The sequence below is a fragment of the Mesoplodon bidens genome, assembly GCF_964165515.1.
Source record: "Mesoplodon bidens genome assembly, chromosome: 12".
In the NCBI taxonomy this organism is placed as follows: Eukaryota; Metazoa; Chordata; class Mammalia; order Artiodactyla; family Ziphiidae; genus Mesoplodon; species Mesoplodon bidens.
Genome location: NC_138168.1, coordinates 43,069,408 through 43,646,123, shown reverse-complemented (window position 1 = coordinate 43,646,123; position 576,716 = coordinate 43,069,408). Strand labels below are relative to the sequence as shown.

Here is a 576,716-nt window from a genome sequence, read left to right as displayed (position 1 = left end):
CTGAGGCTTGGGTCTCCCAGTGCCAGGATTGAGACTCACACATGACAACAAGAGCTCCTTTTACATTCTCCTCATGACCAAAGAAGTCAAGTGATTCTTGCAGACTTGCTGAAAAGCCTTTTTTGGGCATTACAGCTTCATCTTAGAGAATCCCTGAGGAACTGCTATGGTTCAGTAAACTTTCCTGGGTGAGCAGTGTTTTCAGTGGGTGTTGGGTGGACATTAATGATCATAGAATGTAAGCTCCATGCAGCCAGAGACATGTGTCTTGGTCATCTCTGCATCCCCAGCACTTGGCACATAGTACACGCTCAAAAATATTTGTTGAATAAACAAAGAAATGGGTAGCTTTTGAAGACTGTGGAAAGCAGTCCCTCTGAGCTAACGTGGTCCACAATGGTGGCCTTTTGCAGCCTACCTTTGGGGGCTTGCAGACTGTTTTTCATGATAACCCTGGATGTCCCTCCCTCATTGCTCTAAAGCATTATGCACCTGGCTTCCAGCTGCCAGCTCATTCCTGTCACCTGCTTCTCTTGAGAATGACTCTGGACTTTGTTGTTCTGACGAGGCCGACAGGGAGATTTTTTAAAGTTTGAGAAGGGATGCCTTAGAGAGAGGTTTTGGCAGGCAGTGATAAATTGTCAGCTTTGCTTCTAGAAAAACAAAGTATATCTGTCCTCACTCCTTGCAGGGAATGTTTTTAAGGATCTCAGGACTTTTTTGTGCAAACAGTGAGATCTAGCAGTCCACCAACCCCACTGCCAGACACAAAGACACTTTAGTGGGGAATGAGAATGAGGGGGTTTCAAGCTAATACAGACACAACAAAATTTGTTTCCTCCAGGATAGTATGAGGAAAGGGCAACAACTGTGAGGAGAATTTATGCCAGGCGCGATGTCACAGTCTAAGGAATTCAGTGAGAGGACCCTTATTGTGGGCTTGGCATTGTTCTCAGTGCTTTACAGGTACTAACTCATGTAATCCTCCCATCAATCTTGAAGGATGTATATTAATGTCACGCCCATTGTACAGATGGGAAAACCAAGCCACTGAGAAATTAGGTCACCTGCCCATGGTCACACAGCTGGCTTGATTTGGATCCAGATGTGTAGTTCCAGAGTCTGGGCTCTTAACTGTGAACTATGCTGGTTCTCTTTAGTCTGTTACCAATTCATTTGTTAACTCAACAACCACTTATAGAGAGCCTACTACCTGGCAGGGACCACGCCCAGCAGTGAACAAAACACAAGCCTCACCCTCCAAGGTTTTCAGTGTAACAAGAAGGTCTGCTCCAAAGGCGTCTGGTATGAGAAAGGAGACCAGGGTTAGTGGGAATCCAGACCCACAAATTGCCAAACCAAATTCAAATTCATTTAGCGATCAAGAGAGTCCTGACAAACTACTTCTTAGGAGCCAAGATGTAATCTTCTTTGAAGAAAACAGCAGTAAGTATAGGTGTGTTTTAAATGGTGACTCTGGCCTCGGGAATAGACTTTGGAACATACCAACCGATACGGGGCGCTGTTGACGCCACTGCCGCACCCTTCACGCCAGCTCCACCTGCCCACCCAAGAACCAAGTAATGCCAAGGTTTCCTCAGGAATATGCCAAATGAAGCCATGAGAAATATCAACTGAGAGTAATATCAGCCAAATTCCTGCACTGGAGTAGGATGAAAGGAGCTTCTGGGGCTGCCCTTAGCTTCTCTGGGGAGACCAGCCAAGTAGCACTTTCTCTCAACTCAAATAAACCATGGGTTGTGTGTGTGTGCAAACTTAAAAACCAGAAAGGCAAATACCCTGCATTCCACAGACATGCTGGGGAGAGATGAACATTTGTGTCTCTGCTTGTGGGGCAGCAGGCAGTTTGGAGCGCACACCTGGGTTTCATCCCCGCCCCATGGCTCACTCAGGCAAATCCCCGTCTCTCCTTCAGTCTCCACATCTGTAAAATGGACTGATTTCTAATCCTATACCTTCTGCATGGGGTGGATGTAAGGATGAAAGGAGAGAATCTTACTGAGTACTTAGTACAGTGCATGGCCACAGAAAGGCACCAGAAGTGTTAGCTATATTGTTATTATCTTATATTATCTGCAAATAATTTCACTGGCTTTGAAATTCACTACATTTAAATAAATATGCTGTGAACACCTTATGAGAGCGTTTGTTCTATGTTGTTTGAAATTAAAGCATTATCCCCATCAGAAACATGGTAAAGCTGAGGCCCATTTCTTTCCATTTTTAATCAGGTGGCCATAGGAGCAGGACCCTCAACTTCCCGTTCAAGCTTCTATCCAGTAGCTCAAACTTCCTCCTTTCAACCTGGCTTCAGTCCATTTCATATATTCAAAATCAGAGCGCTTTGCCCACCCCGCTCATCCTGACTTCCAGGTCCCTCTTAGGTTGGCTTCCCCAGAAAGCAGACTTTTTTGGGTGCAAGTAATTTATCGAGGAGATTCTCCTAGAGGAAGCCAGTCAGGGGAGCAGAGAGGGGGAGGAGAGAAGGCGCAACCATGGTGAGGTCTCAACAGAGCCCCCCAGAGGGCGGCTGTAGACTGGCCCTGCAGGGCACCTGGGCGTGCACCTGAGTCTTCCCTGCCCGAGAGGACAGAGCCTGAAACGCACACAAGGAAGGGCAGGTGGTGGAAGTGGGAGTGGCCGTGTTCACCATCTTTCCCAGTGACCTATTTGGGGGAAGTTGCGTTTCCCATTGTCACAACTTTAGGTTCTGTGGGTCCAGAGAGCCTAATTTCCAGAAAGCAGACACAGAAAGGGTCTACTCAACCTAAATCTATGGCAACCACTTGGTCATTTGGGGGCTTCTCATACTGTAGAGCATCAGGCAAAGAAAGAAGCTGCTGTCCTGGCCGGGATAATTAACCCTGATTGTTAGGAGGAGGCTATGTCCCTGCTACCACGGGCCAGGCAGGAGTATGTGCAGAACTCAGGGCAACTGGAGGTTAGTCCTATGCCCAGTATTAACTGTGACCCAGCAGTTACAGCCAGCGTGGCCATGGTAACCGGGCTCAGCCTCCTCACAGATGGAAGGGCTGAGACACCCTGTCAAGGGAGCAACCAGCAGAAGCGCCAGCCGGCCGAGGCTGAAGGTTCGAGGAGGGCTGTGTAAATTTCATTAGCCTCCGGCCTAGCTGTAGCAGGTGAGGACTGTGAGTTGTCCCACTAACTCACCTCTTGTAAGTTCTCCTATAAATTGTGGCCAGTCTCCATCGTGAGGGCTCCGTGGGAAGGTGGAGGGGAACTGAATGCGGGACGCAAGTGAACAATGTCTGTACTCCACCAGGTGCTCTCAGGTCCCTTTTTGTGGTTTATGCTCACCTGGCCTCAGTGTGCTTAGCTTCCCAGCCCCACTCTGAAGCCAACTGTCATAGGTTGGGTTCCCCCAAAGCAGGCCCCAGGTGAGGATCTGTGTGCCTGTGATGTGAGGACACTGGGAAGGAGTGGAGGGCGAGGGACAGGACTGGGGAGGCGCACAGGCCAGAGGTCACAGAGGGCAGCTGGGCCTGACCCTGTCAGTCGTGCTCCAGGCTCTCTGTGCAGCCAAGGCAGCTCCAGAGCCCCCAGGGGCCATCTGCCAAACTCACCACAGAGCTGGCTTTTGGAACCAAGGCCTGGGGTGCGCAAGAAATGGTAAAAAGGGACTGAGGGGAGTATGGGTGGAGCACTGGCATTTTCTGTTACCAGCTTTACTACATAAATGCTTTCCAAGTTGCTTTACTACGGGTAAGAATGAAGTCGGGTCAAAGAAAAATAAACGGAACCAAGGGAACAGTCAGCCTGTTCCAACAGGACCGGAACACCACGTGTACCCAGCCTTGCCTCTAAGGTCCAGGGGTACAAGGGAAGGCGGATGCACAGTCCTGCCCTCCGGAAAGTCCCCTCCGGCTGCAGAGAGGAGAAGCCACCTGTGGACTTCTTAAACCACAGCCCCGCAAGCCCCCCAGGCAGCCTATTATTACAGGGCAGAAGGGAAGTACGTGCCCCAGGAGATTAGAGACTGGTGAGGTCGCTCTGAACCCAGAGGTGAAAAAACAAGTCAAAACAGACAGAGAACTGGCATTGACAAATTCAAGACACAATTTGTTTCTTCAAATTACACTTCCTTAAGTTTTGCTTGGACTTGGAGTTATTTTCAAGCCAGGCAGGTTTCCAAGAGTCAAAAGCTGTTTTGAGAGCAAGCATATTCATTGGTTCATTCACTGTGCCTTTCTTTCAGTACACATTTACGGAACACCTGCTCTGTAAACAAGCACAGGGATGGGCATGGAGCTGGTGAAAAAGGAGACACTGGCCCTGCCCTTATGGAGTTTATGGTTTACTAGGGAGACATTTGCTACATAAATAAATAACTCATAGGTATGGAAGTACAAGTTGTGATGGGCATCTTAGAGGAAAAGTGTACAATATCACGAGAAAGAACAGCAGGGTGAACTAAATCAACTTCATTTGTCAGGAAAGATCCCTCCGAAGAAGTGGCCTGCTGTAGATTGAGGCCCGAGGATGAGTAGGAGTTAAATTATGGAGGGGAAGGAGGTTGGGCTTTGGTGGACTGGCCTCCCTGGGCAGAAAGAACAGCCTGGAGTTGGGTAAGATAGGGGTTGACCTGAGGAACAAACAAACCAGAGCAAGCAAGCATGCAAAGTAGTACACTCCAAGTCCCCCGAAAGATCCAAGCAACAGCTTGAGCATCTTTCTGTACATGTGCAGTGGGAGTGGGGTTTCAGGAGGGGTAGGGGGCCTGGAGTAGTGATAAACATTAGCCCAGAAACCTGCCCTGGGTCAGATGTTTACATCAGACCAAAACAATAAACCTTTTCATAAAAGACAAGGCAGAGTATTCTCAGCTTATAGTACCGCACAACTCCAGGGGGCGCCATACACACTGTAATCTGTGAAGACGGCCTCCGGGTGTGGGCAGTGTGCAGCCTGTACAGCTGTAATGTGAGTTTAAAACCAGAGCTAGTGGGAAAGAAGCTCTCTGGAGAAGTCAGTAAAATGGTTTCATCACTGGGGAGAAAAGAGGAGGTTAGCTTAAGTGATTTTTATTTTGTGGAGAAGCTGCAGAAGCAGTGAGGCAAAACAACAGAAATGGAAGTGTAATTTGTATTGAGAAGAGGAGATTTTTTTTCCTACAACAAAAAAGATTTGTGGAGCTTTCGGCTAGACAGATAAGACTGAGGAAAATAGACAAGTTCCTACCCTCATAAAGCTTACAATCTAGTGGGGAAGGAAAGGCATTAATATAAATAATATAAAAACAGATTGGTCCTTGTACGTTGAGAAGACGCATGCAGGGGAGGCCTGCGGGGGTGTGGTGGTCAGGGGTGTGCGCGGGGGTCTTAAGTCTGGAGTGTGTCAGGACACCTTCCTTGAGGAAGCAGTATTTTAGTTGTGATCAAAAGGATGAATGAAGGTTAATCCGGCAAAGGAGGTGCAGATTCAGAGATTCCTAAACTTTTTTGACAACAGAATCTTTCTATCTCAGGGCACGTTACTGCACTAGAAAAATCTTTCTGGCAGTAAACTAAGGTAACCAGGGCACTATGTTTTTTTTTTTCCTTTGAGGACAAAACCAATAGCCTTACCTCACATTTGAACAGTGCCTCACACCTGACTGAGTGCTTTTGTATCACTTCTTATTCAGCTTCCCAGACAACCCTGTGTGGGTGGTAGCAGTGTCCCCATGCACACACAAAGCTCAGATGCGTTGAGTGGCACGCCCAATGCCTGTTGTCTCGCAGCTGGTCAGGGGCAGACCTGCAACTAAAGTTAGGGACTACCAGGTCACCAGCTCCCAGATCATGTTAAGTTTTACGACCTTGACTGCTCCCACATGCAAACACAGTGTTATTAATTGAATAGTTATGAGGCTGATACTTGGATCCTCAGAGCCTTCAACTGGTAGCTGAAAAGCCTATGCTTCTGAACCAGACTTGCTGCCTTTTAATAACCTAAAAATGGCGACACTGTGTCAGACCCAAGGTCCACCGCAGTGGAAGCACGTGGCTGTCCTCACAGAGGTCAGCTTTAAAGGCCAGAGCCATACTCCAAGCATCCTGCTTCTCTTTAATAGCCAATTATGGACCTAACACCTTCAAATTTATCTAAAACTTAAAAAAAAAAGATTTATTATTTTGATCTTGTATCACCATTTGGCATGATGTCTATAAGTTAAATCCTCCTGTTGTAAAAATCTTTCATATATTGATTGAAAATTAGGATGTTGGAAAAAATAAATTTCTCAAGGAGGGAGGATTATCCTTACAGGTAAGACAAGTGAAGACTATGTTCTAACTTGAGCACAGGCCTCCTCTTTTCATAGAATTAAATATATGCTCCTAGGACTTCCCTGGTGGCGCAGTAGTTAAGAATCCGCCTGCCAATGCAATGCAGAGGACATGGGTTCAAGCCCTGGTCCCGGAAGATCCCACATGCCGTGGAGCAACTAAGCCTGTGCACCACAACTACTGAGCCTGCGCTCTAGAGCCTGTGAGCCACAACCACTGAGCCCGTGTGCCACAATTACTGAAGCCTGTGTGCCTAGGGCCCGTGCTCCGCAACAAGAGAAGCCACCGCAATGAGAAGCCTGCACACCGCAATGAAGAGTAGCCCCCGCTCGCCACAACTAGAGGAAGCCCGTGTACAGCAACAAAGACCCAACGCAGCCAAAAATATAAATAAATAAATAAATAAATAAATAAATAAATAAAATTTAAAAATATATATATATATATATGCTAGTGATGTCCTTAAGTAATATCTGGGAATTAGGCTTCTGCTCAGCAGTTCTCTCAACAGACAAGACACTGAATGCCTCTTCTTAGCAAAGATCTGTGCTGAATGTAGTGTGAGAATGTAAAATACTTTCCCCATAAGGAGTTTTTGGGGTTTTTCAATATATATATTTTTTTATTGAATTATAATTTCTATTCGGAAAGGTGTACAGATTATAAATTTTCACAACATAACTATGCTTACATAACCACCACCCAGATCAAGAAATAGAACATTATCAGATCCCTAAAAGCTACCTGTGCCTCTTCCCGACACGACACCTCCTCTCCTTCCTAGAGGTAACCGGTGTTCTGGCCACTAGTCTCCTACTGTTACTGTAACAAATTACCACAAACTTAGTGGCTTTAACACGACACCTATTTATTCTCTTATAGCTCTGGAGAACAGAAATCCAAAATCAGTCTCACTGGGCTAAAATCAAGGTGTCTGCAGGGCTGGTTCCTTCCAGAGGCTTCTAGGGGAAAATCCATTTCCTCCCCTTTTCCAGCTTCTAGGGGCCACCTGCATTTCTTGACTTATGGCCCGTTTCCTACATCTTCAAATCCAGCATCGTAGCTCTGACTCTGCTTCTCCGGCTCCCTCTTACTGGGACCCTTATAATTAGACTGAGCTCACCTGGATAATCTCCCTATATCAGAATCCATAATTAAATCACATCCACAAAATCACTTTTACCATAAAAGGTAATATAGTCTCAGGTTTAGGGGACAAGGATGTAGATGTCTTTGGGAGGGGTGCTATTTGGCCTACCACAGACCGTAACACCACAGGTTCACTTTGCTTGTTTTTAAACTTCATATAAATGGAATCACACACTCCTTTAATGATGTCTTTTGATTTTAGAAAGTTTTAAATGTTAGAGTAATCTAGCTTATCAACCTTTTGCTTTAAGATTAGTGCTTTTGTGTCTTTTTAAAGAAATAGTTGCCTACCTCAAATAATGAAGATATCTATGTTTCTTCTAGTTGCTATAAATTTCTACCTATCACATTTAAACCTACAGTCCACCTAGAATTAGTTTTAGTGGATGGTGTGAGGTAGCTATTAAGGTTCATTTTCTTACTGGGTATGGATACCCAAATGACCCAGTATGATTTTGAAAAGATTGCCTTTGCCTCACTGATCAGCATTGCCACTTTCATCTTAATCAAACATCTGTTTAGCACCATACCACACTGTCTTAATTATTGTAGCTTTAAAATAAATCCAGACAACCTTTGGTGCAAGTTCTCCAATGTTGTCCTTCTTCGAGATTATCTTGACATTCTTGGCCTTTTGCATTGTCATATAAATTTTAGAATCAGTTTATCAATTTCTTGGAATTTGATTGGGACCACACTGAATCTGTTGATTATTTGGGAGAGCATCTGTGCAATATTGAGCGCTCTAATCCCTGAATATTTATTTGGGTTTTCTTTAATTTAGCTCAATGACATGTTATTCTTTCTGCACAAAGGTGTTGCACATCTTCCATTGGATTTATTCCTCTAGAGATGTGTAGTTTTTTATGCTGTTATTGCAATGCTGTAACATTATTTAAAAATTTCATTTTCTGACTATTTCTGGCATATAGAAATACAATTGATTTTTTTATATTGATCTTGCATCCAGTTAGCTTGTTAAACTCATTTACTAATTTATACAGTCTATAGGTTCTTTTGGATCTTCTCTCTATAGCTATATCTATATAAATAATATGCATATACATACATATTCATATATATTTCTATATATTATCCATGATGCTGATGAATAATGGCAGTTTTGTTTCTTCCTTTTTCATCTTCATACCTTATTTCTTTTTCTTGCCCTACTTACTAGCTGTGAACCTCTAGTGCAATGCTGAATAGATGTGATAACAGACATCTTTGTCTCATTTCCAAATTAGGGGGAATATGATGTTTGCTATAGGGTTATCTATGGGTGCCCTTTATAGGATTATGGAAGTTCCTTATATTTCTAGTTTGCTAAGAATGTTTTAAAAATAATGAATGAATGTTGAATTTTATTTAAATGTTTTTTCTGTATCTATTAAGATGATCATGAGATTTCCCCCTTTAATCTGTTCATGCAGTAAATTACATTAATTGAATTATCTTAGCTTTTTATTTTGAAATAATTTTAGATTTACAGAAGAGCTGCAAAAATAGTACAGAGTTCCCATATACCTTGCACCCAGCTGCCCCTAATGCTCATTTTATATAACCATGGGACAATTATCAAAACAAAATAATTAAAGCTAGTACAATACTCTTAACTATACTACGTATTTTATTCAGATTTTTCTAGTTTTTCAAATAATGTTCTCTTTCTGTTCCAGGATCCCATATTACATTTAGTTGTCATGTCTCCTCAGTCCGCTCTAATCTTTGACAGTCTCTTACTTTGAGGTTTTGCATTTTTGAGAAATATACTACAGAGATGATGTGCTCTTCCCAATGCATCACATCAGGGGGTACATGATACCTCTTATTATTGGTAATGCTAACCTTGATCACTTGATTAAAATGGTATCTGCCAGAATTAAAGTTTTTTAAGTAAATTATCTGTTTGTTTATTTATTTATTTATGGCTGCTTTGGGTGTTCGTTGCTGCGCACGGGCTTTCTCTAGTTGCGGTGAGTGAGGGCTACTCTTCGACGTGGTGCATGGACTTCTCATTGTGGTGTCTTCTCTTGTTGCGGAGCACGGGCTCTAGGCACACAGGCTTCAGTAGTAGTTGTGGCTCCCGAGCTCTAGAGCACAGGCTCAGTAGTTGTGGCACATGGGCTCAGTTGCTCTGCGGCATGTGGGATATTCCAGGACCAGGGCTTGAACCTGTGTCCCCTGCATTGGCAGGGAGATTCTTAACCACTGTGCCACCAGGGAAGTCCCATTAACTGAGCTTTGAATGTTAAACTTTCCTTATATTCTTGGAGTAAACTCAAATTGGTTGTGATAATTTTTCATATATTTTAGCCTAATATTTTGAATAGGATATTTGCATCTATGTTTGTAAGACAGTTTGGTTTGTAATATTCCTTTCCTGTAATACCTTTGCCAGGATTGTGTATCAAGGTTAAGCTGGCTTCATAAAACAAGGTAGTAACTATTCCTTCTTTATTCTCTAGGCGAGTTTATGGTTTATGTAAGATTGCTACTATTTCTTCTTAAAATACTTGAAGAATTCATTGATGAAGTCATCTGGGCCTGGAGTTTTCCCTGAGGGCAGGTTTTAAATTATAGATTCAATATACATAGGACTATTTATATTTCTGTTTTTCCTTGTCTCAGCTTTAGTACAGTATCTTTCTGAAGAATTTATCCATTTCATATTTTCTAATTTTTTGGCAGAAACTTATTTATCACCTCCTCATATTCTCTTTTAAATATCTGTAGGATCTGTGCTGAGGTGCTCTTTTTCATTCCTGATATTAATACTTTGTTTGCTCTCTTTTTTCTAGATTATTCTTGCCGGAGGTTTATCAACATTATTGATCTTTTTGTATTATAGGACAAACTTTGGCTTTGTTGACTCTCTCACTATACATTTGTTTACTATTTTATTAATTTTTGGCTTTTATCTTTATTATGTTCTTCTACCTTCTTGGGTTTAATCTGCTGAGTTTTTCCCCCCTAATTTCTTGGGGTATATTCCTACATAACTGATTTTCAGCCTTTTTTTAACATATGCTTTTCATGCTATAAATTGCTGATCCCAATTCCCAAGTACAGCTTCAATGGAATCCCTTATGTTTTGATTATATACATGTTTTGATTATATATAATACATGTTATATTATATTATCATTTAGCTAAAATATTTTCTCTTTTTCTTTGATCCACAGATTATTTAGAAGTGTATCACTTAGTGGTGCTGGGCAAACTGGACAGCTACATGTAAAAGAATGAAATCAGAACATTCTCTAACACCATACACAAACATAAACTCAAAATGGATTAAGACCTAAATATAAGACTGGATACTATAAAACTCCTAGAGGAAAACATAGGCAGGACACTCTTTGACATAAATTGCTGCAATATTTTTTTGGACCCATCTCCTAGAGTAATGGAAACAAAACCAAAAGTAAACAAATGGTACCTAATTAAACATAAAAGCTTTTGTGCAGCAAAGGAGACCATAAACAAAACAAAAAGACAACCTATGGAATGGGAGAAAATATTTGCAAACAGTGCAACTGACAAGGGATTAATTTCCAAAATATACAAACAGTCCATACAGCTCGATATTAAAAAAAAAAAACCCCAAATAACCCAACCAAAAAATGGGCAGAAGACTTAAATAGACATTTCTCCAAAGAAGACATACAGATGGCCAACAGGCACATGAAAAGATGTTCAACATCGTTAATTTAGAGAAAGGCAAGTCGAAACCACAATGATGTATCACCTCACGCCAGTAAGAATGGCCATTATTAAAAAGTCAACAAATAATAAATGCTGAATAGGGTGTGGAGAAAAGGGAACCCTCCTGCATTGTTGGTGGGAATGTAAATTGGTGCAGCCATTAGGAGAAGAGTATGGAGGTTTCTTAAAAAAGTATTGAAAAAAACAGTTACCATATGACCCAGCAATCCCACTCCTGGGCATATATCCACAGAAAACTCTAATTCGCACCCCAATATTCATAGCAGCACTATATACAATGCCAAGACATGGAAGCAACCTAAATGTCCACTAACAGATAAATGGATAAAGAAGATGTGGTGTGTATATATATATATACACACACATATAAAATGCAATATTCCTTTTTGCATTTTCTTGATTCCTTCTGGGATTCTTTTCCTTCTACCTAAAAAACTCTGCTTAGTTTTTCCTTTGGTGTCTGTCAGCTAGCTATAAACCATCTCAGTTTTTGTTCGGCTGAAAATGTCTTTATTTCACTTTCATTTTTGAATGATACTTTCTCTGGTTTTAGAATTCTGGGTTAGCAGGGGCTTTTTAGCCTTTTAAAAATGTCATTTTATGATTTTTTTAGCTTCCATTGTTTTTGTTGAAAATTGGCTATCTTATTATTGTGTCTCTAAGCAAAGTGTAGCTTTCTTGTTGTTTGGGTTTTTTTTTTTTTTAACATAGGCTGCTTTTACAGTTTTTTCTTTGGTTGTTTTCAGTTACTATAATGTGCCTAGTTATGACTTTCTTTGTATTTGCCTGCTTGGGGTTTGTAGCACTTTTTGTAGTTATGTTTTTTGTCAGTTTTTAAATTCTCAGATAATTTTCTCTTAAAATCTTATTTATGCTACATTATCTCTCTCCTTTCCTTCCAGGACTGTAATTATACAAAGTTTACGCTGGGTTCCATATATATCATAGGCTCTTTTCTATATTTTATAAACTTTTTATCTTGTTGTAATTATAGAGAGGGCTGCATATTTTCTTCTGGCTTATATTCAAGTTCATGAATTATCTCCTCAGTTGTGTGTAATCTGCTTTTAAACCCTTCCACAAGTTCTTAATTTCAGGCCTAGATTTCTTATTTGATTCTTTTTAAAAAGAAATTCAACATATATGTTTAAATTATATCATTTTTTTCTCTTAGTTTTCAGTTATTTGGTCCTATCTTCTTGTATGCCTGGTATTTTTTTAAGCACATACTGTGCATGAAAAATTGTAGTGATAATTTGAGGCTCTGGATGATGTTAGCTTCCTCCAAAGAGGATTTACTTTGTTTCTGGCAGGCAGTTAGCTAGGAGAATATCTCCTTAATCTATTCTGAGATTGAATTGATTCAGATCTGAGTTTTAGTCTCTGTGAGTACTAGTCTATTTTCAGGCTAGCTTTACTACCAGGATATAGTCTTCAAGGTTTCCAGCTGAAAGACTGGGATGTTTACTAGAACCCTTCCTTTTGGAAAAACTTAAATCCCAGTCTTTGTTTCCTTAGCCCTGTGAAATTGCCAACAACCTTGCTCAGCTGCTCGGCATCTCTGTACTCATTCAGAACTGCAAATGCTTCATGGAGAAAGCAGCGGTATGTTGAGCCACTCATCTCTCTGTGTTTCCTTTTTCTCTACCGTCTTAGACCCTGTCTTTGTAGCTCTCCAATGCTTCCAAATAGATATTTTACAGTTTTTTTTAAATCCAGGTTTTTCTAGTTGTTCTCGTAGGGAGGACTGGTCTGCTACAAGCTAGTCCATCATGTCTAGAAGCAGAAGTCACCCCCTAAGGAGTTTATAACTAGTACTGCTCTATTTTATCATCCTTGGTTCCTGCCCTTGAGGAACCTTTGCTTTAAAACTCAATCTCAAATAATAATAATAATAATAAAACTCAATCTCAGTTGCTATAATAAAAATCTTAGAATAACAAAAATGATGGCTTGGATGGTGAGTATTATTTTTCAAACAATATGTTATAATGTCAACAATAATTATAACCAACAATTATTGAGGGTTTACTCTGGGTGAGGAAATGTCCTAGGACCTTACATGCATTAATTCATTAAATGAGAGACAGTGAAAACCTAGCGCTGTCCATATTCCTCAATCACAGAATTTGACCAAGGGTGGGTCACGGGTGAAAGATGACAGATAATTCAAGAAACACAGCCAAGGCTCAACTAAGAAAAAAGTTTAGACATTAACTAGGCTATCAGATTACAGGGAATGCACAGGCAAAAGGGTAATCTACAAGCTTCAGACTTCTTCCCCACTAGTCTTTTTCTAGTGGTAACTACTAACGAAGAGTTAGTTGACAACAAAAGACTAACAATGAGCATGCTTTCCTTCCACTTGTGTGCTTCCTGGTGGAGGTGATGAAATTTCTAAAGTAGCAGAAAAGAAGTAACAGAAGGAGAAGAGGGAATAACTAAGAGCCTAAATCAACTGTCACTGGGTATCAAGGATCAGCTTCATTTGTATTCAGCAGACACCAAATAATTGCAGGTTTAGGCCATGGAAATGAGTTGGGTGACAGATATGAGACAAAAATGGAGTGGAGGTGATATGGTACTGATGGCTCAAGACCCCACCAAAGAGAAATGAAGGGAGTTATTTAGGCTATTTGCCCAGAAAAGCAGCAATGTACACCAAACACCAGGCATAGAGTGTAGAACATGGCAACCCCAGCCTAACTTCCGCTCTCAGCCAGACACTCTCCAGGGCCTGATACTCCTCACCATTCGGTATCCTCTAGCCTGGGTAATAAATAGTGTGGGCCTCATTCTTGTTTTTGGATAAAATTCTATTTAGCTCCCTCTATATGCCAAAAAATTTTGTTTCTACCAGTGGAAGCAGTCTGGGGTAGTTGAAACATAGTCTGCTGAATAAGTCTGCCTTAGGTCAAGTCTTGGCCCTACCTGGGTTACTTTAGGCAAATTACTTAACCTCTCTGAGCTTCAATATCCTCATCGTGAAATGGGGATGATGACGATAGTAGTTATCAAGATGACGTGAGTTAATGCTAGTGAAGTGCTTGGCCAATAAATAAATAAATAAATGTTGGCTATGGTTATTATTTAACTTAATTTAGGGTCCTGTAGTGCGTAGGAAGAGCTTATACTATTCTCATCTGTTGGATTCCTCATTTGAGAGGCAGCCTCAGGAGTGTTGTGGGAGGGGAAGGAACAGGTGGAAAACATAGGAGTTTCTGTGATTTCATGGGTGAGCAGAAGTTTAATCCAACAGTAATTTTACTTCTAAGGCTGGTATCTAGATCTTTTTAGAGAAATGTTGCAAAATTTTTGAGTATGGGTGGTCATTAGCTAGATTTCCTGTCATCACTCCTCCCTGGGAGGAAACTGATTCTACTTCAGAGACATCACAGGTCTCAGCTTCCTCCCACCTATGCCCTCCAGAAACACAAAGGCTGGAATGGCCTTAAATTGATCACGAACAGATCGAGACAGGCTGGGACCTGGGATCTGGGACCTGGGATCTGGGACCCTTTGCTGCGGTACTTGCACTTGGACACACGTCTCCTCAAGCAACAAAATACAAAGAAACTATATGGGACTAAAAACAGCTGTATGCATGCTCATTTGGAGCAAATTATGGACAACAAGATACAAAAAGACCAAGAACCCAACTGCCACTTTGAAAAGCCGGGAGCAAAAGCAGGGTACTGTGCCTGCCCCATGCACACACCACCACCAAACGGGTAGGCAAGTCACCTAAGCCACCCCTCTGGTCCAACCTCTGGAACCCCCGTATAAGGAACCAGCTGGCCCCCCCCTCAGGGAGCTAGCAAAGGAAACTGTTACGTGTTTTCGCTCCCTCCTGCTGCAGCAGGAACCCCGAGGAATCCTTGCCTGAATATCTTGTCTGGTCTCTTATCAATTTCTATTAATTTGGGAAAGCCAAGAACCCTGGTCAGCAGCAAGACGATGCCTCCCCACCCTGATGGTCAGAAGTGCTCCACCATGGAGCTCGGGGGCCTCATCAAAATCTCTCCTCAGTAAAGTATTAAACATCAATTATTTACCTCAATGTGAATTGAATTAATGTGTCATTTCACCCAAATGCATTTGTACATTCTGCCTTACCTTCATTCTGCTGTGTCTCCATAAAAGCCAAGGAACAGCACCAAGAAGGGGATCTAGTGGACAGCCAACTTAGGAGTCAGAAGACCCCTGGCACCACTTCCAGGTCTCATTAGCTGTGTGGCTTCAGGTAATTTATTTTTCCTCTGTTGCCCTCAACGTCCGCCTTAAAGGGTCTCTAAAATCCCTTCCAGCTCTATCTACAAAAGTAGGTTTAATTGGAGGACCAGAAGGGGGCCCAGAAATCACCCTCGGGCACAAACAGCCATCCCACTCCGACCTGACCCAGGAAGCTTTCACGCCCCCGCGGCGCCCTCCTGCCGGCCCCTCCCCCCCCAGCGTCCTCCTCCGCGTGCGTCCGCTCCCCCGCGGGCGGGGCCCCTCCTGAGCCAGGCGCCCAGGGCGCTGGTAACGCGGCCCCGCTCCGGCCTCGCTGTCTACCCCCACGTCGCCCCTCCCCTCCAGATCCCCGTTTCCTGTCTGGCAGATTTACGATGCGGTTCAAAGAAGGAAGGATGATATAACGCTTTCCTGCTCCCTCCCTCTCCCAACCGACTTAGGTTAACTGGCTGGGGGCCAAGCGGTTTTGTTCTCCGCTGCCTCGCATTTTTAAAAATACTCCAGGTCCCAAGCCTGTGACATGGCGTCAGCTCCCAAACCCACTGGTCAGGCCTTCGCTCGTGGGCGGGAAGGAGGCAGGCTTGCGCCGCGCTGGAGTGTAATTAAGTGCTGAGCAAATAAACCATGGGCTTCAATTTTAGCCCTGAAAATAGCTGGGGCCCAGGATTCCTCTCTCTGGCCTGAGCTGTGAGACTGCCCGCCCCCCGTCCCTGCAGCGACCTCCGGGCCAGGACTGTGGGGTTTGTGGGAAGGCGAGAACAGGGGTACCAGGAGCCGGGAGCCCACGGAGGCGCAGGGGTGCAGAAGCCAGTGGGAGAAGCAGGAGAGGGAGACTGGAGCCTGGGGGACGGGCTATCCTGGACCCTCCATCTCAACTTGGCATCCTGGCCACTGCCTCTAGACTGTGCTGACTGCCGGCCTGCAGGACACCCAGGAGTTCTGGGTCCCACTGAACGCATCTCTGAGCCCCGTGTGGCTAAGAATGCTGAGCTCTGGCCAACGCTGAGGTGATTCTCTAGGCAGATCGTAGAACGCACATCACGGTTTCATGCATAATCAGCCCTCTTGGGCAATGAGGAAAAACATCAACAAATGAACACATGGATATAAAAACTTATGCGAGTCAACTGAATGTATTACTGGCTCAGTTAGACTGGGTCCTGAGCATCTACCTGTCCACGCCTGCCTGGAAGTCTCGAGAGAGACCAGCCTGCTGAGGGAGACAGGCAGGGGACAACTAACCACACCAGTCAAGGGGAACAAGAGGGGCGGGCTGTGTGAACTGGGGCATGTCCAGAGGGTCATCAGCTTCGCCATCTGGGCACCTCCTCCGTACTTCATCCCATCCCAGCTCTTCTCACACTGTACCCTTGTCGGCTGTCTGGCCCCTGATTAGACCATGGACGGACGCTCTGTATTATCTCCTCCCCACCCCCACTACCCAATTCATAGGAGGCTCCTGGCTTAAGTGCTTTTGTTCCTTTTCAACCTCCCCTCTGTAACAGCCAGGACTGAATTTGATTTGTATTGTCATCAGCACTCTTACCTCAGCACCAGAGAGGCAGGGTGTGAAGCCATGACCAAGGACAAGCTAAATGAGTTCAGGGAACAAGCTTATTTGGTGCCATCTGCACACCTGGACGACCCAGAGGGACAGCAGACCTGGGGCGAGGCCTCTAGTGCCAATGGTGGCCGTGAAGACAAACGTTGCATGTGCCTAAAACTAAGCCAGTACTGCTGCTCCTGGCTTAGCTTTGGAATGCTCCTGTGGAATGGTTGGAATAAAATGGAAGGTGCAACTCAAAGGAAATCAGACTCAAAGGGCAGGAGTGAGGGCTCTTACCTGCCACTCCTTGGTGAGAGCCTTTCCAGCAGGACAAAAATGCCGAGCAGGCGAATCCCTGGACACAAGCCCCTTCAGCTCACTCCTGGAGGTGTCTTCAGAGTTCCTTCTTCTCTTCAAATGCATTGGGTCACTCCATGAGCGTGTTCGGAGCAGCTACCACAGCTGCACATGGCCTGTACAGTGGGGACACAGCCAGTCACACGAGTAATTACAACACACTGTGACAATTACAGTGTAGCGTGACGTGGAGGAGGGGACGGGGGCTGAGGGGGGACAGGGCAAAGGCGCCTATGGCTGCCTAGCAGTCCTGGAAGGCTTCCCGGAGAGGGTGAGGGTCCCTGGGCCTTCTCCAGGTCGCTGCCCCTCTGCTGCTCTCTCCCCGCTCCTCCAACCCCGCAGCACCAAGGGTCTAGGAAGGGAGTCCTGTGCTGTGGGAGACAGACGGGCAGTCAGAGGACACATTTCATCCTCCAGAGACACGCTGGTGCCCTGGTCTCCTGCTTTCCTGCTCTCAGGGGGCTCCTCTGGGGCCCGCTTGTTCCTAACGCGGCCCCTCCTCTTGGTGGCGCCTGAGGCCACAATATGGGCAACGCTGGGGCAATAACAATAATAATAATGCCGAGAAGCGGGCAGAGAGTGGAGTGGCGGAGGAGAAACACCACTTCACCCTCAAACCCCACCCTGTGGGTAACTGTCTCAACCCCCAACTGCGCTTGTGGAGAAGGCAGCTCCGTGTGGCCAAACCACAAAGTCCCCATTTGGAAGATCCCGTTTCCTAACCACCTTGGCCCAACATCAATAGCAATATTGCCCCACAAGGAGCGGCAAGCCATTTACTGCAAAAACCACCAGCGCCAGGGCTCAAAACCCAAGTTCAGACACGAAGAACTCCCCTCTGGAGTGTAAAACCGAGTTCAGAATGAAGAAAAACAATTTTCAGCCCAAGTTTCCTCCACGGAGGCACCCTCAGCGCCCCTTTTCACCGCTGCGAGGCCTCCTTCCCCGGGCTGGGCCCTCGTTAGGAGCTAATGGGCCCCAGCTGTGCCAGCTTCCAGGCCTCCTCCTTAACCCCTTGGTTTCCTCCATTGTTGCCAGAAAAAAATGAGGCCTCAGAAATCCCATGCAGGGCTCAGAGCAGAGGGCACCCACTGCAAGGAGATCATGGTGTGCATGATCTATGGTTTCTCCTGATAAACCAAATAATTAATCATTGCTACATTTGCGGGGTGCCTTGTATGCCTTACCCACTTGCATTATTAGCCCTTCTGAGACCTCTCATCTTTGCAAACACAGTAAGAGGTAGGAATTGTTTCACCCATCTTATGGATGAGAACATCAAGGCCAGCAAGGAGACGTGATTTAAACTTGCTCTGTTCTCTTGCTGCCCATCCTATCAGAGTTGATTCTCCGCTGTGTGGATGAAAGAGATAATCACCACTCTTACATTGTCCATCTGTAGAGGTTGTAAAACTTTAAAACCAGAAAACACCGGGTTGAGAATCAGAACAACTGGGTTTTCTCCCCAACCAAGGGCCCTTGTTGACTTTGGACAAACACCATCTTCCTTTAGCTCTCACAACCTTATCTTCAAAATAATGCAAGTAAAAATATCTGCCTTTCTTCCTCTTGGGCTCGTTGGAAGATCAAATAGATTCAGTTGGGCAAAAGCATCATAAACTGTAGGGAAGAAGGACTATGACACTCGAGGACTCCTCCCCACCTCCCCACGTGACATAACATATTCTAAGACAAGAGAGGTTCACCCCAATGGTTTCAGAGTGAATTTGGGGGTCTGATGTTCCAAGGCTTTTTCATTTCATTTGTGAGAAACAGACTCTGAGGCACTCTGTCAGACCCTGTTATTTTTATGATTTTGGAGGACCAGAGGTTTATTATGATGACAAACTTTAAGTCCTCCCTGGCTGAACCTAGCCTGTTAAAAAGGTGACCACTGGCAGGAACCACGTGTAAACCATTGTCTTTAATTCACCACCTACCCCCTCTTACCACACTGGTGCTATGTCAGATTTTTCCTCCTCCATGGAAAATAATTAACATCATTAGGTTTATCACCAAACCCAGAAACCACCCAAATGTCCTTCAGTTGACCCTGAATGACTCTGGTACCTTTATAAAAACAACAAAAGGAGTGAAATACTGTTACCTATCACAAATGCTTTATGCCAAGTGAAAGAGGCCAGGCTCCAAAGGGTGTGTATTATGTGATTGTATGGTTAAGTGACATTCTGGGAGAGGCAGAACTACAGGGATGGGACCAGATCAGTGGTCACCAGGGGTAAGTGTTCAGGAAGGGTTTGACTAGAAAGGGGTTGGTAGCACAGAGGAGCTCCTGCCAGGTGGTGGAACTGTTCTGTATCTTGATTATAGTGGTGGTTACAGGACTCAAAGCATTTGTTAAAACTGTATAAGAAAGGGCTTCCCTGGTGGCGCAGTGATTGAGGGTCTGCCTGCCGATGCAGGGGACACGGGTTCGTGCCCCGGTCCGGGAGGATCCCATATGCTGCAGAGCAGCTAGGCCCGTGAGCCATGGCCGCTGAGCCTGCACGTCCGGAGCCTGTGCTCCGCAACGGGAGAGGCCACAACAGTGAGAGGCCCGTGTACCGCCAAAAAAAAAAAAAAACAAAAAAAACTGTATAAAAAAGGAGTGAGTTTTACTGTAGGTAAATTAAGACAAATTCTTAAACGTTAAAAAATAAACTACCCCGAGATTTTTTTACAAAAGGATTGTTGAGAAAGTAGAGCAATTTAACAGGGAGTCCAGCGGTAGAGTGTAGTGTAGCCCAATGTCATGTAGTGTACAGCGAGGGGGAGGGCAGTGTCTAGGAATCTGGCCACTGGTTCTCTACCTTGAGTTGGCAGTGATGGCCTGGGGAAGGGGTTAAGAGTCCAGGACCCCCACCCCTTGACGATCCGATTCCCTGGATCCAGGGTAAACTTGGGAGTTTGCATTCTAAACAAGCTTCCCAGGTGGTTTTGGTTCAGGTGGTTAACAGCCCATACTTGGAGGCCCACTAGTAGACCTTTCTTCATTTATTTTTTTCGCGGTACGCGGGCCTCTCACTGCTGTGGCCTCTCCCGTTGCGGAGCACAGGCTCCGAACGCGCAGGCTCAGCAGCCATGGCTCACGGGCCCAGCTGCTCCGCGGCATGTGGGATCTTCCTGGACCGGGGCACGAACCCGTGTCCCCTGCATCGGCAGGCGGACTCTCAACCACTGCGCCACCAGGGAAGCCCCCTTTCTTCATTATTTGGGAATTCAATTCTTTTGTGAGCAGGTCCCTTTTATGCCTTGGTGTTTCCACCAGTAAAATGGGGACAATTCACCAGTCTCCTGCTTTACAGTGGTCTGAGATGGCAGGTCACTGAGGTACGTGCTGGGGGCACTCCAGCGCTGTTACCTGCGTTCAGTGGCAGTAGGCTTGGCCTCTGGGGCCTGCACCTTGAACATCTCCTGTAACCTGGTGTCTTGGAATTTACCTCTTGGGAAGTGGTAGCTTTGACCTTAAGAGGATACTGTTAAGATGAAATTTTGTTTCTCTGAAATGCTTTGAATTTTCTCCCAGAAAGAAATCCAAAGTCAGAGGCGTGTCCTTCTGGGATGACTATAATTCTGAGCTCTAGAACCATTCAAATAGAAGACAGGATGTGAACCTGAGGTCAAGTCCCTGTTCCACCACTGACCATTTGTGTGATTCTGGGCAGGTAATTTCATTCTTTGAATCTCAAATTCTTACATTCAAATTTTTCAGGTGTAAAGTGGGACTGATAACTGTACTTTGCAGGGATCCTATGGGGTTTGAAAGATGCATGCTGAGGTATTTCGAGGGGACGAGCTGTGATGGCTGAACTTTCAAAAGATTTGGCAAAATGAAAACATATATGTATACACACACACACGCACACACACATATACACCTAATATATAAATATATAAAGCAAATATGGCAAATGTTAGGAATTGTTGAATCTAAGTGACAGGCATGTGGGTAATCATTTTTTCAACTTTTCTATATGTTTCTAAATTTTCATAATGAAATCAGGAAGAAGAGATAGTATGTGTCAGACCAGCACAGTGCCTGTTACTCAGTAGGTCTCAGTAGGTTGGAGAGCAGGGGAGGTGAGGATGGCGGGGCAGCGAATGGGCGAGAGAAAGAGAAAGGCCTAAGGTTCGTCCAGTGCAGGAAGAACCCAGGGAGAGAATGAAGCCAGGCAATGCCCACCCTCGGGGAAGGTGTGGGTGTGAGAACTGCCCTTGTGTTTCCATCTCCAGAGAATCTGGGTATGGGGGAGGGCACCCTTCTCCAGTCGGGAGGCTCTGCCACGTTTCCTCCCCTTTCCTTGGGGATCTGAGAAGATCCAATTGCACTGTTTTCAGGTGCTTCCAGCCCTCTTGGCTGGGGTGGGAAACACGATAGAGATTCTTTGGGCCTCCGGATTGTTTGCAATTTATAGACTCTCTGAGCCCCGTGATGTACAAGCATCTTGCTCAACAGCTGTTCTGAGCACCAGAGTGGAAATGAACAAGGTACAAATGGCAGAGGAGGGTCAGCAAAGCCGTGAGGACAGCCTGTGAACCAGGCAGCTGGTCCCCCTTCCCTTGTAGCTCCCCTCAGCCAAGGGCTCCCACCCTAGCCCATGGCTGCACCTCTCGGGTCTTCCAGATCCAGTGGCATGAATCCAACCTGGTTGAAAAGGACATATTTGTTTCCTGTTGCTGCTGTGACACGTCACCATAAACTTAGTGGCTGAAAATAACACCATTTTATTATCTTGATGATTCTGGAGGTTAGAAGTCCAGGTTGGGTTTCATGGGCTAAAATCAAGCAGGGATGAGTTCCTTCTAGAGGTTCTTGACATTTTCAGCTTCTAGAGGCTGCCCTCATTCCTTGACTGGTGGCACTTCCTCCATCTCCAGGGCCAGTCGAGTATTCCTCACAATGCCACCTTTCTGGTTCCAACTCTTCTGTCTCCCTCTACTCCATGTAAGGACCATTGTGATTACATTGGGCAGATAATCTTCTTATTTTGAAATTCTTAATTAGAAACCTAAATTCCCCCCTTGCCATATAACCTAAGACATTCACAGGTTCCAGAGAGCGGGACATGGACATCTATGGGGGGCCATTATTCTGCCAACTACAGAGGATGCCCCAAATGGATGAGAATTCTTACCTTTTACACTCAGGAATTTTCAAACTTTAGTGTACTTTAGAATCATGGAAAACACTCGAAAAGCCAGAATTTTAGGGCCCGCTGGATCCTGATTTGGCACTTTTGGAATGGATCCAAGGAATCTGAATTTTTAGTAAGCTCCCTAATGCCTTCCTAATAGACATGATCCAAGGAGCACATTTTGAAGGATCTGCTGTCTTTTGTCTTTGGACAGAGTATAGTGGCTACATTTTAGCAACTTAATTACAAGATCTATGATCTGTGATTTATTGAGCAATTCCAATGTACTAATAAACATAGCTAAGTGTAGCAAGCACTTACTATGTGCCAGATCTATTCTAAGAGGTGTCCATGCAGGATCTCCTTTAATCCTCACAATAACATGACAAGGTATGATTATTATTATCATCTCTATTTTGCAGATGAGAACATGAAGACACAGGGGTTTAAGTTCCTTACCTAAGGCAAGGCACTTACAAAGGCAAAACCAGATGCCTATCCATCACGCTCCTTTCTTTTCTAAAGCCTGAGGGGCAGCTCCACCTCCAAGGGTGGAGTGAGCCCTGTGTATAGCCAAGGGGTGGGAGTCAGGGGGCCTGAACTTTTACACTCAAGGAGGTACAAACACAGCAGGGAGAAGCCTCAAACTACCTGGTTAGCTTCTCTTTAATTCTCCAAACACCCAACAGAGCCACAACAACGCCACTGGGCAGGAAGGGGTCTGTTGAGGAAAGGCCATCCTGGCCCATCCTGGAGACAAACATCAGAAGGCCTCTCTCTCACACACACACACACACACACACACACACTTGCCAGGAGACAGTTTCCCTTTATTACAGGGGCAGGTTCCAGCCTGCTGCCATTCCCTGCACCGTTCAAATTAGCAGCGGGTCACCCTGGCCTCCTGTCTGTGTCTGAGAGACCTTCCAGCTGGGCCCTTGTGGGCCCCTGTATCATCTCACTTCTTTAGGACAGAAACTGGAGAGACTCATGTAACACCAGATGGGTTACAGGGCTGACATCTCCGTAGGGTGCACCACCTCCTCTGAAATGGACACCACAGACCAAGCCACTCTCCCTCCACACCGCACCTCCCCCTTCCACCTCCCCCATCTCCAGTTCCCATTTCCTTTTCCATCCTTTTCCCTTTCTCCATCGCTTTCCCTATCTCTTTAGGACACACTCTCTCCCCTCTCTCCCCAGGGTCTCACTGCCTTAAGCATGTGACTTTGGAGACAGAGGAACAGAGGGGTTGGTTACAACCAGAAACCATGAACATTTAAGCCCACTTTGGTCTCTGCCTCAGTTTCCTTTCTGGAAAATGAATGTATGAACATTTGCCAATTTGCTAACTCAAAACAGTGTCTGTGGTTCTGATACCTGCTTTGTGGTTTGTAAAGCATGTGCTCCATTTCTAGGCTGGTACTGATGCCTTATAAAGTCCGGTGGGTTCAAGAAGTGGATGTTGCAAATGGGGAAACTGATGCCTAGAGAGGGAAATGACTCACTCAAGGCCACACAGCATTTAGTGGCCGAGCCAGGGCCAGAAACAAGTCTTGCAATCCTGTCTTGCCATGACATTTGAGTTCTTCGTGATGATGCTGATGATTCTATGGTACACAGCACAGAGGACATGGACCACAAGCGTGGCTGCTGCCAACAGGTCCTAAAGAAGATGAGAGCAGAAAAATCTTACAAGTCGGTTACCTTAATTGCTTAACTGCTGTGCAATCTAATTATAGTGACGGGGTTCATTACCAGGTCGAATTTTGTTTTATGTTTTTATGTCATGAGAAGCCATCAAAGAATAAAGACACAGATGTAGAGAATGGACTTGACGTAGAGAATGGACACGGGGAGGGGGAAGGGTAAGCTGGGACAAAGTGAGAGAGTGGCATGGACATATATACACTACCAAATGTAAAATAGATAGCTAGTGGGAAGCAGCCACATAGCACAGGGAGATCAGCTTGGTGCTTTGTGACCACCTAGAGGGGTGGGATAAGGAGGGTGGGAGGGAGGGAGACGCAAGAGGGAAGAGATATGGGGACATATGTATATGTTTAACTGATTCACTTTGTTATACAGCAGAAACTAACACACCATTGTAAAGCAATTATGCTCCAATAAAGATGTTAAAGAAGAAAAGCAGACAGCACCCCACGGGGTGTGGAGCCAGTGGGCTGTGTATAAAGAGAGGACTTCTGATGAAGGGCTTGCTGCTGACTTGCTGAAAGCCTCGCAATACTTCCCACGTGCCCTCTCAGGTCATCCTCATGACCCAAGACACAGGCAGCCTTGTTCCCATTTCACAAACGAGAAAACAGAGGCCCAGAGAAATGAAGGGACTCGCCTATCGTCATTCAGCTAGTGAAGGGCAGGGCTGGCTCCCGTCAAGGCCTGTCCCATTCCAAAGCTGTTTCCCTCCCCTCCTCCATGACACCGGCTCCCCACAGAGATGGCAAGGGCTTCGTCATAAAATGACTCCACTTCCTCTTTGTAAAATCCTGCCTCCTGGCTTCTGCGTTCCCTAAGCAGAGCCCCCTCTCACCCCAGGTGCCAACCTGCTCAGCAGGGCAGGAGGAGGGCTGGCGGGCCCGCGGGACAGTGTCAGAGCTTCTCCTTCGGAGGAGCGTGTTCCCCCCACTCTGAGAGCTGGAAGCCTTGCCCAGGGGCACCAGCGGGCCAGGGCCCGGCTAAGGAGCAGCACCGTTCTCCCTGGGCCCCGCCGGGCTGTTCTCCAGCCGGTTGTGCAATCTTGCTATGAATAGGTCTAGGTGTGTGGTTTGGTGCCAAGGAGACCAGACTTGATTCCTTCGGGTGACAGCTCCCCTCTGGAATTCTGGGAGGTGAGGGAGCACAGCTGCGAGGTCAGGCCGATGACCCTGAGCTGGGCGGCTCTGAGCTGGTGGCGTGAGGGGAGGGGCCCGTGGCCAGACTGGATGGGCAGGCTGGCAGCATGACTCCGGGAGCTCTTCTTCCTCCCCGGCAGTCACCAGGCCACCCTGAGTCTGCCTCCCAAGCCCCTCCCATCTTCCACCCCTCACTCTCACCAGGCCCTCATTGCCTTAGGTACAGACTTAAAACAAAGAAGCTAAGAGGGGCAAAGGCAAAGACAGACCTGCAAATTAATTTTTAAAACTTTAAAAACATGAGGCTGTGGGGAACCAGGGATTCTCATATATTTTGGTGTTGTGAATTGGTACATTCGAGGGCAGTTTGATCCACCTTTCAAAATTGCAAATGTATATGTACCTCTTGCCCCAGTAATTCCACGTTTGGGCATTAATCCTACAAAGATTCTGACCTGTGTTTGTAATATATATATAAGGTTATTTGCTGCAGTGTTGCTGATAATAACAAATGTTCAGTAACAATGTCCAATGTCTATCAATAGGGGACTACTGGTTAAATTAATTGGGATACAATGAACAGTGGAATACTATGCAACTCTAAAAATGAGGAGGCTTTCTACGTACTGATATTTCCTCCATGTGTGAGAAAATCATTAACAAAGCAAGATATCTGACAGTGTGTATAATGTACTTTTTGTGTAATAAAAAGGGGAAATAATAATTTGTGCTTTTATTCCTTGTAGGTGCATAAGACATTCTGGAAGCATGCACAAGAAACTTTAGGGTGGGAGGAACTAGTCAGAGAACTAGACAGGGGTGGGAGGAAAACACTCCCTACATGTGTATCGCGATATGCTGCTTTCTAGCTTTTGAATCATGTGAATGCATTACCTTTCAAAAATACAGTGCAATAAATGAAGATAATTTTGACAAAAAATCCCATAACCAATTGCCAGCTACAATGGACATTTGTCTTCTGGGGACAAGTCCTGGCATGAGAACACCCTTCTACTTGGGGACTTAGCCAATGGTCGCATCTTGGTGGGAAGAAGAACCCTTTCTCCCTCACTGGAGCGGGACTCGCAGTGGCCAAGGAACAGTGTTAGCTTATTCACGGTGGCAACAGTTGAGGTCCTGAGTCCAGTTTTGAGGCCAAAAGTGTCCAGGACACAAGAATTATTTCAATTTTAGCATTTTACCTTTTAGTACCTCTCCTCAGCCACAGTTTACACTGGCATATACTATTTCTATTCTGCTTTTTATTTTTCTTATATTAATATAAAAGTTACAAGAGCAATAGATAATTACATTTCTAAGAGTGCATCCAATATAAGCATATAGTTTCTATAATTATTATTCTAACAGATGCATAAAATTCCTTTGTTCTGATTAGGTAATTCCTATACTGATATTCAAGATGTTAATAGCAGGAAATTATGGAAACCCGAAGTTATGAAGACACAACTTTGCAATGATATTACTCATTTATCAGTCAGATTCCTTTCAAACAGTATAGTTATCTCATTATCTCCATTTTTATTCCCTAACCCCCTTCTCCCACCTTATTCCTTCCAGTCTCAGAAGAGGAGTCAAAGCCAGCCTCTCCACCATGGCTCTTTAGAAGCCATATTTATCTTTATACTAGTAACACACTCCCATTTTGATAACTTAAAATAGTATATAAGGAGAAGGGTTGAAAGCCAAAGTCCTTTGCGTCCATCCCTGGACTGAACCATTACCAAGTTTTCTGTGATTTCTTCTAGATCAGGGCTTTCAGTTCGGTTGGGAAGTTACAGGGGTGCTGAGCTATTGACCCCTCAGCCTTTGGGGCAGACTCTCTGGCCAGCAGCTATGAGAAGCCTGAGATGGGAGCAGTTTTCTCTGCCATCCCGGTGCCTGGCACATCCTGGTGCTGGTGGGATGGATGAATGTAGGACTCAGGGAGGTGGGCCTGTGCTAAGACAAGAAGAGTATCGAGACTTTTCTTCCCTGCATGGGAGTGGGGATGTTTGTAGTGTGTCTAGTAAGTCCTCTGAGAAAGAAGGCAAAAATGAAGTTTTGAGCCATTACTATGTGAGGGCCACTAGGCAGAACTACAGACACACACACACACACACACACACACACACAATCTAATTTTCTTCAGGTCTTAAATATTGCTGAAAGTCCTCCTCTTTTAATGTTCGAATAAAGAAAATTCAAGGGGAAGGACCCCTCTTCCTTCAGCTCCAAAGGTGTCCTCAGGGCCCAGAACCAAAGCTTCTCTCTGATGGCAATGGAGCAGAGGGAGGGTGGGTCCCCTTCTGGATGCTCCTCTCTTCACCTCCACCCTTCAAACACACTCCCCTGCACATGCCCACCAGGGGCTGAGCTGAGGGCATCCAGGGCACCACAGCCATCACCCTTTTTCCCCATGTCCCAGGGAGGTGGCCATGGGGACGGGGGTGGAGTGTCTGCCAGATCGACCGTGGCTATGAACTCTACCTTCCTCCACCTTTGACCTCTGTATTCCAGCTGTGATGTGCGTGGCTTGGCTGATACATGTCACGTGTGCTGTATTAAAAGGTTTGCCCTCACTACTCAAACATTTGCGAAATCAATTCCCTAAAGTGCTAGCAAGATTAACCAGTTCAAATTCTTCCTCTTTTAAACAAGAAGCTGAAGCAGGGAGAGCCAGCTACAATTAACTCTTTACTCCTCAAGGTGGAGCAGATAGATGATATCTTGAGTATAAACTCATGGAGGGCAGGGCCTAGTTCTATTGGTGCCCATCACAGCCTCTGGCCCACGGCCACACTTGAAATTGACTTAGTAATTGTTGTTCATTAAGTTAACTTCAATTAATTTTAGTTGAATTTTTACCTGGTTTGGGAAAACTCTCTACTGAGAATCTTGTGATAGCTGGTTTTGGATTTCCATCTTTATTCTTTTGGGAGACAGAATCAAAACTTGAAAGCAATCTCAAATGAAATACCTTCTCCTAGTTGGCTCTGGTATTAGAAGATGAAGTTTTACCTGTACAGGAAATTAAAACAATGATAAGGACACACTTATGAAAGCATGACTCTTCACCAATATAGAATTTTTCCCAAAGGGCAAACTTTAAAATCTTTTTTACCTACTTGATCTGAAGTAAGAGTCCATCGTGCTGCTTAGGACTTTGAACCCAAAAGCTGAATGATTTTTATAATGTCTATTAATAGGAAAACCACAACCCAAGCTACTAAGAATAGTTTTACAGTAGGGTGGAGTTCCCCCTAACTTAGCTAAGAGGAAATATTTATGCTATTGCCACCAGCAGCCTTACGCGTCGTGTTTGATATGCAGGAAGGCACCGTGATGACCAACATTCATCTGCTGGACTCACGTGAGCAGGACCTCCTTAGGGCCAAAACTGTGACAGGTCAAAACCTCTGACACCCAAGGAAAACAGAGCTTAAATCCCACCTCCCTATGTAAAAGCTCCTCCAGGGAAACCTGACTCAGGGCAGGCCAAAAGTGGCTATCAGCCACCATGAACAATGCCGTAAATCTGCTTTATTAAATTGTCCGGTTGCCTGTGAAGGTCAAAAGTGGGTCAGAGAAAAAGTCTGCAGGATTCATTTAGTTTAGAGATCTCAGGATAGAGTCTCCCAGCTTTGTGCCTCTTCCACAGGAAGACCTTGAGATAAACTCAGCTATTTCACTCCTCGGGTTAAAGAAAGGGGGAAGGAGAACAAAAAACTTCTTGGAGTAAGATAGTGTCATTGATGCTTTATTTACATGCGTCACCATCTCTTTTACAAACTAGATTACGGTTTTAAATGGAATACACAAGGCAATATCTACAAACACCAAGGAAAGTAAAGTACTGCATCTCTATTTCATTTGGAAAGGAGAAGATTCCCAAATCAAACTGGTTTTGATTCTTGAGAGGAAAGGTGGTAGAGATAATTCATGGCAACATATGGATAGACAAAATCCTCAGTAAGAATGCAATATGATAGTGTTCGCTTTGAAAGAAAGGATGAGGTGCTTCAAACCAAAGTATCAACTGCATGACTCTTAGGTGTTTGAATATGGCCAGGCACCACAATGAGTTCTAGTTTGCATGGGTTATGAGCAAGAAATTGAAACAGGTAAGACAGTTTTACAGATACTGTATACAGATTTTTTTTCCATTCATGCAACTTTTTTTCTTAAAAAAAAAGTTAAACATGTGAAGCCAAAATGTACATTTTTTTAATATTAACTAATTTTTCTGGTCCTCCTTCACATCTGTTTACATTTTGCATGTACATAATGTGCTAGGACAAGTGTATCGAGAGAAGATTGATTGCCAGGCAATGAGATAATTTTAGAGAAATAAGTGACCAGACATGTAGTTTTTTTTTTTTTTTTTTTTTTTTTTTTTAAAGCAGCCGCACAAATATTTCTGGAGTGTGGCAGAGGCCTCGGAACCAATCATTCAACAAAGAAAAATACATACAAATAAAACTAAACAAGAGGAAAATATTTCATTCATTCAAACTGCATAAAATGTTACCCACTAAAGATCTAGATCAAATATAATACACAGTCACCCCTTGGTATCCACGGGGGATTGGCTGCAGGACCTCCACAGATACCAAAATCTGTGGATGCCGAAGTCCCTTATATAAAATGGTGTAGTACAGTCGGCCCTACGGATCCGTGGTTGGTTGAATCAGAGGATGCTGAGCCCGTATATGCGGAGGGCCAACTGTACTCTTTTCAATTACTTGGGCATCTGCGTTAAGATCTTGTCTGACAGACGTGATTTCACAAGGACTTCACTCTCCCCACGCTGTGCCCTGCCGCCCCTGGTCTCCAGGAGAGGCTGGCTTTTTCATACCTCTTTGCCAGTGATTGTATTTCTACAAAATTTTTTGCTTGTCTTAACTAAAAAAGAATACATTATACCTAATCGTACAATGTGCCCCAAATACACCGAGAAAGAAGAAATCAGAGTTTGGAGCTGTCAGGATTTTATTTCTGCTTTCAGAGAGAAAGGGTAACTTTTTAATTTCCCCTCACCAGCCCTTGGCATCAGCATGAAAAATGGGCCTGGGTGTTTGACTGCTTTCCTCTTGACGGTCTTTCCAAGAGATTCAAATATTCCTTATTCTTTAAGTGGGGTTCATTAGATAGACTCCCTACTATCTTTAACAATTTCAGAAGCCGCCTGAAATGACACCCTGAGACTGGGCATACCTGTCCTGACCAGTGAGCCAAGAGGTCTTCTCCTCAGGGTGGGAGAACGACACACACAAGGGCAAAACTCACCACCACACACACACACACACACACACACACACAGAGTCCACCAGTACTACACGTGTGTGCACGCTCTTCCCGTTAACAGGAGAGCCAAACTTCTGAAATTTAAAAAAATGTTTCGGCAGTCATTACATTGCAGGGGATGCAATAAAGGAAATCGACCTCAGATTCATTCACAGTTAATGGGATACTCTGAACCTGGCGGTCAGGCCTCACTCACGCCAGGACAGTGAAGGCTTGTGATAAAGCTCTTTTCTAACTTTGGTAAAAGGTATCTGGTTCTGAAGCCCTGAAGAGAACAATAGAACCCCAGAGTTCGGGTCATGTTTTCAACATTGTTACTCTTCTTTCTAAATTTCCCATCAAAAAGTGGAAGGCTCCCTAGCTTATTCAGAGGCTGAGTGTAGACTCCAAAAGTTCTTATCAGGATGCAAACATTACAACCGCCAGAATCGCGGAGACTACCGAGTATTCCGCTGAGATACTCCAGGTCAGAAGACTTCCCGTGAGGGCCCCTGGCACTCAGAACTCCACATGGTGGCCATCGGTAGGCCCCTCCTGAAAGCAGGGTCTTCAAATACAAGAGGGAGAGGGCTTAGGTGGCACCTCTGCCCTGCCTGACTGCCTTCGGACTCAGTTAGTCTAAGGGATCCTGGCCTCTGGGTGGGCGGCCCAGGGTGAGAGTGGGGCTGCTGTGATCCTGGACAGGCTTAACTATTCCATTCCTGCCTGACCCTTTCTAGGACTGATGCTGGCGCTAGACTTCGCCCCGATCTCAGCTGTCCGCGACACTCTACATGCAGATGCTGACTTACTTAAAAAAAAAAAAAAAAAAAGGAAAAGAAAAAAATTCCAAGCACCCCTCCCTCTCCGTTTTCCTCATCTGCTCTGTGGCTATCCTGCTCTCATACCGCTCTGTCCCTCCCTCAGCTGTTTTAGATTAAATTAGAATCTGGTTCTAGGACATTCTGTAAAACATTCTGCCTGAAATCTAACAAACATTGGGGGAAAAAAAAAGAATAAATGAGATGCCACATGTCTGAAAGGAATTCAACACTTTAAAAGTCAAAACACATTTGAGGGTTGCCTTTCTTACTCCCAAAGTATTTCCCACGATCTATAAAACTGCAAAGGCAAGTAGCTATTTTGTTAGTTTTCTTGTTTCTTTGCGCTCAGGAGAGAAGCTCTCAGGGCCCTCGTGCTGGAAGCACTCGGATTCTCCCCCATATCCGACACCCCTCTGCCACCCCCCGCCCCCGTCCCTTAGCTGCTGCCACTGTCTCTGAACTGTGCCTCCACCCAGGGGGCGGCATCACTTAGGAACCCGGAGAGGCAGCCCTCTCGTGCTGACACTTGACAGTTCTTGTGTACAGCAGACTACCAAAGAGTCAAGGAAGTGGCTAGCTTTAGTACAGAAGAATACAGTAAGCAACAGTCTGTCTCACTGACAAGCAGACCACGTGAATAGAATACATGTTTTTAAAAATTATACATACTTTCAAAATGAAGATTATAAACTTGTAGCAGTTTAGAAAAGGTGATATGCTACAGGTCTACTATAACCACAAATTGCACAACAGTTTACAGACTCAGTAGAGAGCTGGGTGAAATCAACAGGGCCACCGCTCAAACGTGACAGCCCAAGCGAGGCGGGAGAGACACGTGGCAACACCAAATGGAACGTTCATTATGCTAGGAGCTGTTATCACCACCAATATCACCCCCAGAGGAATCAGGAAGCAAAGGTGCACAAAGGAGCCCCTGGTGGCTGGTGATGGGTGCAGGGGGTCGGGTGGCACGTCTGTGTTGGTGGAAGGGAATCAGTGCCCACTGCACGGTGCAAGCATCAGCGAGAACTCATGCAGGGAGGTCTGTGCTGAAATACTAGCCTGTATCCCTAACATCCATGCAGACTGTTCCATTTTTGTACTGTACATGATAAAATATATTTATACGTTTCTATGCCTAATGCTTTTTATGCAACGAAAAGAGTCTTCATATATCACTTTGGAGAAGTATGCATATGCTGTGCTAATCAGAGCATCATTACACCAGTTTCGTATGTACCAAAGGTGTTCCCAACTATTCTGTCTACCAAAGAGGGTAACTAATATAATCACACTTTTCAGGTTAAACAGAAAGCACCTATACAGCACCATAACTTTTTGAAAAGAAAAAAATGAAATCCATAGAAGCAGGAAAAGTGTGTGGGGGGAGGTCAAAACTGCCCTATCTTGTACTTCCATTGTGACACTTGTACAATTACAATCTAAGCTTATTTATATTAAAAAGAAATCAGTTTGTATGCTATTGCTTGTCACTCATACACGTCTACTAGATCAGATTATACAGAGCAAGACTGAAAATAATCAAGGGTGCGCATTTAGAAAAATAGTGACTCGGGTTTGTACTCTCCACACATTTCTCACTGCGGGCTTAATGTTCACCTGTAAGTTCACTTCTTCTGCAAAGAAAAACACGACTACTTTTTTTTTTTCTTTTCTCCTTAAAACTAAACCTGTTAGTGGCATTTGGCAATGAGCGGACAGATGAGCTGATTTCTTCCTTGAAAAATTCTAATTTCTAACCAACATACCATCACAGTTGACTGTGTTAGCTGAGGATACTGACAGGAGACCACAGGCCCTACTGATCTGGCAACTGCAGACCAGGTGCCGGGGTCTCATCCCCCGACCACCCTGACTCAGAACCAAACCACGTGCTGATGCAGGGCTGTGTCCTGGGCTAGTGCACACAGAAAACACTTGTGCCACTGTTCAGTTTTTAGAAAAGGATAGTTTTCTACCAAACGAAAGAAGAAAGAAAACCCCCCTCTAGTTTATGTAATGTGTTAGTTTGGGGAGTTTTACGGGCTCGAATGCTTGTGACACCCAAAGCCAGCACAGTAGCTGGTATAACATTTTCCTTCTGTTTTTAAACTTGCCAGGGGAAGCATGATTAATATTTTAACATAAAAAGACTGCAAGTTAATGCATGTGAGAAACTCAACGTCAAAGGAAAACAAACACAAAAACAACACTTAAAACATCCCATAAACCATCACGATATTAAAACACCACAGAATGGCCCGCGGGCTCACGGTGTGCTCTGAACAGGGTGGGCGGTGCTGGCAGGGTGCTGTCCTTCGCTGGCAGGTGGCTGTCACCCCGTACAAGGAAGGTTTTGCATACTTTATAGAGAGAGTCCTGTGCGAGGGTTAAGTGCTTCACCCGGAGTAAGGGGCCGATAACAGTCTCTGCTGGGGTAGGAAACGGCAGGGGCTCGCAAAGGTGTTAAGCTGTAAACGGTATCACTGTCCACTTGCTGAGAGCAGATTTGGCAAAGGGTTTTCTCTGTAGGTCTTGTGTCAGTTTGAGGGTCTAAAGGAGGAGAGAAGAAAACCAGAGACGGTTAAGGACATTCAAACAGCAGCAGTGGGCCCTCCAGGTCACGTCTCCTCAGCCTCCCGTCCCTCACCCGCCTCTGGGCCAGGGGTGCTGCAAGTCAAGCTGTTCTGCTGCACTAGCTTCAAAGGGCTGAAAACCTAAGGACAAAGCCTGGAGATCACTTACCTTATTTCTGTGCTTGATAACAAAACACCCTCAAGTTAAAAAGCCTCGACGAAACGGGGCCATTCACTTGCAGAGGTTGCGGAGGTTAACAAAGCGAGGCAAATCGGGGTGCCTCAGCCGGCCCTTCCAAGTTAGGGAGGCCTGGGACGCAGATGGGGTTTTACTCTAGATATTTGGATTGAGGGGCTTCCTGGGACACGAGACTTGCATGCTAAAACCAGGGGAGCTGGTCACCCCAAGCAGACCAGCTATGCTCTTCTGGTTCCCCCTCCCCCAGCTATGAGGACTAAGTGACCTTGCTTGCCACCCTTCTCACTGATATCCCAACATCAGGGGAGTGGAAATGGCCACTTTCCACAAAGGCTTCATCGGTCTGCACTGCTGGGTTGGAGTAATCTTGACTTCCCTCACTATAAAAGGAGAAGTAATCTCTAAGTGGGATGTCCTAGGAATTTGCTTTTTATATTAAAAATCTGCAGAGGAAAAACAATTATATCACGCATACATATGGCCCCAAAAACCTCGCACAAAACATCCCTTTAAAAATTAACAACACTATTATTGTTGGTATTATTATTATGCACTCAGCCACCTTCAAACGGTAAATCCTCTCAAAGCATCTGAATTTACACAAATCTTATCAGACTTCTTGTGACCACTGAGTCCGGAAAAGTTAGAGAATTAAAAAAAGAAAAAAAAATATATATATATATATACTCATAGAGATGTAGCTAAAAGAACTGACATGACAGGCCTCAAGACCTTTTGTTTATGGAGACAGTGTCAGCTGTCATGGTAGGAAAAAAATGGCTCTAGGCCAAGAAATGGAAAAGTGGTAGGGAAGCAACATGAACTCAGGATCTTCTCACCAGATAAGGTGAACAAGTAATGAAAAATGCATCAATAAGCTCTTTCTCTCTCTCTCTCTTTCTCTCTCACACACACACACGTTACGTACATCTGCTTCTCTCTCCTTTAAAAAAGATATTATCTTAAATTCACCTGGAGGTTTCACAAGTGTACAATTCTGTTCTGTGGCTGGACTGTTTGGCAATCTTACCTCTCACCACCAATATTCACAAAGACAGCAGGACTTGGTACTCGTAATATTACATACCTACGGTCATAATTACCCTTGCTATAGCTCCAAATAGAAGCACTTAGGTTGTTTTATTGGAGGTAGAGACAGTAAAACAGGAAAAGGCCCCTTCTTCCCACCCCTTCCCCAAGTATTTCGTTTCCCTGGCTGATGGCTTTTTTTGAAGGTATTCTTTGCTTTGTAATGATACTAGACAATATTGTCCTAGACTATAAAACAATGGCTTGTTGATTTCAGATGGAGAAAAGGTAATGAAACAGATATCAGATCTCAGCATCTGTGAGGTATTTAACCTGCCAGAGCCAGTGCTATTCTAGCTACTCTCCCTGGGACCCCTGAGGCATGAAGAAACAAGGGTGCAGACACGGTTCTTTGGGAGGGGATTTGGTTCCTTCCTTCACAGTAACACTTAATAAACCACCACCTAAGATCACCAGGCAATTAGTCATCAAGTGACTATGGTCCCCAAGTCCCGATCCTGACTTAACTGTAAGTGCCAAGAGAGAAGGTGTAAAGTATTACCTAATCCAGACCCCATCCCCCGGTTCCCTCTGGTGTTCATTATTCAGCCACAGAAACCAGTGCATGCTGGGAAGGCGGCACACTTCATTCTCCAAGTACAGAGGCAGAACGCGCAGCTTGCTCTAATGCTGGCGCCGGGTCAGCACAGGAGGGCAGAAGGCAGAGGGCACCTACAACCCCCAACGTGGCATCGTTCTAAGCAGAATAGGGCATCGGCCCTGAAACCAGGGGCAGGAGGCCAGAGTGGGCAGTCTAGAGCAACAACCATCACAGTCTCACCCAAAGGTCCAGAATCTTCAGGGAACGTCATCACTAACGAGGGAATGCACTGATCGTCACTCTTTCCTTCTTTGCAGAATGGGCTTGGGGCCCCTCGCAGCACTACATCCTGAGCTCCCCCGAGATCTCACGGGAAATGGCCTGTGCCTGGCGGTTCAACTGGGAGACGCCAGGCCCAGGTTTAGAGGTTTAAATTTGTCACAGAGGACAAATTGTTATTAACAGAGAAACCCCCACTCCACAGGGCAGAAAGGCAACTTGCTTCTCTGTGATAGAAGGCAAACAGTTTGTTTGTAAAATATTGTGAAAACAGAAAGGAAATGCAATCACCCTTCTAAGAGGAACACCAGATTCACCATTCACTAGGAAGACCTTACGATTAAAAATCGTCACAAGGAAAAAAAAAAAAAAAAAAAAAAAAAAAAATCGTCACAAGGAAAGCGGCCCCTCATCTGCCTTAGACTGCCTTAGACTTTTAACCTCTCTTGGATGGCTCAGTGTCTGCACATGTTTATCTGACTCCATCAAGGACTGAAAAAATTGAGGGAGCACATTAAGTAATGGGATTTAAGGATACTTAGTTTGGATACAAGTTCCCTGCTTCTGAATGGTGCTCTCACCACTCTGACATTCTTTCAAGTAAGACGCTTTAGTTAACTGTGAAGTTTACGTGTGTAGGTTGATGCCCTTATGAGTCTAAAAACATCAGATTAAGCAAAACTTCTGGAAGGAAAAAGAAGCCTACAGCGGACGGGAATTACAGCTATATCACTTCACAGTTCCTAGGCAATGGGCCAACTAACAATAAATAGGAAAACATTGTCCCGTCCCATCAGCGCCTTTCATTAACAGGGAGAAAAATCTCTTCCCTCTCTCTCCCTGCCCAACACTTAAGTTTGAAATCAGGCTGATGCAGGGAAAATGAAATGGGGAAACCAGATGATGAGGCCCATCCTAAAAATATCTGTAGATGCTATCATCTGGTCTCTGGTGAGAGTAAGTCCTTCTATAATCTTGGTATCTGTAGGGAAGACAAGTCTCTGCCTAATTATCACCACTAACTCACATGATGTCCTAAGAAAGGGCAACACCTCCAAGAAACTGTACACAAAACGTAACAACCCCCATCAACTTTAAACTGGGAATAAAACATGAATGTTCCTACTGCTGTCCTCCCACAGCTCAACGCCACTGTGACAAATCTGGATTTCTCAGCAGTGTTTTCATCTTCCTGGCAGAGAGGAAAGGAACAGGACCCCAATACCAAATATGACAGGGAAGGAAAAAGAGCCACAGGGATGAAACTCTCCTATCTGCAAATCCATACAGGTTATCCACTGTTTTCCTAGCTAAAACTGAAAGATCTTTGGAAGAAAGTCTGCCTGAAACTCAAAATTAAAGTGAAATATCACTTTCCTCACTCTTTAAACGTAATTTAAGCCAAACTTGCAACCCCTGGGGCAAGCTGGGAACTAAATATGGAACGTTTAGGATAGAAAAGGAAATGAATTGATATTCGCTTGATCTGACAGGGAAACTTCAGGTGGAGTTCAGAGAACAGGTGTGGGTTTCAGAGTATGAATGTTTCTACCCGAGTAGAGGGCAAAGAAATGCCTGCCTGCCACCATCTCTACTTCCCCCCAGAGGGGTCTGAGGGACACCCAGTCCATCACAGGCCACAACCAACTGCCAGCATCCAAAGCTTCTGTTGGTGTCACCCCAGGAAAAACAGCATTTCTGCAGGGCTTGGGTAAGGCAGGCACGGCCAATGTTGGAGAGCCAAAATGGCAGCAATTCCCTCGGAGCTCATCTTCACGGCCTAAACACGAAGCAGCTCAAGGAACACCTAATGGGCATGACACTTTGGCTTAATTTGGTTAATTTTTCAAAATCTTCTGGGTTGGAATGGGTGATAACGAGGACTTAGGGAAGTGCATGAAAACCAACCTGGGGTTCAGGGACTGCAGGGGCCTTGCTGATTAAAATGCAGCCTTCTGCCTGCAAGGCTGGCCGAACAGAGCCATCCTCCAAGACTGCCCAAGAAGGGGAATTAGGAGGTGCAGCTCTATAAAAATCCATTTTAGCAAATGCTGTCAACTTGCCATTTTAGAAGCTGAATAGTTTACGAGGGGAAAGAAAACAGGTATGGAAATTCTGGCCAAATGTGTACACAGCTGAGGAGCCTCCCTGAAGGAAAATCAGGTTCCTAGGAAGGGCGGCTCACAGGCTTTCTAAGGGGCAAGTAAGTACTTATGGAGAACGTGGGATGTTACAGGGAAGCTTAAAATAAACTTTTCATGGCAAAGGTGACACTCAGGAAGATACTGGAAAGACACTCAGCTAGACTTAGTTTGTGTAAAAGCCTGACCTGTGTAAGCACTGCTTTCAGCTACCTCCTGTCATTGCTGGGCTTCTCAAGGTGGCAGCTGAAGCCTGTCCGTGAAGGCTGGCGACAGGCCACTGAAGAGCTGTCGCCTGCAGGACGCTTCAGGACCTGGATCCAGTGTGGACTGTCCTTCCAGCCAGCCTGTGTGCTGTGCTGATAAACACAGGAAGAGGAGAGAAGCTGCCACCCTGGCACTTCACAGCTGAGGGACACAGAGCAGGAGTGACCTGCACAGAGACGCAGACTTCCTGCTGCTCAGACTGTAGGGATTAATGATGATTCATACAAGTTCAAGAATGTCCTGTCTCTGTCTTTATTTTGGGGCAGAGATTATGGTGACCAATATTCTTTGTGTATCCAGAGTCAAATATGGTGACTGCAATAGCAGAAATATGATACTTACTAGTTTACTGTCAAGAGCAAAGTCGCAGAGATTTCCTATTTTCTTAAGATTCTTAGATTTTCAAACCACACGGAACAACTTGCAAAGTTCTGGATTACAATCTTTTAAAGAACTGTTTTTAAGGCAAAAGACTTTAAGGGGCTTTTGGATCCTTTCTGGATGCATGGTTACTTAGCCTTAATTATAATACTCCAAAACCCTGGCTGGCAGAGTCCTGGGGGTCTGGCTCCGCTGTCCTTACCCCGGCTTTAACACCCACTCCTGCTGATCCGATGGGTCAGGTTCAGTGCCTCAGCCTGGTTTGCTCTCCCCATCCAAACATCCAGATGGCTCTTCCAGCCTCACCCGCCCCAGGCTGTCCTCTGCTAAACTCCTAAGCCACTTCTGGCACCTCATCACATAGTGCCCAGAATGGTTACTTTTCCATACACGTTGAAGTCCCAATATATTGAGGGCAGAGCAAAGCCTTCAAATCAAACCAAACACTTACGGAGCATCTACTATTTCAAGAGCACTGTCTTAGACATGGTATTTACCCACAAGAAGTGCACATTCCAGCAGGGACACATTTTCTTGATGTCCCAAGTAGCCTGGAAAGTTGAAACAGAGGAGAGGCACACAATAAATGTTGGCTGAATAAATGAATGAGACAACTCCTGGAACAGCCCTCTCTTCCCCTCTGCCAATTCAAATGCTTAACACCCTTTTAAGCCTTACAGCTTCCACAAAGCATTTTAAACCGACTCCATTTGCTAAGAGTTAATCTTATTTGAATCCAAGCAGTACCTACTGCTTATGGGACAAGACCTAGAATTTTAATGATCCCCTTTTGGGAGGAGGATGGCTTCTGATGAAGTTTTTATTCAGAAGAATATGAGAAAAAACTCATACTTCGTATAAGATGAAACCTCCTAAGGACCAATACAAGGCATAGTTTTAACATCCAAATAATTTTATTTTTAAAATAAAATTTTAAATAGTATTTAATAAAGAATTTACCTTCTGCCATCCTACCAAACCCATTCTTTATTACCAGCTCCCCGAATTAAGAGTCACGCTATTCTAACTCTCAAATTGCTGTCACTGCTAAAGTGATTCACCATTTAGAAACACAAGGGAAATACTTAGAGGAAATAAGTATTTCCAGGAGGAAATACTTAGAGCCATAAACCATGACCTGAATATCACAATGTTTATGTTTACTGGGTGTGGCCCCATCCTGTGTGACTCCTCACTGCATTTACTGGCTAGAGGAGGTATGGGGACAATTGGGAGTGTGCAGCTACCCCTTTGGGCTGGGATGCCCTACCTCCCTTGGGACTGAGTGCAAGTGTGGCTGTAATGCTCCAGCCCATCTAAGGGTCCGGCTACCAAGCACAAAAGAGGGGGGGTCTCCAAAGTCTTCTTTTTACTGCTTTAGATATGCAGGGTTTTGAAGACCATCTAAATTTTCCAAAAGTGATTCTGAAATCGAAAATACAACATCAGCTATTTTAGTTCCACAAATAGTCCAAACCACTCATCCACCTGTGAGGTATGACCAGGACATGCAGGTAACACAGATGGCAGCCAAGAGGCAGCAACCACACCAGTGCAACAGAGGAAGGAAACCAAGAAGGAACTGAAAGGAGGGTCTCAAGGGTGGCTCCAAAATCGACAGAGACAAAGGCCCGTCTGTCCTGAGGGCGGCAGTCCGGTGGGAGTGCAGACCCAGGAGCGAGGTGGATCCACATGGTGGGTGGCGGTACGTGCTGGGAGCTCCCCACCTCGGCTCTCCACCCCCCACCCCGACCTCAGCCAGCAGGACAACCTGAGTTGACCGGGGCTGGGCAGCGAGTGCATTCTGGCGGTAGGGACACTACCAACTAAGGGATACCTTCTAACAGGTCTATCAGTCAACACACATTTTCTGATTACTTATGTTGGGCTCTATTGCTTTCCAATCATTTCTGAAGACACAAGTGATCAATGGAAGTTCCAATTAATTACAGTGGCATGTACAGAAATAGAAGCCCAGTGGAAATTAATTTATAAGTTCAACCTCAGAACTTCTGGCCTCTTCTTGGCCATTAATTTCCACTAAGGAGTCAAACTGAACACTCTACACAGACATGAATACTTAAAACAAAAAACCTTATGATCCAGACGTCTTTCAACAGAGAGAAAGACAGAGGAGAGAGGAAAGGGGAGGGGAAGGGGGAGACGGAGGGAGGGAGACAGACAGAGAGAACATACTGATATGCAAACCGTCAATCAAACCAGGACTGGCAGTTAAAGTTTTATCCTTAGAAACACTGGAATTATGCTCTGAGGGCTTCATGACTAAGTAATTCTCATCCTTCAACAAATGAATGTCATAGACTTTAGCAAAAAAAGAGGTTATTAAAAAACAGGAAAGTCTAGAATTACAGAGTAAGGTTCACATCTGTTATTGGGAAGAGAAACAAAACAAAACACCTGCAACCAAGTGGGCAGTAGCTCTTCTGGGTGGTGTGTTTCAGCTCCAGGCTTGGTCTTGCTTCTCTGGGAGGAAAGCTCCTGGAGAAGAACAGCCCAGTTTCTCTGGGTTTTCACTGAGCTTAGTTGGCAGATCTCAAAGATACAGTGACCATATTTTCTGAACTCCAAATTGTGTCACGTTAGCCAGTAACGGGGAGGGGGGGTAAACCACCAGCTCTTGGGGAGGTGGGATCCATGGCCAGACCACTGCCAGCATCCTGCCATTCGTTGTGTGGCAATCTTTCTGCTCCCAAGAAGTCCTAGGAGAACTGGAGCCGCTTTTTATTTCTCTGTGTGGCCACGGTGGCCTGGCAGTGGAGAGGGAAGATCAGATTTCCAGGCTCCCTCCCAACAGGAAGAGGCTCCACTCTGAGGAAGCAGAAACGGGGCAGGGCGAGGCTCCCCCCCTCAGCACAGAGTGGATATGACGGCCTCCCTAAGGAAAGAAAGCGGAGGCCAGACAGCTAGGCTTTCTCAGGCAATCCTTTAAAGATATTAATGGAACACCCTGGGTACCATATATGAATCTCCCCAATCTGTCTGTGGAAGAAAATATAGCCCCTGTCCTGGGTACCCCTGAAGTGGCAGGCAGGACTTCTAGGGGACATCAAAGGTTTCACACAACAGGCAAGTGCTATACCTTTTTAATGAAAAGAAACCTAATTGATTCTAGTTTATTGAGGAAAGCAATTGCTCTTTGTGCCAACAATGTAAGACCGGCTTGGTGCTTTCCTTAATTCTGCATTAACCTCTGGAACCATTTTAAATAACAATAAACATTAAGTAACTTTTTAAAAAGTTGACAAAGGACATTAGGTCATATCAGAGATAGTCCTTACAAGAGCTCTGTGGGGTAGGTTTTCATTTTAGCCCCATTTTACAGACAAGCGAACTGAGACTCAGAGAAATGGAGTGGCTTGACTCAATGACACGTAGCCATAAAAATGGCAGCCTTCTGCTACAGATTCATAGGTCCTCTGCTGTACCACAAAGACATTATTTAACTTGGGGTGGGCTGCAGGGGAGGCTTTTTAAATCCACATCTCCCCTCGGAGCAGAGCCCCAGGGACAGTGATCCTGGAGTGGGTGGCTGGCTCACGTTCAACTGTGATGATGAACCAGTTCTAGAAATCAAACATAAAAGCAAGTCTCCTGCAGGGCTTTTAACATGAACCAGCATCTGGATTTAGTCTGAACTCTGCCCTATCAGCATGGAGCCTATGTTTTTATCCCTCAAAGACAGGTGGAACAGACCACGTGATAACGGAACAGGACATCTGAAAAAGCAGGGTTGTCCCAGAAAACCAAGCATGCAAGGTTGCCACTGCCCCATGGGTCCTTTGCTCCACCCCTGCATGGAAAGCAGTTTTTTCCTCGGGGACAATGGTCACCACCACCACTGCACCCCATCCCCAGCCAGGCCATGCACACCTTGAGGGTGAGACCCTATTTTATCTTCCTCTATCCCCTGTGCCCAGCACACTGCAGGTACTCAATAAACAAATTTTGTTTAATAAATTCAGACTTTTCCTGAGCACTTCTACCAACGTGGGACCTACCGTTTTGCCAGGCAGCTAGCTCATCCAAGAGTAGAACCCACTCTGTGGCTGAGAAAAGCTGGATGTATGACAAGGTCGTACAAAAAGCTCCAGTAAGAATCAAGAGGAAAAAGGGCAAAGAATCCCTAGTTCTCAAGAAGTTGCTGACCTCTTTCAGGATTTCTTTAGGGGGTTCCTTAGGACACTGGTCCTATGGTTTCTGGGAGAAGAAGGATTTGATTCGAGATGTCAGATAAACTTAGGAGACACTGCAATCTGATCCTAGAAGGTTCATAACATATATTAACTTCTAAGGCTCTGAGAAGTCCTGCAGGAAACAACCCTATTCAACTTTATTTAACATGGCGCTCCTCAGACATTTGACCACAGAATCTACTTTCCGCTTAATAGCCATGAATATCCTGAGGATTGAGTATTCTGTGAAATACTTTGAGAAACACCGACCCATGGGACCTCTAAATATCTGAAGTGTCTATCACTAGTTCACAATACAAAATTTTAATTCATTTTAGTTTTTAAAATTTTAAACTTCAAAACAATTTGGAGGATGGGGGAAAGCAGTATTTTCAAATTAAATGAACATCCCACAAAACCATGGTGAAGTCTCTTGCAAGGTGCGGAATCTCCATCTTGGAATGAAAATCCAGCATTAAGACACGTGTCTCCAAGTCGGGAAGAGAAAGCAGTGAACAAACATCCTTCTACCTGCCCCAGGGCCATGGGGGACCGCTGACAGGCCAACCTCTCTGGCCATGGCACAGAGGCAGGTCCCAACAAGCCCCCTTCTCCCATCTCTATACAGAAAGGTATGCCTATGAGAAGCAGGCCCCTGGGGGAAGACTCTACTTACAGAAAACATTATTTATAAGATGCTGAATATTGAGCATTATGAACACTCTGAAAAGAAGCATTTAATGGGAGCTTAAAGTGTACACGAAGTTCCAGTAGTAATTCTGGTGATTTTCATTCCACTTATTTATGTTCCACACAAGCTCTGTGGCCAAAAGAGACCTTCCAGAAAGCCATCTACAAATGCTACTGCATGAAGAGCAACAGTCACTCAGGCTCTGTCCCCATGCTTAGCAGGCTGGCCAGTGGTGAGCAAAGGTGCATTAAAAACCCGACAGACCCAGGAAGAGCAGCCTTAGTGCTGGATGTCACTGCTTTCCAGGGAAAGGGGTGTATGTAAGGAGTGTACCAGCCTCTGCACAGAAAACGTCTTTTCAGGGCTCTTGTCAATTTTCTTTCACTGTTGTCAACACTAGAAACATCCAGACAGCCATTCTCTCCGTGAATGACAGTTCAGACTTTGGGTTTTTTAAAAAGTAAGAATAAAGACCCCTGCAGGTACAGAATTCTTAAGGCTAGCACACTATAACCAAAGACTAGACAACAGTTCACAAGTGCAAGTAACAGAGTACATTCTCCACGCAGTACGTACCGCACGTTATATTCCCTAATGGAAATATCTATCAGTACATCAAGAAAAAACATCACATGAGTAGCCTATAATATTGTCTGTATTTGGTTAGAATTAGTCCTATCCCCCAACATGAATATTTAAAGACATAATGGAATCACAGCATTTAAACATCAGTCCAACAAGTATCAAAGATTTGTTCCTTTTGGGAAGTAGCCTAAATTTAAATTCTCAACGGCCTCCAACACCGGGACCTGCTGTTGCCACACTAGTATACCACCGTTCCTTTACAGTTCCATATCATCACATATCCCTTATGGTGGCAATTTCACAGACAGAATGTTAGGTTTCAGGTTTAAAACTATACATACTATGTACGCTTAAAATTCTATGATTTTGCTAAAAAATACAACAACTAGTGAATATAATAAAAAAGAAGCAGGCTCACAGCTAATGGTTACCAGTGGGGAGAAGGAAGAGGGGAGGGGCCAGATGGAGGTAGGCCATTAAGAGTTACAAACTATTAGGTATAAAATAAGCTACAAGGATATGTTATACAACACAGGGAATAAAGCCACTATTTTATAATAAATAGAAATGGAGTATAACCTTTAAAAATTGTGAATCACTATACTGTATGGCAACTACACTTCAATTTAAAAAACAAAATAAATCTTATTGGTTAAACAAACAAAAAAAACCCAAAAACAAACAAACAAAAAACAACTCTCTGATTCTGTCCTCTTTTGACAGATGAGAAACCTACTATTCTAAGAGATTCATCAGTGACATGGCCAGTGGCACAGACAGGAAGAGAACTACCTCTCTCCTCTCCACCTGGGCTTTTCCTAGTTAGCATTTTCCAATCCTAATCATCAAGTTGTTTAAAACGCAACTAACTATGGGGCTGCTCCCTAATGGGGTCTCCAAATGCCAAAAGATGAAGATGAACGAAAAAGCATGTGAACTTAGGCATCTTCGGACATCAAAACTACAGTGAAACTGACGCTGCTTTCCTGCCAGAACAGACACATGTCAACTCAGGAGGGCTTACTGGAGGCACAGCCCTGAAACCACCACACTTGCTCACAGCCATGCCTGCTGCCAATCTGTACACATGCACACCAAGCTTCCCCAGTGCCTGAGAGAAGCCAGTGCCCTTCATACCCCAGTAGCTGGCACTCACAAAGAGGTACAGTTATTCTTTCCTTTTCCAGATAGACCCGTAGGTCAAAGGATTTCACACGTGGTCTAAAATGAATGACATGTGTGAAACACCCACCCCTCCAGAAAAGCATCTCACCACAGCTCTCCAGCAAGACTGTCTGTCAACTGGACAGAACGGCTCCGGCGCCCACTCGGGGTCACATGACCCTCGGTTAGCAAGGCAGTAAATGAGTCTAGAGAATACCACAACTACTGGCTTAAAAAAAAAAAGTCAAACCAAGAAAGTCATTATAGAACAAGTCTTGGGAAGCTGAGGTGCTTAATTTGGGAGAAGTGAATTCTGAGACTGTGACCCGAGGCCTGTTTTGTGAATTCAGGAGAATCTTCAATAAAGCAATAGCCACAAGTTTACTGTAAAAGTAAAGAATATACATTAGGCCACACATGCTCCTGGCTATTTAGTGGAGCAATTTATTCCAAAGCAAAATGGAAATCCTAAAGCCAGAAGCCAGACTCCTACAAAACCCTTCACGGTCTTCAGGATGTTTCTTTCTCTTGCTCTGGTCATACTGAGCTGGTTTACTTTCAGGAAAATTTGGTGACTTTTCATATTTTTTACTTAAGAAATATCTCCTCAAAAACACTTCACCCAAAATATTTTGAGAAAAAGGTGACTAAATGACCCTAAGATTCCAAAAAGGCATAATGATAAAACGTGTAATCTTAAAAGCAGTTATTTATTATCAAAATAATAATTCACTAAATATATATTTTTAAACATAAGTATTTAAATCCCCCTTAAAAAATATATAGAGAGAGAGATTTTTTTGCGGTATGCAGGCCTCTCACTGTTGTGGCCTCTCCCGCTGCGGAGCACAGGCTCCGGAGGCGCAGGCTCAGTGGCCATGGCTCACGGGCCCAGCCGCTCCACGGCACGTGGGATCTTCCCGGACCGGGGCACGAACCCGTGTCCCCTGCATCATCAGGCGGACTCTCAACCACTGCGCCACAGGGAAGCCCTCCCTTAAAATATTTTTATACCGTCATTTAGAATTACACACACACACAAGAAAAGTCTACTATTCAATTAAAAGGAAAACCTACACTTGAAAAATAAGACAAAAATTGATAGCACATTTTCTTCTCTTACTCTTTTCAATGAACTAGAAAGTGGACTCCTTACAACCAAACCAAAATTAAAACCTACTTGTGTCTTCAGAAGCCACAATCATATTCCTCTTCTTAAAGGAAGACAAACTGTTCTTCTAAAAGCCAAATATCTAAATTTCTCAAGGCAAGTCTCCACCAGTCCGAGTTCTGGCAGTATGGAAGTGTGTCACCCTTCTTAGCTTCTGCTGCAGTCTTTTTACCATCTCAAGGGCTATTAAATGACTCGAAACAGATGTCTGAGTGCCATTAGGGACCTGCTTCTGCCTGGGAAAGCCGAGAAGCTGAGCATCACAACACTCTCGACATTCCACTTTCGACAACTACCCATGAACGGGATGAGCTCATCACAGGAGACCCTTATAACTCCTTCACCAGGGCAGAGGGTTAAACAAGGCTCAGCTTTTTATGGCTTTGAATCCCATTTCTCTTTCACAACACTTAAAGAAGACTGTAAGTAGCTTGCTGATATTAAAAAAAAAAAAAAAAAAAAAGGAACTGGGGCATAAAAAGAGCCCCTGAACATGGGAGGGTCTGGGGTACAAATGTGTTATAGCAGAAGACCCCAGTGCTCATCTTACTACCTGAAGAGGAGAGCTCTGGGGCAAGCTTGTGTGTTACCTACTATTCTGGCTCTGGTTCAGAGCATTTCTCATTTTTACCATCTAGAGATAATTAGGAAGAACGATTATGGTTCAAGCCATTCTAGAAATAGGGATTCTGGGTCCAGCTGTGTGACCCTGGGCAGACCACTTAACCTCTCTGGGCTCCCTGCTTACTCATGTGTCAGTCAGTATGTGTACCTAATAACACCACACATACTTCAGCCCACTGCAGTTTTACAAAGCATGATCACACACTTCAGTGCATTTGATTCTTGCAATAACCCTGTGGAGTAACAGGGGCTATTATCCTCATTTTATATAACTGGAAATTGAGGTTCAGAGGCTAAGTGACACACTCCCAATAGCAACCAGAAAGCAGTAGAAGTGGAACTGAACCCTCAACTTCCGATTCCAGTCAAATGTTTCTCTTTTCTTGCCACATAATGTTGCATGATCTCTCTGGTTCCAACAGAATTAAAATGCCACAATTTAAAAAATCTCTGTCGCCATTCACAACTCTTGTCACCGTTTGGAACCTGACACCATTTATACGTTGGGAAAAAGAAGCACGTGAGTAAGTGCTCTCTCACATTAAAAACTTCTGTTTTCAATTTAATTCTTTTTGCTCTTTTAAATGCTTAGATGCTGAGTGCTAATAAAGATGCTTAGTACTAACGGTGAAGAATCTAACAGATCTTGCTTCTGGTGGAAATACTCCTGTATGAAAGAGTCCAGAAAGCATAGTCTACAGTCAAATTAGAAGCACCTAAAAATTGTTACTTTGCTGGAAAAAAAAAGATATAGAAACCGTAGCATCGAAGATGGACAACGGCAGTGCTGGACCTGAGAGCCTAAGAAAGTCCTTTGGCCACGTCCTTAACCTTGATGTTTGTGTGGCCTAAGGTCCCCTTCCTCCCATCCCTTCTATCCTCATCCATCCATCCAGTAGGGGGACCTGTGTCATAGGTCAGCGAGGGTGACTGGATACAAAGAAAAATGAAACCTCTGAATGTGTATTCTTTTTACTGGCAGTAAAACTCCTGAGCTGTCAGCAAACTGTGGGGAGGGGCACCTGACAGCCCTATTTGTTTTGCTGGTACAACTCAGAATGAACTGGTTGGGAGCCAGGTTACTGTGCACCACGTAAATGAAAGCCATTGTCCCCCACTGCCCCTGTTATTACTATGCCATAGCACTGGGCACTGACCTGCTCTGCCCACTTCCCCTTTCCTCAGTGAGCCTTCAGCCTGGCACCCAGCTCTGAGATGAGGCCTGCTTAGCACCAGTGAAGCTCCCCACGTTCAAACCAACAACGTTCTGTGTGGAGATGAGGGAATCAAAGTTAAAATCCAACCCATCAGCATCCATGAGTTCGCTACGGATGATGGACTCCATGTCACATTCCAAGCTCCCATTGAACATGTCCAGGTCCAAGTCGCTGGGGAACTTCTCGTGGCCCATGACGGGAAGGTGTGCACTAGCTGAGTACAAGGAGGAGCCTGAGAGAGAGTCCGAGAGGGTTTGCATAGACTGGCTGACAGGAGACTGTTGCTGGTGTTTGGCTGACCCGAGGCTGCTGGAATCGCTCAAGCCCATGTTGCTGACGGAACTTGACAAGGCACGGCTGCCACCGAGAGCGCCCTGGGTTTGGTGCTGGTGGTGGAGCAAGTTCTGATTGACCAAACTCCCCTGGTTAGGCTGGGCGGCAAAAGACATCATTGGATCACTGCGAAGCATCACGTTCCGGCGGGAGTTCTGGGCGGACACAGCGGTGCTGGCCTGAGACATCAAGGGGTCCGACTGGGTCATCATGACATCGCTGTGGCTGAGTGAGTCCGACGTGAGCAGGTCCTGGAGTGTCTGGTTGCCATAGTGTGACATGGAAGAGAAGGTGGCTGGCTTGTTCTCTTGGATGGTCTGCATGGGAGACTGACGCAGGGAGTTCAGAGACGAGGGGCCAAACACCGTGCTGCTGAAAGAGCTGGTGGGGGAGCCCAGGCCGGAGCCCTTGGTGGTGTATGGGAAGCTGGAGCTGCGCTGCATGAGCCCCCCGGGGGGCGACGGCTGGGACGCAGGGAGCGCGATGTTGTCCAGCAGGTCGTCCATGAGGTTGTCGGCCAGCCCGTCGTTCAGATTCATGGTGCCCGCCATGTCGGTCAGCCGGGGCAGCTCCACGGTGCACGGCTTGCTGACGGAGGGGGACAGGCTGGCCGAGCTGCTGTAGAGCATGGGGGAGAGCGGCGCGTCATCGTCCTGAACGTCGTCCAACTCTGTGCTAGCCAGGATAGGGGACAGGCGGCCACTGACTGTGCTGGCATTGGAATTGGTGCGTGAGCGGAAGTCGGTCCACGCGTCCAGCTCATCACTGCTGCGAGACGTGGGGCTGCCGGGCCACTTGGAGAGCTGGGAGGGACTGTCGTCTGCTGACTCGGTGGCGGTCTGCAGGGCTGCCTTCTTCTTGGCTGCACGGCCCCGGCTCTTGGTGTACTTGTTGCTGTTGTCCATGGAGACGGCCCGCCGCCGGGGCGCCTTCCCGCTCTTCCCCCCGTCGGGGTTGATGATCCACCATGAGCTCTTGCCGGTCCCCTCATTCTGAACCCGCATGAACCGGCTGTGCAGCGACAGGTTGTGCCGGATAGAGTTCTGCAGAGAGAGAAGGGACAATGCAGATGAGCCAGAATGGTCCAAACTGAGCACCCAGAAGAAACGGTTACTAATCAGATTCATTTTTTAAAGCAACTTCAGAGGCTAAGAAAAAAAAAAAAAAAGGCTTTGCATGACCCTCCTTGGTTTGGAATTAAATGACAATATTGAAAATGGCAAGCTCCATATTTAGAGGGTGGGAGATGGTTTCATATCCAGGAAATGCTGGGGATGTAGGAGCTCACTGGCATTGTTTTTCTTAAATTCCCAAGTTTCATTGTCCTTTCTGCAATTGTACTTCCTATACTGAAGTTCACACTTATAATGTATTACCACACCATTTCTCCCTGCACTTTGCAATAAACCTCCCTGGCTCTCTAAGGATAATTAATCACTTAGGGGGCTATTTTATTCTATTTTGGTCCCCTCCTCCTCTAGTACAGAGGCATCATCTACCTTTTCTTAACCACTTCTATGAACCCAGAACTGGTGTGAATTGTCACCTATCCTTTCTACGACTCCATCCCCTCCTGCCACAATTTCACACCTGTCTCACAAGCATAAGAAAAAAATGGTAAAGTAGGATTTGCTGAGTCGACAGAAGTAGGCAAGTTTCCCATTCAAAAAAATTCCAGATAATTTATACAGACACTCCCTCCTCAAGGCAATGCGGTCTGAGCACAATAACTTCCTTTCGAAGAGTACAGTATAGAAAGAGGAGGTGGGGGAGAGTAACTTTCCAGTGAAGAAACCTGACATCTCAGCCAGGTGATCAAGACCAACATCAACAGGGCAAAGTCAGGTTGATAACAGGCACTCGATATAATGTGATGAAAACAGCACCTTCCTCAGTGGTCTTCCTTCCAAAACCCATCATGCCAGTCTAATCATGAGAAAAACTGCAGACAAATCCCAAATAAGGAATATTTTAAAATGCCTGTCCAGCAGATCCACAGGGAGCCTAAGGAAGCATGATGACTACATATAATGTGGTATCCTGGATGGGATGCTGGAACAGAAAATGGATACTAGGCAAAAACTAAGGAAATCTGAATAAAGCACAGATCTTAGTTAATCATAATAATGTATCGACATTGGTTTATTAGTTGTGACAAATGTACCAAACTAATATTGGATGTTAACAACAGGGGAAACTTGATGTGGATACCCAACATCAAGAACTCTCTGTACTAGGTTTGTAACTTTTCTGTAAATCTAAAACTATTCTATACTGAAAGGTTTATTTAAAAAAAGAAAAGAAAAAGGGCAAAATATCCTCGAAAACCTCACAACTGCACCCATCTTGCAAGAATCCTCCTGGCTTGGTAGATAAGCCCAGTTAACAGGGATGACCCAGATCCAGTCCTATCTCTGCCACCGATCAACCATGTGACCTGAGCAAATCGTTTAATCTGTCTGCAACAACTTCAGTTCTTCTCCACTACAGCCATAACATCCAAACCGTCCCTCCCTGATAGGGATGACGTAAGGATGATATATGATAATATACTTCAGGAGCCAGTCACGCTACCAAGTCAGGGCACTCTTACTGCTATTATAAAGCACAGGGTCATTGCCTGGGGAGGGCTCATTCTAATCTGAAAATGCCTCATGTGCAGTAAAAGAGAGGAGTTGATGGCATTTGCCACACCTGGAATAGCACCTGCAGGCCAGATAAGTTTTTATTTGCAAGTTAAAAAGACAGAAGATATTGCCTGCTGCTGTCTATTAAACACAAACCATTTTAAAGCTACGGTAGTTTAAAAAAAAATTGGCAATCACCAACTGTATTTATGTAGAAGATACAAATACATGTGTCCTACCAGAATGTTTTTAAACATAGAAAGTGAGCAGGATTTCACCATACGTAAATAACCCAAAATACTCAGAGTGTTTCCCATGTACATGTTCCCGTGCAAGGATGCCCAACGGCTCCGGCTGGGCAATGAGCATTAGCAACCAACCATGGGTCATAATTCGGCATTTCTACAACAGCTGCAAAGACGCGTTTGAGAGAAGAAAACAGGCAACGTGCTGAGTATCTGATGAGACAAATGTTGCCCATGAGACTATATATCCTGCTTCCCTTTTACCCTTATGGTTTTTAAAAGAATAATGGCATCTCTATGAATGGTTCAGAAATCACATTTCTTTAAAAAGTAAAACACCTTCTCAATAAAGATATGAAGCATGCTCTTAAAACTCACTCTGCAGGGTTCAAAAAGCAGGCAAGTGCAAGGTGGTTCTATTACTGAGTACTCAGACAACTAGATATATTAACTAAAAACTTAAACTCAAGCTTCTTATTGAAAAAACAGGGTGGTCCTGAAGCTCTGTGGGGGCAATGTAGACACTAGCCGAATTACCCCTCCCCTGGCCAGCCCCCTTTGCTCTAGATTTTGGAAAGAGTTCATACCAACATCCAGAATTAACAATGACCAATCATAAGTACCCAGTTATCCCCCCCGCTTTAAAAAGCATTTGGAGATTTTTTTAATGCATTTTTAGTCTCACAATTCCAAACCAAGTAAGAAAGAAAATGAAACACTTTAGAGACCTCCAAAATGTTCTCTATGGATTTTCTAATGGTCATCTATTTCTACAACTCTAAACCCCAACAATGTATGTGGGTAATTTTATAAAATTACAAGCTACCATTGGTTAGAATTTGGAGAGAGAAATTAAGCTTCTGTAGGGGTTTGTGGTAAAGGGGCTGGAATACCCACACGGAGGACCAGAACCACAGCCTGTCAGGGCCCAGGTCCCTAATTGCAAGAGGGAAGAGTGAGAGCCTGCCTGACTACAGCACCGTCAGTTACTGGGCCAGAGGTTTTAGATTCCTCGTCTCTAATCCTCCTAGTAAACTTGCACAAAGTTGGTGCCCTCATCATATATATGAAGGCTCAGACTGAGAGAAATTAAATAACTTACAGAAGGTCACACAGCTAGTGTCTATAAGAACCAAAACTGAAACTTGTTTTCCCAACTCCACTCCAATGCTTCCTCTGCAACCTTTCCCAGGTCTGTCACCAAATTAGACAGAAGTCATCATGCTATCTGTGCTGACATCTAAGAAAAGAAACATTCGGGCTTCCCTGGTGGCGCAGTGGTTGAGAGTCCGCCTGCCGATGCAGGGGACACGGGTTCGTGCCCCGGTCCGGGAGGATCCCACATGCCACGGAGCGGCTGGGCCCGTGAGCCATGGCCGCTGGGCCTGTGCGTCCGGAGCCTGTGCTCCGCAGCGGGAGAGGCCAGAGCAGTGAGAGGCCCGTGTACCGCAAAAAAAAAAAAAAAAAAAAGAAAAGAAACATTCAAGAAAGAAGAAGGATACAAAGGCACAATCCTATGACTATAATTTTGTTTGTGAAATAGTTAAGGGTAATAATTTGGTAGGTCTTTCCTAAAAATGTTTTTAAAAGAAAGTCTTTAGAAGAGCAAGCCTGAAAGAAAAGGCTCATCCTATAGCCCGCATTTGTTTCTTTACCAAGGTGGCCATCGTAGCATTCATCCTAAAGAGAGGACAGTGGTTACCATACAAACCAATATAAACTACCCTTAGATTCTGAAACAAAACCCAACTTATTAAATGGGTCATTAGCTTCAGTGTCCAATCTTGGCTCAATTCTTGTTTTAGAGGTTACTAGTGGCAGAATACATCTCCCTAAGGCATATTACCTACAACCCAACACTCGGACAGGTTTTTCCAGTTCCATTACTAAGACGACGCAAACAAAAACCTGTGTCACTACCATCCTCACAAAAACCTGTGTCACCACCATCCTCACAGTCCCCAGCCTTCCGTTTATAAAATCCATAATCTGAAGGGGAGGGGGGGCATTGACAAAGGCCAGTCAATATGGCCCCTCTGTCTATTTCTAGCTCAAATGCCCCTCACTCTAATATGGTCAGATACCAGAAATGTATTCTGCCTTTTTGCCTCATAGGTCATGATTCTAATTACCAGGTTCTCTAACTAAATTTCGGTGAAACAGGAGAAGGTGAATAAAGGCCAGAGAAAATATCAGAACTACAACGTTTTCCCAGCACTTTCCCTGATAACGGAAGTTAATGGTGGTATGATTTCTGTAAGATTTCAAACCGCCCCTCCCTCACCTCAATCCCAGGAATGAAGACATGGAATTTATAAAACGAGACAAGCCAATTATAAAATCTTCTTATGATCTGTAGTTTAAGTTCTCTAAAGACCTCTTCACTGGTGGCTCTAAATTAGTTTCCAATGTACTGTGTGCATTTTAAACTACAAAACTACCATCAGAAATATTCTATGGTTGTCCACTAGTTCATCTGTCATGCCGGATAGTCTAAGTTTGTAAGATGTAACATTAGTTTGGGGCTTGAGAGCTGACAGGAAAGGGGGAATGTGTTGAGAGGACTAGAGCGGTTTTTCTAATCACAGCTAAATACACAGTTTGAAATACACCGTGAGGCAGGCCATTGTTAACTGGCCGGGTGTGCTTTCCTTAAGGCTAAGGTGATCAGGGAAATATAACCAACCAAGACTCCCATTGCTAGAGCTCAGGCCATTCTGTCATCACAGTTGGTTACTAAAGGAGCCAATAAATTACTCTAACCCCAACCCAAAACCCTGTAAATAGTTCTGGTTATTTAAATCCACTACTAAGAAATCCAGAGGTTGATGAATTACAGCAAACCAAACATCTCTAGGAAGAAACTTTTGTCAGAGACAAATATGCCAGTTTTTTTCCAACGTGGGCCCAAAGATGCAGAAAACCCCGAAAGCAACTGTAACACAGTGTCTCTGAAGAGAGAGCAGAGATAAAAATGAGACGCAGAGTATTCTTATGTCGATCTTCTCTTTTACAAAAAGATTTACACTGAAGCAAGGCCTGCACTGGGGCAGTAAACACATTAAGTGTAATTAGTAACAGAGGTGGCAAACCTGTCCTGTGTGACTGCAGCTGCCATTAGTGGCCTAATCCTTCGAGGAGGGGTGTGCAGGTACGTGAAGGAGGCCGCCTGCTGGAACTCACGTTTCACAGTTGGGCTGACTGCGGCCGTGTGGGCCAGGGCCTGGAGATCCCTTTGCTTGGCCCTCCTTGAAGAAATCAGCATAAAAGATGACTGTCTTCACCGGAATCCGGTAATTCTTTTTCTTGCTAAAATGAAGACAGTCTCCTAATGCAAGATACCTTTATCCCTAATGCTAAAGTGCACATTCTCTACAGTTATGCCAACTGGTTGTGAAGACAGATGGACCCCAAACAGATTAGATTAGATTAGGTGTCGGAGAGAAGCTGCCTGAAATGAATAAGTATTCCACCAATATTTACAAAGTGGGTAATTCACACATGCAATTTAATGTGGCCAGTGGAGGGAGGCAGGCTTCAACGTCAGCCAGGTCGGAGCTGGAGTCGTGGCCCTGGCATGTGTCCTGTGACCCTGGGCAATTGACTTAACCTCAGTTGCCCCTTTCATAAAACGGGGATAAAACACCCTCTCTGTCTAACTCTACGATCTTTGGGAAGATTAAATGAAAGTATGCACGCAAATTACTCATCGAGTGCCACGCACAAAAGAGGCTCTCAAGTGTCAGATCCCACGTACGGAAGCAGTGACGTCACAAATGCTCACTTACTGTTTTCCGTGCATCATATACTTGAAGCCAGAAGGTGAGAGGGCGGCTCCTTCCAGGAAGAGATTTCAAACTCTTAAAAGTATTTCAAAGGTGCTGTGCCACTCAGGAGTAGCTGGTCATTTCCCAACTATTGCTACCCTGTGTCCGCTCCAGCCCCTTCCAACCCATGTTTACCTTGTAAAGACTGCCCACTAACCCAGACACCAGCTGCATGTGCTTCCCCTGGAACACAGAGAGGGTTTTGTCTGGAAGCAACATGTGGTATCAATTTATCTTTCTCAGCAACGGCAATAAGGAATCCACTGACTTTAAAAATAAAAAGGGAGTTGTGTAATTTAACTCTTAAAGGCCTCTACCTTTCCCTCTCTCTCTTTTTGCTGTCTCAAAATGAATTATGGTTGTCAACTCCCAAGCCAGACCCATTGCTTCCCACCAAGCAGATTGCAGGCATTGCCCTGGTCCTCACGAGGGATTTCAGTGGGGACGATCTATAAGGCACTGCTTTTAAATCCAGTACTCATCTACCTTGCACACAGGACCAGCATTTCAAGTAGGTCTCCTTGCTTTGACTTGTTGGCACCAACAGTTCAAAATGAGGCTGCCAAAGGCATGAATCCTAATATATGCAGCTGCTGAACAGGAGATGATAAAGGTCACGTGAAAAGCCCAATGGAAACCATGAGTCCTGGGGAGACCCAGGGGACTGTGTGCCACAGCAGAACAACACAGAGACACAGCTTCAGGAGAGGGCCTGGGAAGATGCCTCTGATTTATAATGACGGGCCCTTTCAAAGGCAGTTCTCTGGATGATGCCCTGATTTCTCTTACACATCAGTTTTCCGTCCTGGCTGCCTCTTCCAATCACCTGGGGAGAATTTAAGTACTCACTCATAAAGACTGGTGTGGGTAAGGCGTGGGGAGGTACCTCATTAAAGCTCCCCAGATTATTCTAATGTGCAATTAGAGCTAAGAATCACTGGAATTTCCCCCTCACATTTCTACCGGCTGAGACTCTAAGATAATGATTCCCAGTCTTCCCAGGTCTGGTGCACAGCAGATGTTCTGTAAGTCCAAGTTTCCACCATTCAGAAGATAAGGATGAGAATCGGGCTCACAGATTTAAGTTGTGTTTATATGTACAGAGTAAAACGGAGAATTAAGAGTAATTTATCAAATAACTGGGGTCCAGATATCTTTTTTCAAAAAAAGGGGGGGGGGAAGGGTCCTTGACCTTGCACTGCCTTGTAGATGGTCACCCATTCTGCTCTGTGCCACTTCTCTACCCAGCATGGATAGACATGGACAGAAAAGAGGGTAAGTGGACTTTCCAAAAGTAGGAACTGATGATATAGGCTGAAGAAGGAATGGGCTGGGACCATAATTGATCCCTGTAATTTTCAGAATCTTCCCCAAATTACCATGAAACCTCACATAATCTCTTTTATAACAGACTGTCCTTCAAACAAAATGCCAAAAAGATAGACTGCATAAAAATAACCACTGAAAAAGCCAGACCCCAATCCTGAGGTACTTATTAGCTTCCATGGTTAAGAATACAGCAAAGTATTACTTAATGAACTTCCCTGAGAAGCAAAGTACACATGCAGATGGCCTCAGTAACAATCACACAGTTTCTCCTTCCTCGACTGTACAAAACGCTACATCACTGCACTCACTGCAAAGACCCTGGGTGGGGGAGGGGGAGGGGGAGGGAATACTGCAAAGGGCCAGGTAGTGCCACCATCCGAGGGAGAAGTGTGCAGGGCTGGTCCTTCTTATTAGACATTAGACATTTAGCTGGCTTATCCTCTTCTACTACACTTTATCTACTCGGGGGCTAACTTGTTCGAAAGCAAGTATGCCAAGTATGATAGCATAAAACAGACTTGTGAGTTCCTATTTCCGACTATATGGAATGCCAGCTTCCGTGTCTTCAGACAGAGAAGAAAACTTAAACATTCACATACAGGATTGCACAATCAACCCTGATGTGTAAGACAAGGTCCAGGCTAGCTCCAGTCTTACTTTTGTCTAAAACACTAAAAGTTCAAACCATTAAGGGACTTATTTAAAAATATGACGTTCTAAAATAAATAATGTCGGGAATTTGCCTGAAGGATTAAATTTCCAGCTAGAAACAAGATTTCTGTTAAACTTGCTGACAACTATCCTCTACCCGCAGAGGTCTCCTTGGAAAACTCACAGTTGTTTCACGTTTTCGTGCAGTAAGCAGCAGGTTCTGGCCCCTCATTTGGAGGAATAAAATAATAATAACCTGGTGATCAACAAAATGAACCCATTTCCTACCCAAGCCAAGATACATGAAGCTTTCTTAGGGGAGGAAGGGCTAGGCAGACAATCTGTTCTGTCCCCAATTGAAAAAGAAATCCTAGATGGGAAGAAAGTTCTCTTAAAGAGCTACCACACAATTACAGACAGTTTTGTTGGGTTTTCCAGGGTGGGTTTTATTTTCATATTAACTTTTCAATTTTTTTCATTTAGCGATCTTTTCAAGCCCTTCCACAGCTGTTTCTGCTCTTGGAGGGCAAGAGGGAACATTCCATTCCTCCCAGCCAAACCTGCACTTCCGGCACACAGAGAACCCTGGCAGCCTTGCGCCCTCTGCCCACACCCACTCCCCGCAGCACCCTCCCCCCCACCCGAACCCCCTGCTTCCAGACCCGTGTCCTCCTCCCCACCACCCGAGGAAGCAGCAACTAAGGGCGTGCAGTCAACAGAAAGACAGTCTCCAGAACGCAGGTCAAGGCTGCAGCATTTGGCCACCCCTGCCCTCTTGCTCCAGGCCTGAATCCTGATGCGACGGAATCCTTTCCCCTTCCCACAAGGAGCTCGGCAAACACACACCTTAAACTCCCCTTTAAGACCATGCAGGACTAGACACACAAAATGTATGTGTCAAAGGGTTAAAAACCAAGAAGTTTCAGCACCTTCTTGAAACTGACTCTGCCAAGTAGAACAAAGTGGAACAGAAATAGTTTTATTATTAACATACTTTTCACTTAGATTACAAAAAAAATAAAGCTGCCAAGTTTTTCCAGTTTGAAACTGTATTGTGGGTGGAAATGGAGAGAATAAAAGGGCACTGGGAATACACATCCAGAATTCAGGAATACATTAGAGTCTAATCACTTTCATGGCATTATATAAGTGATCATCAGGGCAGGAAGTTCAGTAAAAAGTTAATACTGTGGAAAACGGAGAGGGCTGTGAAACCCGCCTAGTAACAAGCAGCCTTAACCTTACAGTGAAAGAACCTGAAGACCAAAGAGGTACAAGGCATACCCAAACTCAATCAGCTTTGTGACAGCCAAGCTGAGACAACTCAGACCTCCTGGCCTTGACGTGTTATAGTAATACCACCCAGAAACAGCATTAGCCCCAGTGTCTGCATTACCATGACAACTGAAGTGGTGACGTGCAGGGAGCACAGAGGATGGTAAGATCTACCGTCCAGCCAGCCACCCACCCATCCATCCATCCAACTTCAGTCCGCCTTGCTTTACAACTTGAGGAATAGAAGTCTGTCTCCTCTAACACATACTGAACTCTTTACAACCAGACGCCATGTCTTACTATAGCTTTACTGGCTGGCACATAGTAGGTGCTCAAAAATATTTCTCTAATCAATGAATTAATGGGAAGGGGGCAGCAGCCACAAAATAGGCCTGAATTATACTTTAAAATGAAATGTTATAAAACATGACACCAACGAATGATCCTCAACATGAAAAGATGGAAGTAAGCTTCCACTGTAAAATGTGAAATAGCATCTAGGTTGTTCTAAAGTTGACAAGTCTCTGCCTTAGGTATTAACTTCAATTATACAACTGAATCTCTAAAACCAAGATGATACAGTCTAGTAAGTAGGCTTAAGGTTCTCTGTAATAATATTATACAGATGGGCAGAAGGATGGTAAGTGGGCTACTTGGGGGAGCAAGGGCTCGACAGAAGGTCTGTCCAGGCTGTAGAGATGACTCTCCACCTGTCTCAGGATGTTATGGAGCCCCCATTACTTGGTAATGCGGTGGGCCCAGAGCGCTCAGAGGCATCCTTGAAACCACAGATAACACATCTGGTTCTAAGTCTCCTCCAAGCAGGCAAAGGGGCAACAAGAGAAATCCAAAATAGAGTCTACTTCACCTGCAATCTGAAGGAACTTACTGTGTTTGGTGCCAACCAGAGCCAAAACTCTGTGCTTGACAAATCTAATCTCATTTTACTTTCATGGCAAGCCTGTCAGGAGGAAACTGAGGGGCAAAACAGTAACTGTCTATAGGCGGTGGTGCCGGAAATCAAGCCCAAGGCTAACTCCTACAGCAAAGCTCTCACCACTGCATTGTGTGTCCCTCTAAAGTCACTGAAATGCCCAAGGAGAGAGGCACCATTCACAAGTGACCAAGGAACATGAAGCTTTCAAGAAATACACAAACCAGCCATTGAATTAAGTGTTCCCAGCTCTAAGTTTCTGTACGTGGTCCCTAGGACTATGAAAGGGGGGGTGGGGGGTGGAAGGTGGAAAAAGCACTAACTATGAAACAAGCCTTGTTGGAACTGGATCATTTTTAGAAATGAGCCTTTTTTTTCTCAGACACTCCCCAAAAGGGACACTATGGACATGTCCTACCTTGACCTGGGATCACTATTTTAGGGAATGACCAAACAAGATCACGGCCCTAAACTTTTGAGTGTCCAGGCCTTTCTCAGAGGCACATCTGGTGGCCTCTGTGCTCAGGGACCATCACCCCATAACTGAGTCAAGCCAGTCTACCTGATTGTCCCTGGCAGGCCTATGCAAGCCCCCAATAGCTGGCACCCTGCTACAGGTCCTGAAGCCAGAGACATCAGGCAAATGTCTGCTTTGCCCTGGACCTTGCTATTTCAAGGCTTAATGTGAAACAGGGACTCAGCTCTATGCTATTTAAAACATGTAATTAGTTTATTATTGAGCCAGAAAAGATTAGCTTGCTTTCAAACTATGTGAATTTTAAAATACGATGCCTTTTGCCTGCCAACTGACAGCACAATCAGGTTACTTCTGTTTAGCCTCAATCAAAAACTCTGGTAGAAAACTGCTTTAAGGCTTCATATGCATGCTATTTTATTATTTGTCTTCTGGCATCAAATCCCGCAGAAACAGAAATCATTGAAAATGCAAGCACGTTAAAAGGGTGGATGTGGAAGTGCTGAGTGGGTGAGTTAAACAGCTTGAGAGTTTGACATCTGAAATCCAGGAAAACTGCCTTTCAGTTCTTAGTTTACAATCCCTCCCTTCACATGGAATTCACTGGCTTTAGCGTCACACATACAAACACTGACTGTTTCCAGCTCTTCAGATGTTATGGTTCAGAAAAAATGGTTCTTTTTTGTCTTGTTATTTCAAGAGCAATGAGTCTCTTTTTGGTAGCTCTGAAATATATGCCAGTGTGTGGGCGCAGTCACACAGTTACACATGGGCCCACACCCTGGAAAGACTGGTAGGGGTGGAGGCATATTTTTCAGCTAGGGCAGGAAAAAGTAGGGGCTAGTATTTACAAAACAGACAAGTGTATATGCATCTGGAAGCAGGCTACCTTCCAAGTGTCAGTGTTAATTATTCTAGTAGTCATCAAAAATCAAGGTGTTACTGGTGAAATAAGCAGAAAAAGAAAATAAATGCCACATAACAGAGTATCTCATGTTGGCTCCTGCAAACACACCACTGATGGGCTTTTTCTTTATGGGAATAAAGAGTACAACAGTCAATTCTGCAAAATGACTCTGGCCTACAGTACCCTCTTTCCGCTCCACACCCCAGGGAAATTCAGTTAACAAGGAGTCTCCTAAGGAACTGCTCCCTCTACCTGAAAACCTCACCTGCATGTGCAGCATTTCACTGTACTGGTTTTGCAAGATTTCTTCTTGTTTAAAACCACATGATGCAAAAGTGACTGATGACCAATATAATGATGTTGCTAAATGCTGAGTGAATCAACCATTTATTCCAGGACACTCCTGGGTGCCAATTACATGCACAGATGAGCACCAGCCAGCTTGAAATTCCACATGAAATGATCAAATAAAGAAAGGAGAGGACATTTCCACTCACCAAAGAGCCAGGAATTCATCCCATTTTTCTGAAGTAAACATTGATTGAGCCATTTGTATTTTAATTTATAATCTAGGATACATTTTAATTTATAATCTAGGATGTTCTCAAATGTGCAAGTTAATATTAGCACTATCCCCCAAATTATGATGAAGTGGGTTGAATATGCATGGGATAAATCTCAGTGTTTCTAAAAACCATGACAAGAATGCAGTATTTTAATACTACTATGTACCAGGCTATAATCTTCTTCATGTACACTGCTAGGTAAGCTTGAAAGCACTTAAGAAACTGGAAGCACTAGCATCAGTGGTGATATTAATCTATCACCCAAAGGGCAGGAGGGATAATATTCACTGGCAAGGACAGTCACACAGGAGACTAAGAGTCTGTAAGACATGAGACTCTAAGTGTGTGGCGGAGAGTTGGGGGGTGAGCCCACGCCTCACCCAGCAGGTGTCAAGAGTGCTCCAGGGCTCCTGGTTCCCCTACACTCACTGTCAGTGATTCCAAAGCCACTTGTGAGGATGCAGGACCCCTGGCTTCTACAACTGCCTCCCTGGTGGAGTCTGACTTGGCAGGTTTAGCCCTCAGATTCTCTCCCCCAACTTCCTGGGGCTCATCATCTGGACTTCCTGAAGTTTCTAACTCCTCCCCCTTAGGTTGTTCATTTGCTAGTAAGAAAGGTGTGTGAGCTCATAGCACAACCAGGCCCTAGGTCTTTCCCTAAGACTGAACAAATGGTCGTATGTACGGGGCCCACTGAAACGAATCCCCTCACGTCAAGACAAGGGAGGAAAAACACCCAAGAACAGACGTTGCTGAGCCATTTGTAGGTTCAAAGGTAGCTTCAAGTAATGCACTTCAGACTCTCTGTGGCATTACGTGGAATAATACCACCCAATATACCTGTTTCTCCAGGAACAAGTTCATTAGGTTCTTTGAAACAGCCATGACCTCAGCAGTCTCCCCAAGTGAAAAAGATAGCCAAGTCCTGATGTTAATTTGTGGATAGAACAGGAAATCACATTAAGCTTCTTATAAGGTTAACAAATTCAAGTTGGGAGACAATTCTACGGTGTATCTGCACATCTTGCAAGCAAAGTACTAATGGCCTTTAGTGCTGGATTATCGTTCAAGGACGTCTGTATCTGCATAGTAAACAGCCTTGAAAGGCAGCGACAGCATCAGCCTCCAGAGCCAAGGGGAGATACGCTGACTGCTCGTTGCAAGAGACTTAGGGTCCCCAAGCTCAGGCTTCCTCTCCCATTAACAGAACACACTATGTGTGCAGGCATCAGCCTAGGCTCATCTGTGTCACTCATTCCCATGCGACACTCGGGAGCAAGGATGGACCTGATGGAAAATATGCTGCTCATGCTGCTTGCTGGGTCACCCGTGAGTAATAAATTCCTTTGCCTCCAACCCAAGAGCCTCATGGCTGGTAGGGTCAAATCTCAGATCCTTCCAGTTCCCGACAGTCTACTGCTTTAGTTTATGAACTGCTCACACTTCCTTAACTGCACCAGATAAAACTGGGCGATTCATCTCTAGCTAACCCTCTTCTCTACCCCTACATGAATAAGAAAGAACACAAGACAATGGGATGGAGGAAAATGAGGTCACAAGTAAGAGGCAGAGGCACATGGCTCCAGCATTTTGAATGTTCTGACCTGGCTCTGCTGAGGACCCACAGGCTTTATGAAAGCAAACCACTAATAAAAGGGAGAGGGGCAGGGGGAACAGAGAAGCTCCTGATATAGTCACTCTGCAGTATTTTGTCTGCATCCGTCACCATCTTTTTCAGTGGTTGCTCAACGCTGCGGTTTGCTTTTAAGAGCAGAGCGGAGCGAGCCGCAGGTTTGGGTTTGTCGCTTCTGCCTTCCTCCTCTACCAAACACAAGAGCAAGCCACATTTATGTCCTCCAGGGAACGTCTGCTGAGTTTCTGCAGGGGCCCGATCTCCATCAGGGAGCCCTGGGCCATTCTCAGAGGGAAGAATTTCTCCCTCCTCCCCTTGACTTGTCTATGGACTGCCCCAAATCTAATCCTGATGGAAATGCTTTCAAGGTCTTTCTCCTTGCCCCAGTGACTGTTGTTGCCACCTGTCACGTAGGCAGAAGACCAGGGTTCCCTCCTCCTTCCATGCTAGCTCTCCCACATGCATTTTCTTCATTCTTCAGACAGTATTTAGCAGCTTCAGACCTGTGGAAAGGAAGACGGACTAGGCAGTTCCCCTGAACCAAGAGCAAACACACGCACACGCACGTTTATACACTCCAAGTTTTCAAAAGAGAGTTCGTTTTCTAGCTTATTAACTATGAACCAGAAGCCTCTACTATGAAACATAAAAACCTTACAAGATTTCATGCTCTACAGTTTTCAACTACTGATTTAAGCCAGACATGTTCTGGTACGTACGAAATTGGTATTTTCTTTTCCCTTCCCTTTCCTCTTGGATAGCCTACTTCCATTCTTGGCAAAAGGAGGTGTATACTTACTATAGTGTCCACATGCACCTACATGTCCAGTGCCGGGTGGATTGTTGCCAACCGGCCAAATAATGTGCCCTTTGAGAAATACTTATCAGTTAGAGTGCTATAAAGTGGGCCAGCAGTTCTACTCTGCTCACACTGTGTAGTAGTTTGGCTACCGAACACAACAAGCTTTCTTTGGTTCTCTTTACATCAATCAGAAAATTATGTTAGTGTGCTCTGACGCTATCTGTGGACCTATGTGGAAAGAATGCGACATCCAGGAGTAAATTAGAGTCAACTCACTCCACTTGGGCAGCAGGTTCCCACACAGACACTCCAGACACTAACATTATACCGGGCCCCCAACCTGGGCTCCGGCAAGGGCTACACAAATAAGGGACTATTAGCAACAACTTGCAAGTAATCAATTTTTTAGTGCTTTTCAGTCTAGAGTAGCTGCCAAAAGAATATGGCAAAACCCACCATTTTAAGAACACCAACTGAAGCTACAGTAAGGTATTCTTACCATACGAAATAGGTTTTATTTTGTCTCTCTAAATCCATATAGGAGGTCTAAAAATATTTTAAAAATAACGGTTTGAGATTTTATTTATTTATTTATTTTTGCTGTGTTGGGTCTTCGTTTCTGTGCGAGGGCTTTCTCTAGTTGTGGCAAGCGGGGGCCACTCTTCATCGCGGTGTGCGGGCCTCTCACTATCACGGCCTCTGTTGTTGCGGAGCACAGGCTCCAGACGCGCAGGCTCAGTAGTTGTGGCTCACGGGCCTAATCGCTCTGTGGCATGTGGGATCCTCCCAGACCAGGGCTCGAACCTGTGTCCCCTGCATTAGCAGGCAGATTCTCAACCACTGCGCCACTAGGGAAGCCCACGGTTTAAGATTTAGATACCACTTGGACATTTAAAAAGTCCTATAGCTTTTCTGTCCTTCCTCCTGACAGCTCTCTCTTATGTGGCACTATGTTTGGTGATAATTATTAAAATATTTCTTGGGGGGAAAAGGTGCATAAAAATATGAAGAAGTTACATACGTTTTTAATAGAAAAAAAACTGGGAAGCGTTAAATAGCAAAAGAAAGCACAACTACGTCCCTTTTTCTATCCTGACACATGGAAGACTATCAATACATCTTCTTGAAAGGATAAATGAACTCCCCCTTTATTTTCTCTTTTGAAGTAAACCAGGCTGAGTAAGGTTAGCATCTGTAAAACAATCCAGGAAGTCCAGGATTACAGAGGTAGACACTCTTTTCCCAGGTTCTCCATCTCCAAGGAAGTCTACCTTTAGCATTGAAAATCACAGTAAATAAAGTATCAGATTTAAATAAAGTTAAGACATCTGCCGTAAACTTCAGAAGCACTTAGAAATTCAAAACGTGGATATTATTCATTTTATTAGAAATCATACTCATGCTTCAAGTGAACTGCACAATTCAAATATAGTAGGAGAGAACATTTTGTTTTTAATTAAGATTCACGGATTTTTTTTTTTTTTTTTTTGGTAACCGGGAAAATAAACCTTTGGACTGATTGGCAAAAGTATTAAGTGGATACAAAACTTTAAAAATCAGTATCTATTGATATTAAAAATGTAAATAACCTTTGACGTAGTAGAACAGACCACTCCATTCTCCTCTTCTTCCTCACCCCAGAACACTGATTTTTAGCTAAGCACATGGCTGCCCAGAAAAAAAAGAGACGAAAACCTCCAGCCTTCCTTGAAGTTAGATGTGGTCATGTGACTTAGTTCTGGGTGACGATATGGAAGTAGGAGTTCCGTGGAACTTCCAGCAAGATTAAAAGCAGCTGACTCAGATGAGAGACCCTTTTGTTCTGCCTTTCTTTTTTTCTTTTTTTTTTTGATGTCGGGGGTAGGAGTTTATTAATTAACTTATTTATTTTTGCTGTGTTGGGTCTTCGTTTCTGTGCGAGGGCCCTCTCTAGTTGTGGCAAGCGGGGGCCACTCTTCATCGCGGTGCGTGGGCCTCTCACTATCGCGGCCTCTCCCGTTGTGGAGCACAGGCTCCAGACGCGCAGGCTCAGCAGCTGTGGCTCACCGGCCCAGTCGCTCCGGGCATGTGGGACCTTCCCGGACCAGGGCACGAACCCGCGTCCCCTGCATCGGCAGGCAGACTCTCAACCACTGCGCCACCAGGGAAGCCCCTGTTCTGCCTTTCTTATTCCTGTTGGCCTACATCTAGATGGACCGACCATAGGGGGAACCTTGAGGATGAAAACCACCTGCTAAGGTGGGACAGGATATAAGAGAAGACTGATCGTCAGTCAGTTCTTAGAGTGACCATATCACCCCTAGACTTCTTTTACATGAAAATAGTTCACTATTAATTTTGGGTTTCCTATTATACATAGGCAAACCTAATCCTAACTGATAGACCCAGAAACTCTACTTTTAAGAATTAATCTTATTGATACATCCTTCTACACACACACTCTCTCTCTCCCTCAACTTTTGCATATTTTATTAGATTGATAACAAAAAATAGTTGATTACAAAATTACAATTATTAATAATGGTAATGAGAGGTTTCTAATCACATCAGGTAAACAATGCAACAGAAACACCTAGCAAGAAAGGCCATTCTGTGCCTGTCTCCCATCCACCTTGATGTACGTGTCATCAGGCACTTTGAAAGTGCTTTTCCGTGAATGATTGTGTACATGCGGGACACCGTCATCCCTCAGTGGTACAAGGCTGGCAGGGCAAACAGTAAACCTCGCGGCCTCTTCTAAAGTTTTAGAAGTTCTGATACGGAGGCCACTAAGGAGAGGAACTCAGCACATTTGCAAGTGAGGAGGCTGTATTATGGTGAGGCTCTTAACACTTCTTGTTTTGGATACACCTGTATTTCAAGAGAAAGAGCACTTTTGCAGTTTCAAGACATAAAAATGAATTGTGGGAATTATGGCTCAGAGAGACATATGGTCTTAGCTTCTAGGAATTACTTTCACAGTGATATATAAAGCTATTGCTACCAATTGTGGGAATTATGCAGGGTCACACCTTAGCAGTGATTTTTACAAACCTATCAGAAATAACGTCAACAGCCAGTAAGCAAAGAATATCTACAACATGCCAAAATGTTCTCACTTGGACAAAGGCTTGCTCTCCTGACTTTGGAGCAACATGAAATGAGTGGAAAGTAAGGCAGACACAGTGATACACCAATCTCCACTTAAGCCCAGAGCATTAAATCCAAAAAGTAAAAATGCTATCTAATAAAAAAACCAACAATCTCATATCTGGACAGTGTGGGATAGCATCCAGTACGAGTATTAAAACAACAACAACAAATCTCTATTCCCACTGAACCAAATTGTGGTCAGTTATCCCTAAAATGAAATTTTAAAAACCAGGGACTGAGTGAATGAAGAAATCTGTCACAAAGCGATTCCAATATTCTGACTAATGAATGCTACACAAGAATAGGAACTTTACTGCATTAAGATACCACATGACTGTCTCAATTTTTCATGTCTAAAGGCTGGATATTAAAAATTGCATCTATGAAGGCCTAATAGACAGGGCAGCATTACAAATGTTTAATTATGCTGCCTAATTTCACCAATATGTGAGAAAAAACATGCTGGGGCAAGAGTCTTGAATATTCCCAGTTAGGTATGCACTATGGTTGGTAGTCTTTGCCTGCTGGTGAAAAGGGAGCCATCCCCAGGAGAAGAAAAGATGGGTGATTTACTCAGAGGAAAGGAGCTTACTTAGTAACTGACATCTTACATACATTTCACTGATAAATACTACATAGTTACTCTCCAAGCCTGTGTGGGATGTAAAGGGTTATTTCAGAGTTTAAACTGTCCCTTTCAACATCTTTTAACCTCTTCGTGATATGCTATTGAGTTCATTCCTGGCACTTCATGAACAAACTCATGAAGTCTTGGCTCTGGAAGGGCAGTTTGTGGCATCAATATCCCACTAGAGGGCAAGGCCATTGGGCCAGGACCACCAACTTCTCTGGTGTCTCCCTTGAAACTCCTAGCACAGGGCTGGGCACTCTTTGTCATTAAACTGCAACCACCCTGATTTTAAAAGGGAAGAAAACCCCCTCCAAATCACAATAAATGTTTAATGGACTAACAGCTGTTTTGGAAAGTGATTTTAGTTTACTAACATTTTGTCCTTAGGTATGAATGTCCTACATCGGCCCAATTTCCTTTTGCTTAGGGATTTGAGCAAACCCCCCAGGACGTTCCACCCTGATGGCTTCCCCAGCACTAGTCACTGGTGCTGATGTTAGTCTTCTGATGGTTAACTTTGAGGATGCTATCACTTGAAGATGACCGTGGCTAGAGGTAAAAGGGAAAAGGCACAATCCCATAAGACTCCCCTTGACACAGAGGGCGGATCTAGGGTGGCAGGGAGTGGAAGGAATAACAACAAAGGGGCAGCCTCTCCCACCAGCCTCATCTGAATTGTCAGGGCTGGAGCAGTGGAGGAAGAAATAGAGGGGCCTCACATAACACACAGTCATTCAAACAGGTATTTACCGAGGTCCTTCCATGTACCAGGTGAACAAGACAGTCCCTGGTCTCATTCATGGATTTTACAATTTTGTGGGGTGAGGGGGAGACAAGGGATAGTAATTAAAACAAACACATACATAATTACAAACTGTGAAAAGTGCTCTGAAGGAAAGCAACAGGGTACCATGAGAGGAAATAATGGGGTGGGTTGGATGGACCTAAGATTTAGACTGAAAAGTCAAGAAAGACCTATGAACTGGAGGATGAGCAACCAAGCAGTGAAAGTCATCAGGGTGGATGCGTTTACCTAGAGAGAAAAAGGAAGAAAGAATCTGAGATGTTCTCCTTGAAGTCATGCAACATGAGGTCAGGTAGAGAATGAGGACCCAAATGAACAGGAGCCACCAGACAGGAGGGAGTGTGGTGGTCATGGCTGTGAGAATCTTCCAGAAGGAGACAGCAGGCACCGCTGAAAGATGCAGAAACAGGAGGAGGTGGAGACTGTCCATGAGCGCTGGCAAGAAAGAGGTATCCCTGGTGGCCTTGGTAACAGCTGTACTGGGAGTGCTAGGGGAAGAAGCTAGGGAAGATGCCAGCAAGGGATAATAGATAATAAATCACAATCACAAGTCATAATCATAATTAAAGAGGTAACAGTTACCGAGTGCTCATTATGTACTAAGCACTGTTCTAACAATGGCAGTCATATTATCCCCCATTTTGCAAATGACAAAACTGAAGCCTGAGGAAATCTGCTCAAGACTGCATGCTGTGCATGGAGGGTCCAAGATCAGATCTCAAGGGGTCTGGCTCGAGTCCAAACACTATGCATCGAAGGGGTGAGAGGGAACAAGACCCAGGGCCTGTGGGCAGAGGCTGGCACAGTCCTGGCCCTTGAGTCTCATGCAGGCCTTTCCCAGCAGAGGACACGGCTGGGCAGGCTCTACTGGGTACAGTGGCCACAGGACCATCCTTCCACCTTGGGAAAATAATGACTATCTAAGGAAGGGTATATCCCAGAGTAAGCACTTTGCAATTTCCCACTTGCTTTTCCACTATTCATCCGAGAGACCCCTGGCAAGTATTTCCACTTAGAGACGCCCTGAGGAGCAAACAGAGCTGGAGTCCATGCTGAAGTCAGGTCTTACTGCCCCTGCTCCACACCATAACTCAGCACCTCAGCTCTGGACCACACGCTTTCCATCAACGGGCCCCACCGCCACAGGCTGGGCAGGGGCAAAGCAAAGCAGAGCACACTGGATGTATCCTCTCCCTTACAGTTTAGCCAGAAAGGAAAGTTGAGCAACGAGGAGAAACTGTTGGACTGCTGTTGAGCAGCCCTTTCAATCCATAACCAGGAAAATAAACATACGGACATAAGCAAAATAGAGCAGCTGTGGATTTCTTCTGAGGTCTGCTCATCTTGTTTTCAGGACCTGGCATTCCCACTGCCTTTACCTCCACCTAGCACCATCTTTAGGTACTTGGGAGGGTGCATGCTAGTTCTGAGGCGACCTAAATGGTCAAAAACAGTAATTTAAATAAGTTAGGGTCCTTGGGTGGCCTCCCCAAGCCTTCCTGTCCCTTTGCCCCGTCCTGGTCCTTTCTGCCCTCAGACAGTTTAATGTAGACTAAGTCTGAAAACATCAAGCTGGCCCTGGATAAAGAAGGTACTTGTTGTTTACACAGTAAAATGACAAGAATGAAAGAAAAATGAAGTCATCCTCTGTGGAATAGCACTACACAAGAACCGAGGTGAAATAAAATTCCTCCTACAGTAAAGTTTTTGTAGAGATTACCAAAGGGTGGGGAAACGAGAGTCTGGAAGCCTATTTAACATTGTATGAGTTAGTCTCTAGATCAGGAAGTGAAGAACATGTAGAAATTCTTAAGTTAGGAAGTTCAGATGCACTTATTGGATCATGTGAAACATGCATTATGTTCTGGAGTCTTACAAATAAGCTCCACCCGTATGCAAAGGACTAAAAACAGCCTGCAACAATAATGAAGACTGATGTTGCATTAGTTGGAGATGAATGAGCTGTGGGACCAGTAACTGGACTTCCTGCTACTCAGACAGGGATCAGACAATCCTACCTGTGACTCTTGCAGCAATTGTCCCAAACGAGGCAAGTTAAGAGTTAAAATTCTAGGCTCAGAGAAAGGACTAAAGTAACTTAGAGTGCAACTCCTGCCATATGCAAATGATTCTAATTTTCCAAGATCTTGGTTATTTGCTAGCTGTTGAGCCTTTCTGTTTTGTCTTCAACTTTTCTTTGATTACCAGAGTCATATACGCTTATTCTAAAAAACTAAGATTAGAAAAGTGTGAAGCAGAGAAAAAAAATCTCATAATCGGCCCTCCAGACACAACCTTTGTAGATGTTGCTATTATTTTCTATAGTTTTTGTTTATATGAATGTGAACATCCTGCACGCTACCCTGACGTTTTCCCCAAATTGATGTTATATTTATAATAAGCAGGGCCTCTTGTCAATAAGCCCTCTTAAATGTATTTCTTAAAACTTCAATGACCTGTATTATTCATTATTGAGTTTGGGTACTGCTCTCAAGGTCTGAATTATTAAGGCTTTTTATTTCAAGTTTCATATACTCTTGCATTCTTCTTCCCAAATTCCATGCAGGATGCAGAACATAAGCATGCAGGATGCTCTTCCACTTGGCCCACTTGTATAGAGAGGTCGGTTCTTTTTTTTGGTTGCATTGGGTCTTCGTTGCTGCACGCAGGCTTTCTCTAGTTGCGGCGAGCAGGGGCTACTCTTCGTTGCGGTGCATGGGCTTCTCATTGCGGTGGTTTCTCTTGTTGCGGAGCACGGGCTCTAGGCCCGTGGGCTCACTAGTTGTGGCTCCCGGTCTCTAGAGCGCAGGCTCAGTAGTTGTGGTGTGTGGGCTTAGTTGCTCCGCGGCATGTGGGATCTTCCCGGACCAGGGATCGAACCTGTGTCCCCTGCATTGGCAGGCAGATTCTTATCCACTGCGTCACCAGGGAAGCACCAGACAGGTCTTAATACAAGGAATGGCATCTGTATTCAAGGTATAATGAAAAGTTTATCCTTTACAAGCAAAGCACATGAGGGATTTTGGTTGTAGGGTACTACTTGTTCTGTCTTTTGGGGGACATCTCTAGACCCACCGCACACAGCACACCTGAGCATGTCCTCCACCCCACATCCTCGTGTTTCCATGGCTGCTTCTGCACTCCCCAGTCCTCAGGTCCCATCCTGCCGCTATGGGGGCAACCAAGCCACTACAGGGAGGAGAAGACCCCAAAATGGATTAGGGGGAATGACGCCTTACGTCTGTATCAAGTAGTCATCACAACTCTGTCTACTTGGTAAGTTAAATGTTATTCCTATCCAGGAGAAAAATGGCACCAAGAAGTTAAGATGGAATTTTAGAATGGGAAGGGACTTCAGAGATCAGCTAACCCAGTTGTGTCCAAACTGCTTAGTGGGTTCGTGGAGGTTCTGGTTCTTTAGGGCCTTAGGTGGGAGAAGCAGACCAACCCGCCAACACTCAATGTGGCGAATTTACCAAAACTGATTACTTTCTAAAGCATTTTCAGAAATGTTTTAATAGCATTAGTAAGACTGTTTGTTTTTTGCTATTGATGAAATATTTCAAAATAAATCAATAGCTTAAATTCAAAGGCATCATAAGAAACCAACATGAGCTAAAACAATCCTATCACACTGAAATACTGAGTTTTGTTTCTAATCAGTAACAACTGGGAGCTCAATACCTAGAGCAGTGCTCAGCACATAGTAGGGCCAAATAGATATTTGTTGGATGAACTTTTATGAATGAATGGGATCCATCAACTCTGTAGAAAAACCAAACACGTAAGAGTAAAATCATTCAAGGCAGTAAGTAGGAAGGAAGTCTGGAAGGCATTCATGAGCTGTACGATTAATAACTAATTTCATATCTACTAATTGTACATATGAAATTGTGAAGGATCAAAAAACTCAAATTGATTAAATATCTTAAACAGGCTACAAAGTGGATGCTAAGAAGTTCACACAGCTGAAAATGATAGAAAAAAATTAAACATCAGGATAAATGGAACTACATCCACATGAAATTCTGTCATTTTTTGTGACTGATGAAGCATATCTTTGTGAATTTATTTAATATGTGCTGAAGGTTCATAAAAGTACAGTGTGTTGCTGTTAAAGCACTTGGTGATCTTACATAAGAGGCCTACATGGGGAAGCACATGGCCAACCTGGGGGGCAAGGGGTATCTCCATTTCAGCTCAGCCTATATGTATTGCTGCCCAAATGACGGCACCTGAAACATTCTCCTGCCCAAGATGACCATAATGTCTACTGTGGTGCAGCTCAGCTTTTCAGCCGTTGTGCACATGCTTTCAAACCCTCAACCTTTTCTATTAACCTACAACCTCACCTCTCCCTTCCTCCTCCAATGAAAGCAATCTGCTTGCTTCCTTCCACAAATCTCTCCAGGAGCACTGCCTCGCCTGCCCCTCACACTCATCCTTCCTTCAGGTTCCAGCTCCGAGCTCGCTGCCCGCAGCGAGGCTGGCTCCGCCCCATTCAGATCACTGCTGTAGGCCTGCAGGACAGAGACCCCATGTTTACAAGTACACCTGTCTTAGACTCACTGCTCTGCAGGTTTGAACTATGGTTTTCGGTTTGCTGTTGCCTCTTCGGGTAGTTTGGAAACCCCGAGAGCCAAGAAGTGAGTGTTCTACTCTTCCTGTACCTCAGAGTGGCTGACAATGGTTTGATGAATGCAGTGTGGTGTTCGAGCAATATTTAGAAAGGAAAATCTACAGTAAAATTCTGTGCTATAGGACGGAGACCACAATGTATTGATGACCCAAGTTTTGTCCTCTTAAAATTCATTGTACTTTTCGGGGAGAGTTAGTCCATACTTAATTTATTCAAATTAAATTGTTTGAAACGGTGCCTAGGTAATTGCAGAGGATGGATTTTTGGGGGGACGGGATAGGGATAGGAGGGAGTGTTAATTAACCTGGGAGCAAACCCAAACCTGCGTGAAACAGGGTCCAGGTTCACTTGCTCCTTTCTGAAGGGCCCCTGTCATTGCTGTCACCGGGGGTCGCTGCACCCACGCTTAAGCAGGGTTTTCTGTCCCAGGGAATGCTTTCTGAGCACAGTACAGTAAGAGACAAGGCAGCCTCATCTGGCTTTCTCACATTTCAGTCCAATGCACTTCGGACCAACAAGCTGAACCTCAGATTTTATTTACAACACCATATACTTTACGTACATGGAGATGAAAGCTTTCCCAAAAGTCAAAAAGCTAATGCATAAGTAGCGTAGCCACCAATGGAGTTCCTTCTTCCTTCCCCAGAGGGCTCCTGGTGAAGAGATTATGCTTTGCCTGCGAAAGGAAGCAGGGTCTGGGCCTCACCTGAGGTGGCTGTGAGAGGTGGTCTGAAGGAGGACGCCCTATCTTCAGGTCAGAGGAGCAAACTGGTGCCAGGGCTCCAGGCCTCTCCAGCAAGAAAGGACAGATCCTGAGGTGACCTTTCCTCTTGGTCCATTAATGTGAAAGGTCTCCTGTCACAGCCCACATGTCAGAGGGACTGTAGCTTCCTCACACCCATCTGAGACCATCTAGATAGTATGGACACAGCAGCAGGAAGGAATTCTGAAAATGAACACCCCAGACCAGTCAGCCAGGACAAGGTGCATGTTTCTGGCCTTTTTCCTACTGTCAATTTGGAATAACTTTAAGCTGAGAATAATCAGCATCCACTTTCTCTAAGGAGCCCAGACCTCTGATCCAAAAACAGCAACGCACACCGCTGGCTCCTCTTGTCCCTCGTCTTAGCCACACACTCCTATTAGAAAACAAATCACAAGCTAAAACCCAAACTCCCAAACGTGGGGCTTGCTAAAGGGGTCTCTGGTCCTCCAGGTATGGGCAGCAGAAGGACGCTGGGAATCACGGCTCTCTTTCCCTTTTCCTTTTTTTTTTTTTTTTCGATACGCGGGCCTCTCACTGTTGTGGCTTCTCCCATTGCGGAGCACAGGCTCCGGACGCGCAGGCTCAGTGGCCATGGCTCACGGGCACAGCCGCTCCGCGGCATGTGGGATCTTCCCGGACCGGGGCACGAACCCGTGTCCCCTGCATCGGCAGGCAGACTCTCAACCACTGCGCCACCAGGTCCCTTTTCCTTTTTTACATCACCTACGTGGAATGTCCCGAGGTGCCAGAGCCGTAAGGGACTTCCAGACACCACCTCACCCTAACGCCTCAACTCAGAGATGGGAACACCAGAGTGAAGAGAACTGAAGGGACACACAAGGCCACCCGCTGCTGGTTAGAGCTGGCCAGGGCCCACACCCAGGGTTCCTGGCTCCGATGCCAGGGTTTGCTCTTCTCTCTACAGCAGTGGTTTTCAAACCTTATGCTCAGCAGTAGACTCCTTTCCCCAAATGAAACCTTAGGCAAACCTTGATTCACAGAGCAAATCGAAGTGGCAACCCTCTGGATAAAGTGGGGCTGGAAGACCCGAGGCCCTACCCACAACCCCGACCTTCTCTCCGGGCCTGCAGCCCCTCTGAGGAGCCCTGGGGTCTCCTGGGACTGCATTTGAAAAAGACTGCTCTTACACTCCACTGTCCCACACACGGGAAAATGCCAGACGGACTGGTGGCAAATATAAGCACACAAATAACGAGACTCCTGAACATGCAGAAAACAGGGAAAGTAGGTTACTCATAGTCCAACCACGCTAACTGCTGACAGTTCGACATATTTTATTTTCATTGTTTTCTTCTACGTATATTTGTTTTACAAATTTGAAAACATAATTTTCTGTCCTGTTTTACTGACTTGGCATTGGACATATATTTGCTTAACAAATTAAATTTTTATGAACACACGAGAATTTCAGAATGTTTTTGATAAGTGCCTACCTTTGGAAATATGTCAGAAAACTTGGACATTATAATCATTCAACTGAAGTGAGGAAAAAATATATTTTTTAACAGAGATAATATTAGCTAAGGAGCGGATGACCAAAAAGTTACTGAAGAGGACGCGGAAAAGACGAGGACTAAAGGACAGGACACACTGCCGACTTTCACAGAAAAACTCAGCAGGAAAGAAAGAGCGGCACTAGGAAAGTCTTGGTGGAAAGGCAGCCTTAGAGAACTGCACCTCCAGGAAAATGAACTATTTCCAACTTTACTGAGAGTCTGATATGTATAGTAAACCCATACAGGCTTAACTCATCTAATACCACTTTTATACATCCCTGAAAACACTCAGAGGTGAATTACACCATTCTGTTATGGCCCCCACTATTCTGGAAGAGAACCAACAGCTGGATTTAGACACTTTAAAATCCATAACAAGGTACAAGAGGAGCAGGACTCTAAGACAAAGCCCTCTGCCTCGTTCTAGGCGGCTTCTGGCTTTCTAACTGTGTTCTAGATGTTGCCACTGGACCCAGCAGCACCTCAAGAAGCTACTGATTTGCATGCTCACATGGACTCATCAAACTTAAATATATTTTTTTCCCAAGTGGTGCTCAACTACTGGCCAAACAGTTACAGAACACAAAAATAGGTAACACAAAACAACCTCTCAATTATATGTATGTTCTTTTAATACTGCAATTTATTTTATTTTATTTTTTGCCAGCTTTGAGGAAAACTTTATTAAAGGACAACAAAGTTGGAAACTAAAATAAAGGACAAAGGCAGTGTGGCAGAGCCCTGCCCAGCACTAAGGAAGCCCCTCACTCTGCAGAAGTCTACACCTCTCCCCCATCCATTCCTGCTCATCAGATCTTCAGATCCATCCACAGGGCTGTTCGTTTGGAACAGCTGGGACTTAAACAGAGGCAGGTCGATGGGTCTGACTGGGAGCAAGTTGCAGAGCTGCCCTGTCACCTGGGTCTCATAACCTCTCAAATTCTTCCAGGGAATGCAAATAAGCCTGCATGGGTATAGCACGTAAAGTGAGTCCTCTCTGGGAACACAGATCTCATCAGTGGCTGCTAGTCCGGTGGTCTTTGCTTCCTGTGCTTTCTCACCAGGAATACACCAAAGGGAGGTCCCTTCACATCTATGTTCATCCTCACAAACTTCCAGAACACACACTAGAGACCTCCATCTCTATTTAGAGGAGGCTATTCCCCGAGACGTGTGGTGAAGGGCTGCTCTGGTCTTCTCGTCACCTTCTTCCTCAGACTCCAGGATACCAGCCCACAGGGCTCAAAGCAGGGTCTCTGAGATGCTTGGTCCCCTGACTACACACCCCTTCCCCACCTCCATGCAGGCTCAAAACAGCATTTGCTCTATTAGCAGAAAGTTTAACCTGTACGGCATGTTGGGTTTATCCTTTCCTCTCTTTTGAGCATAGGAAACAAGTGATCTCCTATTCATAGGTTTAGTGAACAAAAATACCACAGCAACTAACATCTTACATCTGTATTCCCCTCGAGACCAAGTTAACATTTTACGTGTGTACACTGCACACTCACTACCCCCAACATCTACAAATATACTAAGTCACACACAGAATGAGACCTGGGTACAGAGATCGCTCCCATCTCCGAGCCTTCCTTCCCAGAAGCAGTTGGGGAGGCATGGAGGTGTGGGTCACATTTTGGAAGTAGGCCATGAACCCAGGCCTCAGAACAGTCTATCTTCTCACTCTCCAAACGGAGGGCTTGCCTGCCAGGCCAAGGGAGTGACACAGCTTAATCCTGCCTTGTGTGGAAAGGCTGACAAGATTACCACTCAGACAACCAATCAGTAGTAGAACCAGCTTTCTTTTTTACTGAGAAGTCTTATCAAGGGAACCAGTTATTAAATTATACACAAAAGATATGCTTTTTAAAAAAATCTCCCTTTTCTTTGTTGCTTCTAAACACTCAAGTCATTGTAACTCACTCATCCCCCATGACTTGGCCCAAACTTTCTGATGAAGGCAACAAGTCAGCATGTTCCAGAAAACAGTGCCATAGCTAACCGCCTTTCACTCTGATCCCCTACTTCCGTCTCTCCTGACTCATGAGGGCTTCTGCCCTGTGCAGCCATATGAGGGGCCATGTCCGCCACAACGTGAAGTGCTGTGTCAGGCCGTGTGTCTCTAATAGAAAGGAAAGCGCCACTCAGCCCCGTTGAAGCTTGGTTCCTGACATGTCTAAGAACACTTCTTGATATAGAATCATAGCATTATTATTCTTTTTATTGTGATATATTTTCAACAGGAAAAAAAAAGCTACATAGAATATAACAAACACCCATGTACCCACTCCTCAAGTTTAACAAATCTTAATATTTTGCCATACTTGCTTCAAATAACTTTTTTTAAAAAATAAATAAAACATTACAGATACAGGTGAAACACCATGTATCCCCTGCTCATTTCACTTCTCTTCCACCTTCCTTGGAGCTAACCACTATCCTAAAGTTAGTATTTACTATTTTTTATAAAAGTTTAAATTTTTACTATATAAGTATATATGTATAAATATTACATAATATTCTTTGCATATTTTAAAACTTCATATAAATGGTATCTCACTGTCTATACTGTTATGCAACTTGAATTTTTTGCTCAATTTTTTAAAAAACTCTTATGGAAAGTTTCAAACATATGCAAAAGTAGAAAGAATGTTATGATAAACCCCTACCTACTCATCATTCAGCCTCATGAGCAATCTTATTATACTATATATATATATTATATCTATCCCCTACCCACTCAATCCCCCTTCTTCCACCCCCAATTACTCTGAAACAAATCCCATACATGCAAAACTTTTAACGGTCTAGTTTCTATTGGAGCTGGCTTTTGTTCCAAAGAGAAGCCAAAGCAGAAGGGGAAAAAATTCCAAATACACAACCTGGTTTCAACCACTCTAGGCATTATAGTCAACCCTCCCTACCTGTGCATTCTGCATCTACAGATTCAACTAACCTTGGATCAAAAATATTTGGAGTAAAAAATTCCAGAAAGTTCCAAAAAGCAAAACTTGTATTTGTTGCACACCAGCATCTATTTATACAAGGTTTACATTGTATTTACAACTATTTATATAGCATTTACATGGTATTAGGTATTATAAGTAATCTAGAGATGATTTAAAGTTTACAGGAGGATGTGCCACAATTATATGCAAATAGCACGCCATTTTAGATGAGGAACTTGAGCATCCACAGATTTTGGGAACCGTGGATTTTGGAATCTGCGGGGGTCCTGGAACCTATCCCCCATGGATTCCGAGGGACAACTGCATAGCTTAAACCATTAGCAAATGCATCTGACAGGGCAAGAAAGAATGCCCAGCAGTCAAAGCATAAGCTTCTCCCTTCCCATTGGCTGTGAGGTTGGGAGGAGGTCATCCCTGAACCTTTCCAGTGCTACTGCCTTCAACCCCAGCTCAGTCTTATCTCTCAATACTTGAACTGCTCAAGATAGTATCCTCTTGTCACCTAGAGAGAAACCCCATCCTCACCCTCCTTCTCATGCTCAATGTCTGAACTGCATCTCTAAATAAATTTACACATACACACGTAACAATAGCTGTTAGCGTTTACCAAGTGCTTTCTTTGTGCCAGGCATTTTTTTCATGCCTGAGGTTGCACTAAACCCATTTTACAGATGAGAAAACTGTGAGCAGAGGAGTTAAATAATCTCCCCATGGCCAAATAGCTAACAAGTGGAGCCATGTATTGAACCGAGGTGGACTGGCTCCAGGGCCCATGTAACAACCCCCATGGCCTCCTTAGCAGAAGGACCAGTTCCCAGTGCAGTATAAGGAAGCCACATGCTTGAACATTTGGAGACAATCAAAACTCCACTAGCAAGTATGTGATAAAAACTGGAGTAACTGAGCCAGACTGAAGGCTATCTGTGGACTTCTCAGCTCCACGACACTCAACTTTTTCTTTTAAGAGGTTGCAATCAAATTGACTTCTGTGAAAGAAAACTAAAAAACAGTATATAGGTAGACAAAAGCCATTCATGAGGCCAGCTTCCCCCTTCAACTTTACCCTCAACAGCCACTTATAACAGGGAACTGAAAAAAGAGTAGATCATGCTCTTAATGCCTGAGAACACGTGACCTTCTTCATCTTGAGAATGGGGCATCGCCATATCAAAGAGCTCACTGTATTGCAGGCACAAAAGGGGGCAGAATTATAATGATCTAAGTACTTGACCTTCATGCAGTAAATGCATCAAGCTTGGTCCCTAACAATTTTTGGTCATTCATAACAGAAATTGGTTTGTAAGGGAGAAATGCCATTTTTCTTTTAAGAACAAAATCCAGAATTTCACTCAGCAGCTTTTTAGGAACATAAAATTTGTTACAATATTGCTTCTGCTTTTATATATATATATGTATATGTATATGTATATGTATATGTATATGTATATGTATATATATATAATGCTGCGTTGTTCATAAACATACAATCTTTTCTAAAAAATCAGTTAGCAGATAAGATAAATCCTTCTATTTGCCAATGCAAAACACACACACACACACACACACACACACACACACACACACACTCCTCCCTATCCACCCCCTAGTGTCCAAGCCAAAGTCCCTTATCCAAAATGGACTAGGATTTTTCACTGTGGTCATATTGTTTACTTGCAATTTCTAAACAAGAGTAAACACTACTGTCCCAATGTCTCATTTTATTTATTCAATGAACATTTATTGACCGCTATGTTAAATGCTGAAATACAGCAGTGAACAAGATACTCCTTGAGAGCTTTTAATTTGAACATATAGAGAAATTTGCTCTTTTGCTTAAGTTCGTGACTTACGAAGCCTCAGTTGAGAGGACATCTTCCAGTTGAAATATTACTTTCTCATGGGAAAGAAAAATTTACAAGAGGTGGGGATTGGGTAGAGACAGGTAAAAAGATCATAATATGGTAAGAGATACTTTTTCATAGGGTTTAAAAGAACAGTTCTATAAAGGCCACGTAAACAGTTTCAAAGCTCTAGCTTCATTCTTTTTTTTTTTAAGGTTTTTTTTTTCTTTTGATGTGGACCATTTTTTAAAGTCTTTATTGGATTTGTTACAACAATGCTTCTGTCTTATGCTTTGGTTTTTTGGCCACGAGGCATATGGGACAGCTCCCCGACCAGGGATCAAACCCGCACCCCCTGCGTTGGAAGGTTAAGTTTCAACCACTGGACCGCCAGGGAAGTCCCCTCCAGCTTCATTCTTGATAAAGTGTAAGCCTCTCCATAATATCCCTCCAAAAAAAGGGAAAGAAGGAAAAGAAATACGAGGGTGTTCACTAGAAAGTTGGAAGTTTTTTACGCTGTACTGCTTCTGTGCTCTGAATTTACATGGGTCGGGCAGGACGAGGTGGAGAAACAGAGCCAGTTGACACCGGTGGATCTCCAGTTCAAACATGGCACCACGGGCTTCCCTGGTGGCGCAGTGGTTGAGAGTACACCTGCCGATGCAGGGGACACGGGTTCGTGCCCCGGTCCGGGAGGATCCCACATGCCACGGAGTGGCTGGGCCCGTGAGCCATGGCCGCTGAGCCTGCGCTCCGCAACGGGAGAGGCCACAGCAGTGAGAGGTCCGCGTACCGCAAAAAAAAACAAAAAACAAAAAACATGGCACCAGCTTTCTCTTTTACTGTGAACTTCACTTGCCTTTTGTGTGTCTCACTGACCAGATATGCAAAGTTATAGGGATGCCTGTCCCAGATGCACTAAAAGGCAGCTACAGCAAAGTTACAGTACCTTGAATAATGCAATACACAGTGGGTTAGGGAGAGATAAAAGTTACTTCAGAAAGACTTACAGGGAATAAAACTAGCAGTAGAAAAGAGTGTAGGTGCTATTGTATGGGAGAAAGTATTACGTTTCTGTATTAACTGTTTCAGAGTGCTAAAATTTCAAAGGCTTCTAAGGCTTCTCTTGATACAAGGTTTCACCGTCTGTCTAACTCTTGACTTCCTGGTCCCTGGCTACACTTTACTTATCCTGTGTCATGCTGCTGGTCAGGGTCTGCTTCCAAAAAAATATGTGAGGCATCTCTGCAGCCCCCAGAGTGCCTAGTACTGTGTCTAAACCAAACTCAGGGCTCACTAATAAAAATTTATCTTTAATTAAATCAAGGAGGCTTTCCCTGGTGTGAAGCAACATGAAGGACACAGCACTACTAAGAAGGTTGAACCTGAATCCAGCCTCTAGAGCAAGAGCTAATTTCCAATTTCAGGAAGTTCAGGCGATAGAGGAACAAGATAATGACACCACAAGAAAACTGATATATCCAAAATGTGGGACACTGTGCAGGACAACTGACCCAGTTTCTGCAACAAGTCAACGGCCTGAAAAAAGAAAGGGGGCGGGGAGGTGGAGGCTGTCTTGATTATGAGACATAACATCCAAATGCCATGTACGGACCTTGTTTGAATTCTGAGTCTAACAAAATAACTGTAAAAAAAAAAAAAAAAAAAGAAAGAAAGAAAAAGAAAGGAAAAAAACCCCCAAAAACGTTTTTTTAACACACACAAAAATTTTTTTTATAAACTGGGCATTAGATGATATCAAATAATACAATAAATATAACTGTGATAATGGCACTGTGGCTATGTAAGAATGCCTGTCTGTTTCCAAGAGGCACCCTGAAGTATGTAGATGTGAAACAACTGGCCTAGGAGCTGCTTTAAAATTCTCAAGAAAGGAAAAAAGAAAAAGGGTAGATTAAGCAAATGAGGCAAAATCTTGATAACTGTTGAATATATATTCCACATTTTTTAACATGTTTGAACTTTTTCATGATTTTTAAACTAAGGAGGCTCAAAAGCAGTAAGTTAAAATTTTATGCCTAAATGAAGCAAATATTTCCAAACCTCTCTGACCTCATCTTCATGCCTATCAGTGAAGTAGCTTAAACTGGCATACTGTTCATAGATCCTCACCCCTAAGACTTCAGGGAAGGAGAAAGTGGGAGTACAGGTATGTGAAAGTCAGCTAGGCTAGATGTTTGCAGAAGAGAGGTGGAAATGACCACATGTGTAAGTCAGGTCCCTAAAAAGAGAAATACCCCATTTATCTGGAGACAGCCTAACAAATAAAACCGACAGTTTCCATCCTTACTGGTCTGCATCATCATTCAGAATTTACAGACTCACCAACATATCCCCAGGTGCTCAGCAGACAACACACCCAAAGGAATGTGAGTCAATATAGCTACAGTCCGAATTACCTCCATCTTCTGTCCTCTCAAAACCAGAAGACTTAGAAAATATTGATGTCCGTGATGATAAACTAAGTTCCACAGATTTAGTTTAAGAAAGCTGTACAATTTAATATATTTTAGAAAGACTATGAAAATGTATAAAATAAATGGGCTTAGGCACTTATACATACTTTTAAAACACACACATACAAAAACCTCTATCCAATGAAAAGCAATAAAAGATCCTAAAGCTCATGATTATTTTATGCATTCGAATAAATTAATTAACAAATGCAGTCTTTTTGTAATGCCTCCCTGAGAAGGAATATGAGGAATAGTTCCTTGATAGTAACAGGTGAGAAAGAAGGAAGAATAGCAGAGTTTGAGAAAGTCTAATAAAGCTTTTTCTTCTTTTTAAAGTGAAACAAGTCAGCAAGAGTTAGAGAGAAAAGTGGCAAGACCTATGTACAAATTGATCTAACTTAGGAGGTGGAAATGTAGAGCTAGCTGACCCAACAAGATAGGCCTGAGTCACAAGATCACAAGAAAATTAACATAAAAGGATAGGCAGAGCTGCCTTCTACTGTTTCCTCCCCACTCCAAAGCGCAGTGCAGGTGATACCATCAGACACAAAGGCCCCACCACTTCCTAGTTCAACCAGGTTCTGAATGTCACCCTGCCCCCCCCGCAAATGTTCAAATTCTCTTGAAACTCTCACAGCCACAAAGGCATCCCTCAGGCTCCATCTCCCTCAAATCTAACGCATTCTCCTCCTTGCCCCCCACCCCCCCGCATTTATCTACCTCTACCCCTTTCGTCTCAACCTCATCTCTGGCCATCCTCTCGGGGTTGTTCAGTATTGCCTATTTTCACCATTTTGCCCTCTTTCTCCCTTTCCCTTCCAACCTGCTCTCCTCTCCTCCCCTCTTCTCTGTCCCCTCTTCTTCACACCTTTCTCATGCTTTGTGTTACAATGGTTCCTACTCCTGTTTCCCACTTGAACTTTCTGTCCCTACCACTTCCCCCTCTTCTCCATTCTATACCTAGAAGCCAGTTCTGAAGCCACTTGTCATCTGACTAAACCAGAGGAAACAATCTTCTCCTAGAAAGGGCCAACATGAGGTTTAAACCAATATAATATTTAAAAATTGGTCACGTTAAAGATTGTTTTAGGGGCTTCCCTGGTGGCGCAGTGGTTGAGAATCTGCCTGCTAATGCAGGGGACACGGGTTCGAGCCCTGGTCTGGGAGGATCCCACATGCCGCGGAGCAGCTGGGCCCGTGAGCCACAACTACTGAGCCTGCGCGTCCGGAGCCTGTGCTCCGCAGCAAGAGAGGCTGCGATAGTGAGAGGCCCGCGCACCACGATGAAGAGTGGCCCCCGCTTGCCACAACTAGAGAAAGTCCTCACACAGAAACAAAGACCCAACACAGCAAAAATAAAAATAAATTGATTAATAAACTCCTACCCACAACATCTTTACAAAAAAAGATTGTTTTAAACATCTTCAAGGATGACCTGGATGTAGTAAGAAGGCCCCCAAAGCTTCAGATGGGCTTTTCCAATTTTAGGGCCTGAAGTGCAGAATTTATATAACCAGGCAAATGTACCCAAATTAATCTCCTGGTCTGCATTTCTAACCCATTTATCACGGGTTCACCATCAAGGCCACAGGGGTTTATAGATGAAAAGATCTCTCTTCACTGGTTTATTATCTATTGATAAATTCCGTTCAAAGGTGCTTAAAGACAAGTGCTACTTTATTCATAAGGAAGCCTGAGAAAAGCACAAAAAGAGCAGTTACCTCACTTACTTAACATCTGCTAGAAAAAAAAATAGGTGTTGTTTAAGATCATAGACAATACCACTGAAAGAGAGGTTTTACTATGAAGCAAATATTCTACCTTCTCCTAATCCCTTCTGAAAAGACAGAATATTTGCTTATGACATTATCATCCTTTGACTTCACGATGCCATCAAAGTACAATACGCTGGTAAGTCGGTAAAAGGAGAGAAATAAACAAAAAACCTCCCTGTAAACTGATACCGCAAACCTCTACCTATGGGCAGTCCTCCCCTGCAAGCCCCCCCACCCCGTCACCACTTTACCACATGACTCCACTGTGTCTCGGATCTGAAGACACCACAGTAAGATGGCGCCAGAAAGTTACACAACCCTCATCCTCAACCTTACTTGGCCTTTCCTACAGAACTGAACTGGGAGAAGGTCTTAGAGGGGCCCTTCACAATCTAGATAGAAGGTAACTCTGATCCCTCGTCCTTGAAAATGCTGTTTGATTCCTCTGATCTATCTGCCCTCCTTGGCACCTCTGACTGCTGTTGGTGATTACTAATATTCACCACCAAGAGTAAAGAATGACTTTTTCCTAGGACCTGTGCTAAGCACTTAATATGCACAGCCTGAATGTAATCCTCCACTGGGATTTTAGCTATGAGAAATGGGGGCACAGAGAGGTTATAGAACTTGCTCAGGGTCTTACCAGCAAGTCAAGGAGTTCAGACTGGAACCCAGGTATGTCTTAAAGCCCAAAATCTAAACCATGACACAACCTTAGGCAAAAAGGATCCTCCAAGACCCCATCCCAACTGCAGGAGTTCCAAGCCCCCTAAAGATCAGAAGACTCATTGTGTGAAAACTTTTTCACCCACCCAAGGGTCCTCCCACCTTCTGCCTCTGCCTGCCACGCCCAGTGTGGGAGGAAGGAGGCGTCTTCCCCACCCCATCCCAGGATAGAGGACTGTCCCACCTCTTCCTAATTACAGCTGGCGGAGAGTGTAGGTTTAAATGCTTTCAACGCCATGGCACCTACTTAGAACTTTGATGGAGTCTCCTTCCTCCTCCCTGCCCCACTTCATGTCCTGGATGAAGCAAATGGACCAGAGAAGAGTCATGTACCAAGTGACAAAACTCCATGGTGAAGTGCCACACTTCCTCCCACCCAAGCCCTTTGAGCAACATTCTTTTCAAAGGACCACACAAATGTCCTCTCCCCCACTAGCGCTTCTCTTGTATAGGAGAAAAAGACTGAGGAAATGAGTTACTGTGGATTAGCCATTAGAAAGCTCCTGCTGAGCTCATGCTTTATCTTAGTTAATGCTTAAATATGCAAGTCAGAGACTTCAAGTTCATACAGGGCTTTTGGAGGAGGGGAGAGGAGTACACAGAGGTAATCTTGTCGTTTTTCTTAGCACGAAGCCACATATTTTGTACTGAAAGGTAGATTCTGAAACCGAAAGCAAAAACAGAGAACTCAAATACATGGCATCTTCCCATATCTCTGTGGAGGAAGAACCAAACAAACTTGGACCAAGGGGCAAGTGTCAAAGACTGATAATGGTTACTGGTGACTGAGTGCTCGGTCTCTTGCAAGCTCTGTGCCAGATGCTTTATAGACAATTTTTCACTCAACCTTCATAACCCTGTGAAGTTCTTATTATAGAAAGGAAACTGAGGCTTAGGGACTCTATTGCCAACATAATTATACAGCACTTACTGTGTGCCAGGCACTTTAAATATGCATATACTGACTCCTTTAATCCTGCTGTAAGGATAAAAGGAGTAGGTGACACTATTAAGAGATGAGCAAACTTACTGAGGGAGTCACTTGACCAAGGTTATACAGCTGATAAATAAAAGGATTTAAACCCAGGCACTCAGGGCTCCACCATCTGTGCTCTCGTTGCTGAGCTATACTGCAAAACATACTACCTGGGTTTTTGTTTTACGTTTCCTTTTTCTTTTTTTGCTGTTTTTTCTCCAATGAGACTGCAGACTCTTGGAGAACAGGGACCACTCTTCATATCCTACTCAGCAATCAGTATTACGAACCGGTTAAGGCAGAGTCATCAGTAAATACAGTTGACCCTTGAACAACGTGCGGGGTGGGTGGTTTAATCCATGTATAAGTTACAGTTGGCTCTCTGAATCCATGGTTCCTCCAAATTCTCGGATTCAACCAACCACAGACCACAAAGTACTGCAATATTTACTGTCGAAAAATATCTGCATATAAGTGGACCCATGCAGTGCAAGCCCGCCTTGTTCAAGGGTCAACTGTAATCGACTCTGGTGCAACAGAGGGATGGATCTGACTGCTGAGAGTGCCTCACTCGGCTCCACTGCCTGGGTCCAGGCCTCTAGCTCCTCCCACCGCAGCAGTCCCCAAAGCCTCCTGACCTGCCTGGGCCCATTCTGGGGACAGGCGAAGGATGACTGGTACAGACTGAAAGTGGCCTAACATAAAGGTCAGATTCCTTTGCTCCCCGTTTCTAATCCACTGGGGAGCAATGCACAGCAACTGGACATCTGCTCCCCCGCTCCATCCCCCACCCAAGGTCCACAAGGGCTCGAAGCCCTCCCTCCCGCCAGGTCCAGGAGTGACCTCAGAAGCCACCATTAATCAGCAGGTCAGCATGCAAGAGGGCATCTACTGACCATTCCTGCCCTACAGCATAAAAAACACACCCTTTGTCCTGACCTTTGGGCGGACCTGTTCCCTTTCTTCCCACTTGTCTGTGGTTGTTACTCCTTGAAAACTGTTTCTGGAGCACCCACCATACACTAGGCTGTCTGTAAGGGGCTGGAAATACAGACACAAAGTCTTTGCCCTCACGGAGCTTATCCATCCTCTTCACCTAAACAAACTCAAGGCTCGGGACTTCCCTGGTGGCGCAGTGGTTGAGAATCTGCCTGCCAGTGCAGGGGACACGGGTTTGAGCTCTGGTCTGGGAAGATCCCACATGCCGCGGAGCAACTAGGCCCGTGAGCCACAACTACTGAGCCTGCGCGTCTGGAGCCTGCGCTCCGCAGCGGGAGAGGCTGTGACAGTGAGAGGCCCGCGCACCACGATGAAGAGTGGCCCCCGCTTGCCGCAACTGGAGAAAGCCCTCATACAGAAACGAAGACCCAACACAGCCAAAAATAAATAATGAAACTAATTAATTAGAAAAAAAAATCAGTGGCCTGCCTGTGCATCTCTGTTATATGTGCTCAGGTCATTAAGTAACCTAGAAACATGGATTAAAATAATGGGGCTTGTGCCTTAAGGTAGTGACAGATGTTCCAGAAAACAGCGACCACTTGCTAGGAGGACAAGGTGCCACAGGTATCTGAGCTGGCAACGTGACCAATGAGTTCTGACACCCCAGGAAAGAAAGCTAGCATCCTCGGAGATCACCTCCTTGGAGTTAACAGTGATTTAAACTCTACCCAGGTCAACTGATATACCTTACCTATCTCATACCACAGGAAAATACAGGGATTACGCATAAGTGAAATTTTCATAAACTAACGTTTACTTCTCAATGCCAAAACATTAAAATGTTAGCCAATTTAAGAGAGTGTACTGGACATAAATTAACACTTTCTGGATGTCTAGGGTCATACTGAAGTGTGCACCTACACTAAACAGCCTCAGACTATGTCCCCTCCTCAGAGCCTGCTTCAAGCGGCTTCCTCCCCCCACCGCCAACCTCCCCCGCACCAGCTGTCTACCTAGGAAGAACTGAAAGGAAAAGCAGATAACTAAGCTTATGCAACATACCGGCTGAATCTGGACACAGTTCTAAGTCAACCTGCTCTGATCTCCCTTACAAGGAGGCAAGAGGCAGGGAAAGAAGCCATCACCTACGAAGCGCCCATGCAGGGGAGGCACCGTCTCAGCGTTCCATAACCCCATTTAAACAACCCAGCACATAGCAGTACTATTCTACTTTAGAGAGAAGATGAGTGAGTCCTGGCAAAGTGGGTAGCTCACCCCAGCTCTCACAGCTGGTAGGTGGCAGGGTGGGGCTGGGCTCCAGCTCTGACTCCAAGTCACATCACCCCTCTATTACACCAAAGGTGAGTCACGGGGGAGTGATGATCTCACCGGAAGATTCTGACAAAGGCTGTAGACCTTCGAAGTCTTCTCACCACAACCTCCCAGAGTAAGGATTTCTTTAGTTTTAGAGAAAGAATTCCTTTTATCGTTGTATCTTTTTTTTTTTTTTTTTTTTTTTGCGGTACGCGGGCCTCTCACTGTTGTGGCCTCTCCCATTGCGGAGCACAGGCTCCGGACACGCAGGCCCAGCGGCCATGGCTCACGGGCCCAGCCGCTCCACGGCATGTGGGATCTTCCCGGATCGGGGCACGAACCCGAGTCCCCTGCATCGGCAGGCGGACTCTCAACCACTGCACCACCAGGGAAGCCCTATCGTTGTATCTTTTAGAAGTTAAAATTTATTGGCTAGTACCAATGATTAATACAGTGAAGACAAGTATCTCAGACCAGACACAAGAATGCACCTTTAACTGGGGTGCTGTGAGCAACCTAGGATCTTCACTATAGTTTTCATCAATAAACCGAAAGGAAGAAACTAATTCTTATGACTATACAAAAAGGGAGACCACTCACCTAACAAAATTATTACTTCAATCATTATTTTAAGATTGCGCAAACTCACCAAGAAGCATGAAAATATTTAGAAATTAAATTTTTCGCAGGAAACTAAATATTAAGAAAAGCATAACTGCACATACATGCCAGTTCATTATAGATAGTTTTATCAATACTCTTGCTTAAATTGTAACAAATACCAGATAAAATATTTAATCCTCTACACACGGCATGTGTTCAGTTAATACTCTTTAGTCGGGGTCTTATAAAAATGTTAAGTAACTGCAAAAAATATGATAAACATGAGAAACACCAGCACCCATTTCCACTCAGTTGAGGATGCACTTGTGATTTCTTTGATCCTCACTTTTACACAAAGAAAAAAATTTTTTTAAATCAAAACACAACTAAAGCTTTACCAAAATGCAACACCAACTTTAACTTTTTACATTTTGATTATTTCCTGCCAAAATAAAGTGGCAATGTAAATTCTACTTTCCAAGTCTACATACAGTATTTACCCTGCAACTACAAAGCTTTCCTAAAAAGTGCACTCATCCTAGACCCACAGCTTCATTCTTGCCACTATTTATTAAGCAAGCAACCTACTGGTCTGAAAAACTTGATAATTTCCCCCTTCACATCTTGAAATATAACTATAAAACCTAACCCTTTTACTTGAACATCCTTGGATTTGTGCCCAAAGAGCTGTAAATCTTTCTAGAGTAAACCAAGAGATTTTTTTTTTACCATTAGTCCACCCTAAAAAAATGTCTCTTCAAAACAAGGAAAGGAGGTACACACCCTAAATTCCATCATCCATGGGCTTCCAAGCTCAGACACAAGTGCCTGAGAAGCACGGGTACAATCTGATCTGGACCTTGCTCTCCAAGCAAGTGAGAAAACTTTTCCCCAGAACATTCCCAAAATACCAAACAGGTTCTCACTGGAAGAAGGAAATTTCCCTGCTCCAACACTAACTAGCCTCTGATGTCTTTGTCATTTGTATGCAATCCGGATGTCAAAACCTTGGTGGCATGATGGCTCCTACCTACCCATTAACTTGGTACCTATCTTCACTGAGGAATACAGATGTCTCCATTACTTCAAAATTCACTTCACAAACGAACCAATGCAACTTGCAGGTCGTTCTCTCTCTCTCTCTCTCTCTCTCTTTTTTTTTTTTTTTTTGGTGAAAGGGGGAAACTCTTGTATCAACTGATCCCCAAAGAGGAAACATTAAGAAGAGTCAATATCATGAAAGGAGGAAGACTTTTCTTGTTAAGACCAGTATAGGAACCCACAGCCTAAGATCTGAATTTTATTAGCCAATATTCTTTACTCCTTAATGAATCAGCATGATCTCATATAAATACCTGATTTGTTACAACTGTGTTTTCTACAAAGGTCAGAAGATTGACAGGGGTGTATTCCTTTGCCTTCCTGGAAAAAGGTTTTGTGATTTCTTATTGTTAATGACATCAAAAAAGCAAATACCCAGGAGCAAGAAGTCTGACAAGGCCTACCCAGGGTAAAAACAGGCTTTTCCACAACTGAAGGGCCAGGCCCGGCGGCCACAATGGGGCTGAGCCAGTGTCTGTCAGCTCGGAGCCTGAGACAGGGCTGAGTTGTCCTTAGGGAGGAACCTGGAGGTAGCAAGTGTCTCCACCCAAAGTGAGGAGGAGAGACATTAAGGAAAGCTTTGCATGTGCAGGTGGGTTCACGGAAACCTACTTACCACAGGGATCTTCTACTCACCCACAGGATGTCCTACAACTCGTACCCACACTCACCAGTGACCCAGAAACCATGACAAGAAACAGCTTATAAGCTCGTCAGGAAGACTCCAGAGACATCTAGGGCTCAGGATGTCTGCCCTGACCCCTCCTGAGGGCTAGCTCAGAAGCACACAGAATCCTCCCCAGACTGGACAGTGGAAAGCATCCGCAGATTCTGGTAGGCTTCTGAGGCATGCTTCGGCCCTATGATGGGCCCACAATGAGAAAGGGAACCACGCCACAGAGCAGAGGTGGGCCTGTGGTACCTGCCCGTCTTAGACTCCTTCTGTGGCCTCCCCAACCTGGGAAGCGGCCAATGCTCCTGCTGCCTTCACTGCCGCTCCGGAAGGGGAAACACTTCCAGTTTAAGGCCCGCGTGAGTCTAGGACTCCAGAGAAGCACGTTTCTGAAAGGATGCCTGAATGGGAGACACAGCACACGGGAGGCCCCAGCTCTCCCACAGACATCTGCAAAGTGAGTCACTTCATCTACGTCTGCTGCTGACACCCCTGCTCCGAGTAAACGAGTAAGGCAAATGGACCCACACAGCATCCGTGGAAACTGGATGTGTGATCACCACAGCAACGGGGAAGGAGTGGTCCAGGAAGAATGCCTGCTGCTTCCACACATGCTGGTTCCTTCCCCAGAGGGGCAGAAAGGCTCCCCTCAATGTTTGTGTACTTGTGGGGAGAAGGGGGAACAGGGGAAATACCAGGAAAGGGAAGGAGAGAGAGATATTGAAAAATAAAAAACACCAAAAAAAATATTAGTGGGGAAAATAATCTCAACCATATTCTCATAACTCTCCAAGGGGCAGGGACTCTTTCCTCTGATTTGATCCCAAGCAGAAATTACACTGGACAAGATCCATCTTCCTTCTTCTTTCCTCTCCCTTCTCCTTCTCCTGGCTGACTCAAGTGGACTCTCAGGAACAGAGCAAACCTCAAGACAGAAAGTTTCCACTCTCCCCAGCTCTCCTGCTCTCCAAGAGGAAGTTAAGGAGAGCTGCCCCGACCACTCCTCAAAGCTTCAGATGCCTCTGCTTCCTTCTTCCCAACTCTGCAGACAGAACTTGCGATTTACTCCTCAGTGGCATCAGGCCCACGACCATCCCTAATGTCATATAAACCTGACTGCACGAGCCTGAAGCCAAATTCAGGAGAAGGTCTCCTCGCACGCCCTGCCTTTAGGCATCGCCTGGCTGGCAAGCACTGAGTGGCCTGACCGTGGGGAGCTGAAGCCCTCTCGCCTCCAATTTTCTCCCCCACAAATTGTGAAAGAGCCTGGACCCCTGTCAGGTGTAAGGCAAGGTTTCTCAGCCTTGGCACTACTGACATTTCGAGCTGGAGGATTCTCTGTTGTGAGGGTGCGGTCCTGTGCACTGGAGTGTGTTTAGCGGCCCCCCTGGCCTCTACCCACAGACTCCAGGAGCAGTCCCTCAGTTGTGACAATCAAAGGTGTCTAAATGTCCCCTGGGGGTAAACCTCTTCCCCTGACAAACACACACAGGTCCCCTGCTCATGCTGAGAACTACTGGCTTAAGACATCACTTCTGCGTGTTCTCTTTGTAAATTCCTGTTTTCCTAGGGGGAGAAGTAAGACATGAACTGCTACAAGTGACTAAGACTTCAGTGTGAATTAATCTTTGTTGAGAGGAGTACAGCCTGACAAAGACATGATTACACTGAGGGCTCGGCCTTTGTGGCAGGGCTGCGGGGGGGAGGTGGGAATGGAGATGCCACCAGTAGGAAACACAGTACAAAAAGAAACAGCTGACTCCCCATTTGTAGCAGGGACTTGAAGCTGCTTTCCATTCATTCATTCATTCATTTATTGTAAGTAATCCCAGGTTGCCTTTCTCAGCTTTTTGTTATGTGAGTTTATCAACTTTTAATTGGGCTTTCTGATATTTTTTATTTAAAAAAATTTTTTTAACATCTTCATTGGAGTATAATTGCTTTACAATGGTGTGTTAGTTTCTGCTTTATAACAAAGTGAATCAGCTATACATATACATATATCTCCATATCTCTTCCCTCTCGTGTCTCCCTCCCTCCCACTCTCCCTATCCCCCTATTTATAAGGGAACAGAATGGAATCCACCTCTCTGTCTTACCCAAGGAATACAGGCTTGGCACTGTAAGAAGCTCCAGGACTAGAGAAAGTCTGAACCTCACCAAACATCCATGACCAAAGGGTGAAACTGGACCTGGCCACTGAAACGAAGCCAACAATTCCAACATTCTGCCTGAGGACTGTCTCTAGGAGCCCTGGACAAGCGTCCTGGTGCCCACATAGAAAACTGGAACAGGTGAGACACAAGCCTACAATGTGGAATGACTCTGATGGTGGACTCACAGGGATGCAAAATCACACTGAATAAGCAACAAGCAATTTATTCTAGGAGTTCTACATGATATCCAAAAGGATAAAACATGGTTCCTGCCCTCAAGTTGCTGACAATCAAGTTGAGAAAAGAAAAGGGTAATTACACATTCATCATCATCACCATCTAACAGCAACAGCTAAAGTTTATTGGAAGCTTATAATCCCAAGCTCTATGCAAGTCACTTTATGTCCATTATCTCTTTCAATCCTTACAACATCCCTATAATATAGGGAGTATTACTATCTCCATTCTATAGCTGAAAACTTGAGGTTCAAAGTGACTACCTGCCCAAAGTCACAGAGCTGATAAGTGATGGAGCTGAGTTTTGAATATGGATCCCTTTAATTCCAGACTCATATGTAACCAATGTACAATGAATGCTGTGCTAAAGGCCACAACTCTGCAGGAGTGCAAAAGGGCCAGAGTGCTGAGGACTGGCAGACTGCCAAGATTCTCAAGGAAAGCCAAGAATTGGGGTTGGCAAAGGAGAAGAAAAAGTGCTTCCAAAGCAAAAAGTTCTTTAAAAATTAGCTCCCTGTCTCACAGCAGCCTGATCAGCTATTGGAAAAGTTACTGCCCACAAGGGAAATCAAAGTCTTTCCTTCAAAGGATTTAGAGGCTGGAATGAGGGGCTTCTGCAGGCAGGCACAGCTGAAGGCCAATAAATGCTGGTTTTTCTTCCAGGGATAAATGGAAGAAATCAAAATTTTCTGACGGGCTCAAAGCTTTAACTTTCTTCTCACAACCACACCATTGCTCTAGGTCAGTGGATCCTCATCCTATGGAGTTATGGACTCTTCTGAGAGTCTGGTGAATGCTACACCGCCACTTCCCAGAAAAACGTCCATATACACAGTCTTCTGCATACCATTTAAGAACACTTAAAAGGCTTTACACTTTACAAGGGCAGGAGGGTATGAATACCTAACTTGGCCCTAGATTTGGATTCCACTTTTTTCAGGCATTTTCTTCCTAATGATCCATCTACTCCTTCCAAAGCGGATCTGTTCTGAACTAAATTTGGCCAATGTGGTGAGAGATTCATTCCAGTGATTTTTTCCCTGTAGTAGCTGAGGTATATCATGCACTACACATATACATAATTCTTTCTTCTGGGTGTTGCCTAGCAAATTGTATTTTGAATGTGACTCCTGATATGGCCTTAAAAATGACCAAGGAAGGGCCCCGATTTGGTTTTGATGGCATCTGATGTCTTTGGGACTCACACAAGCAGTTAGTGAGTAAGGCAGCCGCTTGCTTACATGAACAGAAGCTCCACTCCGTCACCCTGATAACTACCTCCTGGATGAGCTGCTGCTCCTCATGGGTAACTTCCTAGCTACTCAGGCAGAGCAAGGACACACAAGCCTGGCTTCCAAAATGCTTAATGGCGATTACACCAGTCTGGCGATTCACTAAGTGGTACAGGATGTGCCCAGCTATACACTCTATTTCTTCCCAATCTTATTTCATAAACTCCGATTTCGTAAGAACGTAGATTCTCCATCCAAACAAAATTATCCTAAGTGAACAACTGTAATACTAGTTATCCCCAAAATTTTCTTTGGAAGTGGAGATATAAATAAGACATGATTTTAATAAGCATTTTAATAGTTTTGGTTGTATCATTCATTCAAACATTTAAGAAGTGCCTACATCTGGGATACTGGGGCAGGTCACAGGCACAGACAGAATCATTTGCTGAGTGTCAGTAATAAAACGCTATGTGACAAAGACACCAGCTAGGCCCTGTATCAAATAAAACAACTTTTATCAAGTAAAAACATGAATAATTTTAATTTTGTTCTCTCCTACTCCATCCAACCCCAAATTAAAGACTACAACTTGAAATCTTTAGTAATAAGCTGCCAACAACAGCTGCTATTGAAAAATAAAAGACTCTTACTATAAACAAATTATTGGTTCTGTCCAAGATAAATAACTTGGTGTTCTCATCCTCAGACTCAGAAACATGGCTTCATAATACAAATGATTCCAGCTCCACCAGAAAAGTATCATGCCTTCAAACACACACAGCCCCTTCCGCCTATAAAACACTATAAAGTACTTCCATCTGTAAAGAAATACAGGGGCCCTGTCTGCAAAAAGCAGGTAACTTTAGTTTCTACGGGAAACATCTAGATTCCAGATGGAATAAACTGAGGCTACTTACCATCAAATATTTTCCTCCTACTTAAGGAAAAGGACAGGCAAAAAAAATAAGTACTGTTAAATGTGTTAAGGAAAATGTTTCACACACAAAAACAAATAAAAAAGGCAACATGAAACCATGCAAGACTTCTAAGACAGGAATCAGTCAATGATGCTGTGTATCTCTGGGCTCCTGAATACAAGCATGGTCTGTTTTCTAACTCAAAAATATAATGAAAGGATTTAATTAACTTAAAGATCTAACAGAGGACACTGTTAGAATTGGTTTGGGAAATAAACCGTGCTCTCGTGCAAAGAATGTTATTTAACTATTCTGCCCTAAGAATGATCTGTGGAGATTCCCTATGACTCCGTGCAAGTTTGGTCCTAAAATTTAACCTGTGAGAAACCCAGGCGGGTTTAGGGAAATGGGATCCCAAGAAGGCAGTGGCATGTCTTAGCTTGGCATGTATGGAAGACTCATTTGTCATGCTTTGCGACCAAGCCTAAGTGAGATTTAAGAGTAAGACATGTCAAAGTAAAACTCTTAAGTCACTTTGTTATAAAGCAGAAACTAACACACCATTGTAAAGCAATTATACTCCAATAAAGATGTTAAAAAAAATAAAGAAATTAAAAAAAATTGTTTAAAAAAGGAACTGAAGAGAAAAAACAAAAACAAACAAACAAAAAAAAACCTCTTAAGGACCATTAATCACACCCTCATGACTTCAGATACAGCCATACAACATATGCTTATGTAGGTCTGGTCTTTATTCTTCATCAGAGGTATTAGCATCCTACTTCAACAGCCTAAAGGAGGAACTGTTTCAAAAATGGGGCAAGCATGGTCCAGCCCATTCATTGTTTTAAGTAATTAAATAGTAAAGATGTGGCTATGAAATTTTTGCTATTCTTGAACAGAAATAAACAGATGGCCAGTGAAGAAATAAGATCAGTTTTACAGCTGAGAATGTACTATATTCCACTTCCAGTTTCTGAATGTCAAAGCTTGAGAGATAAATCCAAGAATACAACTGGTAACCAGAATAGGAAAATTATTTTTATTTCATTTGTTTGCTATACTCTAACTGTTAAGAAGTAGGAATAATGAGAAGTAATGCCTAGCAGAGCACCAAGTACTCAGTGGGTATTTAATAAATATTACTTGGATGACTAAAAGGGGCAATTACTCAAACAATGACTAGCACACTGAAGATCCAGGTATCTCTTCTTTAAATCACAAATGCCCTAAGTTGGAAAGCGAAGGTACCACTTCTGTATATAAGTGGAATGCGTTCTGCCTTGGACCCACAGTGATACTGACTCCTTTTTTATTCCCTATAACAGGCTCTGCTCTGAACAGTTAATGTAGTAAAAGATTTTGGCACAGACAGCGCATTTATCATGGATTCCAGCCATGAGGGAGTAACCTAGAAAACCAGACAGAATATATGAAACAACTGTTTTCAGACACTGGACAACAAGCAGCACAGAACTTAATTCCTGAGAAGACTGAAACAAGTGAGGCAAGCCCTATGATTGCCTGAACTTATTGCTAGGAGGCAGTTTCCAAGCCACAGCACAGAGAAGGGGGAACTCAGACGATGGTAGTCACATTGAGTCAAAGGGTAGAGATCAGTATTCAGGGAGGCCAAGATGGCTAGATTTGTTGGGGCAGCACACCTGGGGGGAAGGGGCAGCACACCTGGGAGGAGGGGGCAGCACACCTGGGAGGAGGGGGCAGCACACCTGGGAGGAGGGGCAGCACAGAGGTCCCCTAGAGTCAGGTTGAGCTGTGATCTGTGTGACAGCAGACTACCTGAAGTTGGGAAGAGAAGCACCAGAAAGCAGTTGGTCTAAGAAGTCCCAGAGCTCCATAGGGTTAGGGATAGTTCATGTTTCCACCAACAAAAATGGCAATAATTCATTAATAATACACATGGCATCAGAAAAAATCCTCATTAGAGTATCACCTTAGTACTGGAGCTAAATCATCCCTAATCTAACAACTGCTCCAGACCCACCTAACGAAGCCTAAAAGATGGCTTCAAAATGATACAACTAAGTCCCAGTAACTTAACTGCATGCCAGAATAAAGTCCAGCACTACTTAAAGAAGTACAACAAAATCTATCACCCAAACAATATATGTCTGATATCCAAGCAAAAACCATCAGGCAGGCAAAGGAAGAAGAAATTATGACCCATAACCAGCACAAAAATCAATCAATAGAAACAGACCCAGAAATGACAGGAGATGATGGAATTGGCAGATAAGAGCATTAAACAAGTTATTATACTGGCATAGCTTCTTTAGAAAATAGTTTGGCAGTTTCTTAAAAGGTTAAACATAGAGTTACAATATGACCCAGCAATTCCACTCCTAGGCATATACTCAAGAGAAATAAAAATGTATGTCCACACAAAAACTTGTATACAAGTGTTCATAGCAGCATTATAAATAATAGTTAAAAAGCAGAAACAATCCGAATGTCCATTAACTGATGAATGAGTAAAATGTGGAATTATCCATACAATGGAATATTATTCAGCAATAAAAAGAATGAAGTACTGATACATGCTACAACATGGATGAACCTTGAAACCATTATGCTAAGTGAAAGAAAACAGTCATAAAAGACCATATATTATATGACTCCATTTATATGAAGTGTCCTGAATAATCAAATGTACAGAGGCAGAAATGTAGATTAGTGGTTGACCGGAGAGGAGTAGGACAACATGGGGAGGGACTGCTAATGGGTACAGAATTTCTCTGCGGGGTGATGAAAATTTTCTAAAACTAGATTGTGGCAATGGTTGCACAACTCTGTTTATATACTAAAATCCATTGATTTCTACACTTTAAGTGGATAAATTATACACCAGTGTGCATTATGCCTCAACAAAGCTATTAAAAAGTTATTATAAACATACTCCATGTAGTAGGAAGGCAGAGCAAAAGGAAGTGGAGAAATGATAGATACAAAGCAAACAAATCCAGCGGCACTTCCAGTGAAGAAAAATATAAGATCTAAAATAAAAAATATACTGGTTGGGATTAATAGCAGATCAGACATTGCAGAAGATCAGTAAACTTTAAGACACAACAATAGAAACTATCCAAAATGAAGCGGAGAGAGAGAAAAAGACTGAAAAACAAATTAACAGAGTATCAGTGACCTGTGGGACAATATTAAGCTGCAGATACATGAAATCGGGGTCAAAAAGAGGAGAGAGGGAAAGGACAGGAAAAATAATTTTAAAATAATGGCTAATTTTTTTAAAATTTTGATTAAAAACTAGAATCCCACAGATCCAAGAAAATTTAACAAACCCTAAAAAGAATAAATATAAGGAAAACCACACAAAAGTACACCATATCAGAACTAGCAATAAAGAAAAAAATTAAAAACAGTCAGAAAAAAAGACATATTAAAAAGAATAAAGAAAGAACAAGAGCAAACTGCTTTTCAGAAACTATTTTAAGACAGGAGACAATGAATGAACATCCTTAACAAAGGAGGGAGAAAAGCTATCATCCTAGAATTCTATATCTAGTAAAAATGAAGATGATATAAGACTTATTCAGACAAACAGAAGCTGGGAGAGTTCACTGCCAGCAGAGCTGCACTGTAAGAAATGTTAAAAGAAAGTTCATCAAGCAAAAAGAAAATGACATCATATAGGTGGACATTTGAATTTAAACAAAGGAATGAAGAGGCAAAAATTATCAATACTTGGGTAAATATAAAGGATTTTTTTTTCTCATTTTCAATCTTTTTAAAAGGTAATGACTATTTAAAGCAAAATAACAATAATATATTATGGGGTTTACAACATACATAGAAGTAAAGCAGGACTAAACAGGAAGGGAGAAAGGCACTTTATTGTTTCAAGGATCTTACACTCTGTAAAGTGGTATATTTGAAGATTGACTGTAATCAGTTAAAGATGTACAAAACTCGGGCTTCCCTGGTGGCGCAGTGGTTGAGAATCTGCCTGCTAATGCAGGGGACATGGGTTCAAGCTCTGGTCTGGGAGGATCCCACATGCCGCGGAGCAACTAGGCCCGTGAGCCACAACTACTGAGCCTGCGCGTCTGGAGCCTGTGCTACTCAACGGGAGAGGCCGTGATAGTGAGAGGCCCACGCACCACGATGAAGAGTGGCCCTCGCTTGCCACAACTAGAGAGAGCCCTCGCACAGAAACGAAGACCCAACACAGCAAAAATAAATTAATTAATTAATAAACTCCTACCCCCAACATCTTTAAAAAAAAAAAAAAAGATGTACAAACCCTACAGCAACCGTTATAAAATAACAATGAGGTACAGCTAAAAAGCCAAGAGTAGAGATAATAGGGATTCATTTAAACAACAACAACAACTTAACTCCAAAGAAGGCAGGCAAGAAGGGAAAGGACACAAAGAACATATAGGAAAATAGAAAACTAATTACAACGTGGTAGCTTTAAACCCAGACAAGTCATAATTACGTTATATGAAATGGTCTTTTTAAAAAATCTCCAAATAAAAGGCAAAGATTGTCAGATTGGATCAAACAACAGCAACAACAAAAACAAGACCCAACTACATGCTATCTACATACCTATAGAAAGATTAAATACAAAGACACAGATAGGCTAAAAGTATAAGGAGTGAAAAAAGATATATCACACAAACACTAATCAAAAGACAGCTGAAGTAACTGTATTAATACCAGCTCAAAAAATATTGGGGTGGGATGAATTGGGAGATTGGGATTGACATGTATACACTATTGATACTATGTATAAAATAGATAACTAATGAGAACCTACTGTATATAGCATAGGGAACTCTAATTAATGCTCTGTGGTAACCTAAATGGGAAGGAAATCCAACAAAGGGGATATATGTATACGTATAGCTGATTCACTTTGTTGTACAGTAGAAACTAACACAACATTGTAAAGCAACTATACTCCAATAAAAAATTTTTTTAAATATATATTGTGAGGATGAAGAGGGACATTCCATAATAACACAGGAGTCAACGTTTCAAGAAGATATAATAACCTTAAGTGTTTATTTGCCAGTAATAGAATTTCAAAATACATGAAGCAAAAACAGATAGACCTGAAAAGAGGAGACAAGCCCACAACTACAGTTGGATATTTCAAAATTTTTTTCACAGGAATTGACAGAACAAGAGGTCCAAAATGAAGCTGACTGTCTTGATCTAATTGGCAATTATAGAACACACCAGCCAAAATAGCATATAACATTCTTTTCAAGCACACATTAAACATTCACCAAGAGAGATCGTATTCTAGGCCATAAAACAACTCGCCATAAATTTTAAAAGGACTGAAATCATACCAAGTAGTTTCTCTGACCACAAAAGGATTAAGTAAGAAAACAATAATAGAACGATATCTGGAAAATCCTCCAAACACTTGGAAATTTAAAAATTCACTTCTAAATAAACTATATAGGTCAAAGAAGAAATCACAAGGTAAATTAGAATATAGTTTGAACTGAGTGTAAAAACAAACAGACATTGTTGGATACAGCTAAAGCAGGTGTTAGCAGGAAATTTATTATCTTTTAATGTTTATATTAGGAAAGAAAAAAAGTCTCAAATAAATGATCCAAACTTCCATCTTAAGTTATCAGAAAAAGAGCAAATTAAACCTACAAGCAAAAGGAAACAAATAATAAAGAGCAGAAAGTATGGAACTAAAAACATAAAAGCAAGAGAGAAAAATCAGTGATACCAAATGTTGATTCTTTGAGAAGACCAATAATATCATATGACTCTGCCCAGACTAATAAAAAGAGAAAGATGAGACAAATTATCAACACCAGGAATGAAAACAAAAACACTACAGATCATACATGTATTAAAAGGATAATAAGGGAATAATATAAACACCTTTATGCTAAAAAATTTGACAACTTAGATGAAATGGACAAATTTATGAAAAGACACAAACTATCAAAACTCACTCAAGAAAAAAGAGAAAAGCCAATAATAGCAACTCTGTCTATTAGATAAATTAAATTAGTAGTTAAAAACCTCACAAAGAAAACTCCAGGCTCTGAAGGATTCACTGGTGAATTCCACCAAACATTTTAGTAAAAGACAGGGGCTTCCCTGGTGGCGCAGTGGTTGAGAGTCTGCCTGCTAATGCAGGGGACATGGGTTCAAGCCCTGGTCAGGGAGGATCCCACATGCCGCGGAGCAACTGGGCCCGTGAGCCACAAATGCTGAGCCTGCGCGTCTGGAGCCTGTGCTCCGCAACAGGAGAGGCCACGACAGTGAGAGGTCCGCACACCACAATGAAGAGTGGCTCCCGCTCGCCACAACTGGAGAAAGCCCTCACACAGAAACGAAGAACCAACACAGCCAAAAGTAAATTAATTAATTAATAAAACTCCTACCCCCAACATCTTTAAAAAAAAAAAAAAAAAAAAACGATAATACAAATTCTACCAGAAAGCAGAAGAGCAGAAGAGGGAACAATTTCCAACTCATTGTACGAGATTACCATTACCCTGATACCAAAATCAGACAAAGATAGTATAAGAAACTTACAGATCAATATCTCTCATCATAACAGAGACAAAAATTCTTAACAAAATTTTAGCAATTTGTGTTGCTAGAGACTCTAGCAACACAAAAGATAACATATCATGACCAAGTGGGATTTACCCCAGGAATACAAGGTTGGTTTAACATTGAAAATCAATGTATTGTATCATATTAAAAGACTAAAAAGGAAAAACCATAAAATCATCTCAATAAATGTGGGAAAAGCATCAGATAAAATTCAATATCCAATCATGATTTTAAAAAAGAAAAAAAATACTCAAAAAACTAGTAATAAAGCCAAACAATTCTGAAAAAGAACTAAGTTGGAAGGCTTATACTGTCTGATTTCAAGACTTATTATAAAGCCACAATAATAAAGACAGTATGGTATTGGTATAAGATATGTACATCAATAAAAACAGAAAAAAAGAGTCCAGAAATACACTAAGGTGACAAGGTAGCTCAATGGATAAATTAACAATACATTAAAACTAACTCCAAATGGATCAGAGACTTAAAATTAACAGCTAAAACTATGTAGCTTGTTGAAAAAAACACAGAGAGAAAAACCATCATGATTAGACAAAAATTTCTTACGACAGAAAATGCACAAACTGGACTTGACCAAAATTAAAAACTTGTTCTTCAAAAGACACTGTTAGGAAAATGAGCAAGCAATCAGAGACAGGAAAAAAACTGCAAATTTTATTTCTGAAAAAAAAATTGTATTAAAAAATATAAGGAACTCTTATAACTGAATAGTATGAACACAAATATTCCTAGTTCTAAAAACGGCCAAAGATCTCATCAGACACTTGAGCAAAGAAGAAATACAAATTACAAATAAACACATGAAAAGATGCTTAACATTATTAATTAAGCAAATGCAAATTAAAACCATGGGATATCTACCATTACACACTTAGTACATTCTACAATGGATAAAAGTAAAATAACTGGCAATTACAAATGATGGAAAGGATGGGGAATAACTAGAATTCTCAAACTTTGCTGGTTTGGTGGTCTGGCAGTTTGGCAGTTTCTCATAAAGGTGCATACGCTATACATAATCATATTCCCTAGTTATTTACCCCAAATAAATGAAAACATGTACCTCAAAAAGATTTGAACATGAATATTCCTAGCAGCTTTATTCATAATAGTAAAAAACAAAAACAAAAACACTGGAAACAACTCAAATGTCCAATGTCCATCTACTGGTAAATGGATAAAATGTTATGCTATATTTATATAATGGAATATTCACACAATGGAATACTTCTTAGCAATTAAAAGGAATGAACCACTGATAAAAGAAAGACAGGAATGAATCTCAAATGCACTATGCTAAGTGAAAGGAGCTAACACAAAAGGCTATATACAGTATGACTGTTTATATAAGATTCTAGAAAAGGCAAAAAGCAGGCTCAGATGTTGCTAAGGGCCAGGAGTAGGGGCAGGGGGCTCAATGAAAAGGAGGAGCGTGAGGGGACTTTTGGGGGTTCATAAAAATGTTTGAAATATTTTACATCACGATTGTGGTGTTAGTTACACAACTGTACACATTTATTAAAACTCAAATTTTACATTTAAATTGTTAAAGTTTTAATGTATTCAAATTATACAACTCAATACATCTGATAAATTTTTTCCATGGGTGAATTTCAAAATAAATCACCATAGGTTTTTTTTTTTTTTTTTAAGAGAGAATTTTATTTCAGTGTAAAATTATCCAAATACTTCAAACAGCAGGATGGTAGGGAAAAAATCTTTATCCTCCTTGGGTCACAAATTGGTGTAGGTGCGAGTGGAGAGTGGCGTTAGGGAACAGGAACAAAAAACATGAATGCGAGAAAAATGTGGGGCTTGTTCTCGCAACTGTTTGAACTGCTCTTACATGCCCACCCCCTACCCCCATCCCTTATATCTACTTGTAAAGGACACAGAACGGGAAGGTATTTCTCTCTTTCAAAAACCAACCCCCTACCCCTACCCCCCCCCACCAGTCCTTTATCTATTCTCTTTTCCTCTTTGACTCACAGCACAAAGGTGAAGAGGCTCAGCCTGTTAGGCTGAGAGGTCCAGTCTCATGACTCTCATCTGTACAGACAGAACACTGAATCCTCCTCTCTTAATTCTACTGCGTTTCTTGTGGGGCAAATTGCCCTGCAGCTAATGTGCTGTGAGTTCCTGATCAGGAGTCCCAAGTTAGAAACTTAGCAATTTACAAGACTCTTAGATGCAGTCCTTTTATTTTAAAATTACAAAAAACAATAACTATAATATTAACGAATACTAAAATAAAGGGGAAAAAACAAGGGCTCTCCAACAGGGAAATAGTTTAAAAAAATTATAAATCCATCCAATCCTTGTCCTCTTAAAGTAATAATTTAAAATAGTCATTATGATGCCCATGTACGGATAAAAACAAAACACATAAAACAAAGAGCAAACTCTCTTAATGTAGCTAAGTAAATATTTAATACGCATATGATCAAATCTGCAAGGAACTCACATAAAATAAGAGGGTTATGAAAGGTTCCCCATCCCAACATTTTTCTTCTCAAAAGTGTACAGTACATATGTGTGTATATATTTTTTCTTTTTTCTTTTATACATAGTAGTTTGTACCTCTTAATCCCCTCCCCCCCTCAGATTCCCATCCCTCTCTCCACTGGTAACCACTAGTTTGTTCTCTATATCTGTGAATCTGTTTCCTTTTTGTTATATTCACTAGTTTGTTTTATTTTTTAGATTCCATATATTATATCATACAGTATTTGTCTTTCTCTGACTGTGCGTATATTTTTTAAATCCAAGGTGCACGTTTCCTGAGCTTAACGAAGGGACTAGCCTAAGCAACAAGCATCCCTGTGGTCAACAGTCAAGTCCTCTAGGCATGTTACGGGCGTGTATGTATGTTGTCAGCCCTAAGCTACAACTGAAGGACCTGCGATGATGTGTACTGCTAAAGGGGTGTGACATGAAGAAACAGGTGAGAACAACACTGCTTCCAAATTAAGAGGTCACTTTGTTGGTCCATGTGGCTGACCCAGAAACACAAATACCTCCACCCTAAAGGTGATCCATAAAGTTATTTAAAGAGAGATACAGTGAGAACAAATTCACTTGCCTATCTGGTACCTCTGCTTCCCTTAACAAAACCACCTTCAACTCAATACGCTATGCTCGTCACCACCTTGAAAGAAGTAGACGGGACAGACAGTGTTTGGGCTAATGTTAAAACTAAAGAGGGACTTCCCTGGTGGCACAGTGGTTAAGAATCCGCCTGCCAGTGCAGGGGACGTGGGTTTGATCCCTGGTCCAGGAAGATCCCACATGCCGTGGAGCAACTAAGCCTGTGTGCCACAACTACTGAGCCTGCGTGCTACAACTACTGAAGCCCGTGTGCCTAGAGCCCATGCTCCGCAACAAGAGAAGGCACTGCAATGAGAAGCCCACGCACTGCAACCAAGAGCAGCCCCCACTCGCTGCAACTAGAGAGAAAGCCGCGTGCAGCAACAGACCCAATGCAACCAATAAATAAATAAATAAAATTACCCAAAAAAACCTAAAAAAAACCTAAAGAGATCAAGACCTAGCACTTTACAACTCTGCCCGAGATCATTCAGCTACCAAGCAGCTGTGCCTGGCCTAGAACCCAGCCCTGTGGACACCGGGGTACTCTCCATGAATGGTGGACACTACCCCCAGTCAGCACAACCAATCCTACCCATCACCTTCTTCCAGAACAACTCCAGGGACCTGTCTTGTCTCTAAGCCCTCGCTGAAACAAAACCTTTTGGAAGTGACATGATGATTCACAACTCATTTTGGGGGAAAAGCTAAAAATAATAAGGCTCAGAGATAATCCATTTACTCAGCTTACCAGTTATAAACCACCGCTTTACTGAATATGAATTACGGTAGGCCGATCTTAAAGACATTTAAGAACAAACCTGCAATAACCCCTTCTGCATCATGTCCTCTGGTAACTGTCCATTTGGATTAAGGCAAAATCTTGAGGTCCAGCCAACAGACACTCACAGCTGGAGGAAGCACTCTGGCTACTTCAGTGTTAACAAAAGGAAACACACTATGCTGCTGAGCATTAACTGCCGAAGCTACTATCCTGAGGTTGAAACAAATCTGTCCAGGGAATTCAGGGCCAGTTTTCTGACCCTGGGAGGATAGAAGTAAAGAAAAAGTTAAGCTTCTTATTTTATTTTTTTTTGCTCTGAGAATAGCATGCTTCTCTTCAAACGTTGAAGAACTGACGATTAGCAATGCTAAACCCTATAAAAGTATCAAGGCCAAAAGAAGAGCTTTTAAATTGTTTTCCTCTTATAAACACACACTGGAGTGGTTTTCAAATAAACCCAAAGACAGCTAAAAGGGATCCTCAATGGTACACTCTGTTCAGAACCTCTAGAGTTGGCTAGCAGGTAGGATATTTGGTTTCCTGATTTCTGTCAGGGTATTTTTGTTTCTGGATTGTGTTTTTGATGGAGAACTGCAGAAGCATCAGAAAATGGCTGCCGTTTCTTTTCTTTACCCAAGTTCTGAAAAGTTCTTTGAGTAGCCTCCTACTTTGTTCAGACTGTGTTCCTAATCCAGTCCATGTTCCATTTCCCTCTGGAGGAAAAAAGATAATTCCCAGTTAGAATAAGCCTCTTTGGTAGAACTACTTGTAATACCAGAAAATAGGTCTGTGATAGCCAATTCTCAGTCATGTTTAAGTAGGAGTGCCCATTTATCCACGCATCAAGTTTTCCAAGAGGCTGAACTAGAGATTTCACTCAACTGAAGCATTTTAAGGATGATTCTGAGTATAAAGGAGACATGCTTAAAACAGAGAAACTTGAGGTGATCTTGAGGCCAACTGGGACCATGCATATGAAATTCTACATTACCCCTGATGAATAAAATGAGGGAACTAGATTAGAATTTCTACATATCTTTCAACTCTGACATTCTATGATACCAAAGTCCTTGGAAAATGGCAGCAAATAGGATAAACAGTACTGAAGGCCAGACCTGCCATCAACTCTCAAACTGCTGTTGTGATGAACCAAGACACTGGTAATGATCAAGATTAGTTCTTCCAGGATAACCCACTGTTAAAGAATACACATTTCAGTGCCTGCCACATAGTAGGCATCAATAAACATTTATTGAGTGAATGAATAAGTTTCTCCCTTAACAACTGAAGTAAAGCATCCAGAGAACTTAATCTGTGAGCCGTTAAAGGATGCTTATATATTACTACATGTCAGGATGGCAGACAAACAAGAATATGGAGCCTCCCTTAGGCTTTGGAGACTGAGCAGAATTCATCCACAGTCACCTGGGCATCTGAATAGAGCAAGACAAACAGGGTTTGAAACAAAAGCATCTTACAATCCAATCTTCAAGACATAAAACCTTACCAGGATCAGAAAACATGGTATTAGCGAAACAAGGTTCTGATAAAGGAATGTAGGAAATATTATTCTTCTACAGTATTTCAACTAGTGATTAAAAAAAAAACAACAACAAACCTTTCATCTCCTAAGTATGTCCTTTTGGGTATGAAAGACAAAACATACAATAAATTAAAAAGTCCAGTTCTAAATTCCATGAGTCTGAAAACCGGTGACAATACCTTGCCCCTCAATATTCTAGTATCTTGGCGGGGGAGGGGGTTCATTTGTTTTTTAAACATAACAAAACAAAAAACAAAGCCCAACATGAACACTTGCTGGTTGAATTACCATTGCCTCTTCAATATACTCCTGTTGAGCTATCTTTATGGGACCCTCATCCTGACCCCCTGGTGTCACAGAGGGTAACAAAAATGAAAACACACACAGCAGTGGCCAAATAGCCAGCTGTGCAAATCAGCAGGTGCTAACTAACGGTGATCGAAATACACATTTTAACTACTTAAAACATGCAGACTGATCACTAAACCCTTGGTAGAAGTAGGACTGGCTGGTAAAAGCACTGGAAAAAGTTTTGGCTCCCTGGCTTTCTGAACCTTCCTGTTCACAAGGCTGCTTCCTGGGAAGCCCGAGAAGAACGTTTTTAATGGGGTTTCCTTAATCACAGCATGGCAGAACTATGCAGACACATCAAATTTGAGAAACCTTTTTTTCTCCTGTTCGCCTTTCGATTTTTGTTCTACCCGTGGCAAGAACAGACGAGTTTATAAGGTGTGTGTCAAGAACCCAAAGAGTTTAAGGTGGGGGGAGGAAGGTCACAATTGCAGAAGCCTGATTACTATGCAGAAAACACCACCCTCCCAGACAGACGTGCCAACAACAAACTGCCCTTGGGAAGAGAAGCCAGGGTACAGTCCATGGCAGTGAACCAAAGGGGTGACGTACTTGGAATTAGTTTCAGAAAGAATTCCTCATCTCCAGAGTTTCTGGATTTCTAGGCAAGGGCAGCAATTAGTCTTTAACTGAGAAGAACATCACTGACAACCAAGAAAGAGGCTCTGATCACAGAATTCTGGTCCTCAAACCCTTAATACCAAATCAGCTGTGTTCCCATCCTGCCCCACCTCTCTTAAATTTATATTGTTCCGTTTCAGACCAAAATTGCTTGGACCAAAGTTTGTTAAGACACAAACTGTCTTAATTTACTTGTAATTCTTATATTTAAAAAACCCAAAACATTTTACCAAAGACGATCTGCAAAGCAAATTAATTATCAAGCATCACATGTTCACATTATAAGATTAAAAAGAAACCTTTTTTTCTAGTCCTTTTTTTGGCTGCATTGGGTCTTTGTTGCTGCGCACGGACTTGTCTCTAGTTGAGGTGAGCGGGGGCTACTCTGTTGCGGTGCGTGGGCTTCTCATTGCGGTGGCTTCTCTTGTTACAGAGCATGGGCTCTAGGCGCGTGGGCTTCAGTAGTTGTGGCACGTGGGCTCCGTAGTTGTGGCTCGCGGGCTCTAGAGCGCAGGCTCAGTAACTGTGGCGCACGGGCTCAGTTGCTCCGCGGCATGTAGGATCTTCCCGGACCCGGGCTCGAACCCATGTCTCCTGCATTGGCAGGCAGATTCTTAGCCACTGCGCCACCAGGGAAGTCCTCCGGTCTTTTGAGTGACATGAAAGTACCACATTTTACAAAATAATTGCATCTTGTGACTCCTCCTTTGAACATAATTTTCTGTGTTACCTCAACCTCATGCCACATACTACTTTCTCTGGCTGAAGTCGCAGGCTGTTGTTCAACTTCAGTTCAAGCACAGACCCTAAAACTGTAACATTTATTTGTTGTTCGAACACAGTAATGAACAATGAATGTGAACTGAATATTCCTTGTTCACAAATAGGTCAATGTCAAACATGATGCACTAATAAATCATGTGAAACCTCCACACTCCAATACAGTTTTAAAACAGTACTATTCATTCACTCACTTCAGGCAAAGGCACGATGCTGTTAAATGTTCTCTAAATTCAAGAACAAAAAAATATGTCAGGGGCTTCCCTGGTGGTGCAGTGGTTGAGAGTCCGCCTGCCGATGCAGTGGACACGGGTTCGTGCCCCAGTCCGGGAAGATCCCACATGCCTCGGAGCGGCTGGGCCCGTGAGCCATGGCCGCTGAGTCTGCGTGTCTGGAGCCTGTGCTCCGCAACGGGAGAGGCCACAACAGTGAGAGGCCCGCGTACCGCAAAAAAAAAAAAGTCAGGAAGTCTTCCACATAGTCATCCAAAGGTACAAAAATCCACAAAAATTTAACCTCTCATGAAGAGGTCAAAGGAAACCAAAAATTTTCACCTCATTTAGTCACCAAGATATGTACTGCTGTCTTTCTGTTCCTCTTTATTACTCATTACATCCACCATAATTCTAGATTTTCATAAGCAAAACTTTCCTGAAATATCTATATAATACATCTCCTCTAGCACCTTCTGACCTCCTCAATAAACTAATTCTGCATGACGCTGAATCATCTCCTAATAACCACTCAGATTAGAATCAAACATCATCATTTTAGTCAAAATGGTCTGAGAGTCTGATACTGCTGTTTGCATTTGATCAAAAGCAAATCATACTCTTTCAGGGTAGCTTAAGTCACCATTTCTAGTCAATTTCATAGTCAAAGATTCTTCTAGGAGTTCTCAGACCTGTAGATATTTTCATGATCATTACAAAAATACTTCTGTTAAAATTTAAAAATTGCCCATAATGTACCATGTAGAGAAAAATTTTAATTTCAAAAATAGAACTAAGCTCTGAGCTTCAATTAAGTTGATAGATTCCAGATTCCTTCTACTGCCGTGAAGGAAAATGATAATACACACTCAATTTGGGAAAGGCTGTACTTTACCCAAAACTCCCCAAGGGATCACCCCTCTCTCCCCCATTAAGCAGAGCCCCCTTCCTGCATTCTCAGGTTATATATACCTAGAGATAAGAATAAACCACATGATGTTCAATACTATATTTTCTTTCCTAGGCCAAAATGCATGTGAATGTTCTAGATACTTAATTTTAAGATCACCAATGCTGTAAGAATCATGATAAATTGGAAAAATATGACAAGAAAAGAGAAAGTTTTCTTTATCATCCCTGAAAAAGTGAATAGTTTTCATGGATGTCACTTTACTTGATCTACTCATTTTGTTACACTCGTTACTAGTCTTCAGCTATGAATCTGTATAAGGTATTTAAATGGCAAAATGAATAAGAACTTCTTATAACTTTAAAAAGAGAAATGGCAGATTCTGCCAGCCTCCTTTATTCATTTATTTGTAAGAATGGGGTCTGTCTTCGTCACATTAATTTAGCACCAAATGAGTTAGTGGGTACAATCTCTTCTGAAATCATCCAACCTTCTGTAAGAGTGATCTGCCATTCTAAGAGTAAAACAATTTTTACTGAAATCAGTCTGATTCATCTTAAATATGGTACCACAGGTAAAGAAGAAAACAAATAACTATAGAGCTTGAAACACAAAAAGGAAAAAAGTTTTACACTGGAAGGAACGTCAGTTTGCCACATTCCAACCAGAAAGTAATCTTCAAACCAAAGATGTCATTTATCTCAGTAAGACACAAATACACTTCCTGGGTTTTAGTAGATATATATTCTTAACCTTATCTTATTCCCTGAAAATCACTGCTTAGTCACACTGAAACACGAAAATACTTGAGTGTAAGAAGGAGAAAGAAAAGCATCTCACCTCTCTATATACTTAACAGCTCCATTAAAAGTCTATACTTAAATCTCATCTCATCCCTAAGAGCTTCAAATGGGCATAACACACATAGACACACACACATACTCCTATATTGTTTATCAGCTTTTATAAACAGTGCTTCACATCTCAAAGGTTTTTCTTTTCTTAAGGTCCTGTCTAGTTCTTCTGGGTGAATATGAGGTACAACAGAAGACAACATATAGAAACAGGTGGACTCAGAGTGATTTCTTATAATTCTTTGTACCTATCTTAGACCAAGTCTTCTGAGGCTTTCCAAAACCACTTTAGCTGATTCCCAAACCTCATACAAAACAAGGTCTTGGTGGCAACTTGGTTATTCTAAAAGACTTTCTTAGGCAAGTGGGACTGGAAAACCAACAGTCAAGCTGTGTTTATGCTGCTATCGGGGTAAGGTAGAAATTTACAAAGACTTTTTAAAGTACTAATGCTCCGTGTTGGCAAGGGCATGAGAAATGGGCATTGCTGGTAACAGTCTAGCAGGTTTTTATGAAAGAAAAAAAGAGAGATACTAGGGTAAAAAAAGCAAAGCTTTACAATTATGCATAGTCTGATGCATCAATCCCACTTTTAGAAATAAAAGGAGATGTGCATAAAGACTTAACTATAACTCTAAAAGATACTTGCACCCCAATGTTAACAGCAGCATTATTTACAATTTCCAAGATATGGAAATAACCTAAGTGTCCATCAACAGATGAGTGGATAAAGAAGATGTGGTATATACACACAATGGAATACTACTCAGCCATAAAAAAAGAACGAAATTTTGCCATTTGCAGCAAAATGGATAGATTCAGAGGGTATTATGCTAAGTGAAAACATACAATGAAAAACAATGTGAGATAATGAAATATTATGCTATCATTAAAATGAAGTCATTGGACAGTTAGCCCAGAAAAAATGAATATTTATGTTCACACATATGTTCTTATATACACTAATATAACATTCTTGAAATGACTAAATTATAAAAAGGGAGAACAGATGAGTGGTTGCCAGAGGTCAGGATGGAGACGATAAAAGTAGATGGGAATGGCTATAAAAGAGTAACAGGAGGAATCCTTGTGATAGAAATATTCTATAGCTTGACTTATCAATGTCACTAACTTGGCTGTGTGCACTACAGTTTTGCAAGACATTGCCATTGGGGAATCTAAGAATGGCACATGGGATCTCTCTGTATTATTTCTTACAACGGCATGTGAGTCTACAATTATCTCAAAATAAGATGTTTAATTTTTTAAATAAGTCATTAACGATTGTTAATGACATGGAAAAGTATCAATAATCCCACCCCTTTTATGAAAATTAACCAAGACATGAAACCACAAAGTTCCTGAGGCTTGCAGGAAAAACCAGGTTTCAAGGCCATAGGTATAATACGTAATACTAGCCAACCAAACAACCAGAAAATAAGTACACTAAAATGTTAATAATAAACTGCAGTATTACAGGTGATTTTTATTTTCTTCATTTTTGCAATCTATAGCTTTCACATTTTCTTCAACGAACACATATATTTTAATAATGAAAGAGAATAAACTTTTAAAAGGCTTACATCTTTGCAGTACCAATTTGTGTTAACAGGTAATACATAAGGTTTTTTCAGTAGTCTCTTAAGTAAGTGAATGGCTTAAAAAAAAAAAGTGCAACTATGTATGGTGATGGAAGTTAACTAAACTTATTGTGGTAGTACTTCAAAATGATATACATGTATCAGATCATTATGTTGTACACCTAAAACTAACGCAATGTTATATGTCCATTATATCTCAATAAGAAAGAAAGAAAGAAAGAAAGAAAGAAAAGAAAGAAAGAAAGAAAGAAAGAAAGAAAGAAAGAAAGAAAGAAAGAAAGAAAGAAAGAAAGAAAAATTAAGTAAGTAAGTAAACGGCTTACCCCTCAGAAGCCTGGAAAGACAGCTGTATCTAGGGGCAAGTGGTGCTGGGCAGCAACTCAATCTTTTGCCCAAACAGAGGGCTGGTATAGCCAGGTGGGTCTTGCAGGAAAGAACCAGCTACCCAACATCTTCTTGCTGGAATGTGGCTACACTCTGAAAGGAAACTTGAAATGGGACAATCCACAGCCACAGTCAAGAATAAATGGGATGAAAGAAGAAGATGGAATCTGTCTGAAGAAATGGGATAGCCCTTAACAGAAACAATTCATATGGCGGATGTGGAGCGAGCTTGCTTCCCAGATACTTACTCTAAAACATTTCTAAGTTTGTAAATCAGATTTTAATGGACTAAACTTTGTTGGGTTTTTTTTCTTTTCGAGGGTGGGAGAAGGGTTTTACAAAACTAAACCCACTGAAATGCAGTCAAAAATGTATTAAACTTGGGAAAGCCTTCTGTTCCAGATCACCAAGAGAAAAGATCAGAAGCATCTTTGTAGAAACACAAAATTCCCATTGAGTTCCAGGGCAAGGCACATACTGCGTAAAAGATCATTATGAGAAGCATTATGAAAAGCCTATAATCTTAAAATATTTATGCTACTTCCTAAACAAAATAGTAAACACCATTCAAAAAAGGAAAACTAATTGAATTCAAAACTTAAATCCACAAACTCTAGTTGTGATATGTACACACACACACACACACACACAATTCTAGACATAGCTGAGAGCATACAGATATATACAAATTAAACATTTGGGGGTCCTAAAATAAGCAATAAAGTTAGTACCTAGCAGGATTATACTTTTTATATAAAACTGCCTTGTTTAAAAGAAAATCCCCATTTAAAAAGGTTATGCTTTTAAAGAACATTCCCAAACCTGTTGTAGTTCAGAAGGGTCATTTACTTATTAACTGGAATAATAGCAGGGTAAAAGGAAGATGGTGGACAGGAAATAAAAAACAACCTACTCTTGCAAAGTTATTCTGATCTAGGAATATGCAAACAGGTCTCATTCAATTTTTCTAATAAACTCAAATTTATTAAAGTTTATTACATCTCGAGTCTACATCTCAAGTTTCTTATATAATAACTGTTAGTAATCCTTCTATTAATTGCATCTAAAAAGAATGTGCACAGATGAGACTCTGAGAAATCTCTCCCTGGCCATAGTGAAAAGCCAAGAATAAAAGAAGTGGAGGTTCATGTGTGGAGAGAGAGGGCCCTTGTCCTAGGTTGGAGGTTTCCAGCCACCATCAGGTTGCAATAAAAGGAAAAGATACTATCAACCATCTTCATCTTGCTATATAAATCTGGTTGGCATTCCTGGAAGCCATTTGCCTGCCAAACCAATTCCATGAATGGGAGCCTTCCCAGAAAATATTCAGAATTCCTTCCCTAAATTTCTGTTTCCATGATGGTGAATTTCCAGTAAGTCAGTCACCAGAAAATGTGTAACACTCCTCCCCCACCCCACCCCCAAATCCGGATGGCCCCAAACCTTTTGGAATTACGCTTCTGACTCATGTTGTACTTAACAATTTTGCTCAAGAGAAAGCTCTAGATTTTTCCTCCTGTTTCCCAGCAGGCCCAGCACAGAGAGCTGGTTCAGAGCAATGGGTCAGTGTGTCTCAGGGGCTCCTTTTTGCACATCCTGCTTGTGGTTGCCTCAGTTTCAGTTTATCACTCAGCAACTGCTTGGCAATCCCCTGTCATCCCCACCCTACGAGTGTCCGTATCAACAGAGTTGGGGAGCAAAGAGTCAGCAGAATTCAGCCAATCCCTTCCTCCTCTGGACTAAGATTAGAGTCACATCAAGTAAAGATGAAGAATCCACTGAAGAACACAATTCTGGGGCGAAAAGACTGCTTCAAACTGAGAGAAGCAAGGTGTGGGGGGGTCCCTCACTAAATTGGGGGAGATAGAAGAAAGGAGGATCCAGAGGAAGGCAAGAATTAAAGCAGAGAGAACCCACAATACTGAATTATTATGAACTGCTTGGGAACCAGATCCTTAAAGGAAAACACAAGCCTCACCAAATAATTGGGAACCTCAAAACTCTATGAGAGGAATTAGGTTTCTATTTTTTGTATTAAGTTTTTTCTTTCTTGCTTTAGTTTGAAGGTTCACAAACTCTAGCTCGGAATTTATGGGTTTAGAAGAGGTTATTTAACAAATACTGCTGACTAGGAGTAGTTTCAGCAAAGGAAGAAGAATCACTAACTTAAAAAAAAAAAGAAGCATGAATTCTAATTTTAGTACCTCTTTAGAACTGTAGTAGGTGGCATGTGATGGACTCTGTGACACATCTCAAGAGCCAGGCAGACCTATGTGCTTATTAAAAATTAGAGGAAACATGAGGTTTGTTCCCAAAATAGCTCTCCAGCTACCACACATGGTATGGCTGAACTCAGCCACATACAGGTGTACAGTATGAGCCACCAAAGCCTATTAATACTGCAGAATATCTGTATTAAAAAAAAATCCTTGAAACATATTAAAACGTGGGTTACCTAACCAGGAGACTGATAACAATGCATAGTAGAATCAAAGCACCCCTTTGTCCTGTACTGCTGGCTTCAATTTAGACCACGGAATCCATAATTTCACATAATCATTATCCAGAATAGTATGAACGCCACAAGGCAGCATGGAGATGTCCTGATCCCGTTAAACACAGCACAATCATTTTGTTTAATAAGAAAGCAACGTCTCTTACGTGAGCATCCACACAGCTGAAAAGAAAAATGCCTTTTAGACTCAGAGTCACAAGCAATTTTCTTCTGCCTAAGTGTTATTACCTAGTCTCAGCCTGGTGGACTCTGGATTTAGTGGGTGACATCGTTTCTCAAGGAACTGGACACGCTCAGGTCTGCTCTCCCTTTCTCACGGAGCCACGGTGGGAACTCGCACAACCTCTGCGCTGTGTGCCTCTCAGCACAGTCCGACAGCATCCCCCACATTCTAGCACGTCCCCTTTGGGCCAATGTGAAGAGACAACCGCGTGGCCTAGTTATGTTCTCACTTAGCTGCTGCCACCTCCACAGTGACACTTTCTCTCTAATCTTTTGGGATTTTCTCTGCTTATTGCGGTTCAGGATACCATCCACACCTCAGACTCTAAAACTTAGAAAGGACAAGTTTATCTAGTCCGGTATTTCACTTCCCAACGTGTGTTCTGCTGATAACTGTTTTCTGCAGAAAGCATCCCCTGGACCTAAAACTGTCTGGGAGATGGTGGATTAAACCAGGTAAAACAGGGTTCTTTACTGCAGGAGTCCTCAGGGACTTCAACCTGCTGATATGCATCTTGAAGACCCTGAAGGGTGATAGTGTATTATTTTCCAAACTCATCTAACCACAAATCCTTTAAAAAATAAAATGCGTGATTAGGCTAGGGTCCTAGATTCTCCCAAACACCCTATAATTTTGCCTCTGGATAGGTGCACAGTGACCTCCTCTTTCCCCTGAATGGCCCTGCTCAGTGCTCCTATCCGAGATTTCCATTTCCTGCTTAAATTTTCCCACCCCTTCACAAACAAACATTTTGCTTCCCTGCTTACAAAACATACTTGAGATGTTCATTGTTCATCAACCCATAACTCTTCAAGTAATCTGAACATGGTTTTTTTCCCCTATATCTCCAAGTCCACAATCCTACTTTTACTTTGAGCAATATATTTTTTTAAATTAGGGTATTAACCAGAAGTCCACAGATGGGACTTAGAGCATTCATAAACACCTGAAATTACATGCAAATTGCATGCAAAATGTCTTATGTAACCACATTTTTCTGGAGTAGGCAGTACAACTTTCTCAAAGGGGTCTGTTAATAATACATAAATAATAGCAAAAGTGGTATTATAAAAATGTTTTCAATGCTATGGGATAATGGAATGGAGAGGAGACATGTAGAAAATAAAGCATTTGACCTTTACAGTAAAATAATACATACTGACAGATTATAAGTTTGGGGAGCATTCTAAAAAAAGAGAACATTGCAGGGGGAAAAAACCGAAAAGGTAAGCTTAAACAAAAAGGACAGGAGGAAGGAACCAGGGTTTCGGCAGGGTCTGACAGAATGACAGAGAACCAGGCTGCCACCATTAAAATATTTATTTTAGGCAGTTCCCTGGTGGTCCAGTGGTTAGGACTTGGCGCTTTCACTGCCGTGGCCCGGGTTCAAGCCCTGGTCGGGGAACGAAGATCCCGCAAGCCACGCAGCACGGGCAAAAAATAAATAAAAATTTAAAAAGTAAAATAAAATATTTATTTTACTGGAATCTTGAAATATCCTATACTTGACCCTATATTTTGCCTTAACACAAAATCAATTTCCAGCAGAACTATGAAGCTTATCACTAACAAGATAAAATGGCAGCTTGGCATGATAACACCAGCAAGGCACTCATAACACGTGGTCTTACAGAGGTCATTATGATTTCACATGTGTACAAAAACTCCCTTAGACAGCAGTCACTGTAAACATAAAAGCCGGTTTTACCCTAAAGTCCTAGGAATGGGGAACATAAGAAGGCAGATTCTATGACGTTTCTGCTCTCACTATGCCTTTCTGTCCTAGAGTAAACAGCCAATTTTGGGGAATTGCATTAACAAACTTGCCCTCCCCTCTAGAAAGACATGTTTCTGAGACAGAGAAAACATCAAATAATGAAAGGGCAAAAGCATCCCCTGTACCCAATAGCATCTGTTGAGTTTTTTAATAACGAAACTTATGCTGTGTTTTATATAAAACAATGACAGTGCTTAGGAAATGAATTCAATATAATAAGCACCAAAGGTTTTCTAAATTGTTAAATTCAGCTCAAGCTGAAGAGTTAGAGAGGCGACAGTTATAATGAAAAGTATTTTCACCCCATCTCCTTCTTCAGAAATACTTCCAGTATTCTTGACAACTCAGTTTGCATTCCACAGCACTACCTAAAAACACTACATGCTCACACTTCTCATAAATTCAGCAAAAATAAGCAGCAGGCTTTTGACCTCAACAACGTGTGGCTTGACAAAGGTTTGCAAAACCCAGCTGCTTGGGGCAGAGAGGGGAGCGGGAAGGATGGAAGTCACGCCTCAAAAAAAAAAAAAAAAAAAAACCTCTCGAGAACAACATTAAAATACCAAGAGGATAAACTGAACTCTTAGTTCTTGCTAGTGTTGTTTGGGAAACCACCATGAACATACTCTGGATCACAAATGTCTCCACCAAAATCACACACTTTCCCTGACACTGCAGACCACTAACCCATATTCTGAAATGGTTTCTACAAGCACAAAACCGCTCAGGTGAAGCCCGTTCTTAGTTCTTATCTCGCAGCACAAGGGAGGCAGGAGGTGGTTGAGAAAGAGCTGGGTCTCTGCCAGCGCCAACAAAGCCAGATTCGGGACGAGGCCTGGCTGTGCTGAACTACCCCCACCCGGTCACTGCGACAGGACAGCCAGGCCCTGAGGCTCCCAGGGCCACCACCAGGGACGCAGAGCCCCGGTCTGCCATGCGCATTCTTACAGTCTGGGGCAGGAGTACAAAATCAGCCGGGCCAAGCCCAGGGAAGAAGGGCCGTGAGAGCGCGGCGAGCCCACGGAGGGAAATGGGGCTGAGGCCGCTCACCTTACAGGAACCCCAGGAACCTGCACGGTGCTGCCGGGGGTCAGGAGGCCGGTTCACATCTTGATTCTATTAATAAGAAGCCAAAACTCCACTCATTCGCCTGCAGTTTTCTTTATTTGGCTTCTGAACCACAGGGGCGTAAAATAAGCTTTCGATTTTCTAACAACTCTCCTGAGAAGGGGAAGGAGGAGAAAGGGGACTCTCCTTTCTTCTCTAAAGTTGCACAAACTTCACCTGCTTTCATTTTGTAAACAAATATACAGCTCAAACCAATCTAAAAAGTTCAAGTGGCCCACTTCCCTCCCCGCTCCCTTGAAATTAATTTGCCAACAACTTTTTGGGGAGGGAAAAACCAGAAAGAGGGAAGAACATCTGCATCCAGCTCTGCACCCCCTCTCCACTCTCCAGTCTTAAGAAAGCCAGTTAACAAAAACACAACACAAGCACACAACCAAAAGATGTCCAAGAGAAATACACAACAAGGGAAAAGAATATTTACTTTTCCCTCCCCCAACCCCAATTACTTAGTTCTCCTCTGGCACAGTTCACCTTCTGACACAACATTTTCTCGCTCTTTTGAACTCATCTATTTTAAAAACAGTAAGATCTAAAATATCTGCACACCCTATTTCACAATCAACACCTTTTGATAAACTAGGAAATAAAAGAACATCTTGTTACTATAATGCGTAATCCTCCCTTCTAAGAAAAAACACTTGAACCAAATCCAGCTAACATGATCCATTAAGAACAAGTTCATTCTTTCTTAGAGCCCGCTTTGATTATACATGGAGGACTTGAACTTTAAAAACACTCAACAGTATTCCTGATACCTAGATGTTCAAATTACCCACTAAGTCATACATTCCTAAGCATGCATCCACTTCTCTGTGAACACACTAGAAAAATGCCCTAATTTCTAATGGGATTGAGATTAAAGACTGGAGAATGATGAAAGCGCTGAGAACCATCCTTCACCCCTTACCCGCTGAATTACCAGCCGCACGACCATTCTCAACAAATGGCTTCTCAGAGACTCAGAAACCACAACAAATGTGCAACCCTAGGCCCCAGCTGTGGCAGACAAATGCCAGAAGCAAAATTCGTGACACCTTCTTTTGCTATTCACACAGAAGCTTAGACAGGTGTGAGGAACCATGGCACAATTATCTAAGGACACACACCCTCCTCCCACACACAAACACTCATGCTTCCACCACACCTCCATTCCAGAAAACCACTAATGCTTACATGACCTCCTACGTGAAAAATAATTTCAGGTGAATTTAAAACGCATTTTTGCTGACTACTAACAAGGACTGTAAGTTCCTGAAAGGAAAGAATTTCTAAAGCTCAAATCACAAAAAGAGTGGGAAAGCAGAAGAGATGGGCAGCCTCTTGAACACAGGAATAACTGAAGACATGTGAAAGCAAAGGGCCAGGCTTACATTACAGTGCTGAAAAACTGGCCGAAATGCACAATTTGTTCTTCGAGCTACACAAATTCCAATCATAGTCTTTCTAAACTTCCTCTTCTTTTTAAATCAACTTTACTGACATATAATTGACACACCAAAAAATGCACCCATTTTCAGCACACAGCTAGATAGAGGAATTGTGGCAAACGTATACACCAATGTGACCACCACCATAACTATACAGAACGTTTTCATGTCCCTAGAAAGTTCCCTTATGCCCTTTTTGCAGTCAGTCCTCTACCCCCATGGCCCCTGGTAATCACTCATCTGCTTTCTGTCACCATGGGTTAGTTTTGCCTTTTCTAGAACTTCATATAAATGAAATCAAACAGCATGTCCTTCTGCATGTTTGAGAGTCATCCATGTTTTGTATCAGTGGCTGTTCCTTTTTATTGCTGAGCAGTATTTCCTTTGAATCAAGATACCACAATTTTCCAAACTTTTTTCTAAATAGAAAGGCAGCAATGGTGAACTTTAAAACATGTACATAACATTTTAAGAATGCCACTATTTCTTTCTTTCAAAGTAACTGGAACGTATAAGTCACTGAAATGCAGATCTCGGCTTCAGGAACACGAAGTTTTGTTTTGTTTCGCCTCCCTACAACAGTAACCTGTTCAATCAGATGGAAAGAAAAATGATAACCTGAGAGTTGTGTCTACTGCCACCGCAAGATGTCATTTCAAGCTGCTGAAGAACTATGAGGAAAGAACTACGAGGAAACTGTATCCAAGCAAATTTTTAGGTGCTGCTTCCTGAATGCCTGACCCAAAAGTGAACTTCAGGGCTGCGTTAAATTTGGTTCTCATCCTCCTGATTACTCAGAATTTGGGGTTTCAAGCTGACTCCTGAGTGACTTTGCCACCAAAAGGGTGTGATGAGACTGCCTCAAGAAGTCCTACGAGGAAAAAAAATAAAACATATCCCTTAAATTTTGTTCAACCTAACTGCCCAAATCATGAAGCCTACTACTATTTTCAGGGGAATACAGTTTGGGAAGCACTGTTCTAACAGATATAAAGAACATCCCTCACGTGGGCTGCCCAGCTGTAATGGGTATGGTTATCCTGGATGTAAATGGACCACCCTTCGCCCCCCACTACTGGGTGCAAAGTTAGATAGAAACATAGAGGTTCTGAAAGAGCTCCCAGTGAGTCCCAGCTACACCTGGGCTGTGAATGAGAAACTCTTAAATGCTCCAGAGGCAAAAGGAACTCTCCGTGCCCCCAGGCCCCAGTCCCTACCCATGCCCCAGGCAGGTCTTTATAACAGTCACAAAGGCAAGCAGCAACGTATTCTAAAGGAAAGGCCCGGAGTGAGAATTCAGTTTCCTGCCGGCTCTGCCTAACCCACTAGCTGGGTGCTCTGAGCCCACCCCAAGTCGTAGGCCTCAGTTTATTCTACCGAATGAGGAGGCCGGCCTAGAATGAGGGCTAATACTCTCTCCAGTCTGAAAGCAGTGATATGAGTCTCATAAAAGAGCCAAAATGATGCCAAGAGTAAAATGAGAAAGGCTGCACATTTTTTGAACCATGATAGAATTTGTGAACATGGCATCCAAAATTTTGACAGAAACATCAGCCTCAATTCTCTATCCATAATCCTTGGCCAATATAGTCTGTAAATAAGTACTTTTGTCTACCCACTACCTCTTTCCTTTCCTCTAATTAAAGTATTTTAAAAAAATTTTTATTGGAGTATAGCTGCTTTACAATGTTGTGTTAGTTTCTACTGTACAGCAAAGTGACTCAGCTATACGTATACAAGTATCCCCTCTTTTTTTGGATTTCTTTCCCATTTAGGTCACCACAGAGCACTGAGAAAGTTATTACCCTGTCCTCCTGATCTGAAGGTTCACAGCCGCTGAAGCTGAGGATCCTGCTCGGGGGCTAGACTGCAGGGGAGTGGGTGTGGGGTCTACTCTGGAATCTGGAAAAGGGTATGTAGCTGGGGAAAAAAGCCTGCACTCGAAGAACAAAAGCCTGCCTCGAGGATGGAGCGCTTTCCAAGACAGTCAGGAATGGCAGGGCTGAGCGTGCTGGCAGGAGCTTTTGTGCAGGCACGCGGTCCTTCTTAGTACTCGATGTCCCAGCACCAAGAGGAAGTAAACAAGGACCCGGCTCAGGCATGCGTCTCTGTGGCCCAGGGCGGCCAAGGCCTGACTGGTCAAGACTCCCGACCCCCAGGCAGGGGCGCTGACGTCACGGAGCTCCAAAATATGGGCTGTGTGTGCCCAGGAAAAATTACAAAGGCCAGCTTAAATACAGCCTATATTTCTCTCCACCACTTAGATTTTCTTTCTTCAAAAACAGTAATTTTCTGAAGAAGTTCAGCAAAGCGGGAACATGGCAAGCGGCTACATGTGGAGTGGCCCACAGGAACGGTGCCAGGCACTGTGCACGGTGCCACCCCCTTCTTCTCCTCAAAACACGCCCCGATCAAACCACCCCACCCCACGGGACCAAAAACAGCGTTGGCTGTTTTGTCTTAGGAATGATCCTCAGGGATTTCAAGTTTTAACTATTCTACTGCGGAACCTACAACACTGTTTACCTAAAAAATGTTAAGGAACTAAGATATTGTCATGACTTCCCATCAAAAACCGTCAGCATCCCTTCAAGCTTTTCCATTTTCCAGTCACACCAGAGCAAACTCCCTTTCTTTCTTCCTCCTAGGTGCAGAAAATCACCCCAGCCGGGCAGAAAGCACCCCGCGGAGGCTTCCAGCGCAAACACAAGGCGCCATGGAGCTGGCTTGTTTCCCCAGCCCAGACCGCTGCCTCCCCGCCAGCAGGACGCTTCATCTCCACCCACCACAAGGACAGTCTCCGTGTGCCCTGACGTTCTAGTCTCTTCTTCGCCTCTGCCTCTTAGGGCGGGAGAAAGCGGGAGGCTGGGGGATATAAAGCAGCAGCAGTGCTGACCACAGGGAAGAAGGGGAAACTGGGTCTGGGTCTGTGCATGCACATCTCATTTTGTATACCAAATGCATTCTTGTAAAGTTGACTCTAACTGCATTTCTGAAATCTGATTTTTTTTAAATGTAACAGCTGATTAAATAAATGTAATTGTACAACAACCTCAGTTATGTGGGGTTTTTATGGTTTTTTTTTTTTTGTAAATCTTAACTTTTCATACAGTCCAGCTTAAAAAATACTATGATATCCAGTCCATGGTCCATGCCGATGAATCAGCCCACTTGCAAAAAGAGTAAGCCCAAATGAGGGGAAAAAGTGAATGGAATTTTTTTTTAATGTACAGTTCAAAAGCAATTTAACTACTTAACTCACACCTATCATCTCTACCTTTGTTGAGTTTATCAAAAGATGATGACACAAAACGTTCTTAAATGAGGTCACAGGCAATGCAGCTGGTTAGCAGATTGTCACGAGAACTTAAAAGCTTTTAACTCTGTCAAAGTAGCCTTAAAAAGTATCTTCACTTTTAAATGGAACCTTACACTTAGGAGACAGGTCCCTTTGGCCCTACTGCAAACAGGGTAACAGGACAGACAGCTAGACCAGTGAAAAGCTAGAGCAGGGAAGAGAAGGCGAAGCCCTTCTCCAGCATGTATCCCAGTTAATGTTACTAGTTTGGAAACACTGGTCTGAGTCATCTCCAAGTGCAGGAATCCTTAATTTTCTATGAAAATATTTCTGTGTTCTATGACTGACTTAACGCAACAGGGGTGGGCAAAAAGAAAGTTCCAGGTTCCAGAACCCAATGTACCATCAGGCAAGTGGACTAAGTTCAGATAACCTCAGAGAGAAATTAAACGTTTCGTCAAGGGTTTCTGATGACAATGCAAAAGCAGGACAGCACACTGTACTTTAAACAATGCCTTGTCTGTTCGCAGGAACATGGATTGGCCTAAAATGGAGGGGAGAAAAAACAAGGACAGCGCTGAGCCCCAGCTTTCACTTCAAAGGCAAGCTGCGGAACTTGCGTGTGTGTGTCTGTGCGTACACACGTATACCTTTTTGTAAGCATCAGCACGATACGTGCACCACCAGTGGGCAGACAAAGCCCCGGGTGCCGCCTGGCGCCCCACCCCCCTCAACCCCTGTATCTGCCGCCTTTCCATGGAACTACCTCACTCCCTTGAGCAGTTCTGGGACCAACTTTGCCCAGAGAGAAGCAGTCTCAGGATCCCTTCATCTGTCACCCGGAGGCTTATTCCAGCCCTGAGCAACTGTTCTAAATAACAGGGACCTCTGATAGAGAAGGGGGAGCCAGGAGGCGGAGCGGGCAGACTGGGCCTGCACTCCCTGCCGCTCAGGAGCCAGACTGGGTGCACCAAACGCCCAGTGAACAAATCTGGGGCCAGGCCTAGCTCTGAGCTTCAGTTTCTTCAGCAACCAAAAAAGGAATCATCTTCTCGTTGGGTTCATCACGAGGACAGTCCTCAATAAACTTGAACACGCTTCCCTTGCTGATCCCCTGGTCCCTTCCCTGAGGGCTGCGTCCTGACAACCAGGCTGGTCTCACAGCCCAGGTCCTGCCGGAGGCTAGACTCCACCAACGCGCTGAGGTGGACACCAACTGTTCCCTGGCGTTCCCCTTCTGCTAAGTCCCTGGACTTCTTCTTGGTCGAGGCAATTCCCTATACTGAGACATCTGCCTTCAGCCGCCTCTTCTCATTCCTCAGTCTTGCCACCAGCCTCAGCTTCCTGTCCTGGGCTACTCCAAGGACTTTCCCAAAGAACCTGATCCATACGGCTTCGTCTGTAAGGCCTAGTCACTCCCGAAGTCTGGAGCCACACACACCCAACCAAACTCCTGGTATGTCAGAAATGGATTTACCAGGCTAGACAGACAGACACACAAATACACCAGTGAGGAGAGAACACTCAAACAAGCGGACTGGCTCATTACCTTTGAGAACTAAGTTTCAAATAGGAGAATGTCACCTATTAGATCAGTGTTCTCTTTATGACGTCCTTAGGGAAAAAGTTCCTCAGTAACAGAAAAAGCCATGCTTCTTCTGTGAAACGGATCTGTTTTTATTTAAAGGCAATTACAAATCTGGAAGCTGATCTTAAGTCCCTTTTCTTTTCAGCTGCTGTGAAATTCAAGAGCCGAATGTGTGGCCTAACTTCGGCACCTGTCAACTACTATATCGTCCTCTGCCCTCAGGCTTCATCCTTTCACACTGCATATGTCTTTCTAAGTTGCCACTGTGGTATAAGAGGAGCATAAACAAACTTAAATTTGAAATTAACACCTTTAGGGAAATGTGGCATTTGCTTTTCCGTAGGCTTGAGTCCACCTGGGAAATGGCAGATCTATCTTGGTTTTTAGACCGACAGTAATAAGGCAAGGAGCCTGCTGAGACTGTGGGATGGGAATGAGGTGGAAGCACACTTAGGCCTGTGCCCCTCACTTCTCTCCCATGTACCCCTAAAGGATGCATGAGTGCAGCAGCCAGAATAAGGGACACGGATGCCTGGGCAGCATACTCCATCACTCTGTGCAAGCCTACACGGGATGATACCAAATCCAATGCGTATTTAAAGCAGTTTAGATTTTCATTTGGCTAAAACCGAGGAGACTGTAGACTAACAGAATAATAAATAATAACGACAGCTTTTCCTAAGTCGCCCTTAGAAGCACTCTAATGGGAGGGGAAAGGCATCTCTAAATCGGGGGAGAACAGGTGGCACACCTTGCAGAGGCTCTCAGCTGTCTTGGGAAAAAGAGCGCAGCCACACCCTGCTGAAGTGCTGAGAATTGCAGAGGGCCCTCCCGGAGAGTGAGGGAGTCATGGATGCACTGCCAGCTGGGCTCCAAACTCAACTGTCAGCAGCTGGTCCCCAGGCCAAGTGACCCGTGAACCCCGACCCACTTTGAGATCTATCAGGTGGGAAACCTCTACTCCAGAGGACTGGGAAATAAAACGGCAAAGATTCTTCATGGTCTGGAAACTCTGGAGACAGCAGTGCTTGGGGGCAAAGCCAAGAGTCAAAGCCACAGGGATCGTGAATTCAACTTCTCATTTCAAAAGGGACAGTTCCATGACCCTGTGCAGGCTACCAAGTTTCTATTTCCTTGCTATGAAACAGAATAAGATTCCTGCCTTTTACCTCCCATTAGAGTGCTTCTGAGGCTATTCAGGGCTTCTTAGGAAAAGCTATCATTATTATTATTCTATTAGTCTACAACCTCCTAGGTTTTAGCCAAATGAAAATCTAAACCACTTTTAAGTACACACTGGACTCAGTATCAGCCAAAATTGGCTCTGCGTCCTAGTAAATGCAAGTTTCCAGATGGCAGGATTCTAGGTGAAATCATCAAAAGACTGCATAAGGGCCACATATTATTATGTGCCTTCCACTCATTAATTCACCCAACACTCTGCATGTTAGGGATGAGCCAAGCTATCTCCTTTACAAAAAGCAGACTCAGTGTTTTTTCACAGCTACACAAACAGCCAAGCCAAAATGAGAGGAAGGACAACTCCCTCCTCCCCGTACCCTGCAATCTATCAAGCGGGGTCTGTGTTTTATCACTTTTCCTTGAGGGCTGCAAAAGTTCTGCAAGGAATTCTTTGATTACTATAAAACTTTCATCAACAAAAGAAAGTGAACTCCAGCAATACACTGTACTGCCAGAAGTGTCGTTATCAGAGGTGAAAATAATGAAGGATGGGCAGGAATACATGCCAGGATGCACAGCTCAGCAACACTTCCCTTCTTTCCAGGCGAGACGGACGCTGGGCCCACAGGGGGCTTCCTCGGTGCAGCCTCCGAAGAGAAGGGGCAACATTCTGTGCACATCCCTATCATTCAGTACACTGTATACTCATAAAGGCAATGCCCACTTCTTGGTCTTCCAAGCATCACCACGTTGGCTGAGTGAAAGCAGATGAGTAATCGTGGCTGTGACCCAGGCAGCACATGCCCATTGTCCTGTCCCTAAATGACCATGTCATGTGAGCCCTGGGGTAAGACCCAGACCCTGGCCCAAGCTACAGAAGCTAGCACCACTGCCAGCAACCTGCTGGGGAGGGACCAGAGCTTCCAACAATTTGTGTGACTAAAAAAAATTATGTTCACCTAAGTTTTATTCAGATAATTTGCTGTATTTTTAGTTCACCTTTAAGGCACATATAGAGTAATTCACCACCACATTAGAAAGCCCATTTGCTACAAACCTGTCAATAATCAGTACTGAGTCTGAAAGTTCCTGGTAACATTAAAAGTGACTAGAAGTGGCACTTTTGCTTTCAAGTCCAAAGTCAAAGAAACTGCTTGTTCCAAAGACGACCAAATTTCTCCAATGCCTACAGTAGAGCTTAGCATTATCCATCAGACTTTAATAGTTACAGAAAGCTGCTTTGGGGACTTAATTCTCAATAAAAGATATCCAAGTCTACTCAATAGTATGCAACATATGGGCCGCTCAGCATTAAGACTGATGGAACCGTGAGCCTCCCTTGCAGCAAACCGCTGCCAGTTAAAGCCACTGATCCAGCTAACTGTGCCCACTCCTCTGGCACAAAGGAACTAATTCTTGGAAACATTGCATGCAGTGTAACTCTCTCCCAAAGTCACAGGCCTCCAAGTTACAACTGCTTAAGAAAACTCAGGCCCCATAACTCCTGATTACAGGGCTGCCACCAGGCAGTCATTCTTCAAGGTCCGGAGGTTTATAAGGCAGCATTTTGGCTGCCTGCGGGTCTCCCACAGGTGCATTTCCACAGAATGCCTCCACACTGGCCACAGCGAAATGAAACACCTTGTTCCTCCCTAGAGAATAATGCAGGGCTGTCTGAACTGAGGAACCTGTCCAGGCAGGTACCGGCAGGTGCACGGACCCTCGTGAGACGGTGCAGAGGGCTGTCCTCTGGAAAAGTGACTGTGGTGACTACTGAGGCAGCGCGTGACGAAGGGTGGCCTCCCTGTGTGCTTTACATCTCTCATCCTCAATTTCCTCACCCAGAAAATAAAGGGATAAGTCAGACGACATCCAAGGCATTCAGTTCCGGAACTCAGAGGTTCCATCATCAATTCAGCATTAATTTGCTTCTCAGATTAGTCCTCCTCTAGAAAATCCCTAAGGAACCAGGGCCCGGGTGAGATGAACGGGGGAAAGTTGGGTATCTACAGTGGGGCTGCCGAGAAGGGTGGGCTAGCTACTGAGGGTCAGGAGTACTGGGCTGGCAGATACACCTCACACAGGTGGTGAATAACAGATCGAAGGGTGGTTTGATCTACTGCACTGCTTTTTGGGGGTCAGAGGTGGCTTTCCTATCTTAATATCCAGGAAGAAGGGAAAAACAGAATATCAAAAGTCTGCCCTGAAAACTGTCTCTTCACAAAAGAAAGAACCCCACTCCTTAACATCTTCTGAAGGAGTCACTCATCAACTGCACAACAAAAACCTAACTGGAAGGTATGAAGTTAAATAGGATAAATGCATTATCTTACGAACACCTCATGTATTTTCTTTTAGGTCTCTTAGGACATCTCTGTATACATGCAGAATGCAAATTTTTCATTTTTAAAAATTCCAACCTCTTTCAAAAATATTACTAGTCAAACGACTAAGAAAAGAGATGTTTCTGAGTTCTTCCAACTAGATACAAAGACTTCCACATGACTTCTGGGATGAAAAAGTATCTCCCACCAGCACACGGGGCTGGGTGCTGTGGCCTTCTTAGCACATGCTTCCCCATCACTTCCACTTACCAGGACACGTCACAGCCTGCTGGGCCTGCCCCTCACATCTGGAAAACAAGGTGTTTAGGATAAGCCCTATATTTAATCTAAATGAAGCTGGTAGGCACTTGCTTCCGTGGCTAGTGAATAAATGGCCTATGCCAAACCAACAAAGAAAGGCGGTATCTCCTTTTTCCTCTGGGGCTGAAGAGTGCAAGGAACATCACTTACATCTGCTTTGCAGCCTGGAGAGAACAGGCAGTTCGGAGAGTCCCATCCCGAAGAATAATTACACTTCACAGGAGTGCAAGTCTTAAAAGGCTTCTGCATTCACTGTGGGTGCTTGTCTACAACCACACACTCAAGCCTGCTCTTCCTGGGCTCGAAAGAGCGACCAGCCAGGTGTAACACAACTGCCTCACCTTTAACAGAGATCATGCAAACTCCCCTCCTTCCTCTCTTAAACCAAAATAAGAGATACGGTAGGAAAGAAGAGCCCAGTGAGGTCTCAGGCAGTTTTATGAAATCAAACTCCCTAAAGCTGGGATTAATTATTGATTTTGGAGTTTATTTAGTCAAAGTAGAGGCATGCTGATAGAGGTATCCCACCTCTATCACTTACCGAGTGTATGGCCTTGGCTAAGTTACAAAGCCACCCCATACCTCAGTCTCCCCATCTGTAAAGAACAGCTGATAAGCATAAAGCCCACAGCAGTGCGTGGCCCATAATAACTGTTCAATTAAGAGTAGCTTTTAGTTACAGCCATGAAAAGGATAGGTCAACCTGAGGTTGTGACTGCACACATCACACCCATTCGCACCAATGCAGCTTTAACATACAACTGCTTTTGCCCTTTTTGTGGGGAGGGGATAAAAGCTTTCTTTCTAACTTCAACTACAACCTTCCCTGTAGAAGTCAGGGCTCAGGGACCTTATCCTCAAAACCAAAGGCCTCCTCTACAGCCTCCCAGAGGGGATTTCTGAAGAGAGGTCGAGCAGATTGATGTCCCTGATTTCCATCTTCAGTTCTGGGCCATAGGAGCTGAGGGCTCGGATCCCTCTGATCCCTGGGCTGGGAGCCAAGCCTTCTACACGGCTGCCAGGCAAGCTTTTTCTTATGAGCCAGATTGTTCCTTAAGGCACTTTACTCCTCTGTAAATGCATCCTTAATGTCAGAATTTTTTCCAACATACACCACCACCACCCCATCCCCCAAACATGCAAGCAGCAGTCCATCCTTTAGGAAAACCAAAATGGAAGTGAACTAACATGTGTTCATTTCCTCTGTGAGCAGTGGCCGTTTTGGGAAGCATCCCACTGTCGCAAGCGCTGAAGTTCCCACCAGCTGACTGACCTCTGACTTCTTTGAAAGGCCTGTGCGCTCCTGGAGCCCAGTTTTGAATTGTGCTCACAGTGTTAAGGTCACCATATTTCGGACTCTCCTCCAAACTCTGGCTCCAGACGTTAAGTCTCCTCTCCCAATGCAGCTTTCCCCACCACTGCGCGAACCTTCTGATGTTCCAGCACCTGGACCTGCCTTCTTGCTCCTTCCCAAGACTCTTGGTGAATCTGAGGAGACTAACTTGCCTGCCCTCCCCATTCCCACGAAGAAAACCCAGATTACTGTCCCTCTGAAGTTCAACACCCAAGCCACGTCATCTCGGATAGAGCTTCATGGAGGAAAAGGTACGCTACTAACAGCAGAAGAATTTGTAATCCAAACTAATCCTGGTTTGTTGGGTTTTTTTAAGTGTCAGATATAAGAGTATTTATGAATCTCAGGCAACATTCTGAAGCAGCTGCTAGGAGGTCCTGAAATGAACTTCCAAGACCCGGCCAACTGACTGTTCTTTGCACTATTTATATTCCTAAAGCCATCAGCTGTGTTTGATATGGCTGATCATGAGGCCCTGTTTAATGGACTCCGGAATCCAGGGATACTGACAAGCAACAGTAACTTGTTTTTTGCTCTTTACCTGGCTTCACCTCGTGGTGGGAGAGGCCGTGTGTCCTGCAGGACTCTGGGCCAAGATGCGCGTGCCACCTCCTCACCAATGCCTCGCCTCGACCTCAGCACGAAAGCAGCATCACCTTCCCCTTCACTTCACTCGCCCTCTCACACTGATTACACCCAGCACATTTTAATCTTATCTCTCTCCCACATGTCCCACGTCCGTCTGTGGATGAGTCAGGCGACTGACTACTCCCCCTGTCCGACGCTGGTCTTAAACTAGGAACATTCCCCAAAGACCAAAACAAACAAGTAAGGGGAAAAGATCACAGAACAATAAGAATCCAACCTAAACACGAGTCCTCTGAACACAGTACACACACTAGGATGAACACGTGGCTTCCTCTGTGCACCTGAGTGCATCGTCTATTATTGTTGTCTGGGGGAGGGGGGAGGTTGGTGCCCTTGACCGAACAGAAAGCTAAACAGCAACAAGGATCTGTGCAAAGTCTATTCTAGGGCTGAGAACTCTGTTACATCTCCACAGATACCACTGCAAGCTCTCTGTTCATCTTTTCCTACTCTTATCAGGCCTCTGAAGTCAAGACGGCATGAAAACTTTGATTTTTGACTCCTAATCCGTACCCAGAAGAATTCTGGACTTAGCACATGACTAAAAGCAGTGGTTCTCAAACTTCAGCTTGCAGCAGAATTACCCGGACACCTTGTGACAGCACAGATTGCTGGGTCCAGACTTTCTGATTCAATATGTTTGGGGTGAGCCCAAGAATCTGAATTTCCAACAGGTTCCTAGGTGATGCTGCTGGTGTGGAGACCATGCTTTGAGAAGCACTAGCTTAATGAATCAGAACATGGTAGAACCCTCTAGTATATCGGATTAGGTTGCACAAAAGAGTGAGTTTCTGTGTCTCAGATTTCAAGAAACATACAATGACTAGAAATAGCACTGTCTCTCCTTACAAATGCCTGAAAACTTCAAAATTAGTTAACTAAGGTCCAGTGGAGACTAGAAAAATGAGTGGGGGCTGGAAAATTTTAAAGACAGCACATTCATTTACACAAAAGAAAGTAGAGAGGAAATCCTAGTTAAACACAGTTTATTAAATAACGATGCCCTTGTCTTAGAAGCCAACTGTTCTCTTAGATCCCAATTTGATAGTGCTCCTTCCTTTTTATATGGAGCTTCCAGGGAGCAAACTCTACCTTGTAATCTCCCCATGGAGAATAGGGTGGAAATAGGCCTAAAAGTCATTACTAAATTGGTTGATAACTTCCACAGCCAAAATCTCTCATTTTTCTAAGACAGTGTTCTCAACCCTAACTGTACATTGTAACTACGTGGCAGCTTTAAAAAATATAGATGCCCCGGCTCCATACCTAGAGGTTCTGACCTAATTGGTTTCGGATGGGACCTCGACACTGGTGTTTTCCAAAGCGTCCCCGTGATTCTCAAATATGGCCAAGATTGAAAACCACTGATGCAGGAGGAAGGTCACAGAGAAATAATGGGTGATGGGAAAGAGAGAAGAAGGACAGTAAGACCTGTTTAGATAATGTCTAATGACACAAAACAAGAAAGAATGGGAAAGTAGCTGGGAACGACTAGGACAAGTAAAACTGAGGCTCTTAGATTCTGAGACTATCTAAGGATCAACCCAACACTGGCAGTCTTAGGTTCAAAAATCAGAAACAGCTAGATAATCAAGGAAGTACCCTCAACTGCCAAAGACGTGGCAACAGTCCAAAGGACATATCAGGAAACCTTTTTTAAAACGGTACTATTTTTTTCAGAAGAGTTAATAACTAGGAACTTGAGGCAAAGAGCTTTTAATGTCTCACAAACAAATCCTCTAAACGTTCAACTTTGAAATCATGCTCCGAAAAAACAATAAAATGTATCCTTGAGCAAAGTTAAACGTCTTTCTTTTCTAAAGGGGAGGCAAGAGGGAAGAGCCTGCAGCAGTAACTCTCAGAGCCCTTGGTAATTGAACTTATCTCCCCAGTAACCACACTGACAAGTGAGTTTCCAAAGTTGTAAAATCATGTGATGCAGATGATAAAACCAAGATAGAGTTATTTTCTTCTCTTCCTTCTTGACTAAGCACAGATGCATGAGGTAACAAGCCGGAAAAGATATCTGAAAGCTTTATGATCCTGTTTAAGGCAGAATGATGAACACAAAACAGACCAGTTAGAAGAATGCAGTGTTGGTGGTCAGTGGACAGATCAGGGAATCTCAGCGCAGGTAACGCAGACAGACGTCAGGTGAAAATTATCTTTGCTCACAACAGGACAAACACTGGGAGCCCAGAGAGAAAAACCAGATGTTATCCCACTGCGCTAACAGTTAAAACTATCCATCAATTTAAGCCCTTTGATGTGATTAGAAAACCAAGATGTGGGAAAATCTGCATCTTAAAAATGAGAATAGTAATTTTTGATAAAAACATTCACTTGTTAAGTCATTATGTTAAAATCAATTTGGAAGACGGTAGCTTTCACTAACACCTTAAGTTAGCTTTCCTAATTTGACACATGGTATTTCACTTAATTCAGTACTGACTGCCCACAAATTAACTTGAAGCATTCCCTGATTTTATGAGACTATCAGAATAAACCGCTCCCTCCTCCCAAGGAACACCTACTAAAAGATGCCTACAATCGGATGCCAGGGAATTCCCCTGGCAGTCCAATGGTTATTAGGACTCCACGCTTTCACTGCTGAGGGCCCGGGTTCAATCCCTGGTTGGGGAACTAAGATCCAGCAAGCCACGTAGCGCGGCCAAAATACATCAGATGCTAAATTTCACCTTGACAACTAACATGAAGGTTGAATGTGGTAAAGCCTAACATATGGCCCAGATCACCTAGACTTTCAGCCTGAAAAAAAGGATCTTTCTTGGAAAGGACTGATTTAGATAATTCAGTTCAGCAGAGGACATGCATCTATTCAAACAGAAGGCTGTAAGCTTATCTGTATTGGACAGGGTTGTAGATAGAAGGCCTGATCGAGGTCACTAATTTCAAGAAACAGTATACTAGCTCACCTAGGAAGCTATCTATCAGGAGCTTAAGAGCCCAAGTGTGCTAAAGCAAGCATGCTCACACCCATGTCAGCTGGAAGACAACTTTAAAAGAATCAGGCCCACAACATTTCCAAGGCACACTCCGGGTTTCTCAGGGTTACACAAATGATGCACCCCAAATAACTGATCATTGTTCTTTTTTTTTTTTTTGCGGTATGTGGGCCTCTCACTGTTGTGGCCTCTCCCGTTGCGGAGCACAGGCTCCGGACGCACAGGCTCAGCGGCCATGGCTCACGGGCCCAGCCGCTCCGCGGCACGTGGGATCTTCCCAGACCGGGGCATGAACCCGTTTCCCCTGCATCGGCAGGCGGACTCTCAACCACTGCGCCACCAGGGAAGCCCTGTTCTTTTTTTTTTTTTAATTAATTAATTTTTATTGGAGTATAGTTGCTTTACAATGTTGTGTTAGTTTCTGCTGTACAGCAAAGTGAATCAGTTATATGTATACATATATCCTCTCTTTTTTGGATTTCCTTCCCATTTAGGTCACCACAGAGCACTGAGTATAATTCCCTGTGCTATACAGCAGGTTCTCATTAGTTAGCTATTTTATACATAGTAGTGTATATATCTGATCATTGTTCTTTTAAAGAAATTCAGGAGAATGCTTGGACTCAGAGTTTCAATTTTTTACTTTTTAAAAAAAAATTACCTTGCTTAAAATGTAGTCTATGGGCCATTGTTTATTTACATGATAGGTATATTCATTAATGGCAAATTGATACTGTCAATGGGACTATTCTGACAAATGACTAGTGAATAATGGTATGTCCCTTCTCATCCTACCGCCTGGGGAAAGAAGAAGAAAAACAAAAAGTATGAAGGGTGCGATTAACAAGTCCTTGATTTGGAAAGGAAGGCTGCCACGAAGCCCCAGAACAGCTATCGTGTAAGGTAAAAATTCTAGAAGAAATATGCAGCAAAACGGAGTTCTAAATTAGGTAGAATTTTTTTAACATCTTTACTGGAGTCTAATTGCTTTACAATGGTGTGTTAGTTTCTGCTTTATAACGAAGCGAATCAGCTATACGTATACATACATCCCCATAGGTAGAATTTTTTTAAGGAATTTACCAACAAGAAGTTCTAATGGAGAGATCTAGAGAAAGTGTTTTTACTTAACGAAACCCTTACAGCATTAGAAGAAAAACTATACTGAGTTTTTAAAAAAAATATTAAGTAAACTAAAAATGAAAATATAAAAGAGAAAGGACAGGAAGGTGAGCAGGAGGCTTTAAACATCACTCAGACAAGCTTAATGTGAAATATGGAACCGAGGCAATTATCTAGATAATTTATGATGAAAGAACTATCATTTTTGAAATTAATTATTAGGACACTTTAGGACAAAAGGCAGTTTTGAGATTTGAATTCTGCGAGTCAATGGCTTAACTCTCCACTTGATCTTTTTCATGTAGTGCCAGTCTTCAAGGAGACATCTAACCAGCTGTACTGGATATAACTTTATACCCTGCCTCAGCTTCAGGCCTACACCCAGAGTTGTGCCTTTAAAAGTCCACAGAGGCCAAGGCTGCCTTCTTCGCAGCTGCCTCTGGCCTCGTCACCCTCCCCCACACCCTGGCTGTGTTCAGCTATCAGGCAGAGCCATTCTGCCTGCTCCACGTTTATCACGGGGTTTCATTCTATCTTCTGGACACTCTCCAGACACTACTCACCTATCTTTACTGTGAAACTGAGAGTTCTAAAATTTTTTCCAACACACACATGGGATTAGTGTTCTGCAAGCCATATTTTATCTCAGGGGGCATGGGTGCTACATTCCTATGGCCAATTAAAGGCATCATTTTAGGTCCTACTCATACATATTTTACCTTGAAGACAAAAGCAGTAAGCTCCTTAATAAGATAAACACTTTAACCTGGCCAGCCACTTGCATTATGCAACATTTTCTGTTTCTGTCTTAGTACCTGCCTTTAAACCCGTTAGTAACTGCATTGCGAAGGGTCGACCACCTCACAAAATATGCTTAATACCTTTAATTATGAGATCTGACTCAGCAACCACACTTCCGCCAGAAACTTCTTATAAATGCTGTTGTGTTTTTTTACCCCTGAAATCCGTTTTTCTTGGTGGTATTATCTCCATCCATCTACCTACCCGAAGCCTACAGAAACAGAGATATTCTGTTCTACCAAGGCAGAAATTTCTCAGAGACAAGAGCCCAACCCAAAGGATTTCCACACACCATGTATCGCTCTATTAGTTCTCAATACTAATACACTATTTATCTGACCCACAGTAAACCATGGTTACACAGGCAGTGTCCAAACAGAAATGAGAATCCCCAAATCAAACTCCCCCACTAAAAGCCCAGGCACTGTGTGGATTCTTAAAATTATTAGCTCATGCAAAATCAGAGGCAGGAGCCTAAATCATGGGTCTCCGTCCACTCCCCCAACAGCACAGAGATGTGCTATAGTTACCCTGAGTCAGGCACCGTTTGGAAGATAAGCATTCAAGACAGTTAAAATGGGATCGATGGTAATATATATAAAGAAAGTGGCACACGGTAGCGACTTAGAAACTGGGAGCTATTTAACTTTACTGTTCCACCCCTACCGAAAGTCCCACCCGCACTCCGGAGGGAGCAGAACATACTAGAAGAGGCACAAGTTCCAAGAAACCTGGGCTTGAATCCCAAGCAATTTACTGAAACCTCTCTGAACCATGTTCTCGCCTTTCAATTGGGATTTATATTTAAATGCCTATCACGTAGGATCAATATTAAATGTAAAAAACCTAGCTGATTGGCACATAGTAAGTGTTCAATAAATCATAGTTACTACTACTACTATTATTATAACTAGGCTTCAGAATATCTTGTGTCAGCTCCTCTTTTTATTGTAAAAACAAAACTGTGCTTCCAGATGACTTATAACCCTGGCTCCCTTTCCCAAAAATATCGTTTTGAAATATGAGAAAAAAAAACCAGATGCAATTCTGATTCTTAAATACTTCTGAATAATTCAGCCCAAACACCTACGAGGTACCTAGAAAATACCTGCTGCTACTTGGATGAGGACAACCACTCTCTGTTCTATGCTCCATTGGAACTGTTGGGTTTTGTGGACATAAATGTATACAGAGGGGACGGGAGCCTGAAGGCTCAAGTGTGTTGAGACTCTGAAACGCCTTGAAGCAAGCACAGGAGGAGCTGAGGGGACTCCAGAGGGATTCTGGATTAGCCTTACTGCCACCATGGATGGCAGTGAAACTGATGGGGCTCCATCTTCTCAAGTCTGACTGGGACAGGGAAGAGAGAATTCTTCAAAACTCACTCTCCTTTCGCTGAGGACCCAGGCTGCTCCCTGTCCTTAAAGATCGGCGGTCCTAGACCAAATCGCTCAGCCAGACCTCATGGCCTTAGAGTAAACCTCAAGTCCACACTCCACAAGCACAGCCATTCCACCAGCTTCACGAAAGAGGCCAAAAAGTAGAAATTGAGTAAGGAGAGTGGGAGGGTTAGGGAGGGAGCCCAGAGTACAGGCTAAGCGGGAGGGAGGGAGGGACGAGTTGTAGCAGTTCTCACTGGGAAATCAGGGGAATTCATGCCTCCCTTCTGTGCCTCAAAGCAGGATGAAGAAAGAAGAAATTTAAACTACCAGAAAGTAGCCTATCAATGATTAACATTTTAATTTTAATCTCAATAAAACCTTTTTTTTGGGGGGGGCAAAATATGTGAAGCGGGTCAAAAGATACAAATTTCCAGTTATAAAATAAGTAAGTCCTGGGGATGTAATATACAGCATGGTGACTGTAGTTAATATCTGTATATCTGAAAGTTGCTAAGATAGTAAATCTTAAAAGTTTTCATTACAAGAAAAAGAAATGTTAACTAGACTTACGGTGATGATCATTTTGCAACACATATAAATACCAAATCATTATGTTGTACACCTGACACTAATAATATTGTGTGTCGTTATATCTCAATTTAAAAAAAATAAAATAAAACCTTTTTATTCTTCTCTTCTATCTAAAGCCCTTCCTGTCCCTCTCTTCCACCCCTGTGCTCCTGTGTTTGTTTCCTAGAGCTACCATAACAAATTACCACAAACTTAGGGGCTTCAAACAACAAAAACTTATTCTCTCACAGTGCTGGAGGTTAGAAGTCCAAAATCAAGGCATGGGCAGCACCATGCTCCCTCTGAAGGCTTCAGGGGAGGATCCTTCCTGGCCTCTGCCTAGCTTCTGCTATCTCCCAGCAGTCTGATGCTCCCTGGCTTGTAACTGCATTGCTCCAACCTTTGCCTCAGCCTTCATGCAGCCTTCTCTGCATCTACCATGTCCTCTCTTCTCCTCATAAGGATACAAGTCATTGGATTTAGGGCCCACACTAATCCAATATGACCTCATCTTAATTTAACTAACTACCCCCAGAAAGACGCTATTTCCAAACAAGGTTACATTCTGAGGTTCCAGGTGGACATGAATTTGGGGGGGATACTATTCAACCCAGTACAGCTGCCAAATGAAAATAAACCACCACCACCAAAATATGGGGCAAAGTGGAGGGAGATGACAAATTACAGCTTCACAGAACTACAGAACTTAAGATGATAAAAATGTCAAAGTTATCATCTCCAGTGGATCCATAACTACTAAATCTGAATTGGGAATAATGTAGCTTTTGCCTTTCTCTCACCCACAGGAAAATGAAATCTTGGAAAATATCAAAAGTCTCAATCAAAAGAGCACTAAAACACAGAACCATCCACTGACCCAGACACTTGACATACTGTGAAGTTCGGTATCAGGTATAGATGAACATTCACATATATTATCAAGAGTGGAGCAGCAAAAAGATGTAAGCCAGGGGAAGACATTTTTCAGTTTAAAACGCTTTCATTTAACTATTTGGGGATGGGAATTGGACCATGGGTCTTAGAAGACCAAAGTTTCCTTTTAAAAAAGTTACCTTGGGTTTTTAAACACTCCCTCCTCCAAATTACCCTTTTCTAACAATGACATAAGCCTACACGGAAGCACTTTAGAGTTCTTTTTTTTGTTGTTTTTAACCAAGGTATTATTTTAGCTATGTGGGGAAAAAAACCTTGAGATCAGTTTAAAGACTTGGGTACTCCCTCTGCTGGCTCTAAATTTAAAGAAAATTCTCAGTGGTTTCAGGAGCCACGTTATTAATTTCACTAGACATCCAAAACACAAGGAAAAATATGATGTGGATTCTCCCACACATATACACACAAAGTCTTCGAAGAAGTAAATAAGAAATTACAAAACACATACTGAAAACTGCCAAAGGCATCTGTTGGGTTTATTATGGGTTCACTCCAGAGAAAAGCTAATGCATTCGCTTATCTGCGTGTGGCAGGGGCCACTTCCTACCTTGGCTTTGCCCCACAAGTGTGCCACAGCTTTCCTTGCTCTAAGCTCACCTCTCCACTGCAGGCCAGCAGTGCATCTGGACACCCAGGCATGGTGAGCCCCCAGAAGATAACTTGGCTTCTTCACCACAGACACATTATAGAAGTAGCAAATTAGTGCAGGTACCACAGGCCACCAGAGAACTTAGTCTACTTCACTTTGTAATGTTATCCCATAGTAGGGACTAACACACTCCAGAGAGAAAGCCTCAAGATTAAAACCACAAAAAAAGGTCCAAGTGAAAATGCACACTCTTGGGTGAAAAAAAAAAAAGCCCAGCTTGAAACATACTCTAATTATACATTTGTGTTTCACCAGGAAGGAGTGATACATCACAATAGTCTACAGATGCTTGCTATTATACTTCTTTTTCCAACTGGGGAAACTGCAATACTGAGAAATGAAAGTTGTTCAGTCAAGAATAAAATGGTTAGATGCTGAGCCTGTCTGGGCAGTGATGCGATCAGAATTGGGATCTTCTATGATAATCACTATCTGAACCACCTATTCAGAAAACTACTTCAGAAGAGCTGCAGACTAGCCCTGGAAAGGTCCAGCTCAGACGGCTCGCTATCTCTTCTTCCTTCATATGTGACTTCTATTTTCCAATCCATAAATAAAAAACTTCAAGTACATCTAGGATTTATGCCCCAAATGCAGAACATTATAGACAACTTAGTTTGACACCACAGCTGTGCTCCGGTCGTGGGTAAGTCTGCACGTTTTAGGCTGAACAATGCCATGGTGACTCTTTCTAGACAGTCATATTGATGCTGCATAAAGTGGGGTCCACACACAGAGGGAAGACTTGATGTCAACCTTCTCTTAAGGAAAAGTCATCCGAAGATCAGGTTTCCCTCAGTTTCTGTGATGGATAGTGACGGGCACTGATGAAGTTTTCAAGGACCTCTACACTAGAACTGCAGAAATAAGACACTACAAGACATGCCTTAGATAGCAGAGCATCATTTCATAATTACACTATATCATATCGACACCAACACTAGGAGGTCTGGGCCACCTTCATAGCTACAAGTATCCAAAAGATTCTACACATGACGTCACCCCACTCCTGAGTCACGTCATCCCCTTTCAGTGTTACTGTCCCAGAACAAGGCTAGGCTCATGGGCTGAGGACGTAATGATCCCAAGAGCAGATCCCAGCATCAGAAATGCTTTTGTCTGTTAGACACCTTCCTTGCTTTCAAGGCTTTTACACTGTAGTTGAGAACATACAGGAGTCACAGAAAAATGGCAAAAGGAACAGACAGGAGTCAGAGGGTGGGCAGGGTCGGGTGGGGTTGAGAGAGTAGGTTTTTCCAGCAAGGCGAGCGGAGAGTGCTGATGCAGAATGCAAAAAGAGAAACACAGCTACTGTCCTGCCAGCCAGCCTAAAGGATGGGGGAGGGGAAGCAGAGGAGAGAAAATGAAGTAAGAGTTTGCAGAAATGGAGATGACTCGAACAGCTGTGAAACCACAATGGTTAGTAACAGATATTACCGAACACTAGTGCCCTGGGTTCAGTTCACACAGACACTCTTAACTCCACCCCTGCTAGCTGTGGGTCCCTGAGGTAGTCCCTCACGTGCTCCTGGCCTGTTTCCTCACTTGCAAAATGAAGTAGTTAGATGATTTTTAAGACTTCGTTGAGTTCTGAACTTGAGGCAAGAAGCAATACAGATGATTCGACTGCATCAAGGCTCCACATCCACTCCGAGAGGCCGGTCCTATACCACAGCCCCAGGAGACAGAATTGGGGACCCCAGATTAGTCCAGGGCCACAGGCATGCTCTGATCCAGGTGGGCCTGGGAAGGTCCCAGCTTCTCCCAAACAGACCCAAACTGCAGGAGCCATGTGACAGCGGTCTTGCATCTCCAAAGCAAGCGGAAGATGATCTGCAGAGAGCTAAAAGCCAGCTCCAAGCCAGAGCTCAACTTCGACTTTTCCGTTTGCTGGTAACTTCTCTGCAGAGAGCCGAAGCACTAAGGAAAGTAGAAGTACAGAGGGGGAAAAAGGCAAAGAGAAGGGACAAGTCTACAGAGCACAGATTTGCATGTTTATTTTCTGTCTTCCCCCAAGAGAACACAAACTCCTATGAACTGGAACCTTATCTGCCTTGTGCTACGACGACATCCGTGGGCCGGGCAGAACGCCCTGCACACTGTATGCCGTTGATACATACTTGCTGAATGAATCCAATGGCATGAAATGCAAACGGGTAAAAAGGTTTTCTCTTTCCAATCTTTTACTCACTTACTGTACGCCAGCTGTGTCATCCACTGATACTAACCCACCTACATATGTGTCATCCCCAGCTCCTTCTATAGCAGCAAAAAGCCAAAGTGGTCTTCAGGGCTTCTCCATTTGTGATACAGGAAACGGTAAGGAGAAAAATGAGGAGTCAAAAATAGGAGCAAGTCTGTTCCTCACAGACAAGATGAATGAGCATGAAAACAAAACAAATTCCATATTCTCTCCAGCCCAGGGAATCTGGAATCTGATCAGCAATGGGTAATTTGGGTACCTCCCCAGAAGGCACTGGCCTAGAAAGTCTTATCTTTGCATTTTTATAAAGATCTTTGGATGAACTGTATCTGCTAAACTTTATGCAAACCAAGTAAATGATTTTTTAGTGGGACAAGGCTTCTTCATTAATTTTCCAAATAAAAATACCTTGCAGGTTTTAAGTAAGCATCACGAGTATTAAAAAGTTTAACTACAAGATGTTCTTCTATGGTGTCATTCTCTTAAAATAGAACCCTCCTAAAAACTCCTAAAAATAAGTCTGCATAGTTTCATTTCATTTTCGAAGAAGGAGATAAACATATCGAAACAAACAGCTTCTTTTTAAAAGAGTCTCTCTGCTACACGGGGCTCACCGATCAAAGTCTAAAAGGGCCAATTTCTTCACCTCACAGGTCGATGACACAGCTTTGAAAAAGAAGAAAAACAGTCCCCCTGGTGTACTGCTGCTGTAGAAAGAGGAAGTATGTTAGTTGAGAATCACTGACGAAGACAGTACTGCCAAAGGAAATTACAAAACAGCATTTTAGCAACAGGGGCCAAGCTGAAGACAGATTCCTCATACATGGCATGACCGTAACTGGCCCTTTACTCCAAAAGGTGACTGAGGTCAAAACTAGAGGCCAAAATGGAATTATTATGAGTTTGTCATTTTGAAATTGTTAAAAATATTTTTAAACATCAAAGTTGCAGTTAAAATAACATTTTTTAAACACAGTACGTTGAAAAGGAACTGGGTGCGTTCATCTAAAAAGCTAGAACAGTGAGGATGTGAGCAAGCTTTATGTGGCGGGTCAGCCCTCATCTTTCAACCTTGGGAAGAACTGGTGAGAGGACACATTCTCACATGAGGGAAGACTCGGTCTCTTGAAGAACCATCCTCTGCAGCAGCAGCAGAAGTCCTCACACAGTATCTTACATTTATGAAATTGTAGGAACCACCACAGAAACTCATGGCTGCCTAACGTGACTGTGCCCTGACCCATGGGAACCACAGATGTGTGGACGTGTGTAGGAGAATCAGTAATAAATGGGCCTTACCAGGTAAACCCTGGAGTCCTAGAGGTCTGCCTGAGACAGGTGGAAACAGACAACTCACCAGCTCAGTTACAGGTGCCATGCAAGTAAGCTGAATCTGAATTAAGGGAAATGTAACCTTTTCCCCTCTTAACCACATCTGATTATTCATTTCTACTTTCATGCCTGAGGTAAGGGAACCTGCAAGATAGCCATCACCTTTCTCCCTAGCACAGTTTGCATCCGACAAACTTCAGTTAACCAAGAGCTTCCTCCTTTTGCTAAAATGCTCTCTTTTTTGCCTCCTTCGTCACTTCATAGTTCCTAAGTACCCATCCTGATAGGCACCAGACAGCTTTAAAAACTGTGCACTCACTCAGCCTCCATCAATAATCATCCATCTTCTGATGCTGAAACAATAACCAAGATATTTTAGATTGAGAGGCAAATATGCTTTTCAGGAAAACAACTTCTACTTACATAAGACTACTCAGTATTTAATAAATAACCTTTAAAAAGGATCAATTTAAAGAGAAAAACAGTGTGAAAAAGACCTCTAGAACCACGGCTACTAACTACCTCTGTATTAACTACCTGTGTGACCTTAGAAAAGTCATTAACTTGAAGAATCAGGTTCTTCACCTATAAAATAAGGGGGTTAAAGAACTGCAAACCTCATCCTGGCTGTACATTAAAATCACCTGAGAAACTTCAAAATAAAACTAAAACAACCCCACCAACCAATGCCCACACATCAGCCCAGTTGAATCAGGTTCTCTGGGCACTGGTATTTTTTAAAAGCTCCCAGGTAATTCTAACATGCAATCAGGATTTTGAGCCACTGGTCTCAATTCTGATCTCTAAGGCCTCTTTTCTAATTCAGTCTACGATCTTAGAGAGATAATTCTGGTTACAATATCTCATAATACAATAGTCCAAAAAGCTACAAAAGAAGTAAGGTCTAGACCGTGCCTATTATGCCTATGTGCACACATGACTAGGAGAGGTTAACCTGAATTCTAGACATTTTTAGAAGTTAAAAACCTGCATGCATAACTCAGAATGAAAGTAGTGTGGTTTAAATGCACATGCATGCTTCCAAAATGACTAATCATGATAGAAATCAACTCCTGAAACTCGGATGCATGGAAATGGGTCACAATTAGCCCCTGACCTCTCCCTTGTCCCTCTTCTTCCACCCCCCACTAAACCACAAGCACAAAAAAGCTTGGCTATTAGTCATAATCGGAATGTGAAACCAGCAGCCCCAGTTTCAAAGGGCATTCTCCATCATCAAAGATTTGGAAGTTCCTGCATGGCTGCATCTTTTGATAAAGGTCATCTTACAAAAATTCTTCAACTAAATTATATCCCTAGAGTCTTCAAGGATTAGTTTTTGTGTGATACTCAGAAACAGAATTGGTGTAAAATTTTCAAGTAAAAATACTCATAGAATATGTGCCCTGTATTAAACATATTAGGGCTGGGAAGTTTCAATTCACAATATTTAACAGGATTTTAGTTAAAGAAAGATGCGACAACAGAGAAGGAAAAAAGAAACCATGAGACCAAAAATAGTTAGGACATAAAACCACAAAGTTTATGACTAGGTCCAAAATCTCTATTGCAAATCCTGCAAGCTACATGAAAAAATAATTAATCCAGTCTCAACTCATGGCTACTTTTGGTAATACCACTTTCTCACATAAATCTTAAATTCAGATACTATAAAAAATTCAAATACTATAAACTGGTATTATCTTTAACTATAAATACGATGCAAAAAAACAGTATTTGTGGAGTTTAAATTACTTTCATAATCTTAAAAATAATAAAAAAGTAAAAACCCTTCCTATGTCAACTTTTTAACTAACTTAAAGCTAACTGTTAACAGATTTTCTTCCAAATTCAAAATATGCAGGACTAAATTTCAAGTGTGAGAAATTTGGAAAATATCCCACCCCCCCCCAAAATCCGTCTTCTTAGATCCCATAAATTCACCCCTTCCTAACAATGAACCTTGAGATTAACCCTTACTATCCACTTGGAAACTCAATTTTATTTTATTTTTTTGCGGTACGCGGGCCTCTCAGTGTTGTGGCCTCTCCCGTTGCAGAGCACAGGCTCCGGATGCGCAGGCTCAGCGGCCATGGCTCACGGGCCCAGCCGCTCCGCGGCACGTGGGATCCTCCCGGACCGGGGCACGAACCCGTGTCCCCTGCATCGGCAGGCGAACGCTCAACCACTGTGCCACCAAGAAAGCCCTGGAAACTCAATTTTTAAAGGTATCACATTAGCACTGTTTTGAAACGGAACTCTCATCTGTTTCATAAATATCTCTCATATCACACAACTCATACTCTTTTGCAAAGCAATAAAACTAAATCAAATGTAAGATTCATAATATCAGCATTTGTTCAAGGATGAGCCAGATCTGTGGAATAATATCAAAGCACACGTTTTGCTTTTAAAGTATCTAAACAAGCCCTTCCCAATACTAAAAAAAATTTTTGAAGGCACTTTGCAAGATTTTTTAAAGGCAAATTAAAAGTCAATAATACTAAATTCTTTAGCTTTTTCATACACTGACTCTTCTACAGTGTTTCAGTTCTCCGCCTAAGGTCAAATTATTCTTATTTTACACACCCACTGGAATCCAGGAAGTACAGGGCTCCCCAAAGACAACGAAGGAAAGGACAGAAGGAGAAAGCAACTACCTCTTTATTTAAAAGGAAAAAAAAAAAAAAGGCTAACTTGTTAATAGAAGCAACTGACAAATGATATGCATCTCCAGCTGCACAAGGCACAGGGCTCTCTTTTGCCTGGTACACATTCATATCTTAGGAGATGGGACCAGGAGGATGAGGTGCAAGAGCAAAGCAGCTGGGTATCAGCAGCCCAGCAGGGGGACAGGAGTTAATCTCTCTGGATGCCCAACTGCAGGAAGTCATTACATCATAGGCCTTTCCACACCTCTCTCCCTACCACGTGTCCAGTGCCCCAAGAGGCAGAAAAGGAGCAGTAGAGAGCCTCTCTTCGGGTTCACTTATAATAACAGGTAGAAGCCATTACAGTCCAGCCCTGCCAGCAAACCTCCCTCCCAAAGGCTTAGGTGAAGAGCCAGGCCCTGGTCCTCCACACTTGGACCCCCTGCCTCAGACAGGGCCAGAGTCCAGGCCTCAGCGGGGAAGCAGCAGGTGCGGCTAGTCCCTGTCGAGGTGGCAGGGCTGGCCCGTTCCAGGTCCCAAATCATCTCAGAGGCTACTCCGAGGTGGGTTTGCTGTTGAGACATCTCTGAGGAATAAAGGTGTCAACACAGGCAAGGAAAGAGAACTGGCCAAGAAAAGGTTTACAACCACTGCTTTTTGTCATGGGATCGATGTGCCTGTGGGAATTAATTAACACCCACAAGCCCGAAACTTGGACACAGGGTTCTCATCCAGCTAGTCACAACACACCATGCTCCTGAGACCTACTGGAAACCACACATCCAACCTCACCTCCGGGCACCGACTCCCAAACACGTCCCCTCACTCCACCCGCAGCGGCCTCGCGTGCACCCACTACCGGGAAATCGACTCCAAAGTTGGCCGAGGACCTACCTCCTCTGCGATGACCCAGGAACCCGGCAAATGCACTCCTGTCCGTCTGTCCTTCCCTCGCCAGCGTCCCTCGCGCCCTCTCCTAACCTGGCCATGCCCGAGGCTTCCCCAGGAGCCTCCTCTCCCCGTCCCGCCGCCTGCGCGGCCATCCCCGGGTTCCCCTCCTCCGGGGTCACAAAGAACCCCCAAAGCCTCACAGCGGATGCTCTCCCTGCCAACCCCTCTCCCCGGCGCCCGCAGGCGCGCTCCGACGAATCGAAGGCACATCTCGCAATGCGCAGGAGGCCCGGCGGGTCTGGCCGCCGGCCCCAGGTGAGTACGCACCTTCCAGCCGGCAGAGCTGTTGCTGTCGCCCTTATCCTTGAAGTAGGGCACGCAGCGCACCATCCACTCGTAGATCTGGGACAGAGTGAGACGTTTGTCCGGGGAGCTCTCGATGGCGCGAGTGATCAGGTCGGCGTATGACAGGTTCCCCCAGGCGTTCCGCCGCGACGAGCATTTCCTCGGCTGCCCGGAGCCCCCAGCCGCCCCCGGCTGCGGCGGTGGCAGTGTCTGCTGAGGCTGCAGCGGCGTCTGCGTCCCCCCGCTCAGCGCGCCCGCCGCGGGGGCTGGCCCGGACCCGGGGTCCTGCCCTCCCGGAGCTAGCAGCCGAGCCGAGTCCTCCAGGAGCAGCCCAGAGCCCAGGGGGCCGCCCGCGCCGCCGCCGATCGCCATGGCCGAGCCGGCCCTACCGCCGCCGTCCTCGTCGTCTTCATCGTCCTCCTCCTCGGGGATCATGGAGTCAGCGGCCGCCTCCCCCGAGGGCTTGGCCGGGCTCCCCTGGAGCTCCGGCCTCTGCAGGGGCCACGTACAGGAGCGCGGCCGGCTTTGGGGCTCGAACTCCGGGTCCAGCTCCACTTCGAGCGGAGAGAGCGGGGCCGGGGAGGCCGGCGCCTCTGCCATCTTCGCCGCCCGCCCGCCCGCGGCTCGGGCTCTCGCGCTCTCCTCTCGCGCCGGGGCGGGGTGCGGCGGGGGAGGGACGGGGGCGCCGCGAAGGCTCGGGCTCCCGGGCGCCGCCGTCGCCGCTACTGCCGCCGCCTGGGGAAGCACGAGAGAAGAGAGAAGGAGAGTTGGTTATCCCGGGCTGGAGACCAGTCCTCGCCCGCCGCCGCCGCGGCCACCGCTTCCCGATCGCACCGCGCCCGCCTCCCAGGAGCAGGCAGACCTGGAGACGTGCGTCCCGCGGACCTGGCGCAGCAGACGCGGGCCCCCTACCAGGCCGCTGGGGAGACTGGAGCGAATGCACGGGCTCTCACGGGGCACTCCCCACTCCCCCCGCCGCCGCCGCGGAAGCTGCAGGTCTCTCCTGGGCTAGGTGGCGGGGCGGGGAAGAAGGGGGAGGGGCGGGGAAGAAGGGGGAGGGGCGCGGGCCGCGCCTTTAAAGCGGGCAGCAGCCCGAGCTGGCGCAGCCCAGCCGTGTTCGGAGCCCGAGTCTGGGCGGGCGTGCGTTTGTTTATGTTTCGCTCCGGCCCGCTCAAGTGCTTCCCGCGGCGACGCCGCCAAAGTCTGTGGCGTCTTCGGCTCTTCTCCCAGTTCCTGGCCCTGCCGCCTCCGCGCCCCCCTGCCACCCCCCCCCTCCTAACGGAGGGCCCAAGCCCGGGGAAGGCGCGGGCAGCTCCCTTCTCCCCTCTTCGCCCGCGGGCTGAGAGGGTGAACGTGGGTCCGAGAGCAAACGGGCCCTTGTCACTTCCAGAAAAAAAGGAAAGAGGGAAGAAGGGAGGCAAGCAGCTCGACGGGTATTAGCAAGGGGTCGAGCCGAGCAGCAACGGCCACTTTGGGGGTTTGTGTGGTTTATTTTCCCGCGGGCGTCGTGTACTCCACCCCCTTCCCAGTAAGAGCGAGAGGAGGGGGCAAGTCGGAACGTCAATCTTCCAACAGGTCGGGAAGCACCAAGTCTCCCGGGCCGCCAGAAAACCCGGACCAGCACGTTCATCACCTCCTGGCTCCCGCTGCTGCCATCTTGACAGTTTCCCCCCTTCACTCAAGTCCTTTAAAAACACTAGCGGGAGAGAAGAGCGGCGCGCACACCGAGTCACGGGGAGGGAAAAGGGAAGCGCCTGGCCCAGCTCAGAAGCAGATCCGGAGTCACCGGGAAGGCGGCCGACCCGCTGCACAGCTCCGGCGCCTACCTGGGTTCCTTCTCTTCAGGGACGAGGGGGGAGGACTCACAATCCCGCGCGGGGCCGGGGCAGGGCGAGGAGGGGGCGCGCAACCTCGGCCAAGAAGAGGCGCTCCAGCCGCCGCCGCAGCCCGCCTGAAGAACCGCCTGTCAGCCTGCGCGCTGCTGCCTTCCACATTCCTCCTCCTCCCTTCCACGAGCAGGGCGGCCGCGGCAGCAGCACAAAGTTATAGACACACGCAGGGTGCCTCAACCTAAGCTGACGGCGGGCGGGCGGGCGGGCGGGTCCCCGCCCAGGGGGAGGGCTGGGCGGCGGGCCCGGGTGTGCTGGTGTGCGTGTGTGTGCGTGTGTGTGCGCGCGCGCGCGCGCGCGCGACCCGGCCCCGCGGAGCCGCGGGCTTGGGTGTGAGGCCGCGCGCCGGGGGCCGGGACTCCGCAGGCTCCAGCAGCGGTACCCGCCGGGCTCCTCCTCTCTCCCGCGAGCCTCAACGACAACAAAGCGCGGCGCTGGCCCAGGAGAAGAGGGAGGGGGGGCCCGCAGAGCCCCAAACCATCCACCAGCGCAGTCGCGTGGCCTCCCTGACTCGGAGCAGGGCGCCTGGCACCGGGGGGGTCCCCAGCTAGCGCGTCCCTCCGCCAGGCTCTGCGCCCGCCCTGGTGTCCGGTTCCCCATTAGAACCCGACACCAGGTAACACCCGAGATAAGATGCTGACCGCAGATGGCAAGGGTTACCTCAGCGTGAAAATACTGGCAAGCGAAGATGTTCGTGCCCTCAGGACTTCGATAAACCGATGCCCTCAGATTTGATCAGGCACCAAGAGGTTTGCACTAACCTAGGACGCTTGACCGCAATCGTGTTTCACTTTTCGTGAATTTCACGGCAAACGAGGGGAGAAGTGTAACTCGGGAGAAAAGCAGATTATTCAACATTCCTAAATGCAAGAACAAATTTTGAACAACTGTGAATGGGAAATAATGAGTCTAATTTTTAAATGACGGCAAAACACCTAAGTGTGCATTTTTTACTTTTTAAAAGAAAGATGCTCCTTTAGATTTAGAAAAATATCTTCACAAGTCCTTATCCTACGATCAGTACCCAAAGTCGTTCATTTGTGCACTAAGAATGCAATACATGCGACACGCACACCAAAATTCTATCCGCTTTGGTTTATAAATATCTTTCCCCGCCCCCACTCCCCAAATCCTTCCAAGTCACTAGAAATATCTTGGAGTCCAAAGCGGACTCCGCAACAACCCCGTACACAAAAAGGTCCAACCCAGAGTACCCAGGAATCCGCCCACCCGGCCGACTCCAGGCTCCGGGCTTTGCGCAGGACCCGTCACTCAAGTGACGCGCGGCCCCGCCCCTGCACCAAGCTAGTTCGACGCGTACAAACAGATGATGTCATTGTATCCACAAGCGCGTGACCCGGGATCTCTGCGCCGCGTCGCCATTCGCTGCGCCGCTTACTCGTCAAGCCGCGCCGCTTACTCGTCAAGCCACGCCGCGCGCTGACTGGCCGCGGCCACCCGTCACCAGGCCCCAGACGCCCCTCTCCGCCCCCCTTCTCCGCCCCCCAACAAATAATAAACAATCGAGTAAAATTCGAAGGAAGGAAGGAGGAGAGGGTAGAGAGAGGGCGAACCAGGAGCCAATCCTCCGCGCGCTGATGGGAGGGGGAGTTAAAAGGCGAGGGACGTGAGAAGACCGGGGAGGGGAGGGAAGGAGCGGACCTGAGACGATGTGTCCAGCCGCGATGAGGTGGCATCAGGGGAGGAAAGTTGGAGAGCATTCTGCGGGGCACGCCTGGTAATACGGGGGGCGCTAGGGCCCGGCAGCGGCCGATCTCGGGGCTCCTGGGCGGTGAGCGGCCCTCCGAAGGGGCGGAGACTGGGCCGCGCTAGCGCAGCTCGGGCGGAGCCGGCAGACACGTGCGGGAGGAGGGCGGACGCGCGCGCGGGCGCGCTTCACAGTCTCGCCCTGGGCGCGCGGCACCAGCAGCAGCGCGCGCTTGTTTACCAGCGCACGTGGGTGTTATTTTTAAACGGAATGTTGTGCTGGCAGCTCAGCGGAGTGGCGGGCGCGTGGGGCCGCCCGCGCCAGCTGGGGGACGCGGCGGGGCCCGCGCCACGGCCTCTACGAGCGAAGCTCAGGGGCCAACAAGGCTGTCCCCACTGCGGGCATTTATGCAGCCGGCCGCTCCGGCTGGGAGCCTGATTGCGAGTTTCGCGCGCTGTCCAAACCCCTACCGAGACAAGTGTTCTCGCCGCGGAACGCTGCCTTTTGTAAGCTCGGCCTCGGCTCCCTCATTCACATCCCGGGAACAAAGCCACCTCTTTCTTTTCTCCCTGGAGGCCGCGCCAGGCCGGGCTCCGCGGCCACCCGTTCCGGAGTAGATTTTACACGTTCACACACTCACTGGCACAAAATACCGTCCACGAGGTGGATTCTCATCACCCTTCGTGGTTTGTGTCCTTGCTCCCTTGCTCCGAATGTCCCCGGTCCATCTGTGCCCGTCTCTTGGGCACACGTCTCTGCCCACGTACATCCGCGCTTCTACTTCGGGTTGTCTGCGGAGGGGGAGGTCTGGGGTAGAGGTCTCTGACTGCTTCCTGGGCTTGACCCCTCTGCGTGCGGCCCCTCTCCCTCCTCTCGTTGTGTGCCTGCCCCACTGAGAAGCCCAGAGTTTGCATTTCGTTTATAAGCTGGCAGTGTGGAAGATGATGTACGATCACAGCTCTCAGCTTCAAGTGCCCAAGGCTGGGTAGAATTCATTACCCTGAGTCTGATTTTCTGCTTTGCACGAAGAACCAGGAGGCCAGATTACCCAGGGCTTTGCACTGTGGTAGAGCATAAAATCCAAAGAACTTTTCAGTTGCTTCTTTTTAATACTTTAACACACTGTAAAAGAAATCACCCTTTTTCTTCTCTAAATCTAAGCAATCCTTTGTCATTAAGACGTAGAAAGAATGTGTTTACACTGGCCAGGCTCTCAGCCATTATATTTTCACTATAAACATGTTGAGTGTCCATTTACAAAATGCATATCCCAAGGACATTCCAAAAAAAATGAAAGTTAAATGATTCAGTAGATTAATTGAGCTCATTGTGACCCTCTTGGTGATTAACAGGGGTAGGGACATAATAAAGCTCTTTCCCTCAAAAAGCTTTACAGTCTTAGGGGGATGAAACGTTTAAAAGTTCAGTATTTCAAGAGCTTAAAAGCAGTACAAGACAAATACAAGTGTTGGGCAATTTTCCAATGAGTTCAGGATCAAAACTTCAAATGGCAGTGACTATAAACATTCAGTCTGGTAAATGTGAATCTTACCCAAAGAATTAACACTTGTAATGTGTCCCTATAGGCAAGCCTTTGAAAACTCAGAGTGATTGTTCCCTTTTAGCCTGAAATTGCTTTGACCTTTGCTTTCCTCTTGAAGGCTTCCTTGGTCCTTCATTTCTTCACCCAAGTATTTAGTATAGGAAAGCTGAATAAGTTATGGTTGTTGATTAGGAAAGAGTGCGAGCATTACCTTTGCAGTAGAATTTTTTATCAAAATTTTCCCTACTTATCATACCGTGTTTATTTCTACAATGATTTAAGGTGGTAACTGTCCACTCCATTTTGTAAATTCAATCACTGGAGGAACAAACATTTTTTAAAAAAATTTTACCTGAATAAGCTAAGTAATCTGCTAAAACTGTTATCCTTATAAAACAGGAAGAGACATTAGATATCTCTGTCTCCACTATGTGAGGACACAGTGAGAAGGTGGCTATCTGCAAGCCAGGAAAAGAGCTCTCACCAGAAAGCAAATCCTATTGGAAACTTGATCTTGGACTTCCCAGCCTCTTGGAACGTGAAATTATTTCTTTGATCAGAAGCAGTGCCATGTTAGAGCACTGGAATCACAACTAAATGCTGAACAATCATTGACAGGAAGACACTGGAACTCACCAAAAAAAGATACCCCACATCCAAAGACAAAGGAGAAGCTGCAATGAGACAGCAGGAGGGAAACAATCACAATAAAATCAAATCCCATAACCGCTGGGTGGGTGACTCACAAACTGGAGAACAGTTATTCCACAGAGGTCCACCCACTGGAGTGAAGGTTCTGAGCCCCATGTCAGGCTTCCCAACCTGGGGGTCTGGCAACAGGAGGAGGAATCCCAGAGAATCAGACTTTGAAGGCTAGCGGGATTTGATTGCAGGACTTTGACAGGACTGGGGGAAACAGACAGGACTGGGGGAAACAGAGATTCCACTCTTGGAGGGCACACACAAAGTAGTGTGCTCATCAGGACCCAGGGAGAAGGAGCAGTGACCCTGTAGGACACTGAACCAGGCCTACCTGCTATTGTTGGAGGGTCTCCTGCAGAGGTGGGTGGTGGCTGTGGCTCACTGCGGGGACAACAACACTGGCAGCAGAAGTTCTGGGAAGTACCCCTTGGTGTGAGTCCTCTTGGAGTCTGCCATTAGCCCCACCAAAGAGCCTGTAGCCTCCAGTGCTGGGTCGCCTCAGGCCAAACAACCAAGTGGAGGGAACTCAGCCCCACCCGTCAGCAGACAAACATTAAAGTTTTACTGAGCTCTGCCCACCAGAGCAACACCCAGCTCTACCCACCACCAGTCCCTCCCATCCAGAAGCTTGCACAAGCCTCTTAGAGAGCTTCATCCACCAGAGGGCAGACAGCAGAAAAAGAAGAACTACAATCCTGCAGCCTGTGGAACGAAACCCACATTCACAGAAAGATAGACAAAATGAAAAGGTAGAGGACTATGCACCAGGTGAAGGAACAAGCTAAAACCCCAGAAAAACAACTAAATGAAGGGGAGATAGGCAACCTTCCAGAAAGAGAATTCAGAATAATGATAGTGAAGATGATCCAGGACCTTGGAAAAAGAATGGAGGCAGAGTTCGAGAAGATGCAAGATATGTTTAACAAAGACCTAGGGGCTTCCCTGGTGGTGCAGTAGTTAAGAATCTGCCTGCCAATGCAGGGGACACGGGTTCGCGCCTTGGTCCAGGAAGATCCCGTAAGTCATGGAGCAACAAAGCCCATGTGCCATAACTACTGAGCCCGCACACCACAACTACAGAAGTCCTTGTACCTAGAGCCTATGCTCCACAACAAAAGAAGGCACCACAATGAGAAGCCCACGCACCTCAACAAAGAGTAGCCCCTGCTCGTCGCAACTAGACAAAACCAGCACACAGCAACGAAGACCCAACAAAGCCAAAAATAAATAAATAAATAAATGGCCTCCTCCTTTAAAAAAAAAAACAAAGACCTAGAAGAATTAAAGAACAAACAAACAGAGATGAACCATACAATAACTGAAATGAAAACTACACTAGAAGGAATCAATACCAGAATAACTGAGGCAGAAGAACAGATAAGTGACCTGGATGACAGAATGGTGGAATTCACTGCCATGGAACAGAACAAAGAAAAAAGAATGAAAAGAAATGAAGACAACCTAAGAGACCTCTGAGACAACATTAAATGCACCAACATTCGCATTATAGGGGTCCCACAAGGAGAAGAGAGAGAGAAATAACCCAAGGAAAATATTTGAAGAGATTATAGTCTAAAACTTCCCTAACATGGGAAAGGAATTAGCCACCCAAGTCCAGGAAGTGCAGAGAGTCCCAGGCAGGATAAACCCAAGGAGAAACAGGCCGAGACACATAGTTATCAAACTGACAAAAATTCAAGACAAAGAAAAATTATTAAAAGCAACAAGGGAAAAATGACAAATAACATACAAGGGAACTCCCATAAGGTTAACAGATGATTTCTCAGCAGAAACTCTACAAGCCACAAGGGAGTGCCATGATATATTTAAAGTGATGAAAAGGAAGAACCTACAACCAAGATTACTCTATCCGGCAAGGATTTCATTCAGATTTAACAGAAAAATCAAAAGTTTTACAGACAAGCAAAAGCTAAGAGAATCCAGCACCACCAAACCAGCTCTACAACAAATGCTAAAGGAACTTCTCTAAGTGGGAAACACAAGAGAAGAAAAGGACCTACAAAAACAAACCCCCAAAATTAAGAAAATGGTAATAAGAACATACATATTGATAATTACCTTAAATATAAATGGATAAAATGCTCAACATTTTTCACAATCAACATTGTGAAAATAACTATACTACCCAAAGAAATCTACACATTCAATGCAATCCCTATCAAACTACCAGTGGCATTCTTCATAGAATTAGAACAAAAAATTTTACAATTCGTATGGAAACACAAAAGACCACGAATAGCCAAAGCAATCTTGAGAAAGAAAAATGGAGTGGGAGGAATCAGGCTCCCCAACCTCAAACTATACCACAAAGCTACAGTAATCAAGACAGTATGATACTGGCACAAAAACAGAAATATAGATCAATGGTACAGGATAGAATGCCCAAAGATAAACCCACACACATACTGGCACCTAATTTACAACAAAGGAGGCAAGAATATACAATGGAGAAAATACAGGCTCTTCAATAAGTGGTGCTTGGAAAACTGGACAGCTACATGTAAAAGAATGAAATTACAATACTACCTAACTCGTAGGACCTTCAAGATGGCAGAGGAGTAAGACGTGGAGATCACCTTCCTCCCACAAATACATCAAAAATACATCTACATGTGAAACAACTCCTACAAAACACCTACTGAACGCTGGCAGAAGACCTCAGACTTCCCAAAAGGCAGGAAAATCCCCACGTACCTGGGTAGGGCAGAAGAAAAAAGAAACAACAGAGACAAAAGAATAGGGACGGGACCTGCACCTCTGGGAGGGAGCTGTGAAGGAGGAAAAGTTTCCACAAACTAGGAATCCCCTTCACTGGTGGAGATGGTGGGTGGGCAGGGGGGAAGCTTTGGAGCCACAGAGGAGAGTGCAGCAACAGGTGTGCAGAAGGCAAAGTGGAGAGATTCCCACACAGAGGATTGATGCCGACCAGCACTCACCAGCCTGGGTGGCTGGTCTGCTCACCCGTCAGGGCAGTTGGGGGCTGGGAGCTGAGGCTCAGGCACTGGAGGTCAGATCCCAGGAAAAGGACTGGGGTTGGCTGCATGAAGACAGCCTAAAGGCGGGTAGTGTACCACAGCTAGCCGGGAGGGAGTCCAGGAAAAAGTCTAGAACTACCTAAGAGGCAAGAGATCATTGTTTCAGGGTGCATGAGGAGAGGGGATTCAGAGCACCGCCTAAACAAGCTCCAGAGATGGGCGTGAGCCACGGCTATCAGTGCAGGCCCCAGAGATGGGCATGAAACGCTAAGGCTTCTGCTGCAACCACCAAGAATCCTGTGTGCAAGCACAGGTCACTATCCACACCTCCCCTCCCGGGAGCCTGTGCAGCCCACCACTGCCAGGGTCCCATGACCCAGGGACAACTTCCCAGAGAGAACACACGGCACACCTCAGGCTCTTGCAATGTCATGCCGCAGGCTCGCCCGACATTCTGTACCCCTCCCTTCCTCCGGCTTAAGTGAGCCAGAGCCCCCTAATCAGCTGCTACTTTAACCCCGTCATGTCTGGGCAGGGAACAGATGCCCTCAAGTGACCTACACACAGAGGAAGGGCCAAATCCAAAGCTGAACCCCAGGAGCTGTGTGAACAAAGAAGAGAAATGGAAATTTCTCCCAGCAGCCTCAGGAGCAGTGGATTAAATCTCCACAATCAAGTTGATGTACCCTGCATCTTTGGAATACCTGAATAGACAATGAATCATCCCAAAATTGAGGTGGTGGACTTTGGGAGCAACTGTAGACTTGGGGTATACTTTCTGCATCTAATTTGTTTATGGTTTTATGTTTATCCTAGTTTAGTATTTACAGCTTATTATCATTGGTAGATTTGTTTATTGATTTGGTGGCTTTCTTGTTTATTGATTTGGTGGCTCTCTTCCTTTGTGTATATATATATATATATTTTCCCCCTTTTTCTCTTTTCGTGAGTGTGTATGTGTATGCTTCTTTGTGTGACTTTGTCTGTATAGCTTTGCTTTCACCATTTGTCCTAGGGTTCTATCTGTTGGTTGTTTTTTATTTTTATTATTATTTTTTTAGTATAGTTTTTAGTACTTGATATCATTGGTGGATTTGTTTATTCATTTGGTTGCTCTCTTCTTTCTTTCTTGTTTCTAATTACTTTTATTTTTAATAATATATTTTTAAATTTTTTATTTTAATAATATTATTCTTTCTTTCTTTTTTTTTCTCCCTTTTCTTCTGAGCTGTGTGGCTGAAAGGGTCTTGGTGCTCTGGCCAGGCATCACACCTGAGCCTCTTAGGTGGGAGAGCTGAGTTCAGAACACTGGTCCACCAGAGACCTCCCAAGCCCACGTAATATCAATCGGCAGAGCCCTCCCAGAGACCTCTGTCTCAATGCTAAGAGCCAGCTCAACTCAATTACAAGGAAGCTCCAGTGCTGGACACCCCATGTCAAACAACTAGCAAGACAGGAACACAACGTCACCCATTAGCAGAGAGGCTGCCTAAAATCATACTAAGTTCACAGATACCCCAAAACACACCACCAGACGCAGCCCTGCCCACCAGAAAGACAAGATCCAGCCTCATCCACCAGAATACAGGCACCAGTCCCCTCCACCAGGAAGCCTAAACAACCCACTGAACCAACCTTACCCACTGGGGGCAGACACCAAAAACAACAGGAACTATAAAACTGCAGCCTGTGAAGAGGAGACACCAAACGCAGTAAGTTAAGTAACATGAGAAGCCAGAGAAATACACAGCAGATTTCGGAGCAAAATAAAAACCCACCAGACCAAACAAATGAAGACGAAATAGGCAGTCTACCTGAAAAAGAATTCAGAGTAATGATAATAAAGATGATCCAAAATCTAGGAAATAGAATGACGAAAATACAAGAAATATTTAACAAGGACCTAGAAGAACAAAAGTGCAAACAAACAGTGATGAACAACACAATAAATGAAACTAAAAGTTCTCTAGAAGTAATCAATAGCAGAATAACTGAGGCAGAAGAACGGATAAGTGACGTGGAAGATAAAATAGTGGAAATAACTACCACAGAGCAGAATAAAGAAAAAAGAATGAAAAGAATTGAGGACAGTCTCAGAGACCTCTGGGACAATATTAAACACACCAACATTCAAATTATAGGGGTCCCAGAAGAAGAAGAGAAAAAAGGGACTGAAAAAATATTTGAAGAGATTATAGTTGAAAACTTCCCTCATATGAGAAAGGAAATAGTGAAGTACAGGAAGTGCACAGAGTCCCAGGCAGGATAAATCCAACATGAAACACACCAAGACACATATTAATCAAACTATCAAAAATTAAATAGAAAGAAAAAATATTAAAAGCAGCAAGGGAAAAGCCACAAATAACATACAAGGGAATCCCCATAAGGTTAACAGCTGATTTCTCAGCAGAAACTCTGCAAGCCAGAAGGGTGTGTCAGGACATATTTAAAGTGATGAAAGGGAAAAACCTACAACCAAGATTACTCTACCCAGCAAGGATCTCATTCAGATTTGATGGAGAAATTAAAACCTTTACAGGCAAGCAAAAGCTAAGAGAATTCAGTACCACCAAACCAGCTTCACAACAAATGCTAAAGGAACTTCTCTAGGCAGGAAACACAAGAGAAGGAAAGGACCTACAAAAACAAACCCAAAACAACTAAGAAAATGGTAAAAGGAACATACATATCCATAATTACCTTAAATGTAAATGGATTAAATGCTCCAACCAAAAGAACACAGACTGGCTGAATGGATACAAAACAAGATGTGTATATATGCTGTCTACAAGAGACCCACTTCTGACCTAGGGACACATACAGACTGAAAGTGAGGGGATGGAAAAAGATATTCCATGCTAATGTAAATCAAAAGAAAGCGGGAGTAGCAATTCTCATATCAGACAATATAGACTTTAAAATAAATAATGTTACAAGAGGCAAAGAAGGACACTACATACTGATCAAGGGATCAATCCAAGAAGAAGATATAACAATTCTAAATATTTATGCATGCAACATAGGAGCACTTCAATACATAAGGCAAATACTAAGAGCCATAAAAGGGGAAATCAACAGTAATACAATAATAGTAGGGGACTTTAACACCCCACTTTCACCAATGGGCAGATCGTCCGAAATGAAAATAAATAAGAAAACACAAGCTTTAAATGATACATTAAACAATACGCACTTAATTGATATTTATTGGACAGTCCATCGAAAAACAACAGAATACACTTTCTTCTCAAGTGTTCATGGAACATTCGCCAGGATAGATCATATCTTGAGTCACAAATCAAGCCTTGGTAAATTTAAGAACAATGAAATTGTATCAAGTATCTTTTCCAACAACCATGCGATGAGACTAGATATCAATTACAGGAAAAAAAACTGTAAAAAATACACACACATGGAGGCTAGACAATACACTACTAAATAACCAAGAGATCACTGAAGAAATCAAAGAGGAAATCAAAAAATACCTAGAAACAAATGACAATGAAAACACAATAACCCAAAACCTATAGGATGCAGCAAAACCTGTTCTAAGAGGGAAGTTTATAGCAATACAATCCTACCTCAAGAAACAAGAAACATCTCAAAGAAACAACCTAACCTTACACCTAAAGCAATTAGAGAAGGAAGAACAAAAAACCCCAAAGTTAGCAGATGGAAAGAAATCATAAAGATCAGATCAGAAATAAATGAAAAAGAAATGAAGGAAACAGTAGCAAAGATCAATAAAATTAAAAGCTGGTTCTTTGAGAAGATAAACAAAAGTGATAAACCATTAGCCAGACTCAACAAGAAAAAAAGGGAAAAGACTCAAATCAATAGAATTAGAAATGAAAAAGGAGAAGTAACAACTGACACTGCAGAAATGCAAAGGATCGTGAGAGATTACTACAAGCAAGTATATGCCAATAAAATGGACAACCTGGAAGAAATGGACAAATTCTTAGAAAAGCACAACCTTCTAAGACTGAACCAGGAAGAAACAGAAAATATAAAGAGACCAATCACAAGCACTGAAATTGAAACTGTGATGAAAAATCTTCCAACAAACAAAAAGCCCAGGACCAGATGGCTTCACAGGCATATTCCATCAAACATTTAGAGAAGAGCTAACACCTATCCTCTCAAACTCTTCCAAAATATAGCAAAGGGAGGAACACTCCCAAACTCATTCTATGAGGCCACCATCACCCTGATACCAAAACCAGACAAATATGTCACAAAAAAAGAAAACTGCAGGGCAATATCACTGATGAGCATAGATGCAAAAATCCTCAACAAAATGCTAGCAAACAGAATCTAACAGTACATTAAAAGGATCATACACCACGATCAAGTGGGGTTTATCCCAGGAATGCAAGGATTCTTCAATATACGCAAATCAATCAATGTGATAAACCATTCTTAACAAATTGAAGGAGAAAAACCATACAATCATCTCAGTAGATGCAGAAAAAGCTTTTGACAAAATTCAACATCCATTTATGATAAAAACCCTCCAGAGTGTGGGCATAGAGGGAACTTACCTCAACATATTAAAGGCCATATATGTCAAACCCACAGCCAACATCAGTCTCAATGGTGAAAAACTGAAACCATTTCCACTAAGGTCAGGAAAAAGACAAGGTTGCCCACTCTCACCACTATTATTCAACATAGTTTTGGAAGTTTTAGCCACAGCAATCAAAGAAGAAAAAGAAGTACAAGAAATCTAAATCAGAAAAGAAGATGTAAAACTGTCACTGTTTGCAGATGACATGATACTATACATAGACAATCCTAAAGATGCCACCAGAAAACTACTAGAACTAATCAGTGATTTTGGTAAAGTAGCAGGATACAAATTAATGCACAGAAATCTCTTGCATTCCTATACACTAATGATGAAAAATCTGAAAGAGAAATTAAGGAAACACTACCATTTACCACTGCAACGAAAAGAATAAAATACCTAGGAATAAACCTACCTAAGGAGACAAAAGACCTGTATGCAGACAACTATAAGACACTGAAGAAAGAAATTAAAGATGATACAAACTGATGGAGAGATATACCATGTTCTTGGATTGGAAGAATCAACATTGTGAAAACGACTATACTACCCAGAGCAATCTACAGATTGTTCTGAATCTTGTTTTTTTGTTGTTGTTGTTGTTTTTTTGTGGTACGCGGGCCTCTCACTGTTGTGGCCTCTCCCGTTGCAGAGCACAGGCTCCGGACGTGCAGGCTCAGCGGCCATGGCTCAAAGGCCTAGCCGCTCCACGGCATGTGGGATCTTCCCGGACCAGGGCACGAACCTGGGTCCCCTGCATCAGCAGGCGGACTCTCAATCACTGTGCCACCAGGGAAGCCCTCAATCTACAGATTCAATGCAATCCCTACCAAACTACCAATGGCATTTTTCACAGAACTAGAACAAAAAATTTCACAATTTGTATGGAAACACAAAAGACCCCGAATAGCCATAGCAATCTTGAGAAAGAAAAACGGAGCTGGAGGAATCAGGCTCCCTGACTTCAGACTATATTACAAAGCTACAGTAATCAAGACAATGTGGTATTGGCACAAAAACAGAAATATAGATCAATGGAACAGGATAGAAAGCCCAGAGATAAACCCACACACCTATGGTCACTTTATATATGATAAAGGAGGCAAGAATATACAATGGAGAAAAGACAGCCTCTTCAATAAGTGGTGCTAGGAAAACTGGACAACTACATGTAAAAGGATGAAATTAGAACACTCCCTAACACCATACACAAAAATAAATTCAAAATGGTTTAAAGACCTAAATGTAAGGCCAGACACTATAAAACTCTTAGAGGAAAACATAGGCAGAACACTCTATGACATACATTACAGCAAGATCCTTTTTGATCCACCTCCTAGAGAAATGGAAATAAAAACAAAAATAAACAAATGGGACCTAATGAAACTCAAAAGCTTTTGCACAGCAAAGGAAACCATAAATGTGATGAAAAGAGAACCCTCAGAATGGGAGAAAATATTTGCAAATGAAGCAACTGATAAAGGATTAATCTCCAAGATTTACAAGCAGTTCATGCAGCTCCATATCAAAAAAACAAACAACCCAATCCAAAAATGGGCAGAAAACCTAAATAGACATTTCTCCAAAGAAGATATAGAGATTGCCAAAACACATGGAAGAATGCTCAACATAATTAATCATTAGAGAAATGCAAATCAAAACTACAATGAGGTATCACCTCACACTGGTTACAATGGGCATCATCAGAAAATCTACAAACAATAAATGCTGGAGAGGGTGTGGAGAAAAGGGAACCCTCTTGCACTGTTGGTGGGAATGTAAATTGCTACAGCCACTATGGAGGTCAGTATGGAGATTCCTTAAAAAACTAAAAACAGAACTACCATATGACCCAGCAATACCACTACTGGGCATATATCCAGAGAAAACCATAATTCAAAAAGACACTGCACCCAATGTTCACTGCAGCACTATTTACAATAGTCAGGTCATGGAAGCAACCTAAATGCCCATCGACAGATGAACTGAAAAAGAAGATATGGTACATATATACAATGGAATATACCCAGCCATAAAAAGGAACGGTATTAGGTCATTTGTAGAGATGTGGATGAACCTAGAGACTGTCATACAGAGTGAAGTAAGTCAGAAAGAGAAAAAGAAATATCATATATTAACACGTGTGTGGAATCTCGAAAAATGGTATAGATGAACCAATTTACAAGGCAGAAATAGAGACACAGATGTAGAGAACAAATGTATGGACACCAAGGGGGGAAAGCTGGGGGGGGCAGGTGGTGGGATGAATTGGGAGATTGGGTGACATGTATACACTAATATGTATAAAATAGATAACTAATAAGAACCTGCTGTATAAAAATAAAATAAAATTCAAAAAAAAGCTAAGTAAAGTCACCATTTCAAACATCTAATTGTGGTGGTATTGGTGGTAGATGCCAGGGCTCTCCTCTGAGGGGTCACCACTAGCACCTGGGTCCTTGCACAGTCCTCCTTGCACCTAGGTCAGCTGGATACTCCCTCTGACCCAGCCCAAACACCAGGGACTGAGCACACTGCCTGTGAGCAAGGTGCTCACTTCCCTCTTGGATTGGCTTCTATGTCCATCTCAATAATGAAGACAGGAAACACAAACACAATATAGCCTCCAAGCAAATATGTGACCCAGCTGAAAGGAAAGAAGGATCCTCAATATTCAGGTCTATAGCTGCTCCCCATCCTTTGTCTGACACCCTCATTAGACCTTCCTCTGCTTCCCCGCTCCTCAGCAAACTACTCCCCTGGAAAACATATTTATTGAACACTGTACCAAAGAGCTTGAGCTTTGTCTTGTCCTCTGGGGCATCAACCCAGGCAGGTTTCATCACCACCCTTTCCAAGAGTCTGGAGCTCCTGTCCTCTCCCCCTCCCTTTTCCCCCTTCAGATGTGACATACCCTGGCAGAGCCTCCCCCAGGTCATTACAGTGACTGTCCTGTGGTTCATCTGGAGGGCAAGTATGTGTGTTTTCAGGTAGAAAAAAAGGTGGAGGATCCAAAAACGGGTGAAGATTTACCTGAGAATTGTTTCGGTGTCATGAGGTAATGATGACAGCTAACCTTTGTCACTTAATATGCTCCAGGTCCTGAACTAAGCGTATTATTGGCAGTGTTTAATTTAATCCTCACAAAGACCATATGTAATAGGTAGAGTAGTGCTAAATGGCATGGGGTTTAAGAATTCAAGCTCTGAGGTTAAGTCTGATCCCCTCACCTACCAGCTATATGACCTTGGGCTGTTATTTAACCATTGAGCCTCAGTTCCTCATTCATAAAATGAGAAGAATACCATCTAGGATTGTTGGAAGGGTTGGGTGAAATGAGATTATGAATCTAAAGCATTTAGGAATAGAATCTGAGGAAGAGGGGGCACTTTTAAAAATAATGATGCCCAGGCTCCTTCTTGGACCAACCAAATTAGAATCTTTAAGAGTAGGATCTAGCACTGATATTTTTTAAAATGTTTGCCATGTGATTCCAAGGCAGGGAAGGTTGAGAAGAGCGAGCTAGAGGTCTTTCTTCTGAACACGCCAGTGTTTGCCCTCAGCTATGACTAATTGGCTTCTGCTTAAGAATGATGACAGAGCCATTAACTAACTACACACAGTGGGTAGGTTCCCTAGATGTAACATCTCAGTTTATCTTTAGAACAACCTACTCAAGCAGGGACCATCCCCCTCATTTTACAGGATTTTCCCTGAGATCACACAGTAAGCGGCAGGCCCAGGATTTGAACTGAGGTCTGTCTGAATCCATGGCATGTGCTCTTCCCCCAACCCTGCACTGCCTCTCCAACAGCAGTCCTTTATGTGGGCCATTTGGCCTAGAGAAATGAGGATAGAACTAGATAAGCAAGCATAACCCCAAGCACTAACCCAAGCAGACAATAGCTGGTGGTTATCTGGCCAAACCTGCCCCCCTCAGGTTGTTTTTGGGCTCTCTCATATGTTTTTAAAGTTTCTGAGTCAAGTGCCAACATTTAGAAAGGAGATATCACCTAAATGCTAGATTTCTAACTCTCCTTGAAAAATCAGATCTGGTAACACTGGCACCATACTCACAGGGCAACAATGAGCTGGTACATGCTCTCCAGTTCCCCTCTTCCTCATCAGGCCCTCCTCCCTCACTTATGCATCCTGACTCATCTCTAGGCACTTGATTCAGCCACCCTGTCTTGCATCTTATACCTCTGCTAGAGTTGGTTCATTCCAGTGTGTGAGAAACAACTGTGTACATCTCTTCCCAACTCTTTGTTTAGTGAATCAAACTGGTAGCTTGAAGTAGACTGCTGTGGAAATATTCAACCCCCAGAAATGGCAAATGCTAATAACCAAGTCTTCTGTTTTTCTTTCTGAGAGCCAGTTTGCCAGCACACCATTATCTCTACTCTTCTCAGCCACTGTCTAGTATTCTGAGGACAGAGATGGGTTCTGAATAAAAAGTGAAGACAACAGAAACACTTGAGAAACTGAACCTCAGCTCTGCTTAGCAATTGATTATACATTTCTAGCCTTGTTTTTATAGTACTTCAATTTAACATGGTGGGTAGATACCCAGAACAAACCTCTTGATGAAAACTAAAGCTGGATAAGATTTTAAAATATTTTTTTAAATGAATCATTGAGCTGGCAAGAAAACCACGGAAACCAAAAACAAAGTTAAAGTGGGACCCCTGGGAAGTGAGCAAGCTCCTACAAAATCTGTCAAACAATAGTATCATGAGTTTTCACATTGTCAAGGTGCAGGGGCTGAGAGACAGAAGATAAAGCCTCACGCCTGCACAAGATCATGAGCAAAATAAGAATCTGTCCCAATGTAAACTGACACTACCACTATGGAAAAGAGTATGGAAGTTCCTCAAAAAATTAAAAACAGAATTACTATATGATCCAGCAATCTCACTTCTGGGTATATATCTAAGAGAAATGAAATCATCTCAAAAAGATATCTGTACCCCACATCAATTCATAATAGCCAAGACATGGAAACAACCTAAGTATCTGTCAACAGATGCATGGGAAAAGAAGATGTGGTGTATATATGTAAGGGAATATTCCTCAGCCATAAAAAAGGAAATCCTGCCATTTGTGAAAACATGGATGTACCTTGAGGGTATTATGCTAAGTGAAATAAGTCAGACAGAAAAAGGCTGTATGATCTCATTTACAAGTGTAAACTAAAAAAGCCAAACTCACAGAAACAGAAAGTAGATTGTTGGTTGCCATAGGCTGGAGAATGGGGGAAATGGGAAGACGTTGGTCAAAGGGTATAAACTTTTAGTTATAAAATGAATACGTTTTGGTGACTATAGTTAACAATACTGTTGTATACGTGAAAGTTGCCAAGAGAGTAGATCTTAAATATTCTCACCACATACAAAAAACAAGTAACTATGTGAGGTAACGTATATGTTAATCAACCTTATTGTGGCAATCATTTCACAATATATATGTATATCAAATCATATATACCTTAAACTTACACAATCTTATATGTCAATTATATGTCAGTAAACCTGGGAAAAAATAATAATTTCATACAAACTAAAAATGTATGTATTAAAAAAAGAAACTCGCCATAAAACTGGGACTCCAAAGAGCCAAAGTGAAGATGAATGTGAAACTGACCTGCTATGCAGAAGAGGACCCCCTACAGTTTGGTTGCCTTGATCCTGGTGCTGGGTGAATTTAGAAAAGATGTCTAAATCTTCCTTGAGGGTTCATAACTATGGTGTGGTCTACATGTAAGATTGTGACCCAAATTCATGATACCACAGAATTTAAAAATCTTAATGAGTTCAAGTTTTGGGTGCTCCAAACAACAGGCAGAAGCAAACGCAACACCTCTCTGAAGGAATATCTTGAAACTACACTGCTAAGGATGCAGATAAAGTTGCAGAAACAAAAGCTCACAATCAGAAAACACAAAACACACACGAAAGCAAGCCCCCATAAGAGCAGACAGAAACAAAAAGTAGGGTCAGACACACGAAGATTTGGGGTATTGGGAATAAGCAGATGCAGAAAATAAGTGTGCTTAATGTATTTCAAGAAATAAAAGAGAAGTTTGAAAATATAAACAAGGAAAAAGAGTCTACTAAAAAAAGAACCTGAGTATTGCAATTTAGGTTAAAAGTTTAAAAAGCTGAGTGGATTTGAAATCAAAGTACTTCTTTCTTATTTTTAATTTTTTCTCCCTAACTAGATTTTGAGACACAAACCCCTTGAAGACACAGGGTCCTGGCTGAACACTTCATAGGTTATTGCTTGCCGAATGAAGGAAAGTAGTACTCAACTCTGCTTTTGAAAGTCAGCAATAAGAACTCAGTTTGTGATTACTTTTTCAATATTCTATTGTAAGATCCAACAAATCACTTCTAAGGGAAAGGAAGACACGAAAGCAGACTTAGTGCAATGCTGCCAGTGACTGGCCTGCAGCAGATGGCATTGGGATTGGTAAGTGGTCTATCTACTCCACTTCTCATCTTGGGAAAACTTGTGAAGTGAGGATGTATCCATGTCCACTTGGTAGAAAATCTATTTATTTTTTAATTTTTATTTATTTATTTTTTTTTTTTGTGGTACGCGGGCCTCTCACTGTTGTGGCCTCTCCCGTTGCGGAACACAGGCGCCTGATGCGCAGGCTCAGCAGCCATGGCTCATGGGCCTAGCTGCTCTGCGGCATGTGGGATCTTCCCGGACCGGGGCACGAACCCGTGTCCCCTGCATTGGCAGGCAGACTCTCAACCACTGCACCACCAGGGAAGCCCCAGAAAGTCTATTTTAAATGCCTAGTGATTGGAGTTTTAAATACAAATTACTATAAAACATTGATGTGGTACTTAAAGAAATCAAGGCCATATGGAACCATTCATTACTCTTCAGAATGTATGGCATCTCCCTGGTGCAATGTGGCATGTCCACTAATGTGTGAAGTTTTCTGGAATAGTCTGATACTAAAGCCCACACAGGGTTTGATTTAGGGCTCAGGGGACATCAGATCTGATTTTTGCCTCTCCCAAATCCACACCTGGAAATGGAGCAAACCTGTGAAACAGGAAGATGACAGAGAAAAAATTTTACAGTTTGACAAAGTTTGCAAGTATGATTTGAAATTCTCAAGCTAGCAAGGTATGAGGCCTGTGCTTATGTTACAGTGAACCCTGGCTGTAACATAGAAAATACCACATAAAGCTACTACCGCAGTCGCTGTGAGGATAGTGTATTTGAGCTTGAATGCTATTCATTAACGATGGTTCAAACATCTTAGGAGAAAGTTCTCCTTCACTGAAAGAACTTTTCTCTGAGTCCGGTTCTTTTTGGTGGCCTATCAGAGGAGGGTGTTCATGGGACGTGCTTTGTGAGCCTGCTTGGCCCACTCCAGGGGGTGGAGTTCAAGGCGTATAACCTAAGAGCACCCGGGTTCTCGCCAGAGAAGAAATTCTGGTCCGTGGTTAAATCCCCTCTTCTCAGAAGGTGGCTCTTCTCCTCATGTTGGGAAAGGCTCACCTTCACTCTTTTCCCTCTCCCTGGAGTAGTTCATATTCCCTTAACACATTTCTGTGCCCTCTTAAGGGCTACTTAAGCTCATTTCTGGAAGGATACCTGATGCCGCCAAAATAGGTGACAAAATCGCTAAGTGAGACATACGTGAGGAGGAAGTGTCTAGGCCTCCAGCATTAAATCTAAACCTCACACATTTGCACAGCATTTTGAGTCCTTTTGTTATCTCATTTCTCAAATGCATAATTCGAAGGCTTTTTTTTTTTACACTTAAAATGACTTTCATAAAATCTGTATTTGGGAAACAAATAACTAAGCCAAGTGAATAATTCCATAAAAGAACACAATCCCCCATTTCATAATATATGCAAATGTCAAATCATTATATAGTATACCTGAAACTAACATAATATTATATGTCAACTTTATTTCAATTAAAAAAAAAAACCATCATAATCCCTGGGGTACCTGTCCTGTTTGGGGAACTGACCAAACCCAGGTACTTTTGGTCAGGCTTTCCTATTCTCTATGAAACTCCCTTTGGAGTTTGTGGAGATTTTGCCAACCAATAAAAGGATGAGGTTTGAGCTGGGCCTTTTTTTCCCCACTTTTTGTGCCACAAAAATATGCTGTTGACATGGATGGACCTAGAGACTGTCATACTGAGTGAAGTAAGTCATGGATGGACCTAGAGACTGTCATACTGAGTGAAGTAAGTCAGACAGAGAAAGACAAATATCATATGATATGGCTTATATGTGAAATCTAAGAAAAAGGTACAAATGAACTTATCTACAAAACAGAAATAGAGTCACAGAGGTAGAAAACAAACTTATGGTTACCAGTGGGTAATGGGGGGGAGGGATAAATTGGGAGATTGGGATTGATATATACACACTACTATGTATAAAACAGATAATTAGTAAGGAGCTACTGTATAGCACAGGGAACTCTACTCAATACTCTGTAATGACCTATATGGGAAAAGAATCTAAAAAAGAGTGGCTATATGTATATGTATAACTTGATTTTTTTTGCTGTACACTTGAAACTGACACAACATTGTAAATCAACTACACTCCAACAAAAATTTTTTTTAACAATGTTGTTGAAGAGTGAATGGGCTGTCATGACAACTGACTGGAAGGGTTGTGAGTGACATGGAGCCTTAAGATGGGAGAGACTGTGGGCTGCACAGGCGGCCTTTCTCCAGTGGACAGGCAGTGGAGAGGAGGGCCCAAAAGCTAAGGGAAGGTCAGTGGCCTCAGAAACCATTGTCAGCAGGCCCCCAGACTTGATGACTCTCTGGGTTAAGTGGCAAAATTAAGTTTCTTTATCTGCTGAGTAGAGAATCAGGCCTGATCTGGGGAAACCATAGGCAAAAGAATTCCATGAGGCCCAGACTAAAAGAGGTGGCCATTTTGACCCATTTCCCCCCTAAAAATGCAATGTTATCAATAAATCGTTCTTCTCAAACTAACTGATCCCCAAGTGAACAATTAGAGTTGCATTCCTTTCTCAGGATTATAACACTTGTTTGTCTATATAGGTTTTAAGTTATTCCCCTCCACTTTTTCACAGTTGCTGTACATTAATACTGAAATTAGGCCAGGTCAAAATTCATCTGTCGTTGTTTCTTAACTTCTGAATTCAAGAAATACTCAGGGCTTCCCTGGTGGCGCAGTGGTTGAGAGTCCGCCTGCTGATGCAGGGGACATGGGTTCATGCCCCGGTCCGCGAAGATCCCACATGCCTCGGAGCAGCTGGGCCCATGAGCCATGGCTGCTGAGACTGTGCGTCCGGCTCGCGTACCACAAAAAAAAAAAAAAAAAAAAAACTCAGAAGATGAGAATGTTAGATGGCTTGGAAAAATTCCTTCTGGAAGTCCTTAATGTTGTCTACTAATGCTACTTCATTCTGTCAGATATAAAAAATTATTAACCTTGAATGTCTCAACTTATCCAATATGAATCACAGGCACTTAAAATGTTTTTAAAAATACTTACATTTTTTACTTGTCCTATATCTCTGAGAGTGGATCTCCCATCTCCCTCAGCATATACTTTTTTTTCCACTTTTTATCGGGAAATCTAACCTGCTTGCAGAAAATCACAGAACAGTTTATGTAACAGTGCACAGTTTAATGAGTGGTTACCAAGAGAACACCCATATTAAAAGAGAGAGAGAGAGAGAGTGAGAACACCCATATAAGTAACACCTGGGTCAAGAAATAGAATATTACTAGCACCTTACAAATTCCTGGGGTGCCCTTCCCCATCAAAACCCTCCTCTCTCCCCCTCAAAGTAATCACTCCTAACTTTTGTGGTAATCATTTCTTTGCTATTCTTCATAGCTTTCCACCTATGTTTGCATCCCTAAACACTATCATTTAGTTTTGCCTGGTTTTGATCTTCATATGAATGGAATCACACCGCATATATTCTTTTGTGTCTTGCTTCTCCCTCTTGATATTATGTTTGTAAGGTTCACCCATGTTGCTGTGTGCTGCTGTACGTCACTCATTTTCGTGGCCATATGGTACTCTGTTGTATGAAGAGTTATCTATCTATCCATAACCTGTATAGAGATATCTAAATTTATCTTTTGTAATATTGATGGCTAATTGGGTTCCTTCCAGTTTAAGGCAATTGTGACCATTGTTTTTCTGAACATTCCTAGGCATGTGTGCATGAGTTTAGTATATACTTAATAAAGGCATTTCCAGGTCAATGCCACGTGCATCTTCCAATTCACTGAATGCCAGACAGTTCTCCAAAGTGGTTGTACAGTTTACACTCTCACCAACACAGCATGAATGTGCGCCTCATCCACTCTCTCACTAGCACTTGGAATCGTTGGACTGTTTAAATTTTTAATTTTCTTCTTTTAGTGATGATGGATTTAAACAATTTAGATGTAATTAAGATTAATTGGGCAACTGTTAAGAAGCAGTGTCTGGACTAGGAGTTTCTGTACATATTTAATCATCATTAATCACAATAGCCCTATAAAAGAGATGATGTTCTCCCCATTTCAGAACTAAGGAAACTGAAGCCACAGCCAGGAGTTTCCCAGCTGAGGCCCTGACAGAGCTGGGACTTGAACCCAGGTCTGGTTCACTGTAAAGAGCATGGTCTCTCCACATTATCACACAGTCTCCCCTCGTCATCATCTGGAAGACGGCTGACTGGGTTGGAGTGCCTCCTATGGCCCACCTAAGGCCTTTGCTGGGGCCTGGGGCCTGGGCCCTGGCTCTGACCTCACACATGCCCAAATCCAGATGACAGATCTCACCACCCAAAGGAGACATTACAGGAGGTTTCCGCTGCACTAACCTGGCAGAACCACATTTCTCTTGTTATAAAGGATTCCTCTTAAATGCTCTTTAATGCTTATTCTGTTTCATTTAATGCCCAGAAACCCACTCATCTCTTTCAGCTTCAGCCTTAGTCCTTTTGCAATGGGATTTTTCCCTTCCAGACTGAGCTACTTGAGGGCAAAGACTGTGTCTTGATCCCGTTTTTAAAAAATCATGGGGACTTCCCTGGTGGCACAGTGGTTAAGAATCTGCCAGCCAATGCAGGGGACACAGGTTTGAGCCCTGGTCTGGGAAGATCCCACATGCTGCGGAACAACTAAGCCCATGGGCCACAACTACTGAGCCTGTGCTCTAGAGCCTATGAGCCACAACTACTGAGCCCGTGTGCCACAACTACTGAAGCCCATGCACCTAGAGCCTGTGCTCCACAAGAGAAGCCACTGCAATGAGAAAAGTGGCCCACGCACTGCAACGAAGAGTAGCCCCTGCTCGCCACAACTAGAGAAAGCCCGCGCACAGCAAAGAAGACCCAACGCAGCAGCCAAATAAATAAATAAATAAATAAATAAATAAAATCATGTTTAGGGCGGTGTCAGTCAAAAGGTACAAAGTTTCATTTATGCAAGGTGAATAAATTCTGGAGGTCTGTACAACATGTGGCCTATAATTAACAATACTGTATTATACAATTAAAATTTTGCTAAGAGGGTAGATCTTCTGTTAAGTGCTCTATTATGAAAGAAAAAAATCTAATTTAAAAAACAACAACCCGAAAAGATAGAAAGAAATAGGGTGTAAATAAATTTTTGGAGGTGATGGTCTCATGGGTGTATACTTATCTTCAAACTCATCAAGTTGTATGTTAAATATGTACAGCTTTTTTTGGTCATACCTCAAAAAATGGTTAAAATAGAATAAAATAAATGATAAGTTGAATGCCCAGGTCAGAGATCAACATGGGAGAAAGAACACAGGGACCAGGAGATGTGGCTCCCGTTCTCTACTACATCCTCGAGTCACTCAGGCCTTTTGACCTTCCCCAGTCTCAATTTCCTCTTCTATAAAAATGAAAGGGCTGACGAGAGAATCTCAGAGGCACTTTCCAGCGCTAGCATCTGTGACTGTGTTAATTTCAACAAGCACTTATCTAACATCTTCTGTTTCCACCCTTTTATAAACAAAACTTCTGGCCCATGTCATTGATACTCAGGTAAAATGCCACGGAGCTGTTTTGTTTTCCCTTGTTTCATGTTCTTGGGTGTTTGTTATTTCTTCATGGTTTACCTATTTCTAACCTTTAGATTTAGTTCTTTTTTAATCAAAGGCCATCTTTGCTGTTTCCCCAATTGATTGTGAGGCCAGGGATTGTGTCTAGCTTGTCTTTGTCTCTTCAGCACATAGGAGGCACTCAACAAATGGAGAAGGGAAGAAGGAAGGAAGGACAGGAGGAAGGAAGGGAGGACAGATCTTTGGAATCTTCCTATACTTGTGATATCACTGAGCGCAGATAGTCGCTAGTTAAACTACTCTCCCTGCTCACGGAGCTGCCATTGGTAGCAAGCTCTGACCTTTTACTGTATCCGCAAATCATCAGAGCTATACAAAATTACATTACTTTTATTGAAGCCTTTTGCAGGTACCTAATGTAATCATGGCCTTGATAAAGGATGCCAAGTGCTCCTGAGTGCAAAGGAGAAAAGAAAAATATTATAGTAAAGGTACCAGGCTCATTTGGCTCCTAACCATAGAAAATCTGCCCTGGAGGATCCTTATTTCTGCTGAATTGGCCATTACTGTAAAACAGCCTGCTTTCTGTTCATTTGTGTTAGTATGTTTTAGAGATGCTCTTTAGGAAGGTCTAATTTTCTTTACCTGGGTCCAGCTCTGGGCCCTGCCAACTTCCTGGTGACCCGTGATTTACTATGAATATGTCCCAATTACACTTGCTTCCAAAGTTGCCACCATGTCCCTAACTCAAGTGTAAAATACAAAATTCTTGTTTGCTCAACCGTGTTTTCCCGTGCTTAGCCAGGGTGCCCTCCTGCACTCATGTGACAACCCCTGGCCCTTGGAAAAAGAAATCTATGGACTTCTGGACCTGGAGTGGGGAGGGGGAATGGGAGAAGGTGGGGGAAGGGATAGACTTGCCAACACCAGCCCCCCACCCCACTCCCCAAAGTCTAACCACTGGCTGGTTTTGGAGCATTAATCAGGCTGCTGATTTATTTTTTCTTTACCACTTAGCTCTAAGGTATCCAGGGGAGGAGGACTAATCTCTAGGTGGAAGGGTGAATTCTTTTTTAAAGCACTGGAATGAGCCTGTAATAGAGACTGCCTTCAGCCTAAGTTTCTCTCTACAAGGTTTGCCTTTCTCAAGCCAGCCAGCCCTTGGAGAGGTTCTGAGGGAAGACCCTGTTTCAGTGGGGACCGCAGAGAGAACTGTCTCAGCTCTATACCAGGCGATGCCAATGAGGAGTTAAGGTTCTGGAGTAGGGGAACTGGTGGGAAACAGACATGACCATCATACTCTTGCCCCTTTTGGCTCCCCTGGAGCACATCACAGCAGATGCTGTGTGTCGGGCCCGAGTTGATTATGGTACCATCCCTCCTCCCCTTCTCCCCTCCCCACCGTCCCTTTCTACCTCCTCTCCCCACCCTCAAAGTCCCCAGTTATTCAGCAACAGAACCTTGGGGGTGGAGGGTCCGACGTCAAGTGCCACGTCCTTGCCTGTTTGTCCCAAAGCTCTCAGCCTCCCAGTGCTGTGCTAATGCCAAGGCTCTGAGGTCAAAACTTCTGTGGGCCCATTTTTTTTTTTTTTTTTTTTTTTTGCAGTACATGGGCCTCTCACTGTTGTGGCCTCTCCCGTTGCGGAGCACAGGCTCTGGACGCGAAGGCTCAGCGGCCACGGCTCACGGGCCCAGCCGCTCCGTGGCATGTGGGATCTTCCCGGACCGGGGCACGAACCCGTGTCCCCTGCATCGGCAGGCGGACTCTCAACCACTGCGCCACCAGGGGAGCCCTGTGGGCCCATTTTTTAAAACTAGATGATAGATTTCTTAAGAGTAGGGATACATCTCAGCCTTTTTCCCCTCCTGGGTTTACAGGACCTGTTACAATGGCTCTGCCAATATCCTCCAAACATTGTCTGAGATTGAAAAACAGTATCTCACACATCCACGCATTACTATTTTTGAATGGTATTTAGGCACCATTGTAAACACTTATTATGAATTTTTCTCAATTCATCGATAATAAAGTAGAGCCACAATCATGGGAGAGGCCTTGGCTCCTTTTGACATTAAAAGAGGGCCCTCATATACAGAAAGGTTGGGCAAAAGATATCGATGGATGTTTTTACCTGTCTGACTGCTGAGTATCCCCATTCCCAGATCCCTGGCTTCCTATTCTTTTGTGATGATGCTAAGGAAAGATGACAACACTCTCTCATGGACAAGGGGGTTCTGCGTTATAGGGTGATGGGCTTGATGTCTTTGCACTTCTGCCTTAGTTGACCTGCAACTGTTGTCATAGGAAAGATTCACCTTGGTGGGAAATACCCCTTTTTAAAAAGAGATGAGCAACTAATAAAGCCCTTAACATCTATTCCGGGTTTTATAACCACAACCACTACCCACATTCTAATCTTGCATATCTTTTTTTTTTTTTTAAACAGACATTTTTCACAGTTCTAGAGGCCAGAAGTCTAAGATTAGGGTGCCAGCATGTCTGGTTCTTTTTTTTTTTTTAAACATCTTTATTGGAGTATAATTGCTTTACAATTGTGTGTTAGTTTCTGCTGTATCACAAAGTGAATCAGCTATCTGTATACATATATCCCCATATCTCCTCCCTCTTGCAACTCCATCCCACCCTCCCTATCCCACCCTTCTAGGTGGTCACAAAGCACTGAGCTGATCTCCCTGTGCTATGCGGCTGCTTCCCACTAGCTATCTATTTTACATTTGGTAGTGTATATATGTCCATGCCACTCTCTCACTTCATCCCAGCTTACCCTTCCCCCTCCCTGTGTCCTCAAGTCCATTCTCTACGTCTGCGTCTTTATTCCTGTCCTGTCCCTAGGTTCTTCAGAATCTTTTTTGTTTTAGATTCCATATTTTACGTGTTAGCATCCAGTATTTGTTTTTCTCTTTCTGACTTACTTCACTCCGTATGAAAGACTCTAGGTCCATCCACCTCACTTCAAATAACTCTATTTCGTTCCTTTTTATGGCTGAGTAATATTCCATTGTATATATGTGGCACACCTTCTTTATCCATTCATCTGTTGATGGACACTTAGGTTGCTTCCATGTCCTGGCTATTGTAAATAGAGCTGCAATGAACATTGTGGTACATGACTCATTTTGAATTATGGTTTTCTCACAGTATATGCCCAGTAGTGGGATTGCTGGGTCATATGGTAGTTCTGTTTTTAGTTTTTTAAGGAACCTCCATACTGATCTCCATAGTGGCTGTAGCAATTTACATTCCCACCAACAGTGCAAGAGGGTTCCCTTTTCTCCACACCCTCTCCAGCATTTATTGTTTGTAGATTTTCTGATGATGCCCATTCTAACTGGTGTGAGGTGATACCTCATTGTAGTTTTGATTTGCATTTCTCTAATGATTAGTGATGTTGAGCAACTTTTCATGTCTTTGTTGGCAATCTGTATAGCTACTTTGGAGAAATGTCTATTTAGGTCTTCTGCCCATTTTTGGATTGGGTTGTTTGGTTTTTTGATACTGAGCTGCATGAGCTGCTTGTATATTTTGGAGATTAATCCTTGTCAGTTGCTTTGTTTGCAAATATTTTCTCCAATTCTGAGGGTTCTCTTTTCATCTTCTTTATGGTTTCCATTGCTGTGCAAAAGTTTTTAAGTTTCATTAGATCATTTTTGTTTATTTTTGTTTTTATTTCCATTTCCCTAGGAGGTGGGTCAAAAAGGATCTTGCTGTGATTTATGTCATAGAGTGTTCTGCCTATGTTTTCCTCTAAGAGTTTTATAGTGCCTGGCCTTACATTTAGGTCTTTAAACCATTTTGAGTTTATTTTTGTGTATGGTGTTAGGAAGTGTTCTAATTTCATTCTTTTACATGTAGCTGTCCAGTTTTCCCAGCACCACTTATTGAAGAGGCTGTCTTCTCTCCACTGTATATTCTTGCCTCCTTTATCAAAGATAAGGTGACCAGATGTGTGTGGGTTTACCTCTGGGCTTTCTATCCTGTTCCACTGATCTATATTTCTGTTTTTGTGCCAGTACCAAATTGTCTTGATTACTGTAGCTTTGTAGGATAGCCTAAAGTCCAGGAGCCTGATTCCTCCAGCTCTGTTTTTCTTTTTCAAGACTGCTTTGGCTGCTCAGGGTTTTTTGTGTTTCCATACAAATTGTGAAATTTTTTGTTCTAGTTCTGTGAAAAATGTCATTGGTAGTTGGAGGGAATTGCACTGAATCTGTAGATTGCTTTGGGTAGTATAGTCATTTTCATAATGTTGATTCTTCTAATCCTAGAACATGGTACATCTCTCCATCAGTTTGTATCATCTTTAAGTTCTTTCATCAGTCTTATAGTTTTCTGCACACAGGTCTTTTGACTCTTTAGGTAGGTTTATTCCTAGGTATATTATTCTTTATATTGCAGTGGTAAATGGGAATGTTTCCTTAATTTCTCTTTCAGATTTTCCATCATTAGTGTATAGGAATGCAAGAGATTTCTGTGCATTAATTTTGTATCCTGCTACTTTACCAAATTCATTGATTAGCTCTAGTAGTTTTCTGGTAGCATCTTTAGGATTCTCTATGTATAGTATCATGTCATCTGCAAACAGTGACAGTTTTACTTCTTCTTTTCCAGTTTGGTTTCCTTTTATTTCTTTTTATTCTCTGATTGCTGTGGCTAAAACTTCCAAAACTATGTTGAATAATAGTGGTGAGAGTGGGCAACCTTGTCTTGCTCCTGATCTTTGTGGAAATGATTTCAGTTTTTCACCATTGAGACCAATGTTGGCTGTGGGTTTGACATATATGGCCTTTATTATGTTGAGGTAAGTTCCCACTATGCCTACTTTCAGGAGGGTTTTTACTATAAATGGGTTTTGAATTTTGTCAAAAGCTTTTTCTGCATCTATTGAGATGATCGTATGGTTTTTCTACTTCAATTTGTTAAGAATGGTTTATCACATTGATTGATTTGCGTATATTGAAGAATCCTTGCATTCCTGGGATAAACCCCACTTGATCATGGTATATGATCCTTTTAACATGCTGTTGGATTCTGTTTGCTAGTATTTTATTGAGGAGTTTTGCATCTATGTTCATCAGTGATATTGGCCTGTAGTTTTCTTTTTTGTGACATCTTCGTCTGGTTTTGGTATCAGGGTGATGGTTGCCTCGTAGAATGAGTTTGGGAGTATTCCTCCCTCTGCTATATTTTGGAAGAGTTTGAGAAGGACAGGTGTTAGCTCTTCTCTAAATGTTTGATGGAATATGCCTGTGAAGCCATCTGGTCCTGGGCTTTTGTTTGTTGGAAGATTTTTCATCACAGTTTCAATTTCAGTGCTTGTGATTGGTCTGCTTAAATTTTCTATTTCTTCATGGTTCACTCTCAGAAGGTTGTGCTTTTCTAAGAATTTGTCCATTTCTTCCAGGTTGTCCATTTTATTGGCATATACTTGCTTGTAGTAATCTCTCATGATCCTTTGCATTTCTGCAGTGTCAGTTGTTACTTCTCCTTTTTCATTTCTAATTCTGTTGATTTGAGTCTTTTCCCTTTTTTTCTGTTGTCTGGTTAATGGTTTATCACTTTTGTTTATCTTCTCAAAGAACCAATTTTTAGTTTTATTGATCTTTGCTATCATTTCCATCATTTTCTGATCTAATCTTTATGGTTTCTTTCCATCTGCTAACTTTGGGGGTTTTTTGTTCATCTTTCTCTAATTGCTTTAGGTGTAAGGTTAGGTTGTTTATTTGAGAAAGGTTTCTTGTTTCTTGAGGTAGTATTGTATTGCTATAAGCTTCCCTCTTAGAACTGTTTTGCTGCATCCAATAGGTTTTGGGTTATCGTGTTTTCATTGTCATTTGTTTCTAGGTTTTTTTTTGTTGTTGTTGTTTTTTTGCGGTACACGGGCCTCTTACTGCTGTGGCCTCTCTCTGTGCTCCGGACGCGCAGGCCCAATGGCCATGGCTCACGGGCCCAGCCACTCTGCGGCACGTGGGATCCTCCCAGACCGGGGCACGAACCCATGTCACCCGCATTGGCAGGCGGACTCCCAACCACTGCACCACCAGGGAAGCCCTGTTTCTAGGTATTTTTTGATTTCCTCTTTGATTTCTTCATTGATCTCTTGGTTATTTGTAGCATATTGTTTAGCCTCCGTGTGTGTATTTTTTACAGTTTTTTTCCTATAATTGGGATCTAATCTCATAACATTGTGGTCGGAGAAGATACTTGATATGATTTTAATTTTCTTAAATTTACTGAGGCTTGATTTGTGACCCAAGATATGATCTATTCTGGAGAATGTTCCATGAGCACTTGAGAAGAAAGTGTATTCTGTTGTTTTTGGATGGAATGTCCTATAAATGTCAATTAAGTCCATCTTGTTTAATGTGTCATTTAAAGGTTGTGTTTCCCTGTTTATTTTCATTTTGGATGATCTGTCCATTGGTGAAAGTGGGGTGTTAAAGTCCCCTACTATTACTGTGTTACTGTCGATTTCCCCTTTTATGGCTGTTAGCATTTGCCTTATGTATTGAGGTGCTCCTATGCTGCATGCATAAATATTTACAATTGTTATATCTTTTTCCTGGATTGATCCCTTGATCATTATGTTGTGTGCTTCTTTGTCTCTTGTAACATTCTTTATTTTAAAGCCTACTTTGTCTGATATGAGAATTGCTACTCCAGCTTTCTTTTGATTTCCATTTCCATCCCCTCACTTTCAGTCTGTATGTGTCCCTAGGTCAGAAGTGGGTCTCTTGTAGACAGCATATATACGGATCTTGTTTTGTATCCATTCAGCCAGTCTGTGTTCTTTTGGTTGGAGCATTTAATCCATTTACATTTAAGGTAATTATGGATATGTATGTTCCTATTACTATTTTCTTAGCTGTTTTTTGGTTTGGTTTTGTAGGTCCTTTCCTTCTCTTGTGTTTCCTGCCTAGAGAAGATCCTTTAGCATTTGTTGTGAAGCTGTTTTGGTGGTACTGAATTCTCTTAGCTTTTGCTTGCCTGTAAAGGTTTTAATTTCTCCATCAAATCTGAATGAGATCCTTGCTGGGTAGAGTAATCTTGGTTATAGGTTTTTCCCTTTCATCACTTTAAATATGTCCTGACACACCCTTCTGGCTTGCAGAGTTTCTGCTGAGAAATCAGCTGTTAACCTTATGGGGATTCCCTTGTATATTATTTGTGGCTTTTCCCTTGCTGCTTTTAATATTTTTTCTTTGTATTTAGTTTTTGATAGTTTGATTAATATGTGTCTTGGTGTGTTTCTCCTTGGATTTAACCTGCCTGGGACTCTCTGCACTTCCTGGACTTGACTATTTCCTTTCCCATATTAGGGAAGTTTTCAAATATAATCTCTTCAAATATTTTCTCAGTTCCTTTCTTTTTCTCTTCTTCTGGGACCCCTATAATTCGAATGTTGGTGTGTTTAATGTTGTCCCAGAGGTCTCTGAGACTGTCCTCAATTCTTTTCTTCTTTTTTCTTTATTCTGCTCTGCAGTAGTTATTTCCACTATTTTATCTTCCAGGTCACTTATCCATTCTTCTGCCTGAGTTATTCTGCTATTGATTCCTTGTAGAGAATTTTTAATTTCTTTTTTTTTTTTTTTTTTTTCGGTACGTGGGCCTCTCCTGTTGTGGAGCACAGGCTCCAGACATGCAGGCTCAGCGGCCATGGCTCACGGGCCCAGCCACTCCATGGCATGTGGGATCTTCCCGGACCAGGGCATGAAACTGTGTCCCCTGCATCGGCAGGTGGACTCTCAACCACTGCGCCACCAGAGAAGTCCGAGAATTTAAAATTTCAATTATTGTGTTGTTTATCATTGTTTGTTTGCTCTTTAGTTCTAGGTCCTTGTTAAACGTTTCTTGTATTTTCTCCATTCTATTTCCAAGATTTTGGATCATCTTGACTATCATTACTCTGAATTCTTTCTCAGGTAGACTGCCTATTTCTCCTTCATTTGTTTGGCCTGGTGGGTTTTTACTTTGCTCCTAAATCTGCTGTGTATTTCTCTGTCTTCTCATGTTGCTTAACTTACTGCATTTGGGGTCTCCTTTTCTCAGGCTGCAGTTTCATAATTCCTGTTGTTTTTGGTGTCTGCCCCCAGTGGGTAAGGTTGGTTCAGTGGGTTGTGTAGGCTCTCTGGTGGAGGGGACTGGTGCCTGTGTTCCGGTGGATGAGGCTGGACCTTGTCTTTCTGGCGGGCCGGACTGTGTCCAGTGCTGTGTTTTGGGGTGTCTATGAACTTAATATGATTTTAGGCAGACTTTCTGCTAATGGGTGGCATTTTGTTCCTGTCTTGATAGTTGTTTGGCATGGGGTGTCCAGAACTGGAGCTTTCTGGTTGTTGGGTGGAGCTGGGTCTTAGCGTTGAGACAGAGATCTTTGGTAGAGCTCTTGCCGATTGATATTACGAGTGGCTGGGAGGTGTCTGTTGGACCAATGTCGTGCACTCGGCTCTCCCACCTTAGAGGCTCAGGCCTGACACCCGGCCGGAGCACCAAGACCCTGTCAGCCACACGTCTTAGGCTTCTAAAAATGCATCAAGCATCCACTGCATAGAAGTCTGATTTTCTCCTGTTGTAATTCACTTTCCAGTCCTTGCAGATTGGCTGTATTAGGTCACTTTTCTGACGCTCAGTAAGGCTCTAATCTTGCATATCTTTAAAACATTAAATAGTTGCTGAAAAGTGAATCAATCACCTCAGGGATGAGACCCAAGCTTGCAGCATTTTTCTCCTGAAAGGGTCGTTTTTCAGAACAATCTTGGGAGGTAAAACTTGGGCTTGCCAAATCAGTATTTGGGGCCCCAGTCAGTATTTGTGTCACTGTTTTGCCTGCGTGAACCCAGGTCCATTATGTGTCCTGAGCCAAATGTCATCCCAGTGCTCCTGACACCTTTGCTGTTGCCATCCTTGTTGCCATGCATGAAATGCTGTTTGCCATCAGTCTCTCTGCAGGGGTCACTGTGGATTGTCATTAACCTCCTTGCTGTGGGCTCCCTGCTCTTGCTGCCACTGGCTGCCAGGTACTCTGGATCCCTGCAAAATGGCCAGTGGCACGGCACCCCTGAGCTCACTCAGTCACACTGCAGGGCCCATCAGGCTGTGCTCAGGGAACAGCAGCTGTCCGAGCACTAGATTACAGGCTTCTCCAAGCTCCCAGTGCATGACCCCACCAATGCCTCCTCGTTCCAAAGTCGTTTTGTACCAATGACACATCTCCACTTTAATTCTATTTCTCAAGTTCCTTTCATCTGAACCACCAGACTTTCTCCCGATGCCCAATCCAGAAAATATGCCAACTGAAGAAAGATTCATTCTTAGGCCAGGCTTTCCGGGTCCCCCAGAAGCCAGTCAGAGTCTGCTCCGTAACTACATTTGGAGAAGGCCAGACGCCTTGAGACACCCTACTCATCAAGGCCCGAGCGCCCTGCCTACTCCTCTAGGGCCTTCATCCTAGTAACTCTGGAGTCTTCAGTTCGTTTTAATTTTCACCTCCCAGCTGCCATGTGTAAGGCATTCAGAGGGTCAGGATGGGAACAGAAAGAACTTCGGTAAAGTTTCAAGAAGAATCTCCTGATTAAAATGAAAATACACAGTGACCGCAGTTATGTTGCTTCTCTCCCAGCCTACGATGCCAAGAAACACAGCGATGTGTATGAGACAGGATGAAGTTACTCACCAGAAGGAGTAGCCCAAGCTGGCGGAGCAGCTGGCCATAGGCCGCACCCTCCCCCCACCTCTAACCTCATGAGGCTTCTCTAAGCACAGAGACTCCACGTTTCCCTGGTGAGGACAATCAGATACCCTGAGAAAAGAGAGAAAGTGAACACGAAGGACCAGGAAGAGACAGTCTCTAACTGCCACACACGGTTACGTACGAAGTTTGTTCAGACCAGAATTCATGTTTCTCGTCATCTCAGCTGAGCCTGTGAGGGTTCATGAGACAGGCGTTGCCTTCAGGTGCGGGGAGTTGAGGCTGAGACAATCAGGTGGGGTCACAACAAGACTGAGGTCTCAGCCACAGCACCTGTCTCCAAATCCATCCTCCCCAGAATCCCCGACAAAGAAAATGTCTTTCTCCACTACCTCTGGCACTTGTCAAGAGGCGCCTCTTTCTGGTGAGCGTTTGTAACTCAGTTGATGTCACTGTCTTCCTTAAGTAGAGAATGATGTCAGAATTTAGGGATCATTCCAGGGACCACAGCCACCTGAATCCCAGGGCACTTCGCTCTTCCCGGAGGTTCCGGGAAGGCCAGACACACGTGGTGCCCTGACGCAAATCTTCCCAGAAAAACACCTTTCACCTGCGACACTCAGGGCACTTCTCTTATCTGCTTTATCACAGTGAGGTAGGCCACAACCAGGACCCCCACTTTGCAGATGGAGAAAGAGAGGCAGAGGGCAAGAGGAAGAAGCAGAAACATGTATCCGTCCCTTGTGGTTGCATTCACTATCAAACTTCACAGCATCCACTTGTTTGGGTTGGCACCTCTTATTGTTTTACAGAAAAAAAGAAAGTGATTTCTCTCCTTACTAACTTACCCCAAAGGGGGAGCTGGCCAGGCACTGGCAGGTTGTGGTTTTCCTAAGTGGAGCAAGCGTCCCCAGCGCCGCCTTCTGCGCAGCCCAGAAGACGCAGGTCTTTGCCTGTTTTTACTGATCTCCTCCTGCCATCTTGTGGCCAAGAGCTGAGCATGCATGTGAATTCTGATCATTTCCCTTGCTCTGAATTATCAGTCTCTGTCCCTCGCAATCCACACCCTGGGAGGGAGAATCCACTGGACCCATAATTTATTTACTCCTTAGAATGAAACAAGTGAAAAGAAACTGATTGTCTGGGGACATGGTAAAGTTACCAAAAGGGAGGCGGAAAACATTAGATGCCAACTTTTAGCAAGTTGATCTTTTGCTGAAATTGGGTAGCTGAGGTGCCCTGAGAATCGGGGCCCTCTCATTAACTCAACTTTGTTCTGAATGCAAAACTAACTAGGATTCAGGACAGATTCTACAAACAAGTCTTAATTTAACCAGCAATGCAGCCAGCCCATTAGTGATATTCCAGAACATTTATGATGCCTCTGTTGCATAGTTCAGCTACATTTACTATTCTCTCATTGTTTAAATTGGGACTGTTCATGTTTTAAGTAACAGCAAATATCAACCAAATCAAAGGAATTTCTTGGCTCCTATAACTGAAAAAAAAACAAAGTGGGGGGAAACCCAGGCACAGATTGATCCAGAAGTTCATGTTGTATTAGGCTCTGGGTCCAAGTCTCTGTGATTCTTTCTACTCTGATCTCCACTGAATGTTGGCATCAACCCCGGGCTGCAGAACTCACTGTTAGCACTGCCAGGGCAGGCCTCATGTCTTCAGGCTACATGGTCCAAAGAAAGATAGGACCTCTCTTCTAGTAGTGCCCAGAAGATCCAGGAAGCTTCCTGGTCAGAAGTCTGTGGTAAGTATTTCCCCCTTTTTGTGAGGACCAGGCTGGGTCCTGTGCTCAGCCCTAAGTCAATCACAATGCCCAAGGGGAATGGGATCCTCTGACTGGTGTAAACCAAACAGGGGCCACTCCTGGAGTTGGAGTGGGATCAGTCTCATGCAGCACCCTTGGCTGCCACAAAACAAGGTGGGGCATTGCCAAAGAAAATGGGCGATTTTCTGAATTTTGATGGAAGCAAAGGAATAGGTGCCAGGGAGGTAGCCCATACAAGTGTACTACACTAATTGTGGTCTCCAGTGTTTTTCATCATATACCTCAGTCAATAAACATGATGCAGGGGCTTCCCTGGTGGTGCAGTGGTTAAGAATCTTCCTAACAGTGCAGGGGACACGGGTTCGAGCCCTGGTCTGGGAAGATCCCACATGCCGCAGAGCAACTAAGCCCATGCACCACAACTACTGAGCCTGCACTCTAGAGCCTGTGAGCCACAACTACTGAGCCTGTGCTCTAGAGCCCGCGAGCCACAACTACTGAGCCCGCGTGCCTAGAGCCTGTGTTCTGCAACAAGAGAAGCCACTGCAATGAGAAGCCCACGCACCGGGATGAAGAGCAGCGCCCGCTCGACACAACTAGAGAAAGTCTGCGCACAGCAACGAAGACCAAACACAGCCAAAAATAAATAAATAAAATACATAAATTTATAATAAATAAACATGATGCATATTTTGCTACCAATGTAGCTACCACTAATGTAGCAATATATGTGTACATTATAAAACAAAAATATATTTTAAAGGCTGAAATAAAAATTGTAAATAGTTGTTTTATGTTATTTTATTTATTAACAGGGTTCAAAAGCTCTTTGCCATCAAGACTGTGATTGGAAATACTTTATTCTCTTTTTTAAAATCTTAGCTTAATACTTTATGACTCAAAGCCCTAGCCTTTTTTTTTGTTTGTTTGTTTTTGTGGTACGCGGGCCTTTCACTGTTGTGGCCTCTCCCGTTGCAGAGCACAGGCTCAGCAGCCATGGCTCACGGGCCCAGCTGCTCCACGGCATGTGGGATCTTCCCAGACCGGGGCACGAACCCGTGTCCCCTGCGTCAGCAGGCGGACTCTCAACCACTGCGCCACCAGGGAAGCCCAGCCCTAGCCTTTAAAAAAAAATTTTTTTTAATTGATGTATAGTTGATTTACAGTGTTTTGTTAGTTTCAAGTGTACAGCACAGTGATTTGGTTATATATATATATTCTTATATATATAACATATATATTCTTTTTCAGCTTCTTTTCTCTTATAGGTTATTACAAAATATTGAGTATAGTTCCCTGTGCTGTACAGTAGGTCCTTGTTGGTTATTTATTCTATATATAGCAGTGTGTGTATGTTAATCCCAAACTCCCAATTTATCCCTCCCCATCCCTTCCCCTTTGGTAACCATAAGTTTGTTTACTATGTCTGTGGGTCTATTTCTGTTTTGTAAATAAGTTCACTTGTAATTTTTTTCAGATTCCACATATAAGCAATATCATATGATATTTGTCTTTCTCTTACTTCACTTAGTATGATAATCTCTAGGTCCATTCATGTTGCTGCAAATGGCGTTATTTCATTCTTTTTTATGGTTGGGTAATATTCCATTCTGTGTACATACACATCTTCTGTATCCATTCATCTGTCGATGGGCATTTAGATTGCTTCCATGTCTTGGCTATTGTAAATAGTGCTGCAGTGAGCATTGGGGTGCATGTATTTTTTCAAACTAGAGTTTTCTCTGGATATATGCCCAGGAGTGGAATCACTGGATCATATGGTAACTCTATTTTTAGTCTTTTAAGGAATATCCATACTGTTCTCCATAGTAGCTGTATCAAGTTACATTCCCACCAACAGTATAAGAGGGTTCCTTTTTCTCCACTCCCTCTTCAGCATTTATTATTTATAGATTTTTTGAAGATGGCCATTTTAACAAAAATTTAAGAAAGTAAGTTTATAGAAGTATGTCAGGTAGTTAATAAAAGGTTTTTTTCTGGATTTTGGATGTTTGTGGCATTTCTCAGCCTTTGAAAATTTCTTATGACTTAATTATAAAATAAATTTATTAATGTGTTATAATAATTTATACAGTAATTTTCTCATTCTAAGTAAATATTCACTTTCATACTTAATTTTACATTTGGAATCTTAAGTGGTTCCCCCAAGTTATATAATCTCCAAGTCCCACAAAACCTTGACTCAGTCCTGCCGACGCCCTGAGATTTCAAACCCAACTCCTGCCCTTCTGCACCCCTCTGCCACTTGAGTGGTGCAAGTTGTCCCTTTCAAACCTTGTTTTTACTTTTGATTGTCTCACAAACCAGCTGTTCTTTCAATTAAATTTTCATGTTAGGGCTTTCTGAATTAGTGAAGTTTATACTTATTTAACACTGAAATCTCACTACTGAAAAAACATCCCCAAATTTGGAGTTATTTGTATTTCAACACTCACTTTCATGTCCCACCGTAAAATGCTTTGACAACATTCTGTCCGGCTGCTTTGCCACACCAAAGTCCTAGTCTTCAGTTTATATCTATACTTGGTCTTAATGGCTTTTATAGAAAAATGAGATACTGATATGTAGATTCAAATTAGGAAAATTATATAATTATCTTAATGGCTGCACTTCTACCCACCATTTACACAGTTGTTTTTTTTCCATCTCCTTGATACCAAAAGGTTTTTTTATATACAAATGAACCCTGAATTTGGAAGATCATAAGACTTTATGTTTTTAAGTGTGCAGGCATGGGAATTTTTATAGATGATGTCATTTTTGGCCACAAATCACATCTTGATGCAATATTCCCAGACATGTTCAAATTGTTCTCTTTATAGCAGCAGTTACAGTTGTTGTAAAGCTGCTTCTTTCTCACTCTTATTTTTAAAATATCACCCATTCTTTCAAGGTACTGATTTTAAAAATATTCATTAGTAGCATACTACTAAACTACTTATCACAGGAAAAGTTGGCAAATTTATAACAATTAAGGTTTTTTTCTTTTCTTTGTCAAAGAAAAATGCATAACTCATCTTTAAGTCCAAAAATTTCTTTTAAGCACTTTGACATGAGCAATTCAAAAACCTCTATGTGGTACAAAAGTTTTTCATGGCCATGTCTATCCTCCACCATTTCATTTACAAAATACTATAAAGATCCTCTTACTGAAAGGTCTTGTTTTTATAAAAGTAGCCATGTCAATGACAACCTGTAACACTAAACTGTAGCGAGAGGTGATTCATTGCTGGCAAATGGACAAGTTGAGGGAGCCATTGTCAGGTCTCAGCATTGTGGTTGCCACCTCCCCCTAAGGACAAGTCACGTGACTCTGGCTGCCTGCCAGTGGACCTAGAGAGGTGCTAAGGGAAAGCCAGATTGCGAAAACAAGTAAAACAATTTTTATTTCTAAGTTTTTAGTTTATTTCTAAATTTTAAATAAGCAATACAATAAAAGAGAACTTCTGTGCTTTCTTCATGCATCTCAGGATTGTCATGTGCTCCTGTGGTGTGCACTCCCCCCAGTTTGGAGACCACTGCCCCTTGGTAGTACTTTCAGGATGCTGGTCATGCCTGTCCCGCCCCAACCATGGATTTCTAAGCTTCTTAGGAGCAGGGGCTGTGCCTGGTCCTTCCCATCCCTCCAGAGAACCCAGCACAGGGAGAGCAAAGCTCAGCTGCTCTGTGATGCTGGATTGATGGATGACTGCATTCTGCCAGCCAGGGGTCCTAGGTTGTGCAGATGCCCGTGCAGACCCAGCTGGGGTAAGGCTCAGAGATGAATAAATCCCAGGCCCTATTCTTTTTTTTTAATTTATTTTTGCTTATGATTTTTTGGCTGTGTTGGGTCTTTGTTGCTGTGCACGGGCTTTCTCTAGTTGCGGCGAGCGGGGGCTACTCTTCGTTTGTGTGCACAGGCTTCTCAATGTGGTGGCTTCTCTTGTTGCAGAGCATGGGCTCTAGAGCGTATGGGCTTCAATAGATGAGGCAAGTGGGCTCAGTAATTGTGGCTCACGAGCTCTAGAGTGCAGGCTCAGTAGTTGTGGCGCACGGGCTTAGTTGCTCCGGGGCATGTGGGATCTTCCTGGCAGAGCTTGAACCCGTGTTCCCTGCATTGGCAGGCGGACTCTTAGCCACTGCGCCACCAGGGAAGCCCCCAGGCCCTATTCTTGAGCCTTCCTCATGTACTGGGGTGAGGGATGTATAAACATGAGATGTCATACAACCCACAATGCAAGAAGGGTTGTGGGAGAATGGAGTAAGACTGTTGGTTCTCATTCATTCTCCTTAGAAGGATTGCAAAAGGCTTCCTGGGGGAGGTGGCATTTTGTTCAGTGGTATAGTTTTTTGTACCATTGAAACAAGGGGAAAGGATAGAGAGAAGAGGATGAAGTGGCCTTTAGGAGATGTCGTCAAGGAGGAGGGCCTGTTGGGAGAAAGTATAGGTGGAGGAGGGACAGCTCACCATATCACTCTCAAGGACAGACTAAAAAATTCCACGGGTGGTGGGCTGGGACATTATAGTAGCATCTCCTCCGAATTCCAGATACATTGGAGTTTTAATAAAAGTGTTTGCCTAATGGGTAAAAAAAGTCATTAGATGTGGGCTCACAGATATTCTTCCTCTTCCTCCCACATCAGTAATATGGTCCTACCTTAGGGAGGCAATAGCTTCCCTCTGTCTAGGATGCCCTCCCCAGAGGGTCACACAGATTGTCCCCGTGTCATCTGGGGCTCCACTCAGATGCTGCCTCCTCAGAGGGCTTCTCTGACCCCCCAACTGAGGGGAGAGCGCAGGCACTCTCCATCACATCACCCTTCTTTTTTGTCTCAGCACTTAAGACCCTGATGTTTTCTTGTTTATTTTTATAGTCATTTGTTAACTACTGTTCCCTCCACACTTCCCCCACTCCCCCACATACAAATATAAGGGTCAGGGCTGCTGTGCTCACCCAGCACAAGTATTGAGTGAGTGACTTCACCCAGGTCCTCTTAAAATACTTATTATAAGGTCATTTTGATGAAATGGTCCAACTTAAGATTACCCCAAATCCACTTATGGGAAAAAAGAGAGGGGGAGGGAGACAGAGAGAGACAGAGACAGAGGAATATAAGAGAGTGGGAACTGCTCCAGTGAAATCTGATGTACGAGGTTACCAGGCAAATTGAGTTTAACTCCTATTTAAATCTAATTAATTATTTTCTCTTACTTCGGTTAAATAATCTTACTGTGTTTTATGCACCTCTCAAAGGTGCCTTAGGTTATAGAAAAATGTGGTAGAACTAATCAATACATTTAAAATATTTGGGGTATGTAACTTTTGAGTATTTGATTTCTCCAGGAACAATAAAAGTATTGTCTCTGTTTCTCAATTTTAGTTAATCACAGTTTCTCTGAGAGCACTTCTTTGAAAGACAGATTTCTAGGCCCATCCACTGAAGATTCAAATTCATCAAGTTTAGGGTGGGGTCCAACAATCTGCATTAAGCTTCCCAGGTGATTCTGCTGGTTGAACAGTTTTGGGGAACAATATATAAATGATCCTATACCATCATCTAGAAAACAACATCAGTGGTTCATTCTACTGCTTGAAAGTTCTGTAAGGAAAATAGTGTTAAAGAAATGTAAGATTTTACTTACAATTTGCTGATTATAATGTGGACACTAGGCCAGACTCTCCCTGAACGTGCAGGACACCTCAGGGGGCCTCTTGGGTGGCCGAGGGCCTTTGGCCGCCCTGGGAGGAGAGCAGTGCAGGACCTCAGTCTCTTCTGCACCCTCAGCATCACCAGCAGCCGTGCCTGGGCTGGGGGCATCCTGAACGTGTTACCTTCCAGAGAGCCGGAAGCACTCTGAACCCTTCCCTTCCTGGAAGAGGCTGCTGCACACATACATGGAGTGACCATGACTGACAGGTTCTTAATGTGGTGTCCATGGGCCCCACAAGAATCCATGCAATGGCCTTGAGGGTCTGTGTGCAGAACTTGGCCACGTTTCCGTTACCTTGAGAAGAGGTTTCTGAGCATTCATCCTAGGTTCTCAGTGGAGCCCACGACTCAGCTTAGAGAAGGAGGCCGTTTCTTCACAGCATCACAGGGCCAACTGGCCGCACTCCTTGGCAGCCCCACCCAACAGGGGGAGGTTTGTGCTGGGGAGGGACTCGGGGCCCTCCTTATGCTGCTGCAGAAGAAGCACAAACACAAACACTCGGGGCAGCGATCTGCAGGAGGAAGCCTGAAGGTGGAAGTGAGCTGCCCCAGCCAGGGTCTGGGGGCAGGAGTGCAGGGGTGACAACAGCTACCATCTGGGCCTCCAAGTTCATGGGCAGGTTCCTCAGGTCGCCTCTCTCATTCTTCAGAGGGAACTAAAGTGTCAGTCTGAAAAATGGGGAGGAATGGGCATCCCTGTGACCCAACACAGCTCTCAGAAAGACCATCATAGACGAGTTACCATCAGACGGATGCCGGCTGTGTCACGTGCTCGTCCCCAGAACACCTGCGAGATAGGTGTCCTTTCCCGGTTAGGAACATACCAGGGTCACGCGGCCGTTGACAGGCAGAGCAGGCACTTAACCCCAAGTCTGTCTGACTCCAAACAGCAAGCTAGCCCCCTTGGATGAGTGAGAAAAACCAAGGTCCGTAGGCACTGGGCTTTGCTGGGACTCAAGCCAGCCGGCGTCTCCTGGTCCCGGCCCGGACCGTCCTACCTCCCACGGAGCTTGGCAAGAGGAGGAAGGAAAGCAGGAACCGGAAGCTGTGCTCTGCAGAGGACAAGCAGGCGGAGGCATGCTGTGAATGCAGGGAGAGAACAGGTGTGAGGACACCCTCTCCCCAGCCTCGAACCCCCGGGGCACAGTTTCTGCCTTGAGGCAGAATTGAAGGGCTAAAACTCAGGGGCACAATCTGGGGATGGCCTGGAGCCCTGGAGGAGAAAGCTCTTCCGGAGCCAGTTGTCAAGGTGAGCCTAGAGGCCACACCCAGGCTGCAGACCCAGTTCAGCCCCGAATGAGGAGCTGGGCTCTGGGCCTCACTAGGAGCTGCCACACCAGTTCCAGCAGGAAGAAGGACCTGCTCTCAGCTGGCATCAGAAAGCCACCCTGGAACCCTCTATCTGGTGCTCTGACCCCAGCTCTGGGTATCACTGTCCTGCCCCTCTCCTCTGCCCTCCGAAGGGCTCCTCTCCCGCCATCTCCCAGCAGCTTCTTCTCTTCCTCCTCACAGCGTGGGTTACACTGCAGGGATCCCACCATGAGGGTGTAGCTCACCCATACGCTCGGTGTCTATTTTGCCCCAAACTGAATGTTACCTCATCATGCTTTGAGGATTACCTTTGTGCTGTTAAATTATGTCAGTACCACAAAGGTATAAGCAATTATTTTTAATTCTGTAGACTATATTACTCTAATCAACAGAAATCAACTGATGCTTCTTTAGCAATTGAATTTAATATTCTTCATGTTACAGAATTTCGTAAAAATATGATAGGTTATTAGTGCAAAACAAGGGGCACGTTTTGATGACATCAGCAGTTTTCACACCATGCACCCTGAATTTTGGGTTCTAAAGATGGACTGTTAAGTCTGGGAGGACCACATTACAGCCCAGTTCTCTCTGACCATTCAGAAGAATAACATTCAAGTCATTATATCTCCCTCTTCTAAATTTCCAGAACTTCCACTTAGTAATTTCTCATAGTATTTATCGCACTCTGCCCTGTGTATTAGCGCTGTGTATCCACACTCAGTTCATCTCCTGGGCAGGAGGGATGTGTCTTGTCACCCTGCACCTCTCCCCCAGCATACAACATCTGTTGCTCTGTCCTTTCTCTGCCTTTTACTAAACTTCCTGGCTGACTTAAGTGCTCTCTGTTCCCAGGACACCTGGGCAAGCTGCTCTCTTGGCACTTACTACATTATGTCCATTTGTTGTCCCCAAAAGATCAGGAGCCCATCACAGCGAAGGAGTTTGTCTCATTCACCTCGGTGTGCCTAGCTCCTGGCACAGAGTAGACAGCAAGTAAATGATGGATGAATGAATGAATGATTAGTGAGTATCTGTACACAACTTTTCAACAGCTTTATTGAGATATAATTCACATATCCTAAAATTCTACCATTCGAAGTGTACAGTTCAGTAGTTTTCAGTATATTCTCAGAATTGTGCAATCATGACCACAATCTAATTTCAGACCTCCTGAAACTACCCCTAGAAAAAACCCTGCACCCATCAGCAATTATTCCTCACTCCTGCCACCACCTCTAGGCCCTACTTTCTGTCTCTATGGATTTGCCTACTTTGGACATTTCACATACATAGAATCATACAGTATGCAGCCTCTGTGACTGGCTTCTTTCATTTAACATAATGTGCTCCAGGTCCGTCCATGTTGTAGTATGTATTGGTACTTCATCTTTCAAATGCTGAATAATTACCCATTGTATGGGTATACCACATCATGTGTATCAATTCATCAGTTGGTGGATATTTGGGTTGTTTCACTATGGGGCTAATATGGATAATGCTGTCTATGTACATTCACGTACAAGTTTTTGTGGGGACATATATTTTCATTTCAGTTGGGTAAATACCTAGGAGTGGAATTGCTGGATTATACAGTAACTTTAAATGTTTAACATTTTGTGGAACTGCCAAGCTACTTTCCAAAGCTGCACCATTTTACATTTTCATCAGCAATGTATGAGGGTTCCAGTTTCCCTTCCTCCTTGCCAATACTTGTTTTACCTCTCTGATTCTAGCCATCCTAGCGGTGTGAAGTGGTAGCTCATTGTGGTTTTGATTTGCATTTCCCTAATGAGGTATTGAACATTTTTGCTCAATATATGGAATATATTTTTTCATGTGTTTATTGGCCACTTATATCTGTACACTATTCAAATTATAAATATCAGAACTTCACAGAGAAAAACTTCGTAGATGAGGCCCAAAGAATAATGTTAAGTGACTTGTCCAAGGTTATGTAAGCTATAGCAATACAAGGTCTCAAATACACTCCTGACTCCTAACCAGTGCTCTGTTGTTGCCCCGCTGGCCCTTCTGTCAGGTTGCCTCTGGATCCCTACCCCACTGGATGAGCGAAGTGTCTGGATTCCTTATGAGTCAGGATAAGCATGTGCTCGAGCTAGTGCTGCTTGATTTTATGCCTGTTGGCCATCTGTTTATCTTCTTTGGGGAAATGTCTATTTAGGTCTTCTGCCCACTTTCTGACTGGGTTTTTGTTTTTTTTGATACTGGCTATATGAGCTGTTTGTATATTTTGGTAATTAAGTCCTTGTCGGGCGCATCATTTGCAAATATTTTCTCCCAGTCTGTAGGTTGTCTTTTCGTTTTGTGGATGGTTTCCTTTGCTATGCAAACGCTTTTAATTTTAATTAGGTCCCATTTGTCCCACTCCGAATAGACTTTCTACAAACCCTCATCGCCAATCCCAAAAATGTCTGCTGTCTTCGTACCTCCCTGGAGTCCCAGTATGCTGGAGAATTTCCGATGATTCTGCCCCAAATATTTTCCATTCTTCTCTCTTTTGAGGGACCTCTGGTGCATCAAATTATGTTGATCATATGCCTCAGTTTATGATACACTGACATCATTTGCCCATGGGAGGCAGCCGTTTTAATTTTCCTCTCTCATCCACCATATTCAATCTCATTTCCTTCCTCCCATAAGCATCCACTCTAGTGTATGCTGTTTCTCTTTCATCTATTTCCATAAGTATATAGAGATTTTGTGTGCCCTAGAAAAATATTTAGTGTAATTTTGCATGTGGGTTTCCAAACTTATGTTAATGGTATTAACTCTAATTTTCCCTCAGTGGTATGTGAGCCTTGTCCATGATGCCATACATAAACACGGTTTGTTGCTTCTGACCCTGCAGAGGATTTCCTTGAGGGCAGAGTCCACCTTCCTTAGCCATTCATTCCCCTAGTGATAGATACCCAGTGGCCTCCAGTTAGCCCATCTTTCTGACACTCAGTTTTCTCATCAGACAAAAACACTAGTGGTGATAATACCTCCTTTTACATAATGATCATGCTGATTGATACTTCAAAGTTTTGCCAACTACCATGTTCCAGTTCTTTGCCATCCCATATGGTGCTGTAAGGAGCAATCCCCTTGTCCATGCCCCTACACCCACATCTTTCCTATCCCAGCCCTCAAGGTCCACAATGGCTCAATAAATGGAGGCTATTGGGCTTCCCTGGTGGTGCAGTGGTTGAGAGTCCGCCTGCCGATGCAGGGGACGCGGGTTCGTGCCCCGGTCCGGGAAGATCCCACATGCCGTGGAGCAGCTGGGCCCGTGAGCCATGGCCGCTGAGCCTGCGCGTCCGGAGCCTGTGCTCCACAACGGAAGAGGCCACAACAGTGAGAGGCCCGCGTACCGCAAAAATAAATAAATAAATACAATAAAAAATAAATGGGGGCTATTATTAGTACAGCTGTGGCAGACAAGGCCATTAGCACAAGATTTGGGTCTAGAAGACATGTTTCCGGGCTGTGTCACCTTGAGCCTCCATTTGCTCTTAGGAAGTAAAGATAATCACACCTTCAGAGAATTGCTGTGGATGAAATGATAGGGTAGAAGCGAGTGCTTTGCAAAGTAGGAAGCACTGGTGGGTTAGCTAGTCTGCTGTAGTAGGGGTGGAGAAGGCAGGAGAGTCTAGGGAAGGAGAAGCAGAGGAAGGAAGAAGAGGAACAGGCTCTCGGAGGCGGCAGGGAGGCCCTTAAGAGGCCTTGGTGTGCATCACAGCAGCAGCCTCTACTCTCTGGGAAGTGCCCTGGTGAGGAGTCAGGAGTCCCACATGGGCCCAACTCTGTGTGGTCAGGGGAAAGACCTCCTGATTGGCGATTATCAACCCTGGCTGCACATTAGAATCCCCTGGGGAGAATCCCACGGGGAGCTCTACCAAGTACCTACCTGGGGTCCCACATCTCACCAACTGCATCTGACTCTCCGGGGTAGGCCTGGGAACTACAGTTTTGACAACCTTGGCTCTCCAACTCCGTGATTCTTAGACTTTTGTCAGTTCTTCTCACTGACCACAAGGTGGTGCTCTCTTTCTGGGAAATCTTTGATGTTCGACAATAATCCATTTTCTCTATTAATCCTGAAAGAATGGGTTTGAAATTAACAATCTTCACAGCAACTCATTAAGCCAGAATTCTGTGCCCTTGGTGTCTAGCCATGTAATGTGAATCTTTTCCCTTCTGCTAGAAACCGTATTGAGTTGGGATAGGTCATCTCTTGTTTTGCATTCTTCAAGGGGCTATGATGCAAAGCAGAGGAGGCATTTACTGTTGCTTTCTGATCATAATCATCGCTATCAATAACAAATAATATGTATTTAATCTTTTGCCATTTGCAAAGTGCTCTTTACCAACTATCCTCAGAATAACTTTATGAAATGGAAATCGCTGTTCTCATTTCTAGATGAGAAAACAAAGGCTCAAAGCACTAGCTCAAGGTCACAAAGCAGAAGTTGGCAGAACCAGATCCAGGGCCCTTCCCTCTGTACTCGGATAAGAGCAGGTGCATCAGAGAGATCAGCTCTCAACTGATGGGGCTCCGACAAGTACAGCCCTGAGAGAGGAAACTTCTCAGGATGACCTCTGGAAGACTTCCTGAGCGAGCTTGGAAGATGGACAGATGTCCTTCTGGAATTTCACACTATCACAGATGACAAACAGGTCAGTAGGTGACACATTTGACTGGGTGGAGTCGAGACGAGATGAGGTGACCTATGTGAAGTTTTTAGTGCAAAGCTGTATAAGGCAGCAGACACTCAACAAGAGGACAGATTGTATTATTTTAAATTTTCTGTACCAGGAAAATGAACTGCTGTGCCAGTGGGTAAAATGAATCTGCCTTAAAGAAAAAGTTATAAATTCATTTCCAAAGAAAATCCTTTTCTACTAGCAAGTGATGTCTTATGAGGCTAGTGGATCTGAGGAAGGTCATTTACAAGATCACAGACCTACTACCAGACGTAGTCCCACAATTGATCAGGAACCCAAATGTCAGGACCCAGGAGCCCAATCCCTCTGGGTGTTTTTACCCCAGATGAAGGGGCTGCAAGTGTAGGTTCAAGTTACTTGGAGTAGGAACAATGTTTTCAGGACAGAAGCAGTTACATGGAAGTTTATTAAATTAGTATTTTGATCATTTTACTGACTCCAGTGTACATCTTAGCAGTTGTTGGACCCGTTTTCTGTACTTCAGCTTCCCTGTCTGCAAATGGTATAACAGTATGTATCTCATTGAATTATTATAAGGATCAAAATAGTTTATTTATAAAGCACTTAGAACCATGCCCAGCACACAGTAAGCATGATGTGTTTCTTAAATAATGTTAAATAAATAAATGGATATGAGTATAGCCATTTACATACTTTATAAATAAAATTTTAATTTTTTTCAAAATTCCAAGTAATTTAAAAATTATGTTATTTGCACACTTGTAGGTACAAGGAATATATATATTCAGGGAGATTAAAATATTGCCTATGACTAAAATTTGAAATCCCACTGAAAATGCATAAATTTGATTAGAACAGTACTATAGTCTTTGATGCCTTGTAAACATCAGAAATAGGTTAAAAATTCTTTAAGTCTATTATATCATTATTACTGATGTTGACAAATAAGCCTATCAACTGTCTAAAGAAATACAAGAATAATGCAGTGATCAGATTTTTTTTTCTTTTTTTAAAGAAAAGTGTTCCTTTTTCTCCACTTGACTTCTTCTAAATTTGGAGATTAGTGGTCATTTTGGAGGGTACTCTTGGCATTTTCCCAACTATAAGGACCCTCAGTGTGACCCTTGGTCACCTCCTAGGTGAGAGGGAGTGTTCCACAGCAATACTCAGCTCAAACCTCCATCTTCAAAGTATGAATTTAAAGCATTTTTTAAAAAAGAGAGAGCATATTTGCTCTGAGAGATTTCATGCAATCCCAGGGAGAAAGACTAGAATGCTGAGAGGGTAACTGGAACAGGACTTGGAAGAAAAAACACATGAATTGAAATGTTGCTTTCCAATCTAGGGGTCATTTTCATGTTTCACTTTAGCATTAATTTCCTTTTTAGTAGAACTACCATATTGTTTCCTGGTAGGAGGTTTTCCTTAAGTCTTTGGTTTCTTTTTCTTGCAGCCTGTTTTATGAAACAGACTCTGTGGAGAGGAGATGGGGATAAAAATGTACCATCTCCAGCTACCTCCTGATAAGCCCTCCTCTGCCTTCCTGGTACCTAGGCCCGAACTACAGGGCCTAGGTAAACTGACAAAAACTGTATTTTAAAAGGAGTTTAAGTTCTTTAGTACCAAAATTATAGGGCATTTATACTGAGAACTCCATAGGCTTCTGTGCATTGAGCCAAGGCTCTAATATCACATTATTGTTTCTATGGAAAAATGAAATTCTTGTTTCAAATATCTGACCTCAAATGAACTTTTGCAACAGAACTTGAGTGGGGGACTATTTCACATACACCCACACACTCAGGGACCGTTCCTGTTTCTATCGATCAGGCTGTCCACCAGTCTGTCTAGCCATTCACACTGTCTTTTTATTAAAGAATAGCATAACTGGCAAAGAAATGTGAAAACAAAAAGCTAAGATTGAAAGACTAAAGTTAAACATTTTATACTTTTTGAGTTCAAAGCAATGGTTCTATTGTAAGTTCATCTTCCCTGAGTTAAACAAAAAAGAATCACTATTAAAAATGATATCGTTTTTATAGAGGTGGTGTGGTATAAAACATAGTACATGACTGTTGTAGCTGTAAACTATGAATCTCAGGTCAAGCTACTTTTCTAAGCCTCAGTTTTCTTGTCTATCAACAGGGATGATTATATTGTCTCTCTAGGATTATTTTTTATGTGAGCTTTAGAAATGTCTAGCAATAAATCTGGCACACAGTGGTTATTTCCTGTCCTTTCTCCCTTATATCCTGTTTAACCTCTTTTTGAACTCACTGTTTCACTTCCATAAAAATATTTTCAAATCACATTTAATTTTCAGAAGGCTTGATTTAAATGTTTCTCTATTCTTGGGTACCTTATCTATCCATCTGATTGACTTAGGTTAATGTCCAAAATAGACTAATATGGATAGATTATTAACTTATAAATTATTAATACATAGGTTCAAAGAGCTTACTTATGTTAATTGTAATCATTTATTTAAACTGACTCACCTGTGCCTACTCCCCCAAAATATTTGATTTTCAGAAGACTTTGTGGATTTCACACTGTTTTCTTTTCTCTTGAATAGGGATTTAGGCTCTTGTAACAGCCTCAACCAAGTCCTTCTGTGACAACAGTTAGCAAAGTCAGGTTGTACTTGAATGAGTCAAGGAATAACCTCAGTGGAGGACAAACTGGACTTTATTTAAGTAGGTTCGTCAAGCGCTCTTTCCCATTTACTGTTAGGCTCGTTTTACAGCAGAAGCAGAGGCAAGGGTGGCAGTGACATCCTGTGACCAGAGCAAATGCATGTGAGCAGTGGGAAGGAGCCGCGGTCCACAGGGTCCTATGGCCTCAGGTGAGCAGAGCCCATTCTCCTGCTTAGCGTGTCCAGGACTCTGCCCCTCTCAACACTCTCTCACTGGTACCCGTTCCTGGTGTCTGTCCTCCTCCTGGCTGTCAGAGTTGGGGGATCTACCTGTCGGTTGGAATTTGACATGTTGCTCCTTTTTCTACAGTATCATAATCCTCGATTTTTTTCAGGCAACTCTGTGTCCACTGGAGATCAGGTCCTGCTTGCCAAGCTTGAACTCAGGGTAGAAAACATACACTCTGTTGTAAGGAAGTCTGGAGGCCTGGGAGATTTAGAGTAATTTATAGCCCCCAACAATCACATGGAAAAGTCCATATTCTAAAATGTTATTGACTTCAGTTTAAAATAAGATCAGAGAAGGGGGGCCTTCAAGATGGCAGAGGAGTAAGACACGGAGATCACCTTGCTCCCCAAAACTACATCAAAAATACGTCTACATGTGGAACAACTCCTACAGAACACCTACTGAACGCTGGCAGAAGACCTCAGACTTCCCAAAAGGTAAGAAGCTCCCCACATACCTGGGTAGGGCAAAAGAAAAAAGAAAAAACAGAGACAAAAGAATAGGGACGGGACCTGCCCCTCTGGGAGGGAGCTGTGAAGGAGGAAAGTTTCCACACACTAGGAAGCCCCTCCGCGGGTGGAGATGGTGGGTGTGCAGTGGGGGAAGCTTCAGAGCCACGGAGGAGAGCACATCAACAGGGGTGCAGAGGGCAAAGCGGAGAGATTCCTGCACAGAGGAACGCTGCCGACCAGCACTCACCAGCCCGAGAGGCTTGTCTGCTCACCGCTGGGGCGGGCGGGGCTGGGAGCTGAGGCTCGGGCTTCGGTCAGAGCGCAGGGAGAGGACTGGGGTTGGCTGCATGAACACAGCCTGAAGGGGGCTAGTGCACCACAGCTAGCCAGAGGGAGCCCAGAAAAAGTCTGGACATGCCTAAGAGTCAAGAGACCATTGTTTCGGGGTGCGTGAGGAGAGGGGATTCCTTCCCTGTCTGCCTACAGAAGGCAGAGCACCATCTAAGCGAGCTCCAGAGACGGGCACGAGCCACAGCTATCAGCTCAGACACGAGAGACGGGCATGAAACGCCAATGCTCCTGCTGCAGCCACCAAAAATCCTGTGTGCAAGCACAGGTCACTATCCAAACCCCCCATCCCTGCAGAGCCTGTGCAGCCCATCACTACCAGGGTCCCATGATCCAGGGGCAACCTCCCTGGGAGAACACACAGCGTGCCTCAGACTGTTGCAACATCATGCTGGCCTCTGCCGCTGCAGGCCCGCCCCGCATTCCAATTATACCCCACCCTCCCCTGGCCTGAGTGAGCCAGAGACCCTTAATCAGCCGCTGCTTTAACTGCTGCTTTAACTCCGTCCTGTCTGGGCAGGGAACAGATGCTTGAAGGTGACCTACATGCAGAGGCCGGGCCAAATCCAAAGCTGAACCCCAGGAGCTGTGCGAACAAAGAAGAGAAAGGGAAATCTCTCCTAGCAGCCTCAGGAGCAGCAGATTAAATCTCCACAATCAACTTGATGTACCCTGCATCTGTGGAATACCTGAATAGACAATGAATCATCCCAAATTGAGGAGGTGGACTTTGGGAGCAACTGTAGACTTCAGGTTTGCTGTCTGTGACTGACTTGTTTCTGATTTTTATGTTTATCTTAGTATAGTTTTTAGTGCTTGTTATCACTGGTGGATTTGTTTACAGGTTTGGTTGTGCTCTTCTTTTTTTATTATTATTACTATTTTATTTTTTTTACTTTAATAATTTATTTTATAACTTCTTAAATTTATTACCATTTTTTTCTTTCTTTTCTTCTCCCTTTTCTTCTGCGCTGTGTGGCTGACAGGGTCTTGGTGCTCCGGCCTGGTGTCAGGCCAGAGCATCTGAGGTGGGAGAGCTGAGCTCAGGACACTGGACCATCAGAGACTTCCCAGCCCCACGTGATATCAACTGGGGAAAGCTCTCACAAGGATCTCTGTCTCAATGCTAAGACCCAGCTCCACCCAACGACCAGCAAGCTCCGGTGCTAAACATCCCATACCAAACAACTAGCAAGACAGGAACACAACCCCACCCATTAGCAGAGAGACTGCCTAAAATCATACTAAGTTCACAGATACTCCAAACCACGCCACTGGACGCGGCCCTGCCCACCAGAAAGACAAGAACCAGCCTCATCCACCAGAACACAGGCACCAGTCCCCTCCACCAGGAAGCCTACACAACCCACTGAACCAACCTTACCCACTGGGGGTAGACAACAAAAACAACAGGAACCACAAACCTGCAGCCTGCGAAAAGGAGACCCCAAATGCAGTAAGTTAAGCAACATGAGAAGACAGAGGAATACACAGCAGAGGAAGGAGCAAGGTAAAAACCCACCAGACCAAACAAATGAAGAGGAAATAGGCAGTCTACCTGAAAAAGAATTCAGAGTAATGATAGTAAAGATGATCCAAAATCTTGGAAATAGAATGGAGAAAATACAAGAAACGATTAACAAGGGCCTAGAAGAACTAAAGAGCAAACAAACAAGGATGAACAACACAATAAATGAAATTAAAAATTCTCTAGAAGGAATCAATAGCAGAATAACTGAGGCAGAAGAATGGACAAGTTACCTGGAAGATAAAATAGTGGAAATAACTACCACAGAGTAGAATAAAGAAAAAAGAATGAAAAGAATTGAGGACAGTCTCAGAGGCCTCTTGGACAACATTAAAAACACCAACATATGAATTATAGGGGTCCCAGAAGAAGAAGAGAAAAAGAAAGGGACTGAGAAAATATTTGAAGAGATTATAGTTGAAAACTTCCCTAATATGGGAAAGGAAACAGTCAAGTCCAAGAAGCACAGAGAGTCCCAGGCAGGATAAATCCAAGGAGAAACACGCCAAGACACATATTAATCAAACTATCAAAAATTAAATACAAAGAAAAAATATTAAAAGTAGCAAGGGAAAAACAAAAAACAAGGGAATTCCCATAAGGTTAACAGCTGATTTCTCAGCAGAAACTCTGCAAGCTAGAAGGGTGTGTCAGGACATATTTAAAGTGATGAAAGGGAAAAACCTACAACCAAGATTACTCTACCCAGCAAGGATCTCATTCAGATTCGATGGAGAAATTAAAACCTTTACAGGCAAGCAAAAGCTAAGAGAATTTAGTACCACCAAAACAGCTCTACAACAAATGCTAAAGGAACTTCTCTAGGCAGGAAACACAAGAGAAGAAAAGGACCTACAAAACAAACCCAAAACAATTAAGAAAATGGTAATAGGAACATACATATCAATAATTACCTTAAATGTAAATGGATTATATGCTCCAACCAAAAGATACTGACTGGCTGAATGGATATAGAAACAAGACCTATATATATGTTGCCTACAAAAGACTCATTTCAGACCCAGGAACACATACAGTCTGAAAGTGAGGGTATAGAAAAAGATATTCCATGCAAATGGAAATCAAAAGAAAGCTGGAGTAGCAATTCTCATATCAGACAAAATAGGCTTGAAAATAAAGAATGTTACAAGAGACAAAGAAGCACACAACATAATGATCAAGGGATCAATCCAAAAAGAAGATATAACAATTGTAAATATTTATGCATGCAACATAGGAGCACCTCAATACATAAGGCAAAGGCTAACAGCCATAAAAGGCGAAATCGACAGTAACACAATCATAGTAGGGAACTTTAACACCCCACTTTCACCAATGGACAGATCATCCAAAATGAAAATAAATAAGGAAACACAAGCTGTAAATGACACATTAAACAAGATGGACTTAACTGATATTTACAGGACATTCAATCCCAAAACAACAGAATACAATTTCTTCTCAAGTGTTCATGGAACATTCTCCAGGATAGATCATATCTTGGGTCACAAATCAAGCCTCACTAAATTTAAGGAAATTGAAATCTATCAAGTCTCTTTTCTGAGCACAATGTTATGATATTAGATACCAATTATACAAAAAAAGTGTAAAAAATACAAACACATGGAGGCTAAACAATATGCTACTAAATAACCAAGAGATCACTGAAGAAATCAAAGAAGAAATTTTTTAAAACCGAGAAACAAATTACAATGAAAACATGATGACCCAACACCTATGGGATGCAGCAAAACCAGTTCTAAGAGGGTAGTTTATAGCAATACAATCCTACCTCAAGAAAGAAGAAACATCTCAAAAAAACAACCTAAACTTACACCTAAAGCAATTAGAGGAAGAAGAACAAAAAACCCGCAAAGTTAGCAGAAGGAAAGAAATCATAAGGATTAGATCAGAAATAAATGAAAAAGAAATGAAGGAAACAATAGCAAAGATCAATAAAACTAAAAGCTGGTTCCTTGAGAAGATAAACTAAATTGATAAACCATTAGTGAGGCTCAACAAGAAAAAAAGGGAGAAGATTCAAGTCAACAGAATTAGAAATGAAAAAGGAGAAGTAACAACTGACACTGCAGAAGTACAAAGGATCATGAGAGACTTCTGCAAGCAACTATATGCCAATAAAATGGACAACCTGGAAGAAATGGACAAATTCTTAGAAAAGCACAACCTTACGAGACTGAACCAGGAAGAAACAAAAAATATAAGCAGACCAATCAAAAGCACTGAAGTTGAATCTGTGATTAAAAATCTTCCAACAACAAAAGCCCAGGACCAGATGGCTTCACAGGCAAATTCTATCAAACATTTAGAGAAGAGCTAACACCCATCCTTCTCAAACTCTTCCAAAATATAGCAGAGAGAGGAACACTCCCAAACTCATTCTATGAGGCCACCATCACCCTGATACCAAAACCAGACAAAGATGTCACAAAAAAGGAAAACTACAGGCCAATATAACTGATGAACATAGATGCAAAAATCCTCAACAAAATACTAGCAAACAGAATCCAACAGCACATTAAAAGGATCATACACCACGAACAAGTGGGGTTTATCCCAGGAATGCAAGGATTCTTTGATATACATAAATCAATCAATGTGATACACCACATTAACAAATTGAAGGAGAAAATCATACGATCATCTCAATAGATGCAGAAAAAGGTTTCGACAAAATTCAACACCCATTTATGATAAAAACCCTCCAGAATGTAGACAGAGAGGGAACTTACCTCAACATAATAAAGGCCATATATGACAGACCCACAGCCAACATCGTTCTCAATGGTGAAAAACTGAAACCATTTCCTCTAAAATCAGGAAAAAGACAAGGTTGCCCACTCTCACCACTATTATAAAACACAGTTTCAGAAATTTTAGCCACAGCAATCATAGAAGAAAAAGAAATAAAAGGAATCCAAATCAGAAAAGAAGTAAAACTGTCACTGTTTGCAGATGACATGATACTATACATAAAGAATCCTAAAGATGCTACCAGAAAACTACTAGAGCTAATCGGTGTATCTGGTAAAGCGGCAGGATATGAAATTAATGTACAGAAATCTCTTGCATTCCTATACACTAATGATGAAAAATCTGAAAGAGGAATTAAGGAAACACTCCCATTTACCACTGCAACGAAAAGAATAAAATACCTAGGAATAAATCTACCTAAGGAGACAAAAGACCTGTATGCAGAAAACTATAAGACACTGATGAAAGAAATTAAAGATGATACAAACAGATGGAGAAATATACCATGTTCTTGGATTGGAAGAATCAACATTGTAAAAATGACTATACTACCCAAAGCAATCTACAGATTCAGTGCAATCCCTATCAAACCACCAATGGCATTTTTCACAGAACTAGAACAAAAAATTTCACAATTTGTATGGAAACACAAAAGACCCCAAACAGCCAAAGCAATCTTGAGAAAGAAAAATGGAGCTGGAGGAATCAGGCTCCCTGACTTCAGACTATACTACAAAGCTACAGTAATCAAGACAGTATGGTACTGGCACAAAAACAGAAATATACATCAACAGAACAGGATAGAAAGCACAGAGATAAACCCACACACATCTGGTCACCTTATCTTTGATAAAGGAGCCAAGAATATACAATGGAGAAAAGACAGCCTCTTCAATAAGTGGTGCTGGGAAAACTGGACAGCTACCTGTAAAAAAATGAAATTAGAACACTTCCTAACACCATACACAAAAATAAACTCAAAATGGTTTAAAGACCTAAATGTAAGGTCAGACACTATAAAACTCTTAGAGGAAAACATCAGAAGAACGCTCTTTGACATAAATCACAGCAAGATCCTTTTTGACCCACCTCCTAGAGAAATGGAAATAAAAAAATAAACAAATGGGACCTAACGAAACTGAAAAGCTTTTGCTCAGCAAAGGAAACCATAAACAAGACGAAAAGACAACCCTCAGAATGGGAGAAAATATTTGCAAATGAAGCAACTGATAAAGGATTAATCTCCAAAATATATAAGCAGCTCATGCAGCTCAATATCAAAAAAACAAACAACCTATGGGTTTCCCTGGTGGTGCAGTGGTTGAGAGTCTGCCTGCCAATGCAGGAGACACAGGTTTGTGCCCCGCTCCGGGAAGGTCCCACGTGCCACAGAGCAGCTGGGCCCGTGAGCCATGGCCGCTGAACCTGCGCGTCCAGAGCCTGTGCTCCGCAACAGGAGAGGCTGCAACAGTGAGAGGCCTGTGTAACGCAAAAAAAAAAAAAAACCCAACAACAAACAACCTCATCCAAAAATGGGCAGAAGACCTAAATAGACATTTCTCCAAAGTAGATATACAGATTGCCAATAAAGACATGAAAGGATGCTCAATATCAGTAATCATTAGAGAAATGCAAATCAAAACTACAATGAGTTTTCACCTCACACCGGTCAGAATGGCCACCATCAAAAAATCTACAAACAATAAATGCTGGAGAAGGGGTGGAGAAAAAGGAACCGTCTTGCACTGTTGGTGGGAATGTAAATTGATACAGCCACTATGGAGAACTGTATGGAGTTTCCTTAAAAAACTAAAAATAGAGCTACCCATACGACCCTGCAATCCCACTACTGGGCATATACCCTGAGAAAACCATAATTCAAATTTTTTTCAGCTTTTCACCATTGAGAACGAGTCATGTACCAAAATGATCACTGCAGCTCTATTTACAATAGCCAGGACATGGAAGCAACCTAGGTGTCCATCGACAGATGAATGGATAAAGAAGGTGTGTGAAATATATACAATGGAATATTACTCAGCCATAAAAAGGAATGAAATAGAGTTATTTGAAGTGAGGTAGATGGATGGACCTAGAGGCTTTCATACAGAGTGAAGTAAGTCAGAAAGAGAAAAACAAATACCGTATGCTAACACATATATATGGAATCTAAAAAAAAAAGAAAAAAAAAAGGTTCTGATGAACCTAGGGGCCGGACAGGAATAAAGATGCAGATGTAGAGAATGGACTTGAGAACACGGGGCAGAGGAAGGGTAAGCTGGGACCAAGTAAGAGAGTGGCATGGACATATATACACTACCAAATGTAAAACAGATAGCTAGTAGGAAGCAGCCACATAGCAAAGGGAGATCAGCTCGGTGCTTTGTGTCCACCTAGAGGGGTGGGATGCGGAGGGTGGGAAGGAGATGCAAGAGGGAGGAGATAAGGGGATATATGTATACATATAGCTGATTCACTTTGTCATACAGCAGAAACTAACACAACATTGTAAAGCAATTATACTCCAATAAAGATGTTTACAAAAAAAAAAAAAAAAAGCCAGGGTCATATAAGGTACCATGGGGGAAAAACAAAAGAAATAAGATCATAAAGCTTTCCTTGTTTTGAATTGAAATGTAGAGTTTTTTCTTTCCCTCTCATAAAGATGTGTTTCTATTGTGCGGCTACCATGTAGCCAAAGCTTAGAGATGTCCCGACACCCTGCATTTACCGTGTGTGTGTGTGTTCAAGATTCATTCAGGTGGCTTAATATGAAACCAAAATGCCTAGTCCTACATTTAACTTCAGGAGTGCTGATTTTAATTTTGTGGTGCAGAAATAAGGCCAAATAAATAGGCAAAAAGTAGACCTAAAAGTGTTTTTTTTTTCTCCAATTCGTGCTGTCTTGGCGCACGTACGTGTCACCGGCTCTTTTTTTTTTAAAATTTTATTTATTTATTTATGGCTGTGTTGGGTCTTCGTTTCTGTGCAAGGGCTTTCTCTAGTTGTGGCAAGTGGGGGCCACTCCTCATCGCGGTACGCAGGCCTCTCACTATCGCGGCCTCTCTTGTTGCGGAGCACAGGCTCCAGATGCGCAGGTTCAGTAATTGTGGCTCACGGGGCCAGCTGCTCCGTGGCATGTGGGATCTTCCCAGACCAGGGCTCGAACCCGTGTGCCTTGCATTGGCAGGAGGACTCTCAACCACTGCGTCACCAGGGAAGCCCCTAAAAATGGCTTTAACTTACTAATCCACTACATCTTTGACAGCAATGTTAGATAAAAATGGTCCAGAGGACAAAGTGCTTAATTAATGATGAGAAAATGATTCCTTCAAGTCCCATAATAAAGAGTTCTCCCTGCGGTAATGATTTGCCCAGAGTTTTATTCATGCAAAAGTGACGGCTACTTCTTGCTTCTGTCCCCTTCATTCCAGTATTGTTCAGTCTGCATTTCTGTGAGCCGGGAAATTGTGCGCTGAAATGCAAAGATTTCCTCTTCTCCAGTAAACATAGCGAGTCCTTCTGCTGAGTCCTGGTTACCAAAAAACAAAACAAAACAACAACCTAGCACCAATTAAAACCCCCACAACTAAAAATTTAAAGAACTAAGTACAGGCTTTAAAAAATACTTTTTGGGTTTATACTACAAAATATTCTATAAATTTTTTTCATATACAATTTCTTAAACTAGACTAGAGAATCAGCTAATTTAAACCAATAATCAATAAACAGAACAAATTACCAGGGAGAAAACATTAGATGAATAATTAAAGCTGAAACAACACCCCAAAATCCAAATAAGAAAATTTTTGCTCAGATGCAAGTTCTCTACAAAATCCAATGGAAGGACATTCCAGACAGAAAAGGAATTTTTTCTCAAAAAGTGCACACCAGAAATAAGTAACAGAAAAACCAAGAAGTTCTGGTATGTCAGGACGAGGCTGAGACCCTCTCCTGAAGCTCCACAGACAGGGCCATATTCCTGAGGGGAGGCCTGAAGATGAACCTGAAGAGCCTTTTCCAAACTGGGTAACTGAGAGGTCTCCTGTGGGCCTAGAGATCGTGCCTGGGAGCTTACTTCGGGAAGGCCAGAGCTGCTTTTGGTCTTGAGCTGCTGGGACGCTTGATCCTCCCATGTAGCGGGAACCCCCTATGAGGCCAGTAAACATCCTGGGACTGGTGATTCCAACACCAGCCTGTAGCCAGAAGTGAACGTTGAATTTTTGTCTCTTTCCTTAGGGGTTTGCTATTACACTCTTTCAGAGAAAAGTTCTGGACTCCTAAGTCCAAGTTACTGACCTACCGTAAAACTGCATCACCCTACGGTCAGGTGCCCTGATTTCTTCATGATTATTAGCCCCAAGTGCTTAGCTTACTTTGCCCTGTATCCGAACCTGATCAGAAGAAAAATTTTAAAGCCAATGATTTAAAGGACTTTAGGAACTGAGATCATGTAGCCCCTTAAGTGTATTCTTCCAAATTGTTGAAGACTTTATTTGGATGTATCACTCTTAGAGAAATGGGATCATAAGCAGCTATTTATTTCTACATGTAGATTTAAATAATCATATTTTGAAAGTTTACTTTCAAAAAGAATAATTGGCCTCATTTTCCCAGACTCCTGAGAATGCATAATTTCTACTCAGGTCAATAAGGAACTGTCTCCTCATTCCAAATAGCCTTTCACCACTGGGGTTGAAAGAATGGGGCTGGCCTCATTCTGGGGGTGAATGTTTATAGTTTAAAATTTTTGACTAATATTTCAATTGCCTACCATTGAGAAATATACCCTGTAACATTCATACGGAAGAAGGAAATGCAAAGTCACTTCTGCTTGGCTTGGGGTGAAGCACCAGACCCCTAGCTCCAAGAGAACTAGGCCAGCATAGGCTGGTTCCCAACAGAGTGTCCCCAGATCCTAGCACCCACAGGTGTTCCACAAATGTCTACAGAATGGGGGTTAGGAGATGAAGCATGGATTTCTTTTAAAGCAAGGGCCTTGCCAGGCACTTCATAGTCCTGGAATAGCCAGTTCACATGGTTGGATACTGTATCATGCACTCTACAAATCCAGCAGACATGAAGAAGGATATCCAGAAAAGGCAGCATGGTGTAGCAGAATGCAGAATGAGCCCAGAACCAAAGACGGTGCCTGGATCCAGCTCTGGCCTGCCATTAGTCAGTGGTGTAACCTCAGGCCCATTAAGTCCACCTCCCTGGATTTTGTTTCTATCATATGCAAAAATGATCACGAAGATTCCTTCCACTTTAAAGCTGTAATTCCCTACATTTAGTGATGCTGAGGATATGCCTGCTATACTGGCTTTAGAAGAGAGCAGCAAATCAGTGGTTAAATACATACTGCATTCCTTCTTCAAAATGTAGCCATGCATCAAACCAAAAACAATTAAGCTGTTTTATAATAAAAAGAGATTATGTTAATATCGCCTACCTGGCTCAGCCCCAAATCATCCATCAGTATTCTGCTTTGCTCCAACTCACTGTCATGATGTTCATACAAAAATAAGCTTGATATGGGAGTTGATGCAGAGCAAATTATGCGCACCTGAAACAGAGGAAAACGAGTAAATGGTGTTACTCCTTACCTTTCACAAGTTGAAGGTAAAAACAAATTTCTCATAAAAATCTGTTTGTCATAACAGGGAGCTTGGATTTTTGCTTTTAAAATGTTCATATTTGTTCTAACAGTTTGAGTCTCTTTAAAGTGATATATATTTTTAAATGGTTCTAAACATATGCAGCAAAACTGGTACTTGGTGAAAATACACTCTTATGAGTTTATAGAATGCATATTTACAAAAGAACAATGCCTTGAACTCCTCTCTTTCAATCCAAGTAACAGTCTTAACTTTATTTCGACTTCTACACATTTTCTCCAAGTCCTATCTTTATTTTGGAAAAAAAAATATTTTAAAGCTTCAATCTATGACTTTTTTCCTATTTCATTAATCTGCTTTTCTAATTAGAGATTTTAGCTAATTATCCTGAAGTTATCCTAAATTATCCTAAAGCTACTAAAAATTTCATTAATCTCCATGCTTAAAACGTCTACAAAAAAGCATCAGCAAAATGTGGTTGTCAAAGTTTCAAAACTGGCAGGACCCATTTACACTGTATCTTCTTCATGAATAAAAATCTTGCATAAATAAGTGAATACAGCATTTCTTTTTAAAAAAATAATTATATGGAAATCTTTTTTAAAATTTATTTTTGTTTATTTTTGGCTGTGTTAGGTCTTCCTTGCTGCACGTGGGCTTTCTCTAGTTGCGGCGAGTGGGGGCTACTCTTCGTTGTGGTGCGCGGACTTCTCATTGTGGTGGCTTCTCATTATGGCACACGGGCTTAGTTGCTCTGTGGCATGTGGGCTCTTCCCGGACCAGGGCTCGAAGCCGTGTCCCCTGCATTGGCAGGTGGATTCTTAACCGCTGCACCACCAGGGAAGCCTCAGCATTTCTTTAAGGTGGATTTCAATATTTGGAAACTTTTTTCCTATTTCTGGAATAGCTCTGAAATGTAAATAGACAAACCACATAACCCATATTCAGATAGCCTAGGATCACAGATGTTTCCAAATGTATTTTTGAAACAAAATACTTTTTTAAAAAGCCTTTTGACCATGTCCATATTTTTTCTTATAGTTTGAGTCTCTTTAAAGTGATATATATATATTTTTTTAATTAAAAAATTTTTTTTGTGGTACGTGGGCCTCTCACTGTTGTGGCCTCTCCCGTTGCGGAGCCCAGGAGGCTCCGGACGCGCAGGCTCAGTGGCCATGGCTCACGGGCCCAGCCGCTCCGCAGCATGTGGGATCTTCCCGGACCAGGGCACGAACCCGTGTCCCCTGCATCGGCAGGCGGACTCTCAACCACTGCGCCACCAGGGAAGCCCTAAAGTGATATTTTTAATCTGCATAGTACTTTACAAATATTTCCACACAGCTTATATCACCCTCTGAAGTAGGGAACAAAGGTTTTATTGGGCAACTGGGGCCTGTAGAGGTCTCAACTTGTGATACCAGCCCAGATCTTCCAGTTCTAAGTTCAGTAGTTTTTCCATTACAACTGAGGTTGACATTTTTACCTAACTGTTTGGAGCCCATCTCTGTGTGCATCAAAGATGCTCCCCATATGCACCATTACCACTTCGCTGCATAGTTGAGACTGCTAAGTTCAGTGCATTGCTACTCTACTTATACCCTGAGTTTCCAGATGCACTGCTACTCTACTTATACTCTGAGTTTCCAGAACCTACATTTATTTCAGCATCCTGCCAGACATCCTTCAAAAAGACTAAGCTTGACATTAATATTTCTTGATTACATAGTGTTTGAGTGTACATGTGATCATATATCAGAAACAGCTTTTTTATCTTTATAAATTTTATTTCCACTAGTTTATATACAAAACATACTCTTTTTTTTTTTTTTTTTTTTTGGGGTACGCGGGCCTCTCACTGCTGTGGCCTCTCCCATCGCGGAGCACAGGCTCCGGACGCGCAGGCCCAGCGGCCACGGCCCACGGGCCCAGCCGCTCCGCGGCACGTGGGATCCTCCCGGACCGGGGCACGAACCCGCGTCCCCTGCATCGGCAGGCGGACTCTCAACCACTGTGCCACCAGGGAAGCCCAAAAACATACTCTTCTTGATGTTTAAGGAGACCTGAATTTGTTTTCAGGATTCACAGCCATCCTTTTAAAATCATTATTTAAGTAAATATGCTGATACTTCAAAATAATGTATTGATGTTTGGGACTAGTATTTCTATATCCAAATAGCCTTCTACCTCCTCTTATAAATTATTTAAATCACAAATGACACTTTTTCATTACTCAGATGGGAATGCCCTTATTTCACAGATACATCTAGAATACATTCTAGAACAATGTCTGTTTAATGCTCCCAATTTCTGAAATAAGATAATTTCAACTATGCTTTAAAAAAAGAGTATAAACTCCAAATGCATGATTTAGTTAAAGCAAATGTTAGGAGAATAGTTCTGATATTTCATCATATTGCCAGATAAGTCTTTTTGTCTAATGAAGAAGTGAAACAGTTGGGGGAGGTAGGATCAGGGGGTGGGACTAAGGGGTGGGGACCATAAGCTTTCTTTAAGGTATTCCTAGCCAAAAGATAAAAAAAAAAAAAAAAAAAGAGTTTATCAATCCTCCAGTCTAAGAACCACCTACCAATGCCCTTCTCCCACTTTCTTCTTGAAGCACTGCCCTCTAAAAACAGAGTGCCACCTCCAGGCGATTTATTCTGGACTCCACGCGATTATTTCAGAGCAGAGTCTCTGGGTGAGTGACCCAGAAGGAGACAAGTGACAGGACTTGACCCCTAAGCTCTGGTGTTCTCAGCTTCCTGCCTCTGCTGACTCCCTGCTCGCACACCCCCTGGAAGCATGCAGCAGATTTGGATCATGCTCACTAAGGCAGGCTGCCCTCGGTGTGGCACCAGAGCCACGCTGGCTGCCCTTCGTGCTCAGGCCCATCACAGGGCCTCTGCTGCAAACTCGCCACCCTGGTGAGGGCTTTTCACTCTGCACTTTGAGCTTGGCCATCATATCTCGGAGTTTGTGAGCAGCACTTGAGGAGCTGGTGAACAAGCAGGCTCCAGGCCCCACCCTTGGTCCTCATTTGCTGGTGGGGATGGGGTGGGCTCTGGAATCCGGATCTTAAGTAGCTCAGATGATTCTGGTGCAGCTGGTCCTCAGCAGGACTTTCCATGCCCACCCCCACGTCCCACACAAAGATCAGTTTACTCTTCCCCTGTACTCTCACAGCACCAACTACCCTCTCTTTCCAAGAGAACATCCAGTGAGGACTCTACACTCAGCTCTGTGCACGTTTCACTAGTGTTTTTTCAGCACTAGACTATCAGCTCCATGAAGGCAGGCACCATGTCTGGCTTTGCTTGTCATTGAATTAGCAGTGTGCTTGGCATGATAAATGTTGTTGAATGAATGAATAAAGGAAACATTAAAAATCTCACCTCTCCCTCCCAGCAGATTCTGGTACTTTCTCCTCCCCTCAAAGTCCCTTCAATTTTAGAATCACTGCTCTATCTCTTTCTGTGCAAGGAATAAGGAGGAAAAACTGTATCTAACAGTGAAACAATATTTTACTCTAATTTGAAGTGGTACTTATACTTTACTGTAAATATATATTTATACGTATATACTATTAATCGTGGCTCACCTTCATTGAAAGCTTACTGTACGCCACACGATGTTCTAAGTACTTTACATGCTCATGTATCTCACAACAATCTTATGAGGTAAATACCATTATTGCCTTCTTTTGCTAAAGAAGGCAATTCAAGTTCAAGAGGTTAAGCTGGTCTTCAAGGTATTCAGCCTGGTCCCAGGGCCCACTCCTTAACCACTAGGCAATACTGACTCTGATGAAGGGACAAAGGCTCTGCAATTCATGCTAAAACACCTGGATTTTTTTTTTTTTTTTTTAGAGAGATGACAGGTACTGGGATTTCTGGGTCAGAGGGAGAGAAAACTCTAATACTGAGGAGGGCACTTTAGTCATTCATTCATTCATTTTGTTCATTCATTATTTTATCAGTCCAATAATTTATTCATGCAACAAGTATTTATTGAGCACTCAATCTAGGTAAGGCATTGTGCTGTGCATCCTCACAGACAGCATATGATATGTCTGGTTGAATGAAGGATTTGGTAATATAGCAGACTGTCTTATGATGGGATTTTTAATATAGTACTATTACTATTACTGCTACTACCAATAGTACTTATACAGCATTCAGCTTGTGCCAAGTCGTGTTTTAAATGATTTACCTGTATTAGTTTATTTTGTCCTCACAACAGTTCTCTGAAGTAAATACTATTATTATCTCCAATTTGCAGATGAAGAAACAGGTGCAGAGAAGTGAAGTAAGTGGTAGACCAGGATTCCAGCCCAGATAATTTCGCTCCACAGTCCAAAATGTTTAGTGTTGAGAAAATGTACCACATCCTTACCTTGAAATCATAAAAGTTATCAATGAGAGTTATGAATCTCCGAGCTTGGGTCCTCTTTGCCAGGGTAAATTGTGGAATGTTTCGTAAAAATACTGTATCAAAATTCTTTGACAGTTCCAAATAGTCACTGGCTCCAAGTGGCTATAATTAAAATGAAATAAAGAAAAGAAAATTGAAATAAGCCAATTCTGGTTGAAGACATCTCTTTTTCTTGTCATGGTGTGATCTAGGTGGTAGCTTTGGGGTAACTTGACCAAACAGGGCAGTGTTTTCAGAGTAGGCTGAGGACAGAGTTCACTATACTGTAACAGTGCTGTAAACAAGTAAGAGAGAAGGCAAGACCTTGATGGGAAGTGAAAGAATAACTCTGGCCGCCTCCGCCGGTATCTTGTAGGCCCCCATCCTAAACCCAGTCTTTACTCTTTTTATTTATACGACATGACTTTAAACACATCCTAACAAACCCTTCCTACGACTCAACTGCAAACTGTCACTACTGGTAAATAGAGCTGTCTTATCATGGCAGCTGAATATTTTGTCACCATTTTGAAATAAAGACTATGCTCCAGCATGAAAAGCATCAGAAAATATTTTTTTGTTTAATTTGAGGTACAATTACTCAAGTACAATGTAGTAAACACTGCTAATCTCTGTAAGGAATACCAGAGGGTTTTCATGACCAGAAGTAGACCAAGACCTCAAGCATAACATGGTGCAGCTGCTACCTCTACACACGAGGAGGATGCAGCACTCAGGGTCCACAAAACCATTCACAAAGGTGCCACCTACAGATGTAAAGTGCTTGCTCCTGAAACAGGAAGTTAACTCACGACAGTTATGAAAATGACTTGCGAACACTCTTTGGGGTTAGGAACGCTCCCAGGAGAGTCACTTCTCATTTTAAGTTGTGTGTGGATGACTGTGCCCTGTGAGCAGGAACCATGAGCAGGGCCAGGAGAGTGTTTCTGGCCCTGCAAGAATGTGGGGGAGACTAGCAGGCCAGGAGCTGCTCTCAGGTGCCTCTGGAAGCTCTTGGATCCCAACAACTGATCCCTGGGACACAGATGGCTAAGCCTCCTCAATTTCTGGCAGAATTCATTAACACTCCTCCCTGTTCAAAAATGTCTCCCTCACTAGGGTGGTAATTTGCATTAAAACTCCTGCTTTCAGAAATGTAGACAGGGCTATGTTCCTGGGAGAATCAGGGAGTTGCAAGGAAGGGGAGGGTCATTCTCACCTTAGAGTCCATCCATTTAAGGCCACCACTATCCTAATGACCAGCTAAAATCAGTTATATTCAGAAAACTTCTAGTGGAGGTGTGGGGAGGTTAGAGTGAATCGGAGAGTGAAGCTCTGGGGAGGTGGTTCCCTCAAGAACAGCAGTTCTAAGAAGGATGCAGTAACTACCAGCCTAGGGCGAAGGGGCACAACACCAGAGAGAGAGCACAAAGAATGACATGATGCCTTTGAAATCTGCTTAGAGAGGCCCCTTCCCTCCATCTCCTCTCACCAACCAAATAACAAGTGGGGCCAGAAAAGAGATGACCTTGCCTTTTCCATTTCCCTTCCCTGGCTGGACAGCCTCTACCTCCGGACCCAGTGCCTGACCTTAGCTGAGACTCCCTGCTCACCTCAGCCATAGGGGCTCGAATGTACGTGTGGTTTATTTTGGTCTAACCTTGACTCTGTTATGAGGAAACACTGCTGTCGAGGTTGATGTGGACCAGAAGGGTGTGTTAACAGAGCAGCTCAGAACAAGGGCTCTAGACAGCCTGGGTTTGAATCCTCAGTCTGTAACTTATGAATGGTGTGTCTTCGGCAAGTAACCTAATCTTTCTGTCCCTTAGTTTTCCCATCTGTAAAATGAGAATTGTTTCCTATCTCACAGCGTTGTGAGGATTAAACAAAATAATGCATGCAAAGCATTTTACACAGTGCCTGGAACATACATTACCACTCAACCCACTCTAGCTGCTTTTTATTTTTATTATTTTGAGCTCAAATGATTAGGCTCAGTACGAATGAGTTGAAGGTGTGAAGAAGTGTCATTCTCAATAGGACCAGGTAGCATTGCTCTACCCCCGACTACATCCTAAACCCTAAAAATCAGCCTTTGTGCATTTGCCTGTCCGCAGAGTCACAGCAGGGACCAGATGAGACTGTGGAATCCCATGTAATGAAAACAATTCCCAAAAGGGGAGGGGGAAGGTAATATACAGTGTCTTCCTGTAAAAAGGAGAACTCATACAATAAGACACTCATGCTCTGAGGGTGACCCACACTACTTTTCTGAGATCAGTTAGAATTTAGTGTCTCATCTTTTGTAAATCAGAAATTATATGTAAAAAAAAATGTAAAACCTCATCTTAGGTATGTAGTTATGTATAATTAAGCTCACTATTTATGCATGGATATGATTTCTATCAGTATAACTACATGCCCAAGGAAAATCATTATCAGAAGTGCACTGAAGTGCCTAGGGCAGCTGAAAATCAGAATTCTGCTCACTCAGCTATTTTTACAAATTATATACCTTTGTCAGTAGGCTCTGCATTTGCCATTATACTGGCAAATATCCCTTTCCTTCATATCCTTCATACAATTATGTGCTCATTCATGTAAAGAAAACTAAGCTTAATATAGTTATCTATCTCCTTTAAGAACAACAGTCATTGGCGGAAGTTGTTTAATGGGTGCAGAATTTCAGTTTGGGATGATGAGAAAGTTCTAGAGATGGAGAGTTGTGATGGCTGCACAGCATGTGAGTATAATTAATGCCATTGACATGTACACTTTAAAAATGATTAAAGTGGTAAGTTTTATGTTATATAGTATTTTACCACAATAAAAAAAGTCATTAAATAAAGGAGAGCTTATTAATTGCCAAAGAAATCCCAATTTAGGCTAAGAAGAGAGTAATATCACCTTCTTCTTTAAAACTATGAAAAGAATGAAATGTATTAATCAAAGAAGGAAGTCTTTTCCCCAAAGAAATCAGCTCCAAAAAGATTAATTTAAAACATAAAGTTTTAAAAAATATATATTTAAAGAGTCTGTTTTCTTATCCTGGCTTCGATGTTGAAGTGTCTAAGAAGTAACACTCAACCAACTTCCCCAGGATTGAATCTTGGGAGAGATGGGGGTTTCTTATTAGTTAGAAACACTATTTTTCATTAATTAAATAAGTTAAATAGTTGTGAGAGAAAATACCATAAGGACTTTGGAGTTATGGTCTGTCATATCTAGTATGTGACCTTGAGCAAGTCTTTCTGAACTTCCATTTCCTCATCTGTAAAAGAGGGATCATAACCTGTCTCATAGGTTTGTCCCAAGGATTTGATGCATCGATTGCACGTAAAATCTTACAACAGTGGTGGTTACACAGTAAGTGATCAGTAAGTGTTAGTTCTTAACTTACAGAGTTCATGTGAGAAGTAACTAAAATGATTTATGCATAGTATGCTGTTTGGCATACAACACTTAATAAATAATAGCTATTCTTTTATTAACTATTAAATAACCTTTTCCTCAGCTCACAAAGCCAGGCAAGTGGACAGTTCAACAGTCCAGTCTGACTCTGCCTTTGCACTCAGGAGGTAAGAGCCACGCCCTCTGGTCCTTCCTGTCTGTGGTCCACCAAAATATCTGCCCTCCTGGCACCTCAGCCCTCCTTGAAGTCATATGTAGATGACAAAAATAGCATATGTTTCAGGTCCTCTCCTTCCCACACGTCTTGTGGTAATAACACGAGCACCTGTGTGTGGTAAAGCCCCAGGCACACATAACGAACAGCCCCTAACCCAGTACATGTCACATAGGAAGTGCTTAATATTTATTGAATGCATTAGTGAGTGTATGAATAAAACACAACATAGCCTGGGGAGCAGGCCTACTCCTTCTTTTATACCCATTTGTCACCAAATTAATTGAAACACCTACCAAAAAATCCCACTTTTTCTTAGTTGGCCCAAATTCCTCACTCCCCAGGTAAGCCTTTGCTGTATATCCTAGAAAACACATGTAGGAACATTCTAGGAAAGATATAGATCATAATGTTAACAATGGTTATCTTTGGATAGTGGAATGAAAGATTAATTTTGTTTCTTTGTTATACTTTTTGGACTTTTTTCCCCCAGTGAACTTGTGTTACTTTTGAATAGCAAAAACAATAATGCTTTTTTTTGGAGATCATTTTTATAGTGGGCATCTTATCATTTATGCCTCACCTGTGTGAGATCATAGTATCGGTTTTGTCATGGACATTTCTCTTTTTATCCCTAAGCTTTCTTAATCTATAGAAGTAGGATTTTTTTCAGGGACATTTAAAAAAAGAAATCATAAGCTGAATGTGTGTGTTCTCCTTTAAAGTTTGACAAAGGAAAACGGATTTGATATTTGGGATGAAATCTGACTTTGGTTGTATAGTTACATTCAGCTAATAATTCTTCACACCAGGGAGACAAGGGGTAGGGAGGGGATGGGATGAATGGCAGCATTCACCAATAGTTCATGTTCAGCCCTCATGGCCGAGCACCAGAGTCCCCAGATCAAAGGCCTAGTAATGTCAAAAGGCAAGTCTTTACCTTTAACAGTTGTTGTTTTGTGTGTATCAGTAAAGAGTTCACCCTGTATATTACAAAGAGGTGAGACACATATGGACCTCAGAAATGGTCCTGAGATTAGACAGTGGATGATGTTAATTGTGCATCTTTTCTTTAAAGCAATGAATTGGAATCTAGATTCGTCTTTGCAGACCAACTTTCTATAATAAAAAATAACTTGCATATATTTATTGCTACCCTTTGAAGAAAATGAGTGGTGAAAAATAATTTAAAATAAAGATCGACATTTCTGTGCTTAACACAATTAAACCTGATGCTTACCACAATTAAAATAATTAAAATTCACTGCAAAATTTGTTTTCTCCAGGAAATTATGCTATATACACAATGAGATCTGTATATGAGTTGGAAATAAAAAATTGCTTATATAAAATTAAAAATCAATAGTATACAATATTTACAGCTTGTTAGCCCAGGCTGATATGCTCCCATTGATATCGTGTCTTAATCTGAGCAATTTTTCTCCATGTGAGCTTGATGACCAGCGCATTGTGTTTCTTTTTTCCATAACTGTCAGACAACATCCAGTCCATCTGCATGTGTTTATTACCTCTGTTCTGTTTTCTCTCTCTCTCTCTTCCCCTTCTGCTACTCTAAATGAACCTAAGTTAAACTTCATCATCTCCATTTCTTTTACCCTTTCTTTTTTTCACTTCTTCATGATTCATTTTGGATAATTTCCTCTGACCTATATTCTACTTCACCATGTTTCTCCCTAGCTATGTTTTATCTGCTCTTAAACTCATCCATTGAGTTCTTAACTTTGGTTATACACTTTACAGTTCTGGAAATTCTACTGGTTCTTTTTCAAAGTTGATATCTCTCTTTCTATATTTTCTAGATTCCTACACTTAAATTTCCAAGCCTATCTTTCTTTTTAAATCTCTTTGAATATGTAAGCTTAGTTGTTTAAAATATAAACTCATAATTCCAATACCTGGTGTTTTAATTTTATTGTCTTGTCTCCTCATATGTTTGGTTAACTTTGTGTACTGTATTTTTTCTTTGGAAAAAAAACACTTGTAGAAAGAATTTCAAGTTCAAGGCTTGAAAGTATTCTGAGCTACTTGGCTCACACAAAGTTTGACTGAAGTCCACAGAGAGCTGGTTTACTTTGGGCTCACTCTTATTCCTAGAGTGCAGTCCTTTAGGGCTCCAACCAAAGTGGAGAGCAGTTTACTAGGTCCCCCACCTTTGGCTGGCCCTAGTCTCTGCCTTTTGTCTCACTACCCAACTAGGCTGCCAAAAGCAAGTTCAGTTCAGCTCAACTTGTTTTTTAAAAGAAGACTGCTAGTGCTCACCAATATCTATGTTTTCTTCATTTTCCTGGGCACACAGCTAGATTACATTTAGGTGTGGCCATGTGATCAAATTCAGGCCAGTGGAATGCAACAGAAGGTGATATGCATCATTTCTAGATCTGGCCCATAAATACCGCCCACACAGACTCCTCACTTCCTTTACTCATCTCCTGGTTGAAAAGAGAGGGCTCTGAGGACTTAAAGGAGGGTGGAGGCACAACAGGGATGAAGCCTGGATCCATGAGGGACCACATGGAGCAGTTTCCTGGCCAACCTGCACTGGATGGTGATATGAGCAAGAAACACATGTTTATTTGTTAAGGCTCTGAGATTTGGGGGGTTGTCTGTTTCCACAGTTAGCCTATCCTAATACTTAATTCATCCAACTTCTTTCATTGTCCTAACTACAAGGTTGGTGAAAATTACTGACAAAGAGTCCACAATTATTGGAAGTGGATGGCTTCCTAACACTTCCTGTATGAACAAGGACTCTTATTCACGTAAGATGGTAACTGTCAAAAGTTTCTCTTCAAATTTTCTTCAGATTATCATTAAAATTTTTTAAATCAGGAACTGCATTTAGCCATTTTCAACATCAAATGTGATTCTTAAAAAGCTATATTCATAGAGATAACTTTTCTCATTACAAATTTGAAAAGATTTTATTTGACAGTTTTGTTCAAATTTAGTGTTTGACATACTTAAAACATCTTTGTAAATTTATTTTTCTTCTCATGATTACATAATATAAAGAAATATAATAAATGTTTTCACCAAACCACATATAGATGCTGCCAAATCATATTATATAGCCCAGTGTGCCATGGTATCACCAATGGTATCATTTTTTTTTTTTTTTTTTTTTTTTTTTCTTTTTGCGGTATGCGGGCCTCTCACTGTTGTGGCCTCTCCCGTTGCGGAGCACAGGCTCCGGACGCGCAGGCCCAGAGGCCATGGCTCACGGGCCCAGCCGCTCCGCGGCATATGGGATCCTCCCAGACCGGGGCACGAACCCGTATCCCCTGCATCGGCAGGCGGACTCTCAACCACTGCGCCACCAGGGAGGCCCCAATGGTATCATTTTTGATGTGTGACATCTTGATCACTATGACCAAGAAGCTGATACTAATGCTTCCACAGGACCACTCACCCCCTCACTTTCAGTAGCATTCAGTATTTAAAGGTGTCTGGGGCATTCAAATGCATTAACTAAAAAATTCTCTGTAAGATTATGATAATTTAAAATTCATTTAAAATATTTTTGGAGAAATGAAGAATGTCTACGTGGGGTAGTCTGATTACAATTATGGCTCCAATTATTCTTGCCTCCTTGTCCACACCCTTTGGACTGTGACTTTCCAGCTGTAGCATCAAGACATGGAGTCTATCTGCACAACTCTTCAATCTGGGCTGGACTTGTAATTTATCACAGCCAATAGAATGGGGCAAAAGTGACAAATTTCCAGTTGTGAGCTTAGGTCTCAAGAGGCTTGGCCTGCTTCTGCTCACTCTGTTGCAGCACCTAGGCTGGCCTGCTAAAAGAGGAAGGGACAGAAGGAGAGCCAATTGTCTAAGCTGAGAAAGTATCTCAGGCCAGCCTACAGCCAGCCAGCCCCCCAAACAGATGAGAGAGCCGAACCAAGATCAGCAAGGCTGAGTGTTGATGCACAAGTGAGCCCAAAATAGATCAAAACAATTTCCCAGCTGACTTCCCAACTTCCTAGCTGATTAGAGAGCGATAATAAATGCTTTTTTTTTTTTTTTTTTTTTTTTTTTTGCGGTATGCGGGCCTCTCACTGTTGTGGCCTCTCCCGTTGCGGAGCACAGGCTCCGGACGCGCAGGCTCAGCGGCCATGGCTCACGGGCCCAGCCGCTCCGCGGCATATGGGATCCTCCCGGACCGGGGCACGAACCCGTATCCCCTGCATCGGCAGGCGGACTCTCAACCACTGCGCCACCAGGGAGGCCCAATGCTTATTTTTTTAAGCCACTGAATTTGGGGTGATTTGCTGAAATACTATACTTGCTATAGAGAGATTTACTAAGAAAAGCCCATGTTTTAGAAGTCATTAGCAAGTCCAGCACATGCAGAAAAAATATGACCTAGCTTTTATAGCAAAAGATTGGTTTTACACTAAAAATAGAACTACCATATGACGCAGCAATCGCACTACTGGGCATATACCCTAAGAAAACCATAATTCAAAAAGAGTCATGTACCACAATGTTCATTGCAGCACTATTTACAATAGCCAGGACATGGAAGCAACCTAAGTGTCCATCGACAGATAAATGGATAAAGAAGATGTGGCACATATATACAATGGAATATTACTCAGCCATAAAAAGAAACAAAACTGAGTTATTTGTAGTGAGGTGGATGGACCTAGAGTCTGTCATACAGAGTGAAGTAAGTCAGAAAGAGAAAAACAAATACCATATGCTAACACATATATATGGAATCTAAAAAAAAATAAAAAATGGTTCTGATGAACCTAGGGGCAGGACAGGAATAAAGATGCAGATGTAGAGAATGGACTTGAGGACATGAAGAGGGAGAAGGGTTAGCTGGAACGAAGTGAGAGAGTGGCATGGACATATATACACTACCAGATGTAAAATAGCTAGCTAGTGGGAAGCAGCCGCATAGCACAGGGAGATCAGCTTGGTGCTTTGTGACCACCTAGAGGGGTGGGATAGGGAGGATGGGAGGGAGACGCAAGAGGGAGGGGATATGGGGACATACGTAAACATATAGGTGATTCACTTTGTAATACAGCAGAAACTAACACAACATTGTAAAGCAATTATACTCCAATAAAGATGTTAAAAAAAAGATTGGTTTTACATAATTAATAAATACATGTAAGCACATATAGTATCATTTATTTTATGTTTATTTACTTTTGTAATCAATTTTGGAATTTTTATGGTGCAGTATAAAACTTATTTCCAAAAATAAAACATGATTTACTGTATATAAGAACTAGAAGAAAAAAAGCCAGAAAATTATGTGGCATCCTTATTTAGAGTACAAGATGACATGGACCCAACTCAATGAAAACAGAAAGCCATAGAGAGAAAGCAAGTTGATACAAAAAAGGAATTGGGGGAGACAAGGACTGACTGCAATAAAATTAAAACTGTAAGAGCATTCCAATAGAAAAATAATGAATTTGAACAGACAATTCATGGAACAAAAATTATAAAAATTAAAAGGGGCTAATAAGCAAACAAAAAATATAGTCAAGCTCAGTAGTAACCAAAGTAAGACAAAATAAGAATGATGTATCATTTTTCATATTGCAATTCTGTAAAGAAAAATAAATTACACTACTCAATGCTGGAAAGCATATAATGAGACATCCATTGCTGCTGGACGAGTAAATCAGTTCAGCTGTTGCAGAAAAAAAACTGTTGGGTTGTATTAAGAGCCCTAAAAGAAGTCATAAACTTGACCCAGTCATTCTGCTTCTAGAAATCAATCTATAGGAAATAATCAGAAATTCAACCAAAGGCTATACACAAGGATTATTTATGACTATGAGAACCCAAAAGCAACTTTAAAGCATAACAAACAGAGGAATGGCTCAAGAGGGCACATTAATATAATGCAATAATATGTTGCCAACAAATAATGGTGTTTATGAAAAATATTTTATGATATGGAAACATGCTTATGGTAAAAAGTTAAGTGAAAAAAGGATAATGAAAATTTATAATTGTATTCAAAACATATATGTAGGACAAAGGCTAAGTAAATATGTAAAAAATACTAACAATTGCTGTCTCTAAGTGGTCTGAGTGATAGACTTAGAGGTATTTTTATGATCTACTTTAAGATTTTTCTGATGACTCTTAAAAAATACGGTTTGAACTGTGTGGGTCCACTTACATGCAGGTTTTTTTTGGTAGTAAATACTGCAGTGCTACATGATCCATGGTTGGTTGAATCCAAGGGTGCGGAACCTCGGACGTAGAGGAACAGAGTATACAGAGGGCCAACTATAAATTATACATGGATCATCAACTGCGTGTAGGACCAGCACCCCTAATCCTGCACAGTTCAAGGATCAACTGCACTATTTATTCACCTCAGTGTCCCTAGAACCTTGCACAGACCAGGGAACAGAGTCTTGCATAATACAAGATTGGGGAATAAATGAATACAGTCACCAATTCTTCTTCAAAATCAATTATATTTACTGAATGTTTAATAAATACAAGGTATTGTACTAAATCCTACAAGGACTTCGCAAAACACAGAGAAGACACATTTTTCTACTTTTTTTTTTTTTTTTTTTTTTTTTTTTTCTGTACGCGGGCCTCTCACTGCTGTGGCCTCTCCCGTTGCGGAGCACAGGCTCCGGACACACAGGCTCCACGGCCATGGCTCGCGGGCCCAGCCGCTGCGCGGCATGTGGGATCTTCCGGGATAGGGGCACGAACCCGTGTCCCCTGCATCGGCAGGCGGACTCTCAACCACTGCGCCACCAGGGAAGCCCTTTCTACTTTTTTGACTTCACTAACATACCACTAAATTGCATGCACATGATACCTATGGCAGCTGCAAATATTTATAGTTACATTTTGCATTAGTTGATCTGCCTATGTAAGTAAACCATAGCATAAGACACTGTTTGAAATCATAATTAGTATTATAAATTCATGCATTGTGTCCTATGAATAACTAAAGCATATGATTATTTTTGAGTACTAAATGGCACCCCAGTTAGTAGCATCCTTAAGTATATTATTTTAGCTCAAAATTCAAGTAGCATTACCAAATGCAGATTCTTCTTATGATAGATAAGGGTGACAGTCTCCATCTTTCTACCTGAGCAATTAAAAAGTTTGTCTTTGATGTGGCTGGTTATCTGAATAATTTTCTAAACAAGAACTTTAAAATCCACTTATTCAATGGTTTATGCATTCTCGACTATTGTTTCAAACTCTTTGTTTCTGTGGAAACCTGATGAAAACTTAAAGAACTTTAAATCTATAATGAGTTTGCTAAGGGCATTTGTTTTCCTTAATTACCAAGAATATACAGCTGGATTACATGTAGCACAGTTTCTCTAACAAACTTTTAGGAATAAAGAGCTTGCCTGCTGTCTTCTTTCTCCTGTATGAGAAACGGCACAGCTGTCTGTTTTGGTTTGACCCTGAGGCCGGGAGTGAGGATTTTCTCAATGCCACACCAATGTGAAAGGCACGAGCATTACCACCAGCCTGCCTTCTGCCCTGCAATGAGCAGTTGATCCACTTCAGTGACACGAATGAGCTGCCAGCTTGAGTTTCTTTTTTCTCTGCCTGGCTAATGCTTGTTCTGCCACCATTATTTCAGCTCAAGTAGGACGATTATTATTTCAAGCGCTGTCTAGATTATACTGTCCTAAGGGTTACTCTTTATCTGTATAGACTCCTCTTTATAAATTCCTTGTAGTGATGCCCTGATAGCTCCTAATTAAACAAGTATGTGTGGCACCTTGCTTTGTTTACACAGAAATGACAATATCTCAGATCTTAAAGAGAAGTACCTTTTAATAGGAAAAAAATGCTTGAATGGAATTCAGATGAATGTGTCCTTTTCAAAACAAACAAAAAAAATAAAAAGAATTGACGTTAAAACAACTATGTGCATCAAACTAATAAAGATAATAATTAGAAAAAGAGCACTGAAATGTGTGCAAATAATTTCCCAAGGTTGGTCATATGGCACCTTAATATGAGAAATCTCATTAATATGAAGACCATAACATCCAGCTGGGAAATATCTCGCCATTCCAGAAAATACTATCAACTCTTACACATTCTACTTCAGATGTTCTTTTTGTGCTGAGGAAAAGTCTTACTACTTGATTTATACAGTCGCAGTGGCAGGAGGCTAGTTCTACCTAGATCTGCCAGATCTTTGCCTAACACTCTATCCCCTCTACGGCCAAATAACAATGGTTAATATAGTATTCTATTGGGGGGTGGGCATCATATTTTTATTTTAAGAGAATTTGTAGAAACAATGACTCAACAACAACAGAAAATCAATGTGGCAAGCCAGAGGCAATTGTACCCTTTCCCCACCCTGATGCAACTAGCTCTGCATATCTAATAGATCTCCAAATCCTGGAGATGTCTAATTCTGGAGATTCTGGAACTGAAAACTTTCTCGAAACACAAACCGCATCATATCAGATCTACTGAGTGCCTACTATGTGAAAAGCACTGTGCCAGGTTTATTTCTAGGAATTCTTCTAGTTCGACTGGGGAGTGGAAAACCCATCTGACTTATAGCCTGCAGCATAGAAAAACAAAATGAAAAATATGGAGATAGGTTAAAAACACAACATTAAAAGAACATGAAGAAGTAGGAAATCATTAGCATAGTCATTATTATTAATAAGCACCACTGAGTATAAGCATCAATACCACTCTAAGGCAATACATTAAAACCACCAAAGAATCTCCATAAGATGGTAAGAATTACTGAAATGGATTATACTAACCACCTGGGATTGAGTAAGTAGAGACCATAATTTGTTAAGCAATTAGCTGGCATCAGATTGGAATGTCCAATTGTTTAACAGACATCTAAAATTTGAGGACTGTCAAGAGTTGCCCCTTTAGGAAATGAGATAACTGGGTTTGATTATGCCAACAAAATTAACATCATGAATGGGTTAGTGTAGCTTAGAACCCTCTATTCAGAAAGACCCTAAATACTTCTGGAATTAGAAAGTCCTGCCCAGGTAATTTATTCAGTTTAAGCTTTCAATTTAACTATGCATGATAGTCAGAAAGCAGCCTAGAGTCTATACAAAACAGGACTGCTTCTTTGGTTTTTAAGTCTGAGAGAAATGAGCCTTCACAGCCTCCTTCACAGACCTTGGCTAACCATGTCCTAGAATCTACCCCCACCATGGGATTATTCAACCTGGCTAGACTCTCTTGTTAGTTCTCAGGGTATCTAAAGTTTCTGAATTAAGGTAATGAGAGGGTTATGCTTTAGATTTTATAAGAAGCCATGGGGGTCGGGGGGAGCAGGGGGACTTCCCTAGCAGTCTAGTGGGAAAGAATCCATGCTTCCAATGCAGGGGGCATGGGTTTGATCCCTGGTCAGGCAGGAAGTTCCTCATGCAGTGCGGAACAGCCAAAAAAACAAACAAACAAAAAGCCATGGGGATACTTTGAATTACTAGGTTTTGTTTATAATGACTCCCAAAATTTGTTTAAGCTTTAAGCCAATTCTAACCAGATTCTAGAAAAATGGGAACAACACAAGTGAGCTGAACAAGGCATTATACTGAGCATTTAGCCTAATAAGAGAACCCATATTCTCCATGTCCAGGAACACAGGCAGCAGGACAGTTTTCAAAAACATGCCATATACAATGTGTGTGTGTGTGAATAAGTATTTCACTAATTAAAGATTTTTGTTTGTTTGTTTGTTTTTTGCGGTACACGGGTCTCTCACTGTTGTGGCCTCTCCCGTTGCAGAGCACAGGCTCCGGACACACAGGCTCAGCGGCCATGGCTCACGGGCCCAGCCGCTCCGCGGCATGTGGGATCTTCCCAGACCGGGGCACGAACCCGTGTCCCCTGCATCGGCAGGCGGACTCTCAACTACTGCGCCACCAGGGAAGCCTAATTAAATATTTTTTTTTCTTTGCCTGCGTTGGGTCTTAGTTGCTGCACGCAGGCTTTCTCTAGTTGCAGCGAACGGGGGCTACTCTTCGTTGTGGTGCATGGGGTCCAGGGGTGCGGGCTTCAGTAGTTGTGGCACGAGGGCTCAGTAGTTGTGGCTCGCAGGCTCTAGAGTGCAGGCTCCGTAGTTGTGGCACACAGGCTTAGTTGCTCCGCGGCATGTGGGATCTTTCCAGACCAGGGCTCGAACCCGTGTCCCCTGCATTGGCAGGCAGATTCTTAACCACTGCGCCACCAAGGAAGTCCTAGTTTTTGATCTAAGTTTCTGATTGGAAGGTTTAGTTTAATGTGGTCCTCTACTGTTAAGTAACCATGTATAATCAATCTTTTAAAATCATAAACAATGAGGAAATTTTATTTTAGCTGCACAAACAGCTAGTTCTTCGAAATGATTAACCTAGATATTAGCAATCCAGCAGACATTGAAAAAAAATATTGGCAGGGGGAAGAAAAATAGCCCAATGGTTGCTAGAATCATTTCACAAAATCATTTATTAAAATAATGCTATAAAAACCCCCTTCTAGGGCCTCCCTGGTGGCGCAGTGGTTGAGAGTCCGCCTGCCGATGCAGGGGATACGGGTTCGTGCCCCGGTCTGGGAGGATCCCATATGCCGCGGAGCGGCTGGGCCCGTGAGCCATGGCCGCTGGGCCTGCGCATCCGGAGCCTGTGCTCCGCAACGGGAGAGGCCACAACAGTGAGAGGCCCGCATACCGCAAAAAGAAAAAAAAAAAAAAAAAAAAACCCTTCTAATTTCCCACTGCAAAAGGGATTTTCTTGGCTCATTCAAAACAAATGGAAATTTAAACATTATTGTTAAAGCCTCAGACATTATGATATCTGATTGTATAGACTACAGAAGGTATTAAATGTACGTGGCCAAGGCTGATACATGTTTCCATCTTTTTCATTTTCTATTTTTAATTTAATGATTTTAATAAGAATGTACATGATAATGATGAAGTAATTAGTAACAATACTACCAGAATCATTGAAATCAGTAACTGATAGAAGATTAGCACTTGATGGTGAACATAATTGAGCCATCGTGAGCATCCCTCAGTAGAGGGCAGTATTTGCTACATCTCATGGGAGGAAAGGCAATGTTATAAATTTGTCTGGCTTTGAGATCTATCTGGAAGAAATTTGAAAGATTACCCCCATATGGTGCAACATGAGGTTCTATACCCTTTGCTACTGGTTCTACATGTGCATATGAAATGAAAGGTCGATCAATGTTAACTCTTCCCTCTGGATTTCAGGGGCATGAAAAATTACATTTAGGAAACTAAAAAGTAACTTTGTAAAGAACTTTAGAATAGCAAAGAAATTATTTTAAATTTGAGAATGATGGTTTCTGAACCTGTTAAAATCTAACAAATGAAGAGATTTTATTGTTTTTGTTTTGCTTTCTTTGTGAGCAGTCATTGGGAAGAAACTGAATCCTCTTAGAGGTGGATATTAGAAAAGCCTAAGCAGAGTTGGAAAAGTAGATATTAAAGAGTTATCCTTCCTCATACTCTTCTGCTTTCCAAATCATGGAAATACTCAGTGAAAAACGCTAAATTCATACTCTAAAGATATTAAAACATGAAACAGAGCAAGGTTGTATGCCTCTCTGTACCGCTGCATACACAAAGGGCCAACTCCTTGAAACTTATTAAGACCAATAGAATTCTTCACTCCATCTTCTTGTCAAAGAGACAACTTTGAATTATCTGCTACCCAAATTTTATTAAAAGATACAACATTCGTGAAAGGCTTGAAAGTGAGTCTATCCAATCTCTAAACATTTAAAACTATTTCTCTGGATCAAGTCGAATAATAAAGAGAAGAGTTTAGTTGCAAAGTACTTTTTTGACCTCTATAGCCCTAGTTTCATTGAACTGTACTTTGTCATTGTGCCCCCAGCTTATATATAAGAATCTGTACAGTACAAACTTGTATTATTAGCAGCAGGAATGGTGCTAAGAAAATTGTCCACTGGCATCTTTCAGACGTCCCTTTATGAAAGGTACAAGTCCCGCTCCCTGCTCCGCACCCCCCACCCCCCCACCCCCCGGCAAAATCTTCACTTCTTCTGAGTAGCTAAATTGCTTCTATATTCTAACTTACTAAGTATCCTTTCCCCTCTTTGGCTGGAGGGAGGCTATCTTTCCCCTCTTTGGCTGGAGGGAGGCTAAGTGTTGATTTAATTTTTCAATTTTAAGAACTTGGTAGAAGTTTATGATATGGATTGATGTATATTAACTTTTCTTGTCTTTCAACTTTTCTGTTTTCCCTTTGCTCTAATTTTTAAAAAAGTATTTAATTCTATTTGTGTATGTATGTGGGTTTCTTTGTATACATATGGGTACACATACATACAAAATGCTTTTTGGAATCAGGTAAGGTATAAATAAATATACACTAAAATTAACTTTTTCTATTTCTTTTTAAAGCTTATTTTGTTACTTAGTTTCCTTTAGATAGGCGGTAAAACAGAATCAGGGAAATAACATGTCAGTAAGAACTTCAGATAATAAACAGCAGTGCCTCTTAATTTTGTTAGTTAACAATTATGCACTGAACACCTATCAGTTACACAGTACTAAATGTAGAGAGCAGTATTCTTAGAGAAGGTGGGTTTTCAATGGAGAGGGAATTTGCCCAGTGTAGGAAAGTAGAAATCTATTTCATAAACATGGAATTTGGTGAAGACAGAAGAAGTCTGAGAAAAGCAAACCATCACTGGCTTTAGTAAAGCACTGAAGGGGGAGATTAGAAAATGTATTGCAAGGGCTGCAGCAATCCAGAATGATGTGAATATTTAACAATTCGGATTTGTATTACGACATGATAGGAAAATGCAGAAAGTTCAGGAAAGAAGCTGAGAATATAATATTTTGCTGTTTACAGAGTTTTTTACATACATTAAAGCTGAAAGCAGTAAGATTAGGTTGCTTGTTATATACTCCTGTTAAGACCTTCTACAAAGTAACATCCAAATCCTAAAATGTTACCAATCTAGTAAATTACTTCCATTTAAAAAAATTCAATAAAATGGTGGGAAATTTTATTGCTCCTACTGTACCTTTGATTCATCTATGGTAGTACGTTGGCTCTGTTTCCTTCTACTGACTCATGATAATACATTTTCCAACCCCACCCCTACCCATCATCTCTCCCTTTTTCTATGTCAGTTCAGGTGACTTCACTGACCCCTTTAGGCTCCAAGCTAACACATCTCTATAAATATCTTCCAGGTCTATATCTTCTGTACTAGACTTCCAATTGTTTGTAAGAGCTCTTCTCTTACCTCTGGTATTTCTGTTAAGGGTTCTGCTGTTCCTCTGGTCATCCAAACTGAAAATGTCAGAGCTCTCAGTGACTTGCCTTGAACCTGAGACCCCTCTACATCCAATCCCATAGATTTCTCTCATATCCATCTGTTCTTTCCAATCATGTAAATTTGGCTTATGTCCCTGGTTGAGGGGGCAGTTAGGAACTGAAATCCAGTCCATGCTGTTTGCTAAGCCATGCACCCTGATGAGGGGCAGCATCTACCTAGAGGAAGGGGCACACTTTTTTCCACATACAGGCATGACTTGCTCACTTAGGTCCATGCCCATCTTCACAGGTGGCTTTATCTAATGCACACAAGGCTCCACATATGGTAGCAGCAGTGCCAATCTTGCCAGATTATCCAATACAGATCTGTTAAAAAATAATAACTAGTTTGTTTTATGCTGATGAAGGTTCTAATCCAAACTCTACTACCTGATATGCAAACCCCTCTACACTGACTTCAACCCTTCTATCCTGCCTGAGTACACACCACTCTCCCACACAAAATTGAAGTTCCAGCCATGACCCTTAAGTCCTCTATATAGAGAATTCTGGATTGTCAGTTTTCTCCTTTCAGCACTTTAAAGATGTTGTTGTACTGTTTTCAGGTCTCTATCGCTTCCAATGAGAAGTCAGTCCTTAATGATATCGTTGTTCCTCTAGCTGCTTTGAAATTTTTTTTATCTTTGGTTTTCAACAGTTTGACCATGATGTGCCTAGGACTGACTTTCTTTGTATCTGCTAGAAGTTTTTTGAGCTTCTAGAATCTGTAAAATTACATCTTTTACTAAATTTCAGCCATTTTCTTCAAAAAATTTTTTTCTGTCCCACTCTTTCTTCCTTTTCCTTCTGGGACTCCATGACACATGAGTTAAACCTTTTGATAAAGTTTCTTAAGTTCTGTGATTTTGTTAATTTTTTTATTTTCTTTTTTTGGATGGCATAATTTCTATTATCTATCTTTAAGTGCACTAACTTTCCAATCATCTGCAATCTAGTGTTAAGTACATATAGTGAACTTAAAATTTTTTAAGTCTAGAATTTTTAATTTTTAGTGTTAGAATTTCCATTTGGTTCTTTTTTATAGTTTCAATTCCTCTGCTAAGATTTCCTATTTGTTCATTCAATTCCAGTATATATTTCCTTCATATCCCTGAGTATAGATATAAAAGCTACTTTAAAATCTTTGCCTCTAATTCCAACATCTGTGTCATTTCAAGGTCAGTTTCTGTTAATTACCTTTTCCTCTTTTAAAATGGGTCAGATTTTCCTGTGTCTGCCCACATCTAAGAATTTTGGATGGTATTCTGGATATTGTGAATGATATGTTGCAGAGACTTGGGATTCTTTTATATTCCACCAAAGTATATTGATTTTGTTGTTGTTGCTATTTTAGCAGGTAATTAACCTGGCTAGTCTCAAACTCCAAACTCTGTCTCCTCTGTGATGGCCAGCGACTGAAATCTCTGTTCAATTTTTTTTTAGCCTTAGTTGCACATATACAGTTTAGCCCAAGATTTAGGCAGAGTTTACATGAAGAATGTTGGGCTCTTTCTCTGTGTTTCTCTCCTTTCTATAATTTCTCCTCTTATTCTCTAGCTGTTATGGTCACTCTCCTCTGATTCTTCAAGTCAGAAATACTGCAGGTTTCCAACTATTTTTAAATATCCCATAAGAAGCCAACTGTGATCTGCTCTCAGGCAAAAAACTACAAAAATAAGAATTCATTGGTATCAATCTCTTCTTCCATGTGTGGATAGTGTTCCACTTTCTCCCTGCTTCTGGTTGCTCAATAATGCCTTCCAGATAATTATTTTTTAGATTTGTCCAAAGTTACAATTGTGATCTATAGGTAGGTTGGTCAAATAGGAGCTACTCTGTCATTAATGGAAGTAGGATCCTCCAGAGTCTTCAAGTCTCTAAACATACTCTGCAATTTCCTACCTCTGTGTTTTTCATAGAAACATAAAACCTCAAAGGAGGAAGAGGTCACAAAAGTTGCCCTCATGATCCCTTACCCTTAGGAACAACCAAACAACCACCCCTCATGTGCTCTTCCTCCTCCCCTGCACCAGCCGAGTCTCTAACCATCCAGCCTTCAAGGCTCACTTCCTCTTTACTACCCACCGCATTCTGGTCATACAGATCCTGTGGTACTAATTATAATCTGTCTCACATTCTGGTGATCTATATACTAGTCACGTTTTCTCCTCTAAATTAAGACTAACTATGGTGACTGACTATTAATTCATCTTGTTACCCCCCATAGCACCTAGAACTATGCCAGCTCTCCATTAAGTACAGTAGGTCTCACTTTCCATGGTTTCAGTTACCTGTGGTGAACCCTGGTCAGAAAATTTTAAATGGAAAATTCCAGAAATAAACAATTTGTAAAATTCTAAATTGCACACATGAGCAGTGTGATGAAATCTTGCACGGTCCCGTTCAGAACGTGACTCTCCCCTTTGTCCAGGGTATCCCACCATTAGTCACTTAGTAGCCATCTCAGGTATGAGATCGACTCTCTTGGTATCCCAGTGCTTATGTTGAAGTAACCCCTATTTTACTTAATAATGGCCCCAAAGTGCAAAAGGAGTAATGCTGGCAATTCGGATATGCCAAAGAGAAACCACAAAGTGCTTCCTTTAAGTGAAAAGGTAAAAGTTCTTGACTTAATAAGGAAAGAAAAAAATCGTATGCTGAGGTTGCTAAGATCTACAGTAAGAATGAATCTTCTATCTGGAATATTGTGAAGGAAAAAGAAATTCCTGCTAACTTTGCTGTTGCACCTCAAACTGCAAAAGTTACAGCCACAGTGCATGATAAGTGCCTAGTTAAGATGGAAAAGGAATTAAATTTGTACAATAAGGTACTTTGAGAGACCACATTCACATAACTTTTATTATAGTATATTGTTATAATTAAGCTATTTTATTATTAGTTATTGTTAATTTCTTACTATGCTTAATTTGTAAGTTAAACTTTATCGTAGTTATGTATGTAGGAAAAACAATAGTATATATAGGCTTAATAGTATCCATGGTTTCAGGTATCCACCACAGATAAAGAGGGACTACTGTACTCAGTAAACATCTACTGAATGACTGGGGAAAAGGGACATAAAATATAAAATGGGTAGGGCTCTCTCTGTTATCCTCCCTCCCTCCCTTCCTTGACAAGGGAGCATGTGGCATCTTACTTCCCAGACCAGGGATCAAACCCACACCCCCTGCAGTGGAAGCATGGAGTCAGTGGAAGCATGGAGTCTTAACCACTGCACCGCCAGCGAAGTCCCTGTTATCCTGCTTTAAAGGTTACTTAAACAAATATCTAGCATGTTGGTTTATTTATTTAGCAAGTTTCCTTCCTGAAAGGATGACATTCCCAAGAGGAGATACTATTTGCTGACCCACTAGAACATGCTGGTGAAAGTTACAACCTTTCCTAGAGTTTACTGCCCCATTAATTTTCCTAAAACATTACTTTACGTACCATGTTCCTGCTCAAAACCTCTGTAGATGTACCCTGTGGATCACGGTAAGAAGTCTATACTTTGCTGCCTGATTTTATGGTGAATCTGTCTAGGATTTTCATTCTTACTTCCCTTTTCTCTCCAACATGCACTCTGCTCTTATTAGGCAAGTTTCTTCTCTTCCTCCTGAAACATTTGGTGCTTGGCTTCAGATCATGGCTGAAATACCTTCACTCTGCTTGTCTAAATTCTACTCACCTTTCAAGGTCAAGATCATTTTCCTCCTTAAATCTCATGTCTCCTCAGAGCCTTCCCAATCCTTATTATCCTTACCTTTAACTCCTGATACACTCATAATAATGTATTTAACTAGTGAGCATGGCTCTTTAAAATACCGTAACAGCTGAAAGGAGTGACAGAAATTAGCTGATCACATCATGCATTTTACAGATGAGGTACTTGGACCCAGAGAGGTTAAGTGACCTGCCTAAGGCCATTCAGCTACACAGTATCTGAGTAACGATTTGGATTCATATTTCTTGATTCAGTTGGGCCTCTTTCCACTCTACTGCATTGTTTGGTATTTGGTTCATGTTATTTCGTTTACTAAATTGTAAACTCTTTGAAAAAACTTCTTCCACTCCTTTTATATTCTTCATAACATAGTGGCATACAGATATGGAAGCACTTAAAAGAGTTGCTGACCACTGAATCATTGTAGCAGTCTTGGGAGGGAAATCTTACATAACATATTTCTTGATTAACAATAAAAGATAAAAGAGTTAAGTAATACTTGACCCTTGACAACAAATAATGTTGTTCACCATCTGGTTCTACAAGAATGAAGTCACTAGCCACGGTAGTCACTGACCTTTAACACACCCTGAAAGGAGTTCAGGGTGGAGATCAGGAAGGAGGCACTCTATGCTCTGGGAAAACTGGCAGAACAGGCCTGCACATAGGTATTTACAGACAGATTTTAGTCAATTTCTTGCATCTTCTCATACTTAGAAAAGCACTAAAATCGTTAATGGCGACATGTGCTTCTCATGACTAGCAGCAACCTTGATGTACGCTTAATTGCACGTATCCTCTTTGCCAAAATCATATATATACTGATCTACCCCTTACCTCTTTGGAGCAGTTCCTCAGAGCTATCTGAGAGGTTGTCTCCTGGGCTATAGTCCTCAGTAAGTCCCCAAATAAAACTGAACTCACAGCTCTCATTTGTGCTTTTTTTTCTAGTCCACACCCTAAAATACGTGGAAATCTTATGATTTCTTAATACTATACCTCACTTCTAGTTTTTTTCTCAAAATCTTTTGCCTGACTCCACAGTATCTTCACAAGTTATTTTAAGAAACAAAACAGTATATTCTAATAATTCTCAAAAATTTTCTATAAAATACATCTCAAAGTAATAATATGTCTAGTGAGATGTACCTTATTGAATATTCTAACTAGCAATGTAGTAAGTAATTACTAATTCTGAGTTAACTGATCTAATCTAGGAGAAGGTACTCTGGAGTATATCAAATCATGTACTTTATAATGAGAAACAGAAAAACGTAAAAATTACAAATCAAACAATTACTTGATTAAAACATTTTTCTATTAAAAAAAAATCAAGGGCTTCCCTGGTGGCGTAGTGGTTGAGAGTCCGCCTGCCGATGCAGGGGACACGGGTTCGTGCCCCGGTCTGGGAGGATCCCGCATGCCGCGGAGCAGCTAGGCCCGTGAGCCATGGCCGCTGGGCCTGCGCGTCCAGAGCCTGTGCTCCGCAGCGGGAGAGGCCACAGCGGTGAGAGGCCCGCGTACCGCAAAAAAATAAATAAAAAAAAAATAAATCAAGCCAGTTGGAAGTTAGCATTAGAAAAGCCATCAGTGTTAAAGCTCTTTTAAAAATCAAGCAAGTACTTTTAAAGTGTTTTATAGTCATGTTAATTGATTGACCTAGATTTTCTCAACCCTTTACCCATCATCTCATTGTATAGCTCTTCCGTTTAAAGAACTATTCCCAATAATTATTTAGGGCTGTGATACATGTATTATTAAAAGCCAAGTGAGATTACGTACTTTAAATTCTTTTTTAAAACTCTCATTTTACAAAGTTAATGACCACTTTAATTTTTTTTTTTTTTTTTTGGCTGTGTTGGGTCTTCGTTGCTGCCCTTGGGCTTTCTCCAGTTGTGGCGAGCAGGGGCTACTCTTCATTGCAGTGCGCCATCTTCTCATTGTGGTGGCTCCTCTTGTGGCAGAGCACCGGCTCTAAGTGCGCGGGCTTCAGTAGTTGTGACACGTGGGCTCAGTAGTTGTGGCTTGCGGGCTCTAGAGTGCAGCCTCAGTAGTTGTGGTGCATGGGCTTAGTTGCTCCACGGCATGTGGGATCTTCCCAGACCAGGGCTCGAACCTGTGTTCCTTGTATTGGCAGGTGGATTCTTAACCACTGCACCACCAGGGAAGTCCAATGACCATTTTAATTTTTAAAGTTTTAATTCACACTTCTTAATCATTGTCTGAGCAGAAAGACACATTCCTCCCAAAGACCAAAACAAATATTAAATATTAGTTTGTCATGCCTTCCTAGAGTAGAAGAGGTCGAGAGGAATATGAGGAGTTGCGCCCACTACTAGCTCTGATTCTCAAAATAATTTTATTCCTAAGAAAGAGGACATGTTGAAGGTATACAGTTCTTAGCACACTGATTCTTCCCTTGAGGTCCCCTGGGAATTCTGAGGCAACTTCTTCCCACTACAGGGACTGGATACATTTTTTTTTTAATTATTGGAGTATAGTTGCTTTACAATGTTGTGTTAGTTTCTGCTGTACAGCAAAGTGAATCAGCTATACGTATACATATATTCCCTCTTTTTTAGATTTCCTTCCCATTTAGGTCACTACAGAGCATTGTGTAGAGTTCCCTGTGCTATACCAAAGGTTCTCATTAGTTATCTGTTTTATACATAGTAGTGTATATATGTCAATCCCAGTCTCCCAATTCATCCCACCCACCCCCCTTCCCCGCCTTGGTATCCATAAGTTTGTTCTCTACTTCTGCTTCTGTGTCTCTATTTCTGCTTTGCAAATAAGTTCATCTCTACCATTTTTCTAGATTCCACATATAAGCAACATTACATGATAGTTGTTTTTCTCTTTCTGACTTACTTCACTCTGTATGACGAATACATTTTTAAATCGTTTCAGTTAGCAGCAAAACATAAATATATTCAAGAAAATGAAAGCAAATTTTCTCCCTTAGAGAAGCTTCAGGCAACTGAGTCTGAGAAGTCCATAGCCTGCAGAGCTTAAAATTTTTGTTGCCATATTCACTGCATCAGCTAAGGAGCTGTTCTTACCCCAGTTTGGGAACAGAAGCTGAGCAAGACTACTCAGACTCACAATGAGTCCTGCAACAGAAAATTCCCATGTGAAGAAACTTGGAAGGCACTCTCTCCACCCAGTTTTTCTCCATTCCTTCAGATTCTTCTTACCTCCCTTTTTATCATGGAAATGACCACAATTATTTTAAGTGGCCACAGTTTTCTAACTTCTAATCTAGTCCCTTTTTTAAAATATAAAATTTATTTATTTATTGGTTGCGTTGGGTCTTCGTTGCTGAGCGCGGGCTTTCTCTAGTTGCGGCGAGCAGGGGCTACTCTTCGTTGCCGTGCGCGGGTTTCTTGTTGCAATGGCTTCTCTTGTTGCAGAACACGGGCTTCTAGGCACACAGGCTTCAGTAGTTGTGGCTTGCGGGCTCTAGAGCACAGGCTCAGTAGTTGTGGCTCAGTAGTTGTGGCACACGGGCTTAGTTGCTCCACGGCATGTGGGATCTTCCCAGACCAGGGCTCGAACCCGTGTCCCCTGCATTGGCAGGTGGATCCTTAACCACTTAGCCACCAGGGAAGTCCTAATCTAGCCCCTTCTTAATGGGCATTTCTCTTAAAGTCCTTTTTCCTTTAAAATAATAAAACACAAAAAACATAACAATTTAACCCAAAATATAGTTATTTCCCTGGAAGAGACAAATCATCATCAACAGTTAGTAAAAACTGATCCTTTAGTCTTACTTCCAACCTTATAGAGAATTCTTGTTCTTTCATTTACAGAATTTCAGGATAATTATGTAAATTCGGGTCAAAAGTTACTTGTATACACCTTAACTTTTTAAATCAAATTATGGTATAGGTCAATTATGATGTTTTATTCCAAAAAACTTTTTTATAATTCAGAGGGCCAACATGAAACAGTTGGCTCCAAGATGTATGTTGAAATTTGACATCTTATGCATATGTCCTATATTCCTTCTCACACATTTAACTGTACCCCTCAAACTGGCAGAGCAAGGCAAGCATGGGTTTGCAGGGAGGATTCAGGATTAGTTGAATGGTTAGATAAGATGGCTTTCAAGGTGCCTTTCTACACCAAGACCATGACTCTTTAGCTTAAGGGCTGACTAGGAATGAGGGCAGGGAAAGACAAAGGACAGAAAGACTTAGGACTCATTTTTGACATTGGATTCACATTCTACCCTTCAAGAATCTGACCCATTCTCTACCAAGCTCTTTGTCATCTCACTTCTGCCCTACCTGTTCCCTATGCTTTAGCCAGGCTAGCAGACTGCCTTATTTGCACATGGTATTACCAGAGGTCAGAATATTTGGGAAAAGGACACACATGGATCAGCAATGCTACCATAACGGTTTTGCTGCTGGGAAGGTAAAGGGCCAAGGAGATTCCTGGGCTGCCTCAGCTCTGGTGATTAATGCCCTTACTCCCTGATGTTAATCACCACCATTGGCATCCAAACACCATCAGCCTTGACTCTTAGCCAAATAGTAGAGATAAAAGCTATTCATCCTTTAGTACTTACTGAGAGTGTACCAAGTACACAAACCAGAAGTAGTTCCCAATCAGTGGTTTCATTTGGAATACATGAAATGAAATAGAGACAGAACAGAGAAAGAGAAGGGAAACGTCTTGTAGCAACTCCTCCAAGGATTCTATTAGATACAGTTCGATAGGTCTAACAATATACAAACTAATATGATATAATAAAGACTAATAGACAGTTGAAAGCCAAAACACATATCTGATGGATCTCCATTCCTTGAATACTAAGAACCAAAGAAGAAAGCTAATGAACAAAAAGTTGATAATGAACAATGTATACACCCATGCATATGCATCAACTGATATATTTTTCTGCTCAGACTTTTTACAAACACACCTGGCTACCTGTCATTATTTTTAACACACAAATAACAAACCACTCTTGCAAACAGTTACTTGTGAGCACAGTTATCAGTTGAGGAAACAATTTTCTGCAGGTGTAAAAATTACATTTCTCAATAAGAAAAATTTAGGTATAGTCAGTTTACTCATTAAGCCTTTAGAATTTAGTTTTGGCCTGCTTTCTTTGAATAGGGTACTTTCGTTTTAGGTCTACAGAAATTTAACTCTAAAGAAAGTAGTTCTCAAACTTTTTGGTTTCAGGACCCCCTAGCACTCTTAAAAATTACTGAGGAACCCATGAGCTTTTGCTTATGTGGGTTATATCTCCCAATAGTTACTGTATTCGAAATAAAAACTGAGAAAATTTAAAAATATTTATTAACTTATTTAAAATAACAATGATAAAACCATTATATTCAACCCATAAAATTAACAGAAATAACATTTTTATGAAAATAATTATATTTCTAAAATGAAAATAGTAAGAAGAGTAGCATTGTTTTATACTTTTGGCAAATCTCTTTAATGTCTAGCATAATAGAAGATAGTAGAATTCTCATACCTGCTTCTACAGTCAAACTATTGTGATATGTTGCTTTGGTTGAATCATATAAGAAAATCTAGCCACACACAAATATGTAGTTGGAAAAGGGAAAAGTTTTTGGGGTTTTTTTGGGCTTTTTTGCAGTACACGGGCCTCTCACTGCCGCGGCCCCTCCTGTTGCGGAGCACAGACTCCGGATACGCAGGCCCAGCAGCCATGGCCCACGGGCCCAGCCGCTCTGCGGCATGTGGGATCTTCCCAGACCAGGGCACGAACCCGTGTTCCCTGCATCGGCAGGTAGACTCTCAACCACTGCGCCACCAGGGAAGCCCAGGGAAAAGTATTTTAACAGCCTTGTTAGATAACTGTGGATTTTCTTCTTTGCTGCTACATGAAAATTCAACAAGAACTTCCTTCCAAAGAGCTCACTATGGAAAGAGGGAGAAAAGAGTAACTTTATAGTGGAGACAAACACTACCTCAGACAAGTGTGATCAAGGTTAACATCAACAGTGATAAGTCATGTTGATAATATGTACCCTTGATATGATCTGATGAAAATAGCACTTGACCTCTGTGGTCTTCCTCCCAAAGCCCACAGTTCCAGTCAAATCATGAGAAAAACATCAGACAAATCCCATTTGAGGGAAAATCTACAAAATAAATGACCAGTATTCCTCAAAACTGTCAAGGTCATCAAAAACAAGGCAAGTCTGAGAAACTGTCACGACCAAGAGGAATCTAAGGAGGCATGATAACTAAAGGTAATGTGGTATCCTGGATGGGATACTGGAACAGAAAAAGGATACTGGGTAAAAACTAAGAAAATGTGAATAATATATGGACTTTAGTTAATCATATCAATATTGGTTCATTGGGCCTCCCTGGTGGCGCAGTGGTTGAGAGTCCGCCTGCCAATGCAGGGGATACGGGTTCGTGTCCCGGTCTGGGAGGATCCCATATGCCGCAGAGCGGCTGGGCCCGTGAGCCATGGCCACTGAGCCTGCGCGTCCGGAGCCTGTGCTCCGCAATGGGAGAGGCCACAGCAGTGAGAGGCCCGCGTACTGCAAAAAAAATATATATATATTGGTTCACTAATTGTAATGAATATACCATACTAATGTAAGATGTTAATAATAGGGGAAGTTGGATTTGGGAGTATATGGAAACTCTCTGGACTACCTTCTCAATTTTTCTGTAAGCTTAGAACTTCTAAAATATAGTCTATTTAAAATTTTTTAAAAATTTGACAAGAAGTACTTTTTTAAATGATAGTTGCAATGTAGAGTCTGAAACAATATTAGTGTATTTTTAAAATTCTGTTATATTAAAATCCATTAGTCTTTCTTGCATTTTAAATGGACCTTCGTCATGCATGATTTTGTAAGAATATGCATTGATTATTGGAAAATATGCATTCAAAGAGTAATGCATATCTTCTAAATGTTGAAACATTTAATTACACAATACCAAAACTTAGCATTTGCTAATATCACCATCAATCTCATCAGAAAAAGATACTTAAGAAGTGGGAAGAGGTGCCAAGTTCATGGTGGCAGCAACAAGTTTTCCAAAATTCTATTTTTTACTTGTTTGCTCAAATTTTATCATTGGCAACAAATATTTGTAGTTGTTTTCGTAAAGTGACAGTTTTATTGATACTTTGTTCATTTTTAAGAAAATGTCTGTCAAACACTATGAGAAATTGTCTGCCAAACCTGAATAACTGTAGTCTATCTGTCATTTATTCTTCCAAGTGAAAATGGTGTTCCAAGAAAAAAGTGACTAGTTTAGCTAGCAACTCAAACAATTGCACAAGTGCTTTTCCTAAAGACAACCATTGTATTTGGTACATAGCAGAAAAACTTTATGTGTACTTCTTTCATGACAGTGAGTATTAAAAAGACATGTTCTCAGGGCTTCCCTGGTGGCACAGTGATTAAGAATCCGACTGCCAATGCAGGGGACAAGGGTTCGAGCCCTGGTCTGGGAAGATACCACACGCTGTGGAGCAACTAAGCCCGTGCACCACAACTACTGAGCCTACACTCTAGAGCCCTCAAGCCACAACTACTGAAGCCCGTGCGCCTAGAGCCTGTGCTCTGCAACAAGAGATGCCACTGCAATGAGAAGCCCGCACACCACAACGAAGCATAGCCCCCGCTCGCCGCAACTAGAGAAAGCCCACGCGCAGGAACGAAGACCCAACGCAGCCAATAAATAAATAAATAAATATTTTTTAAAAGAAAAAATAAAAAGACATGTTCTCAAAGGTTGAGAATTAACAATATTAATCATTTTTAACTACTGCTTCTTCAAGGACATTTTAAAGTGGAACTGTAAGTGTTCTTCATGGGCAATGAAGAACATAACATGGTTTGGTGCCATTGCCTTGATTCATGCTAAAGTACCAGCAGTTTTATCCACCACTGCTTTTGCACCATTACTGCAAATGTCACCACAGTGGAAAAGGCAAACAGTATCCTAGTAATACTATAGAGAGTTTTGACCTCCAGGACCTCTGAAAGGGTTTCAGGATCCCTAGATGCCTAAGAACCACACTTCAAAAACCACTGACTTAAGTGATGACATTTCTGACTTCTCCATTACCCTCTGATTGAGCCAAGTAACTATGTCAAGGAAAGGAAAGGAATCCCTAAAGCTCATGTCATGTCTGGAGAAATGAATCTGCCTCATTTTCCTTTACCATGCCTCTGATATGGAGGTAATGACAGGGAACAAAGACCACCCAAACATATTCTCTTTTACCCTCCCATAGTTCTCTAAAGCAGGGCTTCCCAACCTTTTTAATATCATGGCCAGGAGAAAAAAATGATAATATTTTCACTAAGGGGTAAAGGAATGAGGCTGCCTACGGCTCGAGGTCCCTGTCCTGGAGGCACAGGCCCTATATTGCCTTCAGGAGGATGGAGGGGTCAGTAGCTGGGCCCATTCCCAGTGGGCATGCCAAGGCATATGAGTTGGACAGTTCTGCACTAAGGTTCTAGCAGAGAGGCGGGTCTCTCAGACTGGAGGCTATCTTGTTCCCCAGACAGCTTCACGCTTTATAAAGGGCTCAAAGCTTAGCTCAGATGTGGGAATTCACAAAGTATCTGATTGTACTTCATGGTAGAACCAGAATTATATTAAAGGTTTGATGTAGAACTTTTCCAGAACATTTTCAGATATACTGTAGTGATTAAGAGCACAGAATCTGACTCCTAGACTACCAAGGAGTTCAAGTCCTGGCTCTGCCACTTACTAGCTATGTGATCTTGGGAAAGTAACTTCACATCTTGGTGCCTCAATTTCTCCACCTATAAATGGGGACAATAAGAGTACCTACCTATTGTAAGTATAAAATGAATTAATACATATAAAGTACTTAGAACGATGCCTGATACATGGTAATATTTGCTGTTATTACTATGCAGGTGCTATAGGGTCTCCTAATTGAGACTGCTTCTCTGAGCATGACAGTGTTGAATTGTTGATTTGCAGAGAATAAGAATCCCATAGATAACAAAAGGTTAGATGTTAACCTGCAGGATTCCAGATCTGAGGAACTGTGCTTGGTGCTGGGAGGGGTACAGGTGTGAGAAGAGGGTAATAGCCCAGGCCTTTTTAGTTTTACTTATGGCATATGTCAAGGGTTTAGAGTTTAAACCTCCTTTAACCTATTAAGATACTAATAGATAAGTTTCTACCTAATATATATGTCTATAAATATAGTATTTTTTCTTGGAAAGGGCCATGGTTCAAAAATAATGGTTATAGGCTATCAACCCATCCACTCCTTGCCGAAGGTGTTTTTCATGATAGTGTCAGGATGGGTGGTTGGGTGAGTCTCAGACTTCAAGAGCCTCCCAGAAATCTAGAAGGGCAATCCAATGCTGGGACTGTCTCAGACACACTAGATGCCTGCTTCTTTACCTTGAGCTGGATGTGCTTTCTTCTTTACTGAATGGTTTGTGGCAACTATTTAGCCTGGCTCATAATATCATTATAACTAATTAAGAGTTTTAGGCTACATCTGAAAGTACAATGATTTTAAGAGTCCTCTTCATGCAAAGTGTTCTATATCTGAATTGCCATAGTTATAAGGTTGCAAAGAAATGCAAAATCATCATAACAAGAAAATAGTTACAAATAAATTGACCACTTAAAAATGTAGCCCTTCCAGAAATAACAAAGATCAGAGTGGAAATAATAAAATAGAGACTACAAAGACAATAGAAAAGATCAATAAAACTAAGGGTCAGTTCTTTGAAAACATAAAATTGACAGACCTTTAGCTAGATTCACCAAGAGAAAAAGAGAGAGGACTCAAATAAATAAAGTCAGAAATTAAAGAGGAGATGTTACAGTTGATTCCACAGAAATACAAAGGATAAAAGAGACTATTATGTGTTCATAATAGTACTATTCACAATAGCCAAAACATAGAAACAACCTAAATGTCCATCGACAGATGAATGGATAAAGATGATGTGGTACATATATACAATGGAATGAATATTACTCAGCCATAAAAAGGAATGAAATAATGCCACTTGCAGCAACATGGATGCAACTAGAGATTATCATACTAAGTGAAGTAAGTCAGAAAGAGAAACACAAATACCATATGATATCACTTATATGTGGAATCTAAAATATGGCACAAATGAACATATCTACAAAATAGAAACAGACTCACAGACATAAAGAACAGACTTGTGGTTGCCAAGGGGGAGGGGGTGGGGGCTGGAAGGACTGGGAGTGTGGGAATAGCAGATGTAAACTATTATATATAGGATGGAAAAACAACAAGGTCCTACTGTATAGCACAGGGAACTATATTCAATATCCTGTGATAAACCACAGTAGAAAAGAATATTAAAAAAAAGAATGGGGCTTCCCTGGTGGCACAGTGGTTGAGAGTCCTCCTGCCGATGCAGGGGACGCGGGTTCGTGCCCCAGTCCGGGAAGATCCCACATGCCGCGGAGCGGCTGGGCCCGTGAGCCATGGCCGCTGAGCCTGCACGTCCAGAGCCTGTGCTCTGCAACGGGAGAGGCCACAACAGTGAGAGGCCCGCGTACCGCAAAAAAAAAAAAAAAGAAAGAAAAAAATGTCTGTATGTGCATAACTGAGTCACTCTGCTGTACAGCAGAGATTGGCACAACATCGTTAATTAACTATATTTCAATTAAAAAATTAAATTTAAAAAAAGAGACTCATGAACAATTATATACCCACAAATTTGACAACCTGGAAGAAATGGATAAATTCCTAGAAGCATACAATATACCAAGACTGAATTGTGAAAAAATAGAAAATTTAGCAGTGAAATTGAATAAATAATCAAAAACCTCCCAACAAACAAAAGTCCAGGACCAGACAGCTTCACTGGTGAATTCTACCAGACATTCAAAGAAGAATTAATACCAATACTTCCCAAACTCTCCTAAAAAACAGAAGCAGTAACACTTCCAAATACATTTTATGAGTCCAGCATTACCCTGATACCAAAACCAGACAAGGATACCACAAGAAAAGAAAATTACATCCCAATATCCCTGATGAATATAGATGCAAAAATCCCCAACAAAATATTAGCAAACCAAGTTCAACAATACATTAAAAGGATCACACGCAATATTAAAATGGGATTTATTCCAGTGATACAAGGATGGTTCAACATATGAAAATCAATCTGACACATCACATTAACAAAATGAAGGATAAAAATCATTTAATCATTTCAATAGATGCAGAAAAAGCATTTGACAAAATTCAACATCATTTATGATAAAAACTTTAAACAAAGTAGATACAGAGGTAATGTACCTCAACATAATAAAGGCCATATGTAACAAGCCCACAGCTAACATCAGACTCTACAGTAAAAAGCTAAAAGCTTTTCCTCTCAGATCAAGAACAACACAAAGATGCCCACTCTCAGCACTTTCATACAACATAGTATTGGAAGCCCTAGACAGAGCAATTAGGTAAGAAGAAGAAATAAAATGCATCCAAATTGAAGGGAAGAAGAAGACTGTCACTGTTTGCAGATGACATGATATTATATGTAGAATACCCTAAAGACTCCACCAAAAAAAACTATTAGAACTAATAAAAAGAATTCAGTAAAGTCACAGAATACAAAATCATATACAAAATTTGTTGTGTTTCTATACACTAACAACCAACTATCAGAAAGAGAAATTAAGAAAACAATCCCATTTACAATTGCATCAAAAAGAATAAAATGCCTGAGAATAAATTTAACTAAGGAAGTGAAACACCTATATACTGAAAACTACAAGAGATTAATGAAAGAAATTAAAGATACAAATAAATGAAAGGATAGTCCATGCTCATGGATTAGAAGAATATTGTTAAAATGTCCATACAACACAAAGCAATTATAGATTCAATGCAATCCCTATCAAAATTCCAGTGTTATTTTTCACAAAAATAAAACAAACAATCCTAAAATTTATATGGAACCACAGAAGATCCTGAATAGCCAAAGGAATACTGAGAAAGAACAGGCCTGGAGGCATCATGCTCCCTGATTTCAAACTATATTAGAAAGCTATAGTAACCAAAACAGCATGGTATTGGCATAAAAACAGATGCATAGATCAATAGAACAGAACAGAGAACCCAGAAATGAATCCATATATATGGTCAATTAATTTATGACAAAGGAGCCAAGAATATACAGTGGGGGAAGGACAGTCTCTTCAATAAATGGTGGTGTGAAAACTGGACAGCCATATGCAAAAGAATGAAACTCGATCACTATCTTACACCATACACAAAAATTAACTCAAAATGGATTAAAAACTGAACATAAGACCTGAAACCATAAAACTCTTAGAAGAAAACACAGGCAGTAAGCTCCTTGACCTAGGCCTTGGTGATGACTTTTTGAATCTGACACCAAAAACAAAGGCAACAAAAGCAAAAATAAAGTGGGAATACATCAGACTAAAAAGCTTCTGCCCAGCAAAGGAAACCATCAACAGAATGAAAAGGCAGCCTATTGAATAGAAGAAAATATCTGTAAATCATATATCTGATAAGGGGTTAATATCCAAAACATATGAAGAACTCATCCAATTTAATAGCAAAAAAAAAATCCAATTAGAAATGGGCAGATGGGACTTCCCTGGTGGCGCAGTGGTTAAGAATCCGCCTGCCAATGCAGGGGACAAGAGTTCGAGCCCTGGTGCGGGAAGATCCCACACGCCGCAGAGCAACTAAGTCCGTGTGCCACAACTACTGAGCCTGTGCTCTAGAGCCTGTGAGCCACAACTACTGAAGCCCGCACGCCTAGAGCCCGTGCTCCACAGAAAAGAGAAGTCACTGCAATGAGAAGCCCGCGCACCACAACGAAGAGTAGCACCCTCGCCGCAACTAGAGAAAGCCCATGTGCAGCAATGAAGACCCAGTGCAGCCAAAAATTAATTAATTAAAAATAAAAATGGGCGGATGATCTGAATAGATATTTTTCCAAAGAAAACACAGACACCCAACAGATACATGAAGAGATGTTTAACATCACTAATCCTCAGGGAAATGCAATCCAAATCCACAGTGAGATATCACCTCACACCATTTAGAATGGCTATTATCAAAAAGACAAGAAATAACAAGCATTGGTAAGGATGTGGAGAAAAGGGAACCCTTGTGCGCTGTTGGTAGGAATGTAAATTGGTACAGACACTATGGAGAATAGTATGGAGGTTCCTCAAAAAATTAAAAATAGATATGATCTAGCAATTCCACTTCTGAGTATTTATCTAAAGAAAACAAAAACATTAACTTGAAGAGATATATGCGCCACATGTTCACTGCAGCATTATTTACAATAGCCAAGACATGGAAACAAGTTAAGTATCCATCAATGGATGAAAGCAAGTGTGGTATATCTATATACTGTAATATTATTCAGCCATAAAAAAAAAAGAAATCTTGCCACTTGCAACAACATGAATGGACCTTGAGGGCGTTATGCTAAATGAAGTAAGTCAGAGAGAGAAAGATAAATACTGTATGGTCTCACTTATATGTGGAATCTAAAAAAAACGAAAACAAAAAAACAAAAAACCAAGCTCATACATACAGAGAGCAGATTGGTAGTTGCCAGAGGTGGGGGTTGGGGGGTGGGAGAAATGGGTGAAAGGGGTCAAAAGGTACAAACTTTTAGTTATAAAATAAATAAGTCATAGGGGTATAATGTATAGCATGGTAGCTATAATTAATAATATTGTATTGCAGATTTGAAAATTGCTTAGAAGATAGATCTTAAAAGTTCTCATCACAAGAAAAAATTTTTTTGCAATTATATAAGGTGACTGATGTTAACTAGATTTACTGTGGTGATCATTATGCAATGTATACAAATACTGAATCATTATGTTGTACACCTGAAACTAATATAATGTTATAGGTCAATTATACCTCAATTTTTAAAATGTAACCCTTCCTCAAACTTCCATCACAGCTTAATACTAGTACTTGATCCAACCTATCATATCAATGTCTAATGTCAGTCATCTAGTCTGACGTAGTAAATATCCTACAATTACAATATGAATATAAAGCAAACCTACCCATGCAAAGCCACTGAGAAATGAAGATCTGGCTAACTTGAAGAAGAAAAAACTCAACAAGGATAATGACAACATAAAAACTTTAAAAGAAAAAAAAACTTTAAAAGAAAGTAACTGAAATATTCATGAATTAAAACAGGATTTTGAAAAAACCGATGATGTCCTTAAAAGTTTTTATAAACATGATTTTCCATGTACTCGAACAACCAATCATGAAGTGTAGGATATACTAGTTTATCATCCTAAAATTTTGTCAAGAAAGTTATGCCAAAAATAAATAGTAACTTGTTCACTGTTTATTTTAGGAATTTAGTTCTTAGTTGTTATTAGAGTCCATAGTTTTGTCAGATAAGATAAAAATATCTATTTTTATAAGTGTTATCTTAATTTTTCAAGATAAAGTCCCAATCAATCTTCTTCCTCACCACCCCGATACAGTAGACTATGAAGATGTTGGTCTCTGATTAGTGGCTTTTTCCTGGTACTAAGTCTCCTGAAATAATGAGCACATAAAAAATAGAGATAAATACTCAGTAGCTGCTCCAAGAGGCCACCTTTGCCTTACTACCTCAAGACACAACAGGTTTGTCCTTCCCCTTTCCTCACTAGGTCCCCTTCTATGGAAGTGGGGGGAGCTTCTCAGATATATAAGATTTTTCTCAAGAGGCAAAGTAAGTAAAACTTAAATGGAAGCCTTAATAAAATTATGTCTGAAGATATTAGGTTATTAGGACCTTGATGAGATTGATGCAATAGAAGTGTGAAGCGTCCGTATCACACAGAACAACCCTCACAACCAGAGACTGACGTTATCACCTTGTCAGAGGATTCTAATTCATCCTAATCCTTATTGGTCTTGAAGTGCTTTATTTCTGTGATAACATTTGTAGATTGGATTCTCTCTCTGGTTTGAAAATTACAAATTTAGAAGTAATGAGGTCACTAGTTTTTAAGAAAAGTAGTCATAAAATGGCTAGCAGGTATAAAAAATACTTTCTCTTCCCCCTGAAAAACAATTCTTTTTTAGCTACCTAAAATTCAAGATAAATCAGAGAGACTAGTTGGAATGATAATTTATACATAATTGAGGTATTATGCTTAAAGATATATGTAACTGGCTTTGTTTTTCTCAAGATTTACAGTCAATTGAATACTCATTGAGTACTGAGAATTCCCAGAGCTTTTAAAAGACAGAATTCATATCTATAATTAATCTGTAATCAACATCTTTCTCATTTATATGAATATATATGTACATATTTTTTCTCTGTTGGATATATTGTTATATAATATAGATGTCACAGTTATAAAAATTCACTTTCTTTGACCTTGGCCCAAATAGGTCAGATATTATGACAATAACAGATGAGCCATAAGAACAAGGAATGGAAATTCTTTTATGTCATACCTCCTTGGATCATGGTATTATTACTTCATCTTCCTTTCCCCTGGTACTAACCTCATCTCATTTTTTAAAAAAAATTTCTTATGTTTGACTTTTACAAAATATCCCTAAAGCTGATATTAGTTTTGCTTCCAGCAATAGCTGACAGTTCTCTCTGTTTCTAATTTTGTTTTAGAGCCCTTCTAAGAGTAAATTTCGTGCCAGTATCTATAAAAAGCACATGGGTATATACACATGAGTATTTCTCTTAATGAGACTTTTAAATCAGTTCTGACTCTGTGAATTGTATTTTAAAATCTGAAACAGGAAGAGAGGGAAATATGAAGTATTTTAACATGTGAAAAGGCCAATGAGTCTGAACGTGTCTGGATACTCACTCTCTCACATAGCTCTTCAAATGTGCAGTCGGCAATGGTTCCACAGGCTTTATTCAGCCGCAGCTCTCTGCCTTGCACTTTTAGAATCCTTGGTCTAGTTACTATGGGAACATGAACAAAGACTCAATCTTGTCTGGATAATTACTATAAAATTCATCTCTTACAGATAGGAAATGCATAGCTTGATGAATAATAGCACATGATTCAACACATAAATTAGACAAAATGCTGATACAATGACTGCCACTTGAGTGTGGCATCAACCCATATACAGCAATGGAACTTATTAATTGGTCAGTGGAGATTGGGCATTGTGTTCTAAATGTATTCTCTTTCAAGAGAAATTAACTTACGTACAATCATTTTGTTTCTGAGCCAGCTCATCAAACAACTTATCCATGACAGCCTCCACATCAGCTTCACTTGTGCTACAGTGAAAAGAATAATAGAATATGAAATTAATAACACTTGAAGCCAACATCAAACAGCTGCCTGAGCCTGCTTAGCTTTTTGCCCATAAAAAAAAGAACAGGATGTTATGCTCTAAATACAAACATCAGATTTAGAATACACTTAAAAGCAGAGAATATTAACTCTCAGGTAGATGATTCTGCCTTATTTGCATACACTGAAAGACTTCTGTGCTTCTGGCTGTTTTCAGTAATGAGACGATACAGGCAGAGTAAATCCATTAATACTATGTGTACACAATGAGAAGAAAGGCTTCTGGCTCTCTCTTGCATGCAAAACAAGAGCAAATAGACAAGGCAGTCAAGCATCCAGCAAAGTATCCTTTGAAATCTCTACTGCGAGGGTACATGTGAAATTAAATACTGAATTTGCCTTTTAAAAAAATCAAGCCAAGCCACTGACTGAGAGGATCAAACATGCAGAATTAAATTACCAGCTTCAAAATACCAACTTGATCTGCACCTCAATAACTTTATCAGACTTTGAGTACAAGGACGATTATAGACCACACAGTTTCTCTCAAAAGTGTCCTTGTCGGAAACTCAAGAAAACTCTCTCCTTCTGTGATGCCCACCACTGCAGCTACTATGAAGTTAGTCTCGACAAAGAACCCTTTGTAATCTAATTAGAAATCACCATATGGTTTAGGGAACCCACATATACAAATGAGATAATACTATGGCTTTTTTACCTCTCACTTTTTTTTTAAATAAAGGACTCATAAATTAACAGTCAGTAGAATAAAAATAACTGGCAGATGAAATAAGCGTTGTTAAAAAAAAAACTTCAAGTTAAAATATAAGTTTACTTCAACTCTATATACAAACTTATACAGGATGACCTGCCAATATGCTTAATTTTGACACACAAATCACTCTTATCTAGGAGTGGAAGAAATTAACCTCCATTCTGGACATCCGTCTTAATAAAGTCTTATTGAAAACTAATATGATAAATTATTTTTTCTTTAGATTAAGCTTAAACTAAACCAAAATAATTTCTCCCTTGATATAATTATCAGGTGGCAAGCATTTAACACATAAGCACCTAACTCTTCAAATGTTCTAGAGTAAAAGCACACAGTCATTATGAAGGGTTTGGAACTGTCACATTTCAAGTAATAACCACTCCACCTCAAGGATCTTAAAAATATCATTTGCAATGGTTGGCTTTGCAGGGGAATGCTATTTGACTTATATAAAGGCTTGTATGATATTTGAATAGAGCTGTATTAAAGTAATAAAATTACACTACAGAAAGAGTGATTATAGAGACTAAACAATTTTAAAGGTACAAAGAAATCATACAAGTCAATGTAAATGTCAATGCCCACACCAAGCACATGTATGTTTAGATGGCTTTGCCAACATCATTCATAGGAATTCATTTGGAATCATCTCCACCTTGCAATGGAGATGTACACACATACAGCTGATGGAGAAGGTAGCTACTTTTTAAGGGATATATAGAGAAGAAAGCAATGTCAGCCACCCAGGACATCTGCTGGCTTTCAGAAAGTTAACCTGTCCTTAGGTTAGGCATGTTACCTAATAGAGGGGGAGAACTGAATTCTGAAAAATAACTAAAATAGAAGACAGTCACGTTTCTCAAAGCATATTTGGTTAACAAACAATTGCTTATAAACTTCTTCAGTGGTGATTTCTTTGTTACTCTGTGCTCAAATATACTATAATATTAAAATATAGCTCACTAGACTTTAGTTAGGCCACATCTATGAAATTGCTATATGTGATTTCATTTATAGTGAAATTATATGTGAAATTATACAATTATTTTTATTATAATAGTACCTTATAAGAATTCTATTATATTATCATAAAAAGTTACTCAGGGACTTCCCTGGTATAGCAGTGGTTAAGAATCCGCCTTCCAATGCAGGGGACACGGGTTTGAGCCCTGGTCCGGGAAGATCCCACATGCTGCAGAGCAACTAATCCTGTGTGCCACAACTACTGAGCCTGCGCTCTAGAGCCTGCGAGCCCCAACTACTGAGTCCACGTGCCTAGAGCCTGTGCTCTGCAACAAGAGGAGCCACTGCAATGAGAAGTCCGCGCACTGCAAAGAAGAGTAGCCCTGGCTCGCCACAACTAGGGAAAACCCGCAAGCAGCAACGAAGACCCAACAAGACCCAACGCAACCAAAAATAAATAAATTAATTAATCAATTAATTAAAAAAAAAGTTACTCAGAAGTTACAACATGTAAAATAAAAAATTTTATTGGTGTAAAGTGGTCTAAAAATAAACATTCATTAAAGCATTTTATGTAGCTCGCAACCGAACAGAATGCTATCTATCTAAGCCAACTTGCACTTGACCTCAGGGAGTAAGAAGCTCTACTGACCTGCTGGGGGACAGAAACCTTATTTGCATATTGTCTTAAAAGCAGGAGGGGCTAGTGTGTTATTTTGGTTTTATCAGATGTATCTATATTGATATAAAATAAATAATGATGCTATGAAAGAAATCATTACCAGAAATGAATATATTCATAATCCCTTAAAAATAACTTAGAAGAAAACACTAGTCTTCTCACACTCCACTCAGACTTCAGATTTCCCTACTTAAGAGGATCCATCAATCAGAGCTAATTTTTTTTTTTTTGCGGTACGCGGGCCTCTCACTGCTGTGGCCTCTCCCGTTGCAGAGCACAGGCTCTGGATGCGCAGGCTCAGCGGCCATGGCTCACAGACCCAGCCGCTCCGCGGCATGTGGGATCTTCCCGGACCGGGGCACGAACCCGTGTCCCCTGCATCGGCAGGCGGACTCTCAACCACTGCGCCACCAGGGAAGCCCTAATTTTTTTAAGAATAAAAATTAGACTAGTAAAAAAGAGAAATTAAAAGTTACCTGTCTATACTGGCCTAAAAGATACAGAGTTTTACTTAATATTCAGGTTCATATCTGGTTTAAACAACTTTGACTATGTTTTTTAATTCTAGTAAAAAATTTGGATGATTCTGAACTTTTTCAATGTGTCACACAGGGAATAAAAAAAAAGCTATCATTTGTTGAGCAACTATTATGTAGCAGTTAATTTACCTAAACCATATCCACCTTACCATGTAGTATGTATTATCATGTTTTTACTGAAGAGAAAACTGAAACTCAGAATTAAGTCATTTTATCTAAGATCTGAATACATAAAAATTTAAATTTTCTTTATAACAGAAAGTATTACAAATAAAATGTACACATCAAATTGGGAAACATAGTGGCAACACTTATGTCATACAACTAATATTTTCAATGTATTAAAAACTCCAACATATAAAAAATTGAATACCCCAATAGAAAAGCTGTGAAAGGACCTGAACAGGCAAATTGCATTAAAAAAAAATAGGTCAGTAGGCAAAAAGCATGTGTAAAGTGTTTCATTCTTACTAGTGATAAAAATGCAATGTAAAATCATGAGAGGCCATACTTTTATCCAAACTGGCAGAGATAAGGAAAAAGATAAAATAGCTGGAGCAAGCATAGGTAAGGGGAAAAAGAACCCTCTTATGTACCACGGAGAGGAATGTAAAACTGGTTACAACAGTTCAAGATAACCAGATAATATGTAATAAGAGCATTAAAAACATGCATATCATATCACCCAGCTATTCCACCCATAGGAATCTCACTTATGGAAATAATAACATTTAACGACTACAAGGATGTTCACTGTGACACTGCTAACATCAAAAAAGTGAAAAAGAACCTAAATGTCCAATAATAGGGAATTTGAAGTACATTTGGATACACCCATACAATGGATCATTATGCAGTTTTTGCATTGTGCAATGTTTCCCTCTTGTCCTGGAATTGTAATTAAGGCTCAGAGTTGATGGACAGAAGTGCTGAGTACACTCAGATTTCTAAAGAGAACCACCAATAAGCCACCAATAACTGGATCCAGACTCCTGCCCCTGTGGTTAAATAATGAGAAGAACCAGCCCTATTCCAAATGCCACCCTCCTCCACAATTCGCCCTATTCCCCACACCACAGTGTCTTTCTAAGGAGGGGAAAGAGGATCAGGAATCACTGGCTTTTGTGTCTAGTATTTGTGATAAGAACCTTTTCCCTCCCTTCCCCTTAGGAAAGAAGAGGGTGATTTACCCTACCCAAAAAACAAGTGATGAGGGAAAGTGATTTCTAGAGAAGCACTTGGAAAGATTAGAGAAGCCTGGAAGAAGAAAAGACTGGCATTGCTTTCCTTAGTTGGATGAGCAGGACCTTAGTAGATTGAGAAATCAGAAGGTGGGAGGTGGGGTACTGAGCCAAGATGAAGCAAGCCAGTCCTCACCACAAACTCCCCAAAGGTTTGGCACTACTAGATATAGTCAAAAATGCAGGTGAGGGGTCAGGCTGGAAACACAGGCATTGTTTGAAAATAAGACAAAGGCAGTTCCTTAGATTCTCTCTCACCTGGACAGCCAGACTCCTATAATTCCTCCACTCCAGCTGAAACTGGTAAGTTTACTGTCTGGGACACTTTTAACACTGAGAAAGGGTGAGAGACACTGTACTACAATTCTACAAAGTAAACAGTGAAACCAACAGTCCTTACCTCTTCAGCATCCAGAACCCTACCAGTCCAGGAAGCTTCCATCCCAAGAAGTAGACAGAAAAATTGGAGGAAACTCAATAGACAAAAAAAAAAAAAACCCTGCAGATACTGACATTTGGGGGTTCTTCATTGGAAAACCTGACCTGCCACCTTATATAGTGAAGCCCACCAATCAATAAAACCCTATCTATGCACACAGAACTTCTAATTGGCTTTTCAGTGCTTCGTTCTTGTGAATGGACAACAAGTATTTCTAGGCATTTAAGGAAATCCTCTAGGATAAAAGATAAAGATCACAATAAAGAAGTAGAGAAAAGGATCTTGGAGGAAGGAAAGAAAAAAATACAGAGACCAAAAGGGGAAAAATACACTCTAATATGCCAATTATTATATAGGCATATTGCACTGCATAAATGCTATAAACAAAAAGGACAATTTGGGCATAAGAAAGAACTTTGAATATGACTGCTAAATAAAAAATTTAGGGAAAAAGGTTGAAGTAATCTTTCAGAAAATAGAGCAGAAAGACAAAAAGATGGAAAATAAAAGCGAAAATAAAAGAATTAGAAGATAAATCCAAAAGGTTCAATATCTAACCAGGAGGCGTTCTAAAGACTATTGGCGGGGGGGGAGGGGGGTGCGGGGGGGATTATCAAAGAAAAAAAGAAAATTAAATTTCTTAGAACTGAAGGACATGAATTTTCTAAATTGAAAGAGTCCCAGCACAAAGAATGGGGGAAAGCTCCATTCTAAGGCACATTATTATGAAGTTTCAGGAAACTAGAAATAAAGAAAGAATATCCTAACAACTTCAGAAGGGAAAAACAGGTCAAATACAAAAGATCAAGAAACTTTCATATCGAACTTTGCAACAGCAATAATGGAAACGTGAAGATAATGGCATAGTGCCTAAAAGTTTTGAAGGGAACATTATTGTCAAACTATCCATGCCCAGTCAAACTATTAATCAAGTAAAATAAGGACATTTTTGGACAGATGAGCCCTCAAAAAATGTATTTCCCATGCAGTCTTCTCAAGAAGATAGTAGATATTGTGCTCTATCAGGACAGGGAGAAGAGTTATGCTTCTAGTAGGGCAAACTAAGCTCTGCCCTAGCTGACTCTCCTGCTGATGGCAGCTGTAAACTCTGCACAAAGTTCAGAAACAGGTAACCTGAGGGCACTGGAAAGTGAACAGAAGCAGGCAGATTCTAGAAGAAGCTGACACTTGGGAGAAGTGTTAACTCATTTTTACAGTTTTTTCAGACTAAAGACAATAAAATCAGTACTGCTCAGGGGAACTAAAATTCCAACAGAAAACCTACAGTCCTTATGGCATGAAGAACCAGAGGAGAGTTGCAGGTAATCACACAGCTGGAAACTCAGGGGATTCCAGAAAAAGTGTTTCCAAATTCCCAAAAGATATTAATCTGGAAAATTCCTGAAATCCTAAGTAATTCTGTATTTACCACAATACTTTATGTGTTCTCAAATAATGTGCCCATAATAATAATAAACAGTGAACCATTTTTCTATTATAGGATTATACTAAAAGTTTCAGCAGTTTTCTGTCCAAAAAACTCTATAATAATAACAAATTCATGGCTTATCACTAATATAAGTCAATATACTATGACAAGATTATGTATTTCAATAACATGTTAGAATGATCTCTACCTGATAAAGACTTATGATAGTAGAAAACATTAGAAGGAAACATTAACACAAAACAAATGCTAAATAAAATTATTTTAAAATTTAAATACATCAGAAGTTTAACATGTGAAAGTCACCATTTTTAAGGTTTTTATTTTTATTATTTCTTAAAGGTTTTTAAAACACGAAGTATTAATTACTGAATCTGATAGTCCTGACCTTTGCTGGTTAACAAATATTCCAGACATAGGAAAGTGTCTTTCATTTTGTACTGACATTGATCAAATCAATGACAGTGTGTCCTAAATCATTTTCAAATTGGATATTAGGGTACATATTGCTTCATATAAACTCATTTCCTTTATTAGCAAGTGTCTGGCTTTGTTTACTCAATATTATGTGAGATTCATCCATGTATGTAGAAGTAGTTTGTTTATTTTTGTTTCTGTACAGTAATATTCTATTGTATGAAAATACTACAGTTTATTATCATTCTACTGTTGATAAGTGTATTAGTCTGCTAGGGCTGCCACAAATGAATATCACAAACTGGTGGCTTAAGCAACAAAAATTTATTTTATCACAGTTCTGGAGACTGGAAGTCTTAAGATCAAGGTGTCGGCAGGTTTGATTTCTTTTGAGATTTATCTCCTTGGCTTGCAGGTAGCCATCTTATTGCTGTGTCCTCACATGGTCTTTCCTCTAGTGTCTCTTCCTCTTCTTATAAGGACACCAGTCCTATGAGATTAGGGTTCCACCCATATGACCCCATTTAATTAATTACCTCCTTAAAGGCCCTATCCCCAAATACAGTCCCACTGGGGGTTGGGGCTTCACCTATGAACTTTGGGGGAACACAATTCAGTCCCTAACAATGAACATTTGTGTATATAGTTTGGGGCCACTGTGAATAGTTCTACTGTGAACATTCTAGTACATGCTTTTTGGTAAACTCATGTATACAGGTTTGCTGGGTATATAACTAGGAGCAAAATTGTTATTCATAGGGTATATCTACATTCAGCTTAGTAGATACTGCCAAGCAGTTTTCCAAAGGAGTTGTAGCAATTTACTCTCTCACTTGCAGTGTACAAGAAATTCTACTTGTTCCACATCCTTGCCAATACTTGGTATTTTCCATCTCTTCCATTTTAGTGATTATGGTGAAGGTATGATAAATAATTTTAATCTAAGTTGCTGGAAATCATTTTTGGAAATGGAATAAAAATACGATCAATGCAAGTTAATCCAGAAGCATTTTCTTGGTGAAATGTCACTATGATATACATGAAAATTTGTAAATCTATTCTTAAAAACACCTAAGATCTCTGGACTTCTTTAAGTAGGAAATTTCAAGAATGCAACCTTATTGTAAAAATTTCAGCCAGAGAAAATGCCTTTAACTTCAAAATGGGGCTGGTGGTGGTGGTGGTGATTCACTTATAATGGAGAAAAACTAGAGTGACAGCAGTGAGTCTGCAACTCCAGGGCTCTCTTGTCAGTTTTCCAGTGAAACTATTTAAAAAGACAGCAGCATTACCTTACACTAAAAATCTATACCCAGAAATACAACCATGTCTGTGAAACTCTAAAAAAGGATGAGGGTCAGCTAGTTCCAAAAAAAAAAAAAATCAAGTTTGGAACATACAATCCAAGGTTGGCAACAGGTATATTCAGAAAATGAATGTACAAAAACCACACAAGGATATAGACTATACAAAAATACAGTGATTAAAATGATCACATTATAATTATAAACATAATTGAAAATTATAAACATACTTGAAAAATATTTCAACCTAACCAATAAAACTGAGGGGGGATAAAGCCTGGTAGTCAAAAGCAGTTGCATGGAAAAGCTACAGCCTAAAGAGGGCACTAAATTAAACATCATTTTTTAATGTAAAAGGGGAGATAAATTCAGAGTTTTCTTCTGGGGCTACAAGAATATCATGTCACATGGATGGAAGAGCATGTTCTGCTCAGCTTTGTGTAGTTCAATTTTAACCACAGAGGCATATCTTAAGGAAGAGTGCCTTGAGTAGCATCAAAATGATCAGGAGAAAATACAGGAATTAAGCTTAGATGCATTGAATTGTATCCCCTTTTATCTCATGAGGGTAGACAGAAACATAAGCTCCTACAAGTGAGTAGGGATAAAGAATTTAAGGGACTTTAATTCTGGGTAACTGCCCCATCAGTTGGATGCTGTGTAGAGCAGATAAGACGCAAAATAAAACACAAATATCATATATTAATGCATATATGTGGAATCTGAAAAAACTGGTATAGACGATCTTATTTACAAAGCAGAAAAAGAGAGATGTAGAGAACAAACATATGGATACCAAGGGGACCGGTATCCATGAATACCGGATGATGAATTGGGAGATTGGGATTGACATATAAACACTATTGATACTATGTATAAAACATAACTAAAGAGAACATACTGCATAGCACAGGGAACTCTACTCAATGCTCTGTGGTGACCTAAGTGAGAAGGAAATCCAAAAAAGAGGGGATATATGTATACGTATAGCTGATTCACTTTGCGGTACAGTAGAAACTAACACAACATTGTAAAGCAACTATACTCCAATAAAAAAAAAAAGAAAAAAATCTGCTCACAGATAATCAAAAGGTGACCATGGTAAGAGAATTAAAAGTCATTCTGAAGAAGAAGCAGAATCACTCTTTTCAAATGCTTTTTGTTGGGGGGCAGAGTGTGAGGGGCCCAAGCAGAGCACAGACTCTTTTTCCTTTGTTCTAAATGCTCTGGGTAAAATCCACCCATTTCATTGCTTCTGTCGCCTTTTGTTAAGCTCAGAAACTGCACTGGAGGGGCAAGTTTCCATTTTCTGTTGAGTAGAACTACTCTGTCTTTAAGTCAGAAAAGCCCTGGAATCGACCACTGTTTCGTTGCCAGGAAATTTGGCATAGGAATCCTGGAGTACAGTACCCTGGATTAAAAGCCTGACTGCTTCGGAAGTATGAGAATCATGATTTATTATTCCATAATAAATTAGTAAATGGAGAGGAAAGTAATCAGTCATTTCAATTTTGAGAAAATTTCTATAGCTGAAATAAGGCATTCAACATAAGAATTACACTCAAGAAATAGAATATGTCAAAAAAGACCTTATTGTTGCTGAATCATTTGAAATTCTCTACAAAAATTCCAAAACAAGTGGAGGTTTCTAGAAGAGGGTCACACATGAATTTAAATGGAAATTAATTTCTTCAAGAACCTCCTACTTCATTAGGATTGACTCAGAGGAACAGAATGCTACCCACACTTTACCCCTTTATCCCCTTTTAAAAATCAACAGCTTGTTAAGGTATCAACAAGTAGAATAGGGTTGGCTTTCCTTGGTCCCTCTCTCTCCATGTTCTCTATTCCAGAGAGCCAAAGTTGATTCAACGAGGGAGAAATTTCCCCTTCCTCTTAGAGTTCTTGTGCCAAACTTGCCTGGCAGTGAGCCTTCTCACTCTACTGATTCCTTGTGCATTCATGCTGTACAGCTCTTTGTGCTCATACCAAACATAATCTGGGGCTGGAGGCAGGTCTAAGATTAAGTTGGTTTATACTCGCCTTAATATAAAACGGACTTGGTTGCATTTCAAATACTGTAGGTTTGTTTTACATAACAGAACCAGTTGTTAGGATGGATTTTGTCCTAGTATTTATCTTCTTCTCCATCACTCAAAGGCTTAATTGACTGTTCAGAGATCCATTTCAGTCTCTAAATTTCCCACCCTTCTCAATCACCTGGAGAGTAACTTAACTGGTTCCATTAATCTTGACCTATGCATAATGCAGCAAGCAGGATCTAGCACCTTTAGCTCTCAAATTCCAGACCTTAATCACCTCCCCCTTTCTCAGCCCCAAACTCTACATAAAATTTCTACTAAATTTATATATTGCATTCCCCCAAATAAATCAGTGGTGTAACATGTAAAATTGCAACTTGGTAGATCTAAAAATAATTATTTTTCATAAAATTTCAGAAAGGCTATAATGATTAAATATTTTTAACAATAAAAATGAAGAAGAAGCTGGAGAGTAAGAATCTCTAACTCCTCTTTAGGTGAAGAAGATAGTCACATCCACCTCAGAAAGAGAGGCCAGGTAATTTTAATAGGTATAATAAAGGTACACAGCAAAACTAACTAAAGATATAGGACTTCTGCCAGATCAGCTTTACTTATGTTGAAGATTTTTAGTTATAAATGTGATATATTTGAAGATGAAATAACAAGACAAGAATTCTAAGGAAATTTAGCAACTTTCTTCGGTACTTTTATATGTATAAGTATATATATTATCTACTCATGTACATGTTGTATATATAGCTTATTTATACTTTACTAGATGAGTACAGTCATATAATTGAATACTTTGTCAATGTGTTTAGCTGGAAATGGTGAGCCAGCTCTATTCTGGTTCTGTCTGGCCTGCTGGAAAACAAACACAGTAACATGCTATTGTCAAATTACAGTTCAATAAAGGAATAGAAGATAAAAGGTGTGCTGAGCTGACTGATGGAAACTGATACCAAAATATATACAAGATGGACTTCTTTCGCTGCTTTCCCACTTTTTAGGTGGTGTTTCAAATCCTTGAAATTAATTTTTAATTCAGCAGTCCTTGTGTTAATATAAGATTAATTAATATTTAAATGTACATCTAAATTATGTCAAATAGGAAAATTTTGTGATTTTTAAGAGACATAATAAATGGCCCACCTGACTATGCCCTATAGTACATAAAGCAGAAAACTCTTACTGTTGTATTTTACTAATATCCAGTTGTAAGACTGAAACGTCACAGAGCCTTACTCATTGATAAAATATCAACAGTTCTTATGACAAAGATACTACTGTGTATCTACTTTTGAGAATCAACTATATTTTCCCACCATAGAGACCTTTTTCCTTACAGGTGGTCTTAGGGTAAAGATTCATTACCATTACTGATATTTTAATTATCAAAACATATAGCAACATGCAATGCTTCATTTTGAATTTGAGATATTTCAGTTTGAATGAAACTTTATACTTCTCATAGAGATAAGAGTTCTTCACTAAAAAATGACAAAAAATATAATGGAAAACAATCATTAAAAGGATGAAAATATTACACTAAAAATATTTACTTAATGTAAAAGAAATCAGTAAAGGAAGAACAGAGAAACAAGAAGTCATGAAACATAAAGAAAATGAAAAATAAAAGAGCAGATATAAATCCAATTATATCAATAATAACATAATTTGTGAATGAATTAAACAATTTAATCAAAAGGCAGAGATTGGTAGACTGGATAAAAAAGTTCCAACTGGGCTTCCCTGGTGGTGCAGTGGTTGAGAGTCCGCCTGCCGATGCAGGGGACACGGGTTCATGCCCCGGTCCGGGAAGATCCCACATGCCTCGGAGCGGCTGGGCCCGTGAGCCATGGCCGCTGAGCCTGCGCGTCCAGAGCCTGTGCTCCGCAATGGGAGAGGCCACAACAGTGAGAGGCCCGCATACCAAAAAAAAAAAAAAAAAAAAAAAAAAAAAAAAAAAAAGTTCCAACTATATGCTATCTACAGGAGATATGCTTTAGGTTCAAGATACAAATAGGTTGAAAGTAAAAGGATGAAAAAAAGATACATCATGAGAAAAGCAACCACTACTAATATCAGACAAAACAGACTTTAAAACAACAATAAAAATGTGATTAGAGACTAAAAGGAATATTTTATAATGATAAAAGTATCAATCCATCAGGATGATATAACAATTACAAACATATATGTGCCTAGAAACACAGCCCTCAAAATTCATGAAGCAAAAACTGACATAACTTAAGGGAGAAACAGACAATGCAACAGTAATAGTTGGAGACTCCAATATCTAACTTTCAATAATAGATAGAACAACTAGGGAGAAGATCAACAGGAAATAATAAGACTTGAACTACACTATACATAAATTAGACTAACAGACATCTATATAAACACTCCACTCAATAACCACAGAATATACATTTTCTCAAATGCACATGGAACACTCCCAAAGAAAGATTGTATCCTAGGCCATAAAACAGGCCTAAATAAATTTAAAAGAATTGAAATTATACAAAGAATGTTCTCTAATCACAGTAGAGTGAAATTAGAAATTGGTGACAGACAGTTATTTGGGAAATTCACAAATATGTGGAAATTAAACAGCACACTCCTAAATAACCAATGGGTCAAAAAAAGAAATCTAAAGGAAAATTAGAAAATACTTTGAGACAATGAAAATGAAGACATAACATACCAAAACTCATGAGATGCAGCAAAAGTAGTGCTTACAGGGAAATCGATAGTTATAAATGCCTACATTAAAAGAGAAGAAAAATCTCAAACCAACAACCTAACGTCTATCATAAGACCGTGGACAAAGATAAAATTAACCTAAAACAAGTGGAAGGAAGGAAATAATAAGGATTAGAGTGGAAATTCATGAAATAAAGAATAGAAAAATAATATAGCAAATCAATAAAACCAAACGTTAGTTCTTTGAAAAATTGAATAAAATGGATAAACATTTAGCTAAATGGACTAAGAAAAAGAGAGAAAACTAAAACTACTAAAATCAGGGATGAAAGAGAGGACATTACTACCAACCTTATAGAAATAAAAAGAATTATAAGGGAATACTATTAACAACTGTGTACCAACAAATTAGATAACTTGGATAAAATGGGCAAATTCCTAGAAGGACACAAACCACTGAAGCCAACTCAAGAAAAAAGATAAAATCTGAACAGAAGAGGAGGGATCTCTTCAAAACTCATTCTATGAGGCCAGTATTACCTTGATAGCAAAATCAGACAAAGACACCACCAAAAAGAAAACTACTGACCAATACCTCTCATGAGTATAAACACAAAAATCCTCAACAAAATGCTAGCAAACTGAGTCCAGCAATATATAAAAAGTATTATACAACACAACCAAGAGAGATTTATCCCAGAAATGCAAGATTGATTTAAAATCCAAAGATCAATAAATAAAATACACCATATCAATCAATAGGATAATGGACAAAAACCACATGATCATCTCAATAGAAACAGAAAATGCATTTGACAAAATCCAACACCCTTTCATGATAAAAATACTCAAAAACTAGGAATAGAAGGGAATGTCCTTAATCTAATAAAGGGCATCTAAGAAAAACCCAGAGCTAACATCATAATTAATGGTGAAAGACTGAAGTCTTTCCCCCAAGCTCAGGAATAAGTCAAGGGTGTCCACTCTCTATGATAGAATATACCACTTCTATTCAACATTTCACTGAAGGTTCTAGATAGGAAATTTAGGCAAGAAAAATAAATAAAAGGCATTCAGATTGAAAAGGGGGAAGTAAACTATCTCTATTTCCAGATGATATGATCTTATATTTAGAAAATCCTAAGAAATCTACTAGAAACTATTAGAACTAATAAACAAGTTTAGCAAGGTTTCAGGTTATGAGATCAATACACAAAAATCAATTATAATCACCACTGTAAAGCCAATAAAGATGTTTAAAAAAATCAATTATATTGCTATACAGTAGCAATGAACAAACCAAAAAGAAAATTAGGAAAACAATTCCATTTACACTAGTTTAAAACAGAATAAAATGTTTATGAATCAATTTAACAAAAGAATTGCAAATTTTATACATTGAAAACTATAAAACATGTTGAAAGGAATTAAAGAAGACCAAAATAAATGGAAAGACAGCTGTTATGAGTTGAATTGTGTCCTCCAAAAAGATGTTAAAGTACTAGCTCCCAATACCTGTGAATGTGACCTTATTTTGAAATAGGGTCTTTGCAAATGTAATTAAGCTTAGATGCGGTCATACTGGATTAGAGTTGTCCCTAACATGATAACTGGTGTCCTTATATGAAGAGGAAATTTGGAAACACACACACACACACACACACACACACACACACACAAGGAAAAGAGCATATGAAGCTAAAGGCAGAGACTAGAGCAGTGCACCTACAAGCCAAAGAACTCCACCAGCAGCATGGAGCAGACTGTCCATACTGCCCAGAAGAACCAAACTGCCAACACTTTGATTTCAGACTTCTAGCCTCCAGAATGAGAGAATAAATTTTTGCTTTCTAAGATATCAGTTAGCAGTACTTTGTATGGCAGCCCTAGAAAACGAATTAAAACATTACATGTTCATGGATCTGAAGACTTCATATTGTAGTCCCCAATGTGATTTACAAATTCAACACAATCCCCATCAAAACTCCAGATGGCTTCTTTGTAGAACTTGACAAGGTGATCCTAAAATTCATACGGAAATTCAAAGGACCCAGGATAGCCAAAACAATCTTGAACACACAACAAAACAAAACCAAGTTGGAGGACTCACACTTCCTAATTTCAAAACTTAGAACAAAGTTATGGCAATCAAGACAGTGTGGTATTGACATAAAGTTAGACAAATAGATCAATGGAATATAATAATTGAGAGACCAGAAACAACCCTTTACATTTACAGTCAGTTGATTTTCAAAAAGGGGGGTCAATACAATTCAGTAGGGCAAGAATACTCTTTTCAACAAATAGTGCTGAGGCAGCTAGATATCCACATGCAAAAGAAAGAAGACAGACCACTACCTCACACCACATATAAAAATAACTTGAAATTAACCAAATACCTAAATATAAGAGCTAAAACTATAAAACTCTTAGAAGAAAACATAGGCATAAATCATTGTGATCTTGGATTAGGCAATAGTTTCTCAAATGTGACACCAAAAGCATAAGCAACAAAAGAAAAAATAAATTGGACCTCATTAAAATTAAAAAATTTTGTGCTTCAAAGGACACCATCAACAAAATAAAAAAAAAAGAATGTGAGAATATTTTTGCAAATCATATATCTGACATGGAACTTGTATCTAGAATACATAAAGAACACTTAAAATTCAACAATAAAAAGACAAATGACCCAATTTAAAAATAGGCAAAGTATGTAAAAGAACGAAATTAGAACATTTTCTTATGTCATACATAAAAATAAACTCAAAATGGATTAAAGACCTAAATGTAAGACCAGAAACCATAAAACTCCTAGAAGAAAACTAGGCCAAACACACTTTGACATAAATCTTGTCAATATTTTTTTGGATCTGTTCTCTAAAGCAAAGGAAATAAAAGTAAAAATAAACAAATGGGATCTAATTAGATTTAAAAGCTTTTCCACAGCAAAGGAAACTATTGACAAAATGAAAAGAAATCAATAAAATATAAAACATAAAGCAACAGAGAGAATAAAACAAAGCTGTTTCGTTGAGAAGATGAATAGAACTAATAAAACTCTCGCTAGCATAATCAGAAAAAAAAATAGAGATTTGTACCTTTTAAAAAAAAACTTTTTATTGTGGAAAATTTCACACATATATACATCTAAAGACAATAGTATAATAAACCTAATGTAACAATCACCCACTCAATACATGGCCAATCTTGCTTCAACTATACCTCCCCTTAATTCTTCCACCCTGGATTATTTTAAAGCACATCCCATACACTGTATTATTTTATCTGTAAATATTTTAGTTTTTGACTATGCTTATGACTAAGTAGATAAACCTATATGTTCCATGTCATGATGCTAAGAATAAAATTTAATCTGTAAATGTCAAAAATGTCCCCAACTGTCTTCTTCCCTTCCCCAGACTTAAGAATTAACCAGATCAACAGTCTGAACCTCATGAAACTAGATAGTTTCTCTAATTGCCAGAGGCAGAAATCCTGTTCCCCGCCCTCTGAGGAACAGACTTCAGGAAGGCCTAGTCTGGTCTTGTTGAAGAATGGGAAACTGACCTTTGATTCACACTGATTGACAGTGAACATTCAGGCATGTCCTGGGGTTTGTACCTGGTAATTGTACCTGGTGAGCAGGCAGGCACATAGCCAGAGTCTCTCTAAACCACTCACCCAAGAATGATAAACATGACCTGTTGGGATCCTCGTCCTGATCAGGTGCTAAATGTCAGCTTCACAGGCCAGAAAAACTTAAACTTCCAATGAGAATATGTTATGTTGTCCTCTGTTTTACTCAACTGTCTCCATATGGATACGTTTCTGTATCTTTTGCTGCCAAATAAATTTCATATTGTTTACCTGTATGGTATCTTCTCTTCAATACCATCATGGCTCCACTGTGACACCATGCACTAGTGTCAGAAGTAGGACTGATATGAATGGAGAAGACTCTAACAGATACATGAGAGAATTCAGGGAACTGAAGGGAAAGTATAGCAGGCCCACGTTTGGCATCTGTCCATAAAAACTTTGGTGTAGGTGACCAGAGATCGACTGTTTCAATGGGGTTATGCACACAGCCTAACCTATGCAGGGACCCTGGGCAGCCTAGTCCGTGGAACTGAAACAAATCACAGTCTAAAAGGAAGGGGGGACTTCCTTGGTGGCAGAGTGGTTAATAATCCACCTGCCTATGCAGGGAACATGGGTTTGAGCCCTGGTCCAGGAAGATCCCACATGCCGTGGAGCAACTAAGCCCGCGTGCCACAACTACTGAAGCCTGTGTGCCTAGAGCCCGTGATCCGCAACAAGAGGAGCCACCGCAATGAGAAGCCCACGCACCACAACGAAGAGTAGCCCCTGCTCACCACAACTAGAGAAAGCCCACGGGCAGCAACGAAGACCCAGCACAGCCGTACATACACACACACACACACATAAATAAAAATTTTAAAAATAAAAGCATGGGAGCCAGACTTAACAATTTTCAAGTTGCTTCTATTGGCAGGTTGTTTCAGAGGTTCTTCAGTGGGAACTGAAATAGGAAATGACTGGGCTGGTATTCTGGTGAGAAAAACTAAGATTGAAACTGCAGATTCCAATGTCTGGGGCAGAAACACCTGGAATGATAATGATGGGGGATGAGAAGAAGGTCCCAAGATGCTCTAGAGACTCTGCTGAACCAGAAGGTGGCAACGTTCCAGGCAGAAGACAGATCTCTGTCAAAGTTTTAGGGATGAGAAGATATGACAAACAAGCTAAGAAATGTTTTAAATTTTCATCAATGGTTGTCCCAGTTGGGGGCAGGGGAGTATATGTAGGGAATATCACAGGCAAAAAACAAGAAATTTTTTTTTTTTTGCGGTATGCGGGCCTCTCACTGTTGTGGCCTCTCCCATTGCGGAGCGCAAGCTCCGGATGCGCAGGCTCAGCGGCCATGGCTCACGGGCCCAGCCGCTCCGCGGCATGTGGGATCTTCCCGGACTGGGGCACGAACCCGTGTCCCCTGCATCGGCAGGTGGACTCTCAACCACTGCGCCACCAGGGAAGCCCAACAAGAAATTTTTAATTGTGGGGAAGTAAGTTGTAACATGCATGAGTTCCAGCCTTTGTTTTCACAGACCTTTCTTCTATAACAGAGCTGTACCTTGAAGCTGTGTGTTTTTAGCCAGCAAACTTTTTTTTTTTAATGGTGTTCAAAGATATATTCTTAGAAGTAATTTCCTATTTGGAATAGATGTTTCCCAAGTGGAAAATTAAGAGTACTTGAGACATGAAGTTTCCATTGGTAAAAGTATTTAAGAAGAAATTCCTTAAAACTGTTCAAAAGATGGATGAATACATGTACTATGTTAGCCAGGTAAGAATATGTGACTATTTGGGCTGTGTCTGAAAAGTTGTAACATATATTTTTCATCCTTTCAGTATGATCCATAGTCCCCATATACATGGAATTGAAATGGTCTTGAGACAATTTAATTGAGGGATTAAATAACTGAATAACCCATTCACATATAATTTTGTCGAAGTGGTGGATGACTTTGGTGGATAGGAGCCAAATGAAATAAAGGGGGAAAGTCTGTCTTCTTTAAGATTAAAAGTCTGATAAGTGTCCCCTGTGAGGAGAGACAGTTATCCCTGGGTCTCTCACTCACCCACATTCTTGCTAAGTATGCCAAGAATGCAAGGCCCTAACCATTTCTTAAGGTGTATTTGCATCGAGAAACCTTGAGGGATGAGGCAACGTCTCCCTTGGGAAAAAAGCAGGCTTGCTTACTTCTGACTATAAATTGGTACATTCCCCAAACTCAGAGTTCCTCTCCTGTAACACAACTCACTGCCTATGCAGGCATCCATCCGTGCCCTCAGCAAAACTCCTCTTCCCTTCCCTAACGGGACTAGGGAGCAAGGAGGGAACTGACTCAACATGCTATCTGTGCCTTGAGTAATAAAATCCTTTGTCTCTGACCCAGGTTTCTTGTGTCTTCTGCCAGCATTCATGAAATAATAAAGGCAAAGCTATTACTTCATAAGTAGGGTAAAATCAAATCCAAGGCCCAACACCTCCCTCTACTCCTTTTGGTTCAGTTTAAAATATTCCACTGAGGCCATGGCTTCTATGTTGGAGGTAGGGTGTTTGTATGTGAGTATGGTGGAGATATGGTGTTTGAATAGGAAACCTCTCCTCAACTTCCTTCCTTTCTTCTTTTTAGTAGATAAAAAGAACCTGCACTACTCAGCTCCTGAATGAAAAAGGAAAAGAGACAGAGAGTGAGGGTGAGTCCAAGGTGACCTGACTTCCTCTCTCCAGGAAAACATAACCCTTCACAGAATTTACAGCAAAATGGGCTGGGGCAGCATCCCATGGACCCCTCAGCAGTGGTGCTTCCTTTCAGAAAAGAGATGCTCATTGTTGCATATAAAAAATGATAACCTCTAGTGTCACCAGCCCCATAGTAGAGAGCTAATCTGAAGCGGTTAAATTCTCTGGAAGGCACTGGGTGGGGCCTCCTTTGGCAAACACCAGGTAATTCAAAATAAATTTACTGGTCCAAGTCTCCACCCAAGTGCAAACAAGAAGCCCAGTGTTTGGTTGACCTGTATGGATTTTGGCAAACCATAGTCCACTCATGGGGAATCTTACTGAGCCCAATCCACCAAGAAACCAGTAAGAAAATGACTTTGTGCTCACCTCTGGGGAGATCAGTTACCACAGAATGAAAAACTGGAGAAACACAGATGTTTTAATCTATGCAAAAGTTTGGATTTTTGCACTCAAGCTCTGTGGCTTACAACATGCTAAATTTAAATTCTCTTTTGAGTTAGTTTTATGTGAGATTAAAAACTTCTTGGGATGAGCCAAAAGCAACTGGAACTTATTTATAAAGGTACTCTAGGATTTCTCAATGTAATGTGATATAAAACTACGACTGAAATAGATTACATACAAACATACAATGGCTTGTATGAATTAGTTCTTGTGTAACTCAGACAATATTATGAACTATAGAAATTGTTCCATGTAAAATTTTGGAGCAGTTTTTTAAATCTCTGGTAATTCTTGATATTATATGAATTATGTTTTGGGACATTTTAGATTGGCTTTTGGAAAGTTAGACTAATAAAATACTGAATTAATGACTATTTCTATTTAATTAAAGATCATATATGGGATTCTGCATATATGAAATTCTGAGATAATGTGTGATGTTCCCCTAGAGGGAAGCTAGAATTTCGCTTTTTTTTTTTTTTTAGTTGGGGTGCCAGTGAGATTGACAAAGGGAGTAGTCAGGACTTGTATATTCAGGAACCAATTCCAGATGTTTAGGCAGAAGGTAATAAAGAGAAATACATGCTTTAATTGGGCAATATATAGCATGTCACAATAAAATCTGTTATAGAGGGGAAAGTAATGTTTTCCTATAGGAACAAGATAAAACGAAACCTAATTAAATCAGAAATGTTAACATGACCCCAGGAACTTTTCTTTTACTCTTTCATGAAAGAAGTTCTACCCAAGGGCTCATGTGAAACAATACAAATGACGTCCCTAGCATCCCATCTGGGTATCTAATACTATTTTCCCACTTCTGAGATGACTTTAGTTCCTAATTCTCCTCAGGCACACGTATCTGCCTTCCCTCTGAGGTGTGCCCCCAGGCTCTATATTCTTGATTATCAGACTATGATAAAGCTCTTTTGATGTTAAATTCATAAATAAATCTACTTTCCTAGGACTTCCCTGGTGGCAAAGTGGTTAAGAATCCGCTTGCAATGCAGGGGACACGGGCTTGAGCCCTGGTCTGGGAAGATCCCAACATGCCACGGAGCAACTAAGCCTGTGCACCACAACTACTGAGCCTGTGCTCTAGAACCTGCGAGCCACAACTACTGAAGCCCGCGTGCCGCAACAACTGAAGCCCACGCTCCTAGAGCCCATGCTCCACAACAAGAGAAGCCACCATGAGAAGCCCGTGCACTACAACGAAGAGTAGCCCCTGCTCGCCGCAACTAGAGAAAGCCTGCGCGCAGCAACAAAGACCCAACACAGCCGAAAATAAATAAATAAATAAGATAAAAATTAAAAATAAAAAAAATAAATCTACTTTCCTTGAAGGTTAAAGAATTTACATATTTTTAAGAAAGCCATTCTAGAGTTTCACAGTAGCCTTTGTAGATTCTAGTTTTCTGGACTCTAGGACGTTGTTAGATTCTGATTTCCCCCAGTATTTGTTTAAAGTACAAACCTGAATTTCGATGTGTTAGAACTGTATTACATTTTTCAGGAAGACGAAGAGGCAACACAGAGTAGGTCAGAGAGAAAGTGGCTCTGCTGAAGCAAAAGCAGCCTTTCCAACTCCTGTAAATTCCACCGAGACCTCTCTAGCACCCGTAAACAAATTTCATGACTTAGAGTCAGGCAACCATCTTTATTGAAGGAACTTCCCTTTAAGAAAATGTTTTACTTCTTCCACATAAGGATATACTTTGTGGGAAAACAAGGAACAAGGATTTATTGAAAAAGAATAAAAGGAATAATAATAAATTAATTTCTAAGTACCATACATCTGGCACATCAAGAAATAGGTAACAAAGCTTCAGGGAAATCTTGTGAATACCAGAAAAATAAAAAGACCAGAAAGCACAAACATAAAAGAAATGGAGAGGAAAAAGACCAAGTTAAAGCAGAAAAAAAGTGTTCTAAGAATTTTTCAAAATTATAAAGTATTTAAAGACAAAGTACTTAAGGGCAGATGAAGAACCTCCTATAATAATCATCAGAATCTGAATAATAAACTGAAACAGTCCCCCTGGTACACTGTAAAGTATGCAATTTTAATTATGTGATTTTTCTAGCTAATTTCTGCTTCAAAAACAGTAAAGTACTTCTGCTTACAAGGTGGCAGAGACAAGAACTTTTCTGAACCTCTCACTTGCACGTTGTCATCAAAATTTAAATTAGCAGAAACATGCCTTTGAGTTAAATCACAATTAGCCCTTAGACAGACCTATTTACTGAGAACCCACTAGGTGCCCAACACTAGCAGCATACACTAAACAACACTTTGCATTTGTAAAGCACTTTTTCCTTTTCAGGTTCTCACAAATGACATTTTAAAATGTTTAAATGAGGGCTTCCCTGGTGGCGCAGTGGTTGAGAGTCCGCCTGCCGATGCAGGGGAGGCGGGTTCGTGCCCCGGTCTGGGGGGATCCCACATGCCGCGGAGCGGCTGGGCCCGTGAGCCATGGCCGCTGGGCCTGTGCGTCCGGAGCCTGTGCTCCGCAACGGGAGAGGCCACAACAGTGAGAGGCCCGCGTACCGCACAAAGAGGAAAAATAAATAAATAAATAAATAAAAATAAAATGTTTAAATGACAATTTAAAAAACATTTAAAATGTTTTTCAGCATTAACTACACATGCTGAACACATCTATTATTATAAATTGCTCCTACTCAGGAGTGTCTGAGCTTTTTTAAAATTAACTAATTAATTAATTAATTTTTTGTTTGGCTGTGTTGGGTCTTCATTGCTGTGTGTGGGCTTTCTCTATCTGTGGTGAGCGGGGGCTACTCTTCATTGCAGTGCGCAGGCTTCTCATTGCGGTGGCTTCTCTTGTTGCAGAGCATGGGCTCTAGGCACACGGGATTCAATAGTTGTGGCACGTGGGCTCAGTAGTTGTGGCTCACAGGCTCTAGAGTGCAGGCTCCGTAGTTGTGGTGCACGGGCTTAGTTGCTCCATAGCATGTGGGATCTTCCCGGGCCAGGGATCGAACCCATGTACCCTGCATTGGCAGGAAGATTCTTAATCACTGTGCCACCAGGGAAGCCCGAGTCTGAGCTTTTAAAAGACAAAATATATCCAGTTGTGCTTGTGTATATATATTTTACATAGTTATGTATGGAAGTCAATCAACAATGATAAATACAAACAGATTGACAAAATAAAACACAATTTTCAGAGAGCAGAAATGACACATTTGTCAGAAGATGTCCACAAATAATTAATTACTTGAGCACAATAAAGATATTCTCTTAATACTAGAGTTTCTTAAAAAGGATACTCATTACTTTCTAACCATCTGTCATCACTCTTCCCCAAAAAACTAATTAGGGTTTCCTCCAATCACACATTATAAATCATGCAAATGTGGATGGCAAAAAACACAGTTTAAAGAAGTTAACATTATAACATTTTGTATTTTAAAAATCACAGGCTTTAGAACTAGGCTTTCATTTTCTAATAATTACCCTGCTTATTTTTCTCATCTTTTCCTGATTAATTATTAGATATTAAACTTAGAAAATTAAAATAAAAAAAAAACTTACAGGTAGTAGAGTTCTCCTGCAGCAGGAAGTTCCCTTTTCCGATAATCTATCCCAGAATCTAGCTGGACCGTATTACAGTATTCCTACAATCCAAACACATAAAATATCTTTTTAAACAAATGGTAGCTTAGAATTATAATCTTTCTGCTACCCTATTTTTTTTTTAATTTTTGAAATTTTCCTCAAAAAAATAATGAGTTTAGGACAAAACAATAGAACTCATGTAAGAATCATAAATGTTGCAATATTAAACATTTATTAAGCCAAAAAATATCAGTTTAATAAAATTAAGATGTGTAGCATGCCTTCCTCAAACTTTGCTAAAACTGTGCTGTCAGCAAATTCCCCAAATAACCGCATTAGATTTTTTAAAATTCCAATTTCCATTACTCTGAAGTGAGAAGCTGGAGGCTATCAGAAAAAATAACTCATGGGTCTTAAGCATCACAATGGGAGACAGTCTAAGAAAGCTGCATCAGAACATTAGCATCCACATTTCAACCTGAATGATCATACTAAAGTGATGCTATAGGTATACCTGCCCTTCACTTCTAAATGATAGCCACTGCCCTTGTTCCTTAGCTCCCTCTCCAGCCATCAATGTCTTCAGAGTTCTTTCCTGCTATGAATGCTTCCGTTCAACCTGAATGGGCCTGTGCCACTGCTGTCCTCGTCTCCTCCCAATTACTCTTTCCTTTCCATCCTCTGGGGTGCATGTATGCATGGAAACTCACACACACACACACACACACACACACAAACACAAACACACACACACACTCATTCCAGTAGAACAGTGGTAAGCAAGAGTTCTCAGAACAATTCAAGTAACATTTACAGGCTGACCTTTTTGTTTTCATTCGAAATAAAAATCGCATTAAGAAAATTCATGAGGAAAAACCATATTTTAACAACTTTACTACTTTTATTAATGAAAAACTACATTTGGAAGCTAAGGTAATTGTGGTGGATTATATTTTCCAAAGATGGCTGCAATAATGTCTCCATCTCAACAGGTTGTGACGTTGACCTGCTAACCATCATGAAATAGGGTCTAGAGACTTCCTTAGTGGTCCAGTGGCTAAGACTCAGAGCTTCCAATGCAGGGGGGCCCAGGTTCGATCCCTGGTCAAGGAACTAGATGCCGCATGCTGCAACTAAGAGTTCGCATGCCATGACTAAAGATCCCGCGTGCTGCAACTAAGACCTGGCACAGCCAAATAAATAAATATTAAAAAAAAAAAAAGAAGAAGCAGGGTCTGTGCTCCCCACTTGAATCCTGTGGCTATGGTGAAAATGATGCTATACAATAATATGTGATGTGACATTTGAGGCAGCTTCTTTCCTGTTGGCTAGAATACTTGCTCCAGAACCCTAAACTGCCAGGTAAGCATCACCTGTCTGGAAGCAACCAGGAGAGCTTAAAGTAGCCCATAGAGAGGCCTTGAGATGACTTGAAGACAGAGGTATTGGACTGGTCTCCAGCTGTTCCAGTTGTAGCCACTGTCACAGTGAGGGAGCCAGAACTGCCAGCTGAGATTTTCTCAAATCCCAGAACCACAGAAACCAGAAGGGATAATAATGTTATTTTAAGCCTCTAAATTTTGTGGTCATTTGTTATGCAGCAATAGACAATCAGAAGAGCACTATCTGGGCACACTTGGGATGTAGCAACATTCTTCCTCCCTGAAATTACATCCTGGGTTGTACTGTTATGCAAGAGCTCTTCATCATCTGTACTATAGGGAAGAGACTGTACACAGTGGCAGCGAGTATGCATTTCCCCTCCCCCTATGCTACAGCTGTTAAGGGCTCAGGGAAGTAAAATAGGATGATCAACCATCCCTCTGAGACTGAGAGTTTCCCCAAGACTGAGGGTTTTTTTCCTGAAAGCAGCACTTTCAGTGCTAATACCACGAGAGTCCTGGGCACACTGGGATAGGTGGTCACCCTCGGAGTGAAGACCAACTGGCCTGGAAGGCTAGAAAAGCTACGGCATTTTGATTTATATATTAGCAACTGTGAATTAGGTTGGAATAAAATAATCCCCAAGAAGAGGCTGCTCCCCTGGGGAGCCTACAAAGCTAAGCTTTTTGACTACACATTTGAAGAACCACCCCTGAAGCTAACAGACTCACGCCACTGTGCAATGCTTGGCCTAAGCAGCCACCCACACCTCCCTAGCTCATCATCCCAAGTGGCTCAAACCCACCCTCAGGGCTCAGGCCCTTAACTCATCTCACCAGAAAGAAATACAGCATTGCCCAAATACATGCATTCCACTCTCCCATTGCCTCAGAGACCTGTAAAAAAAAAGGGGGGGGGAGGGGGAGGGCTTCCCTGGTGGCACAGCGGTTGAGAGTCTGCCTGCCGATGCGGGGGACGTGGGTTCGTGCCCCGGTCCGGGAGGATCCCGCGTGCCGCGGAGCGGCTGGGCCCATGAGCCATGGCCGCTGACCCTGCGCGTCCGGAGCCTGTGCTCCGCAACGGGAGAGGCCGCAGTGGTGAGAGGCCCGCGTACCGCAAAAAAAAAAAAAAGAAGGTATAGCCATGTATCTCTCTTCTTCTCAACTCTGAGTTAATGTAGGAAACCTGGGAAAGGAGACATTTCCTCCCCTGACCCCTGCTATAACTGTGGGGCTCAGACACCCAGTGCAAAGAAAGGAGATGCATTTGTTCAGGTAGCACTTCTTTCTCTCTCTCTCTCTGAGGGAAATCTGTCCTGGTTTGGTAAGGGCCAACTATTCATAAGCTACCTATAATACAGACAATATACTATACGGTGGAAAAGTATATTCACGTAAGTGTATTTCCCCAGGTTCTCTATTTCTTTTAAACAACAATTTACCTTATATTACTCAATATTCCAATTTAGTCAAAAAATATTCTTCTTTATTTTTTTGCTATTAAAAAAATAAGGCTAATGAAAGTTATACAAGCTTCAATTTCTTCTTCTGGGTAACGAACTTCTCTCTCATATGAGTGATTAAACCCTACCGAATGATTGCATTTGTACATTCACTAATCACCACCAAGGAATACCTAATCAGCAGCATAAGAACTATAACTGAAGCCCTTAGATGTTAGCCCTTAATTGTCTGAAAAATACTTACACTCAGTTTATATTTTTAAAGAAAAATAAACCTCAAAATTTCTGATCTTATTCACTTAAGCTAGAGTCTTCAAACCACTGTGCAGAAGGGTGGAGGAAGGTGAAAACTAACTTTATTTCCAAGTTAAGGATGAATCTAGTCAAAAGGGCCTGATCTCTTAAGTAATTCCCTAATTTCCAGGGATATTTACAAGACCTGTGACCTCTTACCACCGTCCAATTCAAATGCATAAAACTAATCAGCCAGCAAACTGAATTTATTTTAAAATGGTTTGTATATTTATGTATACAAAGGACAAATACAATTACACAAGCTAAAAATACAATTAGGAAACTTGAGGAGGAAAAGGAGGGAGGTTAATGCACCCTTGGGAGCATATTCATGAGTCAAAGGCTTTTGACTTTGAAAAGAAAAATATGCCACTAAACGAACTGTATTCCAACAGTTTGCATTTTCCTCAAGATCTATTGTGTGTATTTTTAGCAATTCTTAATAATACCATTAGAAAAATAGCATCTCACGAAATAACTTTTTATAGCTTCCAGCCTGGCTTTTCCCTTCCCAGTTGGAACAAAAGAACAATAAATATAGTGGAGAAAAATCCTTTAAAAGTACAACATATTAACCTCGTCAGCAAAGACTGAAATAATACAGATTTGCCTCCCTTAAATACTTCTATTATAAAAGCAATATTGCTTACTCTAGAAAATTTGGAAAAACAGAAAAAACAAAAAAACAACCACATAAGTCGAGGTTTTATGTTTTACCTAAGTGATGACATTAAATAGGAATTTAAAGATCTAAATTATTGGTGTTTTTCTTGACAGTATTCAACTGTTAGGTTTTATACATTTTTAATAAGTAAGCATAAAAGGAAAAAAGGTTGAGACTTTTTCTAGTTCTAGAATATAAAATATTTTAATAGCTAAGATCTATCTTTTTGCTTAATTATTAAAAAGTGTAACTTTTTAAACTAAAAAAAGAGACACATGCTTATTGTAAAAAATTCAAATATCAAACATATAAAAATAGAAAGTTTACCCCCTTCTCATAAAAAAGTTTGCTTATCGCTTATATCCTTCCAAGTTTTTCCTTTACACCTAGAAATGATGACAGACAGAAAGAGAAATTGGGATCATATTACACACAGTTCTAAGCTTAATCCTTTTTGATACCTTAAAATTTCTGAGAGAAATAACTATTTAAATACTGAAAAGCTATACTGCATACTGTACTATTTTGTTTGTTAAAAATACAATTCCATAAGTAAGCAACGAGTACAAAAAAAAAAAAAACTGAACCAAAGAAAGGGTGGGAGACCGGGTGGGGATGTCTTTTTAAATTCTATTTATTTTTTGAGGCAGTTATACATTCAAATATACATACTGAAGCAGCTGTACATTCTGACAGCTGCTTCAGTCTCATTTAAAATGATCATGTGATTACTACTTCTAAGATATCAATGATATATAAAAATTCAATACATACTTTTAAGCCTTTTATAATTTAAGTATAACAAATACAGAAAAGTATACAAATAAGTGTCCAGTTCAATCAAGAAATAGAACATTACTAGCACCTCTGAAGCCCCCTTAGTATCCTCTTTTACCTTTCCAAAGGTAACCAGTATCCAGATTCTAGCATCATAGAATTTTGCCTGTTTCTGGAGCTTTATATAAGTAGAATTATATAGTATGTATCCTTTTGTGAATGGGCTCCTTTATGGTTTACAAGATTCATCCATCCACATGTTTTGTGTAGTTGTAGCTTATTGATTGCTGTATCATACCCACAATGTGAATATGCCACAATTTATTGATTCATTCTACTGTTGACGGACATTTGGGTTGTTTCTAGTTATTAGCTCTTTCAAATAATGCAGGCACAAACATTCTTGCACATGATTTTTGGTACATATGTGCACATGCTCTTGCTGGATATATACTGCCTAGAAGAGTAACTGCTTGATCATAGGATAAGAGTATACTCAGCTTTAGTGAATACTGTCAGTTTTCCAAGGTGATTGTGCAACCTACACTCCCACCAGTAGTGTATGTGCATTCGTTAGTATGCATCAGCTACTGGTATAAAGAAATACAATGGATTTTTGAATAGTGCCCTTAGATCCAGCAGTCTTAGAAACTCACTTATTAATGTAATTTGTTGTATACTGATCTCCAGGATGATACTAAAGATGTTCCATATATTTCATAAGTATGCTGCATTGTTTTATTCACAAAAATGTACACCTATGGTTTAACAAGTCCCCTGCAAATTCAATATTTATTTTGAATCATCCTAACAATCATCATTGAATACTATATGCTGGGCACATCCCTGGTAACTGGAGATATAATAATGAATAAGATACAGCTTTAGCTCTGACAGTCTGGTAGAATTCAGATATTTTCCTCAAGTTATCATATTCTGCTCCTCCCAATCATAGACTTAATTTTTCAGAGTTGATTAGTCTAACACCAGTTGCTTAGCTATGTGATTTTAGCCTGTTACTTAACCTCTCTGGATGTCAGTTTTCTCCTCCATAAAATAAAGGAATTGAATCATGATGCCTTTCAGTCTAAAAGTCTTAACATTATTGCTCAAGTTCTCTCACTTCAGGGCTAAATTCTTCTTTGGGCTTTTTGAATTTTGGAGTCTACCTCAAGCCACCTCAGCTCCTTTGCTTTCTCGATTATCTCATGCTCCAAAGTAAATAAAAACATTTTTTTTTTCTCCACTGCCCCACTCCTCCTTCCCTGGCTACCCCAGTTGTCTCTGACACTTAAAACATCCACACCCGGGGCTTCCCTGGTGGCGCAGTGGTTGAGAGTCCGCCTGCCGATGCAGGGCACGCGGGTTCATGCTCCGGTCCGGGAGGGTCCCACGTGCCGCGGAGCGGCTGGGCCCGTGAGCCATGGCCGCTGAGCCTGCGCGTCCGGAGCCTGTGCTCCGCAACAGGAGAGGCCGCAACAGTGAGAGGCCCGCGTACCGCAAAAAAAAAAAAAACAAAAAAAAACACCCACACCCTATGACTGTAGCAGGTAAGGTCTGTGTCTCTTTTTTTTAATCAAGCAATTTCAGAATTTCTCTCCCCTGCCAAAGGCAGGAAAGGAAGATATTTAACAATTGTGAAGTACCTATTATGTGACTCAACTGTGCCAGTCAACTGAGGTGAATTTCTCATTATAATCCTCACAATAATCATACAAAGAAAAAAGTAATCATTTTTATATCCCTATTTTACAGTTAAAGAAATGTATGAGGGAGGTTATTACTATTTTTTTTTAAATCACTGCCATGGGTTGAATTGTGTCCCCTGCAAATTCATATGTTGGAGGCCTAATCCTAGTACCTCAGAATGTGACAGTATTTGTAGATAAGAGCCTTTGAAAGGTGACTGCATTAAAATGAGGTGTTTACCAGTCAGAATGGCCATCATCAAAAAATCTAGAAACAATAAATGCTGGAGAGGGTGTGGAAAAAAGGGAACACTGGGCTTCCCTGGTGGCGCAGTGGTTGAGCGTCCGCCTGCCGATGCAGGGGACGCGGGTTCGTGCCCCGCTCCGGGAGGATCCCACATGCCGCGGAGCAGCTGGGCCCGTGAGCCGTGGCCGCTGAGCCTGCGCGTCCGGAGCCTGTGCTCCGCAACGGGAGAGGCCACAACAGTGAGAGGCCCGCGTATCACAAAAAAAAAAAAAAGGGAACACTCTTGCACTGCTGGTGGGAATGTGAATTGGTACAGCCACTATGGAGAACGGTATGGAGGTTCCTTAAAAAACTACAAATAGAACTACCATATGACCCAGCAATCCCACTACTGGGCATATACCCTGAGAAAACCATAATTCAAAAAGAGACATGTACCAAAATGTTCATAGCAGCCCTATTTACAATAGCCCGGAGATGGAAACAACCTAAGTGTCCATCATCAGATGAATGGATAAAGAAGATGTGGCACATATATACAATGGAATATTACTCAGCCATAAAAAGAAACGAAATTGAGCTATTTGTAATGAGGTGGATGGACCTAGAGCCTGTCATACAGAGTGAAGTAAGTCAGAAAGAGAAAGACAAATACTGTATGCTGACACATATATATGGAATTTAAGAAAAAAAAATGTCATGAAGAACATAGGGGTAAGACAGGAATAAAGACACAGACCTACTAGAGAATGGACTTGAGGATATGGGGAGGGGGAAGGGTAAGCTGTGACAAAGTGAAAGAGCGGCATGGACATATATACACTACCAAACGTAAGGCAGATAGCTAGTGGGAAGCAGCCGCATAGCACAGGGAGATCAGCTCGGTGCTTTGTGACTGCCTGGAGGGGTGGGATAGGGAGGGTGGGAGGGAGACGCAAAAGGGAGGGGATATGGGAACATATGTATATGTATAACTGATTAAATTTGTTATAAAGCAAAAAAAAAATAAAAAAGATGAAAAAAAAATGAGGTGTTTATGTGGGCCCTAATCCAATATAACTGGTGACACAGACGTGTGTGCACAAAGGAAGGACCATGTGAAGATGGAGGGAGAAGAGAGCCATCTACAAGTCAAGGAGAGAGGCCTCAGAGAAAATCAACCCCATCAACACCTTGATCTTGGACTTCTAGCCTCCAGAACTGTGAGAAAATACATTTCTGTTGCTTGAGCCACCCAGGCTGTGGTATTTTGTTATGGTAGCCCTAGTGAACCAATACAATCACTAATACTCTTGTTCCATTAATAAGCATACAGGAAGGCATTTTTTAAAAAACAGTAAAAAAGGAAATAATAGTTGTGAGATTAAAAAAAAAAAAAAGCCAGGACTGAAGCTAAAAACCACACCTATATATACTTGCTTCTAAGCTGTGCCACAAATCTTACCCTTTCTGCAGCTACAGTTGGAAGGGAAAAGTTTTCCTTTGCATTCACAGAGCTCCAGAAAGGCCACATAGTTTGTAGGTAGCTGAGCATGATTTGCCCAGATCATTCTTGCCCCCAAATCCATGGTTTTCCCACCAAGTCACACTGCTTTATTAAGCAGTAGCCACAAGTTCATTTTTCTTTCACCTTATACAATTTACGGGATTAAATTTTGCTCCCCAACTCCTCCATCCTCCATACCTGTCCCAAAGTAATTACCTCTGCCCAGTATAAATATGCTAATTGCTCTTCTGGAGATCCATGCTGTATGATGCAATTTTTAAAAAATTATTTATTTATTTATTTGGCTGTGCCAGGTCTTAGTTGAGGCACACAGGATCTTCGTTGCTGCATGCGGGATCTTCATTGTGGCATGCAGGATCTTTAGTTGCAGCATGTGAACTCTTAGTTGCGACATGTGGGTTCTAGTTCCCCGACCAGGGATCGAACCTGGGCCCCCTGCATTGGGAGCACGGAGTCATAGCCACTGGACCACCAGGAAGTCCCCATACTGTATGATTCTGTTATGATTTCCTTCAGGTATTTAGTCCAAAACTGTATATGAGATATATGCACCTATACTAAATCTACACTTTAATGGGTTGTATTACAGTAAACTTCCATTATATAGGACATTTTCTATGTTTAAAGTGTCAGGCCAACTCACAGTTCACTGTTTTTATGACCTTTACTTGATCATCTAAACTGATGTTGTCAGTCTTGGAAGGTAAACTCCAAGACAGCAGGGGCTGCCTGCTTAACTAGGGGCAGAGCACCATATACTCACGGGCCCATAAAGCAGGACTGGAGTCCAGTGATGATGATGATCTCCCCTCTCTCATGAGTAGAAAAAGGAAAGTACAAACTAATCTCTGATGATTACCCTCTTCTGCAAACTACACATGAAGATTCTGCTCATATTTTATTTATTTATTTATTTATTTTTTTTGCGGTATGCGGGCCTCTCACTGCTGTGGCCTCTCCCGTTGCGGAGCACAGGCTCCGGAAGCGCAGGCTCAGCGGCCATGGCTCACGGGCCCAGCTGCTCTGCGGCATGTGGGATCTTCCCGGACCGGGGCACGAACCCGTGTCCCCTGCATCGGCAGGCGGACTCTCAACCACTGCGCCACCAGGGAAGCCCCCCCTCTGCTCATATTTTAAAAGATCTCATAATAAGATGGCCATAAAACCAGTAAGAGAATTTGAGATGTAAATAAGTGGGTCTATCTTTATCATCAACATCATCAAAGAGCAAACAGTGATATACGGGCGTACCTCGTGCCAGAAACCATTCTAAGCTCTTTATATTCCTCTTAACCACTCTAAAAGGTAGGCATTATTATTAATATTCTCATTTTACAGATAGATAAGGAAATAAAGCACAGAGAAGTTATGAAACTTGCCCATTGTCAAAGAGCACAAAAGTGGTGGACTCAGGATTCAAACCCAAGCATTTTGGTTACAGTGTTCATATCTTAACTACTTTGCCATGTTGCTACCACAGGATATGTTCAAGCAACCAGGGCTCTTGCTTGGATATACAAAGCAATGCAAAATTCATGTGGGCTTATGGTCACCTTACCTTTGATAAAGGAGGCAAGAATATACAGTGGAGAAAAGACAGCCTCTTCAATAAGTGGTGCTGGGAAAACTGGACAGCTACATGTAAAAGAATGAAATTAGAACACTCTCTAACACCCATACACAAAAATAAACTCAAAATGGATTAAAGACCTAAATGTAAGGCCAGATACCATCAAACTCTTAGAGGAAAACATAGGCAGAACACTCTGTGACATAAATCACAGCAAGATCCTTCTTGACCCACCTCCTAGAGAAATGGAAATAAAAACAAAAATAAACAAATGGGACCTAATGAAACTGAAAAGCTTTTGCACAGCAAAGGAAACCATAAACAAGATGAGAAGACGACCCTCAGAATGGGGAAAATATTTGCAAATGAAGCAACTGACAAAGGATTAATCTCCAAAATTTACAAGCAGCTCATGCAGCTCAATATCAAAAAAAGAAACAACCCAATCCAAAAATGGGCAGAAGACCTAAATAGACATTTCTCCAAAGAAGATATACAGATTGCCAACAAACACATGAAAGAATGCTCAACATCATTAATCATTAGAGAATTGCAAATCAAAACTACAATGAGGTGTCACCTCACATCAGTCAGAATGGCCTTCATCAAAAAATCTACAAACAGGGGCTTCCCTGGTGGCGCAGCTGATGCAGGGGACACGGGTTCGTGCCCCGGTCCCACATGCCACGGAGCGGCTAGGTCCGTAAGCCATGGCCACTGAGCCTGCGCATCCGGAGCCTGTGCTCCGCAACGGGAGAGGCCACAACAGTGAGAGGCCCGCGTACCGCAAAAGAAAAAAAAGAAAAAGAAAAAAAAAGAAAAAAAATCTACAAACGGTAAATGCTGGAGAGCATGTGGAGAAAAGGGTACCGTCTTGCACTCTTGGTGGGAATGTAAATTGATACAGCCACTATGGAGAACAGTATGGAGGTTCCTTAAAAAACTAAAAATAGAACTACCATATGACCCAGCAATCCCACTACTGGGCATATACCCTGAGAAAACCAAATTCAAAAAGAGTCATGTACCAAAATGTTCATTGCAGCTCTATTTACAATAGCCAGAACATGGAAGCAACCTAAGTGTCCATCAACAGATGAATGGATAAAGAAGATGTGGCACATATATACAGTAGAATATTACTCAGCCATAAAAAGAAATGAAATTGAGTTATTTGTAGTGAGGTGGATGGACCTAGAGTCTGTCATACAGAGTGAAGTAAGTCAGAAAGAGAAAAACAAATACCGTATGCTAACACATATATATGGAATCTAAGGAAAAAAAATGGTCATGAAGAACCTAGGGGAAAGATGGGAATAAAGACACAGACCTACTAGAGAATGGACTTGAGGATATGGGGAGGGAGAGGGGTAAGCTGGGACAAAGTGAGAGAGTGGCATGGACATATATACACTACCAAACGTAAGGTAGATAGTTAGTGGGAAGCAGCCGCATAGCACAGGGAGATCAGCTGGGTGCTTCATGACCACCTAGAGGGGTGGGATAGGGAGGGTGGGAGGGAGGGAGACACAAGAGGGAAGAGATATGGGGACATATGTACAGGTATAACTGATTCACTTTGTTATAAAGCAGAAAGTAACACACCATTGTAAAGCAATTATACTGCAATAAAGATGTTTAAAAATAAAATAAAATAAAATAAAAATAAAATGATTTAAAAAAACCCAAAATTCATGTGAGCTTATTGGGAAGTTCTTGCAGTACTCTGTTAGCCTGCTGGGGAAAGTCCTACTTCTGTTGCTCATATTCCAACCAAGTAAGGCATCTAGTCTTGACGATTATCTGGAGAAGCAGCTATATTGCAATGAACAGATTTGTTTATTTATATACAACCTAGCTCCATACAAAAATGATACAGGGCAGCGTTTTAGAGACTCTGTCCAGCTATATTATACCACACATAACAAACTGGAAGTTTTCCTACAATGATTAATATAACAGAAACAGATTTGGGTTTCAAGCCTGTTAAGTTCTATGAGACAAGGATCATATCTATGTTGTTTATTATTGTGTCCCCAGTACCTAGCACAGCATCTAGTACATAGTAAATGCCTGGTAGATAATATTAACTGAACAGATCATTAGCAAACTCATCTATGTGCAATGCTTAGGTATAAGTTAGTATGTTAGGAACTATAGAAAGAAGCCAACCAGTACAGTCCTCTGAACTTTTATGGGAATTGACTTAGCAAGATTCTTGCTAAAACTGGACTCAGCACGGATGGACACAGACATTGTAGGCCAAAGTTGAAGCCGAGTAGAAAATAGGGGTCAGAGGAGGCTAACTAAAGTATGGTCCAGGAAAGTCTTTGTTAAAACTCAGCTGAGACAGGAAACTCAGCCAAGAAGTTCTGTCTCCTCCAAGTAAGAGTTCCATCCCAAAGCAGGATTTCCTCACACCAAAGAGATAAAACAGAAAATATTTCCACAACCATAAAACAAAAGTCCCGGGCTATGCTGATTAGGCTGATTATACCCACCACAACCAATTCATGTAGCTTGGGGAATGGCACAAGCTAACTGGTTTAGGTTTGAGTTTCTTAAATCAATGCAAGTGGCAGGGAAGATGGAAATACCCTGGTGAGTAGACCAGTGGTTCTCAACACTGGCTGCATGTTAGCTTTAGCTGGGAATTATTTAGAAAGTGCTGTTCCACTCCCAGGCATCTTTGTGGGGGAGGATTTGGTTGGCTGAATTTGTCTCTTGTTTGAAGCTCCTTCAGCGATTCTAATGGGCAGCCAAGGCTGAGAATCATTGGCTCAGCCTAATCGGGCCCCACCTCTGATCAGTTCCATCCAAATCAAATGGCTACTACACAAAAGCAGAAAGATGAAATGGATTGGGGGGAAATAACCACAATGTCCACCACAGGTGGTAACTAAAGCCACAGGATGATGGAGGGTTGCTGTTTATGATCCTAGACTCACAGAGCCAGAGATTGGTAGCATTGATACCCTTCTTGTTTATGTTTGGATAAAGTGAGGTGAAAAGGAAATCAGCATTACTCTGCAATGGGGGTAATGGACATAAAAGCCTATGTGGGGATTCCCTGGTGGCACAGTGGTTGAGAGTCCGCCTGCCGATGCAGGGGACGCGGGTTCGTGCCCCGGTCCAGGAAGATCCCACGTGCCGCAGAGCGGCTGGGCCCGTGAGCCATGGCCGCTGAGCCTGTGTGTCCAGAGCCTGTGCTCCGCAATGGGAAAGGCCACAACAGTGAGAGGCCTGCGTACCGCAAAAAAAAAAAAAAAAAAAAAAAAAAAAAAGCCTATGTGTTGTCAAGCACTATTTGAATGAACAAAGGAAAAAAAATAAAATAACAAGGAAGCAAAGGATTGATAAAACTTAATGTGGGCTAAAGAAATGTTCTAAAGCTGGAGTAGTTTGAGTAGATGAAAAGGGTTTGGAACAAATTTGCCTAGAAAAAAAACTATGGGAATGTACAGAAAGGATAGAAGGAGACCTGGTGGTAAAGATACTACAACTGAGTCCAGCAAAGGATTGCAACATCTCAAACACAATGACCATAAGTTTACAGATGACCATAAGTTTTCAACTCACATCTCCCATTGTAAATGAGGTGACATCTTTATCTTTTTGAACACCACCATGATTTGGAACATCTCAATATTCCTTTGAAATAATAAGTTTCTGAATATGTCACTAAAAATATTTTCAAAGTAACTAATGACAAAAAATTAAAAAAAAAAAAAGAGGCAAAGCACCAGCATCTGGTGGCACACCTCATCAAGCTCAGCAAGTGTAGCACTAAGGCCAGCACAACAGTTGTAGGGTCTTCCTGTCAGTGTTTGGAACTTTGAGATGGAACCATGGTCCTTCAATCACACCACCACTCTTACCACCTCTAAAAGGAAAGGTGAAACAGCTGAATGTGGCAACTGCTGCTGTGAACCAGAGGTCTTGTTCAAAATGTCAATGACTTACTTTCGCTTCCATATGCTTTACCTTAGACATACTGATTTCTAGAAAATATGTGGACTCTAGTAAAGTATGGTATTTATCATCTTTAAGCTATCAGGAAATAGGAAATTGTGGAAAGCAAAACTCTGTACTGACTGTCAACCTGGTCAAGACTTTGAGTGTTAGCTTATCAGTTTCCTGATAAAACTTAATTAATTTGGATGATCTAAGATATCAGTGTGCATCCCAAATAGCTATGTGGCAGGATGGTGAGCAACAGAATTGATGAAGTCGTGTCCTATCATATTGTTTTGGCACAGAAATGGAAAACAAAACAAATAATCCTAATGTTTGTAAGAAGAGACTGTTTCTGTTCATCAGAAAACTGGTAATCTTTGAGCCAAGGGATGCTACAGAGAGGTTACATGTTTTCTATTTGTTATACAGAGGATGCCCCAAGGCCATTTAATCAAGAAAATAAATATTTAACTGGTTATCTTTGTAAAACTGCCACAGAAGAATAAAAATTACAACAGCTACCATTTATTGGTAGTTAATTTTACAACAACCTATAAAGATAGAATTATTGGCCTCAATTCACCAATGCAGTACTGGAAATTTAAAAAGATCAAATATTCTGATCTCTACTTGTCTGGAGTTATTTAGCTCATAGGGGGCAGAAGACCTGAACTCAAGTCTGCAGACCATGTGCTCTTCACCATTACACATACCTCCTACGTTCAGAATAAGACATAGAACAAAACAAAAGTTCAAAAATTCCACCACCCTTAAATATTTTGGTAATTACGATTTTGCAATAACCTGTTGCTGACTCAGTATGTAGAAGCAACTTCTAATAAAATTCCCAGAGCATATTACCTCAACTCCACATGATTTCTTGTCATTTATTTATATCCTACTGTGTCATACAAGGGTTAATGTGGCTTCTTAAAAATATGGCATCTTACCATTTGTAAATTCAATTTTGCCATTTAATTATCAGTGTCAAATAAAGAGTAATTTGACAAAACCAACCAAAGCTTAATGGCATAGAAACTTTGACTTAGAAATTCCATTTATAGGAATCTAACCTACAGAAAACATTGACTCATGCAACTAAAAATACATTTGTAAACAGGCTTTTTAAGCATTATTTAAAAAGCAAAAAAACTAGAATAAACCTAAGTATAAAATAGCAGGTTATAAAAATGATAGTGCAGCTATAATGTGAAATACAAAGCAGCCATTTAAAAGAATGAGATAGAGTCATATTTGAGATCAAAAGATCTCTAGGATACCTCCAAGGGATAAAAGCACAAGTCAGATTAAGATGTAACTATTACCCCACTGATTTACAACAAAACAAAACTGTATGTTTAGGCATATACAGAGACATATATGCATATAAATGCTTGAAAATATACACTAACTTTTTTCCAGCTTTACTGAGATATAATTGACATATTAAGTTTAAGTTGTTTAACTGATACACTTGGTATATTGCAAAATGATTACCACAGTAGCACTGGTTAACACCTCCATCATCTTACATAATTACCTTTTTTTGTGTGGTAAGAATATTTAAGATCTACTCTCTTAGCAACTTTCAAGTATATAATACAGTATCCTTAACTATAATCACCATATTGTACATTGGTCATCTCGTAACCGAAAAGTTTGTAACCTTTAACCAACATTTCCTCATTTCCCCCACTCCCAAGCCTCTGGTGACCACCAATCTACTCTCTGTTTCTATCAGTTCAGATTTTTAGATTCCACATATGAGTGATATCATCCAGTATTTGTCTTTCTCTTGTCTGACTTACTTCACTTAGCAGAATGCCCTCAAGGTTCATCTATTTTGTCACAAGTGGCAGGATTTCCTTCTTTCTCTTGGCTGAAAAATATTCCTGTGTGTGTGTGTGTGTGTGTGTGTGTGTGCGCCACATCTTTTTTATCCATTCACCCATTGATTGACACTTAGGTTGTTTCCACATGTTGGCTACTGTGAATAATGCTGCAAGGAACATGGGAATGCAGATATCTCTTCAAGATAGTGATTTCATCTCCTTTGAATAAATACCCAGAAGTGGGACTGCTGTGTGATATACTAGCTCTTTTTTTAATTATGTGAGGAACTTCCATACTGTTTTCCATAGTGGCTGCACCAATTTACAGCCCCATCAACATTATACAAGGGTTTCCTTTTCTCCATATTCTCCCCAATACATATCTCTTATCCTTTTGAGAGCAGCCATTTTAATAAATGTGAGGTGATATCTCATTGTGGTTTTGATTTGCATTTCCCTGATGTGATTATTGATGATGAGCTTCTTTCCATGTATCTACTGGCCATTTGCATGTCTTCTTTGGAAAAATGTCTATTCAGTTCTTCTGCCCATTTTCTGAAGTACCCTATTACCAGTGTAATGTTGTCTAGTTCTCCCTGCAGATCTGTTAGTATTTGCTTAATATACCTAGGTGCTTCAATGTTGCATGCATATGTATTTATGACTGTTATATCTTCTTGATGAATTGATCATTTTATCATTATAATGATCTTCTTTGCCTCTTATTGCAGTTTTTAATTTAAAGTCTATTTTGTCTGATGTAAGTATAGCTATCCCTGCTCTCTTTTGGTTTCCACTTGCATTTAGTATCTTTTTTCATCCCTTCACTTTGAGCCTAGGTGTCCTTAAAACTCAAGTGAGTCTCTTGTAGGCAGCATATAGTTTGGTCTTTTTTTTTTTTTAATCCATCCAGCTACTCTATATCTTTTGACTGGAGAGTTAACCCATTTACATTTAGAGTAATTATTGATAGGTAAGGACTTACTAATGCCATCTTGTTAATTGTTCTATGGTTGTTTTATAGTTCCCTTGTTCCTCTCTTGCTGCCTTCCTTTGTGAAAAGATAATTTTCCTAGTGGTATGCTATGACTCCCTTCTCTGTATCTTCTGTGAATTTTTGTTTTGTGGTTACTGTGAGGCTTACATAAAATATATTACAGATACAACAGTCTATCTTACACTGATAACAACTTAACTTCAATCACAGGCAAAAACTCTACCATTTTACTACCTGATCTTTTTTGGTTTTGATGTCACAGTTTACCAATTTTATATTGCATACTGATTAACAAATTATTGTTGCTATATAGTTATTTTTAATACTCTTGTCCTTTAAGCTTTATACTAGAGTTAAGTGGCTAACACACCACCGTATTACAGGATTAGGGTATTCTGAACTTGACTATGTACTTACCTTTACCAGTGTGTTGTATATTTTCATATGTTTTCATGTTACTAATTACTGTCCTTTCATTTCAGTTTGAAGAACTCCTTTCAGCATTTCTTGTCAGGCAGTTCTAGTGGTAATAAACTTCCCCAGCTTCTGTTTGTCTGAGAAAGTTGTTATCTATACTTTACTTCCAAAGAGCAATTCTTGGTTGACAAATTTTTTTAATTTCAGCACTTTGAAATAAAACACATCCCACTCTCTCCTGGCCTGTAAGGTTTCTACTGAAAAATCTGCTGCTAGCCTTACAGAGGTTCCCCTATAAGTTACAAGTTTCTTATCTCTTGAAGCTTTTAAGATTCTCTCTGTCTTTGATTTCTGACAGTTTTTAAAATAAATTTATTTATTTTATTTATTTATTTTTGGCTGCATTGGGTCTTCGTTGCTGCATGTGGGCTTTCTCTAGTTGTGGCGAGCGGGGGCTACTCTTCATTGTGGTGCATGGGCTTCTCATTGTGGTGGCTTCTCTTGTTGTGGAGCATGGGCTCTAGGCACTTGGGCTTCAGTATTTGTAGCAATGTGGGCTCAGTAGTTGTGGCTCTCGGGCTCTAGAGCACAGGCTCAGTAGTTGCGGCACATGGGCTTAGTTGCTCCACGGCATGTGGGATCTTCCCGGACCAGGGATCGAACCCATGTCCCCTGCACCAGCAGGCGGATTCTCAACCACTGCGCCACCAGGGAAGCCCCAGACAGTTTTATTATAATGTGTCTTGGAGAGGATTCTTTAAGTTGAGTTTGTTTGATGACCTATAAGCTTCATGAACCTGGATATCCAAATTTCTCTCCAGAATTGGGAAGTTTTCTGCCATTATTTCTTTAAATAAACTTTCTATCCCCTTTCCCTCTCTTCTCCTTCTGGAACCCCAATAATTCACAGATTGTTTCTTTTGATGGTACCCCATAGATTATGTAGTCTTTCTTTATTCTGTTTTCTTTGTTCTCCTCCGATTGGATAATTTTAAAGTCCCTGTCTTCATTCTCACTGATTCTTTCTTCTCCTTGATGAGGTGTGATACTGGATGCTCTCTATTGCTTTTTTTTTTTCATTTCATTCATTGTGTTCTTCAGCCTCACAATTTCTTTTTGGTTCTTTTTTATGATTTCTATTTGTTAAACTTCTTGCTTTGTGTATTGTTTTCCTGATTTTGTTGAATTGTCTTCATGTGTTTTCTTAAAGCCACTGAGTTTCCTTAAAACAGCTATTTTGAATTCCTTATGGTGTAAATCCCGTATCTCCGTGTCTTTGGGATCAGTTATTGGAAGATTATTGTGATCCTTTGGTGGTGTCACGTTTCCTTGATTTTTTGTGTTCCTTGATGTTTTGTGTTGTTGTCTTCACATTCGAAGTAACAGTCACTCCTCTAGCCTTTACTAAGTGCTTTCAGGACAGAAATACCTTCCATCAGCCCTACTAGGGATTTTGAGGCTTTCTCAGACCTTCTAAGCAGCGGTCCCCAACCCCCAGGCCACGGACCAGTACTGGTCCACGGGCTCTTAGGAACCGGGCCACACAATAGGAGGTGAGCAGTCAGCGAGTGAGTGAGGCTTCATCTGCCGCTCCCCATCGCTTGCATTACTGCCTGAACCATCTCCCCTCCCCATCCATGGAAACCACTCCCTGGCACCAAAAAGGTTGGGGACCACTTCTTCTAAGGATACGCCTACTTGATAATTCTTGCTCCCTCTTGTGGAAGAATTTTTAAGCTTGTATGCCTTCTCTGGATCCTGCAACACACCAAGCTGAGCGCTGACAGCCTCCCTTTTGCTTTCCCAAAGGTGGCACTAAAGCTCAAGTTTGTGATCTCTCCCTGGTCCGCATATTCAGGTTGACTTTCTGAACATGCTCACAAATCATCTGCTAAAGCTCGCTCTTAGGAGTACACACAGGGCACCAGCCCCAGAGTGGGGGGTTGTGGGGGAGAGTACATAAAGCACTGGGAATGACTTGGACCAGTTGGTGGGGGGGGGAATCTGTGGGCAAGGTGTCCCAGGGGCTGGTAGGCAGGCTTCTTGATGGTGTCCATGAAGCAGTCAGTAGGATCCACCTCCCTTTAATGTCCTCCGAGAGTCCTATCTGCTGCTCTCCCAGCCTCTTCCCACCCTCCAGTCATGTACCTCCAGATTCAGTACTCTGGATGGGGCAAAAAATAAATGAACCTCTTTGGAAGCATCTGCATAGCTGGGGAAGCTGGAAGATCATTCACGTGCTCTTTCCCCTGCAGGAGAACTCACAGGCCAAGATCCCTCTTGGTCCCAAGCTGTGCTGCCTTGGGGGTACAGCGATATGGATAAAGTCAAAATATTGCTCTTATCCTCTCCAATGCATCCAAATTCGTATTTGTTTTTTGCTCCAACAGTGTGGTGGAACCTCTCCACTAGAAATCTGGACATCCACAAAGGCTCTCCCTAGTCCTTGAGTGATTGTTTAAGATAGTGTTTCCAGGGGCTCCCAGACCATGGTCAGGATGGCTGGAGCTGGTTCATGGGCCACTGCAGGGTCCACAGAAAGGACCGAGGTCTGTATGTGTTGACTGACACTTGGGTGGGCAAGCCTCCTCCCAGGTCCCTTGGTGTATGGTGCTGAATCTGACAGTTCTCACAAAGGTCTGTGGATGGATGCCAAACTGTTGGTGGTGGAGGGGGAAACATGAACAAGAGGTATCTTATTCAGCCAAGATGCTGATGTTACTCCTCCACATTCAATTTTTAACAGTGGTTACTCCTGAAGAGGAAAGTAGTAATGAGGTTGGGGTGGAAGGTGGAAGGTAACGGGGAGAGAATGTGGGGAGTAGTGAAGGGGGAACTTTCAATATGCAATATATATACATTAATATGATGTTTGGATTTTTTAACCTAGCACACATTCATATATCTCTCATGAAATTATATAAAAGGAAAGATCTTAGAGAACTCCATGTATTGTGCCCAAATAGTGGTGCTCGGAAAAAGCTGATAGCTATCTTACTGAAATCACAGCTATTATACACTTCCAGCTCTGTCATAACAAACAGAATTTTAATTAATATTCCATTCTTCTTCCGCTGTTTACTTTATCCAAGAAAACCAGAGTTCTCATTCTGGAGGTAAAAAAAGAAAAACATAAGAATGACATAGACTGGAAAGCAGTTGATGCATGTACCTTTTAAGAATCTTTTTTTAAAAAATTAATTAATTAATTTCTTTTTGGCTGTGTTGGGTCTTCGTTGCTGCACATGGGCTTTCTCTAGTTGTGGTGAGTGGGGGCTACTCTTCACTGCGGTGTGCAGGCTTCTCATTGCAGTGGCTTCTCCTGTTGTGAACCATGGGCTCTAGGTGCACGGGCTTCAGTAGTTGCAGCACACAGGCTCAGCAGCTGTGGCTCACGGGCTTAGTTGCTCCATGGCATGTGGTATCTTCCCGGACCAGGGCTCGAACCCATGTCTCCTGCATTGGCAGGTGGATTCTTAACCCCTGCACCACCAGGGAAGTCCCGAGAATCTTTTTTATAAGCATGCTACCAAATGCATAACTGCAGCTCCTGTAAGTTTCATTTTCTCCCACAAAAAGGAACTGTGTAATACATTTCCAGGCGAATAGGAACTTCCCACTATACACGCAGCTTTGCAAACTCTATTTTTTCAAATCTAGTCAATTTACCCACAAGATTTTTCCTACTTCTGTACAAATAATCAGAGGTAAATAATAACTTTTCAATCTCAAAATATGTAACCATATTATAAATACACAAAGTCCATAATGCATATGACTCATTTACACTATAATCACAACTTTCAGAATAATAAGAAAAACTAAGTCTCAATAATATGTTTCTGTCTATTTTCAGAGGGTTCATTATTAAGACTTCTAGTATCCAGGGTAGCATTATAAATTCTCTAAACTCTGGTTCTGCTATTTCTTCATTGTATTTGCTCAGCTTTTTGTCATTTCACTATTCATTAGCACTTATATCTGAAGATGAAAAGAGAAAGAGAAAGAAAACAAATTCAATCTTTCAGCTTATTCTTATCTCTGATAAAAGATCTGAAGAGTAAATTTTAAGCTACTAGCTAAAACAAGATTTGGATATCACTATATTTAACTTATCACTGCACATGACTAAAGGTAGGTTAATAAGGTAAATTATACTTTTATAAAAAAAAGATAAAGATTGATAAATATTTTATCAATATTCTTATTGATAAAAGCAATTGAAAATTAATTCTACCCAAAGACAATAAGTTTATAATATATAAAAACAGTGAATATATAATGTTAATACACACACACACTGTGCAACATGGTTTGGAAGAAAGAACTCTCAGTAGAAAGCAGGAAATCTGGGTTCCAGACCTGGCTCTGCCAGTAGCTGGGCAATCTTAGGTAAGATGATCTTAGGCATGAGTCAGTTATCTCCACTCCACAACAAGGTGGTAGGATAAATGTTTCTAAGGTTCCTTCAAACTCTGACACCCTGTGAGTATGCGTGTACACACAAACACACACACACACTTACTTTTATTTACAGGCAAGGCTGTACTCACTAGCCTATACCACTATGGCATGACTAATGTTCACAGCCCAGCACCCATTCTGATTGGTCTGTCAATGCTGTACCAGTTGTTAAACAGTTTGAATTATCATCCTATTTACAGCCACCCCCAAATTACAAAATGTCTAACATGTGTATAGCCCTGTGCTTGCAGTCTGCCTTTTCCAACCACAATGAGGATATTCCAAAGTCAAATAGGCTCTCTTAACCTCCAGTTGTAACTTAGAGTACAACCCCTTTCCTACTACCATTTCCCCCCTCAAAAAGAGTTTCTACACATTTTGTGTTCTGTATTTCTCAGCTCTCACTATTCATATCTTATTTAGTTCTATGTCAGGTAACTTCCCACATACACTGAAACTATTTTTTAGCTTTCTTCCTCTGCCTTCACCTTCTCCCTTCTAAGCCTTGTCCAGTTTTCTCAAGAAAGCCTCTACTTCATTCCAATTAGAGCAAAACAAAATCGTAAGCATGACTATTAAACTAAGAATGATGGCAGCGATACATCTAAATAAAGAAATTAAAAGGCAAAACACACACACACAGAAGAAAAAAAAGGCAAAACAAACTAAAAAAAAAAATTTTTAGGGACTTCCCTGTGGTCCAATGGGTAAGACTCCACGTGCCCAATGCAGGGGGCCCGGGTTTGATCCCTGGTCAAGGATCTAGATCCCGCATGCATGCCACAACTAAGAGTCTGCATACCCCAACTAAGAAGTCCACATGCCGCAACAAAGCTCACACATGCCGCAGCTAAGGTCTGGCACAGCCAAAATAAACAAACAAACAAACAAATAAATAAATAAATTTAAAATTTAAAGGCAAAACAAAGGTCCAGTTTCATCAACCTCTAAAATTTGTAGACACATACAGGAGTCCATTCAAAATTCATAAAAATTTCCATTTCATCCACTCATCCTCTATAATTATCAGCAGTACAGAAGGTAAAAAAACTTATTTGAAATTTGTGATTTTACTTTAATATATTGCTGTTTTATATAACTGTTAGCATTACAATCTCCCAACACACAGTTAATCACTCCTCACTCATTCTGTATCGTAGCAGAGTATTTTTCCTATACTGTATTATAATTATTTGTTGGTGTGTCTAATTCCTTGATTAGAACATCCTGATTTCCTTGATGGCAGAATTCACCTCAGGACAATATTCATCACTGTAACCCCAGTGACTAAGCACTTAATAAATGCATGCTAAAATCTGAATATTGTTTTCTTCTATTTTATCTTAGAAAGGTATAATATTTGAGCTACTTGGGCAATTAGGCTTTTGTGGACTAGCTAGCCCAGGACTTAAACACCACATTTAGGACAATGTTTGGGGGAGAAATCTATCATAGTTCAAAAGAAATAACTTAACAAGTAAACTTCTGAAACAATCTTTTTGAAAATTCGTAGCATGATAAGGGCCTTGGCAGTCTTGTAGTCCAATCCCATCATTTACAGAGGAAAAAAAAAGTAAAATCAAACGGATTCAAGAGACTTGCCCAAAGTCAATAACAGAGCCAGTTTCACAACAGACTGCCTTCTTAACCCATTGTTTTTTCTGCTATATGATGGAAACCACATAAATATGTGACATGACTGGGTGGTTTCTTCTGTTTTCAGTTGTTAAGAATTTTAAAGATTTAAGTTATTTTAGACATTATGCCAGAGTTTATTCAGTTAATGGACTATATTTTTCTAATCTATGAATCCTAGCAATTATTATTCATTCATTATTGGCTGAGGAATACACTAAAAGAGCTTCCACATGTCTTCAGAGACAAATTACAAAGTTCACATTTAATAACAACAAAAACAAGTTGAATACTGACTACAGATAGTAAGAGTACATTCTGATTATACATCAAGAAGTCTTTTTATTAAGTCTAATTTAAGTGCCAATCTACACTTTGTTCTTACTAAGTTTATATATTTGTGTGACTATTCAGAGTGGTCATTGTCTCAATAACCTACATATACTATTTAACACCAACTTAAAAATGGAAAGTATAGATACAGCCAGTAGTAAGTAAATATATAAAGTGTTTTGGACCAAGCACCCCTAATATACTATAATTTTGAGAGAGAAAAGCTAAATTTACTATAGCAGGAAAAGATTTCTTGGATATCTTGAAGCCTCAAAAACTTGGCCAAACTATTGTTCAGTGTGCACACAGTTTGTGTCTGCATGCTCAGATGTTGTTGAAACAGCAGACTTAAGAGAAATAATGTCAATGAATCCTACCAAGCACTATACGTGCCCTCTGGGGTAATTAGCAATCATTCAAAAGCAACAAGACTAAAATGTTCTATTCTTTATTACTGTCAGCTCTTACCTTGATCAGCATTTTAATAAAGATGGTTCGTTTCTAAGACAGTTTCATGAATCAGTCATAATTACATTCTGACATGCAGTGAATAGTAAAGCAAAACTAAATATCACTTCATCAACCTTTCTAACCTTTATGCAAGTATTAACTGTAAATAATTTTTACACAATCCTACAACAGAAAATCTGCATATTTCTTAGCTTTGTACATACTTTACCCCAAATGAATTTCCTGTGACCTATACCTGAAAAACACAATCAGCCATAATTATCCAGTTTTGTGAGATGTTCAGGTGTTGCCTTTCAGAGTTCAAATCAACTTCAAGTATAAAAGCCTACTTTATTCTACAAATGGCACAATATGCGAAATGGGTTAAGTAGCCAAAAGCATCTCAGAGCATTGTGGCTTGAAAGAAGTCTATCCAGAATCAAAATGTCAGAACAAAAATACACTAAAGCAAAGCAGTACTTATAAAAATAGATTCACAGATTACACACTAAGAAATGGATCACATAGGGGCTTCCCTGGTGGCGCAGTGGTTAAGAATCCGCCTCCCAATGCATGGGACACGGGTTTGAGCCCTGGTCCGGGAAGATCCCCCAAGCCATGGAGCAACTAAGCCTGTGCGCCGCAACTACTGAAGCCCGAGCACCTAGAGCCCATGCTCCGCAACAAGAGAAGCCACCGCAATGAGAAGCCCACTCACCGCAACGAAGAGTAGCCCCTACTCGCCACAACTAGAGAAAGCCCGTGCACAGCAACAAAGACCCAACACAGCCAAAAATAAATAAATAAATATTTAAAAAAAAGAAATGGATCACTGATGACTACTGCAGAAAATCTTATAAATAAAATATGTTAAAAGAATATTAATTAGAAGGAAATCTGAACATTTAAGTAACTGAAGCATAGATTTTTAAAAAAATGTAATTCCAAAATAGCTGATGGAAGAGGGTAAAAATTTATCAGAAATATAAACTTAGAGATAAACTATTCTGATATTAAAGTGTAAACTGTTTTAGCCACCCCCACCAAATACATGATTTACATTAGAGTTTTGAAATAGCTAATTTCTCTTTTTGCTGAGGGCTAATTTTTAAAAATATTTTAGACAGTCAAAGTGAACATAATTCAGCTACCAGCATAAATTGTTACTACGTTTTAGATGATTTATCATTTCAGGTCTCAGAAAATTTGAAAATAAATGCAATTCTTTCTCAAGAATATTTCTTGTGTTCCCAGTAGTATACACAGAATATCCACACAGAGCCAGGTTCCCAAACCTGTATTTCCACTAAGTCCCTCAAGTAAGTACAGTAAAGTTACTGAGTAACATTTTGAAACCAAACTGATTTCCATTTAAGAACTTAACTACAGTGAAATAGAAACACAGTTACCACTTTACTTTGTGTAATTTCAATTTGAAAAATAGGTTCTTTTAAAAACCAACTTAAAATCATCCTCTATACGTTTTCTTATACATTTTATTATAAAACAACCTCACCAGAATGTTACCAATCTGAGGCAAAAAGGAATATAGTAAGCATCTTTTTCATATGGAATTAAAAACAGAAAAGTATTAAGTCTTTTATGTGATAATTTTTAACTCCTCTATTTAGTTTTCTTGATCATTATTCCTTTCTCTTATTGGAGGTGCAAGCAAAGAAGGGAAAAGAAGTGCTGATTTAAGAAAACAGATTTCCCAGAAAGAAAAAAAACTGTGATTAAGATTTAAACAAAAGCTAAAGATGGCTTCCTCTGAGCACTGATGAGGTCTGCTACCTCGTTACTAACAACTGAAAACTTGTGATGCATTTTGTTTCAAGAGAATCCAAAAGTCCTTGCTATAAAGCAAAAGCGGGGGCGGGCAGGGGGGGGAAGCGGATCCATTCACTCTTTCTGTATCACCACCATTATGTAAGAAGTATAAAACACTGCCTTTATGCTGCCAAACCACAATGACTCTTCCTACATCAAAGGATTTTCACCACTAGGGTTTTTTCTTCAAAATTTATTCAAGCTAAGGGCAGAGAGACAACAATTCATACACGCTAATTACGTCTAATTATCTATTCCCTTTTCTGACCAGCTCCGACCAGTGTTATTTGCTATCTGGATTTCTCACAACCTCCCTTTGCCCTGTCCATCCAGCCTAACAGTGAAGGCTTTGAAGAAAACAGTTGTGGCTTTTTAGAGTTTTCTCAATATAGAGTTCAAGCAATTAAATAATTATTCTGTTAGTTTTGACACATTTATGCGTTAAATATGAGGACCTCTTGGTTAATTTGACAAATTCCTCACATCTCTTCATGGTTGGAATCATAGTAACACCCTCTCTTACAGGAGCTTCTCCTCATGCTTTCTTTTCATGATCTAAATGAAATGTTGATTGGATTAAAGTTCTTCTCTGCAGACCTCCATGGTGGCCTATGACAAAGAGCTTAAAAGTTCTATTAATTGGCTTGAGTTTTCAGGGAGGGGAAAGGGAGAATTTTATTTCACATTACATCACTAGTCAAGAAAATTGCCACATGTAATTAAACTAATTTGTCTCATGAGTCAAAGAAACAGCTAATTCATATTTAAGACACACTTCCCTTAAACCATTTTCGTCATCAAAGAATTGATTTCTTGTAATTTAACCAAAAATAACTATTTATTATTCTAAGAGAAGAGAATTCAAGACTTAAACAGTACGTGTTTTACATATAAGCAATAGCTTGCTGTATTCCAGTTTGATATAAATATGTAGCTATATATTTTATATATAATTATACAAATACAAATATATATTTATATATTTCATGGGAAATAGTTATTCTCATTTTATATAAGACATTGATGGAAAATAGTATTTTAAAAGGCATACACCCAAAATTACTATTTCATAGGTAAGCTCTGACTAATAGAAGGTGTACATTCTGGTATGAAGATGGACAAAATTACATTTTAAATCCATATCACAACAATTTTTATTCTAGATACTAATTAATTTCATGGACACAGCACAAAAACACTATTACAAATAAAGTTTAATGCCTGTACTATAGCCAATTTTTTAAAATATATTTTCTCAAACGTATATAAAATAGATTTATGAAAACATCTTAGGTAATTTACTTAATTTATCTGCCTAAAACTTGCTAATTATAGGAATGTTTTGCAAGTCAAATAGTAATTTTTGTATCTTAAAATATTAAATACTAAAATTCAAATGAACACTTTAGTGGTTTGCGGGGGAAAGCCAAAACTCTTTTCAATTCAGGATTTCAATTTACTACTTTTGTTGTGTCTTTTGTTTCTTTCAATCTTAAGTATTAAAAAGCCAACTCATAAGTAAAGACATTATCACACTAACAAAGGATTAATCCCTGCTAGGCTGACTCAGGTGACAACACAGTGGAGGTCAGTGGGGCTGACACTGACCTCAAAGGCTGATTCTGATTATTTAGCCCTGTGAAAGCTCTAGTATTGAAAGTTATAATGAACAAACTGACAAATCAATTTCACCAAATGAAATGAAAATTGTGGCCAGAAAAAACAGCAAAAATACACTTAGCAAGTCTATAAATCCTTATACAGGTGGCTGGACAAAGGGTGAACGCTGAAGAATTTTATATAAGGGTTATACACAATTTTGCTAAAGTTTATAACTAGAGAGCACACCATCGTAATAGTCTCAAAGAGTTCAGTATAGAAAAAAAAAAGTTCACTATAGATATAAGATCCCTCAGAAAAAAGTCCGCAGGAAACAAAAACATAAAGGCTAATACATAGCTTAATTTATTTTTTTTCAAGCTTTAGATAAAGGATACATAACAGCTAAGAAACATTAACAACCAAGTAGAAGAAATGAAGTCATTGCTTGACATTAAACTAATATTATAAAAATAGTAATAATAACAAAACTATTACTACCTTAGATTACAAAGTATTTTTACGTGTTGCATATTTACACTCAACAAATGTTAAACCAAATCAGATTATGATGCTTTCCAAGTGGGCAACTCTTTTATCAGGAAAAGGAAAATTCGTATTTATAAATGTTAATGCTAGTATCTTATTTTTCTCCAATTTCGTCATCTGACACTCATCAAAGAGAAAATTATACTATAGAATTCCTTGCTGGTTATTTCTGACCAGCTTACAGTTATCATTTCAGTAATCTATTAATCACCTAACTCACTTAATTTTAAACAGAAATAAAAAATTTAAGGATTAGCTTGCTAAAATGTTAGTGTCAACGAGAGTTAAAGTGCTGTATTATTGATAACAGATTCTAGCGTTTTGTGGCAAAAATACTACATACGATATTGCACTGGAACATTTCCCACAAGGGGATTATTTTAGATTTGTCCATACTGTTAAACCAAATAAGAAAATCATAAAAAGAAAGTTAATGAAATTCACATGGAGAATTTTTTTTAACTCTAAAAATTATGTATAGCATTTATCTCTTTCAGGGCTCATTACAGAATTAATCAAACAAAATGGTTGATGTAGGTGTAAGTGATGGAGTAAACAGAGAGATTTTTTTACCTAAATATAAAACACCCTCCAAAATATGGAGTGCAAGATTTGACCACATGGGAAGAGCAATGCTTGCCAGGCAATTCATTTATCAAGAAGGCTAATAATAGCAGTCCAGTTGAAATTAACCTAGGAAACTATTCTGATCAAAATATCAGTTGGTTCCCTTTTTCTTTTAACCACAATAGTTTTAAATAATGTTTACAATGCAGTGAGATTATGTTCAAGTATTATTCAATGCATGTACATTTAAGATATTATTCTTTTAAAATGTATACAATTGAAGACATTCTAAGAAAGCTGATCCTAGCAAAGCTGATATTTCTCAAGTTACCAAATTATTTGAAACTGATACTAGACCACCCTCTTGCCTTTAGTTCACCAAGCATCCTCCTTTCAATCAACCATTTATCCAGCAAGCTCTTGAAATGCTGCCTTCTCCAAGACCTACTAATGAATCTATGCTGACACATAATTTCCATCAAATAAAACAACTCATAGTTTATGGAAAACAAGTGTTATTTACATTTTATTTTTAACAGTTGTTTGTCACTCTGTCCTTTGTATGTTGCATAGATCAGGGGTAAGAAAACCTTTTCTTTAAAGAGCCAGACAGTAAATACTTCAGGCTTTAAAGACCATAGTTCTCTGCCATAACTATGCAACTCTGCAACTATAGTAGTGTGAAAACAGACATAGAAAATACATAAACAAATGAGCATTAAGTTTTTCAATAAAACTTTATTTACAAAAACAGGTGGCAGGCCAGATTTGGCCACTGGCTGTAGTTTATTAACCCCTGGTATAGATTATCAGTCTGCTTTAAAATACTTCAGTGCAGAGACTGAGACAGATGTATTTAATTTTATAAATTGGTGCTACGTAGATACCAACAAATGCTTCCAAAACTATATCTGTTTGCATACTTCAGAAGAATTACCTAAGTTTTACTAAAATCACAACAAAGATTCTTCAAGAGTAAATCAGCAAAATCAGGACATCAAGTCATAATGAAGTTTCAAGTTTGAAGCAGGCACAATAATCATAATACTAACCATCTTTTTTATATAAATAAGGGAATGTTAACTACCAGAATGTTTTTTTTTCCACTTACATACAATACAAAACATATTCTGCTTTTATGTTGGGCAGGGGGAAATCTGAGTTTTAAATAAATTCCCAAGCCTCAAGGAAACAGAAGAATAGTAATAGTTATTTTATGAAAACTCAATGAGCTAAGTACTAATCACAACATTTTTAATCTGTAATTCTCATGCTTCTGTCTTTCCCATGTGCTTTTTCTTCCATGATGAATGCCCTTTCTCACTTTGCCTGATAACTTTAATTTGTCATTTAGGTCTTAATTTAAACCTAATCTGCTCTTAGGAAATACTCCTTACATGTGCCATCTTCTCTACTCAAACTGCTAGTGTGGGTTGAGGCCCCTTTTTTATACTGTTTGCATTCTGTAGTTAACTCAACTACAGAAGTTCACACATGATATGAAAAAAATTTTATTGTCTGATTTACAGACCAAAGTAAGACACTATTTAATCAAATTCAATGTCCTACCACCAACGTTTTCTTACCATACTATCTCCATTAATAAGTTATTAGCTTTGACTGGTAGTACAAAATCTTAAAGTTCTTCAGGAAGCTTCATGAGGGCTGTAATTCTTGAGTTACCATATATCCAAAAATATACATCTGTGGACATGGATTTTCATAACAGCCTAGCTGACAAGAGGACACATCTTTTCTTTTTTAATACAGTAAAAACTATTCTATTCTATTGCAGTATCAACTTGTGGTGGAAAAGTCTCAGTTCAGCTTGATTTTTTTCCCATTGGTTCTTCTTCTATGTAATTGTAGGATTCTCTCTTTATCCTTGAAGTGCAGTTTTGCACCAGAAAAATACATTATTCTTTTAACTTTATGTTCTTTTTTAGAAATACTAATTATGTGAATATTTGATCTCTGTTGTCTATTTTCCATACTAGCACCTTCTCTGTAATAGTTTTTATCTCTGACTATTCTGACTTCATTTAGTGTGATTCTTTTCTTAACTCTGATCTCTGTATAGCTGATTTTATTTTCAGCAGTGTTGATTCTTTAACTTACTTTTGCTAAAACACTTTTCACTTTTTTAATGGGTCCACCTTCAGCTAAAATGGGTTTTATTTTAGCTCTGCCAGCTCATTTTTCATCTGATTTTACATTTTTTCATCTCTGATCTCTTATTTCATCAGTACCATAACTTTAATTTCTTTTTCTTTTAACTAGTCCTATTGTATTTTCACTCTCCTTTAAAAAAAAAAAAAGATTTATTATTTATTTATTTATTTTTTGGTTGCATTGGATCTTTCGTTGCAGCATGCAGGCTCTTCGTTGTGGTGCGCGGGCTTCTCTCTAGTTGTGGCGTGCAGGTTTTCTCTTCTCTAGTTGTGGCGTGCAGGCTCCAAGGCGCGTAGACTCTACTTGTGGTGCGCAGGTTCCAGAGTGTGTGGGCTCTGTAGTTTGCGGCATGCAGGCTCTCTAGTTGAGGCACATGAGCTCAGTAGTTGTGGTGAGTGGGCTTAGTTGCCCTATGGCATGTGGGATCTTAGTTCCCCGACCAGGGATGGAACCTGCGTCCCCTGTACTGTAAGGTGGATTCTTTACCACTGGACCACCAGGAAAGTCCCTAATTTCTTTTAAAATATAACAAAGTGTTATCTGAAAAAAAATCTCCCATTTCCTGAGATAATTCTTCTTCTAAAGCATATTCTTCAAGTGCTTTTACTTGTGGGTTCATGCCTACCTCTCCCATCTGCTCCTGATGCTTCCTTCTTATGCCTGCCATTTCATCTTTTTAACAGTCTCTATACATGGGACCCATGTTCAGTCCATTTTGCTTTTTGCTGATTTCTCAGTTTTGAATATGGGTAGTCTTATCCAGGTCTGCTGATTTTCTAGGAAGGGTGGGGAAAAATTTACCTACTTAAAAATGTTTTTTATTATAAAAATAATACAGTATCATTCCAGAAATCTTTGAAAGGTCTAAAAGAGATAATTTAAATCATCTATAATCTTATTATTCAGAAATAAGTTCTCTTTACATTTTGGGATATTTATTTCCACTATTTTCCATGTATGTATATTACTTCCATAGTTGAGAGGGTAATATACTCCTACATCGTATTTTTTTCACTCATATTATCCATGAACATTATTCTACATTATCACGTGTTTTGAAAATGTCATTCTAAATAACTAGCATATCCCCTCATGTGACTACACCATCTTTTACTTAACAAATCCTCTAAACATGGGAGAGAAAGACATGCCCATCACTGCTTTTCTTTTTTATAGTTAACCTATTTATATTTTTGTATCTATGGAAAAATATGGCCCTGAGCTCCCAAATTACAAAAAAAAAAAAAAAATCCTGCATTATTCTTCTTTACAACTAAAAACTAAGAAAGAGACTAATGCTTTTGACCAAGGCAGAGTAGCTGAAACTCATTTTTGCCCTCCTGCCATAAATCACTAAAACACTGGATAAAACATGTGAAACATCTGATGTCAGACATAACACAATGGGTAGCAAAGGACAGCAATCCCTGAGATGTGGGAAGTAAATTAGGCAAGCAAGTATTATATTTCCCCTGACTTTCCACCTAGAGGCAATTTCTAGACTTCAGCACAGCAGTCTAAATGAGCTGAGGAGACAATATCAGGGTTTTGGAAAGCTGAGGCAGTTGCAATTTGTATGGTACAGTTCAGTAAGGAGGAAGTTATACAGAGAAAGAGCTGCAGATAATCTACATAGAAAAGGTCTGTAATATTTAGTTGAATGTAAAATTGCACATGTATATGATGAAACTTGACAAGACTGGGCGGAGAACAATCCACACAAAGCTGGGAGATGTAAGCATTCTGAACAGCCAGAGTAGAGAGACTTCAGTGAACACTAAGAGGGGGGATTCAGTAGAGAACCTATAAGGGTCACATCCAGATGAAGGGTTAAAATATAGTCCTAGAGTAAAGGTTACACTAGACACGATAACAAATTTTAAAAACAAGCCTCAGAAGGATCAGGATGACCTGCAAGAAAAAACCACTTGCCAATAAAAGTCAACAGTCTTAAAGGAAATAACAGAGACTCAGTGCAATAATCACAATGTCCATCATCCCATCACAAATTACTAAACTTGCAAAGAAGCAGGAAAATAGGACCCACAACCAGGAAAAAAAAAATCAGACCATAGAAACAAAATCAGAAATGACAAGAGATGATAGAATTAGCAGACAAGAACTTTTAATAAACTGACTTCTGCTTTTGGGAAGACAGAGTAGCTGTACATTTCCCTGTTCCTCCTGTTATGTACAATTTAAAATCCTGGAAATTATATATAAAACAAACATAAGAAAACACTGAATAGTAGAAAGAAAGAAAAACAGTGAAGGACCTCAAGACCTGAATAACAATAGAATGGTGAGTTCTCTAGTCTTCTTTTGACTCATATATCTCAGACTTAGAAGTGAAGAAGCCGGCGACCCAGAAGTGCCAACTGACACAGACAAATGAGGCTCCAACAAAAGCCTACTCTCTTTAGCCAAAGGACTAGGAAAATGGCAGTGTAACAAGAAAGAAAACTTTTAGACGATAACAGTTCTACTGCAGCAAACACCACAGAAAACTGTGGTGCCACCTCCACCCATTCTAGCAAAGGCTGAAGGGAGCCTTGAATTAAAATCTCACAAGGATGTAATGAGGCCCACGAACACTTCTGCCAGGCTAATGTCAAAGAAGGAAGGCCAGGGACTTCCCTGGAGGTCCAGTGGTTCAGATGCACTTCCAGTGCAGGGGATGCGGGTTCAATCCCTTGTTGGGGAACTTAGGTCCCACATATGCCACGCGATGAGGCAAAAAAAAAAAAAAAAAAAGAGATGGAAGGCCACGTAGGGAGCTGGAACTTTCATCCCTGCCAGTCAATAATGAGCATCCTCCCCATCCCCACAATGTCAGTGGAAATTAAACCCCTCCACCAGCAGTAACATGGAGTACCCTTGCCTCCGGTGTCAATAGGCTGAATAGGGAACCCAGACGTCTACCTGTGTCTGGCAGTAACAAGGCAGTGCCTCTCCTCCTTCCAGAAGAGTGTCCAAATAGCCAGTTGAAACAGAAAGTTTAAATAAGATCCACAAAGAAGATATACAAATGGCCAAGAAGCACAGGAAAAGATGCTCGATATCACTAATCATTTAAGAAATGCAAATCAAAACACAATGAAGGGGACTTACCTGACGGCGCAGTGGTTAAGAATCCGCCTGCCAATGCAAGGGACATGGGTTCAAGCCCTGGTCCGGGAAGATCCCACATGCTGCGGAGCAACTAAGCACATGTACCACAACTAGTGAGCCTGTGCTCTAGAGCCTGTGAGCCACAACTACTGAACCTGCATGCCACAACTACTGAAGCTCGTGCACCCTAGAGCCCACGCACCACAACTACTGAAGTCCACGTGCTCTAGGGCATGTGGCCAACAGATGAACGGATAAACAAAATTGGTATAAACATATAATGGAATATTAGCCTTAAAAGGGAATGGAGTTCTAACTCTTGCTACAGCGTGGATGAATCTTGAAATCATTATGCTAAATGAAATAGGCCAGACAAAAAAGGACAAATATTATATGATTCTACTTATATAAGGTACCTAGAAATGACAAATTCACAGGGACAGAAAGTAGAAAGGTGGTTACCAGGATCTGGGGGAGGGGAAGAGTAGGGAGTGATTATTTAAAGAGTACAGGGTTTCAGTTTGGGAAGACGAAAAAGTTCCAGAGATGCATGGTGGTGATGGTTGCTCAACAATGTGAATGTACTTAATGCCACTGAACTGTACATTTAAAATGGTTAAAGTGGTAAATCTTATGTTATGCATATTTTACCACAATAAAATATCAATTAACAAATATAAGATTCAAAGTCTCATGACAAATTATTAAATTGTCCAAGTTTCAGTTGAAAATCACTCATACCAAAAACCACAAAGAACTCAAACAGAATATAAAAAGACAATCAAATGCCAACATCAAGATGACAGAGATGTTAGAATTATCTGATAAACATTGGAAAGCAGGGTTTCCCTGGTGGCACAGTGGTTAAGAATCCGCCTGCCAATGCAGGGGACATGGGTTCAAGCCCTGGTCCGGGAAGATCCCACGTGCCACGGAGCAACTAAGCCTGTGTGCCACAACTACTGAGCCTGAGCTCTAGGGCCCGCGAGCCACAACTACTGAGCCCACGTGCCACAGCTACTGAACCCGTGTGCCTAGAGCCCATGCTCCACAACAAGAGAAGCCACTGCAATGAGAAGCCCGCACACCGCAACAGAAGAGTAGCCTTTGCTCACCGCAACTAGAGGAAGCCCGTGCACAGCAACAAAGACCCAACGCAGCCTAAATAAATAAATAAATAAATAAATAAATAAATATATTTTAAAAAAAGATTTGAAAGCAGACATGATAAAAATGCTTATCAGGAAATAATGACTATGCTTGAAACAAGGAGAATTACTCCTTCATGATAAAAAATAACTTTTAAAAGTTCCATTCAGAAGCAATATTGAATCATTTTAAATCTGTATGCAACTTACAACAGAGCCTCCAAATATGTAAGGTCAATGACAGAATTATAAGAGAAATGGATAAATTCACAGTTATAGTGGGAGATGTTTTCCATAAGCCTCTCAATAACTGATGTGAAAAATATATAAGAATAATGATTTGAACAGCATAATTAACAAACCTATTGATAACTTAATGGGTATTATATGTATCACACAATAACTGGAGAGTTCTCATTATTTTCAAGAATGCTGAGACTATTTACAAAAATTATGCACATATTGGGCCATAAAGCAAGTTTCAACAAATTTGAAAGAACTGAAGTCACAAAGGGCACATTCTCTGACCACAATGCAATTAAGCATTTATTAAGAAAACAGTAACAAAAGGATAACTAGAAAATTCTCATATGTTTGGAAATTAAGAAATAGACTTCTAGATAATTCATGGGTTAAAGAAGAAATCACAATGGAAATTAGAAAACACTTTGAACTTGAGAGTAGAAATACTAAATATCAAAACTTCATGGATGCAGCTATTCAGAGGGAAATAAATAGCCTTAAATGCATTTAAGAAAGAAGGTTAAAATGAGATAAAAATTAATCTCAGTAAATTTTTAAAAAGAACAGCAAAATAAACTCAAAGAAAGTACAAGAAAAAAACAGGAAACTCCCTACTTAAAAGGCAGTAAAAAGTACATGTAAGAGTTTTCTGTTTTGTTTTCCTTTGCTTTCTACAAGCGGTTTCTAGAGGAAATGTACCTGATCGTTTCCTATATCCGTTCTAGTCCTATGGCTTCTTTTCTTTTTTTATAAATTGTGGTAAAATACACATAACATAAAATTTATCATTTTAACCATTTTTAAGTGTATAATTCAATGGCATTAAGTACATTCACAATGTTATGCAACCATCACCATTATCCGTTTCCAGAACTTTTCATCATCCTAAACAGAGACTCTGCACCCATGAAACAATAACTCCCTATTCCTCTTTCCTCCCAGCCCCTGGTAACCTCTATTTTACTTTCTGTCTCTATCAATTTGCCTTTCCTAGGTACCTCATATAAGTGGAATCATATAATATTTGTCCTTTTGTGCCTGGCTTATCTCACCTAACATGTTTTCAAGGTTTATCCATAAAGTATCACATCAGAATTTCACTCCTTTTTATGTCAGAACAATATTTCATTATATGAATATATTATATTTTGTTTATTCATCTGTTGATGGACCTATGACTTGTATTATTTTTAATATTTATTTATTTATTTATTTGGCTGCATCAGGTCTTAGTTGCAGCACGCAGGATCTTCATTGTGGTGTGCAGGTTTCTCTCTAGTTGTGGCGCCTGGGCTCTAAAGCATGCGGGCTTAGTTGCCCCGCAGCATGTGGGATCTTAGTTCCCCGACCAGGGATTGAACCTGTGTCCCCTGCATTGGAAGGCGGACTCTTAACCACTGGACCACCAGGGAAGTCCAAGACCTACGGCTTTTAATAACATATTAGTCTTCCTCATCATTCTTACTATCTTATGAAAATACTGTTCACTAATAGCTTACATAAGTTTTTGGTCATTTTGCAATACTCCAAGCAACAAATCACAAATTCTTGTGGTGAATTACAAACTTGTTATCACTCAGTTTACAGAGGAAAATGTAAGGCAGAAAAAGGATTTTACACTGTACTTTTCCCCAAAATAAATTTCTATCTTGTTTATAATCTCTTTTTATTAAACTAAGATCCTCTATTTGTTTTAAATCTATCTTAAAACAAAGTTTTGATATTTAGTATTTCTACTATACATGTCTCTCAGCTGGGCCAAAATGAAAGAGTAACACTAGCATGTGTGAATAGGTAAAATGAATACGAAGCAACTTTGCCTTACAAGGGAAACTTCGTATGCCCACCAAAAAAGCTCCAGGGAAACCAGCTCTAGTGTACATTTCATCAGACTGATGTTTTGTTACATGTGAAAAGTCTTTTAAATAAATGAGACATTTTAGATATTTTCTCATCCAATCTGGTATTTAGTTTCCTGGAAATTTCAGTTCATATTTAATTTCAAATTGTGTATTATCTCAGTTCTTGTTGGATCTCAAATCAGATTATTCATCTCTTTGGTTTTTCTTCCTCTTTAACAAAAAATTAAGGGTGGGAAAGGGAAAGGAAATTAAATTCAATCTGGTCAATTTAGTTGTTTATTAGTAATGCTATTATATGTTAAAGTATGACAAATAACTGACCAAAAAATAAGGTTTGGGGTTAAAAAAAGTACAACTACAAAGTTCCCTGAGAATCTTTTAGCTTGTTTCATTTGTGAGCCATCTCTTTATATTTTGTGTATTTTATGCTACATGAAGAAACTATTTTTAGCATCTATTTTTCTTAGCTTCCCTGTTTATATTTTGGTACTACATACACCACATTACTTTGGATTCCTGGCGTGGAGAAGACATTGCAAATCTACCTTCTCCTCAAATGTAAAACATGAATACAAAGGGGAAAAAATTACTAACAGCATAAATCTTCAAAAAGTACTTTTTCCTACATCTGAAACCATCTCAGAGAAACTAAAATCTTCTGGGAACCTAAAATTGGTCAAGGAAACAGATGTTTGGATAGCACAGGGAATAAAGTTTGGCACTAACAATAGCTCCAACTAAAGTATATTTCAAAAAGATTGTCTGACTACATCTTCAGAATATGTGAATATAAAATGTTTTTACTCCTCCTTCTTGGTAAGAATTTTTGAGGTTTTAGGTCTTTAAAAAAAATACAATTCTATCCTTTCTTTAGATATGTTGTTATGGACAGGGAAAAACGTGCCTGAGAATTACAGGAATTATATTTTGGCATATATGCTTCTTTTTGGTAATTACCAAAAACATTTTGCTTTTTAGGTATCTGTGTACACAGTATATGCCCAACCAGATTATAAATGACTTGCAAGCAAGAAACACAACCTACTTAATGATTATATTATCCATTATGCCTAATGTAGCACTTTGCACATAGTAGGTTCCCAATAAATATTGGTAGAATGTAGAATTATTGAATAATCATGTAAAAAATTACTAAAATTAACAGTGAAAAAGAAGGCTACTTTATTCTTCATCATATTGTAATGAAGCCTATTTTAAACTCTATGCAGGTGATGATACACACAAATATTTAAACTATTTATGTACCTCAACTTGACATAATTTCATGATAACTTGATGGCAATCACATTTAAATATATTACAATATTTTTGTAATAATGCTACTCCAAAATAGCAACTTTAATAGCTGGGAAAACATGTTAATGGCCATTAACCTGAAGGAAACAAGGAACATTAAACATTTTTTCAGAAATCAATGTATAAGTTGAAACATTCCACTATAATGTTTACAATCAAACCTCAAATTAAAATTTATAAAATGCAAACTATCAAATGCTGCAGCTGGACAATAATTTAGACTATATTTTGTAATTTTTCCTGTGTACATATTGATGAATACTATATAAAAAAGATTCTTTTCTCCTTTAGAGTCTTTAACTATTACCATCGAATAACAAAATAAATTCTGCTTGAATGCAAGACCATAGCAATCCTATAAAAGCCCTTGATTATTAATCAATATGATATTAGTCAGTGAACATAAGTAACTGATTTTCCTTACCTTCAGGACAGCTATGAATGGTACAAAGTTAGCTCTTTGGAGTCCATTTTTATAGAGATCTGAAAGAAAAAATTAGTATTAGTTTTTCACTTCACCTAAATCATAATGTTAGCTTATATTTTAGCCTGGCAAATAAAGCTTTCTACTGATGAAAAAGATAAAGAAGCAAAAGAGAAGAAAAATAACCAAAACTGATCTCTATTCCGGTACTATACAAAATTTATTATATTCTTAATAACAGAAAAAATTAACAATCACAGAAAGAATATCAAAAGGCATTCAAGCAAATTAGCTTTAAACTATAATAAAAAGCAAGAAAAGAATTTGGAAGATATCACGAATGATCCTAAATCAATAATTCAACATAAAAAGATCTATTTAAAAGTATTTAATATTTGAACATACAGATTCTACTGGGAAACAAATTATATTTTCTTTTTCTCATCTATAATAAAAGTTCTCAGTACAGAAGACTGTGTAACACAGTTTGCCATTTAAGAAAACACATCAACAGACAGAACTGTGCATGTATTTATATCAAGTTGATATATTTCCATTAAAGTAAATAACATTAAGGCCACTTTCCAAGAAACTACCTAAAAATTAAAACTCCATTCTTAATAGATTGTAAAGTTAATGTAATTATATATCATAAACAGATAGTTTTTGTTGCCTTATAATGGTGTTTTTTTATATATATGTATATGTGCCATCGTGTATGTATATTCATACGCATATACACACACATAAACACACATATTGTTAAGAATAAATAAATGGAAAGGGGAAACAAATTTTAAGCTTTGCATACTTTTTGTTAATAATGGAGACTTGGAATATTCTTTTCAGGAGGTTGAACTTTTATTGCATATAAAACATTCCTTTTAAGGAACTCCCTGGCAGTTCAGCAGTTTAGGACTCTATGCTCTCACTGCCAAAGGTCCAGGTTCAATCCGTGGTCGGGGAACTAAGATCTCACAAGCCGTGTGGCACAGACTAAATAAATAAATTAATTAATTAATTAAATATTCCTTTTAAAAGTCAACTCTATAAAGTAATGAGATTTAAAAAATAAAAACGTATAAAAATGAGAACAGTAAAAAGTTTTCCAAATTATAAAAATCACAAGTTAGTTTGTGTCTCAATTTTTCTTTTTAAGTATTGCATCATGGGATCCTTTCTATATTTCCTTGTTTAAAGAAAATTTGATAACTAAGATTTCAACTGCCACATTTACTTATGGATATAAAATATGGTCATTAGGAAACATTCATTCTCTTTAGAAAAATATTCATCATAACATCATTATAGTGAAGAAAGTATTTGCATAAGCTCTTTGGTTAATAAAGACTACAGGCTTTAAATTCAATTACACTTAAAATTTTTATTTAGTGATATTATAAAAGGTAAGATAATGCAGGCTTTAAATTCAGTTACATTTGAAATTTTTATTTAGTGATATTATAAAAGGTGAGATAATGCTAGCCAGATATTATAAAAGGTAAGATAATGCTAGCCAGGATCTCTTCAAAATGAGATCTTTTTTTCCTATAATCAATACCTCGAATGAGTAAAATGGGTAAAATGCAGGAAATGGGTTTAAAGCTAGGTATTTTCATAGTCTTCCCTAATTACAAAGTTGCTGGGGAAGGTGCATAAAAACATTGCTATACGATAAGAGTTGACAGCCATGATTGCCAGTAAGTGGTAAAAATCAAAAATGAAATAATTTTTTAAATACACTCAATGTTTATAGTAGCTTTATCATAATAGCTAAAATTGTAGCTTTATCTGTAACAGCCAAAAACTAGAAGCAATCCAAATGTCCATCATTAGGTGAATGGATAAACTGTGGTATATCTATATAATGAAATACTACTCAGCAATAAAAAAGATAAACTATTCATACACACAAAAAAATAGATGAATCTCAAAATAATTATATGGGGTAAAAGAGGCAAAACCCTCCTACCCCTCAAAAAAAAGAGTCCCATACTGTGTGATTCCATATATACAAAACTGTAGGAAAAGCCAACTAATCTATAATAATCTAAAGAAATCAGTTGCCTGGGAAAGGGAGGGATTAGGACAGGGATGGCAGGGAGAGATGAAAAAGGGGAGGAGGAAATTTGGGGTGAGAGGGAAATGTTAATTATATTGTTGGGGTGGTGATTTCACAGATGTATATGTATGTCAGTATTTTAAAAATTGTATCCTTTAAATATGTGCCATTTATTGTATGTCAATTATGCCTCAATAAGCTCTTTGAAAATTTATTAGAGAAAAATACACAACACTAGTGAATATCAAAAAATGAAATGTCACAGAATTAAAACTAAAATATTACAGTAATGAAAGTTTATGTTAAGGTAACATTTTGGTCTTACTCACGGAATATCTTTTTTTATGGACATATAAGGCAGGCCCTGACATGTAGTTTAACAGGCATGAACCGTTCAGTAGGTTAACGACAATGAGAAATGTAAAGGCCCACTTGTAATATTCTTGATTAAAAGATTTCCACTCAGCAAAATTAAAGTAGAATAACAATGCCTTTAAGTCTTTGAGATTTAATTTTTAAAGGGTTAACTTAAAAAAAAATCAGCCTTTACAAGGATATATAATTCAAACTTTATGCTCTGGGAAGTATTTTCTGAACAAAATTCTAAACAGAATTCATTTGGCTTGAAAACCTTTAGGTTTTTACAGGACACTTAAGTGAAAAAGGACTGTACTCATTAAATTGAAGAGTTTTTGCAATTCAAATATTATGCAAATTATCAATACAATAGATCCATCTCCTGAAATGTTATTTAGCTACCAAAATTTTTTAATATTAGTTGTTTAATATTATTTTTCTTAGACATGAAGATTTTATAGTACATTTATATCAACATTTGTCATTATTTACTAAATATTATTTTAAAATTCAACAGAAGTTCTTGCCTATTATTTTTTAATGATCTCTAAACAGAGCTAAATGAGCACTTGGCCATATAAGACAGAGTACTGGAATTATGGGACATTCTCTTTTTTATAAATTTATTTATTTATTTATATTATTATTATTATTATTTTTGCGGTACACGGGCCTCTCACTGTTGTGGCCTCTCCCATTGAGGAGCACAGGCTCCGGACGCGCAGGCTCAGCGGCCATGGCTCACGGGCCTAGCTGCTCCGCGGCATGTCGGATCTTCCCGGACCGGGGCATGAACCCATGTCCCCTGCATCGGCAGGCGGACTCTCAACCACTGCGCCACCAGGGAAGCCCTATTTTATTTTTCGTTCATTTATTTTTGGCTGTGTTGGGTCTTCGTTGCTGTGGCGGGCTTTCTCTTGTTGCGGTGAGCGGGGGCTACTCTTTGTTGCAGTGCACAGGCTTCTCATTGCAGTGGCTTCTCTTGTTGTGTGCAGACAGGCTCTAGGCGCGCAGGCTTCAGTAGTTGTGGAGTGCGGGCTTCAGTAGTTGTGGCTCGCAGGCTCTAGAGCGCAGGCTCAGTAGTGTGGTGCACGGGCTTAGTTGCTCCGTGGCATGTGGAATCTTCCCGGACCAGGGATTGGACCCATGTCCCCTGCATTGGCAGGCAGATTCTTAACCACTGCGCCACCAGGGAAGTCCCAGGACATTCATTTTTTGAGAATGGTATAAGGACCTCTACATTCTCCACAATGAATAACTATAACAAGACTTACAGATGAAGTACATGCAAAGAGGATTTATAAAGTAATTATAAGGATCTACATAAATACTTTGGAGATGCACATGGATATGCAGATCTTTTCCTTAAAAACCCAGTGTCAAAACGACCAGGATGTCCACTTAGTTATATAAGTACATACAGATTTAGAGTGAAAAACTTTTAAGATAGGTAATTAAAAGGAGTTTTCCTATAAATTAACACAAAATAATTATATGGCTCTATGGAACCAAACTGATTTACCTTTCCAGGAGATTCTTATTTTAGTATAGATTAAAAGAAAATGCCGCCTTTAGGCCACGTAAGCAGGAAGAGCTACTTAGCTTCTTTTTAAAAATCTAACTGGTGGGCTTCCCTGGTGGCGCAGTGGTTGAGAGTCCGCCTGCCGATGCAAGGGACACGGGTTCGTGCCCCGGTCTGGGAAGATCCCACATGCCGCAGAGCGGCTGGGCCCGTGAGCCATGGCCGCTGAGCCTGTGCGTCCGGAGCCTGCGCTCCGCAAGGGGAGAGGCCACAACAGTGAGAGGCCCGCATAACGCAAAAAAAAAAAAAAAAAAAAAAAAATCTAACTGGAGTTCAAACAGTATTTTACTAGATGTATAGATAATACAGCTAATTAAATGTTCCCATTTGATGGTATATTACAATTTTATATTCAATTCAACATACATTCATGAATTCCTATTATTTGTCTGCACTGAAATGAGTGCTGAAGACAAAAGATAAATAAAAGGAGGAACTAGCATTTAGAGAACACCTACTAGGAGCCAGGCAATTTGCTAGACACTGTACACAAATTACAATAATGCTGCATAGTAAATATTTCGACCTCCATTTTACAGATAAAGAAACTGATACTCAAAGTTTTAAAAATAATTTGCTGAATTCTCAGCCAGTAATTGGTATATCTAGAATTTTTGAGGAAGGTCTTTAATGAAGCTAAAACTAGTAGGCTTTTTCAGAACCATGATGTGACCAGATGGACTTGTCACAGCCGACAGACACAACCAGATCATAACCATGGTACAAGGTAAAAAGGGATACAAGGTATAAACATAATATACAGAACACAAACTACTCATTTTACCTGGGTTCAAAGGCAGCTTTGCAGGTAACAATGGGACTAGAGCACCTTGGAAAAATAAGCGGGGTGCCACCAAGCAGAGAAGAAGGAAGCGTATCCTAGGCAGAAGAGTCAGCACAAGCTCATGACTTTACCTCTACCTTCTTTTCTAATACTATACAATCTATTGCTCAAATCCCACACTTTCTAACAAGCCTTCCTTGAATCCACTATCGTGGACAGACTTTTAGAGTGGCCTTCCGTAATCCCAGACCTGGTCATCATAGCTTTATATGAACACTGGACAATGTTAATTTTCCACGTGTATCCTTGGCTAATGTTTTCAATGAAAACTGCTTTAGAGATGGCAGGAAGATGAAATTCTCTCCATCAATCCCATGAACAGTCCTATAAATTGAATCCATTTTTGATTCAAATAATAATTGCCAGCCTCCATTTTAGATATCCTATGCCATTTTAAATGGTGCAATCCTTTATAACAGTGATAATGGGGATCCAGGGAAATTACAGGCTCCACAGACTCTTTTTTTTTTAAGAACCATGAAAGAGAAACTTAATAAAATGTTACATAAAACCTTCACTGCAAAAATACTACCTTATGTATTTATTTTCAGTAAAGTCAAACACCAATGAAGTAGTTTTTCACACCAAAGTTTCTTTTTATAACAGAATTCAATGAACAGAAATATCACGACTGGAGTCTTCAATGAGAAAACAGACCTTGGGTATTTTGGGGAATCCCCTGTGCACAAAGAAGACTCAAAACCAGCCAGGCAAAAAGTAGTGGCAGAAATTCGAAGTCCCCTGTTAACTTTTAGAACCAACTATTTCATTATCACGTGTGAGAGGCTGAGGTTCAGCCAACAACAACTTTTTTTCACTTTGACTCTAAAGGTTGTCTTTGGAGTCAGAAGCCCTTACTACCAAATGGGGGTGGGGGGTGTGAGTGAATGGAATCCTTTGAGTAACTTCTTTAGAGTCCTTTAAGTTCACTGTGGTTTTTGCACTGATCTCTACAAAATTGTATGGCTGAGTCAGTGCAATCCTTAGCATCTCTCTCCATGACTCACCTTTTGCAATAATATCGCACTTATTTCCTGCCACATCAACTACAAAATTAGATGGGACTTGCTGTCAAAGATCTTTTAATTCATTCCTTAATGTCGAAAATACCTCTCCTTTTTGGCATCATAAATCATTATAAATGAACATTGGTGGTAAAGCAGAAAATCATTCTTGCGTAGCTGTATCCCAGGTTAGGAATTTATGTCACTCGTTTTGGTGCTAGACAAAAGATGCCCTGCTGTTGAACTGATCTTAGGCTCAAAACTGTTTTCCACAAACCGCCACACAATACTTGATTTACCCACCACTGTAATCCCTAGTGGACAAACTCCAGCACCAAGGCCCGGGAGTCAGGGGCGCAGGACCCCTGCTGCCGTGAACTGAGGACAGAGAGGCAGAGCCCAGCACAAGCATCCTCTGGTGGGGCCAAAGGGACCGGCAGGGCCTGCCTCAGTCAATTTAATCTGACGTTAATAAGCCCACACACACCAGGCTTCGTATTACTACTGTTTGTAGAATATACCTCTTTGCATCCATTTACTTTCAATCTATATTTATATTTAAAGTATATCTCTTGATATTTTTTAATCCATCCTGATAATCTCTACCTTTTACTGGAACGTTTAGCTCATTTAACATTTAGGTCTATGATTTTTAAAAAATATTTATTTATTTATTTATTTGGGCTGCACCAGGACTTAGCTGTGGCATGCAGGATCTTCGTTGCCATGTGCGGGATCTTTAGTTGCAGCATGCGGACTCTTAGTTGTGGCATGCATGCAGGATCTAGTTCCCCAAACAGGGATCGAACCCAGGACCCCTGCACTGGGAGCATGGAGCCTTACCCACTGGACCACCGGGGAAGTCCCTAGGTCTATGATTTTATTATTTGTTTTCTTTTTGTCTTCTCTACATTTTCTTCCTCTGTTCACCTTTTCTTGCCTTTTTTCAATTATTTGAATATATTTTAAAATTCCTTTTTGTCAACTGGCTTTTATTTATTTCTGTTGTTCTAGGGGTTACAATATATACAGGCATACCTCATTTTACTGTGCTTTGCTTTATTGATCTTTGCTGATACTGCATTTTTCCAAATTGAAGGTTTGTGGTAACCATGTGTCATGCAAGTCTATCAGCACAATTTTTCCAACATCATTTGCTCACTTCATGTCTCTGTGTCATATTTTGGTAATTCTCGCAATATTTCAAACTTTTCCATTATTATTATATTTGTTTTGGTGATCTACAGCCAGTGATTTCTGATGTTATTGAAAGCAGCTCTTTTGTCCCTTTCCTCTTTGTCCATTTCTGTTCCCCTCTAACCTTAAAAGAACCTAATTATAGGAATGAGATCATTAAGCAATTGAAACTAACTCCCGACTTATGCTCTCTTGAATATACACCGTACCTTGTCTAACTTGATTATTTTCCTAGATAAAAAGTAAGAATGAAGAATTAAGCAGTTAAAAAATTACTAGCTCTCTACACCCAACAGCCTCCTTAGCAATCCTGCAGGCAGATCACACAGGCAAGAGAACATCTGAAGAAAGAGTCAGCCAGTCTGCACTCAATGGAGAATGATGCAGAACCAAACCTCCTGCCTTGATGATTCACTGAGATTCTTCGCCTCCATTTTTCCCTTTAAAAACTGTCATGGTTGAGGAGAGTCTTTGGAGTTGGTCTCTGGACACAAGTCCACCTTCTTCACAGATTGCCAGCTTTTCTGAATAAAGCACCTTTCTTTTCTACTGACACTTGCCTCTCAAATTAATGGCTTATGAATGGCAAGCAGCCAAACCTGGGTTCGGTTACATTACTATTGCAAAAAGATTACAACTCATTGAAGACTCAGATGATGGTTTGCATTTTTTAGCAATAAAGTATTTTTTACTTAAGGTGTGTAAATTGCTTTTTTAGACATAATGCTATTGCACACTTTATAGACTACAGTATAGTGTAAACATAATGTTTAAATGCACAAGGAAACCAAAAAATCTGTGTCACTCACTTTATTGCAATATTCACTGTATTGCAGTGGTCTGGATATCTCCACACTATCTTAAAGGTATGCCTGTATCCTTAACTTTTCACACTCTACTTAGAATTAATATCATACCACTTCACACAAAAAAATGTAGAAACCTTCCATCCATATAAGTCCATCTAAACACCTCCCTTTATGCTATAGGTGTCATATGGATCACATCTACACACATTATAAACCCCACAAGACAATGGTATAATTTCTCATAAAATGATCATTTCTATTTTTAAGAAATTAAGAAGAAAAACTAGTTACTGATATTTACTCCAATATTTACCATTTCTGATGTTCATTTCTTCTTGAGGATCCAAGTGTCTGTTAATATTTCCTTTCTACCTAGAGAACTTCTTTTAGAATATCTTGTAGTGCATATCTTATGCTGACGAGTTTGTTTAGTTTTCTTTCATATCAGAATGTCTTTATTTTGTCTTTATTCGTGAAGGAAATTTTTATTTGATATAAAATTCTAGGTTGACAATTTCTTCCCCAGCATTTTAAAGATATTGTTCCACTGTCTCTGACCTCCATAGTTTCTAATGGAAGTCATCAAAAGCTAATCATTGTTCCCCTGTATTTAATGTCATTTTTCTCTGGCTGCCTTCTAGATTTCCTCTTTACCTTAGGTTTTTAGCAGTTTGACTACAATGTGCCTAAACAGTGTTTTCTTGTATTTAGTCTGCTTGCATTTAACTGAGCTTCTTGAATCTGTAAATTTATATCTTCACCCCAGATTGGGAAATTTTCAGTCATTATTTCTTCAAAAGATTTTCTGCCCATTATCTCTCCTTGCCTTCTGGGATTCCAATTAGAAATATGTTAGAAAGCTTGTTATAGCTCTACAAATTCTTAAGTCTCTGTTTCTTTACTTCTGTCATTTTCTATTCTTCACCTTGGATAATTTCAAGTTCTCTGGCTCTTTGCTCTGTTATCTCCATTCTGCTATTAAGCTCTTTAGGTTAATTTTTTTATTTAAGATACTGTCTTTTTTAGTTCTAGAATTTAAATTTGGTACATTTTTTATGGTTTCTATTTCTCTGCTGATATCCCTTATCCTTTCATTCATTATGAACATATTTTCTTTACCTCATTTCCCCCAAAGTTATAGTTATAGTTCTTGTTTTAAAGCCCTTGTCTGCTAATTCCAACAGCTGGGTCATACTGGGGTTGCTATCTGTTGATGGTTTTTTTCTCTTGAGAATAGGTCAATATTTCCTCATTCATCACTTTGAGATGGTATCCTGGACCTTATGGATTTTGTTTCTGAAGAGTGTTGATATTTTTGTTTTAGCAGGAAATTACCTTGGTTGGACTCAAACTATAAACTTGAATCTCAGTTCAGTACCCTATCATTAGGAAGTTTGTGGTTTGCTCTGCAAATGTATGGTTTAGAGGCCAGTCAGAGATTTGGGCAGAATTTATACACAGAACTTGAGAACTTGGGGCTATACCAATCTAATTCTCAGTGGATTCATTTTTCATTTTCCAGCAGTAATGCTTGCCCTAAACTCTGCCATCTGGTTCTTCTGGCCAGAAAGACTGTGGGTTTTCTATCAGAATTTTAGTCATCCAATGCAGCGCTAACTTTACCTGTCCTAAAGCTGATAGCTATTTTTTAAAAAGAAAGAAAAAAAAAATTAAGAAAACAGGAAATTCTCTCCATTTTGGACACTCTTCCAAGTTTTGTCTCCCCTCTATAATCTTTCTGACTTTTTTTCACTCTCTAGGACCTTCAGATAGTTGTGTTACATATTTTGTTCAGAATGTATTATTGTTGTCTGCAAGAAGGTCATCTGACTAGGAGCCTACTCAGCCACAAAAGAAGAAGTTTTAGTTTTTAATAGAGGAATGCAACCCACTTATATTTCCTGTCATTGACAAGGAATGCCTGATCTTGTTTCATGCTTTTTATTTATTTATTTATTTATTTATTTATTTTTTGCTGTTTCTTCTGCTTTCTAGCTTTTGCCCTAAGAAATATTTTTACTTTGATCCCTCGTCTTTTCTAGTAATTTGAAAAGTAGAAGGTGTATCTTAAATTCTAAAATACTTGACTGTATATTACCCTAGTTATCAGTGCCACAAATAATGACACTGTCACTCAGGATCTGTAAACCCTCTCTCCAAGGGGAGCAAAATTTACAAATATATAAGCAAGCAGTAACTACAAATATTCACTTATACTCAATTCATTGTTATGATCAATTTTCTTATTTCAACCACTTCTTTTTAATAAGTTCACATTTTAAGACCTCTTTCCTCCAGAGGACTTATTTAATTTTTTAAAAATCATTTCATTCTTGGGCTTCCCTGACGTTGCAGTGGCTAAGAATCCACCTGACAATGCAGGGGACATGGGTTTGAGCCCTGGTGGGGGAAGATCCCACAAGCCATGGAGCAGCTAAGCCCGTGTGCCACAACTACTGAGCCTGCACTTTAGAGCCCGCAAGCCACAACTACTGAGCCCGCGTGCCACAACTACTGAAGCCCGTGCACCTAGAGCCCGTGCTCCACAACAAGAGAAGTCACACAATGAGAAGCCTGTGCACCGCAATGAAGAGTAGCCCCTGCTCATCACAACTAGAGAAAGCCCGCAAGGAGCAACAAAAACCCGATGCAGCCAAAAATAAAATAAATTAATTTTCTTAAAAATTTATTTCATTCTTTATTCTCTTTCTACACATTGGCATAGCTTCTTAAGTTGCTTCCCTTATCACTGATTTCATTTTCTATAGTTTTAATTCTACACTTCAGTGCTTCAAATGCTGATTTTAATTGATTTAATTAATTTAAACCCCTTTATTTTATGTAGCTTTCTTTAATTTCATCTGATTTCTCAGTAAAAAGGTTTTCAACTAATCTGTTTGTCTTCTCTCAGCTTAGATCTTCTATATCACAGAGTCTATGTTTTCCTGATTTTTAAAGAACACAAAACAGAAATCTGCTAATGCTTACTTACTTCTCTTTCCTACTTATCGTTCCCATATTAGGGTATTTTCTATTCACATAACCTTGAAAAAGGAGTGGTATGACTAATCTTGGAGAACCCCTCTAATCAAGATATGTGGTGATTCCCTTCCCTATCCACCTAGTTGTTCTTATACTGTCTGTAATGTAGTTCAATGTTAAAAAGTGATAATTGACATCCTTGCCTTGTTCATTCTTGCAGTAGATATACCACAGTGTCCCCAATAAGCATATTTCTGACTTCTGAACTGATATACATATATTTGGTTTCATATTAAGAAACTTTCCATCTATTTACATGTTATGGAGTGATTCTATCAAGATGTTGGATTTTGCCAAATGCTCTTTCAAGCTTTTATGGAGAACATCAATAGATTTTTTTTCTCCCTAAAAATATTAATATGATAAATTATATTAGTGTGTGTGTGTGTGCATGCACCAACTTTCTAGTGATATCTAGTCTTTTATTTACTATAGATACATTGGCTTGAGTTAGAATCACACAGTGTCGTTGCCTAATAATCTAAGGCAGACTTATTCTTGGACATTCTAATGCCATCTATAGCATTTTCATTATAATAAATAGCAAATTAAAAACTAGAAAGTCCACAATGCACTCTTCAGTCAATAGGGGACTTTTTTCCTTTAGCACTTTGTGTTTTACTGTCAAAGAAGCATAGTCATTTCAAGTTACATATTCTTTTTCCCCATAAAAATATATTCTTATTTCTGATTGAATAAGTCCTTAAGGTTAATTATTAATTTCAATTTAATTAACTTAATCTACCAGTCTATTATTAATCTGTTCTTAGGGTCTCCATGCACTTAAATCTATAATATTGCTTTTCCCTACTAGAATATCATGAAATTAACAATTTTTTTTCAGAACCTAAAAAGTGAGTGGCATATATATGATATTTTAATTGTGGATTTTTGTTTCTGGCTCTTCTAATGACCTGACAGTATAATCTTCTAAAAGTAAAAATATGTCTATTTGTACATGAGCCATATAAAAGTATTTACCTAAATGACAAAAATGTTAAATAAATCATTTACTTGAGATTTTATAAAAATACAAAATTGAATATAAACTATCTCCAGATATAGTTTATCTAAAAATTTCCCAGCAATTTCCTACTCCTATGGATCTTCTTTGCTTCAAGTTTAAGAATCTTAACCAGATTACCCTAGAAAATATAAAATAGCACTACAAGTGTTGTGTTACAAATGTTTAAAATATACTAAACATATTTTGAGCTTGCCAGAAAGTAGGAAAATCCCTCAGATCAGTAAACAAAGAGGAAGCTAAAAGCTAAAGTTGTAATCATGAACTGACACTGGTTTGAGATTTTAACAACTACATGGTGTACAGGATGAGGCCTTGGACCCAAGCAAGGCAGGACTTAGAAGTGAGGACTAGAAAAGAACAGTGACATAAAGGCAGTCACTCTTTGGTACCTTATTCCCTTCATCCCCTCAAGTATTGCTTCCCTTTCTTTTCTTCTACCGGACTTTCCCAGACCACTCTCCTCCATAGCTATTTTCTCTGCTAAGTTCCTAAATTCTGGTGTTGCTTTTACTTGGTTATCAATTGTTTTCTATTAAAATTATTAATTATTTATTAAATGTTTCAGATCATTTTCTATTAAAATTAATAATTTATTTGTCTATAAATTGACAATTAAGTTATTAACTGAGAAAAGATGAGTGTTTGATTGTAATCTCCACCAACAATAACCCCTATTCTTGTCCAGGAAATCGATGCATTTATAACTAGAAATGGAAGGAATGAGATGAATAATGTGGAAGAAAATTAAACACAGCAGCTAAAGAGTTAACAGACGGGAAGAAAATACAGTGTTCTTGTCCACTGGGCAACATCTTCTGGACTTCTAACCTCCAGATTATTCTGTCTTTATTGAATGAAGTCACCACTACCCACCCAGTTGTACAGGCCAGAAATTTAGAAATTGTCCTTTCCCTTTTCCTCAGTATCCAACCTATAACAAGGTGCTATCCATTTTACTTCTTAACTATCTTTCAAATCTACCCTCTCTATATACTATATCAGGTTTTCTCAACCTCAGAACTATTAATATTTTGGGCTAGATAGTTCTTTGCTGTGGAGAGTATCCCTATACACTATAGGATGTTTCGACAGAATTCTTGGCTTCTACCTACTAGATACCAGTAGCAGCATCAAACCCCCCATCCTGTCTAGTGACAACCAAAGATGTCTCGAACATTGCCAAATATCCCTTGGTTTGCAAAACAGCCCCCCAGTTGAGAATCACTGCCTTATACCAAGTTATTATCATTTCTTGCCCAGTATACTGCAATAGCTTCCTAGTGTGTCTCCCTAAATCCACCATATCACTGCATCCCATCCTGTAACCCATTGTCCATACGATAACCAGAGTGATATTCCAAATCCAATCTTATCAGTCCCTGCCTAAAGCACTACAGTGGCTCCCCATTTCTCTTAGAATAAAATCCAAAATCCTCACTACTGCTTTATAAAGCCCTAGCTCTCAATTCTCCAGATTCATCTTGTACCTCACTGTATCCTACTTCCCCTACTTCACTGCACTCTAGCCACATTGGCTACCTTTCAGTTCCTCAAATGGGTCATTCTCTCTCCAACCATTGGGCTTTGCCTCAACCCTCTGCCAGGAAGGTTCTTCTCCTACCTCTCATAACACTCTTAGAATAAGTAGATGCTATTTTTAAAATAATAATAACTATCTGGGGGCTGTGGATTAAAAGCTGTAACCTAAAGAAAAAGTTGAATGCATTCTGATGGCTGGAAAAGAGGACACACTGTATCTGGGACAGAGTAGACAAAGATTAGTGATGACCAACAAGGAGAAAAGATAGAGGACAATGTGTCAAAAGAGTCACAAAACCTACTTTCTAGACCCTGTTCTATCACTCACTATCCATGTGATTTGTTTTTAATCTATATACAGGAAAATTAACTTTTTTGTTGTCCAGTTCTATGAGTTTAAACATGTAACCACCAGTACAATTGGGACACAAAACAGTTCCAAAACCCCCAAAATTCTCTGGTGCTAGCCCTTCATAGTCAAACACCTCCCCACACCAGCCCTTGGCAACAACTGACCCATTCTTTGTCCTACACTTTTTCCTTTTCCTGAGATTCATACTTAATCTCTCTTAGTCTTGTTTCTTCAGTCATGAAATTATATATATATGTATATATATACACACACACACACATACACACACCATGAGGAGATGGTATATATACATACCATCTTTTTATATTAAAATATTAAGCTACTTATGATGACTGTCTGCCATGGCTAAAAAACCTGGTGTACGTTAAGCATCCTGTCCAGGTTCATATTTAGAAAAGGCTTTCTTTGAATTTGTGGCTAATGCCTAATTTTTGGATTCTGCATCTTAGACTTTCAGTCTTCTCCAGAAGGATGGCTCCATCTTGGATTTCTGTGTGCTACCTTGGTGGGCCTGTAACTTTGCTTAGTCCTATAAAGCTATGAGCTCCAGAATGTTCCTAACCTCTCCTGTGGTTGTCCTTCCTCAGTGGACCACACTGCAGTAGCTTGAGCAGCTGACTGCAATTTTCTTTCCGGCAGTATTTGCTGGGGGGGCTGGCGGGGGGGTGGGGGGCAGGTGTTCCAAGCTTGTTCTAGCACTTTGCTGTTTATGAACATAGCTTATCATTGAATGTCTAAAGGTAATACTGAAGATACTGTTAAGTCAACAGTCAACTGAAGGAGAGTCAAGCCTCACATCCCCATCGATGATCTAATATGAAAAACTCACTGCCTTGTCTCATAGAGTTGTTACACTAATAAATCACAAGAATGCTATATATAACATTATAAGGATTTTAATAAATGCATCTGACAAAATCATTCACAATTCTCTTATAGTGTAACCGATTAGGTATAACTGTAATTGTTTGAATAACTAGGTCTTAAGGTATTGATTAACTAATTAATGTCTCCCTAAAATAAGGCCTCTAATGGTATACTACAGGAGTCTAAACTCGGCCCTACCCTATTTACACATTTTAGTTAATGAATGGCTAAAGACACAGAAGCACGATTACTAAGTTTATAAATGTCATAGCTAGTAGGGGTAGTTAAAAAAATTTTATTAGAATCATACTTCAAAAAATATCAACATAAATCAATAATATGGAACAACGTAGACAAACTAATAAGCTGAAATGTAATAGGAAGAAAAAAGAGATCAACTACAAAAATATAGAAAGAGGGCTTCCCTGGTGGCGCAGTGGTTGAGAGTCCGCCTGCCGATGCAGGGGATACGGGTTCATGCCCCGGTCCGGGAGGATCCCACATGCCACGGAGCGGCTCAGCCCGTGAGCCACGGCCGCTGAGCCTGCACATCCAGAGCCTGTGCTCCGCAACAGGAGAGGCCACAACAGTGAGAGGCCCGCGTACCACACACACACACACACACACACACACACAAAATATATATATATATATATATATATATATATATATATAGAAAGAGAGAGACCTAGTTTGACAACAGCTCACATAGTAATATATGGGCATATTAGTAGATTACAAATTCATTATAAGTCATTAATGTGACATGACTTAATTTAAAAAGTAAAAACTCACACTATTACATTGCTCTTTTCAGGTTCAGTTATAAACTCCATGTTACCAATTCCAGTGGTCAATTCTCAACCTCATTTTTCACCTCCTAGCAGCATTTAACAAAGGTGATCATCCATCGGTTTTGTACCACTTTCCTTTTCCTTGCTTGACATTCTCTTGGTTCTCCTCCTACTCACTGGCTGCTCTTACCAGCTTCCTTTAGGACTGATGACTCCCAAATTCATATCTCCAGTCCAAACCTTTCCATTGAAATCCAAACTCTTAAATGCATCATCAGCCTCATAATCGTAGAAACCCTACTTCCCTACCCAAATTAGCTTTTTCTATAGTCTTCCCCATCTCAGTAAACAGCAATTTTACCCTTCCAATTGCTCAGGCCAAAATCTTTGAGTCATTCTTGATCTTTTTTATTTCCATACCCCATATTCATTCCATCAGTAAATCCTTTTGACTCTGTCTACAAAATCTGACCACTGCTACCACCTGCAATGCTCCATCATGTCCCCTCGGGATTGTTACAGTCATCTCCTAAATGGTCTCCCTACTTCCAACCTTGAAACCTCATCCCCACAATCTATTCTCAGTACTGCAGCCAGACAGATTCTTTAAGAGCACACATTTATTCAACATTCATTCTAAGACTATTTACTGAGATCCATCCCTGTGCAAGGCACTGTTTCAGGTACTTAAAATATGTATATCTGTGAACAGAAGAGATAAAAGTTGCTGCCCCCCTGAAGCTTTTGCATCCTGGCAGAGGACAGATAATAAACTATATATATAGTAAATAAGTAAACTACATGGTGGCTCCATAAGTGCTATGTGAAAAAAATAGAGCAGGTAAAAAGAAGTGGTGCCAGGAAAAAAGAGCATGGGTTGTAGATTTAAATGGGAGATGAGTCTAGGCTTCATTGGCAAAGTAACCTTTGAGCAAAGACCTGAAAGAGGTAAGAACTTAGCCATGCAGGTATCTGGCAGAATAGCATTCCAGTCAGATGTTAATATTAAGAATGCATAAAATATTATTTTTGGTTCCTTCAGCCTTCAACTGACCACATGATGGGCTGAAAGACACAAAATTTAAACTTGTTTTTATCTATATATTATTGTATTTTAATTCTTAAATAATGTCCTAATAAGCCACAAGTGCTTTTTCAGAAATGATAAATGAAATATCAGAAACCACTTATGCAGGAAAGCTTTAAGTCTTTTTCCAAGATTCAATTAGGAACTTTTTCTTTCATTTCATTGAGTTTCTTTTATGGCCCATTAAAATGCAGTTACAGAGGCCTGTATTTTTTTGATATGCACACATGGCATACCTAATGCTCAGGGAAAAACTGCAAGTGCATCAAACACGGGAGATCGCGTGGATTTAGGAAAGATTTTTCAAATATTATACAAATACCGACTGATTTTTCAGATTAAGTTAGTTATAAAACTTAGGATAAAGCAAAGTAATCAGATTTATTAACACAATAAAATGAGTCCAAAATTGTGAATTTTTAAAAGCTTGTTCGTTTCTACCTAATTGGATAAGACGCTACAGCACAGTATTTGTTTTTACCTTCCGGTGGCCTGTTGGATGTTGCCACAACGACGACCCCGTTTTTGAACAGATTTTCAAAAAGCTGTTTCAGAATCATGGCATCAGCAATGTCAGTGACCTATGGACAGCAATACATTTGTTTTATTTTAATTTCACTTCTGCTCTAAAAAATTTGCTAATGGCTCATCCTTTTTTTTTTTAAAGATAGAAGTGAATTCCAAGAGAAAAATTCTAATTATCTTGAAGAAAAGAGTAGATAATTAAAAGCATGAAAGGCTGCAGTCTTTAAACTTGACTCTTCTTTTTTGCAAGCCTAATATTTCTATGCAAATTATCAAATGATTCTGTTAACTTATTTTATAGAACTACAGGTGGAAAGCACAGATAATTGTCCTAAACATCTAGGAAGTCTAACTAATTAGAACTAACATGACTAACTCCCCCCTCCTACTCCCATCACAGCCTCCCTCTCCAAATAAAGAAGAGAGAGAAAAAAAAAAAAATACACAGGCTATTTGAGATTTCTAATACCTTTCTGGCAAAGGTCCCTGAAAAGGTGACTTTAAATGGTCATGGGACTTTAGAAATAAGGACAAGTAGCCAGTGAGACATAATCAGCTGCTGTTGAAAATAGAATGATATGACATAGATACTATTGTGCAATTGTTGCACAAAACAATTCAACAGATGGCCCATCACAAAAATAAGCAATTTCATTGTTCTTTTTAAGTGCCTTCTATTACTGTCCATGAATAATCAAAAGGCACTGCAGTCACTTCCAGCACAGCCAGCCTCTGCTAACCTTCCCAAACACAAATATTCCTTCTACCAAAAAAAAAAAAAAAAACCTTACAAGAATGGTTAACACAGTGCTTTAAAAAAAAAAAGCCTCTGACAAAACCAGAAATGCATAATGCAGATAAAACTATTTCATCTAAGTTACAGAGATACACATAACCACTGATCTTTTCTAAAATTATTTTTAAAAATCCACAATTAGCAAGTAAGCTTAATGGTAACTTTTTAAAAAGCTTTTTAAAATCCCCGAAAATAGAGAGAGGCTCAAGAGGGAGGGGATATGGGGATATATGTATGCATATAGCTGATTCACTTTGTTGTACAGCAGAAACTAACACAACATTGTAAAGCATTTATATTCCAATAGAGATGTGAAAAAAAATTAAAATAAAAATTTAAAAAAGAGTTCCTGGAAAAAAAAATCCCCAAAAATACAGAAATTAAGGAGGGTGTGAAGTTGACTTCAAAAAATAAATATATAGTGAAGATTGATGTTAATCATTGCACCTTCCCCTAAGAATATAATAACATGGGTTTTAGATACTCCCAATATAAAAATGCTTTGATCTTCCTTTAACAGCACATTTAAGATAATCTCAATAAAACTTATTTTATATTCACAAAATATATCATACAATACATATCACATTGTTATTTTTAAACCATGTTAAAGTACATAGAAACTAGTGGAATTCTTTCAAATTAGATGATAATACTAAAAGTTGCCAACTAAATGGTTATGACACTACGAACAACAACAACCTGGGTGACAGAGGTCTAAATCACTTTTCTCTTTCAGCTAATATCTTACTCAGAAGTTTAATTATTTCCTTTCCACCTGAACCAAACCAAACCAGGATATGGGAATGTGCAGATCTTTTTTTTTTTTTTTTTTTTTTTTTGCTGTTTCAGGCTATAACTTTAAAACATTAACTAAAAAACTACTGAAGATTCCTTAAATTAAAAAGACTTCAGGAACTTACAAAGTGGTGATTAAAATGAAAAGGAAAGTGGTACTGATATTATTTAATTTGGAGCTTAGGATCACTGTCAAATTTTGCTTCCGCCAAAACACTCACAGAGAAGGCCCTTTTCAAATGCTTAAACACCAGTGGCATTTCTGATGAGAGGACAGAACAAGCTTGCAAATTTTAGAAGCAACTGCACTTTTAAATTGGATTCCCAATGCACTTACTTTTAAAAAGAATGATATCAATTAAAATCACCCAATTTTAGAGAATAAAAATGATCATTTGACTATCTCACTGAGGTTCTTGAAAAAAATAAAAATAGCTTTTGTGCCCTAAGGTTCAGAAAAGTGAAGGGATGTTTAGCTTATAACACTGTACAAACGTTTAAACTGAAAGTTGAAGAAAGCAAATAAGGACTTGTGGGTGAATTATAATTTGTTGTTTTTGTATTACAGAATGTTTTTGCTCTAGCAGAGTAAATTAACTTGGAGAAGCTATGGCTAATTAATAAAGCAGGAGTCACTTGGTGTAGCCGAGTGCCAATGTATACTCTTTTGATCTTGTCCCTGCACTTGTTCAGCTTTGCTGGGGAACAGCAATTTTACAGTATAAGTGAACAGAAGACAATTGGCCACACATTCTTGAAGAGCGAGCTTTTTCAGCACCCAGCATTTCATTACCACCAGGAACAAAAGAAAAGGCTACAGATTACCACTAAGGGTAGTCTGCTAATATAGAGAGTGGAGACATTTCATTAGCATTAAAGAGAGAAGATTTTTTATGACCTAGAGTTGCTTTCCATTATGACTCACTTAAGTAAAAAAAGGAAAAAAAAAATCTAACTGTTAATTTACATGTGTAAGTGCTTGAGTCTCAGTCATCCACTGATTGGTACAGTGCCATGTAATGAGTGACAAACATAAGCATGCATTATTAGTAATTAGTATTATCACAGAAATAAGCATCTATTTTTATTAGCAGTTTTTAATAGCTTTCCTGTTTTATAAAAACGGTCAAAACTATTTTTTAAATGATATTGATAGCTTACAGAGGAGAATTTTGAATGATATTCTGCTCATCAGAATTCTTTTTTTCTTTGGGGGGGGCATATTAGTAAAACATCTATCCAGTGTCCCTATAAAGAGACATGAAAAAAATAACATTTTTAAAAAATTTATTCTCCTTCAGTATTCTTATTATCTTCAGAATCACAAATGGTTTAATAAGAAATGTTAATATTCAAAGAGAATATAATGAAGACCCTAAAGAAAACTTTATTCTTTTATTTCAGTAATTAAAACACATAAAAACATCCTATCTACAAATTTCTCAAACAAGATAAGAATACTGCATCTATCACACGTAAAACTGAAATGCTACACTTAGTAAAGATGACCAAGCTAATGAGGAATACCTTCTGCAAATGTAATCCGAATGCTACGAAAACATAATCTTAAAAATGCCCTAAATTCAAGAGAAAAGACTATATTCTTGTTTTTAAGCAGCAACAATTCCCATTCATCCCCCTAGTAAAATAAATATTATACTAATTAACACCACCTAATGGCCAATAATAACTAGTTAAAAATCAAGACCACTAATAGGATTCAATTTGAAAAGTGAAGTGGTGATTGCAGACATACTGTTGTTAAGATTAAAGTGCCTAAAAAATTATTTGCTAGTAAATCAGCAATGTATCGTACTAGGCTTAATAGGCTTAAGGATAATTTTTAGGTTCCATCATTAAAACACCTACTAAAAGCCTACCCAGTTCTAGGTCTGTATATTTAAACACATAATAGAAGACATATAGCAAAGAGAACACATAACATAGCTTTTACTACTAGTGAATAAGAGCACTGATGATGGATTCAAACGTAGTTACCAGCTGTATGATCTTGGAAAAGTCACTTAACCTCTCTGACCTTTAATTCCCCCATCAATCCAATAAAGGCAGTAATAATAACTACTGTGCAAAATCGTTACGATACATACAGTAAATCCTCAAGAAATGTTAATTATGACTGTTACCTATATATGTTACGTATGCTAGGTTAAGTCCATATTATTTACATATAGCTATACAGAATGTTAGCTGTAGATGGAATAATACATAGCATAGTACAGTAGTTAGGAACACAGAAAGCACTCAGTAAACAGTAGGTAATATTATTACAGAATATACTAATAGATAAAATAAAAGCTTTCTAATAAATAAACGGGCATTGAATCAAACAGTTCATAAAAGATGGATGTTAACAGTAAGCAAATAGATATGAAAAAAATCAACAACAATATTACTCAAAGAAATATACATTAAAACAATGAGATCCCATTTTTCACCAATTAAATTAGACAAAAATGTGAAGATAATTTAGAATGTTGACAGGAAAAAATGCAGGTTGTTATGTATAAGAGAAGTGGGACTTAGTTGGGGGACTACTTCAATAGTTATCATTTGGTACTAAGATTTATTCATTCATCCGTTCACTCATTATTATTGTTGATTAATTCATTCTCAAGCACTGTTCTAGACATTTCAGATATGTCAATTAGCAAAACAAAGATTCCTGCCTTCAAGTTTACATTCCTGTAGAGAAATAATGATAATAAGCAATAAACACAATAAATAAGTAAATATATGTCAGAAGGCAATATATGTTACAAAAAAAAGGAGGGTAAGGGGTTATTAGAAGAGTGGGGCTCAATGGCAAATTGCAATTTTAAACAGGGTATAGGCCTTGTTAAGGAAGTAACTGAGCAAAGATATGAAGAAGTAAGAGAATTATCCTGAAGGACATGTTGGGGAGGTTATCCCATGCAGAAAGTGCAAAGGCTTGGCTTGTTTGTTCTAAATTGTACAGATGTTGGGGGTCAGAGTGCTGGTACAGCAATATTCTGGGGTAGCATTTTACCCTTTTGATTTTTAGAAAAGGGGGACAAGTAGAGATCTGGACTTGCAATTAATCCAGTTTTGATGTGCTAGAGGAGCTTCTCTAAGACCAGTGAAAGATAGTCCAGGATACTGAAACTAGGAAATCTAGGCTCTGCTCAGTGATCTCTCTGCCTTTAGGGGACACATTCTTGCCCTTAGATTCTCGCTCTCCCTGGCTCTTCTCCACAAAGGGTATATGCAAATATTGGTCTTTTCTTGCATGCAGTGGTAAGCTCCAAGGTTCAAGTTTGGTACTTCAGGGGAAACAAAACAGCAAGATTATTAACATTTTTCATTCTAGGACGTTTAGGCCAACTTTGCTCAAGGGAAGAGGGTCAACTCTAACATACTAGAACACTACACTGAAATTTGTGAGCAAATAAAAGCAATCAATTTGTTTTTCAGTCTTGTTCTGTTGTCTCTGTGCATATTTTCTTCAGCGCCCTTCTGAGAAAGAAGCATTTGGTATAACACCCACTATTAACTACGGTTCCCTAATCTATGAAGAAAATAGGATTGGAAAAAGTAGGGAGCATTGAGTGAACCTGAAAGTACAGGAGATAATGTTAGAGAGGAAGCAGGGGGGTTTGAGCAAGGGTAATGACACCATCTTATATAGCATAATATATCCCACCTTCAAGTTTAAGCCCTTTTAAGTTGGGTTTTCTGTTACCTGCAGCCAAAAGCATCCTAGTAGATACCTCATCTCTTTGCTTTTCTTGGGCTGTGGTTCATCAGGTAAACCTCCTTCCATTAGAGGTAACAGATTTTATATTAAGGAAGGTGAGATTTCCTGACAGTACTCCTATTTATTCTATCTTTTCTAGATCATAGGGAAATCCTTCTTTACACAGAAGATAAGAGCAAAACATGAATTGAATAGTTCCTTTCTCATCAAGACTCTTTGCAAGAAACAGGCACAGGAGATTCAGCTAAACATAAGGGGTTTATACTTGAGACCTCAGGATGGAACAGCACTGAAAGCACCTCCTGGAAACAGGAACTGGAGATTGGCATGAAATTACAGGTAGGTCTGCAGCTGTCTAGGGAGCACCCTGGTACTCCTCCCCCTAATGTGATTCAGCTACTTCCTATGTCTCTTTGTTCCTGTCTCATTACTAAGTGGGCACTTCCCTCTGCATCTTTTAGTTCAAATACATGAGAAAAAGTATATGACTGGCTCAACCCCCAGGCCACACCACACAAGTCCAAGGTTGTTGACAAGCTTGTGGACTGGCTACTCATAGATCAGATGTCCAGACACGATCCATTTGACTGTGGGACAGATAGGATTCTGTAGTATGGAATAAGGTCTTTAAGAAAACTGGGATGAATGAGTAAGTGAATGAATGAATATCAAACCAACTCTGGATAAGGCAGGAGATGACAAACAGAGACATCACATCCACTTTCTTCTCTTCGTTAGCAAGAAACATTTTATAAGTAAGGGGTCTGTCTCCCTCTTGATCTCCCTTACACATCCTTAATATATAATTTGAAAAATCCTTTTTGTTGCCTTACATTTCTTTTACAAGATTTGGTTCATCCTGATAGATAGTTGCTTTTGTTTCCTTCTTCCCAACCATGTATCAATCTTCTAAAATCTGAACTCAATGGAGAATGCCCAGAGCAACCAGACAGGTTTCTGTTAGGACCTCACTATCAGGGTGGCATTATGACTTTCATGGGCCCTTTAACCTTCAGAAGCCCCTTCCTCAATTAAAAAAAAATTTTACTTAAAAAAATATATATAAATATACATATATACATAAATTATATTTTATAACAGTGTTGGTATAAGACAAATATAGTACAGATGCAGACAGATACAGGCTGAGTTCATTACTGACATATTCATTTCTTCTTCAAATTTTAAAAGAATTTAAATTAAAATATTTTCATGGGCCCCTAAAACTATCATGGACCCTCAGCACCATACCTATTGTGCCTAATGGGTAATTTGGCCCTGCTTGCCATAAATCTTCTCAGGATCTGCTTTGCACAACAATACTTTTATCTTTTCCTAATCTTCTTAAACAGTCTTGCCAATGGTCCTCATGTCACAGAAACATGCCAATATTTCTCAGAATGTTTTAAAATTTACATTTTTTAATTTAAGGGTAATGAGTTTTACCTGATACCTAAGAAATTCTGATGCCTTTATATTCCTCATATACATGATGGAAATAATAATAACTATTTAATAGAATTAAATGAAATAAGGATGTAAAAACACTTTGTAAACCATGAATTACTTTACAAAGGTTGGGTATTAATATACTTTTAAATTTTTAATTTCAATACCTTAATCAAAAATTTAACTGTGATGGATGAAGGAACAAGATAAAACCCCACAAAAACAACTAAATGAAGTGGAGATAGGCAACCTTCCAGAAAAATGATAGTGAAGATGATCCAGGACCTTGGAAAAAGAATGGAGGCAAAGATCGAGAAGATGCAAGAAATGTTTAACAAAGACCTAGGAGAATTAAAGAACAAACACCGAGAAGAAATAAAGAACAAACAAACAGAGATGAACAATACAATAACTGAAATAAAAAATACACTAGAAGGAATCAATAGCAGAATAACTGAGGCAGAAGAACGGATAAGTGACCTGGAAGACAGAATGGTGGAATTCACTGCCACGGAACAGAATAAAGAAAAAAGAATGAAAAGAAATGAAGACAGTCTAACAGACCTCTGGGACAACATTAAACACAACAACATTCGCATTATAGGAGTCCCAGAAGGAGAAGAGAGAGAGAAAGTACCCAAGAAAATACTTGAAGAGATTATGGTCGAAAACTTCCCTAACATGGAAAAGAAAATAGTCACCCAAGTTCAGGAAGCGCAGAGAGTCCCAGCCAGGATAAACCCAAGGAGAAACACGCCAAGACACATACTAATCAAATTGGCAAAAATTAAAGGCAAGGAAAAATTATTGAAAGCAACAAGGGAAAAACGACAAATAACATACAAGGGAACTCCCATAAGGTTAACAACTGATTTCTCAGTAGAAACTCTACAAGCCAGAAGGGAGTGGCATTACATATTTAAAGTGATGAAAGGGAAGAACCTACAACCAAGATTACTCTATCCGGCAAGGATCTCATTCAGATGCGACGGAGAAATCAAAAGTTTTACAGACAAGCAAAAGCTAAGAGAATTCAGCACCATCAAACCAGCTCTACAACAAATGCTAAAGGAACATCTCTAAGTGGGAAACATAACAGAAGAAAAGAACCTACAAAAACAAACCCATAATAATTAAGAAAATGGTAATAGAAACATACATATCGATAATTACTTTAAATGTGAATGGATTAAATGCTCCAACCAAAAGACAGGCTTGCTGAATGGATACAAAAACAAGAGCCCTATATATGCTATCTACAGGAGACCAATTTCAGACCTAGGGACACATACAGACTGAAAGTGAGGGGATAGAAAAAGATATTCCATGCAAATGGAAATCAAAAGAAAGCTGAAGTAGCAATACTCATATCAGATAAAATAGACTTTAAAATAAAGAATGTTACAAGAGACAAGGAAGGACACTACATAATGATCAAGGGATCAATCCAAGAAGAAGATATAACAATTATAAATATATATGTACCCAACATAGGAGTACCTCAATACATAAGGCAACTGCTAACAGCTATAAAAGAGGAAATCGACAGTAACACAATTAATAGTGGGGGACTTTAACACCTCACTTATACCAATGGACAGATCATCCAAACAGAAAATTAATAAGGAAACACAAGTTTTAAATGACACAACAGACCAGATAGATTTAATTGACATTTATAGGACATTCCATCCAAAAACAGCAGATTACACTTTCTTCTCAAGTGCGCACGGAACATTCTCCAGGATAGATCACATCTTGGGTTACAAATCAAGCCTCAGTAAATTTAAGAAAATTGAAATCATATCAAGCATCTTTTCTGACCACAACACTATGAGACTAGGTATCAATTACAGGGGAAAAAAATGTAAAAAACACAAACACATGCAGGCTAAACAATACGTTACTAAATAACCACAAGATCACTGAAGAAATCAAAAAATACCTAGAGACAAATGACAACGAAAACACGATGATCCAAAACCTATGGGATGCAGCAAAAGCAGTCCTAAGAGGGAAGTTTATAGCAATACAAGCTTACCTCAAGAAACAAGAAAAATCTCAAATAAACAATTTACCCTTACACCTAAAGGAACTAGAGAAAGAAGAACAAACAAAACCCAAAGTTAGTAGAAGGAAAGAAAACATAAAGATCAGAGCAGAAATAAATGAAATAGAAACAAAGAAAACAATAGCAAAGATCAATAAAACTAAAAGCTGGTTCTTTGAGAAGATAAACAAAATTGATAAACCATTAGCCAGACTCATCAACAAAAAGAGAGGACTCAAATCAATAAAATTAGAAATGAAAAAGGAGAAGTTACAACAGACACCACAGAAATACAAAGCATCATAAGAGACTACTACAAGCAACTCTATGCCAATAAAATGGACAACTTGGAAGAAACGGACAAATGCTTAGAAAGGTATAACCTTCCAAGACTGAACCAGGAAGAAATAGAAAATAGGAACAGACCAATCGTAAGTAATGAAATTGAAACTGTGATTAAAACTCTTCCAACAAACAAAAGTCCAGGACCAGATAACTTCACAGGTGAATTCTATCAAACATTTAGAGAAGAGCTAACACCCATCCTTCTCAAACTCTTCCAAAAAATTGCAGAGGAAGGAACACTCCCAAACTCATTCTGTGAGGCCACCATCACCCTGATACCAAAACCAGACAAAGATACTACAAAAAAAGAAAATTACAGACAATATCACTGATGAATACAGATGCAAAAATCCTCAACAAAACACTAGCAAACAGAATCAAGCACATTAAAAGGATCATACACCATGTTCAAGTGGAATTTATCCCAGGGATGCAAGGATTCTTCAATATACGCAAATCAATGTGATACACCATATTAACAAATTGAAGAATAAAAACCATATGAAAAAAAAATTAACTGTGACAAATACCTGATAACTGTGGCAAAAGGAGAAGGTACTGAGTCATGTATAAGTTTATCTTGCTTTAAAAAGTTGACACAATACAAGTAACATATAGAAATAGTGCTTTGTTCACATCACTTGTTTCCCTGTTTCAATAAAACTTCTGTTTCTAAAATGGAAAAAAAAATTTAACTGTGTCGATTCAATTTTGTTTAGAGATATTTTGGTTAAAAGACTCATGAGAAACCAAGAGAAATGGCCTTCACTGATTCAACACTTACTTTTGTTGTTGAAGTCCACATAACTGCTAACTTGGTGCTATTTTTAGAACTAAATGAGGCCCTTCTCTTTCTGCAGTACACCAGTGTACTTAGTGTACCTTCAGAGTAGCAGAGGAACATCTCTTTTCCATAAGCCTTTCTTTTGAAGACCTTTGTAGTTCTACAATACAAAGTGCGAATGCCAGGCTGTCTGAATATGATTGAAGGGAGAAAGAAATAAAAATTCCTCCTCCCCAGATGGTTCAGTATAACACCATTCCTGGTAAAAATTCTCCTTTCTCCTCTATCATAAATCAAGACCACTGTTAGCTATGAGTATTGAGTTGTTAGAGGAGACCTACATGCCTCATTTGGGATAAAGGCATCCTGGCCACATCATCTTCCCACTAACCCAGGTTTTTAAGCACAGAAGAACAGGAGATAACTCACTACCAATTTAAATGCATAATTTCAGAGAATCTTAAAACTGGAAGAAACTTTAAAATTCAACTAGGGCAACTTCCTCACTTCATTACTAATACACTGTGAGGCTTAGATGAGACGTATGAATCACTCAGGGCCTGCCTCAGGGTAGGCATACAACAATGTTAGTCTGCTACTCCTGAAAGTTCTCTGGGCCTTTCTAGGCAACGAGACAGGAGTTTCTGCACTCAGCCCCAGAAATATTTATTCAAAAGCTTTGGGTGTGATGCCCTGTTTTTAAGCTTATATTCAGTCCTTGTGGATTTTTCTATTTTCATTCCAATAATCAATTGCTCTTATGCTAAGCATCTGAGAAAAACCAACTATTACATTTCATAACTACTAAAAAGAACAGTCAAATAAAGAGAAAGTAATTCTTAACCCAGAGTATCTTCTATTATTATTATTGTTACTGTTATATTATTAATTACTACTATTATAACACTGGGCATGACATAGGATACAGAATAAGCATAAGACATGGTGTTTGCTTTGATGCGTTGTTCTCATAAGAAATAAAGATCAGGAAATAATGTACTACCAATTTAAATGCACAATTTTGAATCCTAAAACTAGAATAAACTTTAAAATTTCAACTAGGGGGGAAAAAGAAATTTCAACTAGGGCGATTCTCTTCCTTCATCACAGATAAGTGGTGAAGCTTAAATGAGATGTGTGAATCACCTGTTTCTTTTTAATAACACTTTTACAAAACAGTCAAACATCTTTAAAGACATTATTTTGTAATAATTATATTATCTCCATCGTGGTGTAGGGGAAATGTGAATCCATTGACTAGAAAATAGGGGTAGGCAAACTTCCTATAAAAGGCAGAATAGTAAATATTTTAGGCTTTGCAAGCCATATACGGTGTGTTACATTTTCTTTTTCTTTTTTTAATGACCTTTTACAAATATAAAAATCTTCCTCTTCTCACTGGCCATACAAAAGCAGATGGGCCAGATTTGCCCTGTGCAAGCTGTGGTTTGCCGACCCCTGGACTAGATAATAAAATTAAAGTCATAAGAGATAATGTATTAAATCAATTTATAAAACTGATAAAATCAGGAATAGAATTTAAATACTCATACTTCCTTCAGTATACCATTCTACATCTATGAAACATCTCTACCTTACCTGAAATTCATCGAAACATAAGAGACATGCTTCTTCACTGATTTCTTCAGCTACAGGAGCTATTGGATCGTATGATTTAGCCATGAATCCTGGTTTCCTTTTTGGTAAACTCTGTTTAAGGCGGTGTATTCCTTAAATGGATGAAGTTAAACACAAATCAAATATTGTATTAACAGTACATTTTAGATAACTAAAACATATTTTTAAAATCTCTAAATGAAACATAGTGTGAACATAAAAATGAAGTTTAAATTTCACATACAAACAAATATGATTATTGACGTTGGTTGCAGTTTCTCTACCTCAAATAAGTTGTTCACATATTACTATATTCCCATGGTTGTAAGGACACTTTGTGGTCATTCCATCTCCACTCTTCAATCTCTTCAGAGATGACAAAGTGATAGAATAGATGATTAGATTGTGACTGATGGATCAACACACGGATCTTAGCCCTGAGGATTTCAGAGATGCAGGCAAAGGAGGTGATCCTGCCCTCTATGTCTAGCATATCTAATCAGGATGTTCCCTTGTTTCCAGCCAGTCCTACTTCGTTCACTCTATGTTACTAAATGCTGAAAGTATTCTAAGAAAAGTACAATATTCCTGCTCTGAGAAGGTTACAGTATAGCTAGTAAACAAACAATGCAAGGATGAAATAACATACCCTTGACAAAGAAATAAAGCATACATACAAGAACAAACTGAATGCCTACATGCTAAGGTGACACAGAGGAAAAGGCCTAATCAAGAATAACTTTGTGAAACAGGTGAGGCTTAAACATTTCTTATTGATCCTTAGTAGAAAGAGAAAATGCCTGACCTTCATAGAGTAACCTCTGTTCTCTGATTTGGAAGTAATGAATTTGTCTCTAGGACCAACTCTGGACACATTACTAATTGCTTCAATATAGCACGAAACAAATGAAACCAAATAAAATCTTACTTTTAGCAAAAATCTAATTTTTTAAAAGATTAAGAACTTTAAGGTGAGGAAAATTATTTTGTAATGTTTGTCCATTTAAATCACTTCTTTCAGATCATTAACTTACTTTTGTGAACATCTAGCATGAAACCATGAAAATGAACCCGTTTTTTCCTCTTCATTTCCACATAAGCATAAAACATGTCCATCACCATTGTTTTCCCTGTACCTTAAAAAAAAAACAAAACTATTAAACAGTATGTACTGATTGCTCTAATGATTGTTCATTCACTTTGGGATAATGAAACCACACTCTGCTACTGGAAAGCTTAAGACTATGTTAACTTTTTTAAAAGCAGTGTTTATTTCTTATGCTAAACTACCTAAAAATAAAATGTTGATATTATTCTTTTCTGTTAAAATCCTGTTTTTAGGAAATACAACATTTAGTTAGCACTCCAGGGACTATTTCCTCCAGAGAACTATGCTTTTAAACTGGCAAGATTTACAGATTATTCATTCTTCAGTTTCTCTTCCAAAAGGCACAGTATAAATAAAATAACTTTAATTAATTATTTATTTATTGGGCCATTACAAAGGATGAGGAACTGTCTTAGGCACTACAGGAAAATTTACCAGTGAAAAATAAGAAAATACAGATTAGCACCTAACATAAACACTGAAAATAAATAATAGATGTTAGAGCTGGAGAATTGCCAATTATATAACACTTTTAAAAAATTTATTTATTTGTTTATTTATTTTTGGCTGCATTGGGTCTTCGTTGCTGAGTGCAGGCTTTCTCCAGTTGCGGGGAGCGGGGGCTACTCTTCCTTGCAGTGCGCAGGCTTCTCATTGTGGTGGCTTCTCTTGTCGTGGAGCACGGGCTCTAGGTGCATGGGCTTCAGTAGTTGTGGCACACGGGCTCAGTAGTTGTGGCTCGCGGGCTCTAGAGTGCAGGCTCAGTAGTTGTGGCGCATGGGCTTAGTTGCTCCATGGCTTGTGGGATCTTCCCCCACCAGGGCTCAAACCTGTGTCACCTGCACTGGCAGGGGGATTCTTAACCACTATGCCACCAGGGAAGTCCTATAACACTTTTTTTAAAAGCTAAGAATATTGGCTTTCAAAATGAGGCTTACTTGAAGAAATTCAGATACAGTTAACCCTTATAATTAAATTATCTGATTTACAGCACTCAAACTGTTAATCACTACGATCACATTAGTAATCGAAGAGTCAACAGCCTGAGCATTTCACAAGGCATGCACAGGAAGCCTATTCCCTCACAGAAGGCCCAGAGCTTTGGGGACACTGACAGTGGTCAAGTTTGGTTCACACCCAGCATTCCCCAGCAGGCAGGCCAGGGGATGCTGGTCTTGTCTCTCATCCTCACTGCTTCCTCCACCACCACCTTACCAAAGCGTCCAGGCTCTCCTTGCAGGAGCTGCAATTATTATACTAACTTCAAAGGCAGCTCAGGAAGCAAGATTTGAGTCTTAAATCTGTTGAGTTTTCCTCCATTCCATAAGCTGACTTTGGGCCATGCCATTTGAATTGTCAGAAAGTTTTTTGTATATGAAAATACAATTCACAGGACTTCCCTGGTGTCTAAGACTCCGTGCTCCCAATGCTAGGGGCCCGGGTTTGATCCCCGGTCAGGGAACTAGATCCCACATGCAGGCTGCAATGCAGACCCAGCACAGCCAAATAAATAAATAAAATTTAAAAAAAAATACAATTCACCAGACAGATTTTTAATGAGAAGACCATTTAGATTGCAAAGTAATTTTTTGCAAAAATATTCAGTACAAGTCTCTTGATATAGTGAGTGGCAGCAAATTTTATATCATTACATTTACACAAAGAAGTAAATTAATAAAGTTTCAAATTCTGCTGCATGAAGCATAGTATACTTATAGATCCAGAAAAGAAGTCATGAATTATCTAACAAAAAATGTGAACAATATATATTTGAACATAATCATTGTGCTCTTCTTCAAAAATGTGCTTAAAATGTAACAAAACCATCATATAAAAAGTTTCTGAAAATAAAAGCAAAAAGAAGAAATCATAAAGGAAAAAACTGATAGACTAGAATATGTAAAAATCAAACTTCTGAATATCAAAATCACCATAAATAAAATATTCTTATTTATTTAATCAACATATTTTCATTGAATGCCTACCACGTGTGAGGACCTATTCTAGGTGCTTATTAGGAAATGGCAGTGAACAAAACTAACAAAAATCCCTGTCTTCATGGAACTTGGCAGTTTAACATTATATATCTTTATATCTTTTCCTCATACACTGTTGGTGGGAATGTAAATTGGTGCAGCTGCTATGGAAAACACTATGGAGACTCCCTAAAAAACTAAAAATAGAACTACCATATGAACCAGCAATTCCGCTCTTGGGTATATATCTGGAAACAATGAAAACACCAACTTGAAAAGATACATGCGTCCCAATGTTCACAGCAGCACTATTTACAATAGCCAAGACGTGGAAGCAACCCAAGTGCCCATCAACAGACAACTGGATTAAGAAGATGAACCCTATGTCACTCCAACTTTTAGCTTGGAGGCACCTTCCAGATTGCTGCACAGAGAAGGTGAATCCAGGTTAAACACCCAGGTCTGAGTGAGTTGAGTTAAGAGAGATCAGGATTATGGGAGTCCAAAACGCAGGTGAAATTAGCAAGGCAATGTGCCAGAGAGGAGGAAGCTATATAATGAAAGAGCTCCAGAAACCAACAGGTGGACACTCTTGAGTCTTTGGCTGAATAATAGCTGCTCATGCGTAGGGTGATACTTCATGATGTGAGGCAAGGGAAGCTGTGTTATGAACCCCTAGGAAACTGTGTGATAAACAATTTCCAGAGATACTGATACATACAACAACTTGAATGACTCTCCAATGAATTACACTGAGTGGAAAAAGAAAAACAAAGCTAATCTTAAAAAGTTACATACTTTTTCATTTATATAACATTTTTGAAATGACAGAATTTTAGAAATGGAGAATAGATTAGTGACTGCCAGGATATAGAAATGGAGGGTGGATATGTATGGTTATAAAATTATGGGCAATACAAGGGATTCTTTTGGTGATACAGTTGTTCAGTATCTTGACTGTGGTGATGGATATATGAACCTACAGAGGTGATAAAGTGTATAGAGCTAAATACACACATAAATGAGTACAGCACAGCTGATGTGAAACTCGTGGATACAGAGTGCTGACTGTATTCCTTGTACTAGGCCATTTTATATAAGGGACCTGAATATCACCAAATTTTGATATCCTTGGGGACCCCTAGAACCAATCCCCTGTGGATACCAAGGGATGACTATACAAGTAAAACTGGAGAAATCTGAACAGGATTGGTGAATTGTATCAATGTCAATATCGTGGTTGTGATATTTTTACTATAGTTTTGCAAAGTGTTGCCTTAGAGGGGAAATGAGCATATACAGATCTCTCTGAATTACTTCTTATAACTGTATGTGAATCTGTAATTATCTCAATGAAATTGTCAATTAAAAAAATACTTCAAATGAATCAAACTGGCATGCAAGTAACTTATTTAACTCCCTGTCAAAATAAAATTCAACATATAAAAATTATATAATCCTCACAATCCTTTGAAAAATTAAAAAAATAAATAAACTTTAAAAAAAAAAATGAAAAAATCCTTTGAAAAAAATTTTGACAAAATTCAACACACATACATGATAAAAACTCTCAGCAAACTAGGAAAAGAAGCAGACTTCCTCAACCTCATAAAGGACAAATACCAAAAAACCTACACTGAAAAGATGCTCAATATCACCAATTATTTGAAAAATGCAAAACAAAACTACAATGAGATACCACTTCACATCCATTAGGATAGCTATTATGAAAACAACAAACAAACAGAAAAATAATGTATTGATAAGGGTGTGCAAAAATGGGGACCCTTGTATATTACTGGTGGGAATGTAAAATTGTGCAGCTGCTATGGAAAACAGTATGGCAGTTCCTCAAAAAATTAAACACAGAATGACCATATGATCCAGCAATTCCACTTTTGGATATACACAAAAGAATTGAAAGCTGGGATTCAAACAAATATTTGTTCATCAATGTTTATAGCAGCATTATTCACAGAAGTCAGAAGATGGAAACAACCCAAACATCCATCGACAGATGAAGGGATAAACAAAATTGGTATATACAATATAATGGAATATTATTCAGCCTTAAAAAAGAATGAAAAAAAAAGAAAGAAATTCTGACATATGCTACAACATGGATGAATCCTGAAGATACTATGCTAGGTGAAATAAGCCAGAAACAAAAGGATAAATATTATATGATCCCACTTACATGAGGTCCCTAGAGTCGTCAAATTCATAGAGACAGAAGTAGAACGGTGGTTGCCAGGGACTGGGAAGGAGGGGGTTATAGAATGGGTGTTATTGTTTAATAGGTACAGAGTTTCAGTTTGGGAAGATAAAAATGTTCTGGAGATGAATAGTGGTGATGTTTGCATAACAATGTCAATGTACTTAATGCCACTGGACTGTACAGTTAAAATGATAAATTTCATTATATATGTTGCCACAATAAAAGAAACTAATACATTAAACACACACACACACACCCTACAGTTAACATCATACTGAACTAGGGAAGACTGAACACTTCTCCCCTAAAATTTGACACAAGGCAAGGACATCCACTCTCATGACTTCTATTCAACATTGTACTGCATCCTAGCTAATGCAATGAGGCAAGAAAAAGAACTAGAAGGCATAGGAATTGTAAAGGAAAAAGTTAAATTGTCTTTATTCACAGATACGATTACATTCACAAAAAATCCTGAAGAAACTACCAAATAACCAGGAGTTATAAGAGTTAATAATTGAATTCAGAAAGGTCATCCAAAAAATCCATTGATTCTATACACTAGCAGTGATCAACTGGAAATTTAAATGTTAACATACAATACCATTTGCAGTAAAATACACGGGAATAAATTTATCAAAAAATATGGCAAACCTCTGCACTACAAACTACAAAACACCACTGAGAGAAATTAAAGAAGATACTTTAGGGACTTCCCTGGTGGCGCAGTGGTTAAGAATCTGCCTGCTAACGCAGGGGACACGGGTTCGAGCCCTGGTCCGGGAAGATCCCACATGCTGCGGAGCAACTAAGCCCGTGTGCCACAACTATTGAGCCTGTGCTCTAGAGCCCATGAGCCACAACTACTGAAGCCCACATGCCTAGAGCCCATGCTCCGCAACAAGAGAAACCACTGCAATGAGAAGCCCGTGTATTGCAGCGAAGAGTTGCCCCCGCTCGCCGCAACTAGAGGAAGCCCGCGCGCAGCAACAGAGACCTAACGCAGCCAAAAATAAATAAATAAATAAATAAATAAGATATTTTAAAATGAAGAAATATACCATGCTCATAGATTGGAATACTCAATATTTTAAGTTATCAATTCTCTGTAGACATTGCTCTATAGCTTCAACATAATCCCAATCAAAATCCCCGGATTTTTTTTTAAAGAAATGAACAAGCTTATTCTAAAATGAACACGGAAATGCAAAGGCCACAGAATTGCCAAAATAATCTTGAAAAAGACAAAGTTGGAAGACTCACATCACACCACAGACATGCATCAGCAAAATCCAAGTTGTAGGAAATCTTACAGGACAAAGATGTTTATAAGTACATATGTATATATATATGTGTGTGGTGTGCACACAACCAAGCATATACTACCTCAGGATGTAAAATATATTACTTACTGTGAGTCATTTTCAAAAATGTTTCAAAGCCATTGCCACAGTTTGTAAGCTTTGGGTGAGCAAAGGCTGTGTCTGGTTTTATTCACCATTACATTTCCAGAAACAACAGACTGCCTGGCACAAGGCAAGTGCTCAACAAGCATTTGTCAAGTGACTGGAAGAATGAGGACAGATGCTGGAAAAAAGTAGGGAAGAAACCAGCACTAAATTTCACCTGCTTCATAACTTTGCTTTGGTCTCTACAGAATCCTAAATAAAACCTTGTAATTTTCTCAGGATAAGATTCTTACTAGGGGAGTCATTTATAAAACCTAAAAATCTTTTAAAGTCTAACTTTTAAGCTTATAGTTGGGAGCCAAAAAATGACTACTCGAGATCCCCCTCTAGTGGTGCCCTCTTCACAGCTGACCCCCTGCAGAAGGAGCTGGAAGTGGTATCCTCCACCACTGCCTCCCACCCGAGAAGAATTTTGCTTTCCAACTCCTAACCTCAAAAACAGTCTACCTTTCCACTGGTGAAATTATCAATGTGAGACAGGTAAGGTTAAACCAGGAGACAGCAAAAAAGGGACTGACATTCTCTTCTAATGTACGGGAGAAATCATTAACCCTGCCATCACCACTCATTCTGCTAGTTTAGAGCTGAAACCTTATAAGAAAGCCAGCTGTAGGGTAAGAATGAAGCCACAAAATACTACTACTGCAACTTTTGACTTCTGCATGAGATATGATAAGCATTTTATTAATGAAAACATTTCAAGATTGAACCATGATGATATCAATGCTCCTGGGGTTCCCGTATTGAGGGTCCATCTGAGTCAACCATCTCAACATACCTATGAAGATAGAGTAGAGTGAAGTGGGCATGACAGAGTCCAAGCCAAGGGCAGGAATAAGGAGAGGGAAAGGGATGCTATGAAACAGACATCTCTTTTCCACCAAGTCTCTTTAAAATTTCATATCTGTTTCCCAAGTCTAAAAAAAGAAAAATAATAAAGAATAAGAACTTGTAAAGGCATTCTGAGGCTATTCGCCCAGCCAGCGAGCCACCCCAAAATGAGAATTTGACCCATCTTTTATTACCTATTTTGTAAGTATTCTAAACTAAACTGAGTATGGCCACCAAAATGTTCATCTCACTTCCTATTTCAGAATTCCTTTCTCTTCCCCTCTCTACATTATGAAGATGTTCCTAGCTAAAGATTGCCACACATCCAGCCTATGTGAATATCCCATGTTACACATCTTTTCTAATCCCTTCAAACATTCCGATAAATTATGTTTATTGTACCTCCTTCAATTCGTTAGAATATGGCTGTATTTTCCAAACTAAAAATACAGCAACTTTCATAGTTTTTTTTTTTTTAAGTCCTTTTGTAGAAGTGGAAACAGTTGTGCCTTACTAACCATCTCCATTTATGGTTAAGTGGTTAAGGTAACAAGAGAAACAAAGATGCTGATTTTAGCAATGACAGAACATGAAAGTGAAGGTATAGGAAGTAAACGTTCTCCAAAGAGGCAAAACATGAGAGACGACAACAGAATGAGATCTGCTAGCGGTGCCCAAAGGTGCAGACACATAAAACTGCTCAAGTACCTGGTATAAATTAGACTCTAACTAAGAAGCACACGTTGGTCTCAAAAATACCAATTAGCCAATGACCTAAGAAAAAGAATAGTTTGAGCTTCTTTCACATTTTTAAAATCTGCAAGTTTGAAGAATCTCTATCATTCGCTTTTTAAATACTAACTAATGCCCTTTTTATTAGATCTGCTAAATCTATAAATGTAAAACAGGCATTTAGAGGCATTAGTAAACAAATCAGAAGAAGAGGGAGGACCCAGAAAAGAACAGTTTGATCTTTTTTTTTTTTTTTTTTTTTTTTTGGCGATATGTAGGCCTCTCACTGTTGTGGCCTCTCCTGTTGCGGAGCACAGGCTCCGGACGCGCAGGCTCAGCGGCCGTGGCTCACGGGCCCAGCTGCTCCGCGGCATGTGGGATCCTCCCGGACCGGGGCACGAACCCGTGTCCCCTGCATCGGCAGGCAGACTCTCAACCACTGCGCCACCAGGGAAGCCCCTGAACAGTTTGATCTTTAAGGCAGTATAACTACTTATTCAACTTCTATTATTTTTCTTACCCTAAAATTCTTATTAAGATAACGAACCTCTGCCACCACTTCCTCACAATGCGAATTTGTTGATCTCGTTACATTAAATGTGTATTTTGAGTATGTAAAGAACTGAATGACAAGCCATAAGGTCAGAGGAAGGAGGAGCCACCTTCATGACATCAGTGAAGGTGGGTAACCAGGGAGAGGTTTAAAACTGGAGAAAAAGATTTGATTGAAGGAAATAGAAACCAGAGACAGACAACTTCAGCAAGAATGAAGTCAGGGAAGAAGCAAGACGTTAACTGATTAGGAAAATCCAGAAAGTAAGTGACAGCTCATAAGGTTTCCAAGAAAATGTGAGTCTTTGTGCCCAGTGCATGGAAGTGGGAGACAAAGGAAATGTTACCACTCATATGTTAAGAACGTCTACTCAGGGACTTCCCTGGTGGTGCAGTGGTTAACAATCTGCCTGCCAATGCAGGGGACACGGGTTCGTGCCCCGGTCCGGGAGGATCCCACATGCCGCAGAGCAACTAAGCCCGTGCACCACAAGTACTGGGCCTGCACTCTAGAGCCCGTGAGCCACATCTACTGAGCCCGAGCGCCACAACTACTGAAGCCTATGCGCCTAGAGCCCGTGCTCCTCAACAAGAGAAGCCACCACAATGAGAAGCCTGCGCACCACAACGAAGAGTAGCCCCTGCTCGCTGCAACTAGAGATAGTCCACGCACAGCAACAAAGACCCAACGCAGCCAAAATAAGTAAGTAAATAAATTTAATTTTTTAAAAAAGTAAAAACAGGGCCTCCCTGGTGGCGCAGTGGTTGAGAGTCCGCCTGCCGATGCAGGGGATACGGGTTCGTGCCCCGGTCTGGGAGGATCCCATATGCCGCGGAGCGGCTGGGCCCGTGAGCCATGGCCGCTGGGCCTGCGCGTCCGGAGCCTGTGCTCCGCAACGGGAGAGGCCACAACAGTGAGAGGCCCGCATACCACAAAAAGAAAAAAAAAAAAAAAAAGTAAAAACAAACAGCTTATTTTTTTTAAGTTATTAACCTGAGTCAAATAGCACTGAGCAATGAGATTCTGGTTTATCTAATAACCTATCTAGAAATGACTTCCTTCCCTGAGATCAACTCACTTTATACATTAAATAATGTTTGCACCCTAACATGCTAACTAATCCTGCCTTCCACTGCAGTCACCCTATGAGAAATAAAAGTAAAAATGAAGATAACTGCACTCCTCTCCTCTCTCCTATTTTACCTCACCTCATCCTGTTCCTGCTGGTAGTGTACTGAGGGATAGAAATGGAAGTTACCCCTGAGTGAAAGCTGGGAAACTTTTTGTTTGGGCCACTTAAAACTTATTTTAACACACTTACCAACATCTCCATAAACATACAGGCCCCTTGGAGGTTTGCTCCTTGAAAAAAGCTGCAAATTAAGAACAAATTATAAATCTCCAACATGGAAATAATCGAATATCATCATATACATAGTGTTCCTAACCGTGCTATATATACAGGACTGAAATGGGTTACTGCACACAATAAGTACAAAAAACTTTATGTAAAAGGCTATGAAGCCCCACTTAGGTTTTAATATAGGAGGCAAGAATCATAGTAGCTCAGAGCAACGCTCTGAAGTCACACAACTTAAGTTTACATCCACTTCACAATTTACTAACCATGTAATCTTCCCCCTCTTTCCCAAATGGGCTCCCCAAACAATGACAGCCTAGCTCATTCCCAGCAAACAAGAGATCAGAAGACTTTTTCTGAAGAAAGTGAATGGTTTCCAGAAATAAAGGCCCAAAGGCATCTAGTGTGGGTTTCTCCCAAAGAAAGAACTGGGTCCCTATCAGATCACCTTACAGTAAAGCATACTAGTCAACAAACCTCTTAAGATGGAGCCTTCAATCAGCTCATTAGTATCTGAAAAGACTCTAAAACAAATTGACAGCCAAGAATCAACAGAAATTTGAAAAAAAAACCAAAAAAACTCCCATTATGAAAGTTGGAGACCACAGCAAATACACAGGGGGCAAAAAACTCCAAGGAGGGCTTCCCTGGTGGCGCAGTGGTTGAGAGTCCGCCTGCCGATGCAGGGGACACGGGTTCGTGCCCCAGTCTGGGAAGATCCCACATGCCGCGGAGCGGCTGGGCCCGTGAGCCATGGCCGCTGTGCCTGCGCATCTGGAGCCTGTGCTCCGTAACGGGAGAGGCCACAACAGTTAGAGGCCCGCGTACCGCAAAAAAAAAAAAAAAAAAAAAAACTCCAAGGAAACAGAGACTACACAGACAGCAAAAGGAAACTTCAAAATAAAACTGTAAGCAATATAATTAATATGCTGAGGAAAATGAAAGAAGTTATTAAAACTATAAAGCAAGAACAAAATGCAATTTTTAAAAGGAATATTAAGAACAAAAGAGAGTACTTTGAAATTTAACAAATGGTAGCAGAAACAAAATTCCAGAAAAGGGATTAGAAGATAGGCTTGAGGAAATGTTAAAGAAATACAACAAATAAACAATAACAATGAAAGACGGAAAATATAAGAAAATTACAGGATTAATTCAGGAGGTCCAATATCTGACCAAAAGGAATTCCAGAAAGAGAAAACAGAGAAAAAAGAGAGGAGGAAATTACCTAAGATTTTTCTCAGATCTGAAGGATGAAATTTCAAGATTGGGAGGACAGATTACATAAGTGTCCAACATAATGAGGGAAATAAGACCCATACCAAGTCACAGTCCTGAAATTTCAGACCCAGGGATATAAAGGAAATCCTACAAACGTCCAAGGTGGCAGTGGGGTGAGCGTTCAGGGGGAAAGGTGGTGGGGGGCGGGGGGCTGGAGACAGGTCACAAACAACCGATAAGAACTTGAATAAAGTTTGAGGGACAGTGATTTCCAATCTAATCCATCCAATCTAACCATCAAGTGTGAAAATGGGAAACTGATATTCCATACATACAGGGTCTCAAAAAACCCTCCCCAACAGAAATAGGAACACCTAGGCTCCATGAAACACAGAGGATCCTGGGGAGAATGTCCTGGTAAGACGGAGGGCTGCACTCTAGAACCACAGTGGCACAAGCAGGACAAGAAAGCAATCAAGTCCAGACCAAAACAGGAGGATGGAGGCCTCAAAGGAAGAAACAAAATGGAACTTCTCTTTGCCTGATATTATTATCAACCCAAATTACCTTCCTGAATTTTGCTCCACTTAGAAGAGTAACCGTCAAATTCTATGACAGTTCCTAGACACCTGTGCAAAAACCAAGGTGAGACAGAGCTGAGAGAGTTCAGAAAGGGTAAAAGCAGAAAGAAGCGAAGGTTATGCCACTTAGCACCAACCAGAGCAATCAATATTTTGACAGAGAACGTTTTCAAAAGCTAGACTTCAGGATCCACTACCTAATGCTTTTGTTTTTTAATCTGTGGATTCACTCCAGCATGCCTTAGAAACCTCTCTCGCTTTCCTGTCCCTCAGCTTTCTCTATAAATCCAGCCTCTGACTCTAGCACGCCCCTTCCAAAAGAATCTTCACCATGGTTTAGGCAAAAGGATCTTCTTTGCTTTGATTCTGCCAGGTGGACGCCTTCCCTGTGTTCCTCTGCACATTAACTCTCCATCTATTCTTAAGTCTCAACTGAAAACAGATGCCACTCCTTCCAAAACCTCTTAATTTGTCTTGCTGTAATATCTTATATGAACCATTCTTGTACATTGGTTATTCTATTTTCAATTTGCCAGAAAAAAAGCATCATGCTCCTCAATAATTTTAGAACAGCTTCAAATTAGAAAACTTACATACAACCTAATAATCTCTAAGTATATTCTATGTATTAGAAATCTTTTGAAAGCAACTTTTTGCATAAGGTAACTGGAAATGTTATAGCAATTCTTCACATCACATTTTGTAGAAACAGTCCAGGATCTAGTCATGATATAATCAACATATGCTGAATCAATGAAGTTCAAGCCAAAAATTTAACAAAGATGGGGGAAAAAGATGGCATGGGAAGAGCTCACTGCTGCTAAAAAAAAAAAAAAAAATCACTTGGGCCTATCTTCTGTTTTACCCAAACTCAATGTATTTTTGAAAGAGCACTTTGGCAAATATTACAGTACATTATCTATTACATATATAATTTATTTTATATTTTATGGCAATATTTAGAAGATGATAAAGAGATACGGTTATAGAGAATCAAAGGAAAAGATTCTCAAACATCTGAGATCACAAATATCTCGTATGGCATAAATACTGCTTAAGAAGCAGATTTTACTCCAAATAAATTGATAAACACAATGGATAATCCTCTCACAATAAATGTTAGACATTATCTATCTAAACTATGTTATATACACTCCAAGTATTTTCACCTGGAGAGGCAGGTTAGTTTTCTCCCCATAAAATTTCAGTCTTCCAAAAATTATTGAAATTATTTCAAAGGATTTAAAAATCTATATTTTAAGAGGAAAATCAGAGGATTGAATGGAGAACAGTAAGACTATTTAGAAGGCTGTAAAATGGGTTCTAAAGAAGTTTTTTAATTCTTTATTCATAGTGGTCAATTCAGGGAGAGTTAGGTTCACACAGTTTTCTTCAAAATAACTACACAGGCACCCACATAATTTACATGCTCCTAATTTACATTTTCTCACAATTTACCCTATTTTTCAGGTCCATTAAATTTCCTTTCCCAATGTTTTAATTTCCTGTAATGTGTTCCTATGTCTCAGAGCACTCCACCCTGGCATAGTTCCTGGGTGCTGGGGTTCTACATGTGCTCCCATCCTCCACAAGCCTCCTTCATCCTGCTCTCTACCCTAGGGGGCAACCTTGCTGGCTGGCTGGCTGCTAGCTGGGTTCAGTCCCTGGGAGGCACTACTTGCAGGAAATAGGAGGGAGGGGGTGGAGAGAAATCCGGGTCATTCTCTCCCGTTGCTTCCCTGCTTCAGTGCTGTGTCTCTAGCAGAGCTGCATCCCTCCATAATCATTAGATCCTCATGCCACAGCTACAGCTCTCTGCAGGCTCCTCCTTCACTCCTTCATCCTTTGTTTGCTGCCTTAGGCTTGCCCTGCCCATGACTCTCTAAGTCATCTCTTGATTCAGTCTTTAAAGTGCTGTGAACAGTTTCCTGACAGCACTCTGATATATGCCCAACCTCTAAAATACACACACTTAACACTGACTAGACAAAGACCTGAAGATCTGAACATGAATAAGTTTCTCTAGTGACCAGTTGTAAGATTTGTCATGTTACTTATATCTTAGGGAATTTGTGAAGTAGGATGATGACACCTTCTCTAATGTGTTTTTGATAAGGATCCAGTGATACTGTATTACAGATTATGCAGATGGTAAGCTTAAGGATGATGTTGGAAGACAGTGGAAAGCTATCACCTACCTCCACTAAGCATAAAAGACATAAGGAAAGAGTATTAGAGTTGAACTCAAAAGATCTGGGTACAAATTCTGGTTCGGCTACTTATTAGCTATGTGACTCTGGGTAAGCCACATCAACTCTAAAATGAGCCATTTCCTTATCTGTTGGGTGCAGGACACGGCACTGGGGAGTTCCCACTCACTGCCCACCTCTGCACACCTAATCACAAGGCCCACTCACTCATGCTGAAGACTGTAAACTTCATGTACTGATACCTGCTTCTATCCAAACCTATGGACCACGAAGAAGAAACATCGCACCCTTTGACACACCCTTCTCAAAGATCTGAACAACATTAATGTACACTTAAGCTATTTTATATCTATACAAACTCTACCAAACAAATCAAGAATACATTCAAGAACATGGAGCACATTTTCAAATACTGTGCATATTCCAAGCCATAAAGGAAACCGCAATAAACTCCAAAGAATCACTGTACTCCAACCAAAATGGAATAAAATTAGAAATAAATGATGGAAGGATAGCTAAAAATAGAAAAATCTCATACTAAGATATTGACTTTCCCTCACATTCCCTCACGTCCACCCAGACTTCTGGGATTGCAATTTCATATAGGAAGTGGAAGGAGGTCCAACCCAATGCCTTCTCTTTATAAAGATGTAGATGTTTGCTGAAAGTGATAGGGGAAGTGTAGTTCAGCTTGAAGGGAGCTAAGAAGGCTCTAGAGAATCGTTACAGAGAAGAGTGAACTAACCAGCGAAACAGATTTGTTGACAAAATGGATTGACACGCCTCAGGGCTTTCAGATTGTTCTCAACAATCTTCTATACCTGTGCAGTAGCCATGTCCTTTAGGTGAGAATGATCCCACTCCCAGCTCTATCCTCCACAACCAGATGAGGGGTTCAAGGGTGAGCTTATGACTAAGTTCAGTCAAGCAGAGTTCCGTTGTTCAACTCTAGGTGAAAGAGAAGCTCTAGTCTTCTGGGCAGTATGCTGTGTAGACGTGATGCTAGTTTGCTACTTTGAGATAAGCCAAGCTGAACACAAAGCCAAAATAATCAAGAGGACAAGATCAAGAAGATCTCCAAGTAAGTAATGGAGTCAGGGGCCTAATACACTGCACCTGAAGCATACTTATCCCTGGACTTCTACATAAGCCAATGATTACTTGTATTATTTAACCTAGTTTTAGTTGGGTTTTCTGTTATTCGCAACTGAAAGCATTCTAACTGATGTCATAATATATTTTACTAGGCCATATTAATGGTTTGATATAAGTATTTATAAAAGTATCTGAAAGTATCTATTCTTAAGAGAGAGCTATAGTAATCAAAACAGTATGGTACTGGTATTAAAACAGACACACAGATCAATGGAACAGAACAGAGAGCCCAGAAATAAATCCACACATATATGATTAATTAATTCATATCAAAGGAGCCAAGGGTATACAAAGGAGCCAAGGGTATATAAAGGAGCCAAGATTCAAGGATAGTTTCTTCAATAAACAGTGTTGGGAAAACTGGACAGCCACATGAAAAAAAAAAAGAAACTGGACCACTACTTATATCATACACAAAAACCAACTCAAAATGGATTATAGACTTGAACATAAGACCTGAAACCATAAAACTCCTAAAAGAAAACACAGGTGGTGAGCTGCTTGACACTGGTCTTAGCAATGACTTTTTGGATTTGATATCAAAAGCAAAGGCAACAAGAGCAAAAATAAACAAATGGGACTTTATCAAACTAAAAAGCAAAACAATCAACAAAATGAAAAGGCAACCTACCAAATGAGAAAAAATATTTTCAAATCATATGTGATAAAGGGTTAGTATCTAAAATACACAAAGAACTCATACAACTCAACAGCAAGAAAACAATCCAAGATGGTCAGAAAATCTGAACAGACATTCTTTCCAAAGAAGTCATACACATGGCTAAAAGGCACGTGAAAAGATGCTCAACATCAGTAATCATCAGAAAATTAAATCAAAACCACAACGAGATATCATCTCACATCTGTTAGAATGGCTACTACCAAAAAAACAAGAAATAAGTGTTGGTGAGGATGTGGAGAAAGGGAACCCTCATGCACTGTTGGTAGGAATGTAAATTGGTGCAGCCACTATGGAAAACAGTATGGAGGTTCCTCAAAAAGTTAAAAACAGAACTACCATATGATCTAGCAATTCCACTTCTGGAAATTTATCCAAATGAAAATACTAGCTCAAAAAGATATCTGCAACTCCTTTTTCATTGCAGCATCATTTACAATAGCCAAAACATGGAAACAACTTAAGTGTTATACACACACACAATGTAAATTATTCAACCATTAAAAAAGAAAGAAATCCACATTTGTGACAAACTGATGGATACTGAGGACATTATGCTATGAGAAATAAATCAGACAGAGAAAGGCAACGTATGAACTCACTTATATGTGGAATCTAAAAAAAAAAAAAACTAAACTCATAAGTATCTAGTCAAGAGAGTATGTCAAGTTTAGGGGACTTACTATAGTAAGTATTACAATACTATATACTAAATCAAAAGGGAGGATAATAAGAAAAGCAGCTGTCAGAAAAATGTCATTAAATTTTTTTAAATGATATGAATAAATTGCCAATTGTCCAATAAGGAAATGTGCTGATGTCACAAGTGTTTGGGGTCCTAGTTGTTATGCATTTAGTGATGCACTCCAAACCACTAAATTTAATAAAAATTTATTATTTGAATTTTATATACATAAAAGCCCACTTCCACACAGAGAATTTTTTGAACGTGAGGATTATATTTTTTAAAGTAAATATGTGATAATTATTCTATCAAAATTTTATTAGACAAAGTCAAATGTAAAGCATGATTACTGGATTCAAACACACACACAGTTAAAAGAACATTTGGGGGACAACTGAAGAAATCTGAATATGGGCTTCATATTTAGGATTGCCAGATAAAATACAGGATGCCAGTTAAATTTGAATTTCACACTGATATCAAATAAATTTTTAGTACATGTATGTCCTAAATATTGCATGGTACATATATATACTAAAAAACTATTCATTATTTATCTGAAATTCAGGTTTATCTGGACATCCTGTATTTTTGTTTGCTAAATCGGGTGGCCCTATTTTAGATATCATTACATCAATGTTAAGTTTCTTGGGTGTGATAATGGTAATATAGTTATTCAGGAAAAGGTCCTTGTTAGGAGATACATAATTATGTTTTTAGAGGTCAAGTGTTATGATATTACAACTTACTTTCAGATGATTAAAGAAAAAATTTTGAGAGAGAGAGAAAAAAAAATGTGGCAAAATGTTAACCATTAGTGGTTTTAAGTGTACTGTTGAAATTTTTCAAAATAAAAAGTTGAGAAAAACAAAACAAAATTTGGTAAGGTGATTAATTACTGTATTACTTTTACTTTTGGACTAAGTCTAAAATTATTCTAAAAATATCTACATATTTGCATTTAGACAATTGCTTTCAAAACTATTCCTTTAACTTCTGCAAAGTAAACATTTGCCATCCATCATTCCAAATATTTTGATTTAATCATTCTAACTTTATCCTTTGTTCCTTATGATATTAAAATTCTAGCATTAAAAATAATCCAAGGTGGGCTTCCCTGGTGGCGCAGTGGTTGAGAGTCCGCCTGCCGATGCAGGGGACACGGGTTCGTGCCCCGGTCTGGGAAGATCCCACATGCTGCGGAGTGGCTAGGCCCGTGAGCCATGGCCACTGAGCCTGCACATCTGGAGCCTGTGCTCCGCAATGGGAGAGGCCACAACAGTGAGAGGCCCGCGTACAGCAAAAAAAAAAAAAATCCAAGGTGATTCTCATCAAAGTTATAAATTAAAACAGCATGTCCTCCACCTTTCTGGGTTACTGTCTACCTGCTGGTCAAGTATAATTTCCATTAGGACAATTAGATAATAGGGTGATGCTTTAAAATAAAGAGTTGCTTTCAATTTGTTTAAAATGCAGGAATACTCCTTTTCCTGTTTCTCCCTACTCCCCTCACCATTCCATTACTAACTCCTAAAATGACAGACAGTGATTCCAGCTGGAATACTGAGCATAATTACATCTTTTAAAAACAAGCATTATATCATTCTCAACATAGACCACTGTTTAATAAAAGTAGATCACTTCAGGTTTCTAAGAAGATCATTAAAACTAAAGAACTGAACTATATGTTAGCACCCACAAATTCTCTTTAAATGAAAATCTTTTTTTAAATACTATCAGCTGATTTGCAAAAGAACCCTTGTAACCTAAAGTACACCAATTTGTTCAGTTTACTAGTATAATTAAGCCTTTTAAGTACCTAAATAACTAACAAGTGTGGGGGGCAGAGTTTAAACCTCTACAACTAGCATAAGAAATGGCTCAATTTCTGATTATAACAGAATTTGAAGACGCAAATGACTTTTTAATGTTGCATGCATTCAAGCAACAAGCATTTCTAAGTGCCTATGCGTGTCAGTGGGAGACAAATGACAGGAGGCAATTTCTTCGGCAGTTCCTTCCAGTTCACTCACTCCTAACTGATATTCGAATTCTGGACTAGCTTAGGTGAAGATAAGCTAGGTGTAACCTACTCTAGTCCACCACTTGTTCAGAGGGATGTCCAGAACTTAAGCATAATTCTCAAACCTACCTGGAGTTTATCAAAAGAAGGATGTGGAAAATATTCCTCAGTCTGAACCTAGTTGAGGTTCTGAATTTGAGGGATTAAAGTGGCCTTTCAGGCTTCTCCTGGATTTTCAGAGAACTGGCACTATGGAGGAAATGAGAACACAAACATGTCCACAGAGAAGCAAGTGAATATAAAAACTCACAGAGGGCTTCCCTGGTGGTGCAGTGGTTAAGAATCCACCTGCCAATGCAGGAGACACGGGTTTGAGCCCTGGTCTGGGAAGATCCCACATGCCGTGGAGCAACTAAGCCCCTGCGCCACAACTACTGAGCCTGCGCTCTAGAGCCCGCAAGCCACAACTACTGAGCCCATGTGCCACAACTACTGAAGCCTGTGTGCCTAGAGCCCATGCTCCAGAACAAGAGAAGCCACGACAATGAGAAGCCCACGCACTGCAACGAAGAGTAGCCCCTGCTCACCGCAACTAGAGAAAGCCCGTGCACAGCAACGAAGACCCAATGCAACCAATAAATAAATTAATTAATTTTTTTAAAAAAACAAAAAAACTCACAGAGACACCTATGCTCTCACACAGACATATGGATAGGCTCACGGCCACCAGGACAACTGCCTTCAGAGTCAGCAGAGAATTATTTTGTGAATCTTCAGTGATTGCTTTGTTATTCATTCAAATCTTCATGTTTTTTTCATTTATTCCAGAAACATGGATTGAGCATTGATCACCTACTTTGTATCAGGCAGTGAGCTAAGTTCTGCAGACCTACAAGATCCAGAAAACAATGACATGGTATTTACTAAAGGAGCATGTGGTCACCAGGTGGGCCATGTGAGATGGGCTACAGTAAAAGGATGGGGGGACAGGCAGCCTTAACAAAGACCCAAAGGCAAGAGAAGGCCCCAGTCTTGTCTAACAATCTTCAAGTAGCTTGTCACAGCTGCTGCTTTTATTGCCAGCAGAGAACAAAGACGGATGAGGCTGGCAAGAGGCAGGGACCAGGCAGGCTCTCAAGGACCCTGTAGAACATGCTAATGAGTTTGTACTTTCTCTGGAGGGCACTGAGAAGCCTTAAGCAGGAGAATGGTCCAATCAAATTATCCATTAGAAATATCATTATTGATACAGTGTGGAGAATGCACTGAATGGGAGGAAACTGGAGGAAAAGACAACACTACCTATTACCTGCTCTGCTGACAAGTCACCCTTGCCAGGTGGAAGTGTGGTTCAGGGAGAAATACTTGTGGGGGCTTTTTGTGGTTCATCAGGGCAAAGGTAACTGAAGGCAGCTCTGTGGTGGTCTTCACTGCCATGAAGGGACTATGGATTACCTTGGAGCTATGCTTCACGCTTCTCCTGGAGAAGCTGTACATGGCTGTGGCAGTGTGGCCTGAAATGTGTGTTCAGTGTTCAGGTCCTAATATCTGCACATCTCCATTGGAGATGATGGCATGGATTGGAATTGCTCAGTTTTTCTTTATAGTTCTCTTGTTTCCAAATAGAGGTTTTCACTCAGTTAAAAACCAATTATAGGGACCTCCCTCGTGGTCCAGTGGGTAAGATTCCATGTTCCCAATGCAGGGGGCCTGGGTTCGATCCCTAGTCCGGGAACTAGATCCCACATGTGTGCTGCAACTAAGAGTTCACATGCCACAACCAAAAAGTCTGCATGCCGCAACTGAAGATCCCACATGCTGCTACTAAGACCTGGTGCAGCCAAAATAAATAAATAAATATTAAAAAAAAAAGAAACTGTATAAAGCAAAATCAGAATTACTATTCAATTTAAAAAAACTAATTGAAGGCAAATATGTAACTCCTGAAAAGTTTAATATTGCTAAAAGACAATATAGCTTCTTAGAGTTATCCTTAAGAGATGCCAACTTCATAGAGAATCTTTAGGAACAGCAAATGTGGAGGCAACTGGTGAAGAACTCCGAGCTTCAGGCTTAAATAGATTTATGGAAAAACAACTGAAAAAAAAATCTAAACAATTTAGAACTAGATTAATTGACTGGTAACTTTATAAGGAGAATTAAATCACTAGAACAGAAATCAAAATCTACCACATCCTATGGCTTTTCCAAATAAAGCAATGCCCTTCACCAAAGGGTCAGCCTGTATCTGAAAAGAGGTCTTTCCACTGCCCTTTACTCAGATTCTCACCCTTACGAGCATGCTTTCCTCCCTACTTCTTCCTCCATGTCCTTGTTGCCCGTGGATCTAAGAGAACAAGCCTTAAAATAGAGACCTGTTTTCCTTCTTCACAAATATTTTCTGCCAAGGGATTTTTCTAGTCTCCTGTCTATCCATCCTGATTTTCCTCTCCTATGTGCTGGATTTCCCCCCACCATTCCCACATCCTGAAAAGAATAAAGAATTATCTTTAGGGTTGATTCAGTCTTCACACAAGCCTACTATTGAACATTCTGAATCTGAGAAGAAACTTGAGACCTTATTTTTTTTTTGTCTCTCTTCAAATGTAATTTTGATTTCTCAATTTTAGTTTCAAAAACTGCTGTTATTTACGTGATATACTTTTGCACAAATGGAAGCTTTATAGAATAATAATTCTCAGAAATGTTTTATAAAGTTTATTTAAATATTAATCTTGAGTGCATTATTTGCATTTTATTATTCTCTTTAAATAGTAAATATTGAATTCAATTTGATTAACAGTCCATTATTATACGAATAATACTGAATTTATGTAATACTGAAACTGTTACATGACCAGTTCAGAAACTGGACACATTTGAAATAGCAAAGCCATTCTATACACCAGAGCAGCAACCTATTTTAAGACAAATGTGAAAGTAACTTGAATATATTTTTAATTGATATACTTTTTTAACATGTGAAAAAGGAATTTTAAACAGTGATATTGATGCTTCTTAGAGGCAAATAGTAATACATATAAACTTAAATATATAATCTGTTGCATATACATACATTTTTAAATTTATTTATTTTGTTTGTTTTTGAGTTGGGTCTTCATTACTGCGCGTGGGCTTTCTCTAGTTGCTGCAAGCAGGGGCTACTCTTCATTGCAGCGCGCGGGCTTCTCATTGCAGTGGCTTCTCTTGTTGCGGAGCACAGGCTCTAGGCGCATGGGCTTCAGTAGTTGTGGCATGTGTGCTCAGTAGTTGTGACTCGCGGGCTCTAGAGCACAGGCTCAGTAGCTGTGGCGCACGGGCATAGTTGCTCCGCGGTGTGTGGGATCTTCCCGGCCCAGGGCTTGAACCCGTGTCCCCTGCATTGGCAGGCAGATTCTTAACCACTGCACCACCAGGGAAGCCCAGCATATATTTTTTATGGGATTTATGTTGTTAATTTTGATGTATATCCTTAGAACCTTGTCCTTCAAGAGTAAATGAATAGTAATTTGATTCATAAAATTTCTTAATGAGAAACAGAATTAGAAGTCTCAAGTGAAGCAATAATATGGAATAAAATAAATTTAAATCCTTTTATTTAGAGTGGGTTTTCAAAAACTGTCCCCATATGCATTTTATACCCATATGAATTTTTGTATTTAATTCACTGAGTTATAAACAGCTGTTTATGTTTCTTCCACTGAATAAGGTATCACTGAAATTACAAAACACTAACCTTAATTACACCTGTATCCTTGGCTCCATGGAGCCTAGTACATAGTGAGGACCAACTCTTCTTGCTCTTGTTGAACTGAATTTATATATGATAATTCTGGGCGTTCTGATAAACAGATACATTTTCTAGCTAAGCATGATAAATTTTTCTGTAAAATGAAAAATCATTTGCTTTTCCCAGCTACGCAACAGAACTTCTTTACCCAGTGCTCACCCTGAAGATTTATTAATCTCCTAAAGGACAAGAAGACACTTGGCTAATTATTTCCCCAGTATGTAAAATGGACACATTACCTGGAAAAGACAAACTCTGCTGAACATGGAGTAAGATTAAGTCCAATGTACATAGAACTCAGAAACATGTGGCATTCATGAAAAAGATTTAAGGCCAAGAAAACTCAGCTCATGAGATTTCAGAAAGAGGAAAGAAGTTTCATCGCTAAAAACCTCTTACTAAGATATTCCCTATGTCTTGCTGAGTACTTTTTGAGCTAATAATACCCCTTCCTCACTCAGTCTATTTGTAAGAAGCAAATGCTGAACTAGTAGAGTCTAGAATTATATTATCAGGAAAAGTTATAATTTCCTCAAAATTATTTTCTTAAATCAACTAACCTGTTGAAATATCTCACAGTTACACTTAAAAATACTTTTATTATGGAATATTATAAACATGCTAAATTGGAGAAAATATTGAATACCTGGTTACCTGCCATTCAGCTTTATCAAATCTTTATATTTTGAAATATTTATTCCAAAATTTAATAACACATTAGATAGAGTTGAAGCCCCCCCCTTTGTTCCCTTCTTGCTCAGAGTTAACAATCCTGATTTTGAAGTTTATCATCTCAACATTCCATTTTAAAAATATGTTCTGATTTACTTATCTATTTTTGTGGCATCTGCTAGTTATCACCCCAAAACAGACTCTTCTTTGTCCATTTTTCTACTAAGTTGTTTGATTTTTTTTCTATTTTTGGTAGGAGTTCTTTATATATTCTAGATATATATAGTCAATTATTATAGTCAATCTATTAGTCAATTATTTTTGATGCAAATATTTTCTCCCAGTCTGTGGTCTGCCTTTTCACCTTTCTATGGTGCTTACTGTTGACTAGAAGTTTTAAATTTTAGTAGAGTCAAGTGTTTCCAACTTTACCTTTATAATTTAAACTTTCATATCTTGTATAAGAGAGTCTTCCTTTCCCCAGGTTCACAAAGATAATCCTCTATATTTTCTTCAAGAAGTTTTAAAATTTCACTTTAAACTTAGAACACTGACTCTATGGAATTTATGTTTATGTTCAGAGAGGTAGGTACCTAATTTTATTTTACTTTTCACAAAGATCATCAATTGTCTCATCCCTGTTTACTGACTAGACCATCTTTTTCCCACTGATTTTCAGTGTCAACTCAATGGTACATCAAGCCTCCATGTATGTTCTAGACTTTCTGTTTTGTTCCATTTGTCTGTTTGTCTATATAATAAATCAGTGAATAGTTCTGTTGACTAGAGGCAGGTATACATAAAGGGAAGTAATGGAAAATCAGATTGGAAAGCTAGACTAAGTACAGTTCCAAGAGAGCCCTGAATACTATTAATGGTCTCCCATCAGCCCTCAAATCTAGTCAGGAAGCAGTCATCCATCTACAGCAGGGGTCGGCAAATTATGGCCTATAGGCTAAATCCAGTCCGATATCTGTTTTTCTAAATAAATATTTATCAGAATACATTTATTTTTTAATTATCCATGGCTACTCTGACTACAATGGCAGAACTGAATAGCTGTGACAGAGATCATATGGCCCCCTAACCCTAAAAGATTTCCTACATGGTCCTTTACAGAAAATATTTGCCAACCCCTGATCTAGAAACCTGACCAAAATCTCAGCATAGATTCCGTGGCTCTAATGCCTAGTTATGGCCTACATAATTCTGCTGCCATAACCAAAGTAGTCAGTTTTGGCAGACAATGACAGATAAAATTCCTATCTCAGACATTATAAAATAGGGCTATACCCCTTTTATTTAAATTTATTTTAAGGAATTTATAAAAGTCATTCTCATCTGGCAAGTGGCGGGGGGAGAACTGGATGAAGGTGGTCAAAAAGTACAAACTTCTAGTTATAAGATAAATAACAGGGATGTAATGTACAACATGATTAATATAATTAACACTCATGCATGTTATATGTGAAAGTTGTTAGGAGAGTGAATCCTAAGAGTTCTCATCACAAGAAAAAAGTATTTTTTTCTTTCTCTTTTATTTTGTATCTACAGGAGATGATGGATATTCACTGGACTTATGTGGTAATCATTTCATGATGCATGTAAGTCAGATCAGTATGCTCTATACCTTAATTATACAGTGCTATATATCAAATATATCTCAATAAAACTGGAAGAAAAAACTCAAAAAAAAGAGACATTCTCATGTACATTGATGGCATAATTTTACCTGCAGAACCATGACAAAACTTAAAATGTAATTGGATACGTTTGTTAATTATTCTGGAGACTGAAGCAGGACCATTACACTCACTCAAATTTCAGACTTTAAATGAGCCGTTGGCATGTGTTAGTTCTCAAAAAACAATGCAGTTTGACTCACTTCCTTACAAATAATGCTGTCATTGGGTTAGGATGTAACCTTTTGTTTCGGCTTTCATAAAAATTTGATACAAGAAAATATTCATCTAAAAATATTTCTGGTCTTTAATAAAGCTGTAGCTATAGATGTCTATTTCATACTCAATGTTGCTTATGATGTTCTGAAGGATAAATTACCAGGAAACAGGGAGGCTTTACCTAAATCACATTGCTCAACCTACTTCACCTATAGGAAATGCCAATTCTAAGAAGAGGAACGGAGAGTATAAGTGCTCACTTCCTTAGCTGGGGGAGAGAAGGGAGGAACTGAGGAAAAAGCAGCAAACTGCCTAGTCTTGGATAAATAACTGAAGGGACCCAGATAATAGGCCTCCTGCATCTCCTGAGAGAAAATTCCACAGCCCAGCATTCCAGGTATCCTATTCATGGCCTCCAGATGCTAGAAGCCAGATCACAGAAAGCACCAAGACCTTAGATTAGCTGGATTCAAGGCAGCGCAGGTCGTCTCTACCTGCTATATGCATTGTTCTTGGCAGAGTGAGGAGAGGTATCCAAATAAAAGACCATAGGTTGTAAAAGGAAGTTTGAAATAATAATTTCTCATCAGGGAAAAGCAAAATTATTTTGTGAAGATCAGGAGAAAAGGAAAAGGAATTTTGTTCCCGACTCCTCTTCCCAATTCCCAGGTCTCTCTGGCTATGGTTTCTCCTCCCCAGAGATGAAAAAACCTGGCTGCCTGTATACACCTGATTAATGGAAACAGAGATTTTCAGAGTAGCTCCACACTCTTTAATTCTCTCCCTCCATGACTCTAGAAATGCTTGATTTGGCTGTGTAAAACTAATTCTAGTTATACTGATTTACATGAACTACTTACTTACCATTTGTGCCTAATTACCTCACAGCACAATAACAATTATGCATAGATTAAATGTGTCAGATTAACCTGGCTGTAAGTTTTATTTGATAACAAAAGTAAAGTGTTCATAAATGCTTATTCTTCATAGTTTGTTGCTCATATAGCATAGTCATCGGCTCATAACTTTTTCAAATTTTTACTAGAGAAAACATTTTTATGTAGGTAGGTGAAAGCAGCCTAATAGTCTGCCACCAATTTTTTCTCACTGACTAATAATTCTGGCATTTTTTGAAGAAGATGCATTTTATTCTAACATTATGGCTTACCCTTACAGAAAGTTTCTTAGGAGTACAATTTTTTTAACAAGTCCACCAAAATGAATATTTAAACATCTGCATCAAAAACAAAATCAAATGCCCATATATGCTAACTGAAATAAGTCAGACAAAGACAATACTGTATGTTCTCACTTACACGCAGAATTTTAAAAAAGCGTACTTCATAGGATGGTGGTTACCATGGGCTGTGGGGTAGGGGAAATGGTGAAATACTGGTCAAAGGGTACAAACTCTGAGCTATAACACGAATAAGTTCTGGGAATCATGGTGACTATAATTAACAATACAGTATTATATACTTGAAAGTCATTAAAAGAGTAGATCTTAAATGTTTTTACCACAAAGAGAAACAGTAATTATGTGAAGGGATATAGGTGTTAACTAACTTTATTATGGTAATCATTTTGCAATGTATACAGGTATCAAATCATCACATTGCACACCTTAAACTTACATAAGTTATCTGTCAATAATATCTCAATAAAGCTGGGGGAAAAATCAAATGTCCATGAAATTATAAACCCTATTTACCAAAATCAAGAACTCTACATACTAACAAAGTTCTACTGCTGGAAAACCTAACAGTCCAAAGCTTCCTTCTCTGCTAATCAGCATATCAGTCTTTTTTTTTTTTTTTTTTGTGGTACGCGGGCCTCTCAACTGTTGTGGCCTCTCCCATTGCGCAGCACAGGCTCCAGATGCGCAGGCTCAGTGGCCATGGCTCACGGGCCCAGCCACTCCACGGCATGTGGGATCTTCCTGGGCCGGGGCACGAACCCGTGTCCCCTGAATCAGCAGGCGGACTCTCAACCACTGCGCCACCAGGGAAGCCCATCATATCAGTCTTTATTTTTAGAAGAAGTAGGTCTGTGGCGCCTTTAGAATCTTCAAAACTAAAGTTTTCATATATGTTTTATTCAAATTACATTTGATATTTGGACCTTTTTCAATGTTTGAAAAACATTGAAAAACAATGATTTGGTGGGCTTAAGAAACTACAGGACAAATACTATCATAAAGAGATGTCAATCCATTTACTAAACATTCATTCACATATGCATTGGGATTTAACAAATATAAGCTTTCATTAGACACGTTTGAAACTACCTGACTTGTCAAATTTCCTCCTTACATAAGAATTACCCAATAAAACCAGGGCCGCTAGATAGAAAGTACTGCATTTACTTACTGCTAAATAGCTATCTATTTACTAGGCAAATCCAGCATAGCCAATTTATAAATCAAAGGTGGAAGTATGGGAAAATACCCTTAAGAAGAGCCAAATAATAATTTTAAAGAAAAAAACCAGGTTGTTGAATTGGCAACCAGATAAGTTAATTTAAGGAATATTTTATTAAGGAATGGAAGTTCACCAACCCCTGTAAGATGAGCCCTAGGGATGATACAGAGTGGGCAGGAGGAAAAGGACTGTATTTCCAAAAGGGAGAGGGCTAGAAAGGGAATAAGATACAACAGTCATGAGAGAAATTTAACTTTCAGATAACAAAAAAAAATCTGGTAAGTAAAACATCTTGTTTCCTGGCTATGACACGTAACAAAGTTGTTATTTTATTTGGAAGACCTCCGGTATTGCAAACTATAATTAGGTATGCAGTACCTAAGCAATCTGTATTTTCCAAACTTTTTGCTTCTTGACTCACCCATCAACTTTTGGAAACACAGGAAAAAGAGAAAAGGTTGGCCATCAAAAGGGATAATTCATCATTATTTCCCATAACCATTGTTCTGGATTAGCTAACACACTCTGGCTCCCACACTCACAGTCCACTTCTGAGGGAAACCGCCCTGCTCACGGGAGCCCTGGATGGCATCTTATACAGAGATCCAATCTTTGTGTGGACTAGCAGCCTCTGGAAAACTGGTGTGAAAGCTCTGCCCAAACAGGGATGAAGTGTTTGGGTGGACTGTCAGATTTTTACTCAGGAATTTAAATCACGGATACAGGAAAAGAACTGAGAAGCTGGTAGAATGAACAGAAGCGGGTAAGGGCATGGGGAAAAGGAACAAAGAGTAAGCAGGTTATGTGAATGGCAGGGTTCTGGAGAATCAATGGGTACCTCCTACTACAAATCATCAAAGCTTTCAGAGCCGCTGATACTGCTGAAAGCTGGCACAGGCTCTGTGAGGCCTGGCTGAGCGATGGAGATGCTCTTCATTGCTATTTTCTTATGTAATCTTATTCTACATCTCCATTTCTCTCTCAAACCTAAATAATTCTCTATTCCTTTTAACCAAAAGATGTTAACACAATGGCAGCCTTTTCCTTATATAAAAATAAAACTGTTTCATTACATTCTGAAGTGCTTTTTAAAACGTAAAATTACTTTCAGTAGAGTTTTTAAATAAAGTTCTACTAACATATTGTTATACAATACCTTTCTTATAAAGATCTTATAATAAAAGAATATTTGTGTAGCGGGGTGGGGGGAGGAGGTTTGGTCAGTCAGTTAAAGGAAAAGTAGTTTCTTAGGTTGAACAATATTCTAACTCTTATAACTATTAATACCCCTCATGATTTGGGGATGACACCACTGATGACAATGGCTTCTACAGCAGGATAAGGAATGGGAGTTTTCCTGGTGTCTCAGAATTTCAGCAAAAACTCAAAGCTGAGGACAAGGGGAGACAGGTCCCCCTACACACTAAAGAGAGGCACTAATTGTATCCAGGCAGGAATTACTTAAAAAGAGGAAAAAAAAAAAAGTCAAAAAACAGCCCTAGGGCTTCCCTGGTGGCGCAGTGGTTGAGAGTCCGCTGCCGATGCAGGGGACACGGGTTCGGGCCCCGGTCCGGGAAGATACCACATGCTGCGGAGCGGCTGGGCCCGTGAGCCATGGCTGCCGAGCCTGCGCGTCCGGAGCCTGTGCTCCGCAATGGGAGAGGCCACAACAGTGAGAGGCCCGTGTACCACAAAAAACAAAAAACAAAAACAAACAAACAAACAAAAAACAGCCCTAAAACCAAAGTAATCAAGGCAGAACGTTGTTAGCTGGGTAAAGAATTCTGTGGCATTTCCCCCAGATGAACCTCATGCCAAGTGCAGGGGGTACCCAAGAGAAACATCCAAGGAGATTAGCATTAAGGAAAAAATGGACTGGATACTCATTTAGGTGAGAAAATCTACAGACAGCTACCAAAGCAGGGTGTGAAAGAATTCATGGAAGAACTTGACATGTGTCCCCAAGAGTATTGGGGTGCACAGGACAAAGACAGACACTGGTGCTTGCTTCTTATATCTGCAGAAGTCCAAGGGCAGGAGACTGACTGAAGCTGCCCATGCAGAAGGGGTTGGAGAAATGAGATGTTATACTTCCCATGGCCTAAGTAGACGCCATAAAGGTGACCTAGTTAGTGCTATCCTGAAAGAACCCCCCTAAGAAGGCTAAGTGCAAGGGCAAGGCCGTCTCAGCCCCACGTAGTGGTGTGAGGTGCTCCGTTAAGAGTCGTAAGAGGTCAGTCACAGAGTGGAGCAGCAGGGAGGTCCTCATGGGAGTCCTAAAGAATCCACCCAGTGCCCCTCACAGAAAGCTAGCATGTCAGCATCTACCACACAAAAGGCCCTTAACTGGTCACTTAAGACTCTGCTGTTTCACTCTAATCTTCTATCCCCCTCATTCCGACCCTAGAGAAGCCAAGCTAGCAGAGAAAGGAGAAGAGAGAGAAGAACAAGTCACTCCCTCTTCTCTGCTGCTGATCCTAGGCCAGGCCTAACCTAGAAGGAGGGAGAAGCTTTGAAATGCACACAAGTTTTCACTTTGACTGGTATTTAGGTGTTTTTTTTTTAACGCCTCAATATGAAGCTATTTGAATCCCCCTGAAGGTGAAAGAAAGCTATGAAACATCAAGAGGTCAGAAATGGGGATCCAACAGAGCTTGTTTAAAGGAACTGGTAGGAAATTTTCAAGCTCTTTCATCATTTTACCCAACTGCATTTAATCCATTTTTAAAATGCTTACATTTTTAACTGTTCAATCTTTAATGTCACACAAACCTTACCTTAGAAAAAAGGCCTTCTGCCTCTATACTGTAGCCTTTAAGGTCCTCATGTAATTCCTGCAAACACCGTATGACTCTTCTTTGATGTTCATCGTCCTTTAGCTCACGAGCTTTGATCAGAAAGTCATAGTGGTCCAGTGGTCCATGGCAAACAGCTAAAGCTTTTGAATAAACCTCTGTAGCAGAAGTTGGAGACATACTCTTGGCTGTCTGCACTGTATAGGCTATAAACAAAAATATATATAAAATTTTAGACTTTCTGAAATGAAGATATTTCATAGTGCTCTACATTATTGCTTTTTTTTTTTTTTTTTTTTTGTGGTACGCGGGCCTCTCACTGTTGTGGCCTCTCCCGTTGCACAGCACAGGCTCTGGACGCGCAGGCTCAGCGGCCATGGCTCACGGGCCCAGCCGCTCCGTGGCATGTGGGATCTTCCCGGACCAGGGGCACGAACCCGTATCCCCTGCAACGGCAGGCGGACTCTCAACCACTGTGCCACCAGGGAAGCCCCTCTACATTATTTCTTAATGGCCACATTAAAACTTTTAACCAGTTATAATTATATTTGAGCAGTTGTTGTAAATATCACTTTGATGAAAATAATAATATAAAACACATTTTGTAACATAAATATATTTATAAATGTCTCCGTTTAATAAACCCCAAACTCATAAGCTATCACTACAACCCCTCTTCCAGGAAGAATGGAATGTCTGCTTTGCCTCCACTCCAATGAATGAGCCACCTGGGTTCACCACATCCTTCCTCACAGCAGGGGTGGTACCTTTCTTTGCATTAGGCCTAAACCTGGTTCTTCAGTGCGAAGACAGAGACTTAGACACTAGTCACAAAGGGTTTTCTACTGCCTCTTTATTCACTGTCTAAAACAACACAGCATCCAGATGTCACCACACTGAATTCAGCCCACTGCCTGCGAGACTCCTTCCCTTTTCCATCACCTTTAGGTTGAACACAAAGACTTGAGACACAACAGAGTGTCTGTTTCAAAGCAGGGAGGTGTGTTAATCCTTTTTTTAGCTTCTTGGGGAAGAAAACTGATTGTGGTAAGGTCCAGTTATAACTCTATTCCTTATCTGGGGCAGGTTCAGTGAGCAGCAAACTGGCACATTTTTAGACAAAGATTTTACAAGGGTATTTTGCCATTGTTTCTCCTGTTTCATTGAAGACCATGTTTCCTTTATTTCAATAATATGAAAACTACTTAATTTAGGAAAAAAATTAACAGTCACAACATTATTTCTATCATTTTCTAAAAAAGGGGGAAAAAATCCTTAAATATACCATGACTGTTGGGGATAAGGCAGAGCTATCCTCTAATAACTGCTCTCCCTTTTTCTGAATAAAGGTTTTAGCTGGGTGCAAGGCTGCCGAGTGAAATATTCCATATCCTGGCCTCTCTGGCAGCCAGGATGGTCATGTGAACAATGGGATGTAAGCTGAAATGTGTGCAGCTCCGCTCTGGAGCACTTAAAGGGAAAGGGCGAATCCCACTCCTCCCCTTCCCTTCCCTCCCTCTGACTGGAAAGAAAGTGCCATGACTGCAGCTGGAAGAGCCAACCTGGCAAGGAGAGGCGCACAGAATGCTGAGCAAAGCAGAGCAAAGTTCCCTAACAATGCTGAGCTGCCAAACTAGCTCTGGACCACCTGCCTGGATTTTTATGTAAAATAAATGTCTATCTTGCTTTTCAAGCAGTGTATTTTAGGGTCTCTTTGTTACGGAGGCCTAAATTGTACCCTAACTAATACAGGGGGCTTACAGCCTGCAAAAGAGAACCGGACTAAGGGTCTCCTGGAACCCTAGGCCTCATAGGACCAAGAACAAGGCTTGGGTTCATGTTGAAGCTGGAGGCATAGGTTGAGAGTTCCATAAAGGTTTCCAGCAATTTGAGGTGTCTACCAGAGTGGTATAAGAAACATATTTGCCCTTGGTCCACAGTCCCTAGTACAGAGCTCATAAAACCCTTGGAATTTCCTAAGTGATAGAGTGTTTTCTGTTTATCATAATGAGCCTCTTTCCATCCCACATATGCTAATGAACTCAGGGTAGGGCCCCAAGATAACCTCAGGACACGGCTGGTCCCCAGAAAGACCAAGTGTTTAGAAAGTTGGAACTTTCAGCCCCACCCACCAACCTGGGAGGGCAGGGGAGGCTGGAGATTAAATTCTATAAACAATTTTTTTTTGTATTTGAATACTCAAAGCAGCAGCTTTATTTATAATATTTAACAGCTGGAATGAACCCAAATGTCCATCAATTGATGAATGGGTTAACGATGGTATATCCACACAATGGAATATTACTCAGAAGTAAAAAGATTAAAACTACTGATAAATATAACAATGTAGATGAATCTTAAAAGTATTACGCTAATTGAAAAAAGCCAGAAGCAAAATTTAATTTTATATGATTACAGTATACAAAGTTCTAGAAAAAGCAAAACTTTTCTAGTGAAAGAAAGCAAATCAGTGGTTTCTAGAACCCAGGAATAGGGTTATGGGATTGGTAGCAAAGGGGTAGGAGCAAATTTTAGGGGTGATGGAGATATTCTGTATCATGATTATGATGGTGGTTACATGACTGTATACATTTGTCATAACACATTGAATTGTTCACCTAAAATCAATGAATGTTATTTGTATATAAATTGTACTTCAATAAAGGTTTCATAGGAAAAAGGGAAACTTTGGGCTATAGATGCTGTTTTACAAGTTAGCTTTTAAAAATTATAGGGCTTCCCTGGCAGCGCAGTGGTTAAGAATCTGCCTGCCAATGAAGGGGACACAGGTTCAAGCCCTGGTCCGGGAAGATCCCACACGCTGCAGAGCAACAAAGCCCACGCGCCACAACTACTGAGCCTGTGCTCTAGAACCCATGAGCCACAACTATTAAGCATGCGTGCCACAACTAGTGAAGCCCTCATGCCTAGAGCTCATGTTCTGCAACAAGAGAAGCCACCGCAGTGGGAAGCCCATGCACCGCAACAAAGAGTAGCCCCTGCTCGCCACAACTAGAGAAAGCCTGTGCGTGGCAACAAAGAGCCAACTCAGCCAAAAATAAATTATTTAAGTAATTTAAAAAAATTATATGTTTACATGCTTCTATAAACACTCTTGAACAATAAGATATGGAGAGCTTCCAAGATGGTGAAAACATCAAGGTGCCAGGAAGGTGACATACCCAGAGAGGGCGCGGAAGCTCCACAGCCCTGCTCTCATCCCTTGCCCTGTGCATCTGTTCCATTTGTCTGTTCCTGAGCTCTATGTACCCTTTATAATAAACTGATAAACATAAGTAAAGTGTTTTTTCTGAGTTCCATGACCATTACTAGTAAATTATCAAATTTAGCTAAGTATCAACCGCCTAAATTTGTAGTCAGACATGCGGAAGTGTGGGTAGCTTGGGCAGCCCATTTGCAGCTGGCCTCTGAAGTGGGGCCACTTTTGTGGGATTGGCCCTTTAACTTGGGGGATCCGATGCTACCTCCAGGTAGATAGTGCCAGAAATGAACTGACAGACATCCATTAGTGTTGGAGGATTTGAGAGTCTCACAACCAGGGAAAATGCTCTTTTCCACTCCCTGGAATCAACCAAGTAAGAAACCTAAGATAATGCTAATTTCCTTCTCCTTCATCCCACAAACCCTTTCCCCAGTCCTCAACCAGGTCCTCAGCCAATCAATCATCAGTGCTACTCAATTTTACATCCTAAATACTCTCTAATCCATTCCCTCCTCCCCTCTTCACACAACCACTCCAGCTGGGCCTCTTATTGTCTCTGGCTTGGCCTCCCTGCCTCTGATCGCCTCCTGCCTCACATTTACCACAACCACACCATAATCTCTAAAAATATCTTCCATCAACTACAGGGATGATCTTGCTAAAATCTCAATGTGATTTTATCAATATTTTGCTTAAAACTCATCTCATTGTTTAAAGGCGTGGTTTTCTTTTCTTTTTTTTTTTTAAGGGAAACAGTTTTATTTTTTTTTTGGCTGTGCCAGGTCTTAGTTGCAGCACGCGGGATCTTTAGTTGCGGCATGTGAACTCTTAATTGCAGCATGTGGGATCTAGTTCCCTGACCAGGGATTGAACCCAGACCCCCTGCACTGGGAGCACAGAGTCTTAGCCACTGGGCCACCAGGGAAGTCCCTAAAGGAGTGGTTTTCAAATGCAATTTTAACAGCAGCACCTTTTTCTATACAAAACTTTCCATCGGATCCCAAATTTATTTAAGAGAAAAGAACAGGGGGTAACAAAGTCCTGACCTCTTCACATTTCCCTCATTCCCAAGCCCATACCACCCCATTTCCAAAGCAGCCCCTAAGGCCACTTCCCCACCTTATAGGATCACATCAAGTAAGAATAGTGTGCAGAAAAGAGTTAACACAGCAGGCCTGAGACTACCGTCCTTAGCAATGCCTGCTTGCAAAAATGGGCCCTTGACTTGGAACTTCGGTTCCCATCATTCCCAGAAATGGTAAGAGTGACTCACTGTGCCTAAATGTTTGTATCGTATACAAACAACGTGATTTATGCTGAACACCTAGTTTCCTTCTAGAAGTCTGTAATTTTGGCATATGCTAGGCAGAGGGTGCCTTCGTAACCACGGCTCAACTCTAGGCATTGAGCCTATAATGAGCTTCCCTAATAGACAACATTTCACACCTGTTGTCACAGTAAGTTGCTGGAAGAATTAAGCATGTTCTGTTCGACTCTCCTGGAAGAAGAGGCTTGTAAGCTTGTGCCTAATTTTCTCTGAACGTTGTCCCACACGCATTTTCCCTTTGCTACTTGTGCTCTGTATCCTTTCACAATAATAAATCGTAGCTGTGAGTATAACCATATGCTGAGTCCTCTGAGTCTTCCTGGTAAATCACCAAACCTGGGGGTAGTCTTGGGGATACCCAACACAGATAGTGTCCTCATTCTGAGGTTCAAGGAATCCGTAATAGGGGCGCAGCCTGCATTTTCAGACTACTCCCCCTCTACTCTCCAAAATGCATCTATTTTTTCGATACAAGAAATGACTGAGTACCACCACATGTAATGGGTAATAGGGAGTAGCAAAGCTGACTCGTTTTAAGTGCGGGTGGAAGAACAAAAAAATTGCAGCAGTAACGAATCAAGATCAACTGGAAATAGCAAGTAAAATGAATTTGGGTACAGGGAAACTGGTTATGAAACTATTCTAAGTGGGACTAATACAGGTCCAAATTAGGATGGCAACAGCAGAAATGTTAGGAAGCGGGGTAGAATGGAAAATGCAAAGGTAGATTCAATAATGTGGGTTGCCTTCTAGTCAAACTGGATTGCTCACCATATCTCAAACATTTTCCATTCTTTCATTTCATAGCCATGCCTTTGTTCACACATGGTCCCAACTGGATAGCCTCCTCCTCCAACCAACCCTCTGCCAGCCTAATTTCCCCTCCACAAATCTCAACCCACCCTCAGCTCCCTACCACCAGATTTCCAAACTCACCTGTATCTACCCCATTCTCTTTTCTTTCCGCAGTTACAGCTTAAGAGCTATTTCTCATTCCATCAAGGGCTATTAATGCCTTCACTCATCCCCTAATCAGTGGATTTCAATTTTTTGGAAAAAACATCATGACCCAATATACACACAAATATACATAACTGAAAAACAAGTTTCATGAAGTAATAACTAATTAGTAAAAGTATGAAATAGTAAGAAAAAAGGATCTTTCTATGCAAGATATGCTCTGGTATTTTATACACATATATTTTTTTATTTATATCTAAAGAACCACTAGATTTAGTTATACTAAATGCCTTATATGATACTTATTTATCTTTTTGTTTTCTGTCCCCATTAGAACATATGCTCTTTGAGGGCAACAGTGCCTGACATGATTGTTGCTTATTAAATATTTCTTGAATCCCCTCCCTTCTTACATTTTCAGAGATGTCATTCTCTTCATTAATCACCTCTGTACTATATCATCTCCCTTCCCCTCTCTACTAGTTTTTTTCATATCAGCTCAACCCTCTCCTCTTAAAATAATAACAACAACAACAAACAACCTCCTTGACTTGACACCTGCTCTCCCTCCTTCCCTTTATAGCCAAACCACTTGAAAGAGTTGACTTTACTTTTTCTGGCTGCCCCCCACATCCTGCTCATTTCTCAACCCACTATAATCAAGCTTCTACTGAGATGACTTCTGCCAAGTTCACCCAATGCCTTTTTTTTTAATATTTATTATTTATTTTTTTATTATTTATTTTTGGCTGCGTCGGGTCTTAGCTGCAGCATGCAGGATCTTCATTGAGGCATGCAGGATCTTTCGTTGCGGCATGTGGGCTTCTCTCTAGTTGTGGCATGTGAGCTCCAGAGCCCACGGGCTCTCTAGTTGTAGCGCATGGGCTCCAGAGTGCATGGGCTCAGCAGTTGCAGCATGTGGGCTCTGTAGTTGCGGTGCACCAGCTAACTGTGGCGTGCGGGCTTAGTTGCCCTGTGGCATGGGGGATCCTAGTCCCTCGACCAGGGATAGAACCCGCGTCCCCTGCATTGGAAGGCAGATTCTTAACCTCTGGACTACCAGGGAAGTCCCTACCCAATGCCTATTGTTGCCAAATCCAGTAGCTATTCCTCAGTCTTCATATTCCTGTTTACAATTATAAAATATCTAATTTTTAAAGTTATTCATAGGAACCATCAGGACTGTGGGCAAAGTACATTGTTTCTATTGGGATCTGGCTTTGAAGAGGCTTAAAGTCCTTTACTTCCACTTTTATTTTTACTAACCCAACATCTTTATTGAGTAGTTTATACTTCATTCACATTTCTCAAAAAAGAAAACCAAGTTACACTGAAGATGAGGCATCACTTCAGGCAATCAGCAGACATAAAAAGAGAACCATGGGTTATCTAGTCCTGCATATAAGAAGCTTATAAGTTTCCATTCTATACCAACAACAAGTAAAAAGCTGAAAAATCAACGTATCTTCTCAGATCCATAAGAGAAGGAAGGACACAGGACAAACTGCTGCCCCCAAGATTGAAAAGAAAGTGATTGGTGTAAATGAACCAATTAAAAGATTGTCAGAGTGGATCAAAACCCAAGACTCAATTACAGGTTGACTAAAATAAACTCACTTTAAATTCAAAGACACATACATATGAAGAGTAAATGGATGGATAGAGCAGAAACTAACACAACATTGTAAAGCAATTATAATCCAATAAAGATATTTTTAAAAAATGGATGGAAAAAAATACACCATGCTAACACTAATCAAAAAAAAGCAAGAGTAGCTATATTAATTACAGACAGACCAGACCTCAAAGCAAGGAAAGTTATCAGAGATACTGAAGGACGTTACATAAAGATAAAAGAGTTGATTCTCCCAGAAGACATAACAATCGTTAATGTATATGCACCTAACAACAGACCATCAAGTTAAACTACATGAGGTAAAAATTGATAGAACTGTAAGGAAAAATAGATGAATCCACTATCATACTTGGAGACTTCAGTACCCCTCGAGCAGAAATGGACAGATCCAGTAGGCAGAAAATCAGTAAGGACTTAGTTGAACTCAACAACACCATTAATCAACTGGCTAAACTTGACATCTATAGAATAATTCACCCAACGACAGCACAATACACATTATTCTCAAGCTCACACAGAACATTCACCATGATAGATCACATTCTGGGCCATAGAACACACCTTACCAAAGTTAAAAGAATAGAAATCAGGGCTTCCCTGGTGGCGCAGTGGTTGAGAGTCCACCTGCCGATGCAGGGGATGTGGGTTCGTGCCCCGGTCCGGGAGGATCCCACGTGCCGCGGAGCGGCTGGGCCTGTGAGCCATGGCCGCTGAGCCTGTGCGTCCGGAGCCTGTGCTCCATGGCGGGAGAAGCCACAACAGTGAGAGGCCCGCGTACTGCAAAAAAAAAAAAAAAAAAGAACAGAAATCATACAATGTCTGCCATCAGACCACAATGGAATTAAACTAGAAATAAATAACAGAAAGATAAATGGAAAATTCTAAAAGATGCAGAGACTATGGGACTTCACTGGTGGCACAGTGGTTAAGAATCCGCCTGCTGGGCTTCCCTGGTGGTGCAGTGATTGAGAGTCCGCCTGCCGATGCAGGGGACACGGGTTCGTGCCCCAGTCCAGGAGGATCCCACATGCCGCAGAGCGGCTGGGCCCGTGAGCCATGGCCGCTGAGCCTGCACTTCCGGAGCCTGTGCTCCACAGCAGAAGAGGCCACAGCAGTGAGCGGCCCGTGTACCGCAAAAAAAAAAAAAAAAAGAAAAAAAGAAAAAGAATCCGCCTGCCAATGCAGAGGACACAGGTTCGATCCCTGGTCCAGGAAGATCCCATGTGCCGCACAGCAACTAAGTCTGTGCGCCACAACTACTGAGCCTGCACTCTAGAGCCTGCAAGCCACAACTACTGAAGCCAGCACGCCTTAGAGGCCGTGCTCTGCAACAAGAGAAGCCACCGCAATGAGAAGCCTGCACACCTCAACGAAGAGTAGCCCCTGCTCGCCACAACTAGAGAAAGCCCACGCGTGGCAATGAAGACCCAACGCAGCCAGAAAAAAATTTTTTTAATTTAAAAATAAAATAAAATATTCAGAGACTAAACAACACACTTCTAAATAACATATGGGTCAATGAAGAAACCTCAAGATAAATGTAAAAATTATTCGAGTCAAATGAAAATGGAAGCACAATTTATCAAAATTCGTGGGATGCATCAAAAGCAGTGATTAAAGGGAAATTTATAGCAATGAATGCATATATTAGAAAGAAGAAAGATCTAAAATCAATCATCTAAGTTTCCACCTTAAGAAACTAGAAAAAGAACATTAAATCCAAAGTAAGCAGAAGAAAAGAAATAAGAGCAGAAATCAGTGGAATTGAAAACAGGAAATCAACAGAGAAAATCAATGAAACCAAACACTGGCTCTTTGAAAAGATCAATTAAATTGATAAGCCTCTAGCCAGGCTAACAAGGAAAAAGGAGAGAGGACACAAATTGCTAATAGCAGAAATGAAAGAGGGATATCACTATAGATCCCATGGACATTAAAAGGATAATAAAGGAATACTATGAACGACTCAACCCATAAATAAAGGAATAGGTGAAATGGACAAATTCCTTGAAATTCCTTGAAAGACACAATCAGCCAAAATTCACACAAGAAGAAACAGACAATCTAAATAGGTCTGCATCTATTAAAGAAACTGAATCAATAATTAATAGTCTTCCAAAATAGAAAGCATCAAGCACAGATGGGTTCACTGGTGAATTCTACCAAACATTTAAAGAATTATACTAATTCTCTACAACCTCTTTCAGAGGATTAGAAGCAGAAGGAATACTTCCTCACTCATTCTATGAGGCCAGCATTTTCCTAATACCAAAATAAGACAAAGACATTACAAGAAAAGAAAACTACACCAATATCTCTCGTGAACACAGATGCAAAAATCCCTAACAAAATACTACCAAATCAAATCCAACAATGTATAAAAAGAATTACACACTATAAACAAGTGAGCATTATCCCAGGAATGCAAGGCTTGTTCTACCTTTTTTCTTTTTTCCTTTTTTTTTGGCTGTGCCACGTGGCATGCAGGATCTTAGTTCCCTGACCAGGGATCGAATCCATGCCCTCTACAGTGGAAGCATGGAGTCTTAACCACTGGACCACCAGGGAAGTCCCTGGTTCAACATTTTAAAATGAATTAACGCAATCCATCACATCAACAGACTAAAGAAGAAAAATCACATGATCAGATCAATAAATGCAGAAAAAGCATCTGACAAAAACTTATACACATTTATGATAAAAACTCTCAGTAAACTAGGAATAGAAGGAACTTCCTCATCTTGATAAAGAATACCTACAAAAAACCTACAGTGAACACCATACTTAATGGTAAGAAACTAGATGTTTCCCACTAAGATCAAGAACAAGGCAAGGATGTCCCCTCTCCTCACTCCTTATCAACATAGTACTAGATAAATCCATAAGACAAGAAAAGGAAATAAAAGGTATACAGATTGAGAAGGAAGATATAAAATGGTCTGTTCCCAAATGACATGGTCATCTAAACAGAAAATACAAAAAAATCAATAAAATAACTCCTGGGACTAACAAGTAATTATAGTGAGGATACAAGGTTAATATACAAAAGTCAACTGCTTTCATATATGCCTGCAATGAACAAGTGGAATGTGAAATTAAAAACACAATACCAGGACTTCCCTGATGGTCCAGTAGGTAAGACTCCATGCTCCCAATACAGGAGGCCCAGGTTCGATCCCTTGTAGGAAAACTAGATCCTGCATGCATGCCGCAACTAAGAAGTCCACATCCCACAACTAAGAAGTCCACATGCCACAACTAAGAGTCTGCATGACGCAACTAAGAAGTCCGCATGCTGCAACTAAGAAGCCCGCATGCCACAACTATGAGCTCGCATGCCACAACTAAAGATCCCACATGTTACAACAAAGGATCCTGCATGCTGCAACTAAGACCTGGCACAACCAAAATCAATCAATCAATCAATAAATATTTATTTAAAAAACACAATATCATTTACGTTAGCACCCCCCAAAAATGAAATACTTCGGTATAAATCTAACAAAATATGTACAAGATCTATATGAACAAAACTACAAAACTCTGATGAACAAAATCAAAGAACTTAAAAATGGAGAGATATTCCATGTTCACGTATAGGAAGACTCAATATTGTCAAAATGTCAGTTCTTCCCAACTTGATCTATAGATTCAAAGGAATCCCAATTAAAATCCTAGCAAGTTATTTTGTGGATACTGACAAAATAATTCTCAAGTTTAAATGAAGAAGCAAAAGACTCAGAATAACCAACACAATACTGAAGGAGAAAAACAAAATTGGAGGACTGACACTACCCAACTTTAAGACCTACTATAAAGCTACAATAATCATGACAGTGTGGTATTGCCAAAAGAATAGACAAATAGATCAATGGAACATAATAGAGTCCAGAAATAGGCCCACATAAATACAGCCAATTGATCTTTGACAAAGGAGCAAGGGCAATACAATGGAGCAAAGATAAGTCTTTTCAACAAATGATGCTGGGACAACTGGACAAACACATGCAAAAAAAATGAATCTAGACACAGACCTTAAACCCTGCACAAAAATTAACTCAAAATGCATCATAGATCTAAATGTAAAAGAAAAAACTATAAAATTCCTAGAAGATAACATGGGAGAAATACAGAAGACATAGGAGAAACCTAGATGAGCTTGGGTATAGCTTTGACTTTTTAGATACAACACCAAAGGCACAATCCATGAAAGAAATCATTGATAAGCTAGACTTCATTAAATTAAAAACTTCAGTTCTGCAAAAGACAATGCCATGATCTCAAAAGACAAACCACAGACTGGGAGAAAATATTTGCAAAAGACCCATCTCATAAAGGACTATCATCCAAAATACACAAAGAACTCTAAAAAGTCACAACAAGAAAACAATCTGATTAAAAACTGGGCCAAATGGGACTTCCCTGGTGGTGCAGTGGTTAAGAATCCACCTGCCAATGCAGGGGACACAGGTTTGAGCCCTGCTCTGGGAAGATCCCACATGCCACGGAGCAACTAAGCCCGTGCGCCACAACTACTGAACCTGTGCTCTAGAGCCTGCGAGCCGCAACTCAGCCCACGAGCCACAACTACTGAAGCCCACGCGCCTAGAGCCCGTGCTCCACAACAAGAGAAGCCACTGCAATGAGAAGCCCGCGCACCGCAACGAAGAGTAGCCCCTGCTTGCTGCAACTAAAGAAAGCCCACACGCAGCAACAAAGACCCAACGCAGCCAAAACTAAAACTAAAATAAAATAAATTAAAAAAAAAAAAAACTGGGCCAAAGACTTTAACAGAAACCACACCAAAGAAGATATACAGATGACAAAGAAGCATATGAAAAGATCTCCACATCATATGTCACCAGGGAAATGCAAATTAAAAGAACAATGAGAAGGAATTCCCTGGTGGTCAGCGGTTAGGACTTGGCACTTTCACTGCAGGGCCCAGGTTCAATCCCTGGTCAGGGAATGCAAGCTATGTGACATGGCCCAAAAAAAAAAAAAAAAAAAAAAATGAGATACCACTACACACTTATTAGAATGGCCAAAATCCAGAACACTGACAAATGCTGCCCAGTATGTGGAACAATAGGACCTCTCTTTCCTGGTGAGCATACAAAATGGTACAGCCACTTTAGAAGACAGTTTGGCAGCTTCTTACAAAACTAAACATACTCTTACCATACAATCCAACAATCATTATCCTTGGTATTTACCCAAAGAAGCTGGAAATTTATGTCCACAAAAAAACCTGCACACACATATTTACAGCAGCTTTATTCATAATTGTCAAAACTTGGAAGCAACAAAGATGTCCTTCAGTAGGAGAATGGATAAATAAACCGGTACATCCAGACAATGGAATATTATTCAGCACTAAAAAGAAATGAGTCTATCAAACCATGAAAACACGTGGAAAGAACTTAAATGCACATAACTAAGTGAAAGACCAATTTGAAAAAGCTACATACTGTAAGGTCCTATATTCTAATTATATGACATTCTGGAAAAGGCAAAACTATTGACAGTGAAAAGGTAAGTAGTAAACAGAGGGAGTAGGTAGGAAGAAGGTGTGACTAGGCAGAGCACAGAGGATTTTTAGGGTAGTGAAAATACCCTAAAATATACTATAATGTGCATATGTGTTATTGTACATTTGTCCATATTCATAGAATGTACTACACCAAGAACCCCACTGTAAACTATGGACTTTGGATGATGATGCTGTGTCAATGTAGGTTCATCGACTGTAACAAATGTACCTCTCTGGTATGGGATGTTGAAAATTGGGGAGTATTGATAACAGGGGACATGTGGGGGGCAGGAGGTATATGGGAAATCTCTGTACATTCCTCTGAATTTTGCTGTGAACCTAAACTGCTCTAAAAAATATCAGTCTTTTAAAAAAGAAAACGAAAGAGAGAATCAGTCAGGCAAGACTCTCAAGGCCGAGAGATTGGCCAGCTTAGGCCTGGACAGCAGCTGTATAAACTGAATCACAAAAGACTTCTCAACAGCTGCACTGAATTAAATCTGTTACTGCATCAGTGTACACAACTTATGTGATGCCGCTGCCATATTGTTTGGATTTGTATTAATTTGTCTTATTGTACTCCAAATGGACAGTGGGAAAATGCCATTCTGAAGATCCACAAACTAATCTACAAACATAAGTGGAAGATTTTAGAGGCACAAAAAGTCTGCGCTGTTCTAACACCTCAATTTTGTACCTTATTTCACTACTTTCTCCTAAACGAAGTTTAAGGAAGATCCCACTATACTCCACAGCCCACTTGTTATAAGATTTAGTCAATATCATGATGTCTTAGCATCTGAATAATCTATTATAACTTTCTAGATAGTATTTTAACAATTACTTCAATTTTTCTCCCCAAGGAAAATAAATGAGTTTCCCCAGGCTCTGAGTGTATTTGTTATTACTTCAATTCCCCCTGCTTCAACTTTTTTTTTGAAGTGAACATAACCTCCAGATTTTATTGTCTTCACAATAAAACAAAAGATGAAGATTAGAACTGGAGTACTTAGCCCTTTCTCTTATCTCCTCCCAGTTCAAAATGCTTGTTGGTCTTAACAGTCAGCACTCTCTAACTCTGCAGCACTTTCTAGGCTCAATGCATTCAAGCCTCAGCACAATCTCCATTTGTAGTTTTAGCCTTTTTTCCAGAAAAGCAGCTTAGTCTGCTTCCTGTCATAAGACCTCTTTCCCTGGGTATTCAGAGAGTCCTTGCCCTTCTTGTCCTGTGTCACTCTGTGGGTTTAATGCTTGGCACGCTTCTTACAGTTAGGTTGGCAAGTTTCAGGGATATACGCCATGTTTGTCTGTTTGTGGGGGTGCTATCGGCAGGGGAAGAAGCGATTTCCCCCAATATTTAATTTTTCATCTGAAGACAGAGGTTTAGAACAAAAAAATTATTCTGAAGTTCTGCAGTCTTACAGTCTATGCTAATATGTTCCACTTAAACAATCTCATGGCATTAATAAGTAATATAATAGGGACTTCTCTTACGGTCCAGTAGTTAAGACTCCTTGCTCCCAATGCAGGGGGCCCAGGTTCGATCCCTGTTCAGGGAACTAGATCCCACATGCTGCAACTAAGATCCTGCATGCCACAACTAAAAGATCTCACACGCTGCAACGAAGATCCTGTGTGCCACAGCTAAGACCCGGCACAGCCAAATAAATAAATAAATAATTTTAAAAAAACAATAAGTAATATAATAAACCACATTTATGCTCTTCTTAATGGCACATGGTAACTTATAACAGAAAGGAGAGGCAACTCAACAGCAACAATTATAAAAGAAATTAGAAAAAGGCAAATTGTCACTAACAGCCCTAACAAGAATTGTTATATACACGTAGGTTGTTTTTTTTAAACAAGGTCTTGACTTGGGGTCCATGACAAGTCAACTGGCAGGGAATAGGGGGGATGGTCTGAGAGCCCTCTGAAATTAAAAGAAAATTGTGTGTGTGTATGTGTCTACGTTCGTGCATTTCTTCTGAGGTAAGATCTCTAAATATACTACAGATTCCTTCAGATTTTCAAACAAGTGAACAAAAACTGATTAAGAACCACTGTTTTAAAAATAATTGTCAAAATAGTTTTAGAAGGAAATTCTATTAATAGCAGCTCACATTTATTGAACACCTACTGTGTGCCAGGGACTAGGTTAAGTAACTTAACATAATTACTTGTTTTACTCCTCACAATAATCCTATTATACAAATAACTTAAAAATCCATGGATATGGACTTATATATACTACCAAATGTAAAACAGATAGCTAGTGGGAAGCAGCCGAATAGCACAGGGAGATCAGCTCTGTGCTGTGCTTTGTGACCACCTAGAGGGATGAGATAGGGAGGGTGGGAGGGAGACGCAAGAGGGAGGAGATATGGGGATATATGTATGCATATGGCTGATTCACTTTGTTGTAAAGCAGAAACTAACACACCATTGTGAAGCAACTATACTCCAATAAAGATGTTAAAAAAATAATAATTAAAAAAAAATCCATGGATAAATCTGTTCATTGATTCATTCACTCAGGTTTCTTGAGAACCAACTATAGCTCAGGCACTATTCATGCCACTGGTGAAACAACAATTAAAAACAAATTTTTTTCCTTATGGAGCCTTCCCTCCAGTCAAGGGGAAGAGAGACAAAAAAATAAATAAAGAGCAACAACAGATCACATAATAATCAGTATGCTGGTGAAAATAAAACAGAGTGATATCCTAGGACCTCTGACCAACAGCATGGCATCCCCAGGGAGCTCAACAGAAGTACAGAATCTCAGGCCCTACCCTAGGGGTCTGAATCAAAATTTGCATTTTTAACAAAATACATAGGTGTTGGGCTTCCCAGGTGGCGCAGTGGTTGAGAGTCCGCCTGCCGATGCAGGGGACGCGGGTTCATGCCCTGGTCCGGGAGGATCCCACATGCCGCGGAGCGGCTGGGCCCGTGAGCCATGGCCGCTGAGCCTGTGCGTCCGGAGCCTGTGCTCCGCAATGGGAGAGGCCACAACAGTGAGAGGGCTGCGTACCACAAAAAAACAAACAAAAAAAAACATAGGTGTTTCATATGCACACTGAAGACTGAGAAGCACTATGCTAGGGAATGATTGAGGACTCCTATAGATTATGAGGAAAAGCTTTCCTGTGGAAGTGACATAAGTTGACACCTGAATGCCCAAAGGAGTCAGCCCTGAGGAAGATCTGGGAGAACTTCCCAGGCAAAGCAAAGAGCTCTGGCAAAAACCCTAAAGTGAAAATGGAAATAAGCTTCACATTTTCAAAGAAAGAAAAGAAAGTCTACGTGGCTGATTTAAATGAACAAGGTGGAGTATGTTACAAGGTGAAGTTGGAAAGGAGAGGAAGGACCAGATCATGTAGGGTCTTGTAAGCCGTGGTAAATAGTGTGAATTTGATAGGATTAAGATCAAGTAGAAGGTTTTGATCAGGGGTGTGTCACAATTTGTTTTTTTTTGTTTTTTTGGTTTTTTTTTGCGGTACGTGGGCCTCTCACTGTTGTGGCCTCTCCCGTTGTGGAGCACAGGCTCTGGACGCTGAGGCTCAGTGGCCATGGCTCATGGGCCTAGCCGCTCCACGCATGTGGGATCTTCCTGGACCGGGGCACGAACCCGTGTCCCCTGCATCGGCAGGCGGACTCTCAACCACTGCGCCACCAGGGAAGCCCACAATTTGTTTTTTAAAAGATTAATCTGTTTGTAGAAAATAAGATAATAGAAATGCAAAAGGAAAGTAGAAATGGAGGAATAGTATGATATTCAATAATGCTTTTATATATTATATATAATATACATATATTTTTATATATGTATGTATTTTTATATTGTATGGTATTCAATAAAACTATTATACATATATATATATAAAATACATATATATGTAAATTTTTTTAAGTGGGAGCAGAGAGACTGGTTAGGAAACTCTTAACAATAGTACAGTTCAGACATGTCTATGATTTGGACCAGAGAGTTAGCACTGCAAGTTGCAGGTTAAGTAAACTGACCAAGATCATATAGTTAATAACAACAGCAGCAACAATTGCTAACCTTTAGTGGGTACTCACTAAGTGCCAGGTACTTTTCTAAGTACTTTACATACCTTCATTCATTTAATCTTCACAACCACCCTATGATGTAGGTACTAACATATTCCTACCTTAAAGGTGAAGACACTAAGGCACAGAGGGACTAAGTAAGTAACCTGTCCATGTTCCCATAGCTAGGTAGTGACAGAGCCAGCATTTGTACCTACAGGTCCAGCAGAGAGGCAGGACGTTATAGTGGAAGCAGCATGGGCTCTGGAGTCATACCCTCCAGATTTATCTCCTGACTCCACCATTTTGACTCTGGATCATGGCAGCTTGGGCACATGATCACCATTCTAGCCAATGATGCCTAAGAGGAAGTCAGCTTCTGCCAAAGTTTCTCCTGATACTCTTCAAAAGGAGACCAGGACAGAAACTCATTCCTTCCTGCCTTTGTACTTTTACCTGTGAAATTAAGATGGCTGGACTGCTGCAAGTACCTTAAGAACATGAGGGGAAATGCTGCTCACACACTGAGGACAACAATAATCTTGACATATGTTGTGAAAGTTAATTTTATTTGGCAACTTGACTGGGCCATCGAGTGCCTATACATTTAGTCAAACATTATTCTGGATGTGTCTGTGAGGGTATTTCTGATGAGGTTAACACCTGAAACAGAAGACTGAGTAGACTGTTCTCCCTTATGTGGGTGGGCCTCATCCAATCACTTGAAGCCCTGAACAGAACAAAAGGCTGACCTTCCCCTTAGTAAGAGGGAACTCCTTCCGCCTGACTGCCTTTAAGCTGGAACATAGGTTTTCTCCTGCCTTTGGACTCAAACTGAAACATCAGTTCTTCATGGGTCTTAAGCCTGCCAGTCTTTGGACTAGAACTACACTATGGGCTCTCCTGGTTCTCAAGCCTTCGGACTCAGACTGGAATTACACTACCAACTCTCCTGGGTCTCTGGGTCTCCACCTTGCTGACTGTAGATCTTGGGACTTGTCAACCTCCATAATTACATGAGCTGATTCCTTATAATAAATCTCTTTCTAAATGTATATACATCTTATTGGTTCTGTCTCTCTGGAGAACCCTGACTAAAACATATGTCATAAAGCTTAACTGTGTTGACACTGTTTCCATAGAGCTGAGAAATAACAACAAAGGGGATGTGTGGTCTCTGTGTTCTTTGGTGCTTTAAATTGGAATGGAATTTCAAATTCTACACAAAGGTAGTTAGTTAAGAAAGTCTTAGAGATATTCTTTAGAGACTTAAGCAAAATGGTGGATCAGACTATTTCAACAAAAAGTAAGCATTTTCCTTTCAGAAATGTTATTTTAAAGGTTTGCTTCACCCTTAAGGTTTTTTTGTTTTAATACCTGAAGTTAAATACTTTTTGAGAATCCATCTCCAACTTCACACTCACAATCAGTAGAGATGTAGTTTAATGTGCAGAAGTTTTACATACAACTTGTCAGTAAAGTGGGGCTCAGCTCAAAAACATTCTGTAAAGATTTCTCAGCTCAAAAGTATCCTATGATTAAAGGAAAGAATTGAAGATACGCAAGATAACACATGACCATACAAATTTAAAGAGTTTTCAAGGTAAAGAAAACTATCTGTTTGCATTATTCCTTCCTAGACGGTTGTATGTTCAGAAATTTTCAATACGATTTGTGATGAGTCTTGACTACTTCAAGGCATTACATGTGTTTACTTCAGTAGAATTAAGGATGTTATACAAAATTAACACATTACAAGAGGTATCCATGTAACCCAGAAAAGTTATATGCTTTAGGTTCATTTTAAGGTTTTCTTTGCAGACCTTGGATTCATTTGAAAATTTATGAGTGATAGAATTCTGAAAGGTATTCTATATATTATCTTCTCCAAAAAAAATCTTAGGTAGATATTGTTATTTCTTACAAATGAGGAAACTAAAACACCACAAAATGTTAGAAAATTTAAGTGAATAGGCAAGACAGGATCTCAAGCTAAGTGACCCCAAACTACCACCAGGATATTGCCTTCATTAAAATCACCATAACACTACAGACAAGTGAAGATTGTGCTCCCATTTATCATAGCCAGGCAACAGAGAAAACACAAACCTCTCTCAGGCCCTCTAATTTGAAGTACTCAAGCCTCCTGGAACAACCAACAATCCACTCCTCCTGGGTCTCCATCCTGCTCAGGCCCAGCTAGAGCTCTGCCCTGCCTGCACTCTGGGCTCAACCTGCCTCTGCTAATAAATGGCACTCTTGTAAAACCCGGTAGCAGCAGCAGCAGCAGCAGCAGATTTTTAAAAAATTGAAATATAGTTGATTTACAATGCTGTGTTAGTTTCAGCTGTACAGCAAAGTGATTCAGTTATACATATACATATTCTTTTCCATTATAGGCTATTACAAGATATTGAATACAGTTCCCTGTGCTATATAGTAGGTCCTTGTTGTTTATTTTATATATAGTAGTGTGTATCTGTTAATCCCAAACTCCTGATTTATCCCTCCTCCTGCCTTTCCCCTTTGGTAACCATAAGTTTGTTTTCTGTGTCTGTGAGTCAGCAGCTTTTTTACTAAAAGCCCAAAGTTGAAGTGTTAGAGGGAAGAAATTCCTTTCCATATAAATCTAAAAGCCCTTACATTTCACATAGCTGGCTTTGAAGAATTTTGACTAATTAGATTTATGTACACCTTTTTGAGCTTTGAGAACAAAATCTGGCAATAAATGCAGACCTAGCCCTCAAATACAAAGATGACACGAAGTTAGGAGACAAATCAGTGCTGTTATCACAGTCAAGATGATGTTGCCGAGCTACACAATGGGATAAAAGTACCAACAGGTGCAATTAGGTTCAAAAACTTAATTATACTGAAAAGAATCATTTGAAAACTTATTAAATAGAAAAACTGAATAAGCAACAACTAATTCCACAAATTATAAAGCAGCTATAGAGTGTAAAGCTCTGTACTGAAAACTTCAAACACAGCTAGCTAGACAGACACTGTAACTGCACTCAAAATACCAACAGGGCGCTGGGGGAGATATAAACAAGTGGATAAACAACTTTAACAAAGTGTGGTATGAAGTAAAGGGAAGAGAAGGATGCTATGAGATCACAGAGCCAAAGCTAGTAACCTAGCTTAAGGAGACAAGGGTACTCAGAGGAAATGATGTTTCAATTGAGAGCAAAAGGACAAACAGGAGTTAGCCAGGGAAAAATGGAAGGAAGGGAAGGAAAGGCATTAAGCTGGGAGAAGGCTCTAAAATATGAGAGGATAGTGCACTAAAGAAAATGAAACAAGATCAGTATTGAGATATAAAGTGAAAGGCAGAGGGGGCAAGAGTTGGGCTACTAGAAAAATATAAAGGAACCATGTGACACAGGGCCTTACAACAATAAGCAGTTTGAATTTAATCCTGAAGTTTCCAGGAAGCCACTTATGAATTTTAAAGAACTCAGTGGCTTAATTATACCCCCTCTTAAGCAAAGGAGAATACTGGAAAACATTTTAATGGCGTTATCTTTCTGACATATTAGCAATGACCTGTTGGAAATACAATAGGAAAAAAAAAACGGATCCCACTTACAATTAAGATAAAAAGTCTAGAATAAAGAAGAGTCATAGTAACAATCAATTCGTAAGATCTATGTGAAGAAAACTAAAATCTTTCTCAAAGGCATAAATGAAAATTTGGGAGACTGGACACAGTGTTATTGAAAAGAAACGCACAACATTATAACATTGTCAGTTCTTCACAAATTAATTTGCAGATTAAATACAGTTCCACCAAAATCCAAATCCAAAATCCTTAGAAAATCATGAAGATGCAAAGTAATGAGGGGGATCTTGACTACCAGATGAGAAAATAAATATAAAACACTATGAGCAAAAGATCAATGAATAGAATAGACATTCTAAAAGGAAGTCTTCATGGAATAATTTAATATATAATAAAAGAGGGAGGCATACCAAATATTATCACTGTTCTTTTATCACCCAACTTGTAATTATCTATTTGTTATTTATTTTATGTCTGTCTCTCTCAACTAGACTGCAAGCCACAAGAGGGAAGGTACCATGCCTATTTAATTCATTGTATACCTAGCACCTACAATGCCTGGCATATGATAGGCACACAATAAATATTTGTTGAATAAATGAATTAAGCAATGGGAGCCAAGAAATCATTCAACAAGTGACATCTGGACAACTGGAAGACAATAGAAAAATTAATTTAGATTATCCCCTCATACTGCATACCAAAATACTTTCCAGATGGTTTAAAAATGTAAATATATAAAAAATTTCAAACCAAAAAAATAAAGTATACATGAATATTTACCTAGTCCAGTGGTCTGCAAACTACAGCCTGCAGGCCAAATCAGCCATGCGCATTAGTCTACTATCTCTGGCTGTTCACACACTACAACACCAGAGTTGAGTACAGTTGTCCCTCAGTATCTGCAGGGGATTGGTTCCAGGACCTCCTGCATATACCAAAATCCACAAATGCTCAAGTCCCTTATATAAAATGGTGCAGTACAATGAACAGTTGGCCCGCTATATCTGCGGATGTCAAACTCACAAATATGGAGGGTCAGCTAAAGTTGTAACAGAGACCGTGGCAGGCAAGGACAAAAGTATTATCTGAATGTTTACAGAAAAAGGTTGCCAATCCTTGATCTCTCTTAACAGGTGTGGACTTTCTAAATCCAATCCTGTCTGGACATCGCAATCGCCTGTGAAACTCAGACTTAAGGACTCCCAATTAAACCCCAGCAGGAATGGATCAAAAACATAACTGTAAGAGCTAAAACTTTAAAATGCTTAGAAGAAAACATAATTGTAAATCTTCATGACCTTGGATTAGGCAATGATTTCTTAGCTATGACACCAAAAGCAGCCAAAGAAAAAAGAAATTGGACTTCATCAAAATTAAAACTTTTGTATATCAAAGGACATTATCGGGACTTCCCTAGTGGTCCAATGGTTAAGACTCCGTGCTCCCAATGCAGGGGGCCTAGGTTCAATCCCCGGTCAGGGAACTAGATCCCACATGCTGCAACTAGGAGCCCGCATGCTGCAACTAAGATCTGGCACAGCCAAATAAATAAATTTTTTTTAAAAAGGGACATTATCAAGAAGGTGAAAATACAACACACAGAATGACAGAAAATATTTGCAATCTATAAATCTGGCATAATTCATTAAGAAATAGAATCCAACAATTTCACCTATGAGTATTTATCTGAAGGAAACAAAATCACTATCTCAGAAAAATATCTGCACCCCCATGTTCATTGCAGCATTATTTAAATAGCCACGACATGAAAACAACTTAAGTGTCCATCAAGAGATGAAAGGATAACAGAGCAACTAAGCCCATGCACCACAACTACTGAGCCTGTGCTCTAGAGCCCGCAAGCCACAACTACTGAGCCCACATGCCACAACTACTGAAGCCCACGCACCTAGAGCCTGTGCTCCACAACAAGAGAAGCCACTGCAATGAGAAGCCCGCACACCGCAACAAAGAGCAGTCCCCACTCACCACAACTAGAGAAAGCCTGCATGCAGCACGAAGACCCAACACAGCCAAAAATAAATTAACTAATTAATTTTAAAAAAAAAGAAAAAAGAAGAGATGAAAGGATAAATCAATAGTAACATAACTCAGGATGTTGATTGCCATTGGGAGTAAAAAGCTAGTGACTTGGAGGGTACACAATGGGAGCCTCTGGGTACTACAAATGTTCTATTTCTTGATTTAGGTTGTATTTACACAAATCTATTCTCTTTATGAAAATTCAGTAGGCTTTACACTTATCACTTGCATACTTTACTAAATGAATCTTATACTTCAATAAGTATGTTTTAAAAATAAAAATGAAGTTAACAGTAATTATCTTTCCTGTATTTTCTACTATGCACATATAGTATTTTTATAATAAAAATAATTTATTTTTTAATAGAAAAAATAACTAATCAAATACAAACAAAAGAGACCTGTCTTATAATAGCCCTAGGAGTCTTAAGGTGAGACATGAATATGACCTGGCCACCAACTTAATGCAACAGGAAACAGAAAAGGTAACCTAAAATACTGCTCGGGCCAGACATGTCCGAAGGAATATATTGAGATATGTGGGCCACATTTTCAGAGTGACATTCAGAAAGCAGACTGTAATCTCAAGAAGGGAAGTAGTTCAAGCATCTAGAAACCATGTCATAAGGTTTGACTAATAAGACAAGAGACAGTTGACACTGAGGAGAGAGTAACAACATCCCAGCACTCTGTGTCTAGCATACAGATGGCACCAAGAAATATTTGGGGAATGAATGAACGGATGAATGGTAGAAATATGTCTTTAATGTTTTAAACGTTGTCAAATGGAATTGGGACAAGGAGGCAACCAATAATATGATAAATGAATAAATGACTATATAAATGAATAAGATATACTTTAAAAACTGCCATAAGCGCAATGAGAACTAGAGTTATATAAGTTGTGCCTGGGGAAAGAGTCAAGATGAATGAGGAGAAGTTACAGAAAAGCTCTACTTGAAGAATTCTACTTAAAGAATTTTCTAGCAATTAGGGCTATACAAAAATGAACAGGATGCCTCAAAAAGAAAGAATAAAGGCAGAAACTACCTTCCCACCTGACATTTAACTACATAACCCAGAGGTCCTCTTCAGCTCTATTATTCTATGATCCCATGAAACGTTATCTTCATATCTTGCTGCACAGCAAATAATTAACAACTTGAGTTCCTTTGAAAACAGTATTCATAAGCAGTATCTTACTAAATTAAGATAATTTACCTTAGTGACTTACCTGCATACTATAAATCAAATTTCAACAGCCTTCTTTGAAACATCATGACGAAAGCAGTAGCTCACATTTTCTAAGACCCTCTGGATATTCAGAAGATCCAGAGAAAAGGTAGTTAAGTCCAGGATAACAACAACCATCCCTGGTTATCTACAGAGGCCCTCTGCACAATCTTAGAAAAATCAAAACTTCATTTTCTGGCATTCAAAGCACTGAAATCAGACTGAGCCCTTTGCCATTGTTAATATAAGTGAGTCTCCCCGAAAATCAAAATGGTTTTAGTAATTATACATAGAGTTGAGTTCATCCCATTCCTATTCACTGACTGGAATCCACCACCTCTAGCATTTCGATATTAATATTTCAATTACTCCCAGCATAGCCCTACATTTATATAACATTTCTTATCATTTTCAAAGGACTTTCTCATATTATATAATAACTTATCTGAGCCTCATAGATGACATGTGAGGAAGGCAGAGTTAGGATGACTAATCCCATTCTACAGTTGAGAAAAAGGAAATACCAAATTAAATGACTGATCCAGTACCATAGGATGAAACCAAAATCACAATCTAGTCTTTCCAGGTCACATTTTATTATTCATCTGGTATCCCATATGTTCATTAGTCCTATGACAGAACTGATCAAAATTCTTCTAAGTAACAGTTATGGAATAAAATGAGCTTCACTTCTTCACAAAGAGAAAGAAGATTGTTGCCAAAAAAGAACACACGCTTAGTTAAATGAAATCAAAACTATATAAGGAATTTAGAATTCCAGTTTAAAATGTTTACCCAACTGCTGTGAGAAAAATGCACAATCAGGAAAAGCACGTTTAATATTTCTAAAGGGCTGGATTAAAATTTCAGCTGTAACTTCATTACTGTAATTATATTTTTAATGCATATTTATTAAACATCCATTCAAATACTGTGTTCACAATTATTCATGAGTGTTTTGTACATTTGTGTTGATTTTAACAAACTGTAAACAGTGGCCACTGACCAGAAATGTTCTCCTACAATGACAGAAGCCCATGCTAAGGTCACAGGCAGCCCGTTTATGCTCTATTATGTTCTATTCATACCCCAAAGAGAAATATTCAGCGGCTTTTCTCGAAAACTGCAATGGTCATCAATGACCCAAAAAGTCAGATTTACCAGTGACATTAAACACCTATGTTTGATTCAGTGATGAATAAACAAAGTGCAGAATAGAAGAAAATCAAATCTTAATTAAACTCTTTCTTTAAAAAAACAACAAAAGCCATCATCAAAGAATGCATTTACTTTATTTATAAAAGGATGATTTAGGGGCTTTAAAAGGGTGCTTTTGATTTAAATAGAAAAATTATGAAAATTAAAACTAAATGCTTGCCAGTTATCATTCTTTTCCTTTTGAAGCTAGTTAATCTTAAATGTGCCAATGTGTGTAACTTTACAAAAGGAAAAAAACCAGTACTTAAATTTCATAACAAATCAGTAAAATACTGCCTAAAAATCTGAATAAAGCTATTCTGAAGTAATTACAGGCATGGCCTAGCATACTGAGTAACTCCTTAATATTCACCCTTTTCAAACACTATTTAATAATGAGACCTAAGGGGTCTATTTTCTTTCAAACAATAAAGAAAAATAGCATCTATTTGTTATGTTCATTTATTTTACATTTTTTTACACAAATATATAAATAAGAATTTTTAAATGGAATCTACAGGAATTACATTTAAGATATAAATTGCATTATGAAGCTTTGAAGTAACTACACTAAGAACTACATGTTCAGGCTTTAAAAATTGTTGAAAACTGGCACACCTGGTCAAGAATATGGATAGATAATGTGTTGAAAAGTATCTTCTAGGATGAGCTGAACGGAGAGAAGAAATAAGAAGGACAAGTAGGACAGTGAAAGAAGGTTATCAAAAAAGATTTTGGAGATTAAAGTATGAGGTACCTCCAGCAGGGTCCACAGAAAAATGGGACCTCAACAGAGGACCTTAGGCAAGGAAGACAAAACACAGCAGGAAGAACAGACATATTCAAAAGGCTCTTAAAAGAGAAATTAGAACAAATCTTAGTCACAAGTAAGAAAAAAATATGAGTGGCCTAGGGAAACAGTATTAGATATAGTCAAGCTGAGGCTACATGACCTTCTGTCAGAATTTATAGAGCGTATTATTGCACTGGGCCCTTGACATCTATTATTTCTGTGGTACTTTTGTGAAAAGACAAATCCAAAATAGGTAAAACCAGGACTTAAGTGGTTAAGAATCCATCTTGCAACTCAGGGGACACCGGTTAGGTGCCTGGTCGGGCAACTAAGATCCCACATGCCGCAGGGCAACTAAGCCCGCACGCCGCAAATAGAGAGAAGCCCACTTGGCGCAACTAAGACCCGACGCAGTCAAAAAAAAAAGTTAATTTTTTTAAAATAGTTAAACCCATTTAAATATTCATCATTTACTTAAACAAAGAGAATGAAGCTCTTGAGGTATAACACAGTGCAAATCTACAGTAGATCAATAATCCATCTCTGGACTTCTACAGTTCCTTTCTAATGGGTTCTACTCTTGAACCCACCCTATTTCATCTGCCCACCCCCCACCCCAGAACTACATCTGGGCACTAGCTATGCCATGTAATAAGTTGTGCTATGCTTAAAAAAAAAAAAAATGACTGAAAGAAACCATTATCATGAAGTTAATCAGTCTCAGGAGCAGGCATGACCCTTCTTTTCTAATATAATAATAAACATTAATGGAAATCCAAGAAACATGAAGTTTCACACAGGGTGTTCATCTAATTGGGTAATAAAAGTCCAAAGTCCATTTTCTTAACCACTAATCTATATAGCCAATAAATAATACCAATTCATATGGCTGAGTTCTACTCACATTAATACCTAATCAAGATCTCCAACGTACATGTACTAAAGAAGAGATTGTGACTAAAGGTAAATACGAATCTTCAGTTAATAGAGAGATCTAAAAATATAACACTGAGATACAGAAGGACACTACAATGATAAGAAATCACAAGGTGTGACTGTCATATTACCTTGCCTCTATGAAATAAACTTAATTTCTGGGACTTCCCTGGTGGTCCAGCAGTTAAGACTCTGTGCTTCCACTGCAGGGGGCGCGGATTCCATCCCTGGTCTGGAAACTAAGATCCCACATGCCACGCAGTGTGGCCAAAAAGTAAGAAAAAAAAAAACAGAAAGAAACTTAATTTCTAAGGCTAGCTTAAGTAAAATAGATACACTGATTTTAAGTTTTAGAAAACTTAGAAGTGTTCTCTTCCTTGGCTTCTCTCCAATTTCCCCTATGACCTCTCTAACTGCTCTCTGATGAGGCCACCTTCTGCTCATAAAACATCAGTTTTCCTCAAGAACTCATCCCTAGCCTTTTCTCCTTTTCATTCTACAAATATTCCAAGGCTAGTTCTTCCATTCTCATGGCTCTCAACACCTCATATTTCCTTTTTTAGACTCAGATCCCATATTTCCTACAACTACTTAGACTTATTTACCTGGAATTATCACTAACACCTCAACTTTAACATATCCAAAATGGAACCTCCCCCTAAAATGCCTCTGGCCTTACTTTTCATTTGTTTAGTTTCCTTTGATAAGATGGAATTTGATGCCATTAAATGACCCAAACTAGGAAACCCAAATTGACCTTAACTCCTCTCTTTCCTTGTCTCCCCCAGATCCTGTCAATTTTACCAAAGCAGGGTCTCTGAATTCCCTCCTTTGCTGCCCTGCTCTCCATCTTTACCACAGCAGTAATTCAGGGCCTAAATCACTCTCCCTGAACTACTACAACTTCCTCCTAAATAATCACCAAGCTTCCAATATTCCCCCATCCAGGTGTTCCTGACCTGTTTTTCAGGTAGCCACAGGGATAAATAATCATGCTGAAATGGACCTGATCACTTCTCTTATTAAGAAATCTTCAACAGTATCCCCCTGAGCCTACACATCTTTGCATACTATACAGGACTCTTCTAACCAGAATCCAGCCCACCTGCCAAGCTTCATCTCTAGCTGCTCCCCCTGAGGGACTATACATACACCAATAAGGGCAAGGTGCAGCTCACTTCCACACTTTTGCTAAAAAGCCCTCCCCTCTCCAAGCAGAGCTGCTTTCTCCTCTGTAGTCCTACAACACTTCAGATGGGCCTAGATTATGGTGGTGTTAATGTTCATTGTCAAGGTAAAGAGCTAGTAGAACACAGTGGTTGGTTAAGTTTGTGCTTCTGGAGGGAAAATGCCTGGGCTCAAATACCACTTGAGTGGGCATGCCTGTTTAGTCATTTATAAAATAGAGATGACAATACCTTTATAGATAGCACAGGGAACTCTACTCAATACTCTGTAATAACCTATATAGGGAAAGAATCTGAAAAAGAAGGATATATGTATATGTATTACTGAATCACTAAAGTGATTCAGTTTCACCTGAAACTAACACAACAATGTAAATCAACTATACTCCAATATAAAATTTTTAAAAAGAAACATTAAAAAATAAAAATTTTTTAAAAAATTTAAAATAACTTTATAATAGAGTTTTTATGAAGATAAAATTATGAGAGAAAGAAACGGCTAGCAGACTGCCTGGAACACAGAAAGAGCTCAAAAAACATTAGCTATTGTAATTCCATCTCCCAAGACTGTAAGCTATTCAAGGCCTGAGAGCCAATTTCATTCACTTTCCCCCTCCATACACTTAATACAAGACTTCAACTGAATTAGCAATCTCGAGGCATTTTCTACCCACACCATGACCATTCTGATTTCTAATAAAATGTTTCCCCATAACTATCTGGAGATTGAATAACTGTTACATTAAATGAAGATACACTTAGACCTAAAAGAAAACAAGGAGTAATATCAAAATTGACATATATACTTAAATCATTTAAGATACCAAATTTTATTGATACTTTCAATTGGTTAATAATCTGACTAATGGAAATACATATATCGCAAAATGGGATTCATAAATTGTACTTCCTAAGGAATTTAAAGTTAGGTGATATGAATGAACACCATTTTAGGACCTCTAAAGTTTTCACATTTCCAGTTTCCAAAATGTCTTAGAGCCAAGGCTGGCATTAAAGCTTAGATGGGGACTTCCCTGGTGGTCCAGTGGCTAAGACTCTGCGTTCCCAATGCAGGGGGCCCGGGTTCGATCCCTGGTCAGGGAACTAGATCCCGCATGCTGCAACCAAGACCCCATGCAGCCAAATAAGTAAATAAATTAAGGGGAAAAAAAAAAGAAAGAAGGCTTAAATGAAGCATAAAAACAAAGAACATGCTCTTCCTTTCCTCTCATTCTTTTCCTTTATCTACTTCCTTCTTTTGTTTAACATTAAGTGTAATGTGCTTCCCTCACATTACACTGCAGTAAACAGTAGGCTTGAAAAGATGAAAAAAAGGAGATAAAACAAATGTCAACAGTAAATAACCCCCCCAAAACATCAAGAAAAGGATAGAAAACAAACTTAAATCAGACTCTAAATACTGAATAACGTTTCAACTTAAATTTTTCTTTTACTTAAAGAGGGGGAAGGAGCAACTTTAGTTACAATTAAATTGACCTCTAACTGCATTTTCATCAAATGTCCACATTCAAAACAAATTCTGCCACTTAACTAGCCAAATAACTTCTGCAATCTTGGGTTCCTCATCCCCAAAATGAGGATAATGGGAATTAAACAAGATAAGCACTTAGCATATTGCATGACCCAGAACAAACATTAAGGCTCATGTTGTTATGCTAATGTTCCTTAAATCCTAATTTTCATAAATTATGGTACATGCATTGAACGAAATTCTATTTTAACCATTTAAAACATGAGGTACAGGGACTTCCCTGGCAGTCCAGTGGTTAAGACTCTGCGCTTCCAATGCAGGGAGGGCCCGTTCAATCCCTGGTTGGGGAACTAAGATCCCACATGCCTTGTGGCAGCCAGAAAAAAGAGGCAGTTCTACACGTATTTATATGGAATGATCGCCAAGATATACTACATGAAAAAAAAAAAGAAAGGACCAGAACAGTGTGTATAGTATATTACCACTTCTATTTTTCTTTAATTCAGGTATTTATAAATATATATGGTGGATATATACAGAATGTCTCTGGAAGAATACATAAGAAACAAGTATGAGAAGTTGCCTCTGGGAAGGAAAACTAAATGGCTGTGGGACAGGAGTGGAAGAAAGTCAACATTTTACCGAATTCCTTCTTGTACCTTTTGAATTTTGTGTTATTTGCTTGTATAGCCTATTCCAAAAACTTTTTAAAATAGTTTATATTAAGATCGAAAACTCATGCTACCAAAATATTCCATTATACAGTAAGTGGATTATGCTAAACTTTACAGTAAAACCTAAGGTGACTTAATCACAGTTTTAGTATTAATTTCAACTCTATTTATGATAATAATCAAAGATTGATAGAGTTTTAGCTAAACTGCCAATGAGAATCAGTTTATTAAGATGTATAAGGGTGGGGTTCCTGGAGATTTTTTTTCAAAAAGGAAAGCGTAAGTATGTGGATGAGGGAGCAACAAGAATAACGTCATTCATTCATTCAAAAAATATATATGGGGCTTCCCTGGTGGCGCAGTGGTTGAGAGTCTGCCTGCCGATGCGGGGAACACGGGTTCGTGCCCCAGTCCGGGAAGATCCCACATGCCGCGGAGCAGCTGGGCCCGTGAGCCATGGCCGCTGAGCCTGCGCGTCCGGAGCCTGTGCTCCGCAACGGGAGAGGCCACAACAGTGAGAGCCCCGCATAACGCAAAAAAAAAAAAAAAAAAAAAAAAAAAATATATATATATATATATGCCCATCAGGCGCCAAACACTGTGCTAGATGCTGAGGAAACAATGACACCCAGTCCTTGCCTTTGAGTAGCCCGCAATTTAGGGGGAGTATATGAATATAGTAAAACTAGCACTCCTGTGGCCTTGGTTACTCAAAATACAGGTTCATTCATTCATGAATAACAATTTGAAAGAATGAATGAATGATGCAAGCCTGGTGACAAAATACGCCTCGCTGAAGCCTCTAGGACTTGAAAAGAACACAAAGAATCGATCCCTCAACCTGAGAATGTCTGTACACTTGCATTCCCGCAATCCAGAGAGCCCACGGGGCCTGCAGATGTCAGAGGTACAGTCCCGGGTCACCAGCCTGGAGAGCTTGGGATGGGGCAGGTTGGAAGAGTTCCCAGGCCTCAACCCCATACTTAAATCCCTTCAAGCGAGGTACTCCCCACACCTGGGTTTACAGGTCTCTAACAGCCCGGAAGGAACAAACGCTGGGTCGACATCTAACCCTCAAAATGAAAGTCACTCTGGGCCACCTCCCTCAGTGCTCCTTCATGAGCAGGCAGTAGCAGCGGTGCAAGAGAGGGTGGAACTCCTCTCGAAGAAACCTCTCGAAAGCCGTGAACCAAGGAGGCAGTTTGGGGAGCTCGAGGAGGGAGGGTGACTGCCCCGAGACTTCCCCGGTCATAAGCAGTCGTCTTGGCTTACTCCAGATACAGTCACTAACCTTTACAAAAGGGGTTTCCAGGGGCGGTGACCGAAGTGGGGAGAGCAGCGGCCCAAGACCTGCACCGGACACATCTTCCTCTCAGCCGGCTCGGCGCTAAGCGCAGGGTAACCAAGGGCGACCAAGAGGCCGCCATCTTGAGCTCCGTACAGAGGAAGGAAGAGGAAAACTTTATTGAAACCCAGAAGAGAGACGGTAGCACGGACAAATCCAGCCGTGCTCACGGAAGGCTCCGCCCGACAGAACGAAAGGGAGCAGCGGAAGAACGCGACCTCTAGTAGCGCGAGGGCAAGCTGGACTCCCGTGCCCTTCGATCCCTCCGGGCAAAGCAAACCGGGACTACGACTCCCAGCATGCAGTGCGGCGGCGCGGGGGGCGGGCGAAGGGACGGGGCTGAGGGCAGCTTTAGGCTGGGGGGAGGGGCAGTTGTCCGCCCAGCGCCTGCTGCAGCGGATCTAAAAACATTTTCAAAGAGTTAGAACGTGTTTGCGGCGTGTATTCAAGTAAACCCTCCTGAGCCTTTTCGGTGAGCGTACCTGAACGAGATTCCAAAACCTAAATAAAGTGTAGGTGATCCAGTGGGCCTTCATATTTTAACGAAATATTGTTACCTCCGTAAACGGTATCCCCAAGTTATTTGCCTCCAGCGTCCAACGCATCGTTGGCAGAGTACGTGAAATGTGCTCCTACCACTTTCTTTCTGTATTTCAAGAGCATAAATCATTTTCAATGTGGCATACACTCAAATGTTTTGAAAGAACATGGAAAATTTGTGTAACGTGGGAAAGCCAATGGCCCGAGATGGACAAGTAGATAGAGTGGCTGTGGGACAGTGTATCTAAGGAGGAATTTCTAAGTGATCTGCCCTAATTTGATTAAACAAAAAATGTTTTGAGTCACTATGATAACTGTATTGGGAATACAAACTGCTGTCCAGAAGAGGCAGGCAATCCGGTAAGGAAGGATAAAGAAAGCGACCAAAGATTCTAGTAGGTGTTCTGGAATCAGTGAAAGAGCACTTTGACTGGGAAATCAGGAAGGCCTTCTAGAAGCTTTACTTTTAACAGGAAATGAAGACCTTCCAAGAACAGGGAATAGATTGAGCTAAGGCAGGCAGGCAAGAAAATCTGGACTAGGGACTTCCTTGGCAGTCCAGTGGTTAAGACTGCGCTTCTGCTGCAGCAGGCACGGCTTCCATCCCTGGTCGGGGGAGCTATGAGCTATGATGCCGGATGGGGCAAAAAAAATAAAAATAAAAAAACTGGATTACAGGAAGGAGAAAGCCACGTTTCAGACTACACTAGAAAGAGTTCCAGGAAGTTAGGTAGTTGGTCTACAATAGAAGATTCCAAAGAAACAGGAAAAGGAGAGCATATAGCATGGTATAATATTTTGGAGATTTCAATACTGACTCTGTCAAATCGTTTATAGAAAAATTATTTTGATTATGTCTTTCAAAATGTCATTTCACATTTTTTTCTATCTTTAATTTCATTGTCTGACACGACAAACTATTCCTCCATGTTTGTTTCATTTAATGTTACTAATTTTTGGTGTGATACTTTGTGAAAGGCCTTTTGAAAAAACTGGACTGTTTCTTCCTTGACTTACATATTCATTACCCTCAAGACTTTCAGAGAGTGTCTGGGTATCATTTTGTTTGCTCTGGGAAAACAACTGCTTGTCGTGGTCTTAGTCAATGAAATTACCTCTTAGTAGAGATTCCAAAGGCTTAATAATTATGGAAGTGAAATAGGAACTCATTGATAGTTTAATGCCAAATTGGCAGGAAGATCTGCAGGAAATTTTCACATGACTGTGCAAGTGGACAGAAACATGGCAAATGAACTTTATTGTGTACAAGTATGAGGTAACTTGGAAATAATTTAAATTACATTTGTTGTATTCAAGAGAATTTATTATGACCAGAAAACTAATTAAGTAGCCACTGTAAACTATTTTATTAAAATACCAATCCCAAACTCCTGCTGTTCCTGCAATTGCTAAAACAAAAACAAAAACAAAAAGCCCTAAAAGGCATTTTGAACATTATCAGAAAAAGTAAATCAGAAAATCACAAAGCATTATCTTTTCCTACTAAAAAATCTCCCTAGAGAAGTGTCGATTAGTTCTGGACTCTAATCTCAGGGACAAAACCAGGCCAGGGCTTCCCTGGTGGCACCGTGCTTAAGAATCCAACTGCCAATGCAGGGGACACAGGTTCGAGCCCTGGTCTGGGAAGATCCCACATGCTGTGAAGAAACTAAGCCTGTGCACCACAACAACTGAGCCTGCGCTCTACAGCCCGAGAGCCACAACGACTGAGCCCATGTGCCACAACTACTGAAGCCCACATGCCTAGAGCTCGTGCTCCGCAACAAGAGAAGCCTCCGCTCGCCGCACTGGAGAAAGCCTGCGTGCAGCAATGGAGACCCAACGCAGCCATCAATCAATCAGTGCAATCATTAAAAAAAAAAATGATGACAAAAATGGGAAAGAAAGTGGTTGGTCGATAACATACTATGGTATGTGAGTTCCTGGAACTCACAAACCTGTTTCCCATCTCAAAGCTCTTACACTTCCTGTGCCTTCTGCATGGAATGCTCTCCTCCAAGATATCTACTTGGTTCACTTCCTTGTGTCCTTAGTTCCTTATGCTACCTTGCCAGTGAAGGCCTTTCCTAACCACCTAACTACCTAACTTCCTCCTTCCTAGCTTTATTTTCTCCAACATCACTATATATACTTTACTAATTTATTAGCTTATTATCTGCTCTTACTGCTCTTCCTAGAGTTTAAGCTCCATGCGGACTGGGATTAATGTCTCTTTTGTTCACTGCTGTATCCCCAGGGCCTAGAATAGTGCCTAAGTTAGTACACACTCCATAAATGTGTATTAAGTGACTGAATGAGTTGTCTTAGTACAAATACAAAATTTATCATCATTTTAGTCTTTCTGCAAAAACCAGACTACCTGCTTCATGAAATCAGTGATGCTCCTAATATTTTGAGTCCACTTGAAGATTAATAAAAAACACCATCAAATTCAACATCAGAGAAGTAATTGGAATACAGCCAAAGAGCCCTTATTTTTCACTTATTTATTCATTCATTTATTTATCATCACACGTTTCCTCATAATTATAGGTTCTTCTAATTTAACAAAGAAACACTTTAGCTACAAGAGACAATGTGGTTCATTTGAAGACACATAAGGAATGATTTAAACCATAAAAACTCATTTTCTGGAGTCAGAGTCAAAATATCTAGCTTCTAAATTCCAATATTTGTAATTAAAGATCCTTAGCCAAAAATATAATTTAGGTTACTTAATTTCAACAAACTAAATAAATATGCCTAAGTGCCTTATTACCTATGGAAATTTCTAAACAAGATATACCCACCTCAGTAATATAAATTTATATCAAGTATAGATGTGGCAAGCAGTCCATTCCTTCTAATAAGTAAGAATTACACATCTGCTGAACTTCCAAAAAAAGCTACCATTTTTTTCCTTAATGAAACACTATTTCATCTGTAACTAGAGACTGGCCAAAGACAAAATATTTGAAGTCATGTTCAGTGCTCAAGTCTTTACTTAGTTTCTTTCTACTTATTTTCAACAACAGATTCAAAATAACTGGTTCAGTTTGTTTTTCAGGTTTTTCTATTGAAATATAGTAGATTTACAATATTATATTAGTTTCAGATGTACAGCATAGTGATTCAGTATTTTTAGGATATACTCCATTAAAAGCTATTAATATTATAAAATAACGGCTATAATTCCCTGTGCTATAGAATATATCCTTGTTTCTTATCTATTTTATACATAATAGCTTGTATCTCTTAATCCCATACCCCTACCTTGCCCCTCCCCCCTTCCCTCTCCCCACTGGTAACCACTAGTTTGTTTTCTAAATCTCTGTTTCTGTTTTGCATCATGTTCGTTTGTTTTATTTTTTAGATTCCACATATAAATGATATCATACAGTGTTTGTCTTTGTCTGATTTATTTCACTAAGGATAATATTCTCTAAGTCCATCCATATTGCTGCAAATAGCAGAATTTCATTCTTTTTATGGCTGAGTAATATTCCATTGTATATATAATTAGTTTATATATATACATATACATATATATACACCACATATATATATATATAAACACATATATACACCACATACACATATATGGTGTGTATATATATTCCCTCTGTTCATGGACACTTGGGTTGCTTCCATATCTTAGCTATTGTAAATAGTGCTGCTATGAACATTGGGGTGCATGTATCTTGTTGAATTAATGTTTTCTTATTTTCTAGATATATACCCAGTAATGAAATTTCTAGATCATATGGTAGTTCTATTTTTAGTTTTTTGAGGAACTTCCATACTGTTTTCCATAGTGGCTGCACCAATTTACATTCCCACCAACAGTGTATAAGGGTTACCTTTTCTTCATATTCTTGCCAAAGTTTGTTTTGTTTTCTGTAGACTTTTTGATGATGGCCATTCTGACAGGTGTGAGATGATACCTCATTGTGCTTTTGATTTGCATTTCTCTAATAATTTGCAGTGTAAAGCATTTTTTCACGTGCCCATTAGCTGTTTGTATGTCTTCCTTGGAGAAATGTCTATTTCAGATCTGCCCATTTTTGGATTGGGCTGTTTGTTTTTTTTGATTTTTTGTTTTTTTGATATTGAGTTGTATGAGTGTTTTTCAGTTTTGAATATCCTTTATCAGGATATTCTTTTTTTTATTTGAACCACATGATAATATGTCTATTTGTCTATTTACCTATATATTTCCTCCTTAAATGTTTCTTACCCAAATTTTAAGGGGGAAGGAGAGGCTTTTCTTATGTAATTTCTCCACATGCCCTCTCTGCCATCTTTCTTTTTAAAATAGAAGCAACCCACAGCCATTTCTAATCTCCCCCAAATCCACATGCAAATTTGTAATCTGGGAGCCACCTTCCATTAATTTCTCTTCCTCATGATTCACATGCAATCTTTCATTAGATATAATTGAATCTATCATCTTCATATGGCATAAATCCACCAACTACCACTGGGTCTTCCTCCTGTCTTGCTGAGGGTAATATAGTCATCTCCTAACTGGCTCTGTCTCCTCTCTCCTCTGATCCATCTTGCTATCAGGTTTGTTTCCAAAAATGTGACCTATCTGACCACATTGCATCACAGATTCTGAACTTGCAATGCCTCCCTACTGTCTACCGAATGAAACACAATTTATTATGGACCTTTAGGAAATCAAGATCTGGTTCCTAACCTACCTTACCATCTTCTCATAAGTGACTGAAACCCAGTGATTTACCAAGTATCTCATTTGTTTTCATGAACCTCCATATATACTATTCTCAAAAAACTGGAAAACTGATCTCATCTTCCCATGCCCTACCCCCATCTTTATTTCCTAAATGCGTTCTGATACTTTTCTTATTGGGTTGGGCAAAAAGTGCCTTTGGTTTTTAAGTAAAAATAAAAGACACGTTTTTCATTTTCACCAAGAACTTTATTGAACAACGCAGTCACCCTTTTTTTCCACTACCTTCTGCCATTTTTCAGGCAACTTCATAATCCCATCTTCCCAAAACTTCTTATCTTTTTGAGCAAAGAACTGTTCCAGGTGCCTTTTACAGTCTTCCAGGGAATTGACATTTTTTCCATTAAGAGAACTTTGGGGCTTCCCTGGTGGCGCAGTGGTTGAGAGTCCGCCTGCCGATGCAGGGGACATGGGTTCGTGCCCCGGTCCGGGAAGATCCCACATGCCACGGAGCGGCTGGGCCTGTGAGCCATGGCCACTGAGCCTGTGCATCCGGAGCCTGTGCTCCGCAACGGGAGAGGCCACAACAGTGAGAGGCCCGCGTACCGCAAAAAAAAAAAGAAAAAAAGAAAAAAAAAAAGAGAACTTTGTAAAGACCTAAATAAATAGAAATCCGAAGGTGTAATGTCTGGCGAATTCGGTGGATGAATCAGAACTTTCCAGCCAAGCTGTAACCGTTTTTGCCTGGTCATCAAAGAAACATGCGGTCTTGCGTTATCCTGATGGAAGATTATGCATTTTCTGTTGACTAATTCTGGACGCTTTTCATCGAGTGATGTTTTCAGTCGGTCTAATTGGGAGCAGTACTTGTTGGAATTAATCGTTTGGTTTTCCTGAAGGAGCTCATAATGGAGGACTACCTTCCAATCCCATCATATACACAACATCACCTTCTTTGGATGAAGACCGGCCTTTGGTGTGGTTGGTGGTGGTTTATTTCGTGTGCCCCACAATCTCTTCCGTTCCACATTATTGTAGAGTATCCACTTTTCATCGCCAGCCACAATTTGTTTTAAAAACGGAATGTTTTCATTACGTTTAAGTAGAGAATCGCATGTGGACATACAGTCAAGAAGGGTTTTTTCGCTTAACTTATGTGGAACCCAAACATCAAAGAGATTAACATAACCAAGCTGGTGCAAATGATTTTCAATGCTTGATTTGGATATTCTGAGTATGTCGGCTATCTCCCGCGTGGTATAACATTAATTGTTCTCAATGAATGTCTCGATTTGATTGCTATCAGTTTCAACTGGTCTACCCCATCGGGGAGCATCGTCCAGCGAGAAATCTCCAGCACGAAACTTTGCAAACCACTTTTGACATGTTCGATCAGTCACAGCATCTTCTCCATACACTGCATAAATCATTTTTTGCTTTTCAGTTGCGTTTTTACCTTTCTTCAAATAATAAAGCATAATATGCCAAACATGTTGCTTTTTTCTTTCATCTTCAATATTAAAATGGCTACACAAAAATTCACCAATTTGGATGCCTTTTTTTTTTTTTTTTTTTTGGCTGTGTTGGGTCTTTGTTTCTACGCACGGACCTTCTCTAGTTGAGGTGAGCGGGGGCTACTCTGTTGCGGTGTGCGGGCTTCTCATTGCGGTGGCTTCTCTCGTTGTGGAGCACGGGCTCTAGGTATGCTGGCTTCAGTAGTTGTGGCTCACGGGTTTAGTTGCTCCATGGCATGTGAAATCTTCCCAGACCAGGGCTTGAACCTGTGTCTCCTGCATTGGCAGGCAGATTCTTAACCACTGCGCCACCAGGGAAGCCCAGATAAGTCTTTTTTTTTAATGCACTCTGATATGACAGCTCTCACATACAATCTAACAAAATTGTTTTGAATGAAGTTAAAGACAACTAAGTGCTACTAGAGCCATCTTACAGAAAAAACCGAACGAACCTTTTGGCCAACTCAATAATTAGAAAAAAATAATTACTGGGACTAGCAGATATAAACTACTATATATAAAATAGATAAATAGGGACTTCCCTGGTGTCACAGTGGTTAAGAATCCGCCTGCCAATGCGGCGGACACGGGTTCGAGCCCTGGTCTGGGAGGATCCCACATGCCGTGGAGCAACTAAACCCGTGCAGCACAACTACTGAGCCTGCGCTCTAGAGCCCGCGAGCCACAACTACTGAGCCCGTGTGCCACAACTATTGAAGCCTGTGCGCTCTAGAGCCCATGCTCCACAAGAGAAGCCACCGCAATGAGAAGCCCATGCACTGCAACGAAGAGTAGCCCCCGCTCCCCACAACTAGAGAAAGTCCACATGCAGCAACAAAGACCCAACGCAGCCAAAAATAAATAAATTTAAAAAAAGATTCTTAAAAAAAAAGATAAATAATAAGTCCTACTGTGTAGCACAGGGAGCTATATTCAATATCCCATAATAAACCACAATGGAAAAGAATATGAAAAAAGAATATGTATATATTATGTATAACTGAATCACTTTGCTGTACACCAGAAACTAACACAATAGTAGTATAGTTCAACTATACTTCAGTTAGTAAAAAGAAAAATAGAATTATGAAAACTAATAATCAAATTTCAGTATTTCCAGGGCAACTCCAAGAATGTTCCAGGTTTAATACTGCATGTGTATTCAGTATTCATCATTACAAAAAAAAAAAACCTTCATGTATATGGATATCCAGACTTATGAGAAAAATTATTTTTAAATCTTCAAGGTACCTTAAAGATCTTCTGATTTTAACCCAACCATTTTACATATTGAGACTCAATGATCCTAGAGATAAGTGACTTAACCAAGATAATACAGGCACCACTCGTTCTTGAAGTTACCTGAGAGTAAGAGGGACTGAAAACTTATTCAATTAGATAGTTCTTCAAAAGGCCCTTAAATTAGATATATATATAGACAAAAAGTATACCATGCTATATAGAATCCTGATTGCCATGCAGTGATGGTCATGACCAATCTAGTTTTGTTGTTTGGTTAAATTTGATGCAATGCATATCCAGGCAATCAAACAGACTCAGTGTTTTTCAGTTCTATAGATTGATTCTTCAGAGGAACTAAAATTAAATTAAATTGCAGCTCTTCATCAAAACTCACAGATGCAATCATAAAGCTATATGAACTCATTTGTTTATAAGTATTAGCACTTGCACCTGGTGACGAACTCAGAATTAGCCATGATTTGGCCTAGACTTCAAAGGAATCAGCTGGGTGTTTTGTTTTGTTTTCAAATGGACCTCTTGGGAAGATTACTTGGATAAGTAATTACCCAACTTTACTGATAGCAGAGAAGTTCTCAATCTAGAGTCTCTAGATGATAAAACTTAAATACCTTTTAGTCATGGGACATATCTAATTCAAGAAGGGTGTCTTCTGACAAAACAAGACTGGAGAAAACTAAGAGACCACATGAGGAAAGTGTCATGAGATCTCTAATGTCTATAAACACCAATTATAAGGGCCCAATTTTCCCAGCATGTATCTCAGTTAGCCCAAGTAATTCTCATCAACTTCAAAGGGAGAGATGTGCATCCAGAGATCTGAGTTTGCCATATCCAGGGCTTACTCAGCAGGAATACATACTATAATTCATGGTACCAGGCTTCATTTCTTTAGTCCAAATCAGCTCAGTTAGATTTTGAAGCTTTTGTTTTTGGAAATAATCAACTGCCCCTTAAAATATCAAATCCACTTGGCTTTATTTCACATATCAATCTTGTTGATTACCTAAGATAAGCCATAGTTTGAGTTTATAGACTGATATGCAAAAGATGTATATTTTAGAGCTGTATGCTATACTACTACATAGCTTTACAGTATTAAATTACTAAAATTTATTCTGGAGATGATTTTAGGCATAGCAAAGAAAAAAACATGAGATAAAACTTCCTGTGTTTGCTGTTCAACAATTTTAAAAAATATATAATTCTGCTTATAGGTACTGTTTTTCAGCTTTAATTTGATAAAGCTGAAAAACAGTACCTATAAGGTACTATAAGGTACCTATAAGGTACCTATAAGGTAAATTATCTTTTAATGTAATTACTTTTATATAATAATAATGATCTTGAAAGTCTACAAAGTGATTAAAGGGGATTTTCTAAGAAATAGATTTCTGGATTTAAATTATACAGTTTTTCTGCTTATAGTTTTGGTGTTATCTAATTTATTATTATTACTATTATTAAATAGTTTTGAAGTGGCAAGTATAGAGTTAGACATTTACAAATATCTGAGATGTTAGGTCTAAAATGTTTTTAATCACAGATTTTGAAAGTTGACACAAGTATATTCCCGTTATCCTTTTTTTTTCTTTTTAGCATTTATTAGTTTTGACTCACTCTAGCATGTTATACACATAGCACCTGTGCTGATTTAGCAAAGAATTTCAGTACAAATCACTCTGAATTGAATAGACATCTCTAAGAAGCATTACAATTGTTGAAATATTTTTAGAAACTGAAACAAGGAAATAAACAACTTCAGTAAAAGTGATTTAAATAACAAATAACGTATCTTTATAAACAGCTTATCTCCTTGAGAACAAAGAATAAACAAGGAGATGAGGGTTTTTTTCCCTTCACTATTAAAGCAGATCACAATATGAATGGGTGAAATGTCATGAATAATTGGAGAAAATCACAGAGTAATCTTCGACAAAAACATCTGATTTATTTAAATTGTCGTTGTTTGTCTTATTAGAACCTTTATTTAACCTTGTTATCCACAATGCAGTATTCAAGCTGGTCTATCAAAAATATACTTTGGAACTAACGATATTTTGAAATTTTTGACTTTCTCAAATGCAGGCTATGGTAATGTAAATCTCCCATGGCAGATGTTTTACTTGGGACCTAATTAATTGACATTGCCTTAGACAGAAATGCCTGTGAAAACTAATATTTTGAATCTAAAATGACAGTAAATAAATCAAGGCTTTGAAACACTCTGTCAATAGATTTAAGCTCAGGTTTCTGGTCAAGAGGATCATCAAGCTTTCCAGTACTAGATTCATTTAGTTACAACATTGATTGAATAGTCTCTGCTCACAGGCCTAGCCACACACCACCAGTCACTTCTAATCATGGCTTCAAGGCCTCATCCTATGATTTCCAGCTACATTCTTTCTTTCTAGGTAAGGCCATTTCTTATCGACTTGTTCATAGATTCTAGGCATTTCAGGGCTTACCATGTGTCCGGCACTGTTCTATATGCTTTATAAATATTAACTCTCAGTACTCATAATCACCTGGTAAGGTAGATACTATTTTTGTCCCCATTTTATACATGAAGAAACAGAGGAACAGTCAGGCAAAGTAACTTTTCTAGGGTTACTTGGCTACTAAGGATTTTGCCCATTTCCTCTACCAAACCCTCACTAAATATAATTGATTTGCTCATAGTATTGTCTTCAAGTCAGACACATTTATGTAAAATATAAATTTCTAGGCAAGAGATATTTATACTATAAAAACATATCAGAATGGTAGTACGTAAATCACACTAGTATTGTGCCTAATGGATAGAAGAGATTAGAGAAAGCAAGGTAGCATGGAGATCTCTGTGGTCTAACATTAACCAAGCTAGGGTATGGCAAGGGGGTGAGGGCAGATGAGAAAGGGGTGAAAAAGATGATGCACAGCTAAAGCCCAAGCAATTCAAAAAATAATACTTACAGCAAAAAGGATATAAATATTGGGGGCATTGCTTGAGAGTAAATGGAATGAGAGTGACTTCAGATATGCTGAGTTTGGTTAGTCAATAGGACAACAAACAGAAATAGCACATGGGTGCCTGTGTGAGTGTGTGCTGTGGGGTGGCAAACATTGTAGTAATATGCCCATACTCCAAGTTGAGGTAAGTATCGATTTGGGAGCATTAAACAGCTGAGTGGATCAAGCCTTGTCGCAGCAGGCCTGGTCAATCTCTCTACTGAAACCAGCCCACAGGTTCTGGCCAAATACACTTCCTGCGAAGATGTGTTCCCAAATGAGTAGTTAGGAGAGCTTACTTCCTTTGCAAACACAACTAGGAATCAAAGCTGGTATGCCTGTGTATATCCTAGTGGCTAAGGCCTTTCACTAGAACACTGATACCAATCCATAGAGATCTGCCAGGCCTTTCACCTCCCAGTAGGAGTTACGGCGCTGTTTGCATCCTGGCACTCTCTTCCGACCTGGCATCTCATAGATTTCCAGTCTGGGCAGTCCTCAGCTGCTTAATGCAGTACCTTCTTTGGGTCAAACTAGAGAAACAGGGGCAACTATTTCTCAAGTCCATTCTTTTCTCTACATTCCCACTGCTGCTATCTTAGCAGAGTGCCAGAGTGATCTTTCTAAACTAAAAATCAAGTCACTCCCATTCAGTGGTTTCCTTTAGAATGTCTTTAGATAAGGTCAGAACCACAAACACTGTAATGCCTCATGGCCTTGTCCCTCTGGCCTTAGTCCTTATCATTTTGCACTTTCATTCCAGTAGTACTAAACTATGTGTAGTTCCCCAGCAGTGCTTTCCTCTGGGCCTCTGTATTTATCTCTATCTCTGGAATGCACCTCCCACACACAGGCACACCCAAATCATAGGCACTTTGCACGTCAAACACCAACTTTATGTCTCAGTTTTGTTGCTTCCTTCTGGAATTCCTTCCCTACTACCCTTGAGACTGGGTTATGTGGCTCTCATCACGTTCTACTGACGTGTCCCTATGACCAGACTGAAAGATCCTGGAAACAAAAAACATATCTTTTTCTCCACCTTCCCTCCTCTCCATGCTCCCTCCTGCCCTAGCACCTAGCACAGCACTTGGTTTACTGTAGCTGCTCAGTACATATTTGTCACATGAATGGCTAGAATGCTCTAAGTGTCCTAAGGGAGACATATCTGTTCAGCTAAGGAGACCACATGATGCTATTGGTTCTGGAAATGACCCTCTCCCTGCCCCACCAACTAATCAATACAATATATATGGCATTCTTCAGATTCTCTAGATCCTTGCTATTTGGTGTGGTCTGGAGACCAGCAGCGATGGCATTTTCTGGAACTTGTCAGAAATGCAAAATCTCAGGTCTCATCCTAGAACTCCTGGATCAGAATCTGCAGTTTTACACAATCTCCAGGTGACTTGTATGCATATTAATGTTTGAGAAACCCTGCTCTAGATAACATCGTTGGTTCTTTACTTAGAAAGTTCATAATCCATTTTCTTGAGAGAAGGAATACAAATGCATGGTTCCCACTGTTCCCACAGCTCAGGATTGTGTATTTTCACCCTGATTCAGGTTTACACTAACCTTGCCTGGCCTTACATGGTTGCAATCAACCACTCTGCATGAGGTCAGGGGCCTTCAATTTCAAAAGGAATCCTGTGGTGTTTTTTTTTTTATCCCTCCAGAAGTCAACCACTTGAGCAAGGACAGAAATTGCTCATTGTCATGGCTGCTTTTGACTCTTCCAGACACTGGGTCCAATGTCATCTCTAAGAGGAGTCCCTCCTCACCCAGGAGTGTCTGAGCAGTCCTGATGTCTAAGCAGTCCTCAGCCATTGGCTAGCGTGCTCAGCATTTGGCTGCGAGCAGCCATGGGAAATGTGGACTCAGAGCAAATGCAGTAACGAATTTCAGCCCACAGCAGCTGAGGCCATAGGTTAATTATGTTTCCTGAGGCTAGAGATCTGAGAGGCACATTCTCATGGCTACCACAAAGGGTTAAGAGAAGATATAGGGAAAAAGGCATAATTGGTGGAGAAGAACTTGGATAAAAGCAAGAGAGGGGGTTTCCGATGTTGATACAACCAGCTGGGCACTGCCGGATTTACCAATACAGAAGAGACACTAAATCATGCAAAAAAAAAAAAAAAAGTAACAAAATGTAGAATTGAGTGTGTGTTGGAAGAGACACTCTGTGAAGGATCTCAGGGTACGGAGTAAGACCCCTCAAAGGGCATGCCTAAAACACAACAGATCAACAGATGCTCACTAACCTGCCTTCTGAGAGTGAGTCACGTTACCAGTCTTATTTTGCTGAGTGGCTTGCTCCAGGTCTTACCTCTTCTTTTTTTCTTTATTATTCTTTTTTTTTTTTTCCCTCAGGATCTTAGTTCCCCAGCCAGGGATCGAACCCATGCCCCCAACAGTGGAAGCACAGAGTCTTAACCACTGGACCACCAGGGAAGTCCCCTGCCTCTTCTTTAAATGAAACTGTGAACAAATATACAAGGAAAATCAGTGTGATGTGTTCAACTAAAGTATTAACCTCTCCAAGATCCCAAACTCTTAGACAGTCCAAGAAGCAACCCAGCACTGACCCCTCCATGACCGTGGAACTTAACCTTTAAGGGAAGGATAGAGACTATCTGATATGCTCCTAGAAGGGCTTAACATCATCTCCAAAGCCTGAGTCTCCAACCCCAGCTGGTCGTCCAACAATTCAATTCAATTCTGACACTAAATACCTGGACTTAGCACAGACCCTGCAGGTTAAAGACTCAGTCCCACAAGACTGCTCCCACTTCAGACACCAGCCTTAAATGGGGTGCCTAAGCTACCCACTCCTGCCTGGCTGGTTACAAATTTGAGGATTCTCATGACCCCCTTCCCCCTCAGGTTTGATAATTCGACTCCCAGAACTCAGAAAAAACACTTTACTTATGTTTAACAGTTTATTATAAAGGATAACAACTCAGGAATAGCCAAATGGAAGAGGAGTCCAGGGCAAAATATGGGGGAGGTGTGCAAGGCTCTTCCTTGCCCACTCCTGTCTGCCACATTCCCAGGAGTCAGGGGGTGGGGTTGAAAATTTTACTGTGCTTTGCAGATATTGCAATTTTACAAATTGAAGGTTTGTGGCAACTCTTAGTGGAGCAAGTCTATCGGCGCTATTTTTCCAACAATATTATTTTTTAACTAAGGTATGCACATTGTTTTTTGAGACATAATGCTGTAGCACAACTAACAGACTACAATGTAGTATAACATAACTTTTGTATGCATTGGGAAATGAAAAAATTTGTGGACTTGCTTATTTGTGATATTTGCTTTACTGTGGAAGTTGGGAACTGAACCCACAGTATCTCTGAGGTATGCCCATACAGGAGCTTATCCTGCAAATATAATCCCATGTGTGTGTAATGACGGCATATTCAAGGTTATTCACTGTAGTACTGTAATAGTGAAAGACTGAGGTCACCAAAGATATTCGTCAGTAGGGGATGTAGTGGAGAAAAATTTTTTCCTCTACCCTTCTAGGGTAGATAATAATCAAATTGACATAAAACGTTAACAGGAGAGAAACAAATTTAATTTTGTATGTACAGGAGTCCCATAGAAGCATGAGACTAAAGAGCAAGTTGGGCAGTTGAAGCTTAGGTACCATCCTGAGCTAAGGAATGGGATAGGGGCCTGGGGCTTCCAAGGGGGAGGACAGTAATTCACAGGACAATAAGAGGAACAGATGTTTGGTAATTAGATGTTTGCCCTGCCACAGAAATATATCATTCAGACAAAAGTTCTCTCTGGTAATAGCTCTCTCTAGGCCAGGCCCCCTATCTACGTTCTTTTAGGTAGTGGCGAGAGAAGTACAAGTTTTTCTTGAGTCTGCTGCATCTTGATTGCCCTCCGTTCAAGACAATCCACATGCCAAACTGGCATATTTTGGGGTCACACATTCTGCTCCCTTTCAGGGACAAGTTAAATAAATTATGGTACATCAGGTAATGAAATACTTTGCTGCTGTATAAGTGTGGATCTATCTCCAAGGTATATTGTTAAGTAAAATAAGGTGCAAAAGTGTGTGTATCCTATGATGCCATTTTTGTTATATATACATATATATATGTAAACATGCTAGAATATTTCTGGAAGGATACAAAGATACGCAGCAAGAAACTGGTAACAGTGGCTGTCAATACAAAGGGGAACTAGATGGCTGCAGACGGGGACTGGAGGCAGATATATCAATGGACACTCTTAGGTGCATTTTGACTTTTGAATCATGTAAATGCCTTATTTAAAATTAACAAACAAGCCGCAGTGTTTATAAATAATTTCCTCAATACCAAATCTGAAAATGCCCACATTCTCAAAAGCTGGAAGTAGCCTGGGCATACCTTGAGCTCTCAGAGGTTCTGAGGGTGACTCATGTTGTAAGTAGTCTTCAGTGGAGAGGAGGGAGATACTGAGCTTTGTGGGTTTCTTTGCTTTGTACTGCATGAAGTGAGGTTACATTCTGAGAGTAAGGAAGAGGGGTGTGAAATACAAGAAGAGGATAAAATAAGGGAATGCTGAGGTGTGTTGAAGGGTCAGCTGAGGTTGGAAACCATAAATTTACAAAGGTGCCAGCTAGTTTGGGATTTTCTTCATGAAATCACAGCAGCCTGGGAGCAGGGGTTTAGAGGTAGGTCAGGGTGTGAGCTCTGAATTAGAAAAATGATATGAGTGGCCAGGCTGGCCCTTGAGAAGTTTATAGGACTTCACTAGGTTCGTCACATTTTCAGAGTCTGACACTCTGGAGGTCCAGCTACTTGGTTTTACCATTTTCCTCAGAGGTGATTAGGCCTGGGAGAGTGATGCATTAGTCAAGTTCACAAGACACTGATTGATAAGACAGAACCTCAATTTACAAATTTAAAATGAAAATATAAACTAGCTGGTCCCACAAGGCAGCATCTCCTTTTGCCTACAAGAAAGTCCTCATAACAAATAATCCTAAAATGTATATGGAACCACAAAAGACCCAGAATTGCCAAAGCAATCCTGAGGAAAAAAGAACAAACCTGGAGGCATAACCCTCTCAGACTTCAACAATACCTCAAAGCTACAGTAATCAAAACAGAGAGGTATTGGCACAAGAACAGACATTTGGATCAATGGAACAGAACAGAGAGGCCAGAAACAAGCCCACACACCTATGGTCAATTAATCTCTGACAAGGGAGGCAAGAATATACAGTGGAGAAAAGACAGTCTCTCCAGCAAGTGGTGTTGGGGAAGCTGGAAAGCCGCATGTAAATCAATGAAGTTAGAACACACCCTCACACCATACACAAATATAAACTCAAAATGGCTTAGAGACTTAAATATAAGACACGACACCATAAAACTCCTAGAAGAGGACACAGGCAAAACATTTTCTGACATAAACTGTAGCAATACTTTCTTAGATCAGTCTCCCAAGGCAAAAGAAATAAAAACAAAAATAAACAAACAGGACCTAATCAAACTTACAAGCTTTTTGCACATCAGAGGAAATGATAAACAAAACAAAAAGACAACCTACAGAATGGGAGAAAATATTTGCAAACAATGCAACAGACAAGGGTTTAATTTCCAAAATATACAAACAGCTCCTACAGCTCAATATCAAAAAGCAAACAACCCAATCAAAAAATGGGCAGAAGGGCTTCCCTGGTGGCGCAGTGGTTGAGAGTCCGCCTGCCGATGCAGGGGACACGGGTTCGTGCCCCGGTCTGGGAGGATCCCACATGCCGCGGAGCGGTTGGGCCCGTGAGCCATGGCCTTTGGGCCTGCGCGTCCGGAGCCTGTGCTCCGCAACGGGAGAGGCCACAACAGTGAGAGGCCCGCATACAGCAAAAAAAAAAAAAAAAAAAAAAAAAAAAAAAATGGGCAGAAGACCTAAATAGACCTTTCTCCTAAGAAGACATCAAGATGGCCAACAGGTACATGGAAAGATGTTCAATATCACTAATCATTAGAGAAATGCAAATCAAAACTACAATAAGGTATCACCTCACACAGTCGGAATGACCATCATCAAAAAGTCTACAAATAAATGCTGGACAGGGTATGGAGAAAAGGGAACCCTTCTGTACTGTTGGTGGGAATGTAAACTGGTGCAGCCACTATGGAGAACAGTATGGAGGTACCTTTAGAAATTAAAAATAGAGTTACCATATGATCCAGCAATCCCACTCCTGGGTATTTATCAGGAAAAGATGAAAACTCTAACTTGAAAAAATACACACACCCCAATGTTCACAGCAACATTATTTACAATAGCCAAGGCATGGAAGCAATCTAAGTGTCCAACAACAGATGAATGGATAAAGAAGATGTGGTGTATATATATATATATATATATATATATACATATATATATATATATACATATGTATGTGTATATATATATATATATATATATAATGGAGTATTACTCAACCATAAAAAAGAATGAAATATTGTCATTTGCAGCAACATAGATAGACCTAGAGATTATCATATTAAGTGAAGTCAGACAGAAAGACAGACACCACATGATATCACTTATATGTGGAATCTAAAAAAAAAATTATACAAATGAACTTACTTATGAAACAGAAACAGACTCACATACACAGAAAACAAACTTATGGTTACCAGAGGGGAAAGGGCAGGTGAGAGGGATAAATAACAGTTTTAACAGATACACACTACTATATATAAAATAGATAAACAACAAGGATTTACTATATAGCACAGGGAACTACATTCATTATCTTATAATAACCTATAATGAAAAAGAATCTGAAAAAGAATATATATATACACATATGTAATATATAACTGAATCACTTTGCTAACACCTGAAGCTAACACAACATTGTAAATCAACCATATTTCAATTAAAAAAAATTTTTTTAAAGTCCTCATAGAAAATGAAATTACTATCAGCCGACTGTTCAGTGGTCTCTGAATAAAGAGGAATGGATGATCTTAATGACTAGAACTACCTAGCTGGGATAATCTAATATACTACTCAAGGAACACAACTCTCAAGGTGTTCACAGTAATTCAGGCACATTGACAAATTATTTTTCTAGAACTGAACCATTAGGAAAACATAAAATTGGTTATAGTTTTCTATCGTCTTAGCCCATGGTTAGAATAGGGTTGCATTTTCTCGTCCCCACAGCCCACTTCAGTTGCCACCCTTGTGTTACCAGTGTTAACATTTTGGTGTATATCCTTTGCTACAAAAATATGCACATATAAAAGTACATACATACAATGACAGGGTTTTGTTTGTTTACCCAAATGGGATCATACTGCACAGATTATTCTTTGATCCTTACTTACCAAAACATCATGGATATTCCTCTTCTAATTCTAATAACTAAAAATAGATATATTCTAACATCTAAGACATAAAAATAGGGACTTCCCTGGTGGTGTATTAGTTAAGAATCCGCCTGCCAATGCGGGGACACGGGTTCAAGCCCTGGTCCGAGAAGATCCCACGTTCCGCGGAGCAACTAAGCCCGTGAGCCACAACTACTGAGCCTGCACTCTAGAGCCCGCGAGCCACAGCTACTGAAGCCCAAGTGCCTAGAGCCCGTGCTCCGCAACAAGAGAAGCCACAACAATGAAAAGCCCATGCACCAAGACGAAGAGTAGCCCTCCCAACAAAAAAAATAAGAGTAGCCCCCACTCACTGCAACTAGAGAAAGCCTATGCAGCAACGAAAGACCTAATACAGCCAAAAATAAACTTTAAAAAAATAGAATTATTTCATTTGCTCTAGTATATAATTTATATATTACATATAAATTACATAAAATATTATATAATTTCCCTAGTTTGAATATACTATAATTCAAGCATTTCTTTTTTTTTTTTTTTTTTTTTTGCGGTATGTGGGCCTCTCACTGTTGCGGCCTCTCCCGTTGTGGAGCACAGGCTCTGGATGCGCAGGCTCAGCGGCCATGGCTCACAGGCCCAGCCGCTCCATGGCATGTGGGATCCTCCCAGACCGGTGCATGAACCCGTGATCCCTGCATCGGCAGGCGGACTCTCAACCACTGCGCCACCAGGGAAGCCCCAAGCATTTCTAATTCAGGCTGTTTTCAGTTTTTGCCACTACAAATAAAGCTGCAATAAACATCCTTGGACTTACATCCTTAAGTACTATGGTCTCTTGAAGCAGAAGCTGGATTTGGGGATGAAAGTGTCCTGAATATTTTTAATTTTGATAAATATGAGCAAATTGCCTGTTTCCTTACAGTCTCCCTAACACTGTATGTTTCTGTTTTTTTTGATTTTTGCCAATATGATAGAAAACAGTATTTCATGTTTGTTTTAATGTATTGATACATTTATTTGATTAGTGAGGTTGAGCATATTTTTCCCACTTATTGTCCATTTGAATTTCTTTTCCTAAGAGGCAGCATGAAATAGTGGTTACGTATATAAATTCTGGAGCTAGTTTTGCCATTTTGTACTTGTTATTTTGCCTTTGTGCCTCAGTTTTCCCATTTGTAAAATGGAGACAGTAATGGCACCCACCTATAGGGTTGTTAGGAGGATCTGACAAATTCATTATCTGAAAAACATGTAAAACTGTACCCATCCATATTCTTTGCTCATTTTTCTATGGGATTGCCTTTTTCTTATCAATTTATGGGAGTTCTTTTTATATTAGGAATATTAGCCGTTCACTATCTTACGTGTTACAGATATACTTCCCCCAATTTTTTTATTATAATGCCTTTTGATAAGTAATTTTTATTAAAAATTTATGTACTTAAATGACTATATTTTCTTTATAGCTTGTTTCCCATATTGCTTAGGAAGCACTTTTTTTTTTTTTTGGTTTGGTTTTTGCTTTTGTTTGTGGTACGCGGGCCTCTCACTGTTGTGGCCTCTCCCGTTGCGGAGCACAGGCTCCAGACGCGCAGGCTCAGCGGCCATGGCTCACGGGCCCAGCCGCTCCGCGGCATGTGGGATCTTCCCGGACCCGGGCACGAACCCGTGTTCCCTGCATCGGCAGGCGGACTCTCAACCACTGCGCCACCAGGGAAGCCCCAGGAAGCACTTTTTTAACTCAAGGTTATACAATTTTTCTCCTACATTTTCTCTAAACATTAAAAAATATATATATTTCAGGGCTTCCCTGGTGGCGCAGTGATTGAGAATCTGCCTGCTAATGCAGGGGACACGGGTTGGAGCCCTGATCTGGGAGGATCCCACATGCCACGGAGCAGTTGGGCCCGTGAGCCACAGCTACTGAGCCTGCGCGTCTGGAGCCTGTGCTCCACAACAAGAGAGGCCGCGATGGTGAGAGGCCCGTGCATGGCGACGAAGAGTGGCCCCCGCTTGCCACAACTAGAGAAAGCCCTCGCACAGAAACAAAGACCCAACACAGCAAAAAGTAAATTAATTAATAAACTCCTACCCCCAACATCTTCTTTAAAAAAAAAATTTTTTTTTCAATTCTATCTTGGAATTCCGTGGTGGTCCAGTGGTTGGGACTCCGTGCTCTCACTGCTGAGGGCCTGGATTCAATCCCTGGTTGGGAACTAACATCCCACAAGCCACGTGGTGTGGCCAAAAAAAGCGCAACAACAAAAATAAATAAGTAAATTCTATCTGGAATTTTTCCATGGTATAATGCAGGGGACTAGCTATGTGGTCTCCCTATTCCCTAGACACTCAACTGTGTCAGCAACATTTCCCCAATTAATTGAAATGCTCCCCTTGTTGTATATCATGTTCTTTGTTGGGATCTGTTCTGCACTCTATTTTATAGAGAGCCAAAACCATACTCGTTTTGGTTTTTTTTTTCTGGCCATGCTGCGCGGCTTGTGGGATCTTGATTACCCGACCAGGGATCCAACGCAGGCCCTCGGCAGTGAAAGTGCAGAGTCCTGACCACTGGACGGCCAGGGAATTCCCAATACTCTTGTTTATAGTTAGCTTTACGGTGAGTTTTAACATTTGGTAAAGCAAATCCCACTTTGATTTTTTTCACTTTCATAATCTTCTTGGCTAATCTCCAACATCTGAACTTTAAAAAAATCTTGTCCAGTACTACCCAATGCATCCAAGGCAGAGAGGAGGTTAAAAGCAATCACAGTGGGATTCTGATTATATTTGCATTATTAATTTTATTTTTTATTTATTTTTTATGTGTCAAACATTTTATCAAATCATTAATGAGAGAATAAGATGTTACAATTGTTCAGAGAAGTCAGAGGAACAGACGTATACATAAATAATCAGGAATGCTGATAAATTTTTTTAACTAATTTTTTTATACAGCAGGTTATTAGTCATCCATTTTATACCCATCAGTGTATACATGTCAATCCCAATCTCCCAATTCATCCCACCACCACCACCACCACCACCACCCCCCCGCCACTTTCCCCGCTTGGTGTCCATACGTTTGTTCTCTACATCTGTGTCTCAATTTCTGCCCTGCAAACCGGTTCATCTGTACCATTTTTCTAGGTTCCACATATATGTGTTAATATCTGATATTTTTTTCTTTCTGAATTACTTCACTCTGCATGACAGTCTCTAGATCCACCCACGTCTCTACAAATGACACAATTTCGTTTCTTTTTATGGCTGAGTAATACTCCATTGTATATATGTACCACATCTTCTTTATCCATTTGTCTGTCCATGAGCATTTAGGTTGCTTCCATGTCCTGGCTATTGTAAATAGTGCTGCAATGAACACTGGGGTGCATGTGTCTTTTTGAATTATGGTTTTCTCTGGGTATATGCCCAGTAGTGGGATTGCTGGGTCATATGGTAATTCTATTTATATGGTAATTCTATTTAGTTTTTTAAGGAACCTCCTAAGTTATTTTATTTATTTATTTTTATTTTCAGCTGTGTTGGATCTTCCTTGCTGCACGCGGGCTTTCTCTAGTTGCAGCAAGCAGGGGCTACTCTTTGTAGCGGTTCGCAGGCTTCCCATTGCAGTGGCTTCTCGTAGCGGAGCTTGCGATCTAGGTGTACAGGCTCAGTAGTTGTGGCACATGGGCCTAGTTCCTCCCCGGTATGTGGGATCCTCCCTGACCATGGATCAAACCCATGTCCCCTGCATTGGCAGGTGGACTCTTAACCACTGCGCCACCAGGGAAGCCCCTGCATTATTAATTCTAGATGAAGTGATATTTTTCTGATATTAAGTCCTCCTATTCAGGAACATGGAGTCTTTTTAATTTAGGTTTTGGTTTATATCCTTTAATAAAATTTCATAATTTTGTTCTTATAGATCCTGTGTCTTCCTTCCTTTTTTTTTTTTTTTTTTTTTTTTACTTTTGGTCACTGATGTGAATAGGGTATTTTTTCCATCTCCAGTCTAACTAGACATTGCCTAGACAGAGGAAAATTATAAATTAAGTTCTTTACTTTCACTTGGTCACTAAATTCTCTTGTTAATTCTAGTAGCTTATTCTAGTAGCTTCTTCTTTATGGATTTTTCTAGGAATACAATCGTATCTCCTGAAAAATAAAGATAATTTTTTTCCTGATGTTTATCCTGGGAAGCTCTTCTTTAGCCATTTGACAGTGCTGCTATTTTCTATAGCTGCTTCCCCACTGCAGGCAATTGTTGCTGCTGCCCAAGGCTGCACTGAGTGGCCTCCAATGAGACAGCTTTCTAAGAGAATATCCCATGATTGCTTTGTACAGGTGTCACGGATGACAACACAATACGGTGGTTCTAGGTCTCTTAGCTCTCATATATTCCAATTCAAAGAGTCATTTATATACATTTTTGAGCTCACTGCCCTAATCATAGCAGTCAAGTTTCCACTTGGTCTCTTGCAACAGGCCCAGCAGGGAGTCCTGCCTGGGTACTTATTCTGATATTACTCTTACTCTTTGACAGGGAGATATACTCAGAGAGAACTTGTCTGACCACCCTAATGAGCTTGTCTGGGTCACTCTCACATTATCCAGTTTTATTTTCTTTATAGCACCAATCATATTGGCAGATGTTATTTATTGCTTTATTATCTGTCTCCCCAAGATAGAGCATATACTACACAATCTGATGAAACCAAGGAATTTCAATGTCTTCCTCACCCTTTTACCTCTAGTATCTAGAGTTGAAAACGCCTAGTAGGCCTTCAATAAATACTTGTTTAATGAATGAATGCTCAGTTTTCTTGAAAATAATCTACATCATGTTTAAGTAAAATTTTTAACACCAACTTTTCTTGTTTTTATTAAGAATGGTTGCTAATGATCCAGACAATTTTTCAGCTTATGGGACAGATCAGATTATTTAAAGTGAATGGGTTTTCTGAAACTCAACATATAAAGAAATGCAGAAAGAGTTGTGAGACTGTAACATCAAGGGAGAGAACTCTCCAAGCAGGAATAGACATCTATCCTTCCACCTCAATGCTCAAAGTCTGCATTTGTTGGAGATTAAATGCGATCTACTTAACTGTTTTGTCTTTTTTTCATTTCTGATAAAGGCTTTTTTGAGTTCCATTTCAAATGCTGTACCAATACGTTTACCGCTTTTTTTTTTTTTTTTTACTGGAACTTTGTGGGAACTGAAGGGAAAAAGTTGCAGATCAAACATCAGAAAGTCAAAGCAGGTTTCAGCCCATATATTATCTGTTATCTTGTTTTAGAGGGCCGACCAGTCTCCCCAAACGGTTCGACCGTACGGTATGATCTCGCGACGTTGTTTTATTCCAGTCTACTTTCCCACGTTCAGTTCACCAAGCCAGACACATGTACTGTGAAACTCTCAAGTTGATATCAAAATCATTTGAGGCATCAATTCAAGGTTACCTAGAAAGGCATTTTCAGGGGTTTACAGTGAGACGGTGGATAGGCTGGCACTGAGCGTAGGCAGTTTTGTTCGGATTGCGGGCAAACCTCCCCTACCTCGCCGTTTAACTTTTGTCCCGGCGGCTCCCAAGACCGCGAAGACCGTTTCTGGCGTTCTCCCCACTGGTCCAGGCCAAAACGGACACAGAAACACAGGAAGCGCCCTCCCTCGCACCCCCGGTCCCGCAGCACCTGGGCCGCATACCCGCGGCGGCGCGCTCGCCCGATGCACTGTGGGCGCTGTAGTCTGGCCGGAACGTCTTCACACCTACAAGTAACCTGACTACGTTTTTCTTCCTCTGCCTGGTGCGCAGTCACCCTCCGCGGTTTCCGCTGGGACTCCCTGCCCGGGACGCACCGTTCCACCGGGTCAGCTGTTCCCCTCTTGGGGACAGGAGGCGGAAGCCGGAGGGGCGCGGGGAGGAGCTACGCGTGCGGAGTGAACACCCACCCTACGTGCTCGTTCGCCCTGCGACCGCTGCGCGCGAGCCCGGCGTCCCCGCGGCGGGCAGCAGCGGCGGCAGCGGGGTCGGTGGAACGCCGAGGGGGTGGACGGAGCCCGCGGTGGCGGCGGCTGCAGCAGCGAAATGGCGGAGACCGTGGCGGACACCCGGCGGCTGATCACCAAGCCGCAGAACCTGAATGACGCCTACGGGCCTCCCAGCAACTTCCTCGAGATCGATGTGAGCAACCCGCAGACAGTGGGTGTCGGCCGGGGCCGGTTCACCACCTACGAAATCAGGGTCAAGGTGAGGCCGTCCCCTCCCCCTACGGAGAGACCCCCCCCTCCTGCGGTCCCTGGTGCCCCCAGCCGACCCTGGAGCGCAAACCCTCAAACGGCCAAGGCCGCCTAGGCCGGGGCTCCCGGCTGTCCGCGGGCGGGGTTGTGGGCCAGGGCCCTTCTTCGTGTAGGGTTTGGATGGGGGCGGCAGAGTGAGCTGAGCCCAGCGCTGGCACTTGAAGAAGGTACTCGAAGAAGAGGGCGTGGGTTGAGCGCCGCTTGCCCCTCAAGCAGCTGATCTGGGAATGACATCTGAGTTGGAAAGGGGTAGATCTTTCGAGAACACAGCCCTTCATCGGGAAGGGAGCTAGCTGTGACTGAGAAAGGGGGTTTGCGCAAAGTTGAAGTATTTCCGGTTTTCTTTTCCTGGATACTTTTCTCCTAGGTGGCCAAGCCAAGCTGATTGCTTCAGGCCCTTCCCAAGCTACCAAACTCACCTAGGTTGTACGCTTTTCTGAACAGAACCTCATGGGAGTTCACAAAAGCCTGACAAATTTGGTAGGGCTGAGCCAGGCGAGAACGGTGATTGGAAATGATTGACGTTAGTATTTTGGGCCACCGTCGTGCTAAAGGCTGAGGAGTGGGGAGTGTTGCCAATCTCACAATCAAAACTACCACTGCTTTAAGAAAAGCCTGTTCATTTAGGGATCTTGCTCTCCTAATTTCGAGATTTGCACTTCACTGAATGAAGGAATCAGCTGAAGTAGAAACACATTTATAATTTCATAACTAGTATTTGTTGGCAGTAAGTAATTCAGATGATTTGAAAGATGCTAATTGAGAATAGTGCTTCACTTTCACTCTCTAGTTCAGAATTAAAGAATTTCCTCATGTATGGAAGTATCCTTAAAAATTAGTTACGTAAAACGAATCCAGCTGTTAATGACAACAACAAATTACTAAAAATTAAGCGTAAGAATTTGGTTTTAGAGTAATCAAAATTTACATAACAAGTTACTATTAACATTTAAGTGGAGTAATTTCTCATTAACTCACATTTTTTGGTGGTAAAATACAGCAAAATTTAACATCTTAACCATTTTTAACTGTACAGTTTAGTAGTGTTCAGTTTATTCACTGTTGTGAAACTTACTTTAAAAAATGATTTACTTTTCATGTGTTTCTAGAAAAATGTAACAATCGTCAAACTTTAAGATATGAAACGAACAGGTTCATGTTACAAGCCATCGTTGTCTCCCTAAGGATGTGTGGGCCACAAGCAGTCTTGTTACAGTGAAACTGCAAAATTTGAGCTCCAGTGTACCTAGGGAAGTACATTATCACGTAAGCCAAGTGAAAAAAATGAGGCACTTTTTTTTAACGTTTGGGATTGTCTTAAATATATGGCAGATCGTTCACTAAAAAGAACTTCCTCTTTTACCCTTATTCACTAGCATGTTTTCCTTTATTTCTTGTGCTAAAACAGAGCTTGGTGGTCCTATTTCTAAGCTTCCAGAGCTAGTACTTCCTGTCACACAACTGAAGTGGAATATCCTGCCTACATTTCCTCCATTTAATAACTTTGTGTTTATCATGCTGAGTGCATTATATTAAATGGACTCTAGTATGATAATTATTTTTAAAAATTCATCTGGTATTTTATTACCAAATAACTTACGTGACACTTAAAAATAGTGTTTATGGTATGATCGTTTGTATTCTGGAGATTAAAATCCTTTTTAAGAGTGATTAATGAGTTAAGGAATTAACAAAGTACACATCTACACTGGTTTGTTAGATTATGTACACCAGTTTGTTTTGTGTTAATGACTGTTAAGTCATAAGTCATGTGCCCTCTAAGAAAATGTAATTGAGTTTCTAATGCTTATGAAATGCCATTGGGGATTCTCTTAATAATGTAATGTGTTAACTTAAAACTCAGGACACCATATAGTAAGATATTAGAACTTATTTTAGCAGCATGTGATTTTTGAGAGAAATGAAGGTAGAACTGCCAGGGAGATGAATAAGTAAGTCATTTTGTCATTTTTTTTATTACTACTTTTCTAAACTCTTCCTGCTCTCCCTAGCTCCTGCTGCTTGCCTTCTGCTGTTGAATTTGACGTGTGGCAAACCATTTTATGTTCCAAAGTTTGGGCCCTTAAACTATCTTATAGTTACTTTCTCATTCTAATCTTGAGAAAAATGTTCCATTTTATAGGATCTGATTGAAATTACTCTAATTCACAGAGTAATTTTATCTGGATGGTGGCACTTTAGAATGCAAGTTTCCCAATCTCCATTTATCTTTTGGTTTGAGGATAGTGTTTAAGACTATTAGGATCACTTGATTAATATCTCTGGGCTTTTGAAAATAATTGGTACAGTGTTAGTGTTTTTAAAAATTTTTCTAATGGTAGATATAGCAGAGAGCACCATAAATGATCAAAGGTTTTTGAAAGCTCAGGGTCTAGAATTATTTTGGCATATTAAAGAGAAGGCTAAAGGTGAGATTCAGTCACTGTTCATGAAGTTTGTGCTATAATGTAACTTTAATTTTCTGGAGATTTTAAGTAAATTAAGGTCTGTTGTACCTAGAGTTTTGAACAGGAGTGAAGTTAAGGATCTTTCCTGAGCTCTGAGTTCAAAGAATAGATTTATCATTTATTGAGTAAGGTGCAGAATCTAAGCTCCACTTCCCCTCTGTAAAATAGGTATGCTAATAATAGTACAGTTGGCCCTCTGTATCCGCTGGTTCCTCATAGGAGGATTCAACCAACCACAGATCTAAAATAGAAAAAAATTCCAGAAAGTTCCAAAAAGCAAAACTTGAATTTGCTGCACACTAGCAACTATTTATAAAACATTCACATTGTATATTAAGTATTATAAGTAATGTAGAGATGATTTAAAGTAAAAGGGAAGGACTTCCCTGGTGGCACAGTGGTTAAGAATCCGCCTGCCAATACAGGGGACACAGGTTCGAGCCCTAGTCCGGGAAGATCCCACGTGACACAGAGCAACTAAGTCCATGTGCCACAACTACTGAGCCTGCGCACCACAACTACTGAGTCTGTGCACCACAACTACTGAGCCTGTGCTCTAGAGCCTGTGAGCCACAAGTACTGAGCCCGTGTGCCACAACTACTGAAGCCCGCATGCCTAGAGCCCTGCTCTGCAACAAGCGAAGCCACTGCAATGTGGGAGCCCACGCACCGCAATGAAGAGTAACCCCTGCTCACTGCAACTAGAGGAAGCCCGCGTGCAGCAACAAAGACCCAATGCAGCCAAAAATAAATAAATTAATTTATTAAAAAAATAAAAAAGTAAAAGGGAGGATGTGTGTAGGTTATATGCAAATACTAAGCCATTTTATATAAGGAACTTGAGCATCTGCAGAATTTAATATGGAGGTGTGTGTGTCTTGGAACCAAATCCCCCATGGATACTGAGGGATGACTGTACCTACCTCATAGGGCTAAATGCCATAATGCACATAAATCTCTTTAGCACAGTGACTGGTATATAATAGGCACTCAAAAGTTACTTCTTTCTAAATACAGCTACTTCTAAATTAAAAGTCAGGGGCTTCCCTGGTGGCACAGTGGTTGAGAGTTCACCTGCCAATGCAGGGGACACAGGTTCGTGCCCCGGTCTAGGAGGATCCCATGTGCTGCGGAGCGGCTGGGCCCATGAGCCATGGCCGCTGGGCCTGTGCGTCAGGAGCCTGTGCTCCGCAACGGGAGAGGCCACAGCAGTGAGAGGCCCGCATACTGAAAAAAAAAAAAAAAGTCATTGATCAGCTAACTACATTTTCTATGTTAATGTGCAGTTGAGCTACTAAAATCATTGAGTTTTCTTGTCAAGAAACATATGTTTTGTGGCATTCCATGTGGGAAGTTGTGATGCCATTCAGAACATAGTAAATTTCACACTTAAGAACAAAAATAATGAATATAAGGTAGTATGTTTCCTATGATTGTACTAGTATTTTTTTTCCAGTTTGAGATATAATTGACATATAAAATTGTATTTGTTTAGGGTGTACAACATAATGATTTGCTATATACATATATGTAAATGATTACCACAATAATTTTTAAAATATATTTATTAATTTGCTAACTTTTTGGCTGCAGTGGGTCTTCGTTGCTGTATGCGGGCTTTCTCTAGTTGTGGTGAGTGGGCTTCTTATTGTGATGGCTTCTCTTGCTGCGGAGCACGGGCTCTAGGTGCACAGGCTTCAGTAGTTGCAGCACGCGGGCTCAGTAGTTGTGGCTCGCAGGCTCTAGAGTGCAGGCTCAGTAGTTGTGGCACACAGGCTTAGTTGCTCTGTGGCATGTGGGATTTTCCCGGACCAGGGCTCGAACCCGTGTCTCCTGCATTAGCAGGCGGATTCTTAACCACTGTGCCACCAGGGAAGTCCAATTACCACAATAATTTTAGTTAATATTCATCACTGCACATAGTTCTAAAAGAAGCTTTTTGAAATTGAGGCATATTAAAACATAACACTGAATAGTAAAGTTTGCTAATAAACAGTGTGATGAGAAAGATAGTGAAAGTCGCATCTTGACAGTATTTGCCATTCTAAACCTGTATTGGTGATTCTTCTCTGGATGAGTCCTCTCATTTTAAATTGAGAGTCATTAATATCCTGATCAGAAATAAGTTAATTTTTAGACTTGTTTTTAGGATTTATAAGAATCAGTTGTTAAAGGGCCAAAATAGTTTTTTAAAGAATCAAGGCATTTTGGAGCCAAAGGACATCTGCAGGATCTGTGTAGCTTTATCAGTTGGCCATGAGATGTTGTCTGATATACATATTTGCTGCCAGCTACAGCTCACCTCCAGGATCTCTATCAGGGAAAGGCATTTTGCTAGCTTTGAAGAGTCTCATCTTACCTAACCCATCCCTTAAGATGGGGGGAGAGAGGCAGTGGCAATTAAGAAGTAGCCCTGTTATATTGTGTTAAGGGAGTCTGTTCTATGTTGTTCATTTTGACAAATAAGGGAACCAAGGCACAGAAAGTTGTCTCTAACCCAAAGTAAATTATCTAACTAGTGTCAGAGCCAGGGTTGGATTTGAAGTATTCTGGTCCTGGGTCAGAATTGCTTCACAGCTGCAGTTAACTGAATTTAAAACAATGCATTAAAACTTTTGTTATCTACTGCCTAGTGTTGGGTATCCCTCAAGTGTCTGAACCTTTAGAAGGAAATCCCATTGTTGGCACCCTTGAGACCTGAGAGTTGACTCTTCAGTAATCCACAGTAGATTAAGATGCACCCAGGAAAAATAAATAGCTTAAAAGAGCTTACTGTTGAATTCTGTGCTATGATGAGATGACCTGAAGAAAAAGTGTGTTGTTGCTTGGCTTTCTCATGTTATGTTAAAGCTGAAAAGTGAGGGGATTTATCACTTGAGTACCTGCTCTGTTCAATGGACTTTGCTATATATAGTATAACTTGATCTTTGTGGTAACCAAGCAGAGCAGATGATATCTTTGTTTTGTAAATGTGAAAGCTGAGGTCACTCTTGGTCCTCATCTCTTGTCCTTCCTTCATTCTTATTTCAGTCCTGCTGAACTACTTGTATCTCCCAAGGAAGCTGACTGGTATCCAGGCCTTTGCACACACTTCCTCCTCTGTTAAAAAGTCTTCCTGGGCTTCCCTGGTGGCGCAGTGGTTGAGAGTCCGCCTGCTGATGCAGGGGACATGGGTTCGTGCCCCGGTGCAGGAAGATCCCACATGCCGTGGAGCGGCTGGGCCCGTGAGCCATGGCCGCTGAGCCGGCGCGTCCAGAGCCTGTGCTCCGCAACGGAGAGGCCACAACAGTGAGAGGCCCATGTACCGCAAAAAAAAAAAAAAAAAAGTCTTCCTTTAGCAGCCTCATCTATCATTACTTGTCCTGCAGGACTCAGCCTTGATTTTACCTTTTTAGAGATTTTGCTGATCCCTGGAATCTAGACTGGATTTCCTTCCTGGGTGCCCTTATAGCCCTATTAGGATTAAGTCTGTTTGCTTGTCTGCAGCTTCCTTTAGTTCCTGTTTCTTCGACTATAACCTCCTAGAGGACAGGGACTGTCATGATAACCCTTACTCAACACTTGACATTGTGCTTGGCATGCAGTGGATTCTTCGCAATAAATGCAGTTTAGGGATGTTAAGTAACTTGTCCAAAATCACAGCTATTAAATAGCAGAACTGGGATTTGAATGTATATTTTCTGACCTTCAGAGCCCTTTTTCTTCCACCCTCACTGAACATTCAGATCACCTGGAGCACTTCCGAAACCCTTTAGATTCTCTTTTAATTGGGTTGGGGTGGGATTTGGGAAGTGGTAATTTAAAAAGCACCCCAGCAAGGCCACCTTACTGATATGCAGCAAGGATTATCCCTGGTGGCACCATGCTTTCTGTCTCTGAGAAATGACAGGTAGCAGAGAAGTATGAAAAAAAAAATATGGAGCCACAATGGTTGGTAGCCTTGATGAGTTTTTTAAAAAGGCAAATTCTGGGGGCAAAAAAAGAAAGAAGCAGATCCTTACAGCAAAGAGGAAAACCAGTGATATTTGCCAAAGATGAAAACTATTTTTAGAGGGGAGACAGTTTAGATACTAAGCTGAAAGCATGCCAGCAGCTTAGCTTTGGGGGAAGAAGGGAAGGCATTGACTACATTCAGCCAAGCCAGATCTTTTTGCCCCTGTCTTGCACCATCCATGTCTATATCCCTGTGTAATAATCATGAGAGTAAGCCAGAAGTCAGGAAGAGACAATATATATCCACTTAAATAATCTTTATATTTTATTAATATTCCCACTCTATACCTTTAAAGTGGAAAATCTACAAGTGCTTAATATTTAGCTATTTTGGTGATTCCATGAGAGATTTTTCATCTCCTCACCTTCACAATCATGCTTCCAAAAAAAAAAAAGGATTGAACTGTTATTTTTAGATACTTCTATGTTTGTACCATATTATGCTGCTTCCACGTAAGCAGAGCCAGCAATTTTTTGAGTATTAGATAAGAAAGATGGTGTCCAAGAAAAGCAATACTGTAATCTTGGTACTGCTGTCTACTGATCCCTTAGTTAAATGACTTAAAGCTCTCAGCCAAAGTTCTGCCTCTTTTAAAGAAATATTTAACTTAGAATCTAGGAAATTAGACAGGGTAGTAAAATGTGACATATGCTGTAGTTTGCCAGAAAGCTTGTATCAATTAAGATACAGTTTGGACTGATCTCACAGAGACCTCAAAAAATGAGTTTATTTTTTTCTTGTGAAGAAGTCTCTAGCAGTCCAGGGCTGGTATTGTGACTATCAGTTCCCAGTATCACATCCACATTGTAGCCAAGGGGAAGGCATATTCCTGCCCCATTGCCACATCTGGCTACAAAGGAAGCTGGAATTTAGTCTAGCTGGGCAGCCACATGAAGAAAGGAGGAACAGACACTGTTCTCTGCTTCACCACGCTGGCAAATAAGTGATTGGGATCAGCCTGCTAGGGTGTGGCTCTAGCAACATTCTGATCATGTCTCTTGATTCCTTCCTTTGCTGATGACTGAAATTTCAGTGTTTAGAGAAAGTTCATTTGATTTGTAAGGAATAAAATTTGAGCTCCCATTTTGACATTCTTAAATGTGAATAAGTTTCCATTCCTTCCTGAGAACATTTTGGTGAGTAGAGAAAGGAGGCACGCATGAAGACATGGCGTATTGATAGAGGTATATCATGGGGTTGAGTTTGGTTTAGAGGTACTGAAAATAGATGATTAACATTTTTTGGCCTTCAGTGACTTTAAAACTGTAGGCGGTTTTACCTAGGACCAGCGTTTTAGCTGATGACATTGAATGATGGAGTATATTGTTTGAGCCACCTAAATAAGTGAGGTCAATGTCTCTTACCAGAGAATCATAGGAAGACTTTAAATTATTTTAATAAAATTACTTAGTGCCTAACAATATTGGAATGGTCACTTTCTAAATTCTTTGCTCTCTAGACTTTGATTTTATCAATGCTGTAGCATCTCTGTTTCCTTGGCTTTCCTGAAATTATTCCATACCTGCCACCTATAGCTTGTTTGCTTTCTGTTTTTTCCATTCCTGTCCTTGTGGTATGAGCTTCTCTGTTCTGTAGGAAGTTTGGGCATTCTAATCCACAGAGAGGAACAAAGGAGCCTCAAAGCTCCCCTTCTCGTGTCTAGTTCTCAGTACCTCCTCTCTTGCCATGAAATTATTGATCATCTTCAGGTGGAAATAGAAGCAGATAAAAATCTTGTTGGCTAGGCATACTTCTGTGTATCACCAGATCTTTGTTTAAATTTACTCTCAAATATTTCCCCCATATTATATAACTGAGAACATTCTTAAGACACTAATCACTCTAGAGCAGGGATCAGCAAGCTGTGGGCTTCCCTGTTTTTGTAAAGTTTTATTAGAACACAGCACACCTTGTAATGTTCTGTTTACATAGTATTTATGACTACTTTCGCACTGAAAGGGCAGAGTTTAGTAGTTGCAACAGCCTAAAATATTTACTGTCTTGCCATCTGAGAAAAAGGCTGCCAATCCCTGGTCTAAATTTTATGTGGCATTGAAGTATTGGAAATCAAAAGCACTTGGAGAATCTCATTTTCAAAACATGAGACTTTGAAAAAAACATTCAATTAGAATGCCAGTAGTAAATGATGGAGGAAATGGTAGTTAAATGTAACACTGCTAGTTAGGTTTTTTTCCTTAGATTTCATCAAATACCAATAGGATTTTAAAGCATAGTCCTATTCTTCGGTGCTGAATGGAAATATTAGATGCCATTTTTTCCTTCTGAAGGTCCTGTTTTTGCAAAGACACAATCTAACTTTGTGAGTTATTAGGTTACATCTACTATTCATATTAAGGCCAAGCACAAGGATTTTTAGTTCATAAAATTAATTTTCTTACTTGAAGCCTTTCATAAACTCCTTTGAATAACTACTTAGAGAGAGTTGGTGCTGATAAAAACTGTTAAGCAGCTGGGTCATGGTGGTTGAGGTTCAGTCAATAAACCAGTGGCAAAACTGAAGATGGTGCCTGACAAAACTATAGTCAGTTCTAGCCAGGACTGGGGTTTGGATCTTTTTCAGCTCAGAATTAATTTTTCATGCCATATCATTTAATGTTTTGTGTTCTTACATGGTAACTCTCTACGTATTATGGCAGTATACCATTATTAAATGATTAAATTGGTATTGGTTGAACTATTGACGTGGGTAAGTTTAATGTCTGAGTTGTAGAAAGGGGTTAAGTTGAAAATTGAGGAACTGTAATATTAGCTCTCAAAACGGGACAATATAGTAAATTCATAGAATTTTTATCTTAGTTTAAAGGGTAGATGATGTTGATACACTTAAGTTGAAATAAATTATAGAGCTTTTCACTAAGATGTTAGGATATGGTTCTTATCTGTAATCTGTGTATTTGCCCAGTTTTATTCTCTCAAGATTCTAATCTAACTAAATTTCTTTTTAGATTTAACTTGACATTTGAGTAGCTCCTGTGGGCCAGTTGTTTTATTGAGCACTTGGAATGCTAAGTTTAATAAGACATGGTCGCTGCACTTAGCAAGTTCACACCAACCTGAAACAGGACTAGACGTTTTCTTTTATCAGTTTTCCCTAAAAGTGTCCAATAAATGAACATTTATGAACCACCTACTACATCCCAGACACTGTGCTAACATATGTCTTGCCCTTAAAGGCAAGAAACTTATAGACTGGAGGTAGGGAGGTAGGTCAATTCAATTCAGTTCAATTCAGTTCAATTTAATGGTACTACTTGGTGAGGATAGTCATAATGTGCAGTAGGAACCCAAGCCTGCATGAGGGACTGGGGGTGTGAGGGCAGAATGGGCCGGGAGTGTTCTAGGCAGAGTCTTCTCCGTCCTTCACTGCCAACATCTGATGTCAATAACCTGCCAAAGTCACACAGTATTAATACTGGATTCTGACCACTTTATGCCCTGGGACCCCTTGTTACTGCCTGGCTCATACATATTTCTCTACCTCTTTATTTATGGTTTGTTTTGTTTTAAGCATCTCTTGGGCAATTGCTATATCTCAGGTGGTATGGTAGGCACTTTCTTCTGTGTTTTCTTTGATATAGTTTTAGTTATCTGACTGCCTCTTCTTAGAAACTATAATGACTCTTATTTTCAGTTACAACAGATCATAGAAATAAACCAGGGTCACTCTTACTTAACAGTAGTCATTTCCTTTATCAGCCTGATCATGATTTGTGATATAGCCAAGAAAGTTTACCTGCTGTCCTCCTCCCAAACCTAACCCAAATGACCTTATTTATTCCTCCTTGCAAAAGCTCATCCAGATATATATACATTGTATAGGCTGGTTTTCCCACTAACCAATATTGTATCAGTTGCATAACAAACCACCCCAAAACTTAATGATATAAAACAGGGATTTATTTCCATCCATTCTGTGGTTTGGCTAGGCAGTTTCTCTGCTAGTTTTTGCCTGTGCTCTCCAGCTTTTGAGCTGGAGAGTTGGCATGTCTGGCATTTGATGGCATGTATGGCTGTCCCCTGGGGTGTCTCATTCTCTCCTATACGGCCTTATTCTCCAGTAGGCTATACTGGCTTCCTTATGTGGCAGTCTTAGAATAGCACTCCAAGAGAATGAAGATAGAAAGTTGCAAGACCTCTTGAGTTTTAGGCTCTGAAACTTGCTTGTCACTTCTACTACATTCTGTTGGTCAAAGCAAGTCATAAAGCCAGTCTAGATTCAAATAGACTCCACCTCTCAGATGGAAGGAGCTTCAAAGAATTTGTGGCAACATTTATTTACCACACATTACTTGTTAGGGATCTCCAAATGTCATAGTTGGTGGCACCTGTGGCTTGGGTGATTGTGGGAGCAGAATAACAATTTCTCCAAGATTTCTACTCCCTAGTAACTAGAACCTGTGAATATGTTACCTTACATAAGTTACCTTTGGAGATAATGATCAAATTAAGGATCTTGAGATGGATAGGTTGTCCTGGATTATCTGGGTGGGTCCAGTACAATCACAAGGGTCCTTATAAGTGAAACAGGCAGGAGAGTCAGTTACAGAAGCTGTGACAATGGAAGCAGAGGTTGGAGTGATCTAACTGCTGACTTTGAAGATGGAAGAAAGGACCATGAGCTGAAGAATGCAGGTAGCCTCCAGAAACTAGATAAGACAAGGAAACAAATTCTCTCCTAGAACCTCCAGAAGGAATGCAGCCCTAGTGACATCTTGATTTAGCCCATTGAGACTCATTTTGGGCTTCTGACCACCAAAACTGTGAGATAATAAAGTTGTGTTGTTTTAAGCTACTAAGCTTGTGGTAATTTGATAAAGCAGCAATAGGAAACTAGTAAGAATGACATGCCGCTGTCCTAAAGATCATTTCCAACAGAAGGAAACACTATAGACTCACTCCAAGAGAATGAGAGTCAGTGGGGACTGGGGCTCAGCCTGATTCTGAGCCTTGGCCATAGGCCACACAGCCATATCTTTCTTCTCTCCATCAGAATCTAGCACCATCAGCTCTCATTATCCCTTGCCTTCTAGTCTGCCAAGGTGTTTTGCCAAAGGCATAGAAAAATATTTTTTCTCATGGAAAAAGTTAAGCGTGTTACTTAATAGCTTGTAGAGGATTAGTTTTCCAAACTGTAGAGAAAATTACTAAAAGACCGTCACTTTGGCTGTCCAAGCGTAGGTCAAGATTAACAGTGCATTTTTTTAAAAGTATTGAGTATAAGAGGAAGAACCACCTAATCTTTGATACAGTTGTTTACCCTTGCTGTTGCGATAATAGTGCCTTTGTATGAGAGGGGGCTAACTTCTGAGACTAGACAAGTGTAAAATAGGTGACGAATACCTTAGGTTATTGGCTCTTGATTAAAACTTAGAAAAGATTTCATACTTTATTGTAAGGCCTTTGACCCTCCATAATTCCAAGCAAAGTCTTAAAGCAAAAGTATCTTCCATTCACTGCACACCTTAGGAGAAATGTATTTTGACTATTGCAACTTGTGATTCTAGGTCTCAAAGTCTAAAATATATTTAAGGATTTCAAACAGTGAATGTATAACTAAATAATTTCTTCCGATGTCACATGATTTTTTATGTTTCTATTTTGAGAAGAAACCTGAACCTTAACTTGAGGCAGTCATTCAAAATGAACAAAAACAATCTTTTAAAACACCCACATCCATTTGTGACAGAATAGATTTTAAAAATCCAACTTAAAAGATTATGAAGCATATAAAATATGTATCAAATATGTATGGTACCCAGAGCTTCTTTATGAAGAAGGTTCAAGAATGTCAAAGCTAACAGAGCATTGTAGAAGGATTATAATTATATAGAATCTGATCAAACTTTAATAAAATTAAGAAAAGCTTTATAGGTTGAAGTAGGACATCAGTTATGGATATACTTCAGTGGATTATTTAGAACTAATATGTTCTTTGATCTGCTTTTCTCTAGAACTTTTGATATTCTTTGTCTAAATCTGCTTTAATACAGTAGCCATTAGCTATATTGGGCTATTTAAAGTTTTAGACTCAGACTACCAGTCATATCTTTGTCCAGTTTCCTTGGAATTCAGATTGACTTGTTTGACTTGTCTTTAGTTGACTATAATTGATATTGGCCTCAAATACACAGGATGGCTCATATATGAAGGGACCAGTGCACACAGGGCTTTTTCTCCTGAGGTTTTGTTGTGTTTTGCTTTTTAACTTTTTGCCCTGTCTCACTGTGTTTCTGGTCAGTGGTCACTCACAATTTGGTCACTGTTAACCCCTGTGCCAAACTCTAGGTGTGACTGACTGCACACACACCCCATTCTTTACTGATTGAGAGAGAGAAATTTTCTTAATTTCTCTCTTTTAATCAAACAAAGGTTAGAGACTTCTTTTCCTTTTTTTTTTTCTAAGTTGCCCAAGAGGCAAGGCTTTTTCTTTTTAATAAAATTATTTATTTATTTTTGGCTGCATCGGCTCTTCGTTGCTGCGTGCGGGCTTTCTCTAGTTGCTGCAAGCCAGGGCTACTCTTCATTGCAGTGTGCGGGCTTCTCATAGCAGTGGCTTCTCTTGTTGTGGAGCACAGGCTCTAGGTGCGCAGGCTTCAGTAGTTGTGGCTCGTGGGCTCTAGAGCGCAGGCTCAGTAGTTGTGGCGCACAGGCTCAGTTCCTGCGCGGCATGTGGGATCTTCCCGGACCAGGGCTTGAACCCATGTCCCCTGCATTGGCAGGCGGAATCCTTTTTTTTTTTTTTTTTGCGGTACGCGGGCCTCTCACTGTTGTGGCCTCTCCCGTTGCGGAGCGCAGGCTCAGCGGCCATGGCTCACGGGTCCAGCCACTCCGTGGCATGTGGGATCCTCCCGGACCGGGGCACGAACCCATGTCCCCTGCATCAGCCGGCGGACTCTCAACCACTGCGCCAACAGGGAAGCCCCCAAGCAGGCAGAATCTTAACCACTGCCAGCAGGTAAGTCCGACGTATTTTCTTGATAGGATCATTTTATTACATTAGGAAATTGAGTATCATGTGGTTTCAGAGACATCTTAGCAGTTTTTTGATGTCAGTATTGCTAGAAATTCTATATTCTATGCCAGAGTCTGCAGAGAAATTTTGTTTTAATTCCTAGTTGCTGTTATTTACTACTGTTATTTCCTATACTTGCCCTGACGTTACATTTTGTTTCTCTCACTCTCCATCCATTCCTTTATAGGGCTCCCTGGTGTTAGTCCACCAACAGAAGACCTGACGCATATCTCATTTTCTTTTTGGGTTTTGACTGATAGGTCTATCATAGTGTTTAAGTTTTCCTCTCAAGGAAGCTAGACTTCTCTCCCAGTTGATCTAAACATTCTGGGGCAGTCTCTCCCGACTTAGTGATGGTAGAAGAGAACTGGAGGCGGACTTAGTATTATGTGTTGGGGGCAGAGGAACAAAACTTGGAGTACTTATGTACCACAGACTTCCATTCTTTTAGAGTCTCTACTAAGTTTTTTGTTCTTTGGGAGATAACATTTAACAAATTCTAAGTGTTTAACACTTGAACTATGGACATGAATTCATATCCCAGTTTTGCCCTACCTGCTAATTGAGTGCCCTTGAGCAATTAACCCCTCTGAACTTTTTGTCCATCCTAAGATGAGAGTGTTAGGATCTTCCTCAGAAGTACATGAGAATTAAATGACGTGTGTTACAGACTTTAAATACTACCTTGTTTATTTAATATTAGCTGCTGCTGTTATTATCTTAGAGTTGGCTCCAGCTTTCTGTTTATTGCACTGTCAAGAAAGAGAAGAAAGCGCTGATTTCAGTAAATGATTAGTTTTAAGAATCCATTACTCGTTCTCTTATAGAATGTATTATTTTAAACATTCTTATAGAATGTATTATTATTTGGCAGTAGATGGTAGTGATGGTTGCACAACAATGTGAATGTACTTAATGCTACAGAACTCTGTACACTTAAAACTGCACACTTTGTACACTTAAAATGGTAACTTCTATGTTATGTACATTTTACCAACATAAAAAAACATGGAAATGAATAATGGGGGAGGGGCGGTTGTTTAATTTTATATCATCTTTCCTCTCAAGTTACCAAAGCAAGGGAGGAAAGCAGTTCTTCAAGACCTTTTGCCAAGAATCTCAATTCTTTTTGTCTTAAAGTCTGTTTTATCTGATACTAATATAGCTACTCCATCTTTCTTATGGTTATTTGTAGGCTATATATAATTTCCCATCCTTCCACTTTTAACCTGTTTTTGTTTTTGAATATTAAGTGTGTCTCTTGTAGACAGAATATAAGTTTTTTGTTCAGTCTCAATCTCCACCTTTTGATTGGAGTATATAATCCATTTATGTTTTGTTTTTTTAATTGAGGTATAGTTCATGTGTAATATTATATAAGTTTCAGGTGTACAACATAGTGATTCACAATTTTTAAAGGTTATAGTCCATTTATAGTTACTAAAAAAAATTGACTGCATTCCCTGTGTTGTACAGTATATCCTTGTAGCTTATTTATTTTATACATAGTAGTTTGTACCTCTTAATCCCCTATCCCTATTTTGCCCCTCCCTCCTTCTCTCTTCCCACTGGTAACCACTCCTTTGTCCTCTGTCTGTGAGTCTGTTTCTTTTTTGTTCATTAGTTTGTTTTATTTTTTAGCTTCCACATATAAGTGATATCATACAGTATTTGTCTTCCTCTGTCTGACTTACTTCACTTAGCCTAATAAGTCCATCCATTGTTGTCGCAAATGGCAAAGTTTCATTCTTTTATGGCTGAGTAGTATCCATTGTAATACACACACACTCTTATATACCACATCTTCTTTATCCATCCATTGATGGACACTTACATTGCTTCCATATTGTGGCAACTGTAAATAATGCTGCTGTGAACATTGGGGTATGTGCGTCTTTCCAAATAACTTTTCTTTTTTTTTCAGATACTTACCCAGGAGTGGAATTGCTGGGTCTTATGGTAGTTCTATTTTTAGTTTTTGAGAAACCTCCATACTGTTTTTCACAGTGGCTGCAACAATTTATATCCTCAACAGTAGTTTACGAGGGTTCCCTTTTCTCCACATCCTTCCCAGCATTTGTTATTTGTAGTCTTTTTGACAGTAGCCATTCTGACAGGTGTAAAGTGATATCTCATTGTGGTTTTAATTTGTGTTACTCTGATGATTAACAGTGTTGAGCAGCTTTTCCCGTGCCTGTTGCCCGTCTGTGTGTCTTTGGAAAAATATCTGTTCAGGTCTTCCCATTTTTTAATTGGATTGTTTGCTTTTTTGCTGTCAAGTTGTACGAGCTGTTTATATATTTTTGAGATTAACCCCTTATTGGTCATTTCATCTGCAAATATTTCCTCCCTTAATCCATTTATCTTTAATGAAATTACTGGTATGATGGGTTTAATTCTGCCAATTAGATATTTTCTGTATGTCTCATATTTTTGTTTTTCTGTTCCTCCTTTACTGCTTTTTGTGTTAAATAGATATTTTCTATTGTACCATTTAAATTCCTGAGACCCTTTTACTTCTTTTTAAAAATTATTATTAGTGTTTGATCTAGGAATTACAGTATGCCACAGCTTTTCACAATGTACTTCAGATTAATACCAGCTTAATTCCAGTGAAATAGGAACCTTAGTCCAATATACCTCCCCCTTCCTTCATGCTATTATTGTCATGTGTTACATTTTTATATGTTATAATGGCAGTAATTTTATAATTGTTTTATGCAGTTGTCTTTTTAATCAGCTAAGAAAAGAGAAACAATTATTTTTTACTGTATTATCGATTTACATATGTAATTGCCTTTATTGCTGCTTTTTATTTCTTCATGTGGATCCCAGTTACCATCTAGTGTCATTTCTTTTCAGCCTGAAGGGCTTTCTTTAGTATTTCTTGTAAGGTAGATGTGCTTACTATGAATTCTTACAGTCTTTGTTCATCTGGGAATGTCTTATTTAATCTTTATTTTTGAAGGATAGTTTTGCTGGATATATTAGTTTTCTACTGCTGCATTAAAAATTATCATAGGGCTTCCCTGGTGGCGCAGTGGTTGAGAGTCCGCCTGCCAATGCATGGGACGTGGGTTCGTGCCCCCGTCCGGGAAGATCCCACATGCCGCGGAGCAGCTAGGCCCGTGAGCCATGGCCACTGAGCCTGCACATCCGGAGCCTGTGCTCTGCAACAGGAGAGGCCACAACAGTGAGAGACCCGCGTACTGGAAAAAAAAAAAAAATTATCATAAATGCAGTACCTTAAAATACTACCTTAACAGTTTCTGTAAGTCAGAGGTCTGGGCATGGCTTAGCTCGGCCCTTTGCTCAGGTCTCACAAGGCCTACAGTCAGGGGTTGGCCAAGGTTTTGGTCTCATGTGAGGCTTAGGATTCTTTCCAGGCTCACATAATTGGCAGAATTCATTTTCTTGGAGGTTATAGAATTTATAGTAGCCTTCCTCTTCAAGGCTAGTCAGACTATCTCTTTGGTCTAAGAGGAACTAAAGCCCTCTTTTAAGGGACTCACCTGATTTAAGTCAAACCCATCCCCCCAAAATCTCCCTTTTGATGAACTCAAAGTCAAAATGATTAGGGACTTTAATTCCATTTGCAAAAGTCTTTCACTTTGTCAGAGAATGTAATCTAATCATTGAAGTGACATCCATAGGACTCACCCACACTTAAAAGGAGGTGTGTACACCATGGGGTGGGAATTTGGGGGGCCATGTCAGAATTCTGTCTACTACGCTAGGTACAGAATTATTTGTTGTTGTGTTTTCTTTCTTTATTCATTCTGAATATTCCACTGCTTCCAGGTCCCCACTGTTTCAGGGGGAAGTCAGCTGTTAATCTTATTGTGGGGGATTGGGGGGTATGTGATGAGTCATTTTTCTCTTGCTACTTTCAAAATTTTCTGCTTGTCTTTGTCTTTAAACATTTTGACCATGATGTGTATAGAGTCTTTTTATGTTTCTCCTACTTGGAATTCATTGAGCTTCTTGGATGTGCAGATTAAGGATATTAGTCAAATTTGGCAAGTCTTCAGTCATTATTTATTCTTTCTTTGTCTCATTGTGAGACTCCCGTTTCACCTGTGTTGGTATGCTTGGTGGAGTCTCACGGGTCTCTGAGACTGCTTTTGTTTGTTTGTTTGTTTGTTTTTTCCTGTATGTTCTTCAGAATAGAAAATTTGGTTGGTCTGTCTTCAGATTTGTTGATTCTGTTGTCTGCCAGTTCAGATCTGCTGTTGAGCCCCTCCAGTGAATTTTTCATTGCAGTTATTGTACTTTTCAACTCCAGAATTCCAATTTGGTTCTTCTTTATAATCTCTTTTTGTTGAGATTCTCTGTTCATTGAGTCATTGTCATCATACTTTGAATTCTGTAAGTATGGTTTCCTTTGGTTCTTTGAACATATTTGTGATAGCTGCTTTGAAGTCCTTGTCAGCTTAGTCCAACAACTGAACACCCTCAGAGATAAGTTTCTATTGACTGTTTTCACCCCCATGTGGGTTACACTTTCTTGTTTCTTTGCATGTTTTATAATTTTTTTGTTAAACCAAGCATTTTAGATGATACATTTTAGAGACTGTTGAGCTAGATCACCTCTTGGCTTTCCTCCCAGGGGAGCTCTGATGCTATATCTTTATTTTTTTTAAGGACTTGCCTGCACTAAGTCTGTAGTTTGCAGTTGCTGATATTTTTCTTCTCTCTCTCTCTCTCTCTCTCTCTCTCTGTGTGTGTGTGTGTGTGTGTGTGTGTGTTTTAAGCCTGGCTTCCTAGAGGGTTACCCTTGGATCAGGAGTGCTTTAGTGGTCAGACAGTGACTGGTCAGAGGTTCTGCATAAACACCTTGAGCTAGTAAGGCTTCTGCCCTTTGCTAGTGTATTTGTATGTAGGTTGGGGAATTGAAAGTATAAGCCAGGTTACAAGTTTGTTTCAGCTTTCACTTTGTGCCAAGGCTTCTCATGTCTTTATCTCTCCTGTATCTCTGAAAGACCTCATATTCCGTTACAGATGTATGGATAATGAGGGTCCTCACCATTCTTTTCTGAGCTTGCATACAACTTTGTGCAAGCACATAGCCTTTCAGACCACCAGGGGTAAGTGAGAGCAAGGCCTGTCATTGCTGTGCCATTCTCAGGATACCCCTGCTAAAATTCTGGCAAGTCTGCTGATTTGTTTCTTGCCCCAGTCAGTACTGCAACCTTGGGCTACTGCAGTATTGGCCTTCCTCAATTGTTTGCCACCAAGATCACTATTGTTAACAACACCCCTGTATATGGAACTTTTCTGCATTCTACTCTTGATCAGTGATCTGTCTCCCTCTAGCAGCAATGGTGCTGGTTTGCACAGCTTGCCTCACTGGTAGAACTACTAGTTTTGTCTTTGATTTTTTTGGAGGGAGAGAGTTTACCAAGCTCCTTACCCCACCATCCCAGCAGTTCCACCCTTATCTTTTTACATTTGTTGACTGAAAAAAAAAAAAAAAAAAAAAAAAAAAAAGCACAACCTGAAAGATGAGAACTATGGTTTATTCTGCAGACTTGCTGAAGACTTAAGCCCGGGAGGCAGCCTCTCAGATAGCTCTGAGGGACTGTTCCAAAGAGGTAAGGGAGGAGCTAGGATACACAGGAGTTTTTGCAACAAATACCAGGTAGTTGGAACATCAAAAGATTAATTAAAGACAAACAGACATCAAGTTAATGAATTTAGCGCTTTTTATGTATGGGAAGATGCAAGAGTCTGGGCTCATTGAAATCATTCCTTTGATATGCACCTTAACTATCTAGGACCAGTATCCTGTTTTTCTCCATCCTGAATCCCTTGAGGGTGCACAGTGTTGGGGGGTGGAGTGGAGGGCCGGCTGCAGTGGCTGATGGTTTGATGGCCTCAACATCCTTTGCTTCTGATATGGCAGGTGACATTTTTAGTCCACACATTACACCTTTCTTCTAGGTTCCATATTCTAAAGAAACAAGGTTTTACACATTATGGTTTTTTTTTTAATTTATTTTATTTTTGGCTCCGTTGGGTCCTCGTTGCTGCACACGGGCCCTCTCTAGCTGTGGCGAGCAGGGGGGCCACTCCCTGCCGTGGCGCGGGCCTCCCACCACGGTGGCCTCCCATGCTGCAGAGCATGGGCTCCAGGCACACAGGCCTCAGTAGTCGTGGTGCATGGGCTTCAGTAGTTGTGGCTCACAGGCTCTAGGGTGTGGGCTCAGCAGCTATGGCGCTCGGGCCCAGCCGCTCCGTGGCATGTGGGATCCTCCCGGACTAGGGATTGAACCTGTGTACCCTGCGTTGGCTGGCAAACTCCCAACCACTGCACCACCAGGTAAGCCCTCCTTTTTTTTTTTTTTTTTTGGTTTTTTTTTTTTTTTACTTTTTTTTTAAGTACTCTTTTTTGTGTGTGAATTTTATTTATTTTTTTATACAGCAGGTTCTTATTAGTTATCCATTTTATACATATTAGTGTATATATGTCAATAAAAGTTTTTAACTTTTATTTTATATTGGAGTATAGTTGATTTACAGTGTTGTGTTAGTTCATATTATTATGTTTTAATGTTAATTTATGGATGCTCAGAAGCACTTTTTATGCAATGTTTAAATATTTTTAAAAGCCTCTTAACCAAGTATTACTTAGCTCTTTGCACATAGTAGTTGTTGAACTGTTTAGTAGATTTTAAAAAAATTATTTATTTTGGGCCATGTCGGGTCTTAGTTGCAGTGCACAGGCTCTTCATTGCAGCATGTGGGCTTCTCTCTAGTTGTGGCGTACGGGCTCCAGAGTGCGTGGGCTCTGTAGTTGAGGCACACGGGCTCTCTAGTTGTGGCACATGGGCTTAGTTTCCCCGCGGCATGTGGGATCTTAGTTCTGCAACCAGGGATCAAACCAACGTCCCCTACATTAGAAGGTGGATTCTTAACCGCTGGACCACCAGGGAAGTCCCTTTAGTAGAGTTTTTAACCTTTTTTATTTAACATCTGTTTTGGGTCAGGTACTCTAACCATAGTGTTCCTTAAGAGCATGAACCTTGAACATAGGTAAGAATCCTCTCTATCTCTTTGCCTATTAGTAGACATGTGACCTTGAACAAGTTTCATATCTCCTCTTTTTGAGTTTCTTCAGCCATAAAGTGAACCTTTACACTAAGTATCCAATAAGTGATAATATGTGTGAAGTAATAATAGTTCCTATTTAATTGAGCTAAGTGGCAGTATCTTCATTTTAAAGATACTGCAACTCAGTTATAGAGGGGGAAAGTAACTTGACAGGGTCATACTGTTTAGTACCAGAGAAGGGCTTGAGCCCAGGTCTGCTTGATTAATTTATCTGGTTTTTTGTTTGTTTGTTTGCTGCTTCCAGGAATCAGACATCATTGTCACAGATTTGTGATTAGCTTCTATTATGCTAAGTCTACAATCATAGAAAGGAAATACTGAATGAATGTATATATACTCATACATATTTGCTTGCATCTTGTTCCCCCAACAATGTATCATGTCAGGAACTTCCACCACTAAAAGTGTTGCAACAAGGGCCTCCCTGGTGGCGCAGTGGTTGAGAGTCCGCCTGCCGATGCAGGGGATACGGGTTCGTGCCCCGGTCCGGGAGGATCCCATGTGCCGCGGAGCGGCTGGGCCCGTGAGCCATGGCCGCTGGGCCTGCGCGTCCGGAGCCTGTGCTCCGCAACGGGAGAGGCCACAACAGTAAGAGGCCCGCATACCGCAAAAAAAAAAAAGGAAAAGTCAGAAGTTCTTGGGCTTCCCTGGTGGCGCAGTGGTTGAGAGTCCGCCTGCCGATGCAGGGGACACGGGTTCGTGCCCCGGTCTGGGAGGATCCCACATGCCGCGGAGCGGCTGGGCCCGTGAGCCATGGCTGTTGAGCCTGTGCGTCCGGAGCCTGTGCTCCGCAACGGGAGAGGCCACAACAGTGAGAGGCCCATGTAACGCAAAAAAAAAAAAAAAAAAGTGTTGCAACAATTATTTAAACCTTATGTCTGTCTCTGAGATACAAACTTAATGGCTGTTACCTTGAATACCTTAAGTGAATGGAAAAAACGGGGACTTTAAACTTTTCATCCACATCTAAACTTGAAAACTTTTGATACATAATGATGTAAGCAGCCGTGAAAATATACTTAGAAAATTTTTCTATTAGCTTTAAGACCTTTGACAGGTTGTACATACATGTCTTTATCATAATGTACTCCCCAAATTGAGTACTATCTCACAGAAACTGCCCCATGGTATTCTACTCTCCTTCGTGTCTACCTCCTAACCCTAACCTATCCTTGTATGTATAAAATCTAAGTCAGGGACCATGTCAATATACTTAGCGTTCATGGTAGAGTCTCAGTAAATGCCTTTTATTCTGTATACTTATTAGCATTCTAACATCAGTTTAATGGCTTATGAGACTTCATCATTAATATTTATAAATATTAAATATTTATAGGGTTTCAAGTAGGGTTCGGGGGCTAAAGGTGAAGGATCTGGAATGATTTCCTTTTCTTACAAACTTCACAACACAGCTTGGAGGAGAGGTCACGGAAGGGAAAGTATGAGAAGAAAAGAGGCTATAGACAGAGTACTCTGAAATGAGCCTAAATTATAAGGGAAGGAACCAGAATGCCTTGCTTTCCAGCCCTACCTCAAACACTGATTACACCTAACACTTAAAGATGATCTGCTGGCCAGACATTTTTTAAAATTATACTGACCTAATTATTAATACATTGAAACCTTTGATGACAAGTTACAAGTCTTCTTGTGACCTGTGCTGTTAGTCATGGTATATTATGAGGATTCTTAGAGAGTTACTTACTATTTCTAATAAAAAGATTTTGCATTAGTGATTTGAGTACTTTCAGGTTACTAGAACAATAATCATTCTTTGTACAGCTTTATGAAAGGAATAAAATATTGTAATGGCACTGCTGTCAATTTGTAAGTTTAAATCATGCATGCATATAGTGTTTAATATCATTGTCTAGTTGCTCTTACTATAGCTAATCACTCTGACTAGAAGAGAAAGGAGTCTATTACTATGGGGATCACTCATGTCTTAGAGAATTAAGACTCATTAAATACCCTCTTTGATGTTTTTTATAGTTTTCCAGGTAATTCTTTGAAGAAACACATCAGCTTCATTCTTTTATAATATTGGTGGCAAACTATTTCATACTATCTATTCCTAGAGATATATCAAGTTACTGTAGAGAAAACAACTCAATCTTAAATTATAACCATTATTTTAAAACTTTGCCTTTGTTCAGAGTAGGAAATCTTCAGGTTCAGCTCATTTGATCAGCTTCTTAAGTTATGGAGGAACACTTCCTTTGCTGAATAATCCAGAATCAATAAAATCTTTTGGATTTTCTGGGAACTTCAGCTACTCAGAAAATAGTCAAGAGCTGATAAGGAAGCAAAAAAGTAAACAGCAAAGAGTTTTAAAAATTTTTACGTCTATTCGCTCTTTAGGTATCACATTTTTATATGTGAAATACTGTCCTCTCAGTCTCTTCTTGTTTATTAGCATGATTCTACCAAAGTCAGGTTACTGATTCAGTTATCTATTGCTGTGTAACAAAACTCCCAAAAGTTGGTGGCTCAAAACAACAATTTACTTTCACTTTATTACAGTTCTACAGTTTGGTCAGATCTTAGAAGGGACAGCTTATCTCTGTTCTTGATATCTACTGGAGCAGCTTGATTGGGGCTGGATTTATTTCTGAGATGACTCAGTCACATAGCTAGCTGGCAAGTTGGTGCTGGCTACCATCTGGGAGATAAGCTGGGGCTATTGATCAGGTCCTGAGTTTTCCTCCATGTGGATAGTTAGATTTCTAATAGAATAACGGTGGCTGGGTTCCAAGAGACAATGTCTTTATGAAGAAGCGTTCCAAGAGGACAAGCCCTATTGTAATCAATAGATATTTGCTAATATACCATTGATCAAAGGCAGTTACATGGCCAGGCTCATATGGGAGAGGATACAGAAAGATATGGAGGATACAGAAAGAAAGATACCGAGAGGCATTGTTTATTGTAGGCCACCAAAGTACTAGCCTACTGCAGTTGTGTACCTCCTTAGTCTACAGCAAAGTAGCCTCTCTGGAGGACATTTTGAAGCCTTAACATTCATAGCTTTTGGCCCAGTAATTTTACCTTTAGAGGTTTGTCCTGAGGACAGTATATCAGTTCCCTGGATCTATATTAAGGCTTCATCTAGCTCTCATCCATAGCATTTTGCCCAGGGTCAGATAGCTGATTAATGCCTGAGTTGGGATTAAAACCAGATTGTCTGGTTCCAGAGCTGTATGCTTTAACCATTGTACTATACTATCTCTCATGTAGATGATGACTCTATACAATCATGTTAACAATATCGAATGAGAAGCTGATATTTTTAATAAGAATAAAATTTGTATATATGGAAGTCTGAAAGGATATACAGTTGGTCCTTGAACAGCATAGGTTTGAACTGCATAGGTCCACCTATTCACAGATTTTTTTCAATAGTAAATACTACAGTACTACAGGATCCATGTTTGCAGAACCGCAAATACAGAGGAACCGTGTATTTGGAGGGCCAACTATAAATTATACTTGGATTTTCAACTCTCAGGAGGGTCAACGCCACTAATCCCCAGCATTGTTCAAGGGTCAGTAATGTATCAAAATGACATATCTGCAAATGAGCATGTACCATTGTTTTTTTTTTTTTTTGGTAAGAATACTTTTTATGAGCCTACAATGCAGGCTTAACCTAATATATTCATGTGTGTATGTTTTATGTCTATTTCATTTCTACGCTGATTACTCTAGTGCAGGTTTCTACACTTTTATCTAAACAGTAAGCCTGTGATTAATTATGGTAAAGGTAAATAAATGGTAAAAGGTAATAAAAATTACCTTTTTATTTAAGGTATAAAAATAAAAGGTATAAGGTATAAAAATAAAAAAATAATAAAAGGTAAATTATGCTAAAGGTAATAAATCTTGGAAGACTACTTTGCTCTCCACCCCCCAGTTTTATGCTGTAAATATCTCTTAAGGAGGGTGTCTTTTTTAGATCTCTGTAGTCCATATGTGCCTGGTAATGCATATATTGAAGTTTAAAATACACTTACTGAAAAGAGCTTCTTAACTAATATTCTTTCACTGGTTTCTACATTATAGTTTTACTTACAGTGACCTTGCATCCCCTTTCCAGTTGTGTTCTCATAGTGTTAGTTCCAGATCACTATCCTTGTGGAGGTAAAATATTGCCCTTATCTGTCCTGGCTAAACTAGAATCACTGGTGAGCATACAGATTCCTGAGTCCCCCCGTACCCTGTTTCACATTTAGTAAGTCTAGGTCAGTGGTTCTTGACCCTGATTGAACCTTAGAATCACCTAAAAATACTGATGTTCAGATTCCAACCCATGCTAATTTGAATGAGATTCTCTAGATGAGGGCACTTGGAGTGTGTGGGGATGGGAGTGTGTTTAAAACCTCTTGAGGGACTTCCCTGGTGGTAAGATGTAGTATATCTTATGATATATGATAAGATATAAGAATTAAGATAGTGTCCAGGGCTTCCCTGGTGGCGCAGTAGTTAAGAATCCACCTGCCAATGCAGGGGACATGGGTTCGATCCCTGGTCTGGGAAGATCCCACATGCTGCAGAGCAACTAAGCCCACAGGCCACAACTACTGAGCCCATGTGCCACAACTGCTGAAGCCCACGTTCCCTAGAGCCCATGCTCTGCAACAAGAGAAGCCACTGCAATGAGAAGCCTGCGAACCGCGACAAAGAGTAGCCCCCACTCACCATAACTAGAGAAAGCCCGCATGCAGCAATGAAGACCCAACGCAGCCAAAAATAAATTAATTAATTAAATTAAAAAAAAATAAAACCTCTTGAGGCAATTCTTACAATTAGGCACGTTGGAAAGAGATAGAAAGTAGTTTTGCACTTCAAAAATTGTTCAAAAAAGGTTACCCTGTTAATAGGCGGTTTTCTTCAGCAGAAGCCTGTAGGATGATGTAAGTGTTCATGAACTATTAAGAACAAATTTTCCTTTACAGTAGAATTATTACTGCACAATTCCATTAAAGGTTGTTCATTGAAAACCTTGCATGAGCTCACAAATGAACCTTGTTGCCATTCACAAATGAAGAATATGGACAAAGTAGGAAAAGTATTTGGAATTACTTAGTTTATACATTAAACCAGTCTAGATAATTTCTTCTCTACTGTTTCAGAAATTATACCATAAAGGATACTTCTTTTAAAATAACGGGAAATTGTATCATAGGAAGGCCACGTCCTTATTTTTTAAAAAAAAGAAAGAAAGAAACTAAACTAAATACCTTGGCTTAATGACAATCTACATTTCAAAGGTTCTCCAGACTAAAAGCTTATTCTTCACTTCAATGACTTCTCCCCAGCCATATTTAGAGTTCATCTAGGTTATAAACCATATCTCCAGTTATTCATGCTGTTCCAGTTTGGGTAAAACAAGTATCAAAAGTACTGAAGGGCGAGGTAATAGCTTAAGCACTTCTCAGCTTATCCTTTATCTCTAGATGTAGATATTTGGAGAAATACAACCTTTTAATGAGAACTGTAGTGAGGCATCCATTTACATCTCTTAGGATTGGTTGAATAGAGTATGGTCTATTGGGTATACTTTTGATGTCTTTGCCAGTCTCTTTTTTCAAATGTACACATGACACTATCTGAAGAAATACTAGAAACACCTAGTAAACATTTTTCTAATATCTATTGTTAAGCTATATTCAGGAGACCACGTTTTGAGGCTTGGTTTTCTGCTTGGCTATCAGTGATAATCAGGTTACATATAGGGTATCTGTGAGCTGCTGACTTTAATAGGTCAGCCTGTGTAAGTGTGTAAGACCTAGCTTTTTGGAGACCAATAATGTGGCCATTTCCTCTGCTTGGACATGAAGGGAGCACTTGTTTTAGAGCTCTATACCATGGTTTCAAAATCTGTTCTTTAGTATATAATGTCTGTTTGGATTCCTGATGATTTTACCCTATGTTAAGATTAGTAATACCTTGTGGGAAATGACTGGTTTCTCTTTTATATAAATAGCCTTTTAAGAGTATCAGGCATATAGGCATCTCTCATAACATTTCATCCCTTTGCAGTTTTGTTTCTGATATATTATTAGGAAAAATAAAGAGCAATAAAATAATATTGAATAGTTCTCCTCAAGTTGTTAGTCTTGTTCTTTTCTAGTTTTCTGAGTGCCCCAGGTGTCTTACATAGTGATTAGTCCATCACCTTTTCATAAGCTACACAGAAGCTTGAGAACTGCCCTGAATTTTGCATAGGACAAGTAACAAATATCCATGGCTTCATTCTAGCCAAGTAGACTATAAGTCTTCTTAATTTTTCTGAATTAACAAATTGTGAACATAATGTACTTACACATCTGCGTGTTCACACTGTATTTGGCAGAGAGTAGGACTTTCCTGCAGTAAGCCAGTCTCTCTCTTAATGGTTAAAGTTAGGCAAGTAATTTCACCTAAAAATGTGAATTCTCCAAGAAGAATTCATTCTGTGCTCTGCCAGTTCTATAAGTTTTAAATTTAGCTGGGTAAATTCCAAATGGCACTAAATTTTATTATGAAGGGTAAGTGCAAGAATAAAAAAAAACTCACTATAAAGAGGAAAAAAGGTAACTTTACATGGGAGAAATCTAGCTGACCTCACCTTAACCAAGTGATCCAGTAATAGGACAAGCTGACATCACGTGCTTTCTGATGTCGGGCACTGAGAAAGCGTCAGCATTCCTTCTGTAAGGACATTCCTGACAAAAATGAACGACATGAAACTGGTCATGAGGAAAAGGACAAACCCAGTGTATAATGTATCTCAGATATCTGGCCTGCATTCTTTAAAATTGCCAATGTCTTAAATGGCAAAAGGGCAAGAGGATTGCTCTAGATTGAAGGAGACTAAAGAGATAACAAGGCATATATAAATAAACTACGAAGATATATTGTACAGCACAGGGAATATAGCCAATATTTTATAATAACAAACGGAGTATAATCTATAAAAATTTTGAGCCACTCTGTTGTACACCTGAAACTAATATTGAAAATCCACTATACTTCAATTAAAAAAGAAAACTGCAGAATATTACTGACATCACAAAATTCAGAAATTAACATAATTTTACTAACTGCCTAACACCATTCTGTATTTTTTTGAGGTTTTTGCTGCTGTATACTCGTTGATCACTTCCACATATGACAGCAATTTTATTATATTTTACATAGAAAAAAAATTTTTAAATTACATTCCTTCCTCCAGCATGGAGAATAAAATTTTGTTCTTTACTAATGATAGTTTAGGAAAACAATAGTGTCATATATCATTATTTGTAATGCCATGTAGATTATGGGGCTTGTCAAATTTAGGGAAGTCTCTATCAAGTTTCTTTCATTTTATGAATTGTCATATTTGTGGGCATTTTGAATTTTCTTTGTACAGTATTAAGCTTAAATACTCTGAACTGACATTTCTTAACCAATTTGTTACCAGTGTGAATCTTGTAAAGAATTTTATGTTATTTTCGTTTTGTGTCACATCAGTAAAAACTTTAAACATTAAAAAAAAAGAGCAATAATGAGGCAGTGCTTGATTCTTTTTTTTTAATTAATTAATTTATTTATTTATGTTTGGCTGCATTGGATTTTCGTTGCTGCACGTGGGCTTTCTCCAGTTGTGGCGAGTGGGGCCTACTCTTTCTTGCAGTGTGCAGGCTTCTCATTGAGGTGGCTTCTGTTGTTGAGGAGCGCAGGCTTCAGTAGTTGTGGCACGTGGGCTCAGTAGTTGTGGTTCACGGGCTTTAGAGCAGAGGCTCAGTAGTTGTGGCACACAGGCTTAGTTGCTCAGTGGCATGTGGGATCTTCCCGGAGCAGGGCTCGAACCTGTGTCCCCTGCATTGGCAGGCAGATTCTTAACCACTATGCCCCCAGGGATGCCCCATGGTTTGTTTCGTTGTTTTGTTTTGTTTTAGGACTACCCAGATTACTACCACCAGAAAACTTACTGAGCTGTACTCTCAACGTATTTGTGTACTTTTCTCTATTTGTGTTATTCTTCATTTAAGAAGTTGTTTTAAACTACTCAGGTAATTCTGAAGCATAACCAGGTTGAAGAAGACTTCTTTGACTTCAGTAGTAGGAATAGGGTACGGAGTAGAGATTTTGGATTGACTTTTTTACCTCTGACTTTTTAATATTGTGTTCTATATTTAGATATGACTTTAAAAGCTCCTTTCAGTGCCAGATCTGATCACTCTTGTTGTATTCTCAGATTTTGCCTCCCTTGTTAATATAGGTAACCTATTTTATAGTTTTCCAAAAAAATGTTATTAAGTAGTGGTGACATTTAACTAGTATTTGGCTTATAATGATTACTAAAAGCATATTTTCAATGTGGAATAAAATAGTTTTTATAGACTTTATGGATTCCAGGCAACCAACTTAACTTTTTGAGGGGCAGATGATTATAATTCTCTGCTTTTTAAGTGTTAGTTTGGGCCATAGCCCTGACGTAGCTTTAAATTATGGTTAATTTGAGGTTTCTTATACGTATGACAATAGTTGATGTAAATATTTATAGGAGCCTCTGTCTTTGCTTTGCAGAACGTTCATAACTCCATGAATGAAACTGAAAAGTCTAAAATAGGCCAAGGTTACTTAAGCTCACCTTCAGCATTTACTAATAACACATACCTACACAAATAGCTGACGGCTGTGTCTTAGTTTATGGTTCCTGCCTAATGATGAACTTTAGTTTTGCTTGTCTCTGGTCTTGCCTGTCTCTGGTCACTGTTCCTCAGTTATTGTTATTTCATGCAAATGGCTGAGTTTGACACTTTTACCTGTTAGGTAAAATGAACCATAGCCAGAGGAAAACAGTAGTTTCTAGTTTATGCTCAGCTTGAGCAACTAGAGCAGCTTTTCTTTGTTTCTTTCTTACTTATGTATGTATGTATGTATGTATGTATGTATGTATGTATGCATGCTGCTCCAGGTCTTAGTTGTGGCACATGGGATCTTCGCTGCAGCATGCGGGCTCTTAGTTGCAGCATGCGGACTTCTTAGTTGCGGCATGTGAACTGTTAGTTGCAGCATGCATGCAGGATCTAGTTCCCCTACCAGGGATCAAACCTGGGTCCCCTGCATTGGGAGCATGGAATCTTACCCACTGGACCACTAGGGAAGTCCCTAGAGCAACTTTCCTTGAAATTAGGAGGAAAATATGAATATAAGGATGAGAAAATACTAAATCTTGCCTTTTAAGTTTCAGAAGTTTTAGTCATCTTAAGTTAACCATAGTCAAGTCTGATTTACATTTAGTTTCAGAATTTAGCACTTTATTTGTCTCTGGATAAGTCAAAAGCATTTTAAATGATATCCAAAAGAAAACCTTTAAAGACTTTTTGCTATAATTTGCCTCAGTTGTCTGTCTCTTTTCCATATTCTTCAAGCAGATAAAACTTAAAACTAGCTAGAACCAACCTTTTTCTTTTTTTTTAAGGAATAACTGACATATAACATATGACTTTCAGGTGTACAACATAATGATTTGATATTTGTATACATTGTGAAATGATCACCACAATAAGTCTAGTTAATATCCAGAATCATACATAGTTACCAAAAAAATGCTTTTGTGTGTGGTGAGAATAGAACCATCTGTTTTCATGCTGCCCCTTAGTAGTACATGTAGCTAATCTGTTGAATTCATAGTAACTTCTCCGTTATACTTTTTTGATTTAAAGATATTTTCCTGTTCAGAGATGTTTGTTAACTGCTGGTGCTCACACGGAGATACCTTAGCCAGACATTCAGGCTTTTCAGTTTTAATTCCCATCATCTCCTATGGTTTAGAATATACAAGAATTACTTCCTAAATATACTTCTTCCTTCTTTGCATGTTTTCACCATTCTCAACTGTCTTCCTGTAGTATGGCTGACTCCATGTGTTAAAGGAATACTGACCAAACCAATCGTCAGTTCCTTTATGCTTCTTCCTTTTTCTTTATACAAATGGTATCATACTGTAGATAGATACTGTTTTGAAACTTATACTTTACACATCTCAGGCAGGCTGACTGATCAGTCTATGGCTGAGTTATATTTTCTAAAAGCTGTATAATAATTCATTTTATATTTGTAACAGTTTAATAAGATTTTTAGTTTTCTGGGGTTTTGTGTGTGTGGTGTTTTTTTTGTTTTTTGCTATTATATAAACAATGCTAAAGTAAATTTCTATGCACTGATACCTTTCTGCATATGTGGAAATATTTGTAGGATTAATTCCTGGTGGAATTGTTGGCTCAAAAGATAAATGCGGGCTTCCCTGGTGGCGCAGTGGTTGAGAGTCTGCCTGCCAATGCAGGGGACCACGGGTTCGTGCCCCAGTCCAGGAAGATACCACATGCCGCAGAGCGGCTGGGCCCCTGAGCCATGGCCACTGAGCCTGCGTGTCCGGAACCTGTGCTCCACAACGGGGGAGAGGCCACAACAGTGAGAGGCCCGCGTACCGCAAAAAAAAAAAAAGATAAATGCATTGGGGCTTCCCTGGTGGCGCAGTGGTTGAGAATCCGCCTGCCAATGCAGGGGACACGGGTTCGAGCCCTGGTTCAGGAAGATCCCACATGCCGTGGAGCAACTAAGCCCATGCGCCACAACTACTGAGCCCATGTGGCACAACTACTGAAGCCTGCGCGCCTAGAGCCCGTGCTCCACAAGAGAAGCCACTGCAATGAGAAGCCCACACACCACAACAAAGAGTAGCCTCTGCCCGACGCAACTAGAGAAAGCCCACGTGCAGCAACAAAGACCCAACGCAGCCAAAAATAAATAAATAAATAGAAAAAAAAATTTTAATTAAACTAAGAAAAAAAGATAAATGCATTTAAAAGAGTGATAGATATCACCAAAACACCCTCCTTAAAGGTTGTACCAGTTTTCACTATTATCAGCAAGTTTTTTAGATGCCTATCTATCTTCACCATCACTGGGTATTAAAATTTAATACCTGCCTGTCTGACAAATGAAAATGGGATCTTACTGTTTTGACTGGCATTTCTTGTGTGAGTGAAGTTGAACATTATTGACATAATTTTTGTGTGTTCTGCCTGTTCTGTTTGTCAGGTTATTCATCTTTATCTTTCATTAGTTTTTAAGTTCTTTACATTTTAATTAAATTATTTCTTTGTTTTTTATTGCATATATTTGTCTACAGTTTTTTGTGGTCTTTCAACTTTTTGTTTATGGTGTATGGTATTTTTGTGTGTGTGTGTGTGGTATGCGGGCCTCTCACTGCTGTGGCCTCTCCCGTTGCGGAGCACAGGCTCCGGACGTGCAGGCTCAGCGGCCATGGCTCACGGGCCCAGCTGCTCCACGGCATGTGGGATCTTCCCAGACTGGGGCACGAACCCGTGTCCCCTGCATCGGCAGGCGGACTCTCAACCACTGCGCCACCAGGGAAGCCCAGGTGTATGGTATTTTTAACCATGGAAATTTAACTTTTCATATGCTTATCATGTAACCTAACATGTTATAAGCTTCATAAAAGCCGGGACTGCATCTTACTCATTGTTATATTCCTCATCTTATCTAGCACTATGCCCTTTTATAGATGCTCTTAAACTGTAGTAATAGTTGCATCCTCCCAAAACTGTAGGGGAAACAAATTATCCTTACTCTTTTCTCTTTAGAAAACCAAAATAGAATATTTTATAAGGGTTAAATAAGTTGAAAGTGACCGATCATGAGAGTTTGAAATCAACAGGGATAGTCCAGTGGCTTAAACAAAAAACATCAGCATCTTTCATTTGTATTTTGATCAAGTTGAATTGCAAGTCCTTGTGATGATCAGGGAGAAGTTAACAGGCACACTTACCACTCTAAAAATAATGGGCAAATAATACTAAGAATTACTTGATGTGACTTTATCAAAACTCTAAACAAACACACGAAAGGATGCTCAACATCACTAATCATTAGAGAAATGCAAATCGAAACCACAATGAGATATCACCTCACACCGGTCAGAATAGCCATCATCAAAAAATCTACAAACAATAAATGCTGGAGAGGATGTGGAGAAAAGGGAACCCTCTTGCACTCTTGGTGGGAATGTAAATTGATACAGCCACTATGGAGAACAGTATGGAGGTTCCTTAAAAAACTAAAAATAGAATTACCATATGACCCAGGGCATATACCCTGAGAAAACCATAATTCAAAAAGAGTCATGTACCACAATGTTCATTGCAGCTCTGTTTACAGTAGCCAGGACATGGAAGCAACCTAAGTGTCCATCGACAGATGAATGGATAAAGAAGATGTGGCACATATATACAATGGAATATTACTCAGCCATAAAAAGGAACGAAACTGTGTTATTTGTAGTGAGGTGGATGGACCTAGAGACTGTCATACAGAGTGAAGTAAGTCAGAAAGAGAAAAACAAATACCGTATGCTAACACATATATATGGAATCTTAAAAAAAAAAAAGGTTCTAAAGAACCTAGTGGCAGGACAGGAATAAAGACGCAGACATAGAGAATGGACTTGAGGACACGGGGAAGGGGAAGGGGAAGCTGGGATGAAGTGAGAGAGTGGCCTGGACATATATATTACTACCAAATGTAAAATAGATAGCTAGTGGGAAGCAGCTGCATAGCACAGGGAGATCAGCTCGGTGCTTTGCGTCCACCTAGAGGGGTGGGATAGGGAGGGCGGGAGGGAGACATAAGAGGGAGGGGATATGGGGATGTATGTATATGTATAGCTGATTATCACTTTGTTATACAGCAGAAACTAACACACCATTGTAAAGCAATTATACTCCAATAAAGATGTTTAAAAAACACAAAAAACTCTAATAAATCGGTCCTCATATAAAGAGAAATTATAACCAGCTGAGAAAACCATGAAATTTTCTTAAGCTAACCATGATCCTTTTTTAATGTATAATCTATCAAACTCTTAGCTAATCATAGAAAGGAATGGACTTTTTCTCCCTCCCACTATCCGTCTATTAAAGTGAATCAGATATAATCATGCTTGTGTCAAAAGTTCAAAAGGGAAAATGGAGGTAAAATGAGCTGAATTGGCATTCTTCCCTCAACATTGTACCTGTAAGCTTGATATGTTGTTTCAGAGATTAACTTTATAGACTTCCGTACCCATAAGTATGAAAATTCTTAGGGAACTCTTTTCACAAGCTTGATCTTAACATATTGAATAAAGAGAGCAGCTAATCCCTTTTGTAAAGTAATTTGAGAGGAGGGAATTCAAAATGTAAAGTCTCACCTGCAGAAAACACTCAATTCTGTAAAGCCCTTTCTATCTTCAGACACTTACAAAGACTTAATATTTTAATGCGGAAGGGTGAACTTGGCTTAAAAGCGAATGGGTGAAATTAGAGAGAAATAATCCAGTGCTTTCTTTCTGGGAATTATCATCCTGCTCTCCAGGGGACCTAATTTTATTCCCTGTGGGGAGTGAGAATACCCCTCTGTACAGCAAGCCAGAATCTCTAAATATAAGCTTGACTTTTAGTATAATAAGGGTCTTGTTAGGTGCAATTTTGCTCTTAGTCATTAATACAATGAACAAATGTTGTGGTTACCTGGGAAAGAAAATTCAAGTGCTTTTAAACCTCTTGTGAGATTTGGTTTCATGCTTGAAAACTATACAGTGTTATGCCCAATAGCATCTGTAGAAGATTCCAAGCTATAAGTTATACTACATAGAGAAGTTAATACACATTGGAAAAAATTGAAACCACTGCAAAATGGGTTTAAGGTCCTGAATAAAAAGCTTTTCTTTTGCTGAATGACACTTACTAGTGGCATTAAGTTTAACAAATGATTGGAATTTTCTTAGGGGTGAATTTTACATGATGATGATGTCCCTGTAAGAAGCCAGTCTTTCCTTCTGGTGACACTTTTTCTTTTCAGCTTTAAAACAGTTTGTCATTCTACAAGTGCAAAGACTGAATAAAGGACAAAATGTAATCTGAGAGTATAGAGTATTAAATAGCATTTTCAGTATGGTATGGCATTAATTGTGTTAGGTCATTTCTGTCCCTACCAACTTTGTGATATTATGTGCATTTAAATTTTTTTTTTTTTTGGCGGTACTTGGGCCTCTCACTGTTGTGGCCTCTCCCGTTGCGAAGCACAGGCTCCGGACGCGCAGGCTCAGCGGCCACGGCTCACGGGCCCAGCCGCTCTGTGGCATGTGGGATCTTCCCAGACCGGGGCACGAACCCGTGTTCCCTGCATCGGCAGGCGGACTCCCAACCACTGCGCCACCAGGGAAGCCCTATGTGCATTTTAAAATCTATTCTTGATTATAAAATTGTAGTGGTATACAGCTTCTGCTAATAGCCCTCAGTCGTAAACCATTTTAAATTGTATTTGGTAGTATATTTTCTCTTTAGGATCAGTAAATGATAATAGAAATCTTTCTTATTACTTTAAGTTTAGAATTTGACCAAAGTAGTCTTTGCATTCTTTATTTTAAAGAATAGTCTTCCATTCCGATGTAACCTCAAGGTACTGGGCATTATGTTTTCAGTTCCTAAACTTGCCCTCAGCCTGTAAGCTCTGGACAGATGGACCTTATGTGTAGGACTCCTAATTTCCTATTGGTGGTAAGAGTGCATTGCACTCTTTCCCTGCTGTTTTCTCGCATTTTTAAGAAGACTATTAAGAATAATTCTGTATTCTTTTCTTTCACTATGAAACATCTAATTTAGTCATAATAACAAAATATTTTGTGTTTCATTTCAAAGTAGTTAAGGTCTGTTTCCCCTATGAGCATTGTATACTAAACTGTATAGCAATCAGAGCTAGCTTCATCTCACTCCTGACATTTTTACAGCTTACTGAAATAGAAAAACTGACCTATATTTATGTAACTGACCTCAGGCAGAATGACATCCAAAAGCATATGTACAAACGTGCATTTTAAAAGTTGTATTCTACTAGAGAATGGACTTGAGGATATGGGGAGGGGGAAGGGGAAGCTGTGACAAAGCGAGAGAGAGGCATGGACATATATACACTACCAAACGTAAAATAGATAGCTAATGGGAAGCAGCCGCATAGCACAGGGAGATCAGCTAGGTGCTTTGTGACTGCCTGGAGGGGTGGGATAGGGAGGGTGGGAGGGAGACGCAAGAGGCAGGGGATGTGGGAACATATGTATATGTATAACTGACTCACTTTGTTATGAAGCAGAAACTAACACCATTGTTAAGCAATTATACTCCAATAAAGATGTAAAAAAATAAATAAATAAAAATTGTATTCTAGTATAAATAACATACTTTTTAACAGCCATGTAAAAAATGTACTTTTTTACATTTAAAGGTAAAATGTCATCTTAATAACTTTATGATTTTCTTATATTAACATAACTAGGCTTGCCATGTTATCAATTTGACAAACAGGTCCCCCCCAACCCCCCACTTTTTTGAAGTCCCTGTAACATGCTTCAACTTAGGAGTGATTTTCTGTTTGTTTCAGACAAATCTGCCTATTTTCAAGCTGAAGGAATCTACCGTTAGAAGAAGATACAGTGACTTTGAATGGCTGCGAAGTGAATTAGAAAGAGAGAGCAAGGTAAGAATTATTTGTAATGTGACTGTAAAACAAAACATTCCAAATTTTAATGTTTAAGACTTCTCAGGAGAATTATCTTGAATAAAGTGAGTAAAAGCAAACATTTCTTTTTTTTTTTTTTTCAAATAGTTCAATTTCATTTTACTTCATAGGAGATGGGGGAAGTGTGCAGTTTTTCCTTAGAACTCTTCCTTCTCATGTCTACTTCAGTGGCCCGGTTGAGGCCTTTGTTGACTCACACTGAGATAACTCTTCTTAGAACTTTCTTGCTATTGCTTCCTTCCTTTCCGTGATCTTCCTGTCCCACCTTCCTCTCCTCCCCTTGCTAAGTTTCTCTTATTCAGTACATCTCCTATATCAGTGTATTTCCAATTTTTTTTTTTTTACTGACTCCATACTTTTTTTTTATCATCACACATTTACATATAACAGAAGTTTCACAAACCAGTACTTACCTTACTCTGTGTGACAGGTACTGATATTCCTCAGATTAGCTTTTTAAATGATGGCCATGATCTACTGTTGGGTTGCTACCTGCAGTTTTAGAACACTGTCGTATATCCTGGTAATAATTGTCTTCTCTTAGAAGAAATTTGGTGGCTTTGGCTGCAAAATAGAGAGAACAAGGTCTCATTCTAATGTCTCTTATTTCAGCCCTATATCAGAATGACATATATGGCGTGGAGTCATGAAAAGTACACTCAGAATAAAGAAAAGTTATCTTGTGACTAGAGTGTAGTAGGATAAGAAGTGGGTATGGTAGGAGCCCTGAAGTAGGTTAAGGCTAACTCGTTCTCGCTTCTGAAGCGTACTGAGGTAGAAAAGGAAGGAAAACGTCCTTAACCAGAAAAATGTGGCTGGATACAAGAGCAACATATACAAATCATAGCATTCCATCAAAAATGGAAAAACAGTTTTACTCAAAAGAATATCATTGAAAGATCAAAAGAAGACCTTAATAAACAGAAATATTACATTCCTGGTTTGGAATATTCACTTTTGAAGATTCATCTACTCTATAAACATTTGAGAGCTCATTCTGTGTGTTCTGCCAGTTGCAGATAGAAGTGAACAAATGAAGGGTCTCTACTTTTATGGCACTTTATTGGGTAAGTTGGGGTAGTGGTGAAGGGAGACCAGAAAAAGATGGTAAGATATATAATATGTCAGATGGTAATATGCTCTAAAAAACAAAATTAAACTAAGGGAAATAGGGAGTGCCAGGAGAGCTACTGTCATGTAGGATAGTCAAGGGAAGGCCTCTCTTAGAGGTGGCATTTTAGCAGTAGACCTGACAGAAATAAGGCAGTATCTCCTAACTTATTTATAAATTTGTAAAATTCTAATACAAATCTTAATGGAGTTCTTTATAAACCTGCAGATTTATATAGAGCTTTAGAATCAGAGAAAGCTCAAGAATGGCCAAAAGTTATTTTTACCAATAATTTAGCACCTGTAGACATCAGAGCATATGTTAAGACTATAGTAATTAAAACAATGTAGTATTGCTTTAGGTATGGACAAATAGATTAGCAGAATGTCAGAGAATTTAAAAGCTGACCACGTGTTTACTGGAAATTTAGTTCATAACAAAACTAACATTGTCAGTTTGTGCAGAAAGGAATTTATATTCAGTAAATGGGGTTGAAACATTCGGCTATTTGGGAATAAAGATTTTTTTTTTTAATAATTTTTTTTAACAAACTCTTTATTTATTTGTTTGTTTGTTTGTTTATTTATGGCTGTGTTGGCTCTTCGTTTCTGTGCAAGGGCTTTCTCTAGTTGTGGCAAGTGGGGGCCACTCCTCACCGCAGTACGCGGGCCTCTCGCTAGCGCAGCCTCTCTTGTTGCGGAGCACAGGCTCCAGACGCGCAGGCTCAGTAATTGTGGCTCATGGGGCTAGTCGCTCCGCGGCATGTGGGATCTTCCCAGACCAGGGCTCGAACCCGCGTCCCCTGCATTGGCAGGCAGATTCTCAACCACTGCGCCACCAGGGAAGCCCGGGAATAAAGATTTATAACTCACTGTATATAAATTACAGATGGTTTGAAGATCTAAATGTACAAAACAAGTAAGGAAAGTTTTGGGTGACAAAGACATTTTTTATGACCATAGGGAGCAGTGTCTGTTTTTACCCCACCTTTATTGAGATAGAATTGAGAAGTAACATTAAGTTACATAAGACAATGATTTGATATGTGTATGTATTGTGGAATGATTACCATAGTAAAATTAGTTAATACATCTGTCACTTCACATAGGGGTTTTTGTTTGTTTTGTTTTGTTGTTAGTGGTAGTAACATTCAATGTCTGTTTCTCGTAGCAACGTTTAAGAGTACAATACAATCCTGTTAGCTATAGTTACCATGCTATACATTAGATTCCAGAACCTACTCATCTTTTAACTGAAAGGTTGTACCATTTGACCAATGTCTCCCCATTTCGCCCACCCCTCAACCCATCTACTACTCTCTGTTTCTGTGAGTTCACCTCTTTTAGATTCCACATATAAGTGAGATCATACAGTATTTGTCTTTTTCTGTCTGATGATGGGAAGAAGTGTCTTGATAGGCTTTTGGCTTTGCTTAACATAGCACCTGGCACACTGGAGTGTTTAATACGCACTTCATGAATGTATACATCACTTTTTTTTATGACAGCTTTATTGAAAGAATTCACATGCCATACAATTCACCAATTTAAAGTGTACAATTCAGTGGTTCTTACTATATTCACAAAGTTGTGCAACCATTACTATAGTCAGTTTTAGAACATTGTAATCACTCCGTAAGAGAAACCCCATACCCGTTAGTAATCACTACCAATTTCTCCTCACCCAGCCCTAAACAACCACTAATCTTCTTTCTCTATGGATTTGCCTGTTCTGGGCATTTCATATAAATAGAAGCATAAAATATGTAGTCGTTTGTGTCTGGTTTCTTTAACTGGCTTCTTTCACTGAGCGTGTTTTCTAGGTTCATCCTATTGTATTGTTAATCACTACTTCATTTCTTTTTATTTCCCCCAAATATTCTTTTGTATGGATAAACCACATTTTATTTATCCATTTATCATTGGCAGACATTTGGGTCATTCCTGCTTTTTGACTATTGAGAATAATGCTGCTGTGGGACTTCCCTGGTGGTCCAGTGGTTAAGACTATGCTCCCAATGCAGGGGGCCCGGATTCAATCCCTGGTCAGGGAACTAGGTCCCGCATGCCGCAACTAAGACCCACGCAGTCAAATAAATAAATAAATAAATAAATATTTTTTAAAAAAATAATAATGCTGCTGTGAACATTCATGTACAGGTTTTTGTATGGACATAATGTGTTTGTATCTCTTGGGTATATACCTAAGAATGGATTTACAGCCATATGATAACTCTGTTTAATCTTTTGAGGAACTCCCAGACTATTTTTTCCAGAACAGCTATACCATTTTTACATTTCCACCAACAATGTATAAAGGTTCCACATTTTTCCACATCCTCACCAACATTTAATATTATCTGATTTCTTTATTATAGCTTTCTTAGCGTGTGTGAGGTGGTATCTCGTGGTTTTCATTTTCCTGGTGGCTAATAATGTTGATCATCTTTTCATGTACTTATCAGCCATTTACATATCTTCTGTGGAGAAATTTTTTTTCAGATCCTTTGCCCATTTAATTGAGTTTCTTTTATTATTAGTTATATATAGAATATACTAAAAAAACAAAAAACCTCTTACAAGTCCCTTATCAGATTTACAGTTTGCAAAAATCTTCTCCCATTCTGTGGATTGTTTTCACTTGACGTTGTCCTTTGACGCACAGTACTTCACTTTTAACATTAGACCAGATAATTATTTTGGGCATTTAAGCTGTGTGAAAGTTGTACTTACATTAGTATTGCTAAGAACAATTAATCAAATTGTTTTATTTATATATTAGTACTTTTAATTAAGATCTGTTGTACTAGACTAGAAAGTAGATGACATTTATTGTATTTACTGGTCATTATGGTTCAATCTTTTAGCTTTTTTTATTTCAGTGTGCTTTCACTATATTATGCTGACCAGATATCCTTCTGTCCACTTCTTGCCCCACATACACACACATATCATCAGACTCATTACTTTTAAATTGGTGTAAGAATTCTAAGTAGATCTTTTCAGGCTGCTTAAGGAAAAATAATTTGATGTTGAAGATCTTTGGGATCTTAGCTGGACAAACCACTCATAATTTTTGTAGGTGAATTATCCTGTTGCCTACAACCTTACCATCCATTTCAATGAGTATTTTGAGTATTAGTAAGAACGTATCTCTGTGGATGATAATACATAGTAATCTTTAATCTTAAATTTCATGCTAAATTCTACCCTGAATTAATGGTGGTCATTTCTTTAACACACTGGTTCTATATTCCTTTTTTTTTATAATAGCTTTATAAATACAGATGTTTTTCCCTGCCCATCATATAAACTATTCTTCTGGAGCTCAGCTAGTGGTCATGATCCCTGTTTTTTTTGTTTTGTTTTGTTTTTTGCGGTATGCGGGCCTCTCACTGTTGTGGCCTCTCCTGTTGCGGAGCACAGGCTCCAGACACGCAGGCTCAGCGGCCATGACTCACGGGCCCAGCTGCTCCGCGGCATGTGGGATCTTCCCAGACCGGGGCATGAACCCATGTCCCCTGCATCGGCAGGCGGACTCTCAACCACTGCACCACCAGGGAAGCCCGATCCCTGTTTTGTTTTGTTTTTTTGCGGTACACGGGCCTCTCACTGTTGTGGCCTCTCCTGTTGTGAAGCACAGGCTCCGGACGCGCAGGCTCAGCGGCCATGGCTCACGGGCCCAGCCGCTCTGCGGCATGTGGGATCTTCCCGGATCGGGGCTCGAACCCGTGTCCCCTGCAACGGCAGGCAGACTCTCAACCACTGCGCCACCGGGGAAGCCCCCGATCCCTGTTTTTTAATTGTAAGTTCCCTGCAGGTTTTAACTCTTCAACTTGACAAATGCTAATATAGGAGAGAGATTTAAGAATGTTAAAGCAAACTTATGAAGACAAATCTTTAGATGTCTTAATCATTGGGTATCTGGGGAGAGTAGATCTAGGAAGGAATTACAAAGTTTATGTTGGGCATTGGTTTTGTGTTTTTTTGCTCTTTGTTTTTTGCTGATCTGTAAGAAGTTGTATGATCTTTCCCTTTTTTACCTTGTTGAATTATCGTTTTAGGATAGAAACTCTGCATCAAGGGTTTTAGGTTTTACCTCTTAGAATATGTATAATTTTATTACTGGTGTTTACTATTTATATTTCTCCTTGTTTGACTTGTTTGCCCACACCTTTTCTCTGTTTTAACATAAGATAAGGATTCACCTAAGTGGTTAGTCATTTAACAGACATTTGAGCTTCTGTTGTATGCCCAGCTTTTCTTAAAATAACCATAAAAAGCCTGAGACAAGGGTCCTTGATTTGAAAGCATTAATAGGGTAGATTGGTGGTTCTCCACCAGGGGCAGTTTTGTTCCCCAGGAGACATTTGACAGTGTCTGGAGACCACTATTATTGTCACAACTGTGGGGTTGCCTACTGGCTGCGTCTAGTGGGTAGAGGCCTGGGATGCTGTTGAATAGGTATTCTATGGTGTACAAGAAACCCCTCCCCCCTGTACATTATCTAGTTCAAAATGTTAATAGTGCCATGGTTGAGAAATCCTGAGATAGAGAACCCAACTAACCTGTGAAATAAATAGCTAGGTGCTATTTAATTCAAACAAATATTTGAGCTCCAGATAATTCCCAGAAGAGGGAGATCAGTCATAAATTGTCCCTAGAGGAAAGTTAGGCTTTGACAGGGAAAATTTGGGATGTTCCTCTAGTGTGGGAAGGAAGAAATGACAGGTCTTTGGGGAAAGATAGGATAATGGGTTTGGGAGAAAGTTGACGTGCTTCTTAGCCTAGGAAATGGAAGAGTGGCAACAAGTAGAGTTGATTATTTTGTCATCACCTCAAACACAGGTAGGAAAGATTATATGCGGATGGTAGGAGGTGGAAGAAATTTACCACAGAATTCTTAGCTGCCCATGCCAGAAAGAACAATGTTAGTATTTTACTTCTTCATTTAATTGAGAGTTGAGTTTGATCTCTTCAGTTACCACTGTAATAAAGCATTGTCTTCCCCAAGTGACATCTAAACTGTCTGAGGGGCATGGTAGCCTTTATTTCAGTATTGATTATTCACTTTGTATACTTGTGCTTTGATAAGTCCAGGAAAAATGAAAATTAAGCTGTGGGCCCTGCCATTGAGGAGCTTTGGTCTGATGGACTATTCTGGCATTTTGGTTATCTTGCCTCCAAAACACTGAATCATTTTTCAGTGTATTTTTATTGATTCCCTTTTACTGTATATTTAAACTAGTTTAACAATGGGATGGTTCTCATAGTGAAGATATACTTTGTCTTCGTGTTATGCTCTATAAATTTTCCCAACTCAGCCAGCATGTTCAAGAACTTTCTTTCCTTATCTTGTTTTAGGTTGTAGTTCCCCCACTCCCTGGGAAAGCATTTTTGCGTCAGCTTCCTTTTAGAGGAGATGATGGAATATTTGATGACAATTTTATTGAAGAAAGGAAGCAAGGGCTGGAGCAGTTTATAAACAAGTAAGTGCTTTCTGTTCTCAGGGTCTAAGAGTGAATAGTGTTCTGAGATGTCTTTAGGTGACTGCTGTTTATTAATTTAGATATCAGACTAAACTGGTGCTTTTTCTTTTTGGTCATTTCCTAACTTTTTGTATCATTTAAACAAAGTGAAAATATATAACAAGTTGAATACCGTGATAAATATTAACACACTTGAGTGAGTAATACGAGTATCTTTGTGTTGACCTAAGTTTTATATTTGTTTTTCTTGGTTAATTTATGCAAATTACATTTAAAATTACAGCATTAAAAAAATAGTTTTACTTATGATTCTTTCTGATTTAAGGTATGTTCTAGCATGAACAGTAAAACTTCAATACACTTGCAATCATTTTGTTTGATTGCAGATGGAAGTATCATCAGCATGTCTTGTGTAAAGGTGCACATTTAAAATTTTTGTGGCAAAATATATTCTTTTGAAAATGTAAGGAGACTGTATCATTTATCTTTTACTTTAGAAACTTAATAAACTCAAACTCTAGCTTTTAATTTTATTCCTATTTGAAATATAGCCTCTTTTTTTTTTTTTTTTGGAAGAGTTATGCCTGGGAAGGGCTCACTATAATTGTGCATTTGCCCTTAAGTTTGACCAAATAAAGTCAACTCCTAGAGAATACGGTTGTGTGAGCTTATTTATTAGCAATACTTTAATTTTTATCTAGTAATTTGAAGATCTGTGAGTGGTAAACAGAGGGAAAGTTATACAAAGCCCTTAACTTCTAGTTATCTGAGAGCACACAACCTTCATTGTCTTCTTATGAACATACTTTCCTTTTGGAGAAGGCAGTGCTAGCTTGCATGTTTTTAAATTCTGAAATAAAGTCTGGTTGCCCAGTCTGATCTTGTGTTTAGTCTGATGGAAACGTTTAAAAGCAAGCAAAAAACAAAAACAAAAAAACCTGAACATTTGTGCCTATTTCTTAGTATTTTGGGGCTTTTATTGAACTTCAGTGTATTTCTAACTATAATCCTATATCTTTTCCTTCTTTAAAATGGATTCTTAGAATCAATGACATTGTTTCACTTTTAACATTAAAGTTCATTTAGGTTTCTTACGAATATACCAACTAATATGTAAAGAAGTTAATTGGGTACATACGCCAGAGGCAGTGCAAAACTAGTGATTAAATGTTTTCTAAATTACCCTTATGAACTGAAGGAAAGAAAATATACTGTTAGTTGATAGACCATAGCTTTATGGGCAGTCCAGAATAACACTTACTATTACTAAGTTGTTTGTGCTTCCTGACCTTAAAATGTGTATGTTTGGTCCCCCTCCACCACTTTTATAAAATACTGGACTGAATTTGTATCTTTTATTCCTAGGGTCGCTGGTCATCCTCTGGCACAGAATGAACGTTGTCTTCATATGTTTTTACAGGATGAAATTATAGATAAAAGCTATACTCCATCTAAAATAAGACATGCCTGAAATTTGGCAAGAAGCAAGAAAAACTTTCCATGACTATTAATGATTCATATGCACCAGTGAAGAAGTTCTAACTAACTTTAGCATGCTGCACAAAAACTGGTATAATATGCCTTCAGTATACTAACACTCACAATGCTCAGTTTTGTTCTGTTTTGTTTTGGCAGTTTACAAGAAGTTAATTTGCTTTCGTGAAAAAAATCCCTCATTCCAGCCTTTCTATATAAATAGTTCTTTCTTGCTGTTTTAATGTGTGGTACACACTCTAGCTTCACAAACCTGTTACTCTAGTATAACTTGCAGTGTCCTAACTAAAGTTACTCATTTGGTCTTACCTGCAGTTTTTGTGTCATGTTTGCTTCTTGAATCTGATTAATAGAATTTTTCTCTTATCCCCTTTTTAATATGTGGTGTCACTTGACCTAATTTATGTGTGGAAGCACTACACATTGGTTTCCAGTACCCGACATGTAAGATACACACTTGTGTGCAGAAAGTATCTCCCTTCAGGCTTAGGCTTGTAATCTCCTTCACATGGAAGATCAGTGAGGGAAATCTTTATATTCTGTATAAAAACAAAATCAAATTTATATACTAAAATCATTTGTCTAAAAATTTAAGTTGTTTTCAAATAAAAATAAAAATGCATTTCTGATATGCACTGATTGTGTTGCTTCTGGCTTTTCTTTTCTCCCTTCAGAAGACTTTCCTACTTAACTCACTTGTTGAGAGGGATTATTTACTAATTATATACTTCTCATTCCTGTAACTCCATTCCTCTTTAAGCAGTGGTGATATCAAATATGCTACTACCCTTTGAATGGGGCTATTTTCTTTTACACAACAAAAAAAGTGATGTACTAGGAAAAGCATTCCTTAAAGCTTACTGAGTTGTTATGAAGCACTTTGTGTATTTGGAAAATGCTCTATAATCTCAAGTCATTCTTTTCAAAAGGCCTTTTAAGATAAGTCAATAGCATGCCCCCTATTTTTCAGAAGAATTTTTTCCCTAGCTCATCTGAGTGACTTGTTTAAACAAACTTAGCAAGGGTGTAATAACCGTTTTCTTAGTCAGCAGGTTCATGCTTTCTCTTTAGTTTGGTTTAGGATAGTGGCACGCTTTCTTCTCTTTAACCAAGGGAGAAGGGCAGTGTTCTAGCTGACTTGTATTATTGATAAGAAACCAGCAAATGCATGACTCCTTGCTGCCTAACTTGTGTTGCGGCCAGACCTTTACAGCCAGAATGTGGTCTCCGATTTGAATCTGCACAACATCTGGTGGTTTGGGGACCCGTTGTGACCTAGAGTTAAACTCCAAGGTAAGGAAAGTTTGCCCTTGCACTCCAGAAGTGTCTCATGTAGAGACAGGTCAGTCCGTTTGAGAGGAAATCAGCTTAGGCCTTGACCAAACTACGATGTCCCCCAAGCAGATGGATATCATAGGAAGAAGTCAGAGCTGCTCTGTAATATCTTTTGTTGCTTAAATATGCCACAGTTCCATAAAAGTACAGAGCTAAACAACTGTGAATTGTGTTTCAGTGAGCTAGAGCAGTCAAATCAAAGGTGGTCAGTTTTTGGTATGCAGAACAGAGTAATGGTAGTTCTGCTAAACTCAATAATTCCTCTAAAGCATACATGATTTTGCCTCCTGGGGAACATCTGGCAATGTTGCAAGACTTTTTTTTTTTTTTTTTTTTTTTACTTTTGACTGTTGGGTCTCTGTTGCTGCACGCAGGGTTTCTCTAGTTGTGGTGAACGGGGGCTATTCTTCGTTGCGGTGCGCAGGCTTCTCACTGCAGTGGCTCCTCTTGTTGTGGAGCACGGGCTCTAGGCGCACGGGCTTCAGTAGTTGTGGCACATGGGCTCAGTAGTTGTGGCGCGCGGGCTCAGTTGCTCTGCGGCATGTGGGATCTTCCCGGACCAGGGCTCGAACCCGTGTCCCCTGCATTGGCAGGTGGATTCTTAACCACTGCGCCAGCAGGGAAGCCCCTCGCAAGACATTTTTGGTTATCACAACTGGGGGATGCTACTGGAATCTAGTGGGCAGAAGGTTAAAGATGCTGCTAAACTGCCTACACTGTACTCGGGACCATCTCCCACAACAGAAAAATGTCAACAGTGCCAAGGTTTCTACTCACTGTGGAATTCTTTTGCTTTTGATCATTTATAGACAAGGGAATAGTGTGGCTTAGGATGGGTTGTACTGGCCTGCTTACTTTTAGTCTTTACAATTTCCTAAGGGCAGGCCTGCTTTTAGAAACTTGAAGGTTTCAAGTTAGATGCAAGGTGGTTTATTCTAGGTAACATGTTTTTACCTAATGTAGGAGGTACTCCTCAGTGTTGTCTCTTAGAGAACTGAAACCATGGTCTGTATTAAAACGACACCTTTAACCCTGTGAAGTAAAAATGCAGGCGCTGTTAACTCTAATGATATAGGAGGAAGTTCCAGAAGCCCTTAAAAGTCTTCCTAAAAGAATAGAAGTTAAATTGGCAGTGAGTTATGCAGCAAGAGTCTCAGGCTCCGGGTCCTCTCAGTAAGTTATCACCTTGTCCCAACTCCTGCAAGACGTAAAGGGTCAACAGCAGTGGTGCCTTTAGTAATTGATAGTTGTTGAGGGCCAAATGTAAAATCCACAGAACAGCAGTGCCTGAGACATGTAAAGAATTAATGATAGCTATCCAATGGCAGTGGGAATCACAGATGGGGCAGTAGCAGCAGCAAATGGTACCACTAAGCCCATGGCAGTTCCTGGGTAGGTTTATCTGGTATTTGGTTTCCTGCTCAGTGGTTCTGCCGTCATGACCCTCAGTAGTCATGATGACCTCTGGGCTGGACATGAGGGAGCATCTCCTTTTTATTATATCCTGCATCTTTTTAACTCAGCCCTCTTGTTAAGGGCCACTCCTGTTGCTTCAGCTTGCTTTGCCTGTTTTGGGTGAATATAGCCAATGAAAGGAGGAGGCTGTTGGCCTCTAAGCCTTTACAGATAAAATTTGTTTGAGGTATGGATGAACAGGTAGCTTAGCACACTGCCTGGTTTATAGGTTAACTGCTCCGTGAGTGCTAGCTGTGATTATTACAGTATGAAAGTGTTTGGACTGGGAAACAAGTTAGAAACTGTTTTAGGAGGATGGAGTATGTTTTCCTTGATCGTTCCTTTGTGGTCTCTGTCACAGAACTTCCCTATGAAGTAAATAATATTATCCTTTACAGATGAGAAGACTGAAGCTCTGCAAGCTTAAGTAATATGCCCAAGGTTACCCAGGATGTGATGGCTCTGGATTTAGACTGGAAGGATGTCTGCCTCTAAAAGCCATACCTTGGTTCACTTCCTTCTTGTGGACCAGGCCTGTGACTTGGCACCTACCCAGCCCTTAATGCTCAGTAAATGTATCGATAGAACGAAAGGGTGAATTTCCAGTAACGTTTCCAATGTCCTTTAGGCTGAGCATGAGTGAATGAATGAATTGATTTTGTTTTGTTTGATTTTAAGTGTGGGTATAAAAAGCACTTTGGGGCATGGAGAGCTAGCTGATCAGAAGTATCTTATTTTCCTAAACTTAGCTGTGCACCACAATTACTGTCTAAGACTGAGTCCAGGATTTTTTTTTTTTTTTTTTTAAGCTTCCCAGGTAACTCTGAAACAGCCAAGTTTGGGCACTTAGCTAGGAGGCCCTTTGATTTCCTGGTATTTGGTTAGATTTGATCTTAACCTGGCTACTTAAGTCATTACAAAAAGAAATCAGGAAATTGAGAAAAAGTCAGGACTTATCAGATCTTGAGAAATTACTTTTGTAAATCTTGATTTACAGTAAATCAAGTTTGCCTTATTCCAACTTTGCTAAGAAAATAGGACCTTGAGACCGGGAAAAGTCATTTAAAAGCACAAAAGGAAGTTTAGAGGATGCTGGGTCAGCGCCTCACCACAGATGCTTTTTACTGTTAGAATGAGTGCCGTAAATGGAAGTGACCCAGTAAAATCAAACAGCAACACTAAGCGTTTTATATGAGCACAGTGTTAACATAGACCAGAGGTTAACAAAGGCCCTTTTCTCAAGAAACTCAGTCTTGTTAGGACACTGTCGTGAAAAGACTCACACAGTACAGACAGGAGACACGGCAAATGTGAGGATGGAAGAGACACAGGAGTTCAAGTGGAGGGAGGGGAAAGGCCATTCCAAATAAAATAAATCGGACTTGAGTTTCAGCCCCAACGTGTAAATAACTTGAAAGTTGGCACCCTTGTCCTTACAACAAGGAAAAGCTGGACAAACTGAAAATCAGTGACTTTTCTTAGACCCACCCATCAGTGAATTGATGTTGCAGAGCAAATCACCACCCCCAAATCTGGAGAGAGGCTTATCTAGCCAGACTCAGTCAAAACCTGTTTACCTGGAGCAGGAACTGCTAGAGCCATAAACTGGTAAGGAACACACATACGGTAATACTGATACTGAATTGCTGGGGGTTGAGTGTGCTCCAGCACAGGAGTAACTCCTGGAGACTACAGTCTTAGAGGGGCCCCACATGTACCTGGGCTTTATCTCCAGGAACCCCACAAGATTCCCACGGTGAAGATCAAGAAAGATCCCCTATGTCTCTGGCAGGGAGAGGAGATGAATAATCAGTGTGAAATACCAGAACCTTCTTTATTACAAAGGCTTACTCTCCAGGATAAGACTTCCAGAGCCTTATCCCTGATGGGGGAAGGGCATTCTTCCCACACCAGCCCCTCTAGCCTTCCTATCTCACCTAAAGGAAAAATAAAACATAGTGAACAGGGGTCAAGACTTCAGGGAAATGCTGCAGCCAAAGAAGGGAGGAAGGGGCACAGGGGGTAAAGCTATACCCCTGGGAAACACCTGTGACGGTCACAGGCCAACTAAACACTGGGACTTAATCTGGAAACTACAGAATGTGCCCTTGCCCCCCACTTTACCACCACACCACCAGGGCCCCAGTATAATAGTGGATTACAGCCAAAAGCTGCAAGACAGACTCTGAGGAGGAGAGAAACCCAGAGTTAAGAAAGAGACAAGGGCTTCCCTGGTGGTGCAGTGGTTAAGAATCCGCCTGCCAATGCAGGGGACACGGGTTCGAGCCCTGGTCTGGGAAGATCCCACATGCCTCAGAGCAACTACTGAGCCTGCTCTCTAGAGCCTACGAGCCACAACTACTGAGCCCATGTGCTACAACTACTGAAGCCTGCACATGCCTAGAGCCCGTGCTCTGCAACAAGAGAAGCCACCACAGTGAGAAGCCCACGCACGGCAACGAAGAGTAGCCCCCCCTTGCCGCAACTAGAGAAAGCCCGCGCACAGCGATGAAAACCCAATGCAGCAAAAAATAAATAAATAAATTTATAAATAAATAAATAACTGATTAATATGTTAAAAGTTTTAATGGAAAAAAACCATGTAAAAATGGAAGGATAATGTAATTAGAGAAATGGAAACTTTAAGAATCAAAGGAGGGCTTCCCTGGTGGTTCAGTGGTTAAGAATCCACCTGTCAATGCAGGGGACACGGGTTTGAGCCCTGGTCCGGGAAGATCCCACGTGCCACGGAGCAACTAAGCACATGCACCACAACTACTGAGCCTGCGCTCTGGAGCCCGCGAGCCACAACTACTGAAGCCCGCATGCCTAGAGCCCGTGCTCCACAACAAGAGAAGCCACCGCAATGAGAAGCCTGTGCACCGCAACAAAGAGTAGGCCCCGCTTCCAGCAACTAGAGAAAACCTGCGTGTAGCAGCGAACACCGAATGCAGCCAAAAATTAAATGAATAAATAAATTTGTTTTTAAAAAAAGAAAGGAAATGCTAGAAATCAAAATCACTGTCATAGAAATGAGGAATGGCTTCCATGGGCTCACCACTAGGCTCAACATAAAACAGGGAGGAATCAGTGCATCTGAAGATAGGTCAGTAGAAACTTCCCAAACTGAAATGCAAAGAGAAAACAATAGAAAAAACAATGGAACTTCCAAAAACTGAGATCTTGGCAAAAGGTGTAACACATGTGTAATTGGAATGCCAGAAAGAAAAAAGAACAGAGCAAAAGAAATATTTGAAGTTCTAATGGCTGAGAACTTTCCAAAATTAAAGACAAGAAACCACAGATCCAGGAAGCTGAGAGAACACCAAGCTAAATTCAAAACAAAACAACACAGGCATATCATATTCTAACTGCAGAAAATCAAAGATCAACAGAAAATCTTGAAAGAAGCCAGAGGGGAAGAGTAAAATAAAGGAGTGCTGGTTTGACAGTTTTTAAATGCCTTTTTAAAATAAATAATTAATTAATTTTTAAATTTTTGGATGCATTGGGTCTTCGCTGCTGTGCGTGGGCTTTCTCTACTTGCGGTGAGCAGGGGTACTCTTCATTGCGATGCGCAGGCTTCTCATTGTGGTGGCTTCTCTTGTGGAGCACGGGCTCTAGGCATGCAGGCTTCAGTAGCGGTGGCACGTGGGCTTAGTTGCTCTGCAGCATGTGGGATCTTCCCGAACCAGGGCTTGAACCCGTGTCCCCTGCGTTGGCAGGCGGATTCTTAACCACTGCGCCACCAGGGAAGTCCTAAATGCCTTTTATCAGTCATCTTGAGGCCAGAGGTGGTGATATTTTATAATACCTGAGTTCTTAACCTGGTGTCTCAATTTGGATGGGAAAAAAAAAGTTGTGTCTTTAGTATTCTCTAACTGAAATGTAGCATTTTTTCATTATGAATGTAGTAGAAAACCAAAGTAGTAGTATAAGCAGAACTTGTGACTGTCATTAATTTAAAAATGCAAATATCACATTTAGTGCTGCAGATCTTGAAATACTTTCACTATCAGAAAATTACCGTAGTGATCAGACCCGCCCCAAGATCTCATTTAACGTGTTTTTTAAAAAGCACATATTTTTTTACAAGTTAAAAAAAAATACTTGGATAAATGTATTTCAACAAATTGGCTGAGTGTGGTTTCCTTTGTATTCCTATGTGTTTTGTGCTTTTATAAACATGAGTAGGGATCTTCGGCACAGAAAGTGTTAGGAACCCACAGTGTGAAAAATTCAGAACCCTCCTGTAATAGAACGTAATTTGGATGTGCCTGAGTCTGCGTGGCGTGGGGTAGGTTCACTCGGTATTAGTGTTCTGGTGTGCATGCATGAGAGGGAAACTGGGAAACGACCGACCGACCATCAGCTGAGGACTTAGGTTTCAGCCTGAGCTTTTCACATTATTACCTCATTTAATTCTCAGAACAACTCTATTGGATGGGTGTTATCCTCATTTTACCAAGAGAAGAGACAGAGTGTTAAGTAATTTGTCCAAGGTCACAGAGCCAGTAAGAAGTGACATTGGGATACAAACCCAGGTCTTTCTGGCTCTAAAGCCTGTGCCTGTGCAATGCTGCCTTCTATATGGATTGCACAGACTGTTGGCAGTCAGGCCAGGGCCCAGGCCAAAACATCCATCCTGACAGCCAGGGCCTCCGGCCTCCTGGGCATCACTGTCCCTCGTGCTCACACGGTTGCCTTGATGCCAGTGTTGTTATCAAAGAGGCCAATGGAAGCAGAGATTCATTATCTTGATCTAAAGGAAAGCTAAACATTTAAGAATAATTTGGTTATAAAACTGGAATGGCCATCCCTGCTTGGCACACGTAGACACTGCAGCTTTGTCATTACTTAGCTTTCTCGGTACATTTCCTTTCCTTTCTAGCCAGATTATACTTTAATCCAGTTGTTTTCATGTTCAGTAAATCCAAACCATGTTTAACTGGTTTATTCATTGAAGAGTCTCTGAGGGTGAAGAAAGTTTTGTCCTTTCAACTGCACTGGGGATTTGCTGTCTTCTTTCTGCAAAGCGATTTTCCTGGACCTGTAATCTGAACACTTTGACCTGCTGAGGTTTTTTTCTCCACTATGAGCAAATTTGTGAGGCTTGACCCTTTGTGTGCTGGGGAGCAGAGACAATGGCCTTCTGTGAATGTCCTCTCCTGAGGACAGTAGTGACTGAAATTAGGAATGATATTCATTTGCTCACACTTCTTTTTTTTTTTTTTTTTTTTTTTTTTTGCGGTAGGTGGGCCTCTCACTGTTGTGGCCTCTCCCGTTGCGGAGCACAGGCTCCGGACGCACAGGCTCAGCGGCCATGGCTCACGGGCCTAGCCGCTCCGCGGCATGTGGGATCTTCCCAGACCGGGGCACGAACCCGTGTCCCCTGCATCGGCAGGCGGACTCTCAACCACTGCGCCACCAGGGAAGCCCTGCTCACACTTCTTCATAGCCTTGCTGCCTCTGGCCGTTGCAGCTGCCCTGCGTGCCTTGGCTACGTGCTGCAGAATAGACCCATGTTCTGTTGGCAGCATTCCAGAGAGGTTTGTTCGTGAATATTTTGGGAGTTGACAGTATGACTTAAACTGAAGTGAACTGGTCTCTCAGACAAGAGTCTGTGTTGGTGAAATGAGAGGCCCTCAAACATAGTGTCTGGCAGGAGGATAAATGGCACACCCACCATGGAAGGCAATTGGGCAATAACTATCAAAACTATATGCCCAGGGCTTCCCTGGTGGCGCAGTGGTTGAGAGTCCGCCTGCCGATGCAGGGGACACGGGTTCGTGCCCCGGTCCGGGAGGATCCCACGTGCCACGGAGCGGCTGGGCCCGTGAGCCGTGGCCGCTGAGCCTGCGCATCCGGAGCCTGTGCTCCGCAGCGGGAGAGGCCACAACGGTGAGAGGCCCGCGTACCGCAAAAAAACAAACAAACAAACAAACAAAAAACAACTATAAGCCCAGGAATTCCACTTCCAGGAATTTATCTCACATACTTTCTGTTTTGAGAAATGATATTTATATAATATAGATATTTCCTCTGATTATTCATTGAATATCTCTGAAACGTTATGTAAGAAACAAGCAACACTGGTTGTCTGATTGGGGGGACTGGGTGCCCAGTGGATGGAGCTGAGAGGAAAACCTTTCACTGTATATGAACTCTTAAAAAAAAAAGCTTTTAATTTTGGAATAATTTTAGATTTACAGAAAAGTTGCAAAGATAATACGAACAGTTCTTATGTACCCCCTCACTCAGTTTCCCCTCATCTTATATGACCACAGTATTTTTGTCAAAATTAAGAAACCAGCCGTGGTACATTACTATTAACTAAACTCCAAACTGACTTTCACCAGCTTTTCTACTAATATCCTCTTTCTGTCACAGGCTCCCATCCAGGACACCACATTGCATTTAGCTGTCATGTCTCTTTAGTCTCCTCTGCTCTGTGACATGTATACATACCCCATGGAACTTTTTGAATTTTATATCACGTGACTGTTGACTATTCAAAAATAAGTAAATGGTTTAAATGAACTAGACTTACAGAGTCATAGGATATTAGAACTGTAAGGAATCTTAGAAGCAATTCAATACAAGCCTCTCATTTTTCCAACACAGGAAGGGACTTGGCTGAGGGCCTCCCCTAATAGCAGACCCACAGCCCAGACTAGAAACCAAGAGGCAGGCTGGGGACTAGTAGAAAGGGGTAAGCTTTAAAGTCACCCAGACTTGGGTTCAAATCCCAAGCTCTGTGTCCTTGAGCCAGTGCTCCTTTTGTCTGGATTCTTTGGTTCAACAGAATGTTTTAAGATTCAGCCATGTTGTGCGTGTGTCAGTAATTTGCTTAAAAAAACAAAGATAAAACATTTCTTTAAGGGAGCAGTCATGATTTCTAAGAATTTGTTGAGAAAAGAAAATGTGTTTTCCATCCTTGATCTCTGTGGGACATCAGTTCCCTGATCAGGGATTGAACCTGGGCCATGGCAGTGAAAGCCTGGAATCCTAACCACTAGGCTACCAGGGAACTAGATCTCTAGTTCTTATGAAGAAGTATGACACCACTGGCCAGACTCTTTTCCCTTCTTGGGAGCACTCAAGTGCATTGAGTCCTGGGGCCCCAGTACTGCTGAGGGGAAAGCACTTGGAAGGAGCCCTGGGAGATAAGCGAGAAGAAAAGCAAGCTCCTGATATAGGCACTAACTCAGTAGACACACTCCATATTGAGAAGCAGGGGACTGGTCTTTTATATGGACCGCAAAATTCAGTTGTAGAAGCTGGGGAGCTTCTGGGTTCAGAGCAGCTGTGTGACCTTGGAGATGTCACTCACCTGCCTGAGCCTATGGAGCTGGGACCACCTGCATCAGGACTGTCAGAATGCAGATGCCCCAACCCCACCTCACACTGGCTGAATCCCAATCTCAGGAGGTAGGAACCAGGAAACTACATTTTAACATTTTACATGGGTAGGTCTTATGTGTGTTGTTCCATATAATGTGAACTTACTTTATTAAACATTTGGGTTAATAATTATCCAAAACTGAATGAGAGGTAAATTATGGCACATGCCAAGTATCTGAATTATGAAAACATCAAAAGGAATTCTGAAGTTTCATAGATACTGTAAAAAATGTTAGTGATAGAATGTTAATAGTATCAGAATGGAAAATATGTTCACTGATTACAACTATGTTAAAATACATAGGTACATGTGTAAGAACTAGAAAAAATAGGCAAAAATAAAAATAGTGTTAGGGAGGTGGAATTATATATAATTTTCCCCTACAAATTTCCTATATTACTATCTAATAAAAGAAAGTCACTTTTAATATTGTTGTAATGTTTTATTTGAAATAAAAATAACTACCCCTTCACCTCTGGCCCATAATCCACCTACCATGTATGTAGAGATATTGCACTAGGCACTGTGTTTGTAAGAAACTCCATCAGCCAGCCCAGTCCTCCCAGGAGGAACAACAGCTGTAGTCCCAGGGCCACTCTGATCACCAGCTCCCAGCATACAGGAAGAAGCCTGGAGTCACTCTGGGCTGGAGGAGGGAGGCACAGAGCATGCATTGCTCCATGCTCAACTGCTATTTATGGGGTTCCAAGGTATCTCTAAGCAAGCGGTTTAGGGAGGAATCTGTCACTCCCTTGGGTTTGACAGCCTTAACCTCACTTCTGAACTACAGATAATCTGGACCCACTGCCCCTCCCTGACAAGACTTGAGTTGCCCAGCGTACAAAGAATCCACTGATCTTTCCTACTGCTCTCTTCAGAACCCGAAGAGACCTTCCTTTCCGTTGCAGAGAGCTTGGGGTGGGCAAGGGTTAGCCTGAAGCGCTGCCAGCAAGAACTGGCTTCCTCGCTTTGACATTCAGGGCAGATGACACTGAGAGCTTACTGGCCCCTCTGGGAGCCAGTCACAAAGAGCTGAGGGAGTCAGTTCAAGGAGGCACAGCCCCTCCCTGCACACCAACTCTCCCCTCCTCCAGCCTCCTCACAGCCCCTGGGTGCCCTGCTCCGAATCACAGGCTGCTGCCAATTACAAAAGCACTCAACTCTGTTTCACAGCCCCTTGATTGATAGCACTGGTAAGTGAAATTATAAGCCTTAATGATCACGTTAATTTCTGGGGAAAGGAAAGCGGTCAGAAGAGCTTCTCAATCATAAGCGCCACAATCAGCTGGGTGAGCTCAATGACAGGCCAGAGCAGGGAAAAAGGGGAAAGAATTAACTTTTTTAAAGGTCACCAGTGAGTAGAGGGAGAGCAACCAGGCACGAGGGATGAGAGACACAGACGATCTCGGAGCCTGAACATGACCCCTGTCCCAGGCCTCCCAACGGAAGGCCACCTCAGTGCCTCTCATCCTTAGCCACACACTGGAATCATCGGGGAGCTTTCAAATACTGGTGCCTGGGCCCTGCCTCAGAGATGCTGGTGTAATTGCTCTGGTGTGGATGCAGTTTGGGCACTGAGCATTTCGAAAGCTCCTGGAGTGATGCTATGTGCAGCCAAGATTGAGAACAATTTGAAATGAAAGGATTTGGGAGGAAAGTAGTCAAGGTTGAGCATGTTTGGAAATCCGATCAATCTGATTGGTTCTTGCCACCAAGGAGAATTTCTTCCAGTGGTCTCCTGGCCCCAACTAAAAGATAATGATGAGAATGATGAGAACAGAAGAAGGGAAATTAGGCATCACTAAGCCTAGTGCTCCTTTGCACAGATGAAAATACTGAGGTGCAGAGAGGTTAACTGACTTGCCGGAGATCACACTGGTCATAACTAGAACCCCAGTCTCTTCACCCTGGCCAGCACTCCTTTTTCTAGGCTCATGGCTGGGTCAATGCAAAGAAGATGCCCTGGATGACACATGGTGGGACAAGAGCTGGGAGCTGTTCTACAGCCTTCACAGTGGAGGAGCCCAGGCCTCCACTGCCACTTGCTCAGTGTCCTGGGACATAACCATTGAAGGACATTAGAGATACTAGGGCCACAGACAGAATAAGGCCACCTGGCTCCCCTGAGGATCAAACCTATGACCCTGGCCTCCTCAATACTTGACCCTACTCACAGTTTCCCAGCAAAACACTGCAATACTTTGGTACGTCAGAAAGATGCCCAGGCTATGTGGCAACATCCTGGTTTCTTCATCAGAGAGACTGCCCTCTGTACATTGCCAACAAGCCCAGCTCAGCAGTGGTCAAAACTGACAACCCTCCCTAATGGTCTATATGCAGGTCAGCAATATGTGGAGAAAGAAAACAACTTCATGTTCCAAAATGAGCCTCAAAAATCTAAAAAACAGACTACATTAAAAAATAAGCCATATGTTGTAAAGGCACTGGAGCTATTCAGTTAAAGGGAGTTATTATTATTCTTCAATTTCCATTGGCAATTTTTTTTCTTTTTTGTCTATGCCGTGTGGCTTGTGGGATCTCAGTTCCCCAACCAGGGATCGAATCCAGGGCATGGCAGTGAAAGCCTGGAATCCTAACCACTAGTCCACCAGGGATCTCCCTCCATAAGCAAATATAAAAAATGTTATTGTAAAATGAGTGACTTGAGATTCTTAGAGCAGCTTCTTAGCAACAGAAAGTGTCTGCCAAGCTCCTTCTATATTTTCATTTATCCACTGTCTCTCAACCTTCATTGTGATATGTGTACTGTCAAAAGTTCACAGAAGTGGCCTGGATTGAAAAATTTAGGGAACCAAGCTCTAACCATGGGTGAAAAGTGAAACCAACTTCACCAGTCCAGTAGCAGAGGCATATTCATTATTGAAACATATGTATTCTCTGTATTTTTCTAACAGCTTCTGAAGTATTCATCAAGCCTGTGTCTGATTAAGCACTTTTAAATTCTGAGCAATGAAATGGGCACTCTCATACCCTCTTCGCAGGAGGGTAAATTGCTACAACCCTTTTGGAGAGCCATTTGATTATATGTATCAAAATTAAAAATGCATATAATCTTTTTGACCCAGAAATGCCACTTCTAAGAATTTATCCTACAGAAATGCCCCACAAGGCCACAGAAGTGTACATAGAAGGAGAGCTCTTTGTAGTTTAATTTACTACAGTGAAAAACTGCAAACCACCCAAGTCCACCAATAAGGAATTCGTTGGGTAAACTGTAGTCCATCCATACAGTGAAGTACTAGGCAGATGGTAAAACAAATGAGGTACAGCCATATGTACCATTGGGAGAGAGAGCCACACATACACAAATAACTTCAGAGAAGTATAGGGTTTCCTTTTTTTTTTTTCCTGTTCTCTACCTTGTTTGTTTTTCCCCGTTGTATTAAGAAATAATTGACATACATCACTGTATAAGTTTAACTTGCACAGCATGACGCTTTGAGTTACATATTGTGAAATAATTAACATCTATCGTCTCATAGATACAATAAAAAGACAATTTTTAAATGTATAAATAGTATGAGATGAAGATTTAGTACCTCCACCTCTCCTCCCTCATCCTCTCCCAAAAATTTTATCAGACTTTTAATTATACCAATAATTAGTGTTTGTATTATTATAACAATGTAAAAATTGTTAACTGCAGGACCTATTAGAATACTGTGATTACATGTCCTTTCTTCTTTTAAAACTGAGGTGTAATTGACCTATAACACTATGTTACAGGTGCACAACATAGATTCGATATAGATTTGATATTTCTATACATCACGAAACAATCATCACAGAGGGTTTCCATTTTTATATAAATGATTAAGGACAGCAACCACAGTGCAGGTCTCTGACCAGTGGGTTCAGTTCTTGGGCTCCTAAACTGAACTGAAAATCTTGAACTACAAGTGAAATAATTTGGGAATCTCAATTCAGTTTCTGAACTCATCCTCTGTCCTTTCTCTTCCCTAGCATCAAAGAACTAAAAGTAATTCAAACATAAATGTAAGACTCCATAGCTAATTGTCATCGTACACAATTACTACTCTTAAAAGGTGACGCTCCCAGGTTTAGAAAAGACATTTGTCAAAGGAGAAGCACTGAAGACTGGTTTTTGACTGCAGTAATCACTTGGCTGGGTTCACCTTCTCTTGTTGGTATATTCAAATTGCAGAACTTGGAACTGTGTATCTGGAATTTGTGTATCCAAGACTGCAGTGACACCTCCCCACAACAGCAGCCCTAGAGGATGTCTGCCTTAAAATCTAAGCAAGCGGTGAGGTTCTTAAAGTATCCAGGCTGCATACAGCAGAGATTTCAGAATCGCAGAAGAGAGCACTACTCGGTTTTTAATTCTGGGCTTTCTCAAATGTTGAAAGCCAGGGTTTTGTTTTGTTTTGTTTTGTTTTGAAACTATAGTTGATTTATGAAAGCCAGGTTTGATTCTTCTTTGTAATGGCAGAGATGCCCCAAACAAAGGCAATTCCGGTGGGAAATCAGTATTCCGTGGCATGTCATAGGAAACTTACTCCCTTTTAACTTTACTGAGAGTATTTCAAATAGATTAGATTATGACTGTGATAGCTATTTTTTAACATCTTTATTGCAGTATAATTGCTTTACAATGGTGTGTTAATTTCTGCTTTATAACAAAGTGAATCAGTTATACATATACATATATCCCCATATCTCTTCCCTCTTGCGTCTCCCTCCCTCCCACCCTCCCTATCCCACCCCTCTAGGTGGTCACAAAGCACCGAGCTGATCTCCCTGTGCTATGCGGCTGCTTCCCACTAGCTATCTATTTTACGTTTGTAGTGTATATGTCCATGCCACTCTCTCACTTTGTCCCAGCTTACCCTTCCCCCTCCCCGTGTCCTCAAGTCCATTCTCTAGTAGAGAATGGACTTTATTCGGGGTCTTTATTCCCGTCTTGCCCCTAGGTTCTTCATGACTTTTTTTTTTTTAGATTCCATATATATGTGTTAGCATATGGTATTTTTCTCTTTCTGACTTACTTCACTCTGTATGACAGACTCTAGGTCCGTCCACCTCACTACAAATAACTCAATTTCCCTTCTTTTTATGGCTGAGTAATATTCCATTGTATATATGTGCCACATCTTCTTTATCCTTTTATTATGTCAGTGATTCCCCCCTCCTCCTCCTCGAGAAGCGTACACTCCCTTCCCCCATGAGGTTGGGTTTGGCCATGTGTTTGGCTTTGGCTGGTGGAAAGTGAACACACGTCAGGAGCAGCAGCTTTAAATGTGTTCGCATGGTTTGGCTCAGCCCCTTGCACTTCTGCACTCTGTCATGCAAAGAAGTTGCTCTAGGGAAGATGCTAGTCCAGAATGAGGCAACACTGGAGCCCACTTGAACCCAAACTGCAGCCAGGTGCCCAGCCCAGCAGTCCCATGAGCAAGAAATACAAGTTCGTTGTTCAAAGTCTTGGGGGTTGTAATTCAGCGTTATTGAAGTAAAACTTGACTAATATATGGAAAAGCCTTGAATCCATTGCTCATCTTTGCCAAATCTTGTCATTGAACTTATATTTGTTTCCAATTCTCTTTTGTCTTATGAAATCAACCATTTCAGAAACATTTGAGGGAGGGTCTTCTTGGTACCCTTCAGCAATCCCATCCATTCCCAAAGGTAACCGCTATCATATGGTTAGTGTTTACCCTACTCATGTTTGTTTTAAACATATGCTATACATTTGTGTATCTATAAACATGGTGGAGTATTGTTCTGTAGGTTGCAAAATTTTATATTAAAACCAATCTGTATGTATCCTCTGGGATTCACTTCCCCCAACACCATATTCCAGATTTACCTATGTTATACATCAGCCCTAGTCCATTCACTTGAACTATTGTAACACTGTCTGTATTTACCACAATTTATCTATTCTCTGCCGGTGGACATTTTAGTTCTCAAATATGAACAGTGTTGTAAAGAACATTCTTGTACACATCTTTGAGTAACTTGCTTTCCTTTAAGACCAACTTCTTTTTCTCAGTGGAATTAGTGGACTAGGAGTGGATGGCTGATTGACATTCCACACATGCTATCTGCCAAGTCAGTTTAGCCAAGAGATGCTAGTGCCTCTGCTCCAGACTCTTGCTGGAGCTGCTGCCCAGGAGGAACGCACAGTGCCCATGGCCTTGGGCAACTCTGATTTCCACCACCGGCTTCTGGCTGTGGGACCAGTGCCCTGAGATTTGCTGGGAACATCTCAACGCACTTTCTACTGCTCCTTCCACATCTTACTCACCAATATGGTTCTTCACACTTCATCTTTTTGATCATTAAATAATTTTAAGTTCCTGGTCAGGACTGAAATGTTGGCAAGAGAGTTAGAAACAGAGGAGTGAGTGAATGAAGACTCTGTTAATCGGCCTCTTTCTTCCTCACAGAGCAATTTTTCTAACAGATGCAATTACATTTGAGAGCTGCAGAGAACGGAATCTTATGTTTTATTTCTTTATTCATCATTTTACATGGGATTCACTGTAAAAAGGAAATTGCCTTTGCGGTTCAGTTCTTCAGGCTGCAGTGCTCTGAGCTTCAGTTTTTACACCAGCTGCCGCCGCCGCCTTGTAACTGGTGGATAAGAACCAGCCAGGGAGGGAGGCTAAGAAATCAGGCAGAGTTCATTTAAATTCAATATATTTTTTATTCTTTGTAAATACAATGAGTACAACCTTTTAACTTCACAAATCAGTTAATTCACTTTATACAAGGAAAGTTTTACTCATCCTATAATAGTCCAAGTGCTGAATATTTTTCCTCAGTGCTAGTACCTAATAAATCAAAATGTGAAAAGTACAGCAGCTATTTTTAAATGTTTGTTCCTACATTTCCATAAGTAGAGATTCATACCAAAGGAGCAGCTTATAGTGTAGGACGAAGTGTGTGTGTGCACGTGCAGGCATTCAAAGCTTTACTAGAAACCGGTTTTCTGAAAGGCATTGAAGAGTCTCAGGCTGTTAGCATTAGATCAAGAAGCCCTTTAGCATCCATCTCCTTGAAGTTCCTTCTGGTCTCATGTCTCTGTTCATTTACTGTCTGGTGTGACTCGCTGAAACACGAGTTTGGACCCCCATTGCCTTTGGTTTCAGCACTATGTTAATGGGACAGCAGTCTGCCTCACTCCATCATTCATCTCCACTTTATTTGGTTTTGCTGTTTTTATTCATCCTCCCTCGACTTGTGTTCTTTTAGTAAAGCTCTTCTATTTTTAGATGTTATCCAACCTGAAGTCCTGGTGAGAATCTCATTTTCGTCCACCAATTCCTTTGACAAGGTTGCCTGGCCTATGGTATTAAGAAGAAGAAGGAGGGGGAGGGGGAGAAGGAGAAGGGGGAAGGGGAGGAGGAGGAAGAGGAAGAAAGAAAGAAGAGAGAGAAAAAGCAAATCTCACAGCATAAGCTACCTTTCACTTATTAACTCAGTTCTGAAGGCCACTTTATGAAGTAGTACAATAGAAGGGAAACTTTTGATAAAACTTTCGATTTAAAACCTAACCATTATTTTTGAAATAAATTCTTCAACATAAGATAGTTCTGAAGGCTGCTGTATGATGTTATACACAGAACTATATTTGGTTACCCAACTTTATACGCTAAAAGGGGAAAAAAAATGTTCTACTTATGTTTCAGCTGTTGATAGATCAGCCTGATCTTCCAGGTAAGAGGCAGAATGGCCTGGCCTGTGGCAACCCCGAATTCGGTCCCCTCCCAGGGCATGGTAGCAGTGAGTCCTCTCTGCTCAGGCGGTCCTCTTACACCCCCTTTCCTTCCAGGCCACCCCACCCTGGGTGAGGCATCAGGTCAGAGCTACTGGAATTGTTTTGTGTCAATTGACATTTTTTCCTGAAGGCTACACATTCCCAGGTTTATGCTTCCTGAAGGGTTTGTTAGTTGAGGCTTGTTCTCCATGGGTAGAAGTTCATCAGATACTGTCCCATCCTGAAAAGTAGGGACTTGGAGAGCTTAGATATCACTGGATTTGTACATATCTGAAAGCAGTCTTGTAATTGGCACATTGCCGATGGTTTTTTTGAAAAACACTTCCTCTATGGTTGATGGACTAATAGAACGTAAAGCTGGCAAAAGTAACAGGAGTTTTCCAAAGCGACAGGGTTGAGTGGGATATCTGGAATAGGAGAAGCCATGAAAGCAAGGTAAGATCCATCACTAACAGGCTTAATATCTCATCCTCGAACACACACCATCTTCAGCTTAGTTTCCTGATTCAGCCTCTTTAATAACATACTACAGAGTCCTAGCCAGGCACTACTGTCCCTGTTTTGCAGGTGGAATAATCGAGGCATGGAGAACATAATGACGCTGCCAAAAGCACACAGTGACTGTCTCCTCGTTAGCACAGGGGTTGCAGTTTTTTTGGAGAAAAAATAATTTTAAGAAACATGGTACTAAGTTTAGACCAAATAATAAACTTAAGGTTGCCAGTGTAGAAACCAACCAATGGTACTGATGACAAAACTAGTGACCACATCCACATTTTCTGATTCTCAAGACTCCTTCATGAGGCTATTTCCCTCAAATAAAATGGATTCCTTTTCTAAGCAATTCTCTAAATTATTATTCAGGCACTATACTTAGTCACTCTCAGGAATAATTCCCTCCTTATTACACTGCAAATTAAAGACTAAGTTCTGTTGGCTGGCAGTGCCACCCAAATTTCATGTCAATGAAATTGGCATATAATTAAAGATGTGAGAAATTGCTGAACAATTTCCTCTCTTGATGTCCAATTTACATCTGTGCTCAGATGTGCAAGTTCAATTTTCTCCTGCCTTTAGACGCCTATAAGCCACCTCCTCACTGCTGCCCTGATGCGTCTTCAGTCAATAGCTTGGAATCAGGTGTCAATACAGTCCACCAGGAGGTCTCCCTCCACTGACACAAACCACCCAAAAGACTGACCTCTGGAGACACTTAGCTGTGACTCAGCCAGGTTCAATCCATGGCCACAGGTGCTAGAAACTGACATGTATCAATTCCTACACAGGAGTTAGGTAGCTGAACATTGAGTTTAACTGCCCAATAACCCCACCGTGCAGAGTCCAGGGGAACAACTTTCATGCTTGTCTCTTAGCTTTGGGCACAGGAGAGTCCCTCTCTTCAACCTGATATGAGGCTGATAATTCATTCTGGGCCTCTGAGGATCTCATTTGGCTCTTTCACTGCCCAGCTTCATGACCACCAATGGACAGGGACCACCAGACCACCTTTAATAATGTGGTACAGACACGGTGGAGCTTCTCTACATTTAAAAAAATACAAAAAAAAACCCCCCAAAAAACATAAATCCCACCGCTTACTCTACTTGCCAAAAACATCTACGTTTCCTGGAAAGTAATCCCAAGACCCACGTCTCCCTTTCACCTTGGCCACTTACTCTCTTCAACAGCTCTGTTTCCCTTCTCAGGCAGGCAGAGGAGAGAAGCCCCCTGCAGTGGGTGGGAAGCAGTGGCTGCCTAGATAAGCCCCCACCATGTCTGCAGCATCCACCCAACATGCTGAGGTTTCCCACAGTGAGAAAACACTGTGGGAAATAATTACTTTCAGAAAGGACGTATTTTGGTGACTCCATAGACAATTAACTCTTGATTTTCTGTGAGTATATTATCCACTCACCTACACACCCACTTCTTTTTTTTTTGCAATACGCAGGCCTCTCACTGTTGTGGCCTCTCCTGTTGGGGAGCACAGGCTCCGGACGCGCAGGCTCAGCAGCCATGGCTCATGAGCCTAGCCGCTCCGTGGTATGTGGGATCCTCCCGGACCGGGGCATGAACCTGTGTCCCCAGCATTGGCAAGTGGACTCTCAACCACTGCACCACCCGGGAAGCCCCTCACCCACTTCTTTTATTCTCTAGTTAGGAAGGGGCTGGTTAGTCAGTCAACACAAATTAAGTGTTTATTATACGTGGAGTACTCTACTACCCAGAAACAATAACCATGTGTATGTGTGTGTGAGAGACAGAGAGAGAAGGAAAGAGAGGGGCTCTCTGACTGCTCAAAATTATTTTGTAGAGTATCTATGCCCTTGACTTCATCCATCAGCATACATAACTGGAAGTTTTCTTTCCAGGTGTGAGTGTTCTGTGTCTGTCACGGATTCAGGTATTTGATTGTCAGTTATATAGTTTATTATATATAACTAAATTGTTTATTATTATATATAGTTATATATAGTTGTTACACGTAGTTATATACAGTTTGTTTGAAATGCCAATTTCTAGCCCTCTCCTTATGTCCTAGATAATTAGAGAAATCACTTACCGGGCTGTAACGATTAGCTCAGTTTGCAGCTTTAACAATTAATGCACAATTAGCTCAGTTTGCCACATTAACTTCTCAATTTCAGATTTTATTTTTCTAGACAGGAAAGTGCTAGAGGAGAATGTTCGCTGATTTGAAGGAGCTAAGCAGTAAGGTATAGTCAGTTTTGTCGCATATATGACTCTAGATATTAATATTAAATTCTAGCTGTAGCTGATATCATGAAATGAAAGGCTCATGTCAAAGCAGATGTGTTCCTTCCATGAATAATTTCCTTGTTTTGAGGGTGACAGAGAAGTAGTATACTTGTCATTTCTCTAAAATAGACTTCTGTTAATTTGTGGTTTAACTCTCTCAGGTCGTCCTAGAAGCAGCTCCTGAAATGTCAGGCTCTCTCAGACTCTCCTTACTCCCTCTCTGGCACCTTCCATGGCACCTCTACCAGCCACTCTTCTGCCTCCTGTTGGTCCCCTTCTCTCCTGCTGGAATCCAAGAACTAGCTCACAGGTCTTCTCCATCCATCAGACTTTGCAGATTTTTTTCTCACTCCCTCCAACGAGAATTTATCTCTCTCACTCCCCACTTTGCTTTTTCTCTGAGCTGGAGTAACACTTCTGCCTACTTCCTGTAATGATAATGGGTAGTATCTTGTCCTTTCTCGTGTTCCACAGTGCTCACCAGCCACCCTGCACAAAGCGAGTACTCAGCAAAGGCTTGACTGAATCAATACCTAGTATCATATTCTCCTGGTGTGATGTTCTTTATACCTTAAAGACTCTAAATGTCAGAGGTCAGTTATGATATACAATTTAGTTTTTAGTGGGGAAAAAGTGCCCAAATTATGTACTGTTCCATTTTATAATTCTGAACAAAGTTAAGTGTTTACTATATACATTCTGAAAGTTAATGTGGATTTTAAATTTAAAACCACGGAACTTTAATTTTGAAAAACATACACAGGCTCTATCACTTATCACAGTTTCAGTGATATTCCATGGACAGGGAACAATTTGTTGTTGTTAAACTCACATTTTACAAATTTACTTGTTCGTATACTCCCCCTACTTTTAGGGAAAATCATAATATGCTGGGTTGTAAGGCACACAGTAAGCACTCAATAGATATTGGTTGCTATTGGCTATTGAAGATCTACTGGGAAGCCTAAAGCTTTCAGGAACAGGAATTCCGAAAAGCTACATTCAATGAGTCTGGGACAGGGAACAGTTTTACTCATTAGTATTCAAAAGAGGATTTGTAAAAGAAATAAGGAGATCCCTGCAGAAGTGGTATCATCCCAAAAGAATACAGGTGACTTGGGGTTTCTTTGACCCCTTCAGTAATGGAAGCATTAACTGCCTCTACCCATCTGATTTAGTTTCTCCCAGCATAGTGTCTATGGGTGATGTTGAGATGATAGAGACTGGTTTCCATGAGCTTCTCTTCAAGATCAATCTAGAGAATAAGTAAGAAGAGCAACTCTATTCTAACCTTAGATCTACTGCAGCCCTAACTTAGGAAGCTAGCAAGGTTTCACTGCTCTTTAAAAGCCTTGCTTTTTTCATCTGAAAATAGAATCAGAACGTCTGTAGACCTCGTGGTGGATTTGCCCATTTGGTGGGACAGGAGGAGCACTGCTGGAACCCCAGTGACTGAGAGTTTCTACAAATAGCCAAGAACAGCCTCTGTCAGTGGGCTTTGCTTGGCCAGAAGTAACATGATGGGTGCTATGACTCAAAATAGGTCAACAGATACCAATCACCAAAGCCAGACAGCAGTCATGATGGGGTTAAAGATGACCTCTTTAGAAAGTTCTCTGGTCCTTCTATTTGGGATTGGCATCCAAAGAAAGGTGCTTGCCTTTTTTAAAGGATCATGTGACCACTCTAATATATCAACTAACATAACACTTTAGCCTTCATTTTTCACCTTTCTCATATCTGGGCCCATTCACCTCAATGTGTTCAGCTATGCTGATGGATCAACTTGTTCATCCAGGGAAGGTGTAAGGTGTCTGGCAGTGCTTTCAGTTTTGTAGTCTAATTTGATTTGCTCCTCTCACCTACCCTTCCGAAATACGTGAGGACATAGATTCTAATTAAATTAACTGGCTTGGCAACAGGATAATTAGTCACAATGTTTGAACTGGCTTTTTGCTGTCTGCTCACACATTCACAATGGAAGCAATTTTCTTAAGTACACGTTCAAGGCAAACAAGGGTCACCTGGTATGGATGTAGCTGTTGAGAGTTAGCTGAGCCTCATCTTGAAGAGCTGCGATGGCGGCAGCATTCCGGAAACTTCTCAGTTCAGAACCACTGTGTGTAGGAACTAGAAATGAAGACCAGGAAATTGTGATAGGCAGCAGAGGAAATGCAGATGGGGAAAGCACTCTCTGGAAGTGGATGGCCAGCAGAAGAACATGCAGGTTCCATGGCTATTGAAAATGGAGTCAGACTAAGAGTATCAGCTCTCTTGAAAACCATCACCTCTTTTTTGGACTTGGAGGTGGCTGAATTAGTGAGATGGCAAAACTGGGGAAGGAGAAGAGACAACAGTTTGTGTCTGCTTACCAGCTTTGAAAGTGACGATGCATTTTAGACAGGCAAATTCAGTAGCATCTAACCGGAGTTGTCTAAACCGAGCCACCACCTCTTGTAAAGCCTGTATTTCAGATATGATCTTGTTCAGCTTCTGGGAATCTGTGTTGTCACCATTCATGCCTAGAATAAAAATATGCAATAAATGCTCTAACATGAAGGCATTTTCATGATTTAATATTGATTTTTGACAAAATCCTGCATATCAATATCTATTCAATTGTCACTCTAAGATATCTGATTCCATGTAAACTGGCTATATTGTATGAAAGTTAATATAAAATCTTCTCTTGGATGATAACAAACACAGTAATTTGCATTTAAATAACAATGCAAGCAGTCATGAATACAACAAAACAACATTATTTGCATTTAAATATAGATTTATAAATGACAGGTATACTCTATTGTTCAGCAGGAATTTGTTATTCTTTACATGTTGTTCTTTTTTCAGTAATGTATTTTTATGGTAATTTCTACAACAAAGTCATTAAATTGTGCAATTCTTACCAGATACAGCCAGTAGAGTGTTAGCATCAACCGGAATGGCCCATTGTGCTATTCCTAGAACAAACAGTTCTCTCCAAGCATCTTCCAAAAGCATCAGCTGTCATACAATAGATGTATAATATAATATAGTGTGTAATTTATAAATTTATAAACAATTTCAATATGTAAATTTCCATCATTTTAAGAAGTGTTTTAAATGCCTGTCCTGATAGTTTTTCCTCTGAATAGTCTAGCTTTCCCTTATTGTCTCATATTTTCCTTTATTAAAAGGTGTCTATACTTAAGCACATGCATTTGAGAGTCAGCTATTCCAATTCCCCAAATTTTGCTTCCCTTGGAAAAGGGTTTACCCTTCTTGTTCTTGCATCCATTTGTTCCTGACCACCTAGAAACTTCTCAGGAGACCCAGGCTCTATGAAATGTCACCAGCAGCACAGCAGGCGGATTCCCTCATAGAAAATGTTGATATTATCGGGGTTGAGGATTCCAGACTAAGCATGCAGATGTGGGCCTCCATCTTCCTGGAGGGTTGAGCGGGCTGGGCTGGGAGAGCGATCACTAATTCCCAAGAGGCATGCAGGGAAATCAGGGTGTAATTATGTTAATCGGGTTTTGCTGAGTTTACCTCATCTCACTGCCTGATTTTTCTGAGACTCATAAGTGGACAGCATCAAGGTGCTTGTCATTTTCATTCTATTAAAATGTGCTACTGAATATTTAAAATGAAAATCTGGCTCCTTTTCGAAATTAATATACTGGATTCCACTTCACTGCAGTTTTCTTGTTGTTAAAGGGTTTCTGCTGAAGGGCTAAGTGGCAGACAGTAAGTAAATTTTGTTTGGATTAAAGAGTCTACAAATACTTGTTTTGAGAAAAAATAGCCAACTTACACACACACACACACACACACACACACACAGAGCAAATGGTCAGAGTCAACCAGTAAAGCTGGTCAAAGATAGAAACTAACCAACTTGAAAATTTTGTTTTTGAAAAATCTCTCAAAAACCAGTCAGTTCTGGATGTGAGAGGATTTGCTTTTGAGAGCTAAGGGCTGAATTGTGAAGGCTTGTAACCAAAATCACAATTAGACCAAAAGGTTTAATTTTCAAAGTGCTTTATTTTCAGTTTTATTGCATTAAATACAGAAAAGAATACTTTAAAAATGCAAGGTAAACAATGTCTAATTCTGACCATGTCTGAAAGTCCAGGCCATGAAAAAAAGAACATCCCATGCTAGAAGCTTAAATGTTTTGAGCACATTGCCAGGGCTCTCTGTAGGAAATGTACTTCATATTAAGGGGCACTATTATGCTTTAATTAGGTATAAGATAAATTAAAGAAACAAATCCTTTGCTTTTAGAGCTACTTATTAGCCTTTTAGGAAATTTGTCATTAATTTCCATGAATGTGCTGGTGACAGCCAATTTTTGTGAATACTTCATTTTATTTCTTTCCCTTAAGGGCAGAAAAATTCTGGCAGAGGCCATTTCTGATATTCCTAACAACAAAACTTCTGAGTTTCTCAGTACGATGCAATTTTAAAGGCACATACTTTGTTTTCTCCCTCTTAATGTCATTTACAACCACAGGATTATGCACCAGACCTATTTGTTTACAAAAACTCTAAAAGCACTTAAAGAATCAGGGGAGGTGTGCAATGCACTCTTTAATCCTTCATGCTGATCAATCAGTGGCCAAAACTATGAGCATCACAATGGAAAATATAAAGCTGCAAATATAAAATAATGAGACTAGTTCCCAAAATCTTACAAGGGAATACTCTCATCACGTTCTATGTCTCTCAGTTCTAGTGTTCTTAAGAAAATATTGTTTTATTAACAATTTTTAAAATCATTAAGATTTTAAAAATTTGTGATTAAATTTGATGTTTCAATTAAACTAAAAAAAGATAATGGTCTTGTATATTTGTGTTTTTTTGGATCATATCCAACTTTCCTGAAATAACATAATTACATTTCTTAGTAAGGATTCCATAGCTAGCTATTTTGAACCCATAGCAAGAAGCTAAGAAAAATCATTTCCTACTGCTGTTAAGAACGGATGCCTGGCCTTGGTGATTTATCCAGGTAACTTCTAGTTTCATAAGACTGACTACTGTTGCTTCTTTCCCAACCCCCTTCCCCCAAAAGCTCAGTGCCCTCTTGGTCATACCTGGTCTTGCAAAGATAGCGTGGAGAAAGCTGGCACACTCTTAGCCCACTTGATGCTCATAAATAGAAGCCTGGCAGCTGATTCACACACTGACTCTGTGGCCACTTCATAGAGATACATTGGGGTCCCATTCACTTCATGGGGGTACTGCGTGGGGAAGAAAGAGAAACACCAGGGAGTAAGGAAGCTGCAGCTTTGCAAGAAGAGCCAAATTTTAAATTTTCTAATTAGACCAGTGAAGGAGATAGGAATATCTATAGAGTTTGGGGAATAATAATTGATGGAAGAGGCTCATTTCCACTCTTTGGTGGCCTGTTCCTTCAAGAGGGGCATCTGGCTCTTCTATCCCCTGCAGCAAATTTTCCTCAGGATGAGCCACGTGCCAAGCCTGTCTCCCAATTTAGACAAGAGCTTCTTGCATTTGAGTAAATAAAAATAGATGTGGAGAAAGTATAAATTAATAGGCATCCCAAACACAAATATGCATATGAGTATTTTTAGAAAGGATTAGTATATTATGGAAATATTTCAATTAGACATCTTAATCATTTATAGAGCATTCCCATTCATAACTGACGACATATTCATAACACTACTTTCCCAAGCTTATTATACACATCAAGGATAAGAAAGCAATATTAAATATTGTGTGTGTGTGTGTGCCCAAGTGTTTGGCTTCCCTGCAGTGTGGGGCTGCAGCTGGCCCTCCTCTTGGGGAGAGAGATCTGGAGCCCTTCTCGGCCTGGAGTGGGGTCTTTGGGTAGGTAACCAACTGGGAGCCTGGAAGGTAGTCCCTAGGTGGCAGCCTTTTGAGGTGGTTCTGGCTGTGTCCCTGCTAGTAGAGGCTCAATTCTTGTGTAAATTCATGCGGCTCAGAAGAGAGTACGGGGAGTGGGAAATGAAGCCAGCTTCTTCAAACTTTCCTAACAAGGTGAGCTCCACATTTCTCTCTTGCATTAGGGACCCACGGCTTTGCCCAAGAGATTAGATCCCTGCAGTTGCAATTCAGGGGCTCTTCTGCCAGCTGCAGCCAACTTCTTTCTTCTAAAAACAAACTCTGCTCTTCTGTCCTCCAGGAACACCTAGGCTGCCCTCTTAGTTCAGCCAGGGCTTTGCACTAGGTGTTTTCTAAAGATACAGGTTCCTGGGCACCACCTCAAATTTGCTGAAAGGGGGATGGGCCTAGGCGGCCACGTTTGTAGTCAGCTTAGAGAGTGACTTTACTGCACACTAGAATTTGAGCACCGCTAGCTCAACAGGGGAGAGAGGGAGGTCTAGACCTCCCCGCAGAGCTCGGCGAAGCGCCGAGCACCCCGTGAGGTCTCTCTCTCTCCATCTTTTGCCTGAGCCATGCCAGCTGAGAAAGAATGGGCGCGCCCCTCTCCGCCCTCCACTCGGAAAGGTCTCGGGCCCAGCAAGGTCACTGACCTTGGGCGTGGGCTGAGCCAGGCTCACGAGGGTCTGCCGCTCAGGGGTGGCGGACACGGCGGCCAGTTCCAGGCCGTGGGGCTCCAGCTGCGTAACCGCGGTGAAGAATGCCGGCGCGGGTAGTGCTGCGGAGGGGAAGTGCGCGGCCGCCCCGTTCTCTTCCTTGTGTCCACGGAAGTATAGGGCCACCTGCTTGCGGATGGTGGACGTCCGAGGCCCCCGCTCATGCTGCACGGCTACAGAGACAGACAGACCGGCGCACGCCCGAGATCAGAGACTCGGTGACACTTAGACGCTGCCGCGCTCTCGGGCCAAAAGCTGCGTCTGGACAGGCAAGGGCACCCGGGAGGTGAAGAGAAGGAGGGAGAAGGAATGTGAGGGTGGAGGGCGCTCTGAGACCGTTTAACCCTTACACTGTTTGCACAAGGAAGCTGAAGCCGAGAAGAGCAGCCCGGCCCAAAGTGTCACACTAATACCCGAGCCTCAGGCAAGACTAGGTGTGTTCTCTGTCGGTTGAGGGCTCCTCCGCACCCAGGGAAGGTAGCAGGGAAACCAGAGACCCTCTGGGCAGGATTAGCTAGGTCTCGACCGCAATCGAAGGTAGAGGGAGCATTGCGCACAGCCAGGCACAGCGTCTCTGCACACACTTTTCCCAATCCGCTCGACGACCACTCGCCCCCGCCACCTCCATCCCCGCCCCACTTGGAGATGCCTGTTTGGCCTCCGAGGACCCCAGGAGAAAAGGACCCGAGCCCGGGTCCGCTGGGGAATGGGACGAGGGAAAGCCCTCTCAGAGTGTGCTGGAGGAAGGCAGGGGAGATGTGACAATTACCACCAACAGTTTAAACAAACAGATTAATTCAGGGCAATCTTCCGCTCGACGAGCTTGACAACTTGTCAATACACAAGTTCAACAGGTTGGACGCTCCCTCCTGCTTCCTGTGCCGCGGAGGAAGGAACTCTCCCCAATGGGCGCTGTACCTCGTGGAGATGCCACCCTGCCCAGGCCTCCGTCCGGGCAAAGCCCACTCCGCACCCAGTCCTGAGGCCCCATCCCTCCCTCCCAGCCAAGACCCCTGCCACGTCCCGGCCTGGGGCGCCCTCGCCAGGCCACCTCCGGGCACGAGCTTGGATTGCACTCTAAGCCCAAGAAGCATCCTGACGACCTAGTTCTTGCTGCGCGCCTTTAAGAGCCTTCTGGGAGCTGGGTGTCCGAGGCACCCACTGGCGTCACTCTGCCCCTCCAGCCCCTTTCTTTAGAACTAAGAGAAGGCCCTGAAAAAGCTCAGATCGCCACAACGGCCGTCCTGATTTTGTAATCTTGGTGAGTCTACAAACAAGGGGTGGACATTTCGCGTGTTCGTGTCTCTGCCCTTCCTCCTTCAACCCGTCTCCTAGTCCCCAGGATATCCTCTCCAGGAGACTACACAGACAGCAAGACCCTGCAGGAGGCTAACAGGCTTAAGTCTGGCCGCAAAAGGGCTGCAAGGAGAGGTGAGAAGAGGAATCAGGATGGGAGGCCGGGAATGTCACACGTGGGTCCCCAGCAGAGTGGGGGCTCCAGGAACGCTGGATTCGTGGGGATGGTTGTGAGGCGCAAGTGTCCCACGTGTGCATGGGTCTTGCCCTGGGGAGTTCAGTGGGGTGAGGGTGGGGCTCATGCAGGGAGATGACTAAAGCCGGAGGCCAATTCCCAGCACCTGGAAAGAAATGCTCAGGAGATGATTTACATGCATAGGAGTGCCATTATTTTCTGTACACATAATTTACTTACTATTCAACCAACATAAGGATAAAAAGATGTACTAAGAATAAATAGATTACCATCTTTGTTCATGTTGACTTCCAAACACTTCTTCAGCCGACACGCCCTGCACTGGTTTCTGTGTGTCTTGTCCACCGGGCAGCCTCCCTGGAACAGAGCGCAGGCGGTCAGCGGCCCCCAGGACCTTTAGACTGGGGACGCAAAGCCGGCGCCGTGTCGGGGAAAAGGCGTGGAGGCGGGTACGGACCCCGCAACAGACCCTGGAGCTGCAAGCCTGGGTCCGCGAAACGCGAGGGCCTTGGGCACCAGCAGGGCCAGGAAGAGAAAGGGCTGGGATTCCCGGGGCTACTTCAAAAGGACCAGCCCCTGACCCTATGAAAGCGGACAAGAAGGAAAGTCCTTCTCAAATCAGGTGAAGGGTCAGAGCTCCTGGTTTGCCCGGACTACGCTGCGTGGGGAGGAGCTCCCGAGGGGAACTTCCGCCAGGCGCAGAGGGGTTGGAGCGGGGCGAGACTTTTCAGGACCGAAGACAGCGACCTGCCCTGGAGGAGGAGGCCTCAGAGCTCTGCAAGGAGCAGGCTTGCCTGCCAGGACCCCTGCCACGTCCCCCTCCCACCGACTATTCTTTCCACTTTCAGGTCTTGAGTCTACCTCCTTCTGTCAATTCCTGGGTGAGCCCATTTATCTCTCAGATAAATATTTCCCATTATTCTACACTCTCCTGTTTCCTTTCTTGCCTTTGTACTCGAAGCCATGCTTCTGACCAGCATGTTGAGAGTTGTCTTAAAGACTAGCCTTAGCCCAGATTCATAGAAACACAGCCATTTCTGGAAGGTGAGGCAGAAGCCAGAGTGGTTAGGAGGGCAAGGCTTACAGATGTGAGAGTGGGAAGGGAAGAGCCCAAGGCCTGGACAAATTCTAGAAATGCCCACCGTATAAATATGACCAGGAAGATAATGTGAGGAACTGTCTGACAAAATGATAACATAGACTGAGAATATTAGCACGATAACTGAAAAAAAAAGAGGTAATTGTGCCTTAGAAATACTTATCTGAGATGCATGAGAAAATAAATGTCTTATCCAATGCAATTTTCTGGAAAAATATTGGCCATTAAAAGAGGAAAACAGAGAAAATTTCTAATGGAATTCACTCAATGTTAGGTGTTATTACTGAGAGAACATATACATAGATTCATAAAGAGTCATGTCTACATGTGTATTTTATACACAGTAAATACATAAGAAGTTTGGTGCTCTGTTTATACTACTTGCTACTTTTACATTTACAATGGGAAGAAAGAGAATAAAATAAATGTATTTTTATTTTGTTTCATAATCTCAAAATTCATATACTCTGAAGTTGGAGTTAGCATATTTTCTGAAATATCCCTTAGGAAAAAATTATGCACTCAAACACACAGTTTTATGAGATCACACCCCTCTGACGTTGATTTATTTAAAATAAAGGTAGAGCAGAAGTTCATAATAATTTCTAAACATCCTCGTTACTGTTAATAATAAACTAGAATGTTGTTTACCTAAGCTTAGAATAGAGGAGAGAAAGGAAATAAATTTTTTTCCTAACTGAATTCTTCAGGTCATCTTTGCTGGCCAGTGTAATAGCTCAATGTAAAGAGGTTTAAATAACTTATTATTAAATGCAATCATATGCCTATCCTCAAATGTTATCCACCTAGTATTCTGATAAACATACTAATGCATAACAGAAGTCTTCATTAGTTCTTAAGAGTGTCTTCAAATCAGATCAAATGTATGTAAATATCTGGAGCCTGAGAGAAAGATGCGCACCTCAGCTAGGTCCATTTATTCTCTGTGTAAGAAGAGGACCACCATGCCTGATGAGTCTATCAATACTCCTTTACAAGCACTTGGACTGACATCAATATGTTTGAATTGATAGCCAACCCCTTTGAAAATATCAAGCATAACATCTGAGGTTTTGATTCCCCAGTTCTGTGCATTGCATAAAAGTAAAAGATAACTTAAGTAGAGGCCTGCTCAAGTCTGATGACCCACAGTAATCCCATATTCTTGTGGAGCTACCGGGATACAGTCCTGTGTGTATATAATGTGATGTGTCCATATGGTGAAGCAAGAAACTGATACAGAGCTATGGACCCAATTAAACAGGTAATAGGGCTGGAGAGTTCAAAATAACTTATCCAAATGCAGCATCTTCTTGTTCTTGTTTTTGTTGATAATCCAAATCTATCAGAAATTGGTATGAGCAGACATAGGTTCAGAAAAAGATACACAATTCACTAGCACCAGACAATATATGTGTATGTATATATGTGTATCATATATATTACTTAGTGAAAACGTTTTAACATTTTGGTTACCAAAGGATGTTTTCTGATTACTGCACTCTCCAGGATCTTCTTGGGAGAGGAGATCGTCACTCTGTATTTAGGGTCTGTGTGCCTGGCTAAGGAGAAGGCCAAGTGTGGGACCAAAAGGCTGATCTCCTAGGTTGAAATAAACCTACTACTGAGCTGGAAACTGAGTCAGGGGGAGGGGTCTGCTCACTCTTTCTGGAAGCTCTGGCTCACACTCAACCCATGCCCCTACTCCTCTGTCTCTTTGACACAGTTCTGCCTGCTCAAGATCAAAACAGAATCAACCAGAGAAGCAGAGAAAGTGAAGATATGGGGACCATGGAGAGGCTCCCAGTTTCCTTCCTTGGGCACCTTCTCTTCTTGCTCACTCCGCCCTTTTCTGACAAGGCCCAACTAAAGTCACATGGGTGCTGAAGCCCCACTGCCCACTACCAAGCAGCCCTGCTTCTCTGAAGTTGAAGGCACAGCCCCTCATACAGCACATCCTCTCTGTTCCAACTGGCCAACACTCACTTTGCTGACTGAAATGCCCTGTGCCTTTCACTTCTGCCCGGACAGACCCGGGTCAGAGCACTGAACTTAGGTGCTGCTAGGAATGGAACTGGGGTGGCAGTGACATAAAATAGCCCTTTTACCTGCCTGCACTTGTGGTTTAGATTCTAAAGTTCCTTAGATCCTCTGCGCTGGCTTTATAGTCACTGGGTGTGGGCCTTACCCAGTGTCAAAATCTGTCAGAGGATTTTAAAAGGGGGGGGATTGATAGGGGGTGTAAGGAGACACTGGGACTTCAGCTTTCCTCCTTCAAACTCAGCTCTCTTCCCTTGCCTCTTTCTGCCTTTCCCAAGCAAAAGGGCCACTGAGAGTTGAGGCAGGAAGGAGGGGAGAGGAAAGGAGAGGTCAGGGCCTGGTCTCTCTCCTCAGCAGCTTGGAAACTCAGAGGAGGCCTTGGCACAAACAAAGGAAGGGGAAGCGGCAGAGGGGAGCCGGGCAGCGAAGCCCTGCTAAGGTACCTGGTTTCCAGATTTGCAGACATACGTCCTATTCCTTCGGATACTTCGTTTGAAAAACCCCGAGCAGCCGTCGCAGGCGTAGACCCCATAGTGTTTCCCCGAACTGCGGTCGCCACACACTTTACAGGGGATATCTAAAATACGGCCTGAAATCGCAGGAAAGACAGGGAAGGGGGGATGGGGTGAGAGAGGAGGGCAGAGAAGAAGGAGGAAAGGGGAGAGGGAGAGAGAGATGCTAAGCAATCTGACCTCTGAAGGGATTAGCACCGAAGCTGCGGTAAAAGCAAATAATGAAGTGATTTTATAGCCAAACTTTTTTTCCTTGAGCAAGTGTCAGTTTCCTACAATGAGCATTATTCATGCACCGCTACATGTATTTGGGTCTCCTCTAATCGCCGAAACCCATTTTGGAATAAAAGATTACAGCAGGCCAGGGCGGCAGCACGGCCGCCGCTGCCTTTCTGCTCCGCGGAAAGTTTGGCCGCCTCCCTCTCCTGCTCTTGCATTTAACAGAGAAAGTTGTTAGTGAGCGCGCGAGGAGACAAACTTGAAATGTAAAAGGGAAAAGAAGAAAAACAAACACGGCTGGAACCAGGGATGGCAGCTGGAAGGCAATCGAGTTTTCTCTGAGCTGCCGGGCGGTTGTTATTATTAGGATTATTATTGTAATGCTAATACTAGGATTATTAATGATAATAAGGGTAGTGGTAATTGCCCAACTTTCACTTTACCTATTTAAAATAATGCTTGATGGATCGCTTTTGAGAAATAATTTCTTTTAGGAAAAAAATTTTTTTCTCCCCAAAGTAACCAGCACCGAGGTAGGCAAGTAGGAGGAGAATGTTGTAAGTATGTCGATTCCCTGGCAGGTTAGGGTGGGACGGCACCCCTCCACCCCGACTCCCCACCGTCTTCCTCCTTAAAGCCCTACCTTTTCACACTAGATCCTGTGGGGGTCCCTTGCTTTCTGTTTTTCCACCGCTGTCTGAGGTTGATTCTTTCAAAGATCTGACTGGTTTTCCTAAACTGCCCCCACCCACCGTGGCCTCAACTGTCACCTGACTTAAGAGAAATCGCCTTGGAATCCCCTCTAGCCTGGGATGGCCGCGGACCCTAGAGGAATGTTAGGGAGAGGGTAAAATTCGAAAAGTTATAAGGGAGGGAACTATTTTTCTATAAGGTTCAAGGGTCCAACAAGCCTGAAGTGGTTCATAAGAACTTTGAAATCCTTCCTCGTGCAAAAAAAGGGGAGTATTAAATAAAGGGTTAACTTAATTAATACTTTGATAATGATGATGATGATGATATTTAACAATACTAGTTAATAATTAACTTCTTTATATTTAATGTTCCCTTTGCTACCGGCCCGAAGGCCTCCAGTCTGGGCCCGGGCGGCCTCCGGCTTGGCCTCTGTGAAGCTGGCACCTGGTTCCCGGAGCGCTCAGGTTAGGGAGCACGATTAGGCTGGGGTGATGGGAGGCAAGGTGAGGACGACTGGGCCAGGGGAGTAGGGGAGGCGAGGGCGCCGCTTAGGAAGGCCCGAGGCCTCAGGGTGGAAACTCGCCGGTGGATTCCGAGGCGTCCGGCGGGCGCGCACCCCTGACCGCGGCCGTCGAGGAGCAGCAGGGGGTGGGGGCGGGGAGAACGCGGGCGGCAGGGTTGGGGAGGGGGCTTTGGTAACCACCAGGCTCGGCCCGGGCAATTACAACCCCGCCGTAGCACCTGCCTATAGAGCCACCAGTGACCCGTCAAAAAAAGTAGCATGGGAATTCGGATGGCGACAAAGGCCGGCGGGGGAGGCGCGCGGTGCGGCGACCACCGCTTCGGCGCCCCCTCTCCCGCAGGGTGGGAGGAGAGGTTGTGCTGGGGGAAGGAGGGGGTTGTAGAGAGCCAGGGTAGGCGACATCGGGTTTTGTCCCTCACCGCCTCGGACCTGTCACTGCGCCCAAGGGAACTCAACGGCCGCGCAGCAGCCGCCCTCGCTCTGGAAAGCAGTAAACTTGGTTTCCATATTTTGCAACCATTCTCCTCTGCATAACGCTCTGGCTGAGCTGGGGTCAGTGTTTGGGGTCCAGCCATCCTGTCGTCCCAGCTGTCCTCCTCTTCCCGGTGGCAGTTTTGATGATGCCAAGATGAGCTAGTGGGAGGAGCAGTGGTGGGGGTTCTCTTTCCCGCCCCCCATCCAGACGGGAGGCCAGGGACATGCATCTCTGGAGAACCCCGACGGGGTGGAGGGAGGACCAGTTAGGGGCGGGCGACGCTACTCGGGCTCCAGGGGCGGGGCTCCTAGACCAACGGCCCCCCGGGGCCGCCAGGGCGGCAGGTCGGCCCTGCCCCAGCGCAAACCTCCGAGCCAAGGCTCCCGGGGCAGATTAGAGACAGGCGTACCCACCTGGGGCGAGGCACAGAGGGGAGGACGCGAAAATTCCGGGGCAGAGCGGGTGTGCGCCTCAGACTCCGCCACCCAGCCACGTTAAGGTGACTTGGGTCACGAGACAAGCTGCTTGACCCCGTTGCAAAGCTCCCCTCATTTAGCAAGTCGAGCGAGCTCCGACGTGAGGCAGGGGGGAGTTTCCTGAGGCTGGAAAACCGTTCTTAACTTCCCTCGCCAGGGGGTCCCCTCGGGGCTTTTTGTGTATCATAATTGCCTAAAGATATATGGCAGCTTCGATTACTGTAATTACCATCAGAGGCTGTTGAAAGAAGTTAGTCTGGGCTGCAGGGGTGACTGGCCGGGGTCTTGTTACCACCCAGGCGGGTCTCCCGGGTGACATCGCTCTGCTCTCCAGCTGTGCGAATCCGAGCAAGGCGGGAGTTGCAGACCTCGCGGCCGGGCTCGGCCCTGACCTCGCCCGCTGCGCGCCGACCCCCTCGCTGCTCGGGGCCCGAGGGCCGCAGGCCTGGGCCCCGCTGCCGCCACCAGTCTGGAGAAGGCCTGGATGGCGCGGCGCCGCGGGCGGTGTCTGCTGTTCTGCGGGCCTGAGAAACCCCTGCGGAGGCGTCCGGACCTGCGTCGGGCTCGAGGCTTAGGAGGCCCAACTCAGGCTCTTGGGAAGCTGGAAAGCTCCAAAGTTAACCCAGTGTCATTCTGCCTTTTTTCCTAAAAGTCCGAACGGTCCGCCTGCGTCCTAGTCCATCTACAGCACGCGGGCGCGGTCCCCAGCGAACCCAGTTCGTGCCCGCCCCTTCCCTCACCTCCGAGGCCTCACTTTTCAAGGCTCCTCAACCCCGGCGACTGCGCACCCCAAGTGGGCGAGGGGTCTGAGGCTCCTTACTTCCAGGGAAGGAGGCGAGGACCTGTCACAGGGCAAGCAAGCACCGAGGCCTGCCGAGGCCTGCCGGCTTCAGTTTTTGCGGTGGAGGCTCGGAATGCACCAGGAAGGCTTTCCTTCTGCGCCTCCTGGGAAGGACGCACACACGCCACAACATGGGCCACAAAAAATATGCGAGCTCGCCTGCTTTCCCAGAGATTCTAACAGCGAGGGCCAGGTAGGCCCGAGGTTAACTGGAAAACTCCAGTCCTCCGCCAGGGTCGGCTCTGGTTCGGGCGGCAGCTAAGATTCTTTCTCTCCTCCCTCCTTAGTTCCAAACATTTCTCCTTTTTTCTTCTTGTTCACATTCACTTTAATTTTTAAAATGGCAGCACCCAAAACCAAAACAAACGGACAAAGTAAAAACACAACCCACTTCTTGAGAGGGAGGGGAGGAATTGCATCCCACTCAAGTGGGACTTCATTATCAGTCCTCAGAAGTATCTCGGACTCTCCCAACTTTCAAAGGCTCGGGACAATGAGCGGGAGTGAGGGGAGGGGGTGTTTGAGGAAAGCACAAGCGCCAAAAATGCTATAAGCGAAAACGACAAGGGCGGCGGGAGCACTCCGGGATGTGGGGACTTCGGCAGCGACCACCCCAGCCTTGGACCCTGGAAACCGCAGCCCCGGGCCACCGGAAGGCGGGAACTGAAATGCCCCATGGAGACCCTGGCATTGCGGCCATGCCGGCCCAGCGCCGGCTCTGGCCTGCACATTCTCAGGGTCCGCAGGCAAGGTGCACGCAAAAGCCCTCGCACATACACTCAGCCCTGCACTCTGGCGTCTAGGGGCGGTTAGAGATCAGCCACGACTTGGCGTTCCAAGGGAGAGCCTCCAGCTAAGCAGGGTTAAGGAAGGAGAGGAGCGCGCGGAGGGGAACAGGCCGCACTCTGCTGCCTCTGCCGAGCTCCCGCTCGAAAACTCCTTGGGATTAGGGATTTGGTCCTCTCTTTGCTAGAGCGGTTCGCCATACTTTAAATTCCCCAGTTATGACCTACGCGGATTTAGGATTAAGGAAAATGTGACTTTTAAATTGTTTCTGCTTCCCAATTTGCAGGATTATTTGAAATAGCTAGAAAAGGGGTGCAAAGCATTCCATTCAAAATCCGCTTTGCGCAAAGTTGCTTTTGCGCTCTGGAGCTCAGAGTTTTGAGCGAGCGTGTTATTGTGCTGCAGCCTGGGGCTGCGGCCTAGTTCCCGCCCCCGCCGCCTCCTCCCCCTCTTCCCCGCACCTGGCGGCTAAGTGGAGGCAACTCGCGGGACTGCTGGGCGGCCTGGGTCGCAACCTTCCCACCATACCAGAGAAAGGGGAGAATCAAGCAATCCAGAGGTAACGAAATTGTTCCTTCCTCACCACGAAAGGCACTGACTCATGGTCTACAAGGAGCTGGGCCAAAGCGCACACACCGCTGGAGTCCCTCTCCCAGGCTCGAAGATCGGAGCAGGACCTCCCCGGCTACCCCGCCCGCCCGTCCGTCCCAGCCTGCGCGCCTGAGCCCCGCGGCGGCCCGATAGGTACCCACTTGTTGATCCGGCCGGCTTGCTCATGCTGGCGGTCCCGGGGCGGAGCGGTTGGTGGGCGCTGCCCGAGTCCCGGCCGGCAACGCCCGCTTCGCCGCCGGGCGCCGCCGCTCTCCAGCCGCCTTCCAGCCTGGGAGGCTCCGGGGCCGGACAGGTGGGTTTCGGTTGCGCGCTGCGCTGCTCTCTGGGCGCTCAGAATTCGTTCCACAGTGGAAAATTAAGCATCCTTAAGTTTCTTCCCGCCTCTTGCAAAACCGCAGCTGCTGGGAATGTTGCTTGGTATGGACACAGGCATGTACAGACAAATGGAGAGACGGACAGGCAAATCGAGGGAGAAGGAAGGACAGGCAAGAGAAGGGTATTGAAGAACAGAGATGGAGACACGAAAATGGTCTTTCTACGGAGCAAAAAGGGCAAAATCCCTCTCTTTCCCCATTCCTGTCTCTCAGTCTTCAGTTCCTCTCTCTACATTAGGCAAGCAGAGTGTGGGCAGATCTCTACAGACCGCTGCTCTTTTACGGAAAGAAGGGAAACACACAACCGCAGTCTCAGGCAGATGGGCTCCGCGCTGCCCAAATTCGAGCGCGGAGTGGGAAAAACTAGATTGCTGGGAAGTCTTCCGAGGGAACAGGAGGCCAGCTCCCGGTTTCCGGGGAGAGCCGAGCACGCAGCGGCAAAGGGTTCCCGAAGTTCATTACCCCGTGACTTTGTGCCTGTCGCTGCGGACTGGGTCCCCTGTAATATCTCCAGAGGCGCTCTGACAGGCAGCCACGGGGAGGGGAATAGGGCGTCCCTGGCCCACTTAGCTTTTCCCCCAACTCCTGGCGGGGTCTGACGTCAGCCATGTGCGGGGAGGGGATGGAAAGAGGGAGGGGGTTAAATGCTAATGATATTAATGAACCTCCAAGCGGCTCCCAAAGAAAATGCAGGCGCTCTCGGAGCTGAGGAGTTAAGAGTGTGAATATGGGAGTGTGGCTCTGTGCGTGCGAGATGGTGAGGACGGTGCTGCTCTCGTAATAAAAATGAATTATTATATTTCATGGCAAGGGGGAAGAGGAGGGGAGCTGGAGCTTTCTCAGAACGCTTTCCCCCTTCTCTCTAGAGCGCCAGACAGATTCGTGGAAGAACTGGGTGGCTGTGTGTTTGTGTGTGATTGTGCGCGCCGGATATGGCCATGTGAGTTGGTTCATTCTTGGTCTCGTGCCCCTTCTGTTGGGTAAAACTTGGATCTGGTCCAAGGTGAGTAATTATTCATTTTGCAACTATCTACGGAATGTTATAGGCGAGGATACCGTGTGCGTATTTGGGGCCTGGGATGGGGTTTGCCGGAGGCTCCGCGTCCCTGTGGCCTTCGCGCTGTCCACTTGGGCACCAGCCGCCGGGAGGGTGCCGCCGGCTTACCGAAGTAAAGCCCATCCGGAGCAGGGCGAAGCTATTTCGCCTCCATTACTTCTGCACTGGAGCGGCTGGAGGGTAGAGCTTTCCCTCCCGCTGCCCGTCCCCAGCGGGCTTCGCTTGCCCCCCACCGCCCCAATTCAGGGTCCAGGGATTCTGGAGAGCTTCCTCCCCCGCCTTAGCCCCCTACTCCTCCCGCCCGCCTTTCCCGCGATTCCTGTGCTCTCTCCAGCCCTGGATCCTGTACCGCGCTGGGAGAGCGCACGCCTAGACAGCGGTGATCCCCGATCTCTAAGAGATTAATTCTTACTAAAGCTCTCCCAGCAGCTTGAACTTGTCGAACAAGTGCTTGCCAGCCTCACCTCCTGGCGTGGGCTTGGCCAAAGGTCAAGGGTCACACCTCTTGCTCTCCCGCCCTCCACTCAAGCTCTGGGGGAGGTGAACAGATACTAGCACTCCGCAATTCTACCCGCCCGCTCCCGGTCCCACTTTCTCCAGACTCGGTGTCAACCGGGGCTTTCGATCAGAGTACGTGTGTGCAAGTGAGTGCTTGCGTCCCCCGGACCCTCGGAGGGCGCCGCAGTTCCTCGGCCCCGGAGGTTCAGGGGCGCAGGCTGTGCGCTCCTGCTGGCGGCCGCAGCACGTGACCGCAACTTTCCGCAGCGGCCTGGGCTGGGCCTGGAGCCCCCGCCCGCGCACGCCACGCACCAGAGCCCGCGTCCTTGCTAGTGCCGCGCAGCGACCAGGACTCGGGCCTGGGGACACTCGGAAAGAGCAAGAAAGGGGACAACTACCTCCCAAGTTATCCCCTCCTCGGTTTTTCGAAGTGGGACGAGATCAGGGAAATGTGGAACAAAGCCACAAACCTGAGGGGATTTTTAGGAGACAGGACAATAAATCAACATTGTTGACAACGAAGTTGGGCAGACTTGTGCTCAGCTAGCCCTGCCCGAGACGTGTGCAAACTCGAACTCCGCACCTAGAAAAGTATATGATTTCCCCAAAGCGTTTGAGAAATACGGTTACTGTGCCATTTTGGAGCCTGGGGCTCCGGCTTCCGCCAGAGAGACACTTGCCACCACCCCCACCACTACCACCATCACCACCGCCACGTGGATGCAAAGGGGGCGCTTGGTTCAGGCCGAAGAAATTTAGAGTCCAAATAATTTAAGATGAATGTCAAAGATGAAGGCCGGCATGGAAGACTAGGCCCGGGTCTGTCTCCAGGGGAGAAGTTTAGGAGTCTGTGGCTAGGAGACCTGGAAGCCGCTGTGCGGGTGCCGGGGCTTGGAGGTAGGAGGACTATGGTTCTAGAGGGTCCAAACCACCGGTTTCCCTAATCCAGACACTCTCGCCCTACTGACTCAGTTGTAGGCACCAAAACTTGTGGAAAATACTCCCGAGGTTTACCAAACTGTCTCAAAGTCAAAATGGGAATATCCCTTCTTACTCCCGCCACCAGTCTTGAATCAAGCAGGGTGGTAAGAATTCCACTGAATAGAAACACACACACACACACACACCATCCAGCCCTGGCAAAAGACACAACATGCGCATACACACCCACAGCATGTTCTGCCCTCCTGGCTGTAATTATGCGCGCGCTTTGCATAACTCACAATGCAGTTCTGAAATCATCATGATGACTTTCTGGCATGATTGGTTCGGTGGCAACGGCAGCTACAAGATCCAGGGTAAGTGGGAGGGGCTAGGGCCCAGCTGCCCACCAAGTCCAGAAGGAGCCTGGCACCAGTGTCTGCTGGCTTCTACTCACTGGAAGCTGCTGCAGGACACAGGGACCTCGGATCTAAGGTGTAAGAAACTTGGGACTCTTGTGGTTGCAGCTCAGAGAAAAAAGACTGCAAAGTAGGGACTGTTACTTTTCATCTTCCTATCCATAGGCTCGAGCACGCTGCCTGATTCATAATGGTAGGTGCTGCATAAACATTGGGCAAATGAATGAAGGTGAATGTAGCCTGCAGATTTCCCAAGAAGTCACTGGAGGCACAGCAAGGCTAATCACTGGAAGCCAAGAGGTGGGGCCTCAGGCTCTGTCCCAACTAGCTGTGTAAATTTGGGCAAGTGACTAGACCTCTGTGGGCTCCAGATAATTATCTGTAAAATGATTAAGTCCTGTTCAACCTTAACTTTCAAAGATTTTTCCTGTGAGTCAACAAAGAGAAGTGATTGATAAGGGGCAAATGCCATGTATCTCAGAAATACCTTTTAACAGAGACAAGATATTAAGTTCAAGGATGAGTTTATAAAGTTGGCTTGGAAAGGGCGTGACCACACCCCAGAGGTTCTCAAGCCTTTCTGACCAGGTCCAAACATAGCCTCTAGCATTGTCTTTATCCTCTTGTGAGTATGGAGTTCTCAACCAAAATCAAAGCAAAAAACACAGGGAAGACATCTTTTATCACAGGATGTTTACATTTTGGTCAAGGAGATAAGAAATAAGACCTTCAGAAGGATGATGGAATCTAGGGGTCTCTGTCCATCCAGCAATCCACCCCATTCATCAAACACTGAGCACCCACTATGTGCCAGAGATTAATGACATGACCCCTTTCTCAAGGAGTCTACAGGGAGAGCAGACTCATAAAAGGTGATAAGTGCTTTGGACTGGACTGAAACACAGGACATTCTGGAAAAATATACAAGGGACCCTAAACCAGTGTGGAGTTGGGAAGGCTGTCAATGCCCTTGGAAAACTGGTTATATGTTAGGGGAGTCTACTGCCTCTGAAAACTGTCTTCTAGTATAGCTCACTCTCTTGCTAATTCTCCTTCTCATCCATCTAAAAAGGGAAGTAAAAAAACAGAAAGAGACTCACAGACATAGAAAACAAACTTATGGTTGCTAAAGGGGAAAGGAAGGGGAGGGATAAATTAGGAATTTGGGATTAATGGATACACACCACTATATATAAAATAGATAATCAACAAGGACCTACTGTATAGCACAGGGAGCTATATTCAGTATCTTGCAATAACCTATAACGGAAAAGAATCTGAAAAAGATTATATATAGCTGAATCACTTTGCTGTACACCTGAAACATTGTAAATCAACTATACTTAATTTTATAAATGTTTTAGAACACAAAAAAAGGCAGGAAGTAGAGTCCTGTGAATCAGATTGCATGAGAGAGGCAGGGGTGCAGGACACCCCTCTAGCATCAGATTATTTGGGTCTGACCTCTAGATCTCCATTCACTTAGCTTCCCTAAAGAACAGTGCCATTTTCTCCATTAACTGCCCCCTCCAATATTCTAAATTAAAACAGTACAGGAGAAAGGAAAAGCTTTCCCATCAGCAAGCAAAGCTAAAGTTGGTGTGGAACAGAGACTCCCCTCCCCAACCAGTGATCAACCCCCTCTCAGAGGCTATCCTATCTCTAGAGATTCATTCCTTTAAGATTCCCCTCACCTCAAGGACAAGCAGGGTTGAGAAATACCCAGACCCAGAAAATGTCTGGCAAAACCTACCAGTTAAGGTTGCCTGAGGTTTGATGTTCAGATTCCAAAAGACCCTGACACAAGTTTTGTTTACATGAAGGAGAAAGTTGATTTTCATTTGCTTCCAGGTCATAATTCAACCTATACTTGCTTGTTGCTTCCCCAGTGGATGGGGAGTGAGAGAGAAGGTGGGTCATAGAGCAGAGTGTCCAGCTCAAAGTAGGTGCTCAGTGAGGGCTCACTAAGTGAATGCAAGAAACAGTCTCACCAGGCTTGCTCCCAAGTCTGCTGTGGATGTGGTTTGGCTCCTATCTAACTCTTCTCATAAAGAAACATTGAGGACAATCCAGAAAAGAGGCCCAGGTGCTCTAGAACTGAACTGGTGCTGAGTTGTGGAGTTTTTCCTTGACATTTTCTAGAACTCTGTGAGCTAAGAGTTGTCTGTTACTCCTTACTAACAGCACCCCTGCCTCTCTCATACAATCTAGTATTGGTGCTAACAGCAGCAACAATAAGAAAAGGCCACGTGTGATGGGCTCCTTTTTTTCTTCTTCTTAACAAATAACAAATTGTGTCTCTGCATTTATTCACACACTCTCTTAGGGCCATATCAGCAGAAGAAATTCAGGTCTAGGGGCAGGCTGGGGATTAGAAGCTTACGGAGTCTCACTACACTTTTATATTCATCTTGCCTCAGGAACAATCAAATAGAAACATCTTTCTCCCATCTTTTACTTTATTTCCTACATACAATATTTTAATTGTTTATATCCTGCCTTGTTGCAGGAAGAATTTATTATGGCTCTCATGTCAAATTGCTTTAAGTTAAGACCTGGGCTCCCTCCCTATAAGATGACTCACCTGAAGTGTATTTAAAACAGAAACAACCAGAGATGGTACCAGGAGCAAAGGAACAAGAAAATAGTGTCCCCCAGAAAGATAGGTCAGCAGAGACAAAGCTGCCTGTTTCTTATTTCCTAATGGCAAGAGTAAAAAGTTTAGAGGAGACATAAGGGATACTCAGCTCTCCAACTAGACAGGGAGCTCCGTGAAGCAGACTGATTCATCTTGGGTTGCCAGCCCCTAGCACTCTGGCACATAGCAGTGCTTGATACATGTGGAATGTATGAGTGACCCTGCCTGATGGTACTCACAAGGAAAGCTGAGGCTTGAGGTGGAGGACTTGCCTTTGCTCTGCCCCAGCAACGGGGAGGACAGGGAGTAGGCACAGGTCCTCTAGGCCCCCAAACCTTGGGAAGAGGTCAGTTTTGGTTTTCTAAAACAAAAGAATGACTAGAGAAACAAGAAAGCAGACTACATCCAGGGAAGGATTGGCCACCAAGCCTCCTTCAACCTCTTAATTTCCTGTGAATTGCACAGTCCAACTTGGCTCCCATTTAGCCCAGAATTATACAGCACACAAACCAGAAAGGACCTTAGAGATCAGTACTCATCTAATTTCATCATTTTACAGATGAGGAAACTGAGACCCTTAGAGACAAAGCTTGTCCTAGGTCACTCATCTAGAGACAAAGGCCAACCCCAGAACCCAGATCTCTTCATGCTGAGTCTAATGCTCTTTGAAATATTAATTCCACTGCATTGAGCTACCTCCCATTTCCCAGAAGGGCTTCTAGAAGCTCCAATTAAGGCAATTTCATTCACAAGTGAAGTAATCAGAATTAAGAAAAGTGTTTTGTGCCTCTTGAAGCAATAGTTCAGTATTTCTGGAACTTCAGACTCTTCCACTTCACAGATTTTTCTTCACATTCTCCCTCTGCAAGTACTTAAAATTTGCTGTGTCCAAATGGATAGAAGATGTGTGAGGTCTCTTTCTGTTTTGTAGAGGGGATGATGTAGGCTACAAGAGGAATCACTTAGAGACACTAATTGTAGATGCTGAGAAAAAGGTCAATAATTAGATTGAACAATTAATCACAGAATTTGATCAGTGTGGATTGCCAATCTGGGCCTTTCAGATTTTAAAAACATCTCTCTATTCCCTCCATGGCAGGTTTAGAACCTGCTTTATCCAGATTACTGTTTCAACACTAGTAGAAACAATTGTTATGTAAAACGGGATAGCCCGGTTTAAATGTGGCTAACGTATTGGAGAATAAACTACAATCCTATTCTTTATTCAGTCAATAAGTATATCAGGACCACATATTCGATCTCTGCCAATGCAGTGAAAAGCATCATACATTCTAGTATGCTTTGTTTCTAAATGATCTAGTTCACACAGTATTCTGTTGTCCGCCTATTCTAGTAAGTAATTTCAGAATTCACATCACTTACAAAGATGCCAAGTGGCTATTTAGGGAAGTCTGATTCAAAAAAAAAAAAAACCTCCAAAACAAAACAAACCTCCCCCTCTCTTCTCCCTCCCCCAAACCCCACGTGTTTTGTGCAAGACGGAGTCAACCAGTGGGATTCACAGGAGGTCCCCAAGTCAAATGCTGCAGCTGCGTTTTAAAAAAGGGTTGGATAAACTACAGCCGTTAATAACATCTGTATCTATGCAAGCTAAGATGATGATAGGGGTAATCAGATCTCATGCTTCAGGGCATAAGATGATTGCCTGCTGGGAGAAGGAGGATTTAGGCTTTCAGGTATAGCAGTGCACAGCTCAGGAGGTAGGTTGTAGACATTTCTCCAAGTCTCTAAAATTTCAGGTGTAACTGACATGATTTTGGAATAGATGAAACATTTGAAATCCAGTGTTTCTTTCAGATCAGGACATTGAATAGATATTTGAAATGCCCACATGTACCACATATAACATATATGTATCTCTCTATAGATAAGATACAAATATTTAGATGCCTTTTTTGAAGGCTGATGTTTTGACCATCTTAGTGCAAAGCAGATGCTTAACAAATGCTAAACAACAATGAAAACAGTGGAGGTAACTCAACTTTAGTCCATGCATTTATGATTAGCTAAAATAATGTATAATTACCCAAGCACTCATAATAGCACATATTTGGATCCCTAAATATATGTTTTCCAGTTGCATTAGCTAAATAATGATTGGAGTTGCATGTTTGGAGTGTACAAGGAATGTATTCATTTTAATGTCCTGATCACTAAAGTAATTTTTAAAACTTAATATTTGTCTGGAAGTGAGAAAGGAATTGCACAAAATAATCTTAACTTCTCTTTCAATTTCTTTAATATTTTCAAACCCTAGGAGGGTGGGCACTTTAGGACAGTTATACAATTTAATCACTTTTGAAAACACTGCAAGTGTTGAGTAGGGTTAAAGAGCTCTACTTATTTAGACATGTAAACCCATGCTGCAGGACTTACAGAATCAGACAGTGGTCCACATTTCGAGACATGTAGAATCTTTTGAAGGCGCTGATTTCTAACTAGAGTCTTTTTGTCATGAAATACATTCTTGCTACTGGCTTTGTCACTATTACTAAACCATTCACTTCTGTTCCACACGGAGGGACTGTTCTGAAGGATATGGTTGTTAAATGCAATTTTTAAAATGATGCACATAAACAGTTTAAAAGCGGGGTGTGTGGAAATCCTGCAGCTGTTTGGCTGCAGACAGGCATGGGAAATCAGTCAGAAGCCCAAAGCATCATAGTTAATAACCATTATTCTGTTGTCTGGGATGTTTGTTTAAATACTATTGACACTGTGTATGTATTGTCATCTTCTCTAAATTGTAGCTCTTAACCACCGAAATCTTGTTAAAGACCACCTAGGGTTTCCTCTGTATGATGCTGAAGTGTGTATTCACCTGATGGATAAACAAAAAAACAGTTTTTTTTGTTTTAACTTTTCTCTCATGTGCAACTAGCAGGAAATTTTCTGGACTAAAGAAAGAGACTGAGTGAGTACAGTAGAAGTAGAAGCTGTGGAGTCCCAACCTTTGTATTTCTCCTCTAGTGATAGAAAATGAACAAACCCATCAACTGATTAATACAATTCAGTTCTGCTTAAAATTCACAGATCTGTTTGGTATGAGACTGTATTTTAAAAGACATACTTGCCATTAAGTGTGAAGAAATCAGTAACTATTCTTTTCATCAACAGCATATTGGGATTTCCCCCCCCCATTTAGATTTTGCTTATTTAAGTGAGGTCATTTGGGGGAAGAGCGGCTCTGGTGGGTGGGAAAAAAAAAATCTAACAGCCCGACTCCCAAATTGAAAGCTACAGATCACGGGCCATTCAGTACAAAGCGTTTTATATCTTGACTTATGAGGAGACAATAGCCGGTCTTACAAAGACCCCACCTGTGATTTAGCACGGTTGACATCTTTGTTAAGGAGGAGCCGGAGGGCAGAAGAGAAACAAACACCTGCACCATCGGGAACTTGTTACCAAGACCCACCTTCAAGAATGTTTCACGTCGTCCCTGAGGTCTTGCTAGGGGTTTTTTTTTTTAATTTTTTCCTTACAGTTTTTTAAAAAGGAGGTGGGAGGAGAGAGAGGAAATGAACGTTGTCCACGCTAATTGACCCAAAGCGCTGGACTTAACGGCTTGCAAGCGACAAACTGTTCCATTTTACAGACGGATAAATGGAGATCAGGCCTACGAAGTGTCTGGCTCAGCAGGTGCCAGGGATCGGGGATCCCCGAGGGGCTTCGGGCCGCCGGGCTAGGGGCGCGGAGGGCGGCGCGGCCGCGGGTGGGACGCCGAGTGTCGGCCCCAACCTTCAGGCCGGTGGCTTTTTGCTTCCTTCCCGAAGGTCGCTTCTGACAAATCTATCTATTTGGGGCAAATTGTCAGTGAGAAACTTCCGCTCGAACTGCCGTGGACAAAACCGGCTGTTTGAAAAGGGTAAATCCCGCGGCCCGGCGAGGCCGAACAATGGGCCGCTGGTGCTGCTGCGGCGGGGGCGGCCGGGCGGGCCGCACAAAGGGCGGATTAATTGGGGCCGCGGCTGAGCGATTCGCGCTAGCTCCACTCAGCCCGCACCGCGGGGCGCCCCATTGACTGGGTCCCGAGCCCCACTTTTCACAAACTCCAAACAAAAGTCAATTTCTTTTTTATAAGGCGGCGGAGGGGGCTGCGGCCAAGATTCTCCTCTTGCTCCTTTGCCTCCTTGCTGCAGAGGGTGGGGTTGTAGTGGGGGGAGACTGGAAGGAGAGGGGCGTGGGGGAGCCTGAGAGTGGGAGGGGAGCGGGTGTGGCTGCCGCATCCCTGTCCCCCGCTCCGCTGCCACCTCCTGGCTGCACCCACCTTCCAGGCAGGACCCTAGATCCCTGCCTGAGGCCTAGCAGCTTCAGAAAAACGTGGACGGGGTGATGGCAAGGACCGTGGTGAGGCCTGGGGGCACCAGGTTGGGGGAAGTACTGGCAGGTGATTTAGGAGGAAGGGAAAGAGACGTACCCTTGGTATTCTAAGACCTTGGGAGGTGCGACCGTTCATCAGATATTTACTGAACAACTACTATGGTCCTGATAGGAGGGAGACTAAAACGAGTTTGCCCTCAATTTACACACAATTTGGGAAGGCTGACTCCTAAATCAATAAGCAGGTGGGGGAGAAGGGGTGCCAGGATGGGGGCCCCAAAGGAGGGCGTCACCATCCCTCTGTAAAGTTATGAGGTGGACTTGCCCATGTAACATATGGGACAAGATATCTAATTACTTTGCAGATACATGGTAGTGTTAGAAATGACAGTAATTTTAATAAACCAAATTGTAGGATTAATATTGTCACTGGTCTGAAAAGCACATATGGAGGGACCAGGAGTTCATCTCTTGTTTCTCTCCTTTCAAAATAGGAGAATGAGTGCAGAAATCTCTTTAACTGACACTGTTGTAAGCTGGATTGGCAGTGGTTGCATACAAGACAACCCAGTCCATGTGGTTAGTGCAAAGGCCACATTCTTCTTAGAGGACCGGCTTCCCAAGTGAATCAACAGGGAGGAGGGACTACGTGCTAGTGTAAGGGAAGCCATTTGTTGGGTGGAGGGCTGGCATGTGCCAACAGATGCTATCCCAATGTTTTTATTTCATGGGGGATGCTTCTGCTCTTGGACCTGTAGGCACTTGTGTGCTCTGAGGCTGGCTAACTGAAGTCTTCAATAGCTAGGCTTTAGTATAGAGACCCTCCAAAGGCATCAGGTCAGGGTATTGGCGCAGTGAGAGGGGAGGCACAGTGAGAGAGGAGCTCTGATGGCACGTACCGAATCTGTGGCAGGCTCAATAAGAGGGGTGAGGAAAGCCTTTGAGGATAGGCTGAAACATGGCTGGAGACAGAAAGTCCTAGACATTGACAACACAAAACAATAGCAGCAGACAGATCTGCTGGCAGAATCCAACCTGGGCTCCTTTTCAACCCCAGTTTAAAACTGTAGATTTAAAATTATCTTCTCTGGGCCAGACTGTGATTCCTTCTAGATTTCTCTTGAATGAAAGTCAAAGGCAAATATTTATCTAAAGATGTCACAACTTTGAATTTCAATAATAACTTATCTGCTGATCTCTGGTGGAAATCTAGAACAGCTGTTACTCCATTGTGTATTTTGAATTTCCAGAAGATAAATTTGGGAATCAACATTTTTTCCCCCATCAATTCTCAGTATGTCTTCCTTTAGTTTATTGATGCCTTTGCAAATTCAAATCAAATAAATGACAGGACCTTTTGCTTATTATTATGAAAGTTCTTAAAACCTACCAAAAATATAGTATTTGACCTTTATTGGCAAGTATGACTATGCTGAGTGTGTTCATGTCAGCAAAAGTTGAGTGAGGGTGTAAAGACTGAGATGTCACATTATTAGGAAGAAAAAAGAAAATAGAAGTATGAGTCAGAGTGATAAAACTTCGACATTGAAGGAATCATTTAACAGCAATGTGTAGGTTTAGACAGAATTGATGACAGGATCTACTGTCTGTTAATAGAAAGCTTATGACCACAGCTTCTAAGAGTACCCAGCACGGTTGCTTATCATTTCTGTTTTACAGATGAAGGTCTTCTGAGAGGGGAACACTAGGTAATTTTAATAAGGTCAACCCCTGAAAGGGGTAACGTACTGGCATCAGGCCTTTCCATCACTCACTCTGGTTAGCTTTCAAGGCCTTAAATTATTCTCTTGAATTATTCTGGAGTCACTTGATGCAAATATCATTAGAGGAAAGAAGCTCCTGGAGACCTGATTATAATTAAACTCTGTTTTTTTTCTCTTACACTTGCTGGCTGAGCAAACACTGCTGGAAAGGGAGGATGGTGATCTTGGTACCCCCAGGCTTAGGTTGCCAGAAAAGTACAGAAATCTGACTTCTGATAATGGTAGAGCAGGTGCAAGTACAGCTCCAGATCTAGAATATGGTATTCATAAGCCAAAAAGAAGGAGCACTTGATCCAGGGATGGACTAGATTTAAATCAATAAGAGAATGAAGCCAAGATCTTAGAAATAACATATCTAACATTTGAGTGTGATTGTATCATACATATAAAATACTATATGAATACATCTGTATGACTTAAAGAATAAAATAAAATGACTGCTCTATCCCAGCAGCTACAGTAAAAAAAATAGAATCTCAGTAGTGTCCGCAAGGAGACTCCTTTGTGCCCTCTTGGATTGCATCTCTCCTCCCTACCAACACACCAGAAACAATCACCACCCTGAATTGTGTTTTACTCATTTGCTTGCTTCATAATTTTACTACTTATGTATGTATCCCTAAATAATATAGCGTGTATATATTATATAATATATAATATAACATAGTTGTCAGTGATTTTTCTCCCACCACTGTGTTTAACGTTGGTATTAAATTAATTGTGGTACACTCACACAATGTGGTTTCTTCATTCTCATTGTTGTATAGTAATCCACTGTGTGAGCAGGCTACAAGTGATTGCTCCTCACTACCAGGAGTGGACATTTGGGTTCTTCCCTTCCCTTTCTCTCTCTCTGTCTCTCAGACTATCTCTTGTGCATGCCTCCTGTACACATATGCTAGAATTTCCCTATTGCAAGGTTGTAATGGTGTTCTCCTAAATCATTTTCCAAAACTTTTATAGTTTCGCCTTTCCACATCTAAGTCTTTAATCCAACTGGAATGAGTTTTTGTGTATGGGGTAAGGTAGGGATCCAATTTAGTTTATTTTTTTTTCACAGTTGTTTAATAAATTTTCTTGGTACCATTGATTGAACCTTTTCTCTGTTTACCTCTAGTGCCTACTATATTATAAAAGCAAGTCTCTATATATGCCTTGATTTATTTCCAGGTTCCCTATCATATTCCTTTGGCCTCTTTGTCTAGCCCTTTGCCAGCATCCCATTGTCTTACTTACTATGGCTTATATGCTAAGTCTTGATAACTGGGAGGGCAATTCTTCTTACCTTGTACTTTTTCTTAGGAATACTTGGCTATATTTGGCTCTTTGTTCTTCCATTTTAATTTCAGAATTAGTCTGTCAAGTTCCACAAAAAAATATTTCTGGGATTTTCATCAGAATTGGATTTAATCAATATGGGGAGAATTGACACCTTCATGTGTTGAAGCTTACTACTAACAACTTGGTATTTATTTATTTAAGTCTTCTTTAATGTTTTTTTCAATAAGATATAGTTTTTCTGTGTAAATGATGTACACAATTTTTGTTAGATTTATACCTAGATTTATTATATTTTTGCTATATAATGGCATTCTTTTACAATTATATTTTCTTATTGATAGTTTTGCTGTATGAAAGTGTATACTGATTCAAAACCTCTCTTATTAATTCTAATAATTTTTACCTATAGTTTCCTTTGAGTTTTCTATGTGGCCAATAATATTATGTGTAAATATGACAGTTTATCTTTCTTTTTTAATCCCTAAACCTTTAACTTATTTTCCACTTCTGTCATACTTATACAGGTTAGAACTTTGAATACAATATTGAATAGCAGTGGTAATGGCAGTAACTTTGCATTTTCTCTGATGCTAAAAGGAAGTATATGATTGTGGGTGCATATGAGTGTAGACTTGACATATTTTCTTCTCTTTTTTTTTGGCCTTACCACACAGCAAGTGAGATCTTAGTTCTCCAATCAGGAAATGGAGTCTTAACCACTGGACCACCAGGGAAGTCCCTTGACATATCTTCTTGGTGAATTAGGTAGGAACTGTTTTCATATCTAGTAATGCTTTGGCCATAGTCTATTTTCTCTGATATTAATTTTGCCACACTAGCTTTCTTCTGTTAATATTTGGTTTTCCATCCTTTGACTTTTAACCTTTCTATAACTTTATGTTTTAAGAATCTCTTGTAAACCGGTTTATAATTGTTTTCTTTTAAAAATTCATTTTGATAATCCTCAACATTTAACTGGACATTTATATTCGTACATTTACATTATTATAAATACTGATATATGTACTTGGATTTATTACTGCCATCTTTTAGGTGCTTTATATTTCTATTTTTTGCTCCTTCTTTTTTGCTTATTTTGCACTGAGAGTTTTTTGTTTGGAAGTTATATTCTTTGTGTGTCTATTCTTTTAGGGGTTGCCTCGCTGTTTTAATGTTTTCACTTAACAAGGTTAATCAACATCTTTCCTCCTCCGAAACAATATGAGGACCTTAGAAATCTTTTCAACATATCCTTTTCTAGTTCTGGAATCCAGTTCTAGCTTAATCCTTTCCCCCCCACAGATTAGATATTATTGTTAATACAATCAAATTTATTTAGATCTACCCACATATTTACCTACATCTTTTCTGATTATTTCCTTCTTTCTGAAGTACATCCTTTATACTTTTCTTTGGTGAGGGTCTGCCAAATATTAAAGTCTCTCAATTTTTGGTTGACTGAAAGTATATTTTACACTCATCCTTGGAAGATATTTCACTGGGGATATAATGCTTGATTCATAGTTATTTTCTCTCAGCACATTGATATGACTCTACTGTCTTTGTGTGTGTGTGTGCGCACTCCTGTTGTTGCTTTTTTTAAAAAAAGATTTATTTATTTATTTATTTATGGCTGCATCAGGTCTTGTTGCGGCACATGAGACCTTCGTTGAGGCATGCAGGATCTTTTGTTGTGGCGCGCAGGCTTCTCTCTAGTTATGGCATGCGGGTTTTTCTCTTCTCTAGTTGTGGCACACAGGCTCCAGGGCGTGTGGGCTCTGTAGTTGTGGCACATGGGTTCCAGAGCATATGGCTCTGTAGTTTGTGGCATTCAGGCTGTCTAGTTGAGGCGCGCGAGCTCAGTAGTTGTGGCACACGGGGTTAGTTGCCCCATGGCATGTGGGATCTTAGTTCCCTGACCAGCAATCGAACCCATGTCCCCTGCATTAGAAGGCAGATTCTTTACCACTGGACCACCAGGGAAGTCCCAGCTCCTGTTGTTTTTTGTTGAAAAGTCAGTATTAGGTCTAAGGCTGCACATTTACAGATGCTCTGTCTTTCCTGTCTACTTTTAAAGTTTTCCCTCCCTTTTGGAGTTCTACATTTTTACAATCATAGTTCTATATGTAGATTTCTTTTATTTATCATGCTTGGGATTCACTTGGCTTCCTGAATCTGAGCACTGTGGTCTTTAACAATACTGGAAAATCCTCCTCTATTATTATCACTTTATCTCTTTGGAAAGTGCTTTCTCCCTCCTCTATTAGTTCCTTCATGAACTCTGATTAGGAGTTATAAAACTCTTAACATCCCTTTTATGTTTTTTGTCTCTTTGTCTTCTGGATTGTATTTTGGAAAATGTTTAAATATACTTTCTAGTTCACTGATTCTCTTTTTCATTGGGTCTAAACAGCTGTTTAAGCCCCTCTCCTCCATTTAAAAAATTATTTTATGTTTCATTTCCTGAAGTACTGTTTGGTTCCCTATCAGATCTGCTTGGATATCCCTTACAGTCTCCTGTTCCTTGCTAATATTTTCAAGCTCCCCTTTTATTAATCATATAAAATTGGTATTTGGTCACTAATGTCAATATTTGATGTCTTTGCAAGACCACTTTTGATGTCTGCTGCTTGCTTCTTCTGGTCTTCACTTCATGGTACCATGTTTCTTCCTAGGTTTTATGACATTTTTCTTCTGTGGTCGTCTCATTTGTCTTGGCACTTTATCTCTGGGGACTCTTAAAGGCCAAAGTTGGAAATGAATTTGTGCAGGGAAGATCTGCACTTGCTCTTTCTGGTTGAGTTACTTGGTTGTACTACCATTGGGATCCTTTTATATTGAAATACTCTATTTTATGGTTTAAAATTTGGGGGAGCCACATATGTGGTATGAATTCAGGTCGAAAGCTCTCTTGTGATGGACCTAGTTGTGCTTCCAAATTCTTAGGGAAGTTTTTTTCTTTCTTTCTGTCCTCCCAGCATCAACATTAAGATAGGCAAATGTCCTTGAAATAGCACCCCTCTTTGGGACAGGGTTTATTTTTTTTAATTTGTCTTTACACTGAGGATGTAGCCCTTTGTGTTTTCAGCTTTATGTAAGGATTCTCCTAGCAGGTTCCCCACCTTGGGCAATCCCTGAGCTTCATCTCAGAGTTGAGATTCAGGGTCTCCAGAGTCTGACAGAAACTTTCAGGGTGAAAGCTGGCTTTGGAACTTGCTTAATTACCAGGGTTTCTGCTTTCACTTACTTTTGGGGATCTGAAAAATCCCTCCCTTTTGTGCAAGCTCAGTGATATATTTAAAAAGACATTTAAAAATATTTTATCAAGAGTTTTAGCTATCTTAGCTGAGACTGTCATTCAGAGTATCTGTATCAGGGTGCTCCAAAGAAAGAGATATTATATTACAATATAAATTATGTATCTATATCTATAGAGAGACTCTTAAGTATTGGCCCATGAGATTGTGGGGGCTGGCAAATCCAAAATCCACAGGGCTGACTGATAGGCTGGATTTTCCAGCAAGAGTTGATGTTACAGTTTTGAGTCCAAAGGCAGGTCTGGATGCAGAATTCCTTCATCTTCAGGGCACCTGTCTTTTCTCTTAAGGCCTTCAACTGAGTGGATGAGGCTCACCTACATCACGGAGAGTAATCTGCTTTACTTAAAAATCTACTTTCACCACACTGCTATGAAATACCTTCATAGCAATACCTAGACTAGTGTTTGACCAAACACTGGGCACCATAGCCTAGCCAAGTTGACACGTAAAACTAACCTTTGCAGCATCTAACCCACCAAAGTGCTGGAAACAGAAGCCAGTGCTGTAATTTCTGGTGATGAAATGATAGCCACAATCATGGAGCACACAATACAGTAATGCCATTCTTGGAGGCTTCAATGAAAATAGGTCTAAGGAGACACTGAGCATTCTCTTAGGAGGCTGATGGACTATTCTGTTTTCACAGTCTAGTGCTTACTATAGGCCTATAGTGCTTACTATAAGAACTGTATGTTGTGGGAAATGTGTTCTGCATATAAAATTACAGGAAAAGGAAGACACACTTAATTGCCTTAAGTTCTAGGCCATAATGATGCAAGCTATCCTGGAAAGCTATATTATTGATATTTACTCAAACTTGCCAAAATTCAATATGTATTTTATACTAAAAATATAAGCAAGCTAGACTGAGGAGAGTAACTATTACATTGCAGGGGGATCAGAATAATGGTCATACCCATTTTAGACTCTAAAGGGTGTTTTCAGGTGATTAAAAACATACTTTTTCTTTTTTAAAAAAGATATTCATGATTTCTTAGAAGCCTAGAAAGAGATGACCATAGAAATGCAAAAATCCACAAATTACCTAGCTATCCACAAAGAGAATGTTGACATTTTCTTCACAGTGAATATCAGTAGGCTCACTTACAATGCTTTTCAGGTTTGGAAAAGTTTTTTTTATTGTTGTTGTTCTATTTGAGGATTTTGGGGAATGTCTCTAGCAGAAGTAGGTATGGGGGGCTAGTGTCAGCAGTCAATAGGAAAGGAGGCAAGAGAATCCTGTGCCCTCCATGTTCCTCTTTCTTGATCTCTCTTTTTTCTTTCTCCCTGTCACTAAAAATCAAGCCATGCCTCAGCATGAAGCATTATTGCTTAAAACAGAACAGTGAAAGTCTAAACAAGGAATTTCAAAATATATGCCTAGTCAAAAGACTGGAAGAAAATATGAATAGTAGTTGTCTGGATGGTGGAATTATCGATTATTTTCTTCTTTATATTCTTCTGCATAAACACAAACAACGTTTTACTCAGAACATAATTTATCTTTAAATTCATTGTACAGAGCAAGAACCTAAAATATCTTGAGGAATTTTTATTTTAAACACAAATGGGTTTTCCTTATGCACAGTATATAAGACTAAGCTTTTCCACTGTATAAAACTGTATTCAAATAAGATATTACAGTGTCAAAAAATTTGTTTTCATGCTAGCAGAATTAAAACTACCCAAATGGTAACACATTAAGATCATTTGATACATTTGTATGGAAAGTATTAATATTTTAGATTAATTCTTCCAGAATTTATGAATTTTTAATTAGCAGATTAAAAAATCTGCTTTGCTAAAACTAAAATATTTTTCCAGCTTCTAATTTAAGCTGGCGTTTTGTTTGTGAAATATACAGCTTGAAAAGCTGCAGTCTCTAACATTTGTTACCTCTTTCAAATCCCTATAGTTTATATACAGGTTAATAATAGTTAGAGCTCTTAGAATTCCAAATCAGAAGGGAAGTTCATTTGTAAAAGCTGTGATTCTTTGAACTGCATAATCATGGGGAGGCCAGAAAGATCCGTTTAGGCAGAGGCTCAAGGTAGTTCCTTCTGGGGAGTAATCACATAAAATAGGAAATGTGTAAATCTGTGAACACAGATACATTCATAATTTTCTCTGCAGAGGGTAAGTACTGACTGAGCTAGAGAGAAATTACTAGTAGTGGTAAGACCTCCTAGTACTTAACTGGATTTTCTTGAAAAGGAAAAAAGAATATTAAAAGGTTAGGTAATAAAAAAAAAAGTTCTGCATTCCATTGTTCTTCTTTGGAGGGTTATAAGGATGGTGCTCAGTGACCTCTCTGAAATGTCACAAAGAGCAGTGGCATCTGGATTAGGAGAGAAATTAACATGCAGAAGAGACTTCAAAGGCCCTTACACAGATCCAAAAGATTCTTTAATGTATATGTATACATAGATTGCATGTATACTGAATTAAGTTATACAAAATATCTCTAGATAAATATATGGCCTCCTTGTTTGGGGATGGATATAAAAAGTGATGCTGGACCACCTGTAGTTCTTAATGTTAAACCTATCTTTTGTTTAGAGAAGCAAATTCAGAATCAAGACTTTAGAATTTCAGAATCAAGGCTTTGTTACTTTGGTAACATTAATATACTACTAAAGATTGATGTGTTCAAAGAGATGGGAAGGACAGTGGAGAGGAATAAAATGAAGGGGCAAAATAGGAAGAGAGAAGAGAAAGGAAGAGAGGAGTCAGAAAGGGGGAATTGAATGAGGGGATTAAATTGGGGGGAATGAGGAATAATCCATCTCCACAGGGCCCCTCTGTCCATGGACTTTTAAAACAGAGAAGCCCGTCCATAAACAAGATGTAACCTTTCAGCAGAGAAAACTTCCAACTTACTTGATAGGAAGTTTCTTCACACTGGGCGGAAATCTTCCCCCTTGTGGGTGGGTCTTGCTAGTACTGAGAATAAAGGAAAAGGAAATGATACTAGGAATGGTGTGCAAGGGTGAGGCTGTCATCCATTATTTCTGGCCCAGTTTGGTGACAGCTAACTCTATTACTGCCTGGCATAAGAAGACTTTCTTATTCTTCGCTACTATCTGTTCTCTTTTTTGTGGGGTGAGGTGAGGGGTAGTTAAGGGTCGGTGTGAACACATAGAATTGATTCTGACAGAGATTTTCTAATCTCTCCAGCAAATCACTTACTTGCTCATCTCCTCCCCACTTTTCCCTGGCCATTGTATTTTTCTCACAAGAGCAAACAAGATTAATGAAGCATATTTATCTAATGGAAACTTGTGAACATATAAATGATCAAAATCTGGATTGAAACCTGGAAGAATGCACTTAAAAATCATGCACTTTCCATTTTCCCTATGCTTGTCCTTTCTCATAATATTTGATGTCCCAGCTAGGGAAATGTTTTGCTGCTTGTCCATTGTTCGTCCATGTGTTGTATGATGGAGGGGGCTGGCGTGTTGTAGCAGCAGGAAAAAGAGCACCTTGTCCTGGACTTTCCTTTCAAAATCCCATTAACAAGTTATGTGATGCAAGATAAATCACTTACCTAAGCTTTTCCCTGTGTGAGATGGGAGGGCCAAAGTTTTGCCTCCAGCACACCCCTACCTACCCCCAAACAATGGTTGACTCAATCTGTATCCTATGAGTATATGTTAAACTTCAAGTAAAGTGAAAAATATTTCACTCAAATAAGGTGCACGTTAAAAATTGATAAGTGGGGAGGGTCGGGGATGAGGGAGACAATTTAAAAACTTATAACAGAGGCTGAAAGCTGACCTAAAGTTAACTTAAGGAGTTTGGTATTTTAAGCTTAATGGAGTATATGAAAAAATAGTAGAGGGCTTCCCTGGTGGCACAGTGGTTGAGAGTCCACCTGCCGATACAGGGGACACGGGTTCGTGCCCTGGTCCGGGAAGATCCCACATGCCGCGGAGCAGCTGGGCCCGTGAGCCATGGCTGCTGAGCCTGTGCGTCCAGAGCCTGTGCTCCACAACGGGAGAGGCCACAACAGTGAGAGGCACACACATACCGCAAAAAAAACAAAACAAAACAAATAGTAGAAGTTTAGAAAAATGTTTCAGACTAGATCATTTATAGAAATTCAAATCTATTATATTTTTGTAGATTTTTTTCATGTACTTGTAGACTGTTATAAAATCCTATGCATCCTGAATCTGAATTTCCAATTATTTTTGCTTCAGAATCTGAAAATTGCTAATCCCTTCTTCAACTTTATAAGAGCAAATATATATTTAAACAATAATCACTCAAGAATTGCTCATGCCAGGTGGTAAGATATTTCTACGCCTTGTGATGAGTGGGCATAAGGTCCCCAAATACAGTAATAGTAATAATACTTAAAACAATAATAAAACAATACAGCAATGACTACCTCTTGTTGACTCTTATTACGTCCCAGGAACTTTGCAAAGTTTAAATGAGCTCCCTTAACTCATTTAATCCTCACATTCATCCTATAAGGTTGTTAACTGCTCTAGCCCCATTTTGCAGATGAGTAAACAGAGGCCTATTTTAGGAACTAAGCCGAGAATTGTTCATAAGAAAATGCACCAAGATCCATTCACTCACATAGTCTGTAATGTGTGTAGTCCAGCTGGATGTGCTGGCACCAAGACACAGGCAGGGACACTGCTTTCATGAAGTTTACAGTCTTCTGGGGGATAGAATTTTCACTCATTTTTGCTTAAATGACTGCAAAAATGCAGCTCTAATTAGATAAAATATAGTCTTTCTTTTTAACAAATTGGTCATATGTATTTTTGAAACTTTCTGTTTCTATGGATTTGCCAATTCTGGACATGTCATATAAGTGAAATCATACACTACGTGGCCTTTTGTGTCTGGCTTCTTTCACTTAGCATAATGTTTTCAAGATTCATCTTGTTGTAGCATGCATCAGTACGTTATTTCTTTTTATTACCAAATAATATTCTATGTATGAACATGCCACATTTTATTAACCATTCATTAGTTGATAGACATTTGTGTAGTTTCTCCAGTTTGGCTATTATGAATAATGCTGCTGTGAACATTCCTGTATACTTTTTGTGAGGATGTTATGTTTTCAGTTCTCTTGAACATATATCTAGGAGTAGAATTGCTGGGTTATATGGTAACTCTATGTTTAACTTCTGGGGGGAACTGCCAAACTGTTTTCCAAAGTGGCTGCATTATTTTATATTTTCATCAGCAATGCACATCATCACTAACACTTGTTATTGCCCATCTTTTTGATTATAGCCATTCTAGTGGGTGTGAAGCGGTATCTCATTGTGGTGTTAATTTGCATTTCCCTTATCACGAAAGATGTTGAGGAGGCATTTCTTTTCTTTTCTTTTTTAAATTTTATTTATTTTTGGCTGTGTTGGGTCTTCGTTGCTGCACGCAGGCTTTCTCTAGTTGCGGCGAGTGGGGGCTACTCTTTGTTGCGGTGCGCAGGCTTCTTATTGCAGTGGCTTCTCTTGTTGCACAGCACTGGCTCTAGGGCATGCAGGGTTCAGTAGTTGCAGCACACAGGCTCAGTAGTTGTGGCACTCAGGCCCTAGAGCACGTGGGCTCAGTAGTTGTGGCTCGTGGGCTCTAGAGCACAGGCTCAGTAGTTGTGGCTCATGGGCTTAGTTGCTCCACAGCATGTGGGGTCTTCCCAGACCAGGGATCGAACCCGTGTCCCATGCATTGGCAGGCGGATTCTTAACCACTGTGCCACAGGGAAGCCCAAGGAGGCATTTATTTTTATGATTTAAAACAATTTTGACTAGAAGAGTACAACAGAACTACTTGAGGAGCTTTTACAGGATACTACCTGGCCTTCATGCCACTTAAAGTGGTGAAAATATTTACCAGGATGGTCTATTAATATTTGGAATATAATAGAAAACCAATTCAAAATGGCTTAAACTATTTGGAAAATTATCATTTCATATAACAAGAAGTACAAGGTCAGAGGATTACAGAGTTGTTTAATACAACCACTCAATACTATCATGGAGATCCAACTTCCTTCCTATTTCCTATTGTGTCACCCTAGGATGCCCATTATGTCTGCATTCTTTGTAGTAGCAAGATGACTGCCAGAATTCTGGGCAATCCATCTGAACCTGAAAATGTCCAGTGGAAGAGAAATCTTTCTCAGAAACTTTTAGCTGTCTTTTCTTATATCTCATTGGCCTAGAACTGTATCACATGCCCAAATCTAAATCAATCACAGACAAAAGAAATGGGAATTCCATTTATATAGTTTAGTTGAATTGAGATTTACTACCTTCCTAAATGGGAGTTCTGCTAACAGGGAAGAAGGGAGAAATGGATGGTGGACTGGCAACAATAACAATGTCTCTGTTACGTAGCTACAGGCTACATTATGATGATGAAAAATATTACGTTGAATCTTGAAATTGCTGCTATTGTACTTGACACACACTAATTACATATGGTTCAGCCTAATAATTTCCAATGCCATTTTGACAGATTGGGTTGAGGAGTGAGGAGAGAATAATACTGGCTCCAGCTTTTAGTCCAGTCACTTAAAATAGTAGCTCATAAACTATGAATCACTTAAATTGATTGATACAAGTAAATCAGACTCTTGTGAGCAAGAAGAATTTGTGTAATACAATATTTTATTTGGGAATTCCCTGGCAGTCCAGTGGTTAGGATTTGTCACTTTCAGTGCTGTGGGCCCAGGTTCAATCCCTGGCCGGGGAACTAAGATCCCACAAGCAGCACCGCACAGCCAAAACAGAAAAAGCCAACAAAAAAAGATTTTATTTGACTTCTTTATCTGTTTCTTGGCACATCTCAAATGTTAGGAGATATTTCTACAATTCTGAGGCCTAAAGCGTATGTCCCGATGCATATGCTGATGAAGCCTGTGAATGTTTTATTTACACAGACGTAACAGTTTGTTGAAATTTAATTTTAAACAATTAAATCACAGAATGCATTCTGGTTTTTTTTTAATTAATTAATTTATTTATTTTTGGCTGTGTTGGGTCTTCACTGCTGCGCAGGCTTTCTCTACCTGCGGCAAGTGGGGGCTTCTCTTCATTGCGGTGCTCGGGCTTCTCATTGCAGTGGCTTCTCTTGTTGCTGAGCATGGGTTCTAGAGCGCAGACTCAGTAGTTGTGGCACACGTGCTTAACTGCTCTGTGGCATGTGGGATCTTCCCGGACCAGGGCTCAAACCCGTGTCCCCTGCATTGGCAGGCAGATTCTTAACCACTGCGCCACCAGGGAAGTCCCCATTATTCTGTTTTCATTAAGAAACATTTAAATATTTCAAAGAGAGAGTGACTGTGTACCTTCCATTTTAGGGTTCTTTTAATCTAGGCAGACTGAAAAGTCTAAAATAAGCTATTTAGTATATGGAAATGAATAGGACACTTTTATGACTAGGCTACCCTTGAATTGTGCAGAGCTATGCACAGAGCAAACTGGAAAATAGCAACCCTTCTCTTTTTTTTTTTTTTTGCGGTACGCGGGCCTCTCACTGTTGTGGCCTCTCCCGTTGCGGAGCACAGGCTCCGGACGCGCAGGCTCAGCGGCCACGGCTCACGGGCCCAGCCGCTCCGCGGCATGTGGGATCCTCCCGGACCGGGGCACGAACCCATGTCCCCTGCATCGGCAGGTGGACTCCCAACCACTGCGCCACCAGGGAAGCCCGGAACCCTTCTCTTTTTAAAAATTTTAAATTATGTATTTATTTTTTGAATAGGTAATATATTCACACAGTACAAATTCAAAAGATATAAAAGTTATAGAGAAGTCTCCCTCCCACAGCTGTTCCTCAGCCACTCAGGTCTCTTCTCCCAAGATAACTGCCACCAGAAGAAAATGTTTATGAATATTCAAGCCATGCCTTTCTCTAAAATGGTAGCATACTTTACACCACTGTTCTGCTCCATTTTGTTGTTGCTGTTTGTTTTTTACCTAATGGGCTATTTTGAAGACCATTCCAAAATGGCATATAATGAGCATCCTCATCTATTTTTTATGGCTGTGTAATATTCCACTCAATGGATGTACTGTATTTTCTATAACCAGTCCCCTATTAATGGACATTTAGATAGCTTTCAATCTATTATGAACAGTGCTGCAAAGAATAACTTTATACATATGTCATTTTGTGCAAGTATACCTCTAGGGAAACTTCCTAAAGAGGAATTGCTGCATCAAAGAATGTTTATGTTTTTGTAATTTTTATAAATAATGCCAAATGTTCTTTTGTTAAAGGAACAAAGCGAAGAATACAAATATGAACAGTATAAAAATTTGGGGATACATAGGAGAAAGAATGGAAAGATATGATTAAAATATTGACAGTATTTAAAGTCTTTATACTTTTCTACAATTAGCTCTGGATCTGTTTGTAATCAGGAAACAATACTAAAGTCACAGTACTGTTGTCCTTGGGTTAGGAAACTCATTCCCTTTCAGCAAAGCCCTCCTTTAAAGGAGCCTTCATCTCAGTTCCATTTTAGGCTGAGCATCTACTCTTCCCTCAGTGTCTCCTCTGGCCACAGATGCCAAGGAGCTGGGGCAGAAACTACAACACATCTATCTGCATAGTCTGTCAAATCTACCAGAATGAAACGTCCAACAGGAATACGTCTTACATTTTAAAAAATTGTTCTGTCTTATCAATTTCACTGATCGCAGTGGGGTTTCACTAACTTTCTGGCTTTTCCACCATGGTGGTTTCTGTTTTTCACTAAGACCATTAAAATATTTCTGAACCCCCAAAGGCCACTCTATCCAGACAAAGACCTGCTCACTTGCTAATAGTCTTTGGGTCCCCTTGGCATCTCACACCCAGCATGGGCAAGGGCACTAAATTCGAAGCATTTCCTACAGGAGGTGACTCAGATATCTGAGCTCGGCCCAGTGCTGCACTCACTCTGCCTAAAGGCTGATAGCTGCTGCAGTTGCAATGTTCTCTCTAAACTCCCGCTCCTTTTGTTGACTTGTAGAGGCTTACATTCCAAAAAAAAGGTAATTTGAAAGTGCTGCTGAATTTAGATGCATTTTGCTAATTTGTTTTTATTATGCATAGAAATATTGGTATAAAAGGTGTTTCAATTATTTTCTAAGGGAGGGACCTATGCATTCTCTGCAGGCACAAAGCTTTTAAATGGAGTTATTTTTCTCAGCCTATAATTGTTCTCCCTTTTAAGTATCCCAGCAGAAAAAGTAAGTTTACTGCTCCTCGCACAATGGGCCTCTTCACTTTTTAGGTTTGGAAGACCTGGGTGACCTACGAAAGTTAATTAGAAGGTTAACAAAGGCGAAGACAGAGTCGAATCCATCGCCTCTCCCTCAGCCAAAGATGTCATCCATTAATTAGGGAAATCGTTAAGGTGGCCTTTATAGAATCCATAGAAAATCTGCTGTTGGCGGTCGACAGTTTTGATCAGATTTTCCTCTCCCCAATAATGCTATCCTTAATAGTACGAAAAGCAGAGGGCTGGGGTGGGAGAGGGGAGAGGAGGGGGTGGGAAGGATGTGTTTCAGCAACAGTACAGTTAACCAGCCGCTGATTGTGACGGCTTTGATTCTCAGGCTGCCCCGCATACTTGCTCCATGATGTAATCCTTATTGAACCTGGAAGCCGAGGGAGCGCGAGGGAGGCGGGAGAAGCCGCTGCTCCCGCCTCGCAGCCACAGGAGGCTCTGGGAGTTAGGAGCTCTCCCCCGGGGTGGGCCGTGCAGCCAGACGCTCTGCCCGCAGCGCCGGCTCTGCTTCGGCACTGCGGCTCCAGCTGCCTAGAGGACGAGGGCGGCTCGGGCTGGTCGCGGCTGTTCGGTCCTGGCTGGTGGGTGCCCGCACTTTTTTGGTTGAGGAGGAAGATTTCTCCCTGTCTCTCTCCCCTCCTGTTCTCTGCAACCAAAACACCAGCTCAACTAAAGAAAAACTTGTCTGAGTAGATCTTTGCCATCTTGAGAACCACAAGGGGAATAGAAAGCCTGGTGGTTGCATAGTCGCGACCTCTCTGCCATCCCGTTTCTTGTCTCCTCTCATACTTATTTGAACCTAAAATTTGTAACTTAGACAGTAGAGCCTTCAGGGTTTCCGTTCTGGTATTATGTATTTAAAATGGTGTTAATTCTGAACAACAAATGCCTTTATTTTTTAACGTGGAACTTTTTTTTTACACCACCTAAACCATTTTTAAGTGTACAGTTCAGTGGCATTAAGTACATTCACGTTGTTGTGCAACTATCACCACTATCCATCTTCCCAAACCGAAACTGTCTACACTGTGAGACTTATTTTTGAAACTACCTTGCAGGGTTGGTTCCATGGTTTTCCAAGCTATCAGTAAACTCTTAAGGAATTAGTATCTTTTAAGGTGTTAGTAGTTTTTGCATAGTTCTCCTTCAATGGCAAAAGCGGGAACAATACAATGTGGCCCTTGTTCACCACGCAAAACATTTCTATGTACCTTTGCCTCTCGCTGGATTGATATTGAGCAAATACTGTACTAAACCTTACCCAGAAAGTACACTGCCATTTTGGTTTGCCTTATGACCCCACGGCAGAGAGGGTAAGAGTTGCTCAGAGAAGAGGGAAGTGTCACTCTCAGTTCTTAGCATCACCGTGGAAAGAACCAGAACTATATTCTATACATACAAAGTTACCCAGGCCCTTGTCTCTTCCTCAGCAAGGTGGAGAGGAGTTCCTTTCCTCTGTCATCCTCCTAGCTCCTCCCTCCTCCCCACCTGACAGGAGGCCAAACTCCATGGCTCAGACCAGGGCCTAGAACCCGCAGCTTCGAACCAGGCCCTGCCAGCAGCCCTTTTAGTCATCCTTCCTTTCCTGGCTGAGGGCACAGCCTTGGGGAAAAAGAGGGAGGGTGAGTGTCCCCAGCTTTCCAGAAGAAAAAGTAGTAACTATCAAAAAATCAGCTAAATGATTAAAAATGCATGGAATCAAAAATACATAAATTATGAAACACAAGCCGTAGCTCTATATGTCACCAACACAAAAGTTTAAAATAAGACCCCACCATTCCCTATCCAAAGGATCTCTATTTCCCCCCAAAGCTTTGTACCTTTGATTTCAGTTTTATCGTTACGTGTCTTTAGCATCTGTGTTGTTATTGCTTTATATTTCTTTGCTGTTATAGCCAGCAGTGTATAAAGGACCCTCAACTAATTGAATTAAGTGCTCCCATATGTGCCTTCGCTGCTCCACCAAGTTTCCTTGCTGAGGTACTTCATCTGGCCAGCTTGACTGCATATTAGAGTCACCAGAGGAGTTTTGAAAATTTCTAAGGTGCACCTCAGACCAATTACTTAAGGATTTCTGAGGGTGGGACTACAGAATGGTATGTTTTTAAAGTTCCTCAGGGGATTCCAATGTGTACTTATACACCTAAGGTGATTTATGGGGTTGAGAACTGTGATGGTTAATTTTATGTATCAACTTGAATGGGCCAAGGGATGCCCAGACATTTTGTCAAACATTATTCTGGATGTGTCTGTGAGGGTGTTTTGGAATGAAGTGAACATTTGAATCAGTAGACTGAGTAAAGCAGGTTGGCCTCCCTAATGTGGGTGGGGCTCGTCCATCAGTTGAAGACCTGAATAGAACAAAAAGGCTGAGTAAGAGGGAACTCCTCCTGCTTGACTGCCTTTGAGCCAGGATATCAGTTTTTTCCTGCCTTTGCACTTGAAATCAAACATTGGTTCTCCTTGGATCTTTTTTTTTTAAATAGATTTATTTATTTTCTTTTGGCTGCGTTGGGTCTTGTTGCTGCCTGCGGGCTTTCTCTAGTTGCAGCGAGCAGGGGCTGCTCTTCGTTGCAGTGCGTGGGCTTCTTATTGCTGTGGCTTCTCTTGTTGCAGAGCACGGGCTCTAGGCGCACGGGCTTCAGTAGTTGTGGCTCGCAGGCTCAGTAGTTGTGGCTTGGGGGCTCTTGAGCACAGGCTCAGTAGTTGTGGCTCACGGGCTTAGTTGCTCTGCAGCATGTGGGATCTTCCCGGACCAGGGCTCAAACCCGTGTCCCCTGCATTGGCAGGCAGATTCTTAACCACTGCGCCACCAGGGAAGCCCTCTCCTTGGATCTTGAGCCCACCAGTCTTTGGACTAGAACTACAGTTGACTCTTGAACAATGCCAGGGTTGGGGAAATGACCCTCAATACAGTAAAAAACCCAAGCATAACTTTACAGTCAGCCCTCTATCTGCAGTTCTGCATCTGCAAATTCAACCAAACTTGGATGGTGTAGTATTTAGTGAAAAAAATCTGCATATAAGTGGACCTGTAAAGTTCAAATTGATGTTGTTCAAGGGTCAACTGTACATCACTGGCTCTCCTAGTTCTCAGGCCTTTGAACTGGGACTGCAACTACACCATTAACTCTCCTGGGTCCAGCTTGCTGACTGCAGATCTTGGGGCTTGTCAACCTCCATAATTGTGTGAGCCAATTCCCTATAACAAATCTCTTTCTATATAGATATACATCCTATTGGTTCTGATTCTCCAGAGAACCCTGACAAATACAGATTTTGGTACCATGAAGTGGGGTGCTGCTGTAACAAATACCTAAAAACATGGAAGCAGCTTTGGAACTGGAAAATAGGTGGAGGCTGGAGGAATTTTGAGGTGCATGCTAGAAAAAGTCTATATTGCCATTAAGGGACTGGTGGTAGGAATATGGATGTTAAAGGTGATTCTGGTGAGACCTCAGAAAGAAAAAAGGAGAGCTGGAGAGAAATCCTCCATCTTCTTAGAGAACACTGAAATGATCACTAGCAGAATGTTTGTAGAAATGTGAATGTTAAAGACTATTCTGGTGAGATCTCAAGTAAAAATGAGGAATAGGTTATTGGAAACTGGAGGAAAGGTGATCTTTATTATATAGTGGCTAAGAACTTGGCTGAACTGTATTTTGTGATAGAACAAACTTGCCAGCAATGAAATTGGGCACTTAGCAAAGGAGACTTCTAAGCAAGTACTGAAGGTGTGGCTTTAGTCTTCCTTACTGCTTTTAATAAAATACAAGAGGAGAGAGATGAGTTGAAGAAGGAAGCAAAAAGGAACTGGAACTTAAAGGCTGGAAAATTCTCACCTATCCACACTGCAAAAACTGAGGAGGATTTTCTGAGAACACTAAGGGTGTGGGTGGCTGAACAACCCTTTAATAAGGAGATTAAGTGTGAACCATGGATCTAATCAGCCATCTCAGCAGAAGCCAGAAATAGAGATTATACCACCAGAAACACTGCCAGCTTCAAGAAAATGGGACGGAATGAAGGACGGATGCTAACATGGGTTATCCTTCAAGGAAAGAGAATGACCTGAAGGTGATTCAGAGGGCTGCCTAACACAGGCCCAGGGGGCAAGGCTGTTTCCTCCCTGGTTTCAGAGGGTGGGGCTCTTGAAGAAAGCCATGGTGGGGGCCCTTAGCAGTGGCCCTGGAGGGCAGTGCATCGAACCAAAGAGGATTATTCCCAAGCCTTTAAGATCTAATGGAATTTGCCTTGCTAGGTTTTAGACTTGCTTGGGACCCGTCATACTTTCCTTCTTTCCTGTCTCTTCCTTTTGGAATAAGAATGTCTGTTCTATGCCTGCCTCACTTTGAAATCATACAACTTGTCTGGTTTCACAGGTTTACATCTGGAGAGGAATTTTGCCTTAGGATGCATCTCACCCATATCTGATTTAGATGCTATTTAGATGAGATTCTGGACTTTACACTTTAGAGTTGATGCTGGAATAAGTTAAAACTTTGGGGGTTGCTGGGATGGAGTACATGTATTTGCATGGGAAAAGGACATGAATTTTGGGGGGCCTGGGGTGGAATGTTATGGACTGAATGTGCCCTCCAATTTATATGTTGAAGTCCTAACCCCCCCAATGTGACTATATTTGGAGATAGGGCTTATTGGGGGGTGATAAGGGTTTAATGAGGCCATAAGGGTGGGGCCCTAATCAATAGGGCTGGCACCCTTATAAGAAGAGGAAGAGACACTGGAGCCCTCTCTTCCTCATGTGAGGACAGAGAGAAGGTAGCCATCTGTAAGCTAGGAAGAGAGTTGTCAACAGAAACCAGATTGACCAGCACCTTGATCTTGGGCTTCCCAGCTTCCAGAACTATGAGAAAATAAATTTCTGTTGTTCAAGCTACACAATCTATAGTATTTTGTTATGGCAGCCTGAGTAGACTAATATAAGAACCATATAAAGGAGATACCAATCACTGACCCCACCCATATCCCCTTCTAAAATAATCTACCCTGACCTGCCCCCTGGGGTACATGCTCCTGTGTCCTCAGCTTATTGGCCAGGGTGAGCACCTGACCCAGGAGATGGGCCCCTGAAACATTTCAGGCGTAAACCCCACAGATTAGAGTTTCATTTAAGTTCATAAGATCTTCTTTTGAATTGTTAATTCTCTAGGGATAACTCATGTTAGGGTGACTTAACTTAATACCTTAACACCTACCTGAAAAGCTTGTTGTAACAGTAATTTTGAAACTTGAGGCACTTTCCAAAAAGGACAGGCTTAAAAGGGTAGCAGTTAGGATCTTTCGGAAGCAAAGGTCAGAATGGGAGTGTGGGACACCTATGGGGGAAGTGGCTAAGAAGTAGGTGAGGGTGGGGAGATTGAAGGACACAGGAGAAACGTGCTTTGCACTGCAGTTTTCCCTGGGACTTCTGATCATACAGATTCTTCACCCTTCCCCTCCAATTAATCCTGAAGGTGGCCTTTGTCATAATTGTCCTAATCAAAGCAAATTTAATTGAAAGGATTAAAGACCCATTCAAACTTATTTATGTATTAGGGGAGGGTGGATGGATACAGTGGAAGTATAGCTGGACTTCTTGGGAAACTACAGCTATTTCCTCCTCCCTCCCCCACCCCTGCTCCCTCCCACCGGGCCCTGTGGCTTCTTTTGTTAGTTCACCTGGGCAGGTCTACCCAGCCTATCTGTACAATAGCTCTCTCAGCCACCTCAAGGTGGGATGGGCCTGGCAGGGGTTGCAAGTCATCAAGCATCTATTGAGGAAATTCATGCTGAAAATTTCTGTTCAGATTGTTAGAAATGTCCAAAAATACCTTATTTTTTCTATTTTAAATCCTAAATAATTAGATTTAAATTTGGACTAATGGGCATACTGAGGAGTGAAGTATTCTGACTCATTTTCTGATAAAACCTTTGTGTTAATCCCAAAATGCTTTTATTAAAAACAACTCCACTCTTAAGTGTTTCTAAAATGTTTACTTTACTCCCTTTTTAAGACAGTGACAGTATTGCTCTCTCTTGGTGACATGTGAATCTTAAGTTTTAATAGCATTTCCCATGGAAGAGATCCCAGGGAGAAGTGGAAACAGTACTGGGCTCAGGGAGTTGGAACACTTCCTTTATCCCAGCTGTATCATAAGAGGAACCTCAAGCATGTCACTGAGCCTATCTGAGCCCTGCTTTCCTCATATGAGAAAGAGGAAATGAAGGTGTAATACCTGTTTTTTCTTTTTATCTTGGTGGTAATCACTTTAAATTTATATGTGAAATTAATTTAAAAATTGAAAGCTTAAGTTGTTAGCTCAGTCCCTGGTATATAGGACTTGCTCTATAAATGTTTGTTGAATGACTTCTATGGTACCAACGGTCTCCATATACAAGGATAGGAAATTGGGCTGAATCTGGGCAAATTCTAGATCATATTCTGAAAAATTGAGGTTAGTGGTTTTTTTTTTTTTTTGGATACCAAATTCCTCATAGGAGCTGGTTCTGTTAGCTTCTTTTTTTACAAAGTGAGATGAAGGAAAACAAACATGTAAATTGAGGGTCCATTCATTGAATGCAGGTTTAACTGAGTTGCTACTGTACAAGAAAGTCATTAATAGTGTATTCATTTTTTTTTTTTAGCTTATTCAACAAATACTTACCAAGGGCACTGGGACATGTTGTTGAACAGAAACAGACATGATCCTTGTCCTCATGGAGCTGACAGTCTGGTACTTGAAACACCCTCACCCATCAAAAAGGCACTAATGATATACTCCACCTCCCCTGACCTGTTTTCTCAGTTTCTGCAAAAGTCCCTTTTGACCAGGGCCTAGAATGAGTTGGGGGAAGCAGAACAAACCCCAAGGTCCAGCAGTTCAGAAGAGAGCTGGGGCCTGAACATAAATCCCACATAACAATTTTTAGATCATTGTCCTTGGCTGAGGTGGGGGAGAAGTTTTTTTTTTCACCAAGGCTGGAACACGCTCAGTGACTGTATATGTAACAGTACCCAAATGCCATGTCTTGGCTTTATTCCAGTCTGACAATAGCTAACACTTTTTGAGAGTCTATCCAGGGTCAGGCACTGTGCTGGACACTTTCCATGTTTTGTCTTTAATCTTCACACCAACCTTGCAAGATAGATACTTTCCTCATCCTCAGTTTGCTTATGAGGAGACTGCAGCTGTAGAGGACACAGCCAAGGTCACAATAGATGGTTACAACAGAATTAAACCTGTTCTATCCTACTTGAATACATACCCTCTTCCTGCCAAACCACGCAGGGTCTTCACTATTTTCTAAACAGAACAGTGGGAACCCTGCGTTTCTATCCCTTGCCACAATGGGGGGAAAATACACATCTTTCAACATAATAAATGATAGTGATAACAACAGCTAATATTAATTGAGCAATTACTATGTGCCAGATACTATTCTAATCTAGTTATATGTATGAATTCATTTAATCCTCATAAACCTATGAAGCGGTTACTCTTTTTATTTAACATTATTTATCTATTATTTTATAGATGAGGAATTGAGACACAGAGAGATTAAGCAATTTGTCCAAGGTGACTCAGCTGGTATATGGCACAAGCAGAGTTTAGACCCAAGTTGCCTTGGTCCAGAGCTTAAAATCTGTCATTTCATCCAAAAGAACTGCATTATTTTCAGTGTCTGTCATAGTTTTCTTAGTTGCTGAAATAAAGATCACTAGCACAGGAGGGACCCTTCTGTTCTCACCCCCCATCCCCATGAGCAGAAGACCCAATTCCATTCATAGTTTGATGGAACATTTCCCTCTATCATTGTGCAGTGTGCAACCTATACAATCAAATGCAACATCTCTGAATTCCATCCACCATGGAATGGCATATGACAAAAAAATGTACCACATATTCTAAATCTGTACTTACTAATTTAGTCTTTTTCCCCCAATGCATAACATTTCCCAGAGACATGAGAGTTCTCTCAAAGAGTTAACAGCACTCCTTGAGAGGAGGAATTGGAGAAACCCAGAGCATTTTCTTCAGCAGCTCAGGCAAGTGACTAAAAAGTCGAAAATTAATTTGTTAAGATAGCAGGTTTTGGATCTTCACTCTCACTGACTGGCTATTTGGGTAAATTGGGCAGTGGCATCACTGATTGGGCAGCAACCTCAGTGGCCCAGCTAGGGGCAAGGAAGAGCCAGAAGGCAGCAGAAAAGCGATGGGGCATCGGGCTGCTGGACTCTAACTTCAGTCCACTAAAAACACTCTCCCTCTTTCTGTATCACAGCAACACACATGAGAGATTTCTGAAGCAGGCTGATGCCCTCAGACATAAACCTAGTTTGTGGCTATGAACCATTAAGGATGCTTGATAACTACTAATTAAATGAATTAGGAGCACAATATATAATTACTAATGTTCTACTTTCCCCGTCTTTGCTGCACCACAGGAAAAAGTTTCCACGGCAATTGGTTTGTATAAGCAAAGACCAAAATTAAATTAAGAGGTCACATACCAGTAGCAAAGACAAAACCAGGGAAACATTTTCTAATCAGAAACTGCAAAGAAATTGGGGCTTTTATATAATAGAGAAATTAGGATTTGGATAGGGGTATTCTTTCAACCAACTTCTCACAAATATTTCCTGGGACAGGCCCAAGGATTGAATCCTCACTTAGCCTATTCTTTTTTCAGATATAATTGAATTCACTTGTTTCGGTTTCTGCCTCCCCACCTTCCATCCAGGGGTAAGGGCAGCGCTACTCTGCTCTCATGCGGCACAGGCGCAGTCATAAACCATGTTTGGACGTCTCTTCTCCAGGTATCGGAGGCTCTTAGTCCTTTCTCCCACAGCTCCTATCTTCTCCTACCCCAGGGAAATTCCTCTATACACTCCCCTCCCCGGTGATGCTCAGTAACCTGCCCCCTCCACTGCCTTGCACTTCCCAGCCCCAAAAGTTATCCTATGAAAATGAACAACTCCATCAGCTGGGGAGGAGATCATCTGAAAAATATCCTCTGAGAGGAATCTGGTGCAGGAAAATACAAATAAAGGTCTAGAATCTGACTGAAATCACTTACGGTTGCGAGAGCCGACTCTAAGCTGAAGCAACATGCATTCCTTGTGGCTGAGGGATGCATGCATCAGTAGAAGGAGGAAAGATAGCTTTTGTTGTTGTTTGGGGCCCATGGGAGAGGATTTAGCAGCACACACATCAGGTTGGAGTGAAAAGTCTCTAAAGACATACTCGTTCCCACAGCAGGCCTCTGGTTTGGCATCTACTTAGCCCCCAGACTCCAAAGCCATCTCCACGGGGAGGGGGAGGACGTGACTAGTCAAAAGATTCCCATCACCCGCCTGGATGCCCCCTCATGCTCCTGGAGTTCTCCCTGGCAGGTTGGCTGGCTGACTTTGCTTCAGAGTTTTACGATATTAGCTTCTACTCCTGCTCCTTGACATTAAAAAAATGTTCAAATGAAGGCACAACAGGGAAAGGTAAGAAGCCCATGTCTCTCTCCTCTCTGCTCTTGAAAGGAAGTTAAGAAGTAGTTTTTAAAAAGAAATTTGATTTGGATATAGAAACTTAAACAAAAAATTCCCTTTCCTCTTTGAGGATTCTTTTCCATGTCTGTCAGAGGCTAAGGTGCTTTTGGAACATGAACACACACGCGCGCGCGCACGCACACACACACACACACGCAAGCATGCTCATTCCAGCCACCGCAGTCTCTGCTCTCTTACTCACATTTCATCCCCAAGGACGTGCAGGCCTCCAGGAAAAGAACCACAGTCACTGGGCAGTAGAGTTTGGTGAGCAGCCAGGGGGCTGGTGGGCCCCGTCTGTTCCTGCCATGAGTGGTTCTTTAGCCTGGTTTAGCAGGAATCAGAGTCTGTGTGATTTCTGCATGATGTCCCAGCATCTAGTTGTCCTGTCTCCAAGTGCAGCCTTCTACGTGCAACAAGGGAATGTGGGCTTCTTTGAAACAGGCTTCTTAGAGCAAGAGCAGAGGGAGCCAAGTGTGAAGGGTGTCAGCAGCGGTGACACGCCCTGGGGGAAGATGTGGGACCAGCTGGGCTCTGAGCCAACAGCAAGAGAAGGGAAGGCTGCTGTGAGTCAGAGGAGTTCTTCCAGGATCCTGATTGCTCCTGGACCATCTTTTGTCATTTTAAAGTAGTGCCTTCACCACTGGTCTTACCTTGGCCCCGGAGGAGTGCACTAATTTTCATTCATTAACATATTACTTTGCAATCAAGTCATTCTCATACAAATGGTGCTTAGTCCTCATAATCCATGAATTAAGTGGCACTGGCCCCATTTTATTAATGAAGAAACCAAGGCTTCATAGTGGTTTAAGTCATGTGTTCCCCAAGGTAAGGCTGTTAGTACTGGCAAAGACAAGAAGTCTCCTTCTTTGTCCTGATTCTAAATTCTTTCCCTTACACACCTTTAGTCAATAGATAAGTGTGTACTGTATCCCTAGCACGGAACTAATGTCAATTAGGTTAAGAATTCAAAGACATTGTGACTTGGTTCCTGCCAGCCTGGCACTTACAACCTGGTTAGCCAGAATTAAGAGATAAGGAAGGTCTGGATGGTATGCATTTAATGAGTTACTGGTTCATTTATGCACTAACCAAATGGTTTTTGAGCATTATGTACCAGACACTGGGACAGTAGTAGAGGGACACAAAGATGAAAAGGACCCAGTCTCTATTCTCAAGAAGTTCAGTCTAGACAAGGGACTTTCACTGCTCAGAGCTGTTCAATGGCTTCCCATTGCTTCCAAGGTAAAATCCCAATCCTTGACGTGGCCCACAAGGCTGTTAGGAGATCTGACCTTTGCTCCTCTCTCCAGCCTCACTCTGCTCCAGCTACACTGGGCTTCATCAAGTTCCTCAGTCAGGCTAAACCTCCTTCCTTCCCTTGGGAGTCTTTGCACCCTGGGATGGCTTCACAGAAGTATGTTTTGAGCAGGATCCTGAAGAATAGATAGGAGATTTCCAGGCAGAAAGTGATGGGGGTGGTGGTGGGGGATTCCAGTTAGAGGAATTTGAGTGGGGAGGGGACTTAGTGAATAAGAGTAGCTGGGGAAAGTTTCATAGAAAAGGCAAATGTTCTTTGTATGTAACTGATATTCAATAACTACCTGTTGAACAGAGTTGGGTTGAGAAGGCTAGGGATGGGCAGAGTGTGGCAGGATGGGAGAGTAGGAGAGTGAGAGCAGGACCAAATAAGCAAAGCCTTAGAGCTGGGATTACCTGAGCACGATGTGGGGCAGAGGAACCATCTAAGAGGCAGGTTGGGGAGGTGGGGCGGTGAGGTGTGGGAGTGTAGGTGCTTGGTGGGATGCGATGGGAGATCTGAACTCCAATCACAGCTCAGCTACTTGCTTTGTGACCTTGGACAAGTCACTTCTCTTTTCTTGGCCACAGAACTTGTGAGGAAGATGGAGTGAGTAGGTAATCTCTAAACATCTTCTTTCCAGGTGAAATGTGCTCTTTAACGTTAGGGTGGTGACAGAGAGTTGCAGAAGCCAGGAAAGATCCAAGACACTGGAAAAGCAAAGGGAATCTCAGAAGGATATAGAGAGCCCAGACAGAGTGCTGGCATCAGAGACCTTTACAGCATGCAGGGCTGTGAAGGACTAGAGGCTGGAGTGGAAGCCAGGGCTGAGTGACCTGCTAGGGGAAGCTGCAGCCTGTGACTCATTGATGTCCCAAGAGAACCAGATCAATGGAATTTTCTAAGGCAACCTGACTGTTCCTTACTCTTACCCTGATCTGATGTCCAGTGTGGGGGGGGGCCAAGCTAGCCATCAGGGGAGAAGGCTGCTGTGGCCAGTAAAACTGAGGGCCAGGTTCAAAGAGTAGGAAGGAGGGAAAAGAACTAAAGGGGTTTTTCGGACAGTCCAAATGAAAGGACAAGCTCCCCACCCAGGTTTTTTTCTCTAGTGACCCCCATTCTATGCCATAGATGTCACTTGTTTCTCTCTCTCTCTTTTCTTTTTTGGTGCTTTTGCAGAGGGGGAGCAAGGCCAGGGAGGTGGGAAGAGACTTTTTTTCACAGGAGTCCTCAGAATTACAGTTCACAAACTATTCAGTAAACTGACCGGCCTCACCCTCCCCTTCAACGGCCTAATCTAAGGGGTGGATCTATGTGTTTTGTTGCTTGTCAGAAACAATCGCTGCGCGGCCCATTACATTTACAGCACGTCGCCCTTTAATTGGTGTAACACGCTGAGGCCTGAAAGGAGGAGAGGCCCACAAAAGCGCCCGTGAATGAGCCTTGACTCACACAAAAACACTCTGCAGAAGTTCAGAGCTGGCCACTAACAAGGAGGTAGGGAGTTAGTTTGAAAAGGGGGTGAAGTTCAGAAATGTGTCACCTTGAGGAGCCTCCCATCAAAGCAATGGTCGCATTGACAAGCTGCAAAGAAAAAAAGTTAAACCTTCAGGGCTATGGACTTGCCTGCTGGATTTATTCTTTTTAAACTTGAGAAGGTGCGGGGGGGTCAGGAGAGGGGAGAGTCTTTCTTTTCCTTCTCTTCCCTACCCTTGTCTCTCTGCTCCCCTTATTTACTTAAGAGAACCCTAAAGAAGTCGGTGTGAAAAAACATACCTCCCACCCCCCTGCTAAGATATGCTATTAAAAAAATAAATGTATAAAAAGTCAGGATGAATGCGGCAGCCTTAGGCTGCTGCAGCTGATCTCAACCTCTGTGGGAATAGTGTTTTGTCTCTGCCCTCCTGTTTCCCCCTCCCCCCATTTTCTAAGGCCACTCTCCGCATCCTGGGGCAGGGAACATTGCGGCCTGGGCCTGGGTGCGTGCAGGCCTGAAGACTGCGCACCAAGATTCTGTGAGGGTGAGGGCATGCATTCGGGTTCCTCGGTGGCAGAAGGGACTGGTGTGAGCCATATCAATGTAAAGGGGAGCAGAGATCCGCACTGGTGCGGGTCCAGCTGAGCTGGGTACTGATGTCGGGCGTCCTGCCCCCGCCCAGGGTAGGGAGGGGACCCATCTTTCCCTCCTCCTGCCTGTAACATCTGGGTAAGATCTTACCCAGACCGAGTGGATTTCCACGCTTAGGATCCAGTTTGCAAAATAATGCGTCCCTAAAAGAACTAGCGTGCACAGGTCCAGGGTGGAGGTGGGGGATGAAGTCGCACCTTCTGTTCCTCTGCCCTCCACGGTCACCTGCTCCATCCCTCTAGCACACCTTCCTCTTTCCAGATGCCCGGTATTTACCCGGTGGGGGTGGTGGGGTGGATCTCTCTCGGCACCCTCCCCTGCACCCTGCCCCTCGCTTTCCTCGGGAGCTCCCCGCTGCACAAGTGCCGGAGTGGACGACCCTTCATCCAGTTCCTGGGTGCGCAGAGGAACCCTCCTCCGCTCGCCTCTTCCCGCCTTTGTCTGGCGACTGGACCCCGGCCCTTCGCACTGCTCCTGTGAACCGACTGCCCCATGCGAAGGCGGGGGCGCTTTTCACTGCAGCGCCACAGCTCCCTCCAGATTTGTAATCCGCCAAAAAGCCGCTGATTGCTGCAATCGTTACTTTTCATTAAAAAAACTTAGAAGCAATTTGGGAGAACCCTTCTCAATGAATACATTTACCCCCGAACGGTCTTTATTCTCCGCCTCCACTTGATGAGTTTCTCTGGCACGAATCCGTTCTTACAGGCACAGAATGGGCAATCCCTTGATCCCCGTCAATTGTCATCCCGAGTCGGGGCCACTTTGACCGCCAATAGTGGGGAAGTCAGAGCTAATCCTCAGAAGGAATCACGGGAAAAGAAAAGCAACAATAACCAAGTCAAGCGTAAAAAATGAAAGAGAAATCTCTATTATCACACACTACATTTCCCAGCTATGTACTGAAAAAATCAGCTCGCTTGTCATTCGAGTCAGACACCCACACAAGAATATGGGGTCGTGGTGGGTTGGAAGACTCACACGACGTAAGGAGCGATATTTGAGAGCGAAAGGCCTCTCTTCTGCCTCTGCCAAATCCCTCTCATATCCGCCATAACCATTAAATACAGACTGACTTTATTCTGTATGGGGAGGCCCAGGGCTGGGTGGCGAGGGAGCCCCCAGCTGTGCATGGATACAAAACGGTCGGTGGAGAGAGGGATGCGGGGGGCAGAGGGCTGATGCTAAAGAAACGCGCCCTCTCGGGCACCTCCTGTTCGGGCCGCTGGGCCTCTCCTGCCCGGGTCCCGCTGCCTCCTGGGGCGCCCCCTCAACCCTCTGACCACGGTCCCTGAAGCCCCGCGGGTGCGCAGCCTCAGAGGCTGGGTCCTAGAGCAGATGCGTGCGTGCACGGGGTCCGTGGGCCACCGGCTCCGGCAGCCTCCAGTCTCCCGAGGGGAAGCTGCGGCCCATAGCGCTGTGGGCTGGGGGTGGGGTGTGAGAGGCCCGGGAACCGCAGGAGCAGACACAGAGAGACCTGTGAGAGTGTGCAAACACAGCCACTTTCCACGCTGACACCTACAATTATCTGACATAGGCCTTGATTCCTTTATGCCGCAGCCAAGTGAGGGGCAAAGTTAGTTCTAAAGAGGCCAAAGAAAAGCGGGACGCGGGGTGGGATTCCTGGCGCTGCTACGGCGTCTCCGAGAGGGGTAACCCAGCAGCTGCGCGCCTCTTTCTCTGTTCCTTTCGGGAAGGAACTTCCAGGGCTGGGGCTGCTCCCTTGCTCACGGACGCGGGGGTCAACGGCCAGCACCGGGTTTGGAGGACCTGAATCTCAAATACCTCGGGCAGAGAGAGGGCCGGGCCGGGGTGTGAACTGTCCAGCGGCCTTGCCGCGTCCACTTATGTTACAAAGCCGGTCTAAGGTGCCTTTTGGCTACTTTCATTTTCCCCGGGTGGGTCGAGGGGACCTCCCGTGACCGAGAGGTTAAGCTGCTTCTCCTGGTTGCTCGCGGGCAGTGAGGAAGGACCAAGTGTGGGATGTAGGTGTTTTCTCGCCACCTTCTCCCTCAAGCCTTAGAGGCACGGCCCGCGCGCGGCTCCTGTGCCTGGCAACTCCCCCACCCCCACCCCGCGCCTGGGCTCCCAACCTGTGAAGCCTGTTGCGCTTATGCCTCTGGGGAACCTCTCCAGGCTGTCACTCCCTGCTCCGCACCACATACACATCACACACTACATGTGTACACATGACACACTGTATACCGTTTACGCCTATGTTATCACATATGTACACAAATGCAGGGAAAAAAACGTCCAGGCAGCAAAAAGCTTACGAAACATAATCACATTTACACAAGACCTGGACTCACCCGCATACACGTAATCAATCACACAGACATGCACACATTCCTGCATACCCAGGCACACATCAAACTTGCACCACTCTTGAAGTCCAAAAGCACGTGCCCTTGGGCACCCACGTACTGGCTCCGTCAGAAATGCCAGATCAGGCATCCGGGACTAGAGGGAGCAATCCGGGGAGGGTCATGGACTTTGGCCCTGAGACCCGGGGCCTCCTTTGGGGATCCTCACCCCAGCAGGTGCCCCCAGCTTCTCGCGGGGCCTGTGAGGCGCTAACACCCTTCACCTCACAGGCACTGCACTGGAACTGGGGCCTCTCCAGGCAGCCACACCGATCAGGCCAGAGCCTGCGGCGAACACTGGACAGCGGGACTCACTCCAGCACCAGACATATGCCCATGAGCCTCCTTAAGGGAGTGGCCGAGCTGGCCCCCGGTGGCCTGGCCGGCCGTGGGGCTGGGTAGTGGGATGGACAGGGAAGGAGGGGATCAGACATGACTGACCCGCACCCACCCAGGTCAGGCATCCCCCCCCACCCCGGGGAGGATGGCGTAGGAGGTGGGGGCAGGTAGTGATAATCTCCATCTGTAAAGCCAGCGAGAGCGAGAGAGCCTTCTGCCCAGCCCCCGATTTACATAAACGTGGATCCCTGCTTCGGCGGAGATCTGGAAAGGGTGCTTGCAGAGAGGGCGACATTCTACAATCCTAATTAGTGATTTTTGTCCCCTTGTTACTGGGCTCAGCATCTCATGCAAATGAACTCTTCATTTCAGCCACATTACCCCAGCTCCAGAATTAACTGACTCTTATCTTTAATGATATGCCGCTGAAGTTCTCCGAGCCGGCTAGCTTTTTATCTTGATTACTCTAATCAATAAGAAATGATAGAGTAGAATTATAAACTCTATTGGCTTTTAAATGTTGCCGACAAGCCCTCTAGATGCCATTCCCGTTCATTGTTATTTATTAAAATGATCCTCAGCCTAACAGCGGATGCAAATAGAGAGGCGAACAAGAATTAGCCTTGGGAGGAGTCCCAGTCGTTTCTGACACCTTCGCCCCCTATTCCCCAGGAAGAGTCATCGCTGTTTGGGCTTGAGAAAATGGAAACATATTAAAAAAAAACTCTAAAAGAAAATTATTCTTTTGGAGGCGCAAAAGAAACAAACAAACAAAAAAAAACAAATTAAGAAACACCAGATTTGCCGCTTCATCCAGATAGTTTTAAATTAGAAGCTTTGAAAAAGGTACTTTGAGACACAGAGCCTCATGCTCTGGGAATGAATCAAATCTGTTATCTTTCTCTCTCCCTCCCCCCACTCCCTACCTACTGACCCCGCCCACAGACTTCTGCATAGCAATATCTATAAACTTATGTATATGTAAGTATGTATGACTTCAGACAGAACTGGGGAAATGCAATTTCCCCCACTTAGTTCTCTGGGAAGAAAAATGGGGCTTGCATCTCTTCCTGTCTGCAGACGATACCTTTAACTCCAGCTAGATGGCAGGTGGTGGTTGGCCAAGGTGTCAAAAGCACCTTGAATAGGAAGTTTTTGGGTTCCTAGATGTCCAGCATCAGGTGGGCTGAGGAATCTCTCCTGCCTCAAGCAGCCCATTGCCCACACCCCTCTAAGGTCCAGGACCCCACGACTCTCCCGGTTGCACCTCCGTCACAGGCCCAATTTGCACAGCACTCTTCTACTCATTGAGAGTGAAAAAAAATGTTTATGTTATATGTGAGAAACATCCCTCTTCACCCTCGACCCGTGTATTAACCCTCCCCTCACTCCCAAACCTCCGCTCTAAGTTTGGTCCTGGGTGGGATGTCCTAGGAGGACAAGGGGCTGCTAAGAACACCAGCCGTCATCACTCATCAGATCATGTACAAATTTACTAGCTTTCGTTTACATCCCCCCAAACCCATGAAGAGCCTATTCTGCACCAGTTACTTTGTCAGGAGCGGGATTCAGGTTCTGAGGCACAGGGAACCTTCGCCTAGCTCGCGTGACCCTCCTCCCCCTCCGTGCTTTGGTTGGGTTCTCAAGACCGGTGTCATCCAAAGCTCCAAAAACGCTCGAGCAGTAGGCACACACACTAACACACACGTACCACAAACTCGGCCTGCCCCTGCCCAGCAACGCCGCAGGGCGCAGCACCACTGTCCCGACGCGTTTACGCACAGCCCTATTCGCCCGCCGCAGGGAGACCGGTCCCCAAGTAGCTGCGCGGCCCCTCCAGCCCCCGTAGCTGCGAATTCTGTCCTCTCCCCTACCCCATTCCCCGCACAGCCCCAGGCCCTGCGCTGCACCGCGCCCTGGCCCGGCCAGCAGGGGAAACTGCGCGCTCAGTCTCGCAAAGGCGCATCCGGCCATTGAGCTGGGAACCAGCAACCAGCAACGGCGGACGCTCAGCGAGGGACGGCGCGCGGGAAGCGAAAGGGGCTGGAACACAAACTCAGGTCCTCCAAGGCCACGGTCGATCTGTGCAAGAAGCTGGAAATCCGCCGGCAGGCTAAGCCTTTTTTTTTTTTTCTTTTAATGACACGTGGGGGGGGGGAGGGCTGAATGTATCAAAATCATGTAAAATTTCTGTTCTTAGCAACATCCTTGTTATTAGGGATGATGACTAAACCGCCAGGATTATTCTGGACTGTAAGTTATCAAGAGCCCACTAATTTCACATTAAAGCCCATTGACTGCAACGGCGTGATTGAAGGGTTTTTAACAATTAACATAATCAGAAAATGAGCTGAGATAATTTTTATTCAACTCATTACTTTTTAATCATGTATTTCTTTTAATTAATATCTTCTCCGTGAACATAACACAAAGCGGAGCCCCAGTGCTGGCCCAAGCCAGCCTGCGGGACTGAATTTGACACAACCAAACATTTCACCAGCCGCATTCATTGTATCTCTATTGTGGTATTCGTGAAACAGAAAAATCTTGTCCAAAAGTCACCATGTTGTTTTGAAACACAATTTAAAGAGGGGGAGGGGGACTTGGAGCGCACAAGCCATACGCTTTCAAAATTCGATTTGACTTGTACATTTGGGCGCCGCTCTTGGTTTGCAGCCAGAGGGATACAAACGAGAAGGAAGAAACAGGAGGAAGAACAAGAAGCGCTTTTGGAGATGAACGTCCCATAGTGGGTTCGAAGAGAAATGGGCTTTGGCCGCTCATGCTTGCTACCCAGGCCAGCTGAGGGAAGCTTTGAAGGCACAGAGCTTGGAAGCAGCGCGCCTGCCTTTGGCCTCGCCTAGTTTCCGCCGGCTGCCTGGGCCTGGGCCTGGCCCTGGCTGTCAGGGCTGAGGTGTTCAGCCTCGGCTCCCCCACCCTACTCCACCTCCTGGGCTCGGACCCACGGGGTTAAATCCCTCTGCTCCTCAGGCCAAAAGGAAAATGGGCAGAACCTGCGAGCCTTTTCGGTTAGGATATTGGACCGCCCAGGTATCTGCACTGCAGTCTTGGTGTCTTGACGCTACTGGTCCCCAAGGCTTCCTGGTAATCCCAACCCAGAAGACTTTATCTAACTCAAATGCCTCAAAGGGGGCAGAGAACCGGCATTTTGGTGGCAGATTGGACTCCAGCCTCCCACCTTGGCAGGCTCCCTCCTTATTTGGGTAACTCCAGCACAAGGGCACACCCTGCCTGTGGCCTGACCACCGAGTCTCCAACATCTCCAAAAAAAGGGCTGTTTCTGGACTAATATCTCCTGCCCTGTGGGAGCTGCGTCAGCCTCAGAAACAAGAAACAAAGCCGACCCCTGGTGGAAGAAAATAAAAGTTAAGAATATAAGGAAGGCTTGGGAGAGCCTCTTGCCCAAACATCTGTACATGGGAGAGGGAGGGAGGAAAGGAAGGAAAAGAGAGTGGGAAAGGATAAATAAGGAAAAAGAAAATTGGAAGAGGCAGAAAACAGGAGAGATCACATGGCAGCAGGTGGAATTCAGGTGGAGAGAACTGGGAAGAATGAGCCAGAGAGAAAATCCTTTTGTGCCCTTGGGTCAAGTATGCATCCTCAATGCTTGTGGCCTGACTAGTCTCACCCATCAGGCAAGGAACACTGGTTTCTTCTCTCTCTCTCCAGTGGAGGTCTGAAAGTTCTACGGTTACAGAGGGCAGATGGAGGTCTCTGTTGGACACTGGCAGCCACTGCCTGCCTGTCTCAGAGAGCATTCAGGTCCCAGAATCTTCCTTCTCTTTACTCTAAACAAAGTTCTGCCTCCCACTATCCTAACCTCTCAGTCTTAGCTAAGTGATAGTAACTAAGGCAGAAATCCAACCTATCCAAGGGGGATAATAGCTTAGAATGCAAGCCCCATTCCTCTCTGGTATTTCTTTATCACTGAATTTTAATGAGGAACATCTAGGGCACAAGGTTTGTGCCCAAGGGATGGTGGTATTTCAGGCACTAGAGCAAACCAGTGAAGGGAGAATCAGTGTACCAAAGCCTCTGCAATGTCCAGGGCCAGTTAGAAGAAAGAAAAGGTGACATCAAAGATAAAGGTCCCACCGAGGAGCAAGTCATTGTTTACTTGGAGTGAACACTTCCGGTTGATTAAGGAAGTGCAAAGGGTTGCATCTGTGTTCTTGAGTTCTTTTAAAATAAAGCCTTTCTGGATTCTGCTACCAAGATGTGCCTCTGTGTTGCTTCCTCCTCATCTTTCTACTTCATTTTCCATGCTCTTCTATGTGTCCTGATATTATAAGGGATTTCTTTCATACACCCTATCACTCCTGCATCTATGACATCTCAGAATCATTTTCCTCTCGAAAATCCATCCTGCCTCCCTATCATCCATTTACCCAGAACTTTGCCTTGGGTGAATTCCCAGGAAATATTTGTTGAATTTTTGACTATCTTCTGAGATTCGGAGTTTGGGCTTATAAACCAGGCCTAGGAGCAGGGTGGCTCTGGACTGGCCTTTCTTTTTCTTTTTTTAATTAATTAATTAATTAATTAATTAATTTTTGGCTGCATTGGGTCTTCGTTGCTGACCATGGGCTTTCTCTAGTTGTGGCGAGCGGGGGCCCCTCTTCATTGTGGTGCACGGGCTTCTCACTGCGGTGGCTTCTCTTGTTGCGGAGCGTGGGCTCTAGGCTCGCGGGCTTCAGTAGTTGTGGCACGCGGGCTTCAGTAGTCGTGGCTCGCAGGCTCTAGAGTGCAGGCTCAGCAGTTGTGGTTCACGGGCTTAGTTGCTCCGTGGCATGTGGGATCTTCCCAGACCAGGGCTCGAACCCGTGTCCCCTGCATTGGCAGGTGGATTCTGAACCACTGCGTCACCAGGGAAGCCCCTGGGCTGGCCTTTCTGGAATCTGGTGTGAACCACAACCACTCTTTGGCAACTGAGAAAAACCCTTGCTGAGCGGTGTGATGAAGATGCTGTCAAAGGCTGTTTTGAGTGTATAATAGGAAGAAAAACCTACATGGTATGCCTATGACTCTCCAATGCAAGTGCTAAACATGGGGGAGAGGGAGATGGGGGGGGCAGGCAGACACACAGCACAGTTGTCCTGAAATCTGCTTTGAGAAAAGCAGGTCAGGAGGATCAGTTTGGTCCCCTGGACAGAGGGCAAATTGCCTCTCTTGACAAAAATTAATGAAATAGTTGTAGCACATATTTGCCAAAGAAACAGGCTGCAGGAAATATTAATAAGAGGTGAGTACATGTTCTCATGAGAACATGTCAGTGACAGCATATGCTTCTTTTGCAGTTTATCCACTTTACCTCCCTGGTAGAGCCATCACTGCCTTGAGCCTTGACCCAAATCTGACCCAAACGATGACTCAGGCTTGAGATAAGGGATGTCAAGTCAACAAAGAGAGCCCTGACAAATGAATCATAATTCCTGTGGCCACCTTGGAGCAAGAGGTAGAGTCGTGGTGACCTCACTTTGGAAGAGGGCACCCTCCTCAGACCACCCCATCTCTTCATTAAAGCTTTCATGAATTCTTGTCAGATGCATCCTGTTCATTAGAGCCTATGACACACTCAGCACATCCTAGTATTGGAGCTACCGTTCTGAAAACAGCCAGAATGTCTCACGGCTGCTCTGGCTAACTTCAAAGATGATTTATTTTTTTTCCTACTTGGACTGAGTCTAAACAGTATGAAGCAAAGAGAAGAATGTACAATTATTAAAGCATTTTAAGTTTTGAGACAGCCAAACTTCACAATTCAGGTCAGAATATACACTTAAAGACTGAATTATTTGAATTGTGTAGTCCACTCTCACCAGATGATCATACGATTTTGTTTTACTTTGCTCTCTGTAGATACAAGCTTGCTCTTTAGAAGAAGCTTCTTGGGCATTCTCAGGGTATGTGAGAAGAACTTAGTACCTTGAATGGTTTGTTGGGACGCCATCATCCCTTTGGTGAAAACTGAAAATCTACTTATACTATGTCTATATTTAAAAAACCCACAAATTAATATTCAGTGGAAAATAGCAAACTTGAATAAAATGTCACATATAGCATGTCACACTTTTTTCATAGCTTTTATTGTGAAAATTTTCCACTATAGACAAAAGTAGAGTACAGTAATTCCCCATGAATCCATCACCCAACTCCAATAAGCATCACACTTGTCTTCTTGTTTTCTATTTCCCTCTTGGTTTGGCTAGAGTAGTTTGAAGTGAATGCCAGATATTAAATGTCATTCTACCCTTAAATATTTCATTATATAACTTAAAAAATGACATATCATAGTCACAATGGCTATATCACACCTAATGAAAAATAATAATTCTCTAGTATCATATAATATCTAGTCCATATTAAAATTTCTCTAATCATCTATAAGAAATTTTTTTATAGTCAGTTTGTTTGAATCAGGATCCAAAGAAGGTACACTTGTCTTTGATTGTACAGCTCTTAAATCTTTTAAAAATGTTTTTTGGTTTGTTTGTGTTATGGCTTTTGAGTCTTTTGAAATCTTTTACTACAGTCTCTCCTTTCTCCTGTGCTTTCTTTTCACATGACATTGACTTTTTTTAAAGAAACCAGGTCAGTTGTCCTGAGGAACGCTCCACATTCGGAACTTGCCTGCTTGCTTCCTCATGGTATCATTTAGCAGAAATTTCATATGTCGATGAAGCAGAGGTTTAACTTGATTTTCTATCTTCTGCATTTCCTGAAAACTAGATCTAAAAATTTGAATAAATTCAGGTTCTTTTTTTTCTTCCATTTTCAGAGCAAGAATACATTAGAAGTGAATTTCATATTGCACAGAATCAGGAGGCCCAGAGTGTCTTGTTCTGGTTTGAGTGAAGCTCAGGTTGATCAACGGGTTCAGGTGATGTCATTCCCTCATTATAAAGTTCCCATCACCCTCTGACTTTGAATCAGGCATTTCATTAGGGGAAGTACATCATCCTTTTCAAAGCATATTTTCAAGTAAATTATTTCTTTTTACCAGTGATACATATCATTTTCCTTATTGTATAGAGGAGTAACAGAGAAGTTACTTTGGGGGCCACACAGTGACTGTGGGGCACACACATAACCAAAATTCAAATCTTCTGATTCCTGACTACAAATCCTTTTGTATGGCAAGAAACATGACAGACAATAATGCTTCCTGGTGTCCTGCCATTTGGAATCAAAGGAGTATTTAAAAACTGGACTCATAGATTCATTGTTTTGACTTAAAAATCTTAATTGAGAATTAATCAGTTTGGATCACTCTGGTCTGGATTACCAGATACAAGAAACTTGATTTGCGAACAACAAATTTTGGAGAGGGTGTGGAGAAAAGGGAACCCTCTTGCACTGTTGGTGGGAATGTAAATTGACACAGCCACTATGGAGAACAGTATGGAGGTGCCTTAAAAAACTAAAAATAGAATTACCATATGATCCAGCAATCTCACTACTGGGCATATACCCAGAGAAAACCATAATTCAAAAAGACACATGTGGGCTTCCCTGGTGGCGCAGTGGTTAACAATCCACCTGCCAAGGCAGGGGACACGGGTTCGAGCCCTGGTCTGGGAAAATCCCACATGCCGCGGAGCAACTAAGCCCGTGTGCCACAACTGCGGAGCCTGAGCTCTAGAGCCCGCGAGCCATAACTCCTGAGCCTGTGTGCCACAACTACTGAAGCCTGCACACCTAGAGCCCGTGCTCCGCAACAAGAGAAGCCACCACAGTGAGAAGCCCACGCACTGCAACGAAGAGTAGCCCCTGCTTGCCGCAGCTAGAGAAAGCCCATGCGCAGCACTGAAGACCCAACGCAGCCAAAAAAAAAAAAAAAAGACACATGCACCCCAATGTTCACTGAAGCACTATTTACAATAGCCAGGTCATGGAAGCAACCGAAATGCCTATTGACAGATGAATGGATAAAGAAGATGTGGTACATATATACAATGGAATATTACTCAGCCATAAAAAGGAATGAAATTGGGTCATTTGTTGAGACGTGGATGGATCTAGAGAGTGTTATACAGAGTGAAGTAAGGCAGAAAGAGTAAAACACATATCGTATATTAATGCATATATGTGGAACCTAGAAAAATGGTACAGATGAACCGGTTTGCAGGGCAGAAATTGAGACACAGATGTAGAGACCAAACATAAGGACACCAAGGGGGGAAAGCCACAGGGGGGTGGGGGTGTGATGAATTGGGCGATTGGGATTGACATGTGTACACTGATGTGTATAAAGCTGATGACTAATAAGAACCTGCTGTATAAAAAAATAAATTAAATTAAATTAAAAAATTAAAAAATATATAAAGGCTCAAAAAAAAAGAGAAAGATGGGGAGTTCTGGTTCAGATACTTTTCTAAAGGAAATGGAAATTGTTTTTTGCTCTTAAATTTGAAATAGTTTTAATCCAAACCCATTGGTCATGAAAGGCATAATTGATAATAATAAGCCATATTATCTATTGGACAGAAACAAGCATATACTGAATTGTGTTGGAAATCTCTACTTTAGGATAGAATTTTTGCCTGTTTTAACTAATCCTTAGCATATTAAAATAAAATTCCCCTTGAGAAACAAAGAAACAAAAAAGAAATACTGCCATTTGCAGCAATGTGGATGGACCTAGAGTATATTATGCTTAGTGGAATAAGTCAGACAGATAAAGACAAATACTGTATGATATCACTTATATTTGGAATCAAAAAAAATAATAAAAATGAATGTATATGCAGAACAGAATCAGACTCACAGATATGGAAAACAAACTTCTAGTTACCAAAGGGGAGAGGGATGAGAGGAGGGACAAATTAGGGGTATGGGATTAACAGATACAAAGTATATAAAATAGATAAGGAACAAGGATATACCCATATACTATGGGTATAGCATAAGGAATTATACCCATTACCAGGTAATATCCTATAATGGAATATAACCTGCAAAAATACTGAATCACTATGCTGTACACCTGAAACTAACATAATATTGTAAATCAACTATACTTCAATTAAAAAAAATAAGCCAGGGTACCATGAGTCAGAAAGCAGTCTAGACACCAGGAGGTTTCCACTGTAGAAGGATTTCTAGTTACCTCTGTCCAAAAATGTCTGCTGCATATGATTTCTGAATGCTTGAAAATTCCTTTAACAGTGGGAAAAATCTATAATAATGTTAAAATTCAAAAACTTACATTTTAAAAAATTATAAAGAGCCTCAAGTAAAATAATGTCATTCTTATTTAATTTAAATAAAGTTCAGATTCTTCACCCTAGGGACCAAAAGTGGGCAATCAGTCCTTTTGTTTCCCAGTAGCACAGCAGAGATCTGGTTAGAACATTAAAAAAAGATTTTACTCAAGGCTAAATAGCAAAAGGGATGATAAAAGGGAAATGAACACAGTTTTTGAGACACAGATTGCCTCCATGATTAAGGATTCATACCATTAATCAGAAAACCCAGGGAAAAAAATCCTTTGGTTATCCTCCCTCCACCTGGTAGATGGCATTTTGACCTCCATCAGCCAAGCATGCACTTAGTTTAGGAATCTAAATTGAGAGAGGCTGTCTCCCTCCCTGTATTCTGACCAGACTTCTAGTTTCCTGTCTGAACTTTCCAAACTCACTCACATGACTGACCCTCCAAAATGACCTCCCTCTTCAGGTGAGAGGTGTATTCATAAGATTGAGATCTGACCCTGACCCTTGCAAGCCCCAGCAGAATATCCTTCACATCAGAATACAAGACATCAGCCCTACAGCTCCAACATTTATACACAATTGAGCAACAGAGAATCATGGCTGGTGGGGGCAGGGGGGTTCAGTGGAAAGGTACTGTCCATACAAGGGCCAATATTAGCTCCTCTGACTGGAGAAGGACTGTTTGAAGGAGAAGTGAGGGGAAACTACAAAACGTGGAAATGAGCAGAAGGGTAACTATAGGGTCAAAAAATATAACTCATGTTTTCCAAACAGGTAGTAAGGAGTGGATCTGTATTTCTTTGTGGGAACTCCAGGCCCTTTGCTTCTGAGACCCCCTGGGAGTCTCACATGTTGTCCCTAGAACTAGTCCTGTGGCCATCCTGGGACACTGCCCCTTTTCCTCTGATGCACTCTGGCAATGTGTCCTATTGCATCCCGCTGAAGTCCCAATACGGGGCACCACTCACCACTGCACCAGCCTGGCTGTGCAAGTCCCCGGATGCCACCATTAGGGCACACTCCTGGCTCTTCTCCTGCCATAGACAAGTCCCAGATCCTTTCTGGGGAGTCACTAATATTGATGTTTCTGGAGACTCATGATCTCAGCTTTTCACAGACAGCATAATTTTAAAAACAAAACTACGTCTTTTAGTTCTTGCTGGTTTAGTTCTTTCAGCCCCTTTGCTCAGAAGAGGATTCTAAGGGGCTGGACTTGGGAAGCGAGTCCATGCCAGACTTACTATGCTCAAAATCACTTCTCTCCTCTACCCCTCCCTTTGTCCTTGAACCAAATGTCAAGTCCCTGACCCTGGGAATCCATTATTTCTCAGCAAGCCCTTGGGTTTCTCAAGATCCAGACTCTGGCAGGCTGCCTCCCCTCCTCCGCCTCCAACATGCTCAGATGTGTGTATCCCAGAGCCCATCTCTGTTAGGCTTATGTTGGGACCTCTGTTATATATGTTTTGTCTGCCTTACTACTCTTCTATTTTTCTGCTACCAGGTAGGTCTCTAGACAAAGTTAAAACAAAGCATGAAAAATGTAGGGTCATACAAGTAAGAATACATAAAAAAACAAGAAAAGAAAAAAGAAAAGGTGAAATAGTATGAAAATAATCATCAACACTGTGTGTAAGTAAGGGGAAGGGATAAATTGGGAGTATGGGATTAACAGATGCATACTACCATATACAAAATAGGCAAAAACAAGGACTTACTGTATAGCACAGGAAACTATATTCAATATCTTATAATAACCTATAATGGAAAAAATAGAATACAGATACATATATATATATGTATAACTGAATCACTTTGCTGTACACCTGAAACTAACTCAATATTGTAAATCAACTATACTTGAATTAAAAAAAAAAGACCACCACTTTTGTCTTGGAGGGATTGTTTCTTTTCCATGGGATGCAATCCAGTGGAACTATAACTCAAGGATCTTGCTCTCCCCCAGGCCAAGGTCAGGGATGAGACCAAATTTTCATGATTTGATGATCTCTCCATGGAAGCTGAATTCTTAAGCAGAGTGGAAACAACAACAAAAAACAACCCCCCCCCAAAAAAGCTGTGTGTAACAGCAGTGATTTATAATGTTTAAAAAATATCACTGCATTTAAAAATTACAGAACCAATAGAACATTATAGTTTGAAATTGCTTTGACTTTATAGTATATTATGTTGACTTTAAGTAAAGGAGATTACCCTCAATAATGTAGGTGGGCCTTATCCAGTCAATGAAGGCCTTATGAGCAAAAACAGATTTCTAGTCAAGGAATTCTGCCTCAAACTGCTGCATGAGTTTCCAGCCTGCCTACCTGACCTACAGATTTCAGACTCCTCAGCCCCCACAACTGCTTGAGCCAGTTCCTTTATTTATTCAGTAAATGAATCACTTCATATTTACAATATGTATCTTATTGGTTGTTTCTCTAGAGAACCCTGATACAACTTGCTTTACAGATCAGAATAATTTTGAACATTATATATGGTACATGTTCCAAATTAAACTGGATTCAGTGATCCATTGCTTGTTTAGTAGCATATTGTTTAGCCTCTACATGTTTGTGTCTTTTGCAGGTTTTTTTTTTTTTTGTAGTTGATTTCTAGTCTCACAACAGCATTGTGGTCGCAAAGGATGCTTGATATGGTTTCAATTTTTCTTAAATTTACCAAGGCTTGTTTTGTGACCCAGCATGTGATCTATCCTGGAAAATGTTCCATGTGCACTTGAAAAGAATGTGTATTCTGCTACTTTCAGATGGAATGTTCTGCCTATATCTATTAAGTCCATCTGGTCTTGTGTGTCATTTAAGGCCACTGTTTCCTTACTGATTTTTCTGTCTGAATGATCTGTCCATTGATATAAGCAGGGTGTTAAAGTCCCCCACTACTATTGTGTTACTGTCAGTTTCTCTCTTTATGTCTGTTAATATGTACTTTATGTATTAGGTGCTCCTATGTTGGGTGCATCTATATTTACAATTGTTTATCTTCTTGGATTAATCATCCCTTGATCATTATATAATGTTCTCCTTTGTCTCTTGTAACAGTCTTTGAAGTCTATTTTGTCTGATATAAGTATTGCTACCCCAATTTTCCTTTGATTTCCATTTGCATGGAATACCTCTTTCCATCCCCTCACTTTCAGTCTGTGTGTGTCTTTAGATCTAAAGTGAGTCTCTTGTAAGCAGCGTATATATGGGTCTTGTTTTTGTATCCATTCAGCCTTTTGATTGGAGCATTTAGTCAGTTTACATTTACAGTAATTATTGATATGTATGTTCTAATTGCCATTTTGTTAATTGTTTGGGGGTTGTTTTGTAGGTATTTTTTGTTCCTTTCTTCTTCTTTTGTTCTCTTCTTTTGTGATTTGATGACTGTCTTTAGTGCTATGTTCAGATACCTTTTTCTTTTTCATGTGTATATCTATTATTTGGTTTGTGGTGACCATGAAGTTTATATATATATATATATATATATATATATATATATATAATGATTGTTTTAAGTTGCTGATCTCTTACTTTCAAATGCATTTTAGCAGCCCTTCATTTGTGCTCTCCTCCCCTCATGATTAATGTTTTTGATATTATATTTTACATCTAATTGTTTTGTGTATCCCTTACTGCTTATTGTGGATATAGATGACTTTACTACCTTTGTCTTTTTATTTTTAATATATATATTTATTTATTTTTAAATTTATTTTTGACTGCATTGGGTCTTCATTGCTGCACATGGGCTTTCTCTAGGTGCAGCGAGCAGGGGCTACTCTTCGTTGCGGTGTGCGGGCTTCTCATTGCGGTGGCTTCTCTTGCTGCAGAGCACAGGCTCTAGGCACACGGGCTTCAGTAGTTGTGGCTCGCAGGCTCTAGAGCGCAGGCTCAGTAGTTGTGGCGCACGGGCATTGTTGATCCATGGCATGTGGGATCTTCCCAGACCAGGGCTCAAACCCGTGTCCCCTGCATTGGCAGGCGGGTTCTTAACCACTGCGCCACCAATGAAGCTCACTACCTTTGTCTTTTAACCTTCCTACTAGCTTTGCGTGTGGATGAATTCTGACCTTTACTATATGTTTGCCTTTACCAATGAAATTTTTCACTTTGTAATTTTCATGTTGCTAGTTGTGGCCTTTTCTTTTTCACTTAGAGAACTTCCTTTAACATTTCTTGTAAAGCTGGTTTGGTGTTCCTGAACTCTTTTAGCTTTTGCCTGTCTGTAAAACTTTTGATCTCTCCATCAGGTCTGAACAAGAGCCTTGCTGGGTAGAGTATTCTTGGTTGTAGGTTTTCCCTTTCATCACTTTAAATATATTGTGCCTGCTTTCTGGCCTGTAGAATTTCTGCTGAAAAGTCAGCTGACAGCATTATGGGAGTTCCTTTGTATGTTATTTGTTGCTTTTCCCTTGCTGCTTTTAATATTCTCTCTTTATCTTTAATTTTTGTCATTTTAACTACAATGTGTCTTGGTGTGTTCCTCTTTGGGTTAATCCTGTACGGGACTCTCTGTGCCTCCTGGACTTGGATGTCTGTTTTCTTTCCCATGTTAGGGAAGTTTTCAGTTATTATGTCTTCGAGTATGTACTCAGCCCATTTCTCTCTTCTCCTTCTGGGACTCCTGTAATATGAATATTAGTGTGCTTGATGTTGTCCCAGAGGTCTCTTAAACCATCATTTCTTTTCTTTTTTTTTTTTCTTTCTGTTCAGGACCAGTGATTTCCACTAGTCTGTCTTCCAGCTTGCTGATCCATTCCTCTCTATCATTTAGTATACTGTTGATTCCTTCTAGTGGATTTTTCATTCAGTTATTGTATTCTTCTTCTGTTTGGTTTTTCTTTATATGTTCTAACTCTTTGTTTAAAACATCTAACTTCTGGCTGTGTGTATCCATTCTTCTCCCCAGTTCTTTGTTCATCTTTACGATCACTACCCCGAACTCCTTCTCAGGTAGACTGCCCATCTCTACTTCACTTAGTTCTTCTTCTGGGGTTTTATCTTGTTCCTTTGTCTGGAACACATTCCTCTGTCACCTCATTTTGCCCAGGTTGCTGTTTTTATTTCTATGTATCTAGTTAGTTATGTTTCCTGACCTTGGAGAAGTGCCTTTTGAAGGAGGCATCCTATGTGTCCCAGCAGCACACTCCCCTCTCATCACCCAACCTATATACTCTAAGGGTTCACCCTATGAGGGCTGCATGGGCCTTCTGTTGTGGCAGGCTGACTATGTTGGTCATCTGGTAGGCTTGGTTGGCCCCTGGTCTGGTTGTTGCCAGACACTGCCTTTTTACAGAGGCTTCCAGCCATTGGTAGGTGGGGCTGGCTCACAAAGCAGCTGACTGCTGAACCCTAGGGGCTCCAGGGCTTATGCTGGCTCACTGGTGGGCAGAGTCAGGGTCCAGAAAACTCTGGACCACCCCCTTGGTGGGTGAAGCCAGGTCCTGGGGTTAGTGCTGGCCTATTGGCAGGCAGAGCTGGGTCCTGGAGTCTGGCTGCAGGACCCAGGAGTCCCAGAGCTGGCATCAGATTGCTGATTGGAGGGGTGAGGGGGAGGGGTGTGTGGCCCCTGACATGGCTCGGTACAGGGTCTGGGGTGTCCCAAAGCTTGTGTTGGCCTGCTAGTGGGCAGGGACAGGGACCAGCTGGTCCCAGGGCAAGGTGTGGCCTACTGATGGGCAGGCTGTGGGATTGTGGTTTTCTTGACACTGGTGTCTGCCCCCTGGTGGATGAGCCTGGTCTAAAGTCTAGAGCAGGCTCCCTGGAGGGGAGAGCCAGGGCCCAAGGGATTCTGGGACTGTTGGGTGGGCCTGTGTCCTGGGCCCTATGGTGGGCAGGGTGGTGACCAAAAGTAGTTGAGGACTCAGGCTAGCATCTAAGCTAGCCTGTCTGCTGATCAGTGGAGCTGTGTCCCCACCCAGTTAGTTGATTGGCTTGAGGTGTCCCAGCACTAGTGCCTATAGGCTATTGGGTTGGGCCAGGTCTTGGCTCTAATGAACTAGAAGGAGGATTCCACAACGGCGCTGGCCAGCATCAGTGTCCACATGGTAGATGGAGCTCCCCAAAATGTCCGCTGCCAGTGTCTACATTCCCAGGGTGAGCTGCAGTTGCTTCCTGACTCTCCAGAAGACTCTCCAAGATCAGCAGTGGGTCTGACCCAGGCTCCTCTCAAATTATTGTTTCTGCTCTGGGTTGCTGAGTGTGTGAGATTTTGTGCGTGCCCTTTAAGAGTGAAGTCTCTATTTCCCTCGGCCCTCTGGGACTTCCGAAAGTAAGCCCCACTGGCCTTCAAAGCCAAAGGCTCTAGGGGCTTGTTTTCCTAGTGCAAGACCCCCATGCTTGGGAGCCCAATGTGGGGCTCAGACCTCTCACTCATTTGGGAGAATTTGCAATGTAATTATTCTTCAGTTTGTCGGTCACCCACCCAGGAGTATTGGACTTGACTATACTGCGAGTCCGGCCCTCCTACCTATCTTTTTGTGGTTCCTTCTTTATGTCTTTAGTTGTAGAAGATCTTTTTTGGTAGGTTTCAGTGTTTTTCACTCATGGTTGTTCTGTGGATAGTTGTGATTTTTGGTGTGCCTGTGAGAGGAGGTGAGCTCAGGGTCTTTCTACTCTGCCATCCTCTCTTCTTCATCTTTTAAAAAAATCCCTGAATAATATGCCACCATATAGATATACCACAATTTGTTTATCCATTCACTTTTGGTTGCTTCAAATATTTTGGCAATTATGAATAATACTAATAACATTGGTTGAAACACTGATATAGTGGTATAAAAACCTATACAAATTTGGAATAGGTTGGATAAAGATAATTATATAAAATAATGTAGAATAAGGAGGTATCACCAAAAAATTAAGAGGGAAGGTTACTCAATAAATGTAATACAGATAACTAGTTGACAATTTGAAAACAGCAAACTGTTTAGGACTTCCTTTTACATACTTGGCCTACTTAACAGTTCTCTCACTGTCCATAAACTGCTTCATAAAAGGATTCCTTCATTCACCAAAATAAAAGATAAATGGAGGGTAGTGAGTAGTAGTATTGATCCCTTTCCCAGAAGGAGCTGATGTTTTGTGGACAGTGTGGTACTCAAGTAGACAGGACCTGACCAGTATGTTGCTACTGTAGACTAGGTAGGTCCATCAATAAGTAGGGATGCAGCACAAGTCAATTCTGTAACTTCCTGATGCATCTATAGCTATCCCTACAGTAGTAACATGTAGGACCAAAGAAACTGTTATTTTCTTGTTTCAGTTAGGAGAGTTTAAGCTATGTTTTAGTAACAACCTCAAATCTTAGTGGTTTATAAGAACAAAGGTTTATTTATTGCCCATGCTACATAGCCATTACAGTGAGGCTGGAGGCTTCTGTTCCTTGCTTTCCCACTCTGGGACTCAGGCTAATGCTTTCTTCTCCAATACTGCCAGTTGCCACAGCCAATAGAAGGAGGGCTTTGAAAGGTCTTGTATTAACAATCAAATGCTCTAGCCCAGAAGAGATCTGCTCAAAATTCATTAGCCAGAACTAGTCACATGGCTCTATCCAACCACACGTTTACTAAGCCCACCCATGCCTTGAAAAGAAAGGAGGGGAACTATATTTGTGGTGGGTGGTAGTTTTAAGAATTTAGTACCAGGAAAGCTTCGTCCTCTATAAAGGATAATTATGTTTTTCCTTTTCTGATAATGAGAATTTTATAACTACCAATAATAAAGCTACTTAGGTGCCAGGAATTCTACATATATATTTTTTACTCCTTAGGATAATTGTACGGTTTCTACCAGATGGGAAGACTGTGGCTTCATGAGGTTAAATAGGTAACCTCAGGTTGATAGACTGAGGTTGATAGACTATGTTTTGGGCCAAATTTCACAACAGGTCATTTGCTAGCTCCTATGATTAGCATACTTGCTTCTTCCTTTCTTTTCCAGCTTTTAAAAAACTCTTGTATTAATCTTAGGCTTGTGTATATATATTTTTGTGTTATCCCAAATATTCTTAAGTACCAGGGAAAATTATTTATAGCAAGTGTTACAAAAGTATCAATATATGCATATATATATTATTTTTTGGCTGCGTCAGGTCGTTGAGGCATGTGGTACCTTTTATTGCAGTGCGCGGTCTCTTCGTTGTGGCACTCAGGCTTCTCTCTATTTGTGGCACACAGGCTTTTCTCTAGTTGTGGTGCTCGGGCTTCTCTCTAGTTGTGGCGTGTGGGTTTCCTCTCTCTAGTTGTGGCGCGTGGGCTCCAGAGCACATGGGCTCTCTCGTTGAGGCACACAGGCTCAGCACTTGTGGCGTGTGGGCTTAGTTGCCCCGTGGCATATGGGATCTTAGTCCCCCAACCAGGGATGGAACCCGTGTCCCCCACATTGAAAGATGGATTCTCTACCATTGGACCACCAGGGAAGTCCCCAAAGTACTAATATCTCATATAAATAACTCACACAAATTGGAAAGGAAACATTAAAACTTCAAAAAATAATTGGGAAAAATTATGAACAGATATTCCTAGAAAAAAAAAAGAGAAGGAAATCTGGTTTTATAGAAAGCAAAACATGTTCAAATGTAGTAGTTAATAACAAAAAATAACAAAAAAACCACTTATATTAAAAAATTTTTTTAATTATCCAATTTTGGCAAGGTTTTGGTGTAACTGGGCTACTCATGTATTATAGGAAGCAGTATAAACTAACACAGTTATTTGGGATATAACTGGAACCCACATTAAGATTCATAAAAATGATCACTTTCTTTGACTCAACAATTATGAATATTAATCCCAAGGAAAAATTTAAAAATAGGAAAATATTAAATATGTAAAAATGTTTATTACAGTATTAATTTCACAAATAAAAACTGAAAGTAATATGGTGTGGTTATGTTATGAAATGTCTACTCAATGAAATATGCTGTCATTGAAAATTATAAGTATGAAGACAATCTAGACATGAAGAAATATATATGCTAGATATGTTGCATGATTACAAACATGAAAAATGTATATATATCATGACAAAAGAATATACAAAGAACAGTGAGAATGGCTGCTCTATGATGTTGAATAATTACTAGCCACTTTTTCCCCATTTCCAATATTCATTTAATACCTTTATATGATTTTCACAGTAATTATAACTTGAAACAATATTAAACATACTTCATTGACATGGCCTCTACAATTTACTAACTCTAAGGAATATGCTTTCATTCAGTAAGACACATAGGAAAGTAAGGAAGACAGTAATCTTAAGGGCATAGGTAGCTTTCATGGAGAAACAGTAACAAACCAGGACTCATGAAGATGGGAACATAGGTCCAGAACTGAGAATTTATATACAAGGACACTGGATCTGGGTGGGTTTGCCTACACTGGATCCTGCCTAGGTGGGACTTACATCATGGAATAGCAGAGGAGAATTCATGCTCTTTCCTCATCATTAACTTTCAAGAAGAAGGGAAGAAGAGTTAGGTCAAATGTCCTTAGTTCTTAGAAGAATTTAGAATTCTTCTAAAATTTACCAATCAAATAAGTCTCTTTACTTGCTCTGCACTGAAGTAAGTAAAGGGATGGAGAGAGGCCAGGAGTATTACACTAATTGGGCTCTTTTAACATGGAAAAAATTTGGGGAGTGGAGAACATATTTGAAAATAAGAAAAACTAAAAATAAATGGAGTAAGCACTCAACTCCAGAAGCTACAAAAAATCCATAGGAAGTAGAATAAAAGAAAAAATAAAGATAAAATCAGAAATTAAAATGAAAACAGAAAAATAAGAGATGATTAATAAAACCAAAAGCAGTTTGTTTGAAAAGACCAATAAAATAGGCATACCTTTCATCAGGTAATCAAGAAAACAAGAGACTGGCATTAAGTGAACAATATTAGAAATTTTAAAGGCAACATAACTACGGAAGTTGTAAATATTTTTAAAATCAGGAACATTTTATTAATTTTGCCAGTATGTCTGAAAACAGATATAGTACTCAATTTTCTAGAAAAATAAAAACCACCAACACTCATTGAAGAAGAAACAGAAAAACTTAATAGAGCAATAACTGTTAAGAAAATTTTACTGGCATAAAAAAACTCTTACTCCTCTAAAAGGTACAAGACTGTTTTAAAATGTACCCAGGATTTGTCTTAATCAGGTAGTAAGACATTAAGACACAAAAATTACTGTCATGAAGGAAGAAGTTTTTATACTTTCAGATCCCTAAAAATAGAAGGTACAGCATGCCAAGCAGGGAGGCCACAGAGGAAAGCACCAGGGATGATCAAGAGGCAGAAGAAGCAAGGGGGAAAGCATGCCCAGATCCTTTATTGTGGTTTTTGGTGGGAAGCAATGGGTGAGGCATGGCAGGCAAACTGAGCACATTTAGAATTGGATAGTTTGAATAATTTTGGCAGGCTCTGTGCTATAAAGGGGTAGTCCCTAGTTGTCTAGCACCTGGCCCTAGGGTGATTTACCACAGGGGGATAAAAGTCCCAGACTGCAGCACTCTGATAAAAGGAGGAGGTTATAGACTCAGGATTGGTTGGTTTGCACAACAAAGGTATGTTCAAAGGCAAATTATCTGTTATCTCTAGGAATAGCTAGTCCAGGAAGGAGCAGTCCCTCCTCAAGTACATAAGGCCCCAAGATGTCAAGGCATCATAGAATACCAAAAATAAAAAACATGATTAATATACAGGTATAGGTGAATTTTACCAATCCTTGAAGAAAGAAAAATTCTATCTTTGCAAACTGTCCTAGAGAATAGGAAAGAGGGAAAGCTACCAAACTCACTTTATGAAGCTGGAATAACCTTGACACACAAAGCAGAGTAGAAGAAAATAAAACTTTAAGTAATCTCATGAACACATATGCAAAATATTAAATAAATCATTAGAAAATTGAATATAGCATTGTATTAAAAAGATCAGATAAGATTTATAATAAGAATGCAAAAATGATAACTTTAGGAAACTATTAATTTAATTCACATATTAACATATTAAGTATAAATACTGTATGATTATCTCAAAAGATACATTTAAAAGCATTTGATAAAATGCAGTCCCCATTCATGATTTTAAAAAACTTCTCAGTAAAATATTAATAGAAGAGGATTTCCCTAACCTGATTACTTGGTATCCACTAAAAACATACACAAACAGTATGGCTGAGTGGTTAAACTTCAGAAACATTGCCTTTTAAAGTTAGGAACATGAGGGACTTCCCTGGTGGTGCAGTGGATAGGACTCTGTGCTCCTAATGCAGGGGGCCCGGGTTCGATCCCTGGTCGGGGAACTAGATCTCACGTGTATGCCACAACTAAGAGTTCGCATACCACAACTAAGAGTTCGCATACCACAACTAAGAAGCCCATGTGCTGCAGCTAAGGAGCTGGCAAGCCACAACTGAGGAGCCCTGGAGCCACAACTAAGGAGCCTGCCTGCTGCAACTAAGGAGCCCGTGAGCCACAACTAAGGCACTGCACTGCCACAACTAAGACCCCACACAACCAAATAAATAAATAAATAAATATTTGAAAAAAAAAGTTAGGAACATGATAATACTCAATATCATTCCTATTATTTATTCAGTGTTGTACTGGAGATCCTTGCAAATCCACTGAGATTTTTAAAAAAAGAATAAGAGTTTTAAGATCCAAAATATATGCTTTACATTTCTTAGTTACGAGCAATAGATGCTGCTGACTCTGGCTGATTAAGCAGAAAGAGTTTGTTACAAGAATATTTGGCAGCTCACAGAATCATTGGGAGAGTTGAAAAACCAGGCTTAAGGCTGAATTTCCAGAAGTGCCCATAACACACTGTAGAAATAGTCTGACGAGGAATCCTTTGCTGCCACCATTGAGCCCTGTTACTGTTAGATCACTGTCACTTCTGCTCCTGCAACTTGACTGCAACTGCTACCCCTGCTAATACTGATGCCAGCTCTGCTCTATCACTACTGTTACTTCACTGCTGTCACCACTACAGTATCATTAAATGCCTGCTCCTCAGCTGCAAGGAAGGCTGGGAGGGAAGTCTGGAATATTTTAAGCTCCTACAGAGGAAGAAGTCTTAGTCTTACAACCAGACTCATAAAGCAGGAAATTTCCTTAAACATAGAAAAGAGTTCAGATGCTGGATGGCTAAAACAAATGACAAATGTCCACCCAGAAAGAAAAAGTAAAAATTGTTGTTATTTGAAGATGCTACAATAATCTACATGGAAAATCTAAGGTATTTTATAGGCAATCTTGTAAAATTCACGAAGTTTATAACATAAAAATCAATGGCATTGCTATAAATCAGCAATAAAAAATTAAAAACCTAATAGGAAAAACGGATACTATTCACTATAGTAAACATACTATAAGGTACCTGGGTCTAAATCTAACAAAAGATGTATACATTTTTTAAGAAGAAAACTATAGCATATTATGAAGGATATAAGGAAAGCTTGTTAAAAATGGAGACACATACTATGTTCTTGTTTGGGAAGACTCAATTTCAGCATATGTCAATTTCCAAAAATTTGATGTCTAAATTTAACATAATTCGAATAAAAATCCCATCTGGATTTTTATGCAACTTGAGAAATTGATTAAAATGCAAATGGAAGAGTAAATATCGAAAAATATCCCCCAAAATTCTGAAAAAAACGAACAAGGAGGTGGGACTTTTTTTTTTTTTAATTTATTTTTTGGCTGGTTGGGTCTTTGTTGCTGAGCGCGGGCTTTCTCTAGTTGTGGCGAGCGGGGGGCTACTCTTCGTTGCAGTGCGTGGGTGTCTCATTGTGGTGGCCTCTCTTTGTTTTGGAGCATGGGCTCTAGGCGCGCGGGCTCAGTAGTTGTGGCTCACGGGCTCTAGAGCGCAGGCTCAGCAGCTGTGGCGCACGGGCTTAGCTGCTCTGCATCATGTGGGATCTTCCCAGACCAGGGCTTGAACCTGCATCCCCTGCACGAGCAGGTGGATTCTTTTTTTTTTTTTTTTTTTTGCTGTATGCGGGCCTCTCACTGCTGTGGCCTCTCCCGTTGCGGAGCACAGGTTCCGGACGCGCAGGCCCAACGGCCATGGCTCACGGGCCCAACCGCTCCGCGGCATGTGGGATCTTCCCAGACCGGGGCATGAACCCGTGTCCCCTGAATCGGCAGGCGGACTCTCAACCACTGCGCCACCAGGGAAGCCCTGAGCAGGTGGATTCTTAACCACTGCGCCAGGGAAGCCTGGGACTTACTCTTTAAAATACTTAGTAATTATAAAGTTTTAGCAATTAAAATAGTTTGGTACTGGTTCAAGAGTGTTCAAAGAGATCAGCTGAGTGAAACAGAAACTCCAGAAATAGACTCGTGCCTTTAAAAGATATTTATCTATAACAGAAGTGATATTTAAATCAGGGGTGAAAGGATGGATGAGTTAATAAATAAGATTGGAACAACTCACTTTCCATACAGAAATTAAGATCCCTACTTCACACAAAACACAAAAGCAAATTTCAAATAGATTAAAGAAAGCTCCAAGTGTAAAAAACCAAAACTTTTAAACTGCTTGAAGAAAATATAGGCAATATCTTTAGAATCTTGGGTCACAGAAAATGTCTTAAACTAAAAACAAAAACAATAAATCATAAAGGCAAAGAACTAAAATTTGGTACATTAAAATTTTTTTTTTGTATGACAGAAGACATATAATCAAAGTGTAATAAAAAGCATGAGTAACTCAATAGGAAGATGGCCATAGTATATGAACAGAGAACGAAGAGACTAGACAATCCAAATGATTTATCAACATGTGAAAAGATGCTCAACCTTATCGGTTATTAGGAAAAAACAAGTAAAATAATAATGAGATTTCATGTATTATTACCAACTAAGGATTGGCATGCAAGTTGAGTAAAGATAAATCTCTTAAACTACTGGCATAAGTATAAACAGGTATAATGACTTTAGGAGAACAATTTGGAAGTAGGCAATAATATTTAAATAACTTCTAGGTTTTTAGAAACTCTTGCTTATGTACTCAAAGAGACACATGCAAAGATACTCATTGTCACTTCATTAGTAACACCAAAAAAGAAAAAAAAAAAGGAAACAAATGTCCATTAATAGGAAAATGAATGAGTAGAATTTTCAGTAAAATGTGGTAATCCATAGATTGAATATTGAATAGTGGTTAAAAGGAACTAAACAGATCTAAATAGATCAATATGAATAGATGTCAAAAATATTGAGATGAAAAAAGCAAGATGCATAGTAATTCACACATTATGAAACCATTTTTGTAAATTGAAAACATATGTAACATTGTACATATTTATATATATAAAATGTTCATTGATAGATATTTATACAAAAGTATATAATAATTAGCTGGAAAGATACACACTAGCTAGCCCCTAAGATGGCCCCCAATGAATCCTGCCTCCTACACTTCATGCTCTGTTATAATTTCCTCCCCTTGAGTTTGGCCTGGGCTTAGTGACTTGCTTGTAATGAAAAGACTGATGGGAGGTCACTTCCAAGATGAGGTATAAAAAACTGTGACTTCTCCTTTGTTGGCTCTGGCTCTTCTAGCTTTGACGAAGCAAATTTCATATTGTGAAACTTTGCTGCTCTTGTGGCAAAGAACTGAGGACAGCCACTAGCCAAGAGGCAGGAAGGAATTGAAGCCCTCACTACAACAGTCCTCAAGGAACTGAATCCTGCCAACAACCACTGAGTGAATTTGGAAGTGGATTCTGCCCCAGTTGAACCTGGAGATAACTGCAGCTCCAGGTGACACTTTGACTGAGGCCTTGTGAAAGATCCTGAGCCTGAGGATCCAGCTAAACCACACGGATTCCTGACACACAGAAACTGTGAGATAATACATGGTGTTGTTTTAAGTCACCAACTTTTGGAGTAATTTGTTATGCAGTAATAGATACTAATACTCACACCAAATTATAAGGGTTACAGCCTGGACTGGGGAGGAAGGAGTAGGAAGGAATGGGATTAGAGGAAAAATAAAGGAGAATTTTAAAAATTACTTTTACAAAAATGACTTTAAACAAACACTACAAAATGTTATTTGTTAAAATCTGGGTAGTAGATACATGGGTGTTTGGTACATTATTGTGTTTTTCTGTATTTTCTTTATATCTCAAAAAACAATAAATGGCCAATCCCAGACTATCAAAAAACCTAGGGCAGGGCTTCCCTGGTGGCGCAGTGGTTGAGAGTCCGCCTGCCGATGCAGGGGACACGGGTTTGTGCCCCGGTCTGGGAAGATCCCACATGCCGTGGAGCTGCTGGGCCCGTGAGCCATGGCCACTGAGCCTGCGCGTCCAGAGCCTGTGCTCTGAAATGGAAGAGGCCACAACAGTGAGAGGCCCGCACACCGCCAAAAAAAAACAAAAACAAAAAACAAAAAACAAAAACCTAGGGCTGAGATGCTATCTTCCAGCTCTCTGGATATCAGAAATACACCTTTTGTTTTCAACTTCAGTTCCACAAAGTTGTTGGAGCCTCTCTTGGTGTATTTTTTAAGTTATTGCTTCATTTATTCTCTATAGGGCTGTTTGTAGGAGATAATGGAAAAGAGAGTGAGCTCATTTAAATTCTAAATTCAAAATCACCAGATTTCAGGAATGATGACTCTATAGACAGGAGGAATTAAAAATGGAAGGGGCATTGATTTATTTTTGAAAATTATTTCATGCTACATTGAAAATTCAAATTACCCAAGCACATGCCAAAGAGGTGTAATGAGACAAATGTAATTATCCTACAATTCAGACAAAACTCCTGTTCTATGAGAAAGCAGCATTGGGCTACTTACATTTTTGGTCCTTTCTTCTTCTGACCTTAAGATAAACTAACTTTAAAAATGTTTATTTCACAAGGATATATTAAATGGTATATGATAAAGTAGCAACTAAATTAATGGATGTGTCATTTTCATTACACTTGCTACCTACTCACTGCTCCTCATGCATTCTGGTGATTTACTATAACTAATCATATATATTTAAATCATATGGGACTATAAAAAAGATATTATTTGTGATAATTTAATAATCATGCAACTTCAAATGTTAGGCTTTACTTTTAAGGATCATTTCCACATTTTATTCCTTTTCTTTGGATTAGCCAGCCATTTTATGAGGGCCACCTTGTGTTCTTCTTGTAGAAAATCCAGTATATCAGTGTTTCTTTCAATTCATAATGAATGGTACAATTAAGATTTAATTAGAAGCACACTAGTACAGGAATTGAAAGCTACTCTGAACCTGTAAATGAAACGTTACACTTTTAAATTGTTCACATGTTGCAACCCAGCCTCTCTAAAAAGCTGCCATATGTAAACTTAATTTGAGATGGAGCTTTTTAAAATAACATGATTGCTTGTTACACTGAACCTCTTTCTTGTCATGTGCTCACCAAAAAAGCTCATTTTATCTAAAGAAAGACTCACAGATGCTTCAAGGAAGAAAAGGGGAATTTTCACTACATTTGTTTTAAAAAGAACATCCTGTACAAGTATTTAAGGGTGAGGAGAAGACTTTACACTCACTAATGCATGTCCTACCTACTTCTCCTCCCTGCTTTTCATAGCTTTACAAAGAAGCACATTTGGGAAGTGATTTGTCCATCATATATGAATCAATTTTGAATAAATATGTAGCTTTATATTTATTTATTTTTTGTAGCTTTATATTTAAAACAATGCTTTAGAAAACTAATATTTCCTGTTAGAATTTGTGTCTTCAATACTGCTTTAAATCCCATTAACTTCTTTTCAAACTTAGATGTATCATTTCTAAGACTGAAGTAGAGGGTACATTTAAAGATGATGTTGCAGTTATGGGTTTTCTCATTTTAATTGGGATTAATTAATTTTCTGAAAGGTAGAATGGAATAGCCACTTAGTGTAGAGGTTTTTTCTTTTTTTTTTGCGGTACGCAGGCCTCTCACTGTTGTGGCCTCTCCTGTTGCAGAGCACAGGCTCCGGACGCGCAGGCTCAGCGGCCATGGCTCACGGGCCTAGCCGCTCTGCGGCATGTGGGATCTTCCTGGACTGGGGCACGAACCCGCGTCCCCTGCATCGGCAGGCGGACTCTCAACCACTGCGCCACCAGGGAAGTCCAAGTGTAGAGGTTTGAGTCTTGGTGAGGTGAGGGAGATGAGTTCAAGGCTGCTGAAAATACCCTACTGACATGTTTTGGCTATAGGAAGAGGAATGGCTTTGTTCCAAAGTGGATTCCGGGCAATTATATGTACAACTGCCTAGGGTTTAAAGGGCTACAAGTAGAGAATTAGTGTCTTAGAAATTTTTCCTATCCATTTTATTGTTAAATCTGGGTCCAGAGGACCTAATCATGGGATGAAGCAGAGAAATAACCAAGTGCTTATGATCATTATGGAGATGAGGACTTGCAGGAAATCCTAAACATCCAAGGTCTTGATATTCACAAGATGATCTAGAATTCATGTTCTAAAGGGAGAGCA

At 41.1% G+C, this 576,716-nt stretch overlaps 4 protein-coding genes across 11 annotated transcripts; 1 reads left to right on the top strand and 3 right to left on the bottom strand.

The window, feature by feature from the left end:
• Positions 1 to 29,050: 29,050 nt before the first annotated feature.
• Positions 29,051 to 150,685, bottom strand: FOXO3 (forkhead box O3). Of its 4 annotated transcripts, none has more exons than XM_081251005.1 (4): positions 150,509 to 150,685; positions 146,940 to 147,692; positions 48,475 to 49,910; positions 33,882 to 33,969 (listed from the first exon to the last, which is right to left on the bottom strand). In XM_081251005.1, the coding sequence occupies exons 2-3, from the start codon at positions 147,555 to 147,557 to the stop codon at positions 48,510 to 48,512; spliced, it is 2,019 nt and encodes a 672-aa protein (XP_081107131.1). In that variant the 5' UTR covers positions 147,558 to 147,692; positions 150,509 to 150,685; the 3' UTR covers positions 33,882 to 33,969; positions 48,475 to 48,509. The 4 variants fall into 4 exon arrangements, with proteins under 4 accessions (XP_081107132.1, XP_081107131.1, XP_081107129.1 ...); XM_081251003.1 differs by lacking the exon at positions 150,509 to 150,685 and adding an exon at positions 148,784 to 149,017; XM_081251004.1 differs by lacking the exon at positions 150,509 to 150,685 and adding an exon at positions 147,820 to 147,973.
• A 52,972-nt stretch (positions 150,686 to 203,657) lies between these two features.
• Positions 203,658 to 426,590, bottom strand: AFG1L (AFG1 like ATPase). Of its 4 annotated transcripts, none has more exons than XM_081251122.1 (13): positions 426,453 to 426,590; positions 371,166 to 371,389; positions 351,013 to 351,064; positions 341,839 to 341,940; positions 340,787 to 340,917; positions 329,186 to 329,285; positions 312,121 to 312,179; positions 273,598 to 273,680; positions 250,613 to 250,683; positions 250,256 to 250,356; positions 213,670 to 213,810; positions 209,112 to 209,225; positions 203,658 to 207,191 (listed from the first exon to the last, which is right to left on the bottom strand). In XM_081251122.1, exons 2-13 carry the CDS (start codon positions 371,361 to 371,363, stop codon positions 207,063 to 207,065), a joined length of 1,281 nt encoding a protein of 426 aa, XP_081107248.1. In that variant the 5' UTR covers positions 371,364 to 371,389; positions 426,453 to 426,590; the 3' UTR covers positions 203,658 to 207,062. The 4 variants fall into 4 exon arrangements, with proteins under 4 accessions (XP_081107248.1, XP_081107247.1, XP_081107246.1 ...); XM_081251121.1 differs by lacking the exon at positions 426,453 to 426,590 and adding an exon at positions 402,330 to 402,638; XM_081251120.1 differs by lacking the exon at positions 426,453 to 426,590 and adding an exon at positions 378,896 to 379,129.
• Positions 426,591 to 426,692: 102 nt separating this feature from the next.
• On the top strand, positions 426,693 to 471,991 carry SNX3 (sorting nexin 3). 2 transcript variants are annotated; one of them, XM_081251126.1, is made up of 4 exons: positions 426,693 to 426,996; positions 463,126 to 463,221; positions 469,738 to 469,862; positions 471,228 to 471,991. In XM_081251126.1, the coding sequence occupies exons 1-4, from the start codon at positions 426,835 to 426,837 to the stop codon at positions 471,331 to 471,333; spliced, it is 489 nt and encodes a 162-aa protein (XP_081107252.1). In that variant the 5' UTR covers positions 426,693 to 426,834; the 3' UTR covers positions 471,334 to 471,991. The 2 variants fall into 2 exon arrangements, with proteins under 2 accessions (XP_081107252.1, XP_081107251.1); XM_081251125.1 differs by lacking the exons at positions 426,693 to 426,996; positions 463,126 to 463,221 and adding an exon at positions 467,873 to 468,178.
• Positions 471,992 to 488,325: 16,334 nt separating this feature from the next.
• NR2E1 (nuclear receptor subfamily 2 group E member 1) lies at positions 488,326 to 504,231 on the bottom strand (the record flags this gene model as incomplete). The annotated part of the gene is made up of 9 exons (XM_081250487.1): positions 488,326 to 489,723; positions 494,101 to 494,206; positions 494,449 to 494,598; positions 494,986 to 495,082; positions 497,161 to 497,307; positions 498,589 to 498,824; positions 500,413 to 500,500; positions 503,726 to 503,871; positions 504,150 to 504,231. The coding sequence occupies 9 exons, from the start codon at positions 504,229 to 504,231 to the stop codon at positions 489,561 to 489,563; spliced, it is 1,215 nt and encodes a 404-aa protein (XP_081106613.1). The 3' UTR covers positions 488,326 to 489,560.
• Between the last annotated feature and the right edge of the window lie 72,485 nt (positions 504,232 to 576,716).

Bases quoted from the DNA above. Each gene is read 5' to 3' on its own strand.
- FOXO3 (XM_081251005.1), bottom strand. From the start codon at position 147,557: ATGGCAGAGGCGCCGGCCTCCCCGGCCCCGCTCTCTCCGCTCGAAGTG. The intron at 49,911-146,939 runs GTGCGTACTCAC...CTCTCTCTGCAG, and splicing joins ACAGCTCTGCCGGCTGGAAG to AACTCTATCCGGCACAACCT.
- AFG1L (XM_081251120.1), bottom strand. From the start codon at position 379,034: ATGGCTCACAGGCCCAGCCGCTCCGCGGCACGTGGGATCCTCCCGGAC. The intron at 250,684-273,597 runs GTAAGTTTTTTT...TTTTCACTGTAG, and splicing joins GCAGGAGAACTCTACTACCT to CACAAGTGAAGCTGATGTGG. The intron at 213,811-250,255 runs GTGAGTATCCAG...TTTTAATTATAG, and splicing joins TTGAAGAGCTATGTGAGAGA to CCACTTGGAGCCAGTGACTA.
- SNX3 (XM_081251125.1), top strand. From the start codon at position 467,888: ATGTCCCCTGCATCGGCAGGCGGACTCTCAACCACTGCACCACCAGGG. The intron at 468,179-469,737 runs GTAAGTTCCCTG...ATCTTGTTTTAG, and splicing joins CCGATCCCTGTTTTTTAATT to GTTGTAGTTCCCCCACTCCC. The intron at 469,863-471,227 runs GTAAGTGCTTTC...TTTTATTCCTAG, and splicing joins CTGGAGCAGTTTATAAACAA to GGTCGCTGGTCATCCTCTGG.